Source organism: Elgaria multicarinata, chromosome 19, assembly GCF_023053635.1.
Source record: "Elgaria multicarinata webbii isolate HBS135686 ecotype San Diego chromosome 19, rElgMul1.1.pri, whole genome shotgun sequence".
NCBI lineage: Eukaryota > Metazoa > Chordata > Lepidosauria > Squamata > Anguidae > Elgaria > Elgaria multicarinata.
Genome location: NC_086189.1, coordinates 5,331,705 through 5,857,500, shown reverse-complemented (window position 1 = coordinate 5,857,500; position 525,796 = coordinate 5,331,705). Strand labels below are relative to the sequence as shown.

Below are 525,796 nucleotides of genomic sequence, written 5' to 3'. Positions count from 1 at the left end.
GCAAACATTAAGTGAGGCCTATCATGTTGCAGAAAGTGCCAGAACGTGGCGAGATCCCAGGAGGTCCCCAGACCTCTCTTGCAAAATTCAGCTACAAGTGCAGATTAGCCACTGAATTCTGCCTCTTGGAACAGAGGGAGTCTGTACATGCCAAGAGACACTGTTGTTGTAAGGGAGCCTTTGTGTTTTGTCAGGGTTTTTGAGGAAGAGAATCACTAAGCCCAGAGAGTACACAAATGGGCCCCACCTGTCCATTCATTCACCACTTTAGGATTGCCATGTTTCAGACTTTGCCTGAGATTTAATCCAGGGGCAGGGCTGTATCATTCTGATGGTGACAAAATTAAATTGCAGGGATAGTCCAACAAACTTGTCCGTTTTATGGAATAGCTAGGCAAACTTTTTGGGTTTGAGTGCTGTACTGGCCCTTGATGAAATGTTCAAGGGCTGCACGAGTGAGCAGGGTTGATGGTGAGAATGGCAGTGGTGGGTGGGGTAACACCTACAATTCCCATTCATTTCTCACACACTCATGAATTCTCTCTCTCTCTCCCTCTCCCTCTCCCTTCTGTACACACACACACACACACACACACACACAGAGAGAGAGAGAGAGAGAGAGAGAGAGAGACACACACACACACACACACACACACACACACACAGAGAGAGAGAGAGAGAGAGAGAGAGAGAGAGAGAGAGAGAGAGAGAAGATCACTGTTTCCCCACTGCTAATACAAATTGAAGGGTGGCCCAGACTATGAGTGGGCACTGCTGGAGCCCCAATGCCCCATCATCTGTCCAAAGATGACATGTATTGGTGCCGGGCCTGGCTGTGTCACTACATTCTGTATTAGCTCAGGCTTTGGAACAGTCTTCAAGAGCAGCCTTCCATGAAAGGGGGATAGCAGCCATTAAGTTCTGAAGGAAGAAAACATGAGAGTTATGGGTCACAGGCATCTTTTTAAGGTAGGAGAGATCTAAAAAAAGCAAGTACTTGTTACTTATCCTTCTAGAAAAGGAGATAGAAGTGCACATACGAGACATGAGAAGGACACGCTGTCCTGTTGAACAAGAAGTCCTTGAAGTGTTTTCTGTAACTGATCTGTTGGTGTCACTTGCTGTAGGTCTTTTGTTTTCTCTTTCTTCCTAGATGCACAGCTGTGCTTTACGCACTTCCAGAATTTGGGGTCAAGTGACACCTACATCTTGGTCCATTCTTCCACCAGCCTACGGACCATGAGCATCACTCAGCCTGTGCTGGTCTTAAGGAGTGCTTGTAACTACCTGCAGCAGTTTTACGGGGTGCAACTCTTCATAATCTTTTTAATATGGTATTTCTACTTGCATACTGGGCAACACTGAGTTTCTGAACAACTCCTTGCTTTTTGTAAACCTTGGATGAGTGTTCCTTTCACAGAAAAGTATTGGTTGATACTTTGGCCTACAAAGAAAAGATGAATTAGACGCTGGCAGAAGAGACTACCAGCCACATTGGCAGCACAATCCACTTGCTCTTTAGAAGCTTTGTTTTAAATTCATTTTTGTGACTTTACATTTGCATACAACCCATTTTTGGGATGATCCCCTTCAGTTCAAGGGGACATAGGCCTTAGCTAGACCTAAGGTTTATCCCAAGATTGTCCCAGGGTCATCTCTGTTCATGTAAATGACACACAGGGGATCCCGGGAGCAGGCAGGGACGATCCCAGGATAAACCTTAAGTCTAGCTAAGGCCATATTGAGCTGGGGCACTATTATTTTATTTTAACACCCACTTCCATTGTTTTAAAAAACGTTTAAATGTTTTGTTTTTATTCTTAGGCTCTAATCCTAAACATGGCTACTATGGGGTAAAATGCATTGATCGTGATGGGCTTACTTGGGCATGGGATTGCATGGTTAGAACTTCCTTATTGTGGGGTTTTTGTTTTTGTTTTTTAGCAAATAGAAATCTTGGATTTGGTGTTCCCCCCTCTTTCTCTCTTGGAGACGCAAACACACACACACACACAAGCACACTGAGAAATTATTGATTTCATTTGAATTCTTACTCATTTTTAATCCTATGCAGATCACACCAAAACACCGGATGCGTATTAATGAACTTCTGCCATCTTTTATAAAGTCTGCCAGGGAAATATGTGGCAATTTGGCCATGAACCTGCTCCATCTTGCCCTGGAGGACATTCATAAGAAAACAGTGAGTATCGCAATGACAAGGTTGGACATTCATATGTAGTCTGGCCTGTTTGGAGATTCTGTGAAAAACACATGCCTCCTCATTCCAAAAATGCAGTCTCACCAGTCCAAATTGTTTGGAGGAACATGCATATGATTTGGTGAGCCATGCACTGAGAGAAACAAGGGTTCTGTTTCCACATGTTCATATTGATATGGTGGCCCCTGGATGAATTTAAAGAACTTTGCAAGGAGATTCACATAGAGTCCATGTTAATATTGAGAGTTAATGTCACACTGCTTAATTTGTGACATTAACTAGCTGAGCCCCCACACCCATTAATTTGATGGGTGTGGGGGCTCAGCTACTCTGGTTCACTTGTCAATCTTCTTCATAATCCCAGATCTGTGTATAAGGTGTTGTGGGAGGGGGTACTTGGCGGGAGATAAAAGCCATGCCAATTACATGCCAAAAAGCACTCTGTGCTTGCTTTCCCACCTCCTACCCCTTGTTTTCATAAGGCCCACTGATATTGGAATGCAGGTTCCCGGACTGAGCCCTGCCTTAATTTAAGCCCTATTCCAAGCATTGCCACTTGATTAACCTGTTCTGAAACTCCTCCCCTTCTTCCTTAGATGAAGCCTATGCAACTCGTGACCCACTAAGCTTAATGTACCCCATTTGCCCTGTATGGTGGCCCATGATGAGCTTGAGAAATCTCCTGAACTTGCTGCCTGCCTAGGACTGCAAGCAGGGAGGCTGCCAAGGTCCTGATGGGGCACAATACATGGATGGTGGGGTTCCACTAGCTTGATAGATCCAAAGTTGTGAGGCCTGCCTTAGATGGTTCCCACAAGGGTATGCCGATCTCTCTTTGTGCTGTAGGATCTTCAGAATCTGTACGAGGATGCTGCTGGAGCCATCATCGAAGCCCTCTGGAGCTACATCCCAGCAGAAGTCCTCACCAAGCTGCTGGAGACTTTCCAGGGCCAGCTGTTGTCAGATCGCAGCTCCTGGAATGTGCTCAGGACACTTGCCTACAAAGGTAGAAGAGGGTCTCCCACCCCAAGCAGGATATTGCACTATGGAAGTGGCATGAAAGCGGTATATAAAAGGCAGGAGCCACACCGAACAGGATATAGCACTGTGAAAGCAGTATGTGGTTTGTGTCAATGGGCCCCAACAGTTGTCAGTGCAGTTCAATACCACTATAAAGTAGGAGTGTGGCTGCTGGCTTTTATATACCGTGTTTGTTTGTTTGTTTATTTATTTATTTATTACATTTTTTATACCGCCCAATAGCCGAAGCTCTCTGGGCTGTTCACAAAAATTAAAACCATAATAAAACAACCAACAGGTTAAAAGCACAAATACAAAATACAGTATAAAAAGCACAACCAGGATAAAACCATGCAGCAAAATTGATATAAGATTAAAATATAGAGTTAGAACAGTAAAATTTAAATTTAAGTTAAAATTAAGTGTTAAAATATTGAGAGAATGAAAAGGTCTTCAGCTGGCGACGAAAGGAGTACAGTGTAGTTGCCAGGCGGACCTCTCTGAGGAGCTTGTTCCACAACCGGGGTGCCACAGCGGAGAAAGCCCTCCTCCTAGTAGCCACCTGCCTCACTTCCTTTGGCAGGGCCTCACGGAGAAGGGCCCCTGTAGATAATCTTAAGGTCCGGGCTACATATGGGAGGAGGCGTTCCTTCAGATAACCTGGCCCCAAACCGTTTAGGGCTTTAAATGTCAATATCAGCACGTTGAATCGGGCCCGGACCTGGACTGGCAGCCAATGAAGCTGGAAAAGGACTGGCGTAATGTGATCTTGCCGGCCAGTCCCTGTTAGTAAACGGGCTGCCCTGTTCTGTACCAGCTGAAGCTTCCGGACCGTTTTCAAAGGCAGCCCCACGTATAACGCATTGCAGTAATCCAAACGAGAGGTTATCAGAGCATGGATAACTGTAGCTAGGCTATCTCTGTCCAGATAAGGGCGTAGTTGGTATATCAACCTAAGCTGATAAAAGGTGCTCTTTGCCACTGAGTTCACCTGTGCCTCAAGTGACAGTTCTGGATCCAAGAGCACCCCTAAACTACGGACCCGATCCTTTAGGGAGAGTGCAACCCTGTCCAGGACAGGGCAAACATCACCTCGCTCATACCACTTTCATAGTGCAATATCCTGCTTGTTTTCTAACATCTTAGCTATAGCTTCAGTGGACACAAACAAACCTTTCACAATGTTTTTATTTTTTAAAACACACACAATAAAACAACCCTTCTACCATAGGAACTATGGGAGGGAGAAAGGCTAGATGGGTTGGGAAGGAATATGGAACACAGAATATGTGGGCAAACATGATGCGGTAAGCAATTATTATTATTATTATTATTATTATTATTATTATTATTTGCATTTTTATACCGCCCAATAGCCGAAGCTCCCTGGGTGGTTCACCAAAACTAAAAGAATTAAAAGTATAAAACAAACAGTATAAAAACATGATATAAAATACACATTAAAACGGATTAAAACATACCATACATGATTAAAACATCTTTAAAACATCCTGAAAACATTCTAAAATTTCACTGAATAGGCCTGCCAGAATAGATCAGTCTTTATTGCTTTTTTAAATTCTAAAAGACTGTCACGTTGACGAATCTCCTCCAGCAGGCCATTCCACAGTCTGGGAGCAGCAGAAGAGAAGGTCCTCTGGGTAACAGTTGTTAATCTAGTTTTTGCGAGCTGAAGGGGATTCTTCCCAGAGGACCTGAGTGTGCAGGGTGGATTGAATGGGAGAAGGCGATCCCACAGGTAGTCTGGACCCAAACCATGTAGGGCTTTGAAGGGAATAACCAACACTTTATACTTTGCCCGGAAACTAATCGTCAGCCAGTGAAGAGATTTTAAAACTGGTGTAATGTGGTCACCCCTAGGTGTACTAGTGACCAGCCTGGCTGCCATATTTTGGACTAATTGAAGCTTCCGGACTAGGCACAGAGGTAGCCCCATGTAGAGCGCATTGCAGAAGTCGAGCAAATAGAAGGAAGAATCAGTGGGTAATGAGAAGAAGCCTTTGCCATCTTCAATTGGATCTTCCAGACCCTAGAGCGGGGCATGACCCAACTTTTAAAAGGAACTAAGCTTCTAGTTCTTATTGTTAAGTATCTTAGTTGGATAAAATGAAATCAGTGTGGGAGAAAATGACAGAAAGCTGGCAAAGAGAAGCTAATTCATGCAAATTCCTGCCAAGGGTATCTAGATTAGATTGATGTAATACGCTCAATGTGGGCCTGCCTTTAGAATGTATTTGGAACGAGCAGCTGGTTCAAAAGTAGCTGCTAGATTGTACTGGGGCTGGCCATGTGGAGCATACAAATGCTGGTTTTACATGTTCTTTGGCTTCTACTTGGTTTCCAAGCCCATTCAGTTGCTCTAAACATGCTGGGTCCAAGATACTTCAAGGACTGTCTTCTCCCATAGGAACCTGCCTGCCCATTAATATCTCCCACAGCTGCCTGCTCTGTGTTTCCCTCACTGTCTCAGGGTCAAGGAGGATTTTTTTTTTACTGCTGCTAACTGCCACATGGGGGTGATTTCATCGGAGGGCCCAGTTGGGGAGAGAAGAATTAAACCTCCCCACACACTGCAGTTCCAATCCAGTTTGCAGGGAGTGTGTTTACTCTGAAATAAATAAATAATAGAAGGGGGGAGCAGCTAATCAGTTAATGTAACGTGTAGTTTAACCCTGAAGCATAGCGAGTACTAACATGGGACCCAATTTTTTCACAGCCTATCACATTGTTTTGGGTCAGTTAAAGCTCCCAGACATATTGTAAATGGGAGGTTTCATGCAGAGCTCATTTTAGTTATTTTACAAGTCAGGCATGTTAGTTATTTGATTTGCCAGGTCTGAGAAAGAAAACCTCACAGCCATCTTGTCCAATAGAACAATATTCCTAACCAATGCATTTCTTCTTCTTCTTCTTCTTCTTCTTCTTCTTCTTCTTCTTCTTCTTCTTCTTCTTCTTTTTCTTCTTCTTCTTCCACAGAACTTTTAGAGGAAGATTCCTCAAAAGCAGAGGCATGGAGGAGCAAACTGAAGAGGGTAAGGAAGGATCTCCACCTCTTGCATCTGGGTTGCTTTCGGCTGGGTTTAATGTTGACATCAGAGAACAAAGCATAGAATTGGGAACTAGTGGTTCGCTCTACATGATGGTCGAGTTAATAAATTATTCTGGAAGTTATGTCCAGGATGGGGCCCATTAATGGCAGGGAAGCCATATTGATGTTACACCCAGGACAGATAAAATGTTTGCTTGTCTTATGAGGCAAAATACATGGCAGGTGAAACTTCTGCCTTGCAAAACTATCCATCTTCATCAGTGGCAGCTCTGCTTTGATGGACTCCTGCATCTCCACAGCACTGTTATCTGAGGGGTTCCCCCCTTTGTGCCAGCATGGCCTGGCCAAGGATTGCTGATCAGAATGTGCAGCTCTGAACTAGGCTTGCTGGGTAACTGAGAAAGATCTGAGATGATAGAGAAGTGTCCCTGTGTAACTCATGCCCTCCTGGAGGTCTACTCTGACTAGAACCTGTGAAGTAGACTGTGGCATAGCCAGAACCTGTCAGCCTAAGCATGGTGGTAGTCGGGAATGACTATTTCAGCGTCAGGGATACAATGGCCATCCTCAGAGCAGCTTGACCTGAGATTGGAATCCAAAATAAAAGAGAGGAACAGCAGATGCCAGGGCGCAATGGAAAGGAATGCTGGATCAAGCCTGTTTGGACAGTGGGAGGGTTAGACATCCATGAATGGTGAAAGGCTTGATTTCTTTTCCAACAGCTTGGTGCCAGATCCCTTCTCTACCACCCGGGGAAGATATTATGTGCTATCCTCCACCAAGAATTCAGGGAGGAGGGAAAGACCTCGAGGGATTCTGCCCTGCCAAAGGTCAGTGGAAGCTGTCTAAAGTTTATGGTGACCAAGCTCACCATAAAGCAAGGTGGAATAGTCCACTTTGGACATGTATTTCTAGATGTAAAGCCAGTATCTGCTTCTGTATTTTATTTTTGATAATGAGGTTTAGTCCTGAGTGGCAGGGAGGTGTCTCTCTTTTTGTCTTTTTCTCTTCACAAATGAACAAGAGTACAGACTAGTACTAACGCAGCATGTTTAGTTCCCACGTCAAACTATGACTAAGGGCCTTGCTAGACCTGCCGGGATAAGCCGGCAGGGAGGCGGGGCTACGGCGCGCTAACTTTAACGCGCGCCGCCCAGCCTCCTAGACGGCCGACGTGCAGGGACGACGGAAGCCCTGCAGCGTCGGCCATTTTAAAAAAAAGTTTAAAGGGGCCACGTGCGGCCCAAAGACTGCGGACAAGGCAAGTTTTTTAAAAAAATTAGCCCCCCCACCCGCTGCTGATCCCTCCCCATAGGCCCCTCCCCATAGGCCCCTGCTCGTCCTCCCCGCATCCGCCATCCCCGATCCCGTCCCATATCTTCTCCCCCGTTCCCTTAGCAGCCCCGTCCCCGATCTTCTCCCCCCCTCCCTCGGCAGCCCTGTCACCGATCTTCTCCCCCCCTCCCTCGGCAGTCCTGTCACCGATCTTCTCCCCCGCTCCCTTAGCAGCCCCGTCCCCGATCTTTGCCCCCTCCCTTGCCATCGTTGATGTCCGGCTTCCCCCCCTCTCTGCTGGCAAGTCCGGCCTTCCCCCTGCCTCTCTCCCCCCCCTTGGGATCCACCCCAGCTGATGGGCACAGCGCTGAGCGCTATGCGCAGTCCGCGGCTTTTTGCGGCTACTAGCGAGTAGCCGCAAAAAGCCACGGAAGTAGCTAGACGTGCCTCAGGCCGGGGCTGCGAAAAAGGCGCGCCATAAGCGACTTCGCTTATGGCGCGTTAGAGGAGGCCTCAGTGCGGCCTGGCGCCGGATTCCCCTGTGCGTCATGTGGACGCACAGCAGGGAAACCGGGTCTCAAAGCGTGCTAAGGCCTCGTCTAGCAACGCCCTAAGTTTAAGTGTGTGACATTGACAGGACACGGAAGTCTTGCTCATTCATTCCTGTCTCCCCATCCCTCCCCTCCCCTCCCCTCCTTCTGTTCTCTCCCCTATGTCAAAATAAAGATTATATATTGACAAAAACGTGCACTTTGTAAACTACCATGCAGATGTAATGGTGGTACAATAATAGTAATATCCAACTTTCTTTAGGGCAAGATGAAATCATGAGATAATGGAGTCTATCTATATTTGCTGTCCCAATAAATGCAATCTTTGCCACTCCTTCTTGCAGCTCTTCCTGTACCAATATTACGGGGCCATTCTGCATGCCTCAGAAGATCATGCCCTGGTTGAGGAATCTCTGGGCAACCTCCTGCAGTCATTGCTGACAAAACCTTCAGGCTTGGAACCGTGATATTTATTTTTAGCTCTGTTTAGCATAATCATTATTATTAAAGTGTTACGTTGATACATGCATTGATACATAACGTTGATACATGCATTGTATTAATATTTTACAATGTGAAACCATCCTGCACTTTTAGCTTCTTGCCTTCCATCCTGGTATGATTTGAAAAGGCCCTCAAAGTGTTGCTACAGTGACCCTCTCGGATTGTGACTGTTTGCAGCAAGCGGGAATTTACATCCTGGAGTTGGAGTGCAGAAAGGAAGCACACCCTGGCTTCCAAAATCAGCCAGGCGACTGAGGGACACTGGGAGGCTGCCTCTCCTGCTTCCCAGGAATAACACCATGCCAAGGGGGAGACCAACCTGACCCATCCTTCAGCCAGAGAAGGAGCGGTTGCAGAAATTCTCTCCTCCCTCCTTGCCAGAAAGACCACTCAGCTCCTACTGCCTTTAGCTCTGCAACTACAGTATCAACAGAAAGAATGCTCTGGTCCCATCCATTGGCCAAATAGCCACCAAATAGTATTTGAGCAAGAACACCAGGGAGAAAACACCAGCTTGGCCCAATGTCCATTTAAATGCCACTGCTATAGCTCACCACTTTGTTCTGGCCTTGAAAAACAATCTCCCTCCTCTTTACGTTTTCCCTCTACTCATTGTCTCTATTGTCTCTTTACTTTGCAACCTAATAGCAAGAACTGTCTCTCTTTTCAATTGTTGTGCGCCACTTTGGGAGACAATAATTTGAAAATACATCAGATAAACGATTTTCAGACTCTCAAGGAAATAGGAATCAACTGAATAACCCCTGATTCTTCCTAGGGCATTCTTTCTGCCATCAGGCTTATTGCATCTCGCCATGTGGAGTCCGTTTTCAAAGTCCTGAAGAAATACGCTTCAGAGGAGGTCCTTTCACCAGAACTTCATCAGGCATCATGTCAGAAAGATAATGCATTTGGGAAGAACTGTGAGCAAGCACCATAAGCATGTGCGAGAAGTTATGGTTTCTCCTCACTCACTGAACTGGGGTGGCCAGAAGATAGATCTCCAGATGTTTTTGACTTCAGTGTTTCATGGAGATCCATGTTCTGCTCACCCACCCTCAGCATAAATTGGGAGTTTCCAGGACAAACCTGACGACTAATCATGTATTATGATGGCCTGCCTGATGCTTGCTTACGTGGTCATAGCCAGGCAGGCAAACCAGCCAGCCTTTGGAGGGCTGTTTAGCAGGATGACTTGAAGGAGCTTCAAAGTGTGCAGGCACTGGGAAGTTCTTTTGTGAATTGATGGAACATAGGGATATCCTGTTCGTGGTATTTGATCCCTGATGGCTTCTTCATACTTGCACATAATTGTCGATTAACATCACTATACAATTTGGTTAGCTAGGGAAGTTCTAAGTAAAAAGTCACTTTTACCAGTTGGCTGAAATCCTATACTAGGGATGTATGAGAACTTCCTTCACCTGTGAAAATGTGAGGAAAGCACCCTGAATGCAAACTTGTGCATTCTTGAGCTTGCCATCACATTTGGAAGGGTGTATCCGTTTTGAAAAATGCACACTTTAACATGAGCATTTTTCAAAAAAGGACACATTTTTACACCATGGTTAATGTGGTGTGGGGGCATTTGCATTCTTGCTTGAATAAGTGTACATTTTTCCTGTTTGGAAATGTGCACTTTCCCTGTTTGAATAAAAGAGGTAAGACATTTGCATTCATGAGAGAAAACACGTGTGAAATGAGCACTGGGGGGAGAGATGGAAAGCCTCAACACATTTGAAGAACACATGTTCATCATCCCTAACCTCTACACACTTACGTGAAAATAAGTTCCCTGAGGCTTACTTCCGAGTAGTCATGCATATCTGCACCGTAAGCTTTTCACATCTTCACATTACAAAATTTCGACAAGTTTCTTAATAGCACTAGAGGGACTTAAAAGATATTCTCTGTCTATCCCACTTAGGATAACATCCAGAAGATTCTGGTGGAGTCTATTGAAAAGATTGCTTCAACAGTAAGTGTCCATTTGAAGGGATGGTTGCCTGTTTGACTCAGCTTTTACGGTACCAAACATATTTCGATAATCCTTATATTTTGAAGTTTGGGATACCATGAATTGCCATTAAATGTAACTAGAGGTGATGGCTTCTTAAGAGGAAGCCAAGGACTGGGGAGTGATATAAACTGTACAATAAGCGGGCAGTGCTGTGAAGCCGTTTTTCAAAACAGGCTCTGGGATTTGCACAACAAAAATTGTTCCGACTCATTTCTGTACTAATCTGCAGGATACAAATCCGTGGTTTGTTTTGTGTGTGGATTTTCCAAAGGTGCACATGCATGCATTTGCTCTCCCCATCAGATAAAGCGACGGTGTGCATATTTGCCCACATGACGTGCCTTTTGAAACATGCACAGTTTGGGGACAGATTTTTTTTAATTGATGGAACTTTAGCCCAGCTGCCCAAGAAAGTGCAGATTTCCAGTTACAACTGCATTCTGGAATGCGTTTTGGTCTGAGGGGATGTGCCAACTGGATAGGTCTGCAGTACAATGGCGCCCCTATTAAATTCTCATCCAGCCCTAATGGCCAGTGCAGTTGAACCCACATGAGAACTAATGCTTTTTCCTTCATAACTCTTTCTCCAGGAAAGATACGGAAGCCTTTTCCAAGTTCACCCCTTTAAGAACATTAATGAAGAACACCAGGCAGATGTCTTGAAGAGGGATTGATGACCTGCAATTATTTAGGCTGTAAACTCAACTGGGGCTTCTCTCTCTCTCTGTGTCCTTTGCTAGACTTACCGTTAAATCCGCGACGGAGGAGGGGAAAGCCCACGATGCAACTATCGCGGGCTGTCGTGCTAGTCCAGACATCACGCGCGGTGAGCTCAAGAAGAGAGCAGTCACGTCTGCCATTTTGTTTGTTTTCTTAAAGGGATGATGCACACGAATGCTCGTGCGCACAGGCAATGGTTTTTTAAAAAATAAAATTGATTTTCCTGCTCCCCCCCTTGCCCCCGATGGGCGCAGCACTCCTGGGGAGCGCTGCACCCCGTGCGCGGCTCCCAGCTACCTGTGAGTAACTGCGCGGGGCCGGGGTCAATCCACAGAAACAGGCCACACCTTCCACGGTCCTGGGCTCAGCTTGGGACCGTGGAAAAATCAGTCCCAATGTCTGTCTTTCCCAGCTCTACATGGAGAAACCGAGAACTGAACCCAGCACCTCCAGCCTGCTAAACTCTGCAATGGCTCTTCCCCCAACAGGAGCCTTTCATTTTGGCACAGGAAAGGGAATCAAGTGGAGGAAAGTTTCCAAGTTCCTCCATGAAAATACCATGTTCCAGCCGGTTTGCTTCTCTTTGCAGCTTGGGTGCTGCTTTGATACCATTCCTACACCAGGCCTGGCGTCAAGGGTAGGCACGGTTGGGTGCGGGCCGAGGGTCCATGCCCCACCAGGGGCCCACCATCAAGAGGCCCTGAAGTTGCTCCTCCTTTTCACCACAGCAACCTGCTTGCTCACTTGCCTCTTGCTCTGACCCAGGCAACGGTGGCAGTGAGTAAGGGAAGCAACAGATGCCACGGCCTACTTGCTCCCTGGCTCTCTGCCACGCAAGAAAGCACGTGGGAGCAGTGATGAGAAGGATGAAGAGGAGCAAGACCAGCTGGGGACAGGGGCAGCAAGAAGGGAGACTCCCTGAGGGAAGAGACCCATTGAAGGTATCTTGTCCACGGGCCCTGCGAAATCTGGAGTTGGCGCTGCTTTGGCCTACCATCATATAGAAACAGTGGCGTTGTCATGGCAGCCAGCCAGATTTGGTAGGGTGACCATATGAAAAGGAGGACATGGCTCCTGTATCTTTAACAGTTGTATTGAAAGGGGAATTTCAGCAGGTGTTATTTGTATATATGGAGAACCTGGTGAAATTCCCTCTTCATCACAACAGTTAAAGGTGCAGGAGCTATACTAGAGTGACCAGATTTTGCAGCAAGTGGTTAGTGAACATGTTTAAACTGCAGGAGCCCTGCCCTGTTTTGTATCTGGTCATTCTAGTATAGCTCCTGCAGCTCTAACTGTAGTGATGAAGAGGGAATTTCACCAGGTTCTCTATATATACAAATGACACCTGCTGAAATTCCCTTTTCTATGCAACTCTTAAAGATACAGGAACCCGGTCCTCCTTTCCATATGGTCACCCTAGATTTGGTTAAAGGCTGATGCCACTGAGGGCAAATGAAACTGAATCCATAACCTTGGTTTCCTTTCACTGACACTGACAGGAAAGCAAAATCAATCAATCAATAAGATATTTCTACTGATAATGATAGTGATGTCGATGTCTCAGAGCATGGTCTGAGGTAGGGTGACCCTATGAAAAGGAGGACAGGGCTCCTGTATCTTTAACAGTTGCATAGAAAAGGGAATTTCAGCAGGTGTCATTTGTATATATGGAGAACCTGGTGAAATTCCCTCTTCATCACACCAGTTAAAGGTGCAGGAGCTATAATAGAGTGACCAGATTTAAAAGAGGGCAGGGCACCTGCAGCTTTAACTGTTGTGATGAAGAGGAAATTTCACCAGGTTCTCCATATATACAAATAACACCTGCTGAAATTTCCTTTTCAATACAACTGTTAAAGATACAGGAGCCCTGTCCTCCTTTCCATATGGTCACCCTATCTGAGGGCACATGAGGCAGCCATCTTGCTGAAACTACTCAGGGCCTGGTCTGGACAGGGCCTGAAACGACACCTTATGTTAGTGGCCTTGAATTCCGTGAGGGAGGAGCACCAGGGCATACATGACATGTGCTAAATAAATCAAATCATATATTTTAAAGCATTAACATTTTTAATGTGGGCTTCTTATTCTGCTAGCCAAAGACTGGGCAGGAAGGGATTCACCCGGCCTCCTCCGGCTTGCTAGAAAGATAAGGCAGACCTGCCTGCCTTTGAATGCGCACTTTGCTGGAGTTTTCCTCTAGAGCTTCGGCTATGGGACGGTATATAAACGTAATAAATAAATAAATTTGGGATGGGTTTTTCTCCTTCCAGGGAAATCTCATGATGCCTCCTCCAACCCCCATGTCATGATGCCTCCTCCAACCCCCATGAGGAAGCAAAATTCAGGCCTTTGTCAGCCCTTCATGGCAGGGGTGGAGAACTGAGGCCACAAATTGCAAATTGTGCGGTTAGAAAGAGAACAAAACACTTCGTGCCAGCATCATCTCAAGGGGCCTGTGAGTAAGAGGCAGCCGTTTTGTAATGTGGGATGGCAACAAAACAGATTTTTTTTGGGTGGGTGGGGGGGAACACCCATGGAAAAACAACGTAGTTGCTTCTCAAAAAGAGCAGAGGTGAAGAAGAAATCATCCGGAAACAAGACTGCTTTCTGAGAAAAGAATGTTCTCCTGAGCATGTGCAGAATATCGCTCCTCATGTGCCCAGTTAGTGAACTCTGCCAATACTTGTAAGTCTATAGCTCAATGGGCTGTGGATAGACAAACGTGTGTTTTGACCGATGTGGGCAGTACCAGCTCAAGGTTTTGGTGGGTCCTTGGGCAGGACACCTCAGTGGGTCTCCTTCCTCCGCGCCATGGTCACCAGCTAACTCTTGTCACAAGGACCCTGCAAGGTTGTGGGCCGTTGGTAGGTGCCCACGCATGCCTACCTTTGACGCCAGGCCTGCATGTGGGAAGGGGGGCCTGGCTCCTCACAAGCAGGACAGGCCGAGAGTGGCCACAAACTGGTTGAGGGAGCCCAGGGTGACCATATGGAAAAGAGGAATGGGCTCCTGTATCTTTAACAGTTTTATAGAAAAGTGAATTTCAGCAGGTGTCAATTGTACACATGCAGCACCTGGTGAAATTCCCTCTTCATCACTTTTGTATCTGGTCAAGAGGGCAGGGATCCTGCAGCTTTAAATGTTGTGATGAAGAGGGAGTTTCACCAGGTGCTGCATACATACAAAGGATACCTGCTGAAATTCCCTTTTCTATGCAACTGTTAAGGATAGAGGAACCTGGTCCTTCTTTCCACGTGGTCATCCTAATTAAAAATAACCCCCAAAAGCCAAGTTTGCCCCTCAAAGCAGGTGCCACTAAAATCCCCTGGAGCAGCCAGCCAGCCAGCCGGTGAAAAGCATCACAGTGACAGGACAGACAAGCAAGTGTCTGGATGCTTCAACATGTGTAAAGGTGAAGATGCATGGAAAAGACTGGGAGAGGAGAAATGACAGGAAGGAGAAAAAGATAAATATTGCCCTTGCTGCTGTGGGGATAGGAAGAAAAAGAAATGAAATAGTTCATCAAGAGAGGAAAAGCAAGGGAGAACAGGTGAGTTCTTAATAAGCTCTTAAAGGGAGAGAAAAGCGAGGCATGCCAAATACTTAAAGAGAGAGCGTGATCTTATTTTAGCCTCACGACAACCTTGTGGGGCGGGCCAGGCAGGTCACAAGGCTCCCACTTCAAGCCTGCCCTCTCCAGCCGCTGCACTGGGTTGACTCTGTCCCAACCACCCCACTTCGATGGTTCCTTTTAGTTGCAAAAGCCGAAACAAAGGCCAGCAGGCCCTTGGATGGGGAGAGGGTTTACAGGCCCGCTCATATGGGCAATTATATTTCCAGGTATCGTATTCCCTAAATCGCCCCTCAGGAGACCCTTGAGTTCCAGAAACATAGTTTAGCCAGTACCTTGGGGGAGCTCAGTTCCTCTTTGGGCTGTTCCTTTATTGTATTATATTTATTATATTATTTAGGGTGACCCTATGAAAAGGAGGACAGCGCTCCTGTATCTTTAACAGTTGCATAGAAAAGGGAATTTCAGCAGGTGTCATTTGTATATATGGAGAACCTGGTGAAATTCCCTCTTCATCACAACAGTTAAAAGGTGCAGGAGCTATACTAGAGTGACCAGAGTTTGCAGCAAGTGGTTAGTGAACATGTTTAAACTGTGGTTATGTACCATGATGATTAGGAATGGTTCACACAACACACTAAGCCATAAGGTTTAGCTCAAAATGCTTAACCATCATGGTGTCTGAACAGGGCCAATGTTACATTTATATCCTGACTTTTTTTCCTCTTGCAAGGAATCCAAGGTGGCTTACATGATCCTTCTCTTCTCCATTTTATACTCACAACTCTGTGAGGTAGGTTAGGGATGAGAGTGAGAGAGTAGGTTAGGCTCTTAAACATAGGGTGACCATATGGAAAGGAGGACAGGGCTCTTGTATCCTTAATAGTTGTACAGAAAAGGGAATTTCAGCAGGTGTCATTTGTCTACATGCAGCACCTGGTGAATTTCCCTCTTCATCACAATAGTTAAAGCTGCAGGAGCCCTGCCCTCTTTTGTATCTGGTCAAGAGGGCAGGGCTTCTGTAGCTTTAACTGTTATGATGAAGAGTGAATTTCACCAGGTGCTGCGTGCATACGAACGACACCTGCTGAAATTCCCTTTTCTATATAACTGTTAAAGATACAGGAGCCCTGTCCTCCTTTCCATATGGTCACCCTACCCACAGGCACCCAGTGAGCCTCATGGCCGAGTGGGGCCTAGAACCCGGGTTTCCCAACTCCCAGTTCAGCATTCTAACTACTACACCACACTGCCTCTTTAGATACAAGTTTGGACTGTTCTTATGCTCAGCACCAGCTGAGACCATGTATGCTAATCTTCCCCAACCTGTGGCTTGACTACAACTCCCAGGATCCTTCAGCTAGCTGTGCTGCGAGTTTATTTATTTCTTACATTTTTATACTGCCCAATAGCTGGGCTCACAACCACAAAAATCATAAAATATAAGAGAATAAACTAACAGGTGATAAAATAAAACAGAGAGCTTCGGCTATTGGGTGGTATAAAAATGTAATAAATAAATAAATAAATAAATAAATAAAATTAAAATTTAGACGTTTAAAACTACAATATAAAAATAAATAAATAAACAGAAGCTAGTAGTAGTGCAACAAGTAAAATAATTTTAAAAAACCACAGTACCAGATATAAACTGAAAAACTAAAATGCCTGGGGAAATAAAAAGGTCTTCACCTGGTGCCGATATGATCATCATTTTGGGGGCCAGCCGAACCCCTCTGGGAAGCTGATTCCACAACCGGGGTGCCACAGCAGAAAAGACCCTCTTCTTGGTAGCCACCTGCCTCACACCCTTTGGCAGGGGCTCCTGGAGAAAGACCGCTGAAGCTAATCTTTGGGTCCAGGCCGGTATATATGGGAGGAGACGATCCTTCAGGTAGCCTGGCCCCAAGCCGTCTAGGGCTTTGGATGTTAATGTCAGCATTTTGAATCAGGCCCGGACCTAGCCTGGCAGCCAGTGCAGATGGAAAAGTGCTGCCATAATTTGCTCATCTTGGTCAGTCCCCGTTAACAGTCTCGCTGCCCTGTCCTGGACCTGCTGAAGTTTCTGGACCGTTTTCAAAGGCAGCCCCACGTACAGCGCATCGCAATAATCCAAACGAGAGGTCATCAGAGCATGGGTCACTGTGGCTAGGCTGTGTCTCACTGGAAAAAGATGTAGGTGTAGACTGCGGGGCACCTGGAATGTGCATCTGCTGAGCTCCCGTATCGTCAAATCGGGAGGAGCGCGTGCACACCAACACACACACACACACACACACACACACACACACACACCAGCAGCAGGAGCAGATCTGGCTGGCAAAACACTAACAAGGCTGCAGCACAAAGAGGCCTTTGTCCCCCCCACTGGGGTTATTGTGCTGGGCTCTGTGAGCCCCCAGCACCCCCCTGCCAGCCTGGCCCTTTGTGCTGACCCTAAAGTCATCTGAGTTCCTATTGTGCAGGAGGGAATTACAGCCACCCAATTGGGCCCATGGAAAGGCTTTGAACAGGTCACTTGTCAAGGCCCCCTGCTGTCCTGGCCTGGCCGGCGCTGGGGCAGATTGGAGGAGGAGGAGGAGGGGGGCACGACTGCCTTGTCCATGCAGGTCCTCCATCTAGGCACACCTTGACCAGCCCGGATCCTAGTCCAGACCAACCTGTTCAGCTTCTCTTGGCGAACCTGTGCTCTTGTTTTGCACCGCGTGATCTGGCCACTCGTAACTTTTTAGGATGGTTTAAGGCAGGGATGGGGAACATGGCACTCTCCAGAGACTGTTAGACTGCAACTCCCATCATCCCTCACTAGGTCTGATGGGAGTTGCAGTCCAACAGCATTTGGAGGATCACATGTTCCCCACACCCGGTTTAGGAAATGCGAACCATTGCCCGGCACTGACCAAATTTGGTACATGATTTAATAGGGATAAATTTAATAGGGAGAAATGCCAAGTTCTACATTTAGGAAACAGAAACCAAATGCACAGTTACAAGATGAGGGATACTTGGCTCAGCAATACTACAAACGAGAAGGATCTTGGAGTTGTTGTAGATCGCAAGCTGAATATGAGCCAACAGTGCGATATGGCTGCAAGAAAGGCAAATGCTATTTTGGGCTGCATTAATAGAAGTATAGCTTCCAAATCACGTGAGGTACTGGTTCCTCTCTATTCGGCCCTGGTTAGGCCTCATCTAGAGTATTGCATCCAGTTCTGGGCTCCACAATTCAAGAAGGACGCAGCGTGTTCAGAGGAGGGCAACCAGGATGATCAGGGGTCTGGAAACAAAGCCCTATGAAGAGAGACTGAAAGAACTGGGCATGTTTAGCTTGGAGAAGAGAAGATTGAGGGGAGACATGATAGTACTCTTCAAATACTTAAAAGGTTGTCACACAGAGGAGGGCCAGGATCTCTTCTTGATCCTCCCAGAGTACAGGACACGAAATAACGGGCTCAAGTTAAAGGAAGCCAGATTCTGACCGGACATCAGGAAAAACTTCCTGACTGTTAGAGCAGTACAACAATGGAATCAGTTACCTAGGGAGGCCACACTAGAGGCCTTCAAGAGGCAGCTGGACAAGCATCTGTCAGGGATGCTTTAGGGTGGATTCCTGCATTGAGCAGGGGGTTGGACTCAATGGCCTTGTAGGCCCCTTCCAACTCTGCTATTCCATGGGTCTATGATTTGGTACATGGCCTGTTTATATTCCCTTCCTTTCCAGATCAGCTTCAATATCAGGCACGGAGAACATCTGAATTAGTGCTCTTTCAAAAATGTCTTCCATGTGTGTTTTTTCTAGCTATTCAGTTGGATAGGAAAACAATTCTTTGGAATGGGTGAGATTCAAAAGAGAAGAACATTTCAGTGAGGTGCTTGTGGGTTGGGTATGGAGTTCTTGCACTTACCATAGTTACAAGGTGGCTGAGGAGTGTGTGAGCATCTGTCTTTCGTTGCACAATAATTTCTCCAATTTTCTGCAGCCACCCCGGCTTCCTGCACTTTAATTAAAGCCCAGAGGAGATCCCAACCTGCAGCATGGGACCCACTTTCCCAATTTTACTAACCATGCCTATATATTTTAAATATGTGTATGTTTTAAATAACTCTTTTAGCCTGTTCGTATAATGAACAAATGACTGTGATTTTATGGTTTTAAATTAATGATTGTTGGTATTGTTTCTATTCGGTCTGTGACCGCATAATAAAATGTACGTATGTAAAGTAACTCCTCTCATTGGGCTTTTTCAGATTAGGAAAGCATGGGCAGCTAGGGAGGCTGCTGAGCGAAGACGACGATAACTGTGACGCAGGACGGACCCTTGGCCCTTCCTACAATAAGGTAAGCTCAAAAAACACCACCGAAAGAAAATAAAAAGAAACTGAGAATATGCCATAAAAATGGAAGCCTCTTCCGCAGGGGAAAGAAAACATTTGGGAAATTGGAGGACAGATTCTCGCACAGCCCTAATTTCGATGCATTAAAATATACCAGCAACCGATGCGCTTGCAAAACAGCAGGAATCCCAGTCAAATGAGCTTCAAGTTAGGCACCAAGAGCTCTTTCCTAGGAGCTGGCTTAGGAGGACCCAGGAAAAATGCTGTAGGGGGTAGCGCCTCCCCAAATGTTCCTAATGCCACTACTGGAGCCACAGACAAGTGGAGATTTGCAAGTATGCGCCACGCAAATGCCTGGTTTGAGTGACAAGGCTGCTGGTCTGGATTCTCCCCAGCAGCCAAGATCGCCTCAACAGATCCTTCTCTTGGCTTTCTGTCTGTCAGCTTTCCTGCTTGTGGGTGTCCCGTGGGCAGCTGGTTGGCCGCTGTGTGAACAGAATGCTGGACGAGACAGACCCTGGGTCTTATCCAGCAGGCTCTTCTTAGGTTTTTATGTTCCGAGGGGAGATCTGTGGAACTGCTGTAGGAAGTACTCTGGAGAGGCCCTTAAACAGTTGGGGAGGAGTGGGCGGGCAGGTGACCTACTTTAGAGAAGACAGTCCTCGATTTGAAGGTGTCCTCTATTTGATGGGCTGTTCAGCCGTGGAGGCCTGTGGCTCTGATATCAACAGTGCAGTGTATCTGTTCCAGGTTCCAGCCAGAACTCTAAAGGAGCTATTGGAGCGCTCCTTTAGAGTTCTGACAGGTTCTGACGGAAACCCGGAGCTGATTCCCTGCCCCACTGACATTGGAGCCACCAGCTTCCACTGCTTTCCAGTCCAGGAAAGGAAGGGGAAAGGAACCTCTCATGCAAGCACTGAGTCATTACTGACTCTTGGAGGGACGCCAGCTTTCGCGGACGTTTTCTTGGCAGGCCTTATAGCGGGGTGGTTTGCTGTTGCCTTCCCCGGCCATTATTACCTTTCCCCCAGCTAGCTGGGTACTAATTTTACCGACCTTGGGAGGATGGAAGGCTGAGTCGACCCGAGCCAGCTGCCTGAAACCAGCTTCCGCTGGGATCGAACTCAGGCCGTGGGGAGAGTTTCAGCTGCAGAAACTGCTGCTTTACCGTCCTGCGCCACGCAAGGCTTTCCAGTCCAAGTCTGGTTTAAAAATACAGAATCATACGGAGAGCAAAATAGGGGGCATGAAGTTACTTATCAACACCTGGAGGGTAGACTTGAGAATGGGTGACCCTAGGTGCCGCTGGGTCTGGACCTCGGGGCTGAGTCTAGGACCCTGTAGCCCGAAATAACGGGTAATGGTGAAGAGACAACCACACCTAGCACTACCCCCTGGGCACTGTGGATCCCTCTGGGGCCAACGCTGCTCACCTCAGCATCCTTTATTATTTTAAAACCGCAAAGTATTTTATATTTAGGGGCCGGCTAGCCAGCCCAGCATTTACACAGTCGCAGCTGCTCTTCTCATTCTTTTCTACCACCAAAAATGTGGTTTATTCCCAAGGAAATGTATTCAGCATCAGGGCTGCAGAAGCAAACTCCATTTCATTCCTGCAGTCGTCACAATGCTACGATTTAAGTGAGTTTCTCGGGGTTGTCACAATGGGCCTGTTCAGACGACACGCTACGCCGTGGTTAGGCCGCTAACCCTTTTGCAGCAAATGGTTAGTGAGCGCGTTTAAACCGTGGTTATGTAGCCACCATGGTTAGGAATGGTTCACACGACACGCTAACCCATAATATTTAGCTCAAAATGCTTAGCCGTCGTGGCTTAGCGTGTCGTCTGAGCAGGGTGAAACAGTCCCATTTTGCTGTGTTTTTATTCTAATATCGCATGAATGTAGAAGCAGTTGTAAAGCACGGAATTGTGGCCGTCTAATGTGTGGGGGTGGGTAGGGGGGGGTAAAATGTTTCAGTCCAGGGCCTAAAATTACCTAGCTGACCCACTGTAATAGTTCACCCCATCTTTGCTCTGCAGGAAGGAACAGAGATGATCTCCACTTTGTCCCCCGCCTCATGCGTGGTCAGAGGTTAATTGTTTTCTTTTCTTTCCCTTGTTAACAAGGAAAAGTGTTTGACTCTTGATTCTAATTCACACCAACAGGATCCCCCCAGGTTTCCAGGAGGCCTAAGCCAAGGTTTGCAACAAACCCACACCGGTGCAGTGGCTTTATTCATTTAATGTATTTTAAATACTGCCCTTCAATCTCGCATTTCCAGGGCGGTTTACAAAAAAAGAATCCACCAGTTAAAATGCAACTGGCACAGTAAATGAAAAGCTGCCCAAAGCATCAAGGCAACATGAAACAGTCAGCAGGATTTAAAATTGTGCTGAAAAAACTCAGGAAAATGAATTTGTCTTTGAGCCTTTCTGCACTGAGTTTTTATTGTGTGCTTGTGATTACTCACTCACAGTAGCTTGAAGGTCGTTTACATGACGCTGTCATCCTCCACAGCCTCACCTATGCTTTGTGACTGTTATCGTGGGCATTATTATTATTATTATTATTATTATTATTATTATTATTATTATTAGTCTGATAGTTCTGTGAATGGCATCATGAGTCCCTGGCATATTTGTGCAATGCCACTATACCACAGTGCCACCTAGTGGTTGCGTAATGGAACATATAGAAAGGTAGAGACAGGAAAAAACCCAGGGGGGAAACACATACGTAAAGGAGCTGATCTTAATCCTGCAAAAAATTCAGAAGCAGAAATCCCGGCAAAGTTGTGAGTTAAAAAATAAAGTAGGTGCCAGGAGAATTTCTTTAGAGAGAGTGTTCTGCAACTGGAGTGCCACCACCAAGGAGGCCCCCTCTCTCTGGCTTTCTCTTGATGCAAAATAATGCAGCAGCCCAAACCTCACCTCTCACCACTGGGCCCACAACATCTGCACTTGAAAAGGAATGGATCGCTGTTTTTGGAGCAGTACACATCTGGTCAGGGAAGGCTGGGCCAGTTTCCTTCCAGGCAGCTGTTTTTTGACCTCTGTCCTTCCTTTGCTGGGCAATGGGCAGTTTGAGATTTCCATCCATTTGTGCCCTGTAATAATTTCCATGTGCAAACAGGCCACAGCTGGGACTTCTGTTCTTCCTCCTTCCTGGGAGAAGTGACAATCCTTGATCTACAGTGAGCTCACCCCTCGTTCTCCACAAGGATCTCCCTGGGAGACTCTTGCCCTTTGTGGCAGAATGGACTCCATTGTGTCTCGGCGCGACTCTGGCTGCGCTTGGGAGCAGCAGCGGGCGTGTTCACTGGCTGCTTTGTGAGCTGTTGAGGACAGATGTGGTGGAGCCCGTGGCACCCGGTACGGCTGATCTAGTCGAGGAGCACTTCACACAGGTTTGGGGGTGTGGGTGTGCCTTGGTTGCGTAATGGAACATATAGAAAGGGAGAGAAAGCAAAACCCTAGGAAAGAACACGTGTAAAGGAGCTGATCTTAATCCCGCAAAAACGCCAGTGCTCCCCCTTCCTCAGTGAGTCGACCTTCTCACCGCCATCGCTTCCAGTTGCTTTTGCTCCTCATCGCCTTCCTCAACAGTTGCTCCCACTTGCTTGCTTGACACCCAGAGAGCAAGTAGGCCGTGTCATTGGGACCCTGTTGCAGTGTGGACCTCGGCTGGTGCCCCACCCTTGCTGCCGTCTCACAGAGTGGCACTTCTCGTAGCACCAGTGCCAGCTGTGGTCCAGGCGAAGTGGGCGTCTCTATTTACGCCTCTACATCTAATGATTATTATTCAAAGGAAGAAAACGATATCTTTTCCTCTCTTTTTAATAACAAAACGGCCTACCAGCTATTATTTAAATAAATGAAATATCGATCATTTGTTGAGCGTTCCAAAATGGGTTAAACCACTTCTAACGTAGCTCAAACGTGGCCCATGACGTGGCCCTCTGATTCGGTAGAAGGCACTTTCCAATGTGACCCTATCTTCCTCGTGGGGGGCGGCCTGTCGCGCCCCCTTTTTACCAAACCCCGAATTGCTCTCATCAAAAGCAGCCTGCTGCTTCCTTGGGTGAGATCATCTCGGACGATGCCGCAGCTCCAGATGTGAGAGTTGACACAGACCGCCAGCCGCAGGGGCTTCCTCCACACAAATGAGGCCTTCCCTGACCCGCAAGGTTGCCCCGTGCCACTTTGCACACGCGCGCAGGATGGGACCCTGCAGCTGGAGTCCCTGCTCTTCTTCTGCCTGATCTCTCGAGTGTTTTCCCTCGGCGAGATGCTTTATCCATCGCCTGTGCAGCGGGGGGGGGGGGGGGGACTAAACTGCTGTTTACATTGACTGTTCCGCCCCCTGAGGCCTCATTCCTTTTGTGCATTTATGCATGTGTGCCCCGCCAGCCGGTGGGCTTCTCAAGGCCGCTCGGTGCAAAGCCAGGAGTGCGAGGTGGTTGGGCGCTCAGCCACCAAATCTCACCAGGCCCCAGGACCGCTTTCAGTTCTGTCCCTTATAGCAAAGGTGCCGAGGAGGCTGAGGAAGTTTGGGCAACAGCCGTATTTTTCAGGCCTCGCTTGGGGGGTTCCTTGGTATGAGACTCACAGCTCCAGTTCTGAAGGTTATTTGGGGAAGGGGCGCTTGGGCAAGCAGCCCCTCCCTCTCTGAGAGGGCCCATCTCCTCCATACCAGCCCTCAATCGGGGCCCAATCCGCACAAACACTCGTGTGGCCGTTTGTGAATCTGCACAGGTGGAAACGCAAAAAAAAAGAACAAAAGAGGACACCGGCGTGCAGAAAATTTGCATATGCTAGTTTATATGTATAGGTGAAAATCTAGAAATAATTACTATAATTTCGGTAGAAATACCATAATCTCACCATAGTGTGGAAGAATGCCGGCCTTTCTACATGAGGCAAACGCCCTCTCTTATGGTAGTTTGCGGGTCCTTTATACAACATCATCCTCTTCCTTTGTGACTCTTGGCTCTTCTGGGGAATCACAGTAGAGTTGGAAGAGTCCTATAAGGCCATCAAGTCCAACCCCCTGCTCAATGCAGGAATCCACCCTAAAGCATCCCTGACAGATAGTTGTCCAGCTGCCTCTTGAAGACCTCTAGTGTGGGAGAGCCCACAACCTCCCTAGGTAACTGGTTCCATTGTTGTACTGCTCTAACAGTCAGGACGTTTTTCCTGATGTCCAGCCGGAATCTGGCTTCCTTTATCTTGAGCCTGTTATTCCGTGTCCTGCACTCTGGGAGGATCGAGAAGAGATCCTGGCCCTCCTCTGGGCTTTGGTCTAGGAGGGCAGCATCTGCCTTACCAGCATCTCCCGAAGGAAAGAGGCTGCGTGCTCGGATCTCTGTACCAGCGTAGCACCAGTGCCAGCTGTGGTCCAGGGAAATGTTAGCAGAACTCAGGCTACAGGTCACTGACCTGAGGCTAAAGGGTTACACCTACAGGGTGGGAGGGGATTGCTACAATGCTTGTCTTGCTACTTCCTGTCTCCTCCCTCCTTCCTTCTCCTTTTGCTGTTTTACCCACCTGCATGGTGCGCTGACCACGATGGGGGAACCAAGCCATCCCATCGTAGGATATAAGTTAAATGTTGCTAAGTAAAGTTTTCTTTCAAACCACCTGGAGTGTTTCTATTGTCTGTACGCGTGGCTACTCACAGGGAGCTGATTCGGTCGACAACAGGAAAGTGGGCATCCCTAGGGACGCTGGGAGAGGAATAAGTTGCAGCTTAGTGGTAGAGCCCCTGCTTTGCACGCAGAAGGTCGCAGGTTCAATCTCCGGCATCTCCAGGTAGGTCTGGAAAAACACGAGCTGTCCTGCAGCCCCTAAGCTAGCCTGCTGCCTTCCCATGTGGGGGCCCAGGCTGTCCCAGTGCAGTAAGGTTCATCTGCCAGCCCAGTTCGCTTCTGCACATGGAGCGGAGGCGGTGGCGGCGCCATCTTGTCCTTTGCCTCAGGCACATGCCTTGTGACAACCCTGTTCCTTGAACCCCAGTGGGACATCGTAACCCACACTGGCTGCTTTTGTCTCCTTCCCAGACTCTGTATTTACAGAATGCCCTATATTTACCCAGTATTTACAGAAGAGCTCTTTGCTCACTGGGGCTGCGTGGGAAACCACGGTTTGCATCGGGACAGTGGCTGACTCAGGCCTCAGGAGTCCAGCGGTGGCTCCAGATAAATGCAGCCTGGATTTTGTGGAGACCTGGGACGGGCAGCCACTTCCCTCCCCCAGGGAAAGGATAGCAGGGGTTGGGGAGGGGGGACACTCTGCAATGAGTCACAGCGAGCGGACAAATGCACCTGACATCTGATCTTGCCAACGGAGAGGCTGCCCACAAATTGAAAGGAGGATGCCAAGAGGCCTTTTGTGCACAGTTCTGCCACAGACATCTCCTTGAACTGCCCGATGACTCTCGCCCTTGTGAGCTGCAAAGAACAGCATGTTTGGTGGAGAGGTGGGGGAAGCCAGTAGGCAGTAGGTTGCTGGTGGGCAGTTGGGGCAGTTTGGCAATTTTAGACTCTGGACAATGGTCTTGCAGGGGAGGGAGGGGGTCTCTTTAGTTGGTAATGCGCATTATGTCACTTCAAAATGCTGTAAGCCAGGGTTGATGGGAATCCAAAACATCTGGAGGTTGCAGGGCTGGGGAGGACAGATATAAAAGAGTTCTCCCAGAAGGTGTCAGGACACTTGCACGTTATCTAACCTAATTCAAAGATGTAAGAGATGGAAAGAAGAGACCAAGAGATCTTAAAAGGTGGTCACACAGAGGAGGGCCAGGATCTCTTCTCGATCCTCCCAGAGTGCAGGACACGGAATAACGGGCTCAAGTTAAAGGAAGCCAGATTCCAGCTGGACATCAGGAAAAACTTCCTTACTGTTAGAGCAGTACGACAATGGAACCAGTGACCTAGGGAGGTTGTGGGCTCTCCCACCCTAGAGGCATTCAAGAGGCAGCTGGACAACCATCTGTCAGGGATGCTTTAGGGTGGATTCCTGCATTGAGCAGGGGGTTGGACTCGATGGCCTTGTAGGCCCCTTCCAACTCTACTATTCTATGATTCTACGATCTAGACAGTATCAGCCCTTCCATGTCTCCTGGGTTCTTTGTCGACAGCTGGTTGGCCACTGTATGAACAGAATGCTGGACTAGGTGGACCCTTGGTCTGATCCAGCATCAGGGCTCTTATGTGTGCACTGCATGTATGCATATGCCAATTTATATGGATAGGTTCAAATTTAGAATATATGTGTGTGTGTGTGTGTGTGTGTGTGTGTGTGAGAGAGAGAGAGAGAGAGAGAGAGAGAATGTGTGAGTGTATGTATGTATGTGTGAATATTTATGTCACATATATGGATGTGTGCATATGTCAATCTATATGGATTGGTTCAAATTTAATTTAACTTTAAATAGAAATGCATCTCAGCATAGTGGAGAAAGCAGGCCAGGTGGCCTGTGTGGTGCTCACTCTGCTGCCCAGGTGCTAAGTGTTGATGGGTCACTTCAAGGCCCCTGTTTACCTCTTCCTTCTTAAGGTGTGATTCTAGGCATGTTGAGGTGGGAAAAAGCCCTAAACTCCCAGAAGGAAGGGCAGCTTGCAAAGGAGAGTGGGGATTGGGCCCTTTTTCCGGCTTGCGCTCCATAGGTAGGCGGGCGGCTTCCCCAGAGGCAGACGCAGGGCCTGGGCCTGAGCCCTCAGAGGGGTGAGGATGGGGTTGTGCTGAGAATTCCCTTCCTCCCAGAGGAGTGGTGACTTGGCACAGACCAAGGCGCCCGCTGGGCCAGTCTGGGCACACCGCCCAGGGCAACACCTGCTTCAAGTGTTTACGCCTCGCAAGGAGATGGCCCTCCTGCGAAGCTGTCTGCCTCGCTGAGCCATGCATTCCCACACGTCTCACTTCCTCGGAGACGCAAAGAAGAGGTGACACCTGAGCGGGGTTTGAGCATGGCTGTGAGCCGGGCCTGGGCCCGTCTGTCTGCGGGGGTCGTGCCGGCTCTTGTGGGGAGGCTCTGGCCACTTGGTAACACTCAGAAGGGATGCAAAAGGCTAAGGTGACCATATGAAAAGGAGGACAGGGCTCCTGCATCTTTAACAGTTGCACAGAAAAGGGAAGTTCAGCAGGGGTCCTTTGTATGCCTGAAGCACCTGGTGAAATTCCCTCTTCATCACAACAGTGAAAGCTGCAGGAGCCCTGCCCTGTTTTGTATCTGGTCACTCTAGTATAGCTCCTGCAGCTTTAACTGCTGTGATGAAGAGGGAATTTCACTAGGTGCTGCAGGCATACAAAGGACCCCTGCTGAAATTCCCTTTATGTACAACTGTTAAAGATACAGGAGCCCAGTCCTCCTTTTCATATGGTCTCCCTACAAAAGGCTGCACTACCATGGCCCCAGTCTGTGTGCGCAGCCGTGCAAGAGGAGGAGGGCCTCTGTTAAGATCCTAGCACTTCAAGCCTTCTGCAACCCAGTGGCTTCCGCATGTGCTGTGCCTACACGTGAAGCCCTAAACAACTCGGGACCAGGAAACCTAGCAGACCAGATCTTCAGAAGAGGCCTTGCTGGTCATTCCAAACCCACAGAATGTTGCCATCTTGAACCTTGACGGCAGGGCCTTCTCGGTGGCAGCATCCACCCTCTGGAACACCCCTACCCCTTGTGCAGTTTGGGAGGCAGAAAATGTGGGATTTTTTAAATACCTCCTAAAAAATGCATTTGGTCAGCCAGGTTTTTTCTGGCTTGGAGTTTGTTGCTATTACTCATATGCCGCTCCATCTTACCATACTTTGTATTATGGTTTTTTTTACAACTGTAAGAAATAAATAAATGACAATTCCAATCATCCCCAGACAGCAGGACCAAAGTGGCCATACCAGCCCTGTGGATTATGGGAGTTGTAATACAGAGAACACAGGTCTTGTTCACATCCAACCCAGAAGGTGGGATGGCCAGGAGTCATCTATCTTAGCTACTTCGCAGAGGGCGGTCCTCTATTTGAAGGTGTCCTTTATTTGATGGGCTGCCCTTCTCCAACTCCAGTTTCAAGATAAAGAACCAAAAGGATGGGGAACGGAGGCTGCGAATTGACTCTTCAACCTCTGGCACCTGGGCAGAAGCGTGGACAGCACACACGTGAGCTGGTCTGCCTTTTTCACTATAGTGAGATGTACTGTATTTTGATTTAAATTATAATTTTTGAATTTGCACCCATCCATATAAATTAGCATATGCAAACGTTGTACACATCGACACCCTCTTTTGTCCTCTTTTTTGGGAGATCATAGAATCATAGAACCATAGAGCTGGAAGGGGCGTCTAAGGCCATCGCTGTGGCACCCCGGTTGTGGAACGAGCTCCCCAGAGAGGTCCGCCTGGCGCCTACACTGTACTGCTTTCGTCGCCAGCTGAAGACCTATTTATTCTCTCAGTATTTTAACACTTAATTTTAACTTAAATTTAAATTTTACTGTTTTAACTCTGTATTTTAATCTTATATCAACTTTGCTGTGTGGTTTTATCCTGGTTGCGCTTTTTATACTGTATTTCGTAATTGTGTTTTAACCTGTTGGGTGTTTTACTGTGGTTTTAATTTTTGTGAACTGCCCAGAGAGCTTCGGCTATTGGGCGGTATAAAAATGTAATAAATAAATAAATAAATAAATAAACCCCCTGCTCAATGCAGGAATCCACCTTAAAGCATCCCTGACAGATGGCTGTCCAGCTGCACAGAATCAGAATAGTAGAGTTGGAAGGAGCCTAAAAGGCCATTGAGTCCAACCCCCTGCTCAATGCATATTGAAGGCCTCTAAGGTGGGAGAACCCACCACCTCCTTAGGACATTGGTCCCATTGTCGTACTGCTCTAACAGTCAGGAAAGTTTTCCTGATATCCAGCCGGAATCTGGCTTCCTGTAAATTGAGCCCATTATTCCATGTCCTGCACTCTGGGAGGATCGAGAAGAGATCCTGGCCCTCCTCTGTGTGACAACCTTTCAAGTATTTGGAGAGTACTCTCATGTCTCCCCTCAATCTTCTCTTCTCCAGGCTAAACATGCCCAGTTCTTTCAGTCTCTCCTCATAGGGCTTTGTTTCCAGACCCCTGACCATCCTCGTTGCCCTCCTCTGAACATGCTCCAGCTTGTCTGCATCCTTCTTGAAGTGTGGTGCCCAGAACTGGACACAGTATTCAAGATGAGGCCTAACCAGTGCCGAATAGAGGGGAACCAGTACCTTGTGCGATTTGGAAGCTATACTTCTATTAATACATCCCAAAATAGCATTTGCTTTTTCTGCAGCCACATCACACTGTTAGCTCATATTCAGCTTATGATCTACAACAATTCCAAGATCCTTCTCATCTGTAGTATTGCTGTATCCCCCATCTTGTAACAGTGCACTTGGTTTCTTTTTTCTAGATGTAGAACTTGGCATTTATCCCTGTTAAATTTCATGCTGCTGTTTTCAGCCCAGCGCTCCAGCCTATCATGATCACTTTGAAGTTTGTTTCTGTCTTCCAGGGTATTAGCTATCCCACCCAATTTGGTGTCATCTGCAAATTTGATCAGCGTTCCTTGTACCTACTCATCCTATCGCTTGAGCCCATTAGTCCGTGTCCTGCACTCAGGGAGGATCGAGAAGAGATCCTGGCCCTCCTCTTTTCTGGCAATGCATCAGTGACCGCTCTACTGGGAGGGGCCACAAATATTTCCCAGAGAGGGGGCTTGGGTGGGTTCACGTGACCCACACAGTGCTGGCTCTTGGCATTCTCGCATTGGCTGAGTCCCAAAGGGAGGCGCTTTCCCATGAACCAGAAATTGTCTCTCGCCTCTGGGCTGAAATGAGAAATGGAACCCAAACACCTCGGGATACTTTCTGGAAGCAACGGGACAAAGCCGGGACTTTACACGGAGCACGGTGGCTCACGATGGGGGAAGGAAAGGGCCACTGCTATGTGCAAGCCACAGGGAACAGGCAAGAGTTCTCTCCTTTGCTGGCCATTCCCTGTGTTTCTCCATCCCTCGACCTGGAGCATATGCATGTGTACATTTATTACATTTCTGTACTGCCCAAGAGCTTTCTAACTCAGTGTATCTCCACATGCCCCTTCCTGCAATTAGCTGAACTGGAAATTGAGGCTGGGGTGTGTGGGTGTCGCAGGGGGTCCCTCTGAACTCCACGAGACCACGAAAACAAGCCACGGGGAGCTACATGGCCCTGAGCACAGGTGTGCTTCTGCCTGGAGCTGACCCCAAGGGCTCCCAGCATCCATGGGAGCGACACTCCGAAACGGCCGAAGCTTGGCGCACGGCCAGGAAGCATCTGTTTCTGATTCTCTTGCTGTGGCTGCTGGAAACCGTTTTATTTATGGAAGCAGCGGTTCCCCCTGGGGAGCGGGGTTTCAGGCCGTAGAAAATCTTCAATTGCGGAGTGAAAATAAACAAGCGTGACTCTGCTGAGCCTGCTCCGAGTTGGACTCAGGGCAAATTCTCCTCCGGCCACCAGCCTCTCGGGAGATTCGGAGACGAAGTGGCTGCATTGTGCACGGAGCAGGTTCTGCACCCAAGCCCTAACAGGGAGACCGGCATTAACTCAGCGGAATCTGGCCTGCTCCAACTTCTGCCCCAGGTTCCAGCGACTGATATGCATCTAGCCACCAGCAGGCAAGCAGGGCGATCTCTGGGAACATGGAATATATTTGGAAGTGGAGAAAACTGCAGCATGCAAGTTGGAGTGGGCGTGAGCTATTTTGTCTGAAAAGATGCCTTGCAAACGAGTCCCAGCGGTACTTTGGGGGTGCTAAATCACTCTCTCGGGGATCAGAGAGAAAATAACTCTCTCCCTTTGGCGTCGCTTCACTGCTCCGATGTTCACAGGGCTCAGAAGTCATTTGGCTTTGCTGCCCTTACTTCCAAAAAGAAGGCGGCAGTAGCGTGAATGATTCGATATATACAAAGTGACCGAAGCACACAACTACACAATATACATAACAGTGATGAATAGTAACAAATAACCTTATTTATTTACAATATGTAACTGATGCATAACACCTGCAGGGTCATTCATGGCCAACTGCCAATTGCCCAACAAAACTGTGCAAGAAAAGTGCTCCTAAATAATCGTCACTTTGCAATAAATATTATTATTTCCATGTCTAGTATACAAAATCACCATCAAAACTACTTAACATGACACAGTGCTGGTAATGACATCAGATAATACCCTTTTAAACATATATTTTTATAGAATAGAAGGTTATATTTGTTATTTTCTTGTTCTTATACGCGTTGTAAACTTTGTGACAGGTCTCTGCGGTTTATTATTCCTGTTTGTGCGGGAGCGTCGTCAGAACGAACGCCATGACGACTCGGCTGTAAACCATAAGGTTATTGTGTGGTAGATATCTCCAAACATTATTATGGGGGTAAACACCTCCAGAATAAAAAGCAGCCAGAGAGTCTGAAGCCAGGCTTCAGACAGCGATTTTGTATACTATACATGGAAATAATAATATTTATTGTAAAGTGACGATTATTTAGGAGCACTTTTCTTGCACAGTTTCGTTGGGCAAATGGTAGTTGGTCATGAATGACCGTGCAGGTCATTAATGCATCAGTTATATATTGTAAATAAATAAGGTTATTTTTTTACTGTTCATCACTGTATGTATATTGTGTAGTTGTGTGCTTTGGGCACTTTGTATATATTGCTGCCCTTACTGCCACGGAATAGGCTCTCTCTCAACACATGCCCAGATGCTCGCTCAGAGATGCCCTTCACTTATGCCAGCCTTCCTCAACCTGGGGCGCTCCAGATGTGTTGGACTGCATCTCCCAGAATGCCCCAGCCAGAGCTGGCTGGGGCATTCTGGGAGTTGTAGTCTAACACATCTGGAGCGCCCCAGGTTGAGAAAGGCGGACTTACGCTCAAGCCGGCATCCCACCCATTTCATTGCTCCCAATACCCCCAGTAAACCAGGAGCCATCGTGCCCAGCTCTACAGGGTTTTCCATATTCCACGTGAGGGCAGTGAATTACAAAATGGACGCCTAGAATGTTTTGCACTGTCCCGGTTGTGGGAGAACATCCCACATAATCCAGATAAGACGAAAGTACTGTGGGGCTTGGGAAACGGCTCTACTGGAGGCTTATTGGCATTTTATAAGATTTGCGTTTATTTACAAATATACAGGTTTGCCAATAGCTGGAGGAGATTTAAACGCTGCAATCAGACAGCCAAAGTCCAGCGCTCCATCATCAGATCTCTAGGGAGGCAAAGGTGCAACCCTATGCGTGTTTAGACAGAGAAAAAGTCCCAAAGCTCCTACCATTCCCCAGCTGGGAGTTATAGGGTTTTCAATGCTGGGAACTGTAGGATTTTTTTCTGTCTAAACATGCATAGGATTTTGGGTTCTTTCTGTTTATATAGGCATAGGAGTGCATCTTTTTTCTGTCTAAACACGCCTCTGGAGGTCAGGCAGGCTCCAACCTTGTACTCCTTTCGGCGCCTCCTGAAAACATCTTTATTCCAAGAAGCCTTTCCTTAATATGCATCTTTTATCAGCTTAGGTTGATATACCAACTACGCCCTTATCTGGACAGAGATAGCCTAGCTACAGTGATCCATGCTCTGATAACCTCTCGTTTGGATTGCTGCAATGCGTTATACGTGGCGCTGCCTTTGAAAACGGTCCGGAAGCTTCAGCTGGTACAAAACAGGGCAGCCCGTTTACTAACAGGGACTGGCCGGCGAGATCACATTACGCCAGTCCTTTTACAACTTCATTGGTTGCCAGTCCAGGTCCGGGCCCGATTCAAAGTGCTGGTATTAACATTTAAAGCCCTGAACGGTTTGGGGCCAGGTTATTTGAAGGAACGCCTCCTCCCATATATACCTGCCCGGACCTTAAGATCATCTACAGGGGCCCTTCTCCGTGAGGCCCTGCCAAAGGAAGTGAGGCAGGTGGCTACTAGGAGCAGGGCTTTCTTCGCTGTGGCACCCCGGTTGTGGAATGAGCTCCCCAGAGAGGCCCGCCTGGCTCCTACACTGTACTCTTTTTGTCGCCAGCTGAAGACCTTTTTATTCTCTCAGTATTTTAACACTTAATTTTAACTTAAATTTAAATTTTACTGTTCTAACTCTGTATTTTAATCTTATATCAATTTTGCTGCATGGTTTTATCCTGGTTGTGCTTTTTATACTGTATTTTGTATTTGTGCTTTTAACCTGTTGGTTGTTTTATTATGGTTTTAATTTTTGTGAACCACCCAGAGAGCTTCGGCTATTGGGCGGTATAAAAATGTAATAAATAAATAAATAAATAAATATGCAGCCTTGAATCTCTGTTTTTGCTTTAACTGTTTTATTCTGTTTTTATTTTCATTTTATCTTGTACACCGCTCCGAAATGTTTCAATGGGGAGCGGTATATAAATATTCTAAATAAATAAATAATAAATAAATAAATAAATAGGATTGCACCTTCTTTCCAAACATACACAGGATTGCACTCAAAGATGTTTGCAGGTCTCTGGGGTTTACTCCATATTCTTAAACCACAGCCTCTCCCCACAGGCAGAGGCCTAGATCAAGCGATCCTTCACTAAGCGGGTGGGATAAGGTATCGGCCTCTCAGTTTTCTCCTAGCCATTTGAGAAGGCCTGGGATTGATAGCGATCAGCCAATCTCCATAACAAAGGCCGATTCTTGGCAACTTCGCTGGGGCTGTTAATGCCGTCTGCAGCAGTACTTCTCCATCCGTTCACCCTGAGCCCCTCCTTAGTCACAGCAGTTGTGGTGACCAGAGAGTGAGCGATTCATAATAAACATCTGCAGAAAAACATCTGCACTGAACCTTCAACTTACAACTGTTTCTTACCTGGGGGAGATTTTTCTTCCTCTTTGATCTCTTCCTTCCCACCGCTTTCTCCTCAAGATCAATACACATAATCGGAGGAATAGTCGAAAGGCCTGGCTATGTTTAGCTTGGAAAAGACACAACTTTAAGACGCGCAATAACTGGGTTCGCACAACACGCTAACCCATTCTCAGTGGTTGAGTGTGGGTTGTTGTTGAACCGTGGATTGATTTGTTGAACCATGGGTTAGCGTGTTGCCTGAAGCCAGGGCATTTTCCATAGGGCAGCTTGTGGCTGGGTTGTTCAGGGTGGTTAACGAGCCACCCAGCATGGTTAACAAGCTAACCTGCGGGAAATGTCCTGTGTTCGGACAACACGCTAACTCACGGTACATCAACCAACACTCACATCTTGTGTGAACCCAGCCAACAGCTGTCCAAAGATCTGAAGGGTTGTCACACAGAACGCGGAGTCCTGTTGCTTCCCCAACTTGGCAGCTTCTCCAGATGAGTTGGGACTACAAATCCCAGCATCCCCAGCCAGATATGTATGGGAGTCCAAAGCAAGATCCGAAGAGCAGCAGGATGGGGGAGCACTCGAAACGAAAGGGTGGAAATGGCAGGGAAGCGTATTTCAGCCACTTTGCTGGCGGTCAAAGCTGTTCGACGGTGGGACAGGATTCCTCGGCTCTCCTTTCGAACTGGCAGCCAACGAAACGGGGGCAGGAGAGGGGCGATATGAGTCAGTGGCTTAACTGGGCAGTCAAGAAATGTAATTAAGAAGTATCCAGCGGGTGCATTTTGGACCCATCCCTTTCCCCAACCTGGGACCCTCCAGAGGTCTTGGACTGGAGCTCCTAGCATCCCCCAGCCAGACGGCTGGGGGATGCTGGGAGTTGCAGTCCAAGACCTCTGGTGGGCTCCAGGTTGGGGAAAGGGATGCCCTACTTTTGCCCTGTTGCAACTTATTTAAAGCCCAGGAGGCCCTCTCTCTGCTGCCACCCGGTGGGCGAACCGCGCAGCCGCTCAAAACCTGCGCCCCCCCCCATTCACGGCTCTCACCCACCCGATGAAGTGGCCCACGAAAGCCTTTATTCTGCCACAATCAACGTGTCTGCAGGACTCTTTGCGATTTCCACCGTTTATCTCTCTGCCCTGACGGCACCTGGCGGATGAGCTCTGCCGTTGCACCCCAGCCGCTCTCCCGGTCCCTGCTCGCCCTCTGGCGGATTTACCGCCGCTTCCCTTTCTTTAAAGAGCGCAGGAACAACGCAGACGTCAAAACACAAGCCAAAACCCCACATGCTCCTGCCTGAGTAACCTACACGTTACACCTTCACAACAGGGCCAGGCCCCAACCTCGGACGAACAGCTCTCACCATTAGGACGTCTCTTCTAATGTTTAGCCGAAACCTGCTCCCCTTGCGATTCCCACCCATAGGGTCACATCCTGCCGGAGCAACAGAGAACAACTTCGCTCCGTTATCTGATTGTCCGCTCTGAGCTTTGCGCCCACCCTCTGGCACCATGTGCTTCAATACATCCCCACCAGCCCAAGAAATGGAGTCCCTGACAGATTAAAAGTTTTTCCATCCCGCTCTAGCTGCCCTGAGCTGCTTTCCAGCTTCTCGGAGAGCGCCCGAGGTACCAGAAGTCCACGGCAAATTCAAAGGAAGAGTTTCCACTGCTTAGCTATTGCCGGTCAGGATGTAAGGAGGATACATTTGATTAGTTCTTTGTGCAATAAATCCTTTTTCACATAATCAAACATAGAAATTAAGAATAGCTTTGGATCACAGGATGTGTTTTGTCCGGTGATGGCAGAGAATTCATTGAACAGCTTCCGCCAGAAATCGCTTCCCACCCTGTATCTCCTGGGAAAAGGAACCTTTACGTATTTTTTTTAGGTTATACTCTCTCCCAATAGGAAGACAAGAAGAGCCCTGATGCTGGATCAGACCAAAGGCCCATGTAGTCCAGTATTCTGTTCACACAGTGGCCAACCAGCTGCCCACAGGAAACCCACAGCATGCTCCCACCCATGTTTCCCAGCAACTGGTGCACACAGGCTTACTGCCTCTGATACTGGAGGTAGCATAGAGCCATCAGAACCAATAGCCATTGATGGTCTTCTCCTCTAGGAATTTATCCAACCCGCTTTTAAAGCCATCCAACTTGGTGGCCATCACTACATCTTGTGGAAGTGAATCCCATTATTTGCCTGGCATCTCCCACCATTCAGCTTCATGGGATGACCCCACTGGGTTCAGGTATTATGGGGGGTGGGTGTCCTCCTTCTCCATTTTTTTCCTCCCCAGGCAAAATCTTGTACAACAGCCTTCCTCAACCTGGGGCGCTCCAGATGTGTTGGACTGCATCTCCCAGAATGCAATCTCCAATCCTGGGAGTTGTAGTCCAACACATCTGGAGTGCCCCAGGTTGAGGAAAGCTGTTGTACAACTTACCCTCCTTTTTACTAAGTTGAACAATCTCAGATGTTGGAATCAATCTAGGTTTTACTGATACAGATAGATAGAAATCTGTGGAATGAGATGACATCTATGAACATTCTTAATAACATTCCCATGTACACGGACCAAGCTGAATTCTTCATCTGCCAAAGTAAACCCCATTGCTGTGGGTCAATTGCTGCCCTTATGTCTCCTGTTCCCAAACGTATTTTCAGAGTTCACTAACCAAAGCGTTGTAAATACCGGAAACCAAACCTTCTGATTCAAATGAGTCAGATTACACCATTTAATTTTCAAACTGTGTAAAGAGTCACTTATATATTTTTAAAGATTCTAATAACAACGATACGAAAAGCCCAAAAATGTGTCTCACATTCAGGGGCAAAAATCCAGGCACCAGCTGATCTGTATATGAGCCTTCCCCAACCTGGTACCTGCCAGATGTTTTGAACTACAAAGCCCAGCATTCCATACCATTAGTTGTTAGCTGGGGCTCATGGGAACTAGAGTCCAAAACATCTGGAAAGCACCCGGTAGACGCATGCTGCCATATATCTTCACCATCTCAAATACAGAGTAGGTTTTCCTGAACCTTAAAAAGGATTCTAAAAACAACAAAGTATTCACTAAGAGAAACACCTAGAAAAACCAGGTACTACAAACGCCAGCATTTTATCTTAACAGGGCTACAAGGGCCACTTATAGGAGACCCTGCTCATTTTATCGAGCTCGCTGGTTTTTACTTCTCTTTTAAACACGAACAGAAAAACCTTCTCAGAGTTGCTTTCCTTCCATTACTTCCCGGGGACGGCGAACCCTCTCTCTGTCCCCGCAAAGGTGAATCCACCGAACGTGCGTAATCTGTTCTCAAACAGACTTTTTGGCCACCACGTGCACGTTGGGTTCCACAAACCGCTTCTTTTCTCTGCACTGTTAAAGTCTCTAAGGTCAGCTGTAAAATGTCCTTATCGGGGTAATAATGGAACTGATCAGCACAAGCAAACAATTTTTCTCCTGCCATGCCGGCTTCCTTGTACTTTTTCAGGTTGTTTACATCCTCATACACCTCTTTAATGGCCTCTTCCAGTTTTATCAGATCTATTTTTCCTTCCCCATCTTGGAAACTTTCCCAAATCACTTGCGTTTCTAACATCACCTTCCTTGACTGCGCCTCTATGACTTCCACGAATCGCAGCCTCCCGTTTTTGCTGCTCCACGTCTTGCTCACTTCTAGTTCTTTGGCGTCTCTGGAAATTGCTTCCAATGGTGCCGACATTTTTGGCCGGGAAGCCACGTTGCCTTCGTTTTGCTGTTGGGATGGGGAAAAAAAGAGTAAACTATGTTTGGTTAAATGGATCCATGGCCTGACTCTGTACAAATAAGGCATCTCTTTCCTTGATGTGGGCTCCAGGAAGCTGCAAAAAATGCAGCTGTAGCTGCATCCTAAATTGCAGAGCCTGTACTGGGCAGGATGGACTAGATGATCTCCAAGACCCTTGCTAACTCTATGATTTTATGAAATCCTGCCTAGTGCCTACCTACTTAACATGCAGAACCATTAACATGCCCCAACTGCAATGTACAACATGGAGAGAAATGTTATGCATTTGCTAGCTGGCACATTTAGAGTGCAATCCTATGCATGTTTGGGCAGAAAAAAAGGCACAATCCCATTGCATGTTTGGGCAGAAAAAATGGCCAACAGCTCCCAGCATTGGAAGTCCTACGACTCCTGCCTGGGAAATACTGGGCGCTGTAGGGCTTTTTTCTGTCTAAACATGCATAGGATTGCACCGTTAGCAGTCAACTCACTCATTCCCCTGGGGTATTTCTACCGTTTTAATTTCCGATATTCTAGAAAGGCGTTTTTTTAACATGCATCTATTTTTTTTTGTCCTCCGCCTCGGGGGCCCAGCTGCTGGAAAGGCGGGGTGTAAATGCAGATTAAAGCCCTCCTGGTTTCCACGAGGCGTGCGCCCACATTAAGCGAATCTGGGATCGCAGCCACAAACGCGCAACCTTTTGCCTCGCCGCCACTTCTTTTTGCAAGCCGCCTCGCGCGCCTCCCGCAGGGCCAGCCGCGCGGCTAAGGCAGCCTCGACTGCGCAAGCGCCGACGGGCGGGCAGCCGGGTGGCACCTTCCAGCCAGCGCCTCCGCCAGCCAATCTCTCCAGCAGCCTCGACTGCGCAGGCGCCCAAAAGCAGGCAGCCGGGTGGCACCTTCCTTCCAGCCAGCGACGCACAGACGTAGGAACAGGGTGAAGGGACATTCCGGCTGAACTGCTAGCAATTCCAGGGAATCCTTTTAAAGAAAATCTTTTCTTTTTCTCCCCCGGTGGTGATCTTGCACCCACTTAAAATGGTCCCAGTGCTAATGTCACACTTATTGTGGGGGAAACGGGGCGTGCTGCACCCTAGGCGAGCAAGCTAGCAGTGAAATTCATGGGGTTGAGATGCAGGGCCTTCTCAGTTTTAGCCCCAAGACTCCCAAATTCCTTCCCCAGATCCTGGCATTATAGGACCCCAAGGAAGCTTGCAAAACTTCCTATTATTATTATTATTTATTATTCCCAGGTCATTCTCCTTCAAAAACAGTTCTTCCTGCCCTGCCCCCACCAAACAATACAGGGATTATAGATTGTTACTGGCAGCCAGTTTTGAGACAAGCTGCTATCCTTGGAACAAGTCCCATTGAACTCAGTGGGGTTTACTCCTGAGTAGACACACCTACCATTGCACTGACATAGGTGGGTCTGCAAAGTGGTCACACCTCACAGTACCTGGGGCAAATGATTTTGTTCAGCAACAATAGTTGTGAGCTATCCCTGTTGCAGTGCAAAGTATTTTGGGGTGCCCATGTCTTGAATGGGCAGTTTTGACCCAATAGCTTTATGTAAGAGCTGCTCCTGGTGGAGATAAACCTGCTAGAATTGGTTAATTGATATGGATCAATGCAGCTGCCTGGATTTTTGGCCTCTCCTTGGGGGTGTGGCTATGGTGACTGTCACGATGAGAGCCTGCACCTCCAATTTACCTCTACACCACTGCATTTACATCTGTGTGCACTACAGCCTCATTTCAAAAACTCCACGCACCTATTATTATTATTTTGGGGGGGGGGTCCTTCTGGATCAAAGAAATGGGCAGCATGCAGAGAAGGCCTTTGCACAGCCAGTACCCCGATCCAAATGGACATTTTGTGCCAAGTGCTTCCCTTTCCCACAGGCTGTGGTTGCATGGCGCTCGGTGATCAGAGCTGCCTCGGGAGTGGGTGGAGCTTTGAGTTCCCGAGGAGATGCAGCATAACACCATCCATCCTGCATGAAATCAGCGTGTGGTTCTCCGCGCAAGTCTCCACCCACCCCATCAGCTGTAACATGGAGTAACATCATCGTAATTTTGGCCTGCCTTACAGGGCTGTTGTGAGAATTACTGCCCCTGTGGGCCAAGAGTCAGATTGAACCTTGCTTTCACAGCTGAGATGTTGTTCCAGTTGCTGTGAGGCACTTGTGCTCTCTGTGAACTGTGTGTACAAGTATCCTGTTGAAGCAGGCAGACAAAGTGAATACTACCTTCCTGGCCCTTGAATTTGTTGAGATTAAAAGAAACATTCTCTGTTTCTATGTCGCTTCCTTTGGCTTTAAGGCTGCTGGGTTTTCTGTCCTTTTTTAAAAAAATTTTTTTTAAAAAAAATCTGTTTTGCTATTATTATACTTTCTTTTTTCTCTTTGGACCTATTCCCATCTGTGCAAAAAGCTAACCGACAAGCACGACACCCTTATTTTTAAACGTCAAATTGATTTATGAACAAAATTGATCTGCCTTTCTGAGCAAAGACTCCGAAGGCAGCTTACAACAAAACCATAATATTAAATATATCAATAAAACCACAAAAAGCAGCAGTTAAAACAATACCCTTGATACTGTAATAATCAACCACATCATAAACACTAAATATTAACATTTAATACGACGAATTGGTTTTTTAAATCTGTTAGGTGATCTATCTTTAGGTGATGGCTATTTTCTACTGATCGTCCCCACCTTTTCATGTACCCTTACGTTCCCACGCCATGACTTTTTTCTCCTACTGGCCAGAAAAAGCACCAGAGACCGTGTGGAAATGGTCTGGCTATGACTAGACAATGAACCTTGCTGAGTCGTTACTAGAACGATGGTGTCTTCCCCTTGGTCACAGAGAATTCCTAGATTGAAACAAGCGTGAATTCCCTCTGCCCCCCAAATAAAAAGGTTTTAGCTACCTTGGGCATAATCCAGCCATCATTAATTCCTTTCAGGTCCCACTAGTAGGGTGACCCTATGAAAAGGAGGACAGGGCTCCTGTATCTTTGACAGATCTTTAACAGATATATTTGTATAAATGGAGAACCTGGTGAAATTCCCTCTTCATCACACCACTTAAAGCTGCAGGTGCCCTGCCCTCTTTTAAATCTGATCACTCTAGTATAGCTCCTGCACCTTTAACTGTCGTGATGAAGAGGGAATTTCACCAGGTTCTCCATACTATACAAATGACACCTACTGAAATCCCCTTTTCTATGCAACTGTTAAAGATACAGGAGCCCCGTCCTCCTTTCCATAGGGTCACCCTACCCACTAGCAGACATGGCTGTAAACACTCTTTCTTCCACAGAAACTCACGGGACTTCAAAAGTCTTATCAGCTTTGCCCAAACCCTTCCCTTCCCTTCCTAAGTAAAATGACTTTTGCTTCCCAAAAAATAATGAGAATCCTCCTTTGTGCCTTTTGATTGATATTTCCCAATTATTTTGATAACTGTATTTGATTTCAGTATGCAACACTTGACAGCTAATATTTGAACAGTAGTTGATAGGTTTTCCCTCCCACCACTTAAAAAAAATTAATTTAACTTTCTTAGGACACAATCCCATGCATGTTTAGACAGAAAAAGTCCTACAACTCCCAGCTGGGAAGTTTAGGACTTTTCCCCCATGTCTAAACACACAAAGGATTGCACTCTTAATGCACATATATAACAGAGACCGGAAATTAAGGAATATTTATTTATTTATTACATTTATATACCCACCCCCCCATAGCTGAAGCTAAATATACAGCAAAAAAGGAGCTAAATTAATAAATGCTAGGAAGATCAATTCTGGATTAAATGAAAGTAACCAGATAATGCTTGTCTGTAGACAGCAATTGAAAGCAAACCTTTAACACATGTCAGCTTTTATCAGTATCCTACTTCTGACATCACTGTTAGCCAGAATTGCTGGGAATACTAGTGGATGCTGCCCTGGACCAAGATCCTTGATTTGTTGCTTTCCTAGCAAGCCAGGATCATAAGCCAAAAAGAAACCTGGTTTATGATTCTGGCTTGTTAGGAGAGGAACAAGCCAGAGATCCTGGTTATGGAACGTGGCCGCCATGATGTATTATGGTGTGTGGTGGGAATCCGAGAGCATTTAACACTGCCAGATGTTGCCAGACTACAACTCCCATCACCCCAAGGGTCAGGAATGATGGGAGTTATAGTCCAGAACCATCTGGGGAACTAAGACTGATTGCTTTTCAAATTCTTGAATTTGGCCCGCAACCTCCACCAGTCGTAGCACTGATCAGGCTGACATCTTGGTTGTCTCGGATCGGGAACAGGATTCTTGCCAAGAATAGGAAGCCAGTTTCAGATTTTTCGCTACAGCTGCCGCTTCGATGGTCTTCTGACAAACTTTCAGGCAGTCCTGAAGAAGGAAGACGAGAGGGAGCATCAATGAAAAAGCCGTTCCTTTCCATCCCCGCCATCACATTAATTCAGCACCATCAAACTTCTAAAGGACCCAGCCTTAAGGCAAAATCAAATGTAATGATAAATGCACCTTTGCGTGTGATAAGCCTGCCTGGGCTTTATGATCCGCTACTAAGGCCTGGATCTCTGGTCAGCTGATAAGAGATGTTAATGGATACTAGGCAGAGGGCCTTTTCACTGGTGGTTCCGCAGCTCTGGAACTCATTTACCCAGGAAATATGTGCAGCTCCATCCTTGGAAATTTTACAGAAAACCACTTTTATTTCAGGCTGCTTTTTACTCATTGCTGGGATTATTTCATCACTTTTCTTTAGTTTGTGTATTGGGGTTTTAATTGGATGGTTATATTTTATGATTTATTTGTTTTTTTCAAAAATGGAAATCTTGTTCATCGCTCAGGAGGACTGTTGCGCCCTGAAAGGAGGTTTATAAATCATTAAGGGCACAATGCTATGCACGTTTAGACAGGAAAAAGTCCTCCAACTCTCAGCATTCCCCAACCAGCATTGACTCGTCCATCATAGCAACGTGTCTGTGACAAAGGAGTCCGTTCCTCCGAGCAAAAGTACTCCAAATCCAATGTAGGACCTCAAATGTGTTTGATGGGCACTCAGCCCTGTGGTTGACCAGGAGCCCTAATCAGCTTGCCCCAAGTCAACCAGCAAAACTCTGAACCTTGTTCCCGCTCGCCCGCGGAACTCACCACCTCTGTGCCAGTAATGTGTGCGAGGAGTTCCGTGAGCACCTCGCCAGAAAGACGCTCCGACGGAGGAGAGAGCCTGAGGGCGGCCACGGCAATGCTACCCATGGTGATCACAGACGGTGGGTACAGAGCAAATGTGTAATCTACAAATGCCGGAGGGAGGGAGGGAGGGAGGGAGGGAGAGGGAGAGGGAGGGGAAGGGGGGGGAGAGAGAGAGAAATTCAGCTGCTTGCTACTGCATCCAATAAAGCAGCAGTGGGCAAATGTTTGCAGCCTGCAGGCCAGACTGTGACCTGGGAAGCCTCCCTAGGGCTGCATGCCGGTAGTGGTTATGGCCAGACATCAAAGTGAGCAGGGCCACTTAACTTTCTCTCTCCCCATTCACACAGCCCATTCAAACACAATGGGGCTGGACTGAGATTTATACCAGATCAACTGTGCTGACAGAAGTGGATTTCATAGTATCATAGAATATTAGAGTTGGAAGGGGGCTATAAGGCCATTGAGTCCAACCCCCTACTCAATGCAGGAATCCACCCTAAAGCATCCCTGACAGATGGTTGTCCAGCTGCCTCTTGAATGCCTCTAGCGTGGGAGAGCCCACAACCTCCCTAGGTCACTGGTTCCATTGTCGTACTGCTCTAACAGTCAGGAAGTATTTTTTTCTGATGTCCAGTCAGAATCTGGCTTCCTGTAACTTGAGCCTGTTATTCCGTGTCCTGCACTCTGGGAGGATGGAGAAGAGATCTTGGCCCTCCTCTGTGTGACAACCTTTGAAGTATTTGAAGAGTGCTCTCATGTCCCCCCTCAATCTTCTCTTCTCCAGGCTCAACATGCCCAGTTCTTTCAGTCTCTCCCTATAGGGCTTTGTTTCAAGACCCCTGATCACCCTGGTTGATCTCCTTTGAACAAGCTCCAGCTTGTCTGCGTCCTTCTTGAATTGTGGTGCCCAGAACTGGATGCAATACTCTAGATGAGACCTAACCAGGGCCAAATAGAGGGGAACCAGGACCTAACGTGATTTGGAAGCTATACTTCTATTAATGCAGCCCAAAATAGCATTTGTCTTTCTTGCAGCCACATCGCACTGTTGGCTCATATTCAGCTTGAGATCTACAACAATTCCAAGATCCTTCTCGTTTGTAGTATTGCTGAGCCAAATATCCCCCATCTTGTAACTGTGCCTTTGGTTTCTATTTCCCTGCCTCCCTACTTCCATGACAACCCCCTGAAAATGCTACACCAAGAGCCTGGAAACCCTGCTGAACGGGGTGAGCGGTGGTGTGGACAGGAGAGAGATCCCCAGAATTTTGGGAAAGGGACCTTCGTCGAGCAGAGCCGTTCGTCCAGAAAGCAGATCCTGGATCCAACCCTGATTTTCTCTCTCACACACGTAGACACACACAGGGTATGTCATCTCCCAACTGACAATATTTGTAAAGAACAGTTATTTTTAGCCTCAGACACCCAGCATCATCCTTGACTTTTCAGACACAGAAACTACAGCTGAAAAGAGGCTTGACGTCAATGGCAGAAGATTTGAAACGGATCCTGTGCTGACGTGTGTTTTGCGCAAGTAGGAGTCAAAACGGGGGGCCTCTACGCCTCCCAAGCCCTGGAATGGAACTGTCACCCCCCAACCTTTCGGCGAAGGCCACCTTCTGCAGTAGAAACGATACCTGTTGCACACAAAGCAATGAACACCTGTGCATGTTTCTTCACCACGTCCGCTTTCTGCTGGGGCAGCGGGAGATGGTGGAGGATGTGCTCCAGGAAGTCGTTCGGTATCACGGACACCAAGTCCCACTTGAGTTTGCCTAGCACTAGGGATTCCCAGTCCTGAATTGAAAAAAAGAAAGGGCGTCATTGCAATGCAAAACAACAGGCCTTTTCGGACAGCTCGTCAGCACGAACCGAAGACACACAAAGTACTTCGTTAATGGGCAGGTGGGGGAACGAAATGGAGTATTGTGGAGGAAGGTGTGGCTGGCTGGCTGAAACCTCTTCTGGGGAGCACAGCACACTGCAACTTTTGCAGATCCCGCTTATTATTATTATTATTATTTAATTATTATAGGCATTATAATAATTACCTAGGGAGGTTGTGGGCTCTCCCACACTAGAGACATTCAAGAGGCAGCTGGACAACCATCTGTCAGGGATGCTTTAGGGTGGATTCCTGCATTGAGCAGGGGGTTGGACTTGATGGCCTTGTAGGCCCCTTCCAACTCTGCGATTCTATGATTCTATGATTTCCTAGACCAGCCTTCCATTCATAAGAACAAAAGAAGAGCCCTGCTGGATCAGACCACAGGCCCATCTAGTCCAGTACTCTGCTCACACAGTGGCTGACCAGCTGTCACCAGGGCAACAGACATGGTGCAATAGCACCCTCCCACCCATGTTCCCCTGCAACTGGTGCACACAGGCTTACTGCCTCAGATACTGGAGGTAGCAGATAACCATCAGGGCTAGTAGCCCTTGATAGCCTTCTCCTCCAGGAATTTATCCAACCCCCTTTGAAAGCCATCCATATAGGTGGCCATCACTACATCTTGTGGTGGTGAGTTCCATAGTGTAACTATGCGCTGTGTGAAGAAGTCCTTCCTTTTATTTGTCCTGAATCTCCCACCCATCAGCTTCATGGGATGACCCTGTTGAGTTCTAGTATTTTGAGAGAGGAAGAAAAATGTCTCCCTATCCACCACACCCTGCATAATGTACACCTCTATCATGTCTCCCCTTAGCCTCCTTTCCCCCCAGGTTTATTTTACATTTAAAAAAACAAAGGTAAAAAAATCGCATTATTATAGTATGGGGGCAGAATCAAGCATTTTGAAAGGGTGTACACACAGCTGTAGAAAAGATATGTTGAACTGAATACAACAGGAGAAGGCAAATGTGATGCGGTGAACGTTTATGAAATGGCAAAACGTAATTTTGGTGAAGTTCTCAGGGGCCACAGTGATTGGCGGGGCCAGAAAAAGGATGGAGCAAAAAATATAAAACGCAAAGAAACACCCCAGCACATTGTAGCTGAAAGGTCTTACTGCTAGTAACTTTGCCTTAAGAGGGGGGTTCCAGGTGTTTAGAACAGGCAGGAAAAAATAACAAAAGCTGGGAACCCATGAAGTGATCAGGGGAAAGGGGTGTGCTAGCTGGGGGGATGATGGACGTTGTAGTACATCTGGCAGAGAATGGGTTGGGGAAGGCTGAATCCCTGATGATGGGGAAACGACTTGCAAGCTGAATATGAGCCAACAGTGCGATATGGCAGCAAGAAAGGCAAATGCTATTTCGGGTTGCATTAACAGAAGTATAGCTTCCAAATCGCGTGAGGTGCTGGTTTCTCTCTATTCGGCCCTGGTTAGGCCTCATCTAGAGTATTGCGTCCAGTTCTGGGCTCCACAATTCAAGGACACAGACAAGCTGGAGCGTGTTCGGAGGAGGGCAACCAGGATGATCAGGGGTCTGGAAACAAAGCCCTATGAAGAGAGACTGAAACAACTGGGCATGTTTAGCCTGGAGAAGAGAAGATGGTGGGGAGACATGATAGTACTCTTCAAATACTTAAAAGGTTGTCACACAGAGGAGGGCCAGGATCTCTTCTCGATCCTCCCAGAGTGCAGGACACGGAATAATGGACTCAAGTTAAAGGAAGCCAGATTCCAGCTGGACATCAGGAAAAACTTCCTGACTGTTAGAGCAGTACGACAATGGAACCAGTGACCTAGGGAGGTGGTGGGCTCTCCCACACTAGAGGAGTTCAAGAGGCAGCTGGACAACCATCTGTCAGGGATGCTTTAGGGTGGATTCCTGCATTGAGCAGGGGGTTGGACTCGATGGCCTTGTAGGCCCCTTCCAACTCTGCTATTCTATGATTCTATGACTTACCAAGACTTGGCGTGGTGTGATGGAATTGTCTGTGTAAATGCAGAGTTTCTCCACTGTCAAAGGCACCGTTTCTCGCAGCTTCGAGGCCAGGAGCATGCAGACGGCCCCCAGAAGCTGCAAGCGGTTTTTGGGCGTGGGAACGCAAGACAAGTAGCGGTCCACGTAGCTCATGGCCAAGGGGAAAACCTCTTCCTCGCACTTCTGCTCCTCGCAAACCTGACAGAGAAAACCATGAAGGAAAGGAAGTTGCTCAATCGGAAAGCCATCTGGTTTCCACGGTCTCCATGGAGGCGGCAAAAAAGAGCCAGGATCCATGCATTTTGCACGTTTGGAAAGGTAAAGGAAGACACAAACTCTTCCTCTGCTAACCTGGCAACGGCCTTCACAAAGGGCTATGAAAAGGCAAAGAAGTCAAACCCTGCAATCATTGGAGAAGGAGTCAAACACAGCATTTTCTATCCTGTATCCAGTGTCGGGAAGACTTTAGGTTTGCAGGATCTACTCTCTTTTTCACTAGAACCCCAAAGTCTAGCATCCGGAACCAGGCGCAAAGGAGTGTGTCTCAGGATGCCAGACACAGAATTGTGGAACAGGGGTGCCTCTGAGCACATCAGCCCAGGAATTTGTTTTCAGTGCCAGAACTGCTGCTTGCACACAAGCCCTTTCACCCACAAATATATTCCTGTCTTGTTTCTCCTTGAGCGTTCTTGAATTGAGCAGCCTAATTTAGGAGAGGGGAAAGGGCTTTTGCTACCTCTGTCTTCATATGCTTCTTGCTGCCTCCGTGTTGACATGCTTTAATAACTGCAAGACAGCAGAAGAATCTGATTTGAAACTAGTGCCGCCATTGTCTCCCCTCTTGTGTCATGTCTTTTAGATTTTAGATGTGACCATTGCCATCTGAAGAGCGTTTTGAACATATAACAAAACTAAGAGACCTCTTGGCTCACACCAAAGGTTCGCTTAATCTAGCATCCTGCTTCCTGCATGGAGAAATCCAACAGGTCAAACTCTCTCCAACTTGCCTCCAAGTACAGGAAAGCTTCACCTGTCGATTTCCTGCCTGTTATGCTAGGATGAACTGCAAAGCAGTCCCAGCCTGAATAAAGGCAATGATCCTACTCCAGTTCCATTGTGATGCTGATCCACAATATTTACTGTATTTGCTTGGACATATTAAAGAAGATCTTATTTTCATGTCTGAGCCAGTGCATTTTAAAAAAGAGTCATTTTCTTCCTTCCCAGCGCCTCTTCAACCTGGCACTCAAGTTTTATAATTTTGAAGATTATAATTACCCTGTGCCTTGATCTAGGAACACTTTTTAATGAATCTTAGGGCACAATCTATGTATGTTTAGGCAGAAAAAAGTCCTACAACATCCAGCATTCCTATACATGTCTACTTAGAAGTAAACTTATTGATTTAAATGGATATGTTGGTATAGACTTGTAGCATTAATGTATTTTAATTAGCTGTTAATTTTGGGGAGTTTTATCATTGAACTACTTCAGTTTCTTGATTTGGCTTTAACTGCTCTCTTTTCTAAACAAATATTTTATAGATCTCTTGTTTGATTATGTTTTAATTATCATTGTTGTTATCTACCTGGGGTAATGAATGCAGAAAGGCAGAACACAAATGTAATAATAGTAACAATACTAATAACTGTTTTTGTTGTTTATTCGTTCAGTCGCTTCCGACTCTTTGTGACTTCATGGATCAGCCCACGCCAGAGCTTTCTGTCGGCCGTTGCCACCCCTAGCTCCCCCAAGGTCAAGTCTGTCACCTCCAGAATATCATCCATCCATCTTGCCCTTGGTCGGCCCCTCTTCCTTTTGCCTTCCACTTTCCCTTGCATCAGCCTCTTCTCCAGGATATCCTGCCTTCTCATTATGTAGCCAAAGTACTTCAGTTTTGCCTTTAATACCATTCCCTCAAGTGAGCAGTCTGGCTTTATTTCCTGGAGTATAGACTGGTTTGATCTTCTTGTGGTCCAAGGCACTCTCAGAATTTTCCTCCAACACCACAATTCAAAAGCATCTATCTTCCTTCGCTCAGCTTTCCTTATGGTCCAGCTCTCGCAGCCATAGGTTACTACTGGGTTACTACGGAGAATACCATTGCTTTAACTATGTGGGCCTATGGCAGAATATTATAAATAATTATTGTAATGCAGAGAAGAAATCAAGGATTAATAAAAGTAAATGGTACTTAAGCCAAAGAAAGGGAGGACTGGGACTCCCAAACATTAATTCTTATTATGTAGCAAATAGGTTAAGACATATTGTTGAAGCAATTTTAGGTATAGGTGATTTAGATTGGATGGAGGAAAAAAGCAGAAGTAATATAGAATTAAGGTTGCATAATGTATTCTTTAAGGAAAGAGGGAAAAGAAAATGGGTTGATGATTTAGATAATCAGTTTCTGAAGTTCCATTGGGAACTTTGGAACAAATATAAAAAGGAATTGCTCTCAAGCAGCTCCTTTTTAACACTGGTGATAACGTTAAAGAATTTTCCTGAAGATTTAAAGAATAGATTAAGTAAAGTTTTAATAGAGAAAAATAAAATGAAATTAAGAGATTGGTTAAGAGGGATGAATACAAGAGAGAAGATGGAGGAGGTTTTGAAAGATATAAAATTAACGTGGTTAAACTATGGGCAATTGGAACAATGGACTAAAAATTGGGTAAGAGAAAATGGAGAGTGTGGAGAGATGACCAAGTTTGAGCAATTAATTGAAAAAAAATCGACAAGGGACAAAATAAAGGGACAAAAGGGTTAATGAGTCAATTATATAATATATTAACTGAGAAAGGATTGTCGGATAATGTAGGAAAATTGGTTTGGGAGACAGATTTAAAGATACAGATAGGACAGCAGAGTTGGGAAGGACTATGGAGACAGAGAGTGTTGAGAAATATGTCAGTAAGAATAAAGGAGAATTATTATAAAATTTTATGGCGGTGGTATCTAACTCCGGTTAGATTAAACAAGGTTAATAATCAGCATTCAGCAGATTGTTGGAGGGGTTGTGGTGAAAAAGGAACATATTTACACATGTGGTGGGATTGTGAATATGTGCAAAAGTTGTGGAAGATAGTGTTCACCGAGATTGAGCAGATTGTTGGAATGAAAATAGAGGACACACCAAGGATTGCATTATTCTCACTGCAAGAAGATCTTAAATGTACTAAAGAAATTAAGGAACTGATAACGAATTTGCTGATGGCTGCAAGGTTAATCGTAGCTAGGAACTGGAAGACACAAGGAGATTATTGTATTGAAGAAAGGTATAAAGAAGTGTGGGATATTGCTATTAATGATAAATTGACATGTAATATTAAAATGAAAAGAGGTATAGTAAAAACGAATGATTTTGAGGGAATTTGGAAAAAGTTCTTAGTATTTGTGTTTTCTAAGGGAGGCGGGAAACCATCAACAGAAGAAACTATGAGTTTTTGGAAACAGGAATGAGATCCCGAGGTGGGGGGAGCACTTTTATGTTGAGCATGAATATGTTTAATAGATTAAGCTTGAATATATGATACAAATGCTATTTTATGTTTATGTATTATGTTTCTTTTATTTTTTTGTTAATTGTTGTAAAAGTTAATAAAAAGAATTTTTTTTAAAAAAGCATCTATCTTCCTTCGCTCAGCCTTCCTTATGGTCCAGCTCTCGCAGCCATAGGTTACTACGGGGAATACCATTGCTTTAACTATGCGGACCTTTGTTGTCAGTGTGGTGTCTCTGCTCTTAACTATTTTATCAAGATTTGTCATTGCTCTCCTCCCAAGAAGTAAGCGTCTTCTGATTTCCTGGCTGCAGTCAGCGTCTGCAGTAAGCTTTGCGCCCAGAAATACAAAGTCTGTCACTGCCTCCACATTTTCTCCCTCTATTTGCCAGTTATTAATCAAGCTGGTTGCCATAATCTTGGTTTTTTTTGAGGTTTAACTGCAACCCGGCTTTTGCACTTTCTTCTTTCACCTTTGCCATAAGGCTCCTCAGCTCCTCCTCGCTTTCAGCCATCACTGTGGTGTCATCTGCATATCTGAGATTGTTAATGTTTCTTCCTGCGATTTTAACTCCAGCCTTGGATTCCTCAAGCCCAGCACGTCGCATGATGTGTTCTGCATACAAGTTGAATAGGTAAGGTGAGAGTATACAACCCTGCCGTACTCCTTTCCCAATCTTAAACCAGTCCGTTGTTCCGTGGTCTGTTCTTACCGTTGCTACTTGTTCGTTATACAGATTCCTCAGGAGGCAGACAAGATGACTTGGCATCCCCATACCACCGAGAACTTGCCACCGTTTGTTATGATCCACACAGTCAAAGGCTTTAGAATAGTCAATAAAACAGAAATAGATGTTTTTCTGGAACTCCCTGGCTTTCTCCATTATCCAGCGGATATTGGCAATTTGGTCTCTAGTTCCTCTGCCTTTTCTAAACCCATCTTGTACATCTGGCAATTCTCGCTCCATGAATTGCTGGAGTCTACCTTGCAGGATCTTGAGCATTACCTTGCTGGCATGTGAAATAAGTGCCACTGTACGATAGTTGGAACATTCTTTAGTGTTTCCCTTTTTTGGTATGGGGATATAAGTTGATTTTTTCCAGTCTGATGGCCATTCTTGAATTTTGCATGTTAAAAATTTCATATATTATCATGTACATGTGGTTTGTAATTTTTGTGAACCGCTCAGAGAACTTCAGCTCCGGGGCAGTACAGAAATGAAATAAATATGTCTAAGATTTTATCTGTTGTGCAGCTGAAAGATAGTGCCAAAGGCATTATAATTATCATATTATTATATCATCAACATAAAATAAATTATAATCTTAAAATAAATGATAATAATCCTAATAAGTACGTTTAAGATTTTATCTGTTGTGCAGCTGAAGAGTAACGTCAAGAGCATTGTCATCATAATCATGATTATATGATATAATAACAATAACTTCTAAATAAGTATAAGTTTAGGATTTCATCAGTTATTTATTTACTCACGAAATTTGTATATCGTTCCATATCTGGAACAGATTTCTATTATGCAGAAGAAGAAGAATGACAGGCATTATTCTGATCAAATTCTTTATTTGTTTTGGATCATTTATATACTGCTACTTTGGTTCGACTTGTGGGTGTGCAGAAGGAGGTGCAAAGCGTTCGACCTATTTGCTGCCAGGCGGTGATGTGCATGCGCTGGTAACTTCGAGGCTCGACTTCTGCAATGCGCTTACCTTTGTGCCTAGTCCGGAAACTTCAACTAGTTCAAAATATGGCAGCCAGGCTGGTCACCCGTGCACCTGGGATGACAACATTACACCAGTCTTAAAATCTCTTCACTTGCTTCCAATTAGTTTCCGGGCGAAGTATAAAGTGTTGGTTATTACCTTTAAAGCCCTACATGGTTTGGGTCCAGGCTACCTGCGGGATCGCCTTCTCCCGTACAATCCGCCCTGCACACTCAGGTCCTCTGGGAAGAATCCACTTCAGCTAGCAAAAACTAGATTAACAACTGTTACCCAGAGGACCTTCTCTTCTGCTGCTCCCAGGCTGTGGAATGGCCTGCCGGAGGAGATTCGTCAACTTGACAGTCTTTTAGGATTTAAAAAAGCAATAAAGACTGATCTCTTCCGGCAGGCCTATCCAGTGGAATGTTAGAATGTTTTCAGGATGTTTTCATCATGTATGTTATGTTTTAATTCGTTTTAATGTGTATCTTATATCATGTTTTTATACTGTTTGTTTTACACTTTGAATTGTTTTAGTTTTTGTGAACCACCCAGGGAGCTTCGGCTATTGGGAGGTATAAAAATGCAAATAATAATAATAATAATAATAATTTTTAAAATCCCAAAGCAGTGCCAACATATTACAAAAAAAGAAGTCACCATTCAAAGCGCAACAGCATAATCATACTAACGATGATGATAATGATGCTGCCCTATGTCAACCTGACGCCCTCCAGACGTGCTGGACTACAACTCCCCAAATCCCCCAGCAAGGGTGCTAGGTTGTATTGTAACTATTCATCTGCACAGCAGATGACCTCCTGCTCCGCTGGAAAGAAGCGCGTAGCAATCTGTGGGGCTTACTCCCGAGTAGACCCAACTCGGGCCTGCCGGCGCCGCTCAGGGGCAATTTGGAGCGGGTTAGAAGCGGCACAAACCTCGAGCATCCAGAAAGCCAGCATCTTGCGCATGTACGGCTGGATCTCCGCCTGCAGGCCCTGGAAGTAGGAGGCCGGCGGGCTACAGCGCGCTTCGTGGCTGAGCAGGTTGCGCAGCACGCGGGGGTCGCGCAGCAAGCTCGGGTCCCGCCTGGCCCGCACCGGCGGCTGCGGGGGGGATTCCTCCGCGGCTGCGGGGAGGGCGAGCAAGGCGCAGCCCTGGTAGAGCATCGCGGCGGCAGCTGCACGGAGGAAAGGAAGGCTGGACCCACGGCCAGCGAGAGCAGGGGACCAGGGGCGGAAGCCCCAACGGAGCGCCCGCCACCGCCTCTTGAGGGATAGAAACTTGATCCAAACAGTGGCGCAGCGAAGGTTGGGCTTCGGGGCTCGAATCCAAGGCGGCCAAATAACCGCCCCAGAAAGTAGCAGGTGACGGTGAGGGCAGCAGAAGAAAACTGCCATTCCTCTCGTCGGGATGGTGCCGTGTTTTAAGGGCGCAATCCTAAGCATGGCTGGCTGGGGGATGCTGGGAGTTGTAGGACTTCTTTGTCTACACGTGCATAGGATTGCACTCTCAAGGGTGTGATCCTAAGCATGCTTAGGCAGGGAAAGAAGACCTACAGCTCCCAGCATCCCCCAGCCAGCCATGCTGACTGGGGAATGCTCAGAGCTGTAGGACTTCTTTGTCTACACGTGTATAGGATTGCACTCTACAGGTACAATCCTAGGCATGTTTAGACATACAAAAGTCCTACAACTCCCAGCATCCCCCAGCCAGCCATGCTGACTGGGGAATGCCCAGAGCTTTAGGACTTCTGCCTACACGTGTATAGGATTGCACTCTACAGGTGCAATCCTAGGCATGTTTAGACATACAAAAGTCCTACAACTCCCAGCATCCCCCAGCCAGCCATGCTGACTGGGGAATGCCCAGAGCTGTAGGACTTCTGCCTACACGTGTATAGGATTGCACTCTACAGGTGCAATCCTAGGCATGTTTAGACATACAAAAGTCCTACAACTCCCAGCATCCCCCAGCCAGCCATGCTGACTGGGGAATGCCCAGAGCTGTAGGACTTCTGCCTACACGTGTATAGGATTGCACTCTACAGGTGCAATCCTAGGCATGTTTAGACATACAAAAGTCCTACAACTCCCAGCATCCCCCAGCCAGCCATGCTGACTGGGGAATGCCCAGAGCTGTAGGACTTCTGCCTACACGTGTATAGGATTGCACTCTACAGGTGCAATTCTAGGCATGTTTAGACATACAAAAGTCCTACAACTCCCAGCATCCCCCAGCCAGCCATGCTGACTGGGGAATGCCCAGAGCTGTAGGACTTCTGCCTACACGTGTATAGGATTGCACTCTACAGGTGTAATTCTAGGCATGTTTAGACATACAAAAGTCCTACAACTCCCAGCATCCCCCAGCCAGCCATGCTGACTGGGGAATGCTCAGAGCTGTAGGACGTCTGCCTACACGTGTATAGGATTGCACTCTACAGGTGCAATCCTAGGCATGTTTAGGCATACAAAAGTCCTACAACTCCCAGCATCCCCCAGCCAGCCATGCTGACTGGGGAATGCTCAGAGCTTTAGGACTTCTGCCTACACGTGTATAGGATTGCACTCTACAGGTGCAATCCTAGGCATGTTTAGACATACAAAAGTCCTACAACTCCCAGCATCCCCCAGCCAGCCATGCTGACTGGGGAATGCCCAGAGCTGTAGGACTTCTGCCTACACGTGTATAGGATTGCACTCTACAGGTGCAATCCTAGGCATGTTTAGACATACAAAAGTCCTACAACTCCCAGCATCCCCCAGCCAGCCATGCTGACTGGGGAATGCCCAGAGCTGTAGGACTTCTGCCTACACGTGTATAGGATTGCACTCTACAGGTGCAATCCTAGGCATGTTTAGACATACAAAAGTCCTACAACTCCCAGTATCCCCCAGCCAGCCATGCTGACTGGGGAATGCTCAGAGCTGTAGGACTTCTGCCTACACGTGTATAGGATTGCACTCTACAGGTGCAATCCTAGGCATGTTTAGACATACAAAAGTCCTACAACTCCCAGCATCCCCCAGCCAGCCACGCTGACTGGGGAATGCCCAGAGCTGTAGGACTTCTGCCTACACGTGTATAGGATTGCACTCTACAGGTGCAATCCTAGGCATGTTTAGACATACAAAAGTCCTACAACTCCCAGCATCCCCCAGCCAGCCTGGCTGGCCCTGCAGGACCTCCCCCCTTGTCTACCCTTGCATAGGATTTCATCCTAAGGTACCATAAGAAGCTATTCATTTTGTGTTTGGTTTCCATACTCCAGTAGAGCCAGTGTGGTCTAGTGGTTAGAGTGTTGGATTGGGACCCTGATTCTACGCCACACCTGGCTTTGAAGCTCACTGGCTGATTTGGGGCCAGTCACTGACTCTCAACCCTAACCTACTTCACAGGGTTGTTGTGAGGATAAAATGGAGAGGAGGAGGAGGACTATATGAGCCACCATGGGTTTCTTTGCGAGAGAAAAAAGGCGGGATATAAATGTAATAAATAAAATGACTAAACTTGAGGTTCTAGGAAAGAGGTACACGAAGCGGACCCTACAATCGCGTTTCCTGGGTTGCATTTCAAAATGGCGCCGCAATCGCCAACGCCATCTTTGTTCCTGGCACCCTCCCACTCCTTCGCTTATATTTCAAAATACGTCTCCCCTCTCGAGCTGCCTCTTCGTTACTTGGCGGTGAGCTCCATAAGCCCGGTTTAACATCCCCCCTCCCATTTCTCAAAAAGCGAGCTGCCAAGGCCCTGGGCGACGCTATTATGTCAAGAGAGCCAGAGAAACTTCACGCCCTTAACAAAGTTGGCGCTCTAGGCGTTAGTGACGCCATCCCGTTTCTACCTCACCCAAGATGGCGGCCTCGGCGTCGTTTCCCTTCACGCGACGCCATCTTGCGGCGCCAGGGCCGTCGTCGCGGGGCCCTTCGTTTCTATGGCAACGGGCCTACCTAGGCGCGGATGATTCCTCCCCCTAGAAGCCCCTTTTCGGCATGTTCGGGGACTCCGCGGCCAGCGGCGTTGACGTCGAGTCGGTGTGGAGAAAGGACCAGGGCGCCCGCTGCGAGGAGGTGAGGCGAGGGCCTGGGCCTCAGCCCGAGGGTGCCGTAAGGGAAGCTGTTATTGTGCGAAGGAAACATGGAGAGAAAAGAAGGGGGGGCGTGCAGCGTCCCCCAACCTGGTGCCCTCCAGAGTCCCTCAGCCAATTCCCAAATTCTTGGAGTTGTAGCCCAACGCATCTGGAGGGCCTCAGGTTGGGGAATGCTGCGTGTCCCCGCCCCCTTTCTTGCCACGCCCCTGGCGCTGATGGAACTTGTAGTCCAACACATTTTGACTAAAATCCAACTTCTAAGTAGGACTTCTGTTGGCTTTCATCCCTGGAAGGGGCTGGGTTGGAAAGTATTGGACTAGGACTTGGGAGACCTGGGTTCAAATCCTCCTCCCTCAGCCTTGGAGCTCCCCTTGGGAGGGTCAGTCTCTCTCAGCCTAAACCAACTCTGCACATTTCAGTTCATTATTGTAGAGCATGGGAGACGCCTTCCTTTTATTGTTGCTTTTTTATATACTTTTGGTGGTCTTAAATTTTGTATATCTGTTTTTAATGTTCATTGTTTTTAACTTTTTTAAACCGCCCGGAGAGCTTTGGCTATGGGGAGGCATATAAATGTAATAAATAAATTTCACTATTTATTGCATTTGTATACCGCCTGCGATGTTACACCAATACTAGGCCCACCGCATAAACCCTTCTCAGGCCAAGCGCCACCACTTTAAAACCTGAGGGTTAAATAAAACCTTTACCCCAACTATGATGGAAACCGGTTATATATAGGATCGGTTTTTAAATGTACTGTGGGTATATTCTGGTGAGGGTGTTTGATAACTGTGAGGCAGGTAAATAATGCCAAGCTGACACGTGGTAATTGGTAGCTAACAAAATAATAATACTTTTATTGTCATGTTAAAAGCTTTAAATGAAAATATGATGCTTCCAATCCTGCCTAACCAAACTCTCCACACACCAACCACCTCTCTCTCTCCACACCAATCTTAAAATTATTTATTTAGAATATTTATATACCGCTCCCCATTGAAACATTTCGGAGCGGTGTACAAGATAAAATGAAAATAAAAACAGAATAAAACAGTTAAAAACAAAATTTAAAAGAAGCAAAAACAGAGATTCAAGGCTGCATATTAAGGAAAGGCTTCTTGGAATAAAGATGTTTTCAGGAGGCGCCGAAAGGAGTACAAATCACTAGCAATTAAACTCCTCTCACTCCATAAACAATTCCAATCTCCACTCCCAACAACAACCAACCTAACATTCCAACTTAACATAACCAACTGCTCCTCCACTCAGTTACTGAAAGAACTGGGCATGTTTAGCCTGGAGAAGAGAAGATGGAGGGGAGACATGAGAGCACTCTTCAAGAACTGGAAAGGTTGTCACACAGAAGAGGGCCAGGATCTCTTCTCGATCCTCCCAGAGTGCAGGACACGGAATAACGGGCTCAAGTTAAAGGAAGCCAGATTCCGTCTGGACATCAGGAAAAACTTTCTGACTGTTAGAGCAGTGCGACAATGGAACGAATGACCTAGGGAGGTTGTGGGCTCTCCCACACCAGAGGCATTCAAGAGGCAGCTGGACAGCCATCTGTCAAGGGTGGATGCTTTAGGGTGGATTCCTGCATTGAGCAGGGGGTTGGACTCGATGGCCTTGTAGGCCCCTTCCAACTCTGCTATTCTATGATTCTATGATATACTCCTTCCCCCCACCCTACCTATTACATCACAAACCATACCCACTCAGTTCTAACATTCCATACTCACCAGACATACTTTATTATTATTATTATTTATTTATATAGCACCATTAATGTACACGGTGCTGTACAGAGTAAAACAATAAATAGCAAGACCCTGCCGCATAGGCTTACATTCTAATAAAATCATAATAAAGCAATAAGGAGGGGAAGAGAGTGCACCATACAGGCAGTATAAAAGTCAGAACAATTCAAGTTTTAAAAGCTTTAGGAAAAAGAAAAGTTTTTAGCTGAGCTTTAAAAGCTGCGATTGAACTTGTAGTTCTCAAATGTTCTGGAAGAGCATTCCAGGCGTAAGGGGCAGACGCATGCAGGATACTCAATTGTGGGGTAACGCCGCACCGCCCCATACATAGCTGAAGCTCTCTGGGTGGCTCACATAAGATAACACCTAAAAACACTTCCTTTCTCTGCAGAAAGTTAGCCAGGGCACAGTGGGTAGTACCCACTGTTATTCCTACATAGAGTAGTCCCATTTATTTCAGTGGGTCTACTCTAAGTAGGACTAATATTGGTTACTACCCAATGAATGGGTGATGCAGCCTAAGACAATATTCTGGATTACTTCTCCAAAGGGTGCATAGTTACAGATTCTTAAGGCGCAATCCTGTGCATGTTTAGGGAGAAAAAAAGCCCTACAGCATTCCCTAGCCAGCACAGGATTGCAACTTAAGAGCCTGTAATTAAGCACCCAATATCCATAAGTATCGATATTGAAGGACCAGGAAATGGACCTTTATATCTACTTTTCCCAATCTGGCACCCTCCAGAGCTATTGGATTACAACTCCCATTATCTCCAGGCAGCATGGTCTCACTGTCTGTGGTTGATAGAAGCTCTAGTCCCACATACCTGGAAGGCATCAGTTTGGCAAGGGCTGTTATACATCATCTCAGGTCCTCTGGGGTGAACTTACTTCAGTCAGCTAAAACTAGGCTGACATCAGTTTCCCAGAGAACCTTTTCTTCTGTCGCCCCCAGATTGTGGAACGGCCTGCTGGAGGAGATTCGTAAAATTAACTCTCTGTGTGATTTTAAGGCAGCTTTAAAGACTAGCCTTTTCCGGCAGGCCTATCCCGATCAATGTAAAAATCAAGAATTTTTAAGATGTATTGATTCCTGTTCTAATGTTGTTCCCCGCCTCGATCCAAAGGGAGAGGTGGGTAAGAAATAAATGTTGTTATTATTATTATTATCATCATCATCCTCTCCCCATGACTTGATCAGTCATCACGGATCAGATTACTTTTCTGCGCTTATTGTATTCAGTTTTCTTTTATTACCAGCCGCTTGGAAATCTATTTTCAGGCTATGAATGTTTTAACTACTGCAACCTTCTTCTCTCTGGCCTTCCTTCTCACATCAGTCCGTTGGTTTCTGTCCACCACTCTGCCGCTAAGATCATCTTCTTGGCTCGCCGCTCTGACCACGTTACTCCACTTCTGAAATCTCTTCACTGGCTTCCAATTCACTTCAGAATCCAATATAAACTTCTCCTGTTGACCTTCAAAGCTTTTCACGGTCTAGCTCCTTCCTCTCTTTCCTCTCTCATCTCACACTATTGCCCCACTCGTGCTCTTCGCTCCTCTGATGCCATGTTTCTCGCCTGCCCAAGGGTCTCTACTTCCCTTGCTCGGCTTCGTCCATTTTCTTCTGCTGCCCCTTACGCCTGGAACGCTCTTCCAGAACATCTGAGATCCACAAGTTCAATCGCAGCTTTTAAAGCTCAGCTAAAAACTTTTCTTTTTCCTAAAGCTTTTAAAACTTGATTTTGATCTGACTTTTATACTGTTAGTTTTACCTTACCCTGTGCCTGCTTACCCTACCCTGTGCCTGTTTGCATTCTCTTCCCCTCCTTATCGCTTTACTATGATTTTAATAGAATGTAAGCCTATGCGGCAGGGTCTTGCTATTTACTGTTTTACTCTGTACAGCACCATGTACATTGATGGTGCTATATAAATAAATAATAAATAATAACTAGGTGTGACTGACTGCAGAATTCTCATTTTAACAGAAAAGCACCCAAACGAGGGCCATCTCCACGGCGGAGGCCGTAACTCAGTCCCATGGCTGCCGAGATGCTGGCATTCAGACAGACATGGGCGACCAGCAGGCCCAAGCGCTGGGTCTGCCGCCACCAGCACCCATCGATTATGCTGGCCTGCGCACTTTCCTGCAGAGTGTGGAGGAGTCCGTCATTAGGGAGCTGGACAAAAATTGGAAAAGCCATGCCTTCGACGGCTTTGAGGTGAACTGGGCGGATCAGAACGAAACGGTAAAGCCCTGGCTGTTGTGGGAGCATTAATATTTTAAATTCTCTGTTGCTGTGTATCAGATTCATGAATACTCGTTGGGGAAAACCTTGCAGCAAGAGTAAACAGAGGACCTCGCTCTTCTGACACTTCTCGGGGGTCTCTTCCTGCAAGAGGAAACAGATGCTGGAAAGGAAAATCTCCCCCCCCCCCAATATTGTGTCCAAACAGGACACTCTGGGTTAAAATTGGCTACTTTTGAAACGGGTCCTGCAGCTGTCCTGTTAACAGCAGTTTAATTTGCAGCAATGTACATTGCTGCTGTAATTTGCACCATGTACATTGATGGTGCTATATAAATAAATAAATAATAATAATAATAATAGCAATGAGCAACTGGTGTCGTTCAACTCTGTGCCAAGGAAAGTGTCCCTTACTCATTTTTGCATTTCTTACTCGGTTAAAGGGGCAGGAGGTTGTGCAGGGTGGTTGCAAGGGAATAGTTCCTGTAGGATCCCTCCCTGGGCTTCCTTAGATTTATTCTAAACTCTGGAATACAAGAACGTTGCAAACTGGAGTCATGTTAGAGGTTTCCCTCCTTCCTTGCCCTTGCATCACATATTTAACCATACTGCAGACACATCTGTGGCATTTCGCTTTGGATTTCTCTCTTTTGACCTTCGCAGCACACAGCCGGGCATTCTGTACCTCCTAGGTAGTTCAAAGGACGTAATTTTAAGTTCTTACACTCACGTGCATCTGCGCATGGAATGAGTAAAAATCCTCTCTCCCTTGGTGGTGGTTCTCTCTCAGGCATCCACAGCTCTTCGGGTTCCTGGCTGCTAGGAATTTTATCCCACATTGGGGGACCGTTCTACACAAATCTATTAGGAAGTTAGTCCCATACAACACAGTGGGCCTTCCTTCCATGTAAAGCCTCAATCCTATGCATATTTAGTCAGGAAAAAAAGTTCTGCGACTCCCAGCATGCCTGTCATGAAACATGACAATGCCCCGGCCAGTATGGCTGGCTGGGGAATGCTGAGAGTTTCAGGACATTTTTCTGTCTGAACATGCGTAAGATTGTGGCCTTGATATGCATAGATTAGACTTTCCAACGTGTGTCTGGGCATTTCTGAGACCGCATCTGTGGTCCTCCTTTCCCTTCCCAGGCAACGGATCGCTTTCCAAATCCCCACCCACCCCACCCCACCCTTGGTGCCCTGACATCATTGGGGAGTTTCTCCATGCATAGAGAGGCAGGATTAATTGCTCCGTGTGCCTCTCTGTGCATGAAGAAAAGATCAGTTGCTCTGAGCGGGAGAGAAAGGCCGCCTTTCTGGGAGAGGGGCCGGGGCGGGTGGGGAGCCTCCTCAGGGCAGGAGTGCCCACCCCTGCTGTGTACTCAAGATAAGGGTCTGTAGAGGAACCCCAGTTTGCTGTTCTCATCTCCTCTGTCTTCTCGAGCCAATACCTTCAGCTGCCTTACTTACGGTTTTACATAGGAACCTCTGAAGCTGCCTCATACTGAGTCAGACCCCTTGGTCCACCTGCCCCAGTGTTGTTGACACTGACAGGCAGCAGCGGCTCTCCAGGGTTTCAGGGAGGATTCCTACCCAGCCCTACCTGGCTACAGAATCGGACTCAAAGAGTGCTTATCAATGGAACCTTCTCAAACTGGGGAGAGGCAACGAGTGGGGTGCCGCAGGGCTCAGTCCTGGGCCCAGTGCTCTTCAACATTTTTATTAATGATTTGGACGAGGAGGTGCAGGGAACGCTGATCAAATTTGCAGATGACACCAAATTGGGTGGGATAGCGAATACCCTGGAAGACAGAAACAAACTTCAAAGTGATCTTGATAGGCTGGAGTGCTGGGCTGAAAACAACAGGATGAAATTTAATAGGGAGAAATGCCAAGTTCTACATCTAGGAAATAGAAACCAAATGCACAGTTACATAGGGGCATTCAAGAGGCAGCTGGACAGCCATCTGTCAGGGATGCTATAAGGGGGATTCCTGCATTGAGCAGGGGGGTGGACTCAATGGCCTTAGAGGCCCCTTCTAACTCTACTATTCTATGATTCTGGGGATTGAAACTGAGACCTTTTGCGTGCAAAGTCGGCGCTCTGCCACGGTTCCCACCTTGATGGCCTTTTAGCAATTAAGGCAGTACATAAATGTTAATCATCATTACGATCTGTTCCTCTCTGGTTTTCCCACCTGTTCCTCTCTGGGCCAGCTGGGATTGGCCCCTGTTCGGGACCGTCATCCAAGCAGCTGGCTGGTGTCCGTTGGAGCTGGATCCACTTAACCCTGAACAACTGAAAGTTAGGGCTGTTTCCTCTCTGAGGAACATAGGGGTAGAATCCCAGTGGCATGGGTGAATTGGTGACCGGAGGGAACGGCCTGTTTCTCTTCTCCCTAACGTTTGGGCCTGCGAGTGCGTTTTCTGGCTTTCTCTTTCCAAGGATCACCGATCTGGACGGGCATTTTTCTTTCTTCCCTCCGTCTCTCTCTGTAGTAGCATCCGTATTGTGCTGCCTTGCAGGTCTCATGCTTGCACAGTCTATCGTACCCCGAAGCTCAAGAGCGCAGGCTGCACGTCACCAGCGTCTCCTGGAACGCCACTGGGGCGGTCGTGGCGTGTTCGTACGGCAAGTGAGTTGACCCAGTCGGGCTGGGCTGCGTCTGGATGTTTCGCAGAAGCCTTTCTTCTAGGGCTGCTCACGCATTACTTTTTTTGAGTTGAGGAATCCCGGCGAGCGCCATTTGCTTTGCGTAAAGCGTCTCCGTGGGTGCGGCTGCTCTCAAGGGCGTTTATGCAGATCCTCCCCGAGGGAGCTTTGCGACCCTTCCCTTGAGGAGGTGCAGACGATGGTGCTCTGGGGGACCTGGGGAGAGTGATGGGTGTGGATGGGGTGCTGTGGGCACACGGAGCGGCCTCAGGGAAGCCGCACGCGCCCTCGGCCTCACCCGCCCCTCCAGGCAGCAGGAGGAAAATCTGCTCTAGAAGCCAGTAACAACTGGGGTTACGTTGACTGACGGTAGAAATCCTAAACTTACTCACATTCCCAATGGAATAGGAGAGATTCACCCCTGAGTGAAGATGGGCATTTATTTATATGTTTGTACACATGGCGACCTAGCTATCGATATAAAATGTTACCCTGCTTTTCCTGCAGTGAGTTGAGGGTGCCTTACATGGTTCTGCCCCAATTTATCCTCACATCAACCCTGCAAGGTAGGATAGGCTGAGAACAACTGGCCCAAGCTCATCCATTAAGTTTCATGGCTAGGTGAGGATTTGAACTCGGATCTTCCTAGTCCTACGCCAACGCTCTGACCGCTTAGGGCTGGGCTGTAACTCCCTCCCCCGCCCCTTGGATGTGAGGAAGTTCTCTCCCTAGCATTTCAGCTATTGCTGTGCTGCCTAAACGGAGAAGGTGTGGAAGGAAAGGGGAGAAGCTGCGTGAGAAAAACGTACACCCTAGATCTTACGGAGAAGTTTCTGCTGTTCCCTGGAAGGACTCCCGTCAGACTGGGCATGTTCTCTTGGCAAGCCTTTCCTGAACTGGAGCCCTGCAGATGTGTTGGACTGCAACTCCCATGCTGGCTGGGAATGATGGGAGTTGCAGTTCAGCACATCTGCAGGGCTCCAGTTTGGAACTGGCTGGTTTAGGTGACACCTGCCTGGTTTTCCATTTCCATTCCAGACTGGACGATGGAGACTGGAGCACCGAGAAATCCTACGTCTGCACTTGGAATCTCGACCGCCGAGCACTAAACCCCAACCGCCCCGATCTCGTGGTGGACGTTCCCGGTGCTGCAATGTGCCTGGCTTTCCACCCGCTGCAGCCTTCGCTCATAGCTGGTAAGCCGCTGCGTTCGGCCCTTCGCCTGTGGCGTGCCTTTGCCGCTTTGCATTCTGCCGCCTCCAACCAGCATTTGCTTAGCACAGCCATGATCGAATCGACCAGTAGTCACACGGCAGCTGCCTAAAACCTTCCTCTGTGGTGTGAACAATCCATGGCGGTGGGTCGCTCTGGGCCGTCCAAGCACAACCGCTCAAAATCCAGGGACGCAGCAATTAGGGCCAGCTCTGGGTGCGGGTATTGGCTCAGCCCCCCCCCCCCCCCCCAAATTTGGGATGCAGAGTGTTGTGGCCCTCCTTTTTCCTCCCTTGGTGGGAAGGGCCCAGCTCCTGCGGCCTGCGAGAACCACTTCACCACCAGTCCCGGGAGTGTCGGCCCCACTGGCCCTGCTGGCGAAGTATGATGGGTGTTGCAGCACATCACATCTGCAGGGCACCAGGTTGGAGAAGGCTGAGATTAATATAGAGGAGGAGGAGGGAGAAGGGGCAGACGGTGGGTAGAGATCTCACGCCCTCATCAGCGCAAGACCCCGACACAGGTCCCTCCTGGTTCCTGAGACTTTAGCAGGTAACTGCTCACAGATTTCCCAAGCTGTAGTCCCCAAGCGTGATGGCTCACAACTAATCCCTTTTGGAAAAGGAAGTGTGATGCAAAATGCAGCTGTCCTGCTTCAAAAGAATAAGGCGAAGATGATTGCCTTGTGTTATCCTGTGAGCTCAGAGGAGTGAACCTGTGTGATCCGTTGGCTGCAAAAGTATTGGGGGCCTAGATTTATAGCCCAACTTCCCAGTGGTGGGTAGCTTTGGGCCTGTAACTTCCACCTTCTTATATATTGTAGTCGGGAGATGGTGCCTATACAGGATGTGTGGTAAGAGAGATAAGTAACCCAACCACTGCACGGGGACTTCATGTCTTTGAGCCAGGTGTGTCCTATCTCTTTCAGGGGGCCTTTTCAGCGGGGAGGTCCTGGTGTGGGACACCAGCAGACAGGAAGACCCGTTGATCTGGAGGACAGGAATGACGGACGACACTCACACAGATCCGGTGTATCAGGTATACAAGGAATCTGCTGCCCTTTTCACGAAGCTGGGCTGCGTTTGGGGGCTGGAGGGAGGGAACGTTCCCAAGGGAGAATTCCGTTACCCCAGGAGCAAGGAACGAGTGGTGTTGGGACTTCCAACTCCCATCATCCCCCGGCATTGGCCATGCTGGCTGCGGCTGATGGGAATTGGAGTCCAACAAGACCTGGAGGGCTGCACGTTCCCCCATCTGTGTTCTGGTCCCCTGACTCATCACTCCCAAGGGCTGGGATTGCCTTTGCCCGTCGCTGGGAGACCTTTGCTTGCGTCTGCCTTTGTGACTGGGATGCTCTTGTTCCTTCCCTTTCTGGGGCTTTAGCTCTTCCCTTTCACCCCCACCCACTCCCAGATCCACCCACCTCCGTGCCACATCCCCGATCTGGATTAGGCCCCTCTGTGAATCCTTTTTTGTAAACGAAGGAACGTGGCCAGTTACAACATGATCCAGACCTGTGCGTGGTAATGTCTCACCTGGTTTGACGCGTACGACTTTTGCTTCAGAATGAGTTTGTTTGCCCATATGCAGATTTAATGGATAAATTGTCTAATCAACCAAAACCCTCAGATGAGTAAGGGAGGTTTCATTAAGTGGCTGGTAGCCCTTATAACATAAACCAAGGAAGTTACAAGGATAGTTTTGAAACGATCTAATTTGAGGAAGGGCGAGCAGAAGAGACGTAGCTCCCGTAGGCAGATAGCCAGGGCCAGAGCTCCCGGAAAGCCCTGTTGTGGTGGGAGAGATGGGGCTGGCTGGGGTCTCCTCCAGGGGAATCACGACAGTGCGCTTTGATGGACTGTGGAGAGAGTGGGGAGGAGGAGGAGGAGGCACAGCTCTGCCTTTCGTTATTTATTCATCATTATATATTTAAGACATTTTTACTCGCTCTTCAGCCAAAAAAGTATCCTACAAAAATCAGCAACTGGGCAGTCTCTGGTCTCAGGCTTAGAATATAAAAGACGTGAGATACAAGGAAAGGGATTGGGAGGGAGAAAGAAAAAAGGATGTTCGGGGGGGGGAGGCGGGCAGCGGCGTTGATTTAGTTGTCCGGCTGGATGGGAATATACCTGTCCCAGACCCAACTGTACTGAGGTTTGCACCCCATCTGTCCTCCTCCTAATAAGTGGGCCTCTTCCTCTTTTCTTCTGTTCTCCTCTCGGCTGTTATTCATGAGACCCAAATTAATTTGCTTCTTTCCCCATCCGTTAAGGGCAAGATGGTTCCCCAGTCGGTTGCGGGAGTGAGGGAGGGAGCCCTGCTGAGAGCCAGATGGTGGCAGCTCACCCCATTGTATCTGTTTCTCCCCCACCCCATCCAAGACACCCCTTTTACTGGAGCCAAGTCCCTTGGGATTACTGACTGGGCCACAGGCTCCTGTGTAGCGCCGCTGCCCTGCCATTTCAGGGACAAGTGTCCCGAGGAACAGAGGGAAAACATTCTGCTCCCAGCGGCTTTGTGGAGATGCTCTTGTTTCTGGATCAGGTTGGCTGGTTACGAGACTCCAGGCACGGCCACTCCTTCCGCGTCTTGAGCGTCTCCACGGACGGGAAGATTCTGGTGTGGCGAGAGGAGCGAGACGGCCTCCTTGGGGTGGCCGAGGGCTTTGCCTTGGCGTTGCAGCAGATCCCCCGGAGCACCAAACTGAAGAAGGTGGGCTTGGGATCAGAACACCAGGGGCCTCCTGTGGGCTGCAGGCGAGAGCCCGGCTGCCGCCGCTTGGCTCAGAAGGGTGCCAACGGCCCCGAGGTGTAGAAGCAGGGTTGTGCGAATATGGGGAGGAGTCTGGAGCAAGTTTCCGAGCTGAAGGATTGAGGTGGGATGCAGCGTAGCACTCTGGATAGGGTGGCATTTCTGTGAGGGGTTCTGAACTCTGTAGCTGCCCTATGTACAGAGTTGAACCATTGGTCTATTCTCTACCGGCTCTCCCAAGGACTGAACAGAGGCTGTAACCCATTGGTTTAACTGGAGACGCCACCCTCTGCATGCAAAGCCTGCGGTCTAACCCTGGACCGTGCCCCCCTCCCCTTTGTTACGTGCCACCAATCCTGTGCAGTTTAGAAACAGATGTTCAAGGCTTGAGTTTTTTAGTCTTGGTACAGGGCAATTCTTAAGCCAGACCCAGCAGTCCTTGGGGTGGAACAGTTGGGTGACCTTGCAAAGGCTCTACTGGACAGGCCTGTCTTTTGGGTTTTTTAAGTGCTAACGGCTCACTCCCTGCAGACGCTTATGTCTGTGCACTCCACAAGAATGGCCACTTTTCTACTTGCAGTACGGCTGGAAGTACAGTTTGAGGACTTGGGAAATGCTCCATTTCACTTGGGGTTTCCATAATTCAACAAAGTGAATCTTTCAATGGAACAAGTTTTTTGGGTGGGTCGTTGTTTTGCATGGCTTCTGGGTCTCACCGTGGGTTTGGCCCCTTTCTCCTCCGACCCCCGCAGCATGCGCGAGGAGACACCGCCGTGGGCGTCACCTCGCTCTCCTTCTCGCACTTCGAGCCCAGCGTGTTCGTCGTTGGCACGGAAGGCGGCTATTTGCTGAAATGCTCCACGGCGGTGGAGGCCGTTGCTCTCTTGCAAAAAAGTAGCTCCATCCCACTGAAGGCCCCTGCACAATTTGTCTTCTCCCCCCACGGAGGACCCATCTACTGTGTAAGCTGCTCACCTTTCCACAGGTAAAGAGTACTTCCTTGACTAGAACATTAATGGCAACGGTTGGGTAAATGGAGCTATGGGTGGAACACTGCAGCCGCCTGTCAGGCGTGGAGTTCTCTCTCAGTCTGGCTCCCTTTCCCCCCCTCCCAACACAAACCTAAATCTTTTGCGTGATTGGCCCTCAGAACAAGTGGGAGGGTAACCAACTCTAGAATCAACCAACCAACTTCACCCTCCTCTCCAACAGGGAGTTGTGTGTTTGAATCTATTTCGACACGGCAAAACATGTCTACCCTTCAATTCTGGGTTAACAGAAGTGTGTTAATATCCTGAACATTACCCATTTTTATCTTCCAGTTCTTTTATAATTCATACACCCCACTGAGTAATTTTAAATTAGATTGTAATCGTCTTCCTGCCATAGTTCCTAAAAGACTTTGCCCCAAAGATGATGTGCTTTTGAGATCTTGGAAAATAAGAAACAGGGACTTCTTAGTCTAAACAACTCAGTAACTGCAAACGCATCTTTGCAAATAGCCACTTAGGATGGTTTGAGGTTTTTGTTCTGCTCACCCAAATTTGGCTTATATTTCCAGGAATCTGTTTTTAAACGGAGGGACTGACGGACACGTTCATTTGCACTCCATGTTACAAGCTCCGCCCCTCGTTTCCCTTCAGTTATCAAAGAAGTATATTTTCAGCGTGAAGTGGTCTCCGGTGCGGCCCTTGGTGTTTGCAGCTGCCTCTGGTGAAGGTAGGAGCAGAAAAACTTAAAATTAGACCCCAGAGGGGTCGGGCGTGTCCAGTGGGGCTGTGGATTTGTCGGAATCAGTCAAAACTCTAAAGGGAGCTGTCCAAGCACCCTGGATAGCTACTTTAGAATTCTGACTGGTTCCAACTGAAATTTGCCCCACTGTCACCTGAGCCTCCAGCCTCCACGGGACGTATCTCAGGTACAGCTGAATCTAGATTTAGGCAGGTGCAACTGCTCCGGCACAAGTGGACTTCTGTGCCACCTCCTCATGGCAGCCCCTGTTGAATGGGGTACGCTGGTGGGGGTGGGGGCAGAGAGGAACCACCCAAAATCAGGTGGAGGCACTTATCTGCACAGTTAAAACGAGTAACTGTGTAGCCTACTTAAAACAGCTAAACCAGTGCTGAAGTGCAAATGTGATGCTGTGCAGGGCCTGAGAGAGCGTCAGAGTTGTAACTGTAGCCCAGTGACTACTCAAGAGTTAGCTCCGGGCTAGTGAGTTCATAAGGTTAGTTCTGTGGTTAAACCCAATTTCTGTCACTGGTAGATGCCATGCAAATTGGGCCCATTTCTAGATTCGGTTTGTTTCGCAGAACGTGTGACTTTGGAGGCAAAGGATTGGGCATCTTGGAGCTGTCTTATGCCCACCCCCAGAGGAAGTTTCGAATGCATGGGCCTTGCTTACAAACATGGTTTGTAAATGGTTCTGCCCCATTGAATTCAGTAGGAATAAGGACATAGTCAATTTCATTTGGGTCGCACCTAAAGTTGGAAGGGGAGATATCTTGGATCAGGACTAGGAGTTATAGTGAACCTCTTAGGTTTCTGCACTTTTAGGTGAAAGCCCTGACACTTTCCTTCTGAGGCTTTCAGAAGAAAGACAATTCTCCCACTTATATCATAATTAAGAATGTGGGTTTGAAAAAATTGTAGTCACCTCTGCTGAGATAATAGAACTAAAACATTGCTTGTTCAATGTTCTTTTGTTTTCAAGGAGAAGTACAGCTGTTTGATTTTGGCAAAAGTTCTCAGAAGCCGTCTTTCTCCATCAAGCAGACCTCTGACCAGACCCCCGTCTACTGCTTAGAGTTCAACCACAAGCAGGCCCAGCTTCTTGCGGCCGGAGACGGCAGCGGGGTGGTGAAAATATGGCAGTTAAGTTCCGACTTCACCGAAGAGGGGCCGCGAGAAATGAACCATCTCGACCAGTTAGCTAATGAGGTCACAGATTAATATGGACCATAATAAATAAAAAAAGACTTGGGGTAGCTCAGCAGCCTTTAAACCATCTGTATCTTACAAGTTCCTTTGGGTTTGGTTCCTCTTTCCTCACCTTGGTAGCCATGGGAAATGGGCCATTAACACGAGCGGAGATTTGACGGCCAAGTTGTGTGCGTGCAAATTCCCTGCTCAAGAGTTCAGAGCACCATGAAACAGCTACTGCAGGTTTCACTTGGACCAGTAACTTTTATTGAAGCACACTGCAACACTGTTGGCTGCTTGTACTAAGAATAGAGTTTAAGCTAAGCAGTTTTAAGGTTAACATGTGAAAGGTAACATTGATTACTTTCGAACACAACGCTCGACGCATGCAGAGAAGCTAAGAGGCAAGCACGTACTCGGGGGATTCTACAGCGCGACTGCTGGATATCAATTCACGAAGAGCGAGCGCGTAAACTCCACGTAGTCGTAGGCAGACGGAAGCTCTCTGCCTTTGCTGTCCATGTACGGCTTCATGTGAGAGATGCAGTAGTCTGCTTGTTCCCGGCTCAGATTCTGCAAGGCAAGAGACACGGCCGCGTTGAGCGGGAGCTCTTTGCCGCAGGGAAATGCTGGGATGGCTTTCCCTACCGGGGCCTAATTGCTGCGACGCACGTTTCTAACCTCCCTTTGTCAAGACAGTCTTTACATGTCCAAGGGAGAAAAAGGCCACTAAAATAGTTCAGGCCAGAAATGGATGGAGATAAATAAGGGCACAATGTCATGCATGTTCAGACAGAAAAAAAAATCCTGCAACTCCCAGCGTGTCTAAACATATTAGTTAGGTATAATAAATCAATCCTAAGAAATTCATTAAGGGATTATTGAGAAGAGCTGGCCTCCCCTCCCTGCTTAACTAGTCAAAGGGAAGACAGAACATTTCTAGCCTTATAAGCAGAGTTCCAGAAAAACCCTCCTGGCTTCGAGCAGGACAGGGCTGGAAAAGGGTGGGTGGGGGAACTCCACCGATTGACATGGTAGCAGGAATCTCTAGCTAACCATTTCCACTAAGGGAGAAATTAGCATTATACACACAACTCCACATTTGGACTCTGAACTTTTAGCACTTAAGTAATTTCTGGTGAGGGCCGCGGGATTCTGCACTAGAGGTGGTTTGACAACGGGGTGGGTTCCCTACGTAAAAAGGGTGCAGAGGATCCGCCAGGTCCAGGAGCACAATTCGAAAGGCGCACCCCCAGCAACAAATGCAGCTGCTGCTTACAGCTCTGTGCCTCCGCATTTCCATGTACTGAAGGTCCAGAGTGGTTAGCAAAAGAAGATCCTTCTCTGGCCATACCTCTGCTGGGACTGTAGCAATAGGCACTTACTTGGTAGAGTTCCTCCTTGGTCACGTAGGGCTTGCCCTCCGAGCTGAGGGCACGGAAAGCGCTTTCGATTTCCTCGCTGGATTTCACATTCTCCGTCTCCCTGCTGATCATGAACGCCATGTATTCTTGCAGGGAGACGTGTCCATCCCTGTCAAGGTGGGGGGGGGGGAGAGAAACAGACGATGAACAGGACCGCTTGAGAACATAATCTCCGTAGCAAGCCAAGCAAGTAGCAACAAGTAGCCTTTTGGTCAGAACGTTTGCCAAGACAGTTCCTTGAACTGGAGACTCTAAACAGCTCCTCCAAAAGGAGCAATTTACTCATTCGATAACCACACTGGAAATATGAAAAGCATGACAAATATGAACTTGAAAATAAATTAGACTGTTATCTAAAATAGGGAAGCAACTTGAGGATTTAAAGTTATTTTCAAATCCAAGCACTAGTAACATTGAAAAGAAAAAGGAAGCCTTGCTTCTTAGGATACCGACAAGCACGTGTCTCTGAAGTGCTCGTACCTGTTAGGATCCACTGTGTCGAGAATAGCTTCAAACTCCGGATCGGGTTCTCCTTCCTCCACCATAGGCAAATCGTAGCCTAGGGAGCGCAAGCAGGATTTAAATTCCTGGTGATTCAGGCGACCAGATTTATCCTTGTCAAAGTGTCTGGAATTAAAAGATAAGCCATTAAGCTAACTAGATAGCTAGGGACACAGCTTTCTTGGAAGATTATGAAGGATCTACACTGTACACATCTATTGTAGGCTTTTATGTTCGCATAAGCAGCCAGCTCAGGAGTAGAAGGGAACAAGAAAGGCCAAGAAGTGGGTTGTGGTTTTTTTTTTTTAAAAAAAAAAAACCCTCACAAAAGTGAATAGGAAAAAAGTAGAATTGATTCATCTCCGGCTCTCTCATACACTCTTTTAGAGCTCAAGTGAACTGAAGTTTAAGAAGGCCACAGAAGTTTGGTAGCTTGGAGAGTTTGGGTTCTTTAACCATTTTCTATATCAGAATGGCCACCCCCTGGTGTTTTTTTATATATATATATCCTGCAAACTTACTTAAACATCATGCTGAACTCCTTGAGGGCTTCTTCAGTGACTCCAGTCGTGTTCCTAGAAGGAAGAGGGACACGTTTAGTGAAACGGCAGAATTCACCCGGCTTTTCGCATCTGCAGGGCTGACAACTGGCCACCTCCGTGCTGCGAAAGCTGCCCACCGAGGCAGCCCAGAGGCCGTACCTGGCCTGTATTTGCTGCTCGAGATTGTGCTGCATTCTCATCCCCAGTTGGTCAAGCTGGTCCCACTGCTGTGCCAGCCCCACGGTGCTGTGCTCCGTGTACTTGTTGTCCAGGATAAGAGCTTCCTCCATCGCCGCTCCAAGGTCTTCAATCTTCTTCAGCTGGCTTCTCATGGCCCGGATCTCCTGGTGCTTGCGCTGCGGGGAAGGAGGGAAAGCGTCCAGCAAAGGCCAGTGGGGCACGTGCAAAAGACCCGGCCCGTTTTATCTGTAGCATTGCTATCCTGCCCTTCAACTAAAAAGGTCCCCATAGCAGCTCAAAGAGTTAAGCAAGAAGACGTCTTCTAGCTTAAGAAACGCAGTCCCTGCCCACAAACTTACAATCTAAAAGATAGCGACATAAGAGGAAAGGGGGTTGGGAGGGAGGAGGAATTTTATTCTGGGTTGCATCTGAAATCGCTGTGATTGTTAATAAGTTTGAAGTATGTCCACCAGCAAACAGGCATTGAAACGTCGGGGAGCACCTTGACAAGGAGTATAAGAAGAATAAAAGTCAATCTACATCTGCCCCCCAAATCCCCAATACCTTGGGTAATTAAAGAAAAAAATTAAATAAAGGCCAGTCCGTTTATTGATTCCTGTGATGAACCAACACATCATAACACAGTGTGCAATGGCAGGGATCGCTGTGTGACTAATGCGCGGAATGGCGCATTTCCAGTGCAAGAATCCCTTGATAGCTGCATCGCAAAAGGATCCTTCACATGAACTGCCTCCCACCTGGATGATCACGTTGTCCTTGCTACGGACTTATGACAACTGCAAACCGTTTAGCTGAGGGAAGTTTTAAAAGCAAAACAGCATATGGGACAGATGCTCAAATCTTTTAAAAAATAATCTATTGGGATATAGCAAATCCTTTGCACCTCATTTTGATTCAGGCATTACACTTTAGGAGAAAATAAGAAAAAAAACTTTCTTGTATGTTCTATATAAGTTGGCCATAGGATAAAAACAGCTCCCCCTCCCACCGAATTTCTATTTAATCTCCATAATCATGAAATGAATCTGTTCCCCCAAACAGTGTGTGTAAAGGGGGGGGGGGGAAGAATATATACTCACTTTCGTTGCTTCCAGCTGTGACTCCAGAGTTCCCGATTCCTCCACCATACAAGACCTAAACAGAGAATCAGAATGAAAAAGGGCTCTTGACCACCAGAAGAAAAAACAACAACAGATGGGGCTCGAAATTAACACCACCCCCTTTCAGTGCAATTTCACCTGATTTCTCTAAGGCTGTGGAGGGCGGGGGGAGCCTTCTCCCACCTACCCCTCTAAGAAACACAGCCGGAAAAGATCTCCAGTTCAATCACCTGCAACAAGGCGGAACTTCCTGTGAAAAAACCAGCCCTGGATTCTACCTACACAACTCTGTTAATTTCAGACTGTATTTTTATTTAGTTACTGCTCTTCATAATACCTATCCCAGGGCAGTTTACAATGCGGTAAAAATGCAAATTGTGAAGGTGAATTTGTCACTGGCTAGACAATTATGCTATTTATTTTTTTACAGCTACGTAGAAGGTTGGTCCTGTAGCTACAATACGCAAGCGATTATTCCTAAGGTCAACGCAAACCTTTCCTGATGCCTTTGCCAACGAGCAAAAAGGCTTGGAATCGCCAGCGTTTCTAAACCCGGCACACCTGGCTGGCGGGTGTTGCGCACCTCCGGACCGTTAATTTCAAGCCCCATGCCGCGAGCCGTAAGAAAAGCACTTCATGCCAAATCCAAAGCGCTCACTTCTCGATGGACCGAGTGAGATCTCCCCTCCAGTGCAAGCTCACCCGCCCAACCGTGGACCGACACACACACACACCGCAAGTGATTGGCTTGAGATGAGCTGGGTTTGCCAATGAGCGAACAGGAGCTCTAGCGAGGCTTTGCACAGAGGCGGTGGCGTGTGGAAAACCTTCGCAAAACTACTGGCTCAAGCCGGAGCGCCATCAAACGCTCTTGCGGCCACGGTGCCCTTGAGCAGGGCTAAAACGCCGCCGGTCTCCACGAGCCGCTGGTCAGAGGTCGCCTCAAAGAGGGTGACCCGTCCCTCTGGTACGCCAATGGGGCAGAGGGGTCGCGAGGCTCAGCTGGAATTTAAGGGTTAGTTGTTGTTTTTAAAAGTAACCAAAGCACGGCGCTTTTTTCTGTTCTTTTTTAACTTTGGAGATCAACAACAACTGAAAAAGGAGAAGCCCAGATTCAATCTGGAAGCATTCACTGACCAAATAGAGTAACTCTTAGGTTTCCTCCTAAATAATAAGGCAGCAGTTTTTTGTTTTTTCCACTGTTCATTTAGAGCCTCTGTCCTGAAACATTTATGGTGCAAGATCACAATGGACAATCTTGTGAACAAACAGCAAGTCTTGGCTACTGTGCCGGTGAGTTGCACTTTCTTTGTGCCCCAGTGAAATGGAGGTTTTCTGGGTGGGAAGCCAGTGTCCTTCCTCTCGCCCCCCAACCGAACCCCGCCCCGCCACCAAGGGGGCAAACGTCCAAACTAGCTTTGGCAGTAAAATCACTCCGTATGAAGGAACCGAATTTTTACGGGCGAGTCTCACTCCCAGAGGGTTAAGGCTCACAGTCAGTGTGGGCTTTTAGGAGATCAAAAGTGGGTGCCCAAGGGGCAGGGAAAGTGGGTGCCCGGGAAACGGGGAACCCCCACCCCCACCCCGCCCCCATCAACAGCATCTCACAGCAGTGACAGTTAGTCAAAAGGAAAGCGAGCTTTTGGAATTAGGAGTGCGCGGTTTAAAAAACAAAAACACAAAACTAAAGAAAAAAACCACAGCGAGGTAAGAAAAATAAGAAGAAAAACCTTCCAGACAGATCATCCCCAACTTCATACTGATAGACACGAATGACACGACGGTATGCTATGCTATTCAAAGAAAAGAAACCAAGTGAAATTCCAAAAGGGCACAAAGGTGAGCACAGACGGCGACGGAGCAGCACTCCCCACCAGCAAAGCTCACAGACAGCAGCCGCAAGCGGGAAGAGCACGGGGCGGCAGCCCGCCTCGGGGGCAGGCCACGGCCACGCACGCTGCGGTGCCATTTCTGCCTCTTCCGCTACGCACAGAGGAGCCAAAGCCCTGCAGGACAGGTGGTGGCTGGCATGAAAGAGCAGCTGCTTTGGGCCTGCAATCGGAGGGCTGTGGGGAAAGCCCTCCCCCGCCCCGTGCTCCCCCACGTCAATCCCCCACCCCTGGCTTGACCCTTCCTTCAATGCGGTCTCCTCCGACTTCCAGCCGAGTTGGCCCAATCCCAGCCCTCCCCCTTTGAGATCCTTGTAAGGCGGAAATGCTGGGTTGGGACCTGGGGCTCTGAGCTACGGGCCGCCCCCTTGGCTACGTGCGCGTCCTTTTAAGTGGGGGCCCCTTCTAGCGTCCCCCGCCTCCGGTCTGAAATGGCGCAGCCCAGCAACCATTTGCCTGTCCGTTTTAGATCTCAAAAAGAAGCGGAAGATGTGGAAATGGACCGGCGCTCTTTAGAATCTAAGCGGTTTCTCACATACGGAGAGAAAATGCAGGGGAGGCCCTGACTCTGTCAGGGGCGATGGGCAAAGGGCGGCTGGGAAAGGCAAGCTGGGGGGCGCCCACCCGTTTCCGTATGAGAGGGGTCCCATGGTGCTCTTGGACACTTCGATCCAGCCGTCACACACTTTGCGCATCAAGCAAAGAAAAGGGGGCGGTGCGACCCCCCCCCCCCACCGAGAGTCAGCAAACTCCAGCTGAGCCCACCGACTGGGGGGTGGGCAAGAGGCTGGGCCCCACCGGCAGGGTCAGAAATGGAGAGCCAATGAGAACATTTGGAGGAATTAGCCCCTCATAAGCCATGCACCCCAGGGCCTGTACCAGGAATGGAGGTTGAATACAGGTGTCCCGGTGGTTAGGGTTCAGAAATAGCAATGCAACATCGGACTGGTTTAGACGTAACCACTGAATCAGGGCCTTTGGGGCTGTAGCGCTCCCTTGCCAGTCCTTCCCCTTTACTTCCTAGTTCGGGCAAACTTTAATGGCCTCCAAGCCAGTATTGGGAGCCATGGTTTGAAATTGGGTTTCCAGTTCTGGTCTGGAGGCAAATTGTGGTTTGCACTTACTCAGAAGCAAAGGAAGGTACTAGGAGTACGTGAGCTCAGAGTTCAAGCACTGACGAGGGCCAAATGCTACATCGGAACCAGGCTGCTGCTGCAAGCAGCTATTAACATGCAACGCCGGATGACTGAGGACGCAACTTCCCCCTTTTAGCTAGATTGGGGGTGACAACAAGGATCTTTGCACTGGGAGCCAGAGATGTAACATTTCTTTATATCTGGTGGCAAAGAAGGGAAAAGGGAACCTCACAGTGGCAGAAAAAGCAGCTGGTGACTTTAGATTCTAAGCCCGTTTTTCAACATATGCACAAATCATCTGCCCAGGACACAACGGATAACACAGAAGGCGAATTCTGAAACTGGGTAGCACGGGCTGACTAGCAAAACCTTTAAAAAGGGTGGGATTGGGCATTTGGATCCACATTTGTTACCCGGAAGGGGTAGAAGCAGATTGCTGGTGTTCTAGAAATGATTTGCTTTAAAACTGCAACAGCAGCCAGCAGGTGGGGGAAATATTCACCTAGAAAGTGATGCTTTTTGTCCACCAGGATCTATGGGGGAGAAACCCTGGCTGGCAACTTTAGCTCTCCTTGGGTCAAGGAGGAGAAAGTCACTGCTCTAACCTGGTCAAAGGGGGGATGCAGGAGCTTGTGTGGGTGCGGGCATGAGGGAGAAAGGCTGGCTTTGTCCTTCATTTATGAGAAAATGAGATCTGGTTCTTTTTCACTGTCCCGTGTTCTATTTCCTGGGGATGGGACAACTACTACCAGATGCAGAACCCAGGCACAGATAACCAAACAAGATGGCTTCTGATACAACAGTTGTCACAAGCAAAGCAATGGCCGGAAGAAGCACACATGAACAAGAGCTTTTGCGGAACAAAGTTTTGTACTAACCCATCAAGCAGGTAGGTCCTGAAGAACGGGGTGGTCCAAGCATCAGGTCCCAGGAGTGAGAGGAGAAGGAGGCCGCGGGGGGTGGGGGGAAAGAAGACGAAGACAAAGAGGACGTACGTTAGCCAAGACAGTTCCAGTTTACATTTCAGCAATTGAGGGCTGGGAATCCCATCCCAACTCCGACCCTCTATTGCGCCTCCCTGAATTTCAGCTTGCTTGAAAAACTGAACTTTAAGAGGAAATGCAGCATCATTTTTAAAGAAAGCACAGAATTCTCTCTGAGCATAGAAAGTCAGATTTTTTTGCAAGGAGGGGTCCAGTATCCCACACATTAGCTATATGGCACGTCTCCACTATTAGATCTCGAGTCCATTGTCAGCGCACAACGTGTTTTACGCTACTTACCTCATTTATCATCCCCTGGGACACAAGTTAAGACTGATCAGGGGTGTTTTGCCCGAACTCAAAACTAGCTAGTGCAGTGGTGTGACCCAAAAGTGTGTCGCAAAATCATTCCAGATGGGTTGCGGCAGAGCGGTTGCCGCCCCGTTGGGCAATTGTGACATTTGGGAGTCCGAGGTGAGTCTCCGGTCTGGACCACTTGAAGACCAGTGAGCTACCGTACCACACTGGCCTGCCCTTAAGACGTCCAGCTTAATATGCAGGGAGAAGGCGCTTGAGAGAAAGAAAACTGGGAGGCGCTTTCTCAAAACTACCATCCATTCTTAATGTAGAACTTCTGGGGATGAACAGAGACTAAGCACCAAATCACCACAGAGGCTTCCCTTCTAGAGGGAGCGTGACTGGCAATCCCCTCCCTCTGGACCCCGTCAGGAGACGAGGCAGAGGGAGGGAGGGAGGGAGGCAAAGGCACGGGGAGGCAGGCAGGCAGGCACCTGGTCTCCTGGATCCACTGGTGGAAAGCGTTGGCGTGCTGAGCAAACTCCTGCCGCAGTTTGTCGTTCTCCTCCTGCCTGCGCTGCTCCTTCTGCAGTTCCAGTTCACGTTCCTGAGAGGAGGAGGAGAAGAAGAGCGGCCGTTTGAAAATGGAAGGGGGGGGTTGGAGGGGGAAACCACCCACCCCAGGCCTGGCATTACCCTCTCTTGGGAGTCCAGAAAGCCAGCAGAAGCACCCTGAAAATATTCACTGTAGGGTGGAGTATAACTCTCTTATGAATTGATTAATACAATAAAACAAAATGAAACTCCAGCAGCTCAGCCACGAAAATTGAAGTATTGTAGGTCCTGCTAGATGTTTAACTTCCCATTGCTTAGAGTAACATAAATCTCTTTCTCTGTTTCACAGCAGCACAGGCTCCACATTATGCCTCCCTCCATCCTCTTTCGGGGCAGATACAAGCCGCCACCTGAGCCCTTCGGGGGTGGGAGCGCAGGGCTTCTCCCCAGTCCTAAGCACTCCTAACTCTGCAGAACAACAAAGGCTTTAAGGCCACCGCGCCCGTCCTTCCTGGGCCGTGCACGCCTGTCCTTGTTCTCTCTGTCTATTCGGTTGTATTCCTCCCTCTCACCTGCCCACCCTCTGCCTAAACCCCCTTACGTCTCACATCTGGCTATCTGAAACTCTCAGCCACCCAAAGTCACAGTTTATCCCCCCAATACCCAGGTCAGCCTCCTGCGGAAACGAGGCTCCCCTTGATCCTAGGGTCTGATAACGCAAGCGTCCACCCTGGTTACCGTTTGACCACAGGGTTGGGGTTGACGGAGGGGCTTGGGAGGGTGCAAGCAGACAGGTGTACCATGCTGGGGTTGAGTGGGCCTGGGGCTCCTCAAAAGAACACCAGCAATACATGACCTGGGGCAAGACGAGAACCATTCAAATGCAAGGATGAGAGTATCCAGATCAGCTACAGTAGGTCCAGGTGAAAACCTCTTTAGGTTTTTGAGGGAACAGCTTCTCCCATGCGTAGAGGTGCCTGGGAGAACCATTTTGTCGGGAGCTCCCTGTCCAAGAAGGAATTTAGGGACAGGATGGCAACAAGAAGGACAACGAGATGCAACTCACCTTGATTATTTTCTGCAGGTTCCTCCAGGTCTCCTCGAGGGCTTCCATGGTGAACCAGGTGTATGGGTTGGAGGCGACCCGGAAGCTTTTGATCTGGCGGTCCAGCTCAGCCAGTTGGTTGAAGTCTGCCTGGGCGGAGCTCAGCGAGGAGCGGAAAGCGTCGTGTGCCTCACGCAGCGCCTTGATCTCCTCCAGCGAGTTGCAGCGCACGGGGTCCGTCAGGTCCTCCTCGGCATTCTCAAACCAGCTGTTAAAGGCAGACGCCTTCTTGGCAAAGGTCAGGAACAGATCTTCTACCTAAGGGGGGGAAAGACGACCGTTCAGGCCTCCGCGAAGGGGTGCAGGCAAGCCGAGAGGAATGCAGGACTGAGAACACGCTGAGCGAGCGTCCGGGAAGACGAGTCGAAAAGCGTTCGAGGTTTCCGCCTTTCCTCGCTGAAGTCGCCGCTTGTGCAAGCCTTTTAGGCCGTGTGCCTGGAGAAAAGCTTCCCGCCTCTCCCTCCGGTGAATTCTTGAAGCCCCGAAATACAGACAGCTGCCCTAACGCAGGGATGGGCGGAAGGTAGAGCTCCAGATACTATAGACTTCAACTCCCAGAAGCCCCTGCCAGCATAGCCAATGGCCAGGAAAGCTGGGAGTTGAAGTCCAGAACATCCGGAGGGCACGAAGTTGGGAGGCCGCTGTCCTCGTGGGCTCAGGTCTGTTTAACAGCCCCACAGTTCCCCCCTCACAGCAGCCTCTGCCCCTTCAAAGGCAGCCTGCTCCAATCCCGGATGCCGTGTGGGGTGGGGTGGGGTAGAGCTGACACTGCCTCTAGCAAGAGGGAGCAGCTCCGAATCTCCAGTCCGTGGGGGAAAGCACACTTTCCCCCCAGCAGCAGCAACATGTGTTCCCCTTTCGTTGACAGACCTTTCTGAAATGCTCTTGGGCCTCCAGGAGTTTCTTCTTCCTGGCGGCGGATTTGGCCAGCAGCTGGTTCCAGCGGTTCATGAGCGAGGTGTGCCGGTCCTCGATGGCTTTGGACTGGACGTGTCTGGCTGCCAGGAGCTGGTCTTTCAGGGCGGTGATGTTGGCGATTCCTTCTTGCTGGAAGGCCTGGAGCCCGGCATCAAAGGTTTCCTAGAACAGGAGGGGAGGAACGGATCCTGAGGGGGGCCAGGCCTGGCGTGGGGGACTCCGGCGCGGCACCACGCTTGTGAGGTCGACGTGCCCTCGTGCAACGCTCCCACAGCCCCGCTTTCACCAACCTGTTTGGTGAGAAGCGTTTGTACGGAAGAGAGATCCCGTCCGTAGTCGTCATTCTTGAGGCTGCTTTCTTTTTCACCTAGGGTAAAAACACACACACACGCACACGGAATAAGCCCTCTATTCACATCCCCACTCCCGCGGTTGGTTTTTCTCTTTAATACAGCTTAATGCATTCCCATTTTTGTTTTGTTTTTGCGGTACGGTTATTAATACAAAAATCACATCAGTATTATTTCAGAATCAGAGGCAGCAAGCCCATCTGCAGCAGTTGCTGGGGAACATGGGCAGGAGGGTGCTGTTGCACCCTGTCCTGCTTTGTTGGTCCCTGGCCGACAGCTGATCCGGCCTCAGGGCTCTTCGTATGGTCTCAATACAAAACCATTACTGAACAGAGACTGGAGATTTTAACTGCTGATAGTTTATGGTAGTGAAGTGGTCGGTTGTTCCATATATTATGCAACTGGATATTTCTTAAAATACAGGCTGCCCCAATCTGATGCACCCCAGATGTTTTGGACTTCAAGTCCCATCAGCCCCAGGAGCATGGCTAACGGTCACGAGTTCTGCAGGTTGTAGTCCAAAACATTTGGAGGACACCAGGTTGCCGAGCGCAGCCTTAAAAGATCGGCAAATTATTATGCATCAGCTCAGAAATACACGATTGAATCTCAGTGGCTCTTTGAAAGACGTTTTCACTCCATTCGCGTCAAGAAACGGGAACCATTTCTTGATAAAACTGCCAGACAGCCCCACTTCCTAAAATGACGCCAAGGGAATCTAAAACAGGGTGCCCTTTTGATTTCAGGGTGCTGCTTTTAACAGTGGGCCTTTGTGTTTCCGCCTGCCCTGGCTCCGTGACCATCCCATCACGGCAGAACACAAAAGCAGGCCACCCTCCTTGGAGAGGCACACCCCCCCCATGCCCGCAGCTGGAAGCATCCCTGATGGCGGTCCAAGCTTTCGCCTCCTGCCTACCTATCCAAGACTCCACCACATCAGCTTTCCAGTTGAACTGGAGGAAGGCAGAATTCTCGTCCAACTTGGCCTTCCGCTGGGCGGCTGCTCTCTCCAGGTCCAACACTTTGCCCCTCAGGCTCTTCATCTTGGCAGTGATATTCTCCTCGTGGTGGTTGTTCTGCAGCAGAAGGGGGGGAAGGGTTGCATATCGGGGGTTTGCCATTTCCCCAAAGCAATCGGAATGCAAGAGGTGCAGGTGGGTAAAAATGTGCACCAGGAAGGTATGCGAGGACACCTGTGAAAACTGTTTGCATTTAGACCAGAAGCGAAAATTGAGAGAGAGAGATTGCGGGGGGGGGTTGCCCTCTAGGAAATCCAGAATGTCCGGTGCTTTAGGGGAGAGGGACTAAAAAGGGTTGGCAAAGACACACCCTAACCGATTCCATAAAATGTTACGCCCCGGCCAGGGAGAGGAAGGTGGGAAGGTTCCCTGCCAGAGTGCTGCTTCTGTGGGCTTTGCAAAGCGTTTTCTCCCCCACGACAGGGGCCTTGAGTTTTGGCCGCACGAAGTGGCCCCCCCCCGGCCCCGCTCACCTTCTTGATGAGGTCCTCGCCATTCGCACAGACGTCGTTCACTCGGTCCTTGTGCACGGTGAAGTCCGTCTCGAAGGCTTCGTGCTTCTTCAGCAAGCCCTGCAAGGGAGGGAAGTTCGTGAGGCCTGGGACAGAAGCCCAGAGAGCACGCCCGGCAGGGCCAAAGCGCTGGACCTGAATGGTCTACGCACCAGACAACCGGTGTGGCATAGGGGGAGAGGGTTGGACCTAGACCTGGGAGAGCCGGGTTCAAATCCCCACTCGAACTAGGTGATCAGGGGCCAGTTGCTCTATCTAAAGCTAACCTCCCTCACAAGCTTGTTGCGAGGGTAAAACGGCCGGGTGCGAGGCTAGCGTATGCCACCCTGAGGTCCTTGGAGAAGAGAAAGATCAGACTGCAATTCATTCATTAAACGCCACAACCAGCAGGCCTGTGACCTGCTTCTCACCTGAATAGCGGCCAGCGTATCTCCATAGTCCTCGCTGGCTACTAGCGTCATTTTCTCATTGATCCAGGCTTCCTCCTCTTCCACATTGGCCACAAACTGCTGGTACTCCAGGGACTCCTCTAGCCGCTGACCACTGCAACGGAAGCACACAGAAGCTGCTCTTGGGGTCTTCTGGCTAGATATCCAAAGGGACGGACCCCCACCTGCTGCCGTGTCTGCAGAGGAACCTGAATTCTGCCCAAGGCGAAAAGGCCTAATTGCCGTCCAATGAACAGGGCTACAGCCGGGCGTTTTGCCGATGTGGTGGCGGCCTCTAGCCGAGATGGCTTGAAAAGGGAATGGTAGAAATCCTCCAAGTCTGCCCAGGCGATTTGCCCCGAGGGTGGGGTGGAATCTCCGCGTCAAGAGGCACTTTGCCTCTGAATACCAGCTGCTGGGGAAGGACAACCAGAGGGCGCTCTTGCACCCCTGTCCTGCTAGTGGGGGTTCCCGTGGGCCACCTTAGGGAACCAGGATGCTGCACCCAATGGAATCAGTTACCTAGAGGCCTTCAAGAGGCAGCTGGACAACCACCTGTCAGGGATGCTTTAGGGTGGATTCCTGCATTGAGCAGGGGGTTGGACTCGATGGCCTTGTAGGCCCCTTCCAACTCTGCTGTTCTATGATTCTATGACCTATGGCCTGATCCGGCTGGGCTCTTCTTAGCGGCCCACCAAGGCGACTTTTACTAGCTTCCTTCCTTCGGAGCACTGCGTTACTCTAAAGGTGGCTTCTGGCATTGAAAAGAAGATTTGCTCCACAGAAAGGCTTCCCGTCGTGGGCTGGAGGGTCCTCTTATCTGGTTCTTCTCCAGCCACATCAGGAAAAGGCAAACGGAAGGCCGAAAAAGCCTGGCTGCTCTTACTCACCGAGCGGCGGCCAGCTGCTTGAGCTCTTGCCAGTGCTCCACAAACTGAGCCAGCCTCTGCTGGATCTCGTCCTTTCCGATGGTGTTGTCATCCGACAGCTTCTTTCCCGTGTCCAGCACACCCTGCCAAAGAGACGAAACACCCTGGAGCTACACAGCGCCTGGCAATAGCTTGGACGGTTGGCCAGCCATTCCCATAGCCCCCCGCCCCCTGGAAAGATTGAAATATTTTATGTGTGTGTGTGTATGTAAAGATGCAATGCAATTGCGTTAAGATATTTGTAAATAAAGAAGAGATGAGTAAACCCAATTCACACGCTCGTTGTGAATTTTGTAACACAATAAGGTTGCTACCTTTATTAACTGAGATATTTCATCTTCACTAGCAAGCATCAGATTCTCAGAAACACTCTCAGCTAGGTAAAAGGGCTTTGCACGTTACACTTTGGCACTGGAGAATATCAGCTTTCACATAGACCATGCGTTTGGGGACAAAAGGCTGGCTAAATGCACAAAACCCAGCCTGGAAGGGGTTTCTTCACCCTGCACAGGTTTTGACCCCTTCACCCTTAAAGTGTTAAACCTGCGACCCTTCCAAAACATTGTCAGTTCTAAAAAACAATGTTGCAACACAGTAGGTTATGTAGCTGGAAACAAGTTGTGCCAAGTTTTTTTGTAATTTATGCCAAGTTTTTGTAATTTATTCTATGTCAATGTTTCTCTCTCTCTCTCCCTGGCTCCCTCCCTCTGTGGGTGGGTGGGCATATTCATGATCCTAAGTGCTCTCCAGGTACTTTACACCAGGGGTGGGCTGAAAGTAGAGCTCCAGATGCTTTGGACCAACTCCCAGAAGCCCCTGCCAGCTGGGAGTTGAATTCCAAAACATCTGGAGATCTACTTTCTGCCCACCCCTGCAGCCTACGCAAACTTATCCGTAGGGCTCTGACCCTCCAGCATAAAATTTACAACAATATTATCAAATCCAGCCAAATGGGAACCCCCAAAATAGGCCACCAAGTGTAGGGGGGAAATGTAGGGGGGAACACAGTTGTTCTAACCAGTATCCAAGGTCAGGGTTAAGCTCACAGACAGAGCCGTACTTAGCAGACTTGTCAAAGCAGATGTGGGGATAACAATGGCACCAATGACCCAGGGAAGTGGTGGGCTCTCCCACCCTAGAGGCCTTAAAGAGGCAGCTGGACAACCATCTGTCAGGGATGCTTTCAGCTGGATTCCTGCATTGAGCGGGGGTTGGACTCAATGGCCTTAGAGGCCCCTTTCAACTCTTCTGATTCTATGACCCCGCCTGGCCAACGGTCAGATGATGGGATTTGTAATCCAGCAGACTCCAGAAGGCCACCGTGTCTCCACCTTTGCTTTGAAACCACACCCAGTGTTTCCTGACCTGGATGGCAGGTTCATGTGCTGCCAGTTCCGCTTCCAGACGCTTGTGTTTCTTCCTCAGGTTCTGAACGCCAGTTAAGTCTCTGCCATAATCTTCAGAGCTCACCAGCAGCTTCTTCTCTCTGAACACCAAAAAGGGGGGGGGGGGAAGGAAAGCGTATATCATCGTCATCATCTCTATACCACCCCATAGCTGAAATATGACATAATAAAAATAGCCTAAAAAATTTAAGATAGAAAAAATAAAGCAAAGTAAACTGCTAAAAGCAATTTGAATAAATATGTTTTTCTTACTAGACCTGTTCTAAAACAGCAAACTTAGACCATCATATACCATTAAATGCCGGGGGTGTGCATGTGTCTACCTGGTGCTGAACAACCGACAGTGTCGGTGCTAGGCAGGCCCCAATGGGGAGCTCATTCCAATTCCACAGTTGGGGGGACACCACCGAGGAGGCCCTCTCCCTTGTCGCCACTTTCCAAGGCCCCATAATAAAAAATAGTCAGGGGCAAAGCTGTTTGTACACCGCAAAGCTCCGAAGCACGTACTTGATCCAGGACTCTTCGTCGTCCATGTCCCGGAAGAACTGGTGCAATCGATGGGACTCGTTCAGCTTCGCCCGGCGAGCTGCTGCCATGGTCTTGATCCGCTGGAAACGCCCATTGATGGTGTCACGCTTGTCCTTGACTTGGGAGGTGTCGAAAGCACTGCTGGTCATCAAGCCATCAGCCTGGCTGTTCAGATCTTTTAAACGGTCCTAGAAACGCACGAGACGTAACGATTGTGGGTGGGGGCTGAGGGTAAAACAAGCACTCGAGCTCCCCAGGGATCCCCTTCGGCTAACGTTTCGGGGAAATTCAGGCTTGGATCTTTGGGTAGACGCAGCATCAAGCCACAGTTAGCACAAGAGGTGGTTCGCACAACCATGGATTGTCAGGTCCAGATGTAACACCAAACCATAGTTGGGGATCTGTGCCTGGATGCAGCCGGGGACACTGACCTCGTGGGCGGAGATGTCGGCTTCCAGCAATTGGTGCTTCTTCAAGAGATTGTTCACGGATGCCAGATCCTTCCCGTAATCTTCGGACGCAAGCAGGGCTTCCACCTAGAGGAGGGAAGAAAGGCTGCTTCAGAGGGTGGAAGGATGGCAAGGGCCGGGCCTCTAACCTAGGGGAGAGTTCAGGCTCTTCCCCTTCTTCACAAAGCTGGTCAAGCTTCAGTACAGCCGATGACACAAACGTGCAAATAGCGGCAGGCTTTTCCATGTTAGTCTCTGTTAACTAATTTTGCAAGTCAAGGAGCCTGATACAGAAATAGATGATCTTTCTCCCGGCGTATGCTGCCTTTGCCCGCCAAGAGCAGTGAAAACTTAGAGGCGGCCTTCCAAGGGAGCCGAGTTACCTCTGAAAGCCAGAAGTCGAAGTCTTTGATCCCGGTGTTGAAATTCTGCTGCTTGTTGGCGTCCTTCAGTTTCTGGCTCTTCTCTGCCGATTTCTGCACCAGGAACTGCCACTGGTCAGCCAGAGCAGCCAAGCGAACCTGACGAAAGACAAAGACCAGGCACGGCACTTAGGCTCGGAAGTAAAAACAGACATTTCCCCTAGCGAGTCCTGGCAACGAAAGGAAGCCCCCCCCACCCCCCGGCTGACTTTGCCACATGGGGCAGAACACAGCGGCCAATAGCTATTCTCCCAGAGCAGGAGGGCACCAAAGCTCATTCAGCTGGAGGGCAGAATTCCATTCCTGGAAGCTGCATTCTGACAATAGGCCCAAAATTGCCATTATATTGTAGCTTAAAGCTCTGACTGCCAGGAACTCGGCCATAACTTATTTCCAATGGTTTTATACTCACTTGCAAGGCAAAGCCACTGGTTCTAATCCTGCCCTCGGAAGCGACAGAGAACAAATCTGCTCCATGATTCCAATTAAGTTGGATCACAGGAACAAAATTAGGGAATCAAGTTAGGGAAGGGCGACTCCTTGAAATAATGTTCAATACAAATTTCTCTACGGGGCGGCTTTGCTGATTTCAGAGGGAAGGGATGCAACAGCCAGGCTCTCCTCCCTTCTTTTACTAGGCCATCAGAGGGGGGAGGAAGCATCAGCAGTTCTACTCTGTCCCACGACCTGCTGAATTTTGCAACTAACAATCTAGGACCAAATTTACCTTTTTCTTCCTCCATCCAAATCCCCTTTCCTTTCATGTCGTCTTTTAGATGATAAGCCTCCGGGCAGGGAATGTCTTTTTTTTAAAAACCTTTTTAAGGGTGCAATCCTATGCATATTTAGACAGGAAAAACTCCTCACATGCCACAACCAGCCATGCTGGGAGCTGTAGGGGTTTTTCCTGTCTCAACATTCATAGGATTACACCCTAAGCCACTTTGGGAGCCTTTTTAGCTAAAGGGCAGGATAAAAATGCCATAAACAAACTTCATTCTCGCGGCCCAATGGAATGTGAGCGCTGGTGGAGACGTGACGGCTGGACGAAGTCCGCGTGACAAAGTGGCTCAGAGGGCAGCACCCACCTTTACGGCGTCTTCGCTGCCTGCGCAAGCGCCCCGGTCAATGAGGGAGTTCCCCACGTCGATGACGCCACGGATCCGGTCAGCGTTGGCATGGAGCTCAGCTTCAAACGCCTGGTGCTTCTGATGCTTGCTCTGAAGATAGCAAAAAACGACCCCATGAACAACTGGAGAAGGGGAGCCTAAATGACTCTCGGCGGGGGTTGTGTATATGTGTGTGTGTCGTGGGGGGGGGACTGAAACAGCTGATGGAAAGGAAGCAGGAAATGGCGCACTGGAGGCTATTCCCATCTGGAAAACCCCTGGCAACCGGCCTAATGCTGCAGAATCCAAACCTGGCCTACTCCTGTATTGCACTCGGTGGGTTCCGCTTTATTATTAGTAGGGGCAAACCAATTTTGCAGGGGACCCTTGAACATTTCTGAATTAGAAGGGGAAGCAGCACGAACAGAACGTTTTTTGAACTTAGAAGAGTTTGGAGCTCATCACGACACTGGGAAACCCGCATATAAGCCGCCACTTGCTCATAGAGGACCGGCCTCCGTCAGCCTGACCCAACGCGTGCGATTTCACACCAAGCCGGTCCTCAAAATGCTTCCCACCAAATTGGTTGTTCTCTAGGAGGCGTACGAGCGCGAGGAAGAGGAAACAACGCCTTCCTTTTCTGTTGTGTCTATCAGACTGTGGGCCTGCCGGAAGAGCCTGCTGTCTTATCTTTTCAATATCTGTACTGTACTCAGGCTGCTTTGACAGTAATAATATAAACTAATTAGTTAATTGCATTTCTAGACCTCCCACTAGCTGAAGCTCTCTGGGTGGTTCGTCGTCATCATCATAATTGAAAGCAACTCTGAACAAGAAGTTTCACGAACCATCAGTGCTTAAAGTTCAAGATACTCAAAGCACGGTCTCCTCCTCAAAGCACCCTTGAAATGAGAAGATGAGCAAGGAAACTGCCATTCCTGTGAAGGGGAGATGTGCAGGAGATGAGCCTCCTGTCCTGCTCACCCGCATGGAATTGCCCTACATTCCAGCCCGCCACTTAAGGTCCTCCGAGGGTCATCTGCTGCGAATGCCTGATATGAGATTGGCAGTCACACGCTAGAGGACCTCTTCCTCTGCTGCCCCTCAGCCGTGGAACGGCCGGCTGAAATCATAGAATCATAGAATAGCAGAGTTGGAAGGGGCCTACAAGGCCATCGAGTCCAACCCCCTGCTCAATGCAGGAATCCACCCTGCTGACTTCTTTGAATGTCTTTAAGGCTCTATTATTCAAGCAGGCCTTCTCTTTTTAGAATCCTACAGTTGGCTATTAAATATTGTTTTTATGCTGCATGGTTTTATTGATTGTTTTTAACACTTTGGTGCTACCTACAGCATTTTATTGCTTTTATCTTGTTTAAATTGTTTTAACTTTGTAAGCCGCCTAGGTATTCTGTATATAGGCAGGATATAAACTGAATTAATCAACATCATCATCATCCAGTCACACCAGTGTTCCATTTAGTCTGGTATTTTACTCTGCTGCGGCTGGGAGTGTAGCGGAGACAGGCCACAGTGGCGTGACGGGGACCTCTGGCACTTTTTCAGAAGAGGAGCAAGAACGTCACCTGCCAAAGCTCCGGTGCTCCGTGAGGAGGCAGCAAAAGCCACCTTCCAAGGTGTCCATGTGAAGCCAGAGCCACGCCTGAGTGCGCGTAGGTCAGGAGCGGAGGCAACCGCCCGAGATGCTGCCTTTTCATGGAAAAGGGAGGGTTCATCCACACGTGAAATTGTTTGGGAACCGCGGGGAGTTTTGGAGTTGGAGACACCACTGAAGGTGACAGGAAGACAAGTCTGGTCAGAGAATGCTCGAGAGAAGCAGAGTGGCGGCAGCGTTTCTGGCCGCTCCGCTCCGCCTCAAGAGCAATCTCCGTGACACTCTGGTGCAACAGACGGCATGCTAACCCAGCGCAGGTAAGGCAACGCTTACTACAGACTGGGTTCCCAGAGTGGCTTATTTGGGGGAAACAACCCACCTTGGGTGGGAAAACAGTTCACAGACAACACGCTAAGCCATCATGGCTTAAATAAACCATTGTGGTTTATTTAGCCCATCTGGGGTTAACCTGTCATCCAAAGCCATTCATATTCTTTATTCCTTTATTCCCTGTCCTCCTGATGCGCACTCCCCAACAGAAGGTCACAGAGGGTGCTCGCTGCTCTGCTGTTCCAATGGAATTGTTTGTATTAGTTCCGCCACAGGCTGCTAAATTTTTTCTCTGCAGTCAAGAGGCTTAGATGACACTATGAGCTAGACAGGTTTGTTTAAAAAAAGAGTAGGTTTAACCTGTATTCAAGCACCTAATTCTTTATCAAGTGTACTCTTAAAAGGGGCAAACAACACACCAGGAAATTAAACAGATCATGCAGAACATCGCTGCGAAAACAAACATGTTAATGTGTGACGCTGACGCGGCATGACCACACGAAAGAGGAAAACATACACACAGACCCAAACAAAAGCTTACACCCAGATGGTTAAGTCAAGTAAGTGGGACAAAACGGTCACTGAATGGTAAAAATGAGAGACTGATTGACTGAATGAATGAATGGGTGAGGAGATGAAACAGACTTGAAAATAAAACGCAAGCCAACCTTCGGCCCACATGGAATTTATGCAGGGGGACAAACATAAACCAAGCCAAATCAAACTGAACCATGAAAACTTACCAGGAGTTTGGAAAGCTACAAAACAGATTGAGAAAGAAGAACAGATCAGTGCATTTTATACTGATCCAAATAAGGGTACTTTCAATTTATTTCATTTTTAAAAAAGGAGAGTCGCTGAAACCAATTTCTCTTCTTCGCCAAAACAGAAGGGGAAAAAACAGACTAAGTTTTGCATTGTAAAAATGTAAGCAGACCTTGAATGCAAGATGGGTTTGGGGGGGGGGGGGGACCAATTGACATTACTTGAGAATTGTGTGAAGGGTAACTTTGCATATCTAATACAGAATTCTGGGCAGTGTACTGCTGCGTAAAAGCAGGTATGATAGCCTCCGTGTCTGGCGTTGAGGCTGTGAGTGCCAGTGCTTATGTAGCCAAAAAGGCATCGCCCACAAAAGGGGGGAATCCGCAGGCTCGAGGGAGCCCTGACGATTGCAGAGTAGAAAGAACGGAAGGGAAGGAAACTCCCCAAATAGCCCCATGAGGAATGGAACAGAGTGGCTGAGCACGCTCACTGAGCAGGACATCCTGACTGCTGGAGGGGGAGAGGGGAAGGAAGGGGGAACAGGGTGGGGCTGAGCTTCTTAAGAGGGAGCACTTCACGCTGCAACATTTTGTCGCAGGTCCAAATCACGTATCAGTTGACGTTGGGCTAGACCAGGCAATACATGGCTCAATTGTTCCCCTACACACGGTGGAGGGATGACAGCACGTGTTCTCTCCTTGATCACCCCAGCCTGGCTGCCTCCGAGAGCAATGGAGGAAATCAATAAAAATCCATACGGAGGGCACGTGAAGTCCAAGGCATGTAAAGGCTGATTGTGCCGCTGATTCTGAGGTGTCATTTGGGGGAAATTACTGCACAACCTGGGCCTTTATGTGGAAGCCGTAACCAGTGGCACCGGAGGGGAGCGACGGACGACGTGCTCCTGTGTGCGCACACACCCACACCCCAATTGGGTAATGTATCACCTGATCCAGGCCAATGTGAACTTCTGACCTCCTATTCTGGTCCTCGGAAGTACCACCCACGCCTCCATTGCGATGGAAAGGCTGCCGCGTTTACATTTTCTCCTGTCTATGCAGAAATCAATTCCAGGCAGGCTTTGCTTTCTGCTTAATAACGTCAGTCCCTCTGTTTTTCTTGTCCACCGCAACAGGGCAAGATCACGTCTGCGTGAACCTTCGTCTTCCCATTTTGCTGGAAAACATCAGTCTCACCTGGATATTTGTGGGATCTTTATAGGATTCGTCGCTTGCAGTCTGGAGCTTTTCACTGATCCAAGCCTCGATTTCATCCACGTCTCGGCTGAACTGCTGGAGGGTCTGAGATTCTCCCAGCTTAGAGCGCTTCTTAATCATCTGAGCTTTCAGCCGGTGCCACCTGTACGCAAAACCCCGCAGTTAGCACAGGTGAACCGTTAAGAAATCCCTCGAGGGGGAGAGAGAGAGAGAGGAGCTCTCCGTGCAGAAGATGTGAAGCATCTCCAAGCCATTTCGCCCTTCCGCCAGGGCTCCGCAACCCTCCTAATGAGCAACTCAGCCAGACCACCAACCTGTCCAGAACCTCATTGCGTCTGTTGGCAATGACCCCTTTCGCGTAGTGATTGGTGGAAATCAGCTGGTCAGCAAAAGACTGGAGGGCTGCAATTTTTTCCTCCTGCGCAAAAGAAAAGTTGCAAGTTGGACACGCCCGGCCACCTTGAAAAATCAAAACAGCATCCGCTACGTGACGACGAGGGCAGGAATGATTCTGGAAGCGTTTTGTGATTAAGGAATCGAAGGGTCTCTGGTGAGGGGAAGAACATAATTTAGCCCAGATCAGGTTGCTGTTGTGCAGGGGTGGCTTTTCTCCAAAAGGAGAGGCCTAAAATCCCTTAGAAACGGATACAGCTGCCTGCAGTGTAGGGAAGCCCCAGAAACACAGTAGCCCCGTTCAGACAACACGCTAAACCATGCTGCTTAACCACAAAATGGTTAACAGAATGCATCCATTAACCATTCTGTGGTTAAGCAGCATGGTTTAGCGTGTTGTCTGAACAGGGCCAATGCCACCCACATTTTACTTAACGGCACTGGATGTTGTAACGTTCAGGTGAATTCCGAACGCAAGTGATTTTACAACAAGGCAGACTGGTTGTTTGCTCTGACTGTGAGCTTGCCTGCAGCATCTCGCTGGCCCCTCGTTGAACTAAGTTAGCCTTCCTCCAGCCAGCCACCTTCCAGATGTGTTGGGACCACAACAGCATTTCCAGCCAGCACGGGAGGGCGCCAAGTTGGGCTACTTATTTATTTATTTATTACATTTATATACCGCCCCATAGCCAAAGCTCTCTGGGCGGTTTACAAAAATAAAAAACAGTAAACGTTTAAAAAGTATACAAAATTTAAAAACCATCAGAAACATAAAAACAACAGTATAAAAACAACAGTATTCATTTAAAAACAACAGTTCTGGGGTCCGTTAGAAAACAAACTTAGCATTGTTAAATGCTGTTAAATGCCTGGGATCTTAATGCCTTCCATCTTCAGTCTGATACCAGCAACGTTTATGTATATTGTCAGCACTGCTATGGAGCCTACAAACTGCTCTTCGGAGGAGCATCCTTGCTGTTCTATAACAGGTATAGTGGCTAATGGACCAGATCCACCTTCTCCTCCCAGAAGCAGTTTAGTCGGGCTCTTGGTGTCTCTACCAAAATAGTAATTGCAAAGGTTAACTCGTATGGAAAGAAAGAGATGCTTTAAAACCGTAAGAGATGGGGATAAGATAACTGAGTGATCCATCTATCACTGGGGTTTGTATGTAAATGTCCCAGCTACACACACGCGCTTCCATGTTCAGAAAGCCCTTACTCGTAGATGGAGCCATCTTTACTATCGAGTCTGACCACCTACAAAGACATCCGTTTATGTGGCAAAATACAATTCCGGCTCCTATGCTACTGCCTGGAGAATAGAACGGGCCCCATTCTCTGCAAGTACAGAAGTTGTCCATACCTGTGCTAGAAAGATTTTTGAGCACAAAACGAGCATCGTTTTTTGCCAAATTTTGTGAAGCTTTGCCGTGATCAGATTCCTTAACAGGAATCAGTTTTTCCAGACCACTGTAACGCCAGTCCTGTACCAATGTTCCGCGGCTCCCAATGTGTTCCGGGCCTAGATCACGGGCTGTTTTTGATTTTTAAAGCCCCAAACAATTTGGAGAGGCCTGGAACTGCCTCTCCCCACATGAAGCTGCTTAAATGCTGCGATCGTCAGATGAGGCCCTGCTTTGCGTCTCATACCACTGGCCTTTGAGGGGCATTTTGGGGAGTGATGCCCGAACTGTGGAACCTTGTCATCCCTTCTCCCCCCACCATCTTTAATTGACAGGAGTAAAGAGCGTTGCTCAGACATGCAGCTTGTCGGGATTCTTCCTGAGAATGTTTGCGTAGCCGCCTGGTTTTATCTGGGGTACACGGCTCGTTTGATGCTTGATTGATTGTTGGAATATCGTTTTGCTATGAAGGAGGAGTGCTGCTACGGGACAGAACAGTGGCACCTATACAGTTTAATTCATTAATAAACAAGAGCAACACGTAGTAGGAAACTCCATCGGAAATGCTTCACGTAGTAGCCACCTTTTCACTTAAACGCAGTCGCACCCCCCCCAATGATCTCACCTGAACGTTGATGGCCTTGTCAAAGTCCTCGTGTTTCTTGATGAGGGCTTCCACGCTGTCTAAGGAATCCCCTTTGTCTTCGGTATTTAAGAAAGCCTCACGGGCAGCCATCCAGTTTTCTGCCTGCTCACAGTCCCTGTGGAACAGCTAAATCGAAAACAAGCCTGTCAGGGGACTGACCGACCATCACTGCCTAAAACGATATTTTGAAATGGGTGCAATTTCGCCCAGGAGCACCTCTCCTTCCTTGTTGCAGCCAGGTCTGGTTCTCTCATCCGGGAAAGGGCCAGCCGTGCTCCCAGCAGACCAAAAGAGGGTCCCACGCCCCTTGCCCGAACTAGCCTGGGAGCAATGCCTCGTTTTGCAACCAGCTCTGGGTAACTCTTTTCCACGCAGGACAGCAGGCTCCTTGACCAGCCAAAAGGAGGATGCTCCCAGCCTGGGACGCCGGCACCTCCTTGCCAGAAGCTAGCCCAAGAACTTTGTTAATTTTTGCAGCTAGTTCTGCCTTTCCACTTCCCTCAACAAAGTGTGGTAAGCTGTCTGGTCTCTACCAAGCCAAAGGGGAAAATCTGCAGAGGGGGAACTCTGGGAAAACCCTGTTTGCCTTGAAGCAGTCAGGACAGGAAGTTGGGAGGCTCCTTGCCCTGAAGGAGAGCAAGCACAGAGCCATTTGCATAGCCCCGCCTCCAAAATAAGGGGGAGGAGTTATCTACTCCAATCCTGAATAACTTCCAACCCTGGTGAAGAAGGGAAATTCAACCAAACATGCGTACCTGTAGTTCTAGACACTGGTCCAACATCATTCGGCGATGGGCCCAGGCCTTTTCCAAGTTGGTCCTTTCCTGATCAAGGATGTCCAATTTCTCCTTGATCTCTGGGCTGGCGTAGTGGCCGTGGGCCAAGAGCTGCTGGCCAAACTGTTCGAACGCCTGGAACGTGCCAGCCCTGGCATCTATTTCGGTGCGGTGTTCCTATGTGAGGGAGAGGGAGGGAGAGAGAGAGGGAGAAGCATTTCTTTTCGAGCCAAAGCTGCCATTACTTTCATCCAATTCCAGGCACTCTGAACCTTGTGCAATTCTGATTGTGCAAAGGACACATTTATACATTGTGACACATTTAGAATGTCCCCATGACAGCAGTGTTCTAGGTTTAGCAAGTAGGTGAAAGCCGGCCAGTTCAGCCTCCTCCCAGTGCACACTACGCTTTTTTACTGGCGGAAATGCCAGGTTCAGAGCTGCTGAACTGGCTGGCCTACCAGTAGCTGAAACATTTCCTTGATGCTAATGCACTGAAGAAAGTCTGCGAGTGGCTGCAGAGCCAGACTAGAACCAGGGAGACCTAAATTCACCTCTGTTCACCCACTGGGTGACTTTGGGCCACTCACTCTCAGTCTAACGTACCTCACAGGCTTGTTGTTAGGATAAATGTGGTGGTGGGGGGGGGGGGGAGAGATCATGTACTCTGCCCTGGGCTCCTTAGAAAAAGGAAAGGAACCTCCTGTGCAAAGCACTTGAGTCATTGCTGACTCCTAGAGGGACGCCTGCTTTCGCTGACGTTTTCTTGGCAGACTTTGTAGCGGGGTGGTTTGCTGTTGCCTTCCCCAGTCGCAGTTACCTTTCCCTCAGCTAGCCGGGTACTCATTTTACCGACCACGGGAGGATGGAAGGCTGAGTCGACCCGAGCCGGCTGCCTGAGAACCAGCTTCCGCTGGGATCGAACTCAGGCCGTGGGGAGAGTTTCAGCTGCAGAAACTGCTGCTTTACCGCTCTGCGCCACACGAGGCTCTGGGCTCCTTGGAGAAAGGATAAATATTTAACCAAACAAATATACATGGGTGGAATGCTATGGGCATTCTCTCTCTCTCTCACGCACGCACACACACACACACACAGAGCAACCATCACTAGCTGGGTTCAATGGGGTTCCGGGGTCCTCTCCCAGCACATCACATGTTGGGGGTGGGGGCATAGGAGCCACGGGGTCTGGTGACAGGACTGTTCACATACTTGGTGTCTCTCCAATAAAGCCTCCGCCCCAGTCACATCCTTGGCCAGTTCATCGGAGGACACCAGCCCACGGATGCCATTGATCCAAGACATGAGGTCCCTGTGCAAAGGAGTGCAGGACGACAACGTTTAGAGTCCACAGCTTCGTGGAAGCAGCAAAATCCGAAGTCAGATCTCGCCCGACCCAAGCCCGTCCAAAACGAAAAAAGAAAGCTACCTAAAATCACTGAGGAAACGCTGCAGGTCATGGGAGTCCCCGAGTTTCTCCTTGCGCGTGTCGGCGCGTCTCCCCAGACTGCTCCAGGCCTGGTTCAGCTCCGTGCACTTTTCTTGGAGGTCTTCAGACGACTCGGGGTGAGACTGGATCAGGCGTTCAGCAGTCTCTCCTAAAGAGTTCACCTGGGGTGACGATGCAGAAGGAGAGAACGATTAGGGTGAAAGGAATACCCCCTCGCCTCTGCAAAACGTGAGTTTGCCTGAGTCCCCAAACCTGACCTTGTCTCCGAGAGCAGCGAGGTCCCTCTCAAAGCCCTCGTGCTTGCGCTGCAGCGCCTGCACGCTCGCCAGATCATGCCCATAGTTGTCGGTATTCAGGGCCTGGTTCTTTTCTTCAATCCATTCCTTCGTTTCATCAGCATCTCTGTACAGGAGATAACAAATTGAACGTGGATCATGAAGGACCCTTTTGAAATGCTGTTACGATGGGGCTGAAGAAGCGCGTTCCCGACACCGCTCTACTCCATGGCCACAAGGCAAGCTGCTTGCCTGGTTGTCCCTGAGAGGAACAGCATTCTAGCGCTCAGACTAGCTCCGCTCCCACTCTAAGACGTGGGGAAAGGGAGAGCTGTCAGAGGCCCAGTCCGTGTGCAGTGCCGGAGAAAGCAAAGCTGCAGAAAGGCAGAGCTCTGAGCTCTACTAAAAAAAAGAAAAATCCTGTCTCTGCAGAGTGTACAGGATCAGAACTTTTTTGTGGAGGGGGGGAAGAGGAGAGGGGCTGGTGTTTGAGGACTGGGGCATAGCATTTGTCCCGTTTCAACGGCTTTTCTTCCCATTTTAATTTTTTTATTATTTTCACAACAAACTAACAAACATACAGTACAAAAGAAGACAAAAAAAGAAATGAACACAAAGAAAACAAAAAATTAAGACGGACGTCCGATTTTCTCGACTGCAAAAATAAGCGACCATATTTTCCCTTGCTCTATAGTTCCAAAGTTCCAAATTCCCCTCTTTCTCCAGTCTTAAATTTTTTTCTTATTTGTTGAATCCACAGGTAAACAAATCATTGTTTTCTAGATCCTGCAAAAAGTCTATAAGAGGTTTCCACCATTCGATTCTAAACATAGATGTAGATTTTTTACTATGATTTTATTAGATTGTAAGCCTATGCGGCAGGGTCTTGCTATTTACTGTTTTACTCTGTACAGCACCATGTACATTGATGGTGCTATATAAATAAATAAATAATAATAATAATAATAATAATAATAATAATAATAATAATAATAATTGCTGTGAGTTTTGCCATCTCTGCCAATCCGTTTCAATGGCTTTTCTTAACGGAATTTAAAGGGGATGTTTTTGTTATAATAGGCCCCACGGAATTTTTTAAAAAGCAGTATGTGATAAAGCCACCGAACTGAAACGAAGCAAGCCTGGGCTGGTCAGTGCCAAGATGGGAGGCCATCTGGAATCCCTATATAAACCTTGGATTCCATGGAAGAAAGGTAAGATAATGAAGACGATGATGATAATAATAATAACAACAACAATAATAGAAGAAAACATTATTACTCACTGTACTTCAGCCTTCCCCAACCTGGTGCCCTCCAGGTGTGATGGACTGCAAGTCCCATCATGGCCATTGGCCATACTGTCTGGGAATTATGGGAGTTGTAGTCCAACACAAGTGGAGGGCCCCAGGTTGAGGAAGGCTGCTTTGACACTAATGCTTTAGGAAGGGGTTGTCTGAAACATTTACGTGCATAGTCAGGTGTTTCTATCTGGTGCTAAAAACATTTTCCCCACAATAAAAAAAAAGCCATGACAATGATTCATTAAGATCTGGCCGTAACTTTGGATTAGCACAAACCATGGTTTCTCATTCTGGCTTGCCAGCTGACTACATATCGTCACCTGTCAATTCAGAAATCACGCCAAGCCGCAGTTAAGCTCCCTTAACCAGGGCCTGGCACAGTGTGGGAATTGGCCTCTTGTCTTCCAACAATACCTAGGAGTTTCGCTTTAGGTTGCTGATTTTACAAGGAAAAACTGGCCACCGGAACAGCCTGCAACTTGAAGAAACAGTGCTCCTTACCTGTGGAATCTTTGAACCTCGTGGGCACTTCCTAAAAGCTGGCTCCGTTCTTCTGCCAGTTGCTGCAGAGATCTCCAGCGCTCATTCAGTTCCTGGAGGACAGAAGGGAAAAAAGGAAGGAAAAGTTATTAAATCCAAGAACGACCTGCGATTTATCCAAAGGCCTTAAAAGCAACACATACCAATCTCGGCACAATGCTACTGTAAAGGATTTCTAAGGATGAAATGTAAAAAACGGTGTTCAAGATGATCATTCCTTCTAAGAACACAATCCAAAATAAGGAAGAGGTTTCTACACACTTGGAGGACCTGCCTGCATATGCAGAAATATGTACATTTGTAAATTAAAAGAAAAATAACGTTTAAAATACCCAAAGAACCCCTGGGAGATTCCAGGGCCAATGGAATGTTGAAGGCATAGAGGGAGAAAAATCTAGAGCAGCTTCTCTCACTGTCGGGAGAGGGAACTTCCAGGTTCTCAATCCAGGCCAAATGCCTTTGCTGCGGTGGAAGTCATGCTGCTGCCCAGTCCCAGCTATCCCAGAGTCTTGGCTTTCCAGATTATTTTCTAGGGGCAGCTCTCACTTCTGCTTTGGGGTGGGGTGGGCGTGAATCTACAAGAACTGGAAGCCAGTTGGATTGTGCAACTGTAGCAATTGAGTGAATGGTTGAGGGCAGCTGAGCCATGGAATGATTTAAGGTGTCCAAGCTGAAAAAATAAAATAAACATGGAGGGAGGAAGGGAATCTAAATTTGCAATCCCATTGCATGCTTAGTCAGAAGAGAGTCTTACAACACCCTTTTCTGTCCAAACAAGCACAGGATTGCACCCTAAATAGCTTATAGCATCTTTCCCCAACATGGTGCTGTACAAATGTTTTGGACTCCAATTCCCATCAGTCCCAGACGGTATTGCCAATGGTAAGAGGTGATGGGCGTCGGAGGGCACATCCAGGGGACACCAGGTTGGGGAAGGCTACTCTACAACATTTTGTAGTGAGGCCTGTAAAATTCCATTATACCAGGACGATATAAACGTAGTCTCACCTTGATGGAGTTAAACGTTGCCACAGTGTGCACCATCAATCTTGCAGACTGGATGCAGAAGAGGAAAAAGCCAAAAATTAATCCAACCTACGACAACCTTAAACCACACCAGTTTTATGAAAATTTGTTTCCCCACATGCACACATATTAACAACCGAGTCACTATCTCACTAGGTGGGATGAATCTTTTTCTCGCTTCTGAAAATTAAAATCCAGGTGGAGTTTCAAATAAAAGCCAGGAGACTATTTACTTCCAGTACAGAAAAAAACACCCTGTGTGGGTAGAAACGATGCAACCGTCCTGCTTCAAGGCCTCTTCCAAAACCAGCATTATTTGTCAGAGGATTCCTACCTTCCAAGGAGACGCGGTCTTAGAATCAGTTTCATCCTGTTGGAAAGAACAATTAGAAAAATGTGACACGAACCACCACAAGCCGTTATTTAAGAAGAAACTATCCAGCACTAGAGTTAATTCTTTCTTTCTTTCTTTGGAAAAAAAAGTGTTGTGATTTCTTTCTTTTTTATATTTGGGTTTGGTTTTTTGCTTGTTAATTTGTTTTTTACTGAGCAAATAACAAATAGGGCTGTGTGAGTCAGATAGACAGGGTTTGGATTAGAGAGAGATTGGATGAGTTAAGAGAAGGGCTGTGGCGATAGTGTAGTGATTGATTGAGAGTGCTTACCTGATTGAACCGCTAAGTGTTACTTATTTACGACTCAATCACTTATCACTGTAATTAATGAAGTTTAATTTCTTTATGCAAGTCCGCCGCCTTCTGCTCTTGGCTATGTAAGGGGAAAGTAATAAGGAAAGCAATATATGAACAGGTGGGCCCTCGCAGCTCGAGGGCACAGTAAAGGGTTGGACCGGAGCCTTAAAGGTCCTGGTGGCAGCGTGACTGGGCATGGGGAAGGTGTTTCATGCTGGGCTGAGAAGGGCCTTAGGGAAGGGGAATTCTCACTGGGAACAGGCAGGAAAGGCACAGTCTCCATCGGTTCGCACAGTCGTGCAAAATGCAGCGGCCAGATTGATTTCGGGAACCAGAAGGTTCGACCATATAACACCTGCTGTGGTCCGCTTGCACTGGCTGCCTGTATGTTTCCGAGCCCAATTCAAGGTGCTGGTTTTGACCTATAAAGCCTTACACGGCTTGGGACCACAATACCTGACGGAACGCCTCTCCCGACGTGAATATACCCAGTCACTACGTTCAACATCTAAGGTCCTCCTCCGGGTGCCTACTCCGAGAGAGGCTCGGAGTGTGGCAACGAGGGATAGGGCCTTTTTGGTGGTGGCCCCCAGACTATGGAATGGAATGATCTCCCTGACGAGGCTCGCCTGGCGCCAACGCTGCTATCTTTCCGGCGCCAGGTTAAGACTTTCCTCTTTGCCCAGGCATATGGCAGCACATCTTAATCACCCACATGTTTAGTTTTTTAACAATTTTTAATGCTTTATGTGTGTATGTTCTGTGTTTTAAAATTTTGTATACTTGTTTTTATCTCAATTTTAGAATTTCTGTAAACCGCCCAGAGAGCTCTGGCTATGGGGGCGGTATATAAGTGTAATAAATAAATAATAAATTGGAATAAGGAGGAGAAGTGATCCATCTCAGGACAACCTCCCTTGAGGTCAAAGAGATGCCTTCGGCGGGCAAGTTTAAAAGACCAAACAGGACCCTTCTGCCTTGGCTTCAAAGGCATGTTTCTAGAGCCCAGTTCTGTCCTTTTTAAAGAGGAGTGAAGAAAGACCAAACACTGCAGGAAGTGCTTACCCGAGGCATCCCGTAGACTTCCTGCAAGAGAGAAGAGTGCGCTTGTGTTTATTTTTGCATGAGAGAATAAAGACGGATCTGAACTCTTTGGGAAAGAAAAGTCATTTTGGGGGAGAAAGGCAGTATATATATATACACACACACACTAAAACAACAACAACACTCTGCCTTTCATAAACAGGTCACACAGGGCCATGTTACAGCTTTTAAAAAGTTTCCAAAGCAATATAAGCGACAAACAGGAAAAGCCGTAACATTCCTACACGGTCGTGACATGTTACGGCAACGTGACTTCATAGGGCTTTCTGAGAGCAGCCGTGCCACGGGAGTGCTTCTGCCAATTCTGTTGAGAATTCTGAACAATAAACAGAAGCCCATGTGGAAAGCTTTGGGAACCACAGGCAAGGCCAAGCCCTTCACGGAGCAGCTGCTATCTTTACAACAATGGTTTAGGTCTTTCACCAGCTTACAGACCAAGAAAAGTTTCTGGCAGGTTTAAAGAACCTTCTCTGGAGACACTGGAAAAACCAAGGGAACCCTTAAGCATTTCTAGGTCAAGGCTCCCTTTTGTATGTTACTCTGCGTTTTCACAGTGACACCCCACACACATGACACACGAAAGGGGCTCCAGATATTATCTATTATTATTGGGGGGGGCGGCAAGGGGAAGGGGAGACGCCAGGAAACAGGCGCTGACCTGCTGCTGCACGGCCTGCACTTCTTCGGCCATCAGACCTTCGGACTCCAAGTCGTTCGCCACCTTGTTGATGTCCTTCAGGCGCGATTCGTTGGCCTTCAGATCCTGCAGAGCGCAGCAAAATCCCACCAGGTGAAAATGAGGCCGGCAAGCAGCGTTTATTTTGTGCAAAGGTGCACGACTTGCGGCCCGCATATCCCTCCCCACCCGCCAGGCCCTCTCGATACCACCACCTCGCCAATTTCCTGATACAGATGGCTCTTTCCCTGCGGCCCTCCGGGGACCTGGATTTGGCCCCCTGGCCAGTGGTTTTACACCCCTGTTCTAAGAGAACCGGCCTCCTAGTGGACAAAGAGTCCCCCCAGTGCCTGAATGTCTCGGTCTGAGGGTTGCTTGGAGCGGATGTTCCGAGGGGTCCCTCCCGCTTCTTGCCACAGTCCCGGCTGCCCACTCGCTTGCCCTCCCCTCTTTCTTCTTCAGGCCTTCAAAGGGAGGAATGCGTTTCCAGATTCCCCCAACCCTCCTTCCGCCGCTTCTTAAACCCAATGCCAGAACTCGCCTTCTGGAAGTCGTCGAACTTCTTCTGCAGCACCTCGACCTGCTCCAGGTCCGCTCCGACCTCTTCGTTGGTGAGGGCGGACTCCTTCTCGTTGATCCACTGCTGGAGCTCGTTGGCCTCGCGGAAGAGCATGAACTTCTTGCAGCTTTTCTCCAGCATGCCTTTGCGCTTCTCCCCCAGCTCAAGGAGAGAGTGGTACCTAGGAGGAGGAAAGCAGGGTCAGGTGAGTCAAGGTGGGCTTGCGGCGGCATCAAAGACCAGGGGGAGAGACGGCTCGAAGGACCACACGCCGCGCTACGGAACCAGACAGCTGCAGCCGCTAAAGGCTTCTACACGCACCACACAAGGCGGGACCCAAACACAAAAGCCTCGACGGGAGCAAGGCAGAAAGAGCGAGGAGGAGCAAAGCAAACTGCAATTTAGAATCAAGGCGGCGGATGATGGGAAAACGGAACTTCAATGCTGAGGAGCCCAAGTGAGCCCCGAACACACACACGAACGCAGGAACCCTGTGAATACAGCGGTTGACCTCTAGGTCAAGGGTGGGGAATCCGTGGCCCTGCTGATGTCGCTGAACTATCAATCCCATCATTCCTTACCATTGGCCAGGTTGGCTGGGCCTGATAGGAATTGGAGTCCAACGACGTTTGGAGGGCAACAATGAAGGTAGAATGTTTTCCCGGTGCTTTATTTTTCTGTTCTATAAATTCCTTGGTGTCCATTGCCAATGCAATTATTAGGCAAGCTTTGAGAGTTTCAAAGTTGTCATTCATGTTTTTCAGGTGTTTATCCCTAGCATAGATATGTGTATCTGAAATACATATATGTCTGGGAGTGGAATGCAACTAATAAATAGTGACAACAAAACGCAACAGCCTCAGTTATTGTATAAACTTTCAGTCCCTTTCTTTCTTTTCTTAAATTTGAACAATGTAAGGGATGTCCATGCTGTTGTCAGAGGTCCTCTTAGGTCGTGTCCCTCTCGGTGGAACCTCCAAATTGTCATAGGTAAGAATCTCATGATCTAACTCTTGTTTATGGAACAATCACCGCTGTGGAGCCTGTACACGTACAGAGTTCTCTCAGAACAAAGCACATGCAGAGTACTTCAGCTTTGTTGTTCGCTAAATGCAGGTACAATAAACAGGCTAAATACGCTCTTTCCAGGGCAAGGGTGGGGCATAGGAACACGTCAGTTTCTGATGCAAACTGATATGTTCCTATGCAAATGGCCTTGTGCAAATCAACTGAATTTGCACTGGAAAAAAAATCTGATGCAGACTGAAAGTCTCCTATGCAGATAACCCTAGCTTGCATTGGCAAATTTCCCGGAAAATGTTCCGAAAAACCCACATCACTGGTAATAGGTTCCCCAGCCTTCATTCTCAAGATGATATAAGTTACCCTAAAGATGAACAAGGCAAACTAGAAACACTGGATTTTTCGATCAGCGTAACGTTTTCTGCCTCTCAGATGCCTGAAACAAGACGCCCGTCTGGAAGGAGCTTCTTTCTTTTCCTGCAAGGATTCCGCCTCAAACACCCGCGCGCATCACAACGCTTTGAACTTGCTCCAGTTTAAACTTCAGCGGCAAAAGCGCATCCACCCCTCTACAACAGGAGCAACAGTCCCCCGACTGAACACGTCTTCCTTACAAGCAAATTGCTAGCACGGCTACGTAAAGCAAGAGGGGGTTAGGATGCCTCCCATTGGATCTCTGAAAGACGAGCCCGTTTCCCTTGACACATTAAGAAATAGTCTGCTTCACCAATACTGGCATAAACCATCACCCCCTGAATGCCCAGTAAAAAGCAGTAGAGGCCCTTACTCTATGTGTGTTGCGAGGAATGGGACAACGGGGACTTTTCTCTTTGAGCAAGAAGGTTTGGCGGGTGAATGGCTTCCATAGGAAAAGCCATTCTTACAAGGCATCTTTACTACATGAATATTGGACCCTTCGAAGCGAAGCAAACCGCAAACATGAGACGAGGCGGGGTGCTTCTCATTTGCTCCAAACCAAGTTCTAGCTGAGCGATATCAATACCTAGCTTGGGGTCCTGGGAGCCACTTTGGCTCTTTTAAAACCAAAGTGACTCCGGAGTGTGGTCAGGGGACCATCGCAAAAGAGGGAGCCCTGCAAAAGCGCTGGGCCTTTCTCCGAACGCCAACCCATTGTATGGTGGTTTTATATTGTGGCTTTAAGGTTTCCTGCTATAGGTTATGCTGTACTTATGTAAACCACCCAGAGAGCTTCGGCTACGGGGCGGAATATAAATGTAATAAATAAATAAAGCTCAGAGAAGCAGGAAGAAACTCAGACAAACTTGGGGTCCCGAGGTGAGGCGAGAGTAGAACAGGAGGGACCTCCTCCCCTGGGGAACGCTGGGAGTTGTAGGACTTCTTTCTGTCTAAATATGCATAGGACTGTGCCCTTAGACCAGCCTTCCTCAACCTGGGGCGCTCCAGATGTGTTGGACTACAACTCCCAGAATGCCCCAGCCAGGCTGGGGCATTCTGGGAGATGCAGTCCAACACATCTGGAGCGCCCCAGGTTGAGGAAGGCTGCCTTAGACAGACCTAATTTCCATAAGGCTTGAGATGGAGCGGAAAGAGATAACCAGCTCTAGAACCACCCAGAGAGCTTTGCTTATTGGGTGACATAGAAATGCAATAAATAAATAAGTAAATAAATGATACTCTCTTCCACCAACACAGGGATTCCCACCTGCCAAAGTGTGTCCGTAACCAACCAGGCATCAACTCTAAAATCTTGTTTAACAAACTCCCCTTTCTCTCCTTCCCGTCCTCAAGCGCCGGCTGCTAAAAAGACGACTGGCAGGCGGTTTGCTTTCTTGTTTGACGTTAAAATTTTGAATCCGTTTTTGCTTCTTTTAAATTTTGTTTCAACTGTTCCATTCTGTTTTTATTTTCATTTCATTTTGTACGCCGCTCCGAAATTTTTCAATGGGGAGCGGTATATAAATATTCTAAAATAAATAAATAAATAAAATGGCAGACAAGCAATTCAGCGGAAAACGAATACGAGAACAGCAGGCTTTTAAGACGGCTTGAAGAGCACACGGACCCAGCAAACCCAGTTCAGCGTTCAGAAGAGAGGCCGTTTTGTAACGAGATCAACCCTCCTAAGAGCGCTGCCCCAGACGGACACAAGGAGCGACAGGAGAGAGAGACAGCGGAAGAATGAAGAGGCAGCGGGGGTCGGAGACAGCACGGTTTACGAACGGCTAGGCCTACTCACAGTTCTTCGACCTGTTTCATACGGAGAGATACACTGCCGACTTCCTTAGTTATGAGAGTCCTGCACAGACAGAGGGAGCACAGCAGAGAGCATGCAAAAAATTAGTCTGATTAATAAAAAAATTAAAAGGAGGCAGGGATCATTCATGGTGGGCAACAGAAGCGAGGGGGAGGTTTTAAAGGGAAGGAATGAGGGTGTGGCACAAAAGCCAGGGGAGAGCAGATCAGGGCACAGGGTGCAAGGGATCGGAACGAGAACAGTCCTTGGTACAGTCCAGCTCTTGCTGCAGGGCTATAGCATCCCTTTCAGCCCTTGGAGCCCAACGGGATTTCTGCTCCAAAGGCAGCACAGCTAAAGCAGCCCGGGGGAGAGGCAGTGTTTGATGTGGGCCAGAGGCTCACTGGAGAGCTTGTCCATCTCAGCTCCCCAGCTATAAAGCGGGAACAAAACCGGGCCTGCGGTGAGGCCAGGGGGCTTTGCCAATTACACGTGGCACGTGGCCTCGCTTATTTTACACACAAGCAAATTAAAGTAATCAGAGCAAATCGTGCGTCCTTGAACGACGCGAGCCAGCAAGTATCAGAGTTACACCAGGCGCACGGCACCTGCGGACTGAATCGTAATCCGCGTATGAAGATAGCCACGTCGTTTCATTCCCATCTTTATGGGGTTTTCATTTCCACAGTACAGAGAGCCAATCAACGACGTCCCGCTTAATGGCTGGCACCTCAAACTGCATGAAGCACTTTCGTAGGAGCTAAGTAGCCAAAGGAAAAGCGGCCGGGAGGAAGCGCCAAAATGCAGGTCTCGCCCGTCCACGATCAGGGTACGAGGACTCAGACGCCTCGTGTCAGAGACTGCTCTGCGCTCAAGGAATGGCAGTTAAACTACACTCTTTTGGGGGGGGGGTCATCTGCGTAGCCAATTATGGTTTTAGAAATTATTATTTTTAAAAAACTAGTGCATGTGTGGATGCCCTGGACCAGGTGAAGCAGAAATATTTCCTGCCCTATAGGTAGCCCTGCAAGGGGACTGTACTGTACTTCAGGCAACTAGGTGGAAGGCGGCTTCTCAATCAGAATCACATGCTGAGAAAATCTGGGAGTTACGACTGCAAGCAAGTGCTGTTTGGGACTAAAATGGCTGGAACTGTTAAGACGCAGAAAAACACTGATAACACAAGTCAGGTAGGAAATTCAAGAGGTCACACAGATCAGGCAGTGAAGGCTCGCTTTAACAGCTGAAAAGGGGAATGAAGCAGAGATGTCTGAAGTTAAGAAGTAAATGGATTCATTAACAAATAAAAAGGAATGTGGGAGGCTTCTCAGTGGAACCGGCGGTTGAAAACAGTACGAACTCGAAAGCTAAAGTCCTTGGGAAAGGTAGAAAACAGGACACTCTCTCGCCAAGCTTTGTGGCTCGCTCCAGGCCCTGCTAGTTTGACCTTACTGATTGTCAATTTGCTCCTGGCGTAAAGCGATGCTGCCTTGCTCGTCCAGCAGGTTCTCTCGGGACGCGGACTGCGCTGGATCTAACTTCTTCACATAGGCGGCTGGAACGAAGCCCTGACGGTCGTTCACTTCTACTTTCCACCAGTCCTGGAGGAAAAGAAAGACGGGGGCTTAAGCACGTGTCCCATCGATGTTGCCCCTTAACTTGGAATGATGACCTGAAGGCATCTGAAGCAAAGGCATCGTTTACGTGTAAGCAAGGAAGGGTCGAGAGATCAGAATCCGGGGTTGAAAGTTCCGGCCAGCTTCCGTTGGGGTTGAAAGAGCCACCAAGTCCTAGCAAGAGGCGTTCCTCTCAACTCGCAGCACTTTCATCCCAGGATAAACAAACTTGTAAATATAATAGGAAGGTAATTATTCCAGGCTTCTGCGGTTCCGCAGAGCAGCTGTCTTTAACCTTTGATCACCCAACCTGTTACAAGGGATGCACTTTTCACTGTTGGACCCTTTGGGCTATTTTTCTCCTCTTTGCAGGGTGATCAGATGCAAAGAAAGACAAGACCGAGGAGTTCTGTCCTCCTCGGATCTATTTTGGCATAGGCTTTTCGTGGAATGTTTACCTTTTCTCTCTCTCTTCACCAACGGCTAAGTATCTGCCACAGGCTAAAGCTTATGGCTCAATACAGGACAGCTTGTACAGTACCACAAGACTTTGTGTTGCATCGCTGCAACTTTATTGCAGCCCTACATGGTTTGGGTCCGGGCTACCTGCGGGATCGCCTTCTCCCGTACAATCCGCCCCGCACACTCAGGTCCTCTGAGAAGAATCCCCTTCAGCTAGCAAAAACTAGATTAACCACTGTTACCCAGAGGACCTTCTCTTCTGCTGCTCCCAGACTGCGGAATGGCCTGCCAGAAGAGATTCGTCGACAGTCTTTTAGCATTTAAAAAAGCAATAAAGACTGATCTATTCCGACATTTTAGAATGTTTTTAGGATGTTTTTAGGATGTTTTAATCATGTATGCTATGTTTTTAATCAATTTTAATGTGTTTTATATTCACTGTTGTTCCCCGCCTCGATCCAAGTGGAGAGGCAGGTAAGAAATAAATTTATTATTATTATTATTATTGCAGAAACAAGCTGCAGCTGCACGAGGGGCTGCTCCCAGTTTCACCACCTCCAAATACACAGAAGGGTCGCGAGGGTCACGGCTGAGCCTGTCTAGCCGCGAGACAGGGGCCAGCTTGGAATCCCAGCTGCTGAGGGCTTTACCTTGTTGGTGCTGTTCAGGAGAGTTAGGATGTCTCCCTTCTTCATGGTAACCTCCCGGGGACTCTTTTCTTGGTAATCATAGAGAGCCAGGACAAGTTCTTTGCCAGTTTCATCATCCGTGGGAGCTACTTGTTGCTGGGGGGGGGGGGGGAGAGAGATAGATAGATAAATGGTTACACTGCAGGGAAAATAAACCTGTTCAGCTGTTATCCTCAGAAGTTCACTGTGGCAATAAATAAATAAATCTTAGAATAATTCTCCCAGCTGTAGCGTTGGCACCACGTCGCTCCAACCAGGAATTCTGCTCCCCTGGTGGTCAGAGCTACAGGCCATTAGAACATAAGAAGAGCCCTGATGCTGGATCAGACCAAGGGTCCATCTAGTCCAGCACTCTGTTCACACAGTGGCCAACCAGCCATCGGCCAGGGATGAACAAGCAGGACATGGTGCAACAGCACCCTCTTGCCCATGTTCCCCAGCAACTGGTGCACACAGGCTTACTGCCTCGAATACTGGAAATAGCACACAACCCTCAGGGCTAGTAGCCATTGATAGCCTTCGCCTCCAGGAATTTATCCAACCCCTTGTAGGGGGCAGACTGAAGAACGAGAATGGGTCCGCAGCATCAAGGAAGCGAAGTGATTCTGTGGGCCGCATGAAATTAGGCCAAGGGCCGCAGCTTCCCCACCCCAGCTGTAAGAAGCTTGTTGTAAAAGGGGCCAACTATCACCCCACCCCAGAATGGGAAGACTTGGGTTCGAGAGCACAAGATTGTGGAAAGACGTGATTATCATTTCCTTCTTACCCGACACGCCTGGGCCTGCTCCCTCAGTGCCTGAATGCTACTGCCATAGGCGGAGAGATCGGACATCAGAGCTTCATGCTTCTTGAGAAGAGCCTGAAAGCCGAAGAATGAACACGCATCGTAACCTTTATGCGATCAGTAAAAAAAAAAAACCCTTTGCTATGGTCTCTGCCGTGCTGAACAAAGGAAGCAGGCTACACGCCTCCAAACAGCAAGACTGGGAACGCTGCAGACTGCAGGCCTTCATTTAAATCAGCCTTCCTCAAGCTGGGGCGCTCCAGATGTGTTGGACTACAACTCCCAGAATGCCCCAGCCAGCTGGCTGGGGCATTCTGGGAGATGCAGTCCAACACATCTGGAGCGCCCCAGCTTGAGGAAGGCTGATTTAAAGGCTCACTTCAGCTGCTGAACAGGCTTCGCACATCTACCTGTCCATAAGCACAGTTCAGGCATCACGTCTGCTTCAGCATTATGGGAGCATAATGTTGGGAGCACAATGTTAAAGACAAGAATACATTTTGAGATGTTGTGGATTTCTTCAGTAAAAAGGAAGAGAGCGGCCTTCGCAATAATCAAGTGTAAGTAAGGACCCATAGGGTATAGTTCAAATTCTTAAAATACACAGAACGCAAATTATCTTGTGAAACATTTTTGTTTACTCAATGATGTATATTTAAACAGATGTATATTTTTTACAACAGTCATTACTGACTTGATTTGATGGCATAATGACTGTTGTAAAAAATATACCTCTGTTTAAATATACATCATTGAGTAAACAAAAATGTTTCACAAGATAATTTGCGTTCTATGAGTTTTAGGAATTTGAACTATACCCTATGGGTCCTTACTTACAGTGGATTTCTTCAGTGACATGTGCAGCACAGCTGGGTCTGGATGAACAACGGCCTCCTCTTCTAACACCCCATCAAGCCTTTGACATAACCCCTTGCGGAGATGAGGACGGAGTACCATAAAACTGGAGAGAGAGATTTCCCCCCGGTGACCCTCATCTCCACCTTCCTCTGTTGCAGCCCCACCCCCACCCCCCGCCAACCTGGTGCCCTTCAGATGTTTTGGACCACAACTCCCAGCATTCCTGACCATTGGGCCATGCTCACTGGGGCTGATGGGAGTTGGTCGTCCAAAACATCTGGAAGGCACCAGGTTTGGCACGGCTGCTTGCTGTCTCCCCTGCCTTGAACTTGAGATTGTAAGCTTCCTGGGGCAGAGGCCTGTCATCTTATTTTTACTCTACAAACCCCGATGCACATTTGTTTAGTTTATTTATTTATTTATTTATTTAGAGTATTTTTATCCCGCACCTCAGCCAAAAGGCTCTCGGAGCGGCTTACAATGTATCAATAAAGAAGACAGTCCCTGCCCTCAGGCTTACATTCTAAAAAAAGACATGACACACAAGGAAAAGTGGATGGGGAGGGAAGAGGGAGAAAATAAAAAGAAATTAAGGAGACTGTTTAGGCTGGTGGGAAGGCCCTGCTCCGTCCTCCGCCCTAGTTAGTTTATAAAACACTGATGGCACGATATTATTATTCTCCTGCAGCCTTTCCATGGCAGAAATATATTGCCCATTAGGAACTGCCTCTCTCTCTAGTGCTTTGGACTGGGAGTCAGGAGATCCAGGTTCTAATCCCCACTCGGCCATGGAAACCCACTGGGTGACTTTGGGCCAGTCATAGAGTCTCAGCCCAGGCTACCACACAGGGTTGTTGAGGATAAAATGGAGAGGAGGAGGATTATGTACGCCGCCTTGGGTTCCTTGGGAGGAAAAAAGGCAGGATATAAATGCAATAATAAATAAATGTTGTGAGTTATGCAGATCAATACTGCATATCCTTCCCCAGCTAGCATGATTTCAGTCCCAACTTTCCACATAAGGCATTCTCAGGACCACTGTACTATTTACAGCACCATGTACATTGATGGTGCTATATAAATAAATAATATAATAATAATACTGCACTCCGTCAACATTTCAGTGGATGTCAGAATGTTGCAGGTTTACTGATTGAATTTTTATACCGCCCAATAGCCGAAGCTCTCTGGGCGGTTCACATGCCAGCAACCACATACCTCAGCGGAGTCCTCATCCTTCCCGTAGTCTGTGCTGCCCACGATGGGCTCCTTTTCCCTCATCCAAGACTCGGCCTCGTTGGCGTCCGCAAAGTACTGCTGGGCCTGCAGAGAGTCTTCCAAATCCTGCCGGCGCTGGGAGGCCTTGCCTTTCAAGGATTCCCATTTCTGGTTTAGGTCGTTCAGTTTGGCTTTCACATCCTCGGCCGCAAAGTGTCCTAAGCAGCAGGAAACAGGGGCTCAAAGTAAGACTCGGGGATGGAAAGGCACCTTGGCCCCAGCTCACCCAATCGTGTAGTGCTCCCCACGCAACCCTTTGCCCCACAAGATTCTCCCCAGGAGGAAAATGTAGAAAGGACTCAGGCTTGTGAACGCCACTCACGAAGGGGGGAAAAATGCACCGGAAAGGTAATGATGGAGCAGAGCTGCCTCCTCCAGCCAAGCAGAATGAAAGGCAGTGATGGGGGCAAAGATTCTAATTTGCATAAGCCCTCCCTGTCACAGGAAGTGGGAGGAGCGACCTTCACCAGGATGGAGAGGGGTGCGTGAACCCAAGGTCCACGCCTGATCTCTCCCTGGTAGATTCCCGAGTGTGCTCAGAAGCCGGACTTCTCACAAAACGAGTGCAGCTTTCTGCAGGGGGGTCTCACCGCCATGCTATGCTGTGTGTATCTTGCAGTTCTGCAGAGGTGTGAAAATGGTACCGGGCAGAGAATTCTGCAACCTGGGGAGTTCAGTTTTCCTCTCCCCGCAACTGTACTAGCAGAACGGAATGCACTGCACAAAAGCCAGCTGGTGACGTCTTATTCAGCAAAAACGTTTGTTTCGGGTCTATTGGACACCACACGGTCTGGTCTCCTTAACAAAGGTTTGTCTGACTTATTATTATTATTATTATTATTATTATTATTATTATTATTATTTATTTATATAGCACCATCAGTGTACATGCTGCTGTACAGAGTAAAACAGTAAATAGCAAGACCCTGCCGCATAGGCTTACAATCTTGCCTAGTTGATGGAGGCCTCATACAGTCAAATGCTTCTTTTGTTCATACGTTCTGGAAATGCCCAATAGATGCCTCCTTTTGGGAGGAAGCTATCAAGACAGAAACTTTGCACTGGAAAGCTCTTTAATATTTTCTGATGGACGTGTTCTCTTAAATGTTGTACCTGCTTCATAGAATCATAGAATAGCAGAGTTGGAAGGGGCCTCCAAGGCCATTGAGTCCAACCCCCTTGCTCAGTGCAGGAATCCACCCTAAAGTATCCCTGACAGATGGTTGTCCAGCTGCCTCTTGAAGGCCTCTAGTGAGGGAGAGCCCACAACCTCCCTAGGTAACTGGTTCCATTGTCGTACTGCTCTAAGAGTCAGGAAGTTTTTCCTGATGGCCAGCCGGAATCTGGCTTCCTGTCACTTGAGCCCGTTATTCCATGTCCTGCACTCTGGGAGGATCGAGAAGAGATCCTGGCCCTCCTCTGTGTGACAACCTTTTAAGTTCTGTACAGCACCATGAAAATTGATGGCGCTAAATAAATAAATATTATTAAATAAGGGTGCTCTCATGTCTCCCCTCAATCTTCTCTTCTCCAGGCTAAACCTGCCCCGTTCTTTCAGTCTCTCCTTAAAGGGCTTTGTTTTCAGACCCCTGAGCATCCTGATTGCCCTCCTCTGAACACGCTGCAGCTTGTCTGTGTCCTTCTTGAATTGTGGAGCCCAGAACTGGACGCAATCAGCGTAAATGGAATGTTTGGACATCTGGTCTGTCTTTACTGAAGTTTATGTGTGATTTACTCCTTTTTCCTTTTAGTTTTTTAGAATGTTGTAGTATTTGAAACTGAGGCCTTTAAAGTATGTAGTTCCACTTGCATTTTTAGTTTATTTTTTGTTTTGTGGAAACTTATAATAAAAAATTGATTCAAAATTAAAATAAAAACCCAGCTAATTCTATAGAAGCTTTGCCTTAGCAGGGACTTTAAATTCATGTATTATGGGTGATTTTTTCCCCCCAACTTTTTTTAATGAATTGTTTAGTTTTTTCTCTAACGCAAGGAACATGTATAAAATAAATAAATTCACAAAGACAATTCCCTTTATTTGCGCAGTTAATGTTGACTGAAAAACTTTCGCATTTACAATACACTGAAACGTATGATCATAGCTAATCAACCTTGGAGGAGTAACCTTTCTGTAGGAATGTTCCGATTGTACTGATTATTTCAATACATCACAAACCACGTTCCAGCTTCCCACGTAACTATTAGCTCTCTGTGTTCCCTCCCTGCCTTCTTGAAATCTAATTAATGTGTCCATTTAATCAGGTAGATTGCATAGCCCAGGAACTCTTAAGCTAGTCTTCTAAAAATCCAGCCCTGAATTCCGATGCCATGTTTATTTTGCAGTCAAAAGTTGTGCAGATATAATGGCATTATTAATTCTTATGCACCAGATCCAACAAATAACCTAAAAATAAATTTCACAGGTGACATTGGCAAGACAAACAGGGTCGTAAGACAGGTGACACTGAGAATGATTGTTGCTGTTATTTTAATTCTGGAATCTATATTGTGTTGACTCCATGAAATCTACGTCTGGCATCTTCATGTGGATGGTATTCAGGATTACTGGTGAAACAAGCCAGCTATGAGCAACTTATGTTAAAGTATGCAATCCTTTATGGGTTTGGGGTTATATATATTTTTTATATCATGACTTATATGGATATGTGCCTGGGTCAGCTCCAGCTGAGAGCCCCCTCCCTCCTGCTACCAACTGTCTCTGCAGAGACCACCAGTGAGGGAGGAAGCAGCAGCCAGGCACCTCTCCACCGTGCCTGGGTCCAGCTCCAGCTGAGAGCCCCCTCCCTCCTGCTACCAACTGTCTCTGGAGAGGCCACCAGTGAGGGAGGAAGCAGCAGCCAGGCACCTCTCCACCGTGCCTGGGTCCTGCTCCAGCTGAGAGCCCCCTCCCTCCTGCTGCCAACTGTAACTGCTGAACTTTCCAACTAAGATTGTAGTGCCTGAATTTGCTTTCCTTTCCCCCCTCCTCCTCCTCCCTCCCAATCCCCTTTCCTTTTGTGTCATGTCTTTTAGATTGTAAGCATGTGGGCAGGGACTGTCAAGAAATACTTTTGTAAGCCGCCATGAGAGCCTTTTTTAGCTGAATGGCGGCATAAAAATGCTTAAATAAATAAATAAATAAATAAATATTCAGACTCACCTTCCTCCACCATGGCATTTCCTTTCTGAGTGACGGCTTTAATGCGCGGTTCATGACCCGCAATTTCTGCCTGCAGGGCTTGGTGCTTCTTTAGCAAGTTCTGGACTCCAATCAGGTCCTTGCCTGAAAGAAAGCAGAGCGGGCGCCATGAAGGGTCATCCCAAGCCAAAAACATTACAGCCGCTGAACGAAAGCCATGGGGTATGAAACGTCTAAACTGTCTCGATGCCCATAGGCTAACAAACTATATATTTTAAAAGCCTGCCCAGATCGGTGCTGAATTCAGAGCCAGGCACAAACGCAGCGGGGAATACAGCTCAACCCGCAGCATGAAAACGGCCTCTGCAGCACCCAGACTGCAACTTTACCAAATAGCAGCACAGACCAAATACCCAGTACAAATACGGCCGTCAAGAAAATGGCGCTCGTGGCAGAGCATACATTGCTGCTTTTAAAACATGCTGTTCTGAAAGGCTGTGTGGACTGTGGACGCTTTGGGTTGAATCCAATATCCGTGTAGCTTAAGCCCCGTCCATTTCAATGGGTCTCCTCGAAGCAGGACCAACATTGGATGCAGCCTATTAACAGAATTACCCATTGAACACAACCGACCTCTGTTGGTTGAAGCAGCAATGGGCTCCTTCTCTCTGATCCAGGTTTCCTCATCTTCGACGTCACGGAAAAGCTGCTGCAGGCGGAGAGAGTCGGCCAGCTTCTGCTTCCGCGCCACCATGGGGTCCTTCAGAGCTTCATAGCGAGCAACCAAAGCCTCTTGCTTCTTTTTGATGTTGTCCGCGTCAAAGTGCCCGGCCTCCTGGAACTGACGGGCCTGGATGGTGATGCCGTCAATGCGGTCCTAAAAGAGAACATTTGGGATGAAAGCGTCAGGTCGGCGGCAGCCTTTTTTGGATGTTGGAACAGGCCACGACTGTGTGAGGCTTTCCAGCTTGACCTTTGCCTCTGGTGGCACGGGGAGAACATACAAGCGAAAGCAGATTGGAAACCGACTTCCTGCTTTCGGAACGATCAGGCACGGTGTGGGAAGACACAAAAGGCAAACGGACAACTGGGCATTGAACACTTCTGCTGCAGAAGCAAGGGAAAAGACTGAAGTTTAGTCCTAAACAGATGTCTGATGCAGAGATCCTAAACCCTGGAACAATTCAGACATCACAACAAAGCACAGTTAAAGAAGGTTAACTACGGTTTGCCATGATGTCTGAATCAACAGACCATGGTTCGCAATCAGATGACAAACCACCGGTAATTTATTTATTTATTTATTTTATTTATTTATCATATTTATACCCCGCTCCTCAGCCAAACAAGGCTCTCGGAGCGGCTTACACTTAGCAAAAAAGACAGTCCCTTCCCTCAGGCTTACAGTCTAATAAAGACATGACACACAAGGAAAAGGAGTTCAGGAGGGAAGAGTTAAAGAGAGAGAGAAATTAAGTGGACTGGGTAACCATCGTTTGAAGTAGGTTTGCAAACCATGGTTTGTCCTAAGTACGGATTGGCATGATCCGTACTTCTGCAGGTTCTGGACATTGGTGAGGTCTTTGCCATAATCGTATTGCTGGTCCACGGTTATGGCCACAGATATGGGAAGTGATGCATAGAAAATGAAAGCAGATAAGCAGCCATCTGGAAGTTCAAAAGATGGTTTCAGTTCTAAATGATGGTTTGTGCAAACTACGGCTTAGTGCGATGCCCAAAACTGAGCCACAGTTTGACAACACAATGCTGCTAGAAGCTACGGCCTCTTCTGGACAGGGATCGCTTGGCCACGGTGGTTCAGGCATTGGTAACCTCAAGATTGGATTGCTGCAACGCGCTCTATGTGGGGCTGCCCTTGAAGCTGCTCCGGAAGCTGGAGCTAGTGCAGAACGCTGCAGCTCGGCTGTTGTCTGGAGCTGCCCCTTTCCAGCACGTAACTCCTCTGCTGAGGGAACTGCACTGGCTGCCTATTCGCTACCGGGCCAGGTTGAAGGTTCTTGTACTTGTGTACAAAGCCCTAAACAACACGGGGCCAGGATTCCTGAGAGAGCACCTTCTCCCTTACCAACCTGCCCGGTCACTGAGGTCATCCGAGGGCCTGCTCATGGTGGTCCCACAGAGATCCATCCTCCGATTGGAATCCACCAGGGAAGAGCTTTCAGCGTGGTGCCCCCCCTTCCTGTGGAATTCCCTGCCTCTGGAGGTCAAGCAGGCACCAACTTTGTACTCTTTTTGGCACCTCCTGAAAACATCATTATTCCAGGAAGCCTTTCCTTAACGTCCAGCCACGAGTCACTGTTTTTGTTTCTCTTAAAATCTGTTTTAAGTGTTTTATTCTGTTTTTATTTTTATTTTATCTTGTACACCGCTCCAAAAATTTCAATGGGGAGCGGTATATAAATATTGTAAATAAATAAACAAATAAATAAAATAGAAAGACTGGATTTTATTCCTTTGTAACTCTGAGGCAAATCCTTTTAAGTTCCCCATGCCAGAATCTCTGTCTCTGAATGAGGCACATGCGGATGGATGTAGGGAAGTCAATGGTACATAACTTAACACAATTAAGGCATCATTTTTTTACATAGCAGCAAGACATGTTAGTCCGCAGCTGATGCGGCTATGCTCAAAGATGAAGCACATGCCAGACAGTCCTTGGAAAAATCTTGATAACCTTTGAAACCTGATCTACTTTGAACCACAAAGCATAAGACTGAATTGCACCTCTGTTTCGTTTGCATTCTTGTTCCTGACCCTTCGACACTGACCTGCCATCAAGTTGTCAACCTTATCTTTGACGTTAGGCATGGTATGTCCAGAAATTTACTTTGGAGACGTGGAAGCTATGGCTCTTGGGATTGTGACGAGCCTCAAGAAGTGGCTCAGGGCACCTAAGCCCAGTGGGCAATATCTTGCGGATTCCTGCTCAAAACTAATAAACGGACAGGGCTTTCCCAGGACAGAGGCAAGGACAGCGGGGCGCAGTACCTGATGAGCAGTAACATCGGCCTCCAGCAGAGCATGTTTCTTCTGCAGGTTCTGGACGTTGGTGAGGTCTTTGCCATAATCGTCTGACGCCAAGTGCCCTTCCACTTCATACAACCACAGTTCGATGTCTTCCACGTTGCGGTTGAACTGCTGTTGCTGGTTGGCTTCACGCAGCTTGATCCCTGGAAAGGGAAGAGTTTAATTTACATGCCTTTATCTCACTGCACAGCTTATCTTGTACTTCGGAATGATTTGGGGGCAGCGCCCGTAGCTCAGTGGTAAAGCACAGGCTTGGCAGGCAAAAGGTCTCTGGTTCAATCCCCGGCAGCACCTCCAGGAAGGGCTGGAAAAACTCCCGCCTGAAATCCTGGAGAGCTGCTACCAGTCAGTGCTGGCAATACTGGGCTTGATGGACCAATTTATTTATTTTATTTATTTATTTATTACATTTATATACCACCCCATAGCCGAAGCTCTCTGGGTGGTTTACAAAAGTTAAAAACAGTGAACACTAAAAAGAAATATACAAAATTTAAAACCATCAAAAGCGTAAAATACAAACAAAAACAGACAATATCCATTTAAAAACAACTATTTTGGGGTCAGTTAAAAAAACAGCATATGCTGTTAAATGCCTGGGAGAAAAGTCTTGACCCGGTACCAAAAAGATAACAATGTTGGTGCCAGGCAAGCCTCGTCGGGGAGATCATTCCATAATTGGGGGGCCACCACTGAAAAGGCCCTCTCCCTTGTTGCCATCCTCTGAGCTTCCCTCGGGGTAGGCACCCGGAGGAGGACCTTAGATGTTGAGCACAGTGTACGGGTAGGTTCATGTCGGGAGAGGCATTGCGTCAGGTATGGTGGTCCCAAGCCGTGTAAGGCTTTCTAGGTCAAAACCAAAGGTGGAACTCTGGAGAGGCCACCAGTGAGGAAGGAAGCAGCAGCCAGGCACCTCTCCACCGTGCCTGGGTCCAGCTCTAGCTGAGAGCCCCCTCCCTCCTGCTACCAACTGTAACTGCTGAACTTTCCAACTAAGATTGTAGTGCCTGAATTTGCTTTCTTTTCCCCCCCCCTCCTCCTCCCTCCCAATCCCCTTTCCTTTTGTGTCATGTCTTTTAGATTGTAAGCCTGTGGGCAGGGACTGTCAAGAAATACTTTTGTAAGCCGCCATGAGAGCCTTTTTTGGCTGAATGGCGGCATAAAAATCCTTAAATAAATAAATAAATAAATAAACTCTGCTTCTTACGTAGCTTCCAGGGTAATTGTCCATTTTATACATAAAACAGGATCACTCGAAATATGCTCTGTTTCTTTTCACCGATGAAGCCATCGTACCTTTGAGCTCAGTGGCTTCCAGCAGCTTCTTCCACAAGCTGATGACCTCATTCATGCGAGCGGCCACTTCATCGGACGCGTAATGTTTGACATCAATCAGCTTCTGCCCAGCTTTCTCGAGGGCGTCGATGCGACTCTGGTTTGCCGAGAGCTCAGCTTCAAAAGCTTGGTGTTTCTGGACTTTGCCCTGCAGGTTTGATGGGTCCTAGAGACAGGAGGGAGACCAGACATAGCAGCCTCAAAGCGTAACCGGATCTGTCAGATTTCACATGTAGAGCAAGCAAGCAAATTTCGTTTGTCCTGCACTGGGACATTTTCCTTGCCTAGGACAAAGATCAACAGAAGGACTTAAATCATGATTCCCAGGTGGAGTCAGTGCTCAACCCCACCACCATCTTAGGCTGGGCAAAGGAAGGCACTGCAAAGGGAAAAGGCCCATCAAGGCTTTCTTCCACAACACACCGTTGGCTCAGGCTGATCTTCCTGCGCTTCTCTGATCAGGACTCCAAAACCTCTTCCTCTGGGAGTAAGAGTCTTTCTGCATGATCGTTTTCTTACATTAATGTGGTTACACCCAGAATTTGTATTTTATTTTATTCTGTAAGAGGCCCACAAGAAACCGCCTACATCCCACGCCGTCAATTAAAAGCAGCCAGACTGTTATTGCAAAGGGACTTTGAGAAGTACTGTTCAAAGGCGACAATGGGATTGGGGCACACTTTTTGCATGGAAAGACTCTGGGATGTTTTGGGACTATAAGAGAAGTGCTCTCTTAAACTAGGAACCTCTCTCTCTCTCTCTCTCTCTCTCTCACACACACACACACACACACACACACAAACGAGAAATATATAAGCCCCATTTGAGCTGGCAGATATCGATTATACCTTGTAAGCCTCATCGGTTGCAGTTTTCATCTTTTCATTGACCCAGCTCTTCAGCTCATCGGAGTCTCTGAAAAACTGCTGCAGGTGGAGCGAGTCTGCCAGCTGGGTGCGACGACACATGGCCCGTTCGTGCAGGGCATTACGGCGGCTCAAGAGCTGAAAGGGGGAGGAGGAAGATGCTCTCGTGAACCCTCACTTCCATTACGAGGCCGCTCATCGTATCAGACCGTTCTCCCAATCGCTGGCAATTTCAGCCAGACAATTCTAATTTCCTAAAAATACCAACGTGCATAAGCTATAAAGCGGCACGAGGTACTTAAAACTTACAGCGTCTCTGCGGGTAGCAACGTCTTCTTTAGCATAGTGGTTATTCTGTATCAGTTTTGTAGCAAATTCATCCAGGGCCTAAAAAGCAAAGAAAGCAATTTTCGTTTTACTCGGTAGGCAAGGAACGTTCACGGCGCTGGTTGCAAACCCTTGCAAACTCCTCAAACTCCTAACTCAACACTTTGGGTGAGTTCGCAGGTCACACTAAGCCACACTGAAAATAAGCCACGCAGCGGACATTCACTCCTGTCCAGATAGTGACTATCACTTTGATGAAAAGCCCCACATATATTATCAACGGTGGTGACTTTGTCCTTGTTGGAAGCAAGGGAGAACATCTTTCAAAATTGCTGAGTCTTAAGTTCCAGACCGACTCTGATTACTCCATCAATCCATTTCCGTGGGGGCGGGGGGGGGGGGCGGTAATGACCTGGAACCCAAAGATGGCAATTGCCTAACAGTGGAACCAGCCAACGGGACTATCATTGAAAGACAATTCCTGAAAATCTGGGTCATCCTAATTGGGGATAATTTGACCTAATTAGCAAGGGAGGACTTTTAAAACAGCAGAAAATAGTACAACTATCGCAGGGAACCCTGCTGCAATACGGGTGTTTTCTGCAGCAATTATACCGTGAAGCATTTTAGAAAGGATGACAGAACAGTAATTATACACAAATCTGGTCTCTCTTCTTTTCCCATGTTGAAAAGAATGCTGGTATACTGCAGAAAATCTGATTTAATAGGCAGGAGCCTAATTTAAGTGATGGACTTTCTATCTTTCAAGATGCATGAACTCCTGGGCTTTCTAGTTTACTACATTCTCAGTTGTGTATGCTATAATTATAGCAAAGAGAAGAAAAAAGTTGCAGCATTTAGTGCTGCATGTTATATGGCACGCTGCCCATAGGCTCTTAAATTTTTTAAGTTTCAGAAATAAAACTGCAAAAACTGTCCCCTTCTCACTCTTTCTAAAGCTACTGTATTATGTTTCAGAGAGACTGAAAGAAATGGGCATGTTTAGCCAGGAGAAGAGAAGATTGAGGGGAGACATGAGAGCACTCTTCAAATACTTAAAAGGTTGTCACACAGAGGAGGGCCAGGATCTCTTCTCGATCCTCCCAGAGTGCAGGACACGGAATAACGGGCTCAAGTTAAAGGAAGCCAGATTCCAGCTGGACATCAGGAAAAACTTCCTGACTGTTAGAGCAGTGCGACGGTGGAATCAGTTACCTAGGGAGGTTGTGGGCTCTCCCACACTAGAGGCATTCAAGAGGCAGCTGGACAACCATCTGTCAGGGATGCTTTAGGGTGGATTCCTGTATTGAGCAGGGGGTTGGACTCGATGGCCTTGTAGGCCCCTTCCAACTCTGCGATTCTATGATTCTATGATTCTATGTTCTGTTTAGCTTGTGAGGCTGCTCTCTTTCACACATGAAGCAAAACAACCAATAACCCAGCATTAAAACAAAATGACTTACAGTGATTTTCTCTTCTTGGGCACTGAGAGACTTCTCAAAGTCTTCATGCTTCTTTAGCAGGGCTTCCACACTGTCGAGGGAGTCACCAAGGTCTTCATTTAGCAAAAAGGCCTGGAAGAGAGAAAGAGAGAGGGAGGATCAGAAAGGAACTTGTGTGTTTGTGAGGGGTGGGAGAAGAGATGTCATTCTACAAAACCGAGTGCCCATAGATTCACGACAGACAAAAGAAAGGACTTCTTTGCGCAGTGCAGGATTTATCTATGGAACTCACAACCACAAGGTGTGGAGTTTAGCATAGTAGAGTTGGCTCTACTTTACACGGCTTAAATGAATTCATGGAAGACAGTTCTATCAGTAGGGATTTGCTACAATGGAACCTCCAGGTTCAAGGACAGTGTACCTCTGAATACTATTCCCAAGCAGGAGAGGCAACAAAGAAGGGTTGATGCCTTCATGCCCCCCTCGTGGGCTTGCCTGAAGCATCCGGCTGGCAACCGTGGGAAACATGAAGCTGAACTGAAGGGTCGGAATCAGCAGGACTGGACTTAGGGGCCTTAATTTGTGCATGCACCAACTCTTGGTCAGTCCTGTTCCCAGCTCAAGTATGCAGCCTCCGGAAGGAGCAGAAATTATCCACATTAAGGTTGTTTTCTGTCTACCTTGACAGCTGGCAATCTACTCTCCCTGGGTCCAGAACTGAATCTCACGTGAACTGGTTAATTCCGCTAAGCATCCTCAGACAGCAACATGCCAAGCGACTGGACAGAGAGGAAGAAGCTATGCGCAAGGCACGCAAGGCATTCACAGACACCCGACCGCGATGTCCTCTGGCCAGTGCTGCGGAACCCGCGGAGCTGAAACGCACCCAGAGGCGCTCGCTTGCTAAAGGACCCTTGCCGCGAACGCAGGGGACACTTACTTCCTGTTTGCTCATCCAGTTATCGACCTGCTCCGTGTCCCGGTAGAAAAGCTGCAGGTCCATGCACTGCTCGTACTGCTGCCGACGAAGCTCCCACAGCTCCAGAAGGGCAGTTCTTTCATCCGAAAGGATGGTCAGCTGAGGGATGAAGAAGAAAGGAACAAGGTCACTTCCAGCGGCCACACACTCAAGCCCCTCAAGGAGTCTGTGCATCAGTGCTGGTGCACACTGCCTGTTCAGAAGAGCATCTCCTTAATACTAGTAACTAACTTGACTGGCACAGGCCATCTTTATTGCTTAGTATCATACTTTTCTGGCTTTTCCACGGGCGGAAGGCCGACTGGGAGTCCGTTGGACTCCCCCCTGGCATCCAACGGATCGCAGGGTGGATCCAACGCTTCACCCTGCTCACCTGCCCACCGACCCAAGGGACTTAGCTGAGGCAAGCCATCCAGCCTCCTTTCTGGGCTCCCCCACTGCCAGCCGCTCCCCCGCCCCCTGCTGGGTTTATATATCCTGTTGCTTAGCCATACAAAGTTCTTCTCATAGCTCGGAACCTCCAGCATGCAAAGTTCTTCTCATAGCTTGGAATCTCCAGTGTGTCATAGCTCAGAACCTTTGTACCATGCATTGCCATACATCACCTTAGCATTTTATAGATAGATAGATAGATAGATAGATAGATAGATAGTAAAAGAAGACACTAAACCTGTCCCTCTAACATCTCCCATTTTGGCACCTAGAAAGCCAGGCTTTCTTAACTGCTTGGGGAGGGGCCGTAGCTCTAGGCTAGAGCCCAGTCTTTGCATGCAGAAGGCCACCAGTTCAATCCCTTGTACCTGCAATTAGACAAATCTCATGGACCAGGGCTGAGAAAGTGAAAACTGAATGAGTAGCACACAACATCTCTGCCTATTCAATGCTTTTGTCCTTATGGCTTCAAAGACTACAATAATCCAGCCTCCCCCAATTTGGTGCCCTCCAGATATTTTGAGCGGCACCTGCCATCATTCTCTGCCAGCATGGCTAGCAATGAGAGGATTTGGAAGTCCAACACTTTTGAAAGGCAGGAGGTTAGGGGTGGCTGGATTAATCCATTCCCTCCTCTTTCATGTTCTATGCCTTCAGGTGAGTCATCTTACCTTCTCTCTAACTTCGTCGGAGGCATAGTGACCAGCAGCAAGCAAAGTTTGACCGGATTCATCCGCAGATTTAAAACTGTCTTCGTGGGCATCAATTTCTCCCTGTAACGAAACAGGACCAATCTGTGTTCACCTTCCAGAATGATAAAGCCATCATTTAAAAACAACAACAAGCAACATCCCACGTGTGCAAAGACATGCACACCCCTGAAAGCAGAGGCATGGAAATTAAGACACACATTCAGTTAAGTACAAAGAGACACTTAGGGCGCACTCCTCTGTGTGTTCAGACAGAAAAAAAAAGTCCTACAACTCCCAGCTGGGAGTTGTAGGACTTTCCCCCCCTGTCTAAACATGCATAGGAGTGCGCCCTTAGTTGTCTTTCTACTACACAGAAAGTGGATCTGGCCACAGTCATGCACATTTTGGTACTGTAGCACGCTCTGTACGCTGCTGCTTTCAGAGACTGTCCAAAGCAATTAATACAAAATGACTCTCGACAGAAGGCCCAGCTGCTGTTATAGACACAGGCTCAGTCACACCGGCTCCCAGTTTGTTTCCAGGCCAGATTCAAGGTGCCGGAGTGTGTGTCGTAGATCAGTGGGCCATAGTTCAGTGGCAGAGGGTCCCAGTTTTGATCCTGAGTGCCTTCAGGGAGGGCTGGAAAAGGAAAGCCTGGAGAGTCACTGCCAGGCTACACAGACCGACTGGGTGCAAGGCAGCTTCCCATGGCCCTGCGACAGGCAGGTTCAGATTACCTTATGCTCCTGATGTCTGTCTAGCAAGGCTTCGGCTCCCGCCACATCATTGGCAAGCTCATCAGCATTAATCAGAGCCTTCATTTCCGTCACCCAGCTCGTGAGATCCCGAAAGTCCGCAAGGAATCGCTGCAACCTTTGAGAGAGGGCGGGAGAGGAGATGGCAGAAGTGAAGAAGGGCATAGCTGCACAAGGATTCCACTCTTAGCCACGTCTCTGGGATCATGAGCCCACTTCCCAAGCTTCTGCACTGTCTCCCTGCAGCCCTCTCCATCCGTTTCCAACCTTGTCACCTATCCCTTTTTTTTCCTCTTCCCTTCCCATTCCTTTCTCCTTGTCTGCTGTGTCTTTTTAGATTGTTTCCTTTTACAGATGAACCGCTCCAGGAGCCTTTTTGGCTAAGGAGCAAGATTAAAAAAGACTTTAAATAAATGAATGAAATTAAACTGCCCTCCTTCCCCATTACTGCTACTGCAAAGTAACTACCCACCTACGGCTTTCCTTTCCCTCTTCCACATCTCTCTTTGTGCCTTCTTTCTTGTTGCTCATCATATCTGAACAACAACTCCCTTGAAACCAACAATTTCCCTCCTCCACAAAACCCACTTTATGGGCCATTAAAACTCACAGGATTCTGAAGAGTGTACATATAGAAAGAGTGACTGACGGTTTGAAGGGAGGATCCGTTCAACCATCTACCACCATTTCACCACTTCTCTTCCACTATTTATATGTCATGGGTGCATATGGGTTAATCTCCCATGTTGGAAACAGCAGCATGTGAAATGACTCTTCCTCAGCACCAATGGTGGGTTAAACACGCAGGAGAGGACCCTGTTGCTGCCCACTGGACTGACCAACAAAGACACACAGTCAGGACAAAGGAGAAGAATCTGATAAGGATAGTTTCTCCCCCATAGGGGTGGGTGAGAGGATAAAATAGTGGGAGGCAGCAGAGAAAGCTGAAGTGGCATGAAGTTGAAGAAAAGATGGGGCAAGGAAAAAGAGGGTCTTCACATAGGGCCTACGGACAGGAAACGCTGAGAACTTTGAACTGTCCAGAGGACTATGCACCGAACAGCGTTGAAGCCAGAGAGGGTTGGGAAGGAGGCAGAGGAGGGAGAATGCACAGTCCACATAAGGTTTGAACCAACTGGCTACATTTTGGCTGCAGTTTTAGTACACCGTTATTAAAGTTACTTAATATCTGGCCACCAATCCAGGTAGTGAACCTTTTTTGGATATCAGAGGCAGAGAAAACATGTCTTCCTAATATGAGCCATAATTCACGAGGACGGGGTAGACTGACGATCCCGAAGGCTTACGCGCTTAACAATGGATTAAAGGAATGCCACAATAGGAAACCATTAGGAAACTTGTTCTACTGCAGATGACAGGATAAACGCCTCCCACTCCTGCCCAAGGCGTTTGTGGAAATATATGCTTTTGAAACAAAATCCGGGAGACACGCCACACACAGAGCACTGTGAAATGATCATCTGCATGAAGATGTTTGACGGCGTTGCAGTGAACCTGGGTGGGGCTTTCTTCTCGGAGGGAGAGAGAGGGGTGTGTGCGTCCTTCCAAGCGTGCTTACCTGTAGGAGTCATTCAGGCGAGCGTGTCTCTCTGCCGCCCGAGTGCGAATCTGCTCCCAGTTTGCGACCAGCTCCTCCCGTTTCACGTGGATCTGAGAGGCATTTGGAGGGTGGGATTGCTGCAGCCTGTCGGCCTCTGCACCCAAAGCCTTCACCTAGAGGCAAGAGAGGCAGAGAAGCTACAAGATCAGACTTGGGAAAACATGTCCGAGGTTTGGTTGAACTGTTGTTGTTGTTTTAAAAAATGATGTGTACAATCATTAGGTTCTTATTTTTTTAAAAAAAAAAATGTTGGCAATGAAGGTTGTAACAGCAACAAAACTTTTTTAAATGGAAATCTAATGGATCGTTGCAGGTTTGGCCTAGCTCAGGAAACCTCTGACTATGGTTGAAATGGACAAGTTAAACTGGATTAAACAGGATTGCTCTCTTTGTTAGACATTGCGACAAACTCAGGACAGCCATTTTGTCCTGTTAACGTCTGGTTTTAGTATTACTGCCATGAAAAAATAAGGGGGGTGGGGAGAGATCATCTTCAGCCAGCAATGCCTGTTAATAGTTCTTCAAATAGATCATTGGTTCCGTCTACCTTGTCTTCCAGAGCAGCCAGGTCCCTTTCCAAGCCTTCATGTTTGCGGAGCAGGGCCTGGACGCTTGCAAGGTCTCGGCCAAAATCATCGGAAGCCATCAGCTGCTCTTTCTCTTTAATCCAGCTTATAGTTTCATCCACATCCCTGCAAGAAGCAAAAAGGGGGGGTGTGAGTCAAGAAGGCGAAGATCTCTATCGGAGCAGCATTCCCTCTTTGGAGAAGGCTGTTGCTCACTGTTAGCACACAAACAAAAGCCAACTTGCCCCTGCCAACGCTCAAAACAGCCTTCATCAACCTGGTGCCTTCCAGATCTGTCAGGACTGCAATTCCCATAATTCCCAGCAAACATGGCTGATGGCTGGGTGGAAATTATGGGAGTTGCAACCCAATCCACCAGGAGGGCACCACGTTGGAGATAAGAACATCAGAAGAGCCCTGAGGCTGGATCAGACCAAGGGTCCATCTAGTCCAGCACTCTGTTCACACAGGGGCCGACCAGCCATCGGCCAGGGATGAACAAGGCAGGACGTGGTGCAACAGCACCCTCCCGCCCATGTTCCCCAGCAACTGGCGCACACAGGCAACAAGGGAGAGGGCCTTTTCGGTGGTGGCCCCCAGACTGTGGAATGATCTCCCCGATGAGGCTCGCCTGGCACCAACACTGTTATCTTTCAGGCGCCAGGTCAAGACTTTTCTCTTCTCCCAGGCATTTAACAGCATTTAACAACGCTAACTTTGTCTTTTAAGGACCCCAGAACTGTTGTTTTTAAATGGATGTTGTTGTTTTTATACTGTTGTTCTTATGTGTTTGATGGTATTAAATTTTGTATACTTTTTTTTAATGTTTACTGTTTTTAATTTTTGTAAACCGTCCAGAGAGCTTCAGCTATGGGGCGGTATATAAATGTAATAAATAAATAAATAAATAAATAAAGGCTCGAATACTGGAGGTAGCACTCAACCATCAGGACTAGTAGCCACTGATAGCTTTCGGCTCCAGGAATTCATCCAATCCCCTTTTAAAGCCATCCAAATGGGTGGCCATCACGACATCATGTTGTCTTAGAGCCACAAGTAACACACACACACCTCAAGTGGCAACCCTCTGCATTGTGATGTTCCAGCCCCTCATTCCTACTACCAGAAAGGACTTCGTTTCAGAGAGAGGGAGAAAAACACACCCCGGGCTTTCATTCTAGACAGTGCGAAGTCCTTCTTTCCCATGAGCCGACCCATCGCAGGGGCTGGCAAGTGTCCGTACTGCTTCGGGAGGGCCCACAACCCAGTGTCGGGGCACGTGCTTTGCGGGCAGAAGTTCCCAACCCCTGGCAACTCCCGTTCATGGATCTCAAGTAGGGAAGCAAGGAAGGGCCCCGGTGCAAGACTGGGTAAACCCACGGCCAGTCAGATGTAGATCATAAGGGGCTAAACAGACCAAGGGAGGAGGCAGGGACACACACCATTCATTTGGGTTTAAAAACGCACACACGAAAACAGATGTTGGCAAAGACGGTCAAGTCCGCACCTGTTAAAACGTTGCACTTCCGCTGCGCCAAAGAGTTTCCCCTGCCTCTGCAGAGCCAGCCCCTTCAGGCGTTGCCAGCTGGCGTTGACTTCATCTTGTTTGGACTTGATTAGCTCTTCTTCAGGGTGCTGCTCCTGGAAAGCAGAGGGAGCAGGGGACTGTCTGATGAGTTTGCATCGACCAAAGTAAAGGTGGCTTTCTTCTTGAATGGCTTCCGTTATTTTCCACCCACAATCCAACCGTCCCATAAAACAGTAATTCCGTGGGATTATACAGAAGCCAATGTTTCTTTCCATGCAGTGGGAAACCCAGAGGAAACTGGTGAGCTCTTCAGATTTGTCCAGAGAGCTGCTAGTTCAGCCTTCGCCAACTTGGTGCCCTCAGGATGTGTTTGGCTACAAACCCCTCATCACCTCCTCAGCCAGCAGGGGATCTTGGGAGTTGTAGTTCAACACATCTGGAGGGCACCAGGTTGGGGAGAGCTGAACTAGTTGTTAAACTCTGCCTAAGTGAAAGAAAAGCAACGGATCTGCCGAGGAACAAATACATCATGTCCTCATCCTCAAAGAAAATGGAGCAAGTTGCCACGGTCCAAATGGATATTTGTCAAGGCCCTGGAGGAGGGACCCTAGCACAGGAAGAGGCCTGTGATAGCGGCTTGGGTTACCCACTGATCTGCAGTACTGATGATCAGCACAGCGAACGGAGAACACCCACTCATAAATTGTTCTGGCGGGGGTGGCTGGCACTGGGTCTCTCGGACCCCAAAAAACAGCGCAGGCTGGAAGGAGGACCCTCAAGATGGCCCCAGGCGTACCACAAAGAAACTGCAGCAGGGATTTCAAGAAGCTATTCCAAGCTGCCTCTGGTTCACGATCCTTTTACTCTCCCCCATACTTTGTCCCTGTAAGTCAGCTGCTAAACATCTCTCCTGATGAAGATCTTTAGAGGGGGAGGAACTAAATTTCCTCCCTTGGGGCAACCAGCTTTCAGGACATCATTCGTTGACCCGAGCTGGGTTGCTTTTAGATGTTCCACCTTCGTTCTGTGTGACAGGGGAGCACTATTCACGATCTGTACAGCTATCTTTTATAATTAGCAAACGGCAGCACGCAGTTTGACAGGCAGGGAGAGAAAAGTATAGAAAATCCCAGTCATTCTCCCCCCACACCTCCAACCCCCTTTTTCTCCCCCACTCCACATCCTGCTGTCCATCACTGAGGCCACTGCCTGAATGTGACCATGGGTCACAAAACTAGCCCTGAGCTACATTTCCCTGAACCAAACATGGCCTGTGTTGCACCAGACAACAAACAGCTAAGATTTTCAGCCTTTGCTGAAAATCAGACAGATAGGAGCAGGGTTCCACCCTCCTCACCCCATAACAGAAAGTCGAGATCCCATCTTACTGGCCAGAGTCATCAAAGTCCCTCTGGCTTTCTATAAATAAGGGATTGAGGAGAAGCTGTTTCTTCAGTAGGCGATCACCTGTCGCTACGTGGGACCCTATTCTTAGGCTAGAGAAATAGCTTCAGGTTTAGGAGCACAGTGGATCTAGGTGAGGTGATATTCCATAAATATTCACAGCCTGCAAAGCCAGACGAGTAACAACTGATCTTGTGTTTGACACATTGTTCTGGGTTCACTGGGCACCTCCATGTCTGGGCTTTAATAAAACTTTAAGAGATGTCAAAGTTGCGTCTGATACGCAACAAAATGCCAGTTTGCACAAGAGGAGATACAGACCACCACGAGCATCGTTGCTGCTTCACCTGCTTTGGTCCTTTCAAGGAAATGAGTAAATAAATCCACAGCAGGAGCCTGAGAAGGCTCCATTTCCCTCCTCCCCAAAAGCCACATTTGGGAGAGGCTGAAAGGAGCCAATACCTGGATAAGCTTGCCAGCAAACTGGTTCACTTCGTTCACTCTCTCCTCGTGGGCTGCCAGGTCCGTCTGGAACTCCTCAAATTTCTTCTGCAAGACCTCGACGTGCTCCAAATCCTGGCCAAGCTCTTCCGAAGTTACTATCGCTTCCTAGCAAGCATAAGGACACCCGTTTTAGAATACATCAGCATGAAGAGCCTTTTCCAGATCCAGGGAAGTTGGTCTGACAGAAGCAGACCCGTTTTTTGAAACCCAAACATATTCACAGTATCCAGAGAGCACGTTTTAATATGAGATTGCTTTTGTTCTGTTTTATATTCTCTGGGCACTGAAGCCTGAAGATAGAGCTGTAAAAGTACAAAACAAAACAAACCAAAAACCCTCACTTCCAGTATATAAAAGTCTAGTTAGTCCAGTAAGTGGTCACTGCCTCATTCAATCCGTATTTCCTCATTCTGTGATATGAATGTAAATCCTCAGTTTTTAGCATTAAACTGTAATCCTCTAGAGCAGTAAATCTGAATCTTCAGTATGTTTGAACTGCTAGCAGCATAAGAATACACAGAATACATAAGCATACAAATGCAGTTTGTGGTATTAATGCAATGTTATGTATACTTACTAGGGAGTAAGGCCCATTGGTCACAGATGGACAATGCACTGTGACAGTGCAATCCTGTGCATGTTTACCCGGAAGTAATTCCCACTGCGTTTAATGCTGCTTACTCCCTAGGAATTATGTTTAGGGTTGCAACACTTACCTGGGCATAATACCTATTGTACACAGTGGGACTTACCTCTGAGTAAATATGAGTAGAATTGTTCATTAATTGTCCTCTGATGCCATGTTTCTCGCCTGCCCAAGGGCCTCTACTTCCCTTGCTCGGCTTCGTCCATTTTCGTCTGCTGCCCCTTACGCCTGGAACGCTCTTCCAGAACATTTGAGAACTACAAGTTCAACCACAGCTTTTAAAGCTCAACTAAAAACTTTTCTTTTTCCTAAAGCTTTTAAAACTTGATGTTGTGCAGACTTCTACTGTTACTTTCTACTGTTAGTTTTTCCCTACCCAGTGCCTGCTTACCCTACCCTGTACCTGTTTGCATTCTCTTCCCCTCCTTATTGTTTTACTATGATTTTATTAGATTGTAAGCCTATGCGGCAGGGTCTTGCTATTTACTGTTTTACTCTGTACAGCACCATGTACATTGATGGTGCTATATAAATAAATAATAATAATAATAATTAATTGCTGTTTATGTTATTAGTTTCCCAAAGTAAAACAAACAAGGACCTACATTATATTATTTTAGACGCCAGGTGAAGACCTTTTTATTCTCCCAGTATTTTAACAGTCTATAAATTAATTCTAACTTTGCTGTTTTCAATTTGTATTTTTGCATTGCTGCTGTTTTTATCTTGGTTGTGCTTTTACATTGTATTTTATATTATGGTTTTATACTATTGTTTTGTTTTGAATTGTCTTAAATTTGTAAACCGCCCAGAGAGCTTTGGCTATTGGGCGGTATAGAAATGCAATAAATAAATAAATAAATAAATAAAAAAGAAGGAACATGTGTTCCAGACACTGCTAAATGAATTCTTTACCTATATTTATAGATTACCTTTCTGCTACACAGCCTCACAAAGTGAATTAAAAAGTAACAAGCATTTTGTATCATGCTGTTTTTAACGATGTTTCAAGGCAGTGTTGCGTACTGCGGTAAAATGGAAGGATAAAAATCAACAAGAACATGCTGTACACAGAGTGCACTATAATTTTCACTAGCAGTGAGGTGTTTGCACCTCCACCATTGTCACAAATTATACATTTTTAAAAAACAGATAAGCTGAGCGGCCCAATGCCAGAACACCAATCCTCTATTTTCCCATCTAACCATTTGTCCTCTAGTACCTTTGGTCATTATTTTTAACATTCCCTCACCCTCAATTTTCCATTAAAACTGTAATGATCTGCAAAGCCTGATCTTTTACACCAATGAATTATCTCAACGAAAGTTACAGGGTTATCTTGTGGTCTACTTTTATGTGCCATATGACCCTACCCCATGCAAGACGTTGGAAGGATTGTCTTGACGCACCCAGGCCCAACCTCCGGAAAGGCAATCTGATACCCAAGCGTTATCCTACACCAGGGAGTGACCTGAGTCCCAAACGCAGGTACCTTGTCATTGATCCAGTCCATCACATCTTCACATTCTCGTAAATACTGCACAAGCTTCTGAGCTTGCAGCAATTTGACTCCCTTCTCCCGCATTTTTTCCAACAGCAACTCCCACAACCGGTGAAGCTCCTGAAGTCGAGTCTGGAAGTTAAAAAAATAATAATCAATGGATAATTACATTGGAGATATTCAGTAATGGGCTGGATGAGGGCCAAAAATCTGAAACTGAATCCTGGCAAGATGGAAGCCCTGTGGGTGAGTGGTTCCCAATTCTGGGAGACAGGCTCACTGCCTGTTCTGGATGGAGTTGCAGTCCCTCTAAAAGACCAGGTCCGTAGTTTGGGGGTGCTCCTGGTTCCATCGTTGGAGGCTCAAGTGGCCCATGGCGGCTCAGAGCTCCTTTTACTAGCTTTGGCTGGTTCGCCAACTACGGCTTCTTCTGGACAGAGATAGCCACAGTGGTACAAGCATCAGTAACCTCAAGACTGGATTACTGCAATGCGCTCTATGTGGGGCTGCCCTTAAAGCTGCTCCGGAAGCTGGAGCTAGTGCAGAACACAGCAGCTCGGCTGTTGTCTGGAGCTGCCCCTTTTCAGCATGTAACTCTGTTGCTGAGGGAACTGCACTGGCTGCCTATTGGCTACCAGGCTAGAATTAAGGTTTTGGTACTAGTGTACAAAGCCCTAAACAACTTGGGATCAGGATACCTGAGAGAGTGTCTTCTGCCTTACCAACCTGCCCAGTCACTGAGGCCGTTAGCGGGCATGTTCCTGGTGGTTCCACATGGACCTATGTCCTGACTGCAGTCCACCAGGAGAAGAGCCTTCGGCATGGTGGCCCCCATTTCTGTAGAACTCCCTGTCCCTGGAGGTCAGGCAGGTGCCAACACTGTGTTGCTTCCAATGCCGCCTGAAAACATTCTTATTCCAGGAAACATTCCTTAAATAACAGCCAAGGTTTCTATTGGCATTCTGTGTCATTTTTTCTTTTAGTATGTTAATAGTGTTTTAATTTTTGCACCTTTTATTGTTTTAATTCTTATGTTCACTGCTCTAGAATCTGTTTCAGATATGAAGCGGTATACAAATTTTGTAAATAAATAAATAATTTAAACCCTACCTACTGACTCCTAAAAGGCAAACCAATGCAATGAGGTGTTAAACTCCTCAGAGGCAGCAAGGCCGGGACAGGGGACAGGGGACGACGACGACGACGACACAATGGTAGTTTAATACTGAAGTCATCCCATTGGCTTCTGTGACCACTGAATCATCAGTTATCATTGTCGTCACGAATCTGATCCTGGTTTAACTAACTTTGGTTAAAACAAGAACACGAGTTCCAATGCAACGCCAAACCGCTTTGTTGCGAAGCACAAGCAGCTGCTTTCACTCTCACCATGGCTCAGGTCAGGGGTAGGCAGGCAATGGGTTGGGATTTACTACTAGAAGGCTGCATGATTTGCAGTAATCAGCAAGTGTTTCTAACTCCCAATTCTTTAACAGCAGCAGCAGCAACTTACAGACAAAACCAGGAGTGGATTTTTGTGTGCGTAAAAGGAGTGGGAGTTTAATTCAGGTTCTAAAACAAATTCCTTCGCTGAACATGTACTCAAAGAGGCACCCTGTTCCTTAATTCCAAGATTATGTCCACCGCCCCAAGCTACAGTTTTACACCTAGCGTTCAAATAAAAAACGAGGTAGATCTTAAAAGCTTTAAAGGCTGCCCAACTTGAAGCCACTCCGCAAGTTTTATCAATGAACAGAGATCGCGTCCAAAAGGTTATGCACAGCACCACACTAGGTCGCATTTAGCTTAACAGCTCCTTTTCTCATCCATTTTAGCAGTTTGCTTCAAAGTTTATGCACCAGGACATCAACCACAGGGCAACAGCCGAGGCAAATCTAAACAGCCTCTCTTTCCTTTTTTTTTTTTGAATCAAAGGCAAAACTCACGAGAAGGAGGTCCAGCTTTGCAGGATAACATTATTATAAGCCAATTTAAAAATAAGGTTTGTTTCTAGTTTGCTTGTGTCAGATTACAAATAAACCATCGTTGAAGGAGAGGCAAAGGTTACTTGTTGATTGCCTGAAGCAAAATGACTGAAATGTCATGAAGCAGCAATACAGTGAAAAGGCAGGAAAATTCTCCTGTTGAATCAAAATAGTGGAAGAGTCTAGAAACTCACATGGCAATGAAAAGAGCACCGGGGGGAGGGGGGGAACAGCACCACCAAGCACACACTTGCAAAACAGGGCGATACTTGCTCTGCCCAGCATTTATTGTGCTGGGATCATCGATAATAGCAACTTGAAAGTCAAGCTGAGGAGGCTGGGAGACATTTTTCGTGGATGGATGCTTATTAAAAGCATAACTGACTCAGTTGTGAGGGGGGTGTTAAAAACAGGGAAACAGAAGAACTGGCACGGCATGAGATTCTAACATTCATGAGGTAGATCTATATGGAACAAGAACACGGAGCTGCCGCTGAAAATGGCATCCACGTGCTGAGTTCTCTCCTTCTGAAACATGTAGCAAAACTTTTTTGACATCACCGTGTGACTTTTCCCGCCACCACCAGCGGCAAGCAGTGATGCGAACTGGAGGCTGCGGGAAAATGCACAACGAAAGCCGTTTGGGATCAAGTCATTTGAAGGCCTGCCTCCTCCTGCATGCACTGCATTCAACATCTGAGGCCCCGTTCTGTGTTCTGCCACTTTCAAGATGCGCTTGTTGGGGATATGAGAACAGCCTTCTTGGGGGCAGTGGCCAGATTGTGCAACTTTTTCCTCCTCTGTTTATGAAGGCAGCAAAGACTCTATTTTTCTGCATTTCTTTTAATCTGATTTAACCTTCTCCCATGGCAATGAATTTTTAAATTGACCTGGTCGCTTATGCCCTTTCATTGCCGTTGTTTTAACAAGTTTACCGATAAACTGCATTTTTGTGTTTTTAATCTGGAAGCTGCCTTGCAGGCTGAATGGTGAGGCAAAAATTTTCTAAAATCCTGACGTTGTCTATTTATTTGTCAGGATGCAAATAAGTGCAAAAGGGATGCCATTTTCAGCGGCAGCCTCTTGTTTTTGTAACATGCAGATGCCTTCCAAAGCTGAAAAAAGGAAAAGGGCATGAAGCAAAGGGAAGAAAAAGGAGAGAGGCATTCAAAGAAAAACCGTGGAAGAACAGCACCCACACAGCCAGCAATCCACCTACTCGTATCTGGGCCCCGACTTGGGTGGTAGTTACTATTGGGCGCTGAGCGGTCCTGTATGGCGTGAAAGACTGAACCATTAACACACAGGGGGTTACCATTGCAAACAGAACGGAAGTCAGAACCAGCATCCATACGCAGGGCCAACTTTTATCACATTTTTAGAAGGACCAGGCTTCAGTCCACAAAACCGTTAGCATAGTTTGTGGAGCGGGCTTGTTGGCGCACCGTTCAAGACTATGGAATGAGGGATTTGTGGAGTGGGGCTTTAGACTGCCCCTCCAGAAAGGAGATTCGTATTTCTATGAAGGTCAGGGTCAGCCCCACAAATGTTTGAGAACTTTCCCAGGTGGCACATAGCACAAAGGATGTGTCATATATTGCAGAGGTAACGAATAAAAAAAGTTTCTGTAAACTTGATGATCGACCATCAAGTCAATCAATTGATGACTGACCATCAATTGCATAACCTCTGTCATGCAATTTGCCTCAGTTCTGAAGAATTGCCTTTCATCTAATGACCTTGCAGCATAAGCTAGCGGTAACTTCTCATAACAAGCCACTGCAGAGTAGTAAAGAGCTGGGTGGAGAAAAATGTAAGCTAATAGAAATTGGTCCTAAATGACTGCATCCCTTTTGAAAAGGAGTGTAGGTTTAAGAACAGCATTTTATATCTTCAAAGTGATCGCCCACTGCATCCTGCTCTGTTAATACACCTCATTTCAGAGCCCTTATCTTAAGGTCTTCCATTGAGGCCCTCCTATAGAATTACCAAGGAGAGGGCGTTCCCAGAGGAGGCGTCCCTGTTTTAGAATGCCCTCCCCAAAGGGATATGCCTGGTGCCAATTTTACAATCTTTTCGGTGCCAAGACAAGGCACTTTTTACGTAGCCAGGCAAAGTCATTTGAATAACCCCTCAGCTTGCCTCGTAATTTGTATTGGCTGCCTTTATTACCGTCGTCAGAGGATAGTTTAAAATAATGTATTATCTACATCACGCTACCCCCCCCCCCAGGTGCCCTCCAGGTGTTTTGAACTACAACTCCCAGCATTCCTGACCTGGGATTGATGGAAGTTGAATTCCACAACATCTGAAGAACACCCCGTTGGAGGAAACTGATCTACAACGTTGTACACTGCCCTGTAATCTGACTTGTTGAAGAGCAGCATAGAACTGTTCGAAATCAATCAATCAAATCAAAAAGTATTATGGGAGAAATGAGCTGTGCACAGACAACGGTAGAGAACTTATATTGTTCCCGCTGACATGCCATTGCAGGTGGACAGCTAACCAATGGCCCCATTTATGAATGTCCAAGGTTTAAGAATATAAGAAGTGCTGTGCTGGATCAGACCGAGAGTCCATCTAGTCCAGCACTCTGTTCACACAGTGGTCAACCAGGGACCCACAAGCAGGATATGGTGCAACAGCACCCTCCCAACCATGTTCCCTAGCAACTAGTGCACACAGACTCACTGCCTCTGATACTGGAAGCAGCACACAACCATCAGGGCTGGTAGCCATTGGTATCCTTCTCCTCCTGGAATTTATCCAATCCCCTTTTAAAACCATCCAAATTGATGGTCGTGACTACCTCTTGTGGTAGTGAATTCCATCCTCTGACTACGCACTGTGTGAAGAAGTCCTTCCTTTTATCTGTCCTGAATCTCCCACCCATCAGCTTCATGGGAGGACCCTGTTGGGTTCTAGTATTTTGAGAGAGGGAGAAAAATGTTTCCCTATCCACATTCTCCACACCAGGCATAATTTTGTACACCTCTATCATGTCTCCCCTTAGCCTCCTTTTTTCCAAGGTAAGCAGTCCCAGCTGCTGTAACCTTCCCTCATAGAGGAGGTGCTCCAGCCCCTGGATCATCTGAGTTGCACTTTTCCCAGCTTTTTCCAGTTTGCATCAAACAGCTCTTATTAAAAGAAATTCCTGCAGGAAAGAAAGATCTCCCAACACTCACTCTTATGTTTTCACATGCAAAATGCCCTTCATTAATCATCTGGTTCCCAGTCTCATCCAGTCTGACAATGGCCCCCGCGTTGGCTTGCACCTCGGCTTCAAAGGCTTGATGCTTCTGCAGTTTTCCCTGAAAAAGAGAAACAAACAAACAAAAAGAGTAAGACACATAGCCTCCATCTTTTTACCAAGGCATTTGGGTTCTTCTGGGCATGTTTAGCCTGGAGAAGAGAAGATGGAGGGGAGACATGAGAGCACTCTTCAAAGACTTAAAAGGTTGCCACACAGAGGAGGGCCAGGATCTCTTCTCGATCCTCCCAGAGGGCAGGACACGGAATAATGGGCTCAAGTGACAGGAAGCCAGATTCCGGATGGACATCAGGAAAAATTTCCTGACTGTTAGAGCAGTACGACAATGGAATCAGTTACCTAGGGAGGTTGTGGGCTCTCCCACACTAGAGGCCTTCAAGAGGCAGCTGGACAACCACCTGTCAGGGATGCTTTAGGGTGGATTCCTGCATTCAGCAGGGGGTTGGACTCGATGGCCTTGTAGGCCCCTTCCAACTCTGCTATTCTATGATTCCACATGCAGCATTGCCACCCATTTATCTGTGCCCCACCCCCACCCCATCATTCATAATTTGAAGATGTTCCTACCTGCAGATTAGTTGGGTCTTTGTAATTTTCATCAGACGCAATCTGGAGCTTCTCCTGGATCCATTTTTCCAGCTCATCTGCATCACGCTGGAAGAACTGGAACCGGTAGGAATCTTCAAGCTTTTGGCGCCTCAAGGTGGACAGCTCCTTGAACCTGTGGTACCGGTCCAACACCTGCTGACGTCTCTCTTGTATGTCCTCTGCTGTCTCCAGCACTTTCACACCGGTAGGGTCCATTTTCTAGAAGTCAAGAGGCATCGGTTAGCACTTGGAGACAACGCACAGGCAGACATTCAAAATGAGGAAGCCTCACACCATCGCCTTGTGGGCAGAGCACATGCTTTGCATGCATGGAGCCCCAGGTTCAAATCCTGCCACCTCCAGGTTAAAGAAGGACCTCAGGTGGTACGATTGGTATCGATTTCAGCCCCAGACCTCAGAGATCGGCTGTCATTCAGACAAGGCAAGATATGAATGCAATGGATCAATGGGCTGAGTTAGTATGAAACAGCTCCTTCAGTTCAGCCTCTCTCTCCATAAATCAAGCCAGGAGTTCATTATTTTTTTTAAAAAAAAGTCTAGATTCTATTTAAAAAACGGCACAGGAAAACATACTATTCAAAAAGCAGAGTAGAAGATGTGGACTGAAACAGTGCCATAACTTTATGAGCAATTCACTGCTGCAGAACGGCGAAAGTCAACAGAGTTAGATGACTGTTAAGTGGCCTTTAAATGGCCTCCTAAAGGGATAGAAAAATATCAGCAGAGAAAAACCGCCCCACCCTTTCTACTGAGACAAGGCATGTTTCATTGGTTTACGCTCACAGTAGAACAGAAGTAAGCTGTTGCTACTATATTGGTAAGGGCCACGGGCTGTGATCCTATGAGTGCTGATGGAGAAGTATGCTTCATTGAGATCAATGGGACTTCAAACATAAAGATGCTCAGGACTGAAATACAGTGTACCTATATTTACTATTATTTCATAGAGTAAATGGCTATGCCATATAACCTTTTAAATTCAGAAAAGCTACGATCTGGATTTTACAAGGAGGAAGAGAAAGGCAGAATTTAAGAGTCTGTTGGCTTTGCTCAATAGATAGTTGTTCGCTGTACATTTTGACTAAGTTTCTAGCAGAGTGCCTTTCTTCTACTACTGAAACCACTGCGTTTCAAATGTGTTTTGCCACACTGGTAGGAGAGGAGAGGCCACCATTAAAAAAACACTATCCAAAGCCCACTTCGGGTACAGAGAGCTAGCTGCCTAATTCTTTGGATCCTGGCGAAGATATTTTAAAGCTGTATTTACTTCTGGAAGCATATAAACCCGTGCCTTCAGTATGTCTACGCTCACAGCAGATAGCAACTACTAATAAACAACCAAACCCAATGAAAAACAACATATCCCAATGAACAAATTCGACATATTAAAAAACCAAAACAAAGCCAATTTAAATTAGAGGGGAATTAAATATCGTCACCTGGCACCAAAAAGATAAACATTGATGGTGCTATATAAATAAATAAATAAATAAATAAATAATAATAATAAACAGTGCGGACACCAGGAAAGTCTCCATGGGGGAAAAAAACATTCTCAAGATGGAGGCACCACAATTTAAAAAGCCCTCTCTTGAGTTGCTGCCTGCCTCATGCAGCCACTGGAGGCATCTATTTATTTATTTATTTGTTTAAGGATTTTTATGCCGCCATTCAGCCAAAAAAGGCTCTCACGGCGGCTTACAAAAGTATTTCTTGACAGTCCCTGCCCAGAGGCTTACAATCTAAAATTACAATCTTTGGAGACCCTCCAAAGATAATCTAAGCGAACAGCTAGGTTCATGAGGAGAAGGCTGTCTTTAGAAGTACAATAGTATTACTTATAGAATAGACACCCAAATTGTTAACTTGGGGGACACACTGAATTGAGCTAGACATATTTCAAGAATGTGTGCTAGATAAGGACTATGATCAAGCTTCACGTTTTGAAACTAAGTTTAGAGTTACCTAAATGTACCTAGGATTTTTTTTTTGACTTTTTTTCTAGTTCAGATGGAATCATAATCCACAGTTTGTTATTTTGAGGACTTAACTACAGCTCACTCACTTCCCCCTGTTATGTCTGAACTCGGAGAAGTGTGATTTGTTCTCACAGTGACTGGTTAGAACAAACTGCAATTTGATATCCTAAGTTCTTGACGAACCACAGTTCTCCACGTTCAGAAAGACCAAGAACTGTAGCTGGTTCAAAATGAAAACTTTCAATCTCCTCCTCATTCTTGTAAGAGCAAACTATGGCTTGTCGTTATGTATGAACCCAGCTACACAGTGTGCATGAGACAACCCCAGTGACTCGATGAATCAATACTCGCCCTGCGGCAGATCTGTATTTGCTCTCACATCATGTTCAGAATGGCTCTTAAATCCTTCACTGACCACTAAGTCAACAGGATGCCAGAATAAAAGGTCAGTAAGTTTGCCAATTTCCTGGAAAACAAATCCAACTTTTCACTGTGCTTCCTGTAGGAAATGAAATGGCATTGTTATCAGAAGGTTGGATCCAGACTTAAGGCTTCCCTGCCCCCTCCAGCACCTTGAAAATTCTACACAGCGAGTCAGAGGACCCCTCTAAACGGGGTACAGTGTGGTGTGGGATTGAAGGGAAGGGATGATTGTCAAATATTGGACAGAGGCACCTTCCACCAGACACTCTACTCCTGCCCGAATTTTGGAGGTTCCCCCCACCTCCCCTTGAACCAAAGCCTGCCCCATTAAATCCACTGCTGTGATTTAATCTCTTCTCAGGTGCACGCTTAAAATGAGAAATGCATCTGTATGCGATCCATTCAAAAAATAAAAAAGTTGGGAAAATATGTTCTACAGCCCTTATCTCGCATTGATAGATTCCTGGCCTCTGGAAAGGAAACTGATAGAAGTGAACACATGACACATGGGATGAATTCATACATTCCAAAGCTCTTTCCCAGCAAGAAACACACCCTGCCAAAGGAAAGCAATTTCAGCCGCAGCAGTTGTTATTCTTGTGAACTCTCAAGGCCCCCAACTGCACTGCGGTATTTTAAGAAGGTGTGCGTGTGTAGGGCGTGAGGTTTGCTGAATTATGTCGCTTTTTCGCGTCCTAAATCACAGCTGAATATTTTCAGATGCTAATTGCCAGACAAAGTCAGAGTGCAAAGATGCCTCCGTCGGCTGGTTTCACTCCTATTGCTACACACCAACCCCAAAGCATACCAGAGAGAGAGATCAAGGACAGCTATAAATCTAGCTCAACACCATGTTCAGATCTCTGACTAACCAGATGCTCTCTTTGCTGGTTTCAGTATCATAACTTGTCTCCCAAAAAAGGCACAACAATATGCTAAACACAGATGACTAATTGCTACAAATGAATTTCTGCAGTGATTGCAATCATCCTCAACCCTGTCTTTTCAAAACTGTGCAGTCTGGGTGGGGCTGGGAGGTTGTTTCGATGTGCTGCACCTGCCCTCACTTGTATTCCATCTCCTCCTGGTTCTCAGATTTTACAAGACAGGTAGACAACTGGTTGCCTCTTTGGATTTTTTTTCACCATCAGACTACGTGTGGTTGCTGAGCACTTGCTCCTCGCTATCCATGTCCAACTGTTTGAGAAATCCGTATTGTTCAAATATATTTTAGGTCCCACTAAGTTAAACAAATCCCTTCTCCCTATTCAAATCACGCCACTCGGCTTGCCCTTTAACTGGAATTTAGAAAAATAAAAGGCTCTCTTTGTAACTACAGTAAGTAGAGCAAGTCAATTGGAAAAAGAAGTGCCTGGGTCCAGCAATAATGGACTGTTCTTTCCTGCAATGGGGTGGGGGGGAGAAAAAAAACCCCAGCTGACATTAGCATGTCTCTGATCTGCCAAAACGCACTATGCACTCGCTGGGGGAGCCATGGCCATGGCCCGCCAGCCGGAGTTGATGCTGCAGAGCGATGCAGTCTGCATATAACATTTTCAGCTCAGAACTGCAGAGGCCCAGTCTGTCTCAACGTAAAGAACAGTTTTTCACCCCCTGCTGCAGCGTTTCAGCCCGCAGCAAAAAACACAGCCATCCTTCATACCACAGAAAGGGCAGCTGTTGTACAAAGCAAGGAAAGGCAGTCAAGAGAACTGTGACGGGATTTAAACCATAGCACAGTTTAAACTCAGACGGACTTGGGAGTCACTAAGCCTGACATGAAATAACAGACTTTGTTCTCTGGCCTGTATGCGCCCGTGCGCGCACACACACACCACCATCGCATTCCACACATGACTGTTAGCTGCCTAGCATTGGGGCTGCATTCATACCAGCTCCTCCCATCGCAATCTGCACTGTGCTGATAAGGTCAAACACTAGACAGAAAGTTCCAGGCTGCAGAGGGAAGCTAAAGTAATTAGGTTACTTTCATTTAAGGGACGGACCTATTAAGAAGGCTGCAAAGGTCAGGAAAATAGCTGCCTGGGAAACACCTTTTAGGCAGTGGCACAGTTCTTGATACTGCAGATTTCAGCTCACCTATTTGAAATCAATAAATGTTTGAATTAAGGTCCCCTTAGATTTTGTCACGCACACGATTTGTGGTGTCAGTTAACAAACAACAAAGGCGGAGGCTGCAGCTGAGGCTGGAATAAAACAAATGATGGATGCTTTTACCACGATCCTTTATGAATATTTTAAAAAGAACTTTTGTCACAGTCCCCTAGAAGCAATCATTAAAAAACAGAATGCCAGGCATCTATCTGGGAAATGCTGAGCAAGGGGTATTTTTAGACACTGCAATGCAACAGTGATGTCAGCGACACCATTCACTAAGGAAAAGCCATTGTAAATAGGAGGGTTAAACAGGCATTAGAGTGACGCCTGTTTTCCTACAACAGAAGTAATCTCTAGGTACGGAAGAACCCACGAACGTTCAGAAGAGCGTAACGGATCAGACCAAAGGCCTCCCTGGTCCAGCATCCTGATCCCCACGGTGGCCAAGCAGCAGCCTACAGGAACCCCACAAGCAAAACATGAGGACAACCACCCTCTCCTGGTAGCTATAGGTGGCTTCACCTGCCGTGGATTTGTCTAATCTCTTTTTAAAGCTGTCCAAGTTGGTGGCCATTGGCCACATCTTGTGATGGTGAATTCCACAGCTTCACTGTACGCTGCGGGAAGGACTGCTTACCATACCTGTCCTGGATCTTCCACCATTCCGCTTCACTGGATGATCCTATTGGGTTCTAATACTGGGAGAAGGAGAAAAACCCTTTCCTATCCACTTTCTCTATATCACAAATACTTGATTATGCCTTAACTCACCTTTTTTCTAAGCCGGAGAGTCTCAAATGTTGTAAACTTCCCTAAGAGAAGAGTTGCTCCAGCCCCTTGGTCATTTTGGTTGCCCTTTTCTGCACCTTTTCCAGCTCTACAACATCCTTTTTGACATTTGTCAATCACAACCGTACAAAGTACCATAGATTTGCATCAAGGCATTACGATATTGGAAGTTTTACTTTTTGATCCCATTCCTAATGATCCCTAATGTGGAATTCCCCCCCCCCCCCCGCCAAAAAAGCAACTGCATCCTGGGTCGATCATTTCTCCTTCAAACTACCGACCCTAAGAGATCTCTCCTGGTCAGAGCCCATCAACATATGCTGTCCTCCGAGAAGTTAAGCCCAACCAAGCATTTTGCTGTGGTGCAATCATGTTTTGGAAAGCTAATGCATGTTTGCTACAAAGGGTACACATGATGGTGTACATGTTCCCTAGGAGAAGCGTCATGTGTCATCATGCCTATATAGTGCATCTGGGGATTTAAAAATTGGTTGTGCAAGGTTTTTAATGCCAGCTGTTTATACAAATAACTACTTTCAAGACCAATTAAATGTACAGTGGAAGAAAATCACCATTTATTTAGATTGCAAAGAGGTGCGCTCTGCCCTACCCCCCGGGGGTCTCTGCAATTTAAAGGCCTTCTTCCCCACCCATCATAATAACAGGCATTTTGCTCGTTCAGAGATAAAGCACAATTCAGGAACTGACAACACCCCCTCCCATTATCCTGCACTGCAAATAGCCCAAAACTGTAATGTCAGCATGCAAACGTCAAGATGTCAGGGAGGCAGGAAGCCTTTTTAATGTGTTAACCCGCCACTGAGGACCAAATTTACTCCTGATGCTTAAGCATTAAGTACATTAAGAACCTGGCTGTCAACAGCTGATCTCAAGTCTGGCTTTTAAGGAAGGAGGAGTGGAGGTAGGACCGATGACTTGCAGGACTCAGGAAGACATTCGCTTTGCAGAAGTAATGCGGCAAACCTGAAAACCGCACTCAGGTTTTCAGTCCCAGGTTCATTGGGTGACTTTTAGATGGCTTTACCAAAACCACCTACCACTGTTTCAGATGACGGCACTTTAAAAGGTCTCCCTGCAATTCACAAAACGGAATCTGTCGGCTGAGCTCAGAATGACTGCTTGAATGCCCTACAGCCGGGCAGGAAGAAAGGTCAGCCTGTCTTGGAAATCTCTGCAGTATGCAGCTAGAAACAAGGAAATGGCCTGCCAAGTACCACAACCCCAAACGCTTTGCTTCTGACCCTTGGTTTAAATCACAGCCTTTTAATATTGCGGCCATTTTGTAGCGAAATTAACCAGAGACGCAAAATACAAAGTTACCCAGGGTAACGGAATAGGCTGAATCCAATATCAGTCTAACCGAAGTTCAATGGGTCTACTCTAAGTAGGACTAACATTGGATACAACCCCATGCGTGTATTTTTTGGACACAAGACATATAGATAAACAGATCATAAGAACATAAGAGCCCTGCTGGATCAGACCGAGGGTCCATCTAGTCCAGCACTCTGTTCCCACAATGGCCAACCAGCTGTCGACCAGGAACTAACAAACCAGGACACGGTGCAACAGCACCCTCCCACCCATGTTCCCCAGTAACTGGTGCATATAGGCTTACTGCCTTGAATACTGGAGGCAGCACATAGCCATCAGCATTAGTAGCCATTGATAGCCTTCTCCTCAAGGAATTTATCCAACCCCCTTTTAAAGCCATTCAAATTGGTAGCCATCCCTACATCTTGTGGTAGTGAAGTCCATAGTTTAACTACGTGCCTTCCCCAACATCCAGCTGTATTGGACTGCAATTCCCATCATCTTTAGCCAGCATTGCCATTTTAGGGCAATGATCTTCATACAATAGCCAAGTAAAACAAGGCAAAATTAAATCTTTGCAAGTCACTGAAACAAATTAGGAGTTTTAATAGAAGGAACTGAATAAAACAGCTTTATTTGTTCACAAAACAATTAATCAGCAATTGTAATTATGTACGTTTTCTTAATGCTTCCACATTTTAAACTAGTCATGGCCATGTAGAGGACAGCAGAAACTACATTCTGCACTGAAATGATCCAAAGAAAACCAATGATATGGCAGCAAAACACTAGAGAAGCAGAACTGAGAATACATAGAAGTTCGAGCGATTGGTCTCTGAATTCTCAAACGTAAATCTGCTTCACATTATTTTGGTATCATTGCTTTGTACCAATGTGGAAAGTGATTCACTTTATCTTGGAGTTAGGGAGGTTTTAGACTCTTCTTCTTGACACAAATTCTGCATACGTGACCTATTTAAATTCTAGCACATTGAACCAAAAAAGGGAACGTATAATATAACTGCTACTAGGGTAGATTCAATAATCCAAAGTAAGGAATGGTGCAGAAGTATCTCCATCTTGTCAATTCAGGACAATTCAAATTAAAATGAGTACGTATACAAAATACTGCAATATGCTGGGATAGAATTTGCAGTGAGATCGTGTGGCCAGGAGTTCTAAAAATGTCAAATCACACTGAAAATGAAACCAACACAAGCAGGCTATCAAACACAAACATAATGTTATTTATTAAAAGACCTAATAAGTTGCTTTTACAAAATAAAAAATGCACACTGATCACACACCATGCACCAGAAAAAGAAATGAAATTCAAAATTTAAGGTATTTTAGAAACCCTATGTTACAAAAAGGCATTATGATTAATCTAATAGCAGATACTGATTGCTTTTTGTTTGTTCTAGAGATCAACAACACACACAGGTTGAAGAAAATTTTGTGCAAATGTTTAGCCAGTGCAAAAAAAAAAAGGCAACAGCAAGCAAGAATGGTGGCTCTATTACCACATGCATGTTGTAAAATACCTGAACTCTGACTTTGCGAAATGATGACAGCATGATGGAGGAATGCAGAGTCTAAAAGGGAGGAGCAATACTGAGATAACATTTCACTAGGTACACATAACGAACACAATAAAGTGCTATTTTATCTCCAGCTGGACATCAGGAAAAACTTCCTGACTGTTAGAGCAGTACGACAATGGAACCAGTTACCTAGGGAGGTTGTGGGTTCTCCCACCCTGGAGGCCTTCAAGAGGCAGCTGGACAGCCATCTATCAGGGATGCTTTAGGGTGGATTCCTGCACTGAGAGGGGGGGTTGGACTCAACGGCCTTATAGGCCCCTTCCAACTCTACTATTCTATGATTCTATTTGGACATGATCCTTCCCTACCACCATAATATTATCTGAATGAAGCATTTTTACACGGCTATTCATGTAAACCGCTAAACACTTATTCACATGGGTTCAAAGCTCATATGCTCCTCCCCCAAGAATAAACCCCATTGTGTTCAGATTTAATACACTTAATAGGATTGCTAAATTTAAATATTAAACTTTTCCTCTTGGGTGAAACAGCTTCCATCTCCTACTTGCAGTCATCTGTGAAGTGACAGCTGTTCAGATGGCAAGACTATGATCAAGTCCAAAATGCAACACATGTTGATCCGGGAGTAAGCCATACTGAACACAGTGAGACTTACTTCCAAGTAAATGGGCACAGGATTGGTTTGTAAGTTATGAGACACTTCGCTAAGAAAAAAATCACTGTATCTGCTCACTATATCCCATCTTGTTTCATTTGAAGAACTTCGTGTATCTCCTTCCTCAGTAGTAAATAACAATCAATAACCCCTCCCTGGGTTATCATTTATTATAGTGCGACACTGGCCTGCTGCCCGGCTTGATCTTCAAGTAGCCATGGGATCCTGGTCCTGAACTGTGCTTAGCAATCTACTTCATACCATCTGCAGTCAGCTCCACCCAGTTATCTTGGAGCAGTTACCAGTTATGTGTAATGAGGGGGAAAGAATATTACTGCTATTACAAGGGAGGGAAAGTTCTCGGCTTAAAAGTCATGGCACTAATTCATCATAAGCAAAGGAACAACAAAATCTTCTAAAGGGGAAAGAAACTGTGTTACATTTTAACACAAGACATACTTTATCTAGTATTTTCTTGAAGGTGGGGCAATTTCACATGCAAATATAACAAGATACATTCAGTAAGAACCTTGAAGATTGTCAAGTACTAAGTAACAGGCTTTGGTTAATTCTGCTGTTACTAAGATCAATTTTAAAAAATCAATAAAACTACTGTATTTTCATCTCTTCAGTTCCCCCCTCAGTCCATTCCTTTTGCCAATTCAGTTATGACATATTAATGCTACAGTCCTCATCATCACCACCACCACCACCACCAAAAAAGCCAATATTTATTCATTTCTGCTCTACTATTTTATAAAAACCACCCAGGGCAAATGTATAAAAATTTTGCTCAAATATTTTACTCCATAACAAATACTGTCTAGAATATCCTGGTAACTTCCTGTGAAATCCATGAATTGAAGAACATTCTTGATTGCAGAGATCCATTAATCACAAGACACATAGAACTCTACATAATTAGTTTTGTTTGCATTTATAACTCCCATTGGCCATGCCAGAAAAATATAACCTAAAGCTGAAATAAAATCTTATTGGAACTTAATCCGAGTTGAAGAGGAAAAAATCCGCAGGATGCAAAATAATTATATCAGGGAATATGACTTGAGCATGAAAATGACTCAGATACAGCTGCAAAATATGTGGGGGTGCCACAGTGGCAAAATAATGTATATTTCTATTACTAAAACAAAAATTAATATAAATAAAATAGCTTTAAAAATCCACCACTTATGGTTAAACTTGCCATAGGTGGAAGCTAAACTTGCAAATGGGAGGATAGAAAGAAGCTTAATAAACATTTTAAATGTATAAAAAATTATGTTCTAATGCAGTAGCTCAGAAAAAGGACAAAGGGCTTGGAAAAGAGACAATTGCTCTGCATTTCTATCTGAAAGACCTCTCAAAATATGGCAAGTTCTACATTCGGTGAGAGATTCCATTGTTTTGAGTGGTTATCAATTGTTTATTTAATGAAAAAATCCAACCCAACACCCTCCCCTCTCAGCAAGGAAGAAATCGGTACGCAGCCCACGTTCCAGTTACCTGATTTATTAAGCAAAGCTTTGAAAATCTACTTATTTGAGAAACCCTTTGCCCTAGAAGCCATGGAGAAATCCCACATTTGCTCCACCGCGATTCTGCGTCTCCCGACCTTGGACAGGGCTGAGAATGTGAACACGAAGGGAAGCCATTGCTGCAAAATGTAGGTTATGCGAGAGTGCTCAACGTCTTTTTCTGTCTAAAACGTTTCCCTTTCAAACCAGGTGGGAATAGACTCCAAACTTGCTTCAGGGTGGGGTAACTGCCTTCCCCTGCTCATTTCTGTTGTTGTTGAAGGAGTTGGGGGCTTGCTGTCACTCTTTATTTGTCAAGTTTATTTAATCACTCTCAAAGGCTCTGAATGAAATTCCTGCTGCTGCTGCTGCTGCTACATAGGGCGGTTCCTCCTCTTTCTCCCCCCTCCCAACACATACAATGTCGGCTCCACCATCCTTTCCAAGGGCGGAAAGAACAACCAGTCCATCAGGGCCAGGAAAGCAATGCAACAACAGCCACCCCGCCCAGCTCTTCTCCACCCTCATCCCCTTGCATGCAGCCAAGAGAATCGGGATTGGTAAAAAGCAAGGGCCACTTTTAAGGACATATTACATTGTGGTGGTATTTTTTATGCAGACTAACATGTCAATGAAGCTGTGAATGACTGCAAGTATATCAATGGCATGTAGTTACAGTAGCCGGAGAAATGGACGCTACTACTGGTCATGGGCAGAACCAACCATTATTAAGGGCAAGTGATTTGAGTATCACACCCTATTAACCTAGAACTACCAGCCTCTCATTTTGTACTGACTAGCAACTAAAATGGATTAGAATTACCGTTTTCAAATTCATACAGGGAGAGAGTGGTCACATTAGATCTGAAGATGTACAACACAATCCTATGCTTGTCTACTGAGAAGTAAGTTCAATAGTACTTAGTCCCAGGTGAGGACATTTTAGGATTGCAGCCGTCATAGGATAGCTCCTCGCAAATCCTCCAGCACACTCAGGCATTTAGTGGCGCCTTTGATGCTTACCATAGGGCGCTGTGCCCCTCACCATACATTTGTGAGCAAGCAATGACACATACCATTTCTGTGGGGAGAGCTGTCAGTTCAGAGCCAGGTACTTCAAAGGAAATGTACTGGTAGGCGTGAAACAAGCTTAAATGAACCTTGGCATGTGCGACATTGATAAGAGGGAGAAGGGTGAAGCAGTTTTGGGTAGGTATTCAAACAGGGGAAAATGCAAATTCCTCTGTAGCAACACTATTTTTTTGGCATCAAGCTGGCTCAAGATCTTTCTAGGGCTGATCCCAAGTCATCTGGAGATGTACTTTCTGCAGCACCTGTTTAACAGTGTGTTGGGGGTGCCATCTGGCTAAAGTTTAACCCAGAATTTTGTTTTAGTCTCTATTTTTCTTCTGCTCTACCACCATGACAGTCCATAGATGTTTGTGTTTTAAAGCCTGTATAAATTGAATTCAACTCACACATGGAAACTTGCAGAGACATCAAAAATCCCAACAAAACTGAATGTTACAATGTTGACAATGTGCATATTTGTAAAGAATGAACACATACAGGTTTGAAAAACAAATACCTCATTTTTGCCTTCTGGACTACTTTTTTTTTAATTTCATTTCTTCTAAATACTATGTAATAGGAAACGCACACACACACTCAATGAATACAAATGTTCCCATCCATCCTCTCCTTGTGTATGTTCTATTCACATAAGAGGATTTTTTTAAAAAATGCATTTTTTCCACACCTGTCTCCCCGAACCACATTATATAGCTCCCAAGTTCAATGGGGCAGATGCCCAAGTCAACATGCCCAATCCTACACCTGTTTCCTCAGAAGCCAGCCCCAAATCTTGCTCAGCAGTGCTTAAGCGTGCCTTCGGGATCGCAGCCTATGCACCCCAATCCTATACATGGGGAGCAGTTCTCCACGAATTTCAGTGGGGTGAACTCCCAAGTAACCCTGCCACAGAGAGGAGCAACCCCCCCTCCTGAAAAAAGCATGCTTACTCCCACACTAGAGGCCTTCAAGAGGCAGCTGGACAAGCATCTGTCGGGGATGCTTTAGGGTGGATTCCTGCATTGAGCAGGGGTTGGACTCGATGGCCTTGTAGGCCCCTTCCAACTCTACTATTCTATTATTCTAAAGCAAGTCCCACTGGGTCTAGTGGGGCTTACTTCCAGGTAAAGCATTGCATTCCCCATCTCTTTTATCTTTAATTCATTTTTGCATTCAGAGGCATCAACTTCCATCAATCCAGAGCAAGGATATGCAGCCTAAACAGCCTCCCATCACTCCCAGGGGTGGGTGCGTGGGTCCCCCCCCTTTTTTTTTTTTTTTGCACACACCTGCCCGACTGCCTACCTGGGCGCCTCGAGAGTGCGCTTCCCGCGGGCGCCTCGAGGGGGCGCTCTCACGGCCTCTTCCCCTCAGCGCTCGCCTCACCCACCCGCTGCGGTCCCTTGGCGGCGGCCTAAACCCGCCACGCGAAGCCCGCCCCACTCCCTGGGGCCCCTATTCTCTCCCTGAGCCCCCGACCCTCTCCTTCTCCCCCTCACCGGGTCTGTACGAAGGGCCCGCGCCTCTCCCGATCCAACCGAGCTTCGCTCCTCCCCGCGCCGCGCCTCTCTCCGCCCTCCCTCAGACACCGACTGTTCGTCGCCGGCGACGACGCCCCTATTTATAAGCTGGCCGGGCGATGATGTCACCGCTGCAGATCCAAGCGCTGGCGGCGAGGGCGGTTCGGACGTTGACGGAAACAGCCGAAGCGGCGAGAGAGGCGGGGCTGCAAAAGGAGCACTCGCGCTCTACGGCCCTGGCGTTCGTTCCCTTGCCCGCCCCGCCCGACAAGCTACGGAAAGAGCCGAAGGAGGAGGTAAGCTTCGACTGCGGCCGAACGGTCCCGGAAAGAGCCGAGCGGAGGCGGCTGCTCATGGACTACAACCGTGCCAATTGCAGGGGTGAATTTCTCTGGCTCCTGCTTCTCTACACAATCTGTCAACCAATATTTCTTTATTGCACAGGAGAGGGTTTTTTGTTTTTTTTAAAAAATGAAAAATCTTCTCTTTAGGCCCCAATTCCTACACACACGTTTGAAACTCAAATCCCAATGCAATGAATAAAAACCGATTTTCAAGTTAGGGCCCAATCCTATGCATGTTTAGGCAGAAAAAAAAGTCCTATAATTCCCAGCATTCCCCAGACAGCAGTGCTGTCCCAATATGCATAGGATTGATTCTAGGCCTTTTTCTGTCCAAACATGCATAAGATTATAGGAATTTTTCTGTCTTTAAGCTTGCAAACCTATACACACTTCCTTGAGAGTAAACCCCATTAACCTCAGAGGGACTTACTTGCAAGTAAATATGCATAGAATCAAGTTGCATTTCACTTACCAAACCTAGTGCCCTGCGGACGTTTTAGACTACAATTCCCGTAGCAACCCAGCCATTCTGGTTGGGGAATGCTGGGAGTCGTAGGCTTTTTTTCCTGTCTAAACAATCATAGGATTTTACTCTAAGGAACTAATAAAAAGGATTTTTTGTTTTATATTGTACCTTTGCAGAGTAATTAATCCTATGCATAAAACCCACTGCTGGCGAATTTGCATAGGATTGCAGAGTGGCAATGTAGTATTATTATTATTTTTATTATTATTATTTATTTATATAGCACCATCAATGTACATGGTGCTGTACAGACTACACAGTAAATAGCGAGACCCTGCCGCATAGGCTTACAATCTAATAAAGGCGCAATCTTATTCATATTTAGACAGGAAAAGAATATCTTACAACACCCAGAATGCACCAGCCATATATATATATATAAGAACTTTTCAATTAGTATGGCAAGGAGACCATGCATCAAACCCACCTTTCCCACCTCTAACCTGCTCAAAAAGAGTTAATTAAATAGCCGCTCTGCTTGGATACAAGGATACGGCCTTCACATCAAATGGTCCTGGAATGAACACGTGTGCAGAGTCCAGAAACGGAGCGTCTCCGGATGATAGATGGCCCTTCGGTTTCGGATGCTCTGCAGATACAAGAGAAATGGGGGGGGGGGGGGGAACCAAATACATATGAGCCAAAGGCTGCGTCTCACACTGCAGCAACAGCAGCAGGGAGACTGCAATTCTCCAGGAAGAGCATGACTCAGAGCAATTCAGATGGGGGAAGGAAGAGGACCCGAATGCACAATTTTTCGGGAGCTGCATTGTCCTCGGCGTGGAAGTCAGCACAAAAAACTACGCATCGTGTTTAACACAGTTAAGTACCGACGATGAATGTGGCATAAATATTCCAGCACCACCTACAGATGATCATCTAATTAAGGCTGCAAAGCACCCCCAACCTGGTGCCCTCCAGATGTGTTGGGACTACGCCTCCCAGTATCTCTGGCCAGCCATTGGGGATGCTGGGAATTGTAGTCCAAACACATTTGGAAGGTACCCAGTTGGGGAAGGCTGGCCCTACAGTGAGATATGCCCAAAGCTATTGATGTTCTCCCCACCACCACCCATGGGTTTAACAACACAATCCAAGGCATGCCGGCTCAAAACAAAGGCCCGTGAAGTTCAACGGGACTTTCTCCCAGATAAGTCCGCATCGCACTGCGGCCAAACAATACATGGATCGCCTCTTCCCATATATATACCCGCCCAGATCCTAAGATCGTCTTCAACAGTTCTTCTCCGGGACCTGTGCCAAATGAAGACGAGGGCCTTTTCTGCTGTGGCACCGCGGTTGTGGAATGAGCTCTCTGGAGCATCTCACCTGGGGCCTAGATCATACTCTTTCCGGAACCAGGTAAAGACCACATTTTCCCCAGGCATTTTATCGTCTTTCCATTTCTGTCGTTTTTACATCTGTTAATGCATTATTTTTCACAGCAGCAACATTTTCATTAACTGTCCACCACAACAACCCCAAGATCTCTTGCTTGGTCAGTAATAATAAAAATAATAATAATTTATTTCTTACCCGCCTCTCCGATTGGATCAAGGCGGGGAACAACAGCAAGCATAAAATACAGATTAAAAGATAGTATACACCGTTAAAAACATCCTAAAAGCATACTAAAAGTATCCTAAACTCAGTTGTAAGTTCATAAGTCTATTGGCTACTTTGGGAGACTATTATTATTTGAAAAGCAGGATAACATGCTGTAAATTTATAAACTTTCAATAAGACTAGGCTGCACAAATATCCAAGTAACATGCATAAAATTCCCCTGCCATGCTGGCTGGGTAATGGGCGAGTTGTAGGGCTTTTTCCTGTATATACGTGTGTAGGATTGTGCCCTAAATGGACAAAATAGGAGTGAGAGGTGTCTCTTCCTGCCTCCCTAAGCTTATCTCCATCAGTATGTACTGGAGAATGAGAAAAATACGTGTGTGTAAATTCTGGGAAAGGGGACTTCTGATTAGAAAGAAAAAAATAGAATAGATGGCACACACGTATTTGTGGCTAGGCTAGGTTTTTAAAATGGTTGGATTAACTCCGTCGCCTTCATCTTCTTCAGATGGGGGGATCCATCGTAAAGTCCAACCTGTAACATTAGATCCACTTTTCTTTTTCATCTTTCTTTTTCCAGTAAACCAGACCCTCCTTTCTCTTAGGCAGAACCAAACGCATTCTCCGTAGCACACTTGGGAATGCGACGTTAATACATTTTAGAGTCTTCCTGGGACAACAAACGTTGGCAGAAAAGGAAGGAAATGATTGAACAGCATGTTTAAATTAAAGCTCTTTTTAGCTTTTAATGATCTTTGTGGCCACATTCTCCGACAATATGTTCTCAGAATAATTATTGTGGAAGACGGATACAAAATAGTAATTCAGCAGTTCGGTGAAACTGATTGAATCGCTGCCAGGAGAACCCAACCTACATACTTACATACATACACACACACCCTCCCACAGTGGCAAAGGCCCTGCCTCCACATCACGCCTGCACAAAAACCCTAGTTAAGTTTAAAACCAATGAAGGAAGGACTAACTTGATTGCACAGCACGAATACACAGAAACAAAAATGGACTCTCACCATTTTAGTTTGTTTATGGAATGGGTGGGGGATTTTGGTCCTCCGGATGATGTTGGGCTGCAACTCCCATCATCCCTGACTATGGGCGATGATGGGTGTTGGAGTCCAACATAATTGAATGCAAGTCCTATGTGTTTTGGACTGCAACTCCCATCAGCATGACCCATGGGCAAGGATTACGGGGGTTGTAGTCCAAAAGATCTGGTGGTCACCAAGTTGCCTAAAACTGGTCAAGAATGTTACAGGTGTGTCATCCTGTTTCCTACCCCCCCTCCCAGTTTATGAACTACAGGAACGGAAGAACAATTCTGTTCTGTTTTCACGAAAATTAAAAGTGTAATGTTTTGTGGAGATCTTCTCCATCTGAACCAATTACATACACACAAGCCAGAGAAACACATTCATCTCCGAAAGTCCCAAATGCTTCGTCATTTAGGGGAGGGGGACAATTCCTCCCTCAAGTACAAAGCTCTCTTTTTAAAATGAAAATGGGGTGGGGGGAGTGCTTCTGGAAAAGAGGAAAATAAATCAGTTACTTTCAAAGGAACGGAGCTCTGCCTTTGATGAGCCCAAATGCCTCCGCTGTGTCTACCCTTTGAACCTAACAGGCAATTGACTGCTCCCGTTTCTCCAAAGCACAGCAACATTTTAATTAAAAGTCACAAGTTAAAATGCCACCTGTGGTATTTAAAATGTTTTACGACTAGTTTTCTTACTCGATGACCTGGGTATTCCCAAAACAGAGACACGCTGCTCTTTGGCACGATATATTAAAGTTCTGCAGAGTTTATCAGACTCAGGAGCAGTTTGGGAGATTAAGGGAAATTGTTTCTCCTCCAGCTGTTTGAGGGTAGGAGCGACAGCCGGTAAAATGCAATGCAGCCGCATTTAAAGTGTCCCATAATAACCCCAGGGGGGAAGAGTTGAGAGGAATACGCAAGTGCAGACAACATTTTAAAATGCTTCACAAAATACATTTCTGAAGCAAGCTGCTGTGGGCTCCGAATCTGACGATCACAGCCGGGTAAGGTTGACTGGACATCGTCTGGCGTCAATACGATCCAAATATTTTATTAAAATGCAAATCTCTCTCTCGAGGGGAAGATCAGGTGAGACTTTGGGCTTCTGGGAAGATGCAGGCGAAAGGAGGGAAATCACGATCTCCAGAAGGACGGTGGCAGGAAACCTTTCGGTAAAGGAATTTCTTTGCGCTGTAAACATTTCTGGGAGAGAAGAAAGAAGAAGTACTTTAAAATTGGGGCATGTAACGGCAAACCAAGAGATAGCGGGCGTTATGGACGCTTACACTCCCAGAGGATATTACGTCAGTACTCTTTCATCTCTGCTGGCTGCCAGTCCATTTCTGGATCCGACTCGAATTGCTGGTGCTAATATTCAAAGCCCTAAACAGCTTGGGGCCAGGCTACCTGAAGGAGTATCTGCTCCCGTATACATCTGCCCAGACTCTAAGATCAGCTTCAGCAATTCTCATTTAGGAGCCCTTGTCCAAGAAAATGAGGTGGGTGGCTACCAAGAACAGGGCCTTTTCGTCTGTGGCACCCCAGCGGTGGAATGAGCTCCCCAGAGAGGTTCGCCTGATGCCTACACTGGGCTCGTTTCGGTACTAAATGAAGACCAGTAGTACGACAATGGAATCAGTTGCCTGGTGAGGTGGTGGGCTCTCCCACACTAGAGGCCTTCAAGAGGCAGCTGGACAACCACCTGTCAGGGATGCTTTAGGGTGGATTCCTGCATTGCGCTGGGGGTTGGACTCGATGGCCTTGTAGGCCCCTTCCAACTCTGCTATTCTATGATTCTATGACCTTTTTATTCTCCCAGGCATTTTAGTTTCTGTTTGCTTTTATCCGGTATCGTATTCTTAAAGTTTGGCAGTGCAGCTAGCATCTGTTTGGTGATTTCTATTGTCATAGCATGGTTTAAAACTTTGGTATTGTATTTTATTGTTTTGTATTTTATTGTTCTGTATTTTATTATTTTAATTGCTGTGAACCGTCCAGAGAGCTTCGGCTGTTGGGCAGGTTTTCACATCCTGTGGCGGCCCCTACCAGACTCTTCGGCAAGTTAGGAAACGGGCTACTATTTACTTCCGTGGACAAGGCAAAGGGGAGAGGTCACTGCGATGGGGATGTCTTGGAGGGCGGTCGAGAAGCCGCCTTTAGCACAGCTCCATGTCGTGCTAATGGGCAGCTGATGTTTCTAGAGCTACTGGAGGACAGTGACTCCCTGGGCGCTAATGGCTGGAAGGTAGATAGCTGCTAGGCCGGGCGTGCCCCACGTGCTCTGGGGATGGACGACAAGAGCCAAAAGGTCTAGCCAACCCAAAGGGTGGAGTAGCTGGCAAAAGGTAAGAGGATCGCAAGCTGTGCAGAGCAGGGGTGTGGAACCTCTTTCCGCCTCCATTTCAGAAAAGCTCTCGGGAGCCGCAGAGCAGGGGTGGGCGGGGCCAGGGGCAAAAGGGGCGGGGCACAAAATAACTCAAACACCAGCAGATGGTGGCTTTTAAAGCGATGACTGACAGGACCGAAGCCTCAGGAGAGGCATTGCAACCTTACGGAACGGGGGGAAAGACTGCAAGAAAACCGGGAAACGTACGGCCCTTGAGAAGTTGCTGTACTCCAGCTCCCATCACTTCTGAGCACTGGCCATGCTTGCTGAGGATGATGGGAGTTGGAATCCAACAAGTCTCACGCCTCCTCCCTCGGATCCTTCCGAGGACGAAGGGGGAACGGCAGCTTGCAGCCCCGGGCAGTGGGACTTAGCAGAGAAGCAGCTCGAGATTCCTCAGTGCCCTGCTGCACGCGGCCCCTCGGTTGGGTTCAGGGGCCGAAGGTCCACTGACCCAGCAGAGCGAAGGAAGCTTCAGAACGGGGGCCAGGGCCGGTCCCTTGAAGAGGCAGAGGCTCCAGAGGACTAATTGCCAGCAGCTGAACTTAAAAGCCTTCCATCCTCCCGAGGTCTGTAAAATGAGTACCCAGTTAGCTGGGGGAAAGGGAATAACGGCCGGGGAAGGCAACGGCAAACCACCCCGCTATAAGGCCTGCCAAGAAAATGTCAGCGAAAGTTGGCGTCCCTCCAAGGGTCAGTAATGACTCAGTGCTTGCATGAGAGGTTCCTTTCCTTCGAACTTAAAAGCAGCAAGGCGGCACGGGAACATGGCTGGAGCTACGATGTCATACCTACACACTGGATCTTGCCAGCCTGGCCCTAAACCCTGAGCCTTGCCCTCACCTTACACCTTGGATTTTGGACAGTGGGTTGCAAAAGGACCTTGCTCTGCCTCGCTGACTTGACTTCGCTGAACCGGTAAAACCCCCAACACTACTCACAGCCTCGCCTCGCCCTCCCTCTTTGACGGGTTTATTACCCGGCACCTCTGTAAGTGATTTATCCCAGTCGTTGCACAGCAGCTTTGGTCAGCCAGCAAAGACTGACAACATCACCCAGAGGGCTACATGTTCCCCACCATCTCGACGGTCCTGCCCCTGCCCGGGAGCTTGCTGCCAGTTTGAGGAGCAGGGAACCTTGTGCACAAAAAGATGAAACCCTCTGAAGCTATCTGGAAGGGAAAAGGAAGGGTGCAGAAATCAGTGATCCTGAGAGCATAGCAATATTTAAACAATAAACGGTTCAGACCTCCAAGAACTGCTTGAATCTGACAAGGGAGCCCATTTCTCCATCCCTCGTAATTGCTTCAATCCTACGGGGAATAGAAAGAAACACGGTAAGGCTAGCAAACAGCCTCTGACAACAATCAGGAGGCAGACAGAACATGAGCCAAGGACGAGATGCTGCAGCACAAAAGGCTCATGTTATTATAGGTTGCATTGACAAAAGCGACGTATTCAGAGCTCAGGAAATATTATTATTATTATTATTATTATTGTTATTATTATTATTATTATTATTATTATTTATTTATTTATTTATATAGCACCATCAATGTACATGGTGCTAAACAGTAAATAGCAAGGCATAATAGGACTTTTCTCCCCAGCCCTAGTTTAAGAACTCAAGTTGAGACCTGTGCTCAGTCTGAGGCGTTACCATTTAAGACGGATGCTTACAATTGGGAATGAACTTGGGAAAGAATCAAGAGTGCTGAAGGATATAGAAAATAAAACCTTTGAGGAAAGGATGAAGGAGATGGATAAGCCGGGGGTGTGGGTGGAATATTGGAGAACAGTAATACACTGACTACAAATATTTAAAATGACATGAAATCAAAGAAATCTTAATCACACGAGTTTGTAAACAGATTAATCACTCAACCAACTAAATATCCTACAATCCTATGCATGTTTAGACAGAAAAAGGTCCTATAATCCTATGCATGTTTAAGACAGGAAAAAGTCCTACAACTCCCAGCATTCCCAAGGCAGCCATGCTGCTGGGGCATGTTGGGAGTTGTAGGTCTCTTCAGTCTAAATATGCACAGGATTGCAGCCTAAAGCTTGCAACCCTAATTTAAAACCATGTCAGGAAGGAGAGGGGGGCGGCAAAGGCATTTTGAAAGGCAGATTTCAGTTCGGTATTAGAGGGGAAAGGTGTCTTGGCGACAAGAGCCACTCGGCAAACCCCGCCTTCCTCCGAGCAGGCAGCCCCAACCTTGTGCCTCATGTCTCCCACATTCTGAACGATCCACCTTTTACCTGGGGAAATACTCTTCTCTGATGAGGAGAATCATCTTCCAAAGCTGCACCTGGTATTGCTTCATTAGAGCGTTCCCGCAGACCTGGGGGAATCCAAAAGAGATCAACAGGTGAGGGCAAAAATGGCGTCACAGACCTGGTTGGGAATTATGGGAATTGTAGTCCAACACAAATCTGGAGGGATGGAGAAGGCTGACCTAGGGGGTAGTGGACTCTCCCTCACTGGGGATTGTCAATCAGAGGCTGGACTGCCATCTGTCGAAAATATTCTGACTCTGGATTACCTGCGCTGGGTAGGATTCAATGACCAAGAACCTCGCTCCAACTGTATGATTCTACGAAAGGCATTTAATAGAAAAGAACCAGTGTGGTGTAGTGTTTAGAGAGTTTCACTGGGACTCAGGAGATCTGGGTTCAAGTCCCCACTCAGCCATGAAGATCACCGAGTGACAGTGTGAAGATTTGAGGCCTACAGAGGCAAGGTATTGAAGCCAGGCCTTAGAGACCATGAGTTTTTCTGTCAGGAGGGGGTATCCCTGAGAGTAGTTCCATTTTCCAGTTCAGATTCATTCCCTGGTTAAGTTTCATTTCTCCAGTTAAGTTTCATTTCTTTGAGGTAAGAACAGTACTTTCTGTTTTGGGGGAAGAACAAGAGAGCCGGGGAAGAACGAGAGAGCCAGATAAAGACCAGACAATGAGGAAGGAGCAGAAAGAAGCAGCCTGAAGACATCTAGGCGAAGCGTAGGGTAAAAGAACTTGCGTTTTTGCAACTTCTATTTTCTTTTAATGCCTTTGGATAGCTCAGCTCTATTGATGAAATACCTTTACTGTAATTTACTTGTTTTACCTTACTTGTGAACTGTTGAATTAAACCTAAAGTGTCTGGAGTGTCCCTCACCCCACGTCTACAGCCTAAACCTCACGTTTCTGAGAAGGTGAAGGTAAAAGGAAGGAAGTTGAGACACTTAAGGAGGATCTCTTTAAGAGATCCTTAAAGAGATGCTCAGGGGGGGGTCCAGGTCATAGAAGAAACCCTGACAACCAGTCACTGACTCTCAATCTAACCTACCTCACAGGGTTGTTCTGAGAATAAAATTGAGAGGAACATGTATACCACCTTGGGTTCCTTTGAGGAAAGGTGAGATATTAATTTAACCGTGAATAGTATAGAATAGGTCCGTATTACAAAGAACAAAATAAGATACATAGCAATTCTTTTTTTTTACTGACAAGGCTAAACAAAAAGTTTTGACATGAGGAACCCAACTGTATCAGGAACTGACAGCTGTGTTCAGACTGAACGCCACGGAGCCCACCAGCGTCTTGTCTGCCTTCTGTCTGCGCTCGCTTTGGAAGCTCTAGCAAACACAATTAGAAATAGTGCTGACACTGAAGGAGTTGACGGGAAAACCCATTTCATCAGCATGTTGACAGAGGACGCGGCCCGCTTTCAACTCCTGCCCAGATGAGGCAAGCCTGACACAAATGTTAGGAATACAGAGTCGGGTTTTCCTTTTCTGGGTGGGTGGGTGTGGAACGGAAGAGGGGCCAGGAATGTGCGATATGACAGTGCGATATGGCTGCAAGAAAGGCAAATGCTATTTGCATTAATAGAAGTATAGCTTCCAAATCACGTGAGGTACTGGTTCCTCTCTATTCGGCCCTGTTTAGGCCTCCTCTAGAGTACTGCATCTAGTTCTGGGCTCCACAATTCAAGAAGGACGCAGACAAGCTGGAGCGTGTTCAGAGGAGGGCAACCAGGATGATCAGGGGTCCGGAAACAAAGCCCTCTGAAGAGAGACTGAAAGAACTGGGCATGTTTAGCCTGGAGAAGAGAAGATTGAGGGGAGGCATGATAGCACTCTTCAAATACTTAAAAGGTTGTCACACAGACAGGGCTGGTGCCAGACTATTTTGCGTCCTAGGCAAGGTGAGCTATTTTCACCCCTCCCCCCCACAAAAAAATGCCAACTTTGATTTTAAAGAACATATGTTTCCTGGAAAAAATAAGAAGCACAAAACTTGAACCTGCTAAATTTATTTTAAAGTGCAAGAAATACGTCATGCCAATTATAGCAAACAAATTGAAAAGGAACGTCTATGGGTCTAAAATGCATTATTTAATAGGAATATCACCTCCAAATCATCCCCCCCCCCAACTCACACGCATGCACACACACACACTCAGCATCACTCACTCCAAACAAACACACGCATGAACACATGCATTCACAAAGACCCCATGCACCCCATTCACCCAGACATTCTCTCTCTTCCGGGCGCATTCCGGAAGTCTGAATGTGGAGCTGCCCCACCCCCACCCCAGTGTCACTGGCTTCACTTCGTCTGGGCGGGCGCAAGGCGCCATCTCGCCCGCCCAGGCCCAGCTGAATTCTCAGACCGGACCAGCTCACAGCCAACGCGCGTGAGTGCTGTGCTGTGCCCGGCACCCCTCTTAGCTTGGCGCTCTAGGCGGCCGCCTGAGTGGCCTCTATGGTAGCACCAGCCCTGCACACAGAGGAGGGCCAGGATCTCTTCTCGATCCTCCCAGAGTGCAGGACACGGAATAACAGGCTCAAGTTAAAGGAAGCCAGATCTGGCTGGACATCAGGAAAAACTTCCTGACTGTTAGAGCAGTACGACAATGGAACCAGTTACCTAGGGAGGTTGTAGTCTTTCCCACACTAGAGGAAGCTGGACACCCATCTGTCAGGGATGCTTTAGGGTGGATTCCTGCATTGAGCAGGGGGTTGGACTCGATGGCCTTGTAGGCCCCTTCCAACTCTGCTATTCTATGATTCTATGAAATATCACCTACCTCCAGGAAGTCAAAGAGAAGAGTAGCTGTCACATCTGCCAGAGGCTCCATGTTCAACATCTGGGCCAGCCAGCGCCACGCATGGTTCAGTCCATGTGGGTGAGTCTAAAGAACGAAGGGCAGCTGAATGGCCATGCAAAACCACCGCGATCTCCTCCTAAACCTCCCCCACCTCGGCTGCCATCCCATGCGCGCTTGCCAGAAAGTTGCCCTACCGGACACAAGGGAACCGCTGAGCAAGCCTGCATAGGACAGGACATTGGGAAGGCCGTCTGCTCCTGCTCCAAAGTAAAACCAGCTGCACCACTCGCCAGCTTGGCCAATGGTGGTTTAGAGCAGTTTCCCACAACCCTGGTGCGTTTTGGATGACAACTGCCAGCATTCCTGACCACCGGCCATCCTGGCTGGGGCAGATGGGAGTTGGAGTTCAATGGGGAAGGCAGGTTTAGAAGCAGTTGTAAAGAATCTGTTAGACTCTCCCCACGTGCATTGACTGGGTTCAGACAACACGATCACCCACGCTCCAGGGTTCAGTATGGGTTGTCACTAAACAGTGAGTCATCGCTGACAATGATTTCAGGAACGCTGACAACGAAACGCGCCTACCGTCTGTCTATCCTTATACGGCCACTGCAGCTGAAGGATGGCCGCGTACAGACGGATCATCCCGGACATCCGCTTCAGGAAGTTGTCCTGCGGTTCCACTTTTGCATCTTTCACTTGGTAGCCGAGCATCCTGCGTGCCCAAAAGACGCACGTACGAATTAGCACCCCGAGATCGAACATGTGAGTTGGCGCCACCCCCCCCCCCCCCCCAATGATCCAAACTTCCTTCTGAAACAAGGCTGGCTCTGGACTCCCATTTCAGTTGCAGAAAGTACGGACTTGGAGGTTAAGATCAGACACAGGAATTGTGCTCAGGTTCCTCAGTTCAAACCCTGGAAATACCCCGGAAATAACCGCGACTGGGGAAGGCAATGGCAAACCACCCCACTACAAAGACTGCCAAGAAAATGTCAGCAAAAGCAGGCGTCCCTCTAGGAGTCAGCAATGACTCAAGTGCTTACACGAGAGGTTCCTTTCCATTTTCCCCTCAGTTCAAACCCCGGAAATACACTGGAGGACAACACAAATGCAGCCCAGGGTACGATTGTCCACTCAGTTATTACATTAGCCCTGAAGTATCAATGGCTTCAGTGCTTCTATTTTATTATTAATTAATTAATTACATTTATATCCCGCCCTTTTCCCCTGCAAGGAACCCAAGGCAGCTTACAGTCTTCCTCTTCTCCATTTTATCCTCACAACCACCCTGTGAGGTAGGTTAGGGCTGAGAGTCAGCGACTGGCCCAAATTCACCCCGTGAGCTTCACGGCCGAGCAGGGACTAGAACACGGATCTCCAGAGTCCCAGTCCAAAGCTCTAACCACTAGGCCACCTTAGTTACGCACTTCTTTTCTTTGCAGGTTAGAGTTATTATTATTAATTATTATTATTATACTTATTTATTTGTATCCCGCCTTTTGCCCAATACTGGGCCTCAATGAGGCCAGTATATTCCAAACTGGTCGGTAGTTTTGGTTACATTTCTTCCCCACCCAAACAAAAGTGTTTAGAGTTTAGACATGATTGGTTGGCCTGGGTTCACCTTTGGGGGGCAGGACACGGGCAGGGCCGGCCCTACCACGAGGCAGGGTGAGGCAGTCACCTCAGGCGGCAGATGCAGGGAGGCGGCAGCATGGTGTGGGAGGAGAGTGCTCTGGGCCCTGTGGCCTTCCCTGCGCTCCCTAAGCCACTCTGCTGCCTTCCGATGAGGAGGCTGCTGCCCCACTGCCAGTGCGGAAGAAAGCCTAGCTACAGTGATCCACACTATCTTAACCTCTCGTTTGGATTACTGCAACGCGTTATACGTGGGGCTGCCTTTGAAAACGGTCCAGAAGCTTCCGCTGGTACAAAACAGGGCAGCCCGTTTACTAACGAGGACTGGCCAGCGAGATCACATCACGCCAGTCCTTTTGCAGCTTCGTTGGCTGCCAGTCCAGGTCCAGTATAAAAATGCAATAAATAAATAAATCTGCTTCAACCACCAGCCCAGTCGGCTTTGGTAGGTGGACCGGGAGGGGGCGCCGTCTTGCCCTTCGCCTCAGCCGGCCCCGGAGCGTGGGGGGTTGTGTGGGCTTTGCTGGGGTGCGAGACAGCAGAGCGTGGGGCTCCCGCTGAGCTGAGCAAAAAACCCCAGCGTCCTGGTGCCTGCCAGATACTCAGCGGCTCCATCCCAGCAGGCGTCAAAAGGCTTCAGTGAACTCTTCACGGGCTCCCTTTGGTTGGCCGGGCGCTCAAGACATGCAGACCAGACGCCAGCCAAGCCAGGACCAAAGAAGGGAGACCGAAGGAACACCAGCTCTCCTCGCGGCCGCACCCCCGCCCCATGTGCCCCATTGCCTTGACGGCTTCGACGCCCTCACCTCTGATAATCCTCCAGGGACATCCCTTCCTTCAGCGCAGGGTAGAACGGCACAGCGTAGGGGCACTTTTTGTGCAGGTGAGCCAAAATGAGGTCGCCCACCCGGGGGTGCAACTCCCAGATGCCTGACGCAACCGTGGCGATGGGGAAAGCGGCCTCGTGGTGCGAAGCCACCTCTTCCTCGCCTTGTTTCTGGGGGGGAAGGGAAATATTTACTTATTCATCGCTCGTATTTTTACCCCGCTCGTCAGACAAAAAGGGCTCTCGAAGCAGCTTACAATCAGTCAGCAAAGAAGACAGTCCCTGCCCTCGGGCTTACAATCCAAAAAAAAGACATGACACACAAGGAAAAGGAGTTCAGGAGGGAAGAGGAAAAAGAGAGAGAGAGAAATGAAGCGGGGCTGATGGGGTTGTCCCGCTCCCGAAGGAGGGGGGGTCCGACTGGAGCAGGTCCTGATGCTTCCACTGCCTGCTCCTGCCCCCTGGCTCTTTCTTCTACCCCACTGATCCCAAAAACGCTGCCCTCAAGCTCTGCCCCCAAGTAAGAACTGCTCGCCGGGGAATGCTGTGAGCTGTAGGGCTTGCTTCTTTCTAAACGTGCACAGGATTGCGCCTGCAAACTCTTTCAGACAGAAAAACGCATCTTCGGCACGCTGGGAGTTGCGGGGCTTTTTCCGGCCTAAACATTCTTAGGATTTTACCCGAAAACAAGTTAGTAACTTTCAAACGTTACAGAGAGAAATACTAAGAACTGGAGGAAACGTATTTTAGGGAACGATCCTATGCCCCCATGACAGAATCTGGGGGGGACGGACAGACGGCTAAAGGATATTTCAGATTCCTGGGTCCGAGGCCAGAGACAATGCTCCAACCTCGGACCCAGGAGTCCCTGCCCCTCCCCCATGGAAAGAACCACACCATTTGGAGAGGAGGGAAAGGGGGGGGCTCTGTGGGCGGGAGGGGAGGAGACCGGGCCACGCCTGCCTTCTTCACTCCCCCTCCGCATAGCCCCAGCGAGTCAGACCACATGACCAGTCTAGTGAAAATGCCGGCCAGGAGGAGGGCAGAAGCGAAGGTCCCCTCCGCGGTCCTCCCGCCCTGCGTAAGACGCCTGCCAGCCTCCAGAGAGCATCAGGCCCTTCAAAACAGAGCACGGAGCCGATGCATCGTCCTCACCACAAACTTCTCTGCCAGTTTGAAATAAACGAACTCCAGCCCTTCCGGATGCTGAGCGACAGACACATTGTGGCCACCGCAGTGCACCGACTTTCCGGAAAGGAGGCTGTTGATCTTTTCAAATATCTCTTTCAGCTGGGAGCCTGTGAAGACAAGCACAGAAGAGTTTGGAAGCCTGACGAAAAATGGGGAGGAAGGAAGGGAAGAATTAGCAGGGGACAGCAGACCTTCCGCTTTTTGATCTTCCTTTTTAGAGATCTACCTTCCAGAGGCTGGGGTAACACATAGAACTAAAGGATCCTGAGTCCAGGAATTTGATTTTAAGTACCAGAAGTGAACTGAACTGGCAGGCATTCCACACACAAAAAACTCCAAAGCCAATTCTGACTCCCAGGCAAGTCTCTATGGGAGCCTGCCATCCCCGAAATGACCTGGTTCTAGGCCACTTATGGCTTTAGGAGCTGTGACGTGTCGGCGCTGTGGCCGTCAGGCGCCATATGTCTCCCACGGTGCGTGTGGAAACGGGTGCTCACCTGCTCTGGTAGAAATCTGGCTCACAGGAATAGTTGCTGCTTTTTGTAAATCCATTTTAATTTTTTTCTCCTGAAAAAGAAAGCCAGAGGGTCACAACCAGGGCTTTTATCCGGTTTTCAGGAGGTTCACTTTTCACAGCTTAAATTGCCACCGGGGATGGGGTTGTGGGGGGGGGGAGCATCCCTTCCCTGCAGGCGGGGGGGGGAGCCTTTTGCAGCAACGCTATGATCAATGGCCCGTCCCTTGGCAAAAGCAGGCCGTGGGCGTCTCCTTCGACAATCTAACAGACGCGACACGAAAGGAAAACGGGAAGAGGAAAAACAAGCAAAGACGCTTTCCCAGCGAGCGGCCAAAACATAGCGACGTTTCCATATCATATTTAAAGCTCTGCACGGGTTGCACCCTGACTCTTTAAGGCAGCCTTCTCCCACCTGGCACTTTGGACTACGATTCCCAGCTTTCCTGGGGATGATGGGAGTCAAAGCCCAACGCATTTTGGAGGACGCCAGGCTGGGGAAGGCAAATTTACGGGATCGCCTTCTCCCGTCACGAGCCGCCGATTGCACAACAATTGTGAACCGCCCAGAGAGCTTCGGCTATTGGGCGGTATAAAAATGTAATAAATATATAAATAACACCATGAACAAAACTGCTATATTCTGCCGGTGTTCCCATATGGCCGTGGGGCACCGTTACCTGGCTGTCTTTGCTGCTGGCCAGCCGGCTGAAGGAAGCGACGCACTGCTCAGACTCTTTCTGCAGCTGCTGGTACCACCGCATGGTCGTCTCCTCCGCCTTCACCTGAAGCCCTAATCGCAGCAGAGGCACACATCAGCACGTCATAAAACGCCATTTAAAAAGCGTATGTGTAAAACAATAAAAACCAAAGTCAACGACAACGACAAAAACAGAGGAAAAGCCAGCAGCAGTGCAAAGATCTACAAACACAACGACACCTTTAAATTGAAGGACTAAAAAGCCTAGGAGAATAAAAAGACTACAGCATAGGCATCAGGTGAGCCTTCTTTGGGGATCTCATTCCACAACTAGGGTGCTACCACAGAAAAGGCCCTTTTCTTAGTAGCTACCCACCTCGCCTCATTTGGAGACGACACCCGGATTAGGGCCTCTGAAGACGATCTTCCCCCATGAAGGTTCCTCCTCCCTCAATTGTCACCACCAGCAGCCATCCCCAATGCAGTCTACGTGGGGCTGCCCTTGTGTGTGGTTCAGAAGTGGAATCACTGAGGGCCAGTGTGGCGTAGTGGCTAAGGTGCTGGACTGCGAGCCGGGAGATCCGGGTTCTAGTCCCCACTCGGCCATGGAAAGCCCACTGGGTGACTTTGGGCCAGTCACAGACTCTCAGCCCAACCCACCTCACAGGGTGGTTGTTGTGAGGATAAAATGGAGAGGAGGAGGATTATGTACGCTGCCTCTGGAGGAAAAAAGGAAAGGATATAAGTGCAAAAAATAAATAAATCTAGTGCAAAATGCAGCAACTAGAGTGCTCAATGGGACACTCAGCTCTGCTCACATAAGATTTGGCTAAAAGAACTGTACTGGCTGCCTATTAGCTAATGAGCCATATACTATAAAGTCATATAAAGCCCTAAATATCAAAAGAAGAGCCCAGATGCTGGGTCAGACCGAGGGTCCATCTCGTCCAGCACTCTGTTCACACAGTGACCCACCAGCTGTCGACCAGGGACCAACAAAGCAGGACATGAGTGCAAAAGCACCCTCCCACCCATGTTCCCCAGCAACTGGTGTATATTGGCTTACTGCCTATGTATCTTGGGACCAGGATACCTAGCCTTCCCTTATACATACCCAGGCGGCCTTTAAGATCCGCAGAAGAGGCCTTGCTGGTCATTCCAAACCTAATGGAACATCGCCATGAAGTACCCAGATGGCGGGGCCTTCTCTGTAGCGGCACCCACCCTCTGGAACACCCTCCATCGTGCAATTCAGGGAGGCAGAAAACGGGGCGTCTTCCAAACGCCTCCTGAAAACGCGCTTGTTCAGCCGGGCTCTCCCTGGGCTGCCATTAAATTAATCACGGCGCTTCTTGTATTGCTTTTCATTGCAATTGGAAGTGTTTCTAAAGTGGCCTTTTTAATACTGGATTGGAACGTTTATATGTGAACCTCATAGGGATTTTATTGTATCTCGCAGCATAGAAATAGCACAAATAATAAAATTAAATAAATAAAGCTAACTTCTGTGCATGCTCAGGGATACTCTGCACCTTGATGCGGGGTGGGTGGGGGAGTGGATGGCGAGGAAGCTGTGAACCGGCTCAGCGTTCTTCGGAGGTTCTCCTCTGGCCCGCTTACCCTGGTCAGGAATTTGGGCTTTCGCCACCTCCTCTTTCTGCAGCTCCTGCTTCTTCTCCCTCGCTGCTGCCACCGCGGCCGCGGCCGCCGCCAGCTTCTCCTCGTGCCGCCTCTTCTCTTCCACGGCCAGAGCGATTTCTTGCTGCATGTTAGAAATCAGCTCATGCATTTCCTGCAGCACTTGTTCAGCCAAGGCCACCTCCGCCTCCGTGGAGAACGCTCTCTGCCAGAAACCGGGAGGGAAGTAAGCTGCCATCCTCCTCCTCAGCGTCGTAACCATTATCATCATCATCTCTCCTTTCTCGCTAGTGGCGGTTTTTCTATCATTATTATTTATTTATATAGCCCCATCAGTGCACATGGTGCTGTACAAAGTAAAACAATAAAATAGCAAGACCCTGCCGCATCGGCTTACGTTCTAATAAAATCGTAATAAAACAGTAAGGAAGGGAAGGGAATGCACAAAACAGGCACAGGGGAGAGTAAAACTGACAGTATAAAGGGAAGGGAAGGGAAGGAAAGGAACCTCCCGTGCAAAGCTCTTGAGTCATTGCTGACTCCTAGAAGGACGCCTGCTTTCGCTGACGTTTTCTTGGCAGACTTTGAAGCGGGGTGGTTTGCCGTTGCCTTCCCCAGTCACAGTTACCTTTCCCCCAGCTAGCTGGGTACTCATTTTACTGACCTCGGAAGGATGGAAGGCTGAGTCGACCTGAGCCGGCTGCCTGAGAACCAGCTTCCGCTGGGATTGAACTCAGGCCGTGGGGAGAGTTTCGGCTGCAGTCACTGCCACTTCCCACTCTGCGCCAGGCTCTTAAGGAGGCAACAGATCCTGAAGAGGTTGTTCAGGGGTCCAGGACATAGAAGGAACCCTGGCACATGCATTCGACAGAACCGCATTCATAAATACGTGCTGGCTGGGAATGAGAACCAGAGCACATAGATCCTGCTCCCCAATACACTCTGGTCTAATTTTTGAATTTCCCAGATATGCTAGATATCTGGATTATTTGACCATCGCCAAGTACCGACATGCATTTACAAGGGCTAGATTTAACTGCCTTCCTTCTGCAACCTTGGAAGGGCGTTATCAGGGCACCCCATATGAGGACCGTTTGTGTCCCTGTGGTGACAAAGCAGTCGAAACACTAGACCATGTTTTTTTCCAATGTAGCTTCCACAGGGAGGAGAGAAATAGATTTCTTGGCCCTCTTATGAGAAAATGCCCCGGAAGGACACCCAAACAGCATTTGGAATATTTTCCGGCAGGTACAAACAAGTTAACAACGGAGTTAGTGGCTAAGTTCCTCTTCTCCATAGAAAGGTCTCGCAAATCGACTTCATCTTAATTGTAACTTCTATCCCGTGCTGCTGTTGCTTATCTTTTGTACCAGGTGTTCTAACTATGCCTATACATTTTAAATATGTGTATGTTTTAAATAACTCTTTTAGCCTGTTCGTATAATGAACAAATGACTGTGATTGTATGGTTTTAAATTAATGATTGTGGGTATTGTTTCTATTGGGTTTGTGACCGCAGAATAAAATGTATGTATGTATGAACCGGAGTCCTACGCATCTAAATCGCACCAGGTCAGAGAAGGTGATCATAGAATCATAGAATAGCAGAGTTGGAAGGGGCCCACAAGGCCATCGAGTCCAACCCCCTGCTCAACGCAGGAATCCACCCTAAAGCATCCCTGACAGATGCTTGTCCAGCTGCCTCTTGAAGGCCTCTAGTGTGGGAGAGCCCACCACCTCCCTAGGTAACTGATTCCACCGTCGCACTGCTCTAACAGTTAGGAAGTTTTTCCTGATGTCCAGCTGGAATCTGGCTTCCTGTTATTCCACATCCTGCACTCTGGGAGGATGGAGAAGAGATCCTGGCCCTCCTCTGTGTGACAACCTTTTAAGTATTTGAAGAGTGCTCTCATGTCTCCCTTCAATCTTCTCTTCTCCAGGCTAAACATAACATAACATTATTTATGCTCCTGCTACCTACTGTCTCTGGAGAGGCCACCAGTGAGGGAGGAAGCAGCAGCCAGGCACCTCTCCACCGTGCCTGGGTCCAGCTCCAGCTCAGAGCCCCCTCCCTCCTGCTGTCACCTGTAACTGCTGAACTTTCCAACTAAGATTGTAGTGCCTGAGTTTGCTTTCCTTTCCCCCCTCCTCCTCCTCCCTCCCAATCCCCTTTCCTTTTGTGTCATGTCTTTTAGATTGTAAGCCTGTGGGCAGGGACTGTCAAGAAATACTTTTGTAAGCCGCCGTGAGAGCCTTTTTTGGCTGAATGGCGGCATAAAAATCCTTAAAATAAATAAATAAATAACATAACATAACAGGTGAGGCTTTCAAAGGGGAATTTGGATCCAGAAAAGGTGAAGGAGCACCGCAAGGGTGCCCAGAAGACCTACACCTGTGCAAGCGCGCGCTCTCGGCTCCCTTTACCTCGCTGGCCAGGCGGACAAGCCCCGACACCTCCCCGCAGATCTGATTGCCGCGGCTGCTGTAGAGCGAGAGGTCGATGCCCGGCAACTCTTTATGCCTGTAGCTGAGGCCGATCTGTTGGTTGATCTGCAGCATCTCCTCCTGGATGGAGTAAAGGCAGCGCAGCCGCTCCTGGCCCTTTTCCCTGCGATGGCGCTCCAGCTCCTCTTGCCGCTGTCGCTGCTGCTCTGCCTCCCGCAATTTCCGGCTCAAGAGCTTGCAAGGTGGGAGGGGGAGAAGACGGGAGAGCCACGCGGTTTAGGGAAGGGAAGTTAAGAAGAGCGAGTTCAGCATAGCCATCAATCACCCTCCGCTGCTGCTAGCCAGCACTCTGCCTGGGGCTGCCCTTGGAGACGGTTCGGAAGCTGCAGCTTGTGCAAAATGCGGCGGCCAGAGGGGTAACAGGAACAAGTCGGTCCAAAGCTACAACACCGATGCTGGCCCGGCTTGCACTGGCTGCCTGTACGGTTTTGAGCCCGATTCAAGGTGCTGGTTTTGACCTATAAAGCCTTACGCGACTCGGGAGCGCAACACCTGATGGAACGCCTCTCCCGGCATGAACCGACGCTTTGCATCAGAGTGCAGCAAGGAGGGAGAGGGACTTCTCGGTGGTGGGCCCCCTCCCCTGTTTATGGAATGATCTCCCCAGCAAGGCCCAGCACCAACATCGCCATCTTTGCCTGGCGCCAACACTGTCAAGACTTTTCTCTTCTCCCAGGCATTTAACAGCATTTAACAACGTCAAGTTTGTCTTTTAACGGACCCCAGAACGGCTGTTTTTAAATGGATGTTGTTTTTTCATACTGTTGTTCTTACGTTTTTGATGGTTTTAAATTTTGTATACTTTTTTAAGGTTTACTGTTTTTAACTTTTGTAAACCGCCCAGAGAGCTTTGGCTATGGGGCGGTATATAAATGTAATAAATAAATAAATAAATAAATATTTTCGGCGCCAGATGAAGACTGCTCTCGTCTCAGTCAGTTCTCAGCATATAACAAGTTTTTTTATCAGATCTCTGGCTGATTGTTTTTATACATTGTTGTACGTGCTATCTGTTTTATGTCCTTGCATGAATGGCTTTTTATACTTTAAATGATGTATTTTAATAGTTTTTTTATTAACTGCCCGGAGAGCTTCGGCTATGGGGCAGTATTGAAGTATAATAAATAAATGACATGAATGAATGAACGAACATTTAGCACTGCAGAGCCGGGCAGAAAACCAAGCTCCGATGATGGCAGTTCCATCCACGAAGGACACCCGGCACTGCTTCCCGTGGGGAGGGTCATTCCCCTCTGCCACGGACACTGGCAGCGGTTTGCCCTGATGCAGAACAACGGGGCCCGCTTATAATTGCTTCGTTGCACGACATACACCCACCTTTCCCCTTTTCCTCAACTCCTCCTTCATTGTTCTCCTTTTCTGCCTCTTCCTGTATTCTGATCTCGCTCTATCTCCCCACCTTTCCCCCCATATCTTGAAAACATAAATGACAAAAGAAGGGTGAGGGTGCTGCCGGGGCGGCCCACCTTAAGTTAGGGGCACGACCCTGTTTTGGGTCACAAGACAGCAGCGGGAGATGGCTGTGGACCCGCCTGGGGGCAAAGGGCTGAGTTCAAGGATCTTCCCGTTCCGGCTAACTCAGCTCATCTCGAATCCCAGCCCCCCTCCGCTGTCTTGGGTCGGCTTCCGCTGCCCCATGGCACATACCTTTGCTCTCCGGCGATGTTCCTCCTTTAGTTTTTCCTGCTGGCCTTGAGCTTCTTTGGAGCTGAAAACAGAAGCGCCGGTTTATGTGACACTTCCACCAAGCCAACGGGACTGCCAGTGTTTAAGCCTGGGTTATAGGTGCGTTGTTTGTTGTTGAACTGTGGGTTAATGAACCCAGGACATTTCCCACAGGGTGGCTTGTTAACACCCCTGAACAATCCAACAACAAACCATGGGTTCTCAATACGGCTTGTTCTTGGGGGGGGGGGGGGGAGCCATGCTGCATGATTAACAAGCCACCTCGTGGGAAATGTCCTGAGTTCAGACAACACGCTAATTCACGGTTCAACAAACAACCCTCGGTTCAACAAACAACCCTCGGTTCAACAAACAACCCGCACTCAACCCCTGAGGGTTGGACAGCGGGTTGTGCGAACCCAGCCAATGCATCAAGACAAGGCTCCGTCGAGACAAACGTGGGGGCGCTCAGAGCCTCTCACCTGTCCTCGATCTCTTGCTGCAGGTGCTGATACTCCTGGTGCTGTTTCAGCTCCTTCAGCTCGTCAAAGCGCTTCAGCAACTCGCTGGCCTCAGCGGACGCGGCCTTCACCACCTGCTCTTGCAGCTCCAAGCGGTGCTTGAGCTCTTCCTGCAGGTTGGAAACGAAAGTGGAGGAACTGGCAACACAGACACACTAGAAACTCACACAGCAGACAGGGGTCTTTCTATCAATTTGCAAGTTTGAGTCTTCCTGGGGTCATAATTTGGAACATATGCGGGAAGGGCATTCTTTGCTGTGCTCTGCACCAAATCACCTGGATATCCAAGCGCAAACCTTACTGGCGACTGGGGGAACCAATGCAAAGACCAGTGCCAAGGGACTCCCTCGTTACAGCAGCTTCACTGGTTATCAGTCTGTTTCTGGGCAGAATTCAAAGTACCAGTTACCTAGGGAGGTGGTGGGCTCTCCCACACTGGAGGCCCTCAAGAGGCAGCTGGACAAGCATCTGTCAGGGATGCTTTAGGGTGGATTCCTGCATTGAGCAGGGTGTTGGACTCGATGGCCTTGTAGGCCCCTATCAACTCTACTATTCTATGATTCTATGAGGGCAATGAGGATGATCAGGGGTCTGGAAACAAAGCCCTATGAAGAGAGACTGAAAGAACTGGGCATGTTTAGCCTGGAGAAGAGAAGATTGAGGGGAGGCATGAAAGCACTCTTCAAATACTTAAAAGGTTGTCACACAGAGGAGGGCCAGGATCTCTTCTCGATCCTCCCAGGGGGCAGGACATGGAATAACGGGCTCAAGTTAAAGGAAGCCAGATTCCGCCTGGACATCAGGAAAAATGTCCTGACTGTTAGAGCAGTATGACAATGGAACCAGTTACCTAGGGAGGTTGTGGCCTCTCCCACACTAGAGGCCTTCAAGAGGCAGCTGGACAAGCATCTGTCAGGGATGCTTTAGGGTGGATTCCTGCATTGAGCAGGGGGTTGGACTCAGTGGCCTTGTAGGCCCCTTCCAACTCTGCTATTCTATGATTCTACTGACTACGACCTATAAAGCCAGGCTTTATAGGGACCGGGCTACCTTCTCTCATTCAAGCCTGTTCTTAAGATATTCAGTTCTTAAGATATTCTGAAGAGGCCCTTCTTTCGAGACCACCACCTTCAGACGTGGTGACATGAGAGGGCTTTTCAGTGGCTCTCCCAGGTTATAGAACTCCCTCCCACGAGAGATTGAGTTCGTTCCCTCTCTGATAGCAAGTGAGCAAGCAAATGCCACTTTATTCAAGAAGACCTTTGCCCTGTGAGTCTGTTGGGTTGGGAGCTCTTTTCATCTCTTATTCTGTAATTCTTACGTTTTTATCGTATTTTGATGTATTTTACTATTTTATTCCATTTTAATTATGCCTGCAAGCCATCTTGAGTGCCATTTTTTAAGTAGAAATATGGGGTACAAATCCAAGGAATAAAGGGTATGCCGGGGGTGGCAAACCTGGCCCTAACCGTTTTTTCCTCCGTTCTAAAAGGTGGAATGCCTCTCTCAACGCTTAGCTAAGAACATAAGAAGATCGCTGATGCTGGATCAGGCCAAGGGTCCATCTAGTCCAGCCTTGCTCAACCTGGGGCGCTCCAGACGTGTTGGACTACAACTCCCAGAATGCCCCAGCCAGCTGGCTGGGGCATTCTGGGAGATGCAGTCCAACACGTCTGGAGCGCCCCAGGTTGAGGAAGGCTGACCTAGTCCAGCACTCTGAACACACAGTGGCCGACCAGCTACCTACGGAAAACCCACAAGCAGAACACGACTGCAGCAGCACCCTCCCACCCATGTTCCCCAGCAAATGGTGTATACAGGCCTACTGGCTCTGATACTGGAGGTTGCACATAGCCATCAGGATTAGCAGCCATTGATAGCCTTCTCCTCCTCCAGGCATTTATCCAACCCCCTTTTAAAGCCATCCAAAGTGGTGGCCATCACTATTTCTCCTGGCAGTGAATTCCACAGTTTACCTATGTGTTGTGTGAAGAAGTCCTTCCTATTATTTGTCCTGGATCTCCCACCCATCAGCTTCTTGGGATGACCCCGTTGGGTTCTAGTATTTTGAGAGAGGGAGAAAAATGTCTCCCTCTCCACATTCTCCGCACCAGGCATCGTTTTGTACACCTCTGTCCTGTCTCCCCTCAGCCTCCTTTTTTCCAAGCTAAACAATCCCAGCTGTTGCAACCTTCCCTCCTAGGGGAGACGCTCCAGCCCCTTGATCATTTTAATTTCCCTTTTCTGCATTTTCCCATCGGCTCTACAATATCTTTTTTAGGTGTGGTGACCAGAACTGTACACCGTATTCTTTTTGTTCTTTTTCTTTTTAATTTTTTAAACTTTTCCATTTAATATAGTCAATGATTAACATTAATGTGCTTCCCCCAACCACGGGATCTTATTCAAATTTCCAAAATCTCATTACTTCCTCTGGAGGTGTTTTCCCTCTCCCCTTTAATAGTACAAAATCTAAAGACTGTTTCCATATTTCTTCAAAATCATTCGTTTTTATCATTCCTCTTCTGACTCTCATGTTACATGTTAATTTATCGTTAATAGCAATATCCCATATTTCTTTGTACCAATCTTCTTTATCAGCCTTCCTCAACCTGGGGCACTCCAGATGTGTTGGACTGCATCTCCCAGAATGCATTCTGGGAGTTGTAGTCCAACACATCTGGAGCTCCCCAGGTTGAGGAAGGCTGTTCTATAGGATAAACCCCTTGAACCTTCCAGTTCCTGGATATCATTAATCTTGCAGCTGTTAACAAATTTGTTATCAATTCTTTTGTCTCCTGATTACAATTCAATTCTCCATAGACTGATAACAATGCCACAGTAGGTGTCCCTTCTATCTCCATTCCTATAATTTCTTTAATCTCATTAAACACCATTTCCCATAATTTTTGTTGTACACCATATTCTAAGTGTGGTTGCACCATAGTTACTGGCAATAAGAATTTGAAGCTAAAATACACTGGTATAATTTTTTTAATGTTTTTTGCTCCACCCCTTTCCCCTTCGGCCGCCAGAATGCAGCCCCACGGGCATTTCTCTGAAAATACACTCATCCCTTGAGTCGTCCCGCAACCCTCCAGTCTATTTATTTATTTATTACTATTATATCCCGCCTTTTTCCCTCCAAGGAACCCAAGGCGGCCTACATAATCCTCCTCCTCTCCACTTTATCCTCACAACAACAACCCTGTGAGGTGGGCTGGGCTGAGAGTCTGTGACTGGCCCAAAGTCACCCAGTGGGGGTTCCATGGCAGAGTGGGGACTAGAACCCGGATCTCCCGACTCCCAGTCCAACACCTTCGCCACTACGCCCCACTGGCTCTCTCACACACAGTCTATGCCTATTCATCTCTGATACTTTTAAGCTTGCAGTCAGTTGTTAGTTTTCACGGCCTCCTTCAGCCATGCTGCCTTCGCCCTTTTAGGCTGGGGCTTATGGTTTACCTTGCCTTTCAGCTTCTGGATTTCCTCGTGCAAACGTATCAGGCCATCGACCCCGGTGCTTTTCGAGAGCGGAGGTGAAGTAAAGGCTTCTTGGTCGCTCTCCGGGGTTCTCCCTTTCTTGTAATCCTGTGCAAGCAGGAAGGGGAGGGGGGCAAGTTAGAAGCTGGACTCACAACTGGAAGCTGTGAAGCAGCAGCAGCAGAAAGCAGCAGTGGGAGGAAAGGGGTGAACGATCGTGCCCGTGACGGAAGTCCAAACGCAATCCGTTGGTGGATCCTAGACCATCACCCATTTCTCAACCGCTTATGCTGCACCTGGAAAAAAGAATCTCGCTATAACCCACAGCTGAAAAAGCACACAAGAGAATGAGAATGGAATTAAACCCCACCTTGCAGTCGGGTGAACTTTCAATCCAGTTACGAAGATTAAAATTAATCATTTTTATTTTATTGTAACCCGCCATGAAGGCCTGTTGTCAGACAGAAAGGCGCGATTGAAGTATTTTAAATAAATAAAATAAACTCCCCACAGCTGCTGCTCCTCTGGACAACAGATGGGCCGCCAACGAAAAGGCAATGTCCCCTGTCTCCGTTTGCCATATTCTTTATTCAGGGCAGCCTTCCTCAACCTGGGGCGCTCCAGATGTGTTGGACTGCAACTCCCAGAATGCCCCAGCCAGGCTGGCTGGGGCATTCTGGGAGGTGCAGTCCAACACATCTGGAGCGCCCCAGGTTGAGGAAGGCTGATTTAGGATCTAAGAATGAGCCACTAACTGAGGCTTCTGAGACTGCCAAAAATGAGATTACCTGTATATCGCTTGGTGCTTCTGTTGTCAATGGTGTGAAGACCGGCTGGCTGGCAGGAGAAGTAGTGATCGTGTGGGAGGACCACCTGCGTGTAACGGCGGACTCACCCGGTCCCGAGCCCGTAAACAGAGGAAGCGACTCTGGAGAATGGGAGAGCATTTTTTCTAGCACCCAGCCTGAGTAGGGAGACAGCTCAGGGGGGCCTTGATATCCTTCCAGAATTTCCTATGGAAAACAAAATATTGCATGAGCATGCCACATGAATTCAGTGGGGCTTACGTCTGAATACATGTGTCTAGGATTGCTCTGAAAGGCTGGATTTAAGCCCCCCCCCCCAATCAGGACTCCATAAGGCTTCCCTCAGAGTAAATGCTCCTAGAATCGTGCTGAAAGGCTGAATCTCTCCACGTGATTACCTGGCACCCCAGTAAACTCTAAGGGCGCAGCTCTAAGCAGATACACCTAGGATTATGCTGAAAGGCTGAATACATTTGCACGCTAGTCTGGGAGTAAGACTGAATGAACCCAATGGGATTGATTTAGTTCCTCCAAGCGGGGCTTTGAATTAATTAACAGTGCAATCCTAGGCATGTGTACTCAGAGGTAAGTCCCACTGTGATCAATGAGGCTTACTTCCAATTTCTGAGAGCAGGACGTTTCTGACAGCCGCTACTTTGCATGCAGAAGGTCCTGGGATCCCAATTCCCCACATATCCAGGCAGGTCTTTGGAAAAAACTCCTGCCTAAAACCTTGAAGAGGCTTTAGGGTTGATTGAGCATTGGTTTGCAAAGAGAGACAGTGCGGTTAGAGTGTTGGACTGGGATTGGGGAGACCAAGGTTCTAGTCCCTACCTGGCCTTGAACCTCAACGGCTGACTTTGGGCCAGTCAGTGAGTCACAGCTTAACCTACCTCACAGGGTTGTGAGAATAAAATGGAGAGGATGGGGACTATGTAACCCCCTTTGGGTTCCTTGGGAGAGGGAAAAAGGTGGGATATAACACTAACACTAACAAATAATGCTGGAAGTTGTAGGCCGTTTCCCCTGTCTTAATCTTAAACATGCATATGATGGCACCCTGAGTTGTTTTTGCAGTGACAAATTTAACAGGGCTAACCTTCCGGAAAATGCCCCAACAAAAAAGAACCTGCAGGGTTTCATCCCATGTTAGTCCCATCTAGAGTTGACCATTGGAATGAATACAACTTACATTAGTTATAACTAACCAAGTCCCATTCTTTCAATTGGGTCTACTCTAAGTAGGATTAACTCTCCAAGTACTGGAAAGTTTGTCACCCAGAGGATGCCAGGATCTCTTCTCGATCCTCCCAGAGTGCAGGACATGGAATAACGGGCTCAAGTAACAATACTACAAACAATACTACAAGCAATACTACAAACGAGAAGGATCTTGGAATTGTTGTAGATCACAAGCTGAATAGGAGCCAACAGTGTGATATGGCTGCAAGAAAGGCCAATGCTATTTTGGGCTGCATTAATAGAAGTATAGCTTCCAAATCGCGTGAGGTACTGGTTCCTCTCTATTTGGCCCTGGTTAGGCCTCATCTAGAGTATTGCGTCCAGTTCTGGGCTCCACAATACAAGAAGGATGCAGACAAGCTGGAGCATGTTCAGAGGAGGGCAACCAGAATGATCAGGGGTCTGGAAACAAAGCCCTATGAAGAGAGACTGAAAGAACTGGGCATGTTTAGCCTGGAGAAGAGAAGATTGAGGGGAGACATGATAGCACTCTTCAAATACTTAAAAGGTTGTCACACAGAGGAAGGCCAGGATCTCTTCTCGATCATCCCAGAGTGCAGGACACGGAATAACGGGCTCAAGTTAAAGGAAGCCAGATTCCGGCTGGACATCAGGAAAAACTTCCTGACTGTTAGAGCAGTACGACAATGGAATCAGTGACCTAGGGAGGTTGTGGGCTCTCCCATACTAGAGGCATTCAAGAGGCAGCTGGACAACCATCTGTCAGGGATGCTTTAGGGTGGATTCCTCGTGTGGTGCAGAGTGGTAAGCGGCAGTTACTGCAGCGGAAACTCTCCCCACGACCTGAGTTCGATCCCAGCGGAAGCTGGTTCTCAGGCAGCCGGCTCAGGTTGACTCGGCCTTCCATCCTTCCGAGGTCTGTAAAATGAGTACCCAGCTAGCTGGGGGAAAGGTAACCACAACTGGGGAAGGCAATGGCAAACCACCCCGCTTCAAAGTCTGCCAAGAAAACGTCAGCGAAAGCAGGCGTCCCTCTAAGAGTCAGCAATGACTCAAGTGCTTTGCACGGGAGGTTCCTTTCCTTTCCTTCCCCCTGCATTGAGCAGGGGGTTGGACCCGATGGCCTTGTAGGCCCCTTCCAACTCTGCTATTCTATTCTATGAAGATTGGATGCAAGCTGCAGACTTGCACACTGGGGGTCAGAGGGCACTTCTTCCTGTCTAAACACACATGGGGCTGTGCCTTCGTTTAATAAAACACAGCACTCAAGGCAGCTCATAATGATGAAGGACAGAATGAAACGTAACCTAATCAGCACATAGCCACGTCACGCCCAACACAGAGGCGTTACAAGGAAATAGCTGCTGCGCTGCACCATCAGGGACAGAGAACTGGGGCGAGTTGGGGTGGGGGGCAAGCCCTACGCACCTCTCCGAGCGGCCTCCAGTCTGGGCAGTAGGTGAGCTGCCCTTTGCGGCTGCCCCGCAGGGCCTCCACCGTCTCCATGCGGAACCGCTCGGACGGCATCGCTCAGCGGGCGAGGGAACCTCGAGACTGACCCCCACCGTCGCCCCCAACAACGCGAGGCCCGCCTTTAACGAACCGCTTCCGGGAGCGACCGGAAGGAGTCGAAGGGACGCTCCGTGCTGTGGGGAAACCAAAGAGCGCGCGGCGAAGACGAACGCCCCCTTGAGGAGGGAGGAGGGCGCTACAAGCTGCGGCGTGAAAAGTCGCAACGTGTAAGGCAGGAGCTGTGGTCCCAAGATACCTGGAGGGGCGCCTTGATATGGAAGGATGCTTTGAAAGGATTATAATTCAAACGACCTTCCCCATCCTAGGGCTTTGCAGGTGTGGAACTACAAGTCCCATCATCCACAGCCATGCTGGCTGCATATAGAATCATAGAAGAGCAGAGTTGGAAGGGGCCTACAAGGCCATCGAGTCCAACCCCCTGCTCAATGCAAGAATCCATCCTAAAGCATCCCTCACAGAGGGTTGTCCAGCTGCCTCTTGAATGACTCTAGTGTGGGACAGCCCACAACCTCCCTAGGCAACTGATTCCATTGTCCTACTGCTCTAACAGTCAGGAAGTTTTTCATGATGTCCAGCTGGAATCTGGCTTCCTTTACCTTGAGCCCGTTATTCCATGTCCTGCACTCTGGGAGGATCGAGAAGAGATCCTGGCCCTCCTCTGTGTGACAACCGTTTAAGTATTTGAAGAGTGCTCTCATGTCTCCCCTCAATCTTCCCTTCTCCAGGCTAAACATGCCCAGTTCTTTCAGTCTCTCTTCATAGGGCTTTGTTTCCAGACCCCTGATCATCCTGGTTGCCCTTCTCCGAAAACGCTCCAGCTTGTCTGCGTCCTTCTTGAATTGTGGAGCCCAGAACTGGACACAATACTCTAGATGAGGCCTAACCAGGGCTGAATAGAGAGGAACCAGGACCTCACACAATTTGGAAGCTATACTCTATTAATGCAGCCCAAAATAGCATTTGCCTTTCTTGCAGCCATATCGCACTGTTGGCTCATATTCAGCTTGTGATCTACAATTCCAAGATCCTTCTCGTTTGTAGTATTGCTGAGCCAAGTATCCCCCATCTTGTAACTGTGCCTTTGGTTTCTATTTCCTAAATGTAGAACTTGGCATTTATCCCTATTAAATTTCATCCTGTTGTTTTCAGCCCAGCACTCCAGCCTATCAAGATCACTTTGAAGTTTCTGTCTTCCAGGGTATTAGCTATCCCACCCAATTTTGTGTCTTCTGCAAATTTTGCATCATTTGCAAATTTGATGGGGGCTGTAGTCCCACACATCTGGAAAGCTAAGATATAATCATTTAAACAACTTCACCCATCCTGGTGCCATACTGGCTAGGGATGATGGAGAGTGTAGTCCATTACATCTGGAAGGCAGCTCGATTGTCAGCTTCCTTCACTGGTTTCTATGGGCAGCTGCTCACACTCTCTCACTTCGCGAGACCCGTATTTAAAAATGTCTTTCGTTATGAACCCAACAGCTCCCTTTCCCAAGGATCAGATGTGCTACTCTAAGTAATTATCATCGCTATGGTCTAAAATTGGAACAGTTGCCCCAGCTTCAAGGCAGCTTTCAACATAGAGCTACCAATGGTAAGAGCGGTATTTCAGACACCCACAAACATGTCAGGAGGGGGGGGGGAAATAGCCCTCCTTGCATTGTTGTTCTCCAGTAAGTGGTGCTGGAAACAGTAACTGGTACTGAGAAGCAGACTGCTTTGGAAGCCTGCAATGTCTGCTACTGATCAATTCACGGAAGATAATGATCTAATATCGCCTTAAAGGTCATCTGTTGGCCCCAACTGAAAAACTGGAGACGGGGGTGTTCCAGCACGTCTAGTTTCACTCTGAACAATTTAGCAAAAGTGTGGACACAGTAGCAAATGTTTGCTGAAATATAACCCAAAGCCAAAGTAACCCAGGCAATGAATGAATAAAGGCCCTAGGTTGCAGGCCCCTTGGCATAGGGACCCATCATACCTGCTCTTTGTAAAGCACCATGGCATTATATTTTGATGATGCCTAAAGAATCTTAAGAAACTAGGCAAAATGAGGCTGCGATTCTATACACTTATTCCACTGCTCAGTAGGACTGACATCAGAGTAGACGTGCGTACGATTGCAGCCAGGATGTTGTATGGTACTATGGCTACAACGGCCCTTAATTTTAGAGTCCTGAATGATACTGCAAAACTCTAGCTACTGTCCAATTCTGACATTTGGTTGAAAATTTGATAACACAGAGAAGGCAAACAGTTGTTTTCCACCTCTGCAGATAAAGAAATTGCTAACTAAAAACTTTTCTTTTTCCTAAAGCTTTTAAAGCTTGATGTTGTGCGGACTTTATACTGTTAGTTTTACCCTACCCTGTGCCTGTTTGCATTCTCTTTCCCTCCTTATTGTTTACTACAACTTTATTAGATTGTAAGCCTATGCGGCAGGGCCTTGCTATTTACTGTTTTACTCTGTACAGCACCATGTACATTGATGGTGCTATATAAATTAATAATAATAATAATAATAATAATAATAATAATAATAATAATAATAATAAGCTTTCTTTTCTTGCCCTGGAAAGGAAAGGAACCTCCCGTGCAAAGCACTTGAGTCATTGCTGACTCCTAGAGGGACACCTGCTTTCACTGACATTTTCTTGGCAGACTTTGTAGTGGGGTGGTTTGCCATTGCCTTCCCCAGTCGTGGTTACCTTTCCCCCAGCTAGCTGGGTACTTATTTTACAGACCTCGGGACGATGGAAGGCTGAGTCGACCTGAGCCGGCTGCCTGAAACCAGCTTCCGCTGGGATCAAACTCAGGCCATGGGGAGTGTTTCAGCTGCAGTAACTGCCGCTTACCACTCTGCCCCAAACGAGGCTATTTTCTTGCCCTACCCAGTGGTAAATCATAGGCCAATTTAAATAATTTACCTTCGGTGCAACCTGGTGATGTTTCGTAAGGGATCCCATTTGCTCGAAATCCAAACCCACAGGCATGAGAGGAGGGGGGAAGTGGTAACTTCCATTATAGTGTTTTAACCACTAACAGCTGATTGTTTGTACAAAAGGGAGGGTAGAGGATATGGGACGCCCCCAATTAACTGATTTCTTCAGTTCATCTCAAACCATCACACAACTCCGCCAGGTCCTTGCAGTACTTTCCCCCTATGTCATCTTTTACAATGTTTTGTACTGTGGATTGTTCTTATTTAATTGCAGAACGGAATAAACACACAAATAAGTCACATTAATAAAACCTGCTATATTTGAGCGGGGGAGGAAGCTTTACCATAGCACCTTTTCAATTTTGTAAAAAGTCACACGTTAACTCAAGTATTTTTAAAAAAATCAATTCAGATGTGATGGCCTTATACATAAATATTTAAAAAATTGAAAACAGCAACCCAGTTGGCCAATTTTCTCCATCACCAAACGCATTGCCACCTATTCAGGAACAGAAGGTGATAAAGCATAAATACATGGGAAGACAAAAGTGTTATTTTTGTGTGGCTTTACAGAAGAACATCAGAGGTCAGGAGAGAGTGTTCAAACAACCCAGCAGTGGCCTTAGAACAAAGCCCCCACCCACCCAATTTAAAAGTGGGGGGTGGGGATATCAGCACGTGCCACTCTGAAGCAGGAACGGAGAGAATATAGTGAAATGTAGAGATCACACAGACACACGCACACCCAATGAAAAACAAAATGGTTAGATGGCTATTTGACAAACAAAATGTCACTGCTCAACCCAAAGGGACACATAAGGAAAGGGTGAACGGTGAAGAGAATGTGGATCTATAAATGTAGGTTGCAGGAGCCTCTTCCTAAGGAACAAGCAGTGCGAAATACCCTTCCTCAACGGGCAGGGAACACTGCAGCGATTTGTCCCTTACAACTGTTATCATTACACATTTGAACCGACACCGCCTCCTGAAACAGCTAGAACAAGGAAGGAGAAGGAAATGGAATGGTGTTCACACTTCATGGGCCTGTTCAGACGTCGCAACAGCGCACTGTGGTTTCTTTTACCTGCAGGGCCTCTCGTGTTGTGCATGCGGGCATTTTGAATATTCAAGCTGCGACTGCTGTCGCCTGCTTTTTTAGGGTCGTGGCTTGTTTATTTACCATGCCAACAACCCACCTTCATCGGTTTCACACGAAAGGACAAGCTGCAACCCTGGCTTGAATATTCAAAAGCCGACCGGCACACACGGTGGGGCAAATAATCCATCATGGCATATTTCTCTGGCCGCGATCGTGCAAACCCGGTCCATGCGTTTTGGCCCTAAGGTGTGTTGCTAGCAGACACAGCCTTTCATGTGTTCACCACTCTTCCGGTGGCTGACTGAAAATCCCCTTCGCTCTGCATCTCATACACATGATCTTTGAAATTTGAGGAATTGTAACGGGAAGCATTCACGAAACATTAATAAAAATACAGAGATACAAGTTGGCAGGTTACTTGGGGGGAAAAACCTGTAACCTGTGTAAGGCACTCGAAGATTGAGGAGGGGTTAGTGTGCTCCATGCTTCCCAGTCTCGATGCATCGTGCTTCCTGCTCCAAGTGGAAGACGCATCGTTCCCTCTAAGAACAGGATGCAGACCTGAGCTACACAGATTCCTGAATCTGTTATGGCTTTGAAATAGGTTCACCCAGCCAGGCCTCTAGCAAGAGAGGCTCAGGCGTTAAGCGGGAAGGTTCGATCACAGAGGAGACCGAGGGCGGATGGGGGAGGTTGACAAGGCACTGTCTCCAAAGACGTTGGCGTAAGAGGATTTGAGGAACTGGACGTAGTTTTGCATGCTGCGGTTGGTGCTCTCTGACTGTTCGAGGCGGTCTTTCAGGTCCTGGAGGCGGCTTTGATACCGACGCTCTGCCTGCAAAAGTTTGAGAAGAAATCACAGGTGAGTCAGCTCCAACTCTATCCCAGCTCAGCATTACAAACATACACAATCCAGAGAGAGAATTATTAATTATTATTATTATTATTATTATTATTATTATTATTATTATTATCTCTTTCTTGCTCATAGCAGTTTTTCTAGACAGGCATGACGGGCATTGCCAAGTCATGCTGTCTTTTACAGATTCAGGAATTTTCTGACAATTGAGCATGTTTTAAGTATGGCTGCTTTCTGGATGTTGGTGTGGATGTATTTTGGTAGGCCCAGTTTCTGAAGGTTTTCTGTGTAGTTTTTTTATGTGATGCCAGTGACTGATGTGACTAATGGAATAATTGTGACCTTTTCCTGTTCTTTGACTTCCATGGCCAGTGGTGTATATTTTTCTCTCTTTTCCTCTTCCTTTTCAATATTTTTGTCATTCGGTATTGCTATGTCGATGAGGTATGTGTGTTTTTCTTTTCTGTCAATGACTTATTATTATTATTATTATTATACACTCTCTCTGTACAAGGGACCACTCCTCAAACATATAGCAGCTCACCATGCAGAAATCCAGAGCTCCTATTCTAAAATACTGTAATGTGACTTCTGAGCTCCCCATAATTCAGCTCCCTTCCTTTTTACCTTGGACCTTCACATCTCTAGACTCCTAAGAGTGTTATAGAAGTTGCAGCACTAGCAAGTGGACATGGGAAGAGAGTTTAATTCAACTCTGCAACTCGGCCCTCTGGAATTCATCTTTCAGTTGTTCTACTATACCTTCGCTTGTGCCTGAAATTCCACTACATGTCATCAAACTGAAATCTACAAAGAAGTTATCACCTGCCACCAGTCAGGGCCATCTCCACTCCCAGGACTAGAGGCAGGAAGGAAAGAATTGGGTGCTGAACGCAAGAAGGCAGAGCCCAAAGCTATTCCCACGGACCTAGGATTCCGTGTTTTGCGAAGGATGCATCTATACTGCCAGCCTCCGCACCGAAACATCCCTTAGAATCATAGCCCCTGAACCTCTTCCTTTCACAGGGCAGGCAAACTGGTGAAGCTGCCCACAAACGAGGCCGGATCACCGACATGGATGAGGGTGTTGTTGCAGGAAGGCCCACTCACGTCATCTTTGCTCCGCCGCGTTTGGTTCAGTTCAGACTTGACCCTGCTCAGCTGGGTCTCCAAATCCAGGATCTTGGACTGCGATGCTCTTTCCCTCGCGGCAGCTCGGTCCCTTGCTTGTTCCAGCTGCAGGCAGAAAGAAGACAACTAGGGGAGCTCTGGCTCCGAATCGGAGCTCCGCAGAGGCGGGGGGGGGCAGCGCCAGGTAAGGCCCCCCTCCCTCCTCCCCCCTTACCTGCTTCCGTCCCGGCCCACCACCAGCTTCACTAGAGCCTGCGGCTCAACCAGGAACTGTAGGCCCCACTTGCGGCCTACACTTCCGGGTTGAGCCGCGGGCTCTAGTGAAGCCAGCGACGGGCCGCGATGGACGCAGGTAACAGCCCCCTCCCCCTTACCTGGCTCTGCCGCCGTCGCCGCACAGGCGGTGGCAGCAGGGCCAGGTAACCACCCCCCTCCTTCCTCCCCCTTACCTGCGTCCATCCGCGGCCCCGCGGCTGCTTCAACAGTTGCGGCCTGGTCTTCCTGTTTGAGTCCTCAGGCTCAGTTGAAGCAGCCGCAGACGGATGCAGGTAAGAGCCCCCTCCCCCTTACCTGGCTCTGCCACTGTCACCGTATGGGCAGCGGTGGCAGAGCCAAGTAACCCCCCCCTTACCTTTTTTGCGGAGCTCTGGATCGAGGCGAAGGATCCGCCTTCACCTCGATCCGCTCCGCTGCTCCCCCGATCCTCTTCGCCTCCGCCTTAAGGGGAGGCGAAGCACCCCAATCCACTTCTGCTTCTCCGGTCCGAGGAGGAGCGGAGTACAGCCCTACAATCCAGTGCATGTAAAAAAGACAGGGAAAAAGTCCTAGAACTCCCAGCATTCCTAAGTGAGCCATGCTGGTTGGGGACTGCTGGGAGTTGTAGAATTTTGTCTGAATATGCGTAGTAGGATTGCGCCTTATCAAAACGGTACCACTTCTCTTCCTCACCCCCTACAAATTTAGAAAGAGTTATCTGCATTTTGCCTCTTGTTCAAAGACAGAACAGCATTGGGAAAACAATGCTAGAAAATTTAAAAAAAAACAATAGTGGAGGGAAATTTCTACCCTAAACCCTCCAGATTGGGATGATTTTCAGTTCCCCAATCACTTCCCAGGATCTGGGGGCATATCCATTCACCAAAATGCATGCCCACCCCTTAAAGAGCTTGCCAGGAATTGAGGTAAAGAATTTGGAGATGCGCGCGCAGAGAAACAAGCATTTATTTTCCTCTAAAATACGAAGATGGGGCAGGTAGCACAACACAGTCTTATTCATGAACGCTTTCCCCTCCCCTCCACCCTCACATTGCTTCTTCTTGTTAACCTTTGGGTTTAGATTTTTTTCATTTACAGCTTCCCACCTGTCCACAAATAGAGAAATCAAGGAACCAGAGAGAGAGAGAGTTGTGTAGTTTATTAACAAAGACTGGCCAACGAGACCACATCACGCCAGTCCTTTTCCAATTTCACTGGCTGCCAGTCCAGGTCCAGGCCCGATTCAAAGCTCTGGTATTAACATTCAAAGCCCTAAACAGCTTGGGGCCAGGCTATCTAAAGGAATGCCTCCTCCCATATGTACCTGTCAAGACCCTAAGGTCATCCTCAGGAGTCCTTCTCCATGAGCCTCTGCCAAAGGAAGTGAGGCAGGGGGCTACCAGGAGGAGGGCCTTCTCTGCTGTGGCACCCCGGCTGTGGAATGAGCTCCCTAAGGTGGTTCACTTGGCACCTACATTATATGCTTTTAGACGCCAGGTGAAGACCTTTTTATTCTCCCAGCATTTTGACAGTCTATAAATAAATTTTAACGTGGTGTTTTAAATTTGCAATTTTGCATTGCTGCTGTTTTTCTCTGGTTGAGCTTTTATATCGTATTTTATATCATGTTTTTGTTGGATCCTGGAATGGATCATGGTTATGTTTTCCATTGATTTGTTAATTGCTGAGGATCTGGAGGAACAGAAGACTCAGCAGAAACTTAAAGGTCAACTCTACACCTGGACATTGAGTGTCATAATTGAATAATTGTCTAACTGATTGTCTTCAATTAAGGGTTGCAAGGAGTTGCATCATTGTACAGGTTATCTATAAAAGTAAATGTATTTTCAAGTGCTGTATAACTTCCATGTCCCTCATGTGAGCTGTATTGACTGACTGTTTGTAAGTATTTGTATCTGTACTGCCATAACTAAATTATATATTTATTTGCCAGTAAAAAGGTTTGTTTTAACCTACATAAATCTCTGTCTTAATTCACGTCTTTGCTGACTTGGCTGAGAACCGCTGTAATCTCTGCTAGTCTCTGTAGGGCCCAGACAGAGACTTAACACAAAAGGTTAAGTGCCAGAAACCCAGTCTGTGCAATAACTAAACAGCTTCTAAAGCCATAACTCAACAGTTTTTATACTGTTTGTTTTAGGCTTTGAATGGCTTTAATTTTTGTGAACTGCCCAGGGAGCTTCGGCTATTGGGCGGTATAGAAATGCACTAAATAAATAGAGTCTCAGTGTTCAGCTGAGATCTGAGTTTGGATCCCTGTCAAGGCACAACACTTCCTGAGTGACTTTGGGCCAGTTGTGTGCGCTCTCTCTCTCTCTCTCTCTCTCTGTGAGGCCTCGCCAACCTCCCCAGGATTATCGTGTTGTGAGGATGAAGTGGGAGGGATCTCCATATATCTCCATGCAAGCTGCACTGAACTGCTTGGGGAAAAAACAGGAAGAAAGTTCTAAATATCCAGGACCTTCCCTACTAAAACTTCTTCTCGCAGAATTTCTTAAATTGTCTTCCTTGCAGAAAAGGGACCTGCATTCCACTGCACCGGCAAGGACACTTGGGAGTTCTCCCTGACTCTTTCGGGGACCCTCGCCAGGAGAAAGGTACCAACCTGCCTCTTGGTATCCTCAATGGCCATCTCCAGCTGGCGTGCTAAGGAGCTGCACTCCCGGGTCTTCTCCTCCAGGCGCAGCTGGGCCTGATGGATCGACTCCTCCCGCTTGGCTATGACCTGGAGGAATTCGATGTTCTGTCCGCTAGTGGCTTCCAGCTTCCTAAACGGCAACGGGAAAAGTTTCGCTTATGCGCGCCCACGTTGCGTCAGCTAGATTAATCGGGGGAAATGCTTTGGTAGACTAAAGAAGCGCCCAGGATTATTCAAGGAGGTGTTACATTGTTAGAGGGAAGAGCCATGGCTCACCGGTAGAGCCCCTGCTTTGAATGCAGAAGGTCCCAGGTTTTCCAGGAAGGGCTGGGAAAACGCCTGCCGGAAACCGCTGCTGCAGGGCAGTGTCGACCATACTGGGCTTAGATGGACCGACGCAACGTAAGGCAGCTTCCGACGTTCCTATTTCTAATCCCGAGGGAGGAGCTTCAAAAGAAGGGAGGGGACTGAGAAGCGAGGGCGCCACCCCACTGATGTCATCCAGACCCCCCGGGGGGGTGGCATTCCAAGAAGCAAGCCGGCAGCCCTGGCCAGAACATTCCCCCCCCCCTGCTTTGGAGGCAAGTGATGGCAAGCGCATTGTTGGGCCAGTAGCTGCAGCTTCTTGACCCCTGCCTTTGCTCCCCACACCCCACTGCATACCTGAACCTCCGACATTTGGTGCTAATTAGGAACATAGGAAGCTGCCTTATACCGAGCCAGATCCTTGGTCCATCTGGCCCAATACCGTTGACACTGACTGGCAGCAGCGGCTCTCCAGGGTTTCAGGCAGTGGTTTTCCCAGCCCTACCTGGAGACGCCAGGGATCGAACCTGGGACCTTCCATGTGCAAATCAGGGGCTCTATCACACTGAGCTACAGGCCCCTCCCCAATACTGGAATATTTTGCCTTCCCAACGCTGCCCCAATGCTCAGGAGAAGCCTGCAAAGCTCCCAGTCCTAGGTTCCCGCAAAAACCGCTGATCGACTTTTGCAAGCCGGAGACCCTCCGTACAAGGCAAGCTCCCGGCTTTGCTCGGTCCGCGGCCCTCTCTTAACAGAGCTCGATTGCGCCCACCCAGGACGATCCCTCCCTCACCTCTCCACTTCTTCCAGCTTGAGGATCAACTGCTTGTTCTCTTCCTGGGCTGACTGATACTTCTCCCTCGTCATCTCCATCTTGTCTCCCTGGAGCTCAACCTAAAATGAAAGGATTGACCATCATCATTATCATCGCCATCATGGGAGTGTTTTAGAGAGGCACCAAAGAAGAGCCAGAAGACGTGGGCGCTGTGCTTTTTCAAGGCGAGGACACCGCCGCCACCCCTTCCGTGATTCCCAGAGAGGGAGAGAAAAGAGCAGAAAGCAGCAAGAAAAAAGCTCCCATGTCCAGGGCTTAAGTGGAACCAGGGCCCGTAGGTGCTCGGTGCCAGAAACTGGGACCCATCGAGTCAAAATAAAGAGCAGCTTTTGATCAAGGTGTCTTGGCCTCCTCTCTGAGTAACCAACCCCAGCATCGCCACTGCCCACAAGTGCGCATATGAGGCACGCACACTTTGAATTCTGGGGGGCAGGAGGGTCTGTCTGGTCCGGGGGCCCTGGCACCTTCCATCTCCCACATTAAGCACTGTACATGCTCCCACTTTTTGGCCTTTTCAGAGACTATTTCTGATCCAGCGCAAACGTTTCTTCTCAACGCCACACACATAAAGCTGCCGGTCACCTGCAAGCAAAGCGAAGCACACAGAGTAAGCCGAGCACAGAACAATGAGGGAACAATCCTATCGCCCAAAATTAAAAAGACAAACAGAAAACGACTTCAGAGTCTACTCCAACCCGCCCGGCGTTTATGTTGCATGATTCATTTTGCATCATGGAGTCTGCTGCCGACATCTAGGATTTTAGAAGAATTCAGACCAGCTTTTAAGCGAAGACAGCAGATGCAAAATTATGCCCCCCACCCACCCAAAAAAAGCACAGAGATGAGGCTTAGAGGACCAAGCCTCAACTGTGAGCAGACCACATGGCTAGGAAGTTCAATACCAAGTTTTGTGGGGATTGGGACTTGCACATGACACATGCACAAAGTTGTGTGCGTTGCAGGACTCAACCGCACAGGCACAGAAATGGATACAAGTTTCTAAATCCTCCCAGGCGGTGCAACCAATGCCAGCCTGGCTCCTCGCCCCACCCCACTGTGAGCAGAATTAATCATGCAAAACAAGCCAGCGTGTGCAAATATTCTTGATACACAGACTCTTCCTGAGTCATGAGGCCTAGAGACTTGGATTTGTGTGGCTGGACACCAGAGGGCCTTGGGATTCCAGGTTCTATGCTTGTACTGCAAATTAGCAGCAACCAGACGTTACGTACATACCTAAGCAAACGGAGGCACAGCTACAAGAATGAAGGGAACTGATGAATCCTAGCAAATGGCTAAAGCCCTGGAAAAGCATGTAGTCTGCGTGCCAGAAAAGGCAGCGGGGGTCTGAGCGAAGCTTAAATGGGAGATCGTAGGAACAGCAAACAAAGACGCATCCATTTATTCTGCAGTGCAGTGCTTTAATCATTTCAAAAAGAGACGAGACAAGAGACAAAGATTGCAATTTTCTGGACGCTAAAGGCTCATTTGGGTCCCCGGCTGGAAGTCCGCGTGGGTGCCTTCTGCCAGTCCCTTACCCGCTGACGGAGGTCCGTGATCATGGCTGACAGGTCCATGTTCTTCTTTTCGTAACTCTTGAGCTGATCCTGACACTCAGCCAGTTTCGATTCGGTGATCTTTAGGATCTCGGGAAGCTTTTCTAACTCTGCTACCTGGTTCTGGAACTGCTTACGAGCCTGTGGGCGGCAAAGGCGGGCGTTAAAAGAAAAGAATGATGTAGCGCCTTTTATACAAAGGGCTTAATCGAAGCGTTCGACATGAGCTTTCATAGGTAAAACCTACTCCATCGGATGCAGGAATGGATAAAAGCAAGGTGAGATAGGCAGGGAGAGAGCAAAATGGATGCCTGATTTATTGAAATGCTCACACCTAGAGCAGCGGCGAGGCATTAAATGCATCTTTGCATTTAAGATGCAGGTTTGTTGATGTTCATGCAAGGAGCATCATCAACTGAAATACGTTCCGGGTTTGCTTGTGCTTTTTTTTAAAAAAAGGAGAAATGGAGAAGCCCTGGAAGGCTGCAACACACTAAAGGCACAGATCATGTGCTTCTAGCACAGTTTGGACCAAACACTTACATTTTCAATCTCTTTGTTCATTTCTTCTTTTAGTGCTTTGTTCTCTTTGTCACAAAGTTCCAGCTTCAGTGTCACCTCATCAGCTTCCATTCGGGTTTTCAATACCTGGGCACAAATACATATATATTTATTTTTTTAGAAAACAGAGCTGGATGGAGAGGAGCTGCAGTTGCAGTGCACAACATCGGAAGAGGAAGTCTAGAGTCGTGTTCACACGGATACTCTATTTAAGCCAATCTTCAGTATTGAAGGACAGAGGGTCCTTCATGCCCTGATTCCTGGACTGCTTTCCCCCCACCCCCACCAGGGTTACCAGAGAAGTAAGGGAGTTCTAGCCCTGACCCACGGTGCCTCTGTCGGCACTTTGGAGACAATCTCACTAAACAGCAGAGCAGAAACCCCCTCCCTACGACATCACTTGAACATCTGACCCTCTCCGTACAGGAGAATGTACTCCTGTGACGAAGTAGTACAGAAGTAGTACAGAAGCGTCCAGCTCTGGGCACCACACTTCATGAAGGATGCAGACAAGTTGGAGGGGGTCCAGAGGAGGGCAGCGAGGAAGATCAGGGGTCTGGAAACAAGGCCCTATGAAGAGAGACTGAAAGAACTGGGCATGTTTAGCCTGGAGAAGAGAAGATTGAGGGGAGACATGATAGCTCTCTTAAAAGGTTGTCACACAGAGGAAGACCAGGATCTCTTCTCCATCCTCCCAGAGGGCAGGACATGGAATAATGGGCTCAAGTTACGGGAAGCCAGATTCCGGCTGGAATGCGGAAAAACTTCCTGCACGACAATGGAACCAATGACCTAGGGAGGTGGTGGGCTCTCCCACCCTAGAGGCCTTCAAGAGGCAGCTGGACAGCCATCTGTCAAGGATGCTTTGATGTGGATTCCTGCATTGAGCAGGGGGTTGGACTTGATGGCCTTAGAGGCCCCTTCCAACTCTACCATTCTATGATTCTAAGCCTTCTATAGAGAAGTGTGAATGCTGTTGGTTTGCCTATGAGTGAGCACAACCCTGATTTGAGAGATGTCCCAGCCCACCCACGCCACCCTCATGCTGCCAAGAAGGACAGAGCCAGGAGGGAATTCCATCTCAACCAAGGTCCAACTTCGGCTTCGTTTAATAATGCCGCCCCAAAGAGCTGATTATGCTAATCGTACGCATGACTCCCACAAGTATCCAGAACGGAAAACTACCCAAGAAGCTTGCTGACGTGGAGCCCCCAAACCCCAGCTCCAAAGTGTCAGTTCAAGAACGATGCATAACAGGGCAAACAGAAGAAGAAGAAAACAGAGGGGCTTTGAGCAACATACTTGATTCTTGTAGGTTTCTATCAGCCCTTCGTAGCTCTTCAGGGACGCCTTGAGCTTGGCGACTTCCTGCTGTGCTTGATTCAGCCTTTCTTCCACCGGGGTCATGCTGTTCTGCAGGAGCCAGAAAAGACAACGTACTCATTCGGAATAGGGGGCCTGCTTGTACGCTCAGCCAACAACACAACGCACACGCTCATCCTGAGCATAAACCCGCCCAGAACATCTCCTGCCCCCCGTTTTACTGAAATGAAGGCAAGTTCATCCAAGGACACTTGTGTGCAGCTCCCATTCATTTCACCGGGGCTGGCGTAGGACAGGAGAGCAGGCAGAATGAAGAGCGGGGCCTTCTGGGTGATGTGCAAACAGCTGGCAAGGTTTTCCAACTCCCAATAATTTAACAACAGCAAGTGAAACTGAAAGTTGCTTTTAAAAAAAATCTGCCACAGCTGGCCCTGTGTTAATTGCTTATCTCTCAACCTCAGTGTTCCTGGCCTGTAAAATGGGAGCGTTCACAGGCAGCTTTTGACCAGGTCTTTGGCCAGCTCTAATGACCACTTTGAGAGTTTTGTGTTAAGATTCCCCGATCCATGGATCATATGTAGGTTTGTATTTATATACCAAGCCATGGCCCATGGGGTGCAGGAGGGAACTGACCCCACTGCTCCCACCCCACCAATTAGTATCTGTCCCTGTTTAGTGGGATTCTAATAAAAAAAACAACCACCAAGCAGATCTCACCAGCCCAAAATCCGCCCAACCCTGTTGCAGGAGATGCTCCTGGCGGACAAAGACCAGACCAACTCACAAGCCATAAGGCTTCCTTCAAGGTCTTCGCTAGGAATTGTTGTCGTGAGTTTGTTAGTGAGCAGAAATACGGACTTCACAGAGTTCCAAAATGCAGCTAGGCAACCTGTGTAGCCTAACACAGCGAATAGATTTTAGCAGGCTTTAGCTGACACGAGTGGGCATCATTCCCTGGATGGGCCTCTCATAGTTATCGCACCTTTTTCTCACCCTGGTCTTATCTCAGCCTGGAGAAGGTGGGAAGTTTTCATTTCTGACCAGGCACTAGAAAGGGAATTCGTTTCCCAAGTTGAGATTCTTGGGGTACCGGCGAGAGGGAGCCCCCACTTACTTCTTCTGAGAGTGGGGATGTAGCCTGTCAGCTCCTGAGAGAGGCAAGCATCTAGCAGAGGAGCCTAGAAGATCCGATCCACAGGCTTCGCTCTCGCTCCAGGGGACAATGCGCCCGGGCAGCCTGGAGAACGTCTGTGGCTCAAGGGACGGCTTCTGTCTATCGTGGGGGCCCTGATAGACACCCAGCTAGGAGAGCTTAATTACCGGGGAGGAGGCGTGAACTTGCCTTGCGTGTATATATTCTGCACCCGCCTTCTATCAATAAAGTGTTCACTTTTTGCACAAGTGGCTCGTTTCATCTTGGTAACCCAAAGAATCTGACTGATGGCTGGGATCTGGCAGAACCCGGGTCTACTGACCTTCAGCCTCTCGTTCTCGATTTTGAAGGCGGTGCTCTCCGTGACGTGCCGGTGCAGTTTGTCCACCAAGGCGTCTCGGTCTTCCCGCATCTTGTCCTCCAAGGTGGTTTGTTGCTCTAGCAGGTCTGAAATGCGGCTGCAGGGGGAAATTCAAAGTTACCCACAAGGCAGAAAGAAGCAGCCCCGGTACAAGGCAGGATTTCACACACCTGTGAAGCGTGTCAAGCCTTCTGGAACCATACTGCGTTCAAACGATGTGGTGTACTGGTTTGAGCACCCTCCCCCAACCAGATGTTTCGGCCTTCAATTCCCATCTGCCCCAACAGCCTGGCCAATGGTCAGGAATCCTGACACTTGTAGTCCAAAACATCTGGAGGGCGCCAGGTTCAGGAAGCCTTGGTTAGAGTATGCTGGGACTAGGACCCAGGAGATCTGGATTCAAATCCCCACTCAGCCTTGAAGCTCCCAGGGCGACTTTGAGCAAGTCACTATCTCTCAGCCTGACCAGCCTCACCGGGTGGGACGCGAGCATCAAATGAGGAGGTGGGATGCAGAACTGTGACCCTGCCTTAAGCTCATTGGAAGGAGGGAGGGATATCTCTATAAGAATACGTTCATGTAATGCTTACTGTTAGAGATCTACTAGACCGGTTTTGCTCATTTTTCTTTTGAAACTGAAGCTTGAACAATGTAGACGTGCAGACAGTTTTGAAATTTCAAACAAGTTCAAAGTTTGCATTTTAACAGCAAAACTGTATGTTTAATTTGCTCCATGCCAAAAGTGCCTGATCTGATATCACACGTTTTCGGCCTCAAACTTAAATGATCCTTTTAAAAAGATTTTTTTTTGTTGCCGGTTTATTTGTATACCCAACGGATTTTGCTTATTTTTTGTTTAGTTTACATCTTTGGGAAAAGAACAGGATTCAGTGCCTGTTTTGTGAATCAGATCAACAAAGCTAACTGTTGCTTTGTTTTCTCAGAGTACTTCCCCCCCCCCCCCGGTGGCAACACAGTAATAAATGTCACAAACATATGTAATACAATATTACGGCAGTGATGGGTGCCCCATTGCTTGAACATCACCAGCTTCTAGACTCACTACAAAGCAACAATGCAGCCCTTAAGCTCCAGATATTTTGGACTACAACTCACATCACCCCAGGCCATTCTTCATGGAGGCTGGGGCTGATGGGATTCAGAGTCCCAGGCACGTGGGGGGTGCCGGGTGCTGGTGTTATGTCTCAGATCTGACCACTATGCCGCTTCCCTCCCAAACTCATGCTGGTTACTCCAGGTGCCGGCTCTCCGGCTCTTCTCAAAGACGCAGCGCAGACCTCACCTGTTCAGAATCACAATCTCAACCTCCAGATCGCTTTTGTCTTTCACCACTTGGTTGTAGCGGCTCCTCCAAGATTCCAAGGTAGACAACGCTTCGGCGACGTAGGTGTCCTGCCGAGCAAGGCAAGAGGTGGGAGAGAGAGCGGGTTGAGTAGGGTGACCGTGTGAAAAGGAGGACAGGGCTCCTGTATCTTTAACAGTTGCATAGAAAAGGGAATTTCAGCAGGTGTCCTTTGTATGCATGCAGCACCGGGTGAAATTCCCTCTTCATCACTGCAGTTAAAGCTGCAGGTACCCTGCCCTCTTTTGAATCTGGTCACTCTAGTATAGCTCCTGCAGCTTTAACTGTTAGGATGAAGAGGTAATTTCACCAGGTGCTGCATGCCTACAAATGACACCCTGCTGAAATTCCCTTTTCTGTGCAACTGTTAAAGATACAGGAGCCCTGTCCTCCGTTTCACATGGTCACCCTAGGGTTGAAAGTACAATTGTAAACAGAGCACAGAAACCAAGTTGAAACACACACACACACCCCTTAACGATATGTCATACAAAAGTAATAGGACTTTCACGGCACCCCTGGGCTTATAGGCCTTATAGCCACCTCTGGTCAAAATAAATGCCAGGGCAAGTGTACCAATACAGGCTTAACATAAATGCAATGTTGCCCAATCTCTTAACCACGGGGAAGAGGCCAGCAGGTTCACTCTCCCTCCCATGAAGATCCCCCTTTCCCTTTTACAGACTCTCCCTGGATATCTCATGACCATGAGCCAGCAAACATTAGTCAGAGAAGGACAACAACAGAGGGAGAACGGAGAAGAGGGTAGGTGAGGGGAAGGAAAGGAACAAGAGATATCCAAAATGGGAGGGGAGGGGGGGCATCACGATTCAAAGAGGTCTAAGAATTCAGACCAGATGGCACTGAGTTTAACGTTAGCATCATGCCTGTTAAATATGGTTTGACTGCTGAGTATTCTTTAATACTCAGGTTAGTTAATTACTTAATAAACCAGCTTCTCTTGGAAAGTTGGCAAGCCTTTGAGAACAACAGTGTTCTTCTTCGGGCAGAATGAGAGGACACTGATGTTCAGTGTTCGAGGAAGTCCTGTACAGCTCAAAAGTTTGCATCACTCCAAGAGAAAGTCCACCAAACCAATTTGGGGGGGGCTTTTTTTTTTGCCTACTTTGAATCACATCTCAGAATTAGCCAATAAATGTTAAAATGACATTGATGCAGCTGTTATTACAAGTGTCTCTGAATACAAAAACAGGCGCCTTGGGGATCTCGCTGCGCAACTGGGGCAGAACGACAAGGAAACGGCCAACCCAGGGGACAATAAACAACCTATAAAGCCCTACATGGCTTGGGACCATAATACCTGATGGAACGCCTCTCCCAACATGAACCTACCTGTACACTGCGCTCTACATCTAAGGTCCTCCTCCGAATGCCTACTCCGAGGGACACTCGGAGGATGGAGAGGGCCTTTTCAGTGGTGGCCCCCCAATTATGGAATGATCTCCCCGACGAGGCTCGCCTGGCGCCAACATTGTTATCTTTTCAGCGCCAGGTCAAGGCTTTTCTCTTTTCCCAGGCATTTAACAACACTAAGTTTGTTTTTAATAGACCCCAGAACTGTAGTTTTTAAATGGATACTGTTGTTTTTATGTTTTTGATGGTTTTAAATTTTGCATATTTTTTTAACGTTTACTGTTTTTACCTCCTGTAAACCACCCAGAGAGCTTCGGCTATGGGGCGGTATATAAATGCAATAAATAAATAAACCGGCACAGCCCTCTCACCTTTTCCGCTAGCTGGATGTTCAGCTGCTCGGCATATTCTTCGCTCCGCTCCGCTCGCTCTTTCTGCGCCTTGATCGCGTTCTTGAGGGCCTCCTTGTCGCGATCCCCCTTCGATTTCAGCTCCTTCAGCTGCTCCATGATGTTCTCCACTTCGGCCTTATGCTGAGCCGCAACGCGCTCCAGATTCTGGAAGGGAGGCGAGAGACGGAAATGAAGGCGCACCCAAGGGACTCGCTGGGGCTTCGGGCGGCCAAAGGGCCACAGCTAACAAGAGAGCACGGAAGAAGCACGAGAAAGCTGCCTTACGCCAAGTGATCTATTAGTGCTTCTAGGTCTATACTGTCACTGCACTGACCGGCAGCAGCTTCCAGCATCACATGGCACTTGGAGGCAAGGGACTGAATGTGGGGCCTTCCGCGCGCAAAGCATGTAAACTCTACCACTGAGGTACCGCTGTTCTTAGACAAGGGCAATGGGAAAAAAACATGTCAAACCTGGCACCTTTCAACCAGCCTTCCCCAACCTGGTGCCTTCCAGATGTTTTGGGCTACAACTCACTCATAGAACTGTAGAGTTGGAAGGGGCCTCTAAGGCCATTGAGTCCATCCCCCCACTCAACGCAGGAATCCACCCCAAAGCATCCCTGACAGCTGCCCAGCTGCATCATTGGTTCCGTTGTCGTACCGCTCTAACAGCCAGGAGGTTTTTCCTGCTGTCTGGCTAGAATCTGGCTTCCCACCAGCCCCAGCCAGCATGGTTAGCAGTTAGGCATGATGGGAGTTGTGGTCCAAAGCATCTGGAGAGCACCACGTTGGAGGAAGGCTTTGAGGTGGCAGAATGGACTGCGCCACTTCTGACAGCAGTCAGGGATCATCTTTCTTTTTAACGCTCCCCGAATGTTAAAAGCTCACGTGGCGAATTTTAAAAGCTCACGTTGTAAAAGCTTTTACATTATTCTAAACGAGCGTTATAAAAGTTTAATATTTCCTCCTCCGTCATAACGTGCAAGTTTCGCAATCAAAGTTCAAGGGAGCATTAAACAAAATGTTATTCCACTCCCCCCCCCCCGCCGGTAACTTGCAGTTTGAAGTGGTACAATCCATTGGACCACCTCATCTTGCTGCCTGCGTAGCGCCAGGCCTCGGCCCGTGAAGATCGCAAGACGTTTGTACCCGGATCTGGATGCCCAGACGATGGTTCTCGGCTTCCTTATTGCGCAGCTGAGCCTGCAGATGCCCCCTGACCGCTTCCATCGATTTGGAGAGTTCAGATGCAGTCTTTGCTTGGTCCTAAAATTGGGAAATAAAACCAAAACACAGACTCACAAGATGGAGCTCTGCTTCTCCAACCACACAGTCACACAGACACACCCACCCACCCTTACTTCACTCTGAGGCCAGGAAGCCGCCGCTTAGAACCTCGACCCCCACCATACCGGGTCCTATTAAGAGCGTACCTTTTCCGTTTGCATCTGAACCATTAAATCATCCACTTCTTTTTCTTTCTCTTGTAGCTTCTTTATTAATTGCTGCAAAAAAAAGAGAGCCACACACACAAAATGGCAGACACGAGAGACAAAAGTCAGACCAACATTGGGGAGGGAGAGAAAGAAGAGAGGCGTGGTCAAGGCTTGTGTCCCTACTGCTCAACCCTACACTATTACATTGGTGCAAGGACCTCACTGCAAGCAGAACATCGCCAGACGAGGCCACGCAACCTAAATCAAACCCATTCAGGACTCTGTGGGAGACCATGGCTTATTGACTGTAACAGCAACCAGGAGCCCACGACACAGAACATTTAGTTACAGGTATCACTTCCCTTAGCTAAAGCCCTTCTTTCAAAGAGTTAGGATGCAACATTTTCTGGGCAGAGAAATAGTCCTGACAGATTCACTCTGGAAATGCACTGAATAAAGTGTACGCGCCCATAAAGCCACGCAAATGCACCCCCGTTCCCGGACAGCCTATGCAAGGCCTGCAGACTCAAGGGTCCACAATGTAACGTCAGCAAATCGTGGGTTGATTAATTCATCCATGATTTGCCATGGTGCATTCCGCAGCCATTTTGAAGATTCGACCCATGGGGTTTTACTTGACATGTTAAATAACCCACGTTTAACCTACAGTTAAATTAGGTTAACTGTGGGTTAATGCATAATTAACCCATAGTGTCAGGAAATAACCTCCGATAGGCCCAATCAGGGGTTAAATAGTCAAGAAGAGTGGGTGTGGCGCTCAGCATGCGCCATGGCAACCCATGGTTTAATTAACCCATGATTTCCCACTGAGAGCCCTTATCAGAAAATTAATGCCTGATTCCCTGTTCCCTGGCAGTGGCTAACATTAGGGCAAACTCTTTATATCTTGTCAATATACAGGCAGGAAAACACACACAAGCACACAGAATGAATTTGCGTTGGTATTTACCGCTTTCTCTGCATCCGAATCAGTCAGTCTTTTCATCAGTGCCGCTTGCTGCTCGGCCAATTTTTGAGAGTCTTTCTGAAGGAGAGAAACCAGCAGGATTCATGGAAGATTTTTTAAAACTCCCATCCCTTTCTCTGCACGTCCTCGGCTTGTCACTCACTAAAAGGAGTTCCTCAGCTGCTGGACCCAAAGAGAAATCCAGGGCTCGGTGCCCAGCCCAGCGCCCCGCTCCACACCCAGATCCGAAATCGTGAAATACGCTAATTCGTGCATTACTGTGCAAAAGGAGGAACTACAAAATCCATATCGTTATTATGAAAGACGTCACTAGGTGGTCTTTCCATTAAAAGGTTCCTAGCTTGCTAGTGTACAAACCAAGGCAAACTTAAAACAGGATGTTAAAGCACTAAAACCCCAATAACAAAAAAAGTGCCCATCTAGTCCAGCACTCTGTTCACACCGTGGCCAACCAGCCATCGGCCAGGGACCAACAAAGCAGGACATGGTGCAACAGCACCCTCCCACCCATGTTCCCCAGCAACTGGTGCACACAGGCTTACTGCCTCGAGTACTAAAGACAGCACACAACCATCAGGGCTAGTAGCCATGGATAGCCTTTGCCTCCAGGAATTTATACAGCCCCCTTTTAAAGCCACCCAGATTGGTGGCCATCACTACATCTTGTGGTAGTGAGTTCCAAAATATAACTATGCACTGTGTGAAAAAGTACTTCCTTTTATTTGGCCTGGATCTCCCACCCATCAGCTTCATGGGATGACCCCGGGTTCTAGTCCAGGCCTATGCAAGCCGGAGAATTTCCAAATCCAGAGAATGACAAGCAGGAAGCTTGGGCTCCTGGGTCCGACCTTGGAGTGTGACATCAGAAGAGTCCTGATGGATCAGACCGAGGGTCCGTCTAGTCCAGCACTCTGTTCACACAGTGGCCAACCAGCTCTTGACAAGGGACCAACAAAGCAGGACATGGTGCAACAGCACCCTCCCACCCATGTTCCCCACAGACTTACTGCCTCGAATACCAATGACCTAGGGAGGTGGTGGGCTCTCCCACACTCGAGGCCTTCAAGAGGCAGCTGTCAGGGATGCTTTAGGGTGGATTCCTGCATTGAGCAGGGGGTTGGACTCAATGGCCTTGTAGCCCCCTTCCAACTCTACTATGATTCCATGATTCTATGAAGCACCTTAGGGTAAAGATATGGAATAATGGAGTCCAGTTACAGGAAGCCAGATTCTGGTTGGACATCAGGAAAAACTTCCTGACTGTTAGAGCAGTATGACAATGGAGCCAATGACCTAGGGAGGTGGTGGGCTCTCCTATACTAGAGGCCTTCAAGAGGCAGCTGGACAACCATCTTCCAGGGATGCTTTAGGGTGGATCCCTGTATTGAGCGGGGGGGGGGGGGGTTGGACTCGACGGCCTTAGGGGCCCCGTGCGACTCCACTGTTCTAGGATTCTACGACAGGAGGGGCCCAGCACCACAGAGCCAGAGTTCCAGCCCTCACCCACCTCCCGATTGTGCTGCTCTCTCAGCAGGTCTCGGAGCGTCCGGTTGGTTTCTTCGAAAGTGCTCAGCTTCTGCAACAGCAGCTCCTTCTGCCTAGTCAGTGTGTTGATGTCGGAAACCGTCATGTGCTTCTCCTGAAGTCGTGGGGGGAAGGGAAAGGGAACCAAGCCAAGACTATCAGATTTTCTATCCAACAGAACAACTTCCCAGCAACGCTCCGCTCACCATGGCTTTGCCAGCAGCAGTGCCGTGAGGGCGAGACTCCAGCGCAGACGCCCAGGTACCCCTCAGCAGAAGCCCCTTCCCTCCCTTCCCCAAATGCAGGAGGGCTGGGTTACCACATTTTAAAGTTAAGTGACATAACACGTATTACCACCTAAAGAGGGGTGGGCACGCAGGTCCATTAAATCCCGGAGTCAGGGGCCCATAATACAGTTCAGATCCTGGATCTGAGGTCGGACACAGCGCTCCGACCTCGGACCCGAGAGTCCAAGCCTCCCGCCCCCTCGCAGCCAGTGTGGAGGGAACCGCACCGGCTGCCCCTCCAAGGCCACAGAAACAGACATACAGAGGAGGAAAGGGGGCAGTTCTGTGGACGGGGAGGAGATTGGGGAAGCGGGGAGATGACCCATCCCCAGGCCTCCCCTCCTCCGCAGAGCCCCAGCTAGACGGGGCAAAAAGGAAGAGCAGGATAAGCCTCTTCGCCTCTCGCTCCACGTAAGACGGCCGTTAGTCTCAGGGATAACAAGGGAAGCGAGGTCCAAAGCGCACCCGCTTCACGAGCCGACCCACAAGTTCCCCCACCTACATCCTGAACACCTCATACAACCGCCTCCATGATGCTAAACATCTAGGCACAGCCCACGGAGCTGGGAATGGACAGAGAAGCAGGTTCTACGCTCCACCTCCTGTCCCCATCCAGGGCGAGTCACACACACACACCCCCAAAAAAACCCAGCCTGCTCCCTTGTGGTTGGGGAGGCTCCAGATCTGAGAATGGACGCTCGGCACCACCTGCTCTGCCACATACAGATTTTAGTTTTCCGATCGTGTCCTTCAGGGCCTGGATCTGTTTGGCGGCTGCCGCTCCGTCCAGCTCTGCCTCCACTAGCTTGGACATCAAGCATTCTTTTTCGTGCAGCAAGTGCCGCTTTTGGAGTCTGGAAGGCAAGAGCACGTTATTATTGTAAACCTCTCAGAGTTTACAACAGCTATGAGGCAGTATAGACACGAAATAAATAACAGGAAGAGTCATTTGCTACCGGGCCAGGTTGAAGGATCTCATACTTGAGTACAAAACCCTAACCAACTTGAAACCAGGATACCTGAGAGGGCGTCATCTCCCTTACCAGCCTGCCCAGTCACTGAGGTCATCTGAGGGCACGTTCCTGGTGGTTCCACAAGGACCTATGGTCCAACTGGAGTCCACCAGAAAAGTGGGCTTTGGGGCTGGGAGGGGTCACACACACTTGTCCCATAGACAGACTCCCCTATGAGGGAAGATTACAACATTATGTGAACCGCCCAAAGAGCTTCGGCTATGGGGCAGTATACAAATGCAATAAATAAATAAATAAATACAGCAGCTGGCATTGTTTAGCTTGGGGGGAAAAAAGCTGAGGGGAGACAGGATAGAGGTGTACAAAATGATGCCTGGTGTGGAGAACGTGGATAGGGAGACATTTTTCTCCCTCTCTCATAATACTAAAAGCCAAAGGAGTCATCTCATGAAGCTGATTGGTGGGAGATTCAGGATGGACAAAGAGGAATAACTTTTTTACACAGCGCAGAGTTAAACTATGGAACTCACTGCCACGTGATGTAGTGACGGCCACCAATCGGGACGGCTTTAAAAGGGGGTTGGATAAATTCCTGGAGGAGAAGGCTATCAAGGGCTACTAGCCCTGATGGTTCTGTGCTACCTCCAGTATCCGAGGCAGTAAGCCTGTGTGCACCAGTTGCTGGGGAATATGGGTGGGAGGGTGCTGTTGCACCATGTCCTGCCTTGTTGGTCCACTGTGAGAACAGAGTGCTGGACTAGATGGACCCTCGGTCTGATCCAGCAAGGCACTCCTTGCCACCATCATAAAAGTAACTCACACAAATGAATTCCCCCCCTTCCCCTCCCCTTAATAACTGCCATCACTAGCTAACGGTCGCCCAAACCCCTTGAAAAAGGCGATTCCCAGCTTGAGACGGAAGGAATTGCAGAGGAGAAGGGTCCAAAGTTTCATTACAGGCTAAGGTCTTTCTCCTCCTTCATGCGTTCGATATTTCGCCGGAGAACGGTGTTCTCGTGTTCCGTCTCCACCAGTTCCTGAGTGACGTCGTCCAGCTCTTCCTTCTGCTCTTCGAGGATACGCTTGGCCACGCACCGCTGGTCATCCCGCTTTGGCATTTTGACCTGAGGAGACATTAAACGCGTTCAACAGAGTTTCAGCCGTGATATGCTGCCTAGCGGCTACTGAGCCACATAGAAGATTTTGCTATTATCATACACAGCCCTAAAAAACTTGGGACCGGGATACCTAGCAGACCGCCTTCCCTTATACTCACCCGGACGACCTTTAAGATCGTCGTCGGAAGAGTTCTTGCTAGTCACGCCAAAGCAAACAGAATGTCACCAGGAAGAACCTCAACGGCGGGGCCTTCTCTGTAGTGGCACCCACCCTCCGGAAAACCCTCCCCTGCGTGGTTCGGGTGGCAGAAACGGTGGCATCTTCCAAATGTCTCCTAAAAAATGTAGCATCTTCCAAACATCTCCTAAAACACACCTTTTCACCCCGGCTTTCCCTGGGCCAGAAGTAAATTAATCAAGCTGCTCCATTTTGCTGCTCCTAATTTCTACTGTAGTTGCTTCACATTGTGCTTTTAATGCTGCGTTTGTAATGTTGAATCTAAATGAATTTTAACACTGCGAACCACTGAGGGATGCTACTATATTCGGAGGTACGCAAATGCCATAGATAATAAATTATGTTCAAGTAGCTGGCAACACCGCTTCAGGACACTAATTCTCTGGACCGGCCTTCTGCAGCCTTCAACTCCCATCGGCAACAGCCAGCATGGCCGATGGTCAGGAATGCTGGGAGTTGTAGTCTAAAAAAATTGGGTGGGCCAGGTTGGAGAAGGGCTGCTCCAGATATGACTTTTTCAGCAATACATCCAGGCCGAACACGCCCCACCTTCCTGTTAGACCAATTTCCCCCTCTCCCGATTTCTTTCAGCTTCATCATTCTGCCCCCAGCCCCACCCCTTTTGGTTCTTAAACAGTGGGCAGTTATGGGACAGAGAGGATTTGGGGGCGTGAGGAAGACAAAGGTGTACATGCCACGTCCATTGAGCTGAACCCCCTGGTCCTGTAACCGTTCGGCACAAAACGAAAAGAAGAAACACAAATCGCAAATGAAAACAAGAAGAACGCAGCGGCCGAAGCGATTTAGCAAGACCTATGCCGAAAAGAGAGAAGCCGTGAGGAGGAACGTTAGAGAAGATAAACCAGACTTCAAACTTCCGCCCGTCCAAAATGGAAGGCCGCTTTGCCCACTGAGAACGTGGGACTCTTGCCGCTGCAAAAAGGAAAACGACACTGGCCCCCTGAATGGAACGCCCAGGCTTGAAGCGCAGCCATTGTTACAACATACCATATTGTCTAGAATAACTGGCCCCAACATTTATCCTTACAGCAGGGTGGGTTATCATTTGCAAACGGGGAGGACACCATTTTCACACTTACTGACTTGCCATTACTAACAGGAGAAAGGTGTAATGTTCTTCTTAAAATGAGGGCGCAATCCTATGCCCATTTAGACCAAAGAAAAAAAGTTGCTGGCTGGGGAATACTGGGACTTGTAGGACTTTTTTCGGTCTAAACATGCACAAGATTGTGCCCGAAACCTATTAATTTTGCTTGTTTGGGGAGCTTGACATCAGCCACTTTCCCCTTCTTTCTCCCTTAAAAAAAAGGAAAGGAAAGGAACCTGTCGTGCAAGCACTGGGTCATTACTGACTCTTGGAGGGACGCCAGCTTTCGCTGACGTTTTCTTGGCAGGCCCCGGCCATTATTCCCTTTCCCCCAGCTCACTGGGTACTCATTTTACCAACCTCGGGAGGATGGAAGGCTGAGTCGACCTGAGCCGGCTGCCTGAAACCAGCTTCCGCTGGGATCGAACTCAGGCCGTGGGGAGAGTTTCGGCTGCAGAAACTGCTGCTTTACCGCTCTGCGCCACACGAGGCTGCCTTAAAAAAAAAGAGGCTCAAAAAAAGAAATCATTTCTCTCTCTCTCAATACTACTATATCTTTATTTACAACATTTCAATACCACTTCACATCTCAAGACAGATTCTGGAGCGGTGAACGAAAGGACAAAACATTTAAAACATCCAAATACCATATTAAAATGGTTCTTTTAAAAACAGAGTACCAATAAAACACTGTGATTGGTCAATTATGGAACGCTTCCTGGACTGTTTCCAGGAGGCGCCAGAAGGAACACAGTGTTGCTGCCTGCCGGACCTCCAGGGGCAGGGAGTTCCAAACAAAAGGGGCCACCACCCTGAAGGCTCTGCTCCAGGTGGATTCTAGTTGGGCCACAGGTCCATGTGGAACCACCAGGAGCATATCTTCTGATGACCTCAGTGACCGGGGCAAGGTTGCTAAGAGAGATGCTCCCTTCTCAAGTTGTTTAGGGCTTTGTACACTAGTACGATAAAGCCTGGCCCGATCGCAAATAGGCAGGGTTCAACAATCAAGGTGACTGACAGTAGATTCAGGATAAAGAAAAAAAGCATTATTTTTCTACCTAAAATGCATCATGAACTTGTCCAACACACTGCCCGCACTGATCATTAAGAGCCACGCAGGATCAGACCAAGGGTCTAGCAGAAACCCACAAATCAGGACAAGAGTGCAACATCACCCTCCAGCCCATGTTCCCCAGCCACTGGTGCATATAGGTTTACTGCCTCTGATACTGGAGGTAGCACATGGGGTGCGGGAGAATCAAGAGGGTTTAAATCCCTTCAAAATGTGTGATTACTCAAAACCACAAAAACAGAAGCTCAGCTAAAAGGTAGTTTAGGAAAGATAGTGCTGAGTCCAAGAGGGCACAGGCATGGTTAACAAGCAGGGTCAAGGAAGCTATTAGAGAAAAGAGGGCTTCCTTCAGAAAACGGAAGTCTTGCCCAAACGAGGAAAATAAAAGGGAGCACAACAGCACGCTCGTTTTCAAAAGGAGGAAAGGAAAAGGGCCTCATGAAACCCAAGCGTGTTAAACCCAGCTTAACTCAACGCTGACCACCTCACCTCATTTTTCAATGAGCCCACCACGTTCAGTAAACTGTCAATCTTCTTCTCGTACTTGTTCATTTTGCAGTGAATGGCGTCCTCCTCGTCTGTCGAAAGATCACTCAAGCGCAGCACTGACAGTAACTTTTCCGAATCTGGAGGAGTGATTTCCAGGCGGTGGGTCGGCCCCTGATGGATGAAGAAGGGGAGGGGGAGGAGGGGGCACGGGTAGCAAACACAAACAGTCAGAAACCCAAGAGCAGCCTTCCCCAACCTGGCACCCTCCAGATGTTTTGGATTGCAACTCCCAGCGTTCCTGGCTGGGGCTGATGGGCGTTAAAGCCCCACAGTTTGGGGAGGCTGTGCTAGCCAAAGGGAAGAAACAAACAAGAAACATCACACACTACACGTGTCTCTCAAACTGGTAGCAGGCGGGGTTGGGGGAAGAAGTGCCACGCATGAGCTATATACCAAAGTCCGGCTGAACATCAGGAAAAACATCCTGACGGTTAGAGCAGTACGACAATGGAACCCATGACCTAGGGAGGTGGTGGGCCCTGCCACACTAGAAGCCTTCTAGAGGCAGCTGGACAGCCATCTGTCAAGGATGCTTTAAGGTGGGTTCCTGCATGGAGCAGGGGGTTGGACTCAATGGCCTTGTAGGCCCCTTCCAACTCTGCTATTCTATGATTCTATGGAATATGCTTTGTCAGATGCCTTAATCCCAAATGCGCTTCATGGGAGTTGGCCCCACCGACTTCAAAATGCAGAGTTACAAGATAGGGGATACTTGGATCAGCAATACAAGCGAGAAGGATCCTGGAATTATTGTAGAACAGAGCCAACAGTGTGAAGTGGCTGCAAAAAAGCAAATGCTATTTTGGGCTGCATTAAAAGAAATTTAGCTTCCAAATCACGCGATGTACTGGTTCCCCTCTATTCAGCACTAGTTAGGCCTCATTTTGAGTATTGTGTCCAGTTCTGGGCACCACACTTCAAGAAGGATGCAGACAAGCTAGAGGGGGTTCAGGAGAGGGCAACGAGGATGATCAGGGGTCTGGAAGCAAAGCCCTATGAAGAGAGACTGGAAGAACTGGGCATGTTTAGCCTGGAGAAGAGAAGGCTGAGGGGAAACATGATAGCACTCTTCAAATACTTAAAAGGTTGTCACACAGAGGAGGGCCAGGATCTCTTTTTGATCAGCCCAGAGGGCAGGACATGGAATAATGGGCTCAAGTGACAGGAAGCCAGATTCTGGTTGGATGTCAGGAAAAGCTTCCTGTTAACAGCAGTACAACAATGGAACCAATGGCCTAGGGAGGTGGTGGGCTCTCCCACACTAGAGGCCTTCAAGAGGCAGCTGGACAACCATCTGTCAGGGATGCTTTAAGGTGGATTCCTGCATGGAGCAGGGGGTTGGACTTAATGGTCTTATAGGCCCCTTCCAACTCAACTATTCTGATTCTAAACAGGTGAAAGACTGCCTTCCTCCATATGAACCTGCCTGGGTCTCAAGATCTTTGAAAAAGGCCTTTCTTTTGACATCACTGCCTTCAGGTACATGTTTAGAGACGACGAGAGAGGGCCTCCTTGGTGCCTGCTCCCTGTCTGTGGAACTCCCTGCCGAGGGAGGCTAGGTTCACCCCCTCTACTGTACTTCCACCAGCACGCAAAGACCGCTTTATTCAAACAGGCCCTTGGCATGTAAGTAAGTCTGTTGGGTTGTGTGCTGGTTTTATTATCTTGTTGCTGTGTTTTTAATGCATTTTAATCACACTTTACTTATGATTGCAAGCTGCTTTGAGTGCCATTTTTCTTGATAGAAAGGTGGGCTACAAATCAAACAAATGAACAGCCTCCTCTCCCCACCACCTCCCACCCAGATCCACCAGGACGTCCTTTGCATCAGTAAAGATTCTGCATTTCTGTAGTGTTCCAACATCTTCATATTCACTGTGTCAGTAACGTTCACAATAGTCCTGTAAGGTAGGGTCAGGATCCTTACCCTCCCACACTGCTGTTGTGGGAGGGTGAAGCCAAAGCGCAGTCACTTCCATAAGTCTACTCCACGGGCTCAGGACAAAGGGGGAGGCTTACGTTGAGGACTTCACAACCTCAGCATCAGCCACGGGGCTGCAGTAGCCCCGGTACAACAGCTGTGGGGAAAGTCCGCTCCACCCACAGTTGTTGTTGGACCGCAGCTCCCATCAGACCTAGCCAGCAAAGCCAAGAATGAGTGAGAGATGATGGGTACTGCAGTCCACCATCCTCTGGAGAGCCACACGTCCCCCCCTCCCTGCAAAACGACATCTAGCACAAGCAGGCGCCTGGGAGCGCCTTAAAAACCGACGCAGGACCCAGCTGTTGTCCTACCTCCCACTTGTATGATGACTCTCTGCAAGATGTTTTGCCTGGGGGCATCCAGGGGACTTTGGTTCTGACTCGGACACTGCGGCGCACATTCACGGTATCCCCTTTCATTTTCTGCTTGTGCTTTTGCTGGGGGTGGGGAAACAGCGGGGAGAGGGAAAGAACACAGCCCGTTAGACACATGCCGAGAGGAAACCCGCGCCAACGTACCCGTGCAATAAAACTGGAACGCAGCCTCCCGCCTCCTCCCAGTAAGTCATCCCCACAGGCAGTACCACGGAAAAAGCTTCTCATTCTACATCACAGTGCGGTGGCAGTAAACCCACTCAGGGAAAAGAAATATAGGTACCACATAGCTAGGCGAGTATGGGGCACATTGAAAGCAGCTCTGTTCTGAATCAGTCAGCATCATTGTGACATCACCCATGCCCCTTGGTCTCTTGTGATGCAAGGCCGGCCTGGGTTAACCTGGGAAGATTAGGCTGAGTGTGTGGTGGGAAAGATTGAGGCCGTGGCTGCAGCAGAGGAGCGGGAACCGGCAGCAAGGCAACACGTGGCCCTTCGTGGGATCTCACAGCCTCCCCATGGCAGGAGTGATCCGCGGCCTGAAACTGCTGAAAGGGTAGGCTGCAAACACATCTTTGAGACTATATGAAGTGACCTTTATTATCGCTCAGAGCAACCTTCTCCAACCTGGTCCCGTGCAGATGGGTTGGACTGCAACTTCCACCATTCCCAGCCAGCTGGGAATGATGGGAGTTGCAGTCCCACAAATCTGGTGGGCCTTAGGCCAAAAGACACCTGTAGAGAATCGAAGAGGAGCCACTACGCTGCTGCTTCTTAACCTACCAACTCTTAGAGACATGCAAAGTTGCGTTCCACGGGATCAGATGCAATTATAATACCTCTCGTGGCCTGCGACAGCCACAGGACTAGAAAAGCGCTCACAAGAGACACAGCCAGAAGCTGCCTAGTGCTTTGAGCGCAGAAACACTTCAAAAACAAAAGGGGCATAAGAAGAAATTCTGCCACCACCACTAATGGTTTAATTGATCAGCTACTAGTTACCTCTTAACCCAAAAAGCTGTGTATTATTATTATTATTATTATTATTATTATTATTATTATTATTATTTTAAGCATACAATTTTCCTTATCTGCAGGAACTTTTATCTGTTTATAGATCCCACCATTACTACTAGAGTAATCAAGTTACCTGACAGCCTGTCCATTTCGCCACAGATTTTGTGAAATTCACAGTACACGTCGCATTTCCCCCACCCCTGTGCTTTCCAGAACTTATCAGAGAACAGTGCAAATAAAATCTGTATTTGGGGGGAATGGTGTTGGTTTTCAAGGGTGCGTTTGATCAGGAAAATACGGTACCCAGGCATACAAAGTGGATTAATGATACAAACCCGATTTTTTTAACGTTTAAGCATAATTAGTAAATCAGCAGTGAAAGGTTTATAAGCGTAAAGCAGCAGCAGCAGCCGCCCATTTTAACCTCCTGCAATTCTTTCTTTCGACACTCAAGAGGTGGGAACAGGCCTTGAGCTTCGGCTGGTGCAGAGCCCTCGTGAGACAGCCAGCTGCACACTCATACCTGGGGTCTTGCAGGTGGAGGTGTTTTCAGACCCTTTTTAATATGGACATGGACAGGGGTATTTTCATCCACATGGACGTGCAGGGGGGGAGTGGTGGACCGGTTCTTCATAGTTCTTCTCCGACAAGCAGGAAAGGGCATTCAATACAACTGGGAAAAGGGCCTGTGAATAAGTAGACCGGAAATAACAACAACGCCTTGCGCCCGAGTCAAAAAGGACCTGCACCTCTTTTAGGTGGGAACATGCAACTGCTTGAAGCCCAGCAAGGGGCCAATTGACTCAAACATGTGGTAGAGTCCTTCCCATATTGTTAAGGCACACCAGAAAGCTAGCAATCTTGGAAAACAAGCATGTGGGGAAGACAGCTAGGCCTGTATCACAATTCTACAAATATTGATTGAAAATATTTACTCCCAGGAACGTGTGCATGGAATTGCAGCCTAAACGTCTTCTCCTTGACATTGCTGGCTTTCCATGGGCGAGGAGAGGTTGTTTTTTAAAATACATAAAAGAATAATTCAGACACAACTCCTCCATCTGGAATAAAATAATCGAGGAAAGACTGCACTCCGTGCTCACTCTACACGTTTTAGCCAGCTCTAATTTAGGCCATCATTCAAGTTTCCTTCCAACAGCACTGCCTATCTTTAATAATGTCCAGGTACAGACTTGAGTCTCAATTCTGGCTCTGGTTCATTGTTCAGTGAATGACAGTGCAAGTACATTAGTAGCTTTTATAGTGGTTGTGTACAGATTGCACGCTAAATCAGTTTAGTAGGAGATAACCCTCGCTTCTCCTCCTCCTCCTCCAACGTTGACATAATGAGGAATCTGGATGCATGTGTCCATTTAACCACAGTTTAGAGTGCTATCCAAACAAGTCAGTTTCATAATCCATAGTTTTAAGTTGGCTTATTTCAAACGAACCAGAGTTAAAATTAGCAATTTTGCTGGTCTAGATGGCAAACCAGCTACAGTTAAGCAAAATGTAAGCAAAAGCTTCCCAGCTCTCCCTTACGGACACAGGAGAGGAAACGGAGGGGAAGTGTGTCACATTATTATTATTATTATTTATTTATATAGCACCATCAATGTACATGGTGCTGTACATTAAACTATGACTTAGCGTTATGCCTGAACCACATCATCTCCAAGACGTATATTACAATAATGTGCAAAGTAGGTTGAGGAGGTTTTGAGGCTGCACTAATCGGACAATTGTGTATGCTCCGGTTTGCTCTCGTTTCAGATCACACAAGCTTCATAAAATAATCTGGAATACAGACTTGGCTTTAAATGTCCCTTTTTAAAATCAGGTTTAACCCATAACATTTGATGTCTACTTCACCTGCATGGAATAAAACCAACAACCCTTTATATGAACATTTTGATAAACAAAATCAATTAGTGTCCTACATCACTACATAGCTATCAGTATTATGAGATCCCCAACTACTATCAGGACTGAGCCATCTATAAATATACACCGTCCAGGGTACATTCCCTCCAACCTGCCCCGTCATGTCAACAACTCCCTTTAAAAAGTTGCCACTATAACTAGTGTATGAGGAAAACGCACAGCACAAATACATACCGTCAGCAGGAGTGACTCAGATGCCGACGTGGGGACTTTTTGAGTCGTGATAATTACTCCACTCCTGAGAGATGGGGACAACCTGGAATTGTATAAAGAACGACAGCGATTTTTACAAGATATCAAGCATTTATAGTTAATACTGGTGATTCCTCCGGGAGCATGCAGGGTTTAAAGGCCAAGCTCTGCACCATGGAGGAGGCTCTGCAGGCTAGATGACAAGGATTAGGCCCATGGGCCGGAGGGTCCAGCCACGATTCCAAAACCAACCGGCTGAACGTTGTTTGCAGTGGAGGCTGGTTGCTCTAATGTCGGTGGGGCAGTGAATCCGTTCTGGGTTTCAATCACAACTATAAAGGAGCTCTCCAGGATGACTGTGTGGTCTACTAAACACGCTGTATTACCAATGCCCTGCTGTAAACAGGGCTCAGGATCAAAATATCTGAAGGGCTACCTGCTGCTATATGAACTCACTTTTTCTTTAAGATGTTTTGCTACAAACTTATCCCCTGAGGGTAACTGGAGGTATGGTAAGAGGCAACCCTGTGTGCAATGCTCTCCTTAAGGGCAGGCATGAAGACTTGGCTGCAACTGACCCCTAACCTTTGGGTGGCAGCTTTGGGCGGTATAGAAATGCAATAAATAAATACATATAAGTGCACAAACAAATAAATGCACTCATTTTTCCTGGTTTTTAAGTAAATAGACAAGCAAACCTAAGTACACAAACATAGAATCATTGAATAGCAGAGTTGGAAGGGGCCTATAAGGCCATCAAGTCCAACCCCCTGCTCAATGCAGGAATCCACCCTAAAGCATCCCCGACAGATGGTTGTCCAGCTGCCTCTTGAAAGTACTTATTCATTTACTTGTTTATAAGTAACTATATAAGTATAGTAAGTACCCAAAGAAATGTACTTATTTACTTGTTTTTTAAGTAAATATGTAGGCGAGTACAATAAGTACCCAAACAAACGAACGTACTTATTTCCTTGTTTGATGGTTGCAAATAAGATGTATTTTTTAAGATGTATTGATTCCTGTTCTAATGTCGATCCAAAGGGAGAGGCGGGTAAGAAATATTTATTTATTTATTACATTTCTATACTGCCCAATAGCCGGAGCTCTCTGGGCGGTTCACAATAATAATATATTATTAATTATTATTATAAATAAGTAACCCACCTATCCACGGCTATTATCCAGGGCGGCTAGCTCGAGCCTCCACGTGCAGGCGCAGCCTACCCTTGCACTTCGGGCCCGGGGGGGGGGGGGGAGCAGAGCTCCTGCCCGCCCCCGTGGGAAGGGGGGCGATTTGGCCCCGAGGCCGCCAGCGGCTGACCTCCACCGCCGGCCGGGGTCGTCCCCCCGCCCTGCCCCAGCCCGCCCCGCTCACCGTGAAGCTCTCATGCGGCCCCGGAGGCGCCGCCTCAGCACGTCCTCGAAGCCGTGGATGAGGCGGCGGTAGCTGCCGTGGCTGCTGCTGGCGCTGCCATGGAGACCCTGGAGCCGGGGGGGCGCCGGCGGCCGAGGCCAAGAGGAGACGCCGCAGCGGCACAGGCCGGCTGACGAACAGCTGCAGCTCCAGGACGCGCAGAGCGACTTCCGGCTCCGCCTCCGGGACGCCGCCCGCCGCTCCCCCATTGGACGATTCAAACCCCCGCCGCCACCCTCGTGACCGCCAGCCCCGGCTCGCGCCCTGCGGCGTCCTGCTCCGCTCTCGCCTCCCGCTCGCTCTTCCGCGGCGCCCCGCCCACCCTCGCTGGGAAACCAGGGGGTGCGGCGTCACAACGGCCCCGCCCACCACCGCCGGAGCCTGTTGCTGTGGCAACGGACGCGCCGAGCCAGTTACTAGAGGCCTAGCAGGGCGGGAAGCGACGTGGGCGGAAAGCGGGTCGCCAGATGTTTGGGGTTCCAACTCCCACCATCCCTAGCCCATGGGGCGGGGGCTTCTGGGAGTTGAAGGCTAAAACATCTGGGGACCTACCTTCCAACCTCCGGTTGTAGAGTGCCAGACTAAAGACAGGGTGATTCTGAGTTCGAATCCCCCCTCAGACATGAAGCCCTCAGTTGGTCAACCCAACATAGGTCAGTCTCTCTCACCCACACCCATAAAAATAAATATATACATGCTCACACGCAATGGCTAGATTCACACAATATGGCAAACTAGAGTACGGGTCGTCGTTTAATCATGGGTTGTGTTGTGTCAACCCAGCTGTGCTAAACCATGGTTTGTTAACTCGCAATGGCCTGGTTCAGACAACACGCTAAACTATGCTGCTTAACCACAAAATGGTGGTTAAGCAGCATTTGGCGTGTTGTCTGAACCAGGCCAAAGAGAACCCATGGTTTGTTGCTGAGTTGTGAACTCTACGTCGTTCATGGTTAACAAACCATGGTTTGTTAGCATGACTGGGTTCACACAACACAACAGCCCCTGATTCAATGCTTGTGTTGTGTGAAATAGGCCATATTCTTTCTTTCACTCCCTAGCCTCCCTCACAGGGTTTTATGAGGTTAAGGGGTCCTGAACTCCGTGACAGAAGAAAAGGAATCAAATGTAACAGGCAGATACAGTTAAATAGCCAGCCAAGGCTTAATATGGAGGCCAGGGTTGAAAATTCTCCCCTTCGGAGCTCAGGGCTACACACAGAGCCTTTCCCCACTTCCCCTCATAATAATCCTGTGAAGTGACAATCATTTTACAAGACTGTTAGGGGCTCATAAAAGCATCCTTACACACATCGCTTTGAGCTGCTTGGGAGATGAGAACTATGCATATTATGGAACAAAAAACCGCTCTGATACCAAGATATTCTAGAAATATTCAGTGTTACTATGAATACAATTATTTCCCTGCTGAAACGCGTCTAGTGGAAAACAACAAAACCAGGTCACAAAACAGCAGCGAAATCCATTTATTGCAAATATTGTTTCTCCCTCTCATGATTTGAAGAGAGAGAAAAATGCAGTTCCTTAGGACTTTATTCCTAAAATCTTACGCAGACCACTCAGCACACCATAGCAAGTTTAAGGAAGACGATCAAAGAGGGTGAGATCTGTCTTCACAAATAGTGCAAAATTCTACATCAGAAACTGGCAATATCCCTGTTCCATCCCTTGTTACTGGCTTCTGCAAGAAATGCCTGGTAAACTGTGAAAAAAATCTCACATGAAAGTAAGAAATTTGGGAAGTGAACACCTATAGACCACGTATTATACGAAAACACATATAAATGATTTCAACAGAATTTGCCTCCAAAATAATCGGGAGAAGGAAGGACATAAAATTCATTCCTGTAAACATTTTCATAAAGCTGATGGAAAGAAACGAACAAATAAATACAGGATAAATGTTAAGCTGTGGTCGTCTGTTTACTTATAACAGAATAAGCCCAGTAACCTCAGAATGCATGATGACTGGTTTGCAGTCATCAAATTAGATATGCCTTTCTTCCACACTAGTCAGCTCTGGAGTATGGGAAGCCATACCACCACAAGAAACCATTTATTTCAGAGTAATCCCACTGAATCCCACAGGCATATCTACAGTAAATAGTCCGCACCCCCATGTGGAAGGTACCCAAAACCTAGGGTTGCAATCCCAAAATGTTTCAGTGCAATCCATGACTGTGATCCTGAACAGTATTGTGTAGTCTGTGTCTCTCCAATACACAATCCTAAATCTATTTACTTACAAGCAAGACTCTAAGCTCAATAGTGCTTACTCCTACATATGCAGACCTAGGATTGCAGCCTAATTTAGTTACTTAGTCCAGCTTTGCCCAATTTGTCCTCCAAATATGTTGAAACACAACTCCCATCATCCCCAGCCAAGATAGCACTTGCTGATTAGAGATTATGGGAGCTGTGATCCAACCATCTGTAGGGCATCTGCTTGGTGAAGGCTGGATTAGTTCCACTGGAGTTAATAAAGCCAAACTAACTTGAAGTCACATCTATTCTACAAACTTAGCCTAGTTTTAAATTGGGTTCGCACGCGTCTCCTTCTCCCCACTCCCTCCAAAGAACCACGTTAACTAGTTTTATCAGCATGTTGGTAATTCATCAGCAAACCCATGTTCCACTCCCAGAATGACAATTCCCAAGGGTTCCCCTTTGCAAAAAAATATATGAAATAATAAATTGGTTTGAGTTCACAGCATCAGGAGTGCTTTACAGGCTACAAAATGTCTACCCTAAAGGCTCAGCCACTTCGAAATTAAGATGTTACATGCCTATAGACTGTAATGTGCGAAGATCACCTATGCACAGAAGGTTATGCATGTATACTGTTGTTGCACATTACAATCAACATGCATGCCACATTAATTCGGGGTTTTTTTTACAAGGAATTGCATTTAGGGTAGGAATTTTGTAACACGCAGGACTTCCCTTTGATGAATGCCAGGCATATAGGGTGTACTCTTCTTAGAATACCGTTATTCCAGACAAGAGACATATTTCCAAAACCTTTTTTTAAAAAAACACTTTAAATATTTTTGTTGTTGTTGCAGATAACCATTTCATAATTATTCCTCGTCAACTTGCGCTGTCCTCTCTGGGTCAACCAGCCAGTAATGGCGAGGTCCCAAATGCCAGAGATAGAAGCTCAGCCAATTTGAGATGAGGAAGCAAAAGAACCGTTTTAGGGCCGCTCAAGGGTCCTCCGTCAGTGACGTCAGCTGTGCTCTCCCAACGTCGGGATTCTTCCCTTGCCAAGTGCCCGTTCGTTCCATCACTTTCAGGACCGCACAGGGGTTTTTTCTTCTTTTTTGCAGTATTTCAAATCAACAAGGAAAACATTCGGGGTTGGTTTAGATGCTTGGAAACGCAACTCAAAAACAAATTGCAAACGGAAAAGCCCAGCGGTTTGTACAATCACTGAGATAACAGCACTTATCTGTCCTCTCCTCCTTAAATCAGAATTTAATCAGCAATTCATGCTTGCTGTGACCAGTTGTCCGCACATCGTTGGTTCTCCTGCCTTCTAGCTTTTCCCAAAACCTTGACTAGCTCTATGGTAAGCACCCGGTTTATACCCATTTCGGCCTGAGCAGCACTGTTGCTTTTAAATCAAACAGCTTTCCTTTGCAAGCTTTTCCCGAGCAACAGTGGGCCCTGGGCCCCGTGGGCACGGCACATCAATTGACGGCTCTGGCTTGCTCGATGGCCGTTTGCATATGACGATACCAAGGCTGGATCGTGGTGTGCGCCACCATGTCGTCAAAAGCTTCCAAGCCTTCCATGACGCGCAGGACTCCGTACACGGCCTGTGCGGAAGAAGCAGAAAGAGTTTGCAAAACGGGAAGGAAAAAGCAGCAGCAGCAGCAAGCTCAACAGCCAAACACATCTTCTGTGGCAGGTCTCCAGTTAAAAAGGTGTTTGGAAGCAAGACTAGCATTGTTTATTTATTTATTTATTTAGAATATTTATATACCGCTCCCCATTGAAAAATTTCGGAGCGGTGTACAAGGTAAAATGAAAATAAAAACAGAATAAAACAGTTAAAACAAAATTTAAAAAGAAGCAAAAAACAACAACACAGAAATCCAAGGCTGCATGTTAAAGAAAGGCTTCTTGGAATAAAGATGTTTTCAGGAGGCGCCGAAAGGAGTACAAGGTTGGAGCCTGCCTGACCTCCAGAGGCAGGGAATTCCACAGGAGGGGGGCCACCACGCTGAAGGCTCTTCCCCTGGTAGATTCCAATCAGAGGATGGATCTAGGTGGAACCACCAGGAGCAGGCCCTCGGATGACCTCAGTGACCGGGCAGGTTGGTAAGGGAGAAGGCGCTCTCTCAGGTATCCTGGTCCCAAGTTGTTTAGGCCTTTGTACACAAGTACAAGAACCTTCAACCTGGCCCAGTAGCGAATAGGCAGCCAGTTTAGCTTGGAAAAAAGGAGGCTAAGGGGAGACATGATAGAGCTGTACAAAATTATGCCTGGTTTGGAGAATGTGGATAGGGAGACATTTTTTTCTCCCTCTCTCATAATACTAGAACCCAGAGGGGTCATCCCATGAAGCCGATGGGTGGGAGATTCAGGACAGATACAGAGGAAGAACTTCTTTACACAGCGCAGAGTTAAACTATGGAACTCAGTTCCACCTGATGCAGTGATGGCCACCAATTTGGATGGCTTTCAAAGGGGGTTGGATAAATTCCTGGAGAAGGCTTTCAATGGCTACTAGTCCTGATGGCTATGTGCTACCTCCAGTGTCAGAGGCTATAAGCTTATGTACACCAGTTGCTGGGGAACATGGGTAGGAGGGTGCTGTTGCACCTGTGTCCTGACTAGCCCCACCCTTGGTAGTCTGCACATATGGTTGTCTTACTCTTGCAATGATGGATTATAGCTTAATTGGCCCAGCTCCTCCTCACTGTTGCTGCCCGTTCACTTCCCCCACTTGAGCAAGCAAGGAGCAACAAGAGTGAGGAAATAGAACGGCATCCTTCCCTCTGCTTTCTGAGCGCTTGTGCAGCCAGAAGGAGCAGGCCAGCAAACAGGCAGTCACCACAGCAGAATGTCCACTCAGGGGCCTGAAGGAGGCCGCTTGCCCAGTGCCACCGTCTCAAAGTGTGGCTGATTTCAATTGGCCTTTGGCCAGCTCCTTACCAAATCCGCAAGATTCGGCCGGCTTCCCCCCATGAACGTCCTGTGTTTGCCGACGGCTTTCACCCAGTCGTCGGCCGCTTTGTACAAATCTTCCCTCACGTCGTCGTGCAGATGATGCCTACGTGAAAGAAAAGAGTTCAAGTATTCCATGACGGCTTCATCGACTTTGTTCATCTTACTGTTATACAAGCAACCGTAATATTGATCAGTTTCTGGGCTGGCTGCTTCCCCTCCTTCCGCTTAAAACTTTGGCAGACACTGAAATTGAAAACTTGATTTTAAAAAACAACCATGCATACATGTCCTTGTGATGTCACACATGTACGTGTGTGTATATAAATAAATATTTTTAATAATGTGCTGCTTTTAATAATGTATTAGTTTTAAAAAATTTAATTATATGTATTTTATGGTATTTTTATTTGTGTTGTACCCCGCCTTGATCCAGAGGGAGAGGCGGGTAACAAATATATTATTATTATTATTATTATCTTGGTTATATATGTGTAGTAAGGTTATAACTCTATGAAAACGCTGCTATCTTTCCGGCGCCAGGTTAAGACTTTCCTCTTTGCCCAGGCATATGGCAGCACATCTTAATCACCCACATGTTTATTTTAACTTTTTTAATGCTTCATGAATGTTATGTTCTGTGTTTTAGAATTTTAAATTTTGTATGCTTGTTTTTATTTCATTTTAGAATTTCTGTAAACCGCCCAGAGAGCTCTAGCTATGGGGGCGGTATATAAATGTAATAAAATAAATAAATAAATAAATAAATAATAGGAGATATGATGTATTTGCATGTATGAGATGATTGGCTGAGTGAGGGGGCGGAGAAATGGTGAGCGTTATATAAACAGGGAACCGTGCTTGTGTAGTTCAGAGAGGGAAAAGTTTAGATAGAGATAGGGAGAATGGTAAGGTTTGGACAAGGTCAGTGAAGCGATAGATTGTGAAGAGAATAGAGAGTGTCTAGGATTTGTGTGTACAGAACTGAAGTAGAAATTAAGTATGCGTTTGAAAAGATGCTTTTAAAGTTGCTTATTTACTGTTTAACATCTTAATGCTGTAACTAAAAATATTCATAAATATTTCTTTGTTTTATCAAAGCGTAGCCCTACGGCTCGTGGCTACAAAGGGATAAAATAATCGAGAGAATAAACAGGTCAGAGTGAAGTCAGTGTGTCCTCACATGTCACAAAGTAAAGGTGTTGGACTTGAGGTAAAAGTCCTGGTGGCGGCATTACTGCATGTGAGGGAACAGGTCACCTGCTGTGGGGAATAAGTATTCTTACTAGGAAATACGCAGGAACACCACAGTCTTCAGCGTTAAAAAGCGAAAAATAAGGAAGATGTTACCCCGAACCCACAAAATTATTTAGGAACCACCAACCTGCTCTTGAGCCTTTTGCTAATGAAGAACATCGCGGTTGCTCCCACATACTTGGCAAAGAAGCCTTCCACCAGGCCAAATTTCCCCTCATGCACAATGTACTCAAAAGACGCCAAGGCCTCGCCAGGTGTGCGGTAAACATTGGGCGAGATGAGGTGCACCAGCCAATCATCTGCCCATTTCCTCCATTTCATTTCCTCCCTGTAAACAAGCCAGAAAAAGGTGGGCCTTTTTCCAGCATGAGACTGGGAAAGGGGGGGTAGATAAGGGGAGAAATGCACCCTAAACTATAGCTTCCCGCCAAGGTAAAACACACAGCTCGCCTCCTGTTTCAGTTCAGATGCTTATTACCCCACCCCATTCCACAAAATATTCCAAAACACAGTTAAAGGAGCAATGCTATGAACCCTAGAAAAAGTCATGGGGGGTGGGCACTGGATACTTTGGATTCCTGGATCCGAGGTCAGAGATAGTGCTCTGACCTCGGATCCAGGAATCTGTGCTAGATGCAGCTATCCAGTGGCAAGTATTTTTTATTGTTATTTCTAAGTGTCTCTGCCTCCTCCCACAAAAAGTTCCCAGGACAAAAACGGTCATGACGTTTCCAACGTGCCTGTTTTAACAGCATCCGTGTGGCAAGGAGAGAAGGGGACAGAACTAGAATCAGGACCACAGAATGCACAGAAGAGGGGGGGCGGTTAACCCTTTCCCCCCCTTACACCTGCCATCTCCACCCCAGCCTAAACAGAAGCTGTTAATGACTTTGGGAAGGAAGCTACCACTGTTGCCTCAATTGCCCAATACGTAAAAGGAATGGACAAACCCAATGCATTCTCTGACCTGGTTCACACAACACAAGCCAGAGTACAGGCTAAGTATAGGTTTTATTTCATTTTTATTTATTTTATTATTACATTTATATCCCACCTTTTTTCCTCTCACCAGGAACCAAGATGGCTTCCATGGTCCTCCTCCTCTCCAACTTATCCTCACAACAACCCTGTGGGTAGTTTAGGCTGAGAGTTCGTGACTGGCCAAAAGTCACCTAGTGTAATGATTCATGGCTGAGTGGGGACTAGAACCCAGATATCCTGAGTTCCAGTCCAACACGACTCCATAATGGCTCTTGACGTAACTGAAACATGGGATGTTGTTGAATCGTGGATTGTTTTGTTGTGTGAACCCAGCCACGCTAACTAACCATGGTTTGCTGACCACAAATGACCCAGAGTTGTTCGTAGTTAATAAACCATGTTTGTTAGAGCAGCTGGGTTCACATGACACAACAACATCCCACAGTTCAATGACAACCCCCACTCAACCCGTACTCTGGCTTGTTATGCTGTGTAAAACCAGCCCCGTCCCCCCACCCCCCACCCCCTCTCTCTCTCATACACACACACACACAGAGCCAAACCTACACCCTTGTGTCTTCAACAGGATAAACACACAGAGTCTCCTTCTCATCTAGCATGAGCCAGTATTTATTGCCGAATTCCATCACCTCCTTGCCCCGCTCATTCGTGACTTTCATCGCAGGATAGTAAGCTAAAATCTCTTCCAAACTCTTCCTGTGAAGAAAACAAGAAGAAGCAAGAATAAAAACACTGCTTTCCCTCACCCCCACAGGTCCTCCAGGTAGTTATAGAAAGAGAGTTTCTAAGAGAGCCTGTCCTGAGGTCAAACAACGGCTGCTTTAGGCCTATTCTACCCAGCCATTTCTTCGCAGCGCTGACTGGGGGGATGCTGCAGAAGGCTGCCTCGTGGCAAGTGGATTGGGCCGTGAGCTGTTATGGCACAGATCTGTAGTGGATTGGGCAATGAGCTGTTATGGCACGGCACGCACCAGCCAAGGTGGTAACTAGCGTGCTACGTAAGAAACCGCATCCATGAACAAGGTTGCTCACACATCGATGAAGGCCAGGGAACAGCGCCGGTGCTTAAACCATAATGGCTGTATGAACACTCAGTGTGATCTTAGTAGATGGAGTTGTCTGAACTTGAACCAGAGCAACCCCATTCAAATCTCCACTCAGCCATGTAAACTCACTGGGTAACCTTAGACCAGTCACCAACCACAAATGAACCGGGCTGCACAGCTGATTCACTCTTTGGCTGATGACAAATTACTGGTTGATGATTGTTGCATCTCTCAAAACTAATATATACTTAAACAGTATTTATGCACAAGTGCACTATTTGTTGACATGGCAACAGTTCGCGAAACTGTTGCAGGGACGAGAACGAAGAGTCCTGGGTAGATTAAAAAAAAATGCTTACCTAGAAATGAGGTAGCTTTTAATTGCACTGATTATCACAGAAGAGTCATTCAGTTGCTGGGGGTTAGAAAACAGAATTGCAACAAATGTTAGAAAAACTGTCAGGATCAATCCACTAGGACACCAAACCTGGAAAAGTTTCTCTCCTTCTGATACATTTTGGTTTTCATACCATATTTTAATGTATTTCATTAGACACTATGAGGTTGTTTGAACCTCATGGGATACTTTGCATTGCATGTACAAAGTAGCATCTGAATTACTAGAGAACGGGAATTCTTTAGAGAAGAGGAAGGGGGGGGAAACTTGTATTGCACAACGAAAATGATTAAGAGGCTGGAGCATCTCCCCTAGGAGGGAAGGTTACAAGAGCTGGGATTGTTTAGCTTGGAAAAAAGGGTTAAGGGGAGACGTGATAGAGGTGTACAAAATTATGCAGGGTGTGGAGAATGTGGATAGGGAGACATTTTTTCCCCTCTCCACTAATACTAGAACCCGGGGTCATCCTATGAAGCTGATTGGTGGGAGATTCACAACAGAGAAAAGGAAAGAGTTCTTCACACAGCACAGAGTTAAACTACGGAATTCCCTACCACAAGAGGTAGTGACAGCCATCAATTTGGATGGCTTTAAAAGAGGATTGGATAAATTCCTGGAGGAGAAGGCTATCCAGGGCTACTAGCCGTGAAGGTCATGTGCTACCTCCAGTATCTGAGGCAGTAACCCAGTGTGCACCAGTTGCTGGGGAACATTGGTGGGAGGGTGCTGTTGCATCATGTCCTGCTTCGTTGGTCCCTGGTTGACAGCTGGTGGGCCACTGTGTGAACAGACCGCCGGACTAGACGGACCCTCGGTCTGATCCAGCATCAGGGCACTTCTTAAGTTCTTGTGTTCATAGAATCATAGAATAGCAAAGTTGGAAGGGGCCTACAAGGCCATCGAGTCCAACCCCCTGCTCAATGCAGGAATCCACCCTAAAGGCTCTTATGAATCAGAAACTGCTCCTTTAAAATCGTCCAGCAATCCACCAGCCATCTGCCCAGGTGTCATGACTTAGGCTGGGGGAAGGAATTTCAGGCGATCAATCAGAATCAGATTCTGAAGCAGAAGAGACGGCACAAGAAATATTCCAGCCTATACAGGGGCTGGAGGCAACTCTCACGGACTCTTCACCAGCTGGGAATGAACCTTCTCCAAACTTTATCTCTGAATGTGTAACCAAAACACAGTCTGGGGGAAATCAGTGTTCTTCCGAGGGGGAGGGCACTTCAGGGCTAGCTGATCCACAGAATCAAACAGGTGGAGATAAAGGAAGTTGAGAGAAGATTGGCCCGGCTAGCTTCTTGCTAAAAGCTTCTTCAGAACCAGCCTCCTTGAAGTTAACGCATTCTGGGGAAATGCTTCCCGTTCTTCTTGAAAGGATAATTGGGCCTTGTTAGATCTACCTGTTATTCCGGTGGGGAACAAGGGCAAGCCCGCGCTGCAGCTAGCACAGTCCATCGCCCCAGTCTACACGTGACACGCGACGGGGTAAGGGAAAGCCCCGTCGCGTCAGCCATTTTTTAAAAACTTAAAGGGGCCATGTGCACAGGAGCGCACCAACGACAAGGTAGGTCTTAAAAAAAAAAGGGTTCCCCGCTCCCCCCTGCCCCCGATTTCCCCCCACAATGTCTGATGCCCCCCGCCCCCCCATGTCCGATCCCCCGCCCCCCCCCGCTTGCTCGCTCACTCGCTCGCCATGTCCGATGCCCCCTCTTCCCCCCCCCGGCCGCTATCTCCAATCTCCCCCCGGCCGCAATCTCCCCACCCTGGCTCTGCTCTTCCCCCCCATCTCTCCCGCCGGGTCCGCTCTTCTCCCCCATACCCCCATCTCTCCCCCTCGTAATTCCCCCCCCCCCATCCCGATGGGCACAGTGCTCCTATGGTGCGCAGCTTCTCCCGGCTACTCGCCGGGAAAAGCTGCGGAACCAGCTAGACCTTCCGCAGCCCCGGGCTCAGCCACAACCAGTGCAGGTTATCCCGGGTCAAGGGAGAGTTTAGCCCAGGCTGACCCCGGGATCCCCTGTGCATCATCTGGATGCACAGGGGTGAGCCCGGGTATCAGCCCGGGCTAAACCCTCCTCTAGTCTCACTTAATTTGCATAGTTTTGCATACAGGAAAGTTCCTAGAAGTTGGACTCTCTTCAGGTGGGAAGGGATGTTTATTGCTTGAATAAAGCTTTGTGGGTTACTTAGCAGACCTCTTTATTGTCTCCCAATAAGGGGGGAAACACGACACCACCATAGTTAGAAGCCATGTTAGATTATAACACAGTAGCAACCAAGAGCTAGACTGCTTATTGGATGATTCAAAAACTTACCAGGGTACTGCTGGCCTTGGCAACGAGAATAGGGACCTTTCTGTACATGGAGAACTTAATCTCCTGCCTCATGACCGGATTCACCTCCACAATTTCGTAAGGCAGCCCATGATAATCCAGGAAAGCACGCACCTTGCTGCAGAAAGGGCAGGTCTTATATTGGTAGAGGGTCAGCTGCAGGCTGCCTTCCAGGAGCTGGAGAGATGGAAAGTACCCAGCCTCTGCATCACTGATCTGGCTAAAGAAATATCCCTCCACCAACTCTGCTAAAGAAATTCCCAGCATCCCCCAGCCAATTCTGCAGTTTAACATCACTTATCTCTCACTATAATTGCATGCCCAGGAGATGAAGCCAAGGCTACAATCGTATATGCGCACTTACGTGGGAGAAAGTCCCACTGAACTCAATGGGGCCTATGTCTGAGTTGACCTCTTTAGGATTGTGTTATAAGGCTGCATTGCTACACCCACATACTTGGGGGCGGGGGGGGGAGCCCCACTGAACTCAGTAGGACTTCTAAGCACACATGTGCACTGCATGTGGGGATAGGCCCCAATCACACATGGCTGTCAAGGATTATGGGAGTTGTCCTCCAAAACATCTGGAGAGCGTGAGGTTGTCTCCCTCTACTATACAGCTGGTGGGAGCAAGCCTGAGAGAACTGAGTGGGCCTACTTTTGAGTAAACACACATAGGATGGCCCTGTAGAACTAATGGGTCTACTCATGAATAAAGATACAAAGGAGTGCCCTGTAAATTCCCCAATGAACTCAATGGGTCTACTGCTGCATAAACATGCATACGATGGCCCTATAAGTGCCCTGTTGAACTCATTGGGACTACTTTTAAACAAACATGCCTAGGATAACCCTGTCAAGAGCCTTGATTATTTCAATGGGTATACTTCTGAGTATACACACACAGGATGGCCTATTAGCCCCTGCTGAACTCAATGGGGTCTACTACAGAGTAAACATGCATAGGGTGTCCCTGTAAGAGCTCTGTTGAACCCAATGGGCCTACTTCTGAGTAAACACACAAAGGATGGCATAAGAGCCCCGTTTAAGTCAATGGGTGCTATTCTGCATAAACATACCTAGGATAGACCTATTAAGAGCCCTGTTGAACTAAATGGAGTCTACTCATGAGTAAAGACGCATAAGATTGCCCTGTAAGAGCTCTGTTGAACTCAATGGAGTCTACTCATGAGTAAAGACGCATAAGATTGCCCTGTAAGAGCTCTGTTGAACTCAGTGGAGTCTACTCATGAGTAAAGACACATAAGATTGCCCTGTAAGAGCTCTGTTGAACTCAATGGAGTCTACTCATGAGTAAAGACGCATACGATTGCCCTGTAAGAGCTCTGTTGAACTCAATGGAGTCTACTCATGAGTAAAGACGCATACGATTGCCCTGTAAGAGTCCTGTTGAACTCAATGAGCCTACAGCCGAGTAAACATGCATAAGATTGCCTTATAAGAACTGCATCAGGCTTTCCTCAGCCTGCCCCACCCCACCCCGGATGGGTTGAACTACTCGCTGGAGATGCTGGGAGTTGTAGTCCATGCCATCGGGGGGGGGGGCAGGCTGGGGAAAAGCCGGATTATAGAGACGACGGGGGAGGGTCCGTTTGCTCCCGGCACCCCGCTTTACCTGCGCAGCTGCGGGCTGCTCCGCCAGGTGCTCCTGGCTTCGGAAGCGGCGCTGCAGCACCTGGTAGAAGCCGAAGGTGCCCCCCAAGGCCGCCGCCGCCCCCAGCAGCAGCGGGCGCCGCGCCCCGGCCCAGCCGCGCCCGCCGCCCGCTGCCCCCGAGGAAGCGGCGCCACGCGCAAGGCCCGCCACGCGCAAAGCCCGCAGCTGGCCCGGCCCGGGAAGCCGCCAGGTGAGCAGCCGCGACGCCGCAGACCTCCAGCCGCCGCCGCACGCCCCTGCAGCCATCTTCGTCTCGCCCCGGAAAAGGACGCGGCCGGGCCCCGGCACCAAAGATATGTAGAAAAGGGATCAAATGAATGAATGAATAAGTAAATGCCCCTTTTAAATAAAAAGACAGACAGCCCCGGTTTGGCAAGTGCAAAATGAAATCCCAAAGGACCACTCGGAAGTAAAGCCCATTGGGTTGAATGGGGAGGGGGGCTTCCTTCCTTGTACTTTGAATGGTTTTAATTTTTGTGAACCGCCCAGAGAGCTCCGCCGGCTATTAGGCGGTATAGAAATGTAATAAATAAATAAATAAATAAATGAAGAGATCCGGGATGATGGCCAAGGCTGAAATTCACACGGGGGGGGGGGGTAAAATCCAACAGAAGCCCTAATTTAGAAGACACTCATTGAAATGAGTAACTTAAGTCCCATTCATTTTGACGGGCCTCCTGATTAGAATTTATGAAATTCCATTCAAGCGGTCTCCTCTAATTTGGATTTACGAAGTTCCATTCATTTAGGGTGACCCTATGAAAAGGAGGACAGGGCTCCTGTATCTTTAACAGTTGCATAGAAAAGGGAATTTCAGCAGGTGTCATTTGTATATACGGGGAACCTGGTGAAATTCCCTCTTCGTCACAACAGTTAAAGCTGCAGGAGCTATACTAGAGTGAGCAGATTTAAAAGAGGGCAAGGCTCCTGCAGCTTTAACTGTTGTGATGAAGAGGGAATTTCACCAGATTCCCCATATATACAAATGACACCTGCTGAAATTCCCTTTTCAATACAACTGTTAAAGATACAGGAGCCCTGTCCTTTTCATAGGGTCACCCTAATTCATTTCAATGAGTCTCCTCCAATGTAGATTTATGTTCTATTCAATTCAATGGGAATCCTCTAGGTAGGATTTCTTAAGTCGCGTTCATTTAAATAGGTTTCCTTTAAATAAGACTTCTTAAATCCCATTCATTTCAATGGCTCTACTCTTCAATCCTAGCCAGTGCATCAGGAAGACTTGCAAACTGACACGTAGACAGGGGACCGTTCGCACAATACAAAGCTAACTCCAAAGTTGCAAGGATTCCTGCCTATGCACGGTGGTTCCCACCCCCCAGGATAAATCTCATTGCATTCTGGATAGGAGGGGGTTTTCCTTGGATTTAACCCCCCATTAAAAACAATGGGGCTTTGCTTCCATGCTTTTGGATTCGTGTGCGAGTTCTCCCAATAACAATATCCTGCCCTTCCGCTTCTTCGCCAGACGTCCCAACGCTTCCGTAACCACATCATTTAAGCAGCCAAAGGGGCGTGGCTTCTTAAAGTCGCAGGCTTTTGACCTTCCTTCTGTCTCTATCTATAGGAAGGAGAAGGTTCTCTTTGTCTGTGTCAATTCAATGCATCCCATAAGAGATGTACATAAAATACATATAATTAATTAATTAAATACATATAATTTACTGTGTGCTGGAGCGGGGTGGGATGGGGTGTTACTAGAACCTCAAAATCCACCAAACGGAGCCTGGTGGAAAAGAGGCACTTTGAATTAAAGAATTAACCCAGGAATTTGTTTTGAACAGCAAAACTTTGCTGGTCTATGACCGTAATACATTTTGACTTTGACTAGCAAAACTGAACACAGCAGCTCACAGTCTTTCTACCAGGGTAGGCATCAAGGGTAGGCTTGGAATGACCCCAGATTCTAATATCACCCACCTCTTCCTCCAGCCCAGACAACAAAAAAAGCCTACAACTCCCAGCATGCCTCAGCCACTGGCTGCGGCATGCTGGGAGTTGTAGGACTTCTTTTTCTGTCTCAACACGAACAGGATTGCGCCCTAAAGCCGCACACATTCTCCGGATCGTGCAGCCAGAATTGTTCCCCGCCTTTACACATAGCTGCGTCCACCCCCACAACGCTGTGTAGATGGATTGATCCAGAGGTCCCTATTCATAAAAATCATAGGCGGAGGGGCGTGGCTTCCTTTTACAACTCTGTCTCCGCGTTCCATCCGGGGCGTGGCTCCGCCGTCGCCTTTGATCTCTGCGTTCGGGCAGGGGACCAGCAGCCGTAGTTGGAGCATGTCGGGCCCCAACGGAGAACCGCACGTCAGCCTGGCCGGGGGCGAGGAAGACGACGGCAACGATGGCGGCTTCGGGGAAGCAGGTAACGTGGAGGCCCCTCCAAATACGCCCCCTTTCCCCAAACAGCGATCGAGGGGGCGGGGGCTTGGATTTGTTACTGCAGGCACCGATCCCTATATATGCTTACTCAGGTGTAAGGACGCTTAAAACTCAACTCCTGTGGGTTGGACCACTTGGAGGTGCAAGTGACCAAACGCTCTACCCTAGTAATTAAAAAAAAAATCCCTGCTTGTAGAAAGCTAGCATTTCCGCATCAAACTCAAGTTTTGACCTGCTTCATTAGGAGTAAGGCTGCGTATAACGTTAGTTTCTGTCGTGTGGCTGCACCTATTCAGGCTGCAAGTGGTCAAATGTTTTACCCTATTAAAAGTATTTTTAAAAACTCCCTGCCTGCAGAAAGCTAGCATGTCTGCTTGATCATATTAAAGCTTACTTAGTAAAACACAAGCTTTTATTGGGTGATCTAGACCTTTTTAGGCTGCAAGTAATAACACACTCTAAATAATAATAATAATAATAATAATAATAATAATAATAATAATAATAATAAAAAAAAACAACAAACAAGCTTTTATCGGGTGATCTAGACCTTTTTAGGCTGCAAGTAATAACACACTCTAATAATAATAAATAATAATAATCTGCTTATAGAAAGCGAGCAAACCCAGGCTAGAAACCTTCTCCCTGATATCTAGGTTTAGCTACCACTAGGCTGGCCAGCCAATGTCAGGGCTGTACCTCTTCACAGGGCTACATATTTCCTGCATACAAAAAATAGTAACAGCCCCTGCAGCTGGAAAGCTAGTCCATCAGGGAATGGGCTTGGCTTGGCTAAATATTTCCTGCATACAAAAAATTGTAACAGCCCCTGCAGCTGGAAAACTAGTCCATCAGGGAATGGGCTGGTCTTGACTGTTCTGCTTAACCATCTCTTAGGCTGTAGTCTATGCACCCTTGCTCCAGAAGCCTCCACCTACAGCCCAGCCATAGGCTGACTAATGCCGTGGGAGATTTTTCAGAATAAACGGTACATGAGCCTGTGTCTATTTGTATCACTTGCCTTCTTTCAACTATATGTTTTTAAATATATTTGTTGTTCACCAGAATCTGTCTAGCTGTGGAGAAACATATAAAACTTGTAAATAAATAAATGTTTAGACAGAAAAAAATGCCCTACATCTAACTCCCAGCTGGCTGGGGGATGTTGGGAGTTGTAGGACTATTTTTCTGTCTAAATATGCATAGAATTGTGCCATTAAGTTACAATTTGCTGTTATCTTTTGCATTTTGGATTCGCCTCTTTTGCCTCTGGTCACCCCTTCTCCATGCAGCTGATGACTGTGTAACCTTACACCCAAATAAATGTGTTCTGTCTTTCACGGGACGCAGGACTCCTTGCTCTTTCTCGACTAGGACTGCGGCCTCAGCAGATCCAAACCCAGCTCACTTTTGAACAAACAAATACTCTTGTTTGTTCGGCCTCAGCCGGTGGTTCCGATTTCATTTTCTCCCATTGCTTCCTTCGCCCAGAATATGCAGCCATTAATTCCATGTTGGACCAGATCAACTCCTGCTTGGATCACCTAGAAGAAAAGAACGACCACTTGCACGCCCGGCTGAAGGAACTACTGGAATCGAACCGCCAGACACGTCTGGAATTTCAGCAGGAGTTGAGCGAAGGGGAAGAGGGAGGGGCCGGTCCTCGAAGGCCCGAACCAGGCACTTAACCTTCATCTCCCGTCTGCTGGACCAAAGCAGGTGGAGATCATATTGAAACTTTGAATAGAAAAGGTGCTTTGGTCCGTGTGTGTATTTTAAACACCTCTTCCCCATTTTCCTCTGGGTCCATGGCTAATCCATTGTGAAGTGTTTTAGGGAACAAGGCTTGCTTGAAGAATAGGGTAGAGGGAACTAGATATAGGCTGATGTAAATATGGACACTTTAGTTTGCGGGGTTAGGATTACGTTGCACGGTGGTGTCCTTTCTGGTTGAATTAGGGCATACTTCTTAAGAGCAACTTCTTCTAGACCTGCTGGTCTTTCAATCCAGCCGGCTGTGGTGGCATAATCAAGGCTGCAGTCTTCTACTGTTTTCTTGGGAGTAAGCCCTTTTGAGTAGACATATGTAGGGTCACACTGTAAATGTAGGAAAGAGATTTGCCTTTGATTCACCCCTTAAATGTGAAAAGAAAACGTTGTTGGGCTAGCAGACTGCGCATGGCCATTATGCTTCCCTGGCATGAGTTCCGCCTTGGTTGGTACCATTTTCTTTGGAACTGGGTCATTTTTTGTTGTGGGAGATTCCCAAATTCAGTACCTGGAGAATTGATACCTGTACTAAGTTGAGATCCCTTGCTGAAAAATAGTGATTCACAGATTTAAAAGCAGTTAAAGTTTATGGTGTGGACATGCCTTATCCCCCCTATCTTTCTGATTAAAAGTGCTGGAATTTGTACTTTTGCTAATTTTGGGGAGCAAATATTTATTGTAAACAGATATCCTAACCTTTGGTACGAGGAAGTTAAAACACAGTGGTTTTCTTCTCCCAGCTGCATGTTATGGGTGTAAGCAGTTTAAACTCGGAAATGAAACCTAATCTGGTCTTTAGGCAAGGTCGCGCCTTTTTTCCTTTTCATATAAAGAAGCCAGAATTGAAAAGGCAGAAAGGAGTTTCTGGCAATAACTGGTACATACTTGCTTCCCTTTATGAAATGTTTGCAATGTTGCTTGCTTATTTTCCCGTGATCTGGCTCACTTCCTCAAAACACAAATAGCACCAGCCTCTTTTATGTGTTTACAAACGCAGCGCACCAAAAAATTGTGATTAAAACTCTATCTAAATGCAGTCCACAATGTATTACCTGCACGGGCAGACTTCAGGCTTGTGGGATAGATTTAGGTTTTTTACTGACCCCCCCCCCCCAAATCCACCAGATGCAAAATGGTGACTCAAAGGGTAGGAGGTTTCCACCTGCCCCCCTTTGGCCATGCAAGCTGGGAATGATGGGAATTGCAGTCCAACACATCTAGTGGACACCAACTTGGGGAAGCCTACACAGGGATGATTTGTACAAATCTAGATCTGAGCTACTACAGGGATTATAAACTAACAGGAGCAGTTTTCATTGATGCTATTACGAATTCATTAAAAGATCCACTTCATATCATTCAGAGGTCTGCCAGTAGTTCTTCATTTACCCTCCGCCTGCTTCCTGATATGCTAATAGAAATATCCAAGCAAGGTCAGTAAAATTAAAATCTGCCCATTCCTGCCCCTTCCCAAGAAAAATCCATCTTTAATGTGGGAGCCTCGTCTCTTGTTGCTGGAAAACCCTTCCTCGTGCGGTTTGGGAGGCGGAAAATGTATTAACTTTTAAACGTCTCCTAAAAACATCTTTTTAAACAAGTCTTTCCTGGACTGTAATTTATTCTGGTTTTGAAGTTTTAATCTGGATTCTATAGTTGTAGTTGTAAACTGCCCAGAGAGCTTAGGTTGTTGGCCAGTATAAATATGTAATAAAAATAAATAAATTTAGGACCTAAATAAACACGCTGTAGGGTGGAGAGGGAGAACTGCCTTTTGCGGCTCAGTGAGCAAAGATGATGTCTTGGAAAAGGGAGCCTTTTGCTGAATCTTGAACAAGGTATATTGAGAAGAGTTGCTGTTTATGCTCCTTTAGAAATACGGTAATTTAGGTCTGAGATCTGGAGTGTGTGTTAAGAGATTCTTTAACAGTGTTAGGTTGGGAATAGCTGTAACTGTCTGGGACTGCCTTCCCCAACCTGGTTGGGGATAATTGGATTTGTAGTACAACACAAGTGGAGGGCAACAGGTTGGAGAAGGAACTCTGCTGGGGTGGGTCATGTGAGCTACTGTTGATGTTGAATAAAGTTCAGTTACTCCATGCAGGTTGGGAAGTGAAAACGTGCCGGTGGTATTTTGAGCAAAACCTCCTCAGCAGCATTGCTTAGCAACACGTGTGCAATGTTTCCAAAAGCATCAAAGTGCGGCACGCAACTCTTCGCCGTCAGCCAACACATGCACTGAACGTCCACTTGCGCATGCTTACAAAAAAGTCACATTCCACCGGGTGGAAGAGGAGAGAGGTTGTGCCGTCCTGGGTCTTGTGCAATTTCATTCCCCCCACCCTTCTTTGAACCGCCCCCTGCTCCATCAGTTGGGGCTTTTAAATTTTCAAAGCGAGAAGGCGTGTGCTCGTAATCTCTCAACAAAGCTGTGAAACGAACCCGAGTCCGTAGCCTTAAAGAAACAGGGTGCCCGTTGCTGTTACAATCCAGACCCGCCCCCCAGCTCAGGATCTTTTTGCAATAATCCCGGAAGACAGTCAACCTTTCCCAGCCTTGCGTCCTCCGGATGTGTTGGGACTTCAATCCCCAGAATTCCCAGGCTGGGAAAGGTTGCTCCAAGCGCCCCTCTGCCGGATCGGGGGCTACCTTCTGCAGTAGAGGCTCACTCCACAGTAAGAATGCTTAAGACTGCAGCCGTAGTCACCGGAATAAAACCTGGGCGTCTCTGTAATTGTTTGAAGCTGTACTAAGTGGATCTGTAAACACTGACCAGATATGTTTGATTTTACTTTAGTAACCCTTTTGATATCTGTGAATAAAACTCCAGACGATACTGAACCTGGCCTTATTTGTCGTGTGCCGTTGTCTCCTTTTGCCCCGTTTTGGTGAGTCACCACACTCCCTGCATTGGGGGCTCAGCTCCCGGATGGCGATTGGATAAAAAAGAATGGTTCACTTGCCAGCTGCAGATTTGGCAAAGACGTTCCCAATCGGCCCCCTTGCTCAGTGAGTTTACCTTCACGACATGGTCACTAGCTGCTGTTGTTCCTCATCTTCACCCTCGTTGATACGAGATACGTGCTCAACAGGTAGAGCAAGCAGGTCGCGGTGTCTCCTTCTTCTCCTTCTCAGCACCACTGTTGTCTGGGTGAGAGGCAGGTGAACAAGCAGGTGGCAAGGGGGAAGAGGAGGAGCAACTCCAAGGGGATTTTATCATTGGGTCCTTGCCGGGGTGCCGGGCCTTGGAGGTGCCCAATCATGGCCTACAATTGACGGCAGCCCTGCCTGGAGGAAACCAGGTTGGTGGCCCTATGCATCACCTGCTTTTTATCCCCCCAAAGAGATCAGATTCCAGTCCCATCTCTTGCTGCCGATTTTGGTGCGTTACGTACAAAAGCCAACAGTGCAATATAGCTGCAAGAAAGGCAAATGCTATTTTGGGCTGCATTAATAAAAGTATAGCTTCCAAATCACGTGAGGTACTGGTTCCCCTCTATTCGGCCCTGGTTAGACCTCATCTAGAATATTGCGTCCAGTTCTGGGCTCCACAATTCAAGAAGGATGCAGACAAGCTGGAGCGTGTTCAGAGGAGGGCAACCAGGATGATCAGGGTCTGGAAACAAAGCCCTATGAAGAGAGACTGAAAGAACTGGGCATGTTTAGCCTGGAGAAGAGAAGGTTGAGGGGAGACATGATAGCACTCTTCAAATACTTAAAAGGTGGTCACACAGAGGAGGGCCAGGATCTCTTCTCGATCCTCCCAGAGTGCAGGACACAGAATAACAGGCTCAAGTTAAAGGAAGCCAGATTCCTTCTGGACATCAGGAAAAACGTCCTGACTGTTAGAGCAGTACGACAATGGAACCAGTTACCTAGGGAGGTTGTGGGCTCTCTCACACTAGAGGCCTTCAAGAGGCAGCTGGACAAACACCTGTCAAGGATTCTTTAGGGTGGATTCCTGCATTGAGCAGGACTCGATGGCCTTGTGGACCCCTTCCAACTCTGCTATTCTATGATTCTATGAAAAACAGCTCTGGCTTCATACACGGAAGAACAGGTTGCTTACCTGTAACTGTGGTTCTTCGAGTGGCCATCTGTGCATTCACACATATGGGCTCTGCGCCTGCGCTGAGCTTGAATCGGAACTTCTAAAGCCGAGTAGTTTTGGCGGGAACCCCACTACGCATGTCCACGGGTTCCCGCCTTCTCCCTCAGTTCTCTGAGACCACTTCAGGTCCCAAAGCGAGGAAGTAGCCACTTTATATCGACATCAAAGACATCGACAAAAAGCAGGGACGGTGGGAGGGTTGTGAAGCCTGCGGGTCAGACTGCATTGTGTTAGCCATCGCCTCCAATGCCTTTTCCCAAAGAATCGCTCTTAGGCGATCAGCACGGTGTTTTTTAGTCTGGCGAGTAAATCTGGCACAAAAACGGCAGGTCTCTACAATATGAGACTCCCCCAAATAAATTAAGCACAAAGAATGTCCATCCGATGGGGGTAATTTACCGCCACATTCCAGGCATTTTCTAAATAGTGCCTTAACGGCCATGCGGCCCCTAATCCTTAAGGGAATAACCCTAACTATTTAAAGTACAATAATATATATATATATATATATATATATATATATATATATATATATATATATATTTCTGCCAAGACGCTTGTTCATGCGCTGGTTATTTCACGGTTGGACTACTGCAACCTTCTTCTCTCTGGCCTTCCTTCTTCTCACATCAGTCCGTTGGTTTCTGTTCACCACTCTGCCGCAAAGATCATCTTCTTGGCTCGTAGCTCATGTTACTCCGCTTCTGAAATCTCTTCATTGGCTTCCAATTCACTTCAGAATCCAATATAAACTTCTTCTGTTAACCTTCAAAGCTTTTCACGGTCTAGCTCCTTCCTATCTCTCCTCTCTCATCTCACACTATTGCCCCGCTCGTGCTCTTCGCTCCTCTGATGCCATGTTTCTCGCCTGCCCAAGGGCCTCTGCTTCCCTTGCTTGGCTTCGTCCATTTTCTTCTGCTGCCCCTTACGCCTGGAACGCTCTTCCAGAACATTTGAGAACTACAAGTTCAATTGCAGCTTTTAAAGCTCAACTAAAAACTTTTCTTTTTCCTAAAGCTTTTAAAACTTGATGTTGTGCGGACTTTATACTGTTAGTTTTACCCTACCCTGTGCCTGTTGGCATTCTCTTCCCCTCCTTGTTTTACTATGATTTTATTAGATTGTAAGCCTATGCGGCAGGGTCTTGCTATTTACTGTTTTACTCTGTACAGCACCATGTACATTGATGGTGCTATATAAATAAATAATAATAATAATAATAATAATAATAATATATTAGAAGATAAGAACTATCTACAGAAAAAGAAGACTCAGCTGAGGTAAGTTTGTCTAACACAGTGGTTCTCAACCTTCCTAATGCCGCGACCCTTTAATACAGTTCCTCATGTTGTGGTGACCCCCAACGATGGTCTTAGGCGACCCCTGCGAAAGGGTCGTTCGACCCCCAAAGGGGTCGCGACCCACAGGTTGAGAACCGCTGGTCTAACACGAGACGTATCAGAAGAAGTCCGTTAATGAGCGTCCTTGCTAGAAGGCGGTCGAAGAGAACTGAGGGAGTAGGCGGGAACCCGTGGACATGCGTAGTAGAGGGGTTCCCGCCAAAACTACTCTGCTTTAGAAGTTCCGATTCGAGCTCAGCGCATATGTGTGGTGCACAGAGACCACAATGAAGAACCTGCTACGTCTATGTTTTTTGTTGTGATATTCTCACGCTAGGATTCAGAAACCTGTTTCCTGTAAGATGTTCTCGACGTTTCTAAAAAAAAAACCCAAAGTCATCTATTGGAGTGCTTGTGAGATAAACTCTGGGTGGACGTTCCGCAGCAAAGGGATCTGTTCTAATCGTGTCCCATGTTTACAGAGAGCCAAATCCGTTCCATTGGCTCCATGGACAGATGTGGTCTTGGATGCAAGTGTTACCGAGGAACTTGCTTAGACAGAAAAAAGTTCCGCAACTCCCAGCACAACCCAGCGAGCTGTGCCGTCTCAACACGCATAGGCGTGCGCCCTCAGTGTCTTAACTGCCTAGGCGGTACTATACAGATGCAAATATGTGGATAATTACGCCATTTTAACACAGTAGTAAGTGACTTTTTTCGGCCGTGGGCACATTGGACAATTCGAGAAACGCTCCCGGGGAGCCGCCACAAAATGGGTGCCACGGCGAGTCACAAAGGACACGTAACCTGCCACAAAGGCGGAGAAGACGGCAGAGGTGAGGTCTGAGCCCAGCATACCCGACACCTCCTTTGAACCCAGTTTTCAGGGCCAACAGAAACCTATTTCACAGGAGGCAACTCCCTCCCTGCCATCACTTTCTATCACTGGTTCATCAGCTGCTGGTAAAGAAAATGTGTTACAATGAAGGGGTTAGTGGAAAGGGCAGGAAACCTTGGGGAGCCCCAAGAAAGGTGTCTAGGGTGCACTGTTGTCCATGGGTCTAAGCGATAAATGGACAGGAAAAAAAGGGGAGAAAGAGGTTTTTAGCATGCAAAAAATGCTTCATTTCAAAGCCCGACGCAATGTTTACAGGCCTTAGAGACTTCATGCAGTATCGATTTTTTTTTAAAAAAAGCTTTGATAGGCCTTTGTGGCAATGTGCCTAATTATATATCTGTTATGTGTTGTCCCACAAATGTAATTTAATGCATTTTTAATATTACAGCCCCCTGAGGAAGGCCTTTGAAAGAACACAGGCCAAAAGTATTTTTTGCATCCTGAGAACCTGTTTCCCTCTTTTATTTCCCTCCTGACTTGGATGCTCTCCACTTTCATTTTTTTCCCCTAGGCTTCCCTCCAGGGAGTGTTTGTTTGCAATTTCCATCATCCCTGGCCACACCGGGAAGGCACCCGTTTGGCGAACGCCGCCCTCGAGAAACACAGCAACTGAGCCTCTGGGTCTTTTCCCCAGCCTAAAAAACAGGTGAAGGGGCTTCTTCTAAAAAAGCAGGGAGATCATACTTAATATTTTAAAGGTACAATCCTGTGCATATTTAGACAGAAATACACCCTACAATTCCCAGCCTGCCCTGGGGCATATTTCTGTCTAAAGATGCACAGGATTGCATCCCATACAAATTAGTAGCAAAATGCTCAGCATCAGAGCTTCCTTTCCCGTCCCAGAGGACTGAAGAACTCTGTCGCCTCCTTGCCGCTTTCGGGAACCGCGCACAGTGATCTTGGACCAAGCACGTGAGAGTTGCTTTTTTCCCCCTCCTTTTAATTTAACAAAAACTGCAGCAAAACTATAGCAGACTTTTTGCCTAAAAGTAGAAGACAAAGGGGGAATGGGGGTGGTGGAATAAAACCTTTCCGGGAATAATCTACATGGAGAGAGTGCTTCCATTATCGGGCCCGCCGCCTCGTCGAACGCCTGCGGCCGGACGAGGACTCCCCCCTGGCTGGGGCGAGGGGTTCCGCTTCCTTCTCCTGCTCTTGGCTGCCCGGGGCTTCGTCTGCGCCACGCTCCGCTTCGTCTGCCGAGGCTCTCCCCGAGACGGCTTCCAGCTTCGTTTCCTTGCAGGGTTCCTGTTTCTCTGTACACAGTCCTCTTGCTTCCCCCATCGCAATGGTGTCGTCTTGGCCCAAGGCGCTGTCGCTCAGCGTGGAAAGATGGCTTTCCTCATCTCCATCTTCCGTGGAAAGGGCTCTGCACGCATCCCCGCTTTCAAGAACTGCTGGGTGAATCCCCTGGGCTGCAAGGGCCTCTTCCTCCCTCGGAGACCCCCCAGCTTCCTTTAAGACCACGGCTGCCTTTTCGGCATGATCAGTTTTATCCTCCGTGTTAGCAGCGACGGCAGTCCGTTGGTCACCTGGCTCCTGCGGAGGATGCGCGGAAGGCTCCGGAGGCACGGCCTGCATCCTTGTGGCTTTGTACCTCTGCAGGTTGGGGAGGGGGGAGAAACAAACCCAGGGTTACTGATAATTAGGCGGAGAAAGTCAAAGATGCCAAAACTTGAGGGAGTTGGGGAAAACTTGCACAAAGACTCTAATGAGCCTTGCCCTGACCAATGGAGTCTATTGTTGCCTTCTGCATGCTGGCGCCTTCTGGATGTGTTGGACTACAACTCCCATCATCCCCAGCCAGCTCGCCCCGGGGGGTCACTGGCTGGGGATGATGGGAGTTGTAGTCCAACACATCCGGAAGGTTCCAGTTTGGGGAAGGCTGGTCTGGCTTACAGCCAGGGATGTAAAATTAAACTTCTTTCTGTTAAAGCAAGTTGCTGGTCCCCATGGTTACAAAGAAATTTGTGGGCAACGATACCTTTGGGAACCTCAGGAATTGAGTAAGATTTCCTATAGTTGGGGACAAGAGCTCAGGACCCCGAACTACTGTTGAATGTTGTGAACCGCTGAGAGATTCTATTATATTCAGCAGTATATAAATGTTAGGAAAGGAACCTCTCGTGCAAAGCACTTGAGTCACTGCTGACTCCTAGAGCTTTCGCTGACGTTTTCTGGGCAGACTTAGAAGCGGGGTGGTTTGCCGTTGCCTTCCCCAGTCATGGTTACCTAGCTGGGTACTTATTTTACCAACCTCGGAAGGATGGAAGGCTGTTACAAATAAATACTACTCCTTGTTCTTCTGTCCCCCTTGCTAAGGAAACAAGCCACTGTGCCCTTTACAAAACAGCTAGCCTCTTTAGCAAAGTGCACAGTGGCTTATTTCTTCAGCGTCGCAAACTGCTGAAACAAAATCAGCAGTTTTGTTTCAGCGGTGTGCGTGGTTCTTTTTGCTGGAGTCCGGACCAATTCTTTGGATCCTGGCCAATTGCAGACCCACTCTCTAGTAGCAAGACTGTTCCAGCTACAGCTCCTTCTTTGCTAATTTTTATTTATTGTATTTCTTTCTGCGCAATAGCCAACACTCTCTAGGCAGTTCACAACAATGAAAACCGTAAAATGCACCATGAGAAAACATATCAACATTTTAAAAAACCAAATAAAAATAACAACCAGCAGCAGAGCAAAGATCTAAAATACAGTAAAGGTGCAACCCTATGCCAGGTTAAACAGAAAAAAAGCCCTAAAACTCCCAGCATGGCTGGCTGGGACATGCTGAGTGTTGTAGGACTTTTTTTCTGTCTAAACATGCATAGGATTGCGCCCTAACAGATTTAAAAACAAACGAAATGCCCAGCTCTAAGCTCTGAACCGCACAAGTATCTCAATTTCAGAAGCACCAGTTTCGTAGCGCTTGTACAAAGGATTCATGGTCACAGGCTTTCCTCCGCTCTCTCCTCCACTGTCAAAGCTTTACACTGCATGTTCCTTGGGGCAGGGACTTGCCCTTTGACGGTGCTGCCTCTCCCCTCCTGCCGCTTCGAGTGCGAGGATTAGGACTACCACGAGCACGTGTAAGGCTCGCTATTTTAAAAACGAAATGGTGGCTGCTGCTCATCTTTTCAGCGGTTTTAACCGCACACTGAGGCCGTAGCTAGACCGAAGGTTTATCCCAGGATTGTCCTGGGGTCAAACCTGTTCCTCTACGTGCCACACAGGGCATCCAGTGCTCAGGCAGGGAGGAACCCGGGATGATCCTGGGATAAACCTTAGGTCTAGCTATGGCCTGAGTTTCTTGTCATTCGAGAACAATCTGCTGTACACGCTTTGCAAGCTGGTTCCTGGTCCCAGGGAACATTGAGGACTAGCTCCTTATTGGCCGAAGAGGACGGCCTCTTGGAGATGGGGGTGGTTAATTTCCAACAACGGAGGTGCTAGGGCGCAAGACTGAAGTTATTTCTCTCTCTCTCTCTCACTCACACACACTATGATACAGGTGACCTGGGGGCCAAACAGCCCGATCCCAGAGATGTTAGACACTGGCGAGGGAATAAAGGAAGTCTGCCCATGCTTCACTCACTGTTGTACCTTTCCACATTCTCTGGCTACACCCTGGTTTTGAAAACGGTGACAGGAGAATGCAAACCAATGCTTTCCTCTGCAGCACACTTGGCCACCAAGTTAAATAGAAGGGAAATGATGATAAAGGACTGAGGGGGTGTCATAGAATCATAGAACAGTAGAGTTGGAAGGGGCCTGTAAGGCCATCGAGTCCAACCTCCTGCTCTCAATGCAGGAATCCACCCTAAAGCATCCCTGACAGATGCTTGTCAGGCTGCCTCTTGAAGGCCTCTAGTGTGGGAGAGCCCACAACCTCCCTAGGGAACTGGTTCCATTGTTGTACTGCCCTAACAGTCAGGAAGTTTTTCCAGATGTCCACCTGGAATCTGGCTTCCTTTAACTTGAGCCCATTATTCCATGTCCTGCACTCTGGGAGGATCAAGAAGAGATCCTGGCCCTCCTCTGTGTGACAACCTTTGAAGTCTTTGAAGAGTGCTCTCATGTCTCCCCTCAATCTTCTCTTCTCCAGGCTAAACATGCCCAGTTCTTTCAGTCTCTCTTCATAGGGCTTTGTTTCCAGACCCCTGATCATCCTGGTTGCCCTCCTCTGAACACGCTCCAGCTTGTCTGCGTCCTTCTTAAACTGTGGAGTCCAGAACCGGACGCAATACTCTAGATGAGGCCTAACCAGGGCCGAATGTCAAATTGGGACTCAAGTCAGTTCCCAAATGTATGTCTGTATTGGTAAGTCTGTGGTGTGTTTAGAATGTTGACCTGAGTGAGTGGAGTTAGAATGTCTTGGGAGGGGGAAGAGTGATATATAAGGGAAGGACTGAGGGGATTGTGAGAGACTTTTTAAGTACTCTTAGAGTCTTTAGCGCTCTCTGTGCATGAGCTCTTGGTGTTTAGAGTCCTTAGGTTCTGGAGAGTTTGAGGTTCAGTGTAGAGAGTGGTGTCTTTGGAGTGTGGTGTGCACATAGTCGATGTATATTAAACAATACCGATAATAAAGAAAGCTCAAGAGTGATTGTGTGAGAGAAAGGAAAGGAAAGTGCGTATGTGAATGGGTGAAAGGATTGGATGAAAGGTTTCAAAAAGGGTTTTAAATGCTTTATTTTGAAACAAAGCTTGTGAACTTTTAAAATAATTTTTAATTATTTTGTTTTAACTACCACAAAAATCCCACGTGTCTGTTTGGCATTTATCATCTGAAGTTTATACATTTAGCACCCACTCTGACAATAATTCACCTCAGCACATATAATTCACAGCACATTATTTTATTATTGAAATCCTTCTCCATTTAACCCCTTTCTCCACATCGTTTGGAGGAAGGTGGGTTTTATCCCTTGCCTCAGGCATATTAAGTGGTGGTGCTTGGCTTGAGCAGGGAGTAGCCGCGGCCAGGCCTGGTGTTCAGAGCCTGTGTCGTGGCAGGGGGGTGTCAAAGGAGGTGCATTGGAACTCGGCCTCTGCTTAGCCTCAGTCTTTGAGCCAGTTTGCTTGTCTTTTGTGACTAGCTTTGCCCCCTCCCTCTGGCAGCCACAGGCCCAAAAAGTTTGGTTACACCTAGGCGGAACCCTAAAAATGTCCAGCTTACTGTGACGTCTACATAAACAGTTCCTTCATTTTAACAATGCAGTTGTACATTGTACTTCCTGGTCTGAGAGGGGAGCATCTCATAGAACTGTACAGCTGGAAGGGGCCTACAAGGCCATCAAGTCCAACCCCCTGCTCAATGCAGGAATCCACCCTAAAGCATCCCTGACAGATGCTTGTCTGGCTGCCTCTTGAAGGCCTCTAGTGTGGGAGAGCCCATCTCTTTAAAGAGGAATGTGTACACCTTACAAAAAAAAAAACCCACAACCCCCCTGCTTTGTCACGTGAAGATGACCAGAATCTAATGGTTTCCAGGGGCTTCCTTAGAGAAAAAGCCCATGCCTCTCTGGAAAGCAGAAGACTGGGATGACCTCGGAGGACTGAGAGCCATGTGGTATAATGCAGGGGTGGACAGAAGATCTCCAAATGTTTTGGACTTTGGTTCTCATAAGTCCCTCCCCAGCATGGCCTATAATCAGGAATGCTGATTATGCTGAGTCGGAAGCCCCAAAACACCTGGCAATCTGTCTTCTGCCCACTCCCGGCCTAATGAATAGCATGGTGGACTAGGAGCAGGGAGACCAACTGAAATCCCTGCTCAGCCACCGGGCCACGGACCACTGTGACTGAGCCTACCTTACAGGTCTCTTGCAAGGATGAAATGGGGAGGGGGGGGGAAAACACTCACATTGTCTTGAGCTGCTTGGAGGGTATACAAATGCAAACGTAAAAAAGAAAAGAAAAAAGGACTCAGACAACACAGAAAGTTTTGTAAGTGGTATAGAAGGAAGATAAATGCCCCCTGAGAAAGGTATCTAGGTGTTGTTTGCTTCCGAATGCAACCATGAGAAGGAACGGACAAGAGGACACAGAAGTCAGTGGAACAGCTGTTGATCTACCAAGGTTGGTGATCAACACAAGCGCAATGCGTGGAATGAGGACATCAGGGACTGGATAGGAAAGCGTTGTGAAAGTGGTTAGCCGGAGGAAGAGGAGTTGCTGAGCAGACAGACACGCTCAGCCAAAGGGTCTAACCTGGAGGTTTTCAAAGTGCATCAGGGACTTGCAGTGGGTGAGCCGGCCGGCCGAGTCGCTATGGTAGAATTTGTGACACAGCCTGCAGAGGAATCCTGCCACGGGGACCAGGAAATCCGGGCCTGTGAAACGAGGGAGGGGAAGGGAAGTCACCCATCACGTTGAATGGAGCCGAAAGAATAATAAAGAAACGAAAGCCTAGAAATCATAGTAGCGAAAAGTAAAGAAACCATTATGTAAAATATATAGCATGCGGAAGAGGGAGGCGGAAAGTGGGTTTTTTAAAAAAATTTATATATTATTATTATTTAAAGGAGAGTTAAATAAATGAGGAAAGTGTTTAAAAATAAAAGTGCTTGCTGTCCAGATGTTTGACTACGGTCCAGTTGCGCAGCCGACCTAAGGCAACGAGCAGGAAAGGAAAGGACAGGACAACGTGGTCAGAAATAAAATGAGGAGGAACCACGCAAAACTACATAGAACACATGGTCTGATGAAATGGAAGGCATTTGTGAACCGCCCAGAGAGCTTCGGCTATTGGGCGGTATAATAAATAAATAAATAAAAACTAAGCAGGAAACAGGTGGGAGAAAGACGCTCAAACACATACAGGACATACATGGAATGAACCATTATTCCGTCTGCCTCAGGACAGAGATGGACAGGATAGCGTGAACAATAGGAGGGAGAGAGAAAAGAGATCTCCAACGGTGTTCACAGATGCCACAATGAAATCTGCCACTTTTGTTATCTTTTTTTTTTAAGTATGATTTTTAGGGGAAGCGAGACCCGGCTCGCTCATCACGCTGCAATTCCTGGGACGTTAATAAGCAGAAGCGACATGAGCGTGTGGGAGGCAGTGCGCTTGTTGTTTTGCTAGTCCCTGGCAATTCCTGGGTTAAATAACCCAGGAATTGCAGTGTGACATGTGACATGGGTCACAGACGGAAAGGGTAAGGGAGGGGGACCGCCATAAGAGATTGAACTGGAGATGTTCTTATATAATGATAGGTGCTGGGGCTCACACTGGCCTTCTAAGTCCAGGAAGCTCTGCCCATGCACACACACCCAGGCCAAATGGATCAGGTCAGGAAAATACACTCTACATGCTTAGGGGGACACCTGTTACTTTGTGCATTTCAGAGCTCAACTCCAATAGTGAAAATAATTTCAAAGCCCCTGTTGAACCTCGCTAAGCGGGTGTCTGCCCCCTCCCTGTGGTTTGTCTCCTGTGTTCAGAGGTGTCGACTGGCCCTAAATATGGAGATTGTGTTTTAAGTGATGTGTTTTTTAACATCATAGGTAACAGCCATTCGTAGAAGTAACCTCCACAAATTTCCGTTAAGAAACACCAAGGGAACCCTTGGCGATTTAGAAAGGTTATCTCCGAACTTCTCCCATGTGCCTGCGGATGTTTTGGACTTCAACTCCCATCAACCCTAGCCAGCATGTCCAATGGACAGGACTGCTGGGATTTGTAGTCCAAAAAAAAAAAAGTTTGCAGAGGCTGTTGAGACAATAAAGTTGCAATCCTAGGCATGTTTAGCCAGGAAAATAATTCTACAATTCTCAGCATGCCCCAGCTAGCTGGCTAGGGCATACTGGGAGTTGTAGGATTTTTGTCCTGGCTAAACATGCATAGGATTGCAGCCTAAGCTCATCTTTTTTAGGCCCTGCCAACCTATCTCAATTCGCAACAGCTGGTGGAGAATGCGAGAGGAGGCACGCACACATACATACACACACACACACACACTTAGGGTTGCCATACGTCCTGGAAAACCAGGAACGTCCCAGTTTCCAAACATTTCCAAAATGTCCCGGCCTGTCAGTCAAGAATCCCGGATTCCTGTTCCAACCGGCCGGAGAAATTCCAAAATGGTGCCTTGAGCCTGTGCAGTGGAGTGTAAGTCTCCATACTGAAGTCTCGTCTAGCTTTTGAGAACTAGCAGAGAAATGTAATTTAGTGTCATTTTTTTCCTGTCCTTTGCCTATTATTTATTTGCAGGTGCTTAAGTACTTTAGGCTGCAATCCCATGCATACTTACAAGGGATTAAAATGAGCTGTGCCCATGCATCTCCAATTCGTAACTTTATAGGGAGATGGCTCCATATTTGAACATAGATTATGCCTTGATAGTCTGAATCAATAACCCCTGGCACAATTTGGATACCTTGTTTACTGGCATCGGATCGAGGTAAAATGATCTCAATAGTTTGATTAGGTAAGGGGCCCTGGAGTTGAGAGGGCATAAAAATGACTTCTCCAGGTAAGGTAATTTCTTTATCTTCAGTGTTACTTAAATCTATGCCTGCATTTCTGCTGGTAGCAGTGGTTGTTTTAAAGGCAGTTGCAGGCGTGGATGAGGAAGCACCTTTATTTCTCGTAGGATTGCAGTGTGAGATAACTAAAGCTTAAATAGCTGTCTTGCTTTCCTTAGACCTTTATATATTGCTCAGGGTTTTTTTTAAAAAAAAAAATTCTAGCCCCCCACCACCCAAAAAAAAATATTGTCCCAGTTTTGTGGATTCATAATATGGCAACCCTACACCTACTGCAACTAGAACTCTTTGCTTACCATAGATGGTATCTGGACAGTATTCCTCGTTTCCTCCAGCGTCTTCTGATGACACTTCCTTCAGTCCAACCTACCCAAAAATCAGAAGGGGAAGTGAACTTCCAAATTTCACCCCGACACAGGGGAAACTCATGCTCAAGGCGGAGGTTAGGAAAGTCTCCGACCGCACTGTGGTCTTCTACATAAAACCAAATGAAGAGCCATGATGGATCAGACCAAAGGCTTATTTGCCGCCTGGGGTGTGGACGGGTCAAGTGCACACCTACAAAAAGATACTGTAGAGTTGAGAAAAGGGCAACCAAAATGATCAGGGGTTGGAGCTGATGAAGAAAGGTTAGAAAGTCTGGGATCGTTTAGCTTAGAGAAAAGGTGATTAAGGAGAGACGGGACAGAGGCGTACAAAACAACGCCTGGTGTAGCAAGAGTGGATAATGGGATATTTCTCTCTCATATTACTAGAATCCAACGGGGGTCTTATCCGATGAAGCTGATTGGTGGGAGATTTGGGACAGATCAAAGGAAGCCGTTCTTCACACAGCGCAGTCAGAGGATGGAATTCACTTACACAGGATGCAGGGGTGGCCACCCATTTGGATGGCTTTAAAAGGGGGTTGGCTGCTGCTGCTACTACAAGAGTAGTACTGATTACTATACGAGTGGAAAAATAAAAGCTCACTGCCTATAATGCGATGGATTGAAGACCTAACACTAGAAACATTTGGAGGTGTGCCGCGGCTCTACTGAAGTTTATGTTTACTTCTTTTTTTTAGAATGCGGAAGCTCTAAAAGAGCCTTCCTCAACCTGGGGCGCTCCAGATGTGTTGGACTGCACCTCCCAGAATGCCCCAGCCAGCCGGCTGGGGCATTCTGGGAGGTGCAGTCCAACACATCTGGAGCGCCCCAGGTTGAGGAAGGCTGCTCTAAAAGCATGTTGTTACACGTGCATTTTTATTTTGTCTTATTGTTTTGTTGAAATTCACAATAAAAACTGATTAAAAAATAAAAGGTCAGACAAATTTCGGGAGGAGGAGGCTATCAATGGCTACTAATCCTGACACAAGGCTTCTACGCGCCCTCCGGTATCAGGGGCAGATGGACACCAATTGCTGGGGTACACGGGTAGGAGGGTGCTGTTGCGCTCCTGTCCTGATTATGGGTTACCTGTGGGTAGCTGGTTGACCACTTGTCTGGACAGAAGACTGGGCTAGATAGACCCTTGGTCTGATCCAGCAAGGCTCTTCTTTTTCCCCTAGATCTTACCTACTTCACTTCAGCAATTCTGCCCCAGATGCTGCGGTACATGGGTGGGAAGGTACTGTTGCACCATGTCCTGCTTCTGGGCCCCTGGTCATAGAATCATAGAACCACTGATTTGGAAAGGGCCTATAAGGCCATCGAGTCCAACCCCCTGCTCAATGCAGGAATCCACCCTACAGCATCCCTGACAGATGGCTGTCCAGCTGCCTCTTGAAGGCCTCTAGTGTGGGAGAGCCCACCACCTCCCTAGGCCATGAGTTCCATTGTCGTACTGCTCTTACAGTCAGGAAGCTTTTCCTGATGTCCAGCTGGACTCTGGCTTCCTGTAACTTGAGCCCGTTATTCCATGTCCTGCACTCTGGGAGGAACGAGAAGAGATCCTGGCCCTCCTCTGTGTGACAACCTTTTAAGTATTTGAAGAGTGCTCTCATGTCTCCCCTCAATCATCTCTTCTCCAGGCTAAACATGCCCAGTTCTTTCAGTCTCTCTTCATAGGGCTTTGTTTCCAGGCCCCTGGTCATCCTGGTTGCCCTCCTCTGAACACGCTCCAGCTTGTCTGCATCCTTCTTGAATTGTGGAGCCCAGAACTGGACGCAATACTCTAGATGAGGCCTAATTGGCCAACCAGCAGTCAACTCACGATGGCCGACTGCTGATTGGCCACTGTGTGAACAGAGTGCTGGACTAGATGGACCCTTGATCTGATCCAACATCAGGGCTCTTCTTATGTTCTTATCTGATGCTCCTAGACCAGCCATTGGCCATGCTGGCTGGGAATTATGGGAGTTGCAGTCCAACCCATCTAGAGAGCACCCAGCTGGGGAAGGCTGCTTTAGCACAGGGGTGGGCAGAAAGTACATCTTCAGATGTTTGGGACTTCAGCTCCCAGCATTCCCTTGCCATGCTGGGAGCTCCAAGCATCCGGAGATCTGCCTTCTTCTGCCCACCTCTGCAAGTCCGGCTGTTTCCAAGCGGCTGCCTCGCATGGGCGAAGAGCCTGCGCAGAGATCATGGAAAAGAAACACACTTTCCTTCTGCTCCAAACGGCCATGTTCCGTCGCTGTGGAAATGAGAATCTCCCTCTGCTTCTCAGCGAATCCTAACGAAAGGATGACCTTGCTGCCCGGGGCCAGGACTTAACAGATGCTCCGGGGAAGCTTACAAGTAAGGCCAAGTCGCCCACACCCACGCTACGGGACAAATGGTATCGGAGCTCATTGGCTCTGCACTGGCTGATGCAGACGGTCTCAGGTTTGATCCCTGGCAGCATCTCCAGGTAGGGCTGGGAAAGAATCCCACCTGAAACCCCGGGGAGCCGCTGCTGCCGGTCTGTGTCAACAATACTGGGCTCAATAGGCCTTGGGTCTCACTCAGTCCAAGACAGCTTCCAATGCTCCCTAAACCAGAAGTACATTCTCTCACGTGTTGCTGCCGTTCCTTCCCGCCCCTACTTTGTGAACGCGGAAGAACCCATATACCACGACGTAAACACACACACACACACACCCAGGGGACTGCCAACTCCGGAGGCCATGTTAGGGCGTGGGCTGCCGTTTTGCTTCTCTAGTCCAGCTTTGGCTACGGGGCGGTATGTAAATGTGATAGATAAATAAATACATAAATAAATATGCCCCCTCCACAATAAAACATTCAACGCCGTGTCCAGTAGAGCTCCTGCAGAACCACGTAGCGCAGCCGGCTTTTTGCTCACTCCCTCTCCAACCACGGCATTCTCTTCTGGAACATGCACCTGCTTGGGAAGAGGCTCCTCCTTGTCCACTTCAGGGTCGCCATCCTCCTCTCCAGCTTCTTCCTCCTCCTCTTCCTCTTCTTCCTCCTCCTCCTCTTCAAAACAGCCGACAGCATCAACCGTTATAAGCTCCTCGGAGTCCTCTGGCCCGCCTCGCTCCTTCTCACCCAATCTCACCTGGCCAGGCACAAGAAGGAGAGAGAGATGGAGAAGGAGAGAGAGAAGGAGGGAAAGGAGAGAAAGAGAAGGGGAGAGGGTGAAGGAGAGAGAGAGAGGGAGAAGGGGAGAGGGAGAAGGAGAGAGAGAGAGAGAAGGAGGGAAAGGAGAGAAAGAGAAGGGGAGAGGATGAAGGAGAGAGAGAGAGGGAGAAGGAGAGAGAAGGGGAGAAGGAGAGAGAGAGAGAGAAGGAGGGAAAGGAGAGAAAGAGAAGGGAAGAGGGTGAAGGAGAGAGAGAGAGGGAGAAGGGGAGAGGGAGAAGGAGAGAGAGAGAGGGAGAAGGAGAGAAAGAGAAGGGGAGAGGGTGAAGGAGAGAGAGAGAGGGAGAAGGGGAGAAGGAGAGAGAAGAGGAGGAGAGAAAGAGAAGGGGAGAGGGAGAAGGAGAGAGAGAGGGGGAGAAGGAGAAGGAGAGAGAGGGAGAAGGGGAGAAGGAGAGGGAGAAGGGGAGAAGGAGGGAAAGGAGAGAAAGAGAAGGGGAGAGGGAGAAGGGGAGAGGGAGAGAGAGACAGAGAGAAGGGGAGAAGGAGAGAGAGAGAGAAGGAGGGAAAGGAGAGAACAAGAAGGGGAGAGGGGAGAAGGAGGGAAAGGAGAGAGAAGGAGGGAAAGGAGAGAGGAGAAGGAGAAGGAGAGAGAGAGAAGGAGGGAAAGGAGAGAAAGAGAAGGGGAGAGGGAGAAAGAGAGAGCGAGAGGGAGAAGGGGAGAAGGGGAGAGGGAGAAAGAGAGAGCGAGAGGGAGAAGGGGAGAAGGAGAGAGAGAGGGGGAGAAGGAGAGAGGGAGAAGGAGAGAAGGGGAGAAGGAGAGAGAGGGAGGGAGAAGGGGAGAAGGAGAGAGAGAGAGAAGGAGGGAAAGGAGAGAAAGAGAAGGGGAGAGGGTGAAGGAGAGAGAGAGGGAGAAGGAGAGAGAGAGAGAAGGAGGGAAAGGAGAGAAAGAGAAGGGGAGAGGGAGAAGGGGAGAGAGAGAAGGAGAGAAGGGGAGAAGGAGAGAGAGAAAGAAGGAGGGAAAGGAGAGGAAAAGAAGGGGAGAGGGAGAAGGAGAGAGAGAGAAGGAGGGAAAGGAGAGAAAGAGAAGGGGAGAGGGAGAAGGGGAGAAGGAGAGAGAGACAGAGAGACAGAGAGAAGGGGAGAAGGAGAGAAAGAGAAGGAGAGGGAGAAGGAGAGAGAGAGAAGGAAAAGGAGAGAAAAAGAAGGGGAGAGGGGAGAAAGAGAGAGAGAGAAGGAGGGAAAGGAGAGAAAAAGAATGGGAGAGGGAGAAAGAGAGAGAGAGAGAAGGAGGGAAAGGAGAGAAAAAGAAGGGGAGAGGGAGAAGGAGAGAGAGAGAGAAGGAGGGAAAGGAGAGAAAAAGAAGGGGAGAGGGAGAAGGAGAGAGAGAGAGAAGGAGGGAAAGGAGAGAAAAAGAAGGGGAGAGGGAGAAGGAGGGAGAGAGAGGGAGAAGGAGGGAGAGAGAGGGAGAAGGGGAGAAGGAGAGAGAGAGAGAGGGAGGGAGAAGGGGAGAGAGAGAGAAGAAGAGAGAGAGAGAAGGAGGGAAAGGAGAGAAAGAGAAGGAGAGAGGGAGAAGGAGAGAGAGAGAGGGAGAAGGAGAGAGAGAGAAGGAGAGAATGGGAGAGAGGGAGGGAGAAGGGGAGAAGGAGAGAGAGAGAAGGAGGGAAAGGAGAGAAAGAGAAGGGGAGAGGGTGAAGGAGAGAGAGAGAGGGAGAAGGAGAGAGAGGGAGGGAGAAGGGGAGAAGGAGAGAGAGGGGGAGAAGAAGAGAGAGGGAGAAGGAGGGAAAGGAGAGAGAGAAGGGGAGAGGGAGAAGGAGAGAGAGAGAGGGAGAAGGAGAGAGAGAGAAGGAGAGAAGGGGAGAGAGAGAGAGAAGGAGGGAAAGGAGAGAAAGAGAAGGGGAGAGGGAGAAGGGGAGAAGGAGAGAGAGACAGAGAGAAGGGGAGATGGAGAGAGACAGGGAGAAGGGGAGAAGGAGAGAGAGACAGAGAGAAGGGGAGAAGGAGAGAAAGAGAAGGAGAGAAGGAAAAGGAGAGAAAAAGAAGGGGAGAGGGGAGAAGGAGAGAGAGAAGGAGGGAAAGGAGAGAAAAAGAAGGGGAGAGGGAGAAGGAGAGAGAGAGAGAAGGAGGGAAAGGAGAGAAAAAGAAGGGGAGAGGGAGAAGGAGAGAGAGAGAGAGAGAAGGAGAGAGAGAGAAGGAGGGAAAGGAGAGAAAGAGAAGGGGAGAGGGAGAAGGGGAGAAGGAGAGAGAGAGAGAGAGAAGGAGAGAGAGAGAAGGAGGGAAAGGAGAGAGAGAGAAGGGGAGAGGGAGAAAGAGAGAGCGAGAGGGAGAAGGGGAGAAGGAGAGAGAGAGGGGGAGAAGGAGAGAGGGAGAAGGAGAGAAGGGGAGAAGGAGAGAGAGACAGAGAGAAGGGAGAAGGAGAGAAAGAGGAGAGGGAGAAGGAGAGAGAGAGAAGGAAAAGGAGAGAAAAAGAAGGGGAGAGGGGAGAAGGAGAGAGAGAGAGAAGGAGGGAAAGGAGAGAAAAAGAAGGGGAGAGGGAGAAGGAGAGAGAGAGAGGAGGGAAAGGAGAGAAAAAGAAGGGGAGAGGGAGAAGGAGAGAGAGAGAGAAGGAGGGAAAGGAGAGAAAAAGAAGGGGAGAGGGAGAAGGAGAGAGAGAGAAGGAGGGAAAGGAGAGAAAAAGAAGGGGAGAGGGAGAAGGAGAGAGAGAGAGAAGGAGGGAAAGGAGAGAAAAAGAAGGGGAGAGGGAGAAGGAGAGAGAGAGAGAAGGAGGGAAAGGAGAGAAAAGAAGGGGAGAGGGAGAAGGAGGGAGAGAGAGGGAGAAGGGGAGAAGGAGAGAGAGAGAGAGGGAGGGAGAAGGGGAGAAGGAGAGAGAAGAAGAGAGAGAGAGAAGGAGGGAAAGGAGAGAAAGAGAAGGAGAGAGGGAGAAGGAGAGAGAGAGAGGGAGAAGGAGAGAGAGAGAAGGAGAGAATGGGAGAGAGGGAGGGAGAAGGGGAGAAGGAGAGAGAGAGAAGGAGGGAAAGGAGAGAAAGAGAAGGGGGAGAGGGTGAAGGAGAGAGAGAGAGGGAGGGAGAAGGGAGAAGGAGAGAGAAAGGCAGAAGAAGAGAGAGGGAGAAGGAGGGAAAGGAGAGGGAGAAGGGGAGAGGGAGAAGGAGAGAGAGAGAGAAGGAGGGAAAGGAGAGAAAGAGAAGGGGAGAGGGAGAAAGAGAGAGCGAGAGGGAGAAGGGGGAGAAGGAGAGAGAGAGGGGGAGAAGGAGAGAGGGAGAAGGAGAGAAGGGGAGAAGGAGAGAGAGAGAGAGGGAGGGAGAAGGGGAGAAGGAGAGAGAGAGAGAGAAGAAGAGAGAGAGAGAAGGAGGGAAAGGAGAGAAAGAGAAGGAGAGAGGGAGAAGGAGAGAGAGAGAGGGAGAAGGAGAGAGAGAGAAGGAGAGAATGGGAGGAGAGGGAGGGAGAAGGGGAGAGAGAGAAGGAGGGAAAGGAGAGAAAGAGAAGGGGAGAGGGTGAAGGAGAGAGAGAGAGGGAGAAGGAGAGAGAGGGGGAGGGAGAAGGGGAGAAGGAGAGAGAGAGGGAGAAGAAGAGAGAGGGAGAAGGAGGGAAAGGAGAGAGAGAAGGGGAGAGGGAGAAGGAGAGAGAGAGAGGGAGAAGGAGAGAGAGAGAAGGAGAGAAGGGGAGAAGGAGAGAGAGAGAGAGAAGGAGGGAAAGGAGAGAAAGAGAAGGGGAGAGGGAGAAGGGGAGAGGGAGAGAGAGACAGAGAGAAGGGGAGATGGAGAGAGACAGGGAGAAGGGGAGAAGGAGAGAGAGACAGAGAGAAGGGGAGAAGGAGAGAAAGAGAAGGAGAGGGAGAAGGAGAGAGAGAGAAGGAAAAGGAGAGAAAAAGAAGGGGAGAGGGGAGAAGGAGAGAGAGAAGGAGGGAAAGGAGAGAAAAAGAAGGGGAGAGGGAGAAGGAGAGAGAGAGAGAAGGAGGGAAAGGAGAGAAAAAGAAGGGGAGAGGGAGAAGGAGAGAGAGAGAGAGAGAAGGAGAGAGAGAGAAGGAGGGAAAGGAGAGAAAGAGAAGGGGAGAGGGAGAAGGGGAGAAGGAGAGAGAGAGAGAGAGAAGGAGAGAGAGAGAAGGAGAGAAAGAGAAGGAGGGAAAGGAGAGAAAGGGAAGGGGAGAGGGAGAAGGAGAGAGAGACAGAGAGAAGGGGAGAAGGAGAGAGAGACAGAGAGAAGGGGGAGAAGGAGAGAGAGAAGGAGGGAAAGGAGAGAAAGAGAAGGGGAGAGGGAGAAGGGGAGAAGGAGAGAGAGACAGAGAGAAGGGGAGAAGGCGAGAAAGAGAAGGAGAGGGAGAAGGAGAGAGAGAGAAGGAAAAGGAGAGAAAAAGAAGGGGAGAGGGGAGAAGGAGAGAGAGAGAAGGAGGGAAAGGAGAGAAAAAGAAGGGGAGAGGGAGAAAGAGAGAGAGAGAAGGAGGGAAAGGAGAGAAAAAGAAGGGGAGAGGGAGAAGGAGAGAGAGAGAGAAGGAGGGAAAGGAGAGAAAAAGAAGGGGAGAGGGAGAAGGAGAGAGAGAGAGAAGGAGGGAAAGGAGAGAAAAAGAAGGGGAGAGGGAGAAGGAGAGAGAGAGAGAAGGAGGGAAAGGAGAGAAAAAGAAGGGGAGAGGGAGAAGGAGAGAGAGACAGAGAGAAGGGGAGAAGGAGAGAGAGACAGAAAGAAGGGGAGGAGACAGAGAAAGGGAGAAGGGGAGAGAGAGGGAGAAGGAGAGAGGAAGAAGGAGAGAGAGAGAGGAGGAGAGAAGGAGAATTTGGATGTTCCAAATCCAGCTCCTTTTGGCACTTCCAGCGCAACATCCAAAGGGGAAACTTGCGTATTTTCACCCCTCGTGAAACGCACAAGCTCACGGGTCCCACCACAGCAGGGAGGCGTACACCCCTTGGGCACAAAAAGTCCAGGCGCAAAGCCACTGGCCCTCCGGTCTCCTGCTGGTTGCAGCCTTCCCCTAGCCTAAGGGTGATGGCTAAGGAGGCTACTTCCTACAAAGATCAGGCTCCCAACTAAACAATCCGCACAGCCTTGTGGCTTCATCACACCAGCCTTAAACTGTGCAATCACTGCGAATTGCGTGCAAAGGACTCCGAAGTTTCCCAGCTTATAATCTGCTTTGATTGTGAAGGACTCCCATGCATCCTGCTTCAATTGTGCTCTGAAGGCAACAGACTCGCCGAGCGGCCCCTGGGGCGCCGGAGCAGGATTAGAAGAAAAATTAAACAAATGCTTACATCTGCGTAAGCTTTGAAGATAAAGACATCAAAATTGGCACACTAATAGATATTAAGGAGAGCTTTAAGCATACCAAATTTGAATTGGATTGGGTCATCCGTTGATTTTTTAATGATTTTTTTTTACATTTCCCTCCTTAAACCCGTTTCCTGGTATGCAAAGGATCTAGCCGCCTGGTAGCAACAATAACAACAACGCCGACAGCTAAGCGCTGTAGGGGATAAATCGAGGGAAACAGGTACGTGGGGTGAAGTTCTTGAAGTCTTGTGCTTCCCGAGGCACCTTGGAGAGCTCCTTTAGAGTCCTGACTGGTTCTGGCTGAAACCTGGGGCTGATTCACCGCTCCACGGACATCGGAGCAACCAGCCTCCGCTGGATCTAAGCCAGCTCCATTTTGGAAGAGGAACTCAGGTGCAGAGCACACGCCTTGCAGGCACAAGGGCCCAGGGATTCAGTCCCTGGCATCCCCAGCTAAGAAAGGACCAAGTAGCAGGTGACGGGAGAAAACCTCTGCCTGCCTGAGCCCTTGAAGAGCCCCTGCCCGTGAGAAGAGCCCGTATCGCACAAGGTGAGCCATGTCTCCGACGTTGCAAGGCAGTCCCTTGCGCTCCTGAAGCCTGGGATTTGCGCAGGGGCCTCAGCTCTGTGGCAGAGCCCCTGCTTTGCACGCGGAAGGTCCCAGGTTCGATTTCCGGCATCTCCAGGTAGGGCTGGGAAAGGATACAGCCGGAAACCCTGGAGAGCCCTTGCTGCCAGTCAGTGTCGACAGTACTGGGCTAGGTGGACAAAAGGGGATCTGCTTCCTATGCAGCACAGAGGAGGGTAGGGAAAAGCCCAAAGCTCCCCCCCCCCCAAAAAAACCTTTCCCCAGGGGAGGACGCCCAGCCGTTACCTCTTTGGCCTTCTCCTTGTGCTCCAGGGACTTCATGTGCTCCACAAACTTGCGCGGGCTCTTGAAGTGGCGGCTGCACACTGTGCAAAAGGGGCGGAGAGAGCGCTTGGCGAGCTGGAACGAGAGGCGGAAGAAAGTGGCGCGGGCCGGAGGGGGGGCGGGGAAGGAGGTCAGCGATAAAGCGGCACTCAGTCAAGGCGAGCGCACCCAAGTCCGTGCGTTTTAAGGTCATTTTAAGTAAAGGCTCCCTTTTAAAATTCAGCTGTAGCGCATCAGAGGAGAGCGATGAGCGGTGAGGTTTCAGTTCTCAACTCATCTGTGAGCTCTCTGGGTGGCTTTAGGCAAACCTCTGCTCTCTTTCTCAGCCTCCCATTTGCAATATGGGGTTGGGGGGAGTGCTGCTCTACTTACAGGACTGTTGTGAGGATGCGGAACAATTTGAGCACTTAGGAGAAAGTACACACACCTTTTATATGGTCTTTTCAGCACCAGATGAAGACCCTTTTATTTGAGGGGAGACATGAGAGCACTCTTCAAGGACTTAAAAGGTTGTCACACAGAGGAGGGCCAGGATCTCTTCTCGATCCTCCCAGAGTGCAGGACACGGAATAACGGGCTGAAGTTAAAGGAAGTTAAAGGAAGCCAGATTCCAGCTGGGCATCAGGAAAAACTTCCTGCCTATTAGAGCAGTGCGACAATGGAACCATTGTCCTAGGGAGGTGGTGGGCTCTCCCACACTAGAGGCCTTCAAGAGGAAGCTGGACAAGCATCTGTCAGGGATGCTTTAGGGTGGATTCCTGCATTGAGCAGGGGGTTGGACTCGATGGCCTTGTAGGCCCCTTCCTACTCTGCTATTCTATGATTCTATGAGGGCAATGAGGAGGATCAGGGGTCTGGAAACAAAGCCCTATGAGGAGAGACTGAAAGAACTGGGCATGTTTAGCCTGGAGAAGAGAAGATTGAGGGGAGACATGAGAGCACTCTTCAAGGACTTAAAAGGTTGTCACCCAGAGGAGGGCCAGGATCTCTTCTCGATCCTCCCAGAGTGCAGGACACAGAATAATGGGCTCAAGTGACAGGAAACTAGATTCTGGCTGGACATCAGGAAAAACGTCCTGACTGTTAGGGCAGTACGACAATGGAACCAGTTACCTAGGGAGGTTGTGGGCTCTCCAACCCTAGAGGCCTTCAAGAGGCAGCTGGGCAACCATCTGTCAGGGATGCTTTAGGGTGGATTCCTGCATTGAGCAGGGGGTTGGACTTGATGGCCTTGTAGGCCCTTTCCAACTCTGCTATTCTATGATTTGGCCAGGCTTTTACCTTCTGAATCTGCTCCATTTTACATTGCGATGCTGTGTATTTCTCTCTGTTTTACTCTCTGCTAGTGCGGTACATATGCTGAAATTTTAGGTTAGAATCCGTTCACGGTTTGTATTCCGCGATTATTGTTGCATTTTAAAAAGTTTTATTATATGTCAGCTGACCAGAGAACACTTTTATTGGGCTGTGTGAAGGTTTGAGACCGACAGTGGCAAGGTAATAAAGTCAGGCCTAGAGGCCTGGGCTTTTTCTGTTGGGAGGGGGTATCCCTGAGAGCAGTAGTTTCATTTTTCCAGGTAAGTTTCATTTCTTCAAGGTTGAAACAGTACTTTCTGTTTTTGGGGAAGAGGGTATAAAAAGAGAGGAGAGAGCCAGCCAGAGAAAGAGACAGCAAGAAAAGACAAGCACTTGAGGAAGAAGCAGCTGGAAAAGCCTAAATGCAGCTAGGGTAAAAGGATTTTAAATTTTGTATACTTTTTTTTTAATGTTCACTGATTTTAACTTTTGTAAACCACCCAGAGAGCTTCGGCTATGGGGTTGTATATAAATTTAATAACTAAATAAATAAATAAATAAATTTGCATTTTTGCAACTTTTATTTTCTTTTAATGCCTTTGTCTTACTCAGCTCTATTGACTAAATACCTTTATTTGTAGTTTGATTGTTTCAATATACTAGGAAACTGTTGTGTTACACCACAAGTGTCCGGAGTGTCACTCACCGCATGTCTACAGCCTAAGATCCACATTATAGGGAATGGGAAGGTAAAAAGGAAGGTGGGACCCTTAGGGGGGCAAGAGAACCTTAAAGAGTTGCTCGAGGAGTTCAAAACATGTAAGGAACCCTGAAAGGTGGCATATAAGTTAGTAGTTAAAATGCTATTAGTTGGTTGGTTAGTTAGTTAGGTAATAAAGTTATGCTGCGCCTGGTGGCTTAAATTGTTGTGAACTGCTAAGAGAGCTTCAGCTATTGGGCGGTATAAAATAATGAATAAATAAATCCAGTGCTGTTGTTTTTTAAATCCAAGAATGACAAACTACTGTATCTTGGTGTGGAGAATGTGAATGGGGAGACATTTGTGTCCCATAATACTAGAACCGGGGGGGGGGGGTCATCCCATGAAGCTGACTGGGGGGCGGGGGATTCAGCACAAAGGAAAGGAGGCATCATAGTTAAACTTTTGGAATTCACCATCCATGAGATGTAGTGATGGCCACCACTTTGGAAGGCTTTAAAAGGAGGTTGGATAAATTCCTGAAGGAGGAGGCTACCAAGGGCTACTAGCCTTGATGGCTATGTGCTGCCTCCAGTATCAGAGGCAGCAAGCCTATATACATCAGTTGCTGGGGAACATGGGTGGGAGGTTGCTGTTGCACCCTGTCCTGCTTGTGGGTCCCTGGCTGATTGGCCACTGTGTGAACAGAGTGCTGGACTAGATGGACCCTTGGTCTGATCCAGCATCAGGGCTCTTATGTTCTTATCTTCTGCATGTTACCCCATAGATAAATGAGGAAGCAGTTAGCACAGCATCCCCCAACCTGATGCCCCTTCGGAGGGCTGATGGGTGTTGTAGTCCATCACCTCTGGAGGGCACCTGGTTCAGGGGTGCTGTGCTATGGTGTCCTTTTGCATCCAACCCCTCCCTGAAAAATTGGAGTGAAGAGGGAACGTACAAAGGGAAAGTCACCTTATGTTCTTGAGTCCGCCGATGCTTTATCAGGTCACCTGTAAAATTCATCTGACAGGTGTTACACCATCGCTGCTGGCTCTCTCTGAAAGGAGAAGAGGATCTTATTTTTAAAAACCCTCAACAACGCTAGCGCTGCAGGGATATCTGCACCGCCCTTTATCTCTTCCTTGCCCTGTTGCCTCTGTAAGCTGGGGCTTTCAAACTTTCCACCCTCGGGGCCCCTTTGAGAGAGCTGAAAACGAGGCCTGCCATTCACAAAATGGCGGCAAATGGCGGCATGATCAACGGATAGTTTATATTACTGATGGGTTATATCGATACCTAATCCCTCTTTGGGGTTGGACTCAATGGCCTTATAGGCCTCTTCCAACTCTACTATTCTATGATTCTAAGTGACAAAATTCTTTTATTCTGGTTGCACTGTTGTACTGTGGTTTTAAGCTTTCATATTATATTTTATGCTGTGCTTACGGCTTTAATTTTTGTGAACCGCCAGAGAGCTTCAGCTATTGGGCAGTATAGAAATAAATAAATAAATAAAATTCTTTGCCACAGTGATTTCCTCATAGCAAGGAGTTCTGTCATTCAGCTTTCCTCACATTACCTCACAGACTTTTGGCTCTGGAGATATGATAACAGCCTCCCCATTTCACTTCATTTATTACATTTCTGTTCCGCCCAAGAGCCGAAGCTTTCAAGGCAAAGTGTGCTGTTCCAGAGGCCTCGAAGTGGAGGCCTTTCATTTTCCTCCACCCCCACAGGCCTCTCAAGTATTCTTAGTCATCTCCTGGCTTTTCTTCCCTTCTCCTCTCACATTTAGTTTGCCCCCCACATTTCAAAGTCAAAAAAGCCTTCACAAAGCAGGTTACAATACAGTGAAGCCGGTATAAATTCAAATCGATAAGAAATCCATTCATTAAAAAAACACACAGTTCTCTAAGCTTCTTCTAGTTCCACGACTAAGGTTCCAGTACATGGTTTCTCCCCCAACACTGCTGGTTTCTTTCATCCCTCCCTCCTCCTTGAAGGTACTGGATGGGCTGAGGCCCACCTGAAAGCACGCTGAGCGCCCCTGTTGGTTTCCAGCCTCTGCTCCGTTTCGCACAGCACCATTTATTTTTAATTGCGATGCGTGGGTGGGTGGGAAACGCCAGTAACTTCAGGGATCTAGATTTGCACGTCACGGAATTTCACAGCCTGCACGTACCCATCTGCCCCGGCCAGAGGCTGCTGCTCCTTCATCATGGGCAGCAATGAGACTAAACAAATGTTACTCATGTGCTGGATCTCCTGTAGCCGCTGCTGGTGTTGGAGGCCGGTCATGTGAATCTGGAAATTCTAGCACAAAGAGAGAGAGAGAATCAATTATCACTGAAATCTGGCAAATGTCTTCCTTTCCTGTTGGCTACCCCAAAAGAGATGTAAGAGTCCATCTGTGTGTCGTAAGGATATCAGAAGAGCCCTGCTGGATCAGACCAAGAGTCCATCTAGTCCAGAATTCTGTTCACGCAGTGGCCAACAAGCTGTTGACCAGGAACCCTGCAACAGCACCCTCCCACCCATGTTCCCCAGCAACTGATGTACATAGCTTACTGCCTCTGATACTGACGGGAGCACAATAACCATCAGGACTAGTTAGCCATGGATAGCCTTTTCCTCCAGGAATTTATCCAACCCCCTTTTAAAGCCATCCAAACTGCTGGCCGTTGCTACATCTTCTGGTAGCGAATTCCATAGTACTTAGAATCATAGAATAGCAGAGTTGGAAGGGGCCTACAAGGCCATCGAGTCCAACCCCCTGCTCAATGCAGGAATCCACCCTAAAGCATCCCTGACAGATGGTTGTCTAGCTGCCTCTTGAAGGCCTCTAGGGTGGGAGAGCCCACAACCTCCCTAGGTAACTGGTTCCATTGTCATACTGCTCTAACAGTCAGGACGTTTTTCCTGATGTCCAGCTGGAATCTGGCTTCTTTTAACTTGAGCCCGTTATTCCGTGTCCTGCACTCTGGGAGGATAGAGAAGGGATCCTGGCCCTCCTCTGTGTGACAACCTTTCAAGTTCTTGAAGAGTGCTCTCATGTCTCCCCTCAATCTTCTCTTCTCCAGGCTAAACATGCCCAGTTCTTTCAGTCTCTCTTCATAGGGCTTTGTTTTCAGACCCCTGATCATCCTGATCACTTCTTTTGATCTGTCCTGGATCTCCCACCCATCAGCTTCTTTGGAGGACCCCTGTTAGGTTCTAGTATTATGGGAGCAGGAGAAAAAATGTCTCCCTGTCCTCATTCTCTACATCATGCATAATTTTGTAGACTTCTATCACATCTCCCCTTAGCCTCCTTTTTTCTCAAGCTAAACTATTATTATTATTATTATTATTATTATTATTATTATTATTATTATTATTATAGCACCATCAGTGTACAATCCCAGCTGTTGTCACCTTCCCTCATAGGGCCTTCAGCCCCTTGAACATTTTACTTGCACTTTTTTCAGCTCTACAGTATCTTTTTGGGGGGCTAGGTGACCAGAACTGTACACAGTATTCTAAGTGTGATCACGCCAAAGATTTGTATAAAGGCAGTGTCCCGAAACAATTGCCAGGAACAAAGGAGATCACTGAGAAGCAACGTTCCCCCTCCAAACATGCAGAATTAGTTGCAGGTTGCTTTGAATCCCAGCAAAGATACGATGATTTACTTATCACTTACTACTTCCATACCTACTATTTGCTGATTAACTATTTGCTTACTAACTCACTCTTGGGACCGTCAAAGCGGAAGACCTGTTTATTCTCTCAGTATTTTAACACTTAATTTGAACTTAAATTTAAATTTTACGGTTCTAACTCTGTATTTCAATCTTAGATCAATTTTTGCTGCGTGGTTTTATCCTGGTTGTGCTTTTCATACTGTATTTTGTATTTGTGTTTTTAAACTGTTGGTTGTTTTATTATGGTTTTAATTTTTTGTGAACCGCCCAGACAGCTTTGGCTATTGGGTGGTATAAAAACGTAATAAATAAATAAATAATTCAACAGAATGTTGCAGAATGGAGTGTTCCTCTTCAGAGTTCCAGTCAGCTAATCAGCCAGCCCTGCCCCTTTCCATGATGCTCTATTCCATTTCCTCTCATCCTGCAATTTTCCATTCTTCTCCAACCTCCCCCACCCTCCCCCCAATATTCTAGCTCTGACACTGGCTGGTCCCCAAATAGCCTCTCTTTGCCAAGTGCTGGTCCTGAGAGTTTTGGCAGTGCACAAACCCCTGCCCATCTTGCACACCTGCTTTATCTGCAGACACATTTCACAACAGGTGAACACAGAATCATAGAATAGTAGAGCTGGAAGGGGCCTATAAGGCCATCAAGTCCAACCCCCCTGCTCAATGCAGGGATCCACCTTAAAGCATCCCTGACAGATGGCTGTCCAGCTGCCTCCTGAAGGCCTCTAGCATGGCAGAGCCCACAACCTGTTGAGTAGAAATTTTACACACAGACAGTTAAATGGTTGTAAGGGGTTAAAAGCTTTGTAATCATGTTTCTGGACTTGGCAAGATTGCAACCGGAGCGTGGAAGACGTGGTCTACGTGTCAGACATGGACAGAGGAGAATTGGTTAATTGGACAGTTTAGTATGGTGCAATACTAGTGGTGATATGTATTTAAGATACACAGTGTTTAATGGCATCTTGTTAGGTGTTTGGAGAGCCGTGCTGTTGTAACGTGATGATTATGATGACCATGCATGTAAATGAAAGTTTATACTAAACCTGATGAGAAAACCTCAGTAAAAGAACTTTACTGATGAATAAGGACAGTGAGTATTATTTATCCCCTCAACGAGCCTCTCAAGGAAAAGTGCTAGGACTTTGCAGGCCAAACTTTCATTGCATGCTACGCACTCTGCTCTTATTATTCGGATACAACCTCCCTAGGTCACTGGTTCCATTGTCGTACTGCTCTAACAGTCAGGACGTTTTTCCTGAAGTCCAGCCAGAATGCAGGTAACGCAGAGGTGGGCGGCAGGGTTGCAAAATCCCAGCTTTGCACAAATGTTCGCCCTGCTGAGCTCTTCTTACCTGCTGGTTGCAGCAGTCAGTCTTGCAGATGTAACAATAGAACTTCAGGGCAGACTCAGGGCTGGTCTCGGCTGCGCCCATCTCAGAGGTCCAGTGCGCCGGCTTCAGGGCCGTGGTGCTAATCGCCCGGCTCTCGCTGCTCTGCTGGATTGTAACTTTCAAGGAGCCGGCGGTGCTGACCACCTGGGAAGATCAAGGGACAAGGGTTCGGGTCAGGCCGCCCACCGTCAGGAGCTTTGGTCGACCATCGCAGCACCGGAGAGAAAGGAAAGACATGCAACTGAAGCCGCACCTCCAGACATCAGCGACGTTTGTTCTTTGGCAGGTGCGACAGTAGAGGAGCCAGGAAGGTGGAGAATTTGCCTGCCAAGGGACAGCTGGAGGCTTCGTAATCAACCGAACGACAGTAAACAAGGACAGGGCTTCCCCCCGCAATTGAACATCTAATCCAGGGAAGGGAGGGCAGGAAACGAAAGGGCAACACTTCAGTCACCCATTCCTACAGGATTTAAAAAGGGGGGGCAGTCAAGTGTGAGGAGCTCAGCTGGAGCACAGACAACACGCAGGAACAATTTATACGAGAAACACAGTTAGGAACCCAACGACACACTCAGTGGGGAGGCAAGTTATGCAGTGGGAGGATGTTATGGGCACTGGGGTGTGTGTGCAGGATTAGGGCACCGGGTGGGTGGGGGGGGGACACACACAGCAGTTTTAATGGGGGTTTTAATCGCTTTTTAAAAGGAAATTCACAGGGTGTCTTTCTACCTCCTGCTATCCCTTCACCCAAGGATTTTGAACAAACGAGCAGAAGAATGTGTGCTGCTTGGACACTTTAAGAACATAAGAAGAGCCATGCTGGATCGGAACAAAGGCCTATCCAGTCCAGGGTTCTGCTTCCACACTCGATGCCCCACTGGGAAGCTTACAAGTAGGACACGGGTGCAAGAACACCGTCCCACGCATGTTCTGCAGCAGCCAGTGTATATAAGCATATTGCCTGCGATGCTGGGGGTAGTACATAGCCCCCAGGACTAGTAGCCATTGACAGCCTTCTCCTCCGTGAATCTGTCTACCCTTCCTTTCGCTTTGAGGTCCGAAGAAGCCGATCGCTCACCTCTGAAGTATTCAGCTCCTCAGCGAAATCCTTCTCCTTGGGAACATCTGCAGCCAAGTTCTCTTTCTCATTGTCTGCCTCTACAAGAGAGAGGGGGCGGGTCTTCAGGTTGGGAAAAAACATGCTCACCTGGACCACAGCCTGACCTCTCCTCTATCTCCCAGAAACAGGGGAAATAGAAGACTGGGCCTGGGGGAATAGGGATACAAACACCAGATCCAAAATGAACTCCACGGGGTATCGTCCATCTGGAGCTGAGCTAAGTCTTAACCAAAACCAGAAATGTGTTCCGCTGTCACCCTCTGGGCTTTTTCAAAAACCTGGATGTTACTGCCACCTTTTAGAAAAGAGTACTCCACAGGGGCCTGTGATGAAAGCAAGGCTGGGAACCTATTGGAGTGTTGTCAGACTCCAATTCCCAGCAACCCTACCCAGCCTGGCCACTGGGGAGGATGATGGGAATACTAGTTCCTCAACGCCTGGAATGCCACAGTCTCCCCAGCCCTGGTTTTAAGCTGGGATTGCTAGGAGTTTGTTTGGGGAGGGGAGAAAAGCGAGAGAGAAAACAGAGTACCGAAAGGTGTCTTATACAGACCCAGCCCATAATTCATAGCCCAAAACGGCCATTCGGGAGCTGGGGATCTAAAAGGCTGACAGCCGCCCAAACCTGCCCCAAATACTCAGATCCTCCTCCAAGGCCCACCACCAAAGCAGGGGGCAGATTTTCAATCAACAGCACCCTGATGGCGGAACGCTCTCTCCACATCTGTTTTCAAGTCTTTTATCCTTTTGATAGCAGGCAAATGCCTCTTTTTTAAAAAAAAAAACCCACCAAAACTACCCAGGCTTTTTAAACCTTTATCTGTCCTTAGTGTTGACAAGGCAGACCTGCAACAAAATGTTGTAGCGTGAAGTGCGCCCTGTTAAGAATACTGAAGTCAATGGAGCTTACGGTAGCCTTGATTAACCGAAGACCCGTTGTTTTCAATGGGTCTACTCCGAGTACGGCTAAGTCGGGATCCAAGCCCATGAATGTCAGCTGCTCTTCAACCTCTCAGGCAGGCATCCTGCCCTCAGGAATACCAAGGCCTGACCCTGAGACCTTCAGCCTGCAAAGCCTGTGTTCTACTACCAAAGTAGGCTCAGTCACGGCTGGGAGTTTATTTCACAGGCAAGCAAACCAGAGGCCACCAGATAGTGGGGACTCCAGTTCCCATAATCCCTGACCACTGGTCATGCTGGAACATTGGAAGCTGCCTTATGCGGAGTCAGATCCTTGGCCCGTCAGGTCCAATACTGTCAACCCTGACTGGCAGCAACGGCTCTCCAGGGTTTCGGGCAGGAGTTTTCTCCAGTCCTATCGGGTGACGCCAGGATTCGAACCTGGTACCTTCTGCATGTAAAAAAAAAAAGTGCTCTACCATGGAGCTGTCACGGCCCTTCCCCAGCCGGCTGGCGCAGATGGGGCTTGTGGTTTCAAACATCTGGAGGGCTTATTCCATAACCTTTACATACACTGCGCAGGTACCTAATTTTGGCATGTACATCAACAGCCTGAATACCTTAGCTTTCACTTAATGGGAAGGGGGGTGGGGGAGAAATAGCCCTCCAGCCCCCAAGACTGAGAAAACAGGCAACAAAGAGCGTGGGGAATGCTTGGCGTGAAACCTCAGAAAGCAGAGGCGAATCTGAGCGGGAGTGCAGGTTGCCAGGGAATATGGAGCAGTCACGTAACTGCACACACGGATGTGCGCTGGGCGTTTATCCTTTATAGCGGTTGCCAGGTTCATCTCATAGCGGCACCATGAGGCCCTTACCTTCCAGGAGGGATTCGGCGATGGACTCCTCCGCTTGTGGGAGGCATGCCGTTTCGTCGGGGACAGAGTCTTCAATTTCGCTAGCGGGGGACAGAAGGGAGGCATTGTTACAAAATGTACCAGGCCAGGAAAGCGAGCAGCCTGAAGCCAGGGAAGTTCGGACTGTTTGTGTCCAGGGAATGCAAAATCCCCCCACATCTCAGCGGCGACACCCCCACCCCCCCAGGTGGAATACCCTTGCCAGAGAGCCTCAATGGCTGCCACATGTGATCCCTTTCCAGGACCAGACAATGGCGTTATGTTATATCGGATTATTTATTATTAACGTATTTCTTCGATTGTAAGACGCCATTGATTGTAACACGCACACTAATCTCAGTACCACCAACAGAAAAAAAAACCCTAAGACACACCCGCGATTCTAAGACGCACCCCATTTTTAGAGATGTTTATATGGGGGAAAAAAGTGCCTCTTAGAATCGAAGAAATACGGTATTAGCCCAGGCCTTCCAGCATATCATCAAAGCTGAATTGTCAATATCTCTCGGTTCTCTTGGTTTCATCACTCTGCTGTAGTCTGATGGTGGTATTTAGTGGTGTGGTTTGGTTTGGTTTGTTGTTAAGGGCGTAATCCTAGCAGGAAGCCCATCATCGTTCTCCAAACATGGAGGTTGACGGGCATCCCGTGCAGAGTGGGCGGAGTGCGGAAGCATTTTTTGCTAGACGGCTTTTTCACCCGTCTAGCTGGCACTTTGCAGAGCAGAAAGGAAGGAGGCCGGAGGGTTCTTTGTCAACTGGCCTCATAGAACCATAGAATAGTAGAGTTGGAAGGGGCCTATAAGGCCATCGAGTCCAACTCCCTGCTCAGTGCAGGAATCCACCCTAAAGCATCCCTGACAGAGGGTTGTCCAGCTGCCTCGAAGGCCTCTAGTGTGGGAGAGCCCACCACCTCCCTAGGTAACTGGTTCCATTGTCGTACCGCTCTAACATTCAAGAAGTTTTTCCTGATGTCCAGCCGGAATCTGGCTTCCTGTAACTTGAGCCCGTTATTCCGTGTCCTGCACTCTGGGAGGATCGAGAAGAGATCCTGGCCCTCCTCTGGGTGACAACCTTTTAAGTATTTGAAGGGTGCTCTCATGTCTCCCCTCAATCTTCTCTTCTGCAGGCTAAACACGCCCAGTTGTTTCAGTCTCCCCAATTCCCTCCCCTCCCCCAGAACCGCCCCCTCTCTGAGGTTGCCTTTGCGACTTGAGAGAGACAGCCGGTGCAGTTCTCTACCATTCGTAAAACACACACTGTAAACCCTTAACCCCTTCCAGCCCAGTTCCTCCTGTTTAGGTTTCCCCCTCCCTTCTTCACATTGTGCTGTATTTAAGCAGCAACCGTTTCATGTAAATAAGCAAAACCATGCAGCAAAAGTTGGGGAAATGCTGCAGTCCAATGCATCAGGTTGGGGAAAACTGATCTAAGGAAATCGATTTGGCCTTTGGCTCGGGATGGTTAAAGAAAGTAGCCGTGGCCACTAGCCTCAGGGGGGCTTTTTAAAACAACTGATTGTGAGAGCAGGTCTATCGAGAGCCATCACGGTTCAAGTTCAATGAAAGCTCGCAGTTAGGGCCGGTATACTTCCAGTTACCAGGCCCTGGGAACCAGTAGCCGGGAAGGGCCTTCGCATCCAGGCCACGCTTGAGACATTTCCAGGGGGCTCTGGTGGCTACCATTGGAGAGAGCCATGCAGGACTCCCCAGTTCTTGGCTCTCTGATCCAGCAGGGCAATTCTCACGTTACTGTTTTAGCCCCCCTTCTAGGAAAGCCTTGACCACTGACATGTTTACGTCCTTGTTTCCCCCCAGACAGCTCTGGGTTGTCGCTGCAGTTGTGCTGGAGGCTTTTAGTACTGTCTAGGCTAAGGTTCGATGCTGGTGGTTTTTATGAATGTTGGCTATTTTATTACTGTACTAGGTTTTGGGGTTTTGTTTTATTTTTTTATCATGAATGTCATGGCTGTTAGCTGCCTTGGGAAGACCCCTTCCCGGAAAGGCTGCCTAGAAATGTTTTGAATAAATCAGCAACAGACGCAGTTTCTGGCCATTATTATTATTATTATTATTATTATTATTATTATTATTATTACCTTCTTAGACGCTTGGCGACAGGCTGGCCATCTGGCGTTGATTCTCTTGGTGTCTCTGTGGGCCCAGAAAAGGAAGTTATTGCTGCAGAACAGCCAGGCAGAACAACAGAACTAGCTCTCCCTTGGCCAACCTGGTGCCCTCCAGTTGCTGTTGGATCTCAGCTCCCATTATCCCTGATCATTGGGCTGATGGAAGCTGAAGTCCAAAACATTTAGAGGGCACCAAGTTGGGGAAGGAGCGTTAATATTAACTGGCAGTGGCCTCCTGTCAGTTAATACTGACCCTCCTTTCCCAACTTGGGTTTCTGGCGGGACTCTGTCCCAGCCTGACCTGGAGATACCAGGGGCTGGTCCTGGGATGCAATGTGCATGCAATGCACTGAGCTATGGCCCTTCCTTTAAAGATCAATGACTGGGTTCAGACAATACAATAACCCACACTCAAGGCTGAGTATGGACTGAGTGTGGGTTGTGGTTGAACTGTGGATTATGGTTGAACCGTGGGGTTGTTGTGTTGTCTGAACCCAGCCGTGCTAACAAACCACAGTTTGTTAACCACAGACAACCCATAAGAGAACCCATGGTTTGTTGTTGGGTCACGAACTGTAGATTAATTGTGGTTAACAAACCATAGTTTGTTAGCAGGGCTGGGTTCAGACAAAACCACAATCCACATTTCAACCACAATCCACAGTTCAACCATAACCCTACCCTGCTTACCCTACCTTGTGCCTGTTGGCATTCTCTTCCCCTCCTTATTGTTTTACTATGATTTTATTAGATTGTAAGCCTATGCGGCAGGGCCTTGCTATTTACTGTTTTACTCTGTACAGCACCATGTACATTGATGGTGCTATATAAATAAATAAATAAATAAATAAATAATAATAATAACAACCCACAGTTCAACCTGTATTTAACCTTGAGTGTGGGTTATTGTGTTGTGTGAACCCAGTGTTTGCAAAAATGCTCAGCCAGAACTCCAAGTGCACATGTGGAACCCTCAAGATCCAGACTACATCCCAGAAGTCCATTTTATACTTCTGCTGGGCACTCCCCAGAACTACTGTCCTGAGCAACCAGCCAGAACCACTGCTCTGAGCTCCCAAGGGAAATTCACAGCAGGCTCCCTCCACATCCACACTGGCCAAACCAGGAGCAAAAGAGCCAGAGGAGGAGGAAAAGATCAAGCTGGGCTGTTCTAGAGCCATTAGATGCGGGACTGGAATGAGGATCTCCGTCCACAGCAACGGACCACTACAATTTTAATGTCTATGGAGATACGAAGAAGAACCACCTTCCCCAATCTGGGAACCTCCAGGCAAGTTGGAGTACAACCCCCATCATCCCTAATGATGGGAGTTGTAGTCCAACACATCTGGAGGATTCACAGTTCCAGGAAGTCCTTATTGTGGGATGGGTTTTGGGGAGTTGGAGAATGGGCAAGAGATTAGGGAAAGGCGGACGGGAGAAAGATAGGAAGAGAATGGCGGAGGTGCTACATCGGTCTGAGAGGCCGACACGCCTGTCCCTGTGGAACTGTCATTCTCTGTAAACGTCACATTAGCAATCCAAAGCATCTCTGCTCACACAAACGTTCTCTAGAGAGGGTGTTTTTTTGGGGGGGGGGCAGTTGGAAGGAGAAAGCAAACTCAGGTATTCTCTTACCTGAAGGTGAAAAACTAGACTGCTCGGATTCTGCTTTACTGGCAGAGTCGTCCGGTGTAGGGCCGCTCTCGGCCGCTCCTTGCCCCTGAGAAGAGGACGACGCAGAATCTGCCTCCCGCTTCCTCTCAGGAACCCTCGGGAAGTCCTGCAGGCGAGAGCGCAAGAGGTTTGTGAAGAGAATGCCCCAAACATTTTTACAAAGGGACTAAAACCCAACGGGGCGGCCTCACCAGGGAAGCCTCACCTTTGCAAGGTTAGCTGGTGGCTACCAGAGACAGCATTGTGGAACCCCAGTACATAAGAGAGCAAGGAAAGGTGAAATCCTTAACAAACAACCATATAATACTCAACAGAAGACCATGACCTAGGCGGTTTGAAAAGGCTGAGGCCCGGCATATTTTCAAAGGGGAGTGATACCCTATACCACATAATTGTGGGAATTGTAAAGTTAGCCCCAATAAATCTTCAGGGAGTACACAGCAGCCCGCATTGGCCACTGACGAAGACCTCTTGTCGAAACGCATTTGGCCTTTTTCTACATTGTTTTAGTTATACATTTATTTATTTATTATTATTTATTTATTACATTTCTATACCGCCCAATAGCCGGAGCTCTCTGGGCGGTTCACAAAAATTAAAACCATTCAAAGTATAAAACAACAGTATAAAACCACAATATAAAACCAGATCAACACAGCAGCAATGCAAAATTACAAATTTAAAACACCAAAGTTAAAATTGAATTTATAGACACTTAAAATGCTGGGAGAATAAAAAAGGTCTTCACCTGGGGTCTACAGGCATATAATGTAGGTGCCAGGCGAACCTCCTTAGGGAGCTCATTCCACAGCCGGGGTGCCACAGCAGAGAAGGCCCTCCTCCTGGTAGCCACCTGCCTCACTTCCTTTGGCAGGGGCTCGTGGAGAAGGACCCCTGAGGATGACCTTAGGGTCCGGGCAGGTACATATGGGAGGAGGCGTTCCTTCAGATAACCTGGCCCCAAGCCGTTTAGGGCTTTAAATGTTAATACATATTGCACATTGGCCTGTGCAATATGTTAGTCCACTTTTAATGCAATATTATTGTTAACCTTTATTTTATTTTTGTATATTAAATATGGTTTCACTGTATATATATCCTTAACTTTTTGTTAAGTAGTACCCCAGTACATAAGAACATAAGAACAGCCCTGATGGATCAAGACCAAGGATCCATCTAGTCCAGCATTCTGTTCACACAGTGGCCAGCCAGCTGCCCACAGGACACCCACAAGCAGGGCAGCACCCTCCCACCCATGTTCCCCAGCAATTGGAGTACAGAGGCACAGTAGAATGCACTCTGCACACACTATCAGCCAGTGCCTTCTTTAACATCTTTCAGTTATCAGGGGAAAACACATATATTTACCAAAGCCTTTGATGGGTCTTAATTTATGGATAGTTTTTCATTTTTAATTTATGATACTGTTGCTACTTTTTTACATGAACACTGACATTTTTCATCTGATGCTGGGTTTTGTATTCATTTGTAAGGGTTTTTCTTCACTTAAATAGATTTTTAATGAATAATTTATTTGTTAAACTTAATATCCATCATACAATAAACAAGAATCCAGTAATACATAATAATATAATAACAGACATAAAAAACCCTTACATATATTCACCATGTACTCCTATATTTTCCCCTCAAAACATCAAATTGTACCTAAGAGTGTGTATAAGTCTATTGCTACCTGAATTCTATTATTCTAAAATGATATAAAAAGACTCATTTTTTCTATAAATGTGTTCGCCTGTTTCTAGGCTTTCTGTAAGACACCTTCGACATTAATTTAATGGAAAGGTGGGACATGAATCTTGTAGGATAGATAAATAAATAAAGTTTACCAGGCCCACAAAGGAGTGGTGAAGTGAACGCCCAATAATGGAATGGCAACACAGCCACAATGCAGGATGGGAAGGTTGCGAAATGAGCCAAATTTAGTCACTTCGACCCAATGACAGGGAAGATGTGAATATACCCGGTCACTACGTTCAACATCTAAGGTCCTCCTCCAGGTGCCTACTCCGAGAGAGGCTCGGAGTGTGGCAACGAGGGATAGGGCCTTTTCGGTGGTGGCCCCCAGACTGTGGAATGATCTCCCTGACGAGGCTCGCCTGGCACCAACGCTGCTATCTTTCCGGCGCCAGGTTAAGACTTTCCTCTTTGCCCAGGCATATGGCGGCACATCCTAATTACCCACATGTTTAGTTTTTAATCGGTTTTTAATGCTTTATGTGTGTATGTTCTGTGTTTTAGAGTTTTAAATTTCGTATACTTGTTTTTACCTCAATTTTAGAATTTCTGTAAACCGCCCAGAGAGCCCTGGCTATGGGAGCGGTATATAAGTGTAATAAATAAATAAGAACATGGATGTTACCAACAAGTCTTCGCAAGAAGGGCAGGAGGTCACAAACTCACCTTGCGAAAGGCCCGGTTCTGCCGCTGAAACGGGAGAGTAGGGAAAGCCAGGCGGGCCGGCTTTAAGGAGACCCCAACAGGAGGGGGACCCAAAAGCGAATGTCTCGTTGCCTGAGGGAAAAACTGCTGCAGCACCGGGGCGGCTGCCATGTTAAATCCTCTCAAGTTACCTAAATGCCGCCATGTCCAAAAGAGGGAGAATAGAGACATTATTACAGAAGTATACCCAGCAGTTTGAAGGGTCAAAACACTCGAACCAGTTTTCATGGCCAAATGGTGAACTGCCTCCTGGGAAAGCAACATGTCTGTATGCTCCTTGCTAGTTTCCATTGCTGAAACCGCAGGTTCCAACACCTGCTGAATTATTCACTCTGATGTTTTCTCAGATACCAAAGTATCTGGGCATCAAGTATTCTGAAACGTAACCCAAACCTTGAAGGTGACCAGGATGTTTCAGAGAACGGTCAGTGCTCGGACCCTTCTCTATTACAGAGGTAACATGATTATCAATTGCATAACATCTGAACAGCCAGCCCCATAAAAAGTGCCGCTGGTTAAAAAAAAAAAGGGGGGGGGAAGTAAGAGAATGTAAGAGCATATAGAGAAACGGATGTACTAAATGAAAACAATGAAGAACACTTCACCCTCTTATCAATATGAAAACAATAATGTATTTTAGTTATCATTTCATTTATATCTTCTCTTGCAAGGAGCCCAAGGCAGGGTTCATGGCCCTCTAGCTCTCCATCTTATCCTCACAACACCCCTGTGAGGTAGGTTAGGCTGAGAGGGACTGGTCCAAATTCACCCGGTGAGCTTCATGGCCAAATGGAGACTAGAACCCAGGTCTTCCAAATCCCAGGCCAACCCTCTAACCGCTAGTCCACACTGGTGGAGACATTCCGACCAGCATAACTGCACCAAATTTGGGGCAGGGGGGAGGAATCTAGTTCAGTGGGTGACAATATGCTTTTGAACCGTACAAGTTCCCATCCACTTCAGTGGCGTTGACGTTGTTCAGGCCATCTCCTCCAGGAGCCACTGTGGTGCAGTGGCTAGAGTATCGGGAGTTGGGAGATCCGGGTTCTAGTCCCCACTCAGCCATAGAAACCCACTGGGTGACTTTGGGGCCAGTCACAGACTCTCAGCCCAACCCACCTCACAGGGTTGTTGTTGTGAGGATAAAGTGGAGAGGAGGAGGAGGGTCATGTACGCCGCCTTGAGTTCCTTGAAGGAAAAAAGGCGGGATATAAATGCAATAATGAAATAAAATAAATAAATAAATAAAATGGACAGCTGCTAAGGATGTGGCACTCTCGGACAGCACTGTCTCTTGGTCGGTGTTCTCTAGCTTTTTGGGACCACAGCTGCCACAATTCCTGCCACTTGCCATGCTAGCTAGGACTGATGGGGGCTGTAGTCAAAAACATCTCCCCCTAGGTCCGGTGTTGAACTGGGACCAGGGTTCAAATCCCTGCCCCAGCACAAAGGCTTCCTGGTTGACCCTGAACCGCTCTCTGCCTCTAAGCCTACCTTGCAGGGCTGTTCAAGAATAACATGCACAACCCTGAGCTTCTTAGAGGAAGGATGGGATAAAGTTACAACAAAGCAGCCTTCTCCAACCTGGCACCCTTGCAGATGTATTGGACTACATCTCCCATCATTCTCCAAGCTGGGAATCTTAGAATCATAGAATAGCAGAGTTGGAAGGGGCCTATAAGGCCATCGAGTCCAGCCCCCTGCTCAATGCAGGAATCCACCCTAAAGCATCCCTGACAGATGGCTGTCCAGCTGCCTCTTATGTATGTCACCGTGAGTTCCATGACATTTTCAAACGCTATTTTCAAATACCTTATTTTATTACGTTCATCTCAAAGAAAAGCGAGATACGACCATCATAAAATAAGGTGTTTTTAAATATCATTTTAAGATGCCTTTGGAGTATAATCTTTTTTTAAAAAAAACTGAACGGAGACACACAAATATTGTAAATAAAATCCCACCGATGTCACAAGTCCAACCCAGAGTGCAATGTTCAACCTTCTTCCGTCTCCAAGCCTACGGGTTTCAGTCGCGAGCCAAAAAAAAGGAAGAAGGCCTCAAAGCAGAGGATGACGCATACCTTGCATCTGCTGGAGAAGCAGGGCCCGCTGAAGCATGGGATTGGCGCTGAGGAGCGACGCTTGACTGGTAGCCCGCAAATTTAGCATCTGTTGCTGCTGGGATGGCGCCACGCCCCTAGGAAGGGAGCAGGGAGAGAGGGTGTGAGAAGGACCACAAGGAAATAAAGAAACCTTCAACCCAGGAAAGAAAGAAACCACTTTCAAGCAACAGCAAGGGCAGAGAACACGCAGGAAGCCCACCTGGGCTCAGGCAAGCCCGTTTCGAAAAGCAGGCCCAAGCGCAAAAAACAGTGTGTCAAGACCAGGGAGGTCAGAGAAATCGATGGGTTTTCCTTGGCTGCCCACCTCCCACCCACCCTGCAATGCCTGCCTCAATCTCTGCAGTGAGCCAGGCCAGGTTCTGGATTTTTCAGGAATTTTGCGCATGGGGCAATTTGCACAAATTTCTGATTTGCACAAACTGCAGAACCTTCCCCAAAAATGCACAAGAAAGTTCCCACAGTTCAAGGAACAATCCACAGCTCGGTCGCAGACACAAAGCAAGCCATACACGCCGCAGAACTCTGTCGAGCCAAAAAAAAAAGGAATAGATTTCCCAGGGACGGACATTCTCAGATGAGACCCATTCCCTCACGCCAATCCTCAGCCACCAACAATGACAACAACACCAAATTCCCAATCTGGGATTTGCCTCCTGATGATTGCTATGCAGTGCAGCGGCGTAGTGGTTTGAGTCTTGGACTGGGAAAACCTGGGTTCGATTCCCAACTCAGGCATGAAACTCACTGCTAGTTACGACCTCTCAGCCTAGCCTACCTCATAAGGTTGTTGTAAGGATAAAATGGAGGTGGTGCAAAGAACCACGTACACCACCTTGACTAGATCTAGAGTATTGCGTCCGGTTCTGGGCTCCACAGTTCAAGAGGGATGCAGACAAGCTGGAGCGTGTTCAGAGGAGGGAAACCAGGATGATCAGAGGTCTGGAAACAAAGCCCTATGAAGAGAGACTGAAAGAACTGGGCATGTTTAGCCTGGAGAAGAGAAGATTGAGGGGAGACATGAGAGCACTCTTCAAATACTTAAAAGGTTGTCACACAGAGGAGGGCCAGGATCTCTTCTCGATCCTCCCAGAGTGCAGGACACGGAATAACGGGCTCAAGTTAAAGGAAGTTACAGGAAGCCAGATTCTGGCTGGACATCAGGAAAAACTTCCTGACTGTTAGAGCAGTGCGACAATGGAATCAGTTACCTAGGGAGGTTGTGGCCTCTCCCATACTAGAGGCCTTCAAGAGGCAGCTGGACAACCACCTATCAGGGAAGCTTTAGGGTGGATTCCTGCATTGAGCAGGGGGTTGGACTCGATGGCCTCGTAGGCCCCTTCCAACTCTGCTATTCTATGATTCTATGATTCTACGACTCCTCGGAGGATGTTATGAAGTGGTTCTTCTCCAAATCATAAAAACAGAAATAATACAAAAAGAGAACGGTAGTAGCAATAGTGCTTCTTTGAGTAGCAGCCACTCTAGCGCACTGCATATGGTGTGAGTGTGTGTGACTTTAGATATGGGGTGGCTGGGAAGAAAGGCCTGTCTTCAGGTCCTTAGAAAATCAATCTCTATGTTCCTCCACAACCATCTGCGAGAGACAGCTTTGGTTCGCTCACTTTTTAAATGCCCATTCAGTGTTTTAAGAGTTGGCAGCAAAGATCCAGCTCTGAAATCCTATACCCCCTTACCTGGAAGGAAGCACCGTTGAACGCAATGGTAGTGAATTCGGAGAAGTCGTCTACAGGATGGCAGTGTAAACTATCCATTTCAGCGGCTCTTGCACAGGAGGGGAAGGGAACGCTCCAAGGGACAGGAACCTCAAGCTATTCCAGCATGTCACTGAACGTCCCTTGGATTGTGTGCTCCCCACAAAAGTATAATTTTACACAGGGGAGGGAAGTCCACTGGGGAGGGCGCAGGGCCTGAAACTGGGGTGGGTGCGCTCCACAACCTTGCCTTGAAAAGATCACACCCTCTGGGAAAAACACCCGTGCAGCGTGACCCCAGCCGCATGTACTCAGAAGTCAGTTCTATTGAGTTCCATGGGACTTACTCACTGATCTCTTCCGGCAGGCCTACCCAGTTGAATTTTAAGATGCCTTTTAATAATGTGCTGCTTTTAATAATGTATTCATTTTAAATGTTTTAATCAGTTATATGTATTTTATGGTGTTTGCATTTGTGTTGTACCCCGCCTCAATCCAGAGGGAGAGTCGGGTAACAAATATATGATGATGATGATGATGATGGTGATGATGTGCATCCATCTACACACTCAGGTGCCCTGGAGAGCTGTACATTTCCCCGCCGGCACCTCATAATACAGCTAACCTATATGGGTACTATAAAGCAGCACAACAGCAAACCCACAAAGACGTTTTGGATCCGCTCTGGGTACAGTCAGTCTCAAGTACAAATACAGAAGAAATATCTTGACGACGGAAGCTTAAATACTCCGCTGTTAATCTTTCTACCTTTCTTATATATTTTACCTTAAGATTGAATGTATCCACATTAGATCCAGAATGTCTCTGTTGCTTGTCCTGCCCCTTTACACGGACTTTTCTCACTCTATAGGCGGTATCCAATGAGCTGTATCCAATCTTAGTCTAACGTAAGTCCCATTCATTTCAATGAGCCTGCTTTAAGTAGGACTAACATTGGATACAACTCATATATACTTGTGTGTATATCTATACCTATCTATGTATATATAAAGTATAGACAGACATTATAGATGTAGATTTATATTAGACTATATCCAATTTTAGACCTATATGGAAAAGACCCATCAAAATGAATGGAACTTCAGTTAGTGGTGATTAACTGAAGTCTCTTTTGTATCAATGGGTCTACTCTAAGCAGGACTAACATCCAATACATATGTGTGTGCAAAATAGATATAGATAGACATTATAGATGCATATTACATTGGATATAATATACAATTTTATATATTAAAATTGTATATTATAATTTTATTATAATATATGTTATATTATAGATCCAATGTTAGTCCCATTTGGAGCCGCCCCATGGAACTGAAGCCTCATTCGTATCAATGGATCTACTCTAAGTAGGGCTAACATGGTGTATTACCTAGTGTGACCATATGAAAAGGAGGACAGGGCTCCTTATTATTATTATTATTATTTATATAGCACCATCAATGTACATGGTGCTGTACAGAGTAAAACAGTAAATAGCAAGACCCTGCCGCATAGGCTTACATTCTAATAAAACCATAATAAAACAATAAGGAGGGGAAGAGAATGCAAACAGGCACAGGGTAGGGTAAACAGGCACTGGGTAGGGTATCTTTATTAACAGTTGTATTGATAAGGGAATTTCAGCAGGAGTTATTTGTATATATGGGGAACCTGGTGAAATTTCCTCTTCATCACAACAGTTAAAACTGCCCTCTTTTAAATCTGGCCACTCTAGTATAGCTCCTGCAGCTTTAACTGTTGTGATGAAGAGGGAATTTCACCAGGATCTCCATATATACAAATGACACCTGCTGAAATTCCCTTTTCTGTGCAACTGTTAAAGATGCAGGAGCCCCGTCCTCCTCTTCATAGGGTCACCCTAGTATTACCCAACAGATGAGATGAAGTTTGCGGCTTCCAGAGAAGCGGGGTGCCGAGAAGTGGGGCCGGGGTGCGTGGCTGGGTGCGTGGCAGAGACCTCATTCCCAAGTCCCAAATCTGAAACTCGACCAGGTAGGTAGGAGGATCCGAGCCCTGAAGTTCCAGGGGTTGCAGCCCCACAACAGAGGGAGACAGGAGACCCGGGCGGGGGTGGGGGGCAGGTTTCAAAAGGGTGAGGGGATGGAGGAGGAGGAGGAGGAGGAGGAAGAAGAGAAAAGACCTCCCTCCTCCCCCCTCCTCCCACTAGCCAGCCAGGTAGCCCAGGGGCAGGCCTGCAATCCCCGGCCTCGATTAGAGAGGCTTACCGGCTTGGTGGCGTCGGCTGTTGTTGGGGCGTCGGCGGTTGCTGCTGCTGGAGGAGGTGCTGGAGCTGCAGCAGTTGCTGCTGGAAGTGCTGCTGGTTGAACATGGCTGGGGCAGCCCGAGGAGAGGTGCGGTCCTGGCGCGGACAGACGGCGGCGACGGCGAGGAGGAGGAGGAGGGCGCCGGCCGAGGCTCGCCTCGCCTCGCCTCGCCTCCCTCGCCGGGCTTGCAAGGCACCGGCAGCACCGGCTTCCGACTAAGCGAGCAGCCGCGCACCCGTCGCCCCCGCCATCACGGGAGACCTTGCTGGTGGGTGTGCGCCGAGAGGTGTGCCCGGGGCTCCTTGGGCAGCCCAGGCGAATCACGCGGGCACGCGCGCGCGCACACCCACACACACACCCACACACACACGCGTACACGCGGCTCCAGCACCGCCCGGCTAAAAACAAACACACGCCTCTCTGTTCATCCGAAATCCGACGGAGAGGTTTGTGGCGCCTTCAAGAAGGCTAGCGCCTTTACTGGGGCAAAAACGACCGAGGGGCTTGTGGCACTTTCGAGGCGAACGGATGTGTTCCCGTGGAAATGCACGCACAGAGATGCGTATAGATAGATGATCGATAGATAGATGTGTGTGTATCAGTTACATTTCTTGCATCTGATGACGTGAACTATATAGTCCATGGGAATACACACACAGAGCGAGAAATGTGCCTAAATGCAGGAAACATTCACACACACACACACATATATATTTCTCGCTCTGTGTGTGTGTGTGTGTGCACGCGTCAATCAATTATATTGACACACACACACACACACATTGCATCTGTATTCCAAGGGCATACACACACACAAAGAGTGAGAAATGTGCCTAAATGCAGGAAACATTCACACACACACACACATATATATTTCTCGCTCTGTGTGTGTGTGCACGCGTCAATCAATTATATTGACACACACACACACACACACATTGCATCTGTATTCCAAGGGCATACACACACACAAAGAGTGAGAAATGTGCCTAAATGCAGGAAACATTCACACACACACACGTGTGTGTGTGTGTTTATTCCCTTGGAATACAGATGCAATGTGTGTGTGTGTCAATATAATTGATTGACGCGTGCACACACACACACACAGAGCGAGAAATGTGCCTAAATGCAGGAAATATTCACACACACACACACACACATTTCTCGCTCTGTGTGTGTGTACGCGTCAATCAATTATATTGACACACACACAGATGCATGAATGCAGGAAATGTGTTTGACACACACATTTCCATGCCTGAATGCATCTGATGAAGTGGACTATATCATGAACGTTTATGTCAGAATAAATTAATATTTCATCAAATTCAGGAAGCGTTATCAAACGACAGAGAGACAGGCAAATGAACACATGTAAACCTAGGGATGTTGGAGAACTCCATAAAGGACGCAAATGAGGTCAGGATTCTATAAATCCAATCTGGAGATTGTGCAGCAGACTGGCCTGTTCTGAGCTGCACAGATTCCACAGACTTGCAGACCTTTTTTTTTCTTTTTTTTACTGGGGGGAGTGTAGATTTGCAAACTTACACAACTGCACATTTCTGTGCATTTGCAGAGGGACAAAATTCTCATACAAAAAAAAACTCTGATCCTGTCAATAAGCAGAATGGAAGATGCCTGACAAATGGCAGACAGAACAGATGTGATAACATCTGTACAAGCATAATTTACACATTCATACATACATATGTATGTGTACGTACGTATATGCATATCATCATCATTACTGTATATTTATATCCTACTTGTTTTCTTACCGCGCAATCCTATGCATGTTTAGACTGAAAAAAGTCCTACAACTCTCAGCATTCCCTAACTGCTACGCAAGGCATTTACTGTGCCCCCTACATTCCCTACTCACGGTTGTTTGCAGGTTCTTTAAATGACATTGTGACTCTCCAATTTTGCGTCTGTGCCTAACCAGCCCTTTTGGCGAGTTTTTTTTTAAGCAGGAAAAATGCAGCATTTCATTGTGAAAGCGAAAAAAGCGTGATTTCTTGTGCATTTGTGGTTTTCCGCTGCACCACATTGCCACCTAGAGGATATGTAGCAGAAAAGCAGGAAAGGAAACACTGTTGTGTAGTGCTTTGATCTCTGTTCTGTGAAGAATTAACAGTCATTTAACAACTTTGTGTAGAAAAGCTCCTGGTCACAGCCTTCCCCTCTATGGGTGTGAATGCTTGGAGTTGTTGGACGTTTTTCTGTCTAAACATGCATAGGATTGTGCCTTTCATGTTTGAATCAAGTTTTTATTTATCTATGGCTGTAAGCTGCCTTGAGTGCCATTTAGGCGGGGTACAAATCAAATCAATAAATATAAACATACATGCATGTTAACGCACCCTCGCGCTCGTTTAGAAGAGATTCTGGATTCACATTTGTGGGGAATCCTGAGGCATACATGTTGGTACGTACACAAATCTCCCAAACCCACAGCTGGTAAGGATGTGGTTAACCGGTCCTTTCTTCCATTTTCCATTTCATCTTTCCTTAGTTGTGATATGTTCTCACCTCCATCCCTTTAATAGTTTCAGTCTCTCCTCCTTTAGCTGTGGCTTTTAATCCTTCCCTGTGGGCTTACCACATATCTTGTGATGCTGTGGCTTTATTTTCCCACCCGGTCTATGCATGAGGCATATGTGAGCTCAATGGCTCAGTGTGTAGCTCTTACCTATGACAATCAGCAGGAATTCTTAAGCAACTGAATTTTTTTCTGCAGAGCAAACGTTCTGCTCAGCTGCCTCCCAACTGCTATTCTTCTCTATTATTTCATCCTTCTGAATTTTGTCCTTCTCCTACAGGAGGACTTTGCTGGCAGGAATACTTTGGTTAATTTTAGGTGCAATCCTATGCATGTTTACCATCAGAATTCGATCTCAGTAGGTACAGGTTGACCATGTTGTCCTACTTTACAACCCTTGTAAGGCACTCTCTATTGGAAGGGCTCCAGTCCAGTTTAAAGATAAAGAATCATACAAAGGCAGAGCAGCAAGTAGCTTGGAGATGCCCACCCACAGTTAGCACCTGAGCAGCAACCTGAGCAGCAAGCACACAGGTCACCTGGGGCTTTTCTGCATGAGGCATTTACCGTGCCCTCGCCATTCTCTACTTACAGTTATTTGCAGGTTCTTTAGACTACATTGGCCTGATCTACACCTAGCAGGATATTGCACTATGAAAGTGGCATGAAAGCGGTATATAAAAGGCAGGAGCCATGCTACTGCTTTGTAGCGGTATTGAAGTGCACTGCTGCATACCATATACCGCTTTCATAGTGCTATATCCTGCTTGGTGTGGCTCCTGCCTTTTATATACTGCTTTCATACCACTTTCATAGTGCAATATCTTGCTTAGAATCATAGAATAATAGATAGGGATGTGCTCCACTTCTAATCGGACCGTAGAAGCAGGAGCGGAGCGGGGGGCTTCGCCTGCCCTTAAGGCAGAGGCGAAGAGGATTGGGGGGCTGGCGGAGCGTGGCGAAGAGGATCGAGGTAAAGGCGGATCCTTCGCCTTGATCCGGAGCTCCGCCGGAAAGGTAAGTGGGGTTTACTGGGCCCTGCCGCTGTCCCCCCGCCCTCCTCTCCCTTACCTGTCTCCGTCCGCGGTCCATCAGCGTCTTCAATTGAACCCGTGGTTCCAGCGGCCCAGACTTCCTGGTGGAACCGCGGGCTCAATTGAAGATGGCGACGGACCACGGACAGAGGCAGGTAAGGTCCCCCTCTCCCTTGGTCCCTTACCAGGCTCTGCCGCCGTCGCCGCATGGGCGGCGATGGCAGCAGGGCCCGGTAACCCCCCCTATGGGGGGGGAATGGAGCTCCGATCCGGATCCGGAGCTCCGAGCGGAGCGTAGTGGGCACAAGCGGAGTGGGGGCAGGGTGAAGCGGCCCGATCTGAAAATGGCGGATCTGAAAGTGAAGCGGAGTGGGGGGTCCGTGCACACCCCTAATAATAGAGTTGGAAGGGGCCTATAAGGCCATCGAGTCCAACCCCCCCCCCACTCAATGCAGGACTCCACCCTAAAGCATACCTGACAGATGGTTGTCCAGCTGCCTCTTGAATGCCTCTAGTGTGGAAGAGCCCACACTAGATTAGGCCATTGCGACCCCCCAGTTTGGTTTCTGTGTCTAACCAGCACTTTCAGCATGTTCTTTTTTTTAAAAGCAGGGGAAATGTGGCATTTCATTATGAAAGCAAAAGAAAGCTTGATTTCCTCTTGTGTATTTGTGCTTTTCCGCTGCACCGCCGTGCCACCTAGAGGTTATGTAGCAGAAAAGCAGGAAATGAAACACTGCCATATAGTGCTCAGATCTCCATTCAGTAATGAAACTGAAAGTAGATAGAGCCGATTAACAGCTTTGTGTAGAAAAGCTCCTGGTAACAGTCTTCCCCTCTATGGAGAGATGTATTGCTTTTCTATTTAAATTAGAATCATTGTGTCTAGGTTTGTATCTATACATATAAATCAACGTACGCACATTTTATGCAACTCTTTTTGGTGATGCATTCCCACCCACCCACCGTTTGGCAATGTACAAGTGGCCACTCTAGGCCTTACCACAGAGTAAGTATGCATAAGATTTCCCAATAAATATGATGATAAATACAGTCACATGTATTCATATGTTCTTTCAGGGGGAGTGTAACTGATTGTTGTGTGTCTGTAAGGACTTAAAGAACCCTTCAGGTCTGGTACTCAGAACACCTTCCTGGACTCAGAATTATTTCATTCCCTTCCTGGACTCAGAATTATTTCATTCCGAAGTGTGCAACTTTTGCACCAGGCTCCGATTAGTGGATCCCGGGGTTATAATAATAATAACAAAAAAAACCCAGCAAACCCACAACCCTAAAATTTCTCCATTTCAGCTCTCTATATCACAGTGAGACACACATCGTAAGAAAGAAAGCAAACCTACTTCATGGTTTTTATTCTATGGCTTTTATTTTTATGATCCTGGGTTTTATTATTATTATTATTATTATTATTAATAATAATAATAATTATTTATTTATGATTTCGGTGATATTGCAAAGAACTTTATTTCCTCTTCTTTAGTCCTGCCAGATCCTAAACTAAAAACACAGAGATGGGCACGGAGGAGGGAGTTGGGCACGCATAATCTTCTTCTGGAACATTCCCAGTGTGGTACCAATTGCATCTCCTTCTGCATCCTGTTTACTTTGGGAGGCAGCAAGGGAAGAGGCCTTCTCTCTTCTTCCGGATTTATATTTTTTGATCCGTCCAAAATAAAGATTTTGCCAAACAATTTAATTAGGTATCTAAACAACCACCCTCTCCATCTCACCAGTTTCATCATCAACATTATTATTATTATTATTATTATTATTATTATTAAATAAAGCACATTGGATTTAAATCTAACTATTGACGAAAGGGAATACATTTAAGGTATATGTATATTTTCCCCTTTACTTTACAAATAAAGATATAGGTTGAATCTATAGGCTGATTGGAGATTTTTTAAATATATATATAAGTCTTCACCATAGCAGATTAAATTTAGTCTCTTTTCCATAGTCACCATGTTTTATAGAAGTCAGATATTTTGACTTTGATTTTGGCTAGTTGTACCTGACCCATTAATTTTTCATGCTGGGGCTATTTGCCACACAGTTCCATATACCAAGGTTTCAATATTAGAAATTCCACCTTTTTTCAACTTTTGGCTATGCCTCTGTGGGCTGCCATCTGCACGAACATCCTCGGATGTCACTTTTCCATTTTGTTGTTCCAATAAGGTTAACAGGGCCAATCCTGATGTAGCATGTATGCTTTGATGTATGATATTTGCCATTTCTGAGAATACGCTGTTCCAAAACTGTGACCGCCTTCTCATTATCGACCTTGCCGTGGGGCTGGCCTGCGATGTTTCACTGCCACCTCTGTACCGTTAAGACCAACGGGTGTTTTGATCAGGGGTCTGGAAACAAAGTCCTATGAAGAGAGACTGAAAGAACTGGGCATTTTTAGCCTGGAGAAGAGAAGATTGAGGGGAGACATGAGAGCACTCTTCAAATACTTAAAAGGTTGTCACACAGAGGAGGGCCAGGATCTCTTCTCGATCCTCCCAGAGTGCAGGACACGGAATAACAGGCTCAAGTTAAAGGAAGCCAGATTCCGGCTGGACATCAGGAAAAACTTCTTGACTGTTAGAGCAGTACGACAATGGAATCAGTTACCTAGGGAGGTTGTGGGCTCTCCCACACTAGAGTCATTCAAGATGCGGCTGGACACCCATCTGTCAGGGATGCTTTAGGGTGGATTCCTGCATTCAGCAGGGGGTTGGACTCGATGGCCTTGTAGGCCCCTTCCAACTCTGCTATTCTATGATCTATGATTCTATGATACCTTTCTCTAGTGCCCAAAAGCCGAGGCTCTCTGGGCGGTTCACAACAATGAAAATGTACATGTTAGGTTCGTCCGTCCATCCAAGGAGAACTTTAATGGGCTGGACCACCATCTGTTTAGGGCTGAAACCAGAAGAAATGCATCAACGGCTAAAGGGTGGAGTGCAGAGGGGGGTGTTGTGTGACCAGATGGCTGCTAACAGCTCTTTGTTTTACAGTTCTGGGGGGAGCTTAAGTACCTGTCGCAGATGGTGATGGTCTTACTAGGAAAAGGGGAGGTGAAGCGTCCACAGCCTTGGGCAGCTTCAGTTTTGCTGTCATAGGGAGGCTGCGGCCTCGTTACAGCCACACAATTAGGCTTTGCAAATGTTAACAGACGCACACCGCCCAAGCGGATAAGATATGAGTTCAAAATAGTGTAATATTCCAAAATGGCTCTACCAAAACTATATGGGGTTGGATCCGAGGTCTGCTTTCCGTGAGAGGGAGGGACATTCCAGAAGTCCCTCTGTCTGATTTTGGGAGACACACCCGCCTTGCCACAGCACACCATATCTCACTCCATTCAGCAGGGTCTCCTGATTCTCTATGTAGCGTTTTCGGGGAATGGAGGGGCTGCCGTGGGAAAGAGAGGGCAAGGAGGTCCATTTCCGTCAGCGCAGTCAATCCAGTGTAAATCTGGATCCAACCCATCGCCGCTACGTTGATTGTATTTCAGAAAACAAAAGATCTATTTGAAGAATCACTCTTGGAAGGGTCTCAGTCTTGCAGGACTGAGACAGACTTAGTGGAAAGGAAACGCAGATAATTTCAGCCCTGGGGGGAGATTTTAGTCCGGGTATGTGTGTAAAAATGCTGTTTGCATCCACAAGACTGTGAATGGTCAAATCTTGAGATGGCTTTAAAGGTGGCCTGTGTGTGTAGACAGTGAGATAAGATTTGCCTTCTGGCTTAACATAAATACCAGCAACGGCAAAATGCGCAATTCGGTCGATTTGCAAAGAACAATCCTTCACAGAATGCATTTGACTTTCCAGTCCAGGTTCAGAAGCCCAATCCACTTAGGAACTAATTCCTAGTTCTTTTAAGCTCAGCTGAGGAACAGGATTTGAACAGTAGAGGCTGGTGGCTCCGATGACAGTGGGGCTGTGAATCCACTCGGGGTTTCAGCCAGAACCAGTCTGAACTCTAAAGAAGCTACCAAAGGTGCTGATGAACCTATTTTGTGACTACCAGAATCTCGAGGTAGGCCTGGAAAGACGCCTGCTTGAAAACCCTGGAGAGCCGCAGTCAAACAGTGCTGACAATACTGGGTTAGATGGAGCCAGGATGTGATCCAATATAAGGCAGTTTCCGATGTTCTTCATATAGATCCAGTCAAAGGAAAGTGCTGATTATTTTTCAGGATTAACTATTTCTTTGCCTAGTCTCTACATACTGAGTGAACAACTAAAATAGGCCTATGTTTAGAAAAGAAAGGGAAAAGACAGGAAGCGCAGTGTCCCCAAGGAATAATTAAATTTAAAATAGTTTCATAACTTGTTGCTACTGAATTTTACAATTTTATACTGTCAGCCGCCTTAAGAACATCAGAAGAGCCCTGCTGGATCAATCCATCTAGTCCAGTGTTCCGTTCACACAGTGGCCAGCCAGCTATCGACAAGAACCCACAAGCAGGACACGGGTGCAACAGCGCCCTCCAGTCCACGTTCCACAGCAACTGGCATCACATAGCCATCAGGACTAGTAATCAGTGATACCCTTCTCCTCCGTGAATTTATCCACTCCCCTTTTAAAGCCATCCAAATTGGTGGCCATCACTGCGTCTTGGGATAACAAATTCCATCGTTTACCTATGCACTGTGTGAAGAAGGACTTCCTTTGATCTGTCCTGCTTGATAGGGTAACCCTGGGTTCTAGTATTGAGAGAGAGAGAGAGAGAGAGAGAGAGAGAGAGAGAGAGAGAGAGAGAGAGAGATTTTCCTTTGGAAGGTTATGGCTTTAAAAAGGCAGCTATGAAATACATTAAATAAAGGATATGGAATTCACTACCACAAAACGGGCCCTTGGTCTGATCCATCGTGGCTCTTCTTATGTTCTTATGTTCTAATTAAATCAACTAAAACAGGGAAAGTGAGTTATTTACCAGGGAGCAGAAAACAGTGACTTCCTCTGATAAAAGGGAACTAGAGGGTAATCATGCACTTTCTTTCTTTCTTTTCTTCCTAGCTGTAAAAATACACCAGATTTTGTACAAGTTGGAGGCAGGAATGGTGGGGAAAGCGGGGTGGTGGTGGTGGGGGTGGTGTGGACAACTGTTTGCCATGCAACTCATTCGGTCAAAGTCCTCTGCGCAGATAATTGGTCCGCCCACCTACCATATGAGATAAATCTGCGGGAGATGCTTGGAGCTAACTGCATAAGCTTGGAGGATTTGTTGGCAGCTTGCAGTTCTTTGGCTGTGTTTCAGGAATTGTGTTTGTTTGTTTAAATGTGAAGACCCCCCTCATTCGAACCAAAGTCCTCCGAGCAGGCAGCAAAATCCGACAGGAACGTGTGTCAACACAAGAAATCTTGCTGTCGGATGTGCAATTGACTATATAAGCAAAACCAAGTGGATTCAGAGGGGTTACTGCTGAGTCAACAGAGGAAGATGCCTTACACTGAGTCAGTCCATTGCAGGGGTCGGCAACCTAATGCTCTCTAGATGTTTGGGACTACAACTCCCATAATCCTTTGTCATTAGCCATGCTGTCTGGGGCTGATGGGAGTTGTAGTCTAAAGATCGGGGGAGGGGGAAGTGCCAAGTTGAACTCCATTCTGTCTCTCACCCACTCTGCTCTGTACAAACTTGGTAAGGCAGCATAGTAGTGGTTCAAATGTTGGAGTAGGAACTGGGAGGCCTGTTCAGCCATAAGAACATCAGAAGAGCCCTGTTGGATCAGCCCGAGGGTCCATCTAGTTCAGCATTCTGTTCACACAGTGGCCAACCAGCCATCGGCTAGGAACCCACAAGCTTTAAGGCGGATTCCTGCATTGAGCGGGGGGTTGGACTCGATGGCCTTAAAGGCCCCTTCCAACTCTACTATTCTATGATGAAGCAGGAGAGTAATGCTACAGCACACTCTCACCCATGTTCCCCAATACCTGGTGTACATAGGCACACTGTCTCTGACCCCAGAAGTAGCATATAGCCATCAGAACTAGTAGCCATTGATAATGGCTACTAGTCACCTTACCTTCTCCTGCCTCTTCCTCTCTTTGGTGTGAATTCTCTCCATCCTTTAATTTTGGAGGTCACCATGGTTAGCTCCAGATCACAGTTTGCAACAACCATGATTAGAACTTAGAAGTGGATTTGCAAACTGGCTTGAACTAACCATGGAGCCATAACGCTACACCCTAGTTAGCTTCAGACATAAAAAGGAGGAGCAATTCATGTGACAGAAGAAAGGAGGGTTAGCTCCAGATCACAGCTCGTGACAACCGTGGTTAGAACTTAGAAGTGCATTTACAAACTGGCTTGAGTTAACCATGGTTGTTGTGGGGCGGGGGGGGGGAATGCAGTTGGAGATGTAACACTACACCATAGTTGGTAGCTTTGAGGCTCGACTTCACTCTGTTAACTTCGAGGCTCAACTTCTGCAATGCACTCTACCTTTGGGCCTAGTCTGGAAACTTCAACTAGTTCAAAATATGGCAGCCAGGCTGGTCATTGGTACAACTAGGGGATGACCACATTACACCAGTTTTAAAATCTCTTCACTGGCTGCTGATTAGTTTCCGGGCGAAGTATAAAGTGTTGGTTATCACCTTTAAAGCCCTACATGGTTTGGGTCCAGGCTACCTGTGGGATCGCCTTCTCCCGTACAATCCACCCTGCACACTCAGGTCCTCTGGGAATAATCTACTTCAATCAGTCAAAGTTAGGCTGACAGGTATTACCCAGAGGACCTTCTCTTCTGCTGCTCCCAGACTGTGGAATGGCCTGCCAGAGGAGACTCGTCAACTTAACAGTTTATCAGCATTTAAGAAAGCTATAAACTGATCTCTTCTGGCAGGCCTATCCAGTGGAATTGTAGGATGTTTTTAGAATGTTTTTAAGATGTTTAAAAAAATGTATACTATATATTTTAATTCGGTTTTATGTATTTTATATTTAATGTTGTTCTCTGCCTCAATCAGAATGGAGAGGCGAGTAAGAAATAAAATTATTATTATTTATTATTTAGCTTCAAACGTGAAAGCCAGGAGCAATTAATATGTCAGAAGAAAGGAGCGAGGTGCAGGCTGCTAGCCGGCTGCCACGCAAAATAGGCAGTACGAGGCAAGATGGTTTGAGTCCCAATGAATTTAACACGTCTCTTTTCCAAGACAAGAGGTTGCAGCAGAGGAGAATAAGATAGGAAGCAAGGCCATTCCACCAGGAACGCAGTCACACCGCTGGCTTCCCCCTCCCACCACATCCCTTTCATTTTGTGCCGTGTCTCTTTTTTAGATTGTACGCTTGCAGGCAGGTACTGCCTTGTTTTTCTTGGTTGTACATAAGCTGTTCCAAGAGCCATTTTGGCCAAGGAGCAGGATAAGAACATAAAAAGAGCCCTGATGCTGGATTAAACCAAGGGTCCATCTAGTCCAGCACTCTGTTCACACAGTGGCCAACCAGCCATCAGCCAGGGACCAACAAGCAGGACATAGTGCAACAGCACCCTCCCACCCATGTTCCCCAGCAACTAGTGCACACAGGCTTACTGCCTCGAATACTGGAGTTAGCACCCAACCATTAGGGCTAGTGTTGCAAAAATCGCTCGTTCCCTGATAGCCTTTGCCTCCAGGAATTTATCCAAACCCCTTTTAAAGCCATCCAAATTGGTGGCCGTCACTACATCTTAGAATCATAGAATAGTAGAGTTGGAAGGGGCCTAAAGGCCATCAAGTCCAACCCCCTGCTCAATGTAGGAATCCACCCTAAAGCATCTCCGACAGATGGCTGTCCAGCTGACTCTTGAAGGCCTCTAGTGTGGGATGCCTCTAATGCCACACTTGTGGTTGTGAGTTCCATAATTTAACTATGCGCTGTGTGAAGAAGTATTTCCTTTTATTTGTCCTGAATCTCCCACCAATCAGCTTCATGGGAGGACCCCACTGGGTTCTAGTATTTTGAGAGAGGGAGAAAAATGTCTCCCTATCCACATTCTCCATACCATGCATAATTTTGTACACACTCTATTTTTTATTTATTACAATTATATACCACCCCATAGTTGAAGCTCTCTTTATTTCATTATTAAAGAAATAAACTCGCAGAAGGCCGCTTTAAATGTTCATCAAATGTTGCAAAAAAAGGAGGCACGGGGCAGGGTCCTTTCAGATGATCTTAAAATGCCAGGGGTGGGAAGGCTCGTGCATACTATATACATGATCTCCTAGAACCTGCTGGTCTTAAACAATTCCTTATGCCAAGCTCCTCCTTGCTGCTGATCTGCACCTCGCCTTGTTTTGCAACGGGGAGGACGCAAATCTATGTTGACATAGCAACTGTCAGGTTTTATTCCGCATTTCCACGAAGCTGTTCTGCCTCGCCGCTCTGATTTCGTTCGTGCAGCATCCGGCAGCGAGAGGCGAGTGGCCAACGGGCTCATGTGTGAATCTGAGTGGGTGCTGAGCACCTCCACCTTCTGCTGGCACCGACAAGAGCTGCAGGTGCCCAGACAGTCTCTAAATAAAGCATGGCACACGGCTGAGTCCCAGGCCTCGTGATTCTTATATGCATCGGCTTGGAAACAGCTCTTTATTCATCTTCTTTCTTTTTCGCCTTCTCAAAACATGTAATTTATGAGAGAGAGGAGAAGGCTAGGAAATAAAATGGTAACGAGATAGTGGAAGGAGACAGAGGATGCTACCGCATGCTCTGAAACAGCGTTCAAAAGTGAAAATCAGTTCCCACAGGGACCTATATCAATCAGTGCGAATGACCCCATGCTGTGGGTCTGACCCCACATCAGCCAGAAGCTATCTGCATTGGGGGGTTTTTTCACTCGATTCAGTGCAGGCACATTATTCGCACAAAATGAGCATGAATGAGCCCACAGCATTGCACCTGTTTGAAGGGTTTGTGTGTGTCTGGAAGCAGAGAAACTCCGTGTGGGAGGAGGCTTGGATCCAGGGTCGACTCTGCCGGGAGGCAAATTGAGGCAGCAATATTAAAAAGGGCAGCAAAGTGTCAGTTATTTTATTTTAATAAAAGGAAAGGGGCAAATTTGGGATTTTCCTGCTTTGCGTAGTGAAATTTCTTGGGAGCAATCTGGGCCCAAAGATATAGCCACGGTGAGGCCTGTGTTGGGCTGATTTGCTCAGGGGTATTTTAAGACCTCCCCCTGAATGTCCAGCATTCATTAAAAAAAGCGCCTTTGTACCATTATTTATTATTCTCGTTATTATTATTATTAAATCGCCCCTCCACCCACTGAGCGTTATACAAAATTTAGATATTTGTGCACAAGAAAAGTGGTACAGGTGCTAGTAACCTCAAAACCGGATTATTGCAATGTGCTTTGTGTGGGGCTGCCGTTCATGCTTTTCTGGAACCTGGGGTTAAGGCAGAACGCAGCAGTTCAGCGCCTCCTGAAAACAGTCCGTTTCTAGGAAGCCTTCCTTGGCTGACCAGCCTCGCACTCTGTTTTTTTAAAGAATAATTTTAATATCATGTTTTATTCATTTTACCTTTGGTTCATTTTATCTCTTGCTGTTCACTGCTCCGGAATCTGTCTAGATGTGGTACAGCATACAAATGTTATGAATAAATGAATGAATGAAAAGTGTCCAGGTGAAGGGCTGGAACATCTCCCCTAAGAGGGAAGGTTACAAATGCTGGGATTGTTTTGTCTGGAAAAAAGGAGGCTAAGGGGAGACATGATAGAGGTGTACAAAATTATGCCTGGTGTGGAGAATGTGGACAGGGAGACATTTTTCTCCCTCTCTCAAAATACTAGAACCCAGTGGGGTCCTCCCATGAAGCTGATTGGTGGGAGATTCAGGACAAATAAAAGGAAAGACTTCTTCACACAGCGCAGAGTTAAATTATGGAACTCACTACCACAAGATGTAGTGACGGCCACCAATTTGGATGGCTTTAAAAGGGGGTTGGATAAATTCCTGGAGGAGAAGGCTATCCAGCGCTACTAGCCCTGATGGTCGTTTGCTACCTCCAGTATCCGAGGCAGTAAGCCTGTGTGCACCAGTTGCTGGGGAACATGGGTGGGAGGGTGCTGTTGCATCATGTCCTGCTCTGTTGGTCCCTGGCCGACAGCTGGTGGACCACTGTGCGAACAGAGTGCTGATCGAGATGGACTCTCGGTCTGATCCAGCATCAGGGCACTTCTTACGTTCTTACTCAATTGCTCACTTTAAAGCAATACTATTTAATGATTTTCAACATATTTGGCTACATATATTTATATTCTAACTGTTTTGCCACGATTTCCTATCTGGTCGGGTCCTCTCACCTTTGCTGGTTGCTGGCCTTGTCTATACAGTTGGTTGTGTGAACGGAATGCTGGACTAGATGGACCCTTGGTCTGATCCAGCACAGCTCATCTTATGTTCTTATGGGAGACCTAGCCAGCCATTCCGGATCTCTTGTCCCTGTGGTTGCATCCAAATCAGCGGCAGATCTGATTCCACATACAGGTAGGTTTGCCGTGGTTACCTCCAGGTTGGCATTCATCCAGTTTAATTTTTCTTCATGAATCACAGTGGCTGATAGAATGCGCTTTCGGGACTCATTTCTGAGTCCTGCTTCCTAAAAAGCATTAATTCCATTTTCAATCTTGCAAAGAGCAGGAAAATCCTGACAGGTAGTTTTGGGGGTTGGTGTTGGGGGTGGTAGTAGCTCACGGACAAGCGTTTTCTTCAAGCCAGAAATCCCTGCAATGCCCTTTGAACAACCAAATAGGTAGAAAGAGGAAGACAAGACCCCGTTTTCTAATAGATGTTGCTTTGCTTTTTTTATTTTTAAAAAAAGACCTCTTTTGTCGTGACACTGTGGATAGCTGTGCTCTAGTACAATCAATATAATGCCAAAATTGGAACTGAAGGCAAGAACAAACTGTACTCATCAGATGGAAGAAGGGTAGCTAGGAAATGTGTCCAAAGACGAACAGGGGCATTTTGCAGTTATTACAAATCTGATATAAACTGAGTATAGGCATAGATGGCTGTTTATTCCTTGATATTACAGCACGAGTTCAGGCGTTGGGTATTGGATACAGAATCTCAGCTTTTGGGGGTGTTATTGTTGTTGTTTTGAAGTTTCTAGTCCCTCACACTGCTGAGCTCAAAATAGACTTGAAAGTCTACAAGCAATGTCTGGTGAAATTTAAAAAAATGGGTAGAGGGGGATGGGGGCTTGAGCTGAATTTCCTGAGAACAGGTGGGACACCGTCAGTATCTGCATAACTCTTTGTCCTCAGTAAACAGAATAAATATGTTACAAATATGTTGCCTTTGCAGCATTATTATTTATTACCATCATTAACAATATAAGTATCATTATCATATTTGATATCCCACCTTCCTATAAGGCAGGTCATAGCCTCGGCTTAAAACTACACACAATAACTAAAATACATAACAATTATTCTAACACCAATAACATAGACTAGAAAAGCAGAAGAACAACTGTACAGGTTGCAGAATTTATATTTTTATCTCTGCCTTCTCACAAGGAGCCGAGGGCAGCAAACAAAATCCTCTACTCTTCCTCCCTTTTATTTTCACAACATTCTTGTGAGGTAGGCTAGGCTACGAGACAGCAACTGGCCCATGAACACCCAGTGAAGTTCATATATGAGAGGGAATTTGAATCCGGTCCAATGCCAATCCTAATTCGAGGCTCTAACCCAGGGTCTCTAACGCAATAGTCCACAAACAGTATTTCAACCTGCTTGTTCACCTGCCTTTCTTGGTTTTTATTTCATTTCTTAAAATATTTTAAAAAATAATTATTCTATTTAACTGGGAAGTGTCATCTTTATTTGGGTTCAAAAAGGCAGTTTCCTGTTTTGGAGCTCAGACCTCACCTCTGCCTTGTACATAGGTTCTTGAACAAGGTACCTTCCTTTTAGTCTCTGCCTTCTGCGAAACAAGTGTTTTTGCACGGAAGCCATTTTGAGAATGGACAAGCCGCTAGGGTGACCCTATGAAAAGGAGGACAGGGCTCCTGTATCTTTAACAGTTGAATTGAAAAGGGAATTTCAGCAGGTGTCATTTGTATATATGGAGAACCTGGTGAAATTTCCTCTTCATCACAACAGTTAAAGCTGCAGGTGCCCTGCCCTCTTTTAAATCTGGTCACTCTAGTATAGCTCCTGCAGCTTTAACTGTTGTGACGAAGAGGGAATTTCACCAGGTTCTCCATATATACAAATGACACCTGCTGAAATTCCCTTTTCTATGCAACTGTTAAAGATACAGGAGCCCTGTCCTCCTTTTCATAGGGTCACCCTATCCAACCCCCTTTTAAAGCCATCCAGATTGGTGGCCATCACTACATCTTGTGGCAGTGAGTTCCATAATGTAACTATGCGCTGTGTGAAGAAGTCCTTCCTTTTATTTGTCCTGCATCTCCCACCCATCAGCTTCATGGGATGTCCCCTAGTTCTAGTATTTTGAGAGAGGGAGGAAAATGTCTCCCTATCCACATTCTCCATACCATGCATTACTTTGTAGACCACTAACACACATGCAAAGAGCAGGGTAACGACCACGGAGTCCAAAAAAGGCCCAACTATTATAACCAATATAGGAATTGAATCTGACTTGGGGGCTGAGAAGCCAATAACAAAGCGGCAGAAACTACTACTCCCATGAAGCTCTCTGAGCCCGGCGGCGGCTCTCGGCTTCCCCTTAGCGGCGGGTGCGGGAGCAGCGCGTCCTCAATCCGGCGGAGCGACCAGGTGGCGGACGGAGCTCCAGCAGTGGCGGTGGGCAGCGCTGCTGCTGCAGAGACGCGGAGGCAGGGAACCGGGAGGGCGGCGGAGGAGGAGGAAAGGAAAGCGAGGGCACCCGGGCTCCTGGGGCTGGGAAAGGCGGGCAGGAGGACCCCCTCCGCACACGGACAGAGACCCACACCCATGAGAACCGGGGGGGTCCAAGCGCAGCCGTAAACCGCTTAGTTGCCCCCCTAGACACGCGCCCTCACATACACACGTACACCTTTTCTGCAGCCATGGGGAACCGAGGGATGGAAGACCTCATCCCCTTGGTCAACCGGCTCCAGGATGCCTTCTCCGCCATCGGCCAGAACGCCGACTTGGACCTGCCCCAGATCGCCGTGGTTGGGGGGCAGAGCGCCGGCAAGAGCTCCGTCTTGGAAAATTTCGTGGGCAGGTAAGAGAGAGTCGTTGCTGCTGCTGCTGCTGCTGCTGCTGCCCCGGGCATTTTTTTAAAAAAAATATTTTTATTATTTGTGTGCCAGTCGTTTTGCCAACCTTCCTTTCCGCAACAGATGATGATGATGATGATGAGGATAGCTTTGGATGCTGCTATGGAAAGCAGATTTCATTTCTTAAATTTCTCTACCTCTCAGGCTCTCTGGGTGGTTGACAAAGATTAAAACCCGTCAAAAACACATGCTGTGCAATATTAATAAAATAATTTAGATATCAAGCTATAAACAGCACACACACACACATCTCAGTAATAATAATAATGGATCAAGAATAAGATGTCCATTGCTGCTGTGCACCCACATATACCCCGGTTGGGGAGGGGTCTCCTTAAATGGTGGGGGTGCAGAACGCTCCCATCTCCACCCCAGCCCCACTGCAGTGGCTTCTTAATTTCAGGATCTCTTTGCAAAAACACACAACAAGCCACCATGATTGGCAGGTGACATTACATGAGCTCTCGCCTTCCTCAGGATCAGTTCCCATCAAATTTGGATTTATATATATATATCTATATATATACGTGTGTGTGTGTGTAAATTTATGTTATATATATTATATGCGTGCACATTTTTCGGCTGGTATGCAATGCTAAATCAAACGTGGCCGTCATGCCAGGCTACGTTTAAACGCCTTCTCTGGTTTTCTTCTTGCAGATTTAGGGGGAAAGGAGGGTGAAATTGAGCAAAGCATAGATTAGAATGTCCTGGGTGTAAAATCGGGAGGGGGTGTTCATAGCAAACACCCCCCCCCCCGTTCCTTGCAGTGACATACTGCACAAAAGGAGCCATTTGTTCAGGGGCTGGAGAAAGAGGAAAGGAGGCAAGAGAGAGCGCTGATGTGTTGTGTCCACAGCCCAGCCCAGGAGGAGATTTAACGGTTTAATCCTAAATCGTTTATTTATTTATTTATTTATTTGAAGGTGGAAAGGGGGGGGGAATTGGAGAAGCTCATTGCAGGAAAGCAGTGAGCTCCTGGAGCTCAGCAAAGCTGGGAGGATCCTCTTCCTCTCTCTCTTCTGTTCCCCCCCCTTTTTGTTTTGCTGCTGGAGGACAATTGCTTGTAGGGGTGAGAGGCAAAAATGTGAAGGAAAGGAAGGGGGGTGGGTTTGCAATTGCTTCCAGGAAAGGGTGAGCGCTGCATCTTGAATCTCCAGGACTCGAGCGAGCCCGAACAAAAGAGTCCATACGTTACGTAATCTCAAGGGAGTAGAAAAATATGGGGGGGGGGGGGCAGAGAGGGAGGAATAGCCACATTTTTTGTATTATTTTTGTGCTTTGGCATTTCGCAGTTGTGGGGATCTGCCCTGCACACGTCGAAGTGCGTTTTTCCACGTCTCAGCTCCTTATGGAGGTGGGGGTGGGGAGGAATAAAATAAGAACCAAGGGTTCTGTTGGCGGCTTCCAATGCGCTCCCTGTCGGGAAATGTATTAGCCATGCGTGGCACGTCCGCTGCTTAAAGATGCTCTTTAAGAACAGTGCAATCTTTCTCTCCCCCTCCCCATCCAATGCCCCCAGTCACGAGAGCAGTTTGCATTATCTGTTTATAAGCCTTGCCTTGGACCCAATCCAGCAAGGTGAAACGCCAGCGAGGAGTGAACGTAGCGCGTCCTCTGCCTCCCGATTTTCATCTTGTGCCGCTACCTGGCAACCTCAAGATGGATTGGAATCATTGGGGAGGTTGAGCATTGCCTGGATACCTTCTTCCTGTGAGCCACCCTTGCTCCTTGGTGCTTAGGAAGCTCAGCCTTCTGGGTACCTCCTCACTGATGACAGCAAAACGCTCCGGGTGATTTCCCTCCATGTGACCTTCAAATCATGCTCCAGAAGAAGAAGGAGAAGAAGAAAAAGAAACCTCTACAAAGAGCAGACGATCAGGAATTGGGCCCTGCGCAAACCCACTTACGGCTTGGTTGGGGGATAATTTGGTAGTTGCCAGTGGTGTGGTTCTGCTTGGTTGCGTAACCCCCTTACCAGTTAGGAACTGCACATCGGTAGAGCCAGTAATTTCCCCTTCAGAGAAGAGGGCCTTTAAGAAAGAAGCCATATTTAATTCTCCCAAAACGTATGGTGATTTATTTAAAATTAGTCCACAGGCCATTTACAAAATGCATTTTTTCTGTCTTTACGACCTCCTCGCTCGTTTCCAGTGTTGATCCTGCTGTTATCTTGGAAAGAATATAAAATGGCCACCTCCATCTCAATAGCGGACCGAATCCGTCTGAGAGAGCTGTTGGGTTGCATTTAGGACCAGGCGGCTTTCCGGGTTTGGAGATTCAACCTGAGCTGGACTGTTGTGTTTTCATGTCTCCACTGCTTCTAGAGGGAAGAAGCAAATCAGCAGAAACCCCAGAAGCTGTTTCTTGGGTTGAGAAACCCGGAGAATCACCAATCTCCTTTTCAATTTGGGCACTTAAAGGCGAGGCTTTTATTCTGCAATCGCCCTGCCTCGTTTACGAAATGTGTGTGTGTACCTTTGGAGCTAGGAACCCTCCGTCTGGAAGCACCTATTGTCTATAAAAGAAATCACGACTTGTTAAAGAAAGAAAAAAGGAGTATTGTTGTTGTGTCATCAAATCAGCTGAAAAAGGCTAAAAAAGAAAAAAAAGTTTGTGGAGAAGGAAGCAGTAGCTAGATTTCTCAATCAACTGTAGTGTGGGTCTGATTTTTTTTAAAAAAAAATCATAATGTCTCTCCTGTAATTCATGGGGGATCTGAAAAGAGGAGTGGTTGATAGATTCTTCCAGTTTCTAAAAAACCCCACATATTTAAAATGGTCTGTGGTGAATCTAGGCTAGAATCGGGTGATTCTAGCTTGTCTATTGTCCTGAATTTTGAACGCAAAAAGGCAGAGCGTTTCAAAAGGTATGGAAGTTTTGTTAAGGCTGCAGTGGTATAGAAAAAACAGCTTGTGGTGTTCCAAGTGGCATTTTCGTTGGCCACTGTGGAAACAGAATGCTGGTCTTTTATGTTCTTAACCTCTTAAAGTTATGCCATACTCATACAGGAGAGTCAAAGGGAATGTTCTGGACTTCTCCCAGCCCCAGCCTTTGGTACCCACCTGGCTTGATGAAGCATTCTGGAGAACTTGAAAGCTTGCACATTTTTGTGGAGTTTGTAAAGGTATTGCCCATCTGTGGATTTTGGATTTTCATTCTTTTAAGGGGTAATCCTATGCATGTTTAGACCAAAAAAAGTCCTACAGCTCCCAGCATTCACCAAACAGAAAAAAAGTCATTAAACTCCCAGCATGTCCCAGCCAGAAAAAAGTCCTGCATTCCCCAACCAGGGCATGCTGGGAGTTGTAGGACTTTTCTTCTGCCTAAACATGCATAGGATTGCACTCTCAGAAGACGGATTCAGCCAGGCTTTGTGGAATTTTGTTGTTTACTTGAGAGCTAAACAGCCTGGTGAAGGGCAGAATTTCTGAATTCTGTCCTTTTCTGATGACCTCTTCCCCATGAGAGCTGATGAGGATGTGACTTCATTGGGTTTCCTTCAGTTGTTTCCACGGTAGCAGATTGCGCTGCTGCAATTCTTTTAGCATTCATGGTGGTGGGCAGAGGTGCGGCTTGCAGGATCCATTTTGTTTTGGCCTGGAATCCCGAGTTCCACCAACTGGACCCAAGTACAGAACATCAGCTCGGGGAGATGGACACATGAGTGCAGAGGATAAGGGCGCCTCTGAGCTCATACTCAGTCCAGGAATTTGTTTCCAGTACCAGAACTAGAGGTCACACACAAATCTTTTATTTCTTGCTCTCACCCACCCACCCACCCACCCACACCTACTCCTGTTTCCACCCAAGAGCCCTTGACTTTCAGCAGCCTAATTTAAGAGGAAAAGATGGCCTTTTATTGCCACTACTATTCAACGATTGCAGGTTAGAAACTCTTACTGATCTACTGGAAGACAGAAACAAACTTCAAAGTGATCTTGATAGGCTGGAGTGCTGGGCTGAAAACAACAGAATGAAATTTAATAGGGATAAATGCCAAGTTCTACATTTGGGAAATAGAAACCAAAGGCACAGTTACAAGATGAGGGATACTTGGCTCAGTAATACTACAAACGAGAAGGATCTTGGAATTGTTGTGGATCGCAAGCTGAATAGGAGCCAACAGTGCGCTATGGCTGCAAGAAAGGCAAATGCTATTTTGGGCTGCATTAATAGAAGTATATCTTCCAAATCGTGTGAGGTACTGGTTTCTCTCTATTCGGCCCTGGTTAGGCCTCATCTAGAGTATTGCGCCCAGTTCTGGGCTCCACAATTCAAGAAGGACGCCGACAAGCTGGAGCGTGTTCAGAGGAGGGCAACCAGGATGATCAGGAGTCTGGAAACAAAGCCCTATGAAGAGAGACTGAAAGAACTGGGCATGTTTAGCCTGGAGAAGAGAAGATTGAGGGGAGACATGAGAGCACTCTTCAAATACTTAAAAGGTTGTTGCACAGAGGAGGGCCAGGATCTCTTCTTGATCCTCCCAGAGTGCAGCACACGGAATAATGGGCTCAAGTTAAAGGAAGCCAGATTCCAGCTGGACATCAGGAAAAACTTCCTGACTGTAAGAGCAGAGCGACAATGGAACCAGCTACCTAGGGAGGTTGTGGGCCCTCCCACACTAGAGGCCTTCAAGAGGCAGCTGGACAACCATCTGTCAGGGATCATAGAATCATAGAATAGCAGAGTTGGAAGGGGCCTACAAGGCCATCGAGTCCAACCCCCTGCTCAATGCAGGAATCCACCCTAAAGCATCCCTGACAGATGGTTGTCCAGCTGCCTCTTGAATGCCTCTAGTGTGGGAGAGCCCACAACCTTCCTAGGTAGCTGATTCCACCGTCGCGCTGCTCTAACAGTCAGGAAGTTTTTCCTGATGTCCAGCCGGAATCTGGCTTCCTTTAACTTGAGCCCGTTATTCCGTGTCCTGCACTCTGGGAGGATCGAGAAGAGATCCTGGCCCTCCTCTGTGTGACAACCTTTTAATGCTTTAGGGTGGATTCCTGCATTGAGTAGGGGGTTGGACTCGATGGCCTTGTAGGTCCCTTCCAACTCTGCTATTCTATGATTCTATGATACTGCAAAGTCTCCTGGAGAACTGCCAGTGAATTCCAATCACCCTCTGCCAACTTTTGCTTTAGATCAGGAGTGGGCAATTTCTGGAGGTCCGGAAGCATTTTTTCCCCTGGGCCATTCCATGGGACGCTCCTTAAAAAGGGCCTAGATGGACTAGTGCTGCCGAAAGCACTACCACGGTTAAATTCAGCTTGTTTCCAAACTGAATGAAATCCCTTTGGTGCTCCATAGTGGCTACAGAACACCAAAGGGGCCACATTTATTTATTTATTTCATTTATATACTGCCCCATAGCCGAAGCTCTCTGGGCGGTTTACAAAGGTTAAAATTTAGTTTGCAAGCCAGATAAATTTGACCCTTTGGGCCCTCCGTAGCTGCACTTGGGGGCAGCAGGTGTCCTGCACGTGTTGCCCACCACTGATTTAGATAACAGAGAGCTTCGGCTATGGGGCGGTATATAAATGTAATAAATAAAATAAAATAAATACATCATAATAAATAAAATAATAAATACATAAATAAATACAGAACACATCATGCGACGTGCTGGGCTTGATGAATCCAAGGCTGGAGTTAAAATCGCAGGAAGAAACATTAACAATCTCAGATAAGCCGCCGTGAGAGCCTTTTTTGGCTGAATGACGGCATAAAAATCCTTAAATAAATAAATAAATAAATAAAATATGCAGATGACACCACTTTGATGGCTGAAAGCGAGGAGGAGCTGAGGAGCCTTATGACAAAGGTGAAAGAAGAAAGTGCAAAAGCTGGGTTGCAGTTAAACCTCAAAAAAAAAACCAAGATTATGGCAACCAGCTTGATTGATAACTGGCAAATAGAGGGAGAAAATGTGGAGGCAGTGGCAAGACTTTGTATTTCTGGGCGCAAAGCTTACTGCAGACGCTGACTGCAGCCAGGAAATCAGAAGACGTTTACTTCTTGGGAGGAGAGCAATGACAAATCTCGATAAAATAGTTAAGAGCAGAGACACCACACTGACAACAAAGGTCCGCATAGTTAAAGCAATGGTATTCCCCGTAGTAACCTATGGCTGCGAGAGCTGGACCATAAGGAAGGCTGAGCGAAGGAAGATAGATGCTTTTGAACTGTGGTGTTGGAGGAAAATTCTGAGAGTGCCGTGGACTGCAAGAAGATCAAACCAGTCCATACTCCAGGAAATAAAGCCAGACTGTTCACTTGAGGGAATGGTATTAAAAGGCAAAACGGAAGTACTTTGGCCACATAATGAGAAGAGAGGATACCCTGGAGAAGAGGCTGATGCTAGGGAAAGTGGAAGGCAAAAGGAAGAGGGGCCGACCCAGGGCAAGATGGATGGATGATATTCTGGAGGTGACGGACTTGACCTTGGGGGAGCTAGGGGTGGCGACAGCCGACAGAAAGCTCTGGCGTGGGCTGGTCCATGAAGTCACGAAGAGTCGGAAATGACTGAACGAATAAACAACAACAACAAAATAAATAAACAAACAGGCCTACCAAATAAAGGGGCAGAGGAAGGGTTCAGAGAAATAACTGTAGAGAAATCAGGTCAAAGTGTCCAATATCAGAGGCATTTAGCCTATATACACCAGTTGCTGGGGAACATGGGCGGGAGGGTGCTGTTGCACCGTGCCTTCCTTTATTGGTCTCTGGCTGACAGCTGGTTGGCCACTGTGTGAACAGAGTGCTGGACTGATCCAGCAGGGCTCTTCTTATATTCTTATGACAAAGGAAATGGCCACATCCTGTTAGGGGGCTGGGGGCATAGAAGCCTGGAATACTGACCATGGTATTTGTCTAATCCTAATAGCTAGTGACTTAGCTATTTGCAATAGACAGCAATATATCTTGAAGATGGCAGCAGCCAGCCATGTTCTGATAAAGCACTGCATGGTAGCCAAAGACAACCCTGATGTAATCTTGGAGGTGAGCCATATTTCTAAATGCCAGCTAGGGTTCGCTTGTGTCTAAAATTTAGTTTTGACCAATCTGATGTTGCATTTCCTTCTTGCCCTGCCGCTTCTGAACAACAAAATAACTCAAAACCGAGGTACAAAATCACTGCAGGTTCAATCCTGTGAAAGTTTAGATGGGGAAAAGTCCTTTAACCCCCAGCATGCCCCAGCAGAGGGGAAATGGGAGCAGACATGGGATCGGGGCAAATGCCTAACCTTGCCACCCCCTGGATCTAGCCCTTGTGCACCCCAATCCTATACCGATTTACTTAGAAGTTAGTCCCATAGCATTGAGTGTAGCTTACTCTCAGTTATGCGTGCCTGGTTGCCTGGAAGTAAGTCTTATTCGCCATAGATGACCAGGCAAATGGCCTTATTCACAAGCCTGGATCACTATCTCCGTAGTGCATCCAGTCCCCGTAACCTGCAGCCAGCAGCTTAAAAAAACCAAAACAAAACCATACTGCCCATCCACACACACCTGTTGGTTTGTTCTTAAATTTAATTTGCAAAGTGCTTCATAATCTTAGCGAGAGGCCTGCAGCCAAAGATTTGCCTGTCAGCCATTACAGCTCCCGTTTTGCCTCTCAGTTTGACTTCTCGTTTCTGGACTGCATCCTGTTGAAATCCCTTTTCTTAGCCCACCTTGCAAAGATCAGAGCAATGGTGCTCTGTGCCGCACACCACTTCAGCAGAGGTGGGCAGGCTTCAAACTGGGATGATCTATCTCTTGTTTCTTTACAAGAAACTTGACATCCACCCACGGCAGCCAGGTGCAAAATAGTGACGGCGAGAAGGGTGCAGATCCGCACTTAAAACGAAGGAACAAGATGCTTTTGAGCACCTCTGCTCAACTCAGGAATTTCTTTTCAGCGTCCGAAACGGTGTTCACATCCTTCCATACAACACCTCCCCTCCTTCTTGGTTTGATTGTTTCAAACCTTAATTTAGAAAGAAAGGTGCTACTGCTGCATCATTTGGTTGCGGCTGTTCTTTAAAAAATTGGATTCTTGCCAATGAACTGTAAATTACCCACAGACCTACTGGTAGATTTACCTTCTGTTATCTGAGCACACGGCAAGATATGCATTGTGCTGTCTAGTCCATCATTCTGTTCACACGGTGGCCAACCAGCTGCCCCCAGGAAACCTACAAGCAGGACATGAATGCAGCAAAACCCTCCCGCCCATGTTCCCCAGCAACTGGTGCACATAGGCATACTGCTTCTGGTACTGGAGGTAGCATAATGCATCAGGACTGGTATTGTTATTCATTTATTTACTTTATTTCTATACTGCCCTATACCGTCTGTGGGTGGTTTGCAACACTTGATCAAAATGCAACATAATAAAAATAGTCTAAAAAATTTAACACAGAAAAAAATAAATGTAAACAGCTAAAGACAAATAAACAATGTTTTTCTTAATAGCTCTGTTCTAAAACAGCATAGATGCCTCATGGTTGTTATTAATCGCCCAGAGAGCTTTGGCTGTTGGGCAGTATAGAAATGCAATAAATAAATAAATATTATTTATTTCATTTCTGTAGTAGCCATGGGTAGCCTTCTCCTCCAGTCCTCCTTCTCCGGTCCTCCTCCTCCCTTTGGCCACCCTGGGATGCTTTTCTCAGGGTCCCATAGCAACCTTGCAATTTATCTGTGGGTATGCCCATATTCATCGAATCATAGAATTGTGGAGTTGGAAGGGATCACAAGGACCATCTAGTCCAACCCTCTGCAATGTGCAGGAAAACCAGTTAAACTATCCATGAGAAGTGGCTGTGCAGCCTTTTCTGAAAAACCTCCAGAGATGGAGAACCCAGAACCTCCATAGGTAGACCGTGCCACTGTTGTACAGATCTTTGTGTCAGGAAGTTTTTCCTTATATTTTATTGAAATCTAGATAGCTGTAACTTATCCCCATTCTTTCGGGTCCTAATTTCTGTGGCCATGGAAAATAGTTCTTGACCGTCTTCCATGTGGCACTGTTTTATGTACCTGAACGCTGCTCACATGTCTCCCCCCTGTCTTCTTTTCTCCTGACTGAACACCCCAAGTTCCTTCAGCCTGTCCTCATAGGGCTGGCCTCAAGTCCCTGCCTTCCTCTTTATTATTTTATTATTTAGTTATATAGCACCATCAATGTACATGGTGCTGTACAGATTACACAGTAAATAGCAGGACCCTGCCGCATAGGCTTACAATCTAATAAAGTTGTAGTAAACAATAAGGAGGGAAAGAGAATGCAAACAGGCACAGGGTAGGGTAAACAGGCACCGGGTAGGGTGAAGCTAACAGTATAGAGTCAGAACAAACTCAATATTTAAAAGCTATAGGGAAAAGAAAAGTTTTTAGCTGAGTTTTAAAAGCTGTGATTGAGTTTGTAGTTGTCCTTCTGGAAATGTAGTGCCAGAATCGTACACAACGCTCCAGGTGTGCTCTCACCAGTGCCGAGTAGAGAGGAATAAGGTCTCTACGTGTCTTTGATACAAGGCTTCTTCTAATGCAGCCCAGAACCACGTTAGCCCTTCTAGCGGCCGTCTCTCACTGCTGACTCATGTTCAGTAGGGTAGCAGCTTGGGCATTGCCAAAAAAGAGGAAACGTGTCCCCAGAAGAGAGGGCAAAAGGTGGATTTGCACATGTCAATTTATGTGCAGAAATGGCCCTGTGGAAATACTACTCTGATGTATATAGAAAGACGATATACCTTACTGTAGTGAAGATGCCTGTGACCAGGTTAGCAGTGTGCCTGGCTGTTGCTCTGTCCAGGTGCTAACTAGTGTTGACGGGCAATTTCAAGACCCCTGCTCTCCCTTCTTACAGCTTTTTAAATATTTAAACAGGAGACAAACTGCTCCAACAGCCTTTCAAAATAGAGGACTCTCCTCTGATAGCTGAAAGAGGACTGTGCTCTGCAAAGTATTACACCTGGCTGCCATCAGTTATTTGGTCTCTCTGGGACTGACAGGGATCTCTGTTGACTCCTATTCTAAAAATGTTATTTGAGTTTAAAAATGGAAGTGTGTTGCCTAGGGGACTGAGGTGGTATTTTGTACGTGTGTGTTTGTACAATTTATATATTAGATGAATCAATGAACCAACCTAGATTCAGGGCCAGATTCGGACATGCTGAGGTCCTAAGCCATGCCCTTATAAAGAGAGAAAAATGTATTATATTATAATAGAAAAAATAGGGAGTGCTTGTAGTTAAACAGTGTTAGATAGCCTTCCCTGAAGATGGGTGTAAAAGCACTAATAAAGTGCATGGATTTGAACTTCTTCTAAACTGGCTCTTTTTTGTTTATTCGTTCAGTCGTTTCCGACTCTTCGTGACTTCATGGACCAGCCCACGCCAGAGCTTTCTGTCGGCCGTTGCCACCCTTAGCTCCCCCAAGGTCAAGTCTGTCACCTCCAGAATATCATCCATCCATCTTTCCCTGGGTCGGCCCCTCTTCCTTTTGCCTTCCACTTTCCCTAGCATCAGCCTCTTCTCCAGGGTATCCTGTCTTCTCATGATGTGGCCAAAGTACTTCATTTTTGCCTTTAATGCCATTCCCTCAAGTGAGCAGTCTGGCTTTATTTCCTGGAGTACGGACTGGTTTGATCTTCTTGCAGTCCAAGGCACTCTCAGAATTTTCCTCCAACACCACAATTCAAAAGCATCTATCTTCCTTCACTCAGCTTTCCTTATGGTCCAGCTCTCGCAGCCATAGGTTACTACGGGGAATACCATTGCTTTAACTATGCGGACCTTTGTTGTCAGTGTGGTGTCTCTGCTCTTAACTATTTTATCAAGATTTGTCATTGCTCTCCTCCCAAGAAGTAAACGTCTTCTGATTTCCTGGCTGCAGTCAGCGTCTGCAGTAATCTTTGCACCCAGAAATACAAAGTCTGTCACTGCCTCCACGTTTTCTCCCTCTATTTGCCAGTTATCAATCAAGCTGGGCTCTAGTCTGCACTTATTGCCTCCAATACTAAATGCTGTGTTGACACGCTTTCTCTATATAAGGCAACTCTGCTGTAAGTAACACCAGACTTTCTAACACGTTTAAGCCAACGTGATTTCAATTATAATGCATCTTCGTTATCTCCAATATATTTAGAGGCCCCTCATAATATCAGGCCCTAAGCCATGGCTTATTTGCTTTGTTCCTAAATCCGGCACTGCCTAGATTGTATCACTTCAGCTGGGGCATCATGTGTTTGAATTCTCCCTCATGTAAAAACAATCAAACATAACTCCTTGCCTATAGAAAACTAGCATGTAAGGAGTGCAGGCCTTGATTCTCGGGTGGCCAAGTAGAAAAGACGTTAGGACTCCTGCACCTTTAATAGTTGTGTAGCAGAGGGAGTTTGCTTTCTGAAATATCAGCTTTAGATATCTTAAAAGTAACATAATTATTTATTTTTATCTATTTAATTTATTTACAACATTTATATACTGTTCCTCAGCTAACAGATTCAGAGTGGTGAATTATGTGTAACTTAAATAAAACTTTTTTTAAAAAATATATATTCTTCCTCGCTTATTTCTGCTTCCATCAATAAAACCAGCAAAACCCACAATGGCAATAGCAGCAACAACAGTGCTGTCATAAGTAAAATGTTTTCAAGGCCTTCTTAAAAGTAGTGCATGGCGGACCTCCGATGGGAGTTTGTTCCAAAGGTATGGGGCCGCTGCAAGGAAGGCCCTCTCCTGTTTGATCACCCCCTTAATTGCTCTCACATTTGGGTAGATGAGAAGAGCCTCTCTTTCTGATCTTAAAGTGCGGGGAGGCTGATGTGGGTGAAGGCGGTCCTTCAAGTAACTTGGTCCCAAACCGTTTAAGGCTTAAAAGGCCAAAACCAGCACTTTGAGTTGGAATCAGCCACAGAGCGAGATCAAATGGCAGAAGAGCTGTACTAACTTCGCTCCCACCGAAAAAGTCAGGGTAAGTCCCCGACTTTTTTTTCTGCGCAGCTTCGCTGGAAAGCCCCGTGGTGGCTGCAAATCTGTGGCTGCGTCATATAAACTTTATTCCTTTTATTACAGTCAACAGACCAATAAAACATATAAAAACACATAATAAATATTTAAAATACATGAAATTAAAACAGAGTATGATTACATGAGCCTCCTTAAAGTTCTGTGCTAGAAGCAAAGGAAAATCCTGCCACCATAACTGATCTGGTAAGGATTGCGTGATTAAGAAATTTAGCAACTTGTTCAGTGGTATGCTTACCTTGACCCTGTAAAAGGACCGACATAAGGGTCACGGACGATCGTCCAGGTAATCGTTGCGTGAAAGGATGGATAAGGGCTTTTCTTGCCTCCTGATAGAAGCTGCAGTTGAATAATACATGGGAGATAGATTCCACCTCCTCGTTGTTACAGGGGCAGCATCTATCTGATAGTGGGACTTTCCCAAATCTGCCCTCCATTACCCTAGAAGGCATAGCATTGAGCCTTGCTAGGGAAAATGCCCGCCTATATTTGGGTCATATAAACAACACAGCGTAGATTCACAGCCACGACGGGGTTTTGGCCGTGGAAAGACAGGCCCCAAGAGCAGGAGGATCAAAGAATTGAGCCTCACAAAAGGGAGACAGAACTAACTTATACTGAAAGCTCTGCAAAATTAAAAGGTCTATTATCATACGCTAGTCAAGTGTGACCACCCCTTCAGAACATAATGGATTGACACCAGTCACTACTAATTATTCTCTGGGTGTCACTGACTGGCCTGGGAAGGGATTACTCAACAATGCATCGCCTATATTTTATCATAGCAGATGCCCATGGGGACTGGAGTGTGCATGTGTGCGGGATGGTGCTTGCAGCTCCAGATTATGGTGATAAAGTCCACTGAAGGCGTGGGATGAACCCTGGAGAAGGAAGACAGCTGATGTCGCTCTACATCCCAGGAACACTGAAGCCTGCCCAGCCTCACACACAATTTAACATCAGCTAAAAAAAGGGATGGGTATTAAAGAGAGGGAGAGAGAAGGTGAGTTTGAGTCAGTTGTAATTGGGTTGCAGATGGATAGACGAGCACGGAGGTCTTCATAGTTGGGGCTAAAAGGGATCTGTCAAGAAACGTCTCATCGAAATAAAATGTTCGTTTTAACTGTCAACTGAAAAGGGGTTTCATGTCATTTATTATATTTCTATACCATTCAATAGCTGAAGCTCTCTGGGCAATTCACAGAAATTAAAAACTGTTAAAATGCATTATACAAAGTATAGGAAACATTTCCATAAAAACACCCATAAGCAGATAGCATGCGCGCACAGACAGCATATCTTAAGAAAACATTTTTTAAACCATCAGCCAAAGACAGTCCAGGAACCTGATTAAAAACTCATTGTTTGTTGCCAAAGGCCTGAACGGAGAGGGGAGTTTTAACCTGGTGCTGGAAAGATAACAGTGTTGGCGCTAGGTGGGCCTCGTCCGGGAGATCATTCCACAGTTGGGGGGCCACCACAGAGAAGTCCCCTCACGGTCTAGCTCCTTCCTATCTCTCCTCTCTCATCTCACACGATTGCCCCACTCGTGCTCTTCGCTCCTCTGATGCCATGTTTCTCGCCCGCCCAAGGGCCTCTACTTCCCTTGCTCGGCTTCGTCCATTTTCTTCTGCTGCCCCTTACGCCTGGAACGCTCTTCCAGAACATTTGAGATCTACAAGTTCAATCGCAGCTTTTAAAGCTCAGCTAAAAACCTTTCTCTTTCCTAAAGCTTTTAAAACTTGATGTTGTTTGGACTTTATACTGTTAGTTTTACCCTACCCTGTGCCTGTTTGCATTCTCTTCCCCTCCTTATTGCTTTACTATGATTTTATTAGAATGTAAGCCTATGCGGTAGGGTCTTGCTATTTACTGTTTTACTCTGTACAGCACCATGTACATTGATGGTGCTATATAAATAAATAATAATAATAATAATAATAATAATAATAATAATAATAATCTTGTTGCCGCCTTCTGAGACCCCTCGGGGGAGGCACCTGGAGGGGGCCTTAGATGATGAACATAGTGTAGGGGTCTGTTCATGCCAGGAGTGGCACTCTATCAGGTATTGTTGTCCCGAGCTGGGTTGCATTTGAGGAGCCCCTCAGATGTGATGGATGATGATGGTGATGATGATTTATTGTATTTATATATCGCCCCAAATTCTCTGGGCAGTTTACAAAGATTAAAACAGTGAACATTAAAAACAAATATACAAAATTTAAAACCATAAAAATAGACAATATCCATTTAAATCAACTATTCTGGGATCAGTTAAAAAACACACCCTTCAGCATATGCTGTTAAATGCCTGGGAGAAGAGAAAAGTCTTGACCTGGCACCGAAAAGATAACAATAGCCAAGTGGGCCTCATTGGTGAGATCGTTCCATAACTGAGGGGCCACCACTGAGAAGGCCCTCTCCCGTTTTGCCATCCTCTGAGCTTTCTTCAAAGTAGGCACCCAGAGGAGGACCTTAGATGTTGAGCGTAGTGTACAGGTAGGCTTATGTTGGGAGAGGCGTTCCGTCAGGGATTGTGGTCCCAAGCCATGTAAGGATTTATAGGTTGAAATCAGCACCTTGAATCGGGCTCAGAAATGGACAGTAAGGGGGCATCATTGCAGACCGCCTTCAAAGCAGGAGAGAGGAACTTTAGGCCTGGGGGGTGCCAAATTTGGCTCTCCTAGGGTCCTAATCACGCCTCTTCTCCCAGCCTCGCCCTCTTTCCCTCAACCACTGATCATTTGGTGGTTTCTAAAAGGTTAAAAGGTCTCTCCTAAGGCTTAGTTACTGGTCGGAAGAGTTTTAAGCCACAACATGTTGCTACTTTCTGTATTTTGGGCCCTATTTCATTTGGCTTTGCCCCCCTCCTTGGAATACAGCCCCCCAAGGCCTTCTCCGAACTTGAAACCAGTCCCCTGGGCTGAAAGCGTCTGAGCAGAGGTTTTTGTGAGGACTGTGTGGGAAAGTGTTCAGGTGCTTCCAGACATCCAAAGTGGTTTTGCAAGTATTCTGTTGCCTTCTTTTTAATTTATTATTTATTTATTTCATTTCTATACCGCCCAATATCCGAAGCTCTCTGGGTGGTTCACAAAAATTTAAACCATGAAAAGCATAATAAAACAACCAACAATTTAAAAAAACAAATACAAAATACAATATAAAAAGCACGATCAGGAAAAAAACACACAGCAAAAATTGATATAGGTTAAAATATGAAATTAAAACAGCAGAGTTTAAATTTAAGTTAAATTAGGTGTTAAAATACTGAAAAAATAAAAAGGTCTTCAGCTTGCAACAAAAGGAAAACAATGTAGGCCCCAGGCGAACCTCTCTGGGGAGCTCATTCCACAGCCGGGGTGCCACAGCAGAGAAAGCCCTCCTCCTAGTAGTCACCTGCCTCACTTCCTTCGGCAGGGGCTCACGGAGTTTTAACAGTTTTTAAAGTTTTTAAAGAGTTTTTTAAGAGTTTTAACAGTTTTTTTTTTTAACGGAAACAGTGCGATTGCATGATGCAAGCTTTCCCCTTAAACTCTAATCCCGCGCAGTCCCGGGGCTGGTTAATTCCATGCATGCAATTAGCGACAGGTCTGGTTTGGCCTGAAGACTCGGTTCTGGGCTACCAGGCACACTTACCTGGCAGTGAGGTCTGTTGAACACAGCAGGTTTTACTCTTGGGTAAATGTGCGTAGGAATAGGCTGCACAATAGGGTTGTGAAGGCAAACAGAGATGTTTGCAGGCTGGAACCAATGACCCAGGGAGGTTGTGGGCTCTCCTACACTAGAGGCCTTCAAGAGGCAGCTGGACAACCCTCTGTCAGGGATGCTTTAGGGTGGATTCCTGCCTTGAGCAGGGGGTTGGACTCCTTGGCCTTAGAGGCCCCTTCCAACTCTACTATTCTATGATTCTATGGTCAGGTCCTTCAACTCCCAGCATTCCCCCACCAGGCGGGAGAATGCTGGGAGTTGTAGGACTTTTTTTGTGGCTGGGGAATGTTGGGAGTTGCAGAACATTTTTGTAGCTAAGGAATGCTGGGAGATACAGGACTTCTTTTCTGACTAAATATGCATAGGATTGCGCCTTTACAGTATCAGCCAGTGAAGTGAACATTGTGTGGACTTGCTGTAAAACAACCTAAGCTTGCCCTGTGAGATGTGTTGGACTATAACTCCCATCGTCCCCAGCAAGCACAGTCAATGCAGGGCGCTCCTGGAGGGCGCTGGGTTGGCGAAGGCTGCTGTAAGAGATAAAAACATAATGGCTTGCAACCATTATGGACCAGTCCAAGCCGTCCGATTGTGGAATGCGGGATGCTCAGCACTTAGTTAGGATCAGGCCCCCCGGGCTGAGGAAGTCCCCAGGAAAGTTAATGAATTGGAGAAGATGACGCTCTTATTTTCTTAGCTGCGGGGACCAAATTTGTCACGCTGTGTTGGGCAGAGAATTTATTTCTCCACCGCAGTTGGATCTTGGCTTGCTCTTCCCTTCTGCTGACCGCTGGGATTTGTGTACTGTAGCAGCCAAGCTAGAGGGGTAGCCAAGGGCGTTAAGGTGAGCTTCCTGCAGTGTAAAAGCTCCCTACATAGGCAGCTGCCACATCCCTAAAGAAAAAATCCTCCTGGAAAAACAAAAAAGCGCTGTGCTGTCTCCCATACAGTAAACCACATTGGAATAATCAACCTTCTGCCTGCCATGGCAAGATGGGCATTTAGACTTGAAAAGGGATAATTCAGTGTCATTTTTTCCTTTCACTGCTTGCCACGGCTGCCAGTGCAAGTCATTAGCAGTATTGGGAGAAAATGCAGCAGCAGCAGCTGCCTAATTTCTGTTTATTCATGTGCCTAGGCACTCATTTGCTGTGAGGCATGATGGGAATTGTAGTCTTTGCAATCGGACTATAGGAAACTGCATGCCAGATGGAACTACACCTGGTCTGAAGTCAGGATATAGGTGGGAGAAGGGGCAGGACCTGAGGCTGCATCAGTCCAAGGGTCCATCTAGTCCAGCACTCTGTTCCCACAGTGGCCAACCAGTTGTCCACCAGGGACCCACAAGCACGACCCATAGTTTCATGTGAGGGCCCGATCCTTCTCTCTCTTTTTAAAAATAAAACAAAAAACTGAGGAGAACACTGTGAGAATCCAATCTCAGTGTGCATGGCCTAATCTTCCCCAACTTGATGTCCTCCAGCTGTGTTGGACTGCAATTCCCATCAGACTACAGCCACTGATCATGCTGGCTGGGGGCTTCTAGGATTTGTAGTCCAACACATCTGGGGAAATGGGTTGGAGAAGGCCAGTATGATCCTTGATATGTGTACCTGCCCTCAGGTGTTACATAATGTGCATGTAATGTAAGGCTTCCTGGATCCACTGTTGTATTATTATTTTTGCTAATTTTCCCACTGGAGAGCCTTTAGCTGGAGCCTGGTGCAAAAGACGTGCACTTAGAATGAAAGAATTTTGAGTCTATGGACATTGAGTCTACATCAAGCAGGATATAACACTTTGAAAATGGATTGAAAGCTGTATATGGAGTGTGTCCTGGACCCCAACAGTTGTTAGTACTGTTCTAAACAGTTTTAAAGCAGTAATGTAGATTCTGCCCAGGAATTTTGTTCTGAGTAGCAGAATTAATCATAGAATCATAGAATAGCAGAGTTGGAAGGGGCCTACAAGGCCATCAAGTCCAACCCCCTGCTCAGTGCAGGAATCCACCCTAAAGCATCCCTGACAGATGTTAATAAGAACATAAGAGCCCTGATGCTGGATCAGACCAAGGGTCCATCTAGTCCAGCACTCTGTTCCCACAGTGGCCAACCAGCCGTCGGCCAGCGACCAACACAGCAAGACACGGTGCAACAGCACCCTTCCACCCATGTTCCCCAGCAACTCGTGTACATAGGCTTACTGCCTCTGAGTAGCAGAATTCATAACGTAAGAGCCATGCTGGATCCAACTCTGATACTGGAGGTAGCACATAGCCATTGTGACCGGTAGCCATGGATAGCCTTCTTCTCCAGGAATTTATCCAGTTTAAAGCCATCCAAGTTGGTGGCCATCGCTACACCTTGTGGAAGTGAATTCCATAGTTTGTGCTGTGTGAAGAAGTCCTTCATAGAATCGTAGAATAGTAGAGTTGGAAGGGGCCTATAAGGTCATCGAGTCCAACCCCCCGCTCAATGCAGGAGTCCACCCTAAAGCATCCCTAACAGATGGTTGTCCTTTTATCCGTCCTGAATTTCCACCAGTCAGCTTCATGGGATGACTCCTTTGGGTTCTAGTATGATGAGAGGGGTAGAAGATCTACTCCCTATCCACATCCTCCACATCATGCAAGATTTTGTAGACCTCTGTCAGAGCTCAACAAAACTCACAGTCCTTCCAAACACAAAAATACTCAAGCCATATAATTTAGGACGCGGGGGGGGGGGGGGGCAGGGACGCGGGGGGGAAGACATTTTTTTTTGTCCAACCATCAGGAGTCAGAAATTTTTGTTGATCTACTACAAAGAGATCTACCAGGAGATCTGCCTTCTGCTCACGCCTGTTCTAACCACAGAGAGACATCTCTTTTGGGGGCCTTCTCTGCAGTGGCCCCGCACCTTTGGAACATGCTGCCACCAGAGGTCCGTCATTCTCCATCACTGCAGGCTTTTAAGAAGGCCTTGAAGACATATTCTTTTACCGTGGCCTCCTCGTGATATAACTACTGTTGTTGCTGCTCCTGCTGTCGTTTTTGCTGGTTTATTGTTTATATTGATATTTTATTGTGTTTCTGTTTTTGTGTATTTCATTGCCGTAAGCCGTCATGGGAGGGTTTCTGCCCTGAAAGGCAGCCAAGAAAGGCTTTAAATAAAGAAATACATTCTGTGATTCCTGGGGGTGAAACCTTTGGGAAGTAAAAGATGGGCTCTTTCACTGGGCTGCAGTCTGTCTCCTGTGAGTAAGCCTGTAGGATCGGGCCTTAAGATGATATAATTCAGGACATCATCTCCATCTGCTTGGAAGGAGATGCAGGAATAGCGCCAGTCTGCAAGAGCCCTTTCTACGCGTTGAGTCTCTGCAGTTTCAGATGCAATTAACATCATCCTACTGTGGCAAAGATGTCGTTACCCTTGGAAACAGCAGCTCCCTGATCCGTCAATTCCAGCCTCCTCCTTTTTAAGTCCCGGGCTTTAAAAAGAGGGCACAGCACTTTTCTGAGCATCACAGCTGCAGCAGCGGCGGCGGCTCCGTCAGCCAACAGCTCGTATTCTGCAATTTGGAGGAGAGTAATTTTCTCTCGGCCTGTCTTAATGCACCGAAAACATTAAGCCCCCATTAGCGGCACAGCTCTGTCAGTGACAGCTCAAAGACGCGATGAGTCATGGTCAGGTGGCTCTGTGATAGCCGCTGATTGGTCCTCGCTGTGTAACATTGCGGTTCTAGATATCTGGACCACGGATCCAGTTCCAGAGCTTGGACTGCAGTGTCTTGGCCGTGCCGCTTACGCGCTTGATCTTCTTTGCTGACAAGGTGGTTTCCTTCCTTCTTTTATTTATTTATTTATTTATTTATTTATTATACTTATATACTGCTCCCATAGCCAGGGCTCTCTGGGCGGTTTACAGAAATTCTAAAATTGAGATAAAAACAAGAATACAAAATTTAAAACTCTAAAACACAGTACATACACACATAGAGCATTAAAAATCAATTAAAAACTAAACATGTGGGTAATTAGGATGTGCCTTCATATGCCCGGGCAAAGAGGAAAGTCTTAACCTGGCGCCGGAAAGATAGTAGTGTTGGTGCCAGGCGAGCCTCATCAGGGAGATCATTCCACAGTCTTGGGGCCACCACCGAAAAGGCCCTATCCCTCATTGCCACACTTTGAGCCTTTCTTGGAGTAGGCACCCGGAGGAGGACCTTAGATGTTGAACGTAGTGACCGGGTATATTCACGTCGGGAGAGGCGTTCCGTCAGGTATTGTGGTCCCAAGCCGTGTAAGGTTTTATAGGTCAAAACCAGCACCTTGAATTGGGCTCGGAAACATACAGGCAGCCAGTGCAAGCGGACCAGAACAGGTGTTATATGGTCAAACCTTCTGGTTCCCGAAATCAACCTGGCCGCTGCATTTTGCACGAGCTGCAGCTTCCGAACCGTCTTCAAAGGCAGCCTTACGTAGAGCGCATTGCAGTAATCTAACTTGGAGGTTACCAGAGCATGGACAACTGAAGCCAGGTTATCCCTGTCTAGATAGGGGCGTAGCTGGGCCACCAACCAGAGTTTGTAGAAGGCACTCCGTGCCACTGAGGTCACCTGTGAGGTCACCTTTTGCATAACCCTTGGAAATCAAATTAGTTCTGATCTAACCCCAGGACTCCAACCCATCTGCATTTTTTCCTTTACAAACAAGTCATTTCTTTAGCAGTGGTCCCTGAGTCCCCTCCAATTAGTACAGAAGCAGGCACTCAAATTACGTTGGCTGGTTAGCTCTTCTGATTGAAAGGCAGCAACACCACTCAGCCCCTTGGGCTCGGAAATCGATTGTCCATTTCACCGCTTGCTCCCGCTGGGACTTTTCCACTAAAAAGTGTCTGCCAAATTTCCTGCAGGTTTTTTTTTTAGGTGGTTGTTATTATTATTATTATTATTATTATTATTATTATTATTATTATTATTATTTATTTATTTATATAGCACCATCAATGTACATGGTGCTGTACAGATAACACAGTAAAAAGCAAGACCCTGCCGCATAGGCTTACAATCTAATGAAGTTGTAGTAAACAATAAGGAGGGAAAGAGAATGTTTAAAGGTATGATTTTCCATTTAAGTGAGGACACCATATGCCCTGCTTGATGGAGGACAGGTCTCTGTTGAACAGCTGAAGGCATCTTCTATTTTTAAGGACTGTTGGACCAGTCCAACTTCAATTTAAAGATAAAGAGCCATAAGAAGGTAGAGCAGGAGCTTTGAAATCGGACCCTCTCTCTTCCTCCTCCTCCTCCCCACATGATCTCCGATTCTCTCCCTGAGTTGGGCAATCTGTAGTTCGCTGTGATGTCCAAATTGGGAAACCCATGGTTTGTGTAAACTATAGCTTGCCTTCAGACCAGGATTTGAAGCCATGCTTTGGACGGGGCTTCCAGTTCCGATTTGGAGACGGGTTCCTGTTCCACCTCAACAGAAATCCCTGCAATTCGTTCAGTGTCCTTCAAGATGCCTCAGCCACCTTCGTTTCTTTGGCAACAACCTCACACTGCAGTAGTTCTCTTGAAGGCAGGGACTATCGCTCATGCAGGACATCCCAGGTTTATTCCTGACCATCTCCAGGTGGGGCTGGTAAATACCCCTGCCTCTATCATGCCTCCCCTGTGAAGATGGAATGCTTTACTTCAGATGGTTAACTATTCCTAAATATAGGAAGACATTCTCCTTGGCAAGCTTTAGCATTCTCCTCTCCAAACTATTAGAAGGCAGATTTAATAAAACTCCAATGAATAACAGACGCTGCCCCTGTAACAGCGTTGAGCTGGAGGCCATCTTGCATATTCTGTTTCATTGTAGTTACTATCAAGAAGCCAGAAAACACCTAATATATCCCATCACACAGTTTTTCCTGGCCGCTGTATTGAGTCCATGATGATTATCCCCACTCCAAGGTACCAACATGTTAATTTCCGAGAAAGTGGACAAATTCCTGAACCTGTTCATCCTCACTAGACCACTTACGATTGGCTGATCATACTCCTTGTGGAGACAGTTTTACTGTTCAGTTCCTTAATGATTGTGTATCCTTTGTATTATTAATATGTGTATATTTAAGTTGGTTTGTTGATAGTTATTGTTGGTAGTACTGGGCTAGATAGATGGAAGAACTTAAGAAGAGCCTGCTGGATCAGGCCCAGGGTCCACCTAGTCCATAAGAACATAAGAAGAATACTGATAGACCAGGCCCATCGTCCATCTAGTCAATAAGAATATAAGACGAGCCCTGCTGGATCAGGCCCAGGGTCCATCTAGCCCATAAGAACATAAGAGCCTTTCTGGATCTGACCCAAGGTCCACCTTGTCCATAAGAACATAAGAAGAGCCTTTCTGGATCAGGCCCAGGGTCCATCTAGTCCATAAGAACATAAGAAGAGCCTTTCTGGATCAGACCCAAGGTCCACCTAGTCCATAAGAACATTAGAAGAGCCTTTCTGGATCAGGCCCAGGGTCCATCTAGTCCATAAGAACATAAGAAGAGCCTTTCTGGATCTGACCCAGGGTCCATCTAGTCCATAAGAACATATGAAGAGCCTTTCTGGATCTGACCCAAGGTCCACCTTGTCCATAAGAACATAAGAAGAGCCTTTCTGGATCAGGCCCAGGGTCCATCTAGTCCATAAGAACATAAGAAGAGCCTTTCTGGATCAGGCCCAGGGTCCACCTTGTCCATAAGAACATTAGAAGAGCCTTTCTGGATCAGGCCCAGGGTCCACCTAGTCCATAAGAACATAAGAAGAGCCTTTCTGGATCAGACCCAAGGTCCACCTAGTCCGTAAGAACATAAGAAGAGTCTTTCTGGATCTGACCCAAGGTCCACCTAGTCCATAAAAACATAAGAAGAGCCCTTTCTGGATCAGGCCCAGGGTCCATCTAGTCCATAAGAACATAAGAAGAGCCTTTCTGGATCAGGCCCAGGGTCCACCTTGTCCATAAGAACATTAGAAGAGCCTTTCTGGATCAGGCCCAGGGTCCATCTAGTCCATAAGAACATAAGAAGAGCCTTTCTGGATCAGACCCAAGGTCCACCTAGTCCATAAGAACATAAGAGTCTTTCTGGATCTGACCCAAGGTCCACCTAGTCCATAAAAACATAAGAAGAGCCCTTTCTGGATCAGGCCCAGGGTCCATCTAGTCCATAAGAACATAAGAAGAGCCTTACTGGATCTGACCCAGGGTCCACCTTGTCCATAAGAACATAAGACGAGCCCTGCTGGATCAGACCCAGGGTCCATCTCCTCCAGCAATCTGTTCACACAGTGGCCAACTAGCTTCCCATTGGAAACCCACAAGCAGGGCATGACTACAATAGCAACTCCTGTCCAAGGGCCTTTATACTGACTCAGTATAAAGGCAGCTTCTGATGTCCCTCCTGGTTTGCCTGTGCTTTCAGGGAAGAATCTTGTGGCACAGCGTCAGGCAAGTCTGGGAAAAAGCCAGCGAAGCAATGGGGAATTTGTAAGTGCCGTGTTTCCCTTCCAACCGATGTCTAGCGACATGCTCCCCCCGGATCAGTCAGGAACGTGTATCCTTCATTCTCCTCCAGGGTCTGTGGCCTTGGAGAGACCTCATCTGGATCATCTCAATAGAGGGAATAAAATGTCCCTCCCGGGCCCCGTATCCGAGGAGATCCCAGGTTGAGGGAGAAGCACTGTTGATGGCGCTGTTGCTGCTCCTCTTTTTGGGGAGGGGCCATAGCTCCATGGTACAGCCTTTGCTTTGCATGCAGAGGTTTGATCCCCAGCTTCTCCTGGTAGGGCTGCCTGAATCCCTGGAGAACCCTGCTGCCAGTCAGTGTCAGCAATACTGGCCTAGATGGACCAAGAGTCTGACTCAGTATAAGACAGCACTTCCTGTCCCTGGTTAATTCAGCCCTATATTTAGAATTCTAAGGACTAGCAACTTTATTTTTAGACAAAGGTCTGCAGCTCAGTGGCAACTTCCTATATTCCTAGCTGATTCAGCTTTTTTGAATCATGAGGACTGGGATCTTACTTTATTTTAGATGAGGGACAATATCTAATGGACAGAATGCATGCTTGGCATGCAGAAAGGTCAAAGCTTCAATCTTTGGCATCTCCAGTTAACGCTGGGAAAGAAACTTGCCTGAATCCCTGGAAAGCGGTTGCCAGACAGTGTTGACAATACTGGGCTAGATAGGACAAAGGTCTGGCTTCTTTAAATCAGCCTCTTGTTCAGAACTATGAGGACTGGAACCTTACTTTATTTTTAAATGAAGGATGATCACTCCATAGTAGCGCACCTGCTTTGCATGCAGAAAGTTCCAGGTTCAATTCCTAGTCTCCCCAGGTAGGACTAAGAAAAATGTCTGCTGGAAACCCTGGGGAGCGGCTGCCGGTCAGTGTTGGACTAAGAGTGTGACTCAGTAGAAGGCAGGTTCCTACACAGATGGTGCTAAAGGGTGATGCCACAATCCAGAACCATGAGGACTGGAATGTTATTTCTTCTTTAGGGGAAGGACAACAGTTCTTTTTTGGAGGACTTGCCTTGCATGCAGGAGATGACCACTTCCTCTACTCCTAGTGCCCTCTTCTCCATGCCGGCTGTCCAGCTATATATACCCAGAGGTGCTTCTATTAAAAACACACAATCAGCTTAAAGAAATAGGCAGAGATTATCAAAGCGATCACAGCAGTCAGAGAGAGAGAGAGAGAGAGAGAGAGGCAGGCAGGCAGGCAGGCAGGCATATCCATCAGAATTTGTCCTCACTTGCACCATGGAGGACTGGACATATTTGATCAGGGAACGGTTCGCAAATTCCTCTTCTTTGACCAATGAGAGGTTCAGGTTGCACTCAGGTGAGGTGATGCTTAAAGTTGTTGGGCTTTTTCTTTTAAGCATATCCTTTCCCTGTAATGCGAATCTAAAACCTGGCGTGGGCGGCGTGCACCCTCTGTGAAAGCAAAGAAAGGCTCTCTTCTACGTTCGTGACATGTACACAAATAGGACGGGAGAGGCGTTTTAAAGTTTCATTTCATTTATGATCAAGTTATTTATTTTTTTAATGTGGAAAAAGCTCTGGGTGGCCTGTGTAGGGTCAGCTTTCTCTGCCAGAGAGAACGCTGGAGACTTATGGGATCACGTAGCGGTGAAGAGCATGAGTTATAGGCTGGAAATTCAAATCTCCGATCAGCTGTTCAACTGTATATGGCTTTACTCAAGCCGTTCCCACTCATTCTAAGTCTCTCATCTGTAGTGCGCAGATGATATGCACGGATCTTTTGCTACAGTACTGATACTGACGTATGGGTTTGCCACGGTTTAGGGTTTGGCCTAGAATGTCAGGGCTTTAGCCTCCTCCTTAGCAGTGCTGGCTTCAGGTTTTGAAGGGCCTGTGGGCATGACACCCCCCACGACACCCCTCCTGTAGTGAGTCTACTGCAGTGGTTGCCAAACTTTTTTAGGTAACTGCCCCCTTGGTTCCACAAACTCATGCCCAGTGCCCCTACCCTACACTATAAAAATCATTATTCAAAATAGCAGTTTTCAACAACCCACTAAGGAAGATAATAACAATAAAATTCAAAACAGTAACAATTCATTGAATATTTATTCAAAATCCGAAGCACCTGCCGCAGACTTGCCGAGGGAGGGAGAGAGAGAAAAGAGAGCGAATGTCTCTGTTTTGCAGCCAGCATGGCGGGGCACACCAAGCAGAGTATGTCTCTTCATTAGCATTTTGGTGCTTTTGAAACATTTCAATTCACCGTTAAAAGGACTCTTCTTAATTGGTATTAATACACATGTGGATTCTTCCCCTGTATGGCTTGGGACCAAACTATCTTCTCCCATAAAAATGTCCCCGGGTTTTAAGACCTTCTGGAGAGGTGCTTCTTGGAAAAGACCACCTTGAGCGCCCCCCTGCCGCCCCCTTGCCTCTTAACACCCCCCTATGCAATCCTAATGCCTCCAAGGGGGCGGTACCCGCCCACTTTGAGAACCACTGGTCTACTGACTCACTGCCATTACCTTCAGCTGCCCTTGCTCCTCCTCTTCCTCATCATCGCTCCCATTTGCTTGCTTGACAAGCAAATGGGAGCAATGCTTTATGTATTTATTTATTTATTGCGTTTCTATACTGCCCAATAGCTGAAGCTCTCTGGGCGGTTCATAAAAAATCCAAAGCCGGGGTGCCACAGCAGAGAAGGCCCTCCTCCTGGTAGCCCCCTGCCTCACTTCTTTTGGCAGGGGCTCACAGAGAGAGACCCTGAAGATGATCTTAGGGTCCGGGCAGGTACATATGGGAGGAGGTGTTCCTACAGATGCCAGCTCTGCTCCTTAGGATCCCCTTGGATCCCCTCCTTAACACCAGGATTCTTTGCCATCTAAACCAACCCCTGGTCCTTTGCTTCCTTTTTTGCAAGTTCTTTGCCACATTGAGCAGGGGGTTGGACTCGACAGCCTTATAGGCTCCTTCCAACTCTACTATTCTATGATTCTACATTCTTTGCCATACTGTCTGGGGATGATGGGAATTGTTGTTGGGGCTCCTGATTGGGGAAGGCTGGTGGTAGCTCTCCAAGGTTTCATGGAGGAGGCTTTTCTTAGCCCCACTTTGCGATGTCAGGGATCCAACTTGAGACCTTCTCCATCCAAATGCAAAGCGACTGTAATTTTCCAGTCAGGGTTTGCGTGTGATGCACCCATTGATCCACAGTGATGCATGGGAGAGTATTGATTTTACGTAATCATTCTGATTTCTGCCTTGTTGGCATTCATCTTGTCAAAATACTATAGCACTGTGAAGCCAAGAATTATGCACATATGCATAAATCAGTCCTTGGAGGCTGGGTGGAGAAAATATTTTGTTTAAACTAAAACTCCCAGTCAGTAGAAAACACACACATGATGTGTGCATGTATTTTACTGACTAGGCAATCTAGCATTCGCTCATATGGATCTGAGCTGAGAATCCACCCAGCTTTGTTTTAAACGAAATATTTTTCCCACCCAGCCTCTTAGGACTGATTTATACTCATGTGTGTGTGTGTGTGTGTAAATGCAATGAGTAATTCCCAGTTTAAAGACTTCAAGATTTTTGCCTCAAGGAGTTCCGCTTCTCCAAATTTGAAGGGAATCCGGGTAGATTTCCTTTTGTTTTGCCATCTGAAGAAAACAGGATGATCGCTTCCTTCTAGAGCTCTTCTGGGCAGATTAAGGCCTGCTTTAGCACAGTGTTTGCAGATGTTGAAGAATGAACATGCATGGGATGGTCTTCTACAGGAAGGAGGGGGGAAATAGCCTTTTCAAACCACTGGGTTGTCTGGCTTGCTATGCCTTGAAATGTGGTTTATATTTTGAACTCCTGAACCATTTGACTAAAAGATTCAGGACGGTTACCAGAGCACATGGGAAAACCTTGTGCTCTCGGTTAATTTTTTAGTGGTCATCTGGAAGTGGTCACAGGATGGCGAGTCACTGTCACCGACGCACCTATCCCAAGGGGATTGTTAAGAATAAGGCATGGGGTGGTGGTGGTAGGAGTTGAGGAAGAGCTATGTTTGCTGCTACTCAGAGGAAGGACAGAATAAAAATGCAATCCTATCCATGTTTAGACAGAAAAAAAGTCCTACAACTCCCATCAACTACTTGGCTGGGGCATGCGTTGCAGGACTTTTTTCTGTCTAAGCATGCATAGAATTGCGCCCTAAATGTTACAAGTGGAACCTGTCACAAAATGTTGCAGCATGAAAATGCTCCCCCTTACTATAATTTTTTTTTTTAAAAAAAAAATCCATATAACTAGAAATCTAGGATATCGAGGCTAAGCTAGAAAATGTGCATTTTTTTTCTTTGGGGAGGGATTTGTTTTGTTTTATTCTCTTGGTAGGGAGAACTGTTCAGCCATGTCAGTCTGAAATAGCACCTCAGGCGGCAGATACTGGGGCATACGTGGCAAGGCCTCCTGGCCCTGCTTCTTCAGCCCCTGAAACATATCCCTCTGTGCCTCCTAAACTAGCCTGCAGTGGCGGACACTGTCCCATCACCCTTATTGAAGCAAAGGTTCAACTACTAGACCTGTCAGCTTCTGTATGTGGGATTGGGGATGGGTGGGCTCCATCTTGTGGCAGTACATTTTGCTGTCTGAGGCAAGAGACAAGATGGCGGCCACCCCACCCATCCCACATTCAGAAATGAACTGGACTGGAAGTTAAATTTTACTTCAATACTGGTGGTTTGGGCCGGTGTCAAGGGTAGGCATGGTTGGGCACCTGCCGAGGGCCCACAGACTACCAGAGGCCTAGTGAAGAGCCTCCCGGACTTGCTCCTCTTCTTCCCCATTGCAGCCTGGTTGTTCACCTGCCTCTCGCTCTGGCCTAGGCAGTGGTAGTGGTGAGAAGGAGGAGCAGGAGATGCCCCGGCCTGCTTGTGGCTCTGTCTGCCTGTCAGGCCACAAAATGGCCGCAATAATGAGAAAGAGGATAAGGAGCAAGAGCGACTGGTGACGATGGCGGTGAGAAAGCAGATTCATTGAGGGCAGGGAGCGTTAAAGGTACCCCAATACTGTGGAGCTGGCAATGGGGCAGCGTTCTCCACTGGTTCGGAGGACGGTAGGCTTGTTTTGGGGTGCAAGGCGGGCCCTGTGGCACACCCAGCCCTGTCGTGTGCCACATGGGGTTCAAGAGGAATGGCTGGAGGATTCTCACTGCTACTCCTCCAGCAGCAGCTACCTCAAGCGGATGCCTCACTCCGCCTAATGCTAGGGCCGGGCCTGTCCTCAGGCAGATAAATGTCTTGGGACGGCCCTGATGAGGTCATCGTCTTGACGCCTAACGTGGCAAAGTTCGACTGTGCAGTGAAAACTTCACAGAGGGATTTGGGAATCTGGACAAAGAGTTGTCTCCATTTTTCTTTTTTAATTTTTTTAAAAAAGTGGTATTTTGATTTGGAGATCCACAGGAGATCCAGGGGCTGAAAATGTCTAACTCCCTTCAGCCGTAGTTCAGGATTCCTGGTGCACAAAACCGCCTTCTCTTAGCGGTCCTTCCTGGCTACATGTCCGACCACCCCCATATCCCACCTCCCCCTTTCTTCCGGTGAAATCTCACTGTCACCATTGCCTGTTGCAGAGGCAGGTGGTTGCACAAGCATCCCACTGTCTTGTTGTCATGGAAATGGGGGATGATGACAACTGTGTGGTGGGGAAGCAGGAAGGAAATCGTCCCCTGAGCGGCTTCAGCATCCTTGGAGATGGGGCCTTTTGCAGAAGGATGTAGCCCGAACATCACGGCTAACCGCTCAGTTGTTTTTTTAATTGTATTTAGTGGTAGATGAATACCACACATTTTAAAAAAATTATTTACAATATCTATATACCGCTCCACATCCAAAGATTTTGGAACAGTGAACAGCAGAATAAAAACACCATATAAAAGAAAGAATTGCTCATTAGATTGTGTGTGTTTTGAGGGGGGAAAAGCCCAAGAAATCTCAGAATTTCCCAGCCAGCCATGCTGCAAAAGGTCCGCCCCATGTTATGGCATCTTCATTGATTTGCATTGGGGAATTAGTGTTGAATACCCTTTGATTTGTCCTTGGAATGTTGTTGTTTATTCGTTCAGTCGTTTCCGACTCTTCATGGCTTCATGGACCAGCCCATGCCAGAGCTTTCTGTCAGCCGTTGCCACCCTTAGCTCCCCCAAGGTCAAGTCTGTCACCTCCAGAATATCATCCATCCATCTTGCCCTTGGTCGGCCCCTCTTCCTTTTGCCTTCCACTTTCCCTAGCATCAGCCTCTTCTCCAGGGTATCCTGTCTTCTCATTATGTGGCCAAAGTACTTCAGTTTTGCCTTTAATACCATTCCCTCAAGTGAGCAGTCTGGCTTTATTTCCTGGAATATGGACTGGTTTGATCTTCTTGCAGTCCAAGGCACTCTCAGCATTTTCCTCCAACACCACAGTTCAAAAGCATCTATCTTCCTTCGCTCAGCCTTCCTTATGGTCCAGCTCTCGCAGCCATAGGTTACTACGGGGAATACCATTGCTTTAACTATGCAGACTTTTGTTGTCAGTGTGGTGTCTCTGCTCTTAACTATTTTATCAAGATTTGTCATTGCTCTCCTCCCAAGAAGTAAACGTCTTCTGATTTCCTGGCTGCAGTCAGCGTCTGCAGTAAGCTTTGCGCCCAGAAATACAAAGTCTGTCACTGCCTCCACGTTTTCTCCCTCTATTTGCCAGTTATTAATCAAGCTGGTTGCCATAATCTTGGTTTTTTTGAGGTTTAACTGCAACCCAGCTTTTGCACTTTCTTCTTTCACCTTTGCCATAAGGCTCCTCAGCTCCTCCTCGCTTTCAGCCATCAAAGTGGTGTCATCTGCATATCTGAGATTGTTAATGTTTCTTCCTGCGATTTTAACTCCAGCCTTGGATTCGTCAAGCCCAGCACGTCGCATGATGTGTTCTGCATACAAGTTGAATAGGTAAGGTGAGAGTATACAACCCTGCCGTACTCCTTTCCCAATCTTAAACCAGTCCGTTGTTCCGTGGTCTGTTCTTACCATTGCTACTTGTTCGTTATACAGATTCCTCAGGAGGCAGACAAGATGACTTGGTATCCCCATACCACCGAGAACTTGCCACCGTTTGTTATGATCCACACAGTCAAAGGCTTCAGAATAGTCAATAAATCCTTGGAATAGCTTCTCTAAATCCGCTGCAATATCACTTTGAGACTTTTTTAAAAATATATTTTATAAGGACTTATCGAAATTCGCACGCTTCTTAATGAAGGGGATAGGAAGAACTTTAGATTTTTAAAAAATGAATGTGAAGAAACCGAAATGGACAGATTCATCCATTGTTTCAGACAGAGGGCTTCGGGTGCTTAGCTCTTAAAAGACTGGCTTTGAGTCCCTGTTATTCAGCCACATTTGCAGAGCTGAGTTCGAGTTGTGGCCACCTCTTTCCCCCCCCCCCGGCTGACAAACTCCCCATCTTCAACTGCTACATGGCAGGCAGGGTCAATGTGTTCCTCCAGATGGGTGAGAATTCTGTTCGGTTTAGCAAATGTGACTGTTTTTCTCATAAGCAGGAAGGAGAGAAGATTTTTTTAAAATAAATAAATAAACTGAACATGGGAGAAAGCAAAACTGTCAGGTTTGTCCATCCTGAATGTAAGTTTTTTCTTCCTGCAGGGATAGGAAGGCTTTAATTAATTATTTCATCCTTTCTCTCTCTTTTTAGTGGTGAAATAATGCAGTAAAATCTGTTTCACCACTGACAAAAGAAAAAATGAAAAAAGAAAAAGAAAGATTGCTTTTATAACCGCTGTATGTTGCATTTTATTTTATTTCTGTACAAGGCACAACAGTAAGTAATACAATATAAAACAGGCTTCCGCAACCTGGTGTTCTCCAGATGTGTTGGACTGCAATTCCCATCATTCTGGCTGGCTGGGAATGATGGGAGTTGCAGTCCAACACATCTGGAAAACACCAAGTTGGGGAAGGCTGGTACAAAATAATATAAAATAAGTTAATAATACAAAATAATAAAACGACAGAATGGCAAATTAGTTGCATATGCCTCAAGCCTCACACAAAAGTCTTTTTCTCGGGAAACTCTCAGAAAAGGGACTACTTTATTGGATTTAACACATTGATCTCCTATTAATTGAGTTCTGAGGAGGTAAAGTTAAAGCTGTGAATATATGAAATCCTAGAAACGGTCTCTGGCATCTCCAGATGAAAGATATTTCAGAAAAATTATATGGAGTCCATTTTGTTTCTCGTTGAATCTCTGTCCTCAGTTTATGATAATTTGTCTTTTAATCTACTCACTTCAGGGCATTTTCATCTTTTCTAAAGATCTATAACCTACCCTGTTGCATACTGATTTATTTGTCCTTTAATCTACTCACTTCAGGGCATTTTCATCTTTTCTAAAGATCTGCAACATACCCTGTTGCATACTGATTTGATCGTGTTTGCAATAGACCCATTGGATAGTATCCAAACATTACTCCTATGTAGAGTTTTTATATTGTATTTTGTATTTGTGTTTTAAATTTGTTGGTTGTTTTTATGCTCTTCATGGTTTTAATTTTTGTGAACCGCCCAGAGAGCTTCGGCTATTGGGCGGTATAAAAATGTAATAAATAAAAATAATTAAAAAAATAAAATAGAGTTGACCATGGAAAGGAATGATACTTAATTTAGCTGTGACTAGCTTAAGTCTAGCTCATTTCAATGGGTCTACTCTGCATAGGACTAATGTTGGATACTACCCATTGACATCAGTGGGGTGACCTAGTCATGGTTTATATCTAGCTCTAACCATGACATATCTGGATCAAACTGTATGTGTTTTATCTTTCCGTTCTTATCTTTTGAAAACTGCTGTGGAAGCTCAACTGAAGGATGGTATATAAATCTTTTAAACCAGCCACGGGGCATCTCCAGTTTATGGGCCTTATCTAGCCAGTGAAGATCCCCAATGGACAAATTTCTTGGGTCTGGATGGACCTTGTGAAGATAGAAGAATATATTTTAAATGCAATAAGATAAAACAAGAAATGTACCCTCTTTTCCACTTCCCTAGAACTGGGGCTTGTCTATACGCCCTGTTTAGCCCGTTCTGGCTGCAAGTTGGTGCTGCGTTGTTTATATGACGCAGCTTCCAACTCTCAGCCACCATGGGCTTTCCCCCCCAAAATTGCACTTTTTTAAAGTTGCTGACTTACTGCAACTTTTTGCTTTGCTCTGAGGTCACTACCTTCTTTCCTCCACCTGTCAGTGGTGACCTAGCTCCGGGTTGAGACTGCGGGCATTCCCGGGGGCGGATCGAAGCCCAGAGTAAGTCACGGGAAGGCAGGGCGGAGGGCAGGGGCAGGCTCAACCAGCCCATGCTCCTTCCTGCCATCGGGATTCATCGTCCCCCACCCCGCAGCTGCGATGCTTTGGAGTTTTGTGGGAACAAGGAGCAAAGCTGCGTGGTAAAGACATTTCCCTGTTCCTCTTCTAAGCATAACGCACCAAAGAGGAAAGTTCATGGTCGGAATTCAAGGTGCTGGTAATGACGTTTAAAGCCTTAAACGGCTTGGGACCTCGATACTTAAGAGCGCGCCTCTCCTTATATATGCCTGCCCGAGACCTTAGATCTGTTGGAGGAGCCCTTCTCCGCATCCCACCAATGCAACATATACGTTATGATGGGACAAGGGAAGGGGCTTTCTCTGTGGTGGCACCCCGACTGTGGAATGCCCTCCCCTGGGAGGCCCCATTGGCGCCAACATTGATTGCATTTCGACGCCAAGTAAAAACATGGCTTTTTAACAAAGCCTTTGATGGTTAAACTCACTGGCACATTGTTTTAACTGTTTTAACTGCATCTAATATAATTGCTTTTAAATTATATATTGTTTTTAACTTGGATTATAGTTTAATTTGTTTTTAACTGTGTATATTGTTTTATACTGTATGTTTTTATCTGTACGCCGTCCTGAGATCTTAGTGATATAGGGCGGGTTATAAATATTTTAAATAAATAAATGGCACTTTCCAGGGCTCAGCATCTCTGGGAATTTGCTGAGGCCTGCGGCCCACTACCAATTGTTGGAGTCGCTGGCCATGTTGCTCCTCCTTCTTGCTGTTGCTGCCTCTTCATCTGCCTTCTTCAAGCGATCAATGAGATGGGCAAGGAAAAGGAGCAGTAACCTCTACACCTCTTCCCCTTTCTTTCTCTGGAAGACGTGGGTTGACTCGGGTAGGGTGCCCAGGGGGGGCATCCTGCCCACACTGACCTCTCCAAACTCCAGAATTGGCACAAGTTCATGGAAGGGTATACTTCGAGTTGTAATTTATCACAAGCTTCAGCCTCCCACATTGCACAGGGTCAGTTAAGGATAGTACAGCAGTGACGAATCAGAAATCTCTGCAGAACAGCAGTAGCCCCTTCGTAGCTTTTCAAACTGAATTATGTTTCTATTTAAGTTCTGCTCCGCGCAGAGAGGTCGCCTCTGCAATACGAGTGACGGATGCAGCATCGTTTTTGTCAGCTTTGCCCTTCCAAACCCAGTTCAGTTGTGCTGGGGACTTTGGGCCAGGTTCTGGTTTGTCGTTCGCAGACTAGCGCAACACCTTTTCAAGGGTAGTCATCCGAGATTTATATCTGGGAAGAAGACATAACCTCAGATGGTGGTGTTGGTGTTTACTGGTCACCTGTTCGGCCCTGGTTAGGCCTCATCTAGAGTATTGCGTCCAGTTCTGGGCTCCACAATTCAAGAAGGACGCAGACAAGCTGGAGCGTGTTCAGAGGAGGGCAACCAGGATGATCAGGGGTCTGGAAACAAAGCCCTATGAAGAGAGACTGAAAGAACTGGGCATGTTTAGCCTGGAGAAGAGAAGATTGAGGGGAGACATGAGAGCACTCTTCAAATACTTCAAAGGTTATCACACAGAGGAGGGCCAAGATCTCTTCTCGATCCTCCCAGACTGCAGGACACGGAATAACGGGCTCAAGTTAAAGGAAGTTAAAGGAAGCCAGATTCCAGCTGGACATCAGGAAAAACTTCCTGACTGTTAGAGCAGTACGACAATGGAATCAGTTACCTAGGGAGGTTGTGGGCTCTCCCACACTAGAGTCATTCAAGAGGCAGCTGGACAGCCATCTGTCAGGGATGCTTTAGGGTGGATTCCTGCATTGAGCAGGGGGTTGGACTCGATGGCCTTGCAGGCCCCTTCCAACTCTGCTATTCTATGATTCTATGAACCAAATTGGCTGATACAAGACAATCCTTCGTGGAGGAGAAGGCTATCAATGGCTATTAGCCCCCTTCAGTATCAGAGGCAGTATGTCTCTATATACCAGATGTTGGGGAACATGGGTGGGAGAGTACAGTTACACTCATGTCCTGCTTGTTGGTCGAGTCTCAATTCAAATGTATCATCATGTCCTTAGATACATTCTTGAACATGATGATATATGGGCTGGCCCGAGGCATTTTGCTGTCTGAGGTGATGGACAAGGTGGCTTCCTTCCACCTACAAAAAACAAACCACACTGTCAGCTCAATCTTACTTCAGCAGTGATGATGGGGAAGTGTCCTCCACCCCTCCAAGGACAGCAACACTTTACTGCTGTGTCCCTGCATCTGCTGCCCAAGGCCTCCACCTAACTCTGTCTAACGGTGGGGCCAACCTGCTGACAAGCACTGGGATAAACTAGGGTGGCCATGTGTGTCCTAAGCGCAGCCCTCTATTTGAAGCCAATTCCCCCCTTTAAAAAGCTGTCCAGTCCAAGTCTGGTTTAAAGTTAACCCTAAGAAAGGAAACCAGGCAGGAGGCTTGTCCAACCACAGTTGGCAGCACCTGGACAGCAGACAGAAAAGCAGTCACACAGGTCACCTGGCCTCAACCCACTGTGGTGCGATGAACTGCCTTGCAATTTAAACTGCAGTCATTGTTTCCGCATTTGCATCTATACATATAAATTCGCACATGCACATTTTATGCATTTAAATTGTGCATGTGGTGATGTTTCCTCTCACTTTTTGGTGACGTTTAATCAGCTACCTAGTAAGTAGCTGCCTTATACCTGATGGACAATAGCTCTCACAACCCTGTCATTCAGAATCTTTAATAAATTGCTGCCGGGGGCTGAACCTTCCACATGCAAATCGTGAGCCTGTAACCCAGAGATAAGCAGTTCTGCCCTTTACCATTCCCAATATTTTGCCTGATGTTTATTTTAAACAAAAAATGAATGTCATTTGCTTTGCTTTGGTGCATTTGCTCTGGGTTTTTTTTGGCCTCTCCTCACATCGTTTGCTTTTTTAAAAAATCCTGCTTTTTTATCAGGATGCCCCATGAGTTCCTGGATTGCATATTTTGTATCTTATAGAATCATAGAATAGTAGAGTTGGAAAGGGCCTATAAGGCCATCAAGTCCAACCCCCCCCCACACACACACAGTGCACAAGATCTTGCCATCTTCTGTATTTCATGCTGCTATCGGAGCTGTTCAGAGCTTCTCTCCAGAGAGTATGAATTCTGGATTGCTGCGTCTTGTTTATCTCCCATTGTCATATGTCCAGACTGGCATTTGTGAGTGGTTTTTGTCTGGTTTTATTTCAATCCCTGTTTGCACTATTGTGGCCCAAATAATAAGTGCATTCACAGTCTATCAACGCAGCTTTACCAGGGTTGTACAATGTGGTGGTGTGCACCCATACACAGAAAGTACCATTGTCTTCCAGTTGTGTCGACAGTTAGCATAATGTACACCCCAGATGATGTCGAGGGAAGCAAACAGTGATGAAATCTGAACAGCATAGAAACCCCAAATAAATTAATAATCTATCAGAGTTGGTGCAAAACAAGAACAAAGAAGTGTGTCCAATCTGAATGGTTAGAGCAGCCCCCCCCCCAACCTTTTTAGATCCATGGGAATTTGGGAATTTGAGAAACTGCGCCACAAAATGTGTAAACAGCTGATCTCTGCTTTGATGTCTACCTTTCACATCTATGGATTTTAGGTTGTGACTTTTTCAGCAGTATGTTGCACACCACAATGTCTCTTTAATAAGGGATTGTCTGGCTAATTGCTGGCGGTGCAACATAGCTAATGCTTCTTTTAATCCTATGTTTTGGCAATGTCCAGTAGTTGATTCTTTTAAGGGAGGTTATTCCACTGATAAATTTTGCCCTGGAACAGTCTTTAATATTCACTGGGGTATACACCCTTTTAAATTATGTATCTGCATCATGGAAGACAACAAGTGGTCAGCGTACATGGATTTGCTGTACCCTCTTGACAGCTAAAAGACCAATATTACAACATTGGAAGGAAAAAACATTCACTTCCCTGATGTAATATCTTGAGGACCTTACAATGCTTTCAATATTTGAATGGGTGGCATATAGACACCACCTCCAAATAGATACTTATTTGGATATTTGGTCCACTTTTGTTGAAGCCTATTATAATTTTTAGAAAGTTGTATGAGTTTCATATGTACTCATTGCTGTGGATATATACAAAAATTGGAAAAAAATGTAATTTTTTTGTGGGTGTTCACAGGTGCCACGTTTGGAACTGCTGGACTAGTTGATCTCCAGGGTACCCTCTAAATCTATGATTCTATGATCAGAGGCAGTATTTGTTTATTTAGTTAATAGGCATTTATCCCCTGTCCCAATTTTGCAGATAGTGTTGTATCTGGTTGTGTGACCTCACTGGCAAAGGCAAAGTCTCCCAGGCATTTTAAGAATTGTTTTTAGTGTTCATTCTGCTGGTGATTCCAATTTTGTTTTATGTAGTGGATGGGTTTTATCCTTTGTTGCTGATTTTATTTTGGTTTTATTCTGTGCTGTTTTTATTGTTTGTTTTAATGTTTTTATTTTATGTTTTTAAAGTATTTTGCAATGAACCTTGGTTATTAGGCAATTTACAAGTACAGCAAATAAAAGGAATAAAAATAAAATGAACCTGGAGGGCACCAGGTTGTAGACATATAAATGGCCTTTCTATCATTCATGGACATGGCAAGAGACAGCTATGTTTATTCAATATGTATAGGATGCTGCAACCTAGGGAGAATTCCCTTAAAGACTTTGGGGTGGGATGGGTTATTAATGAAATTTGATTGATTATTTTAACTTGTGAGCTTACTGGGACCTGCACTGAACAGCAGTACTTACCATTCATTAATATAGACGGTGTTTTATGGCCAGCGCATAAAAAAATTCTGCATTTATTCCCCCGGCAACCAGGAATGTTCTTACTGCATACACCATTACTCTGAAATAGGCTTTTAAAATACATGATTAGTGAAATAGCTGGCACGGCGTCGATATAAGCAGTGTGATTCCATTTTACAAATCTGAAATTGCCTTTATCAGCTTAGGTCTAATGTACTTAATGGAGTGCTGCCTCCTCATTTCCTCTCAGACAAGCCATAACACTTCTTTGGGTGTTCAGAGATAAATAGTATGTAACCTATGTTTAGGTTGTCACATATTATAATCTCACACAGATGGGTTTCACTGCTGTTCGTTGTGGCTTTTCAGTGTTCATATACCCTGTGTGTACATGCAGCACACTAAAACCATGTGTGAGCATCATGCATGATAATCTGCATTGAAATCACGTGCCGTTACTCTGAGTAGGACCTTGCTGATGTTCAACAGCAACTATATTTTGACCTGAGCAAAGGCAGAAAGGCAAGCAGTGGCACAGTCACTAACCAGTCAGCGCTGTGCATGCAGCTGGCTTCTGTTGTAAAAGTACAGAAATATTCCCCCACCTTGCCACCAAACTACCTGGGAGAGGTATAAGCACAATGGGATAAAATGCAGTGGGGGCACTTCCAAAGGCCTTCCATTGCTCTCAGAATGTTACAGCTGTCCCCACCCCAAGACACTGGGAGGGGGGAACATTAATTCCCTGTCAGGGCCCAGCAGGTCAAGATGCAACAGGCCAATGGGAATGAATTGCTGAGATGCATAAAGGAGTGATGCCACCATTGTACCAGTGGTATTTATAGCCAGCATAAATCTGATCTTACTAGGACACTGCTCTGTCACGAGAAACAGGGCTTTTGGGGTGGTGGCACCCAAATTGCAGAACACCCTTGCAAGGGAGATATGCCAAAACCCATTGACCTATTTAGCCAGAACTTCTGTGTCTGTCCCCATTGCTTTCTCTTGACAAACTATTTAATCTGTGCTTGTTTGTGAGCTGCTGCAGTTTTTATATTGCTGCAGTTTTGAACTGGGGAGCGGGGGAATAATGTGATGATGTTTTACAGTGCAATTCTGTGCGGGTTCATTCAAAAGAAAGTCCCACTGGGTCCAATTACAATTTACTTCCACGAAAGTGCATACAAAATAGTAGCCTCCATTGTTGTTTATTGTAAGTCACTCGGAGAACTTTTGTTTGGAAATCAATCTATAAATTGAGATAATCTTTGCAACGACCCTGCAAGGTAGGCTAGTATTATTACTCCGATATACAGATGGTGGGCTGAGCATGAGATATACTGCCTTGACTGCAGCCATCTAGTGTGGTCATGTCTCAGATGAGATTCAAACCAGGGATGACTTAGTTCATGTAAGCCTGTGTGCACCAGTTGCTGGGGAACATGGGTGGGAGGGTGCTGTTACACCATGTCCTGCTTGTTCATCCCTGGCTGACGGCTGGTTGGCCACTGTGTGAACAGAGTGCTGGACTAGATGGACCCTTGGTCTGATCCAGCATCAGGGCTCTTCTTATGTTCAGAAGAAGAAGAAGAAGAAGAAGAAGAAGAAGAAGACAATGTCATCCTGCTTGTTCATCCCTGGCCAATGGCTGGTTGGCCACTGTGTGAACAGAGTGCTGGACTAGATGGACCCTTGGTCTGATCCAGCATCAGGGCTCTTCTTATGTGAAGAAGAAGAAGAAGAAGAAGAAGAAGAAGAAGAAGAAGAAGAAGAAGAAGAAGAAGACAATGTCATCCTGCTTGTTCATCCCTGGCCAATGGCTGGTTGGCCACTGTGTGAACAGAGTGCTGGACTAGATGGACCCTTGGTCTGATCCAGCATCAGGGCTCTTCTTATGTGAAGAAGAAGAAGAAGAAGAAGAAGAAGAAGAAGAAGAAGAAGAAGAAGAAGAAGAAGAAGACAATGTCATCCTGCTTGTTCATCCCTGGCCAATGGCTGGTTGGCCACTGTGTGAACAGAGTGCTGGACTAGATGGACCCTTGGTCTGATCCAGCCTCAGGGCTCTTATGCTCTTATGTGTCTTAAGCCCACTGCTCCAGCGGCTCTCTGAAGAGTTGGGAATAAAAAGAGTAATCCAGATATACCAACAGATAAATAGATTTCTTGGGGCTGGGATATCTGAAAGACACGTCTTCCCATATGAGCCTGCCTGTATTTTGCAGCGTAATAAAGGAAATGAAAATGAAATTATCATCCAAGGCCCTGTTGAATCTTATGTGGAGAGGCTATGTTGGTGGGCATCATGTTGTATTTTATGGTTTGCATTGTTGTGAACCTCCCAGAGAGCTTTTAGCTATTGGGCAGTTTAGAAACGTATGAAATCAATTAAAATAAACAGGGCTCTATCAATTGCAGCGCCTCACCTTTGATACCCCTAATCCCTGCCAATCAATGAAGGGAGATACAATGATGGGGAAACCATTAAACCGACTCAGGTGGTTCCCTCAGGCGGCAAATGCTGAGGGGTAGCTGCTATCGATAACGTGTTACAGGGCAGTGTTTTAAGTGCCACACGGCCTACTTTGCATCCCCTAAGAAGCCCTGCTGCCTTCAGGTGTGGTGTATGATGTGGTTCCATCACCAGATTTGAGGTAAAATTCCAGCCAGTTATGTGAAATGGGTGGAGTGGCCGCCATCTTGTCTTTTGCCTCAGACAGCAAAACATACTGGGACAGCCCTTCCTGAGGCAAAAGACAAGATGGAGCCCACCCGTCCCTCATTCCACCTACAGAAGCTGACTGGACTAGAAGTTTAACCTTATTTCAGTATGGGCGACAGGGCAGCATCTGCCAGCGCAGCTGAGGGCAGGCTAGTTTTGGGGGCACAAGAGTGGCCATGTGGCACACACAGCGGGGAGTGCCCAGGAGGCGGCCTGCTGCCATTCCCTTCCCACATGGCCCATCATTGGCCGCCTGAGGCCGAAACCTCAGGTGCCTATTGACAGGCCTGGCCTTCTCGGAGGTGGTCAACCTTCAGACTGACATGGCTGAATGGTTCTCCTTACCAAAAGAATAAAACAAAACAAATCCCTCCCCAAAGAAAAAATGCAAGGGACAAAGTTTCAGCACAGTCGCACCCCTAGTTTTGAAGTAACATTCAAGCGCTGGCAGGTTGGATTTGATTTAAATCAATTTGATTTAAATTTGATTTAAATCATGATTTAAATCACTACTCAGAAAGACTCGATTTAATCATGTGACTCCCCCCCCCAAAAAGTGCACTCTATTCATTGAATTTTTTGAAACTTAGCACTTAAGAGGTAAGGGGTTGATTCTGTATACATAGATTTGGAAAGGAACGACGGGTTTGTGATCTCTGCAGACACAAATTCACAGTTTTGAGAACTGTAAAACCAAGCATCTGTGATAATATCTTTTAGACAAAAAAATTGCCCAATAAACTTATAGAAGAGCATGACATTGTGAATGGATTAATGGAATTCATTTACCCAAAAATGTAAACATTGCATGAATATACAGCCTCATGCTACATAATTAAAATCTAATCCTTATTTCATGATGAATAACCTTTGGACTATAATGTATCTTAAATAGAAAACACTCTTTAGATAGATTTTTCCTCAAAAAGCATTTTATTAAAAAAATCTGATTTAAATAAAAAAAATCTGATTTAAATATTAAAAAATCAATTTTTTAAAAAAATAACCATTGATTTTTATCCACCCTGAGCGCTGGTCCAAGTTGGCTTCTATATGAGGAAGTGGAAGGGCGCTATTTTGTCCTCCACCTCAGACAGCAAAATGTCTCTTCTCCCATCGGTTTTTATGGTATTTTATTATATTGCTGTTTTATTGCTGGCTGCTAAATGTTTGTGATTTTAATATGTCTGTTATTTTAAAATGCTTTTAGGTGCCTTGAGAGTTTTAGCCTGGGAGGAGGGATAAAAATATTTAAAATACATCTGTGTGTCTGTAATAGGCAGCATGATAGACTTGGACCATGGAGACTTGAGTTCAAATCCCCAATACTCCTCCACCTACTTTACTTCAGAGATATGTTGTGAGGAAAGATGGGGAGCCCCATGTATGTATGGTACGTGCAGTTTTAGGAAGATGGGTGGAGTCAAGACGTAATATTTTTTATCTCTGAATATGGAATCTTGTACATGTGAGGGCCAAACAATATGTGATGTTCATAATGAGAATATTTATATTCTGTGTGGTGTGCAATTGCACGCTCCTTGTGCTTGTGCATATATAAAACATGGGATGTTTCAGTCACACTCGCAATTCTGTTCACACTCTGTGCCTGCCAGTGGATCTCATGTGGAGTGTCTGTATGAAGCGGTGCAGGCTCCAGTTTTATGGCGCGGAAGGCCTTGGAAAAGATGCCCTCAGTGGATCCCTAAGAACATAAGAAGAGCCCTGCTGGATCAGACCAAGGCTCCATGAAGTACTGGTTCCTCTCTATTCGGCCCTGGTTCGGCCTCATCTGGAGTGTTGCGTCCAGTTCTGGGCTCCACAATTCAAGAAGGACGCAGACAAGCTGGAGCGTGTTCAGAGGAGGGCAACCAGGATGATCAGGGGTCTGGAAACAAAGCCCTATGAAGAGAGACTGAAAGAACTGGGCATGTTTAGCCTGGAGAAGAGAAGATTGAGGGGAGACATGAGAGCACTCTTCAAATACGTAAAAGGTTGTCACAGAAAGGAGGGCCAGGATCTCTTCTTGATCCTCCCAGAGTGCAGGACACGGAATAACGGGTTCAAGTTACAGGAAGCCAGATTCCAGCTGGACATCAGGAAAAACTTCCTGATTGTTAGAGCAGTACGACAATGGAACCAGTTACCTAGGGAGGTTGTGGGCTCTCCCACACTAGAGGCTTTCAAGAGGCAGCTGGACAGCCATCTGTCAGGGATGCTTTAGGGTGGATTCCTGCATTGAGTTGGGGGTTGGACTCGATGGGAGGCCTTCCAACTCTACTATTCTATGTTTCCGTCTAGTCCAGCACTTGGTTCACACAATAGCCAACCAGCTGTCGACCAGAAACACACAAGCAGGACATGGGCTTACTGCCTCAGATACTGGAGGTAGCACATAGCCATCACAACTGGCCATCACCTTCCCTGAGTAGGCCCACCTCCTTCTTGCTGCTATCACCCTCGTCCACTCGCTTGCCCTCTGCTGCTGGGCCCAATCCACATAACTGCCCGAGAGGGAGAACTCAAGACAAGTGGCTGATAATGTTCCATCCCCTAAGAATATAAGAACAGGCTGAAGATCTATGTAGTCCAGCATTTTGTTTGCACAGTGGCCAACCAGATGCCCCCAATGGGAAGCCCACAAGCAGGACATGAATGCAACAGCATCCTCATGGTACCATGCGGAGGTGTTCTGGCCTCCAATACCGGAGGTAACATCTCATTCTTGTCACTGCTTGAATGAGCGGAAGCACTGCCGGATTTAGCAACGAGCCCAGTAAGCCACAGCTCAGGGCCTCATATTATGAGGACCCTCTAAATATGTTGGAGATAACTAAGAGGCATTATAATTGAAACAGCTTTGGCTTAACTATGTTGGAAAGTCTGGGGTGACTTACAGTAGAGTTGCCTTAGATACAGAAAGCGTGGCAACGCAGCATTTAGTATTGGATGCAATAAGCACAGACTAGAGCTAGTTTAAAAGAAGTTCAAATCAACTTACTTTTTTTTACTGCTTTTACACCCATCTTCAGAGAAGGCTAGCTAACACTGTTTAACTACAAGCACCGTCTAACGCTGGGTGGTACCCCTTCGTTACCCTTCCCATTATAATGTAATACATTTTTTTCTCTTTATTTTCATGGAATGGGGCCTCTGAATCTTGACATGGCTTAGGGCCTCAGCTTGTCTTAATCCATCCCTGCTCAGAGGAGGCAGGTGAACAGCTGGTTGGCCACTGTGTGAACTAGATGGACTGGATCCTTGGTCTGATCCAGTATGGCCCTTCTAATGATCTTAGCAACAGCATGAAGGAACAGCCGCAGGACTAGGGGACTCCGGTGGGTTGGCAGCTGGCTCCCTAGATGGATGTAGGCCTTGGCATTTGTCCATCAATGCCGACTCCTGACGCTGCTCCTGGTATGAATTTAACCAGACCCAGATGTTGTCCCGTGTAAATACACTGCTCCTGTTTGTGTCACATCAAAAGCAAGGATGTGTTTCTGTGCTCCCCCAGAACTTCCGCATAAAACGGCTCTGTTTGACCGGAATTCCGGAAAGCCAGGAATCCAGGGGATCAAAGTTGGTGCCGAAATTTGCTGATGCAATTCTGGAGGGACCGTCGAGGATGTGTGGGAGGGATGATCAGCACAGGCACACAGAGGCGTGTGTGTTGCGAAGCTATCAGGAAGGGAACCATTTCGGGGGGGGGGGAAGCGTTTGTGCAGTGGGGGCGGTGTGTGTGTGTACAAGGAAAGACTTGTGGATTGCGGCTGTAGTGTCAACAAGAAGGAAAGTTGAATTTAGATGGGTTTCCTTCCTCTCCCCTGAAATTCCCAAGGGTGCTGATAGCGTTGCCGCTGGGGTTATACTGTTTTTGTCTCCACAACTTCCTTCCTTCCTGCAGCAGCCCCCTTTTTGAGCAGTGGGGAATCTAAGGCAGAAGCAATATCTTGGCTGCTGTTGTGTTTGCTGCAGAGAGATCGTTTGACCTCTGTGCATTTCAACAGCGCAGTCCCCAGCTCCCCTCCTGCCTGCTATAAGTCAGCTGATAACGACCTCACTGATTCATGCAACCGACTTAAACCGCACTTTGGTTGTTTCTGTCCTAGAGTTCTTTCCACAATTAACTGGAAGCAGCGTTAAAGCAGTGTTGCTGCATCAGCACTTCCTATGGCTCTATAGTATCCAGCAACATCCCACTTCCCCCCATGGTCTAGATCCTTCTACAACAAGTGCTCACAAATAAGCCCCATTTTGGAAAGGTACCTAGCATTGTTAATAACACATTTCCTCATTGTAAGTTCAAACCATTTTATTTCTGAGAGGTTGGAGGATCAGGGATGAGTAACCTCTGAATTGCCCCTTAAATGGCTTTCCTAAATTGCCCCAGTGTCAGTTTCTGTTCCTGCAGGCAACGGGTGGGCAAGAAAATTCAAGTGACATGAGCTCCCAAATGACCCTGCACAGCCTTTTGTGGGACAAATGTCATCAGGTCTGTGGCTCCTGGTTCTCGTTCTCCACATGGGGAATGGGAAACAGGAGGGAAGAGGCCTTGTCTAGGCAGGGACCACAGGCCAGGATCTCTTCTCGATCATCCCGCAGTGTAAGACATGGAATAATGGGCTCAAGTTACAGGAAGCCAGATTCTGCCTGGATATCAGGAAAAAATTCCTGACTGTTAGAGCAGTATGGCAGTGGAACCAATGACCTAGGGAGGTCATGGGCTCTCTCACACTACAGGCATCAAGATGCAGCTGGACAGCCATTGGTCAGGGATACTTTAATGTGGATTCCTGGATTGAGCAGGGGGTTGGACTTGATGGCCTTGTAGGCCCCTTCCATCTTTACGATTCTAAGATTCTGTGCTGTGCACAGAGGGGTGTATATCTGTGTGGGAGCATTAGGCTGCAATTCTCTGCATGTTTACTCACAGGTAAGTCGTGTTGAGTTCAGTGGGATTTATTCCCAGCTATGTGTGCACAGGATTGCAGCTGTAATGAGTGATTTCCTCTCATTGTTCTCGTTTTTTAAAATTATGAAATAGCAGTGTTTTGTTATTTTTTTAAAAAATGAAAGGGAACAAAAAATTATAATGAGAGGTAATCAGTATTTAAAGGAGGAAATGTTTAATTAAGCTTGGTACATTTGCCAAACAGATTGTTGCTGCTGTGTTCAAGGATCTCTGGATCAGTCTAAACCTGGCATAGAAAAAGGAATGGAACAGGGCGTTTGTGATATCCTCCTTCAAACCACACACAGGGAGCCTTTATTGGCTCCAAGTTCTACTGGGGCAGGCAAACTGGACTCTGGTGGGTCCCTTCTTACATTGATCAAGCCTATTTGGATGGTTGGGAGATACCATTTTAATTTCACCAAATGCACCAGAGCACTGAGTGTGGTTACTCTGGGCAGTTTGGGAGACTCACAGACGAAGTTGCCCAGTGTGGAGGGGCCGGGGGTGGGAGTCAGGTGTAGTGGTATGGAACTCCCAGAATCCTCCAGCCAAGAGAGCCAGTAGTCCAACACTTCTGGAGGGCACCAGGTTGCAGGTTTGGTTCCAATGCTTCTTTCTCGCAAACTGAAATTATATTATTGTACATCCCTAATTGAGACTCTTTCTTTCTTTCCAGGGACTTTCTGCCCCGTGGATCTGGCATTGTCACCAGGCGTCCCTTGGTCCTGCAGCTGGTTAATGCCACCACAGGTATGTGTGCTGTTTTCTCCCGCAGTTCATCTTGCTACAAATGCAAGGTTCCCTATAACTCTTACTACTCTTTGCAGTTATTTTCAACAGTTATTTTCTTTCTGATTCGCAAAAGTGCCCATATGCACAGGGCCTGTGTCCATATACATGGGGCAGATGTTGGAGATCTTACCCACACAGAAAAAGTATTGCAAAAGCAAGAACCGCAAACCTGGCCGCAAATGCAGGGGTGACAGAGCGGAGGTAAGAGAAGCAGAGGCAGGAATTAATCCTGACCAACAGGGAAGAAATGGTAGATGAAGTGAAAGTGGCAGGAACTTTAGGGGAAAGTAACTGTATCATCTTGGAATTTGTGATAGAGAGGGCTATGAAAACTGAGCTTCATCGGATACATACCTTGGACTTTAGGAAAGCCAATTTCAAAAGCTCAGAGAAAAGTTGGATGGGATACCATGGACAGAAATCGTGAAGGACCTCAAGAGGGAGATCCTGCAAATTGAAATCCTGAAAGCACAATAGCAAACTATTCCCATGAGAAGGAAAAATGGGGGCATTTGAAGAAGTCTGTGTAACTGCCCAGGGAGCCTTCTGATGAGTTGAGACTCAAAAGGGTCATGTATAGAAAATGGAAGGAAGAACGTATTACCAAGGAGGAATACAATAGAGTTGCCTGAACCTGTAGAACAAATTGACAAGAAGAACAAATAATATACACAGATTTTGCCAGATGAATTAGATTCCTGGCTTCTAAAGGAGCTTGTGCACGTTATTTCAGAGCCTCTGTCTGTAATCTTTGAGAACTCCTGGAGAACAGGTGATGTACGAGAAGACTGGAGACAGGAATGTTATCTCTGTCTTTAAGAAGGGGGGAAAGGTAAGACCAGGAAACTACAGATATTTAGTGGAGTGTTGCAGGCCGGTTATGCCCTCAAGGCAATTTGACATGTCCACATCCATTTTCAATTCTATTATTACTATTATTATTTATTACATTTTTATACCACCCTTTAGCCAAAGCTCTCTGGGCTGGTTACAAAGATTAAAAATAGTGTGCAAAATTTAAAGATAAAACACACACACAACAGACAATATACATAGAGACAACGTACAGTTCTAATCTCGTCTCCCAGTCGTGTGTCCTTGCTAACACAAGTGTTGCCTATGATATTCTGTTGTGTCGTTCCCCCCCTCTAGAATTTGGCGAATTTCTACATTGCAAAGGGAAGAAGTTCACAGACTTCGATGAGATCCGTCAGGAGATTGAAGCGGAGACTGACCGAGCTACTGGATCAAACAAGGGGATTTCTCCTGTGCCAATCAACCTGCGGGTCTATTCCCCCCATGGTAAGTCATGACTTAGCACCAGCTGCAGCTCGTGTGGGTTGTGGAAGCTTAGAGCACCCATTTTTTCCCTGATGTCACATACTTTGGGATTATTACAGCACATACGAAAAGCTCCTCCTCAGTTCTCTGCAGCATTTTAGGGTGCAATCCTATGCATGCTTAGGCAAGAAAAAGCCCTACCATGCCCAGAATTCCCCAGCCAGCCATGATGGAGACTGATTAAAGACACTTAGGGTGCAAGCCTATGTATGCTTAAATAGAAGACAGCCTGGATTGTTTTGCCTACTTGTTTAAAAAAGTAGAGTTTATTTTGAACCACAATTCCTGGCTTACCTGTAACAGCAAGCCATGATTTGGCTAGAGCAAACTGGAATCCTGATTTATTCTGATCCCAGCCCTGCAGAACCAAGAGAGTGGGAAGAAGGAATCGCTTGAGCCCAGTGCCTCCTGCAGGGTTCCTTCTGCTTGTGCATGTAACACTAAACCAACCTTCCCCAGGCTGTTGCCCTCCAATTGGAGTTCAGTTCCCATCAGCCCCAGTCAGCATGGCCAATGGACAAGAATTCTGGGAGTTGTAGTCCAAAACATCTGGAGGACATCTGGTCGTGGAAGGTGCCTCTAAATCTTGGCTTAGGTACATGCAAATGCAGCCTCCCTCTCTCCAGGTTTTGAACACCCAGGAGGCAGTCAGTACTTTTCTCATAGAATCATAGAATCATAGAATAGCAGAGTTGGAAGGGGTCTACAAGGCCATCTAGTCCAACCCCCTGCTCAATGCAGGAATCTACCCTAAAGCATCCCTAACAGATGGTTGTCCAGCTGCCTCTTGAAGGCCTCTAGTGTGGGAGAGCCCACAACCTCCCTAGGTAACTGATTCCACCGTTGCACTGGACTATAGAACGTTACATTCCCACATGCTGTTCCTTTTGGGTATCCAGTAGCAACACAGTAGAGTAACCATTCCAGGCACCTCATTCTCTCCTTTTGTTTAGTCCTGAGCCTAACCCTGGTGGATCTGCCCGGGATGACGAAGGTTCCGGTTGGAGATCAGCCTGCCGACATTGAGTTCCAGATCCGTGACATGCTCATGCAGTTTGTCACCAAAGAGAACTGCCTCATCCTTGCCGTTTCCCCAGCCAATTCGGACCTGGCCAACTCCGACGCTCTCAAGATTGCGAAAGAAGTCGACCCTCAAGGTAAGCTCTGCTCCGGTGCTCTATGTCATATTTGTAATCTCGGTTTATTATCCAATATACCAGCAGGCAGGGGATGGGGGATAGGGTTCAGCACATTGGATGGCACCATTAGAGTTTTGGCTGGTTCTGTCTAAAACCCAGAATAGAATCACAACCCCGCTGAAATCGGAACCACCAGCAGATCATATTGGAAGTAAGCAGGCTCCTAATACAGGCAGCACAACTGCTAATTCTGTACGAGATTCCCAAACATCAGTAGAGCTTTATTCCCCAAAGAGCAGCAACCCATTTCGCTAACTCCAGATAAACTCACAGCTTTCTGTCACCCAAATTCTAACTTCCAATGGGTGTAACGTTCCAGAGGCTGGAGAGAGATTTCCAGACATTAAGGGCCATTAAGTGTTTAATTCTCTGCCACCACCAGATTGCCAAGTTACATGCAATCATAGACTCCTAACAGGTGTTCAAGACAAAGATGGCTTCCTGGCAAGGGCAGGAGACCTTGCCTGACCCATAGCAGCCATAGAAAATCTTGGTCATTGCAAGTTATGAAACCCACCCAGGGTAATGACAGGACACATTCGTCATCGTAAAGCAGGAACCACTAAATCCTTCAAGAACTGCCCCAATGGTTGCATTGAAAGATTTCTGCCTCCCCTTTCAGTGAAGGGAAAAATTGAGTCCCAACATTTTTATCACCTACTAAAGCTCATTAGAAACACGAGGGGAATCTCTAGTTTATGTTATTGGCTTTCCCCCCAATGTGGGCATCCTATGGAGAACTTATCCAACATATAAGTGAGCATCGATCTTTACACCAGTGGTTCCCAAAGTGGGCGGTACTGCCCCCTTGGGGGCGGTGGGATTGCATAGGGGGCGTTAAGAGGCAAGGGGGCGGCAGGGGGGTGCTAAGAGGCAAAGGGGCGGCAGGGGGGCGCTCGAGGCGGTCTTTTCCGAGAAGCGCCTCTCCAGAAGGTCTTAAAACCCAGGGTCATTTTTATGGGAGAAGGCAGTTTGGTCCCAAGCCATATAGGGGAAGAATCACACATGTCTTAATACCGTTTAAAAAGAGTCCTTTTAACGGTGAATTGAAATGTTTCAAAAGCACCAAAACGCTAATGAAGAGACAGACCCTGCTTGGTGTGCCCCGCCACGCCGGCTGCAAAACAGAGGTATTCGCTCTCTTTTCCCTCCCTCCCTTGGCAAGCCTGTGGCAGGTGCTTCAGATTTTGAATAAATATTCAATTAATTGTTACTGTTTTGAATTTTATTGTTATTATCTTCCTTAGTGGGTCATTGAAAATGGCTATTCTGAATAATGTTTTTTATAGTGTAGGGTAGGGGGCACTGGGCATGAGTTTGTGGAACCAAGGGGGTGATTGCCTGAAAAAGTTTGGGAACCACTGCTTTACACTAACCATGAAAGATGGTCCTTTCTTGGTCTTTCTATGTGGGGAAGGTCCAGGGCACCCTTACCCAACCTGGCATCTTCCAGATGTTTTCAGCTGCAATATCTAGCACCCCTGACCTCCGCCCATGTTGGCTGGGGCTGATAAGAGCTTTAGTCCAAAACATCTGGAGGGTGCCATTTAAGGGATGTACTGGAATGAAGCCAGACAATGAACTGCCCCATAACTCCAATTGGTTCAAGACCTGCCATGTTTGCTTATGATTTGATAGGCCAGCGTACCATTGGAGTTGTCACCAAGCTGGACCTGATGGATGAAGGAACTGACGCTCGGGATATTCTAGAGAACAAGCTGCTTCCACTACGGAGAGGTGAGAGAGTTGAACGTTCAAAATAGGTTAAGCTTTTCATAGTCAAGTTTCCACTTTTGATACTGTATTTCTTGTTGACTGCTGGGGTTGACCTTTAAAGGGAGTGGCTAGAGAGAGGGGGACTGGGATAAAGTCTCCTGAATAGGAGCACTCTATCCCAGGCCCCCTCCCACCCATCTTCCCTTTCTCCACAGGCTTCCAGATACCTTCCCTTGCCTTTTTGGCTCCGAGAGCTGAGATCGCTATTAGGATATGCGATATTTCAGCCTCTCCTTCCCGTTCCTAATCACATCATTGTGTCCATCGGTGGTTCATTTCCATGCCTTTGCCACCTGACTTTCTGATCTGTCCTTCTCTAGGTTACATTGGTGTGGTCAACAGAAGTCAGAAGGATATTGATGGGAAGAAGGACATTCAGGCTGCACTGGCTGCAGAGAGGAAGTTCTTTCTCACCCACCCAGCTTACAGGCACATGGCTGATCGCATGGGCACCCCCTACCTGCAGAAAGTCCTTAACCAGGTAATGACAGCTGCTCAGAGGACTGATTGGGTCTGGACCTCTGTCTGCAGCAGGGATAGGCAACCTGGCACCCTCCAGATATTTTGGACTGCGGTTCCCATTATCCCAGTTGGGGCTTATGGGAGTTGCAGCCTAAAACATCGAGGGGTGGGGGCACGTCAAGGTTTGGGATATCCCTGGGGTATCAGTGGGAGAACAAGAATAGTAAAGACATAAAGTTCATTTCAGAAACAGACCATTATGCAATAATTCTAAATATTCTAAATAAATAATAAATAAATAAAATAATTCAAGCCTCGTGTGGCGCAGAGTGGTAAGTGGCAGTTACTGCAGCCGAAACTCTCGCCACGGCCTGAGTTCGATTCCAGCGAAAGCTGAATCTCAGACAGCCGGCTCAGGTTGACTCAGCCTTCCATCCTTCCAAGGTCGGTAAAATGAGTACCCAGCTAGCTGGGGGAAAGGTCACTGCGACTGGGGAAGGCAATGGCAAACCACCCCGCTACAAAGTCTGCCAAGAAAACGTCAGCGAAAGCAGGCGTCCCTCTAGGAGTCAGCAATGACTCAAGTGCTTGCACAAGAGGTTCCTTTCCTTTTCCTATGTAATAATTCATTTTGTACCCCACCGTCCCTAGTGCCAGTAAATGCAATAGTTCGGTGACAGAAAGTCAACTGAGCTGCCCCCCATTCCGTTTCTGCCACTGTTCTAGGTCAGAATTATGACTTCAATGTTTAATCAATTAATTGGTTATGCTAATAGATTAAAACACTTTTAGTTGTATAAAAAGGTGCCCCTGATGGGTGTGTCAGTAGAAGTATTTTTAAAATACAAGTGTTTATAAAAACTGCACCATCTTAAAAGGGACAATCAATCACTTTATTATGGTCCAAGACCAGCACATCTTAAATGGGACATTTTCCATTCAGGAGGGAATGCCTCTTCTAAAGATGCATCTTTTCAAAACAAAGAAAGCATGCTTCTCATTTTAAAAAAAGGGTGGTTTTTTTTACCCACATGCAGGTTTTGTCAACAAATTAATCAACTAATTGATAAAAACTTAATGTCTTTAATTGGGTTGCAGCCCTTGTCAGAATGCTTTCATATGATCATTATCAATGATTTGGTTCACACTTATGGCCAAACCATAGCTACATCAGGCTTATGTGCTCCTTCCTCCTCCTGCCCCTTCCTCATTTCCTATTTTGGACAAACCATAGTTTGGACAAATCATAATTTGGGCAAACCATAGTTTGCCTCCAACATGGAACTAGCATGATTTGAAGTGGGTTTCCAATTCTGGTTTGAAAGCAAGCTATGGTTTCTGAAAACCATAGTTTGCCTGATTCAGACATAAGAGCAACCTATGGTTTGCCCAAACCAGGACGGACATGAGAGAGGAGGAAGGGGAGATGAAGGAGTGTGCAAACTAATGAGATTTTAATTTGTTTTTTAACGGTCTCCCTTTTTCTGTGCAGCAACTGACCAATCATATCCGAGACACACTGCCAGGTCTGCGGAACAAACTCCAAAGCCAGCTTCTCTCCATCGAGAAAGAAGTTGATGAGTACAAGAACTTCCGTCCCGATGACCCCGCTCGCAAGACCAAAGCTTTGCTTCAGTGAGGGACAGACAATTTATTTGCTAAATGTACCGGTTGCTTTTCAGCAAAAAAATGCGGTCAACTCAAGAGTGGGCAATTTGTAACTGTCCAGATATTTTGGCCTACAACTTCCATCATCCTCACCATAGGCTATACTAGCTAAGGCTGCTGGGAATTGTAGGCCAAAATATTTGAGAGCCTCAAGTTGCCCACCCAGACTATACTATTAAGAACGATCAAAATATCTTGATAGGCTGGAGTGCTGGGCTGAAAACAACAGAATGAAATTTAATAGGGAGAAATGCCAAGTTCTACATCTAGGAAATAGAAACCAAAGGCACAGTTACAAGAGGGGGATACTTGGCTCAGCAATACTACAAACGAGAAGGATCTTGGAATTGTTGTAGATCGCAAGTTGAATAGGAGCCAACAGTGCGATATGGCTGCAAGAAAGGCAAATGCTATTTTGGGCTGCATTAATAGAAGTATAGCTTCCAAATCACGTGAGGTACTGGTTCCTCTCTATTCGGCCCTGGTTGGGCCTCATCTAGAGTATTGTGTCCAGTTCTGGGCTCCACAATTCAAGAAGGACGCAGACAAGCTGGAGCGTGTTCAGAGGAGGGCAACCAGGATGATCAGGAGTCTGGAAACAAAGCCCTATGAAGAGAGACTGAAAGAACTGGGCCTGTTTAGCCTGGAGAAGAGAAGATGGAGGAGAGACATGATAGCACTCTTTAAATACTTAAAAGGTTTTCACACAGACGAGGGCCAGGATCTCTTCCCGATCCTCCCAGAGTGCAGGATGCGGAATAACAGGCTCAAGTTAAAGGAAGCCAGATTCCGGCTGGACATCAGGAAAAACTTCCTGACTATTAGAGCAGTATGACAATGGAATCAGTTACCTAGGGAGGTTGTGGGCTCTCCCACACTAGAGGCCTTCAAGAGGCAGCTGGACAGCCATCTGTCAGGGATGCTTTAGGGTGTATTCCTGCATTGAGCAGGGGGTTGGACTCGATGGCCTTGTAGGCGCCTTCCAACTCTGCTATTCTATGATTCTATGAAATACTCCAGCTGAAGTCAAAATAAGGAAGCAACATCAGGATCAAAAGGTGGAGAAAGTTCTACTTTTAATGGTTTTCAATTTTTGTGAACTGCCCAGAGAGCTTCGTCTACGGGGAGTGCATAGTTCACACAATGCATAGTGAAACCATGGAAATTGCTACAACTCCAGGCATTTTTCTCCCTCTCTCATAATACTAGAACCCAGGATCATCCCACAAAGCTGATTCAGGACAGATAAAAGGAAGGACTTCTTCACATATTGCATAGTTAAACTATGGAATTCACTACCACAAGCTGTAGTGATGGCTTCCAATTAGGATGGTTTTAAAAGGGGGTTGGATAAATTCCTAGAGGAGAAGGCTATCAATGACTACTAGCCCTGATGGCTATGTGCTTCCTCTAGTATCAGAGGCAGTAAACCTGTGTGCACCAGTTGCTGGGGAACATGGGTGGGAGGCTGCTGTTGCACCATGTCCTGCTTTGTTGGTCCCTGGTCAACAGCTGGTTGGCCACTGTGTGAACAGAGTGCTGGACTAGATGGACCCTTGGTTTGATCCAGCAGGGTTCTTGTTATTTATTTATTTACATTTATATACCGCCCCACAGTCGAAGCTCTCTGGGTGGTTCACAAAAGCTAAAACCAATAAACATTAAAAATATACAAAATTTAAAAACTATCAGAAACATAACAGCAGCAGCCATTTAAAACAATTGTGGGGTCCATTAAAAAACAAACTTAGCGTTCAATGCCTTTAAATGCCTGGGAGAAGAGGAAAGTCTTCACCTGGCGCCTGAAAGATAACAATGTTGGCGCCAGGTGAGCCTCATCGGGGAGATAATTCCGCAGTCGGGGGGCAACCACCGAAAAGGCCCTCTCCCTTGTTGCCATCCTCCGAGCTTCCCTCAGAGTAGGCACTCGGAGGAGGACCTTAGAAGTTGAGCATACGGGTAGGTTCATGTCGGGAGAGGCGTTCCATCAGGTATTGCGATCCCAAGCCATTTAGGGCTTTATAGGTTAAAACCAGCACCTTGAATTGGGCTCGGAAACATATAGGCAGCCAATGCAAGCGGGCCAAAATCGGTGTTATATGCTCGGACCTCCCTGCACCAGCTATCAATCTGGCCGCCGCATTTTGCACAAGCTGCAGCTTCCGAACTGTCTTCAAAGGCTGCCCCATGTAGAGGGCATTGCAGTAATCTAATTTGGAGGTTACCAGAGTATGGACAACTGAAGCTAGGTTATCCCTGTCCAGAAAGGGGCGTAGCTGGGCCACCATCTGGAGTTGGTAGAAAGCACTCCATGCCACCGAGGCCACCTGAGCCTCAAAAGAGATGGTTCTAGGAGAACCCCCAAGCTATGAACCTGCTCCTTCAGGGGGAGGGCAACCCCATCCAGAACCGGTTGAACACCCCCCATCCGGTCAGAGGAACCACCCACCAGCAGCATCTCAGTCTTGTCTGGATTGAGTTTCAGTTTATTAGCCCTCATCCAGTCCATTGTCGCGGACAGGCACCGGTTCAGCACATCCACAGCCCCACCTGATGAAGATGAAAAGGAGAAGTAGAGCTGTGTGTCATCAGCGTACTGATGACAACGCACTCCAAAACACCGGATGACCACACCCAACGGTTTCATGTATATGTTAAACAGATAGTTAGGTTCTTATGTGGTATAGAAATGCAATACATGAAATATAAATGATTGAGGAGGTGGCTAGGAGGTTTTTCCTGAGCAGGTACTTCCAGAGAGTGAAAGCTCCAACACGTAAAGCCTTAACATCTTGGAGACAGTCCCAGTTCCAAAAAGTTCCAAGGATGGGGTAGGGATGGCACAGAACAAGACCTTCACTTATGAACTAAGCACATGGGCAGGAATTTATAGGAGAAGGCGTTCCTGAAGGTACAAAGACCACCTTAGGCCTCCACAGCTAGAATCAGCACCTTGATTTGGGCTTGGGAGCAAATTGAAAGCCAGTGCAGATGTGGTAAAATTGTTGCCCTGTGTTTTCTGTGGGCCTTCCTCATCTGCAAGCAGCCAAAAGAGTTGTGCAATCGTTCAGAGTAGCCTCTAAACTGTCTTCAAGGGCATTGCAGAAATCCCATTTAGAAGACAACCATGTAATAGCAACAAGAGGGGAAAGGCGGCAGCTGAAGTCTGTAAACAGTAGGGTGGTTTCAATGGAATCCCTTAATCAGGTGGGAGCACTTTCTTGACCGTGACTTTTCCTTCATGATATTGGTTTTTTTTCTGTGTAGGATGGTGCAACAGTTTGCTGTGGACTTTGAGAAACGCATTGAAGGTTCTGGGGATCAGATTGATACTTACGAACTGTCCGGAGGTGCTAAAATCAATCGCATCTTCCATGAACGATTCCCCTTTGAGCTGGTGAAGGTAAACCTGCTCTTCCGTTAGCCTTCCTTTGCTTCAGCCTTTCCTTCATCTCCACATATTCTTTTCTTTTCTTGACTTGTATTTCATTTTCTGTCTTTCTTAATCAGTTGTCCTCTTCAGTTTCCTTGTCTTTTCTTTCTCTTGTTTTTAATCAATGGTCATTCCTGTATCCCTTTTTACATGTGAGAAATATCTCACAGCCTTTATGTTGCTGACCCTGGGGGGCGGGGGGGAACTGTAGAGTTCAGGTCACTATTCTACCCATTTTACAGATATCAGATTGAAGCTGAGAGACAACAGTTTAATTTTTGGACCCACATGATTTTGATTTTCACATGATTTAAACCAGAGTGTCTTTTTGGTCCTGTTGAGGTCAGGGAGATGGACCCATGCCAACTCCTGCCTCTGTAGTAATGAACAAAATACCTCTCATTGTCATGGGCAGTGGGGTGAAAAGAAGGCCCTATATTGCAGGGACTTTGGGGGTGGGGTGTTCCACAGAGGCATATATTACATTCTTTTACTTTCCCGAAATTTACGCAAATTCATTTGCAGGAAAATACACATGTTTCTTCTGAGACATAAGCCATGCTGGAAAATATATGGGGGGGAAAGTTGAATGGAATGGGGGACAATGCACTAAATGTTACTTACTAACCGAAGTCATGTAAATTGTTGCAAACTTTCTTACGGAATTATTTGTGTGTTTTTCTGCATGATGGGAAAAGAATTGAATCCGTCTGTGAACGGATGCCGGAACAAACAACAATGCACAATCCACAAAACCCACAGGGGACAGATTTCACAAAATCCAGTCGTCCCTGGTCCCCAGCTACACTGCTCTACCTTGGAAAAAATTAACGGCAGCTCTTCAGTTATAATGAGAAGCTTGGGGAAGTACCACCAGATACACTCTTGGGGGATGAGTTAAACCTGTGGCTGGAGAAACTCCACTTCTTGAGGGGAGCATGTCAGGACATTCTTACTGATGGGAACCCTTTGGCTTTATTCCTTAGAATGTCATGGGAGCCACTGAGAATTGACCCTGCTCCTATTTGCATAGCTCTATCCATTTGTCTGGATGGGCTCACCAGGTGTTCTGTTTGTTGCTCATCCTCATGTGTGAATCTCTGCTATCCCATAGCACAGCTGTCCCCTACCTGGTACTCTCCAGATGTGTTGGACACAAACTGCCATCAGCCCCAACCAAAGGTCAGGATTCCTGGGAGAAGTTGTCCAAAACATCTGGAGGTCATCAGGTTAAGGAAGACCATCATAAGCACATTTTCCACACAGTATTGGCTTTGTTTGCCTTCTTCCCTGGTGGGTCCCTCTTATCTGTAGCTGCCTATGCAGGGCATGACAGTATCTGGTCCCACTGATGGCCTTTTCTCCTGTTGCAGATGGAATTCGATGAGAAGGAGCTTCGAAGAGAGATCAGCTACGCCATTAAGAACATCCATGGTATCAGGCACGTATCAATGCAATAGAGGCAGGGCCTCAACTCTCTTCCTAGGACAGTATCTGTAGAACATCCAAGCCTGGGTCCAGACGAGTTCAGAGGTATGGCAGGTTGGCTGTTGGGCAGGGATGCCTGCTGAGGCCATTGGCTTTGAAACTTCTTGGTAGGTTCCACCATTTATTGCTGTTGGCTTACTTGCTGTTTCCCGGAGGTAACGCTTCCTTTCCATTTCCTGTGGAAGGGGAAGTGATGTCATCCGTAAGAGGAAGTAACATGGGAAGTAACATTCTAACCCCTACCCCACCCCACCCGGCTATTGTTTTATGCTGCTTTCCTGAATATCAACAAGGGCTAAGTTTCTCAATCTTGGGGCAAGAACACTCCAAACGGCAAATTATCAGCAAGTCTGCTGACACCAGAGTAAAACAGGCGGGTAAAACTCCCAGCACCCTCCCGGTGGTACAGTACATACTAGCTACATATGGCAGCCTAGCAGGTACTTCATAAGCAGGGATGCATTTTGTACAGGACACGTTTGGAAGCGAACCAACCTGATCACACCTTGCAAAGTAATGTGCAGTTCAAAACACACTTGTCCTTCTGATTCTGCACGTCTTTGAACGTTGCAATGCCATTTTTCGGCTTACAAAAGCACCAAAATGCATATAAAGATGTGCATTTTGACTTAAAATGTGAATCGAAATGTGCACGTTGCCACAAAATCAGTTCCAAAATGCGTCTATGGGGCTAACTAGAGGTTACATGTGACGCAGGGGCAATTGCCGCTGCTCTGGGAGTCGTCTAGCCCTCCCTCTTCCTTGTAACGGCTAGCGCATTGTCCATGCCCACCGCTAGCAACTGAGGTGAGGCAGCAATGGGACAATGCATGGAGCAGTGATGTCAAAACTTCCATTCACCAGACCAAACTGTTCCCTCCAGATATGGTGAACTGCAAACGAGCGGTGTTCCAGATCGTATTATTTGAGTGTTGTCTTGCCACTCATCTGGTCTCCGATTCCTTTTGGGGAGTTGTGATCACTGCTTGCCCGGCGCAAATGGGAAATTATGCAAATCAAGCTGCACTCAGACATGAAATTTGTGCCAGTGTCCCCAAACGTGCACAAGTTTCCCAGTTTACGCAAGTTTCCTCCGTAGACTAAAGCAGGGCTGGTTCAGTCTGCAGGAGGACGTTTGCGCAAATTGGGGAAGTTCGCGCAAATAAGGGAATTTGTGCTAAATCGGACCAAGAAACATGCGCAAATCTAACGCAAGCAGACGTCCAGCAATTTGCAAACATTTTCAGCAGATATGTCTCACGATTGGGGCTTCAAACAGGGCATGCAAGCAAAACCCAAATTTTCCTACGACCCTAACTGCAGCTGTTGTGATTCAAAACAAGCATGGCCATGCTGGCTGGAAATGATAGGAATTGCAGTCCAACACATCTGGAGAGCACCGGTTTGGGAAAGGCTGAACTAGACATTAGGAGGAGAGGAGGTAGGAAATCAAAACAGGTGGCATCTCCACACTTAACTATTTATTTTGCCATTTTTTTAAAAAAAAAAAGTATCCTGCCTCTCCTGAAGTGTGCGATACTGGGGGTGGCTCTGAACAACACGTCACAAAATTGCAATTAAAAAACTAGACAATAACATGTCTCAAACTATTACAGAAAAATAAGAGCAGATTAAAAACAGGAAGGAAGAATAAAATGAGAGCGCAGCAGGGTGGAAGGAGAGCCAGCCTAGCAGACCTGAAGCCTGCAAGCACAGGAAATCTGCTTTTGAGAGTGTCTAGCTGGACCCCTGAAGTCCTGCCTGAAATCTGTGACTTTGCCGTTGTGGTGCTCTTGTGCTTGATAGGCTTTCTTTCCCTGGTTTTGGGGTTCCATCCGCTAGGCAGCCCAGCTGTTTTTTCTCTTTGTCCTGCGAACTGAGCAAGCGGCTCTGAAACTTAACCTGTAACGCTGTGACATTTTCCTTGCCCTATCTCCTCCCCCCCCCCCCCGCCCTGCCTTGTCTTGTCAACATCGTCCCGGGCGTTTAGGACCGGTCTCTTCACGCCCGACATGGCCTTTGAGACCATTGTGAAAAAGCAGGTGAAGAAGACTAAAGAGCCTTGCGTGAAATGTGTGGATATGGTCATTTCGGAGTTAATCAATACCGTTAGGCAGTGCACCAAGAAGGTAACCTGGCAGGGGAGCATGGAGGTCGAGCACGCTCATGCCCCCCCACCCCCACCCCACTGGCTGAAGCACAGCGTTTGTGACCTGGGCAATAGCCCTGCCTGGCAGTGATGTATTTTGTTGTTATTCTTGCCCTAACCACCCTCCTTAACAGCATGACTAGACTTGAGTGAATCCAGCCTGGAGTCTCCTAGCCAATCAGAAAGAGATGGGAAGAGCGTCAGGGGCATGGGTTCACTTTCCTCCAATCAAACTATTCGCAAGTGGGGAGGCGGGGCGCTAAAATTCTGGAATCCCGCTACACCTCTGCACGCCACGAGGGATCAACTGCGTTTTGTCTGCTCCCATACAAGGATAGTTTTCTTCCTTGAGGACATCAACGGCAACGAAACAAAAGATTGCGGTTTCCCGCCTTCACCATGATCGCATCTGATTTCTCCATTAATTTCAGCTTCCTTAGGAGGTTTGAGATCTTCAGCAGTTCAAACTTGGAAATACGGACAGGAAACCAAATCCGTTGGGGTAGAAACAGATGTAGCATTCTAAGACTGGCTGTAGCCGTTCCTTCACCCGCAATGTGTGTTACAGGCTTGCATAGCGGCAGCTGTATTGCCTAGCATACTCTTCCCCAACTTGGTGCCCACCAGATGTTTCGGACTACAACCCCCAGCATTCCTGGTGGGGGTTATGGGAGTTAAATATCTGGGCAGCATTTTGGGGAAGGTTGACCTAGTGCCTCCCATGTCATGGAGATACATCTTGCCCCCTCATCCCTTCATGCACCAAGCTGATTATCTGTGTTTCCCTCCCTCCAAATTGGCACAGCCTCGTTTTTGAAAATACACCCATTATCCTTCACATTTCCCCCCAAAAATCTTTGGATATATTTTTAAGACAGTCGCAAAGCTGCTCCAGAAATTGGTACAGGAGGTGTATTGGTGATGTCCCCGGCTCTGGCCAATAGGTTTTCACACCGGCCTTTCCCTGGTTCAAATGGAACCCTGCTGAAAACCTGAAAACTATTGTCTTTTTCGGAGCTCAGCCCAGAGCAGAAAAAATATACCATTTTTGGAAGGCCACCGACAGTGCTATTAAACCACCATTGCCACTCTTAAAATGCTACGTCTGTCTTCACCATCACTGTGTGTAGGCCTCTCTCTTGGGGCTTCACATCTTGAGGGACCGATTTCTAAAACCTCTGCAGCTTGGCATGTTTTCTGATTGGCTTGGTTTGTGTCCTGCCTCAGCAGAGCAGCGAGTGGCTGAAGAGAACGAAGCGAAAAACATCTCCCCTCTCTTGGTAGCTTGCCGCTGTCTTCCAGCCCCTTTGGAACGGGTGGCCTTGGAGATTTCTACCTTTCATACGGATTGGCTGTCATGGAGCGGGGGGAGCCTGGAGCTGTCTCAATCCCACCCACTCCACTTCCCAAATTATTACAATCTTATTTTCCAAAGCTGAGGGGGAGTGAAAAAGACAGGAGAGATGCCTGCTGCTTCTCTCAGCCCTGGTCTGCTGCTTCAGGTATTGGCATATTGAAACAACAACAGTTGACTCTCTCAAGCGTGGGCACCTGGAACTCTTGGCATGTTGGACCAGCTGCTGGCCAATTGGGTACAGGTAACCGGGCAGGGTGAAAGACGGAGTGTTCTAGAAGGTTCTTTGTGGCAGACTGAGGCCGAAGTGAAAGACGAGGCTCACGGTTGCTTTGGCAAGAGGCCACGCAATGGCTAGCGATCATCCTCGGGCGGAGCGGGCCGCCCCGGTCCCTGGTTCCTCAAGGTTCTAGAATGCTGGAAGGAGTTTTCTTTGTCTACCCTGCTGTCCTTTGGAAGGGGGCTGGTGGTGGTGACCGGTGGCTGCGGGGAGCACCCAGAAATTTGCCATTAGTGCCTGGCAAGCACAAGCCCTTGGGCTGCCAAGTATGCAGGGTCATCTGAATAACTGGATCGGAAGGGCCAACTTTTCATCCCCGCCCCGGTCTGCCCGCCCGAACATTCTCTGCTAATTTCCCCATTAGTCAATCTCCATTCTCTGCTCTACTTTTTTTTCAGACCCCTTTTGTGTCTCTGTGTCTGTTTACGTATTTCCCCTTCACGTTCTTTTTCCTTTATTTTCTTTCTCTCCCCACGACCTGCTCCCACTTCCCTGAGTAGCAAATCTGTACCTGTAGCGACATTCTTTTCTAAAACTGCCTTTATACAGCTCTGTGGTGTGACCACACGTGGAAAATTGTGTACAGTTCTGGTCACCACACCTAGAAAAGTTGGGAAAAGTGCAGAAAAGGGCTGGAGCATCTCCCCTATGAGGGAAGGTTACAACAGGTGGGATTGTTTAGCTTGGGAAAAAGGAGGCTGAGAGGAGACATGATAGAGATGTATAAAATGATGTGTGGTGTGGAGAATGTCGATAGGGGGACACATTTTTCCCTCTCTCAAAATACTAGAACCCAACGGGGTCCTCCCATGAAGCTGATGGGTGGGAGATCCAGGACAAATAAAAGGACGTCCTTCTTCACACAGCACATAGTTAAATTATGGAACTCACGACCACAAGATGTAGTGATGGCCAACAGTTTGGATGGCTTTAAAAGGGGGTTGGACAAATTGCTGGAGGAGAAGGCTACTAGCCCTGATGGCTCTATGCTATGTCCAGTGTCAGAGGCAATAAGCCTGTGTGCACCAGTGGCTGGGGAGCATGGGTGGGAGGGTGCTGTTGCACCACGTCCTGCTTTGTTGGTCCCTGGTTGACAGCTGGTGGGCCACTATGTAAAGAGAGTCCTGAACTAGGTGGACCCTTGGCCTGATGCAGCAGGGCTCTTACTGTATGTTCTTATGAAGGATGGTTCCCTTCTTTCCCAGTGAGTATAGAGTGCTCAAGAGTTGGTGGAGGAAGGAGTGGGCAGGCAGCAGATTGAGATCTCCTGGTAGATCTCTGGCTGATTTGCCGTAGATCAACAAGGGGTTTCTGAGTCCCAATTGTTCAATATTTGCAACAAATAAAAAGCTTCTCTCCCGCTCTAAATTTAGATTGCTGAAAAACAATTCTTGGGGGAAACCCAGCAGTGGATTTTTTGGACTTGTGAGTTTGGTTCTGGTACCAATCACAAATCCCTGAGCTGTGAGTTGCTTAAGGGGCACCCTGGACCTTAATTTGTAGCATATATCCACCCTCTTGAGCCACTATTCACAATTAAATCATAAAATATGACGTAAGACACAGTATAAAACCTTTAAAAGTTTAAATGTACTACGTAAAACCAAAGTAAAACCCAGCAGCAGTTACAGCCTAGAAAAAGCCTGTGTGAAAAGGTGTGTGTTTTAGGAGGCGTTTAAAAGATGTTAAATATCTGAACAAGATGGAATTATGAGAAAGGGGGGGGGAATGCTCCAGAAATGGGGTGGGGTTGGTGAGGACATAGATGTGAGCCAGTAGGAACCTATTTGAGTGCAGGGGCCCCTGTAGCACGGGAGCTACCAATGACGGATTCACCAAGCTCAGGTTTACACCCAGATTGCCGTTACAATGGAGTAACTCTAGCTAATTACTCTAGAGTTCTATAACTACCTTGTTTCGTCTTCTGTTTCTTCGGGGCTTTTTGGTGAGTTTGCTTCCCTAGGCCCATCTAGAAAGACAGCAGAATTTACTCATATGATTGCTGTTGTGTGGATGTGGTTGGATGTGAAGGTTTTAGTCCACAAAAGGCAACATTGTTCACATAATGCAAAGAGTGCCATCGCTCTGCTCCAAGAACTGAGCATCCAAACTCGCGGGCCCCCTGTTTTAGAAATGCGTCCATTACTGACCTGGCAGGCACAGGAAGAAGAAGGTAATGGGCCTTGTAGGAACCAGGAGACGGTGTGCATCAAAGAAGGAAAAAGCAAGGGGAAGAGCAGAGCCTCTGAGCAACTTGCAGTCGGTATTTTGTTATTTAGAGTCTACTGACAACAAAAAAGAAGTTATATAGGTAAAAGTATTTTTGACCTAAGAATGCCTGGGGTTTTAACATAAATGCAGTTGTACGTGGTGGAAGGTTCTAGAACAGCCTCCAAATATAACCCCAGGACAGGAGTTCTCAAATTCAGTGCTCTGTGAGGTCCATGCAGAAAGGTTTCTGATAGTTAAGAATAACTGCACTTGGCCCTGAACTTGATTTATTCTTTCTGATGATAGTAATTGTGGCTGTTTAGGGCAGGCCCGAGTTACCGAACAGGTTTAAAAAGGCCCTGGCTTAGGCCTGTGGTTTTCATTATACAGTGCTGGTGTCACGTCTACTCATCGTCCCCCCCGCTAAATATTATCGGTTAAAGGTAACTTTGCTGAGCCTGTCCTGAGGCCTGTCCTGAGGCCAACTAAAGCTAGCAAACGTTATATCACAGAACTTTGCTCACAGAAACAGGCACATCCGTTACATTAGGAAAGTCAAGACCAAGGCTAGTAAAATGTGTGGGGTGGATGTGATTTGATTTGTAGAATTTTTAAAAAAACGGGGTCTACCAAAACACACGTATATACCAGCAATTTCCTAAACCTGTATAGGTTGCACCCTTAAAATAGTTTGTGTGTCTGTTTTAAAAGTCATCAAATGCCAAACTAACTAAACTTGCAAACAGTGCTTTAAATTGTGTGTGTACAACTGTACAAAATGTTGCAAAAGAGAAGGCAAGCCAGGCTTACTCTCTGGTGGGAAAGAAAACCCCAAGCCACAGCTAGTTCTTTAAAAAAAGAAAAGAAAAGGTACGTCTGTGTGCACGTTCAGTATGTGGTCAACAACTGGTGAAATAATGGAAGCTGAGAGGTACTAGGAAGATGTCCAGTGCGCAAAACCTGTATCTCTCTGCCCCTTTCTATAGCTGGAGGTGGAGGGATTGCGCCAAAGAAACATGTAATTTCTCCAGGCTGCAGAATGTAGCTTTATAACAATGCAGATTTCTGATTTTAAAAAAACAAAAAACGTGCACTGCACACATTGCCCTGTGAATATATCAGTTGGGGAACTTAACTCAGGCCCGTTGCCTTGAAAAAAGCCAGCACTTCCCCAGCACTGAGTCTGCAGGTCAACATTTTCTCAACCTGCCGCCATCCAGAGTTTTGGGCCCACAACTCCAATTTGCTCCAGCCAGCAGGGCCAGTGATTGGGGATGATGGGAGTTCCAGTCCAAAACATCTGGAGGACACCAGGTTGAGGAAGGCTGGCGGTGGCCTTCTCCCTAATGGTTGTGTTGTTGTTAACCCTTGCACCGTTGCATTTGCAAGGTTCCAAGCAAGCCAGCATCCCTAAGGGAGGAGGGGACGGGTGTCGACACCCCAGCGAGGCTCTTAAGCAAGGAGCAGAAGGTTTGATCTTCTGCTTGTCAGAGCGAGAGAGAGCAAGAGAGATGGGTGGGAAGGGGGAATAGATCCCTTGCGTGTACCCATCTGTCCATTTCGTTGATCACACCCCAGCTTGCGGTTTTGCATTCTATCCTTTCTTCATCCTGCAAAACTCACCTGATGCTTGGCAGCACTTGGAGTCCTTTAGTGATGCTCACCTGAGTTAGATTTGCCTGTGTGGAGTGAACCAAAAGTCTCACTTCTCATTTTTGCCTTGTGTTTTTCTCTATTTTCTCTCTCTCTCTCCTCCCTTTCACTTTCTTTCTTTCTATCTTTCTCTCTATCTTTCTGTCCCCCCGACCTCATTCCTCTCTATCTGATCTCTTTCTCTCCTCCTCCCCCTCTGCCTGCTTCACACTTCTCCTTCCTTCCTTGTTGCTTCTTCCCCTCTCCCTGCTCCTTTTGCCGTGCAGAACGGGTCTCTTCACACCTGACCTCGCTTTTGAAGCCACAGTGAAAAAGCAGGTGCAGAAACTAAAGGAGCCGTGTCTGAAGTGTGTGGACATGGTAGTGAGTGAGCTCACGTCCACCATCAGAAAGTGTAGCAACAAGGTAAAGAAACCCAACGTCCCCCAGGAGAGAGCGCCATGAACCAAAAAAACCCCACTCTGCGTACATGCACACACGCACATGCGCATGCGCGCAGACACGCACTGAAACCAGGGGAGCAATCTTCACCACAGAGAAAGAAAGAGAGAGAGAGAAAACAATTAGGGATAAGGGTCAGAGCATAGGTTAGGGTTTTTCAGCGAGGGTAGGAGGGCTGGAAGACGCTTGTGGCCAATAGGGCCGCGCAGAGCTGGCTCCAGATTTTTGAGCATGTCATTCTCCCTGGGCCCTGAGCCTACCTTTTCACCACCTCATCACCAGCTGTGCTTGCTCCTCATCTTCTTTCTCATCATTGCTCCCACTTGCTTGACAGGTAAAGAGCCAGGGAGCCAGCAGGCCGTGGCATCTTCTGCTCCTCCTTCTCACCACCATCTCTGCCTGGGCCGGAGCGAGAGGCAGGCGAACGAGCTGGTTGCAGTGGTGAAAAGGAGAAGCAAGGCCAGGGGGCGCATGTCAATGGGAGTGGGGCCCTCGGGAGGTGCCCTATCATGCCTACCTTTGACGCTGGCCCTGGGCTTGAGAGAAGAGCTGAGATTCAACGGTAGTGAGGATTTGCAGGCTATAGTGTAGACACGCCAGTTGGCTTTATTTAAGCTGGCGTGCCGCTGGATCCCAGCAAGTGACAGTCGCATTGTTTGGTATCTGCCATCTGTGTCCAGAGCAGTGTTTGAACCAGGTCAACATCTGTACCAATAGTGGAGCAAACAGCCCCCCATCTGGTGAATGTTGCACCTGATTCCGTCCCGTTGCCAAGGACGTGAAGGAAAGGTCTGTGAAAAGGCCACTGGAAGCGACTTCGCTGCCTTGTAACCCATTCATCCACTGATAATATGATAAACTGAATTAAACTCTTTCAGGTGCTATACAGGTGGTGCTGTTCCCAAGCTGGGGTTTTTTGGGAGAAAAAGGGTTGGGCCCATTAAGAAAAAGTGCTGCGTCGTCACTCGGTTAGAGGGGATCCCAAACGGTTTGAATTTTTAAAGCTAGAAATTCAGAAGGCAACCAGATGTTACCCCAACATTAAAATCACTCCACTGGCTGCCAATTAGTTTCCGGGCAAAGTACAAAGTGTTGGTCATTACCTTTAAAGCCCTAAATGGTTTGGGTCCAGGTTACCTGCGGGATCGCCTTCTCCCATACAGTCCACCCCGCACACTCAGGTCCTCTGGGGAGAACTTACCCTATTTCTTCGATTCTAAGACACACTTTTCCCCCCAAATAAACATCTCTAAAAATGGGGTGCATCTTAGAATCACGGATGTGTCTTAGGTTTCCCCCCCCGTTGGTGGTACTGAAATTAGTGTGCGTCTTACAGTCGATGGCGTCTTACAATCGAAGAAGTACGATTATCAGCTAAGACTAGTCTGACATCACTTTCTCAGAGGACCTTTTCTTCTGTCACCCCTGGGTTATGGAACAGCCTGCCGGAGGAGAATCGTAATATTAACTCTCTCTGTGATTTTAAGGGAGCTTTGAAGACTAGCCTTTTCTGTCAGGCCTACCCAGATTAATGTAAAATCAATTTTTTTTATGATGTGTTGATTCGTGTACTAATGTTCCCCGCCTCGATCCAAAGGGAGAGGCGGGTAAGAAATAATAATAATTATTATTATTATTATTGCGTGTTGGCACACTCCTGTCCCTTTCGTTTCAGAATAAAATCTTGTTACAAGCTTCCCTAGTTCAGACTTGCATGTTGAAAACCTCATTTATTTGCTTTCCTTCCCCCACCCCCCAAAATCTGAAAATCCAAACTTTGGGAAAAAACAAAGAAGCAAATTAAGAGAAGGGATGGTCGAATTGGCTTCTTTGACTGGAATGATGGCATTCCTGGCCTTTTCCAAATAATGACATGTTTTATCTGTGTTCTGGGATCGGAGTGCTGTTTTCTTGGAGCTATGGACTCCATCAGGGGGCGCCACATACCTCTTTTAAAGCGGCAGGCTTGCCCATTAGTTGATGTTGACGTATTCATTTATTAAAATTGGATTAGGTTCCAGAGATGTTACTTTCCCTACTCAGATAATTCATTAAAGGTAAAGTTGCACCTCTCCTGTTTTCCAGGACTAGAACTGCCAAGCACACAGAGATAATCCCAGGTTTGAGAGAGGGAAAATGAAAGGTAGATTCAAGGGTGTTTTCACACAACCTCTGAAGCTTATTTGTGTGACCATGTGAATATTGTTAATGTGGGACAGAAAGCAGAAGAGAGCAAGTTTGCCATTAAGTGAACATTCTAGCCAGTGTACGATTATGTACGAATGATAGAAACATAGAAAATGAAGGGGGGGGGGAATATTTTAAGAGTCTCTTGTAAATTGGGCTAAGAGGTGTCAGGCTTCAGAGGCAACATTAATTGTATCTTTGCATTTAGCATGCACATGTATGTTGGTATGCTGCTCCTTATTGGGAATGCAGTAGGCAGGGAGGGGGAATTTAGCCTTTTTCTTCCCCTGCTGGTATTCTAAGGAAAATCTCCTCTGAAATCTCTATTTGCATTGGAAGGAAATGCACCATTGGTGCCAAGAACATTTAGGCCTGGTTCACGCATAACGATAACCCCAGAGTAGACTTGGTTCACACGTGATGACAATCCAAAGTACAGGTTGAATATGGGTTGAATACAGCCTGGTTTGCACGTAATGACAACCCAGAATACGTGGAGTATGGGTTGTTGTTGAATCGTGTGTATTTATTTATTTATTTATTTATTTATTGCATGAATATACTGCCCAACAGCCTAGGCTGTAGAATATCGTTTGTCATTATTTGCAAAGCCTGCACTGTGGTTTAACTATGGGTCATTAACCACAAACAACCCAGGAAAAGGACCCATGGTTTGTTGCTGGGTTGTGAACCCAGGATTGTTCATAGTTACCAACCCAAGGTTAAACCATAGTGCAGTATGTGCACATAACAAGCCATGATTCAACAGCAACACCGTGACCCTGTTCAGACAATACACTTAAAACATTTTGAGCTAAAGATTATGGCTTAGTGTGTCATGTGAACCCTGACTTAGCGTGTTGTGTGAACCATTCCTAACCATGGTGGCTACATAGCCACAGTATAAACACGCTCAGTAACCATTTGCTGCAAAAGGATTAGCTGCCTAATCATGGCTTAGTGTGTCGTCTGAACAGGCGACACATACTCAATTTGTACTCTGGGTTGTCAGAACATGTGAAGCAGATGTTAATGTCACCTCTGGTTTGCCCCTCAGAGTCAGAGCCAAGCTAGACTGAAGGGCTCGTAGAGTTTCACTTCCCTAGGCCTTTTATCTTTTTCAAGAGATGTCATACACAACCCTTTCCTTTAGCACCTGAATGCTCTATAGATTCCTCCACCTCTACCGCTTCCTTTCTCTTGCTGAGTAAGGCAATGCTAATGAATTCTTCTTCACTCTTTGCTTTTAGAGGGGTCTTGATCCACCTTTTGCCCTCACTTTCTTTCTTTTTTCTAAGTTTAAGGACATCAGTTACTTGGTAAGGGCTAGAGATGTGAACGCCTGGGAGTGGGCTTGAGACACAGAAAGATTCAGGAACACACACACACCCCCGGCCCCATCTTCTTCCAGAGGTTTTTTTCTGGGGTGGTGGTGTCCAGGGGTGGAATGGGTGTGAAATGTTTTTGTTTTTATTTTTCTGGGTTTTTCTCTCCCCACCCCCATTATTTCACCTGTCTAGACAGGGATCTTAGCAGCTGTATCCCTAAACCAAACGCCCATAACCCAGAAGGCCCCCAGCCCTAAGCCAGGATTGGGTGGGAAATGAAGTCTGCTGGAGGAATTGATGCTGGTGCTTTAGCCAGTGGGAACGTCCCCTCTGAATCTGCCCCAAGGCTGGGCTACCTTTTAAACCACGCTTTCTCATTCTGATGCCCTTCCAGATGTGCTGGGCTGCAACTCTCATGGCCATGCTGGCTGGGAATTATGGGAGCTGCAGTCTAGCTCATCTGCAGGATGCCAGATTTGAGGAGGCTGTTTTAGACAGATCTAAAGATGAGCCTAGTACCGGCTCCAGCTTTTTGAGGGCCCTCGGGGCGAGACACCCTCCATGGCTCCCCTTTTCTCAGGAGTCTGCCTTCTCACCACTGCTGTCATCAGCTACTCCTGCTCCCCTTCCTCTTTCTCATCATGGCTCCCAATTGCTTCATTGACAGGCAGGGAGCAAGGAGGCCGCGGCACTGTTGTGTGGGGCGGAACGAGACGTAGGTTGCAGTGAGGAAGAGGAGGAGCAAATCCAAAGGGCTCTTGTCAGTGTGTGCTTGCCGAGATGGGGGCCCTTGACTGGTGCCCCGTCATGCCTACCCGTGGCTCTTCGTGAGACTTTTCTAACCAGCAAATTCCTGCAGAGTTTTAAGAGAAGTACAAAACCGGGCGTCTCTAGGCCTACATGTTAGGGACATAGTGTGCATGTGTGTGTAGCACCCGAAAAGACGTCCTTCTCCCCGCAGTGATTCTGTTTTGTTTTGTTGTCCCAAACATTCCATTTCCGTTACTTCGTTTCAGTCACAGGGCAGAGGCAGCCCTGTGCTCCAAAACCGCATCCTTAGTCCATCCCCTAAAAGATCATTACGAATCATTGGTGAGCTGAACAGGAAATGAGTCCATCTGTTTTCTGAGTGCCTCTGCGTGGGCGACTGTGTGCTCTGTGTGCCGTAAGAAGAGAAGAGAAAGTGAACCGGGGCCGAAGGCAGAATGGACAGTTTACATCTGGGGAAGAAGAGGCGAGAGTAGAGTACAAATAAATAACTTCACCTTGTTAACCATGCAGGGTGGCATGTGTTAACTACCCTGAACAACCCAACAACAAACCATGGGTTGTCAAGGAGGCATGTTTGAGAAACATAAGCCACACTGCATAGTTAACCAGCCCCCCAGCGGAAGATGTCCTGGGTTCAGACAACCCTCTAGCCCGCAGTTCAACAAACAACCCGTGGTTCAACAGCAACCCACACTCAACCACTGAGTGGCCCCGTTCGGAAGACACCTTAAACCATGGCTTTAACCATGGTGGTTAAGCCGGGTTCTGTTCAGAAGACACCTTAAACCACAGCTTTAGCTACAGTGAATAACGCAAAAAGCCTTGTTCACTGTGTTTAAAGCCACGGTTTAAGGTGTCTTCTGAACACAGCCCTGGTTTCTGGCTTAACCACCATGGTTAAAGCCATGGTTTAAGGTGTCTTCCGAATGGGGCCAGAGTGGGGTAGCGTGTTGTGCGAAATCCAGTTGTAGTGTCATAATGAACCAGGCATCTAGGACTGGGGTGAGGCAGCTGGAAGGACAACAGAAATACAGGGGCAGAGGCCATGGGAGGTGAAAGGAAGGAGAAGAGGCCGGCTGCAGAAATGTCTCGGATCTGATCTTATTGCCCGTTGCCTGTTGTAGAAGTAGCGTAGAAGTTTTTGTAGCAAGGAACCGAACTCTGAAGTTATCGGGACATCCGCTATGGTGGTCATTTCTTGGGACGGGGGGGGGGGGGGAGGGAGGGAAGGACATGTGGTAAAAGCCCAGGAGAGGGAAGTGTGGTTACGCAGAAGATGACAAAAGACCTCCTGAATTTGCGAACCTGTTTCCAAACAAGCTCCCGTTTCTTAGGTGCGCCTGCTGTCCCGTTCAGGATCATGGCATTTCTGGGTGCTGCTTGCGCTGCTGCCCTCCCTGCCCTGCCCGTTTGCATCCCGATGCATGATCCCTTGTGGTTGTGATGTCCTGTGCTGGTAATCCGCTCTTTGCCCAGCTCGTGCTTCCCTTGTGCATGCCCCAGTTCTGATCTTTTCCCACTGCATGAGTTCCGGTGAACATGACGATGATGAATTTGCTTTTCTGATTTTCTTTTCCTCCTGTTTTTGCTTGTACATTTTGACCAAACGATCAAGGTTTTGAATAAATAAGCTACATTTTGCAGCTTCGTTTTGTTATCACTGGGATGGTTATTTTGTATTTTTTCAACAAAAGAAGGGAGAAAGATTTTCCAATTTCCTGTTTGCTGGTGTTGTTTTTCTGTTTCTTTGACATGATGCCTTCTGTCTCCACGAGGAAGAAATCAGGTAGTCCTGGTGTTTCTTTGTCTAAAACCACAGGCAGTTAAAGGCACAATCCTATGCATGTTTAAACAGGGAAAAAAATCCTACAACTCCCAGCATGCTCCAGCCAGCTATGCTGGGGGTTGTAGGACTTTTTTCCTGTCTAAACATGCGTAGGATTGCGCCCTAATGATTCTAGACTCCCCGTCTCCAACATGGTGCCTTCTAGTTGTTCTGAACTACATCTCTGATCATCCCCACTCAACATGTCATGCTGGCTGGGGATAGTAGGGATTGTAATCCAACATGTCTGGAAGGTACTGGGTGGGGAAAGGTTGCCCTAGAGAAATATTCACACAGCCTGATCTTGGTCATGCAGAAATGGCATTTTCCTTTCCAAACGACTTCAGCCACACGCAACAACTCAACACTATGGAGTTACCAGTGTTCGCTGTGAAAGTCAATAGGTTGTATAAGCCGCTCCAAATGAATATGTCCAGCCCTCACTTGACTGATTTACAGGGCATCCTTGGGCGTGTTTACTCTGAAGCTAATCCCATTGTGTTCAGTAGAGATTAGTCCCAGGAACATCTGCATAGGATCATGACTGTATCATCTTAGTTATAATCTTGTATATCAGTTTCAAGGTACGCAAGTAATGCAAGGTTCAAGTCGTACGTTCTCTCCTTAGGAGAGGGGTGGTCAACTAGCAGCCCTTTCGCCACAGGCAGCCCTCGGCTTAGTTTCATGCCACTCTTGGCCCAATTTCAAGAGCCATCTGCAAGCAATCAGTTCGGATTTGTCCCTCTCTGGCAGCTACTGGATGGAGAGATAGAGGGAGACAGAAAGAGAAGAGGGTAGCAGAATCATAGAATCATAGAATAGCAGAGTTGGAAGGGGCCTACAAGGCCATCGAGTCCAACCCCCTGCTCAATACAGGAATCCACCCTAAAGCATCCCTCACAGATGGTTGTCCAGCTGCCTCTAGTGTGGGAGAGCCCACAACCTCCCTAGGTAACTGATTCCATTTTCGTACTGCTCTAACAGTCAGGAAGTTTTTCCTGATGTCCAGCTGGAATCTGGCTTCCTTTAACTTGAGCCCGTTATTCCGTGTCCTGCACTCTGGGAGGATCGAGAAGAGAGAGAGAAAGGGAGAGAGAAAGGGAGGGTCAGAGAGAGAGAGAGAGGAGAGGTGGCTCTGCCCACTGGACTCACCCACCTATGGCCTCTGCCAAGCCCTGGCATTACCCCTGAAGGAATGCAGCCCTTGGTAGAAAACAATAAGGTTCCCTACCCCCAGTCTTGGGGTTTTTTTTCTTAAGTTTTCAAGGTAACACATCATAGAATACCAACCAAGCTGATTGCTTAACAATGTAACCAAAGCCTCCCCAATGAGCCTTAATTGTATTGCCTTTCACTGGAACAGACGGCAGTAATGGAACTTGTAAATAAGACCCAGGTGCAGAGCAGCAAACCCCTCTCAATGCTGTACAGCTTCCAGATACGTTGGAGCAATTTACGGTCGCTACAATTTCCTTAAGCACTAGACCACATAGCAGGCCAGCACCCAGTACAGGGAATTTTAATTTCAACCAGAGTGGAATCGCCAGATGAAACTAACATTTATTCATGTGTATTTATTTTTAGATTCTTATTCTACCATGTTTTCAAAAAATGTGGTCTTAAAAGCTTCACTGATTCAGTACTTATGCCAAAATGTAGCAATCCATAATCACAGTTGAAGCTGCAACCCTATATTTATTTAATTATTTATTACATTTATATACCATCCCATAGCTGAAGTTCTCTGGGCGGTTTACAAAAGTTAAAAACAGTGAACATTAAAAAGTATACAAAATTTAAAACCATCGAAAGCATAAAAACAACAATATCCATTTAAAATCAACAGTTCTGGGGTCTGTTAAAAACAAGCAAACTCAGCATATGTTATTAAATGCTGTTAAACGCCCAGGAGAAGAGAAAAGTGTATATGCTCTTACCTGGGCATACCCAATGGGACGTCCTTGCAATCAGACCTTTTTATTCTCCCAGCTTTTTAACAAGTCTATAAATAAATTTTAACTTGGTGTTTTAAATTTGTAATCTTGCATTGCTGCTGTTTTTATCTGGTTGAGCTTTTATATTGTGTTTTATATTATGGTTTTATACTGTTGTTTTATACTTTGAATGTTTTTAATTTTTGTGAACCGCCCAGAGAGCTCCGGCTATTGGGCGGTATAGAAATGTAATAAATAAATAAATCAGTATAAAATTACCGTAAGTCTCCCACTTATAAATAAAAAGACAGCAACAACCCGGGTATTAGGTGCCTTCTGAAATCTGAACACTTGTCATAATGGACAAGCCCTACTTATACCCTCTCGAGGTTATACCATCTTTAGTATGAGGTTCCAGAAGAGGACCCTCTGCCTAACGGTAGTTATTCAGTAATTCAGTAGTTATTCAGTTCGAATTCAGTTATTACCCACCATTTGTAGCTGCCTGGAGTTGAGCTCAGGTGTGGAATCCCTTTTCTGGAGACGACGCACGCTCGCCCCGAGTTTGCTCAGAGAACCCACTGCGGGTGGCTTTCAGACACAGGAACTCTCAGCATCCCGATCAAAAGACATTCTGCCGCTATTCCAACTTTTCCTCCTTTCTTTTCCAGCGAGATAAAAGATGGAAGAAGCAGTGGGAAAACACGGGAGGGCTACAAATGGAGTGTGGCAACATCTAGGTCCCCTGTAAAATCCTTTGTTTGAGGCAAGGTGATTGAGAGACCAAAGCGTCATCAGGAACTCACCTAAGCGCCTTCTGAAGAAACCTGGCCACGTGAACCCAGATTTCAAACATCCCTTATCTGTACAGCACCATGTACATCGATGGTGCTATATAAATAAATAATAATAATAATAATAATAATGAATTTGGATTTGGAGGCAATTTTTTTTCAATCATCTGAGCCAAGACCCAGATGTAGACGCACAGTTGTTGCCCTAAGAGGTCCAGATATTGTCTGCTGTGGGGAACTTTGGTTCCCTCAAGCCTGCCTCTGAAGAAGGTCAAACAAGTCTGACTCTAGACGCCCAGCTCAATAAGGAAGAACCTCTTACATTGGCCGGAACTTGGAAAATCTCTCTGCAACTTTTGTGTTCTATACCTCCTCTATGCCCCCACCCCCTGCCCTTCATCCCAACCACCAGGCCTTCTGGGAAGGTTTGGAAAGGGTGGCGGCGCTGTTTCCCTGCCCTCCTTCCTTCCACCCCCCAGTATTTCCCCATATGCACACGTTTTCTCCCCTTCTTTTTCCGTGCAGCTGAGCCAATATCCTCACCTACGGGAAGAAATGGAACGAATAGTGACGACTCACATCCGTGAGCGAGAGGGCAGGACCAAGGACCAGGTATGTACAGAGAGCTTTCACATGCGTACGCGCTCCCATGCATATTGAATGCGGCATAGTGCGCTAATATACATGCTCAGGAAGACTTTGGGGCACGTGCAGTTTTAAAACAAAACAGCTTTCATTTAAAGATTTTTCAAAACAGCAGTACGCCAAACAGCATTTCAGACTCGCAGACTCAGGAACCTGTTTTGACAGATGCATTTTCTTTTCAGAGTTACAGGAGACCAAACGCATCTAAACTACAAAGTATGACCTACTCTCAAATCATTAAAATGTGGCTTATTAAAAAATGTATCCGTTTTACAGTGTCTGTCTATAGACAAGCTGGCCTACAACATTTTGGTGCTTGGGATAAAGGACCACTTGGTGCCTCCTAAGGTCTTCTGATTCCCTGTGGACCAAATTGGTAGTTGAATGTTATTTCAGTATCCTCCTCCACACAGCAGCATCCTCCACTCCACCAGGGGGCAGCAGAGTAGCTTAAGGGGCACAGAGCTGGTCACATGGCACATGCATCTCTTTCCATTCCACACCCCTCAGCATCTACTGCCTAAAGTAGATACCTCACTCTGCCTATTGGTAGAGCCGGCCCTGACTGTCGGATTGAATCTAGCAGTCAAAATATACAAGAAATGGGAACCATTTCCCCAAGAAATCATCCTTTAGATTAGGGTGCAAAGCAGCCCCCAATTTTCCTAGATATTTTTTTTTACATTATAACCCGCATCAACGATTGTGATTTTAGAGAAATTGGATACTAATTATTTCATTTCAATGGCATCACTCCTACTTTCTTTGTCATTCCTCTGTTCATATCTTCTTTCCCCAGGTTATGCTCCTGATAGACATTGAACTGGCCTACATGAACACCAACCATGAAGATTTCATTGGGTTTGCCAAGTAAGATCAGTGACGGCACACATTGCGTGTTTATCTGGGACTCCATAATATTATAGTGGTATTTCTTTGTGATGAACTGGGCGGAGTGTTGCACAGTGGCCTGGTTGTAATTTTTGAACTGCAGATGGTCATCATGAACATCCCTGCAGTGTCTAATGTCTTCCGTCTTGTTTGGTTGGGTCCATAGCGCTCAGCAGAGGAGCAGCCAGATGAGCAAGAAGAAGACAGCTGGCAATCAGGTAGGCCACATCTTTCATTGCCCTTCTGGGCCAGCTTTTGAAGCTATGATGTGGATGGGACGTTTTGCTTTGTGGGCAATGGGATGGAAGATTTTGTTAACAGGATGGTAAAAGAGGGAAGGAACTAGGAGGCCGTCTCATGCAGCCCATGACACTGGAGCAAAATACTCCGTTCCCTTGGGAATCTAGGAGATTCATCTTAGTTATGGCTTTAATCTTCAGTTAATGAACTGGTACAATTAATCAGCTAAAGAAATAGGGGGTATCGTGCCACCCTCCTGGTTTTGTTGGACTGCCACTCACATCAGTCCTAGCCAGCAGTGGTGAGGGATGATGGGACTTGCAGTCCAGCCACAGTTGGAGGGACACCCATAGGGATGTCCGCCGCTGTGAAATCTGGCCCTTTGGGGGCTCGACGGGCTACTGCTGAGCACCTGACTCAGCTCGCATTTGTGGGCCAAGACGTGCAGTTTTTCAGGAAATCCAATAACTTCGGTTTGGGGGGGGAAATGCATCAAAAGAAATTGTGCAAATTGCGCCTGCAATTTGCGTAATTTACCCAAATTGTGCAGGTGCAGTTTGAGCAAACTGTGCCCCCAAAATTGCATAAATTATGCAAATTGCAATGGCAAATTTGTGCAAATTTCTTTTTACACTAATCAGAAAAAAATAAATCTGTTAACTGGATGCAGGGAGCCCAGCTCGCTTGGCCAAGTACAGGGGCCCGGCTTGATGACACCTTGGCGAACCCCACTCCCCAGACGGATTCTTCTGTATCCCTTGTCACACGTTCCCTTCCTTTAGCTAAATTGTTATCCATGTGGTTGCCTGACAGCCCAGCTAGCTGATCTAGGGCAAGCTCCTTGCTATAATCTTTGCTACATACTGTTCAGAGTGAATTCTATCCAGGACTTTTCCAGGTTATTTTAAGAACGGCACTTTTCTCCTGGTACTGTATTCTGATTTTAGCATGATAGCTGTGTCTGCATAATATAAGGAGGGATACTAAATACATAAATAAATAAAATGATTTGTAGTTGAATAGTAATAATTGCTTTGGTCATTATTCCTGAAATTGTTAGGTACTGCATAAAAATGAAAAACTAAACAGGCCCTGCTGACAGGTTTACCATCTAAAGAAACCTTCCCCAGTCTGGTACCCTCCAAATCAGGTAGAAATTCAGTTCGCGTCTTTATGTGAACATACCAAATTTGTACTATGCAAATCCGTATACAAACCGGGTTAATCGACGCAATTAAGCAGCAATACTCGCATTTTACTGAAACCTGTACTCAAAGTTTGCACATCCAAAAATGTGTAGAGTACAGAGGAGTGAGCATGAAAATGTGCATATTACGGAGAAGTGCGCACCAGAACACTTTATCCAGTGGAAAATTGCCTTCAAAGATGCACACTTTGAAAATTGTGTGTAAAAATACATTTTGAGAAATGCACATGAAAATACGTACACATTTTCATGAAGTCTTAAAAAAAAAAACACACCCACACACCTGATGCAGCCATGGGACAGAACAAGCATGATAAAAAACGGAGCGGAATTAAACGTGACAGATTCATCCATGGGAGCGTAGTCCAACATACCTGAAGGGCACACCAGGTTAGGAAAGGTGATGTAAGGAATTAAATGGAAACAGGACTTCACAGTACTAGCATCAGACCATGGCCAACAGATGTGTCGTTGTAAGGGGGAAAGCTGCAGCGTCTTTTAAATCTAGAAAGGCCCCTAGAATTTGGAAATCACATTTTTCAGGGCATGTCATTACGCAGCACTAGTACAGTGACAGAACAGAAAGGTCCCTTTTGTAATCCTATGTAAGTTTAGCCAGAAAAATGTTGTAGTACTTTTTCCTGGCTAAACATGCACGTTTAAGCAGTTACTCCAAGGAATCCTGTGCAAATTTACCAGAGACCAAAATCCCACTGTCACCAGTGGTCGGTCTCTCTCTCTCTCTCTGTGTAAACGTACATTGGATTGCACCACAGAGGTACAATATCGAACGATAAATAGCAAAACAATCCTTTTTATGAATCCCTTTGGTATTAGTTCCCCACTGCTGAGTGAACCTTGAACAGTAATTCTGTGCGTGGGTCTACAACTCTCTAACAAGAGAATCTTCATCACGCTCACCGAAGTAGAGTTCCCAGAATTCTTCGGAGGAAGCCACAACAGTTGAACTGCAATAGAAGCACACACACACAAAAAGCCTCATGTAGCTCGGCCTTTCCCCAACTATGTCTGGCTGGGAGGTGCTGGTGGTTGTATTCAAACACATCTGGAGAACACCTGGTTGGGGATGATTGTTCAAGATCTACCCTGAGAGCTGCATCGAGATACAATCTAGTTCCTTCTACCAATGCCCTTTCTGAAGACAAGACTTTTCTGGCCGTCTCTCAACCATGGCCAGTTGCACAGAAAGATGTTCGGGGAAGGAACACTGCAGACCCGTCCAGCCTGTTCACATTTCACTTTTGGGCTTGCCTGCTGTAACCAGCCTGTGCTTATTTTCATTTATTTTTCATCTTTCCCCTTTCCCCTACGCCGATTTTGTTTTGTGATGTGGTCTTTATGATGTTTTTGCAACCAAAGTGCTAATTCAGCCAAAGTTTCTGGTGTTAAATGTTTGTTTCTGTTATTTCATATATTTATATATTTATATCTGTATCTATATATTATTTCCTTTTTTTGGAGCTAAGTTTCTTCCTCCTATTCCTGCTTTTTTGAGTAACGGTCTCTCCTTTCTTTGCTCCTGCCTTCTCTGCTGCTGCTGTTGTTGCTATGGCACTCTTTTTACAGGATGAGATCCTGGTGAGTAAAAAAGGCCACTCCGTGTGCAGTGCTAACGAGTACTAATTTAGGTGTGTCAGGGGGAATGCTGGGAACCTGCAAACAGGGCAGGGAGAAGGGGAAAACATCTCTCCACAATACTAGAGGGGAACAGGAAATAAGGGAGCAAAGGTGCTGTGTGAATGCGCATTGCGTCCGCCAGCTGGATTGAGTGGTGAAGATTCTTGGGGAGAGCTGGAGCTGGGCTGCAGAGGTCCTGCTCCCGCCATCAGAACTAAACAAGGTGGCTGTGCTCCGGTCAGGGCAGACAGGACTGCTGTGGGCTCACTGGTGTTTCCTGCAGCAAACGGCACTAACGCTGGTCAGTACGCCTACATCAGTAAAGAGCTTTGGGGAGCCCTGAACAATAAGTATTCCCAAACATGTGTGCACAGGTGTTTAATAGTTTAACATTTGTGAGATCTTCTCCTTTCTGCTTCTCCTCCCTCTTCTTCTTCTTCTTCTTCTTCTTCTTCTTCTTCTTCTTCTTCTTCTTCTTCTTCTTCTTCTTCTTCTTCTCCTTCTCCTTCTCCTTCTCCTTCTCCTTCTCCTTCTCCTTCTCCTTCTCCTTCTCCTTCTCCTTCTCCTTCTCCTCCTCCTCCTCCTCCTCCTCGTCCTCCTCCTCCTCCTCCTCCTCCTCCTCCTCCTCCTCGTCCTCGTCCTCGTCCTCGTCCTCGTCCTCCTCCTCGTCCTCCTCGTCCTCCTCGTCCTCTTTGTCCTCCTCGTCCTCCTCCTTTTTTGCTCCTCCTCCTCTTCCTCCTCCTCCTTCTTTTTGGAACAGTTGGGTGACAGGCTTGTGCTAAATGTCACAGCCCTGCTGCCATCGCATGTAGTCTGGGCTTCTGTTGTGAAGCAGGCTTGACTCATCCTCTGGATGTTTAGAACGTCTGAGGATGTTGTTCGTACAGGATGGCTTTGCACAACTAGGCACCCACCAAGCTGAACGTAACAACTGTGTATGGTGGCTCAATAACCCTCTAGGACTGCCTTCCCCCAGCCTGCTCTAGGGTTTTGCCTGCTTGGGACTACAAACATGAGCGTTGTCCTGTGCATGGCAGGCCACACAACACATGGCTAGTTAATCCAAGTTACAGAATGGGGGTCTTCTGCTTAGGAGAATTCCAAGTTGTCTTGTAGCCAAAGAACTGTGGTGGGGGGGGAGAACCTGGATTCCCCATGGTTTAATAAGGTTTACTGAAGTGATACAGGGAAGAAGTTACTTGAGCCTAGATGAACTAGGCCTTCAAATAAATAATGGGACTATTGTTTCAATATTCTGAGTTAAGGAACTTTTTTTTCAACTAACTTGAAAAATGAAACCCTAAAATCTGCCATGGCTGTGAAAGTATTCTAATGAGTAACAAGGCAATAAAGGGGGACTGTCAAAAATGTACTCTAGAGGTCAGCAGGCAGGATTTGGAGAGAGTGTCATGGGCGCTCTCGCAAAATGGTGGGCATGGCCAGTCACAAAACGCTCATTTTCCAGAAGGCAAACTGGTGAGACTCAAAAGAACCTGTTCAGATGACACGCTAAGGCATGGTGGTTAAGCATTTTGAACGAAACATTATTGCTTAGCATGTCATGTCATGCGAACCCTGACTTAACGTGTCGTGTGAACCGCTCCTAACCATGGTGGCTACATAACCACAGTTTAAACACACTCACTAGCCATTTGCTGCAAAAGGGTTGGCGGCCTAACCAGTGTGCTGTCTGCAGGCTCCAAGTGTAGCTTGCCCAAGAACCTAAGTCCAGGGCAGAGGTGGCATCTAAGCTACAAAACTACTCTTTTGAACCCAAATAAAGATGGTGCAAGAGTGCAGCTCTTTTCTTGTTAAAAAAAAGTTAATAAACATATTTTTAAAAAAATAGAAAGGGGCAGGGCTAGAAATAATTCAATTTAAAATGAAAACCAGGAAGGAAAATCAGTATGGATATTCGTCAAGGTCCAAATCTTTACAATTGTATCCTCCTGTGTGAACTCCTACAAATGCATGTTTTGATGCCTTACTCCATCCTTATGAACAGTGCAATCTCATGCATGTCTACCTAGAAGTAAGTCCCATTGAATGCAATGGGACTTACTCCCAGTTAAGTGTACATAGGTTTGCAGCTCAAGGGCACATAGGATGTGAAAAATCACTCAGGGAGCATCTAATGGAGTGTGTACATTTAAGAGAAGGTGGAAAGGAAGTGTAAACTTTTGAATTAAGTTGGTTACCTTTTTGTAATGTTTGCAAGCATTGCAATCGCCTTGATTTGAAGATGTGATTTGCAATAGCTTAATGTTACGGATTCTTGTGCCACCTCCTTTCCCATGAAATTTACTTTTATGTCATGTTGCTTCCCCGTGCATATGTTAATAATTCTTTTCTTCTTTTTTTGGGAACATGTTGAGCAAATAATTGTGTTTGAATTAGAAGTCATACTTAATAAAAAGATTAAAAACAGAAGTTTGCCATGGTGACAAGCAGGCCTTCCCAAAAGGGAAAGAAAGTAAAAGAAAAACGTAAAATAGAGTTGGTGATTGATTTTAGAAAGAAGAGAGCACAGATACACAAGAAATCTGTCTGGATTCAGAGCCTTTTACAAACACAACTTGTGTGCATACTTTAAAACTTTACTAATCAGGTAACATTGCTTCAGATAATCTGCTTTATTTTAAAATGAAAGTGGAGAGTACTTGAATTCTGGATTCTGTTCCAGATATTTGCAGTGTACTGACAGCTTGGAACAGCAATGGCAAAGTGGTGTACCATGGATCAGATTAAATCCCCAAAGCAATTTGATCCTGCATTCCCCCATCGCCTCCACCCAAACAACCATACCAAATTTTAATCAAGGTGCGGTAACAAAATAAAAATGGGACATTTTCACTTTTATGGAAAAGAAGTTGGCTTGTGAAAGGCAGAAGAACGAGATTTGGCATTTCAGTGTTGAAGCTCTTACTGAGGTTTGGATGAGATGCCCCAGGCACGCCTGACTGTATGTGCATCATAACTGTGAAAATCATTACTGCTATGTAGTACTAACTTTATTATAGAGCTTAATCAGCCGCGAAAGCGTTGATTTGTGTGGCTAAAAGCAGTGCCACGTATCCAAGAATACAGCAGAGATTGGATGGCCCTTCTTTAGGACGTCTTGCATTAACGCAGATAAAGTGTTTATATAGGTGTGTTGGTCTCGTAGAATCAGAGGCAGAATAAATGCAATTACCTTTAAAAAAAGGAGGATGACATTCAGTTGTTTAGCAGCTCTGTAACTTTTCCTACACTGCTCTTTAAAGGATGTAGCTGCTTTCCACTAAGAGATTTTTTTTAAAAGTGTAGTTTACACGAGGCTGATCGTTCCTCCATGTTATAATGACTAATCGTACACTGCCCATGTGCTGTTCTCATCTTCTCTGTCTCATGTACATGCGCGTACAGGCACACACACGTTAAACCCAGAAGATGAATTCCAGATGCCCCTTTGCTTCCAGACATTCACTGTTTTTATTGGGGGGGGGGGGGGCTTAAAAATGCTTTTAACTTCTTTGCTTGTTGTCTGCATTCCTCCTCTTCTTTACTGGGGTCTAAATGAGGCTGGGTGTACTCCGCATTTTTAACAGAAACCAGTAAACTCAATTGCGCAGCCTGTATAAAGTATGCATGCTAAGCAGATGTGCATATTTTTGCATAATGTATTTGGCTTCTGTTAAATCAGGTTGATCAGGACTGGGCGTGACCTCAAAGCCACTTCCGATGACCAAGGCAAGCACTGCTCAGACACCTGGGATTTCACTGGGCATTACCAATGCATTTTTCATACCTGGCTTGGTAGTCCTAAGAACTAGAAACTTGCTTTAACCAAAATGAATGCTGAGAAACCTCAAGAGGCTAACCTGTATTGACTAACCTGTATCGCCCTCTGTGTTTTTTCTGCTGAGTTGCAGAATACACCCAGCCCTGTTTATCCCCACTGCCAAATGATGGAAAAACTGGGTTTGCCAAAAATCCTCTGTTTTAGAGATTTGTCTCTTGTTCCAGAACTCTGAAGCCCTTGAGAATATACCTTAGCCTGTAATAACTTTTTGATATTGGCCTTGAAACCTGGGAAAGCTTCCCCTTCACAGCCATGATGAATGCTGTGTCCCTGGTTTCCTTTTTCTGGCTTCAGACTTCTGCTGTTTGCCACGGTTTGATTTCCCATGGGTGGCAACAGATCAGAGGTTCCAAGATCCAAGAGGATGTATGAGCCAATACCCTAGATTCTTGCCTACTTTCTAGCTTCTCTAACTTTTCTCTAGTTTTGGAAGGAGGTTCCTGGCTTGCCGGCTTAGACCCATCCTCCACAGATGGTTCCCAAGCAGCTGTTGGGCCGGTCCTACTGTTTGACATATGGCTGTGTTTATATGTAGTGCCATTCCCTACTTCTCCACGGAGCCAACCGCCGGCAGGCGTGACCATGATATGTTTTCGTCATGTAGGTGATCCGGAAGGGCTGGCTCACCATCAACAATATTGGCATCATGAAGGGCGGCTCCAAGGAGTACTGGTTTGTTCTGACGGCAGAGAACCTCTCGTGGTACAAGGATGATGAGGTAAGGACTCCAAGATGGTCTCTTTTTTTTCTTGTCATAAAGGGGCAGAAGTGTCAAAGGTGTGCAAGTCCACTTTTGGATTCGATAGCTTTTCATAGGAATCAGCACCATCAGACCTTGTTCTAGCTTCCAGGGCTGGCATCAAAAGTAGGCATGGTGGGGCACCTGCCCAGGGACTCCACGCCAGCAGGGGCCCGCTGACAAGAGGCCCCTGGATTTGCTCATCCTCCTCTGGCCCAGACAATGGTGGGTGTGAGAAGGAGAAGCAGTAGATTGTTTGCTCTCTGGTTCTTTGCCTCTCAAACAAGCACACAGTGGCCCCATTCAGAAGACAACTTAAACCATGGCTTTAACCATGGTGGTTAAGCCAGAAAGCTGGGCTGTGTTCAGAAGACACCTTAAACCATGGCTTTAACCATGGTGGTTAAGCCAGAAAGCTGGGCTATGTTCAGAAGACACCTTAAACCATGGCTTTAACCATGGCGGTTAAGCCAGAAAGCTGGGCTATGTTCAGAAGACACCTTAAACCATGGCTTTCACCATGGTTGTTGAGCCAGAAAGCCTTATTCACCATGGTTAAAGCCATTGTTTAAGGTGTCTTCTGAAAAACAGCCCGGCTTTCTGGCTTAACCACCATGGTTAAAGCCATGGTTTAAGGCGTCTTCTGAACAGGGCCATCAGCAGTGATGAGGAAGTGGATGAGGCGCAAGAGCAGCTGGGGACAGTGGCGTCGAGAAGATAGACTCACTCAGGGAGGGGGCCCATGGCTGGTGTCTTTCCCAAGGGCCCCCCAAAACACTTCCAGCTTCAGGTATCCAAACCGTCGGATCCTAGGAAATTGCCCTGAGCTCCCCGCTCCATCTCTTCTCTCCTTCTTAGAGCCCCAGTTCAGACCTCGAGTCAAACATTACTATCTTGAGTTCAGTTTTCGAGACGGTGAAGACAGTTCTTGCCTGGCTTGACCAGGTGGTGAAATGCTTGTGTTCTCATTTCTAAATCTCGGAACGATGAACCAGCGTCTCCTCTCTGTAACCTACTTCTGGAAGGTTTGTGGCCAGCTTGCAATTTGAAGCAGTGTTAAAACAGTCACGTCACAAGTCTACCGCCTAGCAAAGTGAATTCCTGGCTGACCTACCTGTCAGAAATGAGCTGAAAATTGATGTGTGAATGCAGTCAGGATATATGCTGGGGTGGAAAGAATCCAGGGATTCACTGGCACCTAAAATATTAGGTGTGTTTGCTTGTGATTCCTCACTCACAGTAGTTTGTGGTCTCTTTACATGTCATCGTGATCCTCCAGGGCCTCTCCCATGCTTCGCAGCCATTTTAGTGTGGGAGGTTTTCTGACAAGGAAGGTCTGGTATATCCATGAATGGCAGCATAAAACCCCAGTGTAATTCCGCTATACTACAGTGCCACCTAGTGGTTGTGTAATGGAACATATGGAAAGGTAGAGAAAGAAAACGCCCTGGAACAAAACATATGCCTAGAAGCACCTGATGTTTTGCATATCATTCGGCATCCTGCCTATGTGTGGGCATCCTTTTACAATTTGGGAGGGCGAATTCCTTGTGCATCTAGGGTCTAGTGCAGTGGTTCCCAAACTTTTTCTGGTAACCACCCCCTTGGTTCCACAAACTCAAACCCAGTTCCCCCTGCGTGCGGACCCTTTAAATGGGAAGCACCCACCGCAGGCTTGCCGAGAGAGGGAAAAGAGAACAAATGCCTCTGTTTTGCAGCCGGCATGGTGGGGCACACCAAGCAGGGTATGTTTCTTCATTAACATTTTGGTGCTTTTGAAACATTTCAATTCACCGTTAAAAGGACTCTTCTTAAACGGTAATAATACATGTGTGGAGGATTATTATTATTATTATTATTATTATTATTATTATTATTATTATTATTATTTATATGGCTTGGGACCAAGCTACCGTCTCCCATAAAAAGGTCCCTGGGTTTTAAGACCTTCTGGAGAGGCGCTTCTCGGAAAAGACCACCTCGAGCGCCCCCCTGCCTCCCCCTTGCCTCTTAGTGCCCCCTATGCAATCCCACTGCCCCCAAGGGGGCGGTACCGCCCACTTTGGGAACCACTGGTCTAGTGGTTGCTGTTATCACCTTGAGAAGCAGCTTAGGTGGATTTCTCCATATGAAAAAGCAATGTTTACATGGGTGTATGAATAAGTGCAGGAAATGTACCTCAGCAATTCTACGAACGAGAAGGATCTTGGAATTGTTGTAGATCACAAGCTGAATCTGAGCCAACAGTGTGATACGGCTGCAAGAAAGGCAAATGCTGTTTTGGGCTGTGTTAATAGAAGTATAGCTTCCAAATCACGTGAGGTCCTGGTTCCTCTCTATTCGGCCCTGGTTAGGCCTCATCTAGAGTATTGCGTTGAGTTCTGGGCTCCACAATTCAAGAAGGACGCAGACAAGCTGGAGCGTGTTCAGAGGAGGGCAACCAGGATGATCAGGGGTCTGGAAACAAAGCCCTATGAAGAGAGACTGAAAGAACTGGGCATGTTTAGCCTGGAGAAGAGAAGATTGAGGGGAGACATGAAAGCACTCTTCAAATACTTCAAAGGTTGTCACACAGAGGAGGGCCAGGATCTCTTCTCGATCCTCCCAGATTTCAGGACGCAGAATAACGGGCTCAAGTTAAAGGAAGCCAGATTCCAGCTGGACATCAGGAAAAATGTCCTGACTGTTAGAGCAGTACGACAATGGAACCAGTTACCTAGGGAGGTGGTGGGCTCTCCCACACTAGAGGCCTTCAAGAGGCAGCTGGACAACCCTCTGTCAGGTATGCTTTAGGGTGGATTCCTGCATTGAGCAGGGGGTTGGACTCGATGGCCTTGTAGGCCCCTTCCAACTCTGCTATTCTATGTTTCTATGATTCTATTTATATATCTACGCAAATGCATCATCCCAGAGTTGGAACCTGTCGGCGTATTCGTGCTTGCAGTGTATTCTGAATCTTTGAAGAGGGAAAAGTATTCCTTTATACCATCCTTTAACCATCCTTAATAATGGGTCCTTTTGCCTGGCAAATTCCCTATCCAGGCTCTGGCTAATAAATCAGATTGGTATGTATAGGGGTGGAGCGGGGTTGAAGAATCAGACTCTAACAAGGATTTTGTCTGTCCAGCCTATGTTTGGTGGCGTGTGTGATTGAATAAGGGTTTCTTTTACAATGAAGACTAGCAGGGATTGAAATAACAGCTCTTCAAGTAGGTTACTTCCTTACCTGTGGTCTACCTCATCATCTCCCTGCCTGTCTGGTTCTGAGTGTCGGAGTTCAAGGGGGAAACTGTCAAACCAGGAAGGGTTCTGAGAACACTGAAAGGATGGAAAGGGGGGGCACAATGATAGTTGTAGGAAGAAAAGTTGGAAGGATAAAGAAGATGCAAACTAGGGGAAATATCGACAGTTTCAAGGTATTTGAACGTAAGTCAGAAAACAGCAGGGGCACCTGTTCGCTTTATCCATGAGGATAGAACTGATGGGATTATTTAGTAATGATGCCTCCTGTTAGAAAGGCAGTTAGCAGAGAGAAACAAAAAGGCAAAACAGAATGAGCGTTTACCCGTCCCACATGCACACATAGGTTATCTTAGCACGATAAAGGAAATATCACCCTCTTCCTCAGGGGGAGAAAAAAACCAAACCGCTTTACTCACAGACATTCTTGCACGTACAATGCAGACACAGCGTAGAGTTTTAAACAGAGTTTGTTCAGTCCATTTTGTGTTCTGTTACACCAGCAGGAGCGAGAGAGCAAACGCATGTATTCCCAGCAATGATGGAAATCAGAGAGAGGGGCAGGGAAGGAAGGGGGTGGAGCAAAAGGAAGAAACCACAGGAAACCACATTGTAGGCTATAGAGTTCCTGAGGCTAGCTGTGCTCAGATCCCCATGAGTTAACTAACTGCCGCGCTGCCCTCTTCCAGTAACATGCGGACGAGTTTGCAATATTCCCAACAAGGGCAAGAAACAATGGGTGAAACCACAGGAAGGTAGAATGAGGGCCTTTCCAAAATGAGGGCTGGGGTCATGCTGAGCTGTCTAAACATGCATAGGATTGCGCCTTTAGTCACAAAACCTCCAGAGTCAATGTTTGTACTTAACATGAGGAACGTTGAAATACAGAACTCTCTACTACAAGGAAAGACTACACTGGCAAAGAATTTAGTCATTTCCAAAGAGGGATTAGGTATCAATATATTGTTCTGTCAGTAATCAGCAGTTGATTATGCCAAACTTCGCCTCCATTTACCACCATTTTGTGACTGGTGGTCCTCACTCATTTCCAGCTCCCTCAAGGGTGCTGTGAAGGTATAAAGTTTGAGGGCCCTTGGAGTAGAAGAATAGCCTTGCTTGTATGGAGAAATTTATTTTGTGAATTACTATTCGGTGGTATAAAAATGTAAGAAAAAAAGAAATCCTAGCTTCTACTTGGGTATTTTCATTTTCTGTTTTTTTATGATCACCTGTGCATTCCAGAACAGGAAAGCGAAATAATTAAAAGTAAAATAAAATGGTGGAACAGGCCAGGGAATGGGATACCTTGGCTGCGTTTCAACACTTAAGGGAAATGCTAATTGAGGCCTCCAGTATTGGAAGTGCGCTGAGAGAAAGGTACATAATCACCGACATAATTAAAGGAGAAGTTTACAATTAAGTTATAGCTATTTATGATTTGGCACACTGCAGAAACGGCAAGAGTGACAGAATGCATTCAGTCGAGAAACAGGAGGAAATTGAATGAATTTTGTTTATAAGACCTGGCTGCTCTTGATGAACGTTATACAAAGGAAATACAGCCTAGGCATTTAATAGATACCATGCGTTTAATGTGCTATGAAATGTAATAAATTTAATTCCATGTTTTTGGTCTTATTCATTATGTTCTGGTGATGAAATCTGTGATAGCTGAGTTACGTGTAGCGTTTATGTCCTGCGATCTTTGCATGGGGAACGGTAGAGAGCTCCGGCTATTGGGCGGTATAGAAATGTAATAAATAAATTAAATAAATAAATATTCAGGATTGTTGAGCTGATTACGGCGCTTGGGGGTATTTGAGATATTTATGATGGCACTATGATCAATTTTATAATGATTGTGTTGGGTATGAAGAGTGTTTATGGCAATGTAAATATTGTAGGTTATTTAAGATTTGCTTGTTTCTTACCTTGTTTTGTTTTGTGGTTATTTATGGAGGAGTGACTGGAAATGGGGCAGTTAAGTGAAGTGTGTTCTATTTATTGAGTTTCTGTTTAGAGATTAATCAGGTGGAGGAATTTGTGTGGATAGTCTGTATAGATCAGAACTGCTGACTGGAAGAAGTGTCTCTTCTTCCCAGGTACAAAATATTGTGCTGTGAGGTGCTCAGAGAACGCAGTTTCTCTGCAACGAACATGATCCAGTCCAGGACTTGATTAGGACCCCTGTGCTTTTAAGAAGAGAGTGTTTCGTCGGGGCTGTCTAAACGTCTTCGTTGCCCCATAGTGTCTGCGCAGTGCTGCTGCGTTGGTTATGTGACACCGCCATCGACTCACAGCCACTGTGGGGCTTTTCCGTGAAGCTGCACCATAAAAAAGACTTACCCGACTTTTCCCTTGGAAGCGAGGTCACTATGACCCTTCTGCCGTGTGACCTTGCTCCGGTGTCAATCCAGGATAGGTGGCGAATGGTGATTGGTTGCTGGAAGCCAGGAAGAGGGCGGGGGGCAGACTCCAGTACCCAGATGACTGCCAGAAAACCCCACGCTCCCTCTTGGCATGTGGGTTTCCTGCCCCCACCCCACAGCACCTATACCATGGGGTTTCAGGGGGAAGGAGCCCCAGCTATGCCTTCTTCCATCCCACTGCTATCATGACACCCACACCTGGCCAAAGGATCCCTTCTATGCACCTGTTAAAGGTGTGGAGCCAGAAACACAATCTGTAGTGGAATCATATGCAGGAAGGAAGGCTGATCAGACCACCGGCTTAACCTGACTTTGGCAAAGCGCCTTCCTAGGGGCAGCAGGCTAGTTTAAGACAAGCCGTATGGCACAAAAGGCCCTAGCCTCCAAGATCTTTGCTGCGGCTCCCCTCCTTCTAGCATCTGCCGCCTGAGGCAGCTACTGCATTCTGCCTCATGGCCGGGCCTTGAATCTAGGCACACATGACTAACTATCAAATGTACTGTGCAGAATACGAATGGCACAGCAAGCCTTTTAGGTTCAACATTGGGCGGAATCTTCCTGAATCTAAGGGCTTATCCAGACGATGAGTCACGGCTTTTAAGTGCATTTAAATCTTTGTATGACAGTGCCACTAGTCTAAATTTAATGGCAAGCACAATATCTAGTCCTCAGGTAATAGATGGGGGAGCAAAATGTTTGCAGAGGGATGGGGCAGCCTTAACACGAGGAATCACATTCATTCTGTCTCTGTGTGTGTGAATCACAGAAGATATTTATGTTGTTTTTTTATTTGTATCTTGCTTATTTTTAAAAAGAAGAAGAAGAAGCTCTAGGCCGCTTATAAGAATAAAAATAAAACCCATCATTTTTTACATAACAGGACTAGTTCAGGCCAAAAGCTTAAAAAGACTGTTACCCAACTTTAAAATTAAAATACAGCCAGTTTCAAATAACATAAGCCAAGGGGTAATAAGACATTGATATATGTCATAGTTCTCATAAAATCACCAAAAGGTAATCTCAGCAAAAATTCCAGAGAGGTAGCCTTGTTGGAAACAACAGCGTTGTGGCACTTTGACGCAGGGGGGCTGGGCAGACGGTAGATTTCCAGATGTTTTGGACTTGAACTCCCAAGAGCCCCTGCTAGCATGGTCAATGCCAGGAATGCTGGGAGTTGAAGTCCCAAACATCTGGAAATCTCCTTTCTGCTTTAGAGGCTAATAGATGAATTAGTCGGGCCACAATATATGTCTTCCCTCTCTCCCCCCACCCCCCGCCCAAAAGCTGTTAGTCTAACATGCCACAAGACTCTTGAGGGCTGTCTATATGCCCTATTTACCCTGTGAAGCTGCGTCGATTAGACCACACAGTCGTCAACTCTCAGCCACCATGGCATTTCCCCCCGAGGCTGCACATTCTAAAAGTTGGGGATTTACTGTGACTTTTTTCTTTGCTGCAAGGTCACCACCATATTTCCTTGTCTATTGGTGGTGTCCTCGCTTTGGCTTCAGGCTGGGGGCATTCTGGGGACGGATTACAACCAATAATAGGTCGCCGAAAGTGAGGGGCCACCAGGAAACCCACGCTCCCTCCTGCCATGGGGATTAACTGTTCCCACCCTGCAGTTTTAAGGGAACGTGGGGGCAAACGGCACCGTGGAGACACACACACACCCGGGGTTGCTTTTTGCTCAGTAAAAATGCACTTCATCCCAGATGGGACCACACACATCCTCCAAAGAGTTAAAATTGATGAGTGCCCAGTGTTCACACATGACAGTGAACATATTCCACACGCGCACAGCCCTTTAGGTAAAACACCATGTGCGAAACGGCCCCTAGCTCGTTTTCCAGCCCTGCCTGATGAAAAAATAGCAAGGGCGCGTGGCCTCTCCCTTTTAATCCGAGTAGTGTATTTCCAGATGTTCCTTATTTCAAAGCACATGGTTTGATCGTACAGGAAGGTCCCCTTTTGGAACGTTCCACGTTCCATTGGCCACAGCGGACGGCCTTTATCTCAGGCCGAGCAGCTCCGAAGGCGGCAGCCTTTCCTTCAGAAACTTTTGGCAGGCACGGATCGGGAACGTGTGGATTTTTGAGGGCGCCCGCCTCGCCAGCTGTCCCGAAGTTTCCTGGAGAATGCCCCCGGCCCTGCCGTTCCCCCTCCACGTTGGGTGTGCAGGCAGGAGAGGACGAGAAACTCACTCGTTCACTTTAGACGTCACGTTGGCCTCTCTGCCTCTGGATTCCAGAGGTGGCCAGAATCCCCTCCCCTTCGCTTCAGTTGCTCAGAGGTGATGGGAATGGCTGCGGTTGTGGAGCATAAACCATTTTAACTAGTTCCAGCTGCAGGGATGGGGGGGTAAGATGTTTGGAGGGGGGAGAGCGATTCTCTTTAATCCTTGGGTGAGGGCAGCCCTCGGGGGCGAATACCAGCTGGAGGTTTGTAGTGCTTCCCTTCTGGATGGATGGCTAGAAGGCAGCGCTGCCTAATTAAAACAGCTACCTGCCAGCTACCTTTCCTTAAATAAATGCAGGGAGTCCCAAGTGCTGATGGAGCAAGAGCTGAACAGAAGAAAGGGCCCTTTGTTTTAACCCGAGTGCAGGGGAAGGGGGAAACATATTTTTATTTCCTCCCCCTCCTGCTTCGCTTCAACATCACCCCCACCCCTCAATTCACACACACACACACACACACACACCTCCTCTTTCATAAGTTCCACTCCTTGATCTCTGGCCTCTTTGGAAGGAGAAGTTAGCGGTTTCCACTCTAGCCAAACTCCACTTGGATGGCGGGGAGGGCAGGAAATTTCGGTCGGGATTTTGAGAGCGCCGGGAGCTCAGCTCTTGGTGCGGATCAGCTTTCCCCGCCGTTCGAGGTGCCTTAACCCCCGACACCTCACAGGTGAAAAGAGGGAAACGTTTGCAACATCCCAGCGTAAAGTCTCGCACTGCGACCTCTTGGACTTCCTCGAGCTTCCCGAACAGACTCCTGAGTGAATTTAGGCTAAGAGGAGAGGCCCTCTTCTGGATCAGTAACTGGTTAAGGAACAGGAAGCAGAGAGTAGGAACACATGGCAAATTCTCCTGATGGAGGGAAGTAAATAGTGGGGCTCTACAGGGATCGGTATTGGGACCAATCCTTTTCAACTTATTCATAAATGATCTGGAATTAGGAGTGAGCAGTGAAGTGGCCAAGTTTGCTCATGACACTGAATTATTTAGGGTGGTTAAAACAAAAATGGATTCTGAGGAGCTCCAAAAGGACCTCTCCAAACTAGGAGAATACACACCAAAATAGCAAATGTGGGTTCAATGTATATGAGTGTAAAGTGATGCACGTTTGGAGCAAAAAAATAAATAAATCCGACTTCACATATACACTGATGGGATCTGAGCTAGCAGAAGTTTTGACCAAGGTGTAGGTTTTGAGGTTATGGTGGACAGCTTGATGAAAATGGCTGCTGAGAAAAAGGCAAATTCCTTGTTAGGCATAATTCGGGAAAGAATCAAAAATAAGACTCTCCGTATACAAATCTACGGTGTGACCACACTTGGAACACTGTGTACAGTTCTAGTCACCACACCTAGAAAAGTTGGGAAAAGTGCAGAAAAGGGCAACTGAAATGATGAACGGGCTGGAACAACTCCCCTATGAGGAAAGGTTGTAGCATCTGGGATTGTTTAGCATAGAAAAAAGGCAAGTGAGACATGGTAGAGGAGCACAAAATTGTGCATGATGTGAAGAAAGTGGATAGGAGGGCATCTCTCTCTCTCTCTCTCTCCCTCCCTCTCATATAATACTAGAACCCAGTGGGTTCATATCCCATGAAGCTGATCGGTGGGAGATTCAGGACAGATAAAAGGAAACCCTTCTTCACACAACATATAGTGTGAAGTGGAGTCAAACTATGGAATTCACTACTACAAGATGTAGCGATGGCCACCAATTGGGACGGCTTTAAAGGGGGGGTAGACAAATTCCTGGAGGAGAAGGCTATCAATGAATACTAGAACTGATAGCTATGTTCTGCTACCAGTATCAGAGGCAGAGGCAGCGTGCCTACGTACACCAGTTGCGGGGGAACATGAAGCGGACGGGTGCTGTTGCACTCATGTCCTGCTTGTGGGTGGCCTGTGGGCATCTGGTTGGCCATTGTGTGAACAGAATGCTGGATTGGATGGACCCCTGGTCTGATCCAACAGTGTTCTTCTTATGTCCTTATACCTAGAAATGCTGCCCCCAACCTATCACTTTCTATTGCTAAAGCACCCTGTTGTGTTAATTTTCTCTGTTATCATCTCTTCCCTGGCAATTAATTTAAAAGCCAAGAAGCAGTTGTCATCCTTTCAATTAAAAAAACAATAGAAATAGCTATTTGTCTTCCTCCACTACAGTATTCATAGATCAATATTAGGAGTGGTGAGAATTTTGGTTGGTTGGTGAACATTTTTTTATAAGAACTTACCAAAATTGGCAATTTTCTTCATAAATGAGACCAAAAAAACTTGTGATTTTTTTTTTTAAAAAAATCTGAACGTCGGAGAAAGGAAAATGACAAATCCGCCCATTCAAATATTCAAAAATATATTCAAAATATAACTCAGCAGCTTTAGAAAGTGGAATGATAGCCTCTTTTCAGTAACTCACAAGTGGGCAAACTGCTGCAGAAAGAGATCTTGAGGTTGTGGTGGACAGCGCGTTAAAAATTCTATGTTAGGCATTATAAGAAAAGGAATTGAGAATAAAACTGCCAAGGTCATACTCTCCTTATACAAATCTGTGGTTTGACCACACTTGGAACACTCTGTACAGTTCTAGTCACCACACCTAGAAAAGTTGGGAAAAGGGCAGAAAAGGGCAACTGAAATGATGAACGGGCCTGGAGCATCTCTCTTTTGAGGGAAGGTTACAACTGGGAGTGTTTAGCTTGGAAAAAGGAGGCTAAAGGGGAGACATTAGAGGTGTACAAAATGATGCCTGGTGTGGAGAACGTGGAGAGGGAGACATTTTTCTCCCTCTCTCAAAATACTGTAGAACCCATGAAGCTGATAGGTGGGAGATTCAGGACAAATAAAAGGAAGTACTTCACACAGCACATAGTTAAATTACGGAATTCACTACCACAAGATGTAGTGATGGCCACCAATTTGGATGGCTTTAAAAAGGGGTTGGATAAATTATTGGAGGAGAAGGCTATCAAGGGCTATTAACCCTGATGGTTATGTGCTACATCCAAGAGCAGAGGCAGTAAGCCTGGGTGCACCAGTTGCTGGGGAACATGGGTGGGAGGGTGCTGTTGCACTTTGTCTTGCTTTGCTAGTCCCTGGTCGACAGCTGGCTGGCCACTATGTGAACAGAGTGCTGGACTAGATGGACCCTCAGTCTGATCCAGCAGGGCGCTTCTTATGTTTCCCACAGCCCAGTTGACCAGCCGTCATCTGAACGAAAGGGGAACGGCTGTTGTTCCCCACCAACCAACAACCTCGATTGGGATCTTTAGTTCCGCCCCCACCCCCAGCAATCCTATCCCTTGATCTCAGCGAGGGAAACGAGTGATTGTAACTCCAAATTTGTGTGATAACAGACACGAGTTTCATGAGAGACTTCCTGTTTCAAACACAGATTTGCAGGTGGCACTGTTGGCGTGGAATCCCATGCCGGGAAGTGCCCTAAATGATATCCAGGCCAGCCACAAAGAAAACAAACGCCATTAAATGTGGGGCGCAGAAAAGGCTCATCTTTTTTTTAAAAATAAAATGAACGAAGGCGAACTTCGTAGAGCGCTTTTGGAGATCTCCTGCTCACGATGGCTGGTTTCTTGCTGGTATTAGCAATTGCATTAGCATCAAGATTTGCTTGGGCCGGTGGTGTGAAAGTCTCAGTCATGTGTACGTTCCGCCACCAGGCACAATTAAAAGCAAATTTTCCTGTGGCCCAAGAACTGCTCTTTCAAACCCCACCTGCCCCCAAATGGTAGTTTCCTCACGAGATACACATCTTAGCATACAGACTTGGAAATCCTGAGAAATTAAAAGGTACAGGGCTTCCTTTTGCTTGCTCCCTTGTATGTGTGTGTTTTAAACTACCCTGTTTTTAGGCCTTGAAGCCTCTAAACTTTGGCATACATACCCTCCAAAGTACGTCAAACTCCAGCGCAGCAGCCTTGCTTTCATGGGTTTGCTTTTTTAAAAGTCGATCTGTACATAAACTTGCCATGCAAACGTTGCAGGAAGCTGTGCGGGTCCATTCGGAAAAATCAAAGCGAAACAGTGGAGCAATGCCCACCCTCCTGGGGTCTTCTAGATGTGCTTGGTTTGCACATCTGGAGGGCACCAAATTGAGGGAAGGCTGCACCAGCGGGGGCACCTCGACTCTGGTGCGCATGGACGCAAAATGCCGTCGTATCGCCTTTCCCTTTCATCGCCGCATAAACTGCCTGTCCCGCTACGCGGAGGCCTCGTTCAGTTCAGGAGAGGCCGTTGCAGAGAAAATGATCAGCAGGCAGAAAAGAGTCCATTGGCAATAAGTAGTAACAGAAGAAAATAGGGGTGCTCTTCCATACTTAAGACGCCCCCGTGACTTTTCTGAATCTTTCCTAATGGACCCACACAGCTTCTTGCAACTTTTGTAGACCTTTTCGTGGCAAGTTTATATCAGGGCCTGCTTCAGTTGGAAACCGTCCCCCCACAGGGCTAACGGTCATCTTGACCCTGTGGGGAAGAAGAAGGAGCTGTTGGTCTGCCTTCCATTGGGAGATGAGAGAAGGGAGCAGGGCCTTCCTATCAGTCCTGCTAAACAGTCTCCTTAATTTCTTTTTCTTTCCCCCCTCTTCCCTCCTCATCCCCTTTTCCTCGTGTGTCATGTCTTTTTTCTTTTCTTTTTAGGATGTAAACCTGAGGGCAGGGACTGTCTTTTTTTACTGATTTATTGTTAACCGCTCCGGGAGCCTTTTTGGCTGAGGTGCGGTATAAAAATACTCTAAATAAATAAATAATACAAGTTTATTTACAGATTGGCTTTTTGAAAACAAAAACCACACAAAAGCAGGGCTAGGCTGGAATTTACTAGGAAATCCATGAATTACATAGAAAATGCTGGGTGTGCTTCGTGTTGGGGAGGGGATGTATTTGACCCCCCCCCCAACATTCATTCATTCATTCATTCATTCTTTTCTTTTCTTTTTAAAGACAGGATCAATGTGCTTTGCTCTGGATTTGGGGTGGCAGAAATCAGACTCAAACGCTGATCCTCTGCCCCAAAGGGAGGCTTCGCCACCGCATCCTCCCTGTGCTGCCGAAACCCGGAGTGCAGTTGGCCCTGCTTGAACTGCCGCAACGGGGGAAGCAGCGTGAAACTGGCTGCCGAACCCAGCCAAGCAACCAGTTCTGCTGCTAATGTGGAACCCGTCCCTATTGTGATGGAGTCGGGCGGCAAGGCTGCGTTGGTGAGAACATCTGGGCCCCATTAGCAAAAAATACCAGCCTTTTCCCGCAAACGCTGCCTTGTGTTTTTTTTAAATCTCCCCACCCCGCCCGCCCTGAAAGGAAAGAGTTGGAATGCAAAAGGGTCTTTAAAGGGCCGAGGCCTGAGCCAGAGATGGGGTTCTTGCCTGCTGCGTCGGGAGAGGCCGCCGGTGTGTAATGGGGAAATGGATAGGATGGGACCGCCAAGCGGGGGCGGAGAGCTCTTCTTATTTTTGGATTCCTGTTCTGTTTTCTTTCCTTCAGTCAGCTTCCCCAATGGGCTGGGTCCCTGATCTATAGAGAGCCACAGCATAGGTGTCGCAGATCTGCTGGGCAGCCATGGGAGATGACGGAGAGCGATGTCAGGTGTCTCAAGAGGGAATTGCTTTCCTCCGGGGTATCCAGAAGGGTTGCCGTGCTACTCTGCCTCAGCACACGCAACAAAGAGTTTTGCGGCACCTCCAAGCCGCCTCCCCCCACCTGGTGGCCTCCAGATGTGTTGGACTACAACTCCCACCACCCCCACACATCTGGAAGGCTGCCTAACACATTTATTCTGGCCTTTCATGGACGCTTGTCCCCCTTGTCAGATGCATTTTACCAGGGGACGTTGTGCATCTGCTGAGGCGGTCAAGGAACGCTTATGCCAGAAAAATATATGTTAGTCTTAAAGGTACCACCGGACTTTTTGTTGTTTTCCCTGCAGAAGTGCTTCCAGCACAGTTCTGCTTGGAGCAGACTGGCCAAGTTGGGGTCCTATGGGGGTGATTTCGCATATCCAGTTTCAGGTCAGGAGATGCCACTACTAGCCAGAGAAGTTGTTTCATAAGAGGCTTAGACCTGTGTCAGCTCTTTAAAAGTAGACTAGTTAATGTGAGAGCTTTTTAAAAGTGTTATCTATGTTCATCATCTAAGGCCCTTGTCAGGCAGGGTTCCTTCTGCGTCCTGGACCCCTTGAGCAGCTCCTCAAGGATCTCTGCCTCCTTAAGAGTTCCACCTTCCTTCTTTCACCCTTCCAGTAAGATAGGGTTTAGGCTGTAGACATGGGGTGATTGGCATGAAGTTTAACACAACATTTTACTAGTATTAAAACAACCAAATTACAAATATAGGTATTTAGTCAGTAGAACTGAGTGATAGAAAGGCATTAAAAGAAAATAAAAGTTACAAAATTCAAGTCCTTTACCCTAGATGCATTTAGACTTTTCCAGCTTCTTCTTCCTCATGCTCTCGTCCTTTCCATCCCTCTCCTCTCTGGCTCTCTGGCTCTTTTATACCCTCTTCCCCCAAAACAGAAAATAACTGTTTCAATCTTGAACTGGAAAATAGAACATAACCAGGGAAATGAATCTTAGCCAGAGAAATGAAACTATTCCTCTCAGGTATATAGGGGTATACCTTACAGAAAAAACCCAGGCCTCTAAGGCCAACTTTATTACCTTGCCTCTGTAGTCCACAAACCTTCACAGCCCTCCTCCAGGTGCCTCCTCTGAGGGAGGCTTAGAAGGCAGCAACAAGGGGTAGGGCCTTCTCGGTGTTGGCCCCACAATTGGGGTACAATCTCTCCAGCAAGGCCCTCCTGGCTCCAACATTGTTATCTTTTTAGGACTTGGTTAAGACCTTCCTCTTCTCTCAGGCATTTGGCAGCATACGATGAAGCTTGGACTCCTGTTGTTTAGATATATGTTGATTTTTCTTACTATTGATTGCTTAAAGTTGTTTAGATATGTGTGTGCGTGGTCTGGCCACTCCAGCACCTGGGATGTGAGTCACACCCATTTCTTATGGAGGGTAAAAACGTCTCCCAGGATGAAGATGAGTTGGATCTGTGCAAGGACCGTTATCAACCACCTTTAAAAATTGGTTAGGCAACTGGATTGATTGCCTGATTCATTGATTAGACTTAGAGCCCACTGTAACCCAAGGGTTCGGGTTGAGTAATTGGGTCAGGTTTTCCGAGCGCTGGTGCTGCTCTGGGAAGAGCAAGGCCTGCCTTATATGCCTGCCTTGTATGTCAACAGAGAATTATTACAAAGATTCTCCCAGGGCTGCCGTGGTTATCCCAGCGCTCAGGAAATGTGCGTGTGTGCATGCTTTGGGGTGAGATGGAGACGAGGTAAAAGGTACATGTGAAGTTCGGGACGTAGAATGTGGGAGTGATGTTGCGGAGGGAGCATAGTGATTCATCTCTCTAGCTCAGTTGGATGCTTCATCCATCGCCATACCTGTCCCCAGTTCCTGGTCTCCCGTATCTGGTAGCAGCTGGTGGCTTCGAGGCCAGTGGGGCGGTGAATCCGCTCCAGGTTTCAGTCAGAACTCTAAAGGAGCTCTCCAAGGAGCTTCTGCTCCTTGGACATCTCCTTTAGAGTTCTGACCGGTTCTGACTGAAACCCGGAGTGGATTCATACCCCCACTGGCCTCGGAGCCACCAGCCTCCATTGTCACATTATCTCTGAACATTACAGCTACTGGCTGCTAATTTATCCTCCGTATATTTACCCAATTATTATTTTTAAGCCTATGATAAGCTTCCCCCCCTTCTTTTGGTAACCTCTATCCAGGTGTTTCTTTCTGATGTGTACTACAAATATTTGGACACAGGTTGCATTTAAAAGTGTGTGTAGAGATGGGTCTGTGTGTGCTTGTAGTGGCAAAAAATGGCGGCTTCACAACTTTTCCCTTGTAGCTCATTCCTTTGGATGTTTACTCAGAAGTAAGTCCCATTGGGCTCGTTCTGGCTTTCTCCCAAGTAAATGTGCTTGAGAGTGGAGCCTTGGGGTGCAGAGACTTGGGAGCAAGCTCTATTGAACTAAATGGGTTTTCCGTCTGAGAAGCTGCGCATACTGTAAGGGTGTGAGACCCCGTGTGGGGTAGTGTTTAAAGTGTTGGACTGGGGCTTGAGAGACGCACATTTTTGTCCCCGCTCAGCCACTGGGGGATTTCAGGCCAGCCGCTGACTCTCAGCTTAGCCTACCTCACAGGGTTGTTGCGAGGATAAAGCGGAGAGGAAGAGGATCATGTGTGCTGCCTTGGGTTCCCTGAAGGAAAGGCAGGATATAAACACGACAGATAAATACGAACAATTGACACAGCTTCCAGCGTGGATTGAAAAGGGTCTTCCTTCTCTGTAGCCCTTTTTGACTGTCCATAGATGGAACGGAACAGTGCTTTTTGGCATGTAATTACTAAGCCCATATCGGACTATCCGGAGAAGACGCTGCGTGAATGACAAAGGAGCATAAACGTTGTATCCCGTCTGCACAAGAGGCCCATTCATTGGGCAGCTATTTGATTTCTCTGATTGCTTAACCTATGCCCTGCCTCTGCACTGCGCTGGTATGCGTGCCTGTGGTTTGGCTTCCGTCACTGAAGCCTTTGGGAGGTCCTCCGCGGTAGGGTGGGGTTATTCATATTCTCACAGGAATCTGTTTATTGTGACCTACGCTTGGGGCTTAATTTCTTAAAGAAGGGCGGCTACCCAAGCCCTTAATTTCTTAAAGAAGGGCGGCAACCCAAGCCCTTCCTCAGCCTTGGAAGAGTTCTTCTCCCTCTGCTGGATGTCGAGGGGAGGGTTGGGTTACTCACTGGCATAAGAGCAGCTCTTTGCACATGCCCAGAGGCGCGCCACATGATCTTGGGCTAAGCCCTGGCATTGGCAGTGAACACAGATCTGGGGCTAAGTCTCAGTGACACTGGCCCAAATTAATTCTATAGGGGTGCTTTAAGGTGGATTCCTGGATTGAGCAGGGGGTTGGACTCGATGGCCTTATAGGCCCCTTCCAACTATGATTCTATGAAACTTTGTCCCCACTGAGGAAAATTCAAAACAATATGCTATCTGTTACCTTAAATTCCAGCAATCTAGAAATTAGGCATGGACGACTCTGTCAATTTTATTTCCCCCCAATTTTTCATTTTTCCAAGTTCACTTTGTCTCGAACTTTGAAAAGTTCTCCAGTCTTAAGGTTGATTCATCCCAAAGTTTGAGAATCTTTTTTTAAAAATTCACATAAAAATCCGTAAGCAGTTTTGGGCAGATTTCTCCTAATGCATGCATTTTTATATGCATTTTCCCCTAAGAGACTCTTTTTTTGCAAGCAATTTTCCTAATAATAAAATTCATTTTGAATGTGGTTTTCCTTAACACATGCAGGTTTTTTAAATTATTATTGGAAAGCTCCTTTAGAAAATTCAGAGCAGTGCGAATTTTGAACAGTAACTGAGTTTCAGTTCGCCTTGTACTTTGAAAGTGCCAAATTTGGCAAATTCACATTAAAATGTCTGTTGGGTGATTTTCTCTGCCATCTCTACGGAACAGATTTTTGCCCTTCCCTATATATAGCTTTCAGATGGTAGGATTTCAGCACAATGGGTTGTGTCCAGGATCTGCCTTCCGTGAACAGAAGGGATCAACTCAAGGCAGCGATTTTCAGGGATTCCCCCTCATGCCCCACAGACCACAGCTCGTCCCGCTCAGCAGGGTCCTCCCAATCCCTTGTGTAGCATTTTCAGGGGGCTGGAGGGGCTACTGTAAGGAGGCCGGGGCAGTGAAGTCCGTTTCCACCAGCCCAATTGTAGGCGCCTGAATCTGGATCCAGCCCAATGAACGCAAGCGAATTTCAACCACCTCGAAAACCCTCTTGGTGTTCTCTGCAGTTTTATCACACAATTGTACGGCCTCATTCACGGAATTTTATTGCTGGGGAGGGGGGATATATCATCTTTAGTTGTAGCCCTCCCTCGTGATTACCTGCCGCTCCTTCTCGTTCTTCTCTTACCAGAAAAAAAAATGCATTAAGGAAGAAATTATTATTATTATTTATTACATTTATATACCGCCCCATAGCCGAAGCTCTCTGGGCGGTTTACAATATGGGAGAGATGCACGATTGCCTCTTGACTGGTAGACCTCCGTCTGGAAGCGCCCTAGTAGGAATGATCAGCAACGGTTCCACGTTTTTATAAGCCACGAGCTTGGGGACGTGGTGCTGTGCAGCAAGAGTGACAGCTGGTTAAACCTTGTGCTTGTTCATTGCAGGAGCCACTTACAGAACACACTGAAATGCATCCTGCTCCCAGTCCGCCTTAAGAAACCGTCCCTGTTCATCAGTCATGCCGTTCCTTTTGTCGCTTGAACCTCATCCGATTTCCAGACCGAACTCGCCGTAGCGAAGGCAGTTTAGTAGCAGGACTGAATTTTGACACAATTCCCCCCTCCCTCCAACCCCTGCTTTTAATCTCTGCCCGGGAACCCGTCCCAGGCAAGAAGACAAAAACATCTGCGGCCCCCTAGAAACTAATTGAGGCATGAGCCATGTTGGGAAGGAGCCTCGTTTGCCCGACGCAAGACTTTGCGCTCCTCCAGGCATGTGATAAAACCGAGGGATGTCTGCAGAAGCTCATGCCGGGATAAACCAGTTAATCTCGTAAGGTACCCACTGAGCACGTTTTTGCCTTCTGTCTCAACCCCCACAGATATAACAGATATAACCTCTTAGTATAGATTAGCAATCATGCACTTTTCTTACATGACTCCATTCCTTCATAAATCTTGGCCCGTTTTCCCCTTTCATTCCGCCCCCCCACCCCTCTCTCAATTTTTTTTTTTTTTTTTTGGTTTTGCTTTTCTTTTCCTTTCACTCACCTGTCGACTTTCACCCCAAATTGAACAAAAAGTCCCGGAATAAATATGAAAAGACTCCTGAAAGCTTGGAACGGCAAACCTTTGACACTTTTCTTTTTAAAGATCAACATGAGCCCGTGGAAGGACCATGCCCATTCCAAATCATTTCTCGGGTCTGCAGCCAACGCCGCAAACCTGATCGGAGGACACCTGCCTCCCGTGGTGGAGAAAGGGAGCAGAGACAGAACAGCGGGAGGAGGCCAGAGAGTTCAAAAGTAGAGGTCAAGATCAAGATGCAGATTTGGGAAGGGATGAGGACGGGGGTGGGGGTGGGGGTGGGGGCGGGGGAGAGAAGTGAGGGTGGCATGCAGCGTTTTCCTTTGCCATGCAAGCGGTGGCGTCTGTCCCCCGCGTCGTGCCAACAGTGCATGTGGTATATCCCAGCACAGCCTAGCCAATGTGCAGACTACTGTGCAATCTCGTAGTCCTGAACAGGTAGTCCGAACACTGGGCAGACGGAGTGGAGCCTCTGTGTCCAGAAATCCGGGGCGCGGTGGCGGCGCACTGATTCCTTTGCCCAGTTCCTGGATGACCATTTGCAGTGGGGTGGGGGAGAGGGAGGGCGGGAGGGAGAGAGAGAGAGGTGAGAAGCGGTGAGGGTGCAAGCAGTGGGAGGACCGTGTCCTGTGGGAAGACGCAGCTTACTTCGTTGGCTGCCAGCGAGAGAGCATAGGTGCACACGCCGTAACCTCCCGCATCCTCAGTGCCCAGCGCACCATCAAGCCTTTCTCCTCTCCATCCCAGACGGCGCATCATCGCAGGTTCCTTTGGGGGACGAAAAGAAACAAATTCAAATCAAGAAATGCCCTCCGCCAGCGGAAAAAGGGGTGGGGGGCGAGACGCAGCCGTGTCGCGCTGAGGGGGCACGCCTCCCCCCCACAGCTCCATTCGGGACCCCCAGTCTGGCCGGCTTTTGGCAGAGGATCACTCGGGCCCGAAGAATCCACGCGATGCCTCCCCGCAACCGTGGCGGGGAGGGTGCTCCTTGTTTCATCGTCCCGAGGAGCTCCGGTCTGCTTGACGTCCAGAGCAAATGTGGCGCCCGGCATGTGTCCCTGAGGCAGCCGCAAGGGTTCTTTGACCTGCGTTGGCCACTTGCCGTTGCAGCTAGCCTCTGGCTACCCCGAGAGCGACCTGGCTCCCCCTCCTTTGTGGCCTTCCCACCCCCACCCTGCCTCTGGCACTCCTGGCGTTCCCTCCCTCGTGCTAGTCCTCGTGCCCTCCCTTTCTTTCTCTTGCTTCCCTTCTGCACTTCTGCCTCAATTGACGTGGCACTGCAAAGCTAACTCGGCTCGAAGGAGGAGCCTGCCAGCTGCCGAGAAGGTCAAAGTTCGACAGGAACTGAGCCGTCTGGTGGATAAGGTTGCGCGGGAGGGGGAGAAGAAGGCTCCCTACCTTGGATGGAAACTTGAGGAATGTCTCCTTCCCTCTGGTGCGCGGCTCCCATGTAGCGATTCCAGATGTTCCCTGGGCCGTGTGCTCCACTTCCTCTCTGGGGCTGCAGGGATAAAGAGGGCTTTATGTACAATATGCAAACCCCACCAGCGCACACAGGAGAGCGAGGGGGGCCGGGAGAGCGGAGAAGGGGAGATTCGGAATCCGCGGTTTAGCCCAAATGAAACAAAAGCAAACAAATGGCTGATCTGGAGGAGCCCCTTGCCGTGCGGAGGTCTGCTGGCTCCATTCCTCGGGCGATCCTTGGCTTCCGCAAGGCATGGGGCATAGTTGAACATGCCGGGCCGTCGGTTTGGGAGAAGCAGGCAGTGAAAACCACTGGCAGACCTGGCCCGTGTATTCCAAAGTTTAGGTGCGGTCCGGATCTTGGGCCTGCATGGGAAATCTCACATTCCCATGCCCACCTGACCTTGCTGCCCCACCTTAACGCCCAACCCGCGCTTTTCCCAGGTGGAAAAGGAGGAAGCCTCATGTTGCCGTTGCGAGTCCGTTCTCATCAGCGTCTTTCCCTCTTGTTCCCTTGGAGAGGCGAAAAAGCCAGCCAGGCGCTGAACTGCAGCCATCCAAAGATACGGAAGAGGTGAAGTGCAAAACGAGAGGGCTGGTTTAGGTTGGCGTTTGAACCCCTGTTTGGTGTAGGGCACACTTTGCCCGTTTGCAAGAAGGCAGCTGGGAGAGGCGAGCGGGTTGCCGAATCCTCAAGCCGAAGTCAGTTCCGTCAAAGTAGTGGGATGGGAACCGGGGGTGATCATTCTCTGTCAGGTCAGCAACAGGGATGTCCATGGAGGCAGGGCAAATTCTCTCCCCCCCCCCCCTTCCTGCGGTTTCACGGCGGTATTTTCACAACGGCGCCTCAATGTTTCTCACTGCAGACTTTGCAGGAGGGGAGGAAAGCAGAGCAAAGCTAAACACACCAGATTCCAAGAAAGGGGAAATGGGTGGAAAACAGTTCCTTGTTTAATTGTTATGCTCTTTATTTCACAATCTCCAATAAATCAGGATGCGGGAGAGCTCTCTCTCTCTCTCTCTCTCTCTCTCTCTCTCTCATGCACACGCATGCGTACACACAAACGTGCAAGTTATATCTTTACCGTCAGGGGGAAAAGAAAACCTCGCTTCCTCCATCCTCATTTCTGATTCCCAAGTTTCATGGTTCTCCTGATAACGGTCCAAAGCCCACGTGTGGCGGGTTTTCTATGCTAAACAAACAATAAATGTGAATACGTGGCTTGAAGTAGATCGTTTTGAGGCTGTTGCTTGGGTTGGTTTTCAAGAAGAATGCTTTCTCAATTAGCAAACTTCTTCCCAGTTTTGCAATAGTTGGAGGGCATACGGGACCTTATTTGGCACGTGCCGGGGCAGTGCCGCGGAAGGCAACGATGCTGGAATTGCCAGAAAGAGGACAGAGAAGGCTTGGCTCCCTGACCGTTTGTTTCAGTCCTCTTAGCTACTGTTTTCAGAAGGCCACAAAGCTGAGGGGGGCATGATTTGGCTAAAAAGTGTGGGGCAGAGTCAGGGGTGGAGCTTATGGATTTCATTAGCCGCCTCTCTACCTTCCCTCACCCCTTAATTCAGGATTTGCGTTTCCTTCTGTCCTTCTTTGCAAGTGAACATGATTAGAAACAAGGTGGTGGCATGCCTCTTCCTTGAGGTACGGCGGCATGCCTCGCCTAAGACATTTAGAAATGTGAACTGTAAAAACTGTATTCCCCTGGCGCCCAGAGACCACATTTTTGCCGGGTTGTACATGCCCTTAGAGGTTGAGGTGTGTTGACATGGTCAAAACACCTTTGAGCCTTTGCAGATGTCTGGATGTTGTTAATGCTTAATAGAAATTGGAAAAGGAGTTATTAAATGCTAGCCTGGAGGATGGGCGCATCACACCTGGCTGGGGCAAGGTTGGGAACGGCTGGCCTGGAGATTCGGCTGGGGCGGGGAGCTGAACCCCGAAGAATGTCCACTGTAGCACCTGGCACTAACACAATTGTGCTGAGGCATCCTCAGAAGGCAAAAATAGGGGCAGTGGCAGTGCAATATTTCCCAGGGTTCTGGGTTCGAGCGAAGCTTGGGCAAAATGCCTTCTGGTGGGCCTCCCATAAATCAGTGCACCTTGGTGGGCTTCCCTGCAGGTGGCAGCAACGGTGTTCCGAGCAAGGCCGGAAAGTTGGGCTTAGACGCCATCTTGATTTCCTCCAATCCATTGACGTAGCCTCTCCCTGGAGCATTGTGGGAAATTACAGGCACAATCCGATGCACGTTTAGACATAAAAAAAAAAAAGTCCTACAACTCCAAAACATAAAAACATCTCCAAGACATGAAAAAAGTACTATAAATATCACAACATTTTTTTGTCTAACATTTTAGACATTTTTTTCTGTCTAAAAATGCGTTGGATTGCGCCTCGCCCTAAAACGATGGTCCAGTGGGCCCTGTTGGAGCCCTAGTAGCTGCCTAATCCAGCTGGGTCCTGACGCCGTTCCTTCCATTTCTCCCACTTGGCATGAAGACGGGTTAGGAGAAGAGGGTGCCTCCGAGTGCAGCGTAGCCAGTAAGCTATTGCCTTGCATTTCAATATTGTATTTTCCTCCGTGTGTTTGGTCAGCCTGCCAGGGAATATGTGTTGATAGGCAGCCATATCAATTGAGTAAGAATAAGAATTTCCCCTCCCCACTGACTGAGTCATCATTTCATGTGTCTGGCATTGGTGTCTGTCTGTTGGCCGTTTGTGTGGGGGGATGATACACGCTAATCTCACTTCCTCGAACCCCCCCCCTCCATTTTTGTATATGCATCTCAAACACCGCAGCCGCCTTGCCGCCTCCCCCGGCCACAAGTCGTTGCCAGCGACACCCCCGCCGTCTACGCAGATGTCATCCACGTTGCCACGAGCGTTGGGTGTTTTCCTCTGCGTTATCCCTTTTGAGCCTCGGGTAAAAAGGGATAACTATGCAGGAGCAGCGCGGCGCGTTTTGGGCCCAGGCCTGGCCCAGCCTCCCCTTCCCTGAGGCGGGCCGGCCGGCCAACCCCCGCCCCTGCTGCCGGCCCCGGCCCACTCCTTTGGCTGGGGCTGCCGTTGGGACGTCTCCGCCACCGCACACACGGCCTGATTGCTAACACATGGGCAGGGGGCTCACAGCCAGCGCTTTGAAGGCCTCGGCCCTCGGCAGCTCGTTACACATTTTCCTGTCTCTGCATTCAGGAAATGAAGTCAGAGCGTTGATATAAAACAGGCTGGGCTGAAAGGAGAGGAGATGGAAATACTGGAGCGAGCGAAGCCAGGAATTTCGAACGGGTGGCAGGGAGGGGGGAGCATCGACGCGTAGACGAGGGGGGTCACACGGTCCAGCAAGGTCTCTTGCATCATACTGCAGATATTTGGGGGCAGTTCGGATCTGCACCTCTAGCACTTTGCATCTTGTCCGCTGCCTGCTGTTTTTCCTGCCCTGGGTTGTTGCGTCCAGAACCGCTGCAAAGCACTGGTGTTTGTGTGTAAGCAGCCAAGAGACAGATGAGCTTTCTGAGAGCTGAACTGGGGGTTTAAAGCTCAGCTATTTGGAATATGAAATGTTGCTGGAGGTTGCAGCTGTAAGCCAAGATTAGAACATGCAGGGAAAATGACTGTTCAGCCGTAGCCCAGGACAGTACAAAATCCCCATGCAATGTGCCCTTTTGACTTCCCACCTCATGTATATACAACCAAAAGCGCCTATGCAATATAATCAGATGTGATCATGGGTTTTGTGGCCAGATGTATGTCATGCTGATGTCGGTGACTTCCAAGAGTTGAATGATAACGATCAGCAAAGATCACAGGGTGGGCTGGGCGTCAATTTGCAGTCTTAATTTGGCTGCATGCTTAAATGCTCCCCAGCACCGTACACATAAAGATTAGCATGCCAGGGAGAAGGCTCAACTAGCCTAGAGTCCTTGTCCCCGGCATGCTACTTTTCTATGAGCGGGGAGTTTTTAATGTGGGGATGGGGGGACATTCAGCTATGCTGTCCCCTACCTGCTCTGCTGCCTGAGGCCACATAAGAACCATATGATACAATATCCCATAGCGTATAGCTCCACTCTGAGACATAATGTGGCCCTTAATGGTTCTGCTTTTAACATATATTTAGCAACGGCAAATGAACATATGTCAAAGTGTGCTTGGCTTGGATGCAGAAGATCCAGGTTCAAAAATGTAACATTTTATCATTTAAGACTAGCAGTCTTTCTAGATGAAGCATTTATTGTTCATTCCTGGTAGTTTGCAGATCCTTTGCACAACATTGTTGTCCTCCACAGCGCGTCCCATTCTTTGCAAACGTTATTGTATTTTTTTTTCCTAACAAGGAAAGTCCGCTATTTTCTCGATGGGGTTATAGAAACTTCGGGTAATTGCATAATTGCAAACTGTCATCTTGGCCCTGTGGGGAAGAAGAAAGAGCAAGGGGATAGGAGCAGGCAGAAGAAACATCAGGGCCTGCTCCAGTTGGACTCTCTCTCTCTCTCTCTTCCCCCTGCCCCCCTCTCTTTTTTGCTAATTGTAAGCCGCTACGAGAGCCTTTTTTGGCTGAGGAGCGGGGTATAAGTATGATAAATAAATAAATAAATAAATAAATAAATAAATAAAATAATTTTGCTATACCACACCGCCACCTAGTGGTTGTATAATGGAACATATAAAAAGGCAGAGAAAAGAAAACCCCAGAAAAAAACACGATCTTAAACCTGCAAGGAAGCAGAAGCCCCAGTCAATGCGCGGGTTAAAAGCCTCATGTGGAAAACCTATAAGTTCCTGCCCACATACTTTCCTCTTTCATCTGCTTCTGAATTCCTCTGCAACTGACTACTTCGGCAGGAGCAGAGGGGAAAGACTTCTAAGATGGCAAGGGGCATCCCTTCCGAGGTTGCCATAGGACACATATGGGCATCCTGTGGTCCGCGGGCCCAAGAAATACTCCCAAATCTTCTAACACCACTATGGTACCGCTGGTGCCTAAAAAAACCCTTCTTTTTTACAGCTCTGGTCTGCCCTACTCTGTGTTTTGGGTCTCAAAAGTAACATGTGGAATGGACAGCTAAGAGTGTCTTCCGCTACTCTCGCCTACTGTAATCCATGTTTTGTCTCTCAAGGGTAAGTTGGCTAGAGCAGCCACCAGCCCTAGCACCGCATCACAGTCTGCGTTCTTCCCCGAATGCAGAATTATCTGATTGAGCTCGCCATGCCGAGGAGCAGTGACGGGCAGGGTGTTCCGCAGCTTTAAAAGGAGATTAGACACACTTGGGAAGGAGAGGCCTGCCTGTGGTTATTGGCAGTGATGGCTAAAGTGGAATCTTCATGGTGGGACTTGATATATTGGGCAAAAGGCCGGATAAATATAACAATAACAATAATAATATAATAATACATTTCGGGGCACTGGTTGCTCAGGCGCAAAAATTAGGCAGAGGGTTGCTTCCCAGAACTTGCTGGTAGACACTGTTGAAAACACAACAATGGACCAACGTGAACGTTCATTGGATCTGACTGACAGCGTTCTTCTTAAGGGCTTATGAAGAGCCCTGTTGGATCAGACCAAAAGTCCGTCAATTCCAGCATCCTGCTCCCACAACGGCCAACCAGGTGCCTTCAGGAAGACCACAAGCAAGGCATGAATGCAATAGTGTCCTCCTGCTGGTGTCCCCCATCACCTGGTATTCAGTCATGCTGCCTTTGATAGAGCCACCAGGATTCGTAGCCGTCGAAACCCTGATCTTCCATGAATTCATCTAATCTCCTTTGAAAGCTGGCTCAGCTGGTGGCCATCATCACATCTTGTGGAGACAAATTCCATCGTTGATGTGCTGCGTGAAGAAGTACCTTAGGAACACAGGAAGCCTGACTAGCTCAGAATTATCTACACCAGCCTTCTCCAATCTAGTGCCCTCCTGATGCTTTGGACTTCAACTCCTATCTGCCCCAGCCAGCATAGCCAATGCTCAGAAATCCTGAGAGTTGTAATCCAAAACATCTGGAGGGATCCAGGTCAGAAAAGGTTGGTCTAGAGTGACTGCCAGCGAGGGCTCTTCGGGATTTCAGGCAGGAATCTTTCCCAGTCCTGCTTGGAGATGCCGTGAATGGAACCCGGGACCTTCTGCGGCGCAAAACAGGGGGTCTGCAACAGAGTTCTGGTCCTCTCCCATCCTTCCTTTGGTCTGTCCTGTATCTCCCACCATTCAACTTCATTAGATGACTCCAAGTTTTAGTATTAAGAGAGAGAAAAACATCTCTCAATTCTCTTTCCCCATAACATGTGTTGATTTTTTACACGTCTGTCATGTCTCCCTGTACTCATCTTTTTTTCCTAAGCTAAACAAGCTTTTTTTCTAAGCCTGAAATATTGCAACCTCTCCCCTTTAAGGGATTTGATCCAGTCCCTTGATCATTTTGGTTACCCTTTTCTGCACCCTTCCCAGCTCTACAGCAACCCTTTTTTGAAAGGAAGCAATTGGAACTGTACACCGTCTTCTAACTGTGGCCGCTCCGTAGATTTCTATAAAGGCTTCACAATATTGGCAGTTTTATTTTTTCTTATGGCTTCTGAAAGATTTGGAACAGAGCACCTCTCTGACACCACTGATGTTGAATTTAGGGCCCAGCGGTGAGATATCTGGGGCAAAATTTGTCGGCATTTTGCTGTGTCTCTATTGCAGCTCAAATCTGCCACCTGAGCTTGGCCCGGCCTTGGGTTCAAATCCCAGCTCAGCCATAAAACTCGCTGACTGGGTGACCTTGGTCAAGTTTTAGCCTGACCTAATGCCAATTATTTTTGCGATGATGATGATGATGATGATGATGATGATATATTAACGTTGGGACGTGCTATTTCATTCTGGGAAATGCAAAAGGATCGGTGACGGGTAATATGACCTGTCTTGAATGCACTTACATGTTTCTGAAACGCTGAATGGGATGTGGGATAAGCTGCATTTCCAGAAGGATGGCTCCTGGCAGGCACATGAACATAACTTGGAAGCGTTCGAGAGAAACTGACGGTGGAACCACAATTTAGCTTCTTCTTTTTTTAAACTCCCGCTGCAAGATATTTAGACCTTATCGCTTGTTGGCAGAATGAAGGTCTTCCCACATCCCTCTACAAGAACTCTCAACTCTCGCCTCAACCTCCTACTTTAAAAGGAGGAAAGGAAAGAAACTTTCATAAGAACTAAAGGGACATGGGCGCTCAGACCTCGCCCTTCACTTTTCTGTAGCTACAAGATGTTGGGGCAGCCTTTCTGTTTTTGCACTAGCGGTGGGTGCCGTTTCCCAGAGCAGCAGCAGCAACATTGATTTCTGGAGAGCCAGGGAAATTGGTGGGCCCTCCTTCCTCTAGTCAGCAAATGAAGTAATAACGAGGCTTTCAAGTGTTACTGTTGTTTCGGACAGATTATCATTAGCGGAGGTCTGAGGATGAGGGAAATAATTCAGCACATGTTTCCTTTTCTTCGACCATCTTTCCTTTTCTTCAGTGGAGTTCAACCTTCGCACTAGCACGGCGGTCTTCACTGCTTTCCTAGCAGAAGCCAAATTTCATTGTCGGATAGCTTTTACATTTTCCTCCTTACACAGCTGATGAGCGGCAGGCCTCCTGACTGACCGTCCCCCGTCCCCCCCCGCGGAAGCCTCCTCCAGCAGCCCAGACGATAGTAGCCGGCCTACTGTTAAAACAAAAACGGTAAAGCTAGAACGACCCTGCTGAAAATGAGCAGCTACTACAAAGAGAGAGAAAGAATGAAAGAAGGTAATTAGGACCTACTAGTGTCCCTCAGGCCTTGTAGTGAAGAACACCGTACTGGCCGTTTAAATGATTGGGAACACTCCTGTGCAGGAATGTTTGCGTTTCTAATTAAAAGCTAGCGGTTGCATTTCCTCTGGCTGAAAATCTTTCGTTTAAAGGCTCCGTGTTTTTTACAAGTTGAACCTTTGCAGTCCTAAGTCAGCACCATTGAGTTTGGCAGCGCTTACTCCCAGGTAACTAAGCATAGGGTTGCAGTTCTGCTTCTCCTAATAAATTGGGGATTGTGCTACGCACGAATGCTCACGTGTGCATAATGCATGTGCACACGCTCATTACGAATTTCAGCATTTACCATTCCACCAACCTAAGAAAGTGTTTATGCTCAGTGGTGATGGGAGCTGTAGTTCAGCGTCTGGAGGAGACCAAATTGGGGAAGGCTGCACTACATAGTTTACCACTGGCGACCAGAATTTGCCTGCAGACAAAGTGTGGGCTGCCACTCTTCTACACCCAGGATAGCAACTGAGTGGGTTGTGAAAGGAGAGAAGGCCCTATATGCCCAGCCTAGAAATGCAGTTCTCTGTCCCTCCTCTGCCAGCCCACAACAGGCTAGTAAAAATTTACCAAGGCTTCTGCTTCCATATTCTTTGCGGGATTAAGATCAGCTCCTTTACATGTGTTTCCCCCAGATTTTTTCTTTCTCTGTCTTTCTGTATATTTCATTAGATGGCACTGTGGTTTAGCAGAATTGCACAGTCACACAAGAGCCTCATTCCGCCATTTTAAAATAATACCAGTTTTTCCTCATTAAAGAAAAAACGTGCAATAATGATTACATGGGAGAGGCCCTGGAAGGTGACGATGTCATGTAAATGACCCGCAAACTACCGTGAGTGAGCAATCACACGCGCACAGTAAAAGCCTTGTGTGGAAAGCCTCTGATTCAGAAATGACGGAATAACTCCTAAATGCTTTCTGATTGTTAGCGCTAGAACCCCTCCATCTGGAAGCAGCCCCGCTCTTGGCTGGTTTCTCTGTTACTGAGAGGCTCTTGGGTAGCTCTGACATCAGATGTAAGCTTGAGATTCATGTGGAAACGAGTACTGTTGAAATTGATAGGATCTGGTTCGGGACAATGTGTTTGGGATGGGGGCATAAGGAAATTCGGAGGGAAACGGCCGTTTGCTCTCTTGCGGGCTTCGCAGTTGACGTCTCTTTGCCTTGAGGCCGCTTATTAAAAAAAAATCTGCCGGAGAACAGAAAGAACAGTAATGCTCTTGCCATCTGGAAGCCGTTTGGTGAGCGGCCGTTTGAGAAATAGGTTTGCAGCGCCTCGGTTGGGTTCTTAACCGTCAGGAACCGGGCTGCAGAAGTCACGACCCCACCCATCAAATTGGGACTCTGCTGTTGGGGGCGGGGGCGGGCGGGGGTTAGTCATATCTGTGGTTTCACTGCTGAGTGTTCTTGTGGCTGGATTTACGCATAATGGTTTCCACAGGGGAATAAAAGGATTAGCCGTGGAAGCCCCCGTGCTTAGCTATTCGGGCCAACAGCCAATGGGGCTGTTATTATACAGCCGGTCAGCATCATTCGGGGAATTTTACGGGGGCTCCAGATGATGGCGACTCCAAATTGCAGCCCTCCTGCGTTTTCTCACTGCTCTGTCTGCCTTTTTTCTTACCAGATAAAAAAACAACAACAACAGTTGAAGAGTTGGTTTATGGGTGGGTTGTTGTTCAACCGAGGGTTGTTCGTTGAACCATGGGTTAGCGTGTTGTCCGAACCCAGGACATTTTCCGCTGGGGCGCTTGTTAACTATGCAATTTGGCTTATGTTTCTCGAACAGGCCTCCTCGACAATCCATGGGTTGTTCAGGGTGGTTAACAAGCCACGCTGCATGGTTAACAAGCCATCCTGTGGAAAATGTCCTGGGTTCAGACAACATGTTAGCCTATGCTTCAACAAACAACCCACAGTTCAGCAACAACCAGCACTCAGACACAGTGTGAATGGTCCCTGTGTGTATGTCCACTAACTCCAGTTCTGTACTTTAGGATTAAAATGGGAAGTCTTGGTGTGTGTGTGTGTGTGTAGGGGGTGGGGAGGATGTCTCTCCCATTCCACTCCCGTTGCCTTCTCCGCTTTTTCTGCTACTCCTCGTCCCGGCTGCCCTCCTTCCGTATGACATTAATGCCTTCATGGCAGGATCCCAAGGAAACGGGAGTACCAGAACCCGCTGGAGAAGCAGCAAATCAACAGCATAAATTCCCCAACCTGGTGCCTTCCACATGTTTGGGAGATCAACTCTTATGAGCCCCTACCAGCATGGCCTGTCGTCAGGGGTGATGGGAGTTGTAGTCCAAACATCTGGAAGGCTGCCCATTGATCAATGCCTGTTCACTTCCTTTCCTCTCCCGTGACTACCCTTGGTGGGCTTTGGGGCTGCAGCATCTTTCATTCCGCTCTTCTGAAACAGCGGGAGGAACGATCCTGCAATTGTGACTCTGCTTGATGTAGCTGGGGCCGCAGGCTGTATCCACTGCATTATGCAGTCCCTGCTCTTTGGCTGCTGTGTCCCCTGGTTAGTTTTGGGGCCGCTTGCTTTTTTCATTCCCCTTCCCGCTCCAAGAGATCGTATTTCTTCCTCTTTCCAGCCAACGCCGGCATGACGCACCCACCAGGCAGCCACAGTTTTATACAGGATACATGTCTGCACATCGCTCCTTCTTCTTAGCAGAACGGTTCCCCCTGTAGGTCACTTGTAATGCACCAGCAGCCCTCTAGATTTGCAGCCTGCTTGCAGAAAGGGGCGCTCATGGGCTTCTATTCAGAACTTCATCGTTAGACCGAGATGCTGTCTTAGTATTGATACGGCAAGGAGTTTGAGTAGTAGTCAGTTCTATTCTAAAAGACTGGCATGCTGTGCTTTCAGGTGAAGCTGTTATTCTGCAGAAAAAAGAATTAAAATATCAAGACTCAGAGCCCCCCCACCCCAGAAAAGATAGAGCAGTCTGATTTCTGCTTTAAATGTAATGATTAAGCTTACACACTTACACACACACATACACACACACAATAAAAACAAACAAACCTTCCAAACAACATAAAGGTAGTATTTAGAGCCAAAATAGACATTACTTTAAATCAGTATCAAGCATCTACGTCTCTTTGCTCCTTCAGTTTTACTCTTTCGTAGTCTCAAAGGGCCTGATCTGGATCTTAAAAGCCCCCTCTATCCCCCACCACTCGGTTCCCAAACTGGATCGGGGACCCTACATCTATTCTAGAGTAAAAAGCTGCTAGATGCAGATTTAAAGAAATGTCTGTTTTGACCCTGAGTTTCTACGTTTAGATGTTCCTGTCTTCAAGTTTGCCTGGGGGCTGCAACTGTTTGCCTGGGAGCCCTGCTTCCAAATCCCAGGTGTATATGGACGGTCTGTGGATTCTCAGTGGTGAGGAAAGAGAACTAGGCCTCCGTGTCATGCGTAGGGTGGAGGCAAGATTAAGGATGATAGAAGACAGGGCCTTCTTGGTGGCTGCACCAGTTTTTGTGGGGCCGTAAAGTCCAACACCTTCTCTGACTCTCTTTCGCTAGCTAGTGAAGGCATTTTTATTCCAGCAGGCTTTTGTCTGCTAAGTGGTGATGTTTTGTTTTAGAGCTGTTTTATCTGTGTTCTCTCTCTCTCTCTGGTGAGATGGAAAGAAAAGTCACTTGCCCAAAAAACGAAGCACAAGGCAGAGCGGAATTTGAGCTCAGAAACAACTGCTTTCCAGCTGGCCAAAAACCCTTTAAATGTATCAAGAAGGACAGGGAAGCTCCCAGCCCTACGAGCTAAACCCAGAGCAGGGCTAGGAGATGACTGATGATGGACCTTTTTGCTTTTCAGGAGAAGGAGAAGAAGTACATGCTGCCCGTTGATAACCTGAAGGTGCGGGATATTGAGAAAGGGTTCATGTCCAGCAAGCACATCTTTGCCCTCTTCAACACCGAGCAGAGGTGCCCGCCTTTATCCGTCCTGGGGGTAGGGCCAAAGGAAGGGGTGTGGCCTTCTGGCGAACCTTGGGAGGCCTGATTTGGAGCCCGGGGTTGAGGTATAACACCCCTGGTATAACACCCCTGGTAGCCACCAGTAGAGGCGGGTGGCTCTGAGGTGAATGGGGCGGTGAATCCGCTCCGGGTTTCAGACAGAACTCTAAAAGGCCTCTCCAAGGGGCAGAGCAGATTGGAGAGATCCTTTAGAGTTCTGGCTGAAACCCAGAGTGGATTCACCGCCCCACTCACCTCGGAGCTACCAGCCTCCACTGCCCTGGCCCTAACTTGCGTGGCAGGTAGGAAAAGCGACATCACCTTTCTCTTTCTTTCACTCCAGGAACGTTTACAAAGATTACCGGCAGCTGGAGCTAGCGTGTGAGACCCAAGAGGAGGTGGATAGTTGGAAGGCTTCCTTCTTGCGCGCCGGTGTTTACCCGGAGCGTGTTGGGGTGAGTCGATCGCCGACTTCAACGGGAGCGTAAAAGTGAAAAATGTCTTCCAACAAACCGTGGTTGCTAAGGACCAAAGCCAGCCTGATGGTGACAGCCATGATTGGTTTGTTCACATGCTTTGTGCCTTGTTCAAGTCTCAAGCCAGGAAGGGGAGGTGTCTCATTTAAACCTTAAAGGGGGCCCGTGGGGAAGGGAAGCTGCAAACCCCCCCCCCCGTCACAGCTCACCGCAGGCGCTTTTTTCCTGGCTTGGCTCCAATGCCAGAAGTGAGCCAAAGCTAAGTGATAACGCTGTTGTCGGGAGCTGCCCCTTTTCAGCATGTAACTCCGTTGCTGAGGGAACTGCACTGGCTGCTATCGGCTACCGGGCAAGGTTTACGGTTTTGGTACTAGTGTACAAAGCCCTAAACAACTTGGGATCAGGATACCTGAGAGAGTGTCTTCTGCCTTACCAACCTGCCCCGTCATTGAGCTCGTCAGAGGGCGAATGCTCCTGGTGGATCCACATGGACCTACAGGCTGCTTGGAGTCCACCTGGAGAAGGAGCCTTCAGCGTGGTGGCCCCCTTTCTGTGGAACTCCCTACCCCTGGGGGCCAGGCAGGCGCCCACGCTGTGTTGCCTCCTGGAAACAGCTCCATTCCAGGAAGCGTTCCTTAACCAACACCCGTGGCTTTTATTGGCGTTCTGGTTTTCTTTAATAAAAAGTCTAATTGTAATAGTGTTTTAATCATTGTATCTTTTACTGTTTTATTTCTTCTCTTCACCGCTCCGGAATCTGTTTCAGATATGGAGCGGCAAACAAATTTTGTAAATAAATAAGTGACAGAGCATAAGGCGGTATGGCAGGGGGAGAGAAGGGGTCCCTTCCTCTCGCCTGTGCACCCTTCTTGAGTTGTGGAGAGCATAACCTCCGGCACACTTCACTTTTGTGTAAATAAATCCATTTTTTCTGCTGATCAGGAAGCCTCGGTCCTGCGAGAGGATGGATCTGAGACAACGAGTGAGGACACGCCCCCAAACCCTGGGCAGACGGACCTCACAGGGGAATTGTTTTGACCTCCTTCCCTTTCAGGCTCTCTTACGTTTCCCTCGGCGTATGGTAGAACAAGCTACTCTTTGGCAACAAAGACGACCTGAAACGGAGACGGGGCAAAATGTACATGCGGCATGAATGCTGAGGGACTTGCCTGGGGGGGTGGGGCGTGGGGGGGGGTGGAGACACCCCAACTCACACCGTCACACCGATGCAGTTACACCCCATGAGGTGGCGCAGGGCTTTCCTGTTGCCGTTCTTGCTCTTAGTAGAACCTATCCCAATGGCCGCAATTCCCAGTCTTAAGGATGCTGTGCCTGGTGGGCAAATTAGGTTCTCCCCATATCCGCCTACGGGGACTTTTGAGCTTTGAGCAGTGGGTTATCAGTGGCAGTCAGGAGTCCTGGTTCAACATCAGTAGGAAGCTGCCTTCTACTGAGTCCATCTAGCCCAGTATTGTTGACACGGACTGGCAGCAGCGTCTGCCCCGGGTTTCAGGCTGTATCCTTTGCCAGCCCTACCTGGAGATGCTGGGATCGAACCCGGGACCCTCCACACCCCTGAGCTGTGGTCTCTCCCCACCCTCCGTCTCAGAGGCCAGCCATTTGTGACTGTCTGGGGCTACACCTTATTAATTAATTTATTTATTTATTTATTACATTTTTATACCGCCCAATAGCCGAAGCTCTCTGGGCAGTTCACAAAAACCTTCTCTAAGCCCTTGCCATTGGCTAGGCAGATTAGGGCTGACGGGTGGGGAGTTGTAGGCCACCAATTGCCCACCCTGACCTATGTCACCCATCACACTTGTCGTCTATCCAAACTCCCCTCCAACCTTCCCCTGATCTCAGCTTCTCATCTCTTATCCAGATTTTGCAATTTAAATCTCTCCCCTTCCATCCATGGTCCTGCTGGTTCACTGGAGACCGGCTCATGAGGAGGGGAGTAGAAGACAGGACCAGGCACCGGGTGGGGTGGGGGAAGGACAAAATGGAAGAAAAGAGTCGCCATGCTTGAACTGGAAGGCAGTGACTTCTGTCCAGGACAGCTGTTCCCGAATTCCCTCCTCTTTCACTGCTCGCAATTTCCTCTCCCTTCTCATAGATCCTTCCCCCATCTCTCTCTCTCTCTCTCACACACACACACCGCTCTTCCCAGACATATCAAATCTCTCCGTCTACTTTTGATCACTACTCAGTGGCCGCCATATTGTATAAACCAGCTTAGGGACAATGGTGCCACCTGTTGGTGATACAGTGGAATGATCCTGGCTCTGTGCTCTGGATCTGTCATAAACTGTGTTCTTTAAGAGTTTTAAAAATAAAAACTCCCCTCTCTCCCCCCCCCTTTCAACCTGTGGCCCATTTTAATCAATCTACCTTTGCTCCCCCCTTGCTATACTTTACTGCTCTCCCCTTGTTATACTTTACGGATGGTCTCCCCTTAGGTCATAGTTCTTCGGACAATATATTTGCACTTGACCCCATGTTGTAAGGCCTGGGATTGGGGGAAATAAACTCGGGTGCTACTGGTAAGTAGTTTTCTCTAGGAATCTCTACTTAATGAGCCAGTTTGACTCTTTTTTGCTTTGCAGCAATTCCCATTTCCGTTATGTTTATTTGCTCAGTTATCTCCCGTGTCCTCTGAATTCTATAACGTGTGCTTTTGAGGGTTCGCCGTATTTCCTTTTCTGCACCTGATGATGCAAAAGTAAAATGCGGGGATTTTTTAAAAAAATTGTCACATTTTTTTCTTCTTTTTGTTTTTTTTCCCTTTTTGCTTTTTGTGCTCAAACTGGCTCTCCAGGACAAGGACAAAGTAAGTGACAGCTGCTCTGCCCTGTGGTGGGAATCTCCTCATCTGAATGGCTCTTTTTTATTTTATTTGTTACTTCCTTTCTTCTTATTATTTTTAAATATCGTTTTGTCTCTGTGTCCCAAGAGACACCCCTTCCTTCTCCCTTTCTCTACGCCCTTTCTGCCGCATTGTCCATTTAATTCTTTTCTTTTCTTCCTTTGGTTTTCCTACCACGCACCTGAGAGTTTCCCTTCTTCGGAATTTGATCGCTCAATTTCTGAGCCGTATCCAAATTACCTTGTGGTTTTTTTCCCCTTTTCTTCTTTTACTTCCTCATTTTTTCTGAGTCGTAATGTTCTGAGTTTCAGTTCCCCTAAGCCTCTCTTTCTAAGATATACATCAGCTGTTTGCATCAAAAGTGCCAAGAAAGCAAACTGGGGTGGGTGGGGGAGAAATCCCACCCCTCTCTGAGAGGAAAATGGTCCATCTCCCAGAAGATCTGCCTCAACTGCCTGCCCTGGTGTTCCAGTGGAACAATCTGAATGAACAAACAGAGTCTAATGGCACCTTAAAGGCTAGAAGAGAATCGAGAACCTCCTGATGTTTTTGACTACAACTCCCATAAGCCCTCGCCAGCATGAGCAATGGTCAGGGATTCTGGGAGTTGTAATCCAAAACCAGTTTGCCTGGATCAGAGCTTACTTCCATTGGGTGCATAAAGTGTTTTTTTCTGTTGGCAGATGTATAGGGGTAACTTGCTGAACTAGGATTTATTAGCAAGGCGTTAGGTCTCAGTTTCAATACCCTCCCATTGCAGGTGTTAAAATAGCATTGCAAGGTTAGGAAGATGTAATTGCCAGTGACTGCTGTTGCGAATGGCTCAGGTGCTTCTCTTGCATATGTTTGAGCTTTGCATAGAAATGTCACAGGCTCCATTTCATGGCTGTATGGACCCACTGTTAACACTTTCCAAACACACACACACACACACACACATACACACACACACAGACTCTAGCTATCTGTCTCTACCAACTGAGGATAACCTTTAATAGAAACATATTATGCCATGATGAGGTTGCAATCCTGCACATCCACTTAGCTGGGCCTAGGCCCCATTAAACTCAATGGGACAGACTTCTAAGTATCCATTGTTCATCTTTAAGGTACCCAGGATTTAGAATTATTATTTTTTTGATTTTCTGAAACAGCAAAATATGAAGAAAGAAGTTTTTTAAAAAAATAATAATAATGGGAGAATTACTGTGTTGTGTCTAAGAAATATAAATAACAGATTAGGAATGGATGGGAAATTGTAAAACTCAACCACTTTGTACCTTCTAAACCTATACAGAAACACATTGCCCACTGAAATCTGCACTTTTCAGAATTTTGTGATGCAATTTACAATTCAAAAAATGCACACAAAAATGTGGGTATTAAGGAATAATGCACAAAAATGCATTCATTAGGAGAAAGTACACACAAAACCTTATATTGGGGTAAAACTGCTCATTAAAAGGGTTGAATCCAATGTTAGTTGTACTTAGAGTAGACCTATTGAAATGAATGGGTCTTCAATTCATCATGATTAACTTATGTTCCATTAATTTCAATGGGTCTCCTCGAAGCAGGACTAATGTTGGATGTAACCCAATACGAGTCCACACTAGGAAAAATAAGTACAAAAATGCACAGATTCGAAGAAATCTGCATGAAAGTGCTACGCGTTTTTGTGTGGCCTCCCCCCTGCTCACCCCGAATTCACAAACTGATGTGGAAGCAGACAGAAAAACACACCATACACCTGTGAAACTGAAATGGACAAATTTCCCCATCGCTAGTAGTAGCATATCCAGCGGCTATTGATTGAGAACTGTTTTTGAAGGTGACAATGGGTTTCTCGCATGTTAATAATGTTTTGCTCCCCTTGCAAACTGATGATGTCAACGTTGGGCCCCCTCTGAAATTTCAGAAATACTGACAGGTGTAATAAAACCTTCTTCTGGAAGCTCCTATTACCTTCTATTTGTAAACCACCCGGCTGTTTCCTCCATCTTTTCGGGAAAGTCAAAAGAGGAATGCCATGTCTTTTGATTGGGAGTGATAGGAGCCTTCTGTCTGGAAGCCGCCTCTGACTGGAAAGCCTTTTCAGGTGTATATGCCATGTATTTACAGATTGGCATATTGAGAGCCTGAGAAGGAATTGTGTTAGGGTTGCAGGTTTCCCTGGGATGAACCAAAATGCCTTTCCTTTTAATGCACAATCCGAGGCACATGTATTCAGGAGTATCTCCTGCTATGCCCAAGGGGGAATCCTTCCAGATCAGCATGTAATAAGATTGTAGCCTATGGGGGCAATCTTATGCATGTTTAGACAGAAATAAGCCCTACAACTACCAGAGTTCCCCAGCTAAAATAATGGGAATTGCGGGACTTATTTCTTTCTAAACATTTTCAGGATAGCGCCCTAAGAGCCTTTCTACACGAGGCTTTTATTGTGCACTCATGATTGTGCACTGACGATAATTTGTGGGGCCTTTATACGACATTGCAATCCTTCAGGGTCTCTCCCATGCTTTCCACACATTCTCGCGGGTCTTTTCTTAATGAAGAAAGTCTGGTATTTTCTCTGGATTGCATTATAAACTCCCTGTGTGATTGTGCAATTCTGCTATACCACAGGGCCATCTAGTGGTTGTATAATGGAACATATAGAAAAGCAGAGAAAAGAAAACCCCAGGGAAAAAACACATGTAAGGGAGCCGATCTTAATCCCGCAAAGAATACGGAAGCAGAAGCCTCGGTAAATGTGTGGGTTAAAAGCCTCATGTAGAAATTCCCTACGCGTCTTTAGTGCTGCTCAGCTACCTGAAGCCACAGAGAACTGGTGTCTTTGGGATGCTAAAGCGGTTGTAACGGCTTCAGTAATAGTATTTTTGGGACAAAGTGCACGGAGCCAAAATGAAGTTTGTTTATTTCACCAGATGGAATGTCCTATTGTGCCTCTGTATGAGTCTTCCACAAAAACCTGCCCCGCTTCTTTCAGTATGGTTCCACGACTTCCTCAACGTCTCCCTCTTGCTTTCTGCCACTGGGGGTGGGGATGGGGGGGTCTCATTAAAAGACGCGCCCTCTTTTTCTCCAACCTCCTCCGTAGTCCAGCGAGTCGGAAGAGAATGGATCCGACAGCTTGATGCATTCCATGGACCCCCAGCTGGAGAGACAGGTGGAAACGATCCGGAACCTGGTGGACTCCTACATGGCCATCGTCAACAAGACGGTTCGCGACCTCATGCCTAAAACCATCATGCACCTTATGATAAACAATGTACGTACCCCATTGAGCTGACCCGTGGAACTGCCTGTCATCTTTTCCAAGTTGGGATGGTCTACGGCAAAGCGTGAAGGCCTCTTTGGGTAGAATCCAACGGAAGACCTACTTACAGTAGACCCATTGAAATGAGTGGGACTTAAGCAAGTCTTAAGTCCCATTAGTTTCAATGGGCACTAGCCCTGATGGCTACGTGCTACCTCCAGTATCAGAGGCAGTAAGCCTGCTGCTGGGGAACATGGGCGGGAGGGTGCTGTTGCACCCCTGTCCTGCTTTGCTGGTCCCTGGTCGGCGGCTGGTTATCCACTGTGGGAACCGAGTGTTGGACTAGATGGGCCCTTGGCCTGATCCAGCATCAGGGCTCTTCTTATGCCCATAAGAGTCATGCCTAAGTCCTATTCATGTCAATGAGTCTACTCTAAGTAGGACTTCTGTTGAATTCTGCTCTTCGTGCCAACCAGGTTCCCTGCCGCTCCTGATTTTTCATTTCATGTCTTAAGATATTTTAGAAGTATTGTGGTTTTTTTTTAACTGGGAGCTTGTTATGCTGCAAAGCAAAGCGCTGCTCTCCAGCTCCATTTTTATTTGGGATCAAAAGAGAGTCCTGGAGCTCAGGCTCCCCCTTTGCCTTCTCCTTAGGTTCTAAGCATTTTAGTTATTTGCGATACGTCTTAACATAACACAATCCCTAAGCGGTTCTTGGGAAATGCTCCTTTTCTTTTCGTCTCGCCCGATTGCCTTCTGGGAAAGGAGGGTTTTGTCAGCGGCCGTCCCCACACCGTGGCAGCCATGTTGGGAACAGTCACTTGCCCCCATGGCAGCCATTTTGTGAGATAGCCCATGACACTCTAATCCCAAATGTGCTCACCAATCCAAAAAGCTTTGGGGGGGGGGGGGTGGAATCCCAGTCCTAGCTTTTCCAAGTCTCTCACCTGGAGACGCTGTTTTCTGTACCCTGGGTCAACAGAGAGCCAGTGTGGCGTTGTGCTTAATGCGTAGGACTAGCGAGACCCAGGTACAAATCCCCTGCTGTTACCTTTGTGATCTAGGCCAGTCAGTATCTCTCAGCCTACCTTACTTCGCAAGGCTGTTGTCAGTATAGAAGGGGGAGGGGGGAAGCCGTGCAGCCAGTCTTGAGCCCCTTGGCGGGAGGAAGGGTGTATTTTAGCTGAACCAAGAGGGCGCCCTGCCCTACGTGGTGTGTACGCGTTAAATGCTGTTCTTTGATCGTAATGAACTATATGGAGTGGTTCAAATGTTTGTCTGATGAAAAATGTAAGAGGCAGCCTCGTATCTATGGACCAAAGTCGTCGACATGTGCTTGTACGCTGAGCTATAAACCAACCCAATAACAGCACGGTACACGTTCGTGTTCAGTGCCGGCTTCCTCTGATTGTCGGGGCCTGGGTTTCTCCCTCCCGCAGACCAAGGAGTTTATCCACTCTGAGCTGCTGGCGAACCTGTATTCCTGCGGAGACCAGAACACCCTGATGGAGGAATCGGCTGAGCAAGCCCAGCGGCGCGACGAGATGCTGCGCATGTACCACGCCCTGAAGGAGGCGCTGCACATCATCGGCGACATCAACACCACGACCATCAGCACTCCCCTGCCCCCGCCGGTGGACGACTCTTGGCTGCAGGTGCAGAACATACCGTCCGGACGCAGGTACCCGAGGCTCAGAGGGAGGCTCCCGCAGACCTTCCGGACGCCTCTTTTAGCGACTAGATGGGGGTCTCCTGCCGGAACGGGAAGGAAGGCAGCCGGGGCGTGCGCGTCGGGCGCACTGGACGCTTGGGGCGGGGCGGGGAGCCGGGGCTTCTGGGGCTGCGATGGCGCGCAAAAGGCCCCGGACGCCGCAAACCCGCTAGGATCGTGGCAAGGGTGGGGGCTGGGGGAGCGGAAGGTGGCTTGGAAGGGGAGGCCCCGCTTCAGGCGGTGGCGTCCGTGACATGCCCACGGCTTCTGGGAGCGCCGTTTGCAACGGCTGCAGATCCGGTGTGGCGGCAGGGAGACCCACGGGAGGTGCGTCTGTCCCAGTGGAGGACGGCGGCGCCTATTTCAGTGGGGCGGTGAATCTGCTGTGGGTTTCAGTCAGAACTCTGAAGGCAGTGGAGGCTGGCGGCTCCGAAGGCAGTGGGGCAATGAATCCGTTTCGGGTTTCAATCAGAACCAGCCTGAACCCTAATGGACCGGCACCTTCCATAGCGCCTTCAGAGTTCTGACTGGTTTGCTCTGAAACCCGGAACAGATTCGTAGCCCCACTGACATCAGAGTCACCAGCCTCCACGGTGTAAAGGAGCTGTCCAGGGTGCTGAACCCAACACCTTGTAGAGTTCCTTTAGAGTTCTGGCTGAAACCCAGAGCGGATGCTCCCCCCCCCCCCGCCTCACTGAAATGGGAGCCACCATCCCCCCCCATGGTCTGTACCGGCATGCAGGCGGCTTCCAGCTCTCTGGAAAAGCTGCTTTGCCCCTGGCCAGAGGGGCCCTTGGAGGCTGTTAGAGCTTTCGGGACACCTCTCTGTGCACCTGCCGCCCTGCCGCTGCAGCGAAGCTTCTCTCTGTCCGACAGGTCCCCCACGTCCAGCCCTACGCCGCAGAGGAGAGCGCCAGCAGTGCCCCCGGCCAGACCTGGATCGCGCGGCCCGGCTCCTGGACCTCCGCCTGCTGGTGGTCCCACTCTGGGTGGTGCGCCTCCTGTGCCCTCTAGGCCAGGGGCTTCCCCGGATCCTTTCGGGCCTCCCCCACAGGTTCCGTCTCGGCCCAACCGCGCCCCCCCTGGCGTCCCCAGGTAAGTGCAGCCGTGCAGCAGGCAGAAAGGGGCCGTGGGCTTTGGGCGTCGGCTGCGCTGGGGCTGCAAACCCAAGGCCTCCGCCGAGGGAATAACAGCCAAGGTGGCTTACTTCGGAGCAAACGCGCCGAGGTGTGTGCTGTCGGTACCCGTCCTCCTTTTGCAAGTGGGTGCTCCTGCCCGGCTTCACAGGCACCCGCTCTTGCAGTAGTCACTTGGATGCTGAGGCTTCCTCTTAAACAGCGGCATAGTGATCAACGTTGAAACGCAGGCGCTCATCATGACCGCCCCCAGAGCCTCGCCCCCAAGGAGAGTCCAAAAAAGCAGGCAGCAGCATTGATCTGTACCAAAAAAATACTCCTACGGTTTCCATCTCTATCAGGGGGAGATCTTTTATATTCAAAAGCAAGCTACCCCAGAATACAGGGATGGTTCCCAACTATGTCTTGCTGCTGAGAAAAAGTTTCTCCCCCAGAGAATTGCAGCTATACTCGGAAGGAACAGGGAATACCGGAGGGCGGGGGGGGGGGGCGGGTGGCCTCTGTGGCGGGGCTGATAGAAAAGGGCCGGAGTGCCATCCGCGTGAGCCCTGCGTCCGCTACATCACTGCTCTCGGGAAAAGATCTCGAAACCTACGGGTTTTTCTTTTCCTTGGCAGAACTGGGGGGAAAGAGAGTTTAGGAGGACCTTGGAGACGGTCATACTGACTGTTGTTGGAAGGTATCAATCAGAAAAGCCAAGGGCCCAGATGCCGGGGAGCTGCCCGGCTACAGCAAGAGACAGACTTTAAGAACGTCTTGGTGTGAGGTTTCTGTCCTCTTCTGCTGTAAGTTTTCCAGTCGGGATGGATCTAAAACTTGAGGGTCCTCCCATGCGGCCATCGCTCCGTCTGCGTAGGGACACCTCCATTAGAAGGGTAGGGTCGTGTTGTCGATTTGGGAGAAGAACTCTACCTCTATGCTTTCACGTGGATTCCTGCATTAAGCAGGGGGTTGGACTTGATGGCCTTTATAGGACCCTTCCAGCTCAACAATGCTGTCGTTCTCCCGCTTGGGTTGCTCACCGCCCCTGTGATGAAGTTCCAAGCTAGAAAGCCCCCTAGGAACGCCACTCCCCACTCTGCTCAGGGCAGAACTCCATGCATAGGTTTTCCCCAGGGAAAACAATTGATCCTGCCCATGCCTCTGGCTTCAACGTGAAGAACCACTAGCCAGCATTTGAGATCGCTGTTCGAACTCAACATCCAGGAGAACTCTTCCCAGAAAAGATAAGTCTGCCAGCGCCATCAAGTAAAACATGTTTTACTTGGCCCTATCCAACGGACAATTACTTGGAAAGAAGTCCCACTGAGTTCAGTGGGGTCTACTCCCAAGTAGGTATAGACAATCCTATACATGTTTCCTGAGAAGTAGGTCGTGTTGAGTCCAGTGCTAATAAGGCCTGTTGGTTTCAGTGGATCTACTCAAAGTATGATTAAATCTGGATCTAAAAGCTGCACCTCGTTTTATGCATGTGAAAATATTTTGTACTGCAATTCAAATGCCAGTATTTGGGGATGTTGTGGTTGATGTTCAATGGACCCCATTTTAAGCACGAGAAGCTTAAAATGGTGGGTGGGTTGTTGGCTCTTGAACGCTGACCTGGGAGCTTCCAAGGCTAACCGCTTTATTTCAAATAGCTGAACTCGAGAATTCTTGGAGGTGGCAGATTGTCAGTAGAGATTTTGTTTCGGTCTCGCTTCCCGTCGAGCGAGCCCTGCTTGGGGTTGCCTTAGAGACGTTGACAGGATCTGGCCTCATCTTCGTAATTAGCAGAATTAAGGCAAGCCCTCGACTTGAGCCTGAACAATGAAACGGTCACGTGGATATTAATCGGGACTTTTCCAGTGGCTGAACAGAAGCCGTTAACTCCCCGTTTCTTGCGCAGTGAGAAGGTCAAGCATGACTCTGTTTTGCCTAACAAATCCATACAGAAAATAAAGACGTTCTCCCACCGGTCTTGACAGGGCTGGCTCCAAGGGGCAGGAGGGCGCGTCTCCTCTCCACTTCCTCCATATTATGCACCGTTTGCTCAATCCCTCTCACAACTCCCCCTCCCTCCGCTTTCCTGGGGGCTGTCTTGACGTTGTCTGTGCCCCGGAGTGGCTCCGAATCTGCACTGCGTCGATTCTACGACGTAGCCGCAGATTCGAAGCCTCCCTGGAGCAAAGAGGCGGTGAAGATGCGCGGATGAAAAGTCAGGAACTTACCCTGGCTTTTCCAGCCAAAGCGAGGTCAGCCCGGCTCTTCCGCCGGTCTGTCCTTGCTCGGGGCCGCTCCAGGGGCGTTCCCAGGCGGAAGGCGACCTCCTATTGGTCACCAGAAGCTGGGGGAGGGGGAGGGGGAGGGCCTGATGACCCTAATGGCCGCCAGAAGGTCTGCGCTGCCTCCCCTCCTAAGGACAACATGCCGCCGCCACACACCAGCGAGAGCGTGGGGTTTGGCAGCGGAGTGGCACCAACGCAGCGCCATGAAGACAGCCCCCTGGTCTTCCCTCCCCCCGAACTAAAGAGCGCCAAACTTCTGTAGCCTGCCCTCACGAGGAAACTGCTTCAGCTCCGTGATCACTGGTTGCCTTCGCCAGGACCTTCCATGGTCCTTACAGCTCTCTTATTGGGCATGAGATGGAAATGTGCCTTCGACCTCTTAACGCTGAGAAAAAACGTTTCTGCCTCCAGTATCGCATGTTTAGGCTGTGCGGTGCAGAAACACCCTGACGGGTGCAAGCCTAGACACTCCGACGTTCGGCTGAACTTGATAGGACTTACTTCTGAGGGGAGATGCATGGGATTGCGTTGTTAGAACAGCAACAGCCCCTCTGAGATTAGAGACAGCGTGATCTGGGAAATGGGAGTGAGTAAAAAAATAATAATCCAGGTTGCTAGACCTAACGAGAGTTAATTATTATTATTGTTTTTTTAAAAAAAAGCAGTGTTCATCATCCTATGTGTATTGCATTTAGCTACAGGCCCCACTGCAGAGCAACAAAACCCAAAGACCTCCATCAGGGTAAATGTAAATCAAAACAGAACAGTGGGAGGGCGTGTGGAAATCACACCTGCCGTTTAAAACCCATGTTTGAAAAGCCCACGTCCAAGGCGGAAACGGTGACGTCTTAATAGTTGCACGGCACCAAATAGCGTTGACCCTTCACGCCCTGCATCTTCCATTCAAGCTGGGCTTTGACTTTCGGTCGCTCCAAAAGGCTGCTAGGTGAGGGCTGGATCGCATGATAACCAGGAGTTCTCTTTTGTGGCATATTGGTGGGCCTAAGAAGGGCATTGCCCTACTTTGGATGCCGTCTCCCCCTGCCCCATAGACCAACACAGCTATATTGGGGGGGGCGGGTAGTAAAGAAATCGGTTCGCTGTGCTTGTCCTAGAAGACAAGACGGGCAGGCCCAGGAGGTTCTGCTGGCTGTAACGTCACGCTGTAGTTCACAGCAAAAGACGAGCTCCCCCTGATCTCGGCTCTGAGGCGTTCCCTTCCGCTGGTCTGTGGGCCCAGGCCCTGCAGGGTGGAGGCCGAGTCCAGGGCTACAGCTCCACTCCGCAGCGCTCAACGGAAAACGTCGGTACTCCTGCTTACCCTTCTCACGCAGCTTACCCCGCGATTTGTGGGTGCCTGCGGATGCGTAACACATGGGGCTGCCCCACAGCCACAAGAACGCCACTCTCCGTGACAACTTTCTCTGGGTCTTGGGTTTCTGAACGTTGGGGTGTCTCAGAAGGAGCCGGATCTGATCTCTGTATCTAACATAAGGGATGTACAGCGATCGGTGTTAGATGGAGCCAGACCCAACGGGCCATGAGCTCCGACTTGCTGCCCTCGTCCGGCCCCGACTCTCGGGAAGTCGGTTGGGGGCCGAGGGACCTTCCCTGTCTGAGTGAGGTCCTTGCGGTGCAGCTGCCGCATGGCCTGGGTAGGGTTAAGAGCTGCTGCGGAGCCGTCTGAAGCAGGGCGTTGCCGTCTGTGTCGGTTGGAAAACGATCCGTCCGTTGGTGTGCAGTGGTCATCCCAACCCATGGCCCTGCTCCTTCGTTCTTCTACGGCTTTCCGGGGGCTTTCCCCGGGCATCATCCACACGTGCAGCTGCTGTTGCCCCATCTTGCTCCTCTTCCCTCCGCCGTTGTCTTTTTCATCCTCCTTTCAGTCCGCCTGCCATTTTGCCTGTGTTTGGGCTACGCCCTTCTCCCTGCTGCCTCCTGCACTCTGTCACCATTCTCGTTCACCCCTCTTTCATGCCCTCCGCCGTTCCATTCCTTCCCTCTCCTGGATGATATATTCTATATACTGGCAGGATGTTCCACACAGGCTGACGTGAAGGGTTCCGCTCCCTTCCTTCTCTGCCCCCCCCAACCACCTCTCGTAAACCTCTCCTAAAATGACCCATTTCCTGCCTTGTAAAACATTGAATTGTATGCCACAGATGAACAAGGAAAAGATCCATTCCTGCGTTGTTGTTTTTCTCAGAGGGCTCCCCAGATAGCTGCAAAGAAGGAGGGCAGGTTGTGTGGGTAAGTGGGTGGGTGTGTTTGCGCACACCCGGTGCACGTCAGCCTGAACAACCAGGGATTTCAGCCACACGTCTGGTCTCCTAGGTGAGAGGCACGTGGTGGCACGGCTGCTGGTCGTGAGATCCAGGCGGTTAGCTTCTGGGGTCGGCATGACCACCCACAGACTTGCCTGCCGTTTCCTGGAACGCATCTTACGCCTCTGGCTCTCTTCTCGCCAGAAGCGGCGATGTGGTCCTGAAAGGGCAGTTGTGCCCTCCGCTGTACGCAAGTGCTTTTTGCCTGCATGCTTTTCCCTGAATCTCCTGCGGATTTGTGCATTGCTATGCAGGCGCTCGGAGGACCGGTGGTGGTGGAGCCAATTCAGCTGAGACATGGTGGTTTCCGCCAGGGAGTGATTTCTCTTTGAGAGAGAGAGATGCCATACAATTCTGACTGATTCTGAGCCAGACCCTTGGCCCATGTAGCCAACACGGACTGGCAGCAGCCGCTCTCCACAGTTGCAGGCAGGGTTTTTCCCAGCCCTACCTGGAGATGCCAGAGATCTAACCCGGGACCTTCTGCACACGAAGCGGAGGCCCTACCGCTGAGCAACAGCTAAACAAACCAACTTCCAGGGGGGAGCCAGGTTAGGGTGCTGTAGCAAAACCAACCAAGTGCCTTGAAATACCTTAAAGGTTTAACACACTTACTATGGGTTAAGCTCCTGTGGACTAGAAGTGGAGTCTAGTCCCCAGCAAGGCATGCCGTCATGAATTGGTGAGTTTTTAAGGTGGCACGCAACGCTCCTTGTTGATACTACCCAGAGTATCCCAACCTGGATAGTTTCCAAGGAATGCACAGAGCTCTCTCTCTCTCTCTTTCTGTCCCGACCCCCCCCAACTGCTCCATTCCACCAGTTTGCGTGCTCCTTCCAAAGGGCCCTTTCCCCCCATTGACCAATGGCTTCAGATGGCGTCCGAGCTCCATGCGCCATCTCTCGTATATAGAATAAGCACGTCTGCACTTGGTGGCTGGCCGAGGGCCCTCTTGCCGCAAGGGAACAGGCAGCCATCTTCATGTGTTGTTATTTCTTCGTCTTTCTTTGCTCCCCCCCTTTTTTTTTTCTTTACAAAAGGATCTGGCTTTTCCGCATTGGGTAGAGAAATGGGGAGCAGCGTTGGGGTCTGAAAGGAAGTGTATCAGCTGTTGAGATGTGTGTGTGTGTGTGTGTGATTGAGAGAGAGAGAGAGAGAAGTTTGTGTGGTGTGTCAACTCTTTGCACACATGTGTGCGTGTATGAGCCTGTGCAGCCTATTTGGTGAGTGCTTTGGGGCTGTGTCCAGACACACATACTTATGAGCCGGGCTGTGGACTCACTCTTTTTTTGAGGACAGATGTGCAAGCTTCCAAACTGAATTTGACTCCAAGAGCGTTCCATTCGGCCTGTCTTTAGACCACAATTTCAGAGGCTGTCCTCACCGCTTACAGCACTGTTTGGAGTTAAGAAACAACAGCCCATGCGCTTTATTTGAAAATGCACAACATAAAAAATGTTAACTGGATAAAAACGCTGGGCTTTTGAATTGAATAAATAAATAATAATTTAAAAAACCCACTGAAAAAGCCTGCCTGGGGGAAGAGGCAGGCATTTTTCTTGGAGTCACAGCCAGGTACAGCCTTACGGCCACTTTCTGTGGTCATGAGAGTACATTTGGGGTGGAGATGGAGCGCGCAGGCCCCTGCACGGGTGTGTGGATGGCTGTCTCCGTAGGAGGGTGCCTGGGATGTGAGCACACAGCTGAGTGTGGTACGTGTGGCGTACACTGCTGCCGGGCGTGCCCAGGTGTGACTACAGCTGCGTCCGTGCCGCGGATCTCTGCCTTCTTCTGTCGTCTGTGTATCTGTATAGTTGTGAGTGCAAGCGTAGGCCATAGCGCTTTCTCACAAGCGTGTGTGTGTGTGTGTGTGTATGAGCACGCCTTCATTTTCCAGGCTGCCTCTTGCCTCCAAATGTCTGAACAGCCATGTCGCTCTCGTGTTGTCTTTCAGAATCACTATCAGTGACCCCTGAGGATTGGCAGCTACGGTACGTTCTTCACACGCACTCATCCCTGCCCCCCCCAAGCCTTCAGTGGTGCATGACTCCGTGTTAGTGTTATTCCCCTGCCCCCCCCATCCCACCCGCCCCGTCCTGCCACTTGCCTCCCCTGTTAGCTCTTACCTCCCTAGAGGTCCTTGCCTTTGCAGCTAGGCGCTGTGGAGTCCCACCTCCTGCAGCAATGGACTCAAAATGTGGTGGATCTATGGCTGCAATTCATTATTTTATTTAAGGAAACAATTTGATTAAAAAAAACAAACACCTTTCTTTGGAGTCCATGAATTTGGGTGGTGGGAGTATATGAGAGAGAGAGAGAAAGGCATGAATATGGAAAGAACTCTGCCAAAGTAGCTGGACTTTATCAAGGGTCTTTTCTCCCCCCCCCCCAAATCTGTTCCCGTAGCGCAGTAGTGTCGTAGCGCAGTAGTGTCCTGCTTGACTAGCCTTGGGGAGAGAAGGGTCTTTCCCAGCCTGGCTCTCGGAAGCCTTTTGCGTGATTGAAAGGCTGCTCCGATTCCTCGTGTACATCCCCACCCCCTGCAGGCCTCGAGTTCCGTTCCTAACGGCCCTTTCCCTCTAGGCGTAGCAGCAGGGGGAAAGCTGGCATGCTGGTGGGACTGCTTTGCCCTGTGCATCTCCATTTTGACATGGTGCGTACACTTTATACGACGTACCCAGTCCCTGTGGAGTGGGATGCGCCCCCCCCCCCCACACACACACTTTCCAGGGGATTTACAGGCCAATCTGTCAAGCAAATCCAGCATCGCCCTATAGAGGCCCTGGAGGAGAAACTGAGTCGTGCCACCCAAACAAGGTGTGCGGCTCCTGCCCTGAGCTTTGGGGGCTCTATTGATTTGCCTGCCCCTCTTAACGTGCCCAGATGCCTGCTGCCTGAAGCGGCCACCTTGTCTGTTGTCTAGTTGGGGTTGCCCCACCACCCAGGCGGCCACGCTGTACAAAGCCCTAAGTGACACAAACCATGTTCTGACAACACCCTAAGCCACAGTAAGCACTTTGAGCTAAACATTATGGCTTAGCATGTTGTGTGAACCATTCCTAACCATAGCTGCATAACCGGGGTTTAAATACACTCATTAACCATTAAGGACTAGCAGCCTAACCATGGCTTAGCGTGTTGTCTGAACAGGCCCATAGTAGTGTGCCCCTCTAGGAAGGATGGGAGTAGCAGTCCAACGCGTCTGGAGGTTGTAGCGCTTGAATCTAACCATTCTGGCATGCTGGCTCTCTCCTCTTGCCTTGGGAGGCAGCAATGAATCAGTTGACGTGTCTGGAACCTGGCAGTGTGGAAACACCGAGAGAGAAAAACATCCTTTCTCGAACCTTGCACTTGCAGCGGCTGTGCTGGATTCTGCCCCCCCCCCCAAACCTGGCTTTCTGAGCCCCGGTGCCCACTTTCCTCTTCCTCCATTGCAGCCAGAGAGTCTTCTCCAGGCCTGCCGCTCGCCCTCCACCTGTCCCCCTCTCCGTCTCCCTTTCTCTCTCCTTGAACTCTGCAGCAGCGAATGTGTTGAGCGGCAAAGAAGCCAAGGCGGCCCCCGGCCAGCACAGCTATGGGATCGGTTTTCCAGTTCAGGTACAGAAAACACAATAGGGGAGGCAGCAACCAGAGAGGAAGGCAACCTACAGTTCTCATAAGACTCAGCCAGCATGGCCAACAGCCAGGGATTATGGGTGCTGTAGCCCAAAATAGCAGGAGCGCGCACCATGTATTCAAAGGGCTGAGCATTTTCTGTGTGGGCAAATAAACCCAGAAGTCAATCCTTCAGTTCAGCCAGAGCCGGTCCTAAGGTTGGGATAAATCAGATGCAGGAAAGATATTTACATCTCCTTAAATCTACATAGTTTATTATAGATCATGTTTTCAGTTAATTGATCCCCCTCCCCTCTTTCTGTGTGCGTGTTTCTGGGCGTAGGGAAAGAGCTACCCAGAAAGAAGGGGATTTTCAAGGTTTCCCCCTATTAGCATGAGGACTAGATGCACTGGTTTGGTTTTTGAAGGTGAAATCCTCAGCGTGCTGCGTTCCTGCCGTGTTTGGCACAGCAAGCCCACAATTGCTTTGGATCACACCGCTATTACCAGAGCGGCTTCCTTCCAGAGAGGACGGGTAGCCGAATTCAAGTGAAGTGAACTAGATTGAGAGAGAAAGCTCTTGTACGTATTTGTCGCCACGTGTGAATGGGAAAGGCTAAAAAGCGCTATTTGGGGATGTACAGACCCAGTTAGGTGGGGTGGGGCAATCCCCGGCAGGGTTCGTCACGGCCAATGGCACGGCTTGTTTGAAGGGGAGGCCAGTGGTAACTGGGCTGGAGCTGCTAGTCCTCAACTCATCTCTGTCATCACACCCACCCGGTGAACGTGTCGCTGGCTTCTGCCGTGTGTGTGTGTGTGTGTGTGTGCTGCAGAGGCACATGTCTCAGCTCGGGGGGTGGGGGCTGGGACATGGCAATCCATCGCCGTGGCAGTGGGCGGCGAGCGCGTTGCTTCAGGGGCGCCGTCTTTTCCCGGCTTCTGGCCAGCCCACCTCAGTCCTGAGCCAGAGGCCGCGCTTCCTTCTGGGACTCGCTGTTAGGAAATGCTGCCAGCCCGCCAGCCCGGCTGCCGAAAAGCGCCACGATTTCGCGATGGGCTGGAGAAGGCCGGAAGGCTTCGCCTGCAAAGTGAAGGGGCTTGCTTGGTTCATTCCCCTCCTCTGCTACGTTTGGCATCTCCCACCGCAAGTTGGGGCTGAGCGATGATAGGAACTCGACCGCAGGGCAGATGGGCTCCGTCAGGGAGGCGGCTGAAGGCCGACGCCTCTGGGAAAGCGCAAGCGGTCCCATTGGGAGAGGCGGCAAATGCTCGCTTGCAAGAATGCCCCCATTTCTTTTACCCCCCTGTTGAAGCCCTGCGAGGTCCATAGGCAGCAGCCCACCCCCACCCCCATGCCAGGTTTATCTATCAATACATCGCAGGATCCACCCCCTTTGGGCCAGGGCAGGTAACAGAGGATTCCTCAGAAACAGCAACAGAGGGATATGGAAAGCTGCCTTTATATGGAGTCAGACCCTTGGTCCATCCAACCCAGTATTGTCAACACGGACTGGCAGCAGCAACTCTCCAGGGTTTCAGGCAGGAGTTTTCCCAGCTGTACCTGGAGATGCAGCCGGGGACCAAACTCGGCTGTACCACTGATCCACGGCCCCTCCCCTGGAGGCCTTGGGATGCCTAAAGTGAATGCACCAAAGTACTTATTTTAACATTTTCTATATCACCCTCCAGGATCAATGCACTCAGGGCAACTTCCGCAGTTAAAAAAATAAGGCAACTATCACAAGATAGTGACAAAAATATCCAGCCTGAAAGTGCAGATAATGCTGCCAGCGGTAAAGTAGAGAACTTCCCTGGCGTCTGCCTCTTACTGAAGGAGGAGTTGGGAGTGATGTAAACCCAGGTTCAGTAGCACTTGGGTTGAAAGAAGCACAACAGCAGAGAAGTTGACCCAGCACTGGCTCAAGCCAACTTCGCCACCCTGGGCCAATCTGCCAGTGTGAAGCAGCCCTTCGTTTGCGGGGTGTGTGTGTTGGGGGAGGAGGTGAAGTTGTCCAACGGGGAAGGCTCGCTATAACCAAATCTGTGAATAAATTTGTTCTAGGGGACTAAAGAACTGTTTGAAAAAGCTGGGCTCAGCTAGCTGTCGCGACCCCCAAAAAGCAGCTCAGCACCCGCTTTTCCGCCAGAGCGGGCTGCTCCTGCTCCAGAGTAGCAGGCAGCTCCTGACACAGCACCTCCCAGAGGACGCCTCTCATTCTGTGTGACATTGCTCCTCACTCGCTTGGTACAGTAGCATCACCGTGGTTGTGCGCCCCATGCTTCTCGACACTCATCTGGGTACCAGCACCATCTTGCTGGATGTTGAGCCTCGGTTTTCTGGCGAGCCATCCGATGAGCGCCACTGGTGCATTCATCAACAAATCCCAGGGATCGTTGGGGATTCCGTACAATCTGTGCTAGAGCTTTTTCGTCTTCCCTCCCAACCCAAAAAAGGAACGGCTAGTGAAATTCGGCCGTTTTTAAAGCACTGATTAATAACCGCTTACGTTGCGCTCTGCGCCCTAAGAAATGGCAAGGTTCTGGTCGGGGTGAGGTGGAGAAGCATGCGTGACTGTGAGTGGCCGCCATGCTAACCTGTGTGCACGTGTGTGTGTGTGTTCTCTTCTCATCTTTTTTGTTTTGTCTTTTCTCTCTCTGCTCCCACAGCCGGAAGGGCCCTGCTTCACCTACGCGACCCACCATAATCCGATCAGCTGAACCATCCCTCTTAGATTTATAACCCGAGGCCTGTAGACAGCTGGTGACAAGTACCTTGCTTGGGGCTCTTCGGTTGGCCCCCAAACCCTTACCCACCCACCCACCCCGGTTCTCTCAGACACATCCTCACCCCCCCTTCCTCCGACCCTTCCCACATGTCGTAAAATGCTCATTAGTGACTGAGCTCTTCTTTGTCTTCTCTCATGCGTCCTGTATCGCTTTGTGAGCATAGAGTAGTCCTAGTTCAGTGGCATGAGGAACTGTTGAAGGACACGAGCTCTTGGGAGCCTTGTGTTACTGGAATGTCAATGTCCAACCTGGCCTGCTCACGGTGTCCTGCCTGCATTGGTTAGCTGTAGCGTCTAGCGCTCAATCCGTAGCTACGTAGCGGTTCTTTTCTACGGTAGTTCAGATGAAAACACAAAAGCCCTGTGTTTGCAATCCCGGCCGAGGATACATACACGGCAAGACAGTTAACGCAAAACGTTGAACATTCTTGAGAACGTCTGATATGTGGGTTTGATTGGAAGTGCAGACTTTTGGGAACGGTGGAACGCTTTTGCAAGCGGAGGGGCGATAAAGCAGTCGGGAAAGGGGTCTTGTAAAGATGCAGTCTTCCAGACCATGAAGCACGTCCTTATCTCCGAGTGGAAAGACTCAACGGCGACGGGCTGCCCTCCGTTCTTTGAAGTACCAGAGGAGGGTTGAGGCTTTTGGCAGTAGCTAGCTTGTCTTAGCACTTGAAACTGACTTTCTGCACAGCCAGAGAGGCTAATAAGAGTTCCTCTCCACACAAAAATGGACGAGCTAATATTTCCAGGAGAATTTGCTGTGTCAGTGTTTTATTGCAACCACCAGTGCTTCAGACAGGGGGGGAAATAAACCCCAACAACTGCAAACCACACTACTTGTTTGATGTCTTGAGTATCCTGGTGATTCTAATAGCCTTTACTACTTGCATGCTGATGGTACGTATGTATAACGTGGGGGGAAATGTATTTGTGACTCTTTTAAGTCTCGACTCGCACTGGCTTCTTTATGTACGTGCTGAGGGGGTAAATACAAAAACATTTTAAGGGGTAAATACAAAAACATTTTAAGGGGGAAAAGAAGACCTTCGACATCCTGTCCCTCTGAAAGCCAAGTCACACCCTCCTCCTTTTAAAGTCTTCCCCACCTACAATTTAAGTTATTGGTTGTTTTTTATTCCGGTGCTGTTGCTTTTGATTTCTGTTGAGGATCCTCATGACACCAACTTCTGATGTTTGTTCCTTTCCCTATTTTAACTATTGTTTTACTTTTTTGTCCTTCTCCTACTCCCTTCTCTCTCCCCCCCCCTTTTTTTTGGGTGTGTGTGTGTGTGTGTGTGTGTGTTCTTCTCTCTTCCTTTAAATTCCAGCCGCCCTGGTAAAGCTAGCACCTCCCGCCCGGAGAGTCCAAAGCCACCATTTGACATGTAATTCTGCTCCCTTCTTGAGATCCATCCTTTATCTGCCTCTTAGCTGTTCTGTCCTGGAATGGTCCAACGCACATCTTAAAAAAACACACAGCTTTGTTCTGTCGTAGCTTGTGGCTTGCACATATCAAGACGTGACTAGTGAAACTGGTTTTTTCTTCCTCCCAGTTGCTTTAAAGGAACTTTTAAAGAAAAATCAAGTTATATTGTAGTAATGAGAAACATATCTTTACTGTTATATAAATATATAAATATCTATATATATATATATATAAAGATCTAAATCTATATGGTGTTCAGAAGTTTTAAGCCTTTAATGCTTCCAATGTTGATTTTAGCAAATACTTGAGTAGGAAGATTATATATATTATACGTACACATGTGCACTCAACAAAATGTAACCCAAACCCAGCAGCAAGCCTGAGATTTAATCAATTCTCTGCTGTATACAGTCGGGTTGTTCTGTTGCCCCCAAATTGTGGGTGAATCTTCGCAGTGCTGGTAGTACCTGTCATGCCGTCTGTGATCTGTCAACTCTTGTCTATTGGCTGAAATAAACTATTATTTCTGTATAATGGAGACTCCATGCCTCAAATAAAATTCTCTCTCAGTGCTTCCGGGCTCTTATATTTAATACTGGCAAGGTGTGGGGCAAAACAATCCGGGAGCTGTACACATACTGAGCGGTCCCTGCATCTGAGGTGGTACCAAGCAGCAGTGTTAGGAGAATGGGTTAAAGTCCTGTTTGTCGCACTAGCGCACACACACACACACACACACACTCCCTTAAAAAGGGAGGTGTCACCACCACCTACAGCTGCATAAACCCACAATAGTCTGCTTGTCAGTTGAGTTTTGAAAGGGCTTTTATAGCCAAATGGATTACGCTGACCAAAGAGATAATGGAAAACCACACTAACGTCTATTTTGTGAATTACTCTTAAGTTATTGCTTACTGTGGAGCAGCCAGATATGCAAAGGCGCCATTTCAGTGGAACACGACCTGCAAAGAGAGTCACTCAATGCACCTCGTGGGCCTTTGCATCATAGGAGGCGGTGCCAGAGTTTGAGTCCATTTGAAAACACGCTACTCGGTGTCTTCACACTCCGATTTCCTCCTTGAGTAGGTAAAACAGATGAGGAGGTGAAAGTGAGAACAGCTCCCCAGAAGTAACAATATATAAAAAAGCCTTCAAACTACAGCTGAAGGGTGAATTCGGTTTCTCGGAGGAAAATATTAGAAAGTTCCCCAAGCTGGTGCCCCTCCAGATGTTTTTGGGCTACGCCTCCTATCATCCCTGATCAGTGGTCATGCTGGCAAGGGCTGATGAAGGTTGTAATCCCAAACAGCTAGAGGTCAGCAGGTTGGAGAAAGCGGCATTAAAAGAACCAAAATTAAGTACAGCAATTCAGTTGTACCTTTCCGTACTGGGAATGATACATGCAATTTTGAGGTTTCACCTCCAGAACCGCAGCTAGGATTTGGGATGCCTGAAATAGCAACCGACACAGCTGGGCACTGCAAAAAATCCAGAAGCTGAAGCTAGTGTAGAATGCAGCAGCTCAGCTGATGCTGGGAGCTTGCCTCCCGTTCCCCAGGTAAGAGCAGAGGGGTTTTTTTTAGAGAAGGGTGACCCTACAGGGAAAGGAGAAACAGAGCTCAGCTCAGGCAACCCAATCGCAGCTGTTCAACCAGGGAAATTGTTCGCCTTTTCCAGAACACAAGAGAGGGACATGCAGAGTGTGCTAGGTGGGAACAGGTTTATTCGGAGAGAACAAATTTGTAACAGGATTAAATTACCTCTGCAATCGAATGCAAGATTTCTCTAATAAGTGTTTTCCTTTCAAGTTCCTCGAAACCAGAGACCCAATAAATATTTAACAATGTTCCGTATTAAATCACATTCCTGCCCAACCCCCCAACCCTGTTGAAGTTAGATAATTTCTTTTTCTTATAATACAAGGTTACGAGTTGCCTTCCAGCAGCCAGAAATGCTGCCAAAGGATACCTCTCTTCTTTATTCAAGGTATATACAAAATGTTACACAGATACACTATGTACACTCGTGCAAACAGGAGCTCTCAAGCTCATTTTGCTAGTGCCCCGACACAACGCACTGAGGGAGTAACACTGACAATCAAAATCATGGCTGTGCCAATTCCTTGGATGTCTTTTCTGATTTGCCCTCAAGAGTCCCCCGGGGGACATGAAGCTCTCTAGAGCATGGAAGAGTGCAGTGATTTCGCCTACAATCGTGCTGCGCTGGAAAACTGGGCAGGGACGGGGAAGAAGCTATGTATTAGGGAATTTCCCTGTGTGCTTTTCGGCTTTGGGCAGACTGTCTGTAGCAGGTTCTACCAGAAAGAAAGGGCTGTGATGGAAAGATGGGGAAATCCCATTACATAAGCGACTGGCAGAATGCGTTGCAGAGAAGTGAAATGCAGACAACTGAGCTGCCTGTCTTGCTAGCGGCTGCACTTCCAACGCCGGATTGCAGCTACACAAGGGCACCTACATCATCACCAGCCAACAACTTATGCTGCCTATGTACAAATGTGCAGAGCGTTCTCCCGCAGAAGGCCTCCCGAGGAGGACTCGGGCGCACGTTCAGAGCGAATCCTTGTCCCTGTCCCTCATGCACACATCCGCAATGCCATTTTCAACACACCGTAGTAGACAAGATACACGCCTTCATAGAACTCTTCTGCCTAGTTCCATACTAGGGCTTGCAAGATTAAAAAAAACTTTATTCCAAATATCCCAGGCTCAGTGTCGGACAGAAGGGAAATCCAGTTACAGGTCACTGAGAGTCCAGAAATCAAGACGAAAGCATGTTTGTTTGTTTTTCAGTGATTTGCTTTTCCTTTTTTAAACTAGGCTTCCCCATCTTTAAAAATAAATAAAATCATCCAAAACAGACGGCAAAGTACGTCAACCTTCAAAAGTGCAGGCATCCCACCCTCAGATCACCTGCTCCAAGTAGCCAGAAGCACAACCCAAAAGCGTAACTGGAAAACACAAGACACCAAAGCCTAGAAAGGCAGTTGGCCAACCTGTTTGCTTTTGGAGGGTGGGGGGTAAAGATGGAGGCTGGGAGGTTCCGGTATGAGGCAGGCTGTGCCGTAAAGCAGAAGGGCTGAGATCCGTGGCGGGACACAAGGAGACCCCATACTGTCTAGCCTTGGAATAAAATATGGGAAGATAATGGACAAGTGGCTACTGTGGTAAGTGGAACAAAGCCATGGGCTGAGAAATGGACTGGCCCACAGAAGCCAGGAGAACCAAGCCTTCTCCCTCAGCTTCACTTGATGGCCCTACTTGATTCTTTCAGGAACAGGCATGGGGAAGGACTAGGCCACGGATGCCCGGCCCTCACGTCCCGCCCAGCTCGGGCCGCGTGTGACCCCTTTGCCGCAGCCCAGGCACGCAGGACAGAAAACAACGCAGGGCCCTTTGCATCCCTCGCCGACTCCGTACCAGGTTACACCACCATGATCTTGACTTCATCGTTCTCGTCGGCCCGGTAGAAGAAGGGAATGCAGGGGTTTTCCAAGAGGGAGCCCAGCCTGTCCCGGGGGTTCTGGATTTCACGTAGCAGCTGCATGATCTGCTTAGCGGTGGGATCTTGAGGAGCCGGCGGGAGGCCTTTGCCATCGATGTGGGATGGGTGGGCTTTGGGAGCGGCAGATCCCTGCTCCGGCTCGTCAGTCAAACTCACTTCGCGCAATCCTGGAAGGCAAGGCGGGAGAGGGTGCGTCATTCAGCTTGGGCGAAGGGCTGGGGCGCAACGCTTGCTCACGAGTCGAGCGCGCACCCCTAGGAGCGCTTCTCCCTCAGCCTTGATGTCTGGGAGATGGTTTACTCAGTGGGAAAGGGAAGAGAGTGCTGGAAACGCGTTCAAAAGCATCGTCCTCCTCAAGTTCCAAGGCTGGACCCAGGTACTGAAGCTGGACGCGAGATGTGCACACGGCACCTGCTCTGCACTGGCAAACTCTGGAACAGTCCCTGTATTGCAATCTTCCTGTCGATGGGTTGGACTGCAACTCCCATTATCTGGCCACACTGGCTGGGGTTAATGGAAGTTGCAGTCCAACCCATCGGCAGGGCACCAGGTTTTGGAAGGCTGCTTTAGTGAGATCCCACCTCCCCCCTTCTTAAGGGACAGCAGCCCCCGCCCTCCCTTGTTACCGCCACGGCTCACCTTCCCCATCAGTGGCGTTCAGCTCAAGGCACCTCTCCGCAATCATGGCGGCCTCGATCTCCAGGTCAGACCGCGGCTCTTCATTCTGAGTCACAGCCAGGTACTTCGCGTACCATTCGTTCCTCTCGCTCACCAAGAGCATCACCAGTTCCTGGAGTTCCAGCAGCTTCATCTGCAGCAAATCGAGAGGGGGGGGGAATGGAATCACCGAGGCTCAGCTGTGCCACGGAAGACATACGCCTGGACTCACTCAGCGGCACCCGTTCTCTCCCTTCCACAAGCACCACATCCTCCATGCTGCTGCGTATACCTGGATCATGGCCAGACCCTCCCCCAATGAGGAGGGAAATCTCTTGCTTTAAACTTAAGGTTTCCTCCCGTCTGTCCTGGATCACTACTGCCTCATACTTTTGCTTATCTCTGCTGCCTGTTGCTCGTTCACCTCCCCTATGTCAGTTTTCAATCAAGCACTCCTTCCATGGGCTGCTGCCCAGTTTGATATGGCTCTGGGCAAGGTGCATCCCAGTCGGTTCTCCCAACGCCTCCCCTGTGTACTTCACCGAATTTACCAGGGGACAGATGGCAGCACCTCCTCACCCCAGCGCCAAGCGCTGGGCGAGGCAGCTGCAGCCCATGCCAGCATCCTTTCCCCAATGCCCGTGGGTACTACCCTCTGGATGATTACGTCAAGGGTGCTGTCCAGAAAGCTGGGCATAAAGAAGGAGCTCCCTTAAAAAGAGAGGAGACCACTGCCAGCCGGCCTCCCTTATCCTCTCCTTTCCCTTTGTCTCCCGTTTTCTATGCACAGCCTGTATTAGAAGGATGTGAAAATGGCAAGGCTTCTCCTTGCTCGCTTCAAGACCACACCCCAGATCCTACATTATCGAACCACTCGTGCACACCGCCAGGCAAGCCACATGCTCAGGGACGGCTTCAGAAGCATCCCACAGTTCAGACATGAGCAATGGAAGTTCATTGATCTGTGTCTTTAATTCATGCTTAGTCTGGGTTCGGACGATCACGCAGGTAAAACAATTTGCATAATTACCCATACTGCAACGTGGGTTTCTGGGTCGTCTGAACCCCTCCTACAACCCTTGGCGGGCAGTAGGTGTTGTAGGGTGGGTATGAAGCCACACCTACCATGTAGTGCAATGGATTCAGATAATGCAGCAACCCGCACTGCAGCACAGGTAATTATGCAAATTTACAGCTGCACACACAGGGGGTGAGGAGATAAACCGTGATGGCTTCTTTTATCTCCATGATCATTGACTTAAAACATCTAATACATTATATTTTGGAATAACTTGGCTACTGTGAACACCTCAAGATCACAACCTTAAGGAAAATCTCTCTTTTATGGAGGTGCTTCTTTCTGAAGCAAATGCTACCTATCCCAGAAGTAGTCAAGGTAATTTTAAAAGACTCCATAAGTGGGGAGAGTGTCCCTCTCTCTTGCTTGTTCACACAGGAATAGGCATGAAGGCCTTGTACCAAGCAGAAACCCTGTCATATCATCCACCCTGCTGACTGAAAGAGAGACTGAAAGAACTGGGCATGTTTAGCCTGGAGAAGAGAAGATTGAGGGGAGACATGATAGCACTCTCCAAAGACTTAAAAGGTTGTCACACAGAGGAGGGCCAGGATCTCTTCTCGATCCTCCCAGAGTGCAGGACACGGAATAACGGGCTCAAGTTAAAGGAAGCCAGATTCCGGCTGGACATCAGGAAAAACCTCCTGACTGTTAGAGCAGTATGACAATGGAATCAGTTACCTAGGGAGGTTGTGGGCTCTCCCACACTAGAGGCCTTCAAGAGGCAGCTGGACAAGCATCTGTCAGGAATGCTTTAGGGGGGATTCCTGCATTGAGCAGGGGGTTGGACTCGATGGCCTTGTAGGCCCCTTCCAACTCTGCTATTCTATGATTCTATGACATTTCACAAGAGTCCTTTGGTAGGAAGGGAGGGGATCCCTTGCTCACCTTCATTTCCTCTTTGTCCTGGGCCAGTCGGCTGATGTATTCCTCTTTATCTCGGTGGCGCTGTTTGAGGATCGCCCTCTGACTCTGGTACAGGGCAATATACTCGCCTGGAACACAGGAGAGAGGATTGAGGCTGAGCACGTCTATCAGAAGTGTGGCAGTGAAAGCTACACATTTGCCCTTAGTCAAATTTACTACCTGCAATCATGATGAATAGGAAGTTATACACACACAGCCTTTCTTTTCTTGGCAATCTATAAACCTACTGGCACGTTCAAAATTCTAGCAAAAAGGGAGGAAGGGTGGAAAATAGAACTAATGGCCATTTTTTATTTTACATTTTATTTGGTTCTTTCCATGTGGGAAGGCTGAGGTTACAAGAGGCTTGGGAGATGAGTTATACTTCCACGCCACTGAAAGCATTTGAAACCACTGAAAACCTCCCCTCTAGGGGCGGTTGCCCTTCTTTTTCCTTTGACTTCATGAGGACTGGAAAACTTGGGGCTTTTTTTTCTTCCCCAAAAAATGAAAACAAAAGCAGAGATCATCAAAATCCAATGGGACTGTTTCGCACTCTGTGTCCGAAGTGTATTTCATCATCAATTTTATTACATGCAATTTATTTCTTTATTGATGCTATTTATATACCACCCTTCATATTCCAGAGCAGTTTACAATGTAATTTTAAGACCAACATTATTATTATTATTATTATTATTATTATTATTATTAATTTATTTATTTATATAGCACCATCAATGTACATGGTGCTGTAAATAGCAAGACTCTGCCATACCAACAGAAGACCCAGCACGCTAACAGAAGACCCAACCTAAACAGGGGACGGCACTTCCTTCGCCTCACCTATAGTGTCTGTTTCCCCGGACAACTGTATGCAGCGGTGTTCCAGCTCTTCCACCCGGTCCTTCAGCTCTGCCTTCTCACGCATCAGGTCTGTGAATCGGGACTGAAGACGCAATGACCAGTCACCACGGGAGCAGTGAGGGAAATCACAAGGGGAAAAACAAGGGAAGCAATCAGAACTTCCTAACAGCTCAGCAGGAGAGGAAGCTCTTTGCCACTTCTCTTTGCAAAGTTTGCAAAGCGGCCCCCAACCTTGCAGCTTTTATTTACAGAAATTAGTCACAGCGGTCACTTCCTCCCGCAATGGAATATCAGGATAGCGGTTCCTATATTTAAAAAAGGTGACCCTAGTAAACCAGCCAACTACCGCCCGATTAGTTTGCTGGATATGTCATCTAAAACGTATACAAGTTACCTATTAAAGAAATAAAACCATTGGCTTGAGTCTAGCGAGCTGATTGCAGAAGAACAGGCGGGTTTTCACTGCAATCACTCAACAATCGATCATTGTTTTGTACTTTCTCACTTGGTCCACGAATATGTGAAATGGAAGCGTACCTGTCTATTTGAGGCATTTATTGACGTCTCAGTGGCGTTTGATCAACTCAGCCATGATTGACTTTGGGATAAAATGAACAAAACCTCAATCGACAGAATATGAAGATTCTGGTGAGGACAGGTCTTTCAGGGTCCCTCTCAGCCTTGTTTCATACTATGTGAGGTGTCAGTCAAGGATGCTTATTAGCACCAACACTGTTTACTATCGATGTTAATTCTTTAACGACTGGTTTCAGTAATGATTATTACGTCCCCACCACCGAAACTGGGATCTAGGAAAGTTATAGTTGTTATGTATGCTGATGACACTATTTTATTATCTCAGCCACAACAAGGTCTATGAGAGTCCTAAAAAAGGAAGCAGCAGCAGCTTTCTGTCTAGGCAGGTCTAACCACTAGGTAAGAGGCAAAACTCCATTCCGCTTCCCATGGGAAGACACTCGAATACGCCGCAGATTTCATTATGAATCTCTTAAAACAGGAGTGGGCCAACTTGTGGTTTCCCCAGATGTTGGACTGCAACTCCCATCACCCATAGTCAGCACAGCCAATGGTGAGGGATGATGGGAGTTGCAGTCCAACATCTGGAGGGACACAAGTTTCCCACCCTTGCCTTAAACACATACATAGTCTTATGGAGCAGAATGCATCCAATGACTAAATCGGCATTATTTATTTAAGATTTAGCAGACAGCGCTTCTGCTTGGCTAAATTTTGCCGTAAAAGAATTCTCTGATTTAAAAAGCAGCAACTCTGCCCTGCCAAAAAAAGGACTAGAGAAGAGAGGGAGGAAGAGAGAGAGAACGAGAACAGAACCAGGGCATGGCAAATAGCTGATCCAATGTTAGTTACAGTCATCTTGGGGGATTGGCTGTTATGAGGTGTTGTGATGCAGGAAGACAGCTGGCTAATAAGATGACTCCGAGTGACGTCCAGACGCCCACCCAACACCATGGAACTCCTCAGCAGGCAAAGCCAGGCACCCACGAACGGAAGTGACCTTCACATGATTAAGGGCAGTAAAGTCTGTTGCAAAAACCAGCCCTTTGGCATGCATCGGGGTTCACAGCCCAGAGCAACTCCGAACACTCACCTGCAACTTCTCCATGGCACTTTTTAAGGCTTCGTGAACCTCCTCCGGAACGGAACCTGCGGCAGAACCTGGAAAAGGCCGGAGGTTCAATGTGAGGAGAGGAGGCAGGATAAGCTCGTGGCCCAACCTGCAGGGTCGCTGCCTTGTTGGGACCCAGATAACCGCGCTTGATGAAGTGTGCCTGCACACAGAGCGCGCTCACCAGCTCCCGAAGCGACGTGCAGCTCTGGCTCCTTCCTGAGCGAAGCCACCTGCTGCAGGAGGCCTCTGCATTGCCTCTTCTGCTCGGCCAGTCGCTGCCTCATCTCCTCGCGCTCAGTCTCCGCTTGGGACACGGCAGAGGTCAAGAAGGCCACCTAAGATGCAATCCCATACGTGGTGGCTTAGCATGAAGCGGAGGAGACTTTTAAAAGCGCAAAAAGCCACTAAACCAAGTTACAGCTAAGAGCCAAACTGTAGCAGGAACTGCTGCCTTCATAAACCTGCCCAATTCAGGACCACTCTTTCCAAGGCTTCATTCAGACGACACCTCCCCACCACCCCACATTCCCAGGTTGGCTTGCAATGTGCAGGATGTGTGATGGCAAAAGGCAGGGGCATACTCTCTGGGATACTGTGGGGAGCTGGCTGTGCGGGCCAGAGAGTTCTCAGCCCCACGGGCTAGCAGGCACCGAAGCACTTGGGCTGCAGGGACTGCGAACGCTTAGGCAGTGGCCCAATATGCAAAATTTGAGTCACCTGAATCTTGAGCATTTGCATTCATATTTATTTCAGAGATCTGCCAAATAGACAGCTCAAAACTCACTGCAGGGGGGAACCAAGTTCTGCAAACTTGCAGAGATACAAGTGAAATGGTCCAAACGCCTGCCAGGGATATAATCTTGACTCTGAAACTAAGGAGTTCTGATTCTGGCCAGTACTGAGCTGTTAAACCAGCTAGAAGCCCATAGGTACCGTTCTGTGTTCCACAGAGGGATACAAATGGCATAAAAAAGTGAGTAATACTAAGGGGTGCTTATAATTTGGGCTTCTATAGCAGGGCCGGGCAAAAAGTAGATCTCTAGATGTTCTGGGCCTAAGCTTCCAGCATCCCTTGCCATTAACCATGCTGGCAGGGGCTTCTGGGAGTCAAAGTCCAAAACATCTGGAGACCTACCTTCTGCCCACCCCTTGTTCTACAGTATAAAATCATGAGACTGACAGGCTCTCAGTGACAAACTGTTCACCTGCTAAGAACAGGTTGAGAAGGAATTAGATTTAAACACGTGGGGGAAGCTGATGCAAGTCTAGCATAAGGAGAAAAGAATCCCGAATGTAAGACAAGTCCAGAAATGGTTCATGGTGCTGGAAAACAGAAAGAACAATGTTCCAAGTGCTCACCATTTCCTCTCGACTTCCAAAATCCTCTGGGATGGTGAGTGGAAGAGTCTTCGGGTCCTCGACAGCCTCTTCGGTTTCCACTCCGTCCCCTACAAGCAAAAGGAGATGCACAGGGGAGTTGGAGCAGCCTGATGGGATCAGCTCTGCGGTGTCCCTGCTGAAGAAAAGCCAACTCACCTTGCGCCCTGGGAAGCATCTGTCCGTCCAGCTCTGCCGTGAGCTGGCTGACATGGGCCTGCAGCTCCCTGTTTTCTTTGGCAAACGACTCCAGGCTTTCCTTCAAGAGAGAAGCAACGGATCTGGTTTTGCAACAGCCCCTCCAGGTCTGACTAGACTAGATCACCCAGCGCAAAGGCCACACGCGTTCCCTTGTATCAGCGCAACAAGTGGCACAGCATCGGAAGAAACGATGCTCAGGAAGGCCTTGTCACGCCAATCAACTGCCAAAGTAGGGAATTTCTGGCAGGTTGGATCCTTCCTCAGGGCACCTGCCTTCTTGCTTCCCACAGTGCAGCTCTTCATCACAGCTGGCAAAACCCAAATTACACCACTAGAATTATGCAAAATCGCACACAACCACATTCTTGCCTGAGTAGATGATTCCAAACACAGAATGAGTTTTCACTCAGGGCAGAATTTGGATGCGCTGGGCACTCTCGGCCCTTGTTGCAAACATACTCCAAGCAGGCGGGAGGTCTTTTTTGCCAGTGCAGAGCTCCATCTTGACACAGAAACTGAACAGCCACCTAAGCTTTCTCCACACTGGCCTCCGCAGCGGCAGCCCCAACCCTCACCTTTGCGTGCTGCAGCTCTTTGAGGTGCATCTCCACAGTGACTTTGCCCTGGACCTCCTCGTGCTGCAGGCGGTCCATGAGCTGCGTCTGAAGAAGGTGCTGTTTGTGCAACTCTTCCTTCTCGATGGCTAGCTGCTGGTAGGCGGCCGTGTACTGCTGGAGGTGGGTGTAGTACTGATCCCGCTGTGCTTGGAGGGTCTGAGCCTCCTGCGTCTTCTCAGCCGCCTTGGAGGGAGCAAGAAAGCAGCCCGTTATCAAAACTCTAGTCCAAAGAGTTCCCCTTCCTGAGCCTCGCATGTGACGGTACAGAATGGACTATGGGTGCAAGCCCCAGGGCAGGCTTAAACATTACAAAATGGGGGCAGGGGGTGGGTGGGTGGGGCTGAACTCTTCCCCCAACCCATATTTCCCCCCACACACAGTAATTATCCCCAGCTATATTGCCTCCTGAAAAAGAATACATCCATGTTTTTAAGGCTACGAGACTGAGAACAGCATCCAACAGGCTAGTGTTTTCCATACCATTTAAAAAAGGCTTCTGTAGAGCTTCCTTCACCTATGGCCTCTCAGGTAGGAGGAAGGGGGATTGTTCTTTTAACAAATTCCCAGGAAGCACCACTCAAAAAGCTCACTGTAATGGGACTTTCATATTTTTTTACATCCTTTCATTCTCTCTCTCTCTCTTTTTAAAGAGTGTCTTACACCAAGCAGGGGAGAAGCATGGACAGGGGAAGAGTTCAGCCAGCCAGCCCACAACGTTATAAGGAATTATTTGCAACCTGATTTTGACACATGGATCTGCTGTTATATCTAGTTTGGCTCTAAATCTATCGAATACTTCATGAATGCTCTGCAGAACACGTGGGGCCTGCCTAAAAGCTTAAGACGCCGGAAGGGGAACCCACACAATCTCAGCAAGCAATGAAGGACCTCCTACGGTGCTAATTTACCTCTTCCCTCCTGGACTCCTGTTCCTTGTGTGTCATGTATTTATTAGACTGTAAGCCTGAGGGTAGAGACTGTCTTTTTTGCTAAGTGTAAGCCACTCCAAGAGCCTTTTCTGGCTGAGGAGCGGGGTATAAATATGATAAATAAATAAATAATCTGAGACTAGCGCGCCACAGGCGACAATTATTGGCACAACTCATATAAATCCCCTTTGCTTCTCTCCCATCACACACTCTGCTGGGAAGTTTTCAAAGGATGACTACAAAAAAAGCTGTCATGACACCAGCCCAGGGGGACACAGCCACTGAAGATATAGAAGGCAGGCAAGGGAAACGGCAAGCTACTTTGCCAAATCTCGTGATTCCGAATATAAATGGCTTGCGGAGCTCTCGGATGACACAGGCTGCATCCCCCAAACAAAATCCTTCCACAGAACTCTACCAGAGTTTGCATTCCTTCTACTCAAGGTGGGAAGCTGTGTACCCGGGCTGGGTATTTATTATTTATTTTTATTTATTTTAAAACATTTCTTGGCCGCCTTTCAAGGCAGAAGTCCTCACAATGCGGCTTACAACAACAAAATACATAAAAACGGTTAAACTATTAAAAGCAATAAAAACATAATCGCAATAAAACAGCAATTAAAAACACATTCCTCTATGTTCCAGTCAGAAGGCTAAGCAAAGTAGCCCAACTTCAGGGACTGCTGGGGCAGAGCCTCCTAGGCAGCCTCGAAGACTGCTCGGCACGGAGAAAAAGGCCCCCAGAAAGGAAACCGGCCTCCCCCCCTTGGCGGCCCCTCTCGCTCCACCCCATCCCTGCATGCCCCGGGGGGGGGGGGGGGCTGGACTGGGTCCTGCCAACCACAGCTGTGTCCTCAAGCAAAGTTTTACCGTCTCCTTGAGCTCAGCCAGTTTCTCTTGCAGCTCCCCAATCTTCTTGGCCAGCTCCTTCTTCACATGCTGCTCCGACTGTAAGGCACTGGTCACCTCCATGTTCTCATTGGTCTGTGAAGACAGAAGTGGAGCAGGGGTCAAGTGAGGCTAGAACAGAACCTCCTCAGTGGCTGCAAGGATCCGTATTTCAACAGTTAGGGGGATCCCATGCAGCCCTACGAGCAACCGCAAGAGGTGGGACTGATGACTAAGAGCTGGGATAAAAATAGTTTAGCCAGGTAAATTTATAAAAAAATTAAAAGCCAATTAGTGGCGCAGAAGTCTCAACCCTGGCCAATGGAAGATCCATCTTTCACGGCTCTAGTTTATAAGCCTTTAATGAGGACCACCCTCTGTACAGCCCATGTCCCCCCCGCCGCCCCTGGGGAACAGCAATCCTGAGGGGGATCACCGGTGAGAAAGTTGTGCGTGTGTGTGTTGGTCCCACCCATGTGTCACCACCAGCTCACCAATACAGTCCCCGAAAGATGCCACAGGGGCCAACGCAGACGCCGAAATGGTCGTCTACTCCTGATTTAAAGGGATTGGTAGCTCACCATTAAGCCCCTTTCTCAAGACTAAGAGTAAACGCAGAAGGAGAGAACAGCCTCGGGATGCAGAAAACAATCTTATTGATGGAAATAAGTGTTTTCTGCATCCTGAGATTATTCTCTCCCTCTGTATTCATCTCGGATGCTCACCCGCCTTGCACCTTCTAGACTAAGGGCGCAATCCGAGGCACGTTTAGACAGAGAAACATCCTACAACCCCCAGCTACGCTGGTTGGGGAATGCTGGGTGCTGTAGGATGCTTTCCCGTCTAAATGTGCATAGGATTGCTCTCTAAAACGACCAGATACTTCTTGGGAGCAATTTAACCAGTCTTCATACTTTTATGTATTTTGTACATGGCAAAGCAGTACTGTGTAGAAAGGATCATGAATCCAAGCTGTAGATAATGGCTTTACCATGGCTTATTGTACTGTAAAATATTGTAGTTTTTAACTACAAAAAGAAAATCTTTGAATGAGAAGACAGAGAAAGCGCTCAGCAACATTCATAGGAAAGGCTCCAGAAGAAAATGCAGGATTAAGCATGCAGTACATGGTACAGGGTACAACCAGTTGCTCTCCAAACAGAAGGCTCATTCATTACACACACACACACTCTAAAGCTAAGTGTGGCCCTCTAGATGTTTTGGCCTACAACTCCCATCAACCCTAGCCAGCATAGGCAATGGTGAGGGATGATGGGACTTGTAGGCCAGAATAATACAAAATTAATAATGGAGGGCCACAAGTTGGCCACCCCAGGTCTAAGGTTTGTGAGCAAGATTTTTTTCCGAGCCCCGCTCTGTAGCCATGAGGAGGACAAGCTTTTTAGAGACAGTGGGCCTGTTCAGATGACACACTAAGATAAGCCATGGTTAAGCCACTCACCCTTTTGCAGCAAATGGTTCATGAGTGTGTTTAAACCGTGGTTATGTAGCCACCATGGTTAGGAATAGTTCACACAACACGCTAAGTCAGGGTTCACATGACACACTAAGCCATAATGTTTAGCTCAAAATGCTTAACCACCGTGGCTTAGTGTGTCTTCTGAACAGGGTCTGCGTAAAATGAGGTTCACAGAATTTCAGGTTGAGAACACAAGAAACGTGTAGACAGTTGGGAGAATCCAAAGCAGCACTAGATGATGGCACCTGCAGAAGCAGGAAGAAGAGACAGGCCCTGTTCAGAAGACACCTTAAATCACGGCTTTAACCACGGTGAGTAAAGCGAAAAGCCTTATTCACCGTGGTGAAAGCCATGGTTTAAGGTGTCTTCTGAACAGGGCCAGAGACTCCTCGAGACAAATAGGGAAAAGGAACAGCCAAGGAAGAGCAGACTGGTGGAAGGAAGAGACCAAGCTGAAAAACCTACGAGCCGCTCATGCAGCCATCGACAAAAGCCTCTCGGTGTGTTTTATGACCCCAAGCATAGCGGCTTTGGGGGGGGGGAGAGGGGGGCGGTGTCTGTCACACCTGGACCCTGGAGGGAGTGTCTGCCTCTCACCCCAAGGAGAGACGCACCAGTTTGACAAACCCATTCTGCAACTCAGCCAGCTGCTCCTTCAGCTCCCGGTTCTGGGTCAAGGCCCGGCTGATGGTTGCCTTGTCGCTCTGCATGTCCTCCAGGAGCTGGTGCCGGTCCACCGCCTCCTCGCTGTAGCGCTGCAGCGCCTTTTCCAGCTCCTGCAGCCGCTCCTCTTGCTCTTGATTGAGGCGGCTCAGCTGCTTGTTGTCCTGCACCTGGGCTTGGCACTGCCCGTGAAGCGCCTCCTTCTCCTGCTGCAGCCGGACGAGCTCTCCTTGCAAGCGCAACTCGGCCTCTGTGGGTCCCGCAGGGGGTGCAGGCTCACTCTCTGGGGGCTTCACTGGTAGGGAGCCAAGGCAGAGAGAGAGAGAGAGACAGGTTGCTCGTGGCCTTATCGTGGCCTCTCCAAATCCACTGACAGGTTACACCGTCTCCACGCCAGAAACCGCAGCAGCCAATCTCCCACTGGCCACTGAAAGGCACCCCACACCCACCCACACACTACAGCCCTCTATAGACTGAAGCTTCAGAAGACCCGTTTTCAAGCGATGGGACATTTTGGGATCTCCGACCCCACCTGTTTTGACTGAGCTATCTTTGGGCCAGCAAAGATGACTTGCTCAAGTAACCCACAGCCTATAAAACCCCGTAAAGCTTCGTCCGCAAGAGGCTAAGGGAGGGGCAAGGGAAATGTTTTCCTAGGAAGGACCACTGACCTACCAAAGAGTGAACTGGCAGGGTCACAGAACCCAAAGGGTTGGAGCAGCACTGCCTTGGCGCTCTCCCCTGCTCCCCGCTGCATGGGCGAAGCAGAAATGATTCCCAAAGGGGAGGTCCAGAGAGCAAGACTGGGACTGCAGTGACCAGACAGCTGGATGATGCCGAGGGTTGTGTGAATTAAGCACATGGGCTGCAATCCCATTAGAAGAGGAGGAGGAGGGAGCATGAGAGCAGAAAGGCGGTGAGACTGGAAGCAGGAAGGTCAGGAAGGGACAAGGCTGTGGACCAAGCTAGAAATCACAGCAGGAGATTGGTGTAAAGCTAGTTCTGCTGTCGCATCCTGGGCTGGGAGAGTGGCCTAACTTAGGGAGAGGAAGTTCCCACAGCACACTTCGGCTCCCAATACTGGAAGGAAGCAGTACTTCCTGGTTGTGCTTTTTATATTGTATTTTGTATTTGGGTTTTTAGATGGTTGGGTGTTTTATTATGTTCTTAATGGTTTTAATTTTTGTGAACCGCCCAGAGAGCTTCGGCTATTGGGCGGTATAAAAATGTTAATAAATAAATAAATAAATAAATAAACTACCAAGAGGAAAGACTTTAGGGAGAAGGGCTGCAGGGGCCTATGCCTCAGGAAAAGGGAGGTGGTCAGCTCCTCCGACCCCCACGCCCCTCAAACCAGACCCCTGTTTTCTGCATGACTGCAGCATATCTGGGTCTAAACACACGTTGATTTGCCACCATCGTGTCTAGCCATGGTCTTACAGAATAAGCCGTTCAGGTGAACAGGGTAGGGGGAAGGAGGGGGTTAAAAAGAGAGAGTCGGCTCGACACAAAGGGCCACTTCCCACGTTACTCAAACCCCAAACCCAGGTTTGCCACGGAGTGGACACTCCACAGGGAGCCACAGCCAACTGCGGCTCCCAGACATCTGCGTCCGTATGATCCCTGTGTGTGGAAGCGCATGTTGGTGGCAGACACACATTATTATTAATTATTATTATTATTATTTGCATTTTTATACCGCCGAACAGCCGAAGCTCTCTGGGCGGTTCACAAAAACCAAAACCATTCAAAGTATAAAACAAACCGTATAAAAACATGATATAAAATACACATTAAAAATGGATTAAAAACATACCATACATGATTAAAACATCTTTAAAACATTAAAACTTCTTTACCCCTTACATCTTAAGGGGTACGCCTACAAATATAATAGGGGCAGAGAAAGATGTGTATGAATCCACCAAGAAGAGATTTAAGGCACAATCCCTACGCATGCTTAGATGCTGGGAGTTGTTAGCCCCCAAAAACTGGAGTGCCAGAGGTTGCCCACCCTGTTTTAAACGTAGCCTTGAAAGGCACAGTCCCTGTGCATGCTTAGACCGGGGGGGTGGGGCGTGGGGAGGCCTACAACGCTCACCTTTCTGGCTGGGGAATGCTGGGAGTTGTAGGACTTATTTTCCTGTCTAAACACGCATAGGGATTGTGCCCTTAGAGGTGATCCTGACTGCCAAGACAGGGGAGGCTGCACCAGGCAAAGGGACAGAAGGTACCGGAACACTGGAAGCTGCCTTGTACCGATTCAGATCATGGGTCTGTTTGGCTCAGTACTGCCTCCTCCCACTATCAGCAGTGCTCCAGGCAGAGAAGGCTGATTCGTCTGCTCCCAGTTCCCTGTATAACACGAGAAGCCCAGGACTGGACCCGCCTTGCCTGCAGAGCACGTGTGTTTCCACTGAGGGACGGAGCGAGGGACGGGAAGGCCGGAGACCTAGAAGGCGAGCCTGTCTGGAGTCGCGTGGAACAGGTGGGACGGCGTCATATGGGGAGAAAGGGGTTCCGAACTTCTGAACGCTGATCCTTACCAGCCTGGCTGCTGAGCAACTCAGAAAGGTTGTCTTCCAGCTCCTGGATTCGAGTGATGTTCAAGTCCTTTTCTTCCGTCAAAGTGCAGACCTGCACCACAGGAAAAGGTGGGAGGGTAAGACCAGTTTTGCTCCCCGCCTCTTTCCACGGGGAAGTTCTCCTCTCCAGTTCCTCGATGTCGCTGCCCTGCCAGAAGCTGTTCTTCCTGCTGCTCCTCCCCCAGCAGGAGAGCAGTGGCAATCCTTACCTGCTCAGAGAGCATTTGGACTCGCTGCTGCCAGACTCCCCCTTCCTCCTTCAGCTTGTGGACATACTGATCCCGCTCAGCCTGCAGTTGCTGGAGTGACTCGGACAGCTGCTCAGCGAGTAAGGAGAAAAAACAAGCATAAGCCAAGCCGTGTGGAGGAAGCCACGGCTCCCGGGAACGGAGCCAAGGCAAGCTGCTATGGATGCCAGATCCCCAGGCCAGGCACAAAGGGCTGCATGGGAGGGAGGGAGGGAGGGAGGGAGGGGCTCTTCCGACATCACGCTCACCTGGGCAATTTGCGCTTCTAAGCTGGCTTTTTCTTCCAGCACCATCTGCATCTGCTGAGTGGCGTCCGGGACTCCTGGCTGGCTTGCAAACTGGCAGGAGAACCAAACCCCTGGTTACAGCAAACCCTGGGAATTGCTAGCTCCTTTTCATTCCACCCTTCCTCCAACACTTCAGTAGTTCACAAGAAGATTTTTGTGCTTCTACGGAGCCCTTCAGCCCAACTCCCACATTTTGGACAGAAGATTAACATGGATGTTTTGTGATGGGGAGACAGGGAGATCTAAGTGCAGTTTTGCATACTCAGCACGAGGGAACTATCAAGAGGAGAAATGCCAGTTAAGCTTTGCTTTCATTTACCACGTTTCCCAAATTTCTAGTACTTGCAGCTGCAGAAGAAAAGCCACAAAGGCTTGGATACAGGAAGGGGACAGGGCAGGGGTCCCACGAGTCTTGGATCATAACATCCTCTAGCTACCTCTTTGTCCCCCACCCCCATACTGAATACCTAAATGTTAATCCCCATGGCTTCAGCACTTCAGTACCTGCAGCCCACTGCAACCCTGAAATTTTTTTTTGCATCAAACAAATATTGCTGAGTTTTGCTAGTGAAGCATTCAGAGTTTTGGGGTGCAGAGTACAAAGACCTGGGATCATCTCCTCTGAGAGACAACCTTTAAGGTGCTAGAATCCCTCCTGGAAAAACAGGGAGGCTTCCCTCCAGGCTCCAGAGATGCGACCCCACCTTGCATTTTAAAGAATACCATGTTAACTGTCTGGGAGTGAGAAGTAGCTTTATGCATCGCTCGAAGCCTCTCCCCTCCTCAGCTATTACAAGGCTGTGATGCCAGACGCAGCATCTCCGACCAAGTCGCAAATCACCTGCTGAATCATCAGCTCCGCCATTTCCAGTTTCTTGTGCAAATCCTCCACGTCCAGCTTCATGGCCGAGTTCTGAGAGATCAGGCTGCGCAGCTTTTCCGACAGTTCAGAGTTCTGCTGCTTGAGTTCTTCGCCACTTTTACTAGAAAAACCACACACAAGCAGTTAGTATCACTAGAACGATAAGTGCGCATAAGAGCCTATTGGTGGGTTCTGTCACACATTAGAGCAGAAGTTTTCATCACTGAGATCCAGGACCTGCCATTAATCTGAGAGTGCAATGCAAAGCCTACTTCTAGGGTAACGCTTTTTCTTCTGTTTTAATTTTATATACCTATTCCCCCCCACCCCACCCCTTTTCTCTCTTTTGGGTGATCAGCCTCAAAGGAGGGCAGGTTGCCACTTATCATAAAGGGTAAAAAAGCCACCCCCACCAAAATATCTTCTGCAGCACAACCAATTCAAGAGAAAGGAGCTATGACCCCCCACCATCAAGGAACGCATAATAGGGAACATAGGAACCGGCCACCCTATTTGTCTGTTAGGCCCAGCCTCGTCTCTTCCAAGTGCCAGCAATGGCTCTCCAGGATCTCCCGTCACTTGTTCCAGGCTCCTTCTTATCAAACCTGGGACCTTCTCCAAGCGAAGCATGAGCTCTCCCACTGAGCAACGCGCCCCCCCTCCCCATGGCATGCAAGCCTTTGTTCCAATCCTTGCTCAGTAAGTCTGGCCAACATCCACAACAGTATCTTATCACAGTGGCAGGGAGGCTATGAGCTAAACAGCTTACCTACAGTGGTGGCCAAAATTGGGGACACTTTTTGAAATTTTCATGTTTTGCAACTTTGCATGCTTATAGAAAACGTTGTTTCACGGAATGCAAATGTTTATATATCAATTGAAAGACCTGATTCACGTAATACAACTATCCTGCTTCTTTTCCTGGGTGTCCAATCCACTCTTTTCTTTGGTGCCATGGCTCTATTTATGATGGATGTACGTACACTTTTAATTTGAGAAATACCTCAAATATTCACACAAATCTCCAATTGCGCTTCAGTTACAGAACAAACAGCAAGATTGACTTTCCCCAACTTGAAACATGATGTATCACAGCTACTGCCACGTGATTGGTCCCCAGAACAAGGACTGTGATTGGCCAGTAGGGTTTGCAATTCCAATCCGCTTCTTCACTCCATCACCTGTGTTTGTTTTTAGACTAAAGCATAACTTTTTTTGTCCTGCAGATATTTGCATTCTGTTTTTTGTATTGAATTCAGCATTAAATTCTCTTCCAATTGATATATAAACATTTGAATTTCGTGAAACAGAACATTTTCTATAAGCATGCAAAGTTGCAAAACATGTAAATTTCAAAAAGTGTCCACAATTTTGGCCACCACTGTAGAAGTTGGATTCAACACAGTAGCAAACAGCGTGTGTTAGGAAGCCCCGAATTCTGCCTCCGCCAACCTGGTGCGCTCCAGCTGTGCTAGATAACAATCCCCATCATCCTCAGCCAGCATAGTCCTTGATGGGGATTGCTATTCGGGTTGGGGGAAGGCAACCTTAGAGCAAATCTCACCTCAACCTTGAACTTACTTAAGCAAGTCACTAAAGCCATTTAAAAGGAGGGGAGCACTTTGGAAAGCAGACCCTTGTCCGGTCTGTACAAGCAGGGAAACATCGCAGACAATATTATGCTGCAACAAAAATAGCAAACCTCACCTCTGCTTGTACACTTCCAGTTTCAGAGCATCTCGTTCCTTTGCCAGTTCTTTGTTATGCTGTCAACAACAAAATATGCATGACTCAAGGAGGGAGGCTACGTCTCTGGGCACCTCTGCTTTTGCAGAGCATTTCGGAGCCACTAAATCTTTAGCATCCGCTGTCCATTTCCAGTTCGGAGAAGGGCAAGTTTCATCCCACCCCCGCCCTTAAGGATGCAGGTGAAGGCTTGAAAGGGCAAACTGCGTTTGCTTTATCACATATCAGCAGCTTGCTGAGCACAGAGGTTCACACGGAACAAGCGTCAGTAGTGCAAGGCTACCAGGGCTGGTGTCAGCACCCCTTAGGACCTAAGACGAGCCCTGCTGGATGGGACCAGTCCTGTCTAGTCCAGTATCCTGTTTCCCATGGCGGCCAACCAGATGCCTCCAGGAAGCTCACACGCAGATGTGAAGGCAGGAATGCTCTCTGTGTTGTTCCCCAGCAGCTGGTATTGAGGCCCACGTTGCCTCTGATCCCAGACAGGACGCTCCTGCACTCCTGGGCAGCTGCTGAGGCCCCAGCACTGCAGCAGGGCCCACCACTGATGCCTGCCTGGGCCACCGTTTACATTTCCCACAGTGCCATGACATGAGGAGCACTGTGGAAAATTAAAATAGCAAGTGGCTCCCAGGCACCTGCTACAGGCCACAGTGCTTCTTGTTGCTGCCACCACCAGGTAAGCCCACCAAGGGCCTCCTCAAAACCAGAGCTGGCCCTGAGGAACGGCACATTTCTTCTGGGCATTATTGCTTGCACACCTTTTACTTGAATACGACAGGTGCCGAGCCACAGTTGGTTGACACTGCTCTTATGCTGAAAGCATGTTCCTCCAATGGAGCTGCCCTTAAGGGGCACTTGGGAGCCCCAGCTGGTGCCAAATGCAGCAGCCTCCGCCCTCCCAGGAGGAGAAAAGGACCTTTCCATAAGGGCAAGAGGAGAGAACACATCCAGACAGCCTTGTGGGAGCTCAGCTGGCTTCCTGGTAGCATCCAGATCCAATTTAAGGTCCTGGGTGTTGATGCCAAGGGCCTGTTATTGTGCTGACAGAATGCCTCTCTCCATCCTGAAACAATTCTGTCCTCAGCGGCCTTCAACTGTGTTTAGCAACTGCATTTAGTAGCTAATGAGTTACATCCCATTTATAACTTTGAAGATTTGTATTTAATTTTGTACTTGCATTCGTTTTATTGTTGATTCTTTTTAGAAGTCACCCAATATCTTAAAATTGGACAATGTATTCATTAAGTAACTATTCATCATGAAACCCAGTATGAGAGAAGCAGCCCTTGAAAAATCTAGGCCTGTAGCCTTAGGAAACAGGGTTGAAATCCCACAATGGAATGTGGGCTCACAAGGGTTTAATTTATTCATTTTCATTAATTTCGAAACTGCATTTTCAAACTTATCTCTGCAACCATGAAGCCTGGAGACTTACTTGTTTTCAAACAAGTGAGTCTTTCATTTTAAGAAAATGCTTGGAGGCTACACCTATTGCTACAAAATAATAAACAAAGAACATTTAGAGATATATGTCTATACCGCCCAATACCCGAAAGCTCTCTGAGTGGTTCACAACATGTTTCTCATCTGGTGATCACTTTCTGATCCTTAATTGCCAAATGAACCCCGTGTTCCATGCTGCTCTCCCTGTCTGCCAGTATTTGCTAAAACATTCAAAACTTGCAACTCACTCAAGTTGTCCCATTGTTCTATAATAAGCTTGTAAACGATATTGTTATTCTAGCAACATCTTTGGGGTATTTTTAGCAGGGATCTCTCTGCCCACTGTAAACACGCACACCACGGGAACCTTAAAGCAAGGTACATATGCCAGCTAAGTACTGCTCAAGCAAAATTCAAGCAGCGAAGGGCACGTCCCCTCAGGACTATCACCAATCTTTCAAATGAAACCATGAGATGGATGTATCTAGAATTCCAGATCTGGCTGCAGCAGGTGGTGACAGAGCCAAGCCTGCAGTTGCTAAAGCCAGCATCCCACAAAAGGGTTTGGCTCCGTCCGCACAAAGTAACTCTTTAAAACTTGACACCGATAATTAGACAGGAGTCTGAGCTGGAGGCAGGTGGATGCCAAAACGGCTCTCTGACTGAGGGCTCTTCTCGGTCTCCCTGCCAGAGGCCCAGTTTGAATTTGGCACAGCTAACAAAGGGAAGTGTCAGATCTGTGGTGCTAAGCAAAACCAATAGGCTTCAAAATGTATATTTTAAATGCCTGTTGGGATGATGCAGCCACTCTGGTGGTGGTGATGTGTGTGTGCGTGTGCTGGTGGGTCCTAGCACTGCCTCCAAAAGAAGGAAGCACCAAGTGTAAGAGAGACGAGAGGGGAATCATGTAAATACAGGACATTCTTACCTTCTCTGCATGCTTCTGCTGAGCAGAGAGGGAGGAAAGTGTGTGCTCCACCTCAGATATCCTCTGGCGAGAGGACTGCAGCCGGGCAGCCAGGTCCTCGGCTTCTCCTGCTCAAGAGAAAACAAGGTGAGGGGGGGCGGGGGAGCAAGCAAGCAGACCACCAGGATGTGACCACCACCATATATTCCCCCCTCCCCACCATGTAAACAAGATCTGGTAACACGTCTTGTTGTACTTGCAGTTAAGCACCCTTGAGAATCACAGCGGCAAATGCTTGGGACGAAGGAGCCAGGCAAATGGAAGCCGTATCGGCCTGCTCTTCTTCTGTTTTTATCAACAGAAGAAACACCCGGGTGCTCTCAGGACAGGGTTAACAAAAGCTACCTTAATTAGGGTGACCCTATGAAAAGGAGGACAGGGCTCCTGTATCTTTAATAGTTGCATAGAAAAGGGAATTTCAGCAGGTGTCATTTGTATATATGGGGAACCTGGTGAAATTTCCTCTTCATCACAGCAGTTAAAGCTGCAGGAGCTATACTAGAGTGACCAAATTTAAAAGAGGGCAGCTTTAACTGTTGTGATGAAGAGGGAATTTCACCAGGTTCCCCATATATACAAATAACACCTGCTGAAATTTCCTTTTCAATACAACTATTAAAGATACAGGAGCCCTGTCCTCCTTTTCATAGGGTCACCCTACCTTAAGGCAACTAGGTGGTTAAACTACATGGTACTCAAAAAAAGGAGATACCATCAAAAAGTTTTATCTACTGACTGTACTAAAAAAAATACATGGGTGGCCTTGTATGTATGCATTGGCCTAGTAGCCAGAGATGACAAGGAACAGCATGCAGGCAAAAGAGCAGGGGGACGGGGGTGGGAGGGGTCTGTCCCTCTGTCATCTGTGCCCACTATAGAAACCAGGCAGAGGAGGGAGCCCAGCACAGAAATGTAGCAGGCCGCTGGAACTCTCCGTCCCTCATTTGCCAGCTCACAGCAGGATACTGAATATTTTTGCAGGCAACTGAACAATTTTGGGGTTATTTACAAGGCTGACCATGGGCCTTTACAAATAATGAGTCTGTTCAATGCTAGTCTACAGGTATTCTACAATTGTCTAAGTTTACGGTAGGATTTCTGGCATATTATTAATTGCTTCAATAGCATTCAATACATTATTTTGGAAAATTGTTGTGGGCTTTTTTGTGGGGGGGGGGGGGCGTTGTACTTCTGATTGATTTCAAGAACAAAAAAATAACACTGAACAGTACAGCTTGCTCCTAATATGATTCAACAGGGCCTCTAGGATGTACCCTGGCCGAACTTTTGTCACAGTTATACATGCCTTGGTTACTTCAAATTAGACTACAGCAACATGCTCCATTAGTCTGAAGTGTCTGAAAATACTGATTGTTGCAAAATGTGGCAGTATAGTCGCTGAGCATAGCTCCAGTCATGAGACTGTATTACAACTGTGCTTTAATAGCTGCAATTGGCCCCAATTTCAGGGGCCAATTTAAGAGGTGCTGGTTTTTTTACTTTTAAAACCCTAAACTTGGGACAAGAGTATCTGAAGACTCCTGTGAGGGTGGGGTGACAGGGTCAAGTGATCAAGTCTCTCTGCTCCAGGAAGACCAGCTCTGCTTGTGCCTGAGGACATTCAGGAAGCAGGTGAAAAATGATTTATTTGAAATGTGCTTTAAGGTCCTGCCTGACATTTCTGTTTTCTTATTTTTGCCTCTTGCTTTTGAGCCGTCACAGCGCGATTTTATTACTTGTTTTATTACATTTTGGGTGATAGTAAGCTGCTCTCAAGTGCCCTATTTGGGCAGGAAATGGGAGGGTAAAAATGGTTGTATGAACAAACATACATTATCGAAAGCTGGAATGATGCCACATGGCAGGTATTTCCAACATTCATAACGAAGGAGTTACTGAGGGCAGCTTCACACGGTCAATTCCCAACGAGCTTCCTGAAGCAAATTCCCCGTTGCCAACGTCTTAAAGCAGCCTTCCCCTACCTGGAGTCCTTTGGGAATTCTGAACCAACTCCCATCAGACCCAACCAGCATGGCTACAGGTCAAGGATTCTGGGAGTCGTAATCTAAAACATCTGGAGGACACTAGATTGCGGAAGGCTGTCTAAAGGGCTGGACAGCCAGAGCCAAACTTCAGGACTGGTGGTCATGTGCTGCACCTTAGAACCACCCACGATGACACAAGCATTTCCTCTATGCTAGCTAAAGCAGTGTGATCAGTCTCTTCTCCAAGGCTGAAGCACATTCCTTGATTTGTCAGTCTGAAGTCCCAAGGGTGTGTTGCCTACCTGCCTTCAGCCGAGCGGCCTGCTGTGTATGCGCAAGGGCTGTCTGCAGCTCCGATTTCTCAGAAACCAAGATTCCTATGGTCTGAATGTGGACCTTCAAAGAAAGCACAGGACAGCTAGATGAATGGGGTGCTACTGCCCAGACCCCCTTCATCACCGCAGCTGCTGAAAAGACAAATCGTAAACAGCAGGTGCTTTTCCCCAAATACACAGAGCGCAGCCAGCGAGCGCTAACGGGCTAAAAGAAGATGCGGAGGAGGGCGTTTTGCACCTGTAGCTGTTCTCGCAATGCCCCTTGCTCCTTTGAAAATTTCTGCTCAAACCCCTTCTTTTCCTGTGGAAACACAAAGTAAACATTTCAACATGAAAACCATACTCAATCGACGGCCTGTCTCTTATATCCCCAATATTCAATCCCCACAATGTTAAAGATGTAGTGCACTCTCTGACCACCCACCATGACTGCACACAAACCCCAGTGAAAAGAGGCTACCTTAGCTTCCCCTTTTTTATTCGTACACTGCCATTCACTTAGTTTTATTGGGGAGCTTCAGTTTCTCGCATTCTAACCAAAGCTGCAAATATTAGAGATCCCATACAAAATAACTAAATGAAAATGCATTCAGCTTAATACTTCCAAAATTCTAGTCCAAGAAACTGTTTCGAAACAAAATAGGAAGTATGTCAATAGTTCAAAATTAGGTGTTTTGAGCCAGCATTGTGAATCAGGAAACATAAAACTTGGGTTCCTAGCATTTTAAAGGATGGAAGATAATTCATTTTTAGTGAAAGAGACTCTGGTTATTTTCCCTTTATCACTAACAAATGCCAGGCAAAGTGAAAGTTGAACGAAAGCAGACCTTTATGCCGACTTGTTGACCAAGCATCTGGGCACAGAAGCATCTTAACCAAACCCAGTTTTCACAGCCAAGATGCTACAAATGTGTGTGTGTGTGTGTCAGTGGCTCTACGTGGCAGCCAATGCACAGAAGAGCTGCTCACTAGGTGGACCATTCCTATTGCATGGCAAGCCTCAGACCCATCTCAGCTCCTCACAGGAATATGCGGCCCTGGAGATGAAGCTAGCCAAGCAATGGGGGCAATGCACCCGGTGGGCTTCGAGTTGCCGTCTGGAATCCCCATCATACAGAAGAATTTCCACTTATGTAATTCTTTTCTCCAGTGCTAGGGTGCATCGGTATCACTCGTTCTCATTGTACACTTTGGCTCAGTTCAGACAACACGTTTCTCAATGGTAGTTTTAAAACTCCATGGTGGAATTTTACACCACCATTGAGAAATATGTTGGCTGGTGGGAAAACTCCATGCAATGGTGGAGGGGTTATTTTTATTTTTTTGGGAAAACACTCCATGCTGTGCAGAGGAGAGTTCCTACACAACCATTGTGTTGCGTGTTGTGTGGCAGGCTCTGTGGAGTTTTCCGTTGCGTTGATTTTTCCCACTGGCTACAGAGTTCTCTGGCAAGAGCTGCTCTAGGAGGGCCACTGGGATTGTTTTTTGGCAGCAATGGCTGATGGGATACCATTGGGAGGACCGGGGGAAGAGAGAGGGTGGAGGAACTGTCAATCAAACATTGTGATGGATTTTACTCAACTCCACTGTAGCCCACAGTCACACAACAGTGGAGTTATAACATATTTTGTGGTGAGTAAGTCCTAAAAACTCAACCACTGAGTGGAGTTTTCACACTACATTGACTAATGTGTTGTCTGAACTGAGCCTTTCCCTGCTTCTGAGGTGAAGAAATAACTCCAAGGCAGAGCATATTACCTTTTCCAGCTGATCCATTGCTAATACGTTCTGCTGTTTCTGCAGAAGGAGCAAAATGGATGCATTAATATTAACAGCAAAATTCCTGGACTTCTAGCTTTCCCCAGCTCATTGGGGATTACTCCTAGGGCTTTCCCAGTATTTGTAACATTTATTAGAATTAACACACCCTGGACCCCTGCCATAAATGAAAATAGTGGTCTATTTGGATTGGGAAACTATTCTTCATCTGTATCAACAGAAAGGCTGAAGGACTAATAGCTTTTCACCCTTATGATAAAAGGTGCCACCTACGATTGTCAAGGATTATTTAATGCAAAATTAAGTAAGATAGACGGGGAACCAGCGTTATACAGATTATACATTATACATATCAAACGTTTGAGCTCCACTGGTCTGTTTTTGTAGGGAGGCTGTTCTGTACAACTCAGTCTGAAACTTCAGCACAACCCAATAGTTGGTCCACTGAAAGGTAGCATCCAAAATAGTTCAAGGACTGATTGATATTTTGGGGAGAATTGAGGCAGCAATAGACCACTCAGGTATTTTTTGAAGGGGAGCATTTGTTTTGTTCCGGCCATACTGGGCAAGCCTTGATCCTGCAATCCATCAGAACAACACATAAACAGGTGTAACGCTACAGGATATGGGCAAAAATGCAGAAAAGGGACGCAAAAAGAATGTTATGATGAATAGTGGAAGTACTTCTTAATTTTAGCAGAGCAGTTGCGCAGTGGGGAAGACAAAATGCACACAAAATGGTGGGGGTGGGGAGATAAAGTCCAATGGTGCAGGATACAAGAGACAACAGCCCCACTGCAGTGGGTGATAATGTTCCAGTTCTGACACAATACCAAGTCACACGTCAGCAGATTTAGCTACTAGGCAGTATAAAATTGTAATAAATAAATAAATCATGGTGATCCTTGGGCTCTCACTGCCCTTCCCTCACTTTGGGCTGTGAATAAATCAAGTTTCTCAATACATCTGAACTCAGGAAAAGGTGGCTTATTCAAACTGTGTAAGTTGCTAAACCAGAAACTGAAGCCACGGTTGAAATAACCAGTTAGAATGAACCAGAGTTTCCAAATTCAGGCAGAATGGGTAACTGTGGTTAAATCAGGAAGCCGTCAATCTCCACCTCAACACGTGGAGGAGGAAGAGGAAGTGCCTGAGCCTGAAGTTCACTGTCATGCGGAGGGGTCGTAGCTCAGTGGTAGAGCCCCTGGTTTGCATGCAAAAAGTCCCAGGTTCAATCCACTGCTTTTCCAGGTAAGGCTGGAAACTCCGGAGTGTCTGAACCAGTATAAGGCAGCTTCCTGTGTCATCTGAACCTGGCCTCCAAATAAAATGATGCTGACAGCCTCAGGATCCAAATGCCTCCAGTAGCCCCTGACCTTTCCTCACTTGCTACCAGAGGCAAGAAGCCGTCTCCTCTTATCTTTCATGAAGGTCCCTCCCAATTTTCCTTGGGGGATAATTGATTTTGCAAGTTCTGAAATATTGCTAGGAAAATCTCAGGGCCTAACCACAAGCAAGAAGGAGCTCTGAGCATGCAACGTGAGTCCTACAGGAAAGAGGAATTCAGGTACAAAAGGGTGATCCAGAAATCCGCTGAAAGCCCTTCTCCATTGCACACTACCCTGAGGTTAGGCAGGGGGTGACCAGAGAGTCGGCCTTCTCAGACGCAGTGCCTCACGTTTGGAATGCCTTCCTCAGAGATGCCAGGCGTCTTTTTATTGCTGGGCAAAGATGCACTTGCTCCAGTACTCCAGGATGTTGCAACGGTTAACTTTAACTAGTGCTTTATGGCGGAGCCGGATTTATAGGATGGGTGCTGCTAGTTCCGTGTTGAATATATATAATTTAACTGTATTGTTTTATTCTTTTAACTACACACTGCCCTGGGAGCTTATGTGGAAGGGCAACTCATAAATTTCCTTAATAAAACGGCTGCAATGCAACATACAGCCACTGCAACATAGATCCTGCAGAATCCCATTTTTACCAAAAAAACAAAAAACCCACCAAGGCTTTTGCCCTTGTGTTTCAGGAGGAATGAGTAAGGCAATGCTGGAAAAATTTTAAGCTCACAGAGACCTAACACTTTTGTGCTATCAGGTAGGAGTTGATTCCCCACCTCACTCATCTCTCCACAAGGCTCATTTCAAGCACCTCAAAAGGTAATGCTAGCTCCTGAAAATCTGACGGTGACGTTGAGGAATTTAGGTTATTTTTTAAACAGCCTATTTGAACGTTTCTGATGCACTGAGATCATCCATGGCTTATCAATTTAGTTCAGGCTTCTCACTTCATCGCAATAGGAAACAAAGAATCATGACCTGTCATTAAGAAGGAGCCACAGTGAACGTTGGGTTTGTATGTTCTGCCCACCCCATCCCCTATCCTCTTCCAGTGTTGCTGGAAGGAGTTCACAAGCTTTTGCTTCTGTTTTAGGACTAACCGCAAATAAGCATTATGTCTAACTCAGTGAGTCTTAACTATGATTAGTTGAAATAAGCTAATTTTAAACCATAGTTTATGAAGCTAGCTTGTTTCAACTAACCGTAATTAATCAGAGTTTAGGGTTTAACTGAATTCAGAAAAAGAAAGCTTCCAATGTCATCCTCAAGGCTGCAGCAGAGGAGGAGAGAGCGCATGAGCCCAAGACTCATGCACTTAACTCCTGGACTACAACTCCTATAATCCCTGAAAGACCAATGTTTCCTCTTACGTCTAAACCAGACCTTAGAAACCAGCAGAAGGATCTGGAGGTGGAATCTTCTGTTTGCAACGTGAGACATCTTGGTCCAGTACAGCTCCCACTAAATCCAGTATGCTATGAATGCCCCCCCCTCTTTTTTTTTGTAAAGCTCAATTTTTTAGAAAAAGTTCAGTCATTTTTCCTCATCACAGCATTTGTGTTTTCTTTTTCTAGAGGAAAATTCTACACACTGAATAGAAGAGTTCTTCATGCTCCTGCCTGGTTAAAGGCAAATGGCAAAAGCCATTTGTGGGCAGTGCTCAAACACAAGGCAATTTAGCAATCCACTGAAATGCTGCAATGTGGGGGGGAATGGAAGGGATACAAAGAAAAGTACAATGCGGCAAAAAGACAGGCCATGCAACGAGCTGGGGAGGATGAAATGAAGGGGGGGAGAATTTCAAACAATGCAGAACTCTGCTGACTGAAAGCGGGCCGTACACATTCCTAGCTGAGTTTAAAAGGCAGCAAAATTCAGTAACAGAAGCAGAAGCAACCCATGCAAGCTAGAAGACAAACGGGCTCATTCACTGTGCCACAAATGCAGAAAAGACGATCACACACTATCCGCATGTTTGAGTCTAGCATATTTACCCTCAGTCTCTGCAGAAACAGATTCAGCAGAGCCAATAACGTCCACGTTAGGAAAGTTCAGTGGCAGCTCGCTATGCAAAGTTGTATCGCAGTGAGCCTTATTTTAAAGCATCTCTTAATCTGAGTTCCACTCTTTAACTTGGCAGTTTGTAACTGGCATTTGTATTATACAACGGGAGATGGGTTGGACCTCAGGTATGTGCACACAGATCTCCTCAGAGCCACCACAAACGAACAATTAATTCTAATCTCTAGAATTTCAATATGGGTGCATGTGCATTTTGCCATATTTTTCAGTGACCTCAATTTGGTTGCATCATCCCCCCGCCGGAATTACTGATGTGCAGTTACTGGTTAAACACTGCAAAAAATAACTTCATACCTCTGGTGGATTTCTCAGAACGAATGTATCCCATATGCAATTTTCAAATTATACATATTTTTTTGCGGGTGATTTCTCCTAAGATAAAGCATCCTTGTGCACATTTTTCCTGTACTACATGCATTTTTGTATGTGCAAACTTTGAACACAAACTTCAGGAAACTGTGGATACTGACATCCAGCTGCCTTCTGATTGCTTGCAGAGGGCTTCTGAGATTAGGCTGAAGGTCACAGGTTGTCCACTCCTGCTCTATGGGACAGACTAGCCAGGAACCTTTGACCCTCTCACATCCTCCACAAGGTAACCGTGCAGACACGGCATTCCTTGGGTATGCAGGCAGACAGAAATGACATGAATGCACAGGCATATGCTTGCTCAAAGTTTATGAAGCCAATGTTTTAGGTTTTGGACCCTGAATTCCGGACAGATCACAACAACTACTAGTCTCCGCTATGTGAATGACACTTTTGCTTGTGGCACAGTGGAAGGACCCAAAACCTTACAGACACCCAGAGAGCACAGAGGAGCAGCAAGACAAGGCCAAGCATGTCAGTCTGGTTGTTTCTTACCAGTTCCTCTATCTCTGAACTGAGCTGCTTGTTTGTTAGATTGCTGGAGTCTAGGGCTACTGCCAGCTCCTGGTAACGTGTCTGATGAGCACATGCAGACAGCAGGAGGAGAAGGAAGGGGGGAAAGGCAAATCATAAAAAAGGAGATAAAATGTTTAACATTACAGCTAAGCTACTTTGTGGCACCCCTCCCACACAAAAATACAACACAAAAATACAACACATACCCTCTATCCCTCTCAAACACTTGCTAAATACCAAAAGCTTAATCCCCATTTAAAAATAACTCAGGCGTTTGTGAACCGCCCAGAGAGCTCCGGCTATTGGGCGGTATAGAAATGTAATAAATAAATAAATAAAATAAACTTGAGGTGAGCCCTGCGTATTTCCAAAGTCCGGTCTGGAAGCCACTGCATGAGTCTTCATCCAAACACCAAGTAAAAGGGCAACTTACACTTTCTTTCTTCTTTTTTTTTTTAAGAGGGCAGGCATGTGTACTCAAGTCAGTTAGAACACATACTGGATACTTTACTGAATTATTCAAAGCAAGGCAAATTGACAAAAAGCCAGGGGCTGTGGACCTACCGCCATCACTTTCATGTCTGTGGAAGACGTGGCATTTTCCCCATTCACATAAGCCGTGGGCTGCAAAATATAGACGTTCATCAGCACAACATGTGACTGGCCACATATGATATATTATTCCACTGGCACATGTCAAGATTAATTTCAGTGAGATATCTCTTTAGCAGCAGAATGATACTCCTACAGAACTGGAGAATGAACTTGAAGGACATTTAGTATAACTCCCCTGTATTGAGACAGGGTCCCTTCAGAGACACACCTATCGTACAGGCTTTCTCTCTACAATTACCTAAACTGTAGGGGTAATGCAGAGAGGAAGAGGAACTAAATTAAAAAATGCTGGGAACATCACAGTAACGCAAGTAAGCTGCCAAGGAAGGAAATTGCGCTTCATGATATATGGAAAGGTGGAAGCAACTCCAGAGCAGATGTTGTTTTAGGCCTGGCTCCACAATGAGGTCACAATGAGATGGCAAAATACTGAGGTGGCACAATAGACTATGCTAAATTAGACTTCAAGGGAGGAATCACCTTTTTCAAATGCTCCCTTGCATGAAACAAATTCCTAGAGAACTAACACAACAGGGCACTAGTGGGAGTTAGAATTTTTCACCCTGATGTGCTAGCTTTCTGCTTGCAGGTGTTTTTTTAAAAAAAGTTATCTCGACCCCCTCAACCCATGATAGTGATGTAAATGAAACAGTCCTGGATAACATGACAAATATTATTAATAATCCTGTCATTTTAGTGCTGGCATTTCTACAATGCTTGAAACTGCTCCTCTTCTAGCAGTATCTAAACTGGATTCAACTGCTGAAGAGAAAACAAAACGCGCAGTACCAGTGCTGCCAGCCATGGTTCCACTGGTAAACTGCAAATACAGCCTCTTGAATGGCAATGCATTATCTTTAAGGTGCCACAGGCGGCTGCTATGGTTACCTCTCCAGAATTTGAACCTCTGGCTAAAAATCTGGCACACTGAAGGGCACTCAACTTCTTTAAGAGAACGTCTACACCATATTTTACATGTTTACCACTGAGTTGAGAGACTATATATCCCACTCAGATACTCTCCCCACTAACCACATGACACACTCAAAACAATCCTTTCTAGTTTCCAGTATGAAAACATCTTATTGTTTAATTGTCGGGCTGCAAAGACCTCTGTGATGACTGAAAAGTCCTGAGCTAGCTATTTAGCTCTCACTTGGGTATAAAAATAACTAAGTAGGACAAATCGGAAGAATCTGGCTATTACCTGATTGACCATGCCGTTAAGCTGCTCAGAGAGCTGGCGGAGACTCTCCGTCAATGAGAGGGACCTACAAAAGGAGGAAGGTGGATGTCTTTAATGAGGGGGGCTGGTAACACAATCCTTACGTTTAGTGGCCATCAGGGGGGACGGGACAATATTACAGACATTTAAATACAAAGAGAAGTCTCACCTATTTCCTTCCAAAGCATTTTTATGATCAGAGTCACAGATCTGTGAAATAAAACAGAAACATATAAGTATTCCAGAAAAGAGAAACATGCAAATTGCCACACACACACAGAGACAAGTCTAAAGCAGGAATGTTGAACGTCTTTTGGCCCGAGGGCCGTATTCCATTTCGGGGAAGCTTTCAGGGGCCACATGACAGTGGGAGGTGGGGCTGAAGGTAAGGCAGGCTGAAGGTAAAGGGGGCAGGCCCCAAAATACAAAAATAAATAAATAATCCAGCCTATTTTAGCTTAAAGCTCTTACTGCCCATAACTTAGGAGAGGCATTTCAACCTTTCAGGATGGAGAAAAAACTGCACAACAGCCAAGGAATCACCAAACAATCCATGGGGAAAGGGGGTGTGGTCACCAAGGGAGCCCTAGAGGCTTGGATTCAGCCCCCAGGCCTGGGGTTCTCTACCCCCAGTTTAAACACTTCAGAACAGACTGAGCCAATTCTTCCTTCTTAGTGACGCCTTACAGCATATACAGGCAGCTGGGGCCCATGCAGGTGCCCAACCTGAGCACAATTATGAAGTCGAGGGCAGCATTCAGGGACAACTGTCTGCACACACAACCGTCCCCATCATAATCCACCAAACCTGCCAAACAGCTGGACCAAACTTTGTGGAGCATAATTAAAACAAGGAAAAGTGGTAACGCAAGGATTACTCTCTCCATACACCATTTCCCCCCATCTTAACTGCACAGCCTACCCAGATGATTGGTGCTTCCCGGTGGGGTAGTGGATGGATGCGTCATAAGGGCTCAGTTCAGACAATACATTACTCTACGCAGTGTGAAAACTCCACTCAACGGTTGAGTTTGTAGGGACTAGTCACCACACAACATGTTCTAACTCCACCATTGTGTTACTGTGGGCTACCGTGGAGTTGAGTTAAAGGCAATGTGACATTTGATTGACAGTTTCTCCACCCTCTCTCCTCCCCTAGTCCTCCTGATGGCATTCCATCAGCCATTGCTGCAAAAAAACCAATCCCAGCAGCTCTCCTAGAGTGGCACTTGTTCCTTTCACCACTCTTGCCAGGGAACTCTGTAGCCAGTGGGAAATGTCTACTCAACACAACAGGAAACTCCACGGAGCCTGCCGCACAACAGACAACACAACGGTTGTGCAGGAACTCTCCTCTGCACAGCATGGATATTCAGTATGGAGTGTTTTCTAAAAAAAAAAAAAAAAACTCCACCATGGGGTGGAGTTTTCCCTCCAGACAACACATTTCTCAACGGTGATGCAAAAACTGCACTGTGGAGTTCTAAAACCACTATTGAGAAATGTATTGTCTGAACCGAACTAAGATCTCAGCACACGGGGAGGACAGGTTTAAACCTTCCCATCTTTGCATGCGGAGATGGAGGGGAAGTGTGTATGTGTGTCTTTGTGTGCATACCCGTGCATGCGGCCCTCATAGCCAAAACCCCTGTTTAACAGCATCTACTATTCCTTTATTCCCCTAAGAGCTGCTTCAATATAAGAAGGATAATGTAGAGCAGGTCTAGAAGACAAATTACATCTGTGACTTCTATTCTGCAGCACAATGCATGTAAGAGATTTTAATAAGCCCCATCTCTTAAAGGCTCAAGCACAGTGTCAGGTTGTTTGTCTATCACTACTTTGTCTTGTTAGGAATTTTTCACTTAACCCTTAATAAAAGTTCAGTAAAATTTATTACTTTAGCTCAGGGATGGGAATCTAATCTTGTAATTAAAGAGCTGCAACAGACATAGCAGGCCTTTAATATAAATAGCATGTAAACGGAAGTGAGACAGAAGGTGTCAAGCAAAGTTGGCTGACACAATCTACTCTTCGCTATTCTGAATTTACCACCTCAAAGTGGGGAAAACCTGAGTTACCCACAGGACATTATTATTATTTATTTATAAAGCGCCATCAATTTTCATGGCGCTGTACAGATATGTTATTGATATGTTATTTCCTCTAATATATAGCACTTTATCTCTAAAACAATAAGGACTAGAAGCGTTTTAAGAAGTGAAAGCTCGGCTCAAAAGATTCTAGAGAGCCTATGGGCTACAGAAAAGTGCTTAAAGGGGCGTGTTGTTTTTGTCACTGCTCTAGAATAAACCTCTTCCAATGACGCTACAATCAATAATGACTGCAGAGAGAGAGAAGGAAAAACAGCTGCTTGCGCACCCTAGATCTCTCAGTGTATTGTGGAGCCGTTTCCACTCATAGCTGCAACTTGCAGGGCGGCTGGCCAGTGTCATCACTGGAAAACCTGCGCTACCTTCGTCTCCCCCTCCCTCCTTACGTGAAGCTTGCTTTGTTTTGTATAGTACAGAAAAAAACATCTCAAGGGTATTCCTTACAAGGGACGTAAACATTCACAAACCTGTGACAGCTGCATGCTACCAGGACTTGGAGCGGCAGAGCTAGGCAAACTGTTGCTGTTAGACAATGTGGGAGCGCCAGCAGCGAGTTGTTCAGCATTATGAGTGGCAACATCACCATCACAGTATGCCTGTCACAAAACATACCACAAGTATTACAAGCACCATGCAGGTGAGGACACCGATGAGCACACCCATGCACCGTTTCTGTAAGCATTTGTAAAACCTAGAGGCAAATCAACAGGGCTCTGAAATGTCCATCTACAATGTTGTTCCACAGGGCAGGGCTAGTTCCCATGGCTGGAAGTTGCAAGGAAGCAGACTGGATGAGGGCTAATAAACTGAAACTCAATCCAGACAAGACTGAGATGCTGCTGGTGGGTGGTTCCTCTGATCGGATGGGGGGCGTTCAACCGGTTCTGGATGGGGTTGCACTCCCCCTGAAGGAGCAGGTTCATAGCTTGGGGGTTCTCCTAGAACCATCTTTGTAACTTGAGGCTCAGGTGGCCTCAGTGGCACGGAGTGCTTTCTACCAACTCCGGTTGGTGGCCCAGCTACGCCCTTATCTGGACAGGGATAACTTAGCTTCAGTTGTCCATACTTTGGTAACTTCCAAATTAGATTACTGCAATGCCCTCTACATGGGGCAGCCTTTGAAGACTGTCTGGAAGCTGCAGCTTGTGCAAAATGCGGCGGCCAGATTGATAGCTGGAACAGGGAGGTTTGAGCATATAACACCGATTCTGGCCCGCTTGCATTGGCTGCCTATACGTTTCCGAGCCCAATTCAAGGTGCTGGTTTTAACCTATAAAGCCTACATGGCTTGGGGCCGCAATACCTGATGGAACACCTCTCCCAGCTTGAACCTACTCGTACACTGTGCTCAACATCTAAGGTCCTCCTCCGAGTGCCTACTCCGAGGGAAGCTCAGAGGATGGCAACAAGGGAGAGGGCCTTTTCAGTGGTTGCCCCCAGACTGTGGAATGATCTCCCCGATGAGGCTCACCTGGCGCCAACATTGTTATCTTTTCGGCGCCAGGTCAAGACTTTTCTCTTCTCCCAGGCATTTTAACAGCATTTAACAATGTTAAGTTTGTTTTTAATGGACCCCAGAATTGTTGTTTTTAAATGGATACTGTTGTTTTTATACTGTTTTTTATGTTTTTGATGGTTTTTAAATTTTGTAAACTTTTAATGTTTACCATTTTTAATTGTTGTAAACCGCCCAGAGAGCTTCGACTGTGGGGCAGTATATAAATATAATAAAATAAATAAATAAATAAATAAATTTTGGATAAACATTAAGAGAAATTTCCTAATAGTGAGGGCTGTTCAGCAGTGGAACAGGCTGCCGCAGGAGTCAGTGGGTTCTCCCTCACAGAAGTATTTAAGCAGAGCCTGCACAGCCATCTGTCAGGAATGCATCCTGCCCCAAAGGTCCTCCATCCTCCAAAATCCCTTCCAACTCTCTGATTCTATGAAAAAATATAATTGTGAAATCTCCCACTGTTGTTTGGAAGCTTGCAGAAATTAATACTGTGGTTTCGTCTGCTATAAAGATGAAGGGAAATATCAGGCACAAGCAGAACAATGTTACACTGTCCCTTTACTTCTGCGGAGTGCACATCCCTGGGTAGAAAACTGATTTGGTTGGAATGGAAGATAATGACATATTACACCTGAGTTGAATGGAATACTCTTCTCTCTCAAGATGCTGTCTGTGGTTTCCAGGGCTCTGAAGTCAGAGGCTGAGAGTCAGAGACCAGATTCAGATAGAGCATAAAGAGAGATATTGACTGTTAGACCTGACTGAACTGGTACCTATTAACTCCAGATCAACAAGGAACAGATAATTGTCAGTGGAGGGGGGGGCAGGAGTGTCACCCTCATTCAGTCTGGACAGCTGTCATGCCCCGGTTGTATAGTATTACAATTGTTGAAGATGTCTTCTTCAAAGATGTTTAAACATTTTAATGTAATTTAAAGTGTTGCTAGTACGGTTAGTATCTGACACCCCACTTTTAACCTTCTTCATTCTATCCTAGCACATGGGTTCCCAAGATATGAGAACAAGAATAGCCCTGCTGAATGAGATCAAGGGTCCATCTCATCCAGCATTCTGTTCAGCTACTTGTGGGAAATCGACAGAGGGGACAAAAATTCTCATTTGTTAACTTTTTAATATCTCCTTTAACACATGGTGTTGGTCATTAATACAATGAGCCAGCCGAAATGGCAAAAGCTCCTTCTCAACAGAAATCTCTTAAGCTGGTAACACATGAACAGTTTGGGAAGAGATTATGTGTTGGTAACTTTGAATGTGCCAGGCTGCCCCGACACATCTGAACATACAATTTTTTCCTGCAGGGTCTGTTTTGACTGGGCATTCCTCTCACAGCAGGGCTGTGTGTACACCTACATACACTCACACACACCAGCCATGCAAGGAGTGGCATGTCTATAGAGGGGAGCTTGCTCACTGTGAACAGCCTCCTCCTCTGATGTGGAGGGGCCACGTGTGGTCATGGAGGGAGCATACACATGTACACCAGGCTCTCCTCTACAAATATGCTTCCCAAAACAGGGATGGCCACGGGTGGAGCATGTCCCTGACTTCCTTCATGCAATGGTTTATCATAGGGCTACTGTCTCAGATAATACTTAGACAGCACTTCTAAGTGCGAAATATTTTACACATCTCATTTAATGTCACAACCTGTGGTATAAGTTAATATGGGCAGACAGCATGTTATTGTCATTACACTGGTTAGAGCACTAGGACAGGAGGGACTCAAGTTCAAAACCTCACTGGGCGACCTTGGGTCAATCAATCTCTCTCAGCCTAACCTACTTCACAGGTTTGTTTTGAGGCTGAAATGGGTGAGGGGAGAACCATGTATGCTACCCTGAGCTCCTTGGAAAAACAGCAAGTCAGGAAAATATTAAACAAAGATATCACCCATTTTACAAGTGAAAGCAGTCCTGATAGCACAAATAAAAACTTGGACATGGGTCAAAATGCTCACGCCCCTGGCTGCCTAATACCAACTCGGATTGAACTATGGCATTCTATGCTAGTATATCACTCAAAATAACCCCACTTCTACACATCAAAGGATTAGTACTCTATTTCCAAAGCTATAAGCATAAACCTGGCCATCGTCCCAAGACCAAATGTTTTCATTGGGCAAGCAAGAGCAATGTGTTTCCTCTTAAGGGGAAAACTTCATTTCTCCATCCACCTGATTTGTCCTAAAGATCAAGGTAAATATATTATTGAACCTGGGCCTATGACACAAGCTGGCAATCCTTGTGTACAGCCCACTCTGTCCCTAAAGAGCTACTGGGAGAGAGCAGGTGATTCCGTGCAGTAAGGCCTTTCCAATGCAGTGGCCAGATTATGGAATAGCTTTCCCAGAAAGATATGCCTGGCCCTCTCATTACCCACATTTAGAGGGGTGGTGAAGACTATGCTATTTCAGAGCATTTTTATTCTTTTAGGTATGTTGCCTCTTTGAGTATTTTTTTTAGTCTGCTATTTGTATTTTTAACTTCTTTAATATTGCAATGTTATTCTATGTATTGCAAGCCACCTTGAATGTACTGTATTTAGAAAGCTGGGATATTGAATGAATGAATGAATGAGTGAATAAAATATAAGCCTTGTAAGGCAGGCCTCTCTTATTTTCAAGTTACAGAGGAAGAATTGAGGCTGGTCCTTGGGTTTCTCAGGTCCAAAATTAACTCTTTTTCAGGGAGCATTCTTGAGAAATTACTAGAAGACTGATCCTATATAATACAAAGGGCAACTTCAGCCACTAGCTACACCTTCTCACAAGCTATCTGGCCTTATAGGAGATGGGACTTTTAACATTCTTACAATTGTTGAATCTCTTGCAACAGGGGCAGAGGCCAAATTCAATTTCAGATATGCTCTCAGGGGTCACACAGCAAGATCTTGAAGAGAACACCAGTGTTATCTATCACCATAAACAGGTCCCACGTTTTGCCCCTGATCTGGAAACCAACGTGCTTACTTTGGTATCTGAATTCAAATGGAATAGAAGCTGTAGGCTGAAATGGCACCACAAAATTGAATGTAAATATTTGGGGGATATAACCAACACCAAATACAAAAGCTTTATTTTTAAAGTTTCTAGCTGACTTATTTCTTATCTTTGTAAGCCTTTTTGGCAGCCTTTTTGGCTAAAGGGCGGAATAAAAATGCTATAAATAATAACACAGAAAGAAACAACTATATGAACCGTCCTTTATTCCCAAAATGTTTTGATACCTATGATCTTCTGCAAGAAAAAGTTACTTGCATCTATTCCTAAAACATAAAAAACTTTTTAAAAATCACAGCTACAACCCAGCGTTTTATTTTTAGTTACATGGAACTTGGACTGGTAAAATCCACCGAAAAGTAAAGGTGTATGCCAGCAGTCATTGGTAATGCCTCCTGCCTAGGCATATCTGAATTATTCCCCAGACTTTATCACACGTACAGGTTTCATTACTTGTCAAAACATGAGTTGGCATGAATAACTACAGAGCTCATCCAGCAGGCCAACAATTTGATTAGAGATGAGCAAGAACATGCCCTTTGAGGTGAGGCGCTTCTAAATAAAACACTGACAGAGAGAAAAGAAAATCAGGAGAAGTCAAGTCCCGCCTGTAGTCCACAGTGAACAATGCCATTTATGCATTCATTCACCATCACCTTGGAAACAGAACAAGGGGGGGGATCTCTCTCCAGCCAATCTCTTCCGAGATGCCTCACATTATTTCAAAGCAGCTGCTCTAAGCAAAGCTATCTTAGAAGTCCAAGGAGCTGCCCTTCCTCAGCCTTGTAATTTGAAGCAAGTTCAGGGAAATGCACACAAGGGGGGGGGGGAAGGCAGGTTAAAAATAGCTCAGTGTTAATGATGGCAACATTCACATAGCTGACAACAAAAATCAGACATCTATTCCACCCATTCCCATTAAAATCCTAATTTTTAAATAGGATCAGAAGCATGCAGTATAGACAGCAAGCCAGTCGGACAGATTCTGAATGCTGCCTCACCTTCCTCTTGTCCAATGAAGGTATGGCTACCCCATTGGAGCGGTTAAGGTCTGACACCAGCACCTTCAGAATGTTCTGAATCTAAACAGGGTGAAAGAAAAGGGGAAAGAGAAACAGCTGAGAAAAGGGAGAGAATGAGAACATTGATCAATGGGTTCTTGAAGCCAAAGGAACAAGAAAAAGGACACTGGCTGAGATCTGAGATCCTAATAACACCAAGATGGAAGTAAGTTCCACTGAAATCAGTGGAAACTGCTTGCATATAATCTGTTTAGTACCAGGATGCAACTCCTTCACCCCAAAGGTGAATTCAAAAACATCCTTATTAAGTACTCCCAAGATACAACTGTGGAACCAAATGCTTAGTTCTACTGAGTTACCTGACCTTATCTGAACTACCAAAGCCAGAAAGAGAGCACAGCCTTGTTCAAGTTCTTATAAGGTTAACATTATTTTCAAGCAGAATTGGAAGTGAAACATTTTTGCGCAAATAAAATACTAAGTAAACCACTCACATTTTCAGGGGACTCTCTGCCATCTTGAGTTGGCGTCTCTGGCCTACTTCCTTCTTTACCTTTGCGTTTCTTCTTGGCTCCGGCTGCTGAGCCAGGGCTATTCTTCTGCTGATATTCTTTCAGCTGAGAAAAGGGGAAAACAACTAAGTAAACCTTCTATGTCCGAAAGTAAGAGCTGAAATAGAAAGAGCTAGAATAGAAAACACAATCAGGAGATTAGGAAAACATCCCAGTATGGTTACTGAACTTAACAGGGGACGCCCATGTGTGAAACTTTTTCAGACTACAAGTTTAAACAAAATAATTGTGGTGTTAAAAACCCCTGGAATGTTAGGCCTTATTTTATGTTAGGTGCAGCTACAAGAGGTGAACTTTTAGGGTTCTATTTCACTGATCTAGTAAAACTTTTACAAACTCCATTTACTGCTGCATCTCAACAATAGCAAAAATGGCAGAAAACAAACCTCACTATGGGACAACATATACTTTTCAGAGCACACAATGTTATCAGAAGGGACCTTCAGAAAGCTTTTTGCAACATCTGAGGCTGACAACGCCACCAGGCTCAAATCTTGCAAACATCTGCAACGTTGCTAACATATAGCACCCTTAACAAATAATTACTGATTTGGGTCAAATAGCTACATATATATTAGCATCTGAAGGACATAAGGCTGGTGCCAAGAAAGGTGAAATTTTAAAAATAATAACTTTCTAGCATTTAAGCATTCAAGATGTCTGTGAAGAAAGCCCAGGTGCTTAACTGCCCAGGCACTTCGCATTTTGAAATATTTTTTTCTAATTCTGCTTGTGGGCTTTCTTCACAAACAGAATTAGGGGGGCAGGAATAATTTAAATTGCTAGGTGCCTAAACAGTTAGGCATGTGGGATTTTCCTAGACATATCCACAAGGCTAAGACTCCAACAGAATATTATAGCCCAGTTCTAACCATCTTTACAATGAAATGCTAGCTTGTCACTACAGAGAAATTAATCTTAACAATACAACCATGTCTAGGGTTGGGCTTTTATAGCAAGCTCTCTGTAGCATGCATCAAGTGAAATATTTATATACATTTGTTTGATGTTGCCAAGCCTGGTTACATATAGATTTAAAGAATGCTTCCCCAACACTTTTATGCTATTGTATCAGCTGTTAAAAGCATGAGACAACTAGGAAATGTTATTACTCAATATTCTACCCTCAAAGCTCATCACTCTTGTCAGTACGATATCTATGCCAGATATATTGGCAGGACAGTGGGAATTTTGAAAGCCTAAGTCAGTCATATGCACTGGCAATAAGCCTGTCACCAAACCACATCATACTAGCATATATTTCCCTACCAACTCTTAGCATTACAAGTCTTCTTCTCACACATCTTTCCACTGTGGCCACACTGATAGAGAGAAAAAATTGTACCACTGAGATGAAGGCAGTGGGATATGTATGTGGAGTCTACTGGCAACTGGTATCGATTTAAAAGCTACACTTTCCTTCTTCATTCAATGAAGCAATTACTACACAGAAGAACCAAAGTTAAGGTGGCATCAAAGTCCAAAAAGAGTATTTTAACAGGATTGTTCCTACATACATATCTCCCATTTGTTATTTGACTCCACAAATATTATAATAAGGCAATGCAGCAGCACAAAATAACAGTAAACTAGTGTTATGTTGCCTGTTGCCACCTTCCACTTCACACACTCAATTGGCTACCATACATGGCACATGTTGAACAACTCCTTTGCCCATGGCTGACCTTGCCCATATCCTTTCTAGGGCAGGCACAAGGGATAAAGCACTGCCCTGAAGAAGTCACTACCCTAGTTTTGCAACAGTCTATTTTCCAATGACAATTTTTCAAAGCTGTCTGTAGCAGTAGAGTTACAATGCATCCAAGATTACATGGTAAAATCATGTGACTATTTTGAGGCAGTATTTGCACAATTGGCATGTGAGTACAGAACCATCTTGAAGGCATCGACATTGCCACCCTACTGCCAGAAAATCCGGGCATGCCACATAGGGATGTGTAATGTACCCAAAATTTTGGACAGATTCCCAGAATTTGCTGCCATTTGTACTGCATCCAAATTTCTCACCTGAGGCAGCAGCTTCACCTGGCCTCATGATATGGTTGTATCTGTTTTGCTCATTACAGGCCTCTGTATGTGAATGCTGTCTCCTCTAGCCATGAACACAAACCAGGTGCAAAACTAAGAAGGGCACCCTTTTAGACCTCTGGCTACTTTATGAGTATGTCAAAGTGTGGGGAACACTGTTATCTCAATGTCAATAGTGCGAATGTATTGGGGGAATGTGTGTATTGTCTACAGATTCTCAACACAAATAATGCAAGATGGAGAATTTGAAGATGGATTGTAAGCTTTAGACTGACCTCCCAGCTATTAAGGGAAATACTCTCCAATACCTCTCAAAGACCTCTAAAGGACAAATTCTGGAGAAGCACAAGAGAATTTCCACTGACACTTCAGTGGGAGGGTGGGGGTGAAAGAAAATCTCTTCCTCAAGAGCCATATATGTGGGAGTCAATACACACTAGGTTGCTGGAAAAGGAGACTGAGTTTTTATGTTGCTTTATTAAAATTTAACTGAAGTTTTTTCCCCAGCTCAAGTGTTACAGCCGTTGTAATATTTCACAATATATGTTGCAATATTGACATGCCTCTTATTCTTTTTTCTGAAATTGTTAAGGTGCTTACTAAGGTGGAAGGCCAACCGTATTTATACATGAGAGATTTACTCTCAGGCATCCAAGAAGTGTGTCTAGGATGTTTTATAACAAAGAAAGGTCTTCCCTGCCCCCCAAAAAACTATATTTGGGGAATCCCTTTCCATGTATTCAAGGGATGTATATAAGGTGTTTAGTAAAGGGCGCAGTTTAGTAAAGGGTCCAACGTTAAACCAATATGTCATCAATCGTTTTCCAAGCATTCAGAGTGTGTGTGTGTGTGTATACAGAAAAGGTGTTTAATAAGAAGGATTAATAAGAGGTCTCCATGCAATGCCCCCCTGAAACAATATGGGAAGGTTCCCTCTTTCATACGTTCAAAGGATGTGTCTAAGATGTTTTATAAGAGGGGGTCCTCCTCCTTCCCTCTTCCAGGCATTGAAGGGATGTTTAATAAAATTAAACTAAATGTAAACGGAGGTGGGGGGAGCCTCTTCCAGGCATTCATTTAAGGTATCTAATAAGAGAGGGTCTACCTCACCCATTAAATGTATATGGGAGACCCCTTTCAATGCCTTCAAAATGATGTATCCAAAGTATTTAATAAGGGAGGGAAGTCTCTTCTAACCCACACTAAATCTATAGGGGGGGGACCTTCTAGACTTTCAAGGGAGTGCTTCTAACATATTATATAAAAATAGGAGGAGGTCTCCCAACCCATATTCACTAAACTTATAGGGGGAGATGCCTCTTCTAGACATTCAAGGGGTGTCTCTAAAATATCTACTATCCACAAGAAGCTTATATGGAGGGAACTCTTTATACCTCCAAGGGGCATTTCTGAGTTATTTAATAAGGGGAAGGGTCTCCAACCCAACACTCGCTAAACCCATAGAGTAGGAGAACCAATTCCAAGCCTGAGATATCCAAGAACATATCTAATAACAGACGCCCCCTCCAAACACAAAACTTTATGGGTGACCAGTCTTTCAAGCCTCCAAGGGGCATTTCTGAGATATTTAATAGGAGTCTCTCTCTAAACCTTTAGAGGGGGGAGCCTCTTCCAAACCTATCTAATAAGAGGGGATCTGCTCTCCTCACACCCACTAAACTTATAGGGGGGGCTCTTTCAAGCCTCCAAGGAGCATTTCTGAGGTATTTAATAGAAGGGGTTCTCTAAACTTAGAGGGGGGAGCCTCTTCCAGACCTATATAATAAGAGGGGATCTGCCCTCCTCACACCCACTAAACTTATACCCCCCCCCCCGCTCTTTCAAGCCTCCAAGGAGCATTTCTGAGGTATTTAATAAAGGGGGTGGATTCTAAACTTATAGGGGGATGAGCCTCTTCCAGGCCTCCAAGGGGTGTGTCTAAGGTGTCTAATAAGAGGGGATCTCCCCCCCCACAAAGACACTAAACCTACATGGGGGGACCCCTCTTTGAAGCCTCCAAGGAGCATTTCTGAGGTATTTAATAGGGGGAGTGGATTTTAAACTTATAGGGGGAGGAGCCTCTTCCAGGCCTCCAAGGGGTGTGTCTAAGGTGTCTAATAAGAGGGGATTCCCCCCCCCCCCCGGCACAAGAACACTAAACCTACATGGGGGGACCCCTCTTTCAAGCCTCCAAGGAGCATTTCTGAGGTATTTAATCGGGGGGGGGTGTCCCCCCACCACGCATTCACTCAGCCTCTCCCAGGCCTCCCAGGGCCGTTGCCTGAGGTGTTTATTAAGACGAGGGCCCCCTCCCTGCCATTAAGCCTCCGCGGGGCGGGATTAGGCCTCCACGTATACAGGGGGGGGGAATGTCTGGGGGCGTGTCTGAGCCCGAAGGTGCCGTCCAGGGCGAGGAGGCCCCACCGGGCCGCCCCGCAGGTCCTTAGGCCTGAGGAGAAGCGTCTCCGTCTCCTCCTCCTCCCCCCCCCCTCACGGCCCCGGCTTCTTTACCTTCTTCTTGGCCGCCGCCAGCTTGCTCTGCCTGCTGCCGTCCGCCATGTCCGTGCCGGGCCCGGGCCACGTCAGCCCGGTGCGGGGCGAAGGTGGGTGGGGAGAGACGGCGCTGAGGGGAAGGCGAAGCTCCGCCCGAGGCCGGCCTGTCTGCCTGGGCGGCTCAGCCGGGCGAGGAGCGAGGCTGTAATGCGCACGCGCGGCCCTGGCAGACCGTGAGGCGCGACGCGAGGTTTGGAGGAGGAGGATGGGGGAGAAACGGCATCGGGCGCATGCGCTAAGGGCTTCCCGCCTTTTCGTTGTGTCGTCGATCCTCTCACATTTACTTCACAAGGCCACGAGAACGTTGCTGGGTCCCTCCGGCCCAGCATTCTGTTCACACAAGGGCCACCCAGCTGCCCACGGACGCTCATAAGCAGCACATGACTGCAACACCATTCTCCCACCCATGTTCCCCAGCAACTGGTGTACATAGATAGGCATACTGACACTAGAGGCAGCACAGAACCATGAGGAATAATAATAATAATAATAATAATAATAATAATAATAATAATAATAATAATAATAATAATAATAATAATATATTTCTTACCTGCCTCTCCCTTTGGATCGAGGCAGGCAACAACATTAGAACAGGAATCAATACATCTTAAAAATTCTTGATTTAACATTGATCTTGATAGGCTTGCCGGAAAAGGCTTGTCTTTAAAGCTGCCTTAAAATCACACAGAGAGTTAATTTTACGAATCACCTCCGGCAGGCCATTCCACAATCCGGGGCGACAGAAGAAAAGGTCCTCTGGGAAACTGATGTCAGCCTAGTTTTAGCTGACTGAAGTAAGTTCACCCCAGAGGACCTGAGTGTGCGGGGCGGACTGTATGGGAGAAGGCGATCCCGCAGGTAACCTGGACCCAAACCATTTAGTAGCCATGGATAGCTTTATCTAGGGTGACCCTATGAAAAGGAGTACAGGGCTCCTGTATCTTTAACAGTTGCATAGAAAAAGGAATTTCAGCAGGTGTCATTTGTATATATGAACCTGGTGAAATCTCTTCATCACAATGGTTAAAGCTGCAGATGCCCTGCCCTCTTTTAAATCTGGTCACTCTATTATAGCTCCTGCAGCTTTAACTGTTGTGATGAAGAGGGAATTTCACCAGGTTCCCCATATATACAAACGACACCTGCAGAAATTCCCTTTTCAATACAACTGTTAAAGATACAGGAGCCCTGTCCTCCTTTTCATAGGGTCACCCTAGTGTTTATCCTCCAGGAATTTGTCCAATCCCCTTTTCAAGCCATCCAAAATGGTTCATCAAATTCCATAGTTTGGCTGTGTGAAGATGTTCCTTTTATATGTCCTGAATCTCCTCCCAGTCAGCTTAATGGGATGACCCCATTGGGTTCTAGCATTACAAGACAGGGAGAAAAATGTCTCCTTATCCACATTCTCCACACCATACATAATTTTGTACACCTCTATCATGTCTTCCTTTACTTGCCTTTTCCCCCCAAGCTAAATCCCAGCTGTTAACCTTCCCTCATAGGGGAATTGCTTCAGCCCCTTGATCATTTTAGGGTAGAATCCTATGCATGTTCATAGAATCATAGAATAGCAGAGTTGGAAGGGGCCTACAAGGCCATAGAGTCCAACCCCCTGTTCAATGCAGGAATCCACCCTAAAGCATCCCTGACAGAGGGTTGTCCAGCTGCCTCTTGAAGGCCTCGAGTGTGGGAGAGCCCACAACCTCCCTAGATAACTGATTCCATTGTCGTACTGCTCTAACAGTCAGGAAGTTTTTCCTGATGTCCAGCTGGAATCTGGCTTTCTTTAACTTGAGCCCGTTATTCCGTGTCCTGCACTCTGGGTGGATCAAGTAGAGATCCTGGCCCTCCTCTGTGTGACAACCTTTTAAGTATTTGAAGAGTGCTATCATGTCTCCCCTCAATCTTCTCTTCTCCAGGCTAAACATGCCCAGTTCTCGTGTATGGCTACACTCAACTTTTGTCTCCTTCATAATCAAGGATTCAAGTATGACGTGGTCACTTTCCCCCAGAGTTCCCGTAACTGCCACTTTATCCACTAAGTCATCCCTATTGGTCAATATCAAGTCAAGCATTGCCGATCCTCTAGTTCCTTCCTCCACTTTCTGTAGGAGAAAGTTATCACCCATACATGTCAGGAATTTCTTGGAAGGGCCACTTTTGGCAGTATTTGTCTCCCAACAGATATCAGGGTAATTGAAGTCCCCCATCACTACTACATCACACTTCCTTGAAACACTGGCAATTCTCACAAATTTAATCCTCGTCTTCTCCTTGATTGGGTGGTCGGTAGTAGACTCCGATTATCATGTTCTTTTTATTCCTTGCCCCATTTATTTTAAACCAGATGCTCTCGATGGGACTCCCAGTCTGATCCACCTGTATTTCTGTGCAGGGATTGGTATTTTTAACATACAGTGCAACTCCACCTCCCCTTCTATTTCTTCTGTTCTTTCTGAACAAGTTATATCCTTCAATTGCTATATTCCAGTCATGGGAGTCATCCCACCAAGTTTCAGTTATACCTATCAAGTCGTATTTGCCTTCATGTAATAAGGTTCATTCTGTTTGTTTCCCATACTCTGGGCATTACTATATAGACATCGAAGACCATGTGTTTTATAGTCTGGCTTTGTTCCTACATTGTTGCGGACATTATTTGGGGGCACTATTGGAGCTGTTCTCTGTACTGTGGTGCATGGGCCTTCATCCATTGTTGCCTCGAAGTTTACGTCTCCCGCCCCTGTAAGATTCAGTTTAAAGCCCTCCTGATCAAGTTCTTCATGCTGTGGCCGAACACATGTTTATAGACAGAAAAAAGAAGAAGACTTAAACCGCTCACCATGGCTGGCTGGGGGATGCTGGGAGTTGTAGGACTTTTTCTGTCTAAACATGCATAGGATTGAGCCCTAAATTTATTATTTTTTAAGATGGGTTTTGAAGTCAACTTTATATTTTGCTTTTAATAATGGATTGTCAAGAGTTTCAAATAATGAGTCATGTGAGACTGCAGTGAAATATCCACCAGGCACTTGAAACATGAGCTGGTATTTCAGGTACAGCAGCAAGCCCTTCCCTGTGAGTCATTATTTAATAAGCTTTGCAGACAGCTTATATGATTTGGGAACGGTATTTTGGGAGGGTGAAGGGGAGACACACCACACTTTCCCTTTAGTTGCGTCTCCACGGGGTTGCGACAATCCGCCCTGAGAACCAGCAAATGCAAGGATCTGAGATCCACCATACAGCTCTTTTGACTGAAAAGCGTTAAATGCAGTGTATTTGCGGAACATTTGCCACTGGTCATAGAACCACAGAGTTGGAAGGGAACTTGGAGATCATTTTATTTATTTATTTATTTATATTTATATCCAGCTCCCCATTCAAGAATTTCGGAGCAGTGAACAAACAGAATAAAAGAATAAAAACAGAATAAAAACACATTAAAATACCTTTTAAAAGAAACAAAGTCATTCAGGGAAAGCTTCCTGAAACTTTTTCAGGAGGCACCGGAAGGAATATAAAGTTAGGACCTGCCTGACCTCAGGAGACAGTGAATTTCATAGGAAAGGGGCCACCACACTGAAGGCTCTTCTTCTGGTGGACTCCATTCGGACCATTGATCCATGTGGAACCATCAGCAGCATGACCTCAATGACCGGGCAGGTTGGTAGTCTAATCCCTTGCTCACTTCAGATGCATCCCTGACAAACAGCTGTGCAAGCTTCTGCTTAAATATCTCCAGTGAAGAAGAACCTCCCAAGCCAGTGGTTTCCACTGTCTGACTGCTCTGAAGTTTTCTGTAATGTTTAACCGGAATCTGCTTTCCTGCAACTTTTCACTATGGGTTCCAGCCTTGCTTTCTGGGGCAACGAGAACCCCCAACGTGCTTCTGCCGATATATAATAAGCTGAACGAAGCACAACGTGCACCGTGGGGCAACTCAATTCACTTGGAGAAAATACATAAAGTTTTTCTCCCTACCCCATAACACCAGAACTTGAGTTCATCCAATTCAACTGTTGGGCAGGAAATTCAGGATAGGTAAAAGGAAGTACTATTTCACACAGTGCTTAATTAATGGATGGAATTCCTTGGAGTCAGATGTGCCGGCAGCCACCCACTTAGATGGCTTTAAAAGGAAGATTATTAGACAAGATCATGGAGTTGTAGTCGATCACAAGCCGATTACGAGTCAGCAAAAAGGGCAAATGCAATTTTAGGTAACTTCAGTAGAAATATAGTTCCAAAATCCCAGGAAGTAATAGTCCCACTCTACTCTGCACTAGTCCAACCACATCTCAAATAGTGCGTCCAGTTCTGGGTAACACACTTTAAGAAGGATTCAGAAAAATTGGAATGAGTTCAGAAAAGGGGAAGAAAAGATGATCAGAGATTAGAAATAGGGTGACACCTGGATGTTGGATTTCTTGCAGAAAACTTGCAGCTTTTGTATTCCTGCTTGCAGCAGATGAAGCGAGTAGGTCACCTTTACAACCTTTTTTCTCGCCGATCCTATTTTGTACATTGATGGTGCTATATAAATAATAATAATGAGCAGCGTCAGTGGCCGTTTTATTTTTTTAAAAAAGAAGAGTCAACATTTCCATCTCGGTTTTATTTTTAAATCGTGAGTTTTTGCATTCAACCCCGATCTTATTTCGCAGAGGGAAAGGCTGCAATCCCAACTCCTTGGAAAGTATCCAACCTTCATAGACTACAAACCCCAGCGGGCATTGCGCTCAGGAATGACACCGATTGCAAGTCCCAAAATGCACTGCTAAAAGAACAAACTATCCGTGTGTGCCTCTAACTTCCTCTAACTACAAATCCCATCATGCAAAAGGAAAAGGAAGCGGGTGAGAATTGCGGTTCTGCTGTTTCTAGCTTGCAAGGCGTGCTGGAGAAACCCGAAGACGCATCTTTGAATCCACGATGGGAGCAGAGCCCAGGAGTAAGGGGGAAGCCTCCAACTAGACCCTTCTTGAGGAGGTACCAGTGGGTTTAATCTGGAGGAAGAGGAGGTTACTCTGAGGATTCTGGGAGGGATGGCACTGGGGAATGCTGGGAGTTGTAGGACTTTTTTCTGTAAACATGTATAGAATTGACTTTTATGTACTTTTAAAAGAAAGAAAAAATACTGTGAGATCCAGTCACGGATTGCAAGCCTCATACCTGTCCCTGTTCCTGCATCCGTAATGCACACGGACACTATCCAACCGATGAACAGCTGCCCTAAATCATGTTTTTATTCATGCTGTTGTTTTGAGACGTTTTTTAATTGATGGTTTCTTTTTTCTCTCTTTAAAACTCAGGACACCCGTTGGGGCCCGGAGGAGTTGTAATGCAAGTTTCAAGTCCCCAGTAAGTCTCTGTGAACTCAACAACATACTCATTAGCTCTGAGCCATAGCAACGTGCTATTTTGTAGGGGAAGATCCCCTGGTGAACTATAAGTATGGTTTTAGATGGGGTCCAGAGAACACACTGAGCTGGGGAGGTGTTGAAATCCCAGTTCTTTTTTTTTCTGGGTGCAACCTATGTACCTTATCTGGGAGTAAGTCCCATTGATCTTAAGAAGAGGGCCTTTTCTGCTGTGGCACCCTGGCTGCAGGATGAACTCCTTGCCTGGCACCTACATTGTACTCCTTTTGGTACCTTTTTATTTTCTCAATATTTTAGCATATCTCTGCATTGCTGCTAAGTTTTATTCTGGTTGCACTTTTATGTTGTGGTTTTAAGTTTCCATATTTTATATTTTATGCTGTTACCTTGTGGTTTTAATTTTTGTGAACCGCCCAGAGAGCTTCAGTTATTGGGCAGTATAGAAATTAAATAAATAAATTTACTTCCATGTTGGCATGCTTAGGAGAAGGCAGTGAGGCTGTATCTTCACCTGTAAATTGCATACAGAATCTGCTTCAGTCTGACTTTCCACCTGGAAAGTTGGTACAGCATCGGAAGCGGACTTATACTGAGTCACATCCTAGCCCAGTATTGTCGACACTGACTGGCAGCAACAGCTCTCCAGGATTTCAGGGAGGAGTTTTTCCCCCCCAACCCTACCTGGAGAAGCTGTGAATCGAACCCGGGACCTTCTGCATGCGAAGCAGGGGCTCTACCATGGATCTATGCCCCCACTCAAACAAGGTTTTGGGCCTTGTTCTGGGTGGCTTTTGCTTCTAGGGTTAAAGAATCCAAATGAGAGCTTCCAAAATCATAATCCTTTGTATTCATATCTCCCATGATTCCTCTTCTTGCTTATGTTTCCTGAATCATTGCTTACTACATAAGGGGACCACATTGTATGATCCAACGATATGCCTCTTCCTTTGAAACTGAAGGAAGTGTTGTGATCTGCGTGTCAGACACGAAGGAGGATGCATTGGGTTGGATCCAGACTTAGGCATGCTTAGAGTAGGCCCATTGACATCAGTGGGGATTATGTTAGTCCCATTAAATTAGTTGATTTCAATGGGTCAGCTCGAAGTACCCCTAAATCTGGATCAATAGACATTTATAGGTGATGTCCCTGGCTAAGGGGAATTCTGGGATTTATTCTAATTAGCAAGAATCTAAGATCTATTTATTTATTTATTTTGAGAATTTATATGCTGCCTGTCAGGGCATCGCTCTCACATGGCAGCGTACAACAAAAGGAGATCCAACTAAGATATTCGAGTGGTCAAAAACGTAAGAATCCAATATTATAAGAAAGCACGAAATCTGAAGAATTAGCAGCATAAAAACATTGTTAAAGGAAGGCAGATTAGAATGAATAAGGCTTAAGACACATTTGAAGGCCTACGCTGAAGACGCCTTTCATCATTCCATAGGAAGGAAGTTCCACCACCATGGGGCTACCCCCAAGAAGTCCCTATGAGATAGGGCAGGAGCGGGGGTTGGTGGGTCTAGGGGACCCACTGGCTGCAGGTGCTACAAGGCATCCAAAATTTTATCTACAAAAATAAATATGGTGGCATTAGTGCTCTGAAGCACTAAACAAGCGAAATGTAGCTTGTTCTGAAGCTATGTTCGACCTGTCTAGTGCTCCTCAGTGGCTACCGAGTGCCACTTTTTGTCCTATGTCTTGTGCCCACCCCTAATTGACTGTACTTGTGGGTTTGTGATGAGGAACTCTGTAGTTGATCTTAATAAACATGCAAGATCTTATGGGTGAAGTGGGTCCGTTACATAACCCAACCCTAAACCATTTAGGGCTTTTAAGTTAATGCCAGCACCTTGAACTGAGATAAGAAAACATTGCTTTAGACTGAGCCTCTGTATTGCTTTATGTCCTTAAAATTAAACTACATTACTGTAAAACTATAATGCAGTTGTTAAAACTAAATGTAAACGAGCATTTTTGAGATTCTTGACTTAAACTAGTTCTCGTAGAAGATGCCAAACTTCTACTCAGAGCATTAGTAGTCAAATTAGATTGGGGACGGGGTGGTATTTTAAAATGCAAACTATCCCAGTCTCTCATTTTAAGACACTTTCAAGCTGTTGTTGTTGTTGTAAACATGAAGATTTAAAATCAACCAAAACGTACGTTTTTACAAAATGAAAGTTAGGATTCTTATGATTCTGCCACTGCCAGTCATATGACACTTCCAAGAGAACTGAACTCCTACATCTCTTTTCAGAGTAAAAATTGCGTTTCTTCTTGGCAGCTGCATAAGCATGTAGGACTGATTGATTCATGGGGGGTGGGGTGGGGGAGCGTTTGACCCTGTGGTTCTGTACTGGCCTTTGATGTGTGTTCTTTTTCTCCCATGCCACATAAGTGACATGTTATGCTCCTGAGTGTCATTATACTAGTGGTTCCTGGCATCTCGGCCAGTGCTGGAATTGCAAAGTGTTATGTGCTGTCTCTGCTCCACAGGTTCCATGTCCAAGGGCCTCCCCACCTGCCGATAAGGACACCCTGCAGCGTGAAATTGAAGAGCTGAAATGCAAGGATGTTGCCCTGGATCAGGAAATCGCCCAGTTATCGGCAGAGTATGTATTGGGCCACTTTGGATGTATGGCATAAGTTCTGTTTAAAAGTGCTCTGGTGTCCAGAAAACTGGTACTTGCCGACTGATCTGGGTAGGCTGCTGTTTTTACTAAGGTAACCAAAACTTCTTAGCAGGGAGAAATAGTCACTTAGGCAATGGTGGAGTTACTAGAGGACAGAGGAATTATGAAAAGCCAGAGAGCAGCAGGTGTGCGTGTTTTATTGTCAATCCTATTCTGACTCACGTAGCTTCTTTTCATTAAAAACAAACACATCGCCAATCTGTCTTGACTATACTGCCTGTATGACCTTTCTGAATTTGTTCTTACAGAGGATACAGCCTGGAGGAATTAGAAGACCATATCACTCTGCTCCACGAATACAATGAGATAAAAGACACGGGACAAATTCTTTTGGGTCAAATAGGTACAGCTTTCTCTTTAAAAGTTCCCCTGAATCACTATTAGGATTTTGATTCGTCAAATCCAGCAGGGCAAACCGCCCAACTTCATGATCCTAGTGATACAGGGTGGGATACGAATGTTTTAAATAAATAAATAAATGATCATAGAATCATAGAATAGCAGAGTTGGAAGGGGCCTACAAGGCCATCGAGTCCAACCCCCTGCTCAGTGCAGGAATCCACCCTAAAGCATCCCTGACAGATGGTTGTCCAGCTGCCTCTTGAAGGCCTCTAGTGTGGGAGAGCCCACAACCTCCCTAGGTCACTGGTTCCATTGTCGTCCTGCACCCTGGGAGGATGGAGAAGAGATCCTGGCTCTCCTCTGTGTGACAAATACTTTTAAGTATTTGAAGAGTGCTCTCATGTCTCCCCTCAATCTTCTCTTCTCCAGGCTAACCTGTGATCTGACAGGATTTATGTAGGTGAGCATGTGCGGTGAGAGGAAAGAGAGATAGGCTCAATTCAGACAACACAGTAGTCAACACACTTGGAAAACACTCAATGGTTGAGTTTTTAAGGGGTATTCCCTACACAACATGTTCTAACTCCATTGTGTGACTGTGGTCTCCCATGGAGTTGAGTAAAATCTATTGACAGTTCCTCTGCCTTATCTCCTCCCCTGGTCCTCCTGATGGTATCTCATCAGCCATTGCTGCAAAAAAACAATCCCGCCGGCTCTCCTAGAGTGGCACTCACTCGTTTTGCCGCTCTTGCCAGGGAATTCTATAGCTAGTGGGAATAGCAAGCTCAACGCAATGGAAAACTTCATGGAGCTCTCCACACCAGTTGTGCAGGAACTCTCCTCTGCATGGTATTTTCCCACCAGAAAACACATTTCCCAATGGTGGGTGTAAAAACTCCACCATGGGGTTCTAAAACCACTGTTGAGAAATGTGTTGTCTGAACTGTGCTATAATCTGAGATGAGAAATTATATAATTGGAGTAGAATGCAATTGATCTTTCAACTAGTTCATAAGAAAAGTATTGAGAGCCAATAGGAGAGAGCTAGGAGAACCAGCTGAGCTTAATGGTGAATATAGCTTTCTCTGTAATTCTCTTATTTCTGCTTTCTCTCTTCTAGCGATGATCAGAGGAGTCACCACAAAGGAGCTATACCCTGAATTTGAACTGGACCTTAATGACTAGAAGAAATATGAATTGATGCTGCCCCTGGATTATCAAAGTTCATGCCCAAAATGATAAAAAACAACCAATTGCCAGTTCAGATTTTACTGATGGAGCCAGGGTTTAACACTTTCCTCATCTAATTTAATGAAGAAGCTGTTGAATTTGTTATCTGAGTGTTGGTGGAGAAAGGTTGTTTTCTGTACCCGCCACGTTCAACATGTGGATTTTTGCAGAAGTGAATTTCTGCAAGAGGTTTGCAGAGTGGCCCACCCCATGAGTTCTGTATGCATTTTGTGAATTCAACTGAAGGGCTGGAAGGAAGCAACTGCAGTTTTGTATTTGTTCACGGGTTGAGCAAGTCCTGTTCTGTCTTTTCCCTTGAAAAGAATAAATTTGAGGTTGGTGTTTTGTGTTCCGATATTCCAGCAACCTTCATAATTTTACCACTCATTTTACCACTGAGTTTGCTGGCAAGGCATTGTCCCTGCTGCTCCACTCTGTGTCATCAGCCATCGATCCAGGCCCAGTCTCTCCCTCATTGTCACTGCAGGGTTCTTGGTGAGCCAAGCTATTCCGGAGCTCAGCCTCGACTTGAACCCTGGATTTCAGGATTGCATTCTGGATATTGGGCAGGTTCCACTGCGTCCTCAAGAGGGCATCATCCAGGATGAAAACACCGTCCCGTATCCTCCTCACTTGGGTGCACACAGCAGACGACTTCAGCTCCAACCCAATCTCGTGAACTATTTTTCGCAGATACTGTTGGGTCTCGTGCAAACAGTGAATTTCTAGGGGAGACAAAGAATCTCAGTAGGCGACAAGGAGTAGCCGCGACTAAAAAGAATTTTAAATTACTAATCTCTAAATTGACTTACTACAATTTTACCCCGGCCTTTTAGTGAGGTTAACAGTCAAGCAGGAATTTGAACCTGAGTCTTCCCCAGTTTCTGGCTGACAGTAGCCACTGCACTGGCTTGCATAATTCCTCAAAGGTGGAAAGTCTTGATTAAGTGAAGGAGAACAGGCGTTCCATCTCAGTTGCTACTGGAAATCCCAACAACCATTACCCAGAGGACCTTCTCTTCTGCTGCTCCCAGACTGTGGAATGGCCTGCCGGAGGAGACGCGTCAGCTTGACAGTCTTTTAGCATTCAAGAAAGCTATCAAGACTGATCTCTTCCGGCAGGCCTTTCCAGTGGAATTTTAGGATGCTTTTAGTATGCTTTTAGGATGTTTTTTAAAAGTGTATACTATGTTTCTAATCAGTATTTTATGCTTGCTATTGTTCCCTGCTTCGATCCAATCGGAGAAGCGGGTAAGAAATTATTATTATTATTATTATTATTATTATTATTATTATTATTATTATTATATCCCAGTTCAATCCATTTTGGTCTCTTGAGTTGTTAAGAATCAAGGAGGATGCCTTGCACCAGGCCTGCTGATCAATCTCAGGGGTCCCAAAACTTCTTGGACCTGTGGGCACACTTGGAAATTTGAGCGGCAATTTACAAAATGCCTCATCACTGGCTCGCCGCTTTAGCATTTACCTGTCACATCTATGGATCTTAGGTTGCATCTTATTCAGCAAAATCCTTTGTTGCATCTCTGTAAGACACTGCAATATCTCTTTAATAAGGGCTTGTCTAATTCAGCTAATTGCTGGCAGCACAACACAGCTCATGCTCCTTTTAAACATATGTTTGGGCAATGTCCAGTAGTTGCTTCTTTTTGGGAGGAGGTTTTTACGTAGATAAATTTTGTACCAGAACAGTCTTTAATATTCACTGGTGTACACGCTCTTTTAAATGATTTACCTGCATGCATCGTGGCAATTGACAAATGGATTCTCTGTACACTTTTGACAGCTAAAAGACGGCTATTATAACACTGGAAGGATAAAAACTCACCTCCTATAATGCAGTGGATTGAGGACCTTGCAACGCTTTCAGTATTTGAATGGGTGGCATATAGGCACCACGTTCAAACGGATACTTATTTGGACATTTGATCAGCTTTTGTTAGAACCCATGTATAATTGCTAGAAAGCTGTATGCATTTCATACACATCCATGTATGTATATTTAAAAAATGGTGGGGGGAATTTCAGGTGCCCGTAGGCACCTTGTTGGGGCCCCATTCGTGGGCCCCATTGGACAGGGTCATGGACACCATGTTGGGGCCCCCTGATCTAGACCAATCCCCTGCCAATGCAGGCAATCTATTGCTACAGCATCCCTGAAAGGCAGTCACGCAGCGTTTGCTAAAATGCCTCTAATGAAGGCAAGTTCATCATCTTCAGAGGCCGTCTGTTCCCTTCCAAACCGTTTACACTATCAGGAGCTCAGACTGGAGAGACCTGGCTTGTTAATAACAATAGGGGCTAGAATCGCGATGTTCTTTTAAAAGTAACTGTGGGCTCATCTATACCAAGCAGGATATGGCACTATGAAAGCGGTGTATAAAAGGCAGGAGCCACACTACTGCTTTATAGCAGTATTGAAGTGCACTGACAACTGTTGGGTCCCATTGACACACTGCTTTCATACCGCTATATCTGTCGTGTTTCTCAAAACCTCCTGCTGTCTTGGGAGATAATAACGAGGCCTGCTAAGTAATCCACAAAGCTTTATTGAAGCAATAAACATATCTTCCCACTTGAAGAGAGTCTAATCTCTTTGAACATTCCCCTAGGCAAAACATGCAAACTAAGTGAGACAATTGTCCTTCCAAGAAGAGAAAGCTTTTCCCCCAGACGCGTTAACTTCAGAGAGACTAGTTCTGAGGCAGCTTCTGACGAGACATGAGCCGGGCTGACTTTCTCTCACCTTCCTTTAGCTCCACCCGTTTTAGACTGCGGCGTACTCTAGGATCGGCTAACCTCTACATGCTCCCCCTCGGAAGAATGTTGGCTTCCCACTGACTGTGTATTATTTGCCCTTGACAAGCTCTGGAGAGGGTTCACTCCCAGCGGGTGAAGAGCCCCTGAGAGCTTTCTCCCCCACTGGTACATGGCCTGTTTCTGGCGCCGACTTCTCTACTTCAGAGTCTGATTCTGATTGATGAGCTGAAACACCGGGGAGCAGGGCTAGACATGACAATATCCTGCTTGGTGTAGATGTGTCAAAGGGCCCCAACAGTTGTCAGTGCACTTCAGTCCCACTATAAAGCAGTAGTGTAGATCCTGCAGTGCACTTCAATACCACTATAAAGCAGTCATGTGGCTCCTGCCTTTTATATACCACTTTCATTTAGGAAATATCCTGCTTGGTGTAGATGAGCCCTGTGGAAGTCTGTCTTCGTATCAGAGACACAACCTGAGCCATACCCAGCTGGAATTCAGGAGGTGCAAACTGGAGACATCGCACTCCCGTGATCAAAGGCGGACTTTTCTCCATGGGGCGAATTAATCCCTTCACAGCCATCTCGTAGGCCTCTTGAGTTTTCAAGTCCAGGTTGGCATATCTGGAAGAAGGTGAGGGGCAGAGAAGGGAATTAGAACTTCCTTGTCATTGCATTTGCAGGGCTAGTTTCTGACTGGTCCACATGATACATTTCGCCCACTCGAGCAGCTCCAGTTATCCCCAATGATGGCTTTCCCGTGGGAGATAATATGAGAACTATGCAACCAGATCCAATCAACAGCCATCCACCAAAATTGCAATGACTAGGAAGAGCCCAGGTTTCATCCCTGGCATTTCCAAGTACCCTGGGGAAAGACTCTGGTCTGAAACGCTGGAGACGCTGCCAGGGACGGAGAGGCTTGGGCTCCTCCCTTGGTCTCTGCCCTCTGGCCTGGAGGCTACTGGGAAGAGGAATCCCCATGTTATCTCCAACCTGTGAGTGGAGATAACAAGGGGATTCCCCTGCAGGCTGCTCTCTCTTCCAACAGGAGAGCAAGCGGCTTGAAAGGGAATCTGGATTTCCACTTGTTCTCTCCGCTCAGATATCAAAGAGAACAAGGGGGTTCTCCTTATTTAGTGCGCCATCCCCACTTCCAATTGAGCATGCTAAGTGCTGCACATTACGCCAAAGCGCACTTGGCTAGCGAGCTTGCAAGAGTTCCTGCAAGTGCCATCTGAGCGTGCAGCCAGCTTCTCCTTCTCTGTGTGGCGAAGGAGAAGCGAAGAGGGCTGCACACTAAGACTGCACTTGCAGGAAGAACCCCCTGCCAAGGGCTTACCGAGGGCACTTCGCTCATTCTTGTTCCCTGCACACGAGGTGAAAAATTAGCGAAGCCACTTCCCCACCCGACGTGCCAACTGGAAGAGTTCCAGCTACCACTTTGGCTGGCACTCCGCCCCTGATATCACCAGCGGCAAGCTCCCCTGACGTCATTCGGGCCATGGGGGGTCTGGGAGGGCAAAAGAACCCCCGGTGTGGATATATGGTTTCCCACCTCTAGGGTAGACAGTCCCGGGCTTGATGGACCAAGGGTCTGACTCAATATTAAACCGCTTATGTTCGTATAAGAGTCACGGAACCCAGGGAATTGTTGGTGACTTCTTCTGCAATTGCCCATTTCACATGGTGTAGTGGTTAGTGTTGGACTGGGAGTCAGGAGATCTGGGTTCTAGTCCTGGAGGTGAAGGCTATCAAGGGCTACTAGCCCTGATGGTTATGTGCTACCTCCAGTATCCAAGGCACTAAGCCTGTGTGCACCAGTTGCTGGGGATCATGGGTGTGAGGGTGCTGTTGCACCATGTCCTGCTTTATTGGTCCCTGGCCGACAGCTGGTTGGCCACTGTGTGAACAGAGTGCTGGACTAGATGGACCTTCAGACTGATCCAGCATCAGGGCTCTTCTTATGTTCTTAGTCCCCGGCTCAGCCATGAAGTTCACTGGGTGACTTTGGGCCAGTCACAGACTCTCAGCCCAAACCTACCTCACAGGGTTGTTGTTGTGAGGATAAAAAATGGAGAAGAGGAGGATTATGTGTGCCACCTTGAATTCTTTCAGGAGAAAAAATGACGGGTTATAAATGTAATAAATAAATGCATAGGGAATTTTGAGGACTGTTTCAGAAACTGCAGTTTTTGTAAAATGCGGCAGCCAGATTAATAAGAGGGACCAGAAGGTCAAAGCATATGACATCAGTTCTGGACTACTTGCATCGACTGCATGTTTCCAAGTCTAATTCAAGGTGCTGATTTTAATTTATGAAGCCCTACATAGTTCAGTACCACAATACCTGACAGATATCACCTCTCCCAGCTTAAACATACCTGTACACCACACTCAACATCTAAGGTCCTCCTCTGGGTGCCTCCTCCAAGGGAGGCCCAGACGACAGCAACAAGGGCTTCTCAGTGTTGGCCCCGGATTATGGAATTCTCTCCACACTGAGCTTACTCCCAGGCATTTGATGGCATAGGATGGAGCATTTATGTCAGTTGTTTCTATCAAGACCAGTATCTTATTGTACATGTTTTAGCTGCTTACATTGTTTTTAAGTTTAGCATGTGAGAGATGTTATGTTATGTTTTTATCATCTTGTGTTGTGATGCGTATTTTTTGTAGAGTGCCTAGAGAGCTTCGGCTATTGGGCGGTATAGAAATGAAACAGAGAATAATAGTAACAGGGAATTGTGCTTAGTTCAAAAGTGGACGTAGATGATTCTGATTGCCTCATGGCCAGCTCAAAGGCAGGGAAGAGCAAGATGACACAAAATTGGGTGGGATAGCGAATACCCTGGAAGACAGAAACAAACTTCAAAGTGATCTTGATAGGCTGGAGTGCTGGGCTGAGAACAACAGGATGAAATTTAATAGGGATAAATGCCAAGTTCTACATCTAGGAAATAGAAACCAAAGGCACAGTTACAAGATGGGGGATACTTGGCTCAGCAATACTACAAATGAGAAGGATCTTGGAATTGTTGTGGATCGCAAGCTGAATAGGAGCCAACAGCGCGATATGGCTGCAAGAAGGGCAAATGCTATTTTAGGCTGCATTAATAGAAGTATAGCTTCCAAATCACGTGAGGTCCTGGTTCCTCTCTATTCGGCCCTGGTTAGGCCTCATCTAGAGTATTGCGTCGAGTTCTGGGCTCCACAGTTCAAGAAGGACGCAGACAAGCTGGAGCGTGTTCAGAGGAGGGCAACCAGGATGATCAGGGGCCTGGAAACAAAGCCCTATGAAGAGAGACTGAAAGAACTGGGCATGTTTAGCCTGGAGAAGAGAAGATTGAGGGGAGACATGTGAGCACTCTTGAAATACTTAAAAGGTGGTCACACAGAGGAGGGCCAGGATCTCTTCTCGATCCTCCCAGAGTGCAGGACACGGAATAACGGGCTCAAGTTAAAGGAAGCCAGATTCCAGCTGGACATCAGGAAAAACGTCCTGACTGTTAGAGCAGTACGACAATGGAATCAGTTACCTAGGGAGGTTGTGGGCTCTCCCACACCAGAGGCGTTCAAGAGGCAGCTGGACAAGCATCTGTCAGGGATGCTTTAGGGTGGATTCCTGCATTGAGCAGGGGGTTGGACTCGATGGCCTTGTAGGCCCCTTCCAACTCTGCTATTCTATGATTAAACCTGAGGCTGAAGTAGGGTCATTCACGCATAACATTAAACCATGGCCTGTTGGGAGACAAATCACTGCAAAGTAAGGGGGCTTAGTGGAACAGGGGGCAGGACAACTTTAGATATTAACCCCTTCCCCATTTTTTATGTCATCAACAAACGTAACTGTAGTTGTCATGTGTGGTAAAGCCCCTGCGTGGTGGAAAGACTCTGTTGTAGCTATGGACGCAACAGCTGATCCAGACTCAAGTGAGGAATAGTAAAACTGGACTGATGGTTATTTGGGGAGGCTTGAAAGCTGGAAAGAAGCCATTTTGGCCTGTGGTTAACTATACAGAGGCAGAAGCGTCTGGTTTCAAGCATGCCTAGGAACCAACATCATCATCCCTGCCAGCCATCCTTCCTCGTGAGGGAATGGCACTCACTAGTAAGAAGCTGGAGAAAGGGCCATTCTTTATTTATTTATTGTTTCAAGCAGTAGTTCAACCGAGGCGTGTCACTCCACACTTCGCAGCCCACAATACCACGCTCTACACCAGACGCCCGCCCAAGCATTTCGCTGTGCGGGAGGTCAATGGTTTGACCTGCGGCCAAATCACGCCCTACATCGCCAGTAATGGATGAGGACTGGACCGCTTGACCATTTCAGCTCCGTTGCAGACTTGAGCGCGGTCCATTCTGTTTTGAAAACAGACCCTCTCGCGTTTCTCTTCTGACTGGACGGGAAGCCTTTTGCCATGGAGGGAAGATGGTGGGAACCATATCTGCGGGGGTCTTGCTTTATTTCCCTTTCCTCACCCATCCCGAGGGAACCCAGCGTCTTGGCTAGGCAGAGGAGTAAGGGGGGTTCCTGCCCCCCCTCCCGTGTAGTCAAGGCTTCTCCTGACCAGGCGGGGTTGCTTGAGGTTCCTGGGTCGGGGCGTCTTCCTCCAACGCAGCCCGCAGAGACCTGTCAAGGTCCGTCTCGGGCCGCAGGACACACCACAGCAGAAACACAATCCCCGACAGACTGATCAGCACCGCCCGCCACAGCGGCTGCTGCTGATCGCTGCCCATGGACTGGCCCACGCTCCATTGCCGGGGGTGGGCGGGACTCTTGGAGAAACTGAGGGGCTCCTCGGAGCCGTTGGCTTCCTTGCGCTCCTTGGGCGGCCGGTAGCGACGCGGCGGGAGGAAGCAGGGGGATGGAGGTGGCCTGAGGGAGAGAAGGAAAGAGAGGCGGGGTGAGGAGGGCAGTAGGGCGCCGGGCTGACCGCCCCCCACCCACCTCGCCCTCCTGCTCACTTCCAGGGTGAGATTTTGCCAGTAAGCCAACGTGTTACGGATGCAGCGGTGGGAACAGGGGAGGCCAGTGGCTCTGATGTCAGAGGGGCGGTGAATCCGCTCCGGGTTTCAGTCAGAACTCTAAAGGAGCAATCTTTGGGGTGGTGAATCCGCTCCGGGTTTCAGTAGGAACTTTAAAGGAGCTCCTTTAAAGTTCTGACTGAAACCCGGAACAGATTTACCGCCCTAAAGACATCGGAGCTACTGGCCTTCACTGTGTGGGAAGTAAAACCTGGAAGCGGCCGAAACCCCATGTGCGGAAAGGGTGCATCTTTCTTCTCTGTTTTTCCTTGCTGCATAACTGTCTGGAAGACTGCAGCCGGACTGCTGACCGGATCCAGTTACAGGGCGCACGTGACTCTCTTGTTACAACGGCTTCACCGTCTACCGGTCCGTTTCCACGTAGAATTCAAAGTGCTTGTCGTGACCTACAAAGCCCTCTACGGATTGGGAACAGGCCACCCCACGGAGATCTTAGCCAATCCTAAGATCTCTGGGAGAGGCCATGCTGTCAAGACCACCACCTTCAGAGGTGTGCTTGGTGGCTGCTCCCTGGCTGTGGAACGCCCTGCCGACCGCAGCTAGGTCTTGCCCCCTCTCTGCTGTCCTTCTGCCGGCAGACAAAAACCTTTCTATTCAAGCAGGCCTTCTGCGTGCAAGCGCGTTGGTGGGGTGGACGCTGTTCTCGACTCGGTTATTGGTGTGTTTTTCATTGCATTTTAATATATTGGTTATTATGGTTTTCATCTAGTTTTGTGATTGGGAGCTGCCCTAAGGGCTATTTTTCTTGGCAGAAAGGGGGTACAAATCAAACCAATCAATCATACAATGGTTACATTTAAAAACGAGCATACTCTTGAGCATGTGCAAAGGGGCATTCCCTCACTAGTAAGGATGGCTAGCAAGGACGGTTTTGTTGGTTTTAGGCAGAATTGACACCAGATACCACTCCCTCTGTAAAGTTAACCACTGGCCAAAAACGTAAGATACTGAAGGAGAAATCCCTTGGCTCATAAGCAGGCCTCTTGAGAGTAAGCGGACAGTGGCTGGGTTCAGACGTAAACCCCACACTTAAGAGTTGAGCATGGGTTGAGCGTGGGTTGTCTCTGAATTATGGGTTGTTGATGAAACATAGATTATCGTGTTGTCTGAACCCAGACACAATGAACAACCCATAAAGAGAACCATGGTTTGCTGTTGGGTTGCAAGCTGTGAGTTGCTCGCTGTTAAGAAACCATGGTTTGTTATTGGGGTGGGTTCAGACAATACAATAACCCATGGTTCAACAACAACCCACGGTTCAAAATTTGGGGTTATTGTGCTGTTTGAACCCAATCGCTGTGTCTGTTTAGGAAAAGGGTGGCCCAAGTTTGAACCCCCACTTAGTGATCTCACTAGGTGACCTTTGCCCACTCGCCATCTCTTAGCCTGACCTCCCTCACAGGGTTCTTAGGGGGATTAAAATGAGGTGGGAGGCAGAAAAGCCACGTCGGCTGCCTTGAGCAACTCGAAAGAACGGCAGGATATAAATCCAGCAGGATATAAGAGGGGACACCAGTGGCTGGGGAACATGGGCGGGAGGGTGCTGCTGCCCTCATGTCCTGCCTGTTTCCATGGGGCAGCTGGTCAGCCACTGTGTGAAGAGAATTCTGGACGGGATGGGCCCTTGGTCTGATCCAGCAGGGGTCTTCTGGTGTTCTGAAGCAGCAGCACAGACCTCACCTGAAATTCGGGGATTTAGGAACCTGGGAAGCTGCCTTATACCAGGTCAGACTGTTTCTCCATCTAGGCCCTCGTGGTCTGCTTGGACTGGCAGCAGAGCATCAGCAGACAGAGATCACAGGCGCCCCGCTGCTGCGAACTGTAAACCAGGAGCACGGAATCCCACCTTCTTGGTTGGGTGGTTTCCCAGCAGTTGCCCTCCCACCCACCCACCCATTCTAAAATGTGCCTCTCTGAAGGCTTAGTGACTGGCAGAAAGAACCGTCAGGTAAAATATGCTGGTGTTTTCGGCCCCGCCCCTTTCCCGTTGGCCCCGCCCACCACTGGCACGCAGCCCTCAAAACAGAATGCGGCCCTCAGGCGGAAAGTTTCTGCAACCCAGCTGTAGACCGCCGGGACTGAACCTGGGACCTTCTGCAGGCCAAGCTGGTTTTCTCCCACTGGGCTACGGTCCCACAGGTCAGATACGTACTGCAGTAATGACTTCTGGTTGGATCCCTGGATGACCGAGAGAATCCGGTCCAGCTGCTCCCTGGTGATGTGGTCTGCAGACGAAAGGAGAGGGCTTAGAATCCTAGAATAGTGATGTTGGAAGGGCCCTATAAGTCCATCAAGTCCAACCCCCCTGCTCAGTGCAAGATGTGGTGACGGCCACCCATTTGGATGGCTTTAAAAGGGGGTTGGATAAATTCCTGGAGAAGGCCATCAATGGCTACTAGTCCTGAGCGCTATGTGCTACCTCCCGTATCAGAGGCAGTAAGCCTGTGTGCACCGATTGCTGGGGAACATGGGTGGGAGGGTGCTGTTGCACCATGGCCTGCTTGTAGGTTCCTGATCGATATCCGGTTGGCCACTGTGTGAACAGAGTGCTGAACTAGACGGACCCTTGGTCTGATGCAGCAGGACTTGTTAGGTATAGTCTGATTCTGCGCTGTGTGAAGGAGTCCTTCCTTTTACCTGTCTTGAACCTCCCACCAATCAGCGTCATTGGATGACCCCTTTGGGTTCTAGTATTATAGGAGACGGCTTCCTTGAAGCACCTGGCTGGTTGCTGAATGAATCAGGTCAGACCCAACACAACGGAGCAGCTGCACCTGAGTGATTTATCCCCGGCTTTGCGGGTGGGTTCAATCTCCAGCAACCCCAGCCGAAAAGATCAGGGCCACGAAAGCCACAGCCGGTCAAAGAGGACAATATATTCAGCTGCATGACTAAGTCGTGACTTGAACTAGCCTAAGTCTCTTTCCTTTGTCCCCGGGCAAATTATTTACAAAAAAAGTGGCTGGATTTAGGCCGGGGGAGGGGGGGGGTGAGCTACGAAATTCCAGCCGGATAAAGAGAATGCCAGTAGCGTCCACATACCGAACGTCGTCTTCTCGATCAGTTTGCCTGTGTCCGAGAAGTCGTCGGTGGCTTTGCCAAACAAGCCGCGAACGGTGTAGGTCTGGGAAAAGGAGAAAAGCATGGGGCTAGGAGTTTATAGCATGGGAGCGCGTCACCAGGAGACCCAGGACGCCCTTGACTATATAGTGATCACCCGATACAAGGCAAAGACACAGCAATCCAGCCCAAATCGTGGGCAAGAGACAGCCAAAAATTCTGGCCAATAGCTTACTTGCAGAATCGCACAACTGCAGGATGAAAGACAGTCTCCAGGCAACCTAGTTGACGTACACACAGGGGCCGTTCACACCACACGCTAAGCCACACTCAGTGGTTGAGCGTGGGTTGTTTGCTGAACTGTGGGTCAGCGCACTGTCTGAACGCAGTGCGTTTTTCGCTTGGTGACTTGCAACCGTGAAGTATGGCTTCTTAACCACCCTGAACAACAAACCATGGCTTGTCAAGGAGGCTTGTTCGAGAAAAATAACCCACACTGCATGGGATTTTCCACAGGATGGAAAATGTCCTGGGTGCAGACAACACGCTAACCCACGGTTCAACAAACAACCCACAGTTCAACAACAGCCCACACTCAACAGGGCTGTTTTCACACAACACACTAACCCACGCTCAGTGGTTGTGTGTGTTTTTCTTTGAACGACGGCTTGTTTGTTGAACCATGGTTTAGGACGTTGCCTGAACGCAGCCAGGGTGACTTGTTAACCATGCAGTGTGGCTAAGTTTCTTGAACAAGCTAGCTTGAGAACCCATGGTTTGTTGTTGGGTAGTTCAGGGTAGTAAACAAACCACACTGCATGGTTAACAAGCCACCCTGACTGCGTTCAGACAACACAGCAATCCACCCTGAGGAAAACATGCTGCATTCAGACAAGGCGCTAACCCATGGTTCAACAAAATCCACAATCAATCACTGAGTGTGGGTTAGCATGTTGTGTGTGAACCCAGTCACACTCAGTCTAGTAAAAACATCAGGATCTTTTATAAACAAACATTCCAAAAAGACCCAGTATTGGGAAATCCTTCCATTTTAATTTAAATTTGTTTATAGACTTATTTTTACAATGGTTTTCAAGTGGCAAAAACCAATTGATGCCGAGAGATTGCGGCTGTGATCCTATATACACACTTACCTGGGAGTTAAGTCCCACTGAAGTGAATGGGACTTATTCCTAAGCGAGGGAACTGAACTGCGCAGGAGACTACGCTACAAATCAAGAAGTTGCCAGTTCGAATCTTCCCCTGCCATGAACTGACAGGGTTGCCTTGTGCAAGCCACTGTCCCTCAGCTGCAGCTTGGCAAAGTGCAGATAGTCATACTGGCCAACTTTACAGGGTTGTTGTAAGGATTAGGCAATGAGATATACTTTCAACAGTTGAAAGAACTGCATGCATGCTCAGTGTTAACAAGCAAATTATAAATAAGAACTTCTATTTGGAAGTTCATGTTAAACATTAAAGTATTTTCCGTTTTTTCCCCTGGATCCTCTGTCCGGTAAAGATGACACCATCCAAATCTCCCTTTGCCCAGAATTCCAGGCATGTGACACAATTATGATCATCAAATAGTTCTCTGACTAAACCCCAACATTTCTCAAATTGTTCCATCTTGCCCATAACGGATACTTACCTCGCTGTATGCGGATTAAAACAAACAAGCGACTGCTGCAACTAAATGTTGCAGCGTGAAGAACACCTGTTCCGCATTCCAGTCATTCCATTCCCCTTCGTCTCAGATTTATGTCCCCACCACGTCCTAACCATCAGCCAATGTTTCACAGCTACAGAGTACACCCAGACAGCACTGGGCTATTTTGGGGACTTCTTAGGGTTATTTTCTCCCCTGAAGATGCTTTGTATTACTGCAAATGTTGACTTTCCCCCTAACCTGCCAATATCTCCCTCTTGTGTGGGGGTGATACCATTTTGGCTACATGCACACCGCCACTCCTACTCTGAACATTGCAAATAGAAGGAAAGATTATTACCCTGGTGAGGTGAGCGTTGTACCAGTCTGTGAGCAGCTTGTTGCCATAACCTGCCCCAAGCACTGAAAGATAAAAAGGGAAAGGATGAGAAAGAGAAGTGGCCGCTTTAAAATGTCACATTTTTCTGACTGCAGCTTCTGGAATTATGCTGGTAGATAAAACTGGCTCAAGGAAGACCTTATGTGTTTCTGGGAAGGAAGAATTGTGAACAGCTTTGGATGGTCGTGGTGGAGAATGGGAGACAGCACTATGCAATCTCTGTATAAAAAACGCTAAGGCGATGCGTGGCACCAAGGTTCTGAGCTATGACACGCTGGAGGTTTGTATGCTGGAGGTTCCAAGCTAAGAGAAGAACTTTGTATGCTGGAGGTTCCAAGCTAAGAAAAGAACTTTGTATGCTGGAGGTTCCAAGCTAAGAGAAGAACTTTGTATGCTGGAGGTTCCAAGCTAAAAGAAGAACTTTGTATGCTGGCAGTTCCAAGCTAAGAGAAGAACATGGCTGAACAACAGGATATATAAACACAGCTGGGAGAGAAGATCGGGTGACTTGCTGGCATGCATACAGTCCTCAGATAAGTCCTGCGAGTCGGCAAGCAAGCAAGCAAGCGGTGGGGTGGGGTGGGGAGAAGCTGGGAGGGAATGGGGGAAGCAGCTGGGAGGGAGCAGGGAGTCCAATGGACTCCCAGTAGGCCTTGCACCTGGCTTTTCCGGGCACCCGCAGAAAAGCCAGAAAAGTACAATAATGAGCAATTAAATACTAGCATGTGGATGGTCTGCACAACTCGAGCTAGTTACTTACGAAACACGCCAGACGACTTTGTATCCAGGCGATGACCAGCTCCGATTTTCAAATGGGTGAATACTGGTCCAGAAACTGTATAGAAAAACAAAATACATTTTGACACATGTACAGAACTTGATCTCACCGAGAGAGCACAATGCAGCCATCACACCACCCCAAAAAACTTAGTTAGCCTAAATCATGGTTAAGTAAACCCACTTCGAATCATGGTTTCCTGTTCTGCTTTGCTGGGCAACTGCAATCCATGGTTTGTCAATTTGGGTTTTGTACAAAACCATCTCTAGCCGTGGTTTGGTAAGATGTCTAAATTGAACCACTTGTTTTAAAACAAATTAGCATCGCCCATTGTTTATTTTTATTTTTTATGTTATTAAAACACTTGTATTCTGCCTTGTGATCTAAAAAGATCAATTACGTCACTAGCAAAATATTTTTTTTAAAAAAAAACCCAGAGTACCACGGAATTAAAGCAAAAAGAAACACAATAAAATAAACAGGAGAACACAGGAGGAAAGGGATAACATTACATTCAGCAGCAGAAGACAACTGCTGTGACTCACTTCAGATCATGGTTTCTAGTTCTGCTTTGCTGGGCAACTGAAAACCATGGTTTGCCAATTTGGGTGCACCAAATCATCATTAGGCTTCCCAAGCCATCGTTTGGTACCATGTCTAAATTGAACCATTGGTTTGAATGAATCAGCTCATCCATTTTTGTTTATTTTTTATGTTATTAAAACACTTGAATTCTTTCTTGTGGTCTACAAATATCAACGACTTCACTCGCAAAACCTTTCTTAAAAACCACAGTTCAGAAGAACAATTAAATGCAAGATAAACAGAACAAAATAAATAGCAGAACACAGCAGGGATGAGATAAGTGATTAGGTTTAGGAGCAGCAAACAACTAATCGGAGTAGCAAATCAAGAAAAGGGCAAGGGATTGCCGAAGGCGCCCTGAAAAAGCACTGCCTTTGCCTAACAACTGAAGAAGAGCAAGAAAGGAAGTAGAGCAAATCTCTGTCCCAGTGTTAGGAAGCTAAGAACTTGTCTAACACCAGGAGTGGCGCCAAGCTCACAAAACTTGGTTCCACTCCTGATGAGGCCCTGTCTGGGGCGTCTTTGCTGTATAATCCCAACAGTGATGGGAATTACAGAAGGACCGCCTAGGAAAATCATCACGTCTAGGCTGGTTTTGCCCTCATGTCCTCCAGAATGCCAGGTTTTTCCTCCATCGTACCTAGCGGATGGTCAGCCAGTACAGGAACTTGGGTAACAGTCATTGTCAATTCCTTTCCATCTTTCCCTTCCACCGTGCTGGGCAGGAAACGGATGCGCTGTCGCGGTGCAGGCCGCTCTAGCAAGTTCAAGTCTAACGACAGAAAATAAAGGGAAAACCTGGTTATTTTTTAAACCGCAAAACCAACTCCGATTGACATTGTTGAGGCATTACTTCTTTTGTTCAAATGCACAGGAATTGTTCTCGAGACATTGGCAACTTTGCTCCCGTTTAGAAATATGGGTGTGGTTTTATGTCAGCACGGAGGAGATTTGACCCCCCACCCTTTGGTTTGGCCGCTAGGAAAATGGCCTTCCAAATTGAACCAGTGATTCTTTCCCCGTGAAAAGTTCCAAAATAAAAAGTCCAAGATCCATAGCTTTAATACAAAAGCAGTGCAATTTCTTTCTAATTCTGTTTTCCACCTATGCGTTTTGCCTGAGAAGGAAGATGGTTTCCACATAACAGCTCAAGCTTATAGTTTCAAAAATGGGGGATCATGCATTGTGTGTTTGTTACTCCTTTCCAGGAAGCCTTGGGAGGATTCCTGGTTCAATCTGAAACCATCTCTGTACCTAGTAGAGCATAATATGAATGTCTTCAGCCTCCTCCCGTTTCCCCCCTCAAGATTGTAACCAAATGAAGACGCAGTGGCTAGAACACAAGCAAACTTTTTCTTTCCTCCTTTGTTTACCATTTTGCCTGATGAAGAGCTCTGGAAAACCCAGAAGCTTGCACAGCGTTTCCTGACCACTGAGTTGGCCTGGTAAAGCTACTGCGGCGATATGGATTTTAGACACAGGAAGAGGGGATATTTTTCTTTTGGCCAACCTGGCGACCTTTACATTTTGCTCGGGACTTCTTCTTTCCCCTTTTGCTAAGCAGAGGAGCTGACCTACGAATTTGGAAATCTAGTGTTCAAATTTCACCGGCTTTGCGTGCAGAAGGTCCCAGGTTCAATCCCTGGCATCTCCAGGTAAACAGTTCAGGTAGCAGGTGATGGGGAAAACCAAGAAGAACCGGGTTCAACACCATTCCGAGAATCCAACCCCAGCTGCAATACTGCTGGTTCTGTAGCTTCATGTATTGTTTTAATGTATGTTTTTAGCTTGCACATATAAAATACTATTAAATATTCTTGCATATCTATATATTTCTAATCACCAGTTGGCCTTTAGATAGGGTGACCCTACGAAAAGGAGGACAGGGCTCCTGTATCTTTAACAGTTGTATTGAAAAGGGAATTTCAGCAGGTGTCATTTGTAGGCATGCAGCACCTGGTGAAATTCCCTCTTCATCACAACAGTTAAAGTGCAGCAGCTAAAGAGGGCAGGGCACCTGCAGCTTTAACTGTTGTGATGAAGAGGGAATTTCACCAGGTGCTGCATGCCTACAAATGACACCTGCTAAAATTCCCTTTTCAATACAACTGTTAAAGATACAGGAGCCCTGTCCTCCTTTTCATAGGGTCACCCTACTTTAGATCCTGCTTGTGGGTGCCCTGTGGGCAACTGGTTCGCCACTGTGTGAACAGAATGCTGGACTAGATGGACCTTTTGTCTGATTCAGCAGGGCTGTTCCGATGTTCTCAGGTTGTATTGTCATACTGTTCAAAGTTGGAACACATTTCCTGATTTGTTTGGCCAACTCCAGCTGCATCACCAGCTTTCTTGCTTGTCATTTGGGGCCCACCTTGGGCTGCGGGGGACCCTCGACCTCTGCCTGGCAGGTCCAACCTCAGCTGCACCACTGGCTCTCTGGGTGGCCATTTGGGGCCCAAATTGGGCTGCAGGGGACCCTCAACCTCAGCCCGGAGATCCAACCTCAGTTGCACCACTGGCTCTCTGGGTGGCCATTTGGGGGCCAAATTGGGTTGCAGGGGACCCTCAACCTCAGCCCGGAGATCCAACCTCAGCTGCACCACTGGCTCTCTGGGTGGCCATTTGGGGCCCAAATTGGGCTGCAGGGGACCCTCAACCTCAGCCTGGCAGGTCCAGCCCCAGTTGCATCTCTGGCTGGTCATTTGGGACCCCCCTTAGTCTGCCGGGGCTCTGGCCGTCAGCCTCAAACCAAACCCCAGATGCCCCACAAGTTCAGAGTTCGGCAGCAACTGCAGGGGGGGGGGGTGAGGGGGGGAGGGAAGGCGAGGCTGAGCCCGGGATTTTGGGTAGGGGTCACAGCAGCGCTGCAAGCAGGCCAGCGCCCCGTCCCCTAAAGTAGGCCCACCTTTCAGCAGCTGGGTCTCCACCGTGTCCCGCACGAGGCTCCAGGGCACGCCGGGCGGCTTGTAGACGGCGAAGAGCCCTTGCAAAGCCGCCCTGGCCGCCCTCATGGCGGACGCCGTTTGCTGCTGCTGCTGCCGCCGTCGCCTGCGGTGCCACCTCTTTCACCGTCCCCCGCAAGGGCGCCGCCATCTTGAGCCCGGCACTGAATTCGGTCCCCCCGGGAACAAGTACTGCAAGCTTAAGGAAAGGATGGGGAAGAATTCGGAGGGGGCTTGTAGGCTTCCCTAACGCGCTTCCCCGCCGCAGAGGCGTTGGACTACAACTCCCATCGTCCCCAGCCAGCGTGGTCGATGGGAGTTGTAGTCGAAGGACATCTCGAGGAGGGGCTCCTGTACCTTCACACTGAGGATAACGTGTCATTCACCTGAAGTAGATTTTTTAATCCAGGAAAATTTATGCCGACCTTCACCAGATGTGTCCCCATCGATGTGTTGGGCTAGAACGCTCATAATCCCCACCCAGCATGGCCAATGGTTCAGGATGGCAACTGTACTCCAAAACATGTGGAGGACCACCTGTTCCTCTCACCCCTGGAATATGCACATGGAGTTAACTAGGTGGGGAGGATGGGCCATGCTGGCAAGGAATGATGGCAGTTGTGTAACCCAAGACACTTGGACGACACCAGGTTGCTGCTGTCTTATACCATCATATATACATGTGCAGGCTAGTAGGGGTGGAGTGTCCCTCCTGGTTTTTGGCCTACAACTCCCATCCGCCCCAGCCACCATAGCCAATGGTGAAGGATAATGGTAGTTGTAAACCCACCCACCCCGAATCAGAAAGGCTACAAGTTTTGTAGCTTTTCTACAAAACTTTTTCTACTTTTATTTATTTATTACATTTTTATACCGCCCAATAGCCGAAGCTCTCTGGGCGGTTCACAAAAATTAAAACCATAATAAAACAACCAACAGGTGAAAAACACAAATACAAAATACAATATAAAAAGCACAACCAGGATAAAACCACGCAGCAAAATTGATATAAGGTTAAAATACAGAGTTAAAACAGTATAATTTAAGTTAAACATTAAGTGTTAAAATACTGAGTGAATAAAAAGGTCTTCAGCTGGCGACGAAAGGAATACAGTGTAGGCGCCAGGCGGACATCTCTGGGGAGCTCATTCCACAACCGGGGTGCCACAGCGGAGAAAGCCCTCCTTTTGCTCACTCTGATTTAAATGTAGCCTTTAAAGGCACAATCCTACGCCTGCTTAGACCAAAAAAAAAAAAAAAGTCCTACAAAGCCCATCATCCCCAGCCAGCATTGCCAAGGATGAAGGACGATGGGAGTTGTTAGCCCCCCAAATCTGGAGGGTTGGAAATTGCCCATCCTGCTTTAAATGTAGCCTTGAAAGGCGCAATCTTTATGCACGCTTAGACAAGGTGTGTGGGGGGGAAGTCCTACAATTCCCAGCATGACCCAGCCAGTTTTGCTGGCTGGGGCATGCTGGGAGTTGTAGGACTTTTAGTGCTGTAACAAATGTGCTGTAACAAATCACCCAGCCTCTCCTCGCCGCTCTTGCTCTGCCAGCAGATGGCGCCCTTTCCAAGCGCGGCTCTTGCTCCCGGGAGCTCCGGAGGCGAAGAGGTTTGCAGCGCGGCAGGAGTTGGAGGAGGAGGAGGAAGAGGAGGAGGAGGAGCAAATGAGAGCAGGAACTGCAATGCCCTTGCAGCTTCGGAAAGGCATTTTTAAAAGCAAAAAAACAGGCATCCTAATTTCGCCTCTGGATTTGGAAAGCACCTCCCTGCGCCATGCCGTGGCCCTTGCTGCTGCTGAAGAGGGCGCAACGCGGCTTGCCTCTTCTGCCTCGGAGAAGACCTCTTGATCCCCGCAGGATCGTGGGCAAGTGGCTCTGTGTTTTGCCTCTATCCCCCCCGTCCAACACCACCAACACCCATTTTATATCCCCTTCCTGTTTTCGGACCCCTGTTAAAACAATGCCCCTGATGATGATGTTGTTATTAGATTTAAAATGAAAAGGAGGACAGGGCTCCTGTATCTTTAACAGTTGCATAGAAAAGGGAATTTCAGCAGGTGTTATTTGTATATATGGAGAACCTGGTGAAATTCCTTCATCACCACAGTTAAAGCTGCAGGAGCTATACTAGAGTGAGCAGATTTAAAAGAGGGCAGGGCTCCTGCAGCTTTAACTGTGGTGATGAAGAGGGAATTTCACCAGGTTCCCCATATATACAAATGACACCTGCAGAAATTCCCTTATCAATACAACTGTTAAAGATACAGGAGCCCTGTCCTCCTTTTCATAGGAGCAGCCTCGTCTGTAGTATGAAAACCATTTAAAAAGTCTTAAAGCCCCTTAAAGACTAACAGTGTTTTATTATTAAGGCATGAGCTTCCGTCGGCTAAACCCACTTCGTAAGGTACCACCAGGCCTGGATTAAGATGTGCTGAGTCCCTAAACCACGTCAAGATTCAGAGGCCCCATGACATAAAAATATAAAGAGAAAAAAAGTATTGCATTATAATAGGAAGGGTACCACCCAGCGTTAGGGGGTGCTTGCAAAAGTGTTAGATAGCTTCCTCTGAAGATGGGTGCAAAAGCACTAATAAAATAAGTTGGACTTCTTTTAAACTGGCTTTAGTTTGCGCTTGTGGCCTCCAATACTAAAAGCTGTGTTGTTGCGCTTTCTTTATATAAGGCAACTCTGCTGTAAATCACACCAGTCCTTCCAATACCTTTAAGCCAAAACTATTTCAATTAGTCCACAACTTACTTATCTCCAACATATTTAGAGGCCTGTCATAATATGAGGCTCTGAGCCATGGTTTACTTGGCTCGTTTCTAAACCAGGCATTAGGTGACATAGATTATTATTATTGTTTCCTTTCTGGCAGTGTTTTGAGGCTGCTTTTGTACGTTTCTTTTCATAGGTTTTAAAATGTATATGTTTTAAATTTTGTAAGGCTGCCTTGAGGCCCAGTATTGGGCAAAAGGTGGGATACAAATAAATATAATAATAATAAACATTTTAAACAAAAGCAAAGTTAGTTATGCTAGTCCATGAGAAAGACAGCAAGAATCTACATGTCTGCCAGAATCTGCACATCTTTATTAGAACCAAACCGAATTCCACCAAACTGTGCAAGCTTTGGAGTTCTGCAGAACTGTTCGTCAGGTGAGAGGGTGGAAAATGCACCAAGCCTGACAAAGCGTTCTGGAGAACTTAAAAGCTTGCCCATTTTTGTTTAGCATTACAGTAATCCTTGTCCATGTCTGCGCAGAAGTAAAGCCCTGCTGACTTCAATAAGATTTGCTCGCAGGTAACTGTGTATAGGATTGGAGCCTAAGGCTGGTAGAATGGCCAGATGGTTGGACAGGCTTTGGATTCAAATCCTCATTCATTGTTACAACTTCTTTGGTAAACTTGGACCAGGTGTATCCCAAACTACATCACAGGGTTGTTTTGAGGATAAAAAGGGAGGACACCTTGAGGTCTTTGAAGGAATGACAGAATAATCAATTTATATCTTTTTGTATTTATTTTATTTTTGTATAGGCTACTCTTCGGGGTTAACCCATCCCAAGGCAGCTAACAACTCCACAATAACATACTGCAAACCATAACATCACCATCCAAAACACACTGACACAGCCTTCCCCAACCTGGTGACCTCTAGATATTTTGGACTACGACTCCCATCGCTTGACCACAATGCTGGAGCTGTTGAGAACTCTCGTCTAAAGCATTGGGAAGTCACTGGATTGGGGAAGGTTACACAAACCCATGGAAAAAGATTGTCGCAACTGCAGAGAAGCAATAGAAAAATATATAAATAAACAGCAAAACAATAAAGCGATTGAAAAAACAGACAGTCCTCTCATTAGTAGCTAAAACTAGCAGAACTTAAATAAACACCAAACATCAATGTCTATTTAAAACAGTTTGGAATAAAGAAGGATGCAATCCTATGCATGTTTTGACAGGAAAAAGCCCTACATCTCCCAGAATTCCCCAACCAGCGTGGGGCAATGAACCCAGCTTCACTAACAAACCATGATTCTTTAACCACGAAGAGAACCCATGCTTTGAGTTGTATACTGTGGGTTGTTTGTGTTTAACCATGGTTTGTTAACAGGGCTGGGTTCACACCACATGAGTCAACAATAACCCACGGTTGACAGACAACCCACACTCAACCCATGATTTAGCTTGTCGTGTTGTGCGAACCTGGTCTTACTCAGTTCTCCTACGTCATGCTTCTAATTGGGGCTGTTGTTTCCTCAGGTCAAGGATGCCGACTCTGCCATACCGGCCAGCCCTCCGCCACCGAGAGCCCCACGGAAGAAGAGAAATATTACCCCCTGTATCCAGGACACATCCCTACCAGCCCTCTGCAGAAAGGCCTGCTGGCAGCCGGCTCAGCGTTCATGGCTCTCTACAACCCCTACCGACACGGTGAGCAGCGGGCCGCCATTTTGTGGAAGCTGTGAGCTTGGCTGCATGGTTGGCTCCTTGCAGGGGCAGCCTGCCCGTGTGAGCGAACTAGGCGGTCGTCTCAGGCACCAAATTCAAGGGTGGGAGAATATAAATTTTAAAAAAACATACACACAGATGAAATAACCAAGATCTCGGTATTTCAGTTCCCATGTGTGTGTGCAGAGAATGTGACCAAAGCTGTGGAGGTGAATGAGAGACCGATTGGGCCTGGTGCGGCCAAGTCAGGCCGCCTTTGGGACCTGGGTCTCCCTCAGGTGACGCGGGATATTATTATTTATTTATTTAATAAGTCATTTGTATCCCGCCTTATATCATTGGGGTCTCAGGGCGGCGAACAGATAAAATCAAACCGCAGAAAACAATGTACGCAGCTAAAAACGTATTAAACCATTCACAAGCTACTAAACCCAGTAGAAAATGTAAAAGCAGTAAAAACAATTAAAACTATAGGCAGCTTTAGGCAAATTTAGCCCTCCAAGGCTTTGATTAAAAGCCACATTTTTACTTGTTGCCGAAACGATAATTCATAACTCTTCTCTATGTCAAGCTTATATTTAGTCTCTTTTCTATAATGTGAGGAAAGTCTTTGACAAATACTGCTTTGCCTTTAGCTAGTTTCAGCTGGCATGTGGATTTTTCTGCTATGGCTATTTGCCATAATTCCATATACCACGATTTCAGTGTTAGAAGTGGTGCAATTCCCCAACTTTTGGCTATGACTCTTCATGGAAGCTTATTGATCATGTGGTTTCCCAGTAAATGGTTCGGTTCAGACAACACGTTAGTCAATGCAGTGTGAAAATGCCACTCAACGGCTGAGCTTGCAGGGGGTCCTCCCCACACAACATGTTCTAACTCCACTGTTGTGTGACTGTGGGCTACCGTGGAGTTGAGTAAAATCGATCGTGACGTTTGATTGATAGTTCCTCCACCCTCTCTCCTCCCCCAGGCCTCCCAATGGTATCCCATCAGCCATTGCTGCAAAAAAAACAAAAAAACAATTCCAGCAGCTCTCCTAGAGTGGCACTCACTCCTTTCGCCGCTCTTGCCAGGGAACTCTGTAGCCAGTGGGAAAAGTCAACACTATGGAAAACTCCACGGAGCCCGCCACACAACAGTTGTGCAGGAACTCTCCTCTGCACAGCGTGGATATTTTGCATGGAGTGTTCCCCCCAAAGTCTCCACAGTTGCGTGGAGTTTTCCTGCCAGACGGGGTAAAAACTTCACCGTGGAGTTCTAAAAACACCGATGAGAAATGTGTTGTCTGAAAACTGGCCAATAACTGAAGCTGCTTGAGATTTGAGCACTGTTGGAGGAGCCCTCCTCTGTGTCCCACCAACACAAGACATACATTATGGTGGGACAGGGCCTTCTCTGTTGTAGCACCCGGTTGTGGAATGCCCTTCCCTTGGAGACCTGACTGGCACCAATGTTGGCTTTGTTTCGGCACCGAGTTAAAATGTGGCTTTTTATCAAAGCCTTTGAGGACTAAATTTGTCTCAAAACTGCACATAGTTTCAATTGTTTTTGTTGCTTTTAAATTTTCTATTGGTTTTAACTCATTAAAAATGTAATATGTTTTTAGCTGTGTGCATTCTGTATTGTTTTATACTGGACCTGTTCAGAAGACACCTTAAACCATGGCTTTAACCACAATGATTAAGCCAGAAAGCTGGGCTGTGTTCAGAAGACACCTTAAACCATGGCTTTAACCACAGCGAATAATGCAAAAAGCCTTATTCACTGTGGTTAAAGCCATGGTTTAAGGTGTCTTCTGAATGGGCCCACTGCCGGAGGAGACGCGTCACCTTGACAGTCTTTCAGCATTCAAGAAAGCTATAAAGACTGATCTCTTCCGGCAGGCCTATCCAGTGGAATTTTAAGATGTTTTTAAAATGTTTTTAGGATGCTTTTTAGGATGTTTTTAACAATGTATATTATGTTTTAATCGAGTATTATGTATTTTATCATTTATTGTTGTTCAAAATGGAGAGGTGGGCAAGAAATAAATTTATTATTATTATTATTATTATCATTATTGAATTGATTTTATCTGTATGCTGCCCTGAGATCCCAATGATATAGGGCGGATACAAATGTTTTAATGAATGAATGAATGAATGAATGAATCTCCCTGGGTGGTATACACTACATTAAAAACATACAGTTCAAACATTAAAACAAAAAGTCAAGCAGCACAAAATAAAAGCGAGATAAAACCAGCATGTGTATTGTTCAGTATTGCCCATTCTCTCTTCGGCTGCCTTCCAATTCACTTCAGAATCCAATATAAACTTCTCCTGTTGACCTTCAAAGCTTTTCACGGTCTAGCTCCTTCCTATCTCTCCTCTCTCATCTCACACTATTGCCCCGCTCGTGCTCTTCGCTCCTCTGATGCCATGCTTCTCGCCTGCCCAAGGGCCTCTACTTCCCTTGCTCGGCTTCGTCCATTTTCGTCTGCTGCCCCTTACGCCTGGAACGCTCTTCCAGAACATTTGAGAACTACAAGTTCAACCGCAGCTTTTAAAGCTCAACTAAAAACTTTTCTTTTTCCTAAAGCTTTTAAAACTTGATGTTGTGCAGACTTCTACTGTTACTTTCTACTGTTAGTTTTACCCTACCCTGTGCCTGCTTACCCTACCCTGTACCTGTTGGCATTCTCTTCCCCTCCTTATTGTTTTACTATGATTTTATTAGATTGTAAGCCTATGCGGCAGGGTCTTGCTATTTACTGTTTTACTCTGTACAGCACCATGTACATTGATGGTGCTATATAAATAAATAATAATAATAATAATAATAATAATAATAATAATAATAATAATAATCTTTTCAGATATGGTGGCTGTCCTTGGGGAAACGACGGGATACCTCGCTCTGCGGAAACTCCGGGAGAAGATGAGAACTGACCCTGAGGGATATCGGATCCTACAGTGTGTGAACGTGTTTTTTCTTAGCCTGTAGCCAACAGAAGATCTTGTTACAGGGATCGGTACTCTTTGGGGTCAAAAATCTATTCATAATCAAGGTCACCTCTGTAGATTAAGTTACCTCTTAACACGCTTTTGAACTGTCCCTTTCTTCTAAGGGATATTAAAGTTGCAATTGAAAATACACTTACTAGGGAGTACAGTGTAGTGGGGCTTGCTTCTGAGCAAACATGCATAGAATTGCACTGTAAGGCAGCAATTGCATGCTCACTTACGTGTGACTAAAGTCCATTGAAATACTTTACCTGTGACTAAAGTCCATCGAAGCGGAGTAAGAATTTGACAGTGGGAGGGAAATATATTAGCAGAAAAAGATTGTTAAACATACATTGGAAACTACTTAGGTGAGAATGATATCTCTTTAACACCTGTGCGCTCTTATTTGTGCCTGGATCCCACTGGACTGCGTGGGGCTTACTTCTGAGTAGACATACGCAGGCTTGCAAAGTAAAAGAGCAAGTAAAGCTAAGTTAAGGCCTGGCGTATTTTTTTAAAAGAAGCAATAGGAAGGACCCCTTTTCAGTCCCGCGGATTGCAGCAGTAGGGACTGAAGAATGCATTCAATTCTGTTGGGATTCCTCAGATGGATCGTGGCCTGTATTTCTAAGCTGCTGGGCCTGTTCAGGCAATACGCTAAGCCATGGTTAGTCCGCTAACCCTTTTGCAGCAAAGGGTTCGTGAGCGTGTTTAAACCATGGTTACATAGCCACCATGGTCAGGAATGGGTCACACAACATGCTAAGCCTTAATGTTTAGCTCAAAATATCCACCGTGGCTTAGCGTGTCGTCAGTGGGGGGTTCTTCATCACGGGCTGAGCCAACCATGCGCCATCAATTTCCCTTGCAGAGAGCGGCCTCGGATCCGTCTCTCCACTCTGGACATCGCCGGACTTCAGGCGCTTCCGGATGGAACCTTTGGCCGGGAATATGTTCGTTTTTTGGATGATAATGTGAGTACGGCACAAAAGACAAGGGCGCCTGGAAGGGTTTCTCCCACATGACCTTGAGAATCTCCATTTTCATTTTCAAAACAAAACAGCATGTTTCTAGTCCTCATGGGGGTGAGGAAATCCTGAAAATGCTAAAAGCCTAAAAAGTGGGTAAGAGAAAGACAAAACCTATGGGAAGAACATTTGCATCCAAACAGTTTACACTAGAGGGAATTATGGTTGCGATCGTGAATGCGCTTACTAGTGAGTAAACCTTATTGCACATACTTACTTCTGAGTAAGCATGCAGAGAATTGCCTGCTTACTTGGTAATAAAGTCCCATCCAGACGGCTTGTCTGTCTGGAACAGTAAACGGGAAGGACTTCACGCTGCAACATTTTCTCGCTGGTCCCATTTGTTATCGACCTAGTCTTTGATTATGGACCAGTTTTCATTTGGTTTCTTCGTTTCATGTAAGCACCCCGGTTGGATTGTGGGGTGTTCCTTTCCTTTCCCATGGCATCCAATCCCATGGGCACAAACATATTGGAGGTGCTAGTCGTTGAAACACTAACAGTGAAATAGAGCCTCCATGCTCAGGGGCAGTCTATCTCCAAACTCCAGTTGCTTGGGGGAAGAGAGGGAGAGGGGCTGTTCTTACCTTCGTGAGTTGCTTGTGAGCCACTGGTGTCCTCTGCAAAGTGGCAAAAGGCCACTGTGCAAAAACAGGATGCTAGATTTAATCAGCCTTCCCCAACTTGGTGCCTTCAGCCATGTTGGCCGGGAATTCTGGGAGTTGTAGTCCCAACACACCTGGAGGGCGTCAGGTTGGGGAAGTCTTTCTTAAATGGACTAATCCAGCATGGCTCTTCCTATGTTCCTTTTAACGGCAAGCTGATGGGAATGATTTAGTGATGATGCCTCCTGTTAGGAAGGCAATTAGCAGAGAAAATGAAAAGGCAGAACAGAATGAGCATTTACCAGCCCTACACTCACGCAAGGGCTATCTTAGAATAAGAAGGGGACCACACTCTTCTTTAGTGACGAAAAGGTAAATATCTATGATGCAGGTACAGTGTAGCGTTTCAAAAGGAGTTTGTTCTATTCATTTCTTTGTGCTTTATAGCATTGGTAGGAAGGGGGAGGAAGGGGAGGAGGAAATCACAGGAAACCACACTGTTGGCTATAGAGTTCCCAAGGCTAGCTATACCCAAATTCCCATGAACTAACTGCAACACTGCCCCCTTCCTGTAACAACTTGCAGTCAAAGTTCCAACATTCCCAGCACTTTCCCAGTTGGGTCCTTTGTCCATCCAACCTATGTCGTTTAACCGGAGATCCCGGGGATCTCAATGAGCCTTCCTTCTTTTCCTACTGGCAGAGGGTTTCCCCAGACACGAGGATGCCTGCCAAGTTTGTAGATGACGAAGAACTGGCCTACGTGGTCCAGCGGTACCGAGAAGTCCACGATTTGATGCACACCCTCCTTGGCATGCCCACCAACATGCTAGGTGAGTTTCCCTAACCCACAACACATGCCCAGCATGGGCCACCACCGTTTTAAACATGCTATTTTGTGACATGCAAACCTGGACACCGTGGGTTGATCGTGGGTTAAGCAAACCACAGTTAACCTAAGAACTAATCGTAGGTTAACCTAAAAAGTAATCTGTCCTCTCAACCAGTTCAGAAATTTGGGATTACCCTCAGAGGCAGGAGTGGTGGACGTCTTTTGGCCCAAGGAGCGAGTTCGATTTCTGAGAAGCTTTTTGGGGGGTGGGGGGCGTGTTCGAATAGTGGGCGGGGCCAAAGGCTGTGTGCGGTATAGCCACGCTCACGTTTATTGTTTTATTGAAATCCATTACTCGATTTCTAAAAGTTGTGCTATTACTACAATGTAACACTGGTGGCTCGTTGGAAGTGTATGAAAAGTTTAAAGGAGTATAAAATATTCCAACAGTTCAGTTGACAATATCTAATAACATTCTATACCCGGGAAGCAACCCGTACACACAATTCGAGAGACACAGATGTGTGATCCTTGCTTTTCTTTTTTGGCCTGATTAGGAAGCGCCGGGTTGTGGCACCCAACAGGCGCAACGTGTACTGATGTGATCGTTGCATCAAGGCCGGAAGGCTGCTCCCTTTTCACCTACTTTCACAACCCAAACCGCGGCCACCCCATTGATCTGGAGGCAGATGAAGTTCCCATGTCACTCTTAAAATACCGCTGGGGAACGTAGGGTGTGGAGGAATGGGGGAGTGGCAGTCCTGCTATGTAATAAGGGTGGATAAAAATCAATGGTTTTTTAAAAGAAATTAAAAAACTGATTTTTTTTTTATTTAAATCGGTTTTTTTTTTAAATCGGATTTTTTTAAAAATAAAATGCTTTTTGAAGAAAAATCTATCTAAAGAGTTTTCTATTTAAGATTCATTATAGTCCAAAGGTTATTCATCATGAAATAAGGATTCGTTTTTAATTATGTAGCATGAGGCTGTATATTCATGCAGTGTTTACATTTTTGGGGTAAATGAATTCCATTCATCCATTCACCATGTCATGCTCTTCCAGAGTTTTCTGTAGGATTATTGGGCAATTTTTCCTATCTAGAAGATATGATCACAGATGCTTGGTTTTACAGTTCTCAAAACTGCAAATTTGTGTCTGCAGAGATCACAGTCCCATTGTGCCTTTGCAAATCTATGTACACAGAATCAACCCCTTTACCTCTTAAGTGCTAAGTTTCAAAAAAATCATACAATCATAGAATAGCAGAGTTGGAAGGGGCCTACAAGGCCATCGAATCCAACCCCCTGCTCAATGCAGGAATCCACCCTAAAGCATCCCTGACAGGTGGTTGTCCAGCTGCCTCTTGAAGGCCTCTAGTGTGGGAGAGCCCACAACCTCCCTAGGTAACTGATTCCATTGTCGTACTGCTCTAATAGTCAGGAAGTTTTTCCTGATGTCCAGCTGGAATCTGGCTTCCTATAACTTCAGCCCGTTATTCTGTGTCCTGCACTCTGGGAGGATCGAGAAGAGATCCTGGCCCTCCTCTGTGTGACAACCTTTGAAGTATTTGAAGAGGGCTCTCATGTCTCCCCTCAATCTTCTCTTCTCCAGGCTAAACATGCCCAGTTCTTTCAGTCTCTCCTCATGTTTGCATTCTCCTTCCCTCTTTATTGTTTACTACAACTTATTAGATTGTAAGCCTATGCGGCAGGGTCTTGCTATTTACTGTGTTATCTGTACAGCACCATGTACATTGATGGTGCTATATAAATAAATAAATAAATAAATAAATAAATAAATAAATAAATAAATAATAGAGCTTTGTTTCCAGACCCCTGATCATCCTGGTTTCCCTCCTCTGAACACGCTCCAGCTTGTCTGCGTCCTTCTTGGATTGTGGAGCCCAGAACTGGACGTAATACTCTAGAGGAGGCCTAACCAGGGCCGAATAGAGAGGAACCAGGACCTCACGTGATCTGAAATCAATGAATAGAGTGCACTTTTGGGGGGTGGGGAGGCAGTCACATGATTAAATCAAGTCTTTCTGAGTACTGATTTAAATCTTGATTTAAATCAAATCCACCCTGTGTGCAATCCACCCTGACCCTGAAACAAGCGTGTCCTAGGTCCACCCCAGGGAGAGAATGAATCACTCTTGGCTTTGCTCTTTATCTGTTCTTCCGCAGCAGCGGCAAAAGCCTGACTCATGTTACAGAAGGGCTTTGCAAAGCCCTGCCAGGCGCTGGAGCTCTGGTGGCTATTTTTAGGTCGGTTGGAGGCTGAGACACCTGACCCTCTGCACAAATTGGCTTCCCCTGGCCAGCTCCGGAGGAGTTCAGCCGTGCAAAGTGGAGAAGCAGAAGCCCTTGGGTTCCTTGCTTCTTACTTTCATCCACCATTTCTCCACGCGGTGCCCTCTGCGGATCTTGGATTACAAGTCCCATCATCATCATTTATTTATTATTTATTTGTATCCTGCTTTTTCCCAATACTGGGACTCAAGGCGGCTTTATAAAATTGAAACATATTGAGTTTAAACATATAAATGGAAATATACAAAAGTTATAAAACATATAATTAAGCTGTAATATTAAAACATTTTTTTAAAAAAGGTCTGGAAAGTAGCAGAAACGACCAAGTTAACTGAATATGGCTCTTCTGAGAGATGGAAGCCCTAAAACTGCTCATTTTCCCAATGCCTGGCAGTCTTTCATTCTATGAGAGATAGAAATAATTTAGACATCGATACGTAAAACTCTTTCTCCCTGTTATAGCCTGACCAAAGGGCGAAGTTTACGAATGTACTCTCTATAACCTCTGCAATCAGCACCACTTCATATCTTTGTTAATTTCCAAATCTATTGATGTTAAATGCTATTGGTTTTTTAAAAGTTATTATTAATTTTGAAAGATAATCAACCCCCATCCTGGCTTCTTTGGACTCTCACTTAAAGATTTGCTATCGGATGTGAACGAAAGATGTAAAGACTCCGATTTGATTGCAAGAACTCCTACAGTTAAACTCTAGTAATATTCTAGTCTCCCAGCTGTTTTGGCTTGGTGGGGGTGGGGTGGGGTTGGATTCTGCATATGAAACATCTAATGTATAATATATATAAATGTAAAAATGTATATATTTATTTATTTTTTAAATCGTGAAAAAAATAAAAGGCAAATGACAATACAAAATCCAGTGCATTAACGGAGGTCCAGAGTATTCCCAAAGGCCTGCCGGAACAAAGTTTTTGCCTGCTTCCGAAAGCCCATCAAGGAGGGAGCCAGCCTAGCCTCCCCGGAAAGGGAGTTCCAGAGCCTTGGAGCAGCCACCGAGAAGGCCCTCTCCCAGGCGTGCCTGTAAAGATGGCAGGACTGACAGAAGGGCTTCCTCTGAACATATGGAGATGAAGGGATCTGTAGTTGAGGATGTTTGGAGGGCACTGGGCTGGGGAAGGGTTGCTTTGTTTTTAGATGACGGCTGCATGGGAGATATATCAGGCACTGTCTTAGAAGAGGCATCCCTTCCTATGTATGAGACAGAAAGGAGAATGCCTCTTCTCAGAGGTTGCCTGACACCTGTGGATTTGCCAGTACTTACCTTAAATATAACATCCTTTGCCTCATTATTTACAGGTGCTTTTTTGATTGGCCAAAAGACTTTCAGTCTGTTAATCTAATTAATTGACTCATAGAATAGTAGAGTTGGAAGGGGCCTAAAAGGCCATCTAGTCCAACCCCCCGCTTAATGCAGGAATCCACCCTAAAGCATCCCTGACAGATGGCTGTCCAGCTGCCTCTTGAACGCCTCAAGTGTGCGAGAGCCCACAACCTCCCTAGGTAACTGATTCCATTGTCGTACTGCTCTAACAGTCAGGAAGTTTTTCCTGATGTCCAGCCGGAATCTGACTTCCTGTAACTTGAGCCCATTATTCCACGTCCTGCACTCTGGGATGATCGAGAAGGCATCCTGGCCCTCCTCTGTGTGACTCAATGTTGCAGCCTTAGTTTTTTATTCTTCTTATTTGCCAAGGTGACAAGAAAGTAGATCTCCAGATGTTTTCGACTCTCAGCATTTCTAACCATTGGTCATGCTGGCAGAGTCCTCTGGCAGTTGAAGTCCAAAACATCTGGGAATCTGTCCTCTGCCCACCCTTGCTTACAAGGTCTGTGTACTAATTACTATTCAAGTCTTTGCTAAGGCTTAATGTAGTCGAAATGGCACACCCCATGCAAAACGGGATATCAGCAGTCTCAGGGTAATCCTGAAGCTTGCAAAAGTAAACAAACTTTTTTAAAAAAAAACTTAGGAGGGTGACCCCAAAAAACCCCCAGTGGGGACTGAGTGTGTGCAGTCCGCAAAGAATTCTTTTGGGGTGGGGGATGGAAACCAGGTGGGAGGGGGAATGGAATGGAGTGGCTGGAAAAGGAGGACAATGGAAGAGACACAGATATAAAAAGGGTAGAGAGAACTATCTCATTGTCTGGATAAGTCATTTCTTCATTCATATTGAGAAAATGAGGGGGAATGGGGGTGGTGGAGAAAGGAATGGAGTGATCAGAATCAAAAGCACTTCACACTGCAACATGTTTTTGCAGGGCCTCACTTGTGCAATAAAGGTCAGTATCGTAACATCCCTGAAAGCAATTATGTGTAACACCTGGCCCTTATGGGTTGGGAGAAATGTGGTAACTGTTTCTACAACGTTGAGGGCTTATTTTCCAATGGATCAACACCACCTCCATCATGAAATTCTGGTTGCGCCAGCCATCCCAAACTCTAGCCACATGGTTAATCAGGATTTCCCTCTAATTAGAGACAGAGATTTGATTTTCTTGCATCTCCTGTTGCTTCTTCTCAGGGGAGGTTGTGGTAAAATGGTTTGAGGCGGTCCAGACCGGTCTTCCCATGTGCATTCTGGGAGCAGTGTTTGGCCCTATCCGTCTGAACGCCAGGTATGTTGAGAAGCCTATGAATGTAATTTGCATGTAAACGTGTCTCAAAATAAAGAGCCAGGGCAGCATAGATAAATATTTAATTTTATTTGTATATATTTTAATCATTTTTTAAATTTTATTTCAAATATTTCTAGGCCGTCTTTCAGGGCAAAAGGCACTTGAGACTGAGAGATTTGGACTGTTTCCCTCAAAGAGTTTCCTCAAATTAATTTACTCTTACATCTGGATATGCAGAAAAGGGGCGACGGAAATTATCAAGGGGTTGGGGCACCTTTCCTGTGAGGAGAAGCTGAAAACCTTTGGAGCACAGGAAAAAAGACAGTTAAGGAGGTGCTTAGAAAAGAAGCTTAGAAAACCATGTGCAGTGTGGAAACAATTGATAGGGAGAGAGCAGGGCCGGCCCTATCGTGAGGCAGAATGAGGCGGCTGTCTCAGGCAGCAGATGCTGGGGGTGAGGCAGGGAGCCATGTTGAGCCCTTGTTGGAGGATAGAGCTGTGTGTGCCCTGCCGCCATCTTGCTGCCCCTCAGGAATAGTGGAAGATGCTCAACAGTGTTGGAGTAAGATTCAGCTGCCACTCTGGTCAACTTCTAGACGTGGAATGAGAGGAGATGCCATGTTGTCTTCTCCTCAGGCGGCAAAATGACCCGGGGAGTTCCTCTCTCATCCAACTACATCTCAGGGTTGCCCAATTGATGCAAAACAACAGAACAGGATGGTATATTGATTGACTTGATTTGAACCCTGCCTTTCTACAAAGGAAAATAGCACTTGAGGTGGCTTACAATTATTATTATTATTATTATTATTATTATTATTATTATTATTATTATTATTACATTGATATCCTGCCTTTTCTCATCTTGCAAGGAACCCAAGGCTGCTTACATGGTCCTCCTCTTCTCCATTTTATCTTCACAACAACCCTGTGAGGTAGGTTAGGCTGAGCGTTAACAACTGACCTGCAGTCACCCAGTGAGCTTCGTGGCTGAGAGGAGACTCGAACCCTTGTCGGGACGATAAAATGGAGAGCAGGGAGGACCCTGTAAATCACTGCGGGTTCCTTGCAAGAGGGGAAAAAATGCAGGATTGAAATGCAATAAATAAAGTAAATCAATAAAAAGAAGAGGTACGGGGGCTTTGAAACGTTCGTTTCCCTGACCCTCTTTCTTCCCCCTCCATCTAGGAATCTTCGTATCCTGACCACGGAACTCATTCCATGGGCCGTTCGGAGCGGGAGCAGCGCCAACTGTATCTTGAACATCTATTACGAGGAGCGCTGGGATCAGACGGTGGAGAACCTTCGTAACGAAATCGGCATTTTGCCGCCCCCAGTGATTGAAGTCTGAGTCCGTGCCAGGGAAAAGAACGGCAGCCTCACCAGGCCGGCCCAGCGGCCGCTGGAACCCTTGGAAGTCCAACACCACTTATGCTGGATCAGCTGGGGGCATCCCTGGTCCTGCCAACTGAAAGATGTATGAATCCGTCAGCAACGGCTGATGTTTTTGCTTCCCCAAAATCAGAGACACAATCTCAAGGCAAGATGAGCGTAATTTAAAAAACAAAATCCGCTCAGCAATAAAGGCAGTACCAATGACAGCCGTGAAAACTGGGGAAAAACCCAGCAGAAATACAAAAACTAAGCACTCCCACAAATTGCTGGTCGTACCTGGCTTTACTTTAGGCTAGCCTTGATGGGCGTGAGTAAACTAACGTATTTCTTCGATTGTAAGACGCACACTAATTTCAGTACCACCAACAGAAAAAAAAAGCTTTGATTCTAAGAATAATAATCGCACCCGCAATTCTGAGACGCACCCCGTTTTTAGAGATGTTTATATGGGGGGAAAAGTGCATCTTAGAATCGAAGAAATACAGTAAATTGCCTGGTGGTCCTTAGCTCATTTCCCCTTCCAATGACCCTGCAAGGTAGGTTTCGGACATTGTGGCTTCACAGGCCAGGAACGGAAGCTGAGTGTAACTAGCTAGGCCGGGGCTGCCCAGGGAGGCCTGGAAGATCTGAGATTTGAACCCGGGCTGCACCAGGGTCTGGGTGCTTACTCCGTTGTGTTTCCAGCTCTGTGTCACTGTGGGTTGCTGCCACTTTTGAAACAATTGGGAGTCATGTCTCCTACAAACCATCTAGCAGATGCTGATCTAATCTTTCGCCCAATTGGGCTAGATTCCCTAGATGGCCAGGGCTGTTGCGTCCTTAAGCGTTTCCCTCCCATGAAGGGAATAATGAGGGCAAGGCACCATCTCCATCAGGGATACAGGTGCACAGCCAAGGCCTTCGCAAACAACCACCGCTTCTGCAAGAGACCCGAACTTTATCCCAGCCTAAATCCCTGATGCACGCGAGGCGCTGAAGGTGGTCGGTCGTCTTTTGGGAACGTCTCTGGGGGAGCCGGACACCCTCGGTTCGCTCAAGGTATCGCAGCTTCAAACCTCTCTCCATTTTCCTCCCCTCGCCCCCCACGCGCTGGGTTGCGGTACAGTGCCAGGTCTGGCTGCCGTGGTTTCATCGTTCTTTATTTTTTATTTTGTAATTAATTTTTTTTTATTATAAAATTTCAACAAAATAAAGCTACAAAAAGGAAAAGAAGGGGAAAGTTGTAGCTACATAGGTCTGAATATATCAATATATCACTACATATATTATTATCAATTATTATTATTATATTTATATCCCACCTTTTTTCCTCCAAGGAACCCAAGGCAGCATGAAATCAATGATGAAATCGCTTTCTTTGCCAGAACAGGATATGCAGCCATTTGAGAGCAAAATTCATCAAGATTTTGCTTAAAATTTTGCTTGACCACGGCTTTGCTCTGCAACTCAATAAGGTCATCTTTTTGCATATCAGCACCATCCATAGAGTCCAAATTAAATGTGAAAGGATTTCAAATTCACAATACCTTCGGCTATTGGGCGGTATAGAATTGCCAAAAAAGAATTTTTTTTTTTACTTTTTGCAATAAACCGGGGAAAAAGTGACTAAGAACAAAGCAGTCCCTTACCTTGAAAGATTGATTGTTCTTCACGAACACTAACGCACGTGTAGCAGGTAACGATAGCTACGATAACGCACGTGGTGTACAAATGATATACGACGTAGCTACCAAAATTAGTAGAAAGAAATAAGGTTGGTCCAAGCTGTGCTGCTATGTACTTGTAAAATAAACAATTTATAGTTGAGAGTCTACTCACACCTCCCCTGGAGTTGGTCCAAACCTCCCCTGGGGAGGCGTACCCCACTGGTTAAGAACCCCCACTACACCACACTGGCTGTCTGATAGATTATCTATCACTGGCTGCTATCAAGCCACATACAAGGTTATTTATTTATTTATTGCATTTTTATACTGCCCAAGTTGTGGGCTCTCCCACACTAGAGGCCTTCAAGAAGAAGCTGGACAACCATCTGTCAGGGATGCTTTAGGGTGGATTCCTGCATTGAGCAGGGGGTTGGACTCGATGGCCTTGTAGGCCCCTTCCAACTCTGCTATTCTATGAATAGCCAAAGCTCCCTGGGTGGTTCACAAAAACTAAAACCATTATGTGATTATCCTATAAACCTTTAAACAACTTGGGATCGGGATACTTAGCAGACTGCCTTCCCTTATACATACCCAAGCAACATCTAAGATCTTCAGCGGAGATCTTGCTGGTCATTCCAAAACTAGTGGAATGTCCCCATGGAATATCCTGATGGCGGGCCTTCTCTATAGGGTTCTAGGACACCCCCAGGGGAGGGGGGGTGGCATTATTTCACAATTGAGTATCATAAGAATATAAGCAGAGCCCTGATGCTGGGGCAGACCGAGGGTCCATCTAGTCCAGCACTCTGTTGACACAGTGGCCAACCAGCCATCGGCCAGGGATGAACAAGGCAGGACGTGGTGCAACAGCACCCTCCCACCCATGTTCCCCAGCAACTGGTGCACACAGGCTTATTGCCTCGAATGCTGGAGATAGCACACAACCATCAGGGCTAGTAGCCATTGATAGCCTTCACCTCCAGGAATTTATCCAACCCCCTTTTAAAGCCATCCAAATTGGTGGCCATCACTACATCTTGTGTTAGTGATTTCCATAATTTAACTAGGCGCTGTGTGCACCAGTTGCTGGGGAACATGGGTAGGAGGGGGCTGTTGCACCATGTCCTGCCTTCATCCCTGGCCGATGGCTGGTGGGCCACTGTGTGAGCAGAGTGCTGGACTAGATGGACTCTTGGTCTGATCCTGCATGACGCTTCTTAAGTTCCTTGAGTTTGTCCAATCATCATCATCATAATTTATTTCTTACCCGCCTCTCCATCTTGATCGAGGCGGGGAACAACAGTAAATATAAAATACATAAAACTGAATTAAAACATAATATACATTGTTAAAACATCCTAAAAACATTTTTAAAACATCCTAAAATTCCACTGGATAGGCCTGTTGGAAGAAATCGGTCTTAATAGCTTTCTTAAATGCTGATAGACTGTTAAGTTGATGAGTCTCTTCCGGCAGGCTGTTCCACAGTCTGGGAGCAGCAGAAGTGAAGGTCCTCTGGGTGATACCTGTCCGCCTAACTTTGACTGAAGTAGATTCTTCCCAGAGGACCTGAGTGTGTGTGGCAGATTGTATGGGAGAAGGCGATCCTGCAGGTAGCCTGGACCCAAACCATGTAGGGCTTTAAAGGTGATAACCAACACTTTATACTTTGCCCGGAAACTAATTGGCAGCCAGTGAAGAGATTTTAAGACTGGTGTAATGTGGTCACCCCTAGGTGTACCAGTGACCAGCCTGGCTGCCATATTTTGAGCTAGTTGAAGTTTCCGGACTAGGCGCAAAGGTAGCCCTATGTAGAGCACATTGGAATGGAATCCGTTACCTAGGGAGGTGGTGGGCTCTCCCACACTAGAGGCCTTCAAGCGGTAGGTGGACAACCATCTGTCAGGGATGCTTTATGGTGGATTCCTGCATTCAGCAGGGGGTTGGACTCGATGGCCTTGTAGGCCCCTTCCAACTCTGCTATTCTATGATTCTATGAAGTTGAGCCTCGAAGTTACCAGCGCGTGCACCACCGTCTTTAGGTCTTCTGATTCAAGGAAGGGGCGCAGCTGGCGTATCAGCCAAAGCTGATATTAGGCACTCCTTCCCTT

The 525,796-nt window shown here is 47.2% G+C and overlaps 13 protein-coding genes across 32 annotated transcripts; 5 read left to right on the top strand and 8 right to left on the bottom strand.

Moving 5' to 3' along the window:
- Positions 1–41,752: 41,752 nt before the first annotated feature.
- On the bottom strand, positions 41,753–56,182 carry LOC134411069 (G1/S-specific cyclin-D3-like). Of its 2 annotated transcripts, none has more exons than XM_063144661.1 (5): positions 56,112–56,182; positions 47,026–47,241; positions 44,811–44,970; positions 43,132–43,274; positions 41,753–42,363 (listed from the first exon to the last, which is right to left on the bottom strand). In XM_063144661.1, exons 2-5 carry the CDS (start codon positions 47,194–47,196, stop codon positions 42,241–42,243), a joined length of 597 nt encoding a protein of 198 aa, XP_063000731.1. In that variant the 5' UTR covers positions 47,197–47,241; positions 56,112–56,182; the 3' UTR covers positions 41,753–42,240. The 2 variants fall into 2 exon arrangements, with proteins under 2 accessions (XP_063000731.1, XP_063000732.1); XM_063144662.1 differs by lacking the exon at positions 56,112–56,182 and adding an exon at positions 53,203–53,250.
- On the top strand, positions 54,671–234,575 carry BBLN (bublin coiled coil protein). The gene is made up of 3 exons (XM_063144663.1): positions 54,671–54,675; positions 229,864–229,955; positions 231,464–234,575. The coding sequence occupies exons 2-3, from the start codon at positions 229,871–229,873 to the stop codon at positions 231,658–231,660; spliced, it is 282 nt and encodes a 93-aa protein (XP_063000733.1). The 5' UTR covers positions 54,671–54,675; positions 229,864–229,870; the 3' UTR covers positions 231,661–234,575.
- Positions 56,160–69,989, top strand: DYNC2I2 (dynein 2 intermediate chain 2). Its single transcript, XM_063144660.1, has 9 exons — positions 56,160–56,337; positions 60,109–60,369; positions 62,896–63,005; positions 64,061–64,218; positions 65,163–65,272; positions 66,779–66,946; positions 67,738–67,970; positions 68,547–68,704; positions 69,699–69,989. The coding sequence occupies exons 1-9, from the start codon at positions 56,260–56,262 to the stop codon at positions 69,935–69,937; spliced, it is 1,515 nt and encodes a 504-aa protein (XP_063000730.1). The 5' UTR covers positions 56,160–56,259; the 3' UTR covers positions 69,938–69,989.
- SPTAN1 (spectrin alpha, non-erythrocytic 1) lies at positions 70,152–151,090 on the bottom strand. Of its 8 annotated transcripts, XM_063144652.1 has the most exons (59): positions 151,015–151,070; positions 146,249–146,299; positions 138,019–138,258; positions 137,366–137,491; positions 132,184–132,324; positions 130,004–130,150; positions 128,117–128,250; positions 126,591–126,735; positions 126,002–126,156; positions 124,405–124,540; positions 123,647–123,748; positions 122,505–122,642; positions 121,586–121,696; positions 120,105–120,182; positions 119,778–119,933; positions 118,891–119,095; positions 117,556–117,737; positions 115,180–115,423; positions 114,568–114,690; positions 111,348–111,565; positions 109,254–109,346; positions 108,449–108,583; positions 107,173–107,321; positions 105,724–105,783; positions 102,465–102,663; positions 101,906–102,010; positions 101,209–101,229; positions 99,786–99,821; positions 99,434–99,481; positions 98,387–98,478; positions 96,565–96,709; positions 96,287–96,468; positions 96,070–96,169; positions 94,837–95,034; positions 94,061–94,207; positions 91,952–92,055; positions 91,617–91,779; positions 90,399–90,413; positions 87,690–87,821; positions 86,563–86,700; positions 86,162–86,266; positions 85,710–85,918; positions 85,162–85,282; positions 83,758–83,879; positions 82,850–82,982; positions 82,401–82,499; positions 81,825–81,984; positions 80,849–80,925; positions 80,511–80,720; positions 79,602–79,898; positions 78,475–78,587; positions 77,579–77,596; positions 75,406–75,468; positions 73,655–73,709; positions 72,534–72,730; positions 72,354–72,407; positions 71,812–71,958; positions 71,293–71,440; positions 70,152–70,480 (listed from the first exon to the last, which is right to left on the bottom strand). In XM_063144652.1, exons 2-59 carry the CDS (start codon positions 146,279–146,281, stop codon positions 70,355–70,357), a joined length of 7,530 nt encoding a protein of 2,509 aa, XP_063000722.1. In that variant the 5' UTR covers positions 146,282–146,299; positions 151,015–151,070; the 3' UTR covers positions 70,152–70,354. The 8 variants fall into 8 exon arrangements, with proteins under 8 accessions (XP_063000722.1, XP_063000724.1, XP_063000726.1 ...); XM_063144654.1 differs by lacking the exon at positions 146,249–146,299 and having other exon boundaries at positions 151,015–151,090; XM_063144656.1 differs by lacking the exon at positions 75,406–75,468.
- GLE1 (GLE1 RNA export mediator) lies at positions 154,195–180,301 on the bottom strand. Its single transcript, XM_063144561.1, has 16 exons — positions 180,154–180,301; positions 177,505–177,729; positions 176,699–176,824; positions 173,195–173,343; positions 172,695–172,755; positions 170,946–171,200; positions 168,504–168,726; positions 166,864–166,976; positions 166,167–166,236; positions 165,634–165,776; positions 164,459–164,649; positions 162,600–162,729; positions 161,994–162,098; positions 159,176–159,258; positions 158,160–158,223; positions 154,195–155,728 (listed from the first exon to the last, which is right to left on the bottom strand). Exons 1-16 carry the CDS (start codon positions 180,250–180,252, stop codon positions 155,660–155,662), a joined length of 2,106 nt encoding a protein of 701 aa, XP_063000631.1. The 5' UTR covers positions 180,253–180,301; the 3' UTR covers positions 154,195–155,659.
- On the bottom strand, positions 183,499–214,861 carry ODF2 (outer dense fiber of sperm tails 2). 2 transcript variants are annotated; one of them, XM_063144879.1, is made up of 20 exons: positions 214,614–214,861; positions 213,218–213,299; positions 210,020–210,145; positions 207,665–207,835; positions 204,597–204,763; positions 203,390–203,519; positions 202,362–202,493; positions 200,837–200,911; positions 199,864–199,935; positions 199,580–199,696; positions 198,408–198,593; positions 196,603–196,712; positions 195,261–195,396; positions 193,765–193,875; positions 192,445–192,549; positions 191,884–192,042; positions 190,304–190,404; positions 189,172–189,334; positions 186,270–186,395; positions 183,499–185,135 (listed from the first exon to the last, which is right to left on the bottom strand). In XM_063144879.1, the coding sequence occupies exons 1-20, from the start codon at positions 214,859–214,861 to the stop codon at positions 184,962–184,964; spliced, it is 2,691 nt and encodes an 896-aa protein (XP_063000949.1). In that variant the 3' UTR covers positions 183,499–184,961. The 2 variants fall into 2 exon arrangements, with proteins under 2 accessions (XP_063000949.1, XP_063000950.1); XM_063144880.1 differs by lacking the exon at positions 214,614–214,861 and adding an exon at positions 211,623–211,785 and having other exon boundaries at positions 213,218–213,293.
- Positions 217,723–227,809, bottom strand: PTGES2 (prostaglandin E synthase 2). Its single transcript, XM_063144963.1, has 7 exons — positions 227,525–227,809; positions 225,871–226,065; positions 223,512–223,567; positions 222,653–222,802; positions 221,232–221,432; positions 219,836–219,953; positions 217,723–218,493 (listed from the first exon to the last, which is right to left on the bottom strand). The coding sequence occupies exons 1-7, from the start codon at positions 227,807–227,809 to the stop codon at positions 218,365–218,367; spliced, it is 1,134 nt and encodes a 377-aa protein (XP_063001033.1). The 3' UTR covers positions 217,723–218,364.
- Positions 234,576–239,010: 4,435 nt separating the features above from the next.
- On the bottom strand, positions 239,011–288,329 carry CIZ1 (CDKN1A interacting zinc finger protein 1). Its single transcript, XM_063144962.1, has 16 exons — positions 288,288–288,329; positions 278,611–278,864; positions 274,608–274,723; positions 272,486–272,655; positions 270,023–270,167; positions 268,355–268,409; positions 266,221–266,300; positions 264,404–264,483; positions 263,287–263,469; positions 260,420–260,550; positions 259,210–259,294; positions 256,203–256,316; positions 249,876–250,052; positions 246,869–246,938; positions 244,290–244,411; positions 239,011–239,690 (listed from the first exon to the last, which is right to left on the bottom strand). The coding sequence occupies exons 1-16, from the start codon at positions 288,327–288,329 to the stop codon at positions 239,157–239,159; spliced, it is 2,358 nt and encodes a 785-aa protein (XP_063001032.1). The 3' UTR covers positions 239,011–239,156.
- Positions 288,330–295,050: 6,721 nt separating this feature from the next.
- Positions 295,051–433,375, top strand: DNM1 (dynamin 1). Of its 8 annotated transcripts, none has more exons than XM_063144580.1 (22): positions 295,051–295,437; positions 341,272–341,345; positions 342,540–342,689; positions 343,682–343,885; positions 345,566–345,664; positions 346,024–346,184; positions 347,658–347,800; positions 351,101–351,236; positions 352,640–352,707; positions 360,668–360,806; positions 370,207–370,293; positions 371,126–371,196; positions 371,384–371,435; positions 374,252–374,263; positions 378,748–378,861; positions 410,813–410,922; positions 411,296–411,407; positions 417,401–417,571; positions 418,999–419,240; positions 420,147–420,365; positions 426,949–426,985; positions 431,256–431,336. In XM_063144580.1, the coding sequence occupies exons 1-21, from the start codon at positions 295,277–295,279 to the stop codon at positions 426,968–426,970; spliced, it is 2,547 nt and encodes an 848-aa protein (XP_063000650.1). In that variant the 5' UTR covers positions 295,051–295,276; the 3' UTR covers positions 426,971–426,985; positions 431,256–431,336. The 8 variants fall into 8 exon arrangements, 7 of the variants coding, with proteins under 7 accessions (XP_063000650.1, XP_063000648.1, XP_063000647.1 ...); XR_010026306.1 differs by lacking the exons at positions 360,668–360,806; positions 426,949–426,985 and adding exons at positions 354,745–354,883; positions 432,706–432,760 and having other exon boundaries at positions 295,053–295,437; positions 431,256–432,139; XM_063144578.1 differs by lacking the exons at positions 360,668–360,806; positions 431,256–431,336 and adding exons at positions 354,745–354,883; positions 432,706–432,756 and having other exon boundaries at positions 295,053–295,437.
- A 1,131-nt stretch (positions 433,376–434,506) lies between these two features.
- GOLGA2 (golgin A2) lies at positions 434,507–478,913 on the bottom strand. Of its 3 annotated transcripts, XM_063144570.1 has the most exons (28): positions 478,830–478,913; positions 474,192–474,314; positions 473,677–473,757; positions 468,611–468,739; positions 466,199–466,239; positions 466,012–466,075; positions 464,754–464,813; positions 464,169–464,249; positions 459,859–459,897; positions 458,339–458,401; positions 458,068–458,161; positions 455,742–455,848; positions 453,329–453,387; positions 451,601–451,742; positions 450,721–450,810; positions 450,434–450,541; positions 450,186–450,276; positions 447,591–447,934; positions 445,479–445,592; positions 443,638–443,862; positions 443,021–443,120; positions 442,844–442,932; positions 441,666–441,819; positions 441,464–441,531; positions 439,813–439,915; positions 438,949–439,055; positions 436,965–437,136; positions 434,507–436,492 (listed from the first exon to the last, which is right to left on the bottom strand). In XM_063144570.1, the coding sequence occupies exons 1-28, from the start codon at positions 478,875–478,877 to the stop codon at positions 436,245–436,247; spliced, it is 3,144 nt and encodes a 1,047-aa protein (XP_063000640.1). In that variant the 5' UTR covers positions 478,878–478,913; the 3' UTR covers positions 434,507–436,244. The 3 variants fall into 3 exon arrangements, with proteins under 3 accessions (XP_063000640.1, XP_063000642.1, XP_063000641.1); XM_063144572.1 differs by lacking the exon at positions 468,611–468,739; XM_063144571.1 differs by lacking the exon at positions 473,677–473,757.
- Positions 478,914–483,687: 4,774 nt separating this feature from the next.
- Positions 483,688–488,552, top strand: SWI5 (SWI5 homologous recombination repair protein). The gene is made up of 5 exons (XM_063144589.1): positions 483,688–483,869; positions 484,193–484,241; positions 486,765–486,880; positions 487,210–487,304; positions 488,424–488,552. The coding sequence occupies exons 1-5, from the start codon at positions 483,715–483,717 to the stop codon at positions 488,486–488,488; spliced, it is 480 nt and encodes a 159-aa protein (XP_063000659.1). The 5' UTR covers positions 483,688–483,714; the 3' UTR covers positions 488,489–488,552.
- A 4-nt stretch (positions 488,553–488,556) lies between these two features.
- TRUB2 (TruB pseudouridine synthase family member 2) lies at positions 488,557–505,867 on the bottom strand. Of its 2 annotated transcripts, XM_063144583.1 has the most exons (8): positions 505,736–505,867; positions 503,471–503,602; positions 502,228–502,302; positions 501,429–501,490; positions 499,402–499,483; positions 498,512–498,584; positions 491,798–491,934; positions 488,557–489,258 (listed from the first exon to the last, which is right to left on the bottom strand). In XM_063144583.1, the coding sequence occupies exons 1-8, from the start codon at positions 505,839–505,841 to the stop codon at positions 488,918–488,920; spliced, it is 1,008 nt and encodes a 335-aa protein (XP_063000653.1). In that variant the 5' UTR covers positions 505,842–505,867; the 3' UTR covers positions 488,557–488,917. The 2 variants fall into 2 exon arrangements, with proteins under 2 accessions (XP_063000653.1, XP_063000654.1); XM_063144584.1 differs by lacking the exons at positions 488,557–489,258; positions 491,798–491,934 and adding an exon at positions 495,443–496,189.
- A 1,644-nt stretch (positions 505,868–507,511) lies between these two features.
- COQ4 (coenzyme Q4) lies at positions 507,512–522,476 on the top strand. The gene is made up of 7 exons (XM_063144585.1): positions 507,512–507,642; positions 510,048–510,218; positions 513,097–513,193; positions 514,098–514,200; positions 515,562–515,691; positions 520,548–520,641; positions 521,830–522,476. The coding sequence occupies exons 1-7, from the start codon at positions 507,552–507,554 to the stop codon at positions 521,990–521,992; spliced, it is 849 nt and encodes a 282-aa protein (XP_063000655.1). The 5' UTR covers positions 507,512–507,551; the 3' UTR covers positions 521,993–522,476.
- The last annotated feature ends 3,320 nt before the right edge of the window (positions 522,477–525,796 follow it).

What these genes read in the sequence shown, in the direction of transcription:
- PTGES2 (XM_063144963.1), bottom strand. Translation starts at nt 227,809, where the DNA reads ATGGCTGCAGGGGCGTGCGGCGGCGGCTGGAGGTCTGCGGCGTCGCGG. An exon ending in AGCAAAAGGCTCAAGAGCAG is followed by an intron (nt 219,954 to 221,231) that starts GTTGGTGGTTCC and finishes TCTTTCACGTAG; the next exon opens with GCATCATCTGCACGACGACG. An exon ending in GGCCGAATCTTGCGGATTTG is followed by an intron (nt 218,494 to 219,835) that starts GTAAGGAGCTGG and finishes TCTTCCGCACAG; the next exon opens with GCCGTGTACGGAGTCCTGCG.
- DYNC2I2 (XM_063144660.1), top strand. Translation starts at nt 56,260, where the DNA reads ATGTTCGGGGACTCCGCGGCCAGCGGCGTTGACGTCGAGTCGGTGTGG. An exon ending in GGAGCACCAAACTGAAGAAG is followed by an intron (nt 66,947 to 67,737) that starts GTGGGCTTGGGA and finishes CGACCCCCGCAG; the next exon opens with CATGCGCGAGGAGACACCGC. An exon ending in TGCAGCTGCCTCTGGTGAAG is followed by an intron (nt 68,705 to 69,698) that starts GTAGGAGCAGAA and finishes TTTGTTTTCAAG; the next exon opens with GAGAAGTACAGCTGTTTGAT.
- GOLGA2 (XM_063144570.1), bottom strand. Translation starts at nt 478,877, where the DNA reads ATGGCGGACGGCAGCAGGCAGAGCAAGCTGGCGGCGGCCAAGAAGAAG. An exon ending in CGGAGCTGATGATTCAGCAG is followed by an intron (nt 450,811 to 451,600) that starts GTGATTTGCGAC and finishes TTCTCCTGCCAG; the next exon opens with TTTGCAAGCCAGCCAGGAGT. An exon ending in GAACGCCACTGATGGGGAAG is followed by an intron (nt 436,493 to 436,964) that starts GTGAGCCGTGGC and finishes CTTGCCTTCCAG; the next exon opens with GATTGCGCGAAGTGAGTTTG.
- DNM1 (XM_063144573.1), top strand. Translation starts at nt 295,277, where the DNA reads ATGGGGAACCGAGGGATGGAAGACCTCATCCCCTTGGTCAACCGGCTC. An exon ending in GATTTCATTGGGTTTGCCAA is followed by an intron (nt 371,197 to 371,383) that starts GTAAGATCAGTG and finishes TTGGGTCCATAG; the next exon opens with CGCTCAGCAGAGGAGCAGCC. An exon ending in GCCCCCCCTGGCGTCCCCAG is followed by an intron (nt 420,366 to 431,255) that starts GTAAGTGCAGCC and finishes CTGCTCCCACAG; the next exon opens with CCGGAAGGGCCCTGCTTCAC.
- ODF2 (XM_063144879.1), bottom strand. Translation starts at nt 214,861, where the DNA reads ATGGGGGAGCGGCGGGCGGCGTCCCGGAGGCGGAGCCGGAAGTCGCTC. An exon ending in TGAACAAAGAGATTGAAAAT is followed by an intron (nt 192,043 to 192,444) that starts GTAAGTGTTTGG and finishes TGCCGCCCACAG; the next exon opens with GCTCGTAAGCAGTTCCAGAA. An exon ending in TTGAGGATACCAAGAGGCAG is followed by an intron (nt 186,396 to 189,171) that starts GTTGGTACCTTT and finishes TTCTGCCTGCAG; the next exon opens with CTGGAACAAGCAAGGGACCG.
- SWI5 (XM_063144589.1), top strand. Translation starts at nt 483,715, where the DNA reads ATGCAAAAGGAAAAGGAAGCGGGTGAGAATTGCGGTTCTGCTGTTTCT. An exon ending in ATGCAAGTTTCAAGTCCCCA is followed by an intron (nt 484,242 to 486,764) that starts GTAAGTCTCTGT and finishes TCTGCTCCACAG; the next exon opens with GTTCCATGTCCAAGGGCCTC. An exon ending in AATTCTTTTGGGTCAAATAG is followed by an intron (nt 487,305 to 488,423) that starts GTACAGCTTTCT and finishes TCTCTCTTCTAG; the next exon opens with CGATGATCAGAGGAGTCACC.
- BBLN (XM_063144663.1), top strand. Translation starts at nt 229,871, where the DNA reads ATGTCGGGCCCCAACGGAGAACCGCACGTCAGCCTGGCCGGGGGCGAG. An exon ending in TGGCGGCTTCGGGGAAGCAG is followed by an intron (nt 229,956 to 231,463) that starts GTAACGTGGAGG and finishes TCCTTCGCCCAG; the next exon opens with AATATGCAGCCATTAATTCC.
- LOC134411069 (XM_063144662.1), bottom strand. Translation starts at nt 53,235, where the DNA reads ATGCGCAAGATGCTGGCTTTCTGGATGCTCGAG. An exon ending in TCACACCACGCCAAGTCTTG is followed by an intron (nt 44,971 to 47,025) that starts GTAAGTCATAGA and finishes TTTTCAATTCAG; the next exon opens with GACTGGGAATCCCTAGTGCT. An exon ending in CATTGCTTTGTGTGCAACAG is followed by an intron (nt 43,275 to 44,810) that starts GTATCGTTTCTA and finishes CGGCATTTGTAG; the next exon opens with ATTACACATTTGCTCTGTAC.
- GLE1 (XM_063144561.1), bottom strand. Translation starts at nt 180,252, where the DNA reads ATGCCGTCCGAGCGGTTCCGCATGGAGACGGTGGAGGCCCTGCGGGGC. An exon ending in TCCCTGGAGGATTATCAGAG is followed by an intron (nt 162,730 to 164,458) that starts GTGAGGGCGTCG and finishes TTGGGCACGCAG; the next exon opens with GATGCTCGGCTACCAAGTGA. An exon ending in CGTATAAGGATAGACAGACG is followed by an intron (nt 162,099 to 162,599) that starts GTAGGCGCGTTT and finishes TTCGTTCTTTAG; the next exon opens with ACTCACCCACATGGACTGAA.
- CIZ1 (XM_063144962.1), bottom strand. Translation starts at nt 288,329, where the DNA reads ATGGAGAGAATTCACACCAAAGAGAGGAAGAGGCAGGAGAAG. An exon ending in AGAGGAAGAGGCAGGAGAAG is followed by an intron (nt 278,865 to 288,287) that starts GTAAGGTGACTA and finishes CTGCTCGCTTAG; the next exon opens with TCGGAAGCCGGTGCTGCCGG. An exon ending in GCTTCTCCAGCAGATGCAAG is followed by an intron (nt 272,656 to 274,607) that starts GTATGCGTCATC and finishes GGCGGCATTTAG; the next exon opens with GTAACTTGAGAGGATTTAAC.
- TRUB2 (XM_063144583.1), bottom strand. Translation starts at nt 505,841, where the DNA reads ATGAGGGCGGCCAGGGCGGCTTTGCAAGGGCTCTTCGCCGTCTACAAG. An exon ending in ACTGGCTGACCATCCGCTAG is followed by an intron (nt 502,303 to 503,470) that starts GTACGATGGAGG and finishes TTTTCTATACAG; the next exon opens with TTTCTGGACCAGTATTCACC. An exon ending in ACCTCCTGAATTCCAGCTGG is followed by an intron (nt 489,259 to 491,797) that starts GTATGGCTCAGG and finishes TGTCTCCCCTAG; the next exon opens with AAATTCACTGTTTGCACGAG.
- COQ4 (XM_063144585.1), top strand. Translation starts at nt 507,552, where the DNA reads ATGCCGTGGCCCTTGCTGCTGCTGAAGAGGGCGCAACGCGGCTTGCCT. An exon ending in CATGCCCACCAACATGCTAG is followed by an intron (nt 515,692 to 520,547) that starts GTGAGTTTCCCT and finishes GCTTCTTCTCAG; the next exon opens with GGGAGGTTGTGGTAAAATGG. An exon ending in CCTATCCGTCTGAACGCCAG is followed by an intron (nt 520,642 to 521,829) that starts GTATGTTGAGAA and finishes CCCTCCATCTAG; the next exon opens with GAATCTTCGTATCCTGACCA.
- SPTAN1 (XM_063144652.1), bottom strand. Translation starts at nt 146,281, where the DNA reads ATGCTGTCATCATTTCGCAAAGTCAGAGTTCAG. An exon ending in CTTTATTGGAGAGACACCAA is followed by an intron (nt 95,035 to 96,069) that starts GTATGTGAACAG and finishes TCCCTCACATAG; the next exon opens with GAACACCGCACCGAAATAGA. An exon ending in AAACGCTTCTCACCAAACAG is followed by an intron (nt 80,721 to 80,848) that starts GTTGGTGAAAGC and finishes CTCCTGTTCTAG; the next exon opens with GAAACCTTTGATGCCGGGCT.